Raw genomic sequence first — 404,387 nt, 5'->3', positions numbered from 1 at the left:
TTCAAACAAACAAACAAATTCTTCAGCTTTATAATATTAAGACAGTATATAGATTATAGTCTAATAAGCTGTATCTATATAAGACTATAACGTGCTTTAACATAATATCGATTAACATATTATTAGATACCTAATTATTATTATATAACCTAATGGCTGTAAATTTAACATTTAATGCCACTGTTTCGATAATTAGAACATAGAGTTGATTTATTTAATACGCGTATATTAAAAGTATAAATTATCGTACCTACAACTTTCCCATTATAATACTAGATTCCGCCCGCGGCTTCGCCCGCTTTATGAAAGGAAAACCCGCATAGTTCTGGGATAAAACCTATCCTATGTGTTATTCCAAGTTACCCTCTATATGTATTATGTCATATGTGTGCTAAACATTGTAATCGGTTCAGTAGTATTTGCGTGAAAGAGTAACAAACACACACACACATCCTCACAAACTTTCGCATTTATAATATTAGTAAGAAATAATATTAGAAAATTAACGGCACGTGTTTATTCAAGAAGGTTTTTCACCTTGCATAAAACTTATTTATTATAAATAGATAATAAATAACTCATCATTTAACATCTTGTTTAACATAGAGCTAAATCAAATTGTAATATGACAATATACTTATTATTGAACTCGTGTAAACGACTAGCCGTGGTACCTGGCTTCGAATAGGTCAAACCAAGCTTCAAAATATTAAGCGGTCCGCCCCAACTTCGCCTGTGGTACATGTTCACGTTTTCTCTCCATAAGAACCATCCTAGTACAATCAAATAATATTAAAAAAATAAATTAACGAAATCGGTTCATTTTGCGATTCATTTTTATTATAAGAATTTAAGAATAATGTGGTGTGGTGGCACGAACTTATTTTAAATATCCTTTATATTTAAAATCAGTTTGCGTTTACCGAATCCATACTAATATTATAAATGCGAAAGTAACTCTGTCTGTCTGTCTGTCTGTTACTCAATCACGCCTAAACTACTGAACCAATTTATATGAAATTTGGTATGGAGATATTTTGATACCCGAGAAATGACATAGGCTACTTTTTATCCCGGGAAAATGACTCAATCCCGGAAATCCCACGGGAACGGGAACTATGCGGGTTTTTCTCTGACAACGCGGGCGAAGCCACGGGCGGAAAGCTAGTAAGACATAATTAATTAGGTACCTATTTATAAAAAAAAATCCTCTCTTAATTTGGTACGTGATACTAATATTAGACTATATAAGAGAATGTCTATTTTTCAGCAATTAGACATTCTATACTAATATTTTATAATAACTAGCAGGATATTTGTGGAATAACTGCTCATAACACAATTTTTTTTCTATCCACACACACACACTTGAGACTTGAGACACAGCTTCAAGGAATCTTTAAATGGCGGATATTATTTAAGAATTGCGTTTAATTAATTACAAATAATGCCATAATTTATCACTAAATAATATATTATATTAAATTATTTAAGGATAGGGATTACGATTATTGTGTTTGTGTTTTCATATCCACTTCATATATTATTGAAAAACTATGATTCATTGAAGTATTTGAAAAGCATTCTATTGTATATCATAAAGAATATATAAATATCTAAAATCTTGATAAAGTCTTGTGGTAAGTGTTTAATTAAAGCACTTGAACACTTGAAGTGCCTTGAGCACTAGCCTCGGTGTTCATTTCCTAACAATACCTTGAATATGATTTAATTATTTTAATCGCGAATTTTTAGTTTTTTCTATCCAAAATTCCTCATTACTTGTGTAGGTACGTTTTTGTAAGTAGTACCTAACGGTTTATTTCAATGTTATAAAAAGAGGAAGATTGTGTGCTTCTTAATCGTTGTAGGGAAGTTTAAAATATTTTAATTTTTAAACTATACATCCGCAATTGAGTATTTGAATAAATTTTTTTTTTGTGCTAAATATAAAGATTATATATTAGTTTTATAACAAAACAATTTTTTTTAATTTTTTTTTTGCAATAATTCAAAAGTTATTTCAAAATAAAAATTAGTCTTTGAATTCGGTACCGAAAACACACCGACAACTCCCGAAGCGTCACCCGGACGCGTGTGACGTCATAATGTTAGTTTTCACATATTGCAGTTGATACAAAAACGTATACAACTAAAACATTTTGACGTCACATCTATGGTGACCAGTCATGGCGCGTTTATAGTCACGTGATTTTTATTTAAATTTCATCAATTTTTAATTGCTTATAATTAATTGAAAAAAAATTTTTTTGGAGTTTTTTGCATATTATTAATAATAAGGTTTTAAAATACATAAAAAAATCAATAATTTTTTTTATTCAAATACTCAATTTCCTAATTTAGATTCACGGTAAGGACTAACACATTAATCGTCCGTTGTCGAAGCGCTCAGAGCTATATAGTCTATTATATTATTATCTATTTACTATGAATTTCAAAAAAACTGGCATGAAACCAAAATTAATACTTACAAATACTTCTTTAAGAAGTTTACAAACACAACCAAAGGGAGATTTTTTTCTGTATTTTTTAAATATGAGTTCCATTTAAATTAAAAAATAGACAGACAAACAACGAAGTGATCCTATAAGGATTCCATTCATATTATTTTTTCAGATTCGGAACCCTTAAAATATATAAATATGGTTCCAAAAACATTTCACACCGAACCCTAAACTCGATGCCTTGCATCTAATCAAAGACAATTGATTGTCCTATGACGTGTTGGCACGTGTGTGTTATTGTTCTTCCTTGAGAAAATCCAATAAAATGACGTAGACATTATTATAATATACCTAATATAAAAAGCAGATAAACACTCCTAAAAATAGAGAAATACTTAAGTAAAAATAAAAATGTGAAACATGGGACAAGTACATAGCTGTTTCATATATTTTACAGAGTTTATAACAGGCGGCAAAAACTGAAATATTATGGAAATACCATGGACGAATATAATATATGAAATACTGATCAAAGACCCAGATGATACGCCATACACGTGATTAAAAAAATATTGTGTTTTTTTTAATCCTTGCAACGGGCAACCTTAGAGCCTTGCAACCATAATAATATTATAACAAAACACATCCGTAATTAGGTATTTATCATTGCGGATGTTTGAAAATTGCAAAATAATCCATTCTCGTTTTTCATTCAGTTTTCTGGTGCATAAAATTTTCGCTATTAAATTCATAACACAATAACAATTCTATTTTTGAAAAGACCGCTTTTTATCAATATTACCAGACTAAATTAAGGAGAAATCATTACCGAATTAGTGTTGTGATTTGTAAACCTAATAAAAACGCGATAAAAACCTTCAATATAATCGTAAGTAAACGCTTTTATAATTATAAGTGTTGTAACCTAAATTACCTAAATATAATTCTCATTTTGACGAAGACCGACCCAGTTCGGGAACAATCTTGTTGCGCAAACAAAAATGAAAGGTGCCATAGCGAAGGTTCGCGGCTACTATATTACTTGCTCTGTGGCGGCTACTTGTAAAATTAACAAAAGAATGAAGCGTAATAGCAGGTAGGTACATAATAAACATTATGAATTTTATGTAAGTAATTCAAGTTATTATAATTAGTTGCGCAAACTTTTTCAGGTATAATAGAGCTGTTCCTTGTTTCTCTTTTTATACGTTTGGTTATAATTTGAGGTGCAATAATTCTTAAAAATTGAAGTATTAGTGTTAATATTGCAGTATAACATAATATATAAGTTTCTTTTTTTAATATATATAAGTTTCTTTTTTAATATTTGCACACCCAATCAATGGGTAGAATGTATTAGCCACATAACATTGTAATTAAAACATTTAGAATCTGTAACTACATTCTTGCAAATAAATATAATTTGAATTTGAATTTGAATTTGAATATAATAATATTACCTACTATTAAAAGAAAAATTTATCGTTAATGCAACTAAACTATGAATTAATTATAATTTAATCAGTGACAAAAAAGAAGTTTTAATTTTTGTTGTGTATTTTTTGCATTGAGGATTTTATGAAGTGCGTATTATTTAATTACTAAACAACAGTCGGAAATTCACAGGAAAATGAAGTGAAGTAGGGGAAATAAAATCATGAAGTAAGCAGTAAGAACAAATTTTATCAAATTCGTGTAAGTTTTTGCTTGTAAGTATATATGCAATATACCATCAAACCAAGGTTAAGTTTTTGGTTTCCTGAATTCTACAAAATTAAAATAAGGTACTATTTAAAATATAAATACGTGATTCTTCTCCTCTTAAATTATGTTCAACCTGAAGTCTGAACGCATTGTCGCCTAATGCCAATTTATAGTGTCATTCGAATTTCAGTTGTCAGTTGTCACTGTCTAATGTCAAACAATCCGCGGAAAGCAAACCCTTAACGGGCAAACGGCTGTTATTTTGAAAAAGATTATAGTAAAACGAGTTTTATTTAAGTAACAAAACGTTGATAAATTAGTATAAAATGGATGTTAATAAGCAACCTGTTAATTCTAGAAATCGTAAGTACAAAATTATAGATTTAAAAAAAGAATCAGCATGGTACTTAAATCGTGATACTTTTCAGGATTTTTAAAACTTTCCTTGAAGAAAAACAAAACACAAAGCGATGTTAAAACCAAGAAACATGACCGGAGTTCCGAGGTTATTGTCCTTGATGAGAGCTATGAGAGATTACGGTCAGACTTTCCAAAAAATGTAAGTAACTAAATACCTGTATTTTATAATTAATTGAATGTATTGTTTTATATTTCACTATCTACATATAGATCTATCTATATATAGACAGAATATAAATTGTCTGTTATATAATAGCCTTGATATTTCGAATGAAAAATAATTGTCAAAAGGAAATTTAACAAAATAGTAAGAGAAAATTAGAAGTATAATCATATCTATCAGTAACTAATAACTTATATTATGTTAACATTAGTTTCAGTCATCACCTAAGATATATTCGCCAATTATTATCGACGATTCATGTGAACTATCACTTGAGGAATTACCTGAAATCACAATGGATAAGGAACCTAGCAGATCGGGAAATGTAAGGAATGCTTTTTTTAACATTATGTTAACTAGCAGTGTCCCGTGGTTTTGCTAGCGTGGCTCTGCTCCTGTTGTTCTTAGCATGATGGTATATACTATATAGCCTATAGCCTTCCTCAATAAATGGGCAATCTAACACAGAAAGAATTATTCACATCGGTCTAGTAGTTCCTGAGATTAACGTGTTCAAACAAACAAACACTTCAACTTTATAATATTAGTATAAATGATAAAATTATTCATTCTCACCATTAAAATACTTGCTTGTCTTGTGCAGCTTTGCAAATATTTCCCAGAGTGCATTCTGGTTTAAAAAGTAGGATTTGTTCATTTTCAATTTTCATCACATATTCTGTAGTAAAATAATTATGCTTACATTTGTGAAGTTTTTATTGTTATGTTTTGTATGTAGAAAGACAAATCCTATCCAGTGTTTTCCTGACAGAGAAAGCTCATAAATTTTATTGTCGCCTATTTAACATTGTGAATATTTTTCTTTTTTTGCCCTGCTGCATTAGTCTCTGTGTCTGTTAAATAAAGAGTATTGTATTGTATTGGAGAAGCATAACAATACCATTAAAGGCTACTTTTAAATTTAAATATAACAAATTTAGCATTGAATGTTTCCTTACACAAAATATATTTTTAATTGCTCTTTTTCAGGTATCTCTAAATCTATCACAATGTGTGTCTCCAGTCAACAACGACTCGAAACCAAGCAACGGAGGCTGGTCTCCCGCTCAAAATATAATCTGCGCTACACCGAGACATGAACAAGTACCATCCACACCTAAAGAAATAGCCAATGAATCACAAGAACATTGTTCTATACAGAAAATACAGCATTCACATAAAAAACTTCTTAATGATATATATGGAGACGTTTGGAAGTCTATACCGAAGTTGTTCGTTAAAACTCCAAATAATTTTAAAGCAGTATCAAAGCAATTACATTATGATGATGATGATAGCGACAAGGAAAACATACGATCGGTTATAAAACAAAATAGAGAGTTGTATTTGACAGAATCAGATAAGAAACAATTGCGGAATGATGTGATGGACTCGGAGAAGAAATCTAAAAAGAAGTTGTATACAGAAAAGGTAGCTAATACGCCGGATGTAGTGAAACCAAAGATTAAAATAACCAGGGACGTTCAGACTTCGACTAAGAAGAAAAAGAAAGGTTTGTACTACTACATATACAAAAATATTTATTGTTACAAATACATAATACACTTAACTTTACCCAATTCACTAATCTCCATAAGGTCACACTAAGATTACCTTTTATGTGGAGAATAGTCGCTTTGTCTAAAACCAAATAAATTATATACTAAAACTTTTTCTTGAATCACTATCTATTAAAAATAAACTGATCACAATCCGTTGCGTAGTTTTAAAGATTTTAGCATACATAGGATAGGATGGAGAGACAATCACAGGGATTTTGTGTATCACTAGATAGTATAAAACAAAGTCATATTTCTCTGTCCCTATGTTCCTTTGTATGCTTAAATCTCTAAAACTATGCAACGGATTTTGATGCGGTTTTTTAATAGAAAGAGTGATTCAAGAGGAAGGTTTTAGTAAATAATTTATTAGGTTTTAGATAAAGCGGGCGAAGACGCGGGCGGTAAACTAGTACTATAATGTAATGATGTAGTTTTCTATATTAGCAATTACATGTGTCAAATATTATGTTTCAGTCATGACAGTAACAGAGTTGCTCTATACGCTGGATGGTGCCGTGGATAGTGTGGATGTTTTGACGAAACAAGTTCAAAATGTAGCTGTGACTGTTCCGGATAACTTAAAACGACTGAGCTTCATGGGCTCTTTAGCTGGTAAGTTTTGTTAGAATGCAGCGGTTGGCAACGTCGCGCCTACCGCTCCTCGTACAAAGCGGCAACGTCGCGTCACGTTTGTGATGCGGAGCGGCAACGTCGCGTTAGCCGTTAGATGTGCGGATTGGCAACGTCGCGCCAATCGCTCGTCGTAGGAAACGGCATCGTCGCGTCAGCGATGTGATGTGCGAAGCGGCAACGTCGCGTTAGCTGCTTATCGAGCGGTGCGGCAACGTCGCGTCATGCATTCGTTGTGCGGCACTCGCGGCTACGTGTAGACCATGCTAGTTGATAGAAAACTGACATTTTGTAGCGTGATTGATTGTATGAAGTGTAGACATAACAAATATTCAAGATACCCCTACCATTATATATTGCCATATACCATGCATTCGTGCTCTAAATCGCGTCGTTGTACAATAAGCCTTATTTTTTCATTTAAAGTAGTAGCATAATGAAAAGAAAAGCAATTCTAATTAATTTTTTTTAAGTATTTTGGAAAATGTTTGATTTTTTTTTTAATAAATCCCTTCAGCCGTTTTTTAGTTATAAGTAGGTGATGTATTTACTAGTACAGACAATTTGATATTTAGTATTTTATGATATTAAAATTCTTTATAAATATAAAATTTTTACCTCGGCATGGCGGAAGACGCGTTCGAATCCCGTCTCGTGATCATTTTTTTTTCTTTAGTACAGATAATACAAATCATTAAAAAAATACCTTCTCACAGACAACACACCACACTGGCGGTGCCACCCAGAAGCCCTTCAGTACCACGACAACTACAAGACCCTAAAGGACCAGTTAGCAAGACGACTGTTTATTGAGTTCAATAAGTGTATATTTGATGATGAACTGGACGCTGACCTGCCTATCTTGTGGGATACTAAGCTGAGGACCACTGCTGGGTGAGTTTTAATGTTTAAAATACTATCTATACTTATGAATAAAACAAAATATATTAGCCCTACTAATCTATACTAATATTATAAAGAAAGAAAGAGTTTGTTTGAACGCGCTAATCTCAGGAATTACTGGTCCGATTTGAAAAATTCTTTCGGTGTTAGATAGCCCATTAATCGAGGAAGGCTATAGGCTATATATCATCACGCTAAGACCAAAAGGAGCGGAGCATCGCGGATGAAACCGTGGGTTACAGCTAGTTATTATTGAATATCTGTAAGAAACGAGATTGAACCTGCTACTTTTTGACAAAACCGTGGCAACACCTAGCCTCTCGGCCACCAGTAATCCCGCCCTAGCAATCGAATTTCTTCTACTCATTCAGTTTTATGTGCCTAAACGTTAAAAAGGCTGATAAATGGTCCTAGAGGTTTGTCGTGGAAAAATATTCGATTTTAGAGTCAATTTATCTCAATAAATTCCGATTTCAAGCTTTTACGGTTACTAAAAACGTTAAAAATGAGTGAACTTTAAAAATATTCGTTTGTGAGTAAGCCAGTAATGATCAGTAATAAAGTTATTGAGATAAAATGTTTCGAAAATAGATTTTTTCGATTATCCGAAGTAATATAGTTTCTGACTAACTACCAACGAATATTTTTTCATTACATATCTCTATGATCATTTATCAGTCATTTTTAACGTTTGAAGAAATCGTATTCTCTTCGCAATTAGATTTGTGTAGAAAAGGAAATTGCTTAAAATAAAAAAATGGTATATTTTTTCTGCTCAACTACAAACGAAAAAATTTCAATTACAATCAACTATAAACTTTTATTATGAAACAACCGGAATTTGTTTTTTTGCAATTTCGGAGTACGACTTTTTTTGGTGACTATAAATTTTTATTTGGCGCCACTACAAACGAAATAAATTTGACTATTTACTGCTACATATCGAAATCTTTGAAATGAACACAAAAATGTGATCTTTGTATTCACATAGCCTCAGTTGTTTTATATCGGCAAACAGCAGTAACGCTACTTGATACATTCCACTAAAATAATCCTTCCTACTAATATTATCTACTAATCTTCCTACTAATACTATCTATACTAATATTATAAATCTTTAGACCCTAAGAAAGAACATAGGCTACCTTTTATTGCGAAATATGTACCACGGGCGAAGCCGGGGCGGACCGCTAGTAAATTATAAATGCGAAAGTTTGTGAGTATGTGTGTGTGTGTTTGTTACTCTTTCACGCAAATTTGAACCGAACCGATTGAACTGAACCGATTACAATGAAATTTAGCACACAGATAAAGGGTAACTTGGATTAACACATAGGATAGGGTTTATCCCGCAAATCCCAAGGGAACGGGAACTATGCGGGTTTTTCTATGAAAACGCGGGCGGAAAGCTAGTGTTATACAGGGTGTCCCAGAAGTCGACGTCAAGCCGAAATTTTCTGAAAGGTAATGCCACACCAGTTATCAGAAAAATTGAAAAAAAAAATTTAAGTCGTGTATTTTTGAAGTTATGGATTTTTGTAATTAATTCCAGAAAATGTACACCATGTGACAGTTTTTTCATTCCTGTTGTTACAAATATTTACTTTATGCCAATTTTTTTTCTCTTACGTTATCCCGAATAGTGCTTTAAGTAACCTGTTATCCTAAACCATGTGCCGATCACTCCAACTTGTAGGAAAATGTCATTTTATACCGTACCAAGTTTTCAGAATTAATTTTTCGCACTACTTCAACTGATCGTCCTGAAAAAAAAAATGTACTACTCCAGTTTGGCAAGTAGCTTTAAAAGTTAGCGCATTTAATAAGGATTCTAACGCGGTATAACGCATTTAGCGCTAACTTTTAAAGCTACTTGCCAAACTGGAGTAGTACATTTTTTTTTCAGGACGATCAGTTGAAGTAGTGCGAAAAATTAATTCTGAAAACTTGGTACGGTATAAAATGACATTTTCCTACAAGTTGGAGTGATCGGCACATGGTTTAGGATCACAGGTTACATAAAGCACTATTCGGGATAACGTAAGAGAAAAAAAATTGGCAAAAAGTAAATATTTGTAACAACAGGATTGAAAAAACTGTCACACGGTGTACATTTTCTGGAATTAATTAAAAAAATCCATAACTTCAAAAATACATGACTTAAATTTTTTTTTCAATTTTTCTGATAACTGGTGTGGCATTACCTTTCAGAAAATTTCGGCTTGACGTCGACTTCTGGGACACCCTGTATAAATAGTAAGAATGTTTGTGCCAAAATGGATCTACATCTTATTCCTATATATTATAAATATGTTTGTTGTATGTACATTATCTTTGATATTCACGTGTAAATCATTGGTCGGATTTTCATGATTTTGGCAATGATGTTAACTTATGAATGGAATTTTTTTCTTTTGTGTTGGGCACAGCTAGTAAATTAATGCTATCGGTAAACATTCCAGGACGACCACGAACCGCTTGATAAAGAACTCGAAAGGCGAGCGAATACGCACGTCGAGCGTGAAGTTATCGTGCAAGGTTGTGGACGGCCCGCAGCGGCTGCGCGACACGCTGGTGCACGAGCTGTGCCACGCCGCCACGTGGCTGCTGGACGGCGCCCTGCGCGCGGGCCACGGCCCGCTGTGGGACAAGTGGTGAGTGGGCTGTGGGATCGGTGTGAGTGTGGTAACATCTCACGAGCTGTGCCACGCCGCCACGTGGCTGCTGGACGGCGCCCTGCGCGCGGGCCACGGCCCGCTGTGGGACAAGTGGTGAGTGGGCTGTGGGATCGGTGTGAGTGTGGTAACATCTCACGAGCTGTGCCACGCCGCCACGTGGCTGCTGGACGGCGCCCTGCGCGCGGGCCACGGCCCGCTGTGGGACAAGTGGTGAGTGGGCTGTGGGATCGGTGTGAGTGTGGTAACATCTCACGAGCTGTGCCACGCCGCCACGTGGCTGCTGGACGGCGCCCTGCGCGCGGGCCACGGCCCGCTGTGGGACAAGTGGTGAGTGGGCTGTGGGATCGGTGTGAGTGTGGTAACATCTCACGAGCTGTGCCACGCCGCCACGTGGCTGCTGGACGGCGCCCTGCGCGCGGGCCACGGCCCGCTGTGGGACAAGTGGTGAGTGGGCTGTGGGATCGGTGTGAGTGTGGTAACATCTCACGAGCTGTGCCACGCCGCCACGTGGCTGCTGGACGGCGCCCTGCGCGCGGGCCACGGCCCGCTGTGGGACAAGTGGTGAGTGGGCTGTGGGATCGGTGTGAGTGTGGTAACATAATATGTGGTCGTATGTAAACATCTCTGGTAATGCGTAGTCGTGTGTAAACGTCTGTGGTCGTGTGTTAACATCTCTGGTAATGCGTAGTCGTGTGTAAACGTCTGTGGTCGTGTGTTAACATCTCTGGTAATGCGTAGTCGTGTGTAAACGTCTGTGGTCGTGTGTTAACATCTCTGGTAATGCGTAGTCGTGTGTAAACGTCTGTGGTCGTGTGTAAACATCTCTGGTAATGCGTAGTCGTGTGTTAACGTCTGTGGTCGTGTGTTAACATCTGTAGTCGTATATAAACATCTCTGGTAATGCGTCATCATGTGTTATCATAATAATATGTAGTTTTTCTAGTATATTATATGTACATTGTTTACATTTTACGGAGAGTACTTATTTGCAACAAACTATCATTTTTTTTTAATTTAAAGCTTTTTTAACATTGCAATAATACAAAACACCATAAATAGAAATTTTAAATTAATTCATTTCACTAACATAAATAATTGTATATGGATCTATGTGTCGGAAATAAATAAATAAATAATATTGCAGGGCTAAGAAGTCGTTGCGTGTGTTCCCCGAGCTCGGCGAGATATCGCGCTGTCACGATATGGAGATACACTTCAAGTATTGCTTTAAATGCACTCGATGTGGATACAGGTTGGTTTTTATGTAGACTAAACGGTTCGCTTGGTAGTGATCCTGCATTCCAAGCCAGAGGTCGTGGGTTCGATTCCCACCCGGGACAATTATTTGTGTGATGAACATAGAAGTTTGCTCTGTGTCTGGGTGTTAATTATCTATATAAGTACAGTACTCCAAAAGTGATAATGCGCATAGAAATCTTCGTCTCAGTTCGGTAACTGTCATATTCTCGGAGCGTCCGAAGACGATATGTATATAGAGTGGTTAAATGCATTTTCTTCATGCATAATTTAGTAAAATTTGTTTAGTCAAATGAAATACATTTTGGAAATACGACAATTAGCGAAGATTTGCATGCGCATTATTAATTTTGGAGTACTGTAACTATTTAAAATTATATATATGTATGTAAATTAGCCATCTGGTTTCCATAACACAAGCGAAAGCTTAGTTCAGATCAGATCGTGCCATGTGTGAAAATTTTACTTTTTTATATTTGAAAGTTTTCTAAAATTTATTTATATTTAAGCAGATACGTTCATGCGTTTTGCAAATACATAGTATTATGCGTTTCTTAATAGAAACAAATTGCTTGCATAGACAATCTACTGTCAGTATATTCACATAAAAATAATGTTTAATCTGATACTTTTTATGTCTCTTTAATTCTTAGTAGTTCATTATTAATAAATATTCACTATCCAGTAAGGTTACCTATCTTAATCTCGAATTTTAATATTCCGAATATCATAATCCAGAAAACGTTTGGACATTTTTTCATAACCCCGAATTTCAAAATTTCGAAGTTTTGTTTGCCAAATAATTGTAACTCCGAATTTCATTTGCCCATTTCTTTATTTGTACGACGTTTTACAATCCAGACGAATGAGTTCCAGACATACGAAATCTAAATGCACAAAATCCAGATGACCGTAATCCATATGCACGAAAGCCAGATTTTTAAAACACAAATTTTTGAAATACAGTTAATTGATATCCAGACAAACAATGTCCAGATTTTTTAAATTCAAACAAACGAAATCCAGCGAAACGAAATCCTTCCAGGGGGTTGCAGCACGAACCTAACCTAACCTACTGAATAGATTTTAACACTTTAACATTTCTGTAATGGGCAAGTAAAACAATAGCGAGTCGGTTCTGGCATGGGGGGCATGGGGGGTCACAGTTCAAACCTAACCTAACCTAACCTACTGAGTCGAATTTGACACTTAAACCTTTCTGTAATGGGCAAGTAAAACAATAGCGAGTCGGTTCTGGCATGGGGGGCATGGGGGGTCACAGTTCAAACCTAACCTAACCTACTGAGTCGAATTTGACACTTAAACCTTTCTGTAATGGGCAAGTAAAACAATAGCGAGTCGGTTCTGGCATGGGGGGCATGGGGGTCACAGTTCAAACCTAACCTAACCTACTGAGTCGAATTTGACACTTAAACCTTTCTGTAATGGGCAAGTAAAACAATAGCGAGTCAGTTCTAGCGTGGGGGTCGTAGTTCAAACTTCAAACCTAACTACTGAGTCGACTTTAACACTAAAACCGGTCTGTAATGAACAAGTAAAACAATAAATTTACTTACTGACAATGTTTATTTTCAGTCGATAGTAAAGGTATAATCACGATTGTATGGAAATCAAATAAAAAGATTATGAAAATCTGGCAATAGTTTATCTGTTATACGATTATATGGGAACCAAATAAAAAGATTATGAAAATTTGGCAATAGTTTATTTGGAAAATGGTACGATGGGAAACAAAAAAAAGTATTCTGAGAATCTGGTATAATGAGATCTGTATTATGAGAATACGGGAAACAAAAAAATACTTTTTAAAAATCTGGTTTTGGTGCATCTGGAAATCGATTCATCTGGGCAATTAAAAAAGGAATTTTAAAAATTTGTCATTCATTACATCTGTCTTTTAAAAGTTCTAACAACCGTTTTCGGGGTTTTAAGATTCGGGTACTAGAAATTCGAGTTTTAAATAGGTTAACCTTTCTAATTTAGGATTTAACGCTGATATGTTTAAAAAGCTACATTTTCACATTCAGTTTTTGTCAAAATGTAAAACTATAAGTTCCATGCACCAATGTCTTTAGTATAATAAAAAAGAAGTTTTTTTTTATTTCTTCAGTACAAATATTAAAAGCCCTCGTCCATTTCAGCATAAAACGCCACTCCAAATCAATAGACGTCACAAAAAAGTGTTGTGGCTATTGCCGCGGAACTTTCGAGGTTATAGTGAATAGAAAAAACAAAGATGGCGTCGTGATGTCGACTCCAGCCCGTAAGGGAACCACCAATGAATTTGCTCTTTATGTTAAAGAGAATTATGGAACGTTGAAAAATGGCAGAACTCACGCGCAAGTCATGAAAATGCTGGGCGAACAGTTTTCCGCGAAAAAGGGGCAGAAACAGGATTGTGGGGGGGATACATAGATGAATAGGGATACATATACATGGATGACCCCTATATTCTTAAAGCATAGGCATAAATAATTGCGTGAGGCATTTTAGAGAAGTCGAGTTGAATTTCATTTATTGCATTTGCAATCACGTAATTTTGTTACGCTAGAAACAGGACATAGATATAATAGATTCAAATTAAGTGATGGTCTGGTTGAAAATTTTTCAAAGCTTCACGTAATTAATGGACGCCCCCTTATTGTTGGAATATTGGTACTATTTAAGTAGTTAGAGCTGGATCTATAAAAATTGTATTTGGACAATACGAAATTAAAGACTAATGAATTAAAAACATATTTATTCAGTGACATTTCAAACGAAAATTGTTATTTTTATATTTCAAAAGTTGGAATAAAATATGTACAGATGTTGATTTTTACATAATATTGTTACAATCTTTAATTACTAAATGAAAAATTGATGATAATTTATATCAGATTTACAAAGTCAAAAGTTTAAAAATATCAAATGAACTCTTGAAAATAACCGAGGTTAATTAATCTCAAATGTATAATGACATTTATTTATTTATAACATACTCTATGTGGTTATTAAAACCGACGTACGACACTTGTGAAAACTGCATTCAATTCTGTGCAGTCGTTCATTGTATTTTATATTTCTATGACAACATATTGTTATGTTGCTACTGTAGTTTTATTATGACTGATTATATTCGAATTAAAAATGATAGTTATATTAATTACATTTAAAATGAGTTTATTTGTAATTTAACTGTTTTAATATATAAATTATGGACAATACTTTTTATCCCGGTAGATAAAAAATTGTAAAATATGTTTGGTATTTAGCCACATTTCATCAAATTCCGTTCAGCCGTTTTACTTATATATAATGACAATAACTAGGAAGTATTTTATGTAAATACTTAGATATAAATCTATTAAATATAAAAGCCCTAACTTTGTAATACATAGTTTAATACAATTATTTCGTCTAAAATATGTTTTTCTAATGTTATTCTAAACTATGTCTTTAAAAATGTATCACTAGTTTTAAATACCTTTAAATGTTTAATTTGAAACATTTTGTTATAATTATAATGTATTTTTGTAATTTTTTTAAACCGATATTATGGCAATTGTCAACGCGATATACCTACAGGGTGTAATCGTTAAGTGTGCACAGGCGATTATTCCGTAACTATTACAGATATCAAAAAACTTTAAACCGATATTGAAAGTACACATAATGAGTAAAATGACAATAATAACGTTTTTTAAAATAAAACGAGAAATTTCCAAAAATGCTACATGAAACGTCCCCATACATTTTGTATTCAAAGAAAATGTTCGAAATGATATCCTCGTTTTGGAATACCATTGTATTCCACATCGAGCTCTATTTACAGTTTCTAAATGAACTTTCATTATATTTGCGAAGTAATTAAAGCCCAAAATCAAATAAAAAAAGGAAAACCTTTGATATTAAATGTTTGGAATAGTCATATTTCATACTAAATGTATGGGAGTGTTTGATGTAAATTTTTTGGGTATGTCTCGTTTTATTTAAAAAAACATTATTGTCATTTTACTCATTAGGTATAGTACTTTCAATATCGGTTTAAAGTTTTTTTGATATCTGTAATATTTACGGAATAATCGCCTGCGCACACTTAACGATTACACCCTGTATAGATAAATTTAATAGTTTTTAAAGCTCTTTGAAAACTAAAGAATCACAAAAAATGTAATAATTATTTGTAACGTATGGTTTTTGTCCAATTTATGTATATTGTAGCTAAGCTAGGAATCGAATCAATATATTATGTGCCTTTTATTATATGATTTTAGTAAAATTTATCATTAATTTATTAAATAATGTAAAACTAATTTAGGTTTAAAGAAAATATTACAAGAAATGTCATATAAATATACATTTTTTAAACAATTGCATAATTAGGTATATTTAAGGTATTTTAGAATAAATTTTATAGACATTTATATGAAAAGCAGGGCTTTATGATTCGCCTTTAATAAAGAAGACTGTACATCTGTTTGTGTATTAATGTTTATATTTGTAATTTATGTAATGTTTGTTAATGTATTATAGTTCAAATGAATTAATAAATAATTTATGACTGAATTTGTGTTTCTTTTTATCTGTGTAAATTGTACAATATTTAATCATTTATAAAAATGGCCATGACACATTTACCATACCTTCATAAAAACAATACACACACAAACTTTTAACACGTAATTTTGTTTATCAAATTCCCCTTGAAGATAACTAGAGGAATGGCTGCTTCTAAATATATCTATACTAATTTTATAAAGCTCAAGAGTTTGTTTGTTTGTTTGAACGCGCTAATCTCGGGAACTACTGGTCCGATTTGAAAAATTATTACGGTGTTAGATAGCCCATTTATTGAGGAGGGCTATAGGCTATTTATGATCACGCTAAGACCAACAGGAGCGGAGCAATGCGGGTGAAACCGCGGGGAACGGCTAGTTTAAAATAAAATTAAATAAGTATCAACTAAAATTCTTAAGTCTTGTGAATTTTTGAACCTGGGATCGATTCCACTGATCCACTCTGACACTAACAAAAAAAATACTACTAAATTACATAACTACTTGTCCGTAAATATATTCGAAACACATCATAAGTATCTATACTATTTACATCGTTTAATACAAATTGGCTGTCTGTCCGAACTTATGTAACTACCTATGCTTAAATATTAAAAACTACACAACAGATTTTTATGTGGTTTTTTAATGGACATAGTGATTCACGAGTTAGCCGTTAGGTTTTAGTATATAAATTATTATTTATTAGAATTTAGATAAAGCAGTAGAAACTGCGTTCACAAAACTAGTTATTTATAAAGATTAAGTATTACCTATCGCTCAACTCAGTCACGGGCTCATAAATAAGATAACTTTCATGCCTTTTTTTCAACAACTCAATGTGAATAGTTAAATACCTATTAAGATCAATAAACGTAAAATATTTTACATGCTTCGGTTTTAGGCTTAACTAAAACGTACATAAACAATACCTACTAATATTTGATCCACAGGAAGATAAGAAAATATGTTATAATCAAAAACCTGCATCTTATTGGTTTTGTTGCGAAACGAATGAGCTCGTTCATTTTTTTAAGAATTATTTTTCGCAGTGAATTCAGTTCTTGAGTAGACTATTAGGTAGGTATGCACACAAAATTTCATAAAAAATCTGTCCAGATGTTTCGGATTTTTACTTTTATAGTCGACTAGCTGCTCCGCGCGGTTTCACCCCCGTAGCTCCACTCCTGTTGACCGTAGCATGATGTTATATAGCCTATAACCTTCCTCGATAAATGGGCCATCTAACACCGAAAGAATTTTTCAAATCGGACCAGTAGTTCCCGAGATTAGCGCGTTCAAACAAACAAACAAACTCTTCAGCTTTATAATATTAGTATAGACTAGTATAGATTAAGTTGAGTGGCGACCGTACGTTTTGAGGAAATAGAAATAATAGAATGTGTAGTATTTTGTGCTAAATATTTAATTTAACAATAAGTATCACAATAATTTAATTATAGTAGAAAATCAATCCATACGTTCAGCTTGTTCTATTTCTTGGTGTGGTGGTTACTGAAATTAAAGTTTTTGCTGCAACAGCAACTTCTTTTTTTTAAGACTTACTAAGGTTTAAACGCGTTTATACGCGAAAATTTTAAATTTTGAATTAAGGCGTACCTAAACTTATACCTAGCTGTTCTGCTTATGATTTGGCTGATCTTAAATATAGGTAATATTTTAATTCAGTCTTTCATCTTTGTATGCAGGGTGACAGTTAGATTTCTATTTTTGCTTTCTAATGCATTTTAGATTACATATTGGGTTTTTTAGAAACACAGAAATAAACATATGTATTTTCTTTTGTTTATGAGTTCGTTATATTATGGATTGATGTCTTCATATATATAAAAATATACTTTCGTTTAGTTGTTTGTGTACAAATTCTGATATGGAATATAAGTTTGTAATTACAAAACATGAGTTTAAATATTTGTTTTTCTTATGATAAATGACTTGTGAATCATCTACTGATCTTCACTGAATAATACTTACTTCACTGAATATTCATAATAGGTACCAGCTGCAGCGTCGTAGAAACTTTTTCTGGAATGTGGATTGTGGAACACATGACTGATGCCACATGGTGTGGGAAATATTGTAGTATAATTTTGGTTATTTTTTTTCCCTATATTATTGGTAACATTTTTCATTGATTATCGCTGATATTGGTCATTGCGTGATAGGTACTTAGTAATATTAATTATGTTTTTTTTTTGCTTTGACACATAATAAGATAGCAAAATGAAGTTGAATAAAATGATATTGAGACCAAAATGATAGACGAAAATGAAATGTTTTTGGGATTAGCGTGGTAACCCAACAATTATTTTTGATATTAGCAGTTTTAAGTGCACATACCTAGTTCTCTGGCGCCAAATAAAAGTATGTATCTATGTTAAATATCGGTTTTCTAGTTTTTAAAGTGTGTTTAAAAAATTATAAGTGTGGGTTAGTTTACCTATTAATTTAGAGCTTGAGCTTTAAGAGTTAAAAATCTAGTTAAACGAATAATTAACGATCAACTTTGATTTGGAATAATAAAAATCAAGTATTATGTGAAATTTCGTGTATGTACTTCTGGTAACCTAACTATACTGTGAAATATAGACTGATGTGTAAAAGTACTTATTGATTATATTTATATTTTTAGCGACAGAATTATTGCATTATCCTCATGTATAATGAGTATGTATATAACTTTTCAAGATGTTCAGTGCATGTAAATAAGTAATATATTCATTCATAACATTTACATACTTAAATTCTCATGTCACAGTACAGTTGCTACTTGTTATACTCTTCGGGAACGGCTAGACAGATTTTTATGAAATTTTATAATTATATTCTATAGGTCTGATGTTTCGTCTGAGGTTTTTATGAAATTTTATATAATAAATTTATACACGGTCGTAAGAGACGCCATGGACAGAGACCGGTGGAGGCAAATCATCCGCGGGACCGACAAGAGAGAGAGATATAAATTTATATTCTCTATGTTTAAATACCACTTAGTGCTAAGGCTGTTCTGGCAAAATAACTGTTAAGGTATTATATCTTAGTAGTAAAAGGAGTCAAAAATAAAACATCAAATTGTGTATCATTTTAATTTATTATACATAATAAATGTCAGTTGTGTTCGTTAAATGATAAAAGTAGGTACAGTCTTGGAAACATTAAAAAAAAATTATATAATTTACATAAAATTGATACTTCCAATATTCGCTACAACAGTAGCCCGATTATATACACACTTATTGATTAAAAAAATAAAAAAGTGACGATTCATACGGTTATATGGACCGTACTGGATAATTATGTACATAGGAATTATATGAGCACTAAACCTTTGGGCGTTATAACGAGCGTGTTTTCGCAGTGTTTGGTTAGACATAATTTTAATTATTTTTTAACAATCGCTTGTTACAAATAGCCAGATACTTTAAACGAAAAAAAAAACGCCGCGTTCAACACGCTCGTTAACGCCCCGCCCAATAGAAATAAACACCAATAATTGTTGACTAAGAATATTTTGTCGATTATAAATACTCTCGTCTTAAATTTATACAATTATTTTTTTCACCTATCTATTCGATAACGCACATTATGTGCGATATTTATATATGTTCAACATACACACGTACGTTACATAACAATTTCTATATATATATATCAGTTAAATCTGTGTCGCTATCATAATAAATTCTGATTTTACTAAAGTGATGATATCTTTATATTTTCATGATAATGGCAGGATTATGATAATGTTCGTTTTGACTAGGTTAAGAGCATTTTTTGAATTACCGGGATGTTAAAAAAAAATGAAATAAAATTATATGTAAATATTTTACATTCCGAAAACAATGTTTTGCCTATTAAATGAAACGGGAATTTGTAAAGAAGTATTATAACGTGGCCTGAAATGGGAAAAAACTTAAACCTGGTAACACGAATAGGAAACAAATAATCGTAAGTACAAGGGTCGTCGGCACAAAATAAATATTTAGACATCTGCACGCACATATAACTATTAAAATTAACGTTCACTTTATACTATTATCATAAAATTTATCGGAAACATTAGAAGAACATTCGATTAAATGCAAAGAAACACAAACGACTACTAACATAAATTAGTCGGATCACTTCTACGCTTAAAAATTATGGACTGAATAACGTTCAAAGAAATATTAAATATCACATCGACGCCGTCGGGTCGCGGGGGGTTTAGTCTATGGCAGGTCGAACGAAACACACTACACGATCAACTATAAATAAATTATTTCAACCGTATTAAATGGCAACATTAATACTCCAACAGATTTCTAAACGGATCGAATCGTCGATCGTCCGTCGCGTATTTAAAAATAATGGCATCGTCTCGGTCGAGACCTCACTTAGCTATGTACAAGAGGCCGGGCGGTACACACCGCGTTACGTCTAGCTATACATCGTTTATACAGGGCCGGGGCCGTCACGAGCTGTCCGTAGACAGGGTCAGCGGGAATCAGGTGGCCGGGTCCTCCAGCGGGCGGAACCGCACGAAGCCGTCCTGCGCCACCAGCATGGTGCCGGCCGGCTCGGGCGCCAGCTCGTCCTGCGGCGCCGCGTACTCGTAGCTGCAGGTGCGCGGCGAGGGCTGGGGCGAGCCCAGCGGGTAGCGGGCCGCCGGGTCCTCCGGGAACCCGTACAGGTCGGTGGACTTGGGCCGCTCGGGGTAGGGGTTGTGCTTGCGGCGCGCGCTGCCGGCGGGGGCGCCGACGGGGGCGCCGACGGGGGCGCCGGCGGGGCTGGGGCGCCGCGCCGAGCCGCGGGGCGCGGGCCCGTCGTAGCGCGGCGCCAGCGTGTGCGCGCCCCCGCGGTAGGGCGCCGCGTCGTAGGGCGCGAACTCGTCGGGCGCGGCGTAGCCCGGCTCGTAGGGCGCGGCGCCCTTGTGCTTGGGGCGCGGCTTGCGGCGCGGGTTGCTGTTGGTGCGCGCCGACGCGCGGTCGTACGACGCGTGCTTGAAGTTGTGCGAGCTGCGGTTGGAGCCGCCCGTGTAGTTCTGGTTCTTGATGTCGCGGATGAAGTCCCCGTTGCTGCCGTACTGGATCACGTTGTACTCGTGGTCCAGCGGGTCGTCGCCCTGTAGGGACTGCATTGCGGGATCGCAGTTAGAATAGTGATCGTCAGACGCGGATTCTATGCCATTGTACCCGGCCATGTTTGGATGGTGTTTGATCAAGTGATTCGTGACGCCCTGGCTAGATGTCGCATTACTAGATTCCGTGGAACTGCTGTGACCTGCGTTCGCTATCGAGCTATGCCCGGAATAATTTTCAGTTCCAGAGTTATTGTCGCAGTTGGCGGCCAGCGTGTTGAGGTGGAACCCCCGGTGGTCGGCGGGTCCGCAACATTGGTCCGGAATGTTGGTATGATGTCCCGCGCTCTCGTATATCGGCTTGCCCGTCCGCAGGGTATACGTGTGGAGATTAGTGTTGGTGTTACATATCGCCGGATAGTCCGACTCGAACTGTTCGTTACTGGATCCCCCCGCGCAAGGGAATAGTCCTAAACCAGATATCTTTTGTCCGTCCGCTTTCTCGTGTTGCAACGACGCGACTATCCCTACTTTGAGACTTATCACCCACGAAATAAGAGCTACTACGCTGATTTCTATCAAACGCAGTGAGAACTGATAGCCCCATTGCAGCCAATCGAATTTCGTCATATTGACTTGATTTATGCCGAATATTCCGAATATTTGGAGAGCCGCCATGAGGACGAACAGCAGCGCGGTCGCTAAATTTATGTGTATAGCTTGATACAGGTTTTGGAACCCGTGAATGTACGTGTGACTCTTTTTCTGCAGCACCGCTTTGAGCATTTTATATACATACAGGTAGCAGAGGCCGAGAGTGAGGCACGCTATGATATAAATAATTTGACACGTTAGACCTAGTACCCTTTTTTCTACCCCCTGGGGCGTCCTATATATCGTATTACTACTCTCGAAGATATGCAACATTACGCACGACAGGAGATGGATGCCGCCCGCTATTATAATGGTCCGAGATCGGAACAGAAACGCGCAGCACGTCGTCTTAAAGTTAATACTATTCGTCAACAGAAACAGTATCGTGCTAGAGAACGCTATGCTTAAGAATATTTCTGGCACGTGCAAGAGAATCTCACTGATGAATATCGGCAGCGAGTTGTTAATATTGTACGGATCGTAGCACATGTAGAATATTCTCATCAAACAAACGAACACTAATATCAAATGTAAAATGATAAAGTAGTACTGAGTGAAGAGATGAGTGAACTTATTATAGCAGATGATTTTGAATATTGAGTACACGGCTAATATAGTGAACATGACGGTAGCTAGATATATGTGCACGTTCCACGCGAAGGGCCACGTGACGCCGGCCCTTTGTACGGGCCCGTTGTTTTTCGTGTCCTGTTTGAGAATCTTTTTATCTGAATTTACATTGGCTAAGTTATGATATCTCTCCGTGGACATTTCAGGGTCTTTTAGCTCGAAACCTATCGTGGTTGCTGGGGTGTAATCTTTTCTACTGTCGTTTTTATCTTTAGTCGCGTATTGGAGATTTCGCCGCGTATTCGTTTCGCCGTTTTGGTCTATAATTAGCGGTCTATCTAGGTTGTTCATTTCTGGGTCTAAGACGGCGAGAACGCCCTCTGTGGAGACATCTTTGTTGTCGCTGATGGTGACTCCTGCATCTTTTGTTACGAAGACATCGTTTTTGGATGTTTTCTCTTGGTTGTGTTGAGGTTTAGCTGTGACGGTTCGTAGGAGGACATCAGGAATGTCTTCTTTTCTGCCGTTGGAGCCGGAGAGGATCCTGGATATCGTGGGGATGTTGAGGGAATTGGGAACGAAGTCGGTGAAGTTCGCTTGATCCGTGCCATGCTTGTCACCGTCTAGTTCGTCAGGCTGAAATTAATAAAAAATAAAATTTAGCACACATCAAACATAAATAAATAAATACATATAAATTCAATATTTTTAAATGCTTAAGTCGATAGTTTCGTCGATTGTATCTTATTTTTATTATTTTGTGTTAAACTAAACATGTAATGCTTTGGGGTAAAACCTGTTAATTACTTGTTATTAAATAAACAGATAAACAATATAGGTATATTGAAATTTCAAGAGCTTTAAAAAATAAATCCTATTTTCTTTAACAACAAATAAGTAGAAGTTTCTAAACTTTATGAATTGAAAAATTTATCAAAGCATAAAGAATTTTATAAAGTTATCAAAGTTTTTCTAACAAAGCTTTTCTATAATACCTTATAAAAATAAGCTTAGAAAAAAATTGAGAAAATATTTTAAACAAATTTTCTTCAAATTCTCTATCGATATAATATTACTGTTTATGTAAACATTTAACAACCAACCTTAACAAGTAGAAAGAAAGAAATACACTATTAAACTCAAAGAGCGTTAATAAAAAAAATTTTTTTCGAGAACATTATTTCGAAGTAAATTTTTGCATTCACAGAATAACCTACCTTATGGCTAGGAGTATTAAGGGCCTTTTTCTTGTGCGGCTCGAGGCCGGCGGGCGGCAGCGGCGGGACGACCGGCGCGGGGGGAGGGGCCGGCACTTGCGGGGACGATATCTCCTGGAATAGCAATTGGAAATTTTAACGCATTTTAAACACGATTTCTACATTCGATACCACAGCGAGCACGGTAACGTGGTCAACAACAACAATTAACAATAACAAGAATTATTTGTAATGGTCATCCTTATCGTTTATCAGCGATTTCTTCCAGGCAACCCTAATACCTAAATGGTAAATTATCTGACCATGGAACTCATTACTATACGGACTACTTGACGAAAGTTTAATTGTAGAAAATGCAGTGTGTACACAGATGTACATACTATACCTAATATACTAAGGATAAGAATATGTACTAAGTAAGTGTATACCGGTGGTAAATAATAAATAAAAATATTTTTATAATCTACCTGATGACTATTAGAAAGTGCTATCGGATATTTATATTAAAAAATAAATGAATGGTATTGAATTGACATAGATTATATTAAAATATATCTTAAGAATAAATAACTAATCTTTGACATTGTTTACATAGATTATCCTCTAACTAACCTGTCCAGGAGGTCGTATAGGTATCCTCTCGTGGCCGGGCCCGAGGGAGGGCGGAGGGATGGGCCGCCGGTTGAGGTAGCTGTTCCCATCTGTGTTTGTGCCTGGAATTTTACCAAATTATCATTACTGTGTGACCATCAGTTCATATTAATTGTTGCCATGGAAAGGACATAGGCATAAGGAGACTAAACTGATAATAATTTACATATATACTAGCCCAATCATCGAAAAAGCTATAGATATATAGTCTATAGCCTTCCTCGATGATTGGGCTATCTAACACCGAAAGAATTTTTCAAATCGGACCAGTAGTTCCTCAGATTAGCGCGTTCAAACAAGCAAACGTACATACAAACAAACTCTTCAGCTTTATAATATTTACGTAGTATATAGATATTAGATTAGTTTCGAAGATAACGCTCGAGATTCGCATATTTAAAAAAATATTTTAAAAACACTGCTATTATTTCAATACACTTGTTAATTATTGTATTCACAATACCACATAAATATTCATGGAAATGCATCTGTATTCTTTAATTAATTTAATTATTAAAGTTGATAAGCATACCCAACGTCCATACAAACAAACGAACAGTGGGAGGACAAGAGCATAAAGCAAAATAATAAATCAACACCAATTAGTCCTATAAAAATCGTTTCAAGACCACTCGCGAGTCGAAAATTCGCGAACAAAAAAACACTAGCACTCATAACTTGAACAAATATTCAGTAAATTAAACTTTAACATTCCAATTATTTCCAGTGACCCTCGTTATATTCGAAAAACAAACCAGTAGACGTAAAACAATATAATTTATTGTTTAAATACTAGAAATTGTTGGAAGTGGAAAGCAATTTAATCTCTCCGCGGTAAAAAGTAATGTGAATTGAAACATTTTTATTACAGAAATAGAAACAATCAAATGGAAGTCGTTGTGAATCTTGATTGTATTTAAGTCAGACGTTTTTTTTACTCAGCTCATTATCTTCTATACATTCACCTCTAAATATTATTAGTGGTCTAATCCTAATGATAATATTATTTTTGTATTACTTTATAATCTTTACATTACTAATTTTTCGTTGTGAAGTTTCATTTGAAGCTTTGTTAGTGCAGTGTCTACCATTTACTATGTGTGTCAGCAAATTGTCTAAAATTACTGTGTGTATCAGAGAACTGGGAAAACATATTATTATTCTTGTGTCAGTAAATTTATTTAAATTTTATCAGCAAAATCACTTACCTTTAAGTTTCGGCTTGTCAGCAAACAACCGCTGTTCGCTGACAAGTGGGCACCTATCACTAAGTGCCCACTTGTCAGCGAACAACGCTTACCTCTAAGTGTCTACTTGTCAGCAAACAAAACTTACCTCTAAGTGTCGGCTTGTCAGCGAACGGGTTGCGGTACTCGGGCGGCAGGGGCGGCGTGAAGAAGGCGCGGCCGGGCGGCGCGTACGACGGCACCGCGCCCACGCCGGCGAGCAACGCCGCGCCGTGGTGTGCTGGCGGTCTGGAAAAAATTTATAGATAAATTATAAATAAAACTCTTTATTAGCGAGTAGGTAAAATTATATATAGCCTACAAAATTATTATCACTTATAAAATTGAATTATCGTGATGTTCTTATTAAATGCATTGCCTAGTATTATAGCCTAGTTAATTTGTAAAAGGGGCTTAAGTTGTATATATTTCATGTGCTAATTATATGTAAAATCTGTTGGAAAGCTAAATTAGGGATGTGATTAAAAAATTAAATGTATTTAAATAAATAGATGTGTTTGATTTTAATAAAATCAATTTTTTAGCTCAACAGGAAGACATAGAACAATGTGATTATTGAATAATTATATTGTGATAAAAGATATTCGTTGAAAATAAGTTGCTTTTATTTCGTAATCTAAATCCTGTCTCATTATAAAATAAGACAAAATAAGTCAAATCAGCACAAATCAGTTTTCTATAAAAATATTGTTAATCTATTCCAGTTTACGTGCTAAAAGACGTCAAATATTCCAACTAAAGGCTGTTAAAACCGTTTCTATTCAGAGCGTAGCCACAAAGAGTTTTCGCACAATGCAACGCGTACAGAATAAACGTAGTCTTGTCCACAATACCTAGAAATAGACTCAAACGTATCTGTTTATTCAAATACTGCGCCCAAATCTCAGCCAGTTTTCCAAAAGCACGTACTGAATTCTCAATAGCTTCGAATGAGACAGGAATAGCGCTTTCCACCATTTTAACTTTTCAATTCACTTGCATGTTATAATGTTAATATATTTCTATAGCTGGGAATGGATAGATGCCTTATAAGTAGTGGACAGTTGAAAGTTTGAATTCAATTCCAATTTCCAAGTAACGCACATTCGACCACTTTATAGACTCGGTTGCAACTTTCGGTATTTTTCAATAGAATGCTAAAAGAGATAGATATCAAACGTGTTTGGAGAAGACATAAAAGGCAAATATAATTAACTGTGTACAGGAAGACATGGTAACTTTTTCTTACTAAAATTGATTACAGTATGTTTTAATATATTATTTTTAATAGATCATATTATAAATTTAATAAATACATCGCAAGTATTAAAACGAAGAATATAAAACATATTAGTCGAGACATTTTTGGCTATCTAGCAATAAATAAAAAGAGTCAAGATTATATTGGATTTGTCATATTGAATTGTATGCTATTTTTATAAAATTATATATAAGCCTTATTTGAATTTATTTTTAGATGTGGTTTATAAGAAAGCTTATTTATTCGGAGATCTTAAAATAATAACTATAGTTATTATCAATTATCATAACGACAAAGTTTATTTTTTAAAATCATTAAAAAGCACAGATAATCTAGACTATATTTCCATAAAATATTATTACGCGGAAGATATTTTATTTGACGATAAAGTTTTAGGCCTTGTAAAAAATATTCCCTGTATAAAAATAAGCTGCCAAATAATATCTAATTATCACTACATAGTATAAAACAAAGTCGCTTTCTCCGTCCCTATGTCCCTTTGTATGCTTAAATCTTTAAAACTATGCAACTGATTTTGATGCGGTTTTTTTTAAAGATAGAGTGATTCAAGAAGAAGGTTGTAGTATATAATTTATTAGGTTTTAGACAAAGCGGGCGAAGCCGCGGGCGGTATTAAGCTAGTCTAGAAATAAAACCTGTTAAAACTTCGTTACCTAATTAGAAACGAGAGCCTTGAAGAAGTGAAAGCGCGATGTTAAAATTATGAAATGAATGAATTAATGTATTCAGAAAAAAAATTAATATTCGAAAAGGTCGAATTTCTGTACAAAGTACCTTTACTTCATTGGTTTTTCAATATCATGTGTTATCATTACACGAATTTGTATATTTGTAAGTGCAGTTTATTGTACTTGAAAATTTAAATTAGGTTTTATTATATATTTAAGTTCAATAGTTTTTCTAAAATTCAAATTCATATATATTCACTAATAATTCAGTGCGACACAATATACTGAAAATAAATTACATATTTATTGTTAAAAAGTTCCACTTTGTAAGCGGAAAATTTATGAAATGCAAATATTAAAAGGTAACAAACAATTTTCTAACTTCACCTATCCAATGTATTCCATTAATTTCACTTCAAATTTAACGAAAACTGCTAAATCGAAACAGTAATATTCTTAAAGCCGATGTAAATATCGTCCATTTTATATTAACCTTTCCCATGATACCATTTACAGATAAACCGATGTCCATGTATGTTGGTTGTCAGATTATGTGGTGTGGCCATACAGGGCTCATGAATTGTTCGTAGAACGTTCGCAAACGAACAATTACGTACTGTAAGTTTTAATTAACTGTCAAATCAATATTGGAAAGTTCCGTAGCAGTAATAAAATTGTAGGAATAGCTAGTTACGGTGACTGTAGTTACTGTTACGGTGACTTTATTAGCAGTTTTTAATTAATATAATCGTTTCAATAGTGGGGTATTTTTTTTTACTTAGTATAAATCTATTTATTATCACAAAAGCATTAGATGTTTCCCTTTAATACACAAAAATAATCTACTAAACACGGTAAAGTACCGCTCAATCACAACATCATCTAGCCAAAGTATTTTCCTATTACTAAATTCTTTGCTATCTCCCTGTGTGGACGTCGCACAACCGAGAAAAAAATTGGCACACTGCCAAGCCACTACGTTTATTTTACAAACGCTAACCGCATTTTAATGAAAACGCGGAAAAAATTTAATCTGTCCGACACAAGCTTTGTCCGTCTCGTCGGGACAAACGTAATAATTCGCGTATTAACACTCTTCATGTTGTTTTGGACGTTTCCACACGTTTTTGAATTATATGGTTTTGTATTAATGCGGCACTTTTATTGTATTATTATAAAATATCATTAATGTAAAATGTTTTTAACGATTGGCTTATGCTATTGAATATTGATGATTTATGGATTCTTTTCACAAAGGGCAGCGTTTGGAGAGAAGAGGCACGATAGTGTAGAGGGCCTATAATGTCTTAGATATGATCGGCCGTAATTGTAGATGTTTATTCATAATCGCCGTAATGGCGGCAAACATCGACGATCATTTGTTGGGCCAACGCTACCCATTGTGAAGAAGGCCCATTAAACCTTCGAAAGCAAAAGTACCCAACATGTAGTGCCTAAACAATTGAATATAAAATTATTTACGCAATTGTTTACCCACTCTCGACCGCCAATTTAAACGTAATGCCAATTTTTTACGCGAAACGACCGCTCTCAATACAGCGAAATTATTATTCCATAGCAATGCTCCATAAATATTAACAAAACACCGAAATTTGAACAAAGGGAAGGGTGTACAGATGAAAATTATAGATTTCATGGTCCCGTGCGCTGTGTGTGAGCCAACAAATAATATGGTTCCGTAGTTATTGTTCTACATTCTATATTTATTTAAAAATAAATAATATAGTTCGAAATATTATTCCAGGTCGCGTCATGCCAATACCGTCACGTCATGGAGTAATGCGACGATTTTGGTATATTTGAATCTTGCCAAAGTAGTTTCACTTCTGACACATGTGCTCGAAACACACGCTCTTTTAAAAATATTTTTTTTGTTTATTTTCTGTTTATAAATTGTGTACCTTACCTCTTAAGTATTAGCTAATGAGCGACTTAAAAACTTGATTTATTACCTTGTTTAAATTCGGTCCGCTCGCTGTAAATTGTTAGAAGCTTCGGGTTAAGTAATTTAACGAATAAATCAGGTTTAAAATCTTCAGGATTAATTCATTCTTCAAAATAATAGGGTAATTTTATAAAAGCTAGTAGTTATATAAAACTACCCTCACTAAGATAAGTTATTATAGTAGGTATATTTAAATATATACTTCCCCATTCCTTGTGTTAAGTCAAATTTCATTATTAATTAATCCCAATTAATTTATAATTACACTTCTCGTCTTTGTATACTAGTGGAGGAAATATTTATTCGACTCTTGTTAATAATATATGGGATATGAATATATATATGTTATAATGTATGACATTTTAATTAAAATGTTTTAAAATAAAATAAATAAAATAAATAAAAATCATTTATTGATCAATTTGTGGGTTAGGTACAAACATGTAACATTTGGACCCCAAACTAGGACAGCCTGTATTTTGGGGTCCACCTTCCTTAATGACACAATAATAACAAAACTATAGCATAATATTAACTTAAATAATGATTTAGGTAATTTAGCTATTTTTTATACAAAATTATACAAAATAAAATTTAAATTATACATTTTAACTCAAGTTTAGTAGATATACTCATATGTTGTGCGTGCGTGTTTGAATGAGTGTGCGTGTTTGTATGCATGTGTGAGCTTGTGTGTATGTATGAGTGTGCGTGTGTGAGTGTGTGTGTGTGTGAATGTATGTGTGAATGAGTGTGTAAGCGCGTGAGTGGATGTAGTGGCCATTATAGTGGTTGCATTTGCTAAATTTTTATTTGAACTATGTACTGTTCAGTATCTGAATAATTCTGGGTCAGCAACCACTCTGTAACCTTCTTTTTACATTTTACTAAGGTAAGATTGTGTATAGAAAGGCTTTTATTGACTTTTTTATATAAAAATATACTCATGTATGAAGATTGGCGACGAAGGAAACCAGTACGCACACACAGTTTTTGTAAACTATGTTTTATTTATTTATATACTAATTCTATATTACATGTATTTAAATAAAGAGTTATCACTTATCAGAATGATGTTTAAAAAAAAAAAAAAATATACCGGCCGAATTGATAACCTCCTCCTTTTTTTTGAAGTCGGTTAATAACCTCCTCCTTTTTTTTGAAGTCGGTTAAAAAGAAAAATGTATAGCGTAGATAAAAGGACCTCTATTTAATAAACCTAAGCGAAAAATAAACAATAAATATTACCAAGCCTTAAAAGACGATCCTTTCAGGTAAATAGCAAGAAAGTTTAAATCGTAGAAATTAAAATCTCGAAACGGGAAAAAATACAATTGTCAAGTGCTTAAATGCTTTCAAGAAGGGGTCGGGGGTTCGATTCCAGCCACAATGGAAACAATGCCGGGTGAGATTAATAGTGGTGCCGGGAATTGCAGCGGTGCAAGTATCCAGGCTTTTGTAAAATATCCGGTTTTGGTGTGGTGCAAGGTATGAGCGAAAAACTGGTAATTATTTTAGAAAGAAATAACCATTATTTTTTGTGTCTATTTCTATTTTCAGGATCATAGTATGTTAATGTTGCGCTTAGATCGTAAGATTTGAAATATACTTGGTTCGATGCTCGGTAGTGTTTTACTTATTACAAGATTAGTAGTTAATAAGTTTAAATCGCGGTTTATTTAATTATATAAAATTATTGGATAAACGATGTTGTGCACCGATTTATTTAACTATAAAAATGAAAACATATTAGGTAGATTATTCAATACCAGATAATATACGATAGATTATTATAATAAGTTTACTTCTAATGCCTTTATTAATGCCTGACTTACCATATTACTTCTACCAACTTTCCATGAACACCTTGATCGATAAAATCGCTTAAGCTTATAACTTAAGCATTAACTTGAAGTTTATACATTTTGACGACGCGGATTAATATCAATCAGCTTGAGCTGGGATTTATAAAATCGAGTCTAATCCCACTTTCCGAGATTACTTTGACAGATATGTGGATTTTCTATGTAAAGAGCTTTCATTATTATATGACTCTTTTGTTTTATAATTCATGTTATGAATTTTCTAGTATTATTTATAATGAACTAGCTTTTCGCCCCGGCTTCGCCCGTGGTACCTACATGTTTACGTTTTTTTCATAAAAACTATCCTATCTCTCAAGTTGGATCGAACTGCACATGGTGTGCGAATTTTATTATAATCGGTTAAGTGGTTTAGGAGTCCATTGAGGACAAACATTGTGACACGAGATTTATATATATTAAGATGTGTGGGTATTTGTGTATGTACTTATATCTTCTAATGAATATATTTAAATTGTACATATATAGCTATAAAATATATAATATACTAGCGGTCCGCCCCGGCTTCGCCCGTGGTACATATTAACGTTTTCTCTACATAAGAACCATCCTCGTACTTCAAGGAATATAATAAAAAAAGAATTATCGAAATCGGTTCAGCCGTTCTCGAGTTATGGAATTACAACGAAAAGTGGCATTGATTTTTATATATTAGAGAAGAGAAGATGGAACAATACCTAATAATTTAAGACGAATAGTTTCAATGGTAATTTCATCTGAATTCGTTAAACGTTTTTACGTAATTGAGTATTTAATTAGCTAAAATGTGTTATATATAAGAACTACGAAATAAAACTAGTAACGTAATTGTATCCTTAAAATATTGCCAGCTCTTTTGTTTAATTTTAATTAACTTTCTAGTGTAATAATTTATAATTAAATAAATAATTAAATTTAAGTATTAAGGTACTTATTAAATAAAGATTTATTTTTAATAACAACAGGTACGATATTATCTAAAACTTCTGTAAATATTTCTATTCTGTTCTTGATACATAGACCATTCTCTGTGCCATTCTTTCAAGTAAATATTAAGGGATTTAATAAAAAAAATCAATGTTTGCCTTCCACTATTTAAATTCTAAATTTCGTCTAAATCTTAGTAAAGAGTAACAGACTGACTTTCATATTTTTAGATAATATAAGAATGCATAGCTATAAACTTATACAGCACATTTTATGTCACAATTCAAGTTGAAACGCTTATAAAATACAATATAAATATAAGAAGCAGGTGACGTAAGGTGCATTACAAAGGAATTTAGCAAATCCACCCTCGGGGGTGAACTACGGGGGTAAAAAGATTGGGGATGACGTCAGATGTTTATGTGTGTTTATGAAGATTTTTGCAAGCTGAGATATGCATATATTTTTGTTATTTTCTATTTTATTATGGTTATAATTATTTGCTATGTTATATCTTCTACAATATAAAAATATCTCAAATATTATTTAAGTCAGAAGTGTCCTTTGTACTAATGTACCTATATTCAATATATATTGAAGATCTTCATCCTTGAATAAGTAGATAGGTAAATACATAATCGAGTTAATTTTCATTAATAAAATAACAACAAATAAAGCTTTTTAAGTGTGTTAAACAGTTTCAATATCAAACGCGTAAAATAAAGCAGAAATTACGAAACACGAAACAGTTTTCACGCCATAAATAATTTTATAAAAGAAATATTAAAAGTCTAGACTTGATTTATTTATGGCCTAGCGCCAGGACAAAAGGTACAGAAGTTCTGAGCTGCCTTAAGACTGGCTGATATTAAAATATTTAATAAAATAGTAGGTATATATTCTATAATACAATTTTATTGTAATACTAGCGGCGCCACCCGCGTTGCTCCGTTGTTCTTAGCGTAATGATATATAGCCTATAGCCATCCTCGATAAATGAGCTATCTAACACTGAAAGAATTTTTCCGATCAGACCAGTAGTTCCTGAGCGCGTTCAAACAAACAAACAAACTGTTCAGCTTTATAATATTAGTATAGATTGATGACAACGCAGGTAGGTATGAATCTTTCTTAAGACTCGTTCATTCCACAGTTTATACTACGTAATTAACTAGCCAATTAAAACTAACTACATACCAATATTCTCAAAGAACTACGACATTGATCCGACTTCCTAAAATTACTAAAACCTAAGGACTACCGCACACGAAACCAAAATGAAAAACCTTTCACATAATCAAAAACGAACACAATCTTCAAAACGAAATGAACCACACAACAATGTCTTTAATTACGAAACGACTCCACGACGTCAAGTCACGGTGTTCACGACGTGACGATACGATTTGCATAATCGGAACGGTAATCGCCGTCCTAATCTGTAAAATTACGCAACGCGGATCTTCGTCAGTGTCATCAGATTAGTTGTGCCATGGATCTGCTATCTGTGTTATATTACATATGGTATTTGTTCGGTAGTTAGCCGAGTAAAAACCATGTGCACATCCAGATTGCAATTTATTTCGTAGGTATTAACTTTCATACAGATCTAATCAGCTGTTCATGTAAAATAAGTTTTATGTGTACCTATAGTAGATATTATACTTTAGAAAATTCTCCACTTTTGTAACTAGCGACACTTCTAGCTAGTAACATCAAACGTAACTACATAAAAGTAGCTTTTACAACAAATTTCACTGAGCGATTACTACAATGTCCTTAACGGCTAATATAATAAATAACGTCTATGAAATTCTAAAATAATAGGCTATAAAACTAGTTTATCATCTAGTTTACGAGAAACTTTTACAAGTTAATTTAACGAAATATTGTTTGTATCACTTTTTTACAATATAGCATGTTAGGAAAGTTATAAATAACGTCAAAAAGAGCCCACAAGGAAAAAAAGAAACACAAACAAAAACGCCAGTGCGGATTCTAAAAAAAACACAAAATTATCATTAAATTCAAATGTAACTTGCCGGTCCCAACCCCTCGGGGAGGATTGCTTCCGTTAAATTATTCATCGGTAAAAAACGATTTTTTCCAACACCCATCTGTCTAAACCATCCCTAAGTATATATTCTAAATTTAGAGAAAGTGCTGTATTTATAACCTCAATTTAATAAGTGTGAGGATGGTTTTCAATATCATAATATTATGTGACTCTCGGTTCCTTGGTTTCAATAACAACCATTCTTTGTTTGATTTGGATTTGGGCAATGTAATGAATATTCATTAATTTTAAATTAATTGTTTCATCCTGGCCCTCTTATAATTATGATACATGTACCTATTTGAAAAATTCGTTCAACTTGGGTAACGTTTTGTGGACAAAGATTATAAGTTAGAATAATCTGTTATTTTAAAATTCAATACCTAATGGCTCTATTTAGATTCGCAAGATAAATACACAATAGAAACATTTATTAATTGTTTACTAATAATAACATCTTCGGGTCCAGTTTAACCGTGCGGTTATTGTTAGATTAGGACAAGAGTTAACTAGGATCGTGAAGTCACGAGATAATTGAAAGCTCAAATTACAATCTAACTGCATTAACATTCAGGTGGTCGATTGATTTGTCGTGAATACTAGATGATTTTAGCATATCCTAAGTTTATATAGATACTAGAGAATAAGTCTAAAATGACTCATGTAATGTAATTTTCCGTATATTGTATACTTCAAAATAGTTTTAACTTCTTGTGGTAGGTAAATATAATTGTCATTTAGATAAAATAAAAATTATGAATGATGACACATTAAAAATGCAGAGCCAAATATGATGAAATAATTTTAATGAAGGAAAATTTGTTTTAAATTTAGATACTAGGTAAAGGTTAAATTGAAGTGCGTAATTAAAAATGTCACGGACAATTACATCGCTAAGCAACATGATTAAAAGTTACAATTCTCTAGATATCTAGTTGGTTTCTAGAAAAATATATTCTGTTGCGGATGGAATGAGGGTAATCTAAGAATAATATCTTTTCCGTGAAATGTTGTAGTTTATAAGTAATTGTGCTTTATTTAACATGAACTTTTCCTAGAATAAAGATACAAAGGTACTCATTTTAATAATACAGATTGGAAGAAACAATTAAGTTACAATAATATTACAATGCTAATTTTTCAATTTATATATCCGCATCATTGTTTCTCGATAACACGAAAACTGCTGAACCAATTCGATTAAAATTTACTAATCAAGTAGGTAACGTTCTCAACAAAACATAACTTATTTTGAACTAAAGTCTAAATCAAACAATTTCACAAGGAAACATAATATAATTCGCAATAAAAATACCGAAAGCGCAATGCCTTATACCAAATTAGGTTTCCAATACCGATATAAATACCGATACATACCGATATATACCGGTATATAACATCGGAATGTCATGTTCACATGTGGCCTACATAATCTAGGTACCCTGCCAAATGTCCTTGCGTATTATAGCGAAATGAGAAATGTGACAATGCAGATGTTTTTGTGGATTTCTGTCCCTTAATGGGTTTTGGGACGATAATGTATCTACTATTTTATAATACCTTAAAGTTTAAAGTATTATTTATTATTATTAGTAAAAAAAATCATAGATTAGAGAAATTTCTATAGAGTAAGTATCTTATATCAATGCCATAACATAAAACCTTTTTTATTACAATTTACAGCCTGAAGTATTTATATGCTAAATTTAATCCAAATCAGCTCAGCAGTATTTGCTTAAATGAGAAATAAACATCTTGTTAACTAGGTTGCGCTGTACACACTTGAATTTTCGTAAGTAGGTTTTCATAATGCTCTGCTTTCACTTGACTTCTTAATAAACAAGTTTATAATAAACAGAATACAGGTATTTAGATTATTTCCACGTGCAATACTTAGTATTTATTTTTAGTCTTAAATATTTCTCAATAACTTTCCATAAAATATTTTCATTAAAATTAAGATCTATAAAGAAATAAGGAAAAGAATTGAGATAATAAAAAACGAAACATATAAATTAATGCAGGAAATGACTACTCAAACTACACTTTCATTAATAAACATCACAAAAATACTTCACGAATTCAAAACTGTGCCATCTCTTGTAACTATAGGGTTGCCGCTAAGGGAAAACTAAAGAATTACTACAGCGATAAAATAACCTAATTTCAATGTAATATGGTCGTATATTTTTGTTTATTTTGAAAGATTGAACGAAAATTTCATTAAAGCATACTTCCTACTTTAATAACTATGCCAATTACATAAATAATAATCTGATACGATTAAGTTCATTGCAGCTTTCAAAACAAGTATTAACCACATAAAGCTATTTTTTCCTTCCTTACGTTTATCCTGCCTCAAATTTACATTTTTTTACCCTTAATTTCACAACATTTTTCCTTAGTTCAAAAACCTGTGTAGTGCCAGCCCTACCCCCCATCAATCACTGCGGCGCCAGGGCCCACAAACTTCACTATTTAGCGTCCCATCTTATTTGAATCAAAACTTTCTATTGTGCTGCTGATGGGGCCAAGTTTGAAATAAAAAGGAAAGAAGCAACTTTGCCCTTTGTTCGATCTGCAAAATGTTTCCCCCAGCAATGGCTATTGGAATATTCTTTCGAGGAAATTATGGATTCGTTGGGCAATGAATGGATTTGTTTCTGTCTTTTCTAATTTGAAATTAAGTACATACAAGTGTATGGATGTATTCACATATTATATGTTTCACTTATTTATTTATATCACGGGGAAGTGAACAACCTTCTTTAAAAGACAGCTCACCTCCCAGTGTTGAACTCACCTCCCAGTGCTGAGATTCAGAATCTAACAATTATACCAAGGAAGTTCTGCATACCGCATAATAATAAAATACAATAAATAAGTTACTTAATTTCTTAGTTACATAAGTATTTCGTTAGATTTTATTTTGATATTTCACATGAGAATGCAATTAATGTTTTTCAACATTTATGTGGATTTCATCTCTACTGTTACGAATAAAGCGAACAACAGTTAAAAATATCATTCATTCGCTATGTAAATACTCGCATCCTTTAATTTATATGTATGTACCATTGTACGTCACGAATCATTAACCCGGTGTCGATTAAATCGATATTATCTCACAGCAGTCCGATTCTATCAGTCGATAGTCGATTATTCGAGATATCCTGGAATAGACTTGCCTATAGGATTATTTTGGAATTAATCCAGAAGTGAAGTCTATTGTGAAATGTAGGTTTAAAAGCTTCACTGTTTTGGGATATAGTGTGTTTGTTTGCTATACTTTTAAAGCCTATAATCGATACTAATACTATAGAAGAACGTGTTTTTGTAACAGTAATCTATAAAAGCGAAGCGGTACTAAAACGAAATTTAATGGTTGCAAAAATGACAAAAATATGCCTTATTACTTATTAGTTACCTATTTTTAAGAATAGTTATGCGACGTTTTCGCTAGTGAGTTACATATTTTTTAACTTTATTTAAAGAGCTTAATCACAAAATGATTATGTCGCTCAGGCACACATACTTATCACTACATAGCATAAAAGAAAGTCGCTTTCTCTGTCCCTATGACCCTTTGTATGCTTAAATCTTTAAAACTACGCAACGGATTTTGATGCGGTTTTTTTTAATAGATAGAATGATTCAAGAGGAAGGTTTTAGTATATAATTTATTAGGTTTTAGACAAAGCGGGCGAAGCCGCGGACGGTAAGCTAGTAAGTTATAAGTAATAATATAATATTTACACGCTAATACATTTTTCTAAAATGGCGAAAGACATGTATCTAAAATCACGTATGAAAATGTACAAAATACACGAAGTATAAAGGTTTTAATTACGTATGTTGCAATTTAGGATTGTTATAAAACTTCAAATCATTAAAATTTAAAATAATCTTGTTAGGAAAGTATTAAAAATGATTCAACATTTAGCCAATATAACCCGATGACAATTTGAAATAATGAAATGTTTAAATATCAAGGCTAATGCGAATAAGTTGCAAATAAGTTACAAGTATGCAAGCAATAAGTAACTTATGCTAATCGAGATGCTCTTAGGAAATATTATTTTGTGCAAATGGCTCTCGTTATATTAGCGGGTTTATTATTTTAATTGTGAGGCGGAATGTTTATTCGTTTTTGGGGTTCCGTTGTAACAACATTCTAGCTGTGTATATTTTTTTTTTGTTTTACAAATTGTAGGAATTAATTCTTGTACATCAAAGTACATACTTACTCGTATTTGGTATCTTTTTAAAACATGATAATATCTCACAGACAACCTATTATAATAGTTTCGTATTAAATACAGACACCTAATAAAGATTAAAAATTACATATAAATGTTTCTAAACAGGTGTGTTATGAAATCTTGTCATACCGGCTTTACCGATATGAGCAAAAATATGTATTGGCCATTTTTAGTTTGAATTTGTTACGGAAGAACTTGCCAAATATGTAGGACTTAACTATAGGAACCATATCTATATTTCTCTTGTCGGTCCCTCATGTCTGAGGATCGTGGTCAGCATCAGGGTTGCATCTGGAGCGGATGATTTGCCTCCACCGGTCTCTGTCCATGGCGTCTCTTACGACCGTGTAAAAATTAGTGGCAGATGAGTTGATGATATCTATATAATTAATGTGAAAGTTACTGTTTATTTGCTATTTAACAAATTACAACTGAACTGAGGAACGAATATTTGAAAGATATTATTTGAGAAAGATCTTTTGGAACCTTCACACGCGTCTGAAGTACGATAAAATATATAGATACATGATATACCTATTATATTATATTGTTACTTACTGATGTTTTCCTACATAATACATAATTCATTTGTACCAACAAACCAAAAAAAAGTTTAATATGTAGTATGTACACAGATTCGGTAATCGCCGGTGGTCGTCCCGATTTAACACCGTTACAAGTCGAGTAACCGTTTAAATCCAACAAATAAACATTAGAGCGCATCAAAAAGTCATTTTACGACATCAACAATAAATGATACAGCCGTTTGGACACACTGTACGTACGTACGTTTTTACAGCCCGTTCAACGACTCGGAAGGGATCCAACTTTACGCCCAGTAAACGATTATTTAACTTTAAGAGGCACTAACTAAAATTTACGATTACAATTAATTTCATTCAGGGAATTGCCGAAGAGCCAATTATTAAAATTGCTCGTAGCCAAAAATTATACTCAACAGTTTTGATCGTTAAAATTTGAATATCGGCGGTGTTTAAAAAGTCTTGATACTTTAATTCGGTTGATGTAAAAATTACGGTTAATTCTATTGCAATTGTCTCGGAAGTCGCTTTCGAGTGAACAATCCGATTGTCATTGAAACTTTTTGACGTTGAAGTGGGAAGTATAAAGTTTAATTAGGGCTGTGTCATTAAAATTTAACTAATTTACGGAATCTTTGTTAGATACGCTTTGAGGCATAATTGTTTCTGACATGTATTAGGTTTCTACTTTTCTCTGTGTATACTCTAAATATTTAATACTTACTAAAATTTTCTAGATATATGTATTAAAACATTAGTGAAACTTATCTACTTAAAAGAAACAAATAATAACATTTAAAATTATTATTTACGGATAAGTACAAGTTAAAAGTTCTCCGATATGCAATAAAAACATACAAAGGTATAAAGAGCATCCTAAACTAAAATATAAATTTAGGTAAAACTTTTCACATCCTCGTCTTGAATTGAAAATGAGAGCGTTGTATAATAAGATGTAAACACATCACGAAGAAGTTATTATATTTATCTCGTGAAGTAACTTTTAACTGCTAAGACATGTATCATTAAAACAACAGAAATGTAACATGAATAAGGATTAGAAATTCCCGTCTTCCGTTCAAAAAGGGTTATTATGTATCTAGGTAATTATTCGCAAATGTATGTGGACATATATTATCGTGAACGTGTATATTGTATACAAAGACAATTGTGTTCGAATTACATGGTCATTGAACCGGTAAATATATTATGTGCTTCATAGCTGTTTAGTGTTTACGTAAGGCTATATGTATATTCTATACCCAACGGTACATTGAAAAATTAAGAAAGAAAAGATTAGGTACAGTTATAGGTATCTATGTAAGTACTATTAAAGGTATTAAACTACTTACAAGAAAGTAGATTCATACGTTAACTACAGTTTGTTCAAAAACATAGTTAAATAAAAAAAGTTTACGCAAATGCGGGTAGTCAAACAAAATAGCTTACCTCGGCTTATGATACGTTGGATTGCTGTTAGTCTTGAGTATGTCGGCGTTGGGGACGGACGTCGGCAGTGCGTGCTCTCGCTCCAACTCGCTCTCATAGCTCTCTAGTGGGACGTGCTTGCCGGGCAAGGGGTCCGCTGTGGACAAATAAAAAATAAAATTTTTGTATTTAAATGAAGTAATTAAAAAAAATATAGACACTGTACTTTATTTAACACACACATACAGAAGAAAAAAGGGAGAAACATAGCTTATAAGCTAATTACAGATAGGCACTTAAACGAACTATAGTGCAATATCTAGATATTATGAACTTATATAAAGAACGTTTTATACACAATTAAATAAGATACAATAAATATAAGACGAAAATAAATTATGCATCGCGTAGAAGATTGCTATATTGAAGATACTTGACTTATTCCATAAGTAATAAATTCAACATAAAGAAAATTAATTCAAGAATCAAGATTATTACAACAAAAGGTACGCTTTGAAGAGAGGAAACCACGCCAAGTGGTATCTTTGTTTACAATACCAATGCAAATTTATAACAATAATACTTCGTTTTGAAATATTGATTCCTTTAGTTCAACAGTTTCCGGTGAATCACATAAATCATTATTAAGTTTGAGATATCACTTTACGATCGCAGTATTCGAGCGAGTGGGTAACTGCAAATCTATACTGATAAACTATGATATCTACATGTTACCTCTTATTAAATTATTATTAAACACTGTTGTACACAGTATAGCAGTAGGTACCTACTAGTATCTATACTAATATTATAAATCCAAAGAGTTTGTTTGTTTGAACGCGCTAATCTCAAGAACTACTGCTCCGATTTGAAAAATTCTTTCGGTGCTGGATAGCCCATTTATCGAGGAAGGCTATAGCCTATAGCGCTATATCATCACGCTAAGACCAACAGAAGCGGAGCCACGCAGGTGAAACCGAGGAGCGCAGCTAGTATAGTAGATATATTTTAGTATCTAATATTATAAAAGTTCAAAAATGTTTGTTTTTAAAGATAAAACGGCTAAATAGTACTGACTGAATTTCATTAACAGGTCGTAGTTTACGTTGCGGTTAATTTAATTTTCAACGCCGATGACAAGACAGGAAAATTAATAAAAACTCGCTAAGTCAGGAAAGGCGTGAAAGATTAACAAATAGACAAACAATCATAATTTAATATTAAATTGATCTTTAGTTCAATCGCGTTCTCTACGAAAATATATTTATTATATTATTTTTATTGCATTTAGGATGTTGATCTATTGCAAGCGAAAAATTGTCAGTATTGGAACTCGAATTTTTGCTACAGCAAAACCACAAAATCAAACAAATTAAAAAAATACACAACTCTCTCAATCATATTACCCTACGGCCTACACTAACCGTTAGAATGTACACAAAATATCAAACTTCATACAGTTATGTACTATTACAAACAATGATATCAAAACTAGTTTAGAAGTAGGTCATTGAACAAAGAGTACTAAGTTTGTATGTATGTTTATGTTAGAGCTTATCAGTCAATCGGATGACCCGTGGGAACGCGTTGTTTTGATTAAATACTTCTCGGTATTTGTGATATTTAACTCCGTGTTATGTTAGTAGGCGGTTTTCGTGTAAGTTTACATTGTAACGGCTAAACAGAATTTAAAAAAATGAGTATATAATATATTATATAACGTAGTGTGACTTTTTACTGATTTATAATTACCTAAATTTTTTATTGCATTTTTAACCTAAACTTTCGTTAAGGGAATTAACTAAATACTACCATGTAAAAAATGCTTAAAGCCCATATAATTCGAATTTTTATCAGGAAATGTAATTACATTAACTATTATTTTAATTTACATAAGTGAAGGAATTCCTTCACTTATAAATATTTTTGATCTTTTTCCCTAGATTTTATTTAATAAGCAACAATTGAAAAATTCCCCTATTTTCATGACGAATCCAATACATTAGTCACCAGTTATTTAGTGCATGTAATTTACAGCATGCTCATTATGACGTCACGGCTAGTGTTGACCGTTTATCGATAACGGTTGTCGATAAGTGGAGGGTGAAATTGATTGGTTTAAGTTTAATGTAGGCCGTAGGGTTTTATGGATAATTCGATTTTAAATTTGGTTACGCTTGAATTTTGTCGTATTTTTCCTGATTTTGTATTGAATTAAGAATACATGTTGCAGATTTAATTGCATTAGGGAAAATATGTCGAAAAATGTTTATTTACCTACTTTTAGGTACCTAATCAAAGAGCTAATTTACTAAAACACTTCGCAAATTAAACTTAGCTTTGCTTAACTATTTACTCCAATATATTTTACCAAGAACAAAAAGTATAAAATCTCCACAAAACTACCCCCAACACTTACGAATTTCAAATCAATATCCGTTAAACGCTTAACATTCGTGAATATTCTGGCAATAAGAAAAATATACAATTTGGCGCGAAAGCGAAGCAATTTTGGCGCCTTTCGCAAGCTGCAATGGCTGACAGCCGTCGCGGTTTGATATTGGCGGAAAGTTTTAAGCGGAACAGATGCCCACAATAATATTAAACATGGATTTAAACTTGTTAAACTTGTTAAAATTGTTAAACTGAGGGTTTGGTGCAGATTGTAGGATAGGTTATGCATTGCCACAGAATACTTAATACGCTAGTATTGCTGTGTGCAGATTTGTACATAAAAGGTACAAAAAAAATATAGAAGTATGTACTGTATTAAGTCCTAATAAATTCTAGATATGAAAAATTACATGTCTATTAAAATTACATATGTGTAACTACAGATTCTGCCGGCTCATGTAAAATAGTAAGTACTTATAGATGAAAAAATAATTGATGTTTGAGTTTGAGTGGTACCTACATATTTATGTGGAAGTGGGTAGTTATATTTATCTTTTACAAAAATCTATTCAGCCAATCTAAGATTCGATAACCGTAGATGATGATATCCTGTACAAACAGTATTTCTACGAAGAGAGCGAAGCGTGCTAAAGCTATCGAATAAAGAAAATTTCATCACGTGAAATGCCGTAACCGAATCTAACGATTTCACGGCCCAGTTCCGCGCCACAATTATCGAATAATCGGTACAAACATCTGGAACATCGGTAAAAAGTCAAATTGTATCGGTAAATAGTAATTTCATAGTCAACGCGGTGTATGAATCAGTATTGAGTCACAAGTTTTGTGCATTCTATTTGCGTATTACCTGTACACTTGTACAGTCATTGCATCGGAAATTGTTTAGTGGGAAAGTATCTACATATATGTACATATTATATTCAATTAAATACATTTTTGAGTTTCAATTATGTATTGTGAATGCAAGATTTAACTACAACATATAATGTAGATATCTATAATCTAGTATGGAATAACACAATAGTTCTTCTTTATGAATATTTATATTAGTAAAGGTATATAATATAAAGGAGTTGCTAGTTTTCGATATCTGGGTTGCACTATAACTGACTCACATTCCAGGGAGGATGAAATTAATATCCGTATCCAAAATACCCTGAAATGTGGCGCAGCTTTGCATAAGGTGCTCGCGTCCAGGCTTCTGAGCAAAAACACCAAATTACGTATAACTATACAAAACGGTCATAAGACCAATACTTATGTATGGGTGTGAAGCCTGGACCCTGACCCAGAATGAAGAACGCAAGCTTTTAGTCGCCGAAAGAGGGCTTCTTCGCAAGATCTTTGGTCCCACCAGACGAGAGGACGGAAGCTGGAGAGTCCGAACAAATGCCGAACTTGAAAAACTAATGGCCGAGCCAAATATACTTGGAGAAATAAAAGCACAACGGCTCCGTTGGCTCGGTCATGTAGAAAGAATGGGTGAGGAACGAGGACTGAAGAGGGCATACTTGGGGCGACCCCTGGGCCGACGGCCGGTTGGACGACCTAAGTATCGCTGGCGCGATCGAGTAGAGGTGGACCTGCGCGTGCTACGAGCCAACAATAATTGGCAAGATACCGCTCAGGACCGGGGAAGATGGAGAGTTCTCGTCTCAGAGGCCAAGACCCACTTTGGGGTTTCAGCGCCAGAGGAGTAAGTAAGTATATAATATACCTACTTAGGTATAGGTACATATAGAATATAGATAGATATTAGATTGTTATTCATTCAATTAATCCTCTATTAATATTAATAGACTTCAAGAACAGCTTTCAATTACTGACTTTCACATACACCACAAAAAATTCATCAAGAGTAACAAAAACTAATAATTACGATATTAACATGAAATCGAATACAATAAAGCGCTGAGTCACCGCTCTCCGCCCGCACCGTACAGCGGAACACTTCAATTAAAGCGCAGACAGCGCTGTTTTCGCTTACTAATTGAAACTTATCAATAATTGTATAATTCGTTCCACAATTGATTGATTCAAAACTGGCCGAAACTTTACTGATTCCAATTTAAGATTACGTAGAAATTCGTAGTTTTCGTTCAAAGCCTACTTTCGAAAATCCAATCTTGTCTTAAAGTGATTCTCAAACAAACATATCAACATTTTATGCGCTTTACATTACCATTAGGTACATATTAATTTACTGAACCTTATTTTTTTCTTTAGCTATAATTACAGATACAAGAACGGATGAACTTATTCCGAGAAATTTTATCACACATTCAAAGATCATCATATAATAACGAAATCTACACTAATATTATAAAGAGGAAAACTTTGTTTGTTTGTTTGATTGTATAGGCTATAATAGGCTCATAAACTACTGGACCGATTTTGATGAAATTTGGCACAGACAATCTTTAAACCCTGAGAAAGAAAATGGGCTACCTTTTATTGCGAAATATGTACCACGGGCGAAGCCGAAGCGGACCGCTAGTAACTTATAAAATAAATAACTACAAGTTAAATTCAGAGGAAAAAGCGCTGACGGAAAAATTCAAATACCCGCCATCTCCTGAAATATTCGGATCCCATTTGCTTGTGAGATGGCTACGTAAATTATTTGTGGAGTTGCTACGTTTTTTCCAAGAATCTATTGCGAAGGCTTTTTTTGGTGGCCAATGTATAATTTATATCGCAATTCATCTATATTTAATATTATAAAGAGATAATGTTTTTAGCTTTGTATGTTGTATGTTTGTAAGTGGTAATCTTCGGAAGTACTGATCCGATCATTAACAATATTTTACTAAAAGATAGTTTCTCTATTTATTATATAATAAGGACTCCTATAAGGAGTAACTGATACCTAATATAGGTATGCGATTATTTTATTCCAAGTCAACCCGGGCAAACGGCTTGTTGTAGCTAAAGTAGAAGTCATGAAATAGATACAAATTATTTTCTAACAAATTCGTGAACGTCTGGGAATATTTTTCATTAATGCTATTTTTGTTTGCTGTCATTGTAATTGTCAGGAGAAGGCTCTGAAAGGAAAAATAAGCGCCGAAAACGGACAATTTAAGAAAATTCTATTAACTTTTCTAACGTGACAAGACGGACGACTATTTTAATATTTAATATAAGACTAGCTTCCCGCCCGCGGCTTCGCCTGCGTTTTCAAAGAAAAACATATATGTATATGTTACAGTGAGGATGGATGTAGACATGTGTAATCCATCCTCACAAACTTTCGCATTTATAATATTAAATAGGATAGGACTTTATTTATATATATTTCTTAATTGCTTCCTTAGGGAATTTAAGTCAATAAGCAATGTCACAATTGCCCCGACTTATACACGAACACACAGACAAACAAAACACAATAGAAACTTGACCCTTATTCAAAAGAGCAGAAATTCTAAATTATTTTCGATTTATTGTTTCCTTGAGTTAACATTTAGGCATCTTATGCATGAACGTATAACACGCCAGTCGAAATTGTATACTAATAATTAACTATAGTAGGTACCCGCGATTTTGCATACTTGAAGTTTACTTTATTTAAAGTGGAACATTTTTAGTGCCTAGTATTAGATAGTCTGTTTTGTGTAAGTATAATACTTATTTGCATAGATTTATAGGTTAAACTTTATTAATTATAATTAATGACGACACCTAAACTTTTAAAAACAAACTGGAGTTCAAAACAAATGCAAAATTAAACAACCTTTTCTATAGAAACAATCGCACAAAATCTTAATTCCTAGCTCTACCAATTTACCACGATAAACATTCCATAAAAATACCCGAAAATCCAGATAAAAATACAACCTGTAATTAACAGTAAAAGGGCAAATTAATAAAACAATCGACTGAACAAAAATATTCGCGTTTCACACGCAATCTAAAGAGAGCCTTAACAAAAAGCGATCTTTTTTTTCCTTCGAAAAAATTCTAACATTAATTTTGCTCACGATTCGACAGTCGGCTTATTGTATTTCTTCGATTTTATTAAATCTGCCCTTTTGGTAAACACGCGTTTCGATCTCTCATTTCGTTAGCTGATCGAAGATCTATGGAGTATGGATACGACATTGAACATGAACGTCCTTGAATACTAATAAATATCTATTATAAAATAACATAATATTATACTCATTATATTAAATTACATATTGAGCTATTAATTATGCCAAGGTGTTATTTTTAATTTAATCAAGAATGTTCATCGAAGAAGCAGATAATATTTATTTTCTATGAAAATAGAACAACTTTAAAAATTAAGCTAAGATAAAAAAATCTGTAATAACGCATAGTTTAAAATAAAATAGTTATTTTATAATTGTATTTATTGCGTATCAAAATATCATTTAGATGTAACTACGTTGAATTAAAAAAAATAAATAAATTTGACATCACTTTTAATAAATAACACGTGGTAACTGTTAACAATCTATTTATTAAGTAAGCGCAAAGCACCAGCTCCAGGCACGTTACATCCAGTAAGAACTAACCCCACTCCTTATCTTTCTATCCCACTTAACAAGATTTCGCTATTAAGAATGTCCCCTTCATCTCTTATATTTTATCCTTTATTTATACTGTGCGATTCCGCGTTGATTCGCTTCGTATTAAATAATGTTTTTTCTTATCGTGGCTACATTTTCCTTGTGGATTCGTGCCGTATTCTCTGATACAATTCCTTTTTATTTTATAATTCTTTTGTTTTCTCTGACGATGCGGAAGCGAGTATGATGTATTTATGGTGGACAGAGCTTTGTGAGCAAATTCTGTGTGGAATGTTATTTATTTCATTTGTATTTACATATATCGTGATTCCCGTATGTTATTGATATTTTTCTTATACATAATTTTCTATCTTAATAACGATAAAATCTCGTGTCACAATGTTTGTCCTCAATGCTGCAATGGACTCCTAAACCACGTAACCCCGATTATAATAAAATTCGCACACTATGTGCAGTTCGATCCAACTTGAGAGATAGGATAGTTTAAATATCAAATCGTTTTAGAGAAAGCGGGCGAAGCCGCGGGCGGTAAGATAGTGTTCTTTATAAATTATATTGTTGTTTAACTTCAATGCGTTTTAAATATGTACTATCATATATAAATATGTACTATATAAAATAAGTAGATATTATTCCATTGACATGCATCGATTTTCACTTCTTACAACAATAAAATATAAGCCCATGTTTAGTTTTTTGGTAACGTATAAAATCAAGTTACAGTTTAACCTTAATGTTAGAATTCTCTTAAAACTACACCAATCCTACACAACGCAACCCAAACGGCATTTAATCCAAAACTTTTCTCTAAACGTCACGACATTAACCGAAAATCCGTCGAAACAATACCTTCTGTATTTAATCAACAGACGCAAAAACTAAAGCCCTCCCCTTTCACTATCAACCCCCCACCCCTCCTCTTTCCCCCTTTCCCCTTAATCAAACGAGATCCCAAACATTATTCCAAGTATCTAAGGATATTCAGATCCATTTATTAAAACTTCGCGAATGGCCAAGTTCGAAACTTTCGAGATTGTGTTTTTAAATACCCTCATTTCCTTATATCTGAGAGATATAATTGGAGATTTAGTTTTACTATTTGGTTAGCGCTTTTAGACGTTGTATCCGCTTAACAATTAACCTTTGAACTAATCCAGACTTTAATTGAAGGTATATCTAAGCAAAACTTCATCGAGATCGAATCAGGTGTCTTATGTAAACAACATTGTAACAAACAACTTATGAAACTCTTAAAAACGGAATCATTTATTGTTGTATTCGTAATCATTTTTTATATTGATAACTGATATATGCATAATTTGATCTGACTTGTTTTGTTATCAACTATACATATCTACTCCCACGATACATCGCATCTTGATTGATCTAGGTACTATTTTTCGAGATTTCAAGATTAGGCAGTGAGTATAAATATATAAGAAAAATTATTACGGAAATGAAGAAATGAAGCCTTTTTCTTTACAGCCATTTCTCATACATTAGCTATTATGAAAACAAGATTTATCAAAGAAAATTGTTCCCAATTGTATAACTATATTAATATAAATATATCGATAAAGTCGCTTGCACATCCGCTACTATAAATAGTTGACACCTCATAACTTACTCTAAGTGCTAGGGTGGGATATTTTAAACATAATATAATGGAGATATGTCGTATTAGTTGAAATAAATGTTTAACAAAATTACTTTTAATCATAAAATCTATTTGCAGTTGTAAAGAGTACCTTTATTTGCTTCAAGTTCTACTTGATTCAAAGGTTCAATTTTTATATTCACTATCAGAGGCGGCTCGTGACAAAATTTTATGGGTGTTCACTTGAAATAAAACACTGAAAATACCTACATGGTGTAAAGCAGTACAATTTAATTAAAAAATTACTTATAAAGGAAAATCTACTAACCTTCGTAAAATATGTCTGTTTTCATCGACACGGTCATTGAACTCGCGTATTGACTTTCGGTACGCGGAATCTAATGCTTTACGAATGTCTTGTCGTTCGATAGACGCCAATTGCAGTTCATTCAACAAATGGTACCTACCGAGATTGTGAATGTTTTTTCATCTTGATTGAAAGATGAGCTAAGTCGTCAACGCCCGTTTCAGTCCCAGCACTCTCACCTCCGCCGGCCGCGCCCGCTTCAAATAAAAGACACGGAAAACAAAATATTTTGTTGCTTTCATGTTCATCACAATCACACAACCACGGTGTTTTCACATATTGTTCGGATTTAAACACACGCGTATATGTTTTCGTTTCTGTCGTACATTTTTGCGTAAATCAAGTTCAGGCCGTGGCGGCCCCTTAGCTTTCAATTCAAGCCGAATTTGTAACGTTTTAACACACTTTTTAATGAACCCCACATTATAATTGTCCATTTTAACACTCACAAGTAATACTGATAACTACAGGCTATTTCAACAGTCAACACGTATCTTATGATTTAAATTAGAAAATTCCCGAATATACATTCGCGCGCGTGCAAGTTGACTAGAGTGTTTGTTTATGTATGAGTGGCAACGTCGCGCGCAAGCCGCAATCGCTGTCTTGTTTACGGGCGCCCGGGCACGCGGTAAAAACGAACCGGCAACGTTTGCGGGAGCGGCGCTCCGAATTTTGCTATATTTTCATAGAAAATCTTCTGTTTCACGCGCAGGACTCTGACAAAACTATCTCTTTCACTCCTATTGGATTTCGTATTAGAAAATGTACTAAATATTTTTTCATTGGAGCGCAATCGTGAGCGCTCCGCTACGCGCGTTTTATAATACAGTATTATACCTACAGGTGTATGGAATGATGGAATGATGGATATATTCATTGGTATTGCCAGTAGTTTTTTACGATTACGATTGATTTTAAATAGTAATAATTAATATAAATAATGAAATTAAGGAGTATGATTTTATTATAATTATTTATGGGAGTTCACTGCACCAGCGCTCCTTAGGGCGAGCCGCCTCTGTTCACTATGGGTTGTGGATTAGATACCTACTAGATATTATGAGACTATCAGCATCACGTTAATCAGAGATACACACAAGTCAATTTGTTTAAGTTACTTCAATTCATTTTCATATCATAATCGATAAAATTATCAACGACTAGCTATGCCCCGCAGTTTTACCTGCTTTGCTTCGCTCCTGTTGGTCTTAGCGTGATGACATAGCCTATAAGCCTTCCTCGGTAAATGGGCTATCTAACACCGAAATATTTTTTTTCAAATCGGACCATTTGTTCCTGTTATAAGCGCATTCAAACAAATAAAATAAGCTTTATAATATTATAGTACCTATAGATATTGTAGTACATAATTATTCCTTATAGGTTTAATGGAATCTTATGTTATTCTGAACTACACTATACCCGGACATATAAGAACTTATCAAACCGAAAAACTGTTAAATAAATAAAGATTAAAAGAGCAAAGTCATAAAACAGTTAAAAGCAACGGAAACAGAAACGACCGAGCGAGCTTAATTTCTTTATTTTATGAGATTATCTCGTTATAAAATATATGTAATATATGATTCGGATGTCGTCTGTATGTTTGTATTTTTATACTAGTTACATATTTTCATCCTCTCTTTTCATCTAGAACTTACTCAAACTTCCGTGTTTCGAACAACCATGCTATTAAAAATAATTATAAAACAACTACCTACAAAATATATATATACCCTTGATTTATAAGTAGATATATACAATTAATTTGGCCACCCATCCATTATCAAGCCACTCCAACACACGCCGCACCTTAAAACAACACAATTCTGTTCACACCCCGTAAAGAGTTAGAAGCACGGTTAAATTTAACCACCAAGATAAACTGCCGGTTAACATGTGTTGGTTACTTTAAACGGCCATAACGTATTGTTTAGATTCGTATTAAAAATTGATTGCCCTACGCCATTACGGCGTGATATTTATTACTATGGGTAGGGCTGCCAACAAGGAGTTTCTAAAAATATAATAAGTAAGTTATGCATGTTTAATAATTATTGTGTGAAATAAACATTTTACTATTCATTATGTTTGTTCATGCCAAATACTTATATGTATCTACAGACAGATCTGTTCAAGTTGTTTAGACAAAAGCAATTGTTACTAGATAATAAGCACAATTGCGTAGGTACGTGAATATATACGTACATGATATAAATTTAATTAAATTATTTTACAATAGCCAAACATTCACAATACTAAACTAATCCTAAAAATATTCTAATTACGACAGCAGTGGCAGCCCTACCGATTCTCGTATAAATTGTCGGTTGCATCGGGTTTCTAAGAAAATTGTGCATACCACGGATATTTAATGTTATTCAATATAGATACTGTAATTATCGATGAAATACGAGCGTGTGTAGGCTTCACGGGAAGATAAAATCATTTGTTTGGGCGGTAACGTAGCAGGTGAAATCGGGCCAAATTATACTAGGTTCCTATGCGATGTATGGACAGACAATTTGTAATTATATAGTTGTATAATTTATTTGTTCAGGGTTCTTATGAAAAAGGTAGATATGTAGGTACCTATGTAAATAAATTACCTAGGTATATAAAATAAAAAGTATAAATATAAATATACAATCACATATATTTCGGTTTCTACACCATGTAGGAAATACGTTTATTAAAACACTATACAGTACATATTAATATAATAAATACTCTATTGAATCTAAACAACTGAATACAACAATACAACAATTATTTAATAATATTAACCTAAGTACACCAAGAACAGTAAAACAACTTAAAAGCGTTCGGCAGTTGCAGAGGTTGAACAAACAAACACACACCTTTTTCCGTCCACTTCCATATAACTCTTGTAATGGTGTAAATGTTTTGACACTTTTATCCCACAATGGGATTGTATACCATATGTTTGTTAGTTTGTTTATAAATAACTATTTAAAACCTTGGTAACTTAGGAAAGGTAACTGGACTAACTAATTATTATAATTTATAATAGGATTAGATGTTCCAGATATTACTACAAGCAAACGCAGAAACATGAAAAAAATAGTTGCAAATTTAACACCATGCAATTATAACACAAGAATGGCTGTGCCGATATTGATGAGATTTTTTAAATCATTAACAATCGAACCTTACATAAGTTGCCATGGTAACAGAACATTTATTTATAATGAATACTGTTAAATAAAGATGTCGCTACAGTACAAAAAGTTAAGAGTGAAATTTTAATGAAACGCGTCAAAAGTTTTTATGGGCTGCCACTTCCGCATGGGAAAGTTTACGAAACATTAATTTATCCTTTAATTGTATAATTAATTAATTGAAAAAGTTTTATGGTTTAATTTAATATCAGAAAGAGAAAAGATTTGATTTATGTACATAAACATAGATGAATTTAAAAATTACTCAACCGACTTGTTTCAACCCATTCCCTTATTTATAACTAGCTTTCCGCCCGCGGCTTCGCCCGCGTTTTCGAAGAAAAACCCGTTCCGGTAGGATTTCCGGGATAAAACCTATCCTATGTCCTTTCTCTCTCAAATTGGTTCTGTAGTTAAGGCGGGATTGAGTAACAGACAGACAGACAGAGTTACTTACGCATTTATAATATTAGAATGGATAATATCATAATCACCTACTTAATCAATAATAATAAATAACCCAAACTAAGTAATTACTAGGTATAATCTAAAACATGATTTAACCTTCCAGTGACATTATTTTTTGTATGTACCTACGCCCCCATCTCAGGAATAATTACCTGCGTCTAAGATAAGGATTGTAATACCATTAAAATGCTATAATATCGCTACTTCCAAGAACAAGTTATAAGCTATTAAAATAATTAATAACTTCTGTAAGGATTTAATAAAAACTGGTTTTATGAATCATCTGATCTCCAATGTGAAGCGAAATTATAAAATTCTTATGAATTTAAGCAATTATCAGAAACAGCTATTATTATCCGTCTACAATAAAACAAAAATATGTGCAAAAGGAAGGCTGTTTGTCCGTCTATCTGTCTGTTTCTTCTTCACTTAACCACTTAACATATTTGCACAAAATTTGGTACACAGATTGTCACCTGATGAACGACATACGATAGGTTTTAATCCAAAAATTAATTTATTAAGCGAACAAAGTCACGTGCGGAAAACTATAGTAAAACAGTAACCATCATACACACCTTTAACCTAGGATACCTAGTAATAAAATTTAATCTACCTCTCGACAGGCATTAAAATCCAATCTAGCCCGGATAGGTATTCGCTGGTGATATTAACAAATACCTATCGGCTAATATTCACTTGTTATCCGGGGAATTTAAATTTGACCCAAATTTGTGTGAAATTTTTAATTACGAAACGTGAATGTGGGTTATGAAAGCACCCCGCTTTTTCCGGGTAAAGGTATTTGAATTGATACTGTTATTATAAGGATGTCAATGTATTTATTAATTACTAGCTTCCGCCCGCGACTCCGTCCGCGCGGAAAAATTAAGATTTATTTTTTTCTACGTATTTTTCCGGGATAAAAAGTATCCTATTTTATGCCCAGGATAATAAGGTATAATTATACCAAGTTTCATCGAAATCGAACCGTTACTTTTCACGTGATGCCTGAACATACAGACAGACAGACAGACAAAATTTTTTTTAATCACATATTTGAGTTTGGTATCGATCCAGTAACACCCCCTGCTATTTATTTTTTCAATATCTTCAATGTACAGAATTGACCCTTCTACAGATTTATTATATGTATAGATTATGTAAAATGCTAAATTACAAAGAATACATTTCTCTTCCTACACAGTTTATATGTTATTTTTATCAATACAATTAAGCACAAAATACAAATGATGAATTAAATAAACTGAATGTCTAACAATCCATTACCAACGCCAAAAACTTCATCAAATTAGGTAGTTGTTTTTATAATAACTTACGGCTTCGCCTATCTCATATAACAATTATCAGAAAAAATAAAGATAAATACAGATTTCTCGAGAAACCTAAAACACCGGGAAAATAATTGAATTCAAGACATAGATTAAAGAGAATAAATTTGTTAGTCGAAATATTAATATCTCATGACCGAGGCTTTCACTCAAAAGTTAATAACGGAATACCTACCTTAGCGAAAATTTATCTAATTTTACTCGTAATGAAATTTTCAAATGTACCTTAAATTTTATTTAGTTAATTATTTATTAGTTCGCGTAATTTTTGAGATTGTTTGTAAAATGAAGTCTGTAACCAGTGGATTTAGTATCTTTTTTACATAAAAAGCGGCATGAATCATAGAACCTAATTAGGTACTTAGGTAATAATAAGTACTTAATTGACTAATTTAACGGACGTCATTATTTAATGATACTTATTACCCACATAAATAATTTTGTGGCATGGTAAAGAAATAATTTATTAATTTTATACCAAGACTAGCTGTGCCGCACGGTTTCACCCGCGTGGCTCCGCTCCTGTTGGTCTTAGCGTGATAATATAATATAGCTTTCGAATGGTGAAAGAATTTTTAAAATCGGTCCAGTAGTTTATGAGCCTATTCACAATGAAACAAACAAAGTTTTCCTCTTTATAATATTAGTGTAGATAGCCTGCTTAGTTTTTCTCCTAAATAGAAACAGAGTTTTTAAATCTCACAACGCACAAAAGATGGCGCTGGCAGGCTGTGTGAGGTCCTTCAGCAAAACTAGGTAATCTATTGCAAAGGATACCTATTGAAGTATTGAGATACGAAATACATTTTATGAAGGTATCAGTTTTAAAGTTTCTTATAGAAGATACTTATTCACTTTTACGATACAGTAATAACGTACAATTTTCTACTTTATGGGATTTAATATTAATATTTTAATATCTAATCCTCTTTGTTATGTGTTTGTATAAACGTTCATGTGTTGTTAAAACTTGACTATCAAATATAAATCCTATGATTCGATACTCACTATTGTATCGACTATTGAGTGTTACTATAAACAACTAGTTAGTTTATATTCACAGAAATCGCAACTGAAATCGTCTACAATCCCCATAAATTAACAGACAGAAAAAAAACGTATTTACAAAATAAAAAGCGTCTCAAAACGGAATTGAATTCGTGTCCTTAGTCACGATCGGGTAATTTCATTTGCCACGGTTTGCCGGCCCACTTTCTAAAACGCGATTGAAAATATCGCCCTTAAAAATGTCGACTTTTCTAAGGAAAAACTATTTTGAACGCTCTCCAATGTTCGTCTATTCATCGCAACTATAACGTAACGGCACCGGTTTCCGACTAGCCTCCTCTATCCGACCATTTTGATTTTTATTTGATAAAACGTTTAAAATACGCGCGACACTCGTGAAACTGAAGGCTTTCGATCCAATCACTTATCGTACGTCATCTGTCCAAAATTGGGTTTCAAATTTAAACCGACATTTCGTCAATCCAAGAAAAGCTAGGCGAGGGTGTAGTTTGTATTGAATTGAATGCGAAAAAAACATAAAACGGTGAAAATAAACATTTGGATTTTTACGCTAAATACTCTGGTAAGTTTGTGGTTAATTTACTTTGAACGTTTTATTGGTGTTTTAAATTATTAATTTTAAAATATACATGCAAAGATAGCGTGTTTTTATAGGTTTTTTTGGACAAATAATTATGGACGGAATGAGGAGCTTTTCAAAATAACAACATTCCGAAATCCGACCGAATCGGTCGGTAAACGGAATTTCGCACTTTGTAAAAGAAGGTAATTATCTATTATGCATGTTGTTTTGTGGAGGTTTCGTATTAAGTTATTTATTCTAAACGCTATGCTTACATACTACACCTGTATGCGACCAATGCTAACTTTAATGGATTATTTGTAATATACGTTTTAACTGACACTCTTTTTTGATTTTTTTGTTATTCATTTACAAAGACCGGTCTGGTTTAAAAACCCTATATTTTACGTTTATGACACATAATTGCATAACTACGAAATTGTGAGATCTTTATAAGTGTACATATAAAATAGAAATGAACTAAAAATGAATATTAATTTCGGTTTAGAGGCTTTATTACGCAAATTTAGGTTTGGTCGGAATCTAGGTGCGATATATTTCCCTGTTTCCGTCCAACTGGGTTGCTTTTGCTTGCGCTGTGCTTGAGTGAAATTGCATGCGTTTATTTCAGGTGACCGTCATGAGTGATAAAAAAGAGGCTGAAGTATTCTCATTATCTGAAATAATACTTTTGGTGAAATGGATTTTAGAATTGGGCAAAGTAGTCAATGGGACATTCTAATTTAGTGTGGATGACCAGTGAGGCATTTTATGAGTTTGAGTTTGAGTAAATGTAATTTTAAACTACTACAGTCTAACATAGAGTTAGTTTTTGTTATTATAATAAATGCTCAAATATTATTTAAAACTAGCGGTCCGCCCCGGCTTCGCCCGTGGTACATAATACATATTTAAAATATCTCTCCATAAGAACCATCTTCGTACTTCAAGTAATATAATAAAAAAGAATAATTATCGAAATCGGTCCACGCGTTATGCAGTGAAAAGACGAAACGGGTTTTTACGAATTTCCATTGTATTTCTATTATCATAAAGTTGATTTTAGTAGAAAATATTTGACTGGTCGGAATCTAGCTACTCAGTGGTCGGAAACACGTGTATTTGTACTCAGTCGGTCGGAAAATGGTGCTTTCAGTTAATTTCCAGTCGTGACAGTTAAAATCCAAATTTAGGTAATAAAAAGCCATTATGAAATACAATTATGTGCATATTTTAAAATATAAGTTCGTAATCTTTCATAATATCATTTTTTCTTATGACCTCTAGAGTATTTAATTTATCTTTTAAAGGATTCATTTAGCCGTATCAATCAGTGGTCGGTATTCGGTGCCATTACGTTAATTGCTTTTATACGATGGTATAAAAAGTAATGTATGAATTATAATAAAGCGTGTTTTTACGCTTCAATCAAAAAGTGTTGGTTCGTAAAAATGTTCTAATATTATAAAGCTGAGGAGTTTGTTTGGTTGACGCTTATCTCAGAAACTGCGTGTTCGAATTGCAAAAAATATTTTTGTGCCATGTATATAGTCCATTTATCAAGGTAGGTAATACCTATTAATATGCGACGCTCACTAGAATTTTTTAATATGATCTTGCGAGCTAAAGTAGGTAGGTATAATTTTTAAAAGATTATTGTAGTAAGTAGTTTTAACAAACTAAAATAGGATTAGGTATTGAGATAAAAATAATTCTCCAATCTTAACATACACAATAGATCTTCTTATGATGTTTTTATCAAAATAAAGATAACAGGATATTCACACAAAAGATTTCATCTGAAAAACTTGACATCGGTTAGTAGAATATCATATTATGTATTAGTTTATCTAAAACATAGGTTTATATAATGTAGGTATATAACTAGCCAATCATCCCGGTTACGTCCGGGTTGATCCGGGATAATAAGTATCAGATGGGTTCTATACCTATGTAACAAATCGCATCTAAATCCAATCATCCGTTTTTGTGTGATAGAGTTACAAATATCTAAACATAAAAAACATACACGGATAAACTGAAATAGTTTAAATAACAATTCATTAAAAATGTGAAATATTTAAAATATCTTCAAAAACATTAGCCATTTCAGCGTTATTTTATAATTGAAACATTTTACAAAACAAACGCTAAATTCGTTTTATTTATATGTATCGAAAACTGAGAGTATTTTTATTAAGTAATTTTAGTGCTTAATAAACGTAACGTACCTAATCCTAATAAGATCTAATCTAAATAAATTCGCTATTAAATTCGTAATGTACTTGCTTAAGAATCCTTACAAATCTATACTAATATTATAAATCTGAAGAGTTTGATTGTTTGAACGTGCTAATCTCGGGAACTACTGGTCTGATTTGAAAAATTCTTTCGCTGTTAGATAGCCCATTTATCGAGGAAGGATGCTATATTATATCACTTAGACCAACAGGAGCGGAGCACTGCGGGTAAAACCGCAGAGCACAGCTAGTGTTTTAATAAAAACAAAATACTCTTTCTTTCATGATTTAAACGTTACAACATGTCTTCATAATTAACCTGGAAAATAAAAGCGGTTTAAATGCAATTATTAAAATAATTGAACAATTTGGCGTAGTACAAAAACTATGTAATAAGAGACGACCGCAGCGTAATTAGTTTTTTAAATAACGTCAAGTGTTTTAAAAATATATTATAATGTTCATTGTAAGTTTGTTGGAGTGAAACTAGTGAACTCATTTAGGTGATATTCAGTTAAATATGAAAGGGTACTCGTTGATTATTTATATTTTAAACTTAAATTATTATAACATAACATTGAATGAGATTTGTTTGGGTATTAAAATAAATAGAAATTAAAATCTAAGTCATGTTTAGAACGAGGAAGATATTTTTTATCTAGGTTGTTCACTGAATTCTCCCATTAGTTAATGGTAATTTTAAGAATTTTACTTTAAATTTAAAACAAGAAACGTAACACAAATTTACAGTTATTATGAATAAAGCATTATTAAATAATTCATTAAAATTACGACGAAATATCTTTGAATATTCCATCATATTCTGTGAAAATTAAGTAGAGCCTTGATCCTTTTTGATACTTAATTTTAAAATATAATCTCTTTCGTATGAAATATACAAAGGTATACAAAATTTACTGGTTTTCATTGAGCTTTTCATCAATTTCAGTTCTATTCGTGTCAAACATTAAAATATGAAAAAGTAACATTTAAATGTAAAATTTTTCCACTTCCGTTGCATACAATATAGGTACAGTACATATTGTATTATGAAGAACACTTCATATATTATATTACTAGCTTCCGCCCGCGACTCCGTCCGCGCGGATGTCGGTCTTCGCGTGGATGGTTTATTTCTCCATTTTGAGACCTCTGACAATAACATCTTATAAATATCTATTGGACCCAATTCCCAAATACGGTTTGGCCTATAATAATACGCAACGTGTGTTCGCGGTTCTACGGAACAACGTCTATGGATAAAACTGAAAAATTAAGATTAATTTTTTTCTACGTATTTTTCCAGGATAAAAAGTATCCTATTTTACGCCCAGGATAATAAGGTATAATTATACCAAGTTTCATCGAAATCGAACCGCTAGTTTTCACGTGATGCCTTCACATACAGACAGACAGACAGACAGACAGACAGACAGACAGACAGACAGACAGACAGACAGACAAAATTTTTTTTAATCACATATTTGGGTTTGGTATCGATCCAGTAACACCCCCTGGTATTTATTTTTTCAATATTTTCAATGTACAGAATTGACCCTTCTACAGATTTATTATATGTATAGATGTATTGTGTAATATATATACCTATATATATTGTACTTTTTAGAAATTAAAATGGAAAATAAAATTGACATAATTTTTTTTTCTGCAGTCCGTACATTCACGTCACGGTGATTAAAAGAGATGTACCTACTGTAAAATATTAAAATTAGTTTTTTATAATATAAAGTTGAAAATTAAAATAATTTGTTTCACATAGTATACATAATATTATATACATACTCATAACATTATTTAACGAAATATAAAAATAATTGTGCTAAAAAACTAATTTGAATATAACATCTCGTTATTTGTAATTGTCTCAGATATGCAGTGCAAAAGGTCCCGGGTTCAATCAGCTCTGCTCTGATAAATAACTCATTAAAACTACAAGGAACTAACCCTATTTTCAATGACCTGATTGATACAATGGCCCATGCCCCAATAAATTTAAAATAATACTTTTGTACAAAATCCTCTGCTATTTAAAATAGTTTCATTTCCTACATTTTATTAAAAACCTTACTTATTAAAAAAATATGAAATCGAAATATATTTTGATTACTATACTACTTACATTTATATAAAACTAGCTTTCCGCCCGCGGCTTCGCCCGCGTTTTCAAAGAAAAACCGCATAGTTAGTTCCCGTTCCCGTGGGATTTCCGGGATAAAACTTATCTTATGTGTTAAACCAAGTTACCACCTACCCTCTATACATATGCGTGCTAAATTTCATTGTAATCGGTTCAGTAGTATTTGCGTGAAAGAGTAGCAAACACATACACACACACATCCTCACAAACTTTCGCATTTATAATATTAGTAGGATCTTTTCAAAATTGTATCAGTCGTTTTAAAGAAAATGCCTCTTTCAGCTATTACTCCAAGAAATAGTTAATCTTTTCAAAATCAAACGATTAACTTCCCACAAACTGCACATCTTTATAATAATGTGGTTTTTTGTACTAGTTTTTTATCCGCTTGAAGTCAAGTACCCTTAAAAATACGAGGCACACAATAAAGTTCAATTTATGTAGAAATTTTGTAATAAGCACTTGACATGTATTAATATTTAAATAATAAGTGTGTTTACTCTGTTCTTAGGAACGTCGAACGGATGGAACGATTTCAATTAACTTTAGCAAACAGATATTTTGAACCAAAAATAAATAAATTACGTTTTTTATTCATGGAGAAGATAGTTAATTCAGAAGGATCTTTTTACTACTTTTGATCATGTAGACAAAACTATTTATATTTCGTAGGTAATAAGTACCTACTCGTAAATGATAAATCCAATACCTACACAATTTAGTTCATAATATGAGTTTCATTGATATATTAGTAACCGTTATTTTAATAAGATGATAAATATCCCGTTATAAGATTACGTTAAATCCATCATAAACCTTTTAAACCAACCTAATTGAAAACTTTTAACCATTTCACGATGTGTTAATTGACAGATGGTTAGGGTTGCCACCAGTTACTTTTATAATTGTACTATTTTTCGAAATCGCATCATCCGTGCAGTGAAATAAAAAAATATATATAAATACAACATACTCCATAACCTGCGTTCCGTGAGAGTTTTAAATTGGAAAGGTCATGGGTTCGATTTCTAGTCGAATAGTTTCAACTTATATTAATTGATTTATGAACCGATTTAAAGACGATTACGATTACGATTTATTTAATAATCAACAAATCTTTTAGCGATTATTTTTATTTGGTATATAAGATACTTATTGATAATTTATGTAAATGTAATCTAAATTTCTGTTTAATAGGTAGTCTAGCTTTCACTATCTTCGAAGTCCAGTTTTCCTACGTTTGATACTAGATGGCGTTAGTACGTTGAAATTTGCGCTGTATTGTTGTAAAATTGAATTGTATTATTATTACGGTACTCAGTAACGTGACGAGGTTTAATATTTAATTGTCGATATAACAATATTTTTAATTGTCGTTTCCAGATGTATTTTATTTTTAATAAACCAAACTGTGACAGCCCTATAATCTAAAACTGTAAAATGCACATAATATATTTCCTTCAAAACGGGCAATGCGGGTGTATTGACTATGTACCTATTACCTATTACAAATATGTTATTTATCGCTTTTTAATATCATGTGTCGAAAGAAGATAATGTACTTTAAGTGTTGTAATGTGTTTTGAAAGTGTAACATGTTTTAAAAAGATAACTTAAATGTCATAAAAATAGATCTCGTAGGAAAATAAATTACCTACAAAGTACCTACCTAGGTATTTTCTGAACTGGGTTTCAAGTTTTTCTTCTTTGACTAAGTAAGAATTGTATAGTTAGTGCATTTGATATTACCTAGGTAATTGCAAATTTTATTTAGAGAAATAGGTAGGTAGGTAGGTAGGTACATTAAAAATAAACGAAATAGCAACCTGCTCAAATACATTGAATCGCACATGAAAAAACAATTATACCTAACTCAGGGCAAAAAAAATCATGTCTTCTCAAATCCTAACCTATGCAAATAATTATACCACTAAGTACCTACGTGTTTGTTTTGAATTAAAACAAAAAAAAAACACAACACAAAAGTATTTCATTAACAAAATGTAGTGCCCAATGAATGTCCAACCATAAAATCAAGCTGAACAATAACTATAAACTGTGTTTAATTAAAACTTACCTAGGTACGTACCTAGGTAGGTACAGCTTATAGCTCGAACCGAACGATCCTAATTCCTAATTAAATAATTTGAATGAGCGCTTATTATAACTTGATAAATGGTTATTTCGGCAATTCATGTTTATTTTACATGTTTTGTTATAATAATTGCTTGTATAAAACATGTATTTTAACAACCAGCTTTTCTCTACTGTTTACCTAATTAAAAGTAACATTGTTTTTACGTTTAAGCCTTATCAGTTATCACATTTAAAGAATCTATGAGAAAAAACATCTTGAGGAATATATAAACAAATATGATCTCATATAAGATTTTTATCTCTTCTACATTACACACAATGACCTGTGAAGTTAAATTAATATTCTCTCGGAGCTTGGCATGTAAGCATTAAATTTTCTCCAAGACTTCTTATATCAACAAACAGACCACGCATTGTCTTCGCCAAGATTTATTAACATGCGTCGTCTGCAATGAATGCAAATATCTGTTTCCCCGCATTACTACATATTTATATTTAAACCGATGTTATTCCCATATTGAACTCTACAACATAAATTCGCCCGATAACCCGTTAGGTCTAAAGTATGCCACGCGTGTACTCTGTACTCACCTAGAACTACCAATATGAAACACAAATTAATGTACAAGATCATCAGGAATCTTTGGTAACTAAACTACACTTATCACACACGACAATCATCGATTGTCGATATTTTATATCACAGTACACATCACTAGCTACACGCTTTCGGTCGCACTGCGATCCCATCAGGTCATCACTAGACGCACACAATATTTTTTGTCTTCGAATGCATTCGAACTTTTTTCTTCACAACTAAAACTTTCGGTCATCGTTTTAAACCGTCCCTTCTGAACGAATCCGTTTCCATCACTGTTTGTTTACACAAAAAGTAAATATAACAAACTTAGAAATCGATTCGAGTCACTTGAAACTGTTTAAGTATTGTATTGCTCGATAGTTTTGTCGAAACGACCGGCACAGGTCCGTTCCGCGCGGCGGTCGGGGTGAAACTGACGTGAAGTTGGCAGGGATTGGTGAAGAGGCAAGAATGCGCGGCGCACAGTCGCTTCATCGGCCACGGCCGGATGCCTAAGCGGCAAAAACGGAGAGCCGTTCGCGCTCAAATTGATCCGTACAATCGCCGGCCTTCCGAATATAGGCGGGTTGCATAACCAGAAAGATAGTCTTGCATTGTTAGTGGCGTCGCCCTGCGTCCCGGCCGCTTTCGTTTCACGTTTGGTAGGCATAAGGCAGTAGGTACGCATTGTCGAAATGCATTCTCCACACAGATTTCGATCGGCCGTCCCTTTCCTGCGTGCGTTCAAAGAAAACAGGTAAAGATACCCGTGGCTGCGAGTTGCAACGCTCACGAGTACGTTTCGAATTATTCGAGATGCTTTATGTTATCAAACTCCCGTTGTCCGAGCACCACAAAACCGCGATCAATGGAACAATGCACGTGAAATAAAAAAAATATAATATTCTACGTACGATAGCAATAAATTACCATAATGACCGCGTTTCGCTGGTTTTATTCGGATTCCGATTTGTATTGTTTGCGCTGTAATCGTTTAAATGAGTGTCGGCAAAACGGCGATTTTATTTAACACGCCAATTGGCAATTGGTTTAAATCCGAACCAAATTAATGGCGTAGAGATGCGAAACAAAAATAGCGACGATTATTCAAATTATCGGTTAATCTCGAATGATAATGCACTGTTAACGGCTAACTATTTATAGTCTATGCAGGGAATGCACAGATATAATAGGGAATTTGGTTTATAGTCTGTTTAAGTACATATTGTTTGGGTCCAAATTTAAAATTCGAAACTTCAAATTGTCACTACATAGGTATTAGGTACTACATAGGTAGGTATAGTACCTATAAAAGAGCTGCTTGACTTCCTCTGTCCCTGTATCATGATTCATGTATGTTTAAATTTTCAAAATTACGTAACGGATTTAGGTAATATGATGCGGTATTTTAATAGATGGATTGATTCTCCAAGAAGGTCTTATTATATTGGTAGTATTACCCACAGGTATTACCTATTAGATTTTAAATAAAGCGGGCGAAGCCGCGAGCGAAAAGCTAGTAAAATATGAACTAAGAACATAGAGATAATATGTACTACGTACGTACATAGAGATAATATGTACGTACCTACGTAGTACATATTATCAGTACATATTACATATTATCTCTATGACTAAGAAACATGTTTATCTTTAAAACTTTCTATATTATATCTAAGTATAGGTAGCTTATGAAATAAAAAAAAGAATTGTAGTCTGTGACTACGTAAACAAAATCATTCTAATGTTCTAAACAGTTGTTGACTAAAATAAAACAAAAACTAGCAGAGTCATCGAGATAGTTTTGGTTTCGAGCATTCGATTGTCAAAGGGTTTTTGGGTCTGTTTTATTGTTTTTGAAGGCAATAGCACGAAATAAATAGGACTGTAGACTGTAGTACCATTCATAAAGATCTGCGCACATTTAGAAAATTTTGCATGACATGAAATCTCTGAAGGATTCCAAATTTATTTTTAACATTATATTTTTTCCATTTATGGCTTAGGCCTTAGGCTATTGAAATTGAAATATATATAACATATTCTATATATAATATATATCTATTTCTTTGTTATGAAATATCTTTAATAGCTACAACTAAAGATGCTTAAAGATAATACCTACATTAAAAAACGTCATTATAGATCAATGTAAATAAACCCTTTTTTCATGTTTCTAACATTTTAATAATAAATAAGTGTAAATAACAAAAGAAGGTCTTTTCTCGGCTTTTTCCCGGACCTTACACGACCAAGAATGCTATCGCAGGACATTTTATCGATACAATTTGTCGTTCAGAAATCACAGTATAGTTTACCCTCATTTCAGCGCTTTTCTATACGTTTAGAAGTTTAAATTTGTTTCGTGGAAAATAAACCGCGCGAATTGAACAGAATTTAAAAAAAATATACCTATAAATTCGAAATTTGAAAATGTAAAATGCAATCTTTTTGCATTTCTATGCATCTTATATTATTATAAATGCGAAAGTTAATATGGAGGGAAGTTTGTTACTTATTTACGAAAAAACTACTGGACGTATTTGGATGATACATAATATGTGATTTAGTAATATATATGTATATACCTATGTACTTGTTGCACGCGCGGCACAGATACTGATATAGATATCTATAAAAATAAAATAAAGTCACGGGCTAACTATAAGCTTTTAAATAAATCGCTAATTAACAAGTTACATATCCATTTTTAACAACATGCAATTTCAGTTTTTGTTAATACGCATTTGTTTTACAAAAAGAGCAAAATGCAATGCAAAAATCGATTAAATACAAATGAATTGATAGCGCACATTTGTCGCTTTTCGCGTTTCAAATTTGTATTTCGGTATGATATGAATTTCAAACGAAACTACGTTGAAATTGGAAATCTATAATTTCATGCATATTTTGTTTCAAAATGCATACGTAGGTTATCGTAGTTTGATTTTTTCAGACTATTTATTTTGAAAACATTTAACATATTAAAATTAAAAACGTTGCTATCTTTTGAAATTACTGGATACGTTTTATGTATGTTTTAATTTATTGTTACAAAATAGTATTTATTCTTTATTCTTTAAAACATAAATGTTATCAATTCTTTTCACTATCTGTGCGTCTTTCTGTTTCTTTGTACCTTCATTCTATCATTCACACTGTATTTTTTCCATTGACTATTCTGGTAAAGCCGCGGGCGGAAAGCTAGTGTATATATAAATATTTATATTTCTATCAATCAGGACCTGCTCAACCGACTTGGTAAGAGAAAATCACTTCATCAATCGAAAAATAAATGCTAGAAGCAAGCTTCAATATATAGATAACTTGTATCAATAAATATGCTACTTCTTAATAAGCGAATATAGAGAGAAACAAGCTGAATCTAAACGATAAATCTATTTAATCTATTTAAATACATTACCAATGGCAAGATAGTTTTATTTCATTACCTGTTCCTAACAAAACTCGATCATCCGTAGTCTAACAAAAGATAATGAACAATAGCAGGTAGCAACAGAATATAGTATAATTAACTTGCTGCTAACTTCGTGTCAATGACTTATTGATGTAGTTTGATAGACGATATAGTAAAATCTAGGTTAGTGTTTTGTTCAGATGGATCGTTTTCTAGATTTAGACTCGTGAAAGAACAAAATTGGAAGGTTGCGTCATGGCAATACCTTCACGTCATAGAGTAAGGCAACGATTTTGCCATTTTTTGATCTTGCCATAAAAGTTTCACTTCTGACACGTCTGCTTGGCACATACGCTCTTTTTATATCTAAATTTAATTGATTTGGCAAATATTTTGAAGCAATAAATATATTATGTACTTAATTATATGTGTAGGAATAAGTAAAGAACAATGAAAAGTATGTACTAATGTCTAATATTGACCTATATACTTATTTAAAACTAAAATAATTCCTCTGCCATTCATTAACCTTCCATACATTAGAGCCATGTTTGTCAAACCATTCAAACTGCTACATCCAAAATGATACTGTATACGGCAAGTTTAATTTATTTTAATTAAATAACTAATTAGTGTTTCACGTAATTTGTTGCGGGATTGAGCTCAATGTGTGCTATGTTTTGAATTGCTAATTTTGTTTTATTCATACCAAAATGAATTCCACGAACTCTGACCTAGAAACTATTGTAAGACCTAAAACCTAGTAAATTCAATTAGATTGGGATGCTGCGAGCTACAGGTATTTTGTGGTGAATAAATAAGATAATTATTTATATGTTTGTTTAGTTTTAGTTTCAAAATATTATATACTTAATGATTTGGTTTGTTCGGGTCTTATTGCCTTTGCTTTCCGTCCGCGGTTTCGCTTCACTTTGTCTAAAACCCAATAAATTATATATACAAAAATCTTCTGTTGCGTATTTATAAAGATTTAAGCATACATAGAAACGGACAGACAGCGACTTTTTTATACTATGTAGTGATTAATAAATAAATCATACCTACCTAGATTATTCTTAACTTAAAACGATACCTATTTATTTATTTTCACTAAAATCTCTACATCAATTTAATACATTCACACACAAACAGATCCACATATCATCAAGCAATAGCTCACAAAATTGGTAGCATTAGTGCGGTCGCCTAGGGATCAGCTCAAATCCTGGATCTGGGGTTATGATGGAGGCTGCATCTCGGTTTCAGACTGCACATTGCGAATTTAACACTGCATATTCTACTAGTAAAGTTTAATAGACTATGAGATAACGAGAATATGATGTAGATTTAGCTTTTATTGTTATGTAACCATCTTGTAAAATAAATTTTTGTTTTAATAAATCAAAAATGCATACATATAAAAGACTAGCTGCGCTTCGCGGTTTCACCCGCGTGGCTCCACTCCTGTTGGTCTTAGCGTAATGATATATAGTCTATAGCCTTCCTCGATAAATGGGCTATCTAACACTGAAATATTTTTTCAAATCGGACCAGTAGTTCCTGAGATTAGCGCGTTAAAATAAACAAACAAATAAACTCTTCAGCTTTATAATATTAGTATAGATTATTGCAATCGTAGTCGCAGAAATTAGCTTGTTTAAAATACATTTAGTCCTAATATTAAACAAAGAAGCAATATTTTCTGAAGTTTATCAAGGAAATAATCAAAACTTTTAAAGATTCTAAAGCAAATTTTTGTTAAAAAGCTTAAAATTTATCGGTAAGTACATGTAATTAACCCCATAATTTAAATTTATCCATACTTTACCACCAGGTGTAAAACCGTAAATTTTTTATGGGAACGTAACATTTTGAAGTTCGCATTTATGACACAACACGCAATCACACCTGTCAACGTCAAAGATGTCGGATCACGGATGCCACATGGTTTGAGTTTGATAAATAACTTGGAAGCTGAGATTTTAATTTTAAATCTATATTAATAGTATGTAAAGTAAAGTTGAAGAGTTTGTTTCGTTGAACGCGCTAATCTCAGGAACTACTGGTCCGATTTGGAAAATTCTTTCGGTGTTGGATAGCCCATTTATCGAGGAAGGCTATTGGCTACATCATCACGCTAAGAACAACAGGAACGGAGCCACGCGGGTGAAACCGCGGGGCGCAGCTAGTTAAAGATATTTTAAAAGATCTCTACGTCGCGATAGAGTACTTAAATTATTATGTCACTAGGTACCTACGTAAGCCTTATTTTTGCACAGTTTTAAAGTCGTTTTATTTATGTAAGAAGATAATTGATAATACTGAAAGGTATCTATGTATGAAGTAGGTATATGTTTAAAAATTTATTTACTTGAACAAGTAAAAATTATTGCTTGAACCAAGTCTGTATTCTAATCACATAAATACTTAAAATATAAGAAACCAAAATATAAAAATACAGATTAATAAAACTTATATTTAGTATTTACATATTGTGTCCATTCCCTTCGCTAAAATGAAAACAAGAAGGCCTCCGGGGTTCGCTCGAGTGAGGCAATATAATATTTTTATGATTATTGTCCACATTTCTGTCCGTGTTAATTGCACTGTAATGTCCAATAGCGCCATTTATATTCCCGCTACGAGCGTACATGAACCTTGTCGTATTCGAAACTATTAATTCTTAAAATCTTATCAAAATCGGTCAAGTATTTTTAACAATGATAAATTCATTTCAAATTTTTTATTAATCCAGAGTACCTAACTGGTATTTATTTTTATTATTACATAGAAAAGGTGAATTCAATAAAAATAACATAAGGTACTTTCAAACTATGTAAGTACCTTTATAAACTGATTATAAAGAAAAAAAAGAGCGTGTGTGCCAAGCACACGTGTCAGAAGTGAAACTTCTTTGGCAAGATTCAAAGTTACCAAAATCGTCGCCTTACTCCATGACATGACGGTATTGCCATGACGCGGCCTTGAAATTTTACTCTCAACGCGCCAAAAGAAGTTTCACTTTAAAAAAATTGTAAGTACAAATTGTCGCAAAACATTACCCTCCTTCAAGCGCAGTTGGTTAAAACAAAAAGTACTTTGACCTTCAAAGGTTTGTCTTAAAAATGAATTGTTAATATTTTTTGTGCTCATCTTAATCAGATCGTAACGATACAACTTGATTGGCCGAGTTTTTATAATAATTGTGTTTTATATTATAATTTTATTTTAAAGAATTACAAACCAATTAGTTTCATTACATGTTTTTAGCGATAAGTTTTAAGAAGTTTAAAATAAACGACACAATCCTTTATTAATGGTATTCGGTTACTTCGTTAAAAAATTTCTCATCTAAACCTATAATACTAATATTATAAAGCCGCGCATATTATAAGTTTGTTTGAACGCGCTAATCTCGGGAACTACTGGTCCGATTTGAAAAATTCTTTCGGTGTTAGATACTTAGATAGCCCATTTATCGGGGAAGGCTATAGGCTATATTATGTCATCACCCTAAGACCAACAGGAGCGGAGCAATGCGGGTGAAACCGTGGGAAACAGCTAGTCTATAATATAAAAATGAATCCCAAAATGTGTTGGTAACCGCATAACTTGAGAACGGTTTAAACGATTTCGTTAATTATTTTTTTATAATATTCCTTAAAGTTCGAGAATGGTTCTTATGTAGAGAAAACGTGAATATGTACCACGGGTGAAGCCGGGGCGGACCGCTAGTATGATATAAAAAAAAATATGTGTTTCATTTTACAGCGTCCCATCATGTTATATCATCAATCAAAATCAATTCAGCCGTTTTCGCGTAATTAGTCAGCAGTTCAAAATACATTCAATTTAAAAATTGGTGAAGTGCGAGTTGGATTTGCTTAACCTCGATTATTATTATTTTTTGTTATAGCGGCAACAGAAATACATATTTTTATTAATCATGGTTCACGAGTTACAGCCTGGTGACAGACGGACGGACAGACAGACAGCGATGTCTCAGTAATAAGGTCGTTTTTACCCTTTATATCTGATACCTTAAAACGGTTCAATCTTTTATAATACAAACCAACATATTTATGTTTTTAAATACATGTTTTATAAGATACACTAATAACCAATATAAATCAAATTGATATTAAATAGAAAGTTTAATGCAATATCCAGCATTGGATGTAATTTTATAAATTGAAACACATTACCTCACCACAAATCATTGGCAGATCACATCTTATTGCATCGACCACGAACTATTTAACCGATTTTAAAACTGTTTTAAATCTAGATACATTCGCTCCTCTCTCTCTTTAGTTTTCTTTATAGATAAAGTAAATTAGTTTTTTTGTCTATGGTACATAGTTTTAATAATTTGAGTAAAATACTATCTTTTTTCGTGACTTGCTAGCTTACTTACTTGACGTAAGTCATGTTTAATCTTGTATAACATGAATTAGTATTCAAATAATAAACGAACGACGTCGCGGCGAGCAACTAGTTTTACATAATACTGATGATGTCACAGATATAGATATCACTAGATAGTGCAAACATATCGAATATTTCATATAGACAGATGTACAAATATGGGCTGATGGAGTGTATGAAATATGAATATATTACCCCCATATTCGTTCCCGCTGCAGGAATACGAGCCTCATGTGGATTTAACCAATAATCCACCACGCTGGCCAAGTGCGTGTTGGCATATGTTATCGATTAACTTTAAATCTACCACTTGCCTTTTGATGCACGATGTTTTCCTTTGTACCTATTCAGTTATATAATTTATATGATGGTAAATTAATTGACAAGTCTATTTACTTTTTGAATGCTGATCTATTTTGGGCGATCATTTTTTATTAAAGTAGTGGCTGCTCTATTTATATGAAACAGTGACGGTGCCTCATTAGTAGGCTTGATTGTGGCTTATGTTATAATGCTTAAAACGGATAAACTCAAAAAACTACTGAATAGAAAGCCATATTTTTATTTTTTACCAATTCAAACAGGGGATTTACCTTGCTATAATATATACATAAAACAAAAACACAAATACATACTATCTAGATTTTATACATCCCTGTATCCCATTGCAGATGGTTGCAATTTGCTGGCTGCCATTACGCACACGCGAGCAAGTTGCGTATAGACCGCAGTGCGTGTGTGTGCGTGCCATTACTGAGGTTTGCTGCGATCTTTTTATATTTGTATATTGTGTTGTATACTTGTATAATATGTACTCAAGTGTGTGTAGGTTTATAAAAATAAAATGGAACGAAGATTTTTCATAAATATGTATGTAGATAGGGACAAAATAATGTTTATTATTGAATTAGTATCCAGGATAGTAAAATCAGTATTAATGAGTTAAAACTGTAAATTTACGATTAGAATATTTGATTTTGCAAGTTGCAGATTATAAAAAAAGCGTATCCCACATAAAATCTGTTCAGAAATATTTGTGTGATATCAAAAAGGAAATGTGAAAATAAATATTCTTCGATATTGTTTACACGCCACCCAATCTAAAGAAAGCTTTGTGGTATGAGGATTGTGGTACTAACAACATCGAAATATTTTATAACAATTATATACCTACATACATATCATACATTTATGTATAACAATATTTTTTTTAATCCGAATTGAACCCATACAGTCATACACCCTGGAGCAATCTGTAACCACTATACGAACGGTATCATAAAAAATACATAAAATAATTAAATGTATAACAAAATTGAATTTCTAAGCTCATAGATAGTATCACCCGCATTAAAGCGTAAATGTTATCTAAATTAAGATCGAAGTAGCGTCAGCAAATAAACAATTCAATGAAAAATTAATTAAACTTGACAATTGAAACGCGGTTTAGTGGTTCGCTGTTTGACGGGAAGGTCGCGGGTTCGATTTTGAAATGTTAATGAATCAGATAAAATAATTGTTAACATTTTGTAAACAATAAGACAAACATGTTTTTGCTTTTGAGTGCTTCTTGACTGATTTACACAATGTCAAAACTGCCGTAAAATTATGCCGAGTAAATTATGATGACCTTATTTGCTATAAATATGCTATTTCCTAGTTTACCTAGCGTTATAAATCTGTAAGTTATTTTATGAATTGGACACAATAATAGAAATTTAATTTAGATCGAAAACTAGAAAATTTAATCGAATTCTTAAATATTTGGTCTCCATTAGAAACGAGGATAAATAAAAACATCTTTCACTTCAATATTCATTTTCCATTTTAATTATATTCAACCAACAAAAATAATGTGCATACACTGTATAGGTAGTAGGTACCTAATAAATTAAAAATAATAGCTTCTCGGTGTGTTTGTGTATATCAAAACACGCAACCGCAGGCGTGAGCGAGTCAATATTTATCTACCCTAATGACGTCACAGGTTATCTCAGTTTGTTCAGACATCCGTCGCGGTTATCAACAATACAGCCTCTAACTTGTGCCCTTACATAGCCTATCTTAATGTTAAAACTTTTAACTTAACTCTACTTTGAAACAATGGCGTAAAATTTAATTACATCCGCGTCATTTGTGACGATTGTCGAATTATAACTCAAACTCAAACTCAAACAGGCTCCTTTCAAAGCTCTGTTGAATTAATTATATATTTCTGCTTCTTTCTATATACTAACTTCCGTCCCCTATTTTATCCCTCTCAAATTTTTCGACAAAAGGTAGCCTAAGTCCTTCTCAAACATTCTATCTATCTCTATATCAAGTAACATTGTAATCTGTTCAGCGATTCATGCTTCAAAACGAAAAAAAGAAACTTTAATGATAACCTCCTCCTTTTTTTGAAGTCGGTTAAAAAATCATAAAATCTTTTTTTTTTGTCGCTTAAAGCAGGCACTCGAGCTGGCGGGTCACCTGATGGAAAGTGAAGCCCGCCGCCCATAAGCATTCGCGATGTAAGGGCCACCGCGAATGTGATGCCGGCCTTTATATGCCCTTTTCTTGAAGGTCTTTGCGTCGAATCTGTTTGGGGGAATCTGTCTCTGCGTCGAAACACTGCAGAGGATGGTAAAATTGTTGTTATTTGTAATACGCAGTTGGTCTTAACGTATTGTTGTGTGTTTCCTCCACGGATCGCGATGATAATAATATATCGTAGTTGCTGTAATACAAAGCAGATTTATTAAATTTTTGTTTCATTACAATGCGTGAAGTGAAATCGTTGGTTACAGGCGTTACAATAAGAAACTCTATCATAGTAACAATTATACTAAAAGAATTTGCTGGATGCTTTCATAACTTCTTCAACTTTCTCTATGATAAGTAACTATCTGTGCCCTGCGAGCAAAAAAGCGCGAAAACTTTCATCCATGTATAAAAAAGTAGCCTGTGTTTGACCCCCTGGGTTCAACAATTTTCATCCAAATCAGTGCTATAATTTAGCTTGGAAAGCGCAACAAACTTTCGCATTAACAATATTTGATGCACTTTCATACTAAGATAAAGCGCTTTACCAAAGAAACGAACAAACGCTCGCAAACAACGCTAAATCTATTAAAGTATATTAAAAGCGGCATTTCGTAACAGATGAAATAACAAGCCCGTTACGAACAAATCCTTAATAACGGAGCGGGCAAACAGAGCCTGCATTTCATTTCACTGCCACTATTGTGTCGGATCCAATGAATGGTTTAAGGCGGCTTACAGACGGACGGTTCACACGCAGCAACTTTATGTCACTTATCTATTTTCAATTTTCATAAACGTGATGCACCGATGTAAATTGTTTGTATGTTGTTGGAAAATATTATGTGTCACTTAATTGACTCTACTGTTCGTCTGAAAACAGGCATGATAATAATGATATAAATTCGTATAAGCTCTTGCTTATAGCAGGACAAATAGTATAAGTTCACGCATAGCTGCGGACAAAAAGCTAGTTTTTCTAATCATGACTCGCGGCGTCCGAATCGCACAAGGACAAAAACCTAAAAGTTTTTAAATCTCGCCGCTTTTTATTTTTTCGTTGGAAATTGGAATATTCGATGTATCGAGTTGAATTAATTAAATTTATTAAGAGTATCGCTCGTGGCCCTTTATTGTACGACAAAAAGCAAAAACGGTGAACCTTTTTTTAAATGTTTAAAATGTCATACTATTTTATTTTTTACGCCACATTTAATGTACAGAAATTCGACATATCCGTAAATCGCGGATGCATTCGTGATTTAAAAAAACATGTCCGGTATAGGTTTAAACTTTAAATTTACTACAAAAATGTTTTAATTTTTTTTTTCAATATTTTTAAATATTATAGATAAAATATGTAATATTATTTTAACGTCCAATTGGACAACGAAATTCGCCGGTTTAAAAGTACCCTATCTGTTAATAAAAAATAAAAATATACAAAAGTCCTCTTTCGAAATATATCCAGTTACTATTTTTTATTCAAAAATAGAAATTACAAATTACACATTCGCAGAGGTGTTATCAGCCCACGCATTCGCGCATTTCACGCAAAACTTAAACAAAATAGGTTCAGTAGTTTTTGGGTATCGGGCCACAAACAGAGATAAAATTATAATTACTACCTAACATTATATTATGTTAGGTAGTAATTTTTAACCTTTCTTAATATCTACACGTGCCATTTATAATAATATTCGCTAACGAATTGTTTGAAAACAACTCGGCTGTCATTTAATAAGATTGAATCGAAAATAATTCCTTATTTTGTGAACACTGCCAGCTATAACAAAGGAGTAGGCAATTTATTTTACGATATTTAATTAGGATCTCACAATAGATAATATTGTAGTGGGTGTAAGATTAAAACGAATATGTATTAAGTATTAACATAATGTACCATCTTTCTGTACTGTTTATACATAATATAATGATATATGTATATTAAGAATGTATTTAAATAAATTAACAACTCAGCTTTTTTTAATATTACACAGGAAGAAAACTTAGTTTTTTTTTTAAATATACAAAGAAATACCGTAATTAACTGTGTTTATTTTTATACTGTTACGTAACAATTTAGACAAATATTCTTCCAATGACTAAAACTAAATCTACAGTTGCAACTATTCAACAAAACACTTTCAGAATAAAAACTATTTATATTTTAAACAATTAATCAGCCTAATCCCTAAAATCGAAAAGCAAAAACATCAAAATAATCTCAAAATGTAACCCGTACACTTTTCACTGTTAAATTTGTCCTTCAACGTAACAAAGTTGCCAAAAATAAGAGCAAGTAACTCCATTGGAAAGAGTTGCCAACTCAAAAAATGCGACTAATCTAGCCTTTTTGCCCGGCTCCGTCCACCAATGAGTTTGGGAAGCAAAAAGTATGGGTTCGGTTGAAAGGGACGTTTTTCAGGGCTCTTTTCTATTGGCGTAATTGAATGTTGGTTTTATATTTTGAAAGTTTTATTTCAAAACTAGCTGTAGCCCCTGTTTTTATACTGTGTTGGAAATTTTATTCAAATCCATCAGGAAACTAAACTCTACTCTATGTTAATTATATTGAAATTTTGAAGTTTAAATTACCTTCTATTCATAAATAAAAAACAATTATTACATATACGTAGTACTATTATGTATTCTGTGCTTATACTAACTCCTCAAGCTACTTATTGACAATAAAACCTTTGAATACATGAACACATGTCGCTAAATTTTAACATGCTTCTAAAATAATTAACAATGACAATATCCAATTTACAACACAGCAAAAACGCATTGTAACAGTAATAACTTAATTACCTAACACAGACATCAAGTAAAAAGTACCGTTTAATCACATTATACGATTCGTCAAAAATGTCCTAAACCGTCAACCAAGTTAACCGTGGTTCAACTAACCCTCCGTTTAATTAAATCAATGATAAAGAACTGAGTCAGCAGTTTCCACCCCGAACATATATCTCTCTTGTCATATATTAATTGTATTAAAAATTATTTTTCTTTCGCATATGCTATGTTCATTGAGATTTGAAATAACAATGCGTATTTTGGTTTTGATTGATGCAAGTTATTTTTCGACACATGCTGAGTCTTTGCCCCCCTTTTAGTGGACGAATATTCTTTTTTTATTTAAAAATGTAATCCTACTAATGTTATAATTTATAAATAAGAAAATTTGTGAGTATTAATACACATTTTCACGAAAATACTGCTTGACAGATTTTGATGAAACTTGATCAGAATAAATATCATGTGAAATTAAAAAATACTAGATTTTACCCGTGGATTCGTCCGTGGATCAAACCGCGCACAGCTAGATATACATTAAATTTTTCTTCTAGGTCATAATTTGGTATTCAAGTCATAAATGATATAAAAAACCGCTTACCTTTTGTCCCTGTGATGTCAGACATGAAAAATAATCATAGTACAATTATTAGAAAACCTTTAATATACCTACCATTTAATATGTAACAATGGAGAAACTTGGCGAATAAATTTTCTTTGAATAATAGCTGTGTACAAAAGTGTGTATTTACATTACATTGTTCTGTTTTTATATAGTTTGTTATTACTTCGTGGTTAGGTTAAAGTTACCCTTTCGGTAAGTTACAAATCCAAGTATAATACTAAATTTTCTGCGTAATTTCTGTAGAGATAATAATGAATAAATCTATAGAAAATAGCATTGAACCCTAATATCAGATACTAGCTGTGTCCCAGCTTCAACCGCTTTCCTCGCTCCTCCTCCAAAATAATTTTTCAAATCGGATTAGTAGTTCCCGAGATTAGCTCGTATAACACAAACAAACAATCAAACAAACAAACAAGCTCTTCAGCCTTATAATATTATAAGTATAGATTACAAATACAGTATAGATTATTATAGCTATACCTTGCAAAAATACATACCTAAAATTTAAAACACGCGATCAAAAGAATATCTTTTACCTTCGTGTGACTATCATTTCCATAACTTCCAAGAACTCATTTAAACAGAAAATAGAAATTAATACTAATATTTTCCCTTTAAACAATCAAATTTAAATCCAAATATATATAGGTATTCAAACACAAAGTCGGCCAATATTAGTATATCGTTATGCGGTCGAAGCCGATATCAAAATCCACAGAACAACCGATTTTCATGTTTTTGTAACGATCCGACACCGTTGAGCGTTAGAGCAAAGACTTTACACACTACGCGTTGAATTTTAAATTAATTTTACTTAGAAACCTTTCGATTGATATTTTGCATAACACGTGTTTTAAATGTTTAATTCACGTTCAGAAAGAAAATTCCACGAAATTTACAACGTAATACAACGTTTACAACGTTTACAATTTACACGTAAAGTAGGTTACACGTAATATAAGTGAGTATAAGAATAACCTATTCTGTAGATTAATATAAAGATAAATTTACATCGCTAGCCTTATTTTTATTACATTATTTTTTGATAATAATTTAAAATATTATTTTGCTAATAAAATGAAACGTAAATCAAAGACACTTTATTAAATAATACAAAAATGTGCGTAGTGTGTAAGCCAAGGGTTTCGTACACTATTGTTATTTTTGTAACCTACCTGGCGGACAAACACACAAATTTAAAGGAATCGGTCTGTCCCTTCGCGTTAAGTGCGCTTCGATTGTCAACAAGCTTTATTTTAAAATATTATTAGCTTAGGGTTTTTGAAGACAAACTTCTTTAGGCGCGTTGACTAAAATTTCAAGGTCGCATGTCAATACCGTCACGTTATAGAGGCGACGATTTTGATGTGTTTGAATCTTGCTAAAGAAGTTTCACTTCTGACACGTGTGCTCAGCATACACGCTCTTTTTTGTTAGTATTTGTTGGTTTTACGGTCGAAATTTGAGTTCAATTATTGATAGGAATGTAACATTCGAATGTGCATTGTGAGCAGTGACGGATTAACCCTTAATCAAATTAAGCAATTGCTTAGGGCATCACGTCTGAGGGGGCACCAGAAGAAGCACAAAAAAAATCCGTCCTTAGGGCATCACGTCTCAGTCTCACGTCACCAAAAACCACACCAAAAAAAGTTTCTAGGACTAATTTGAAAATTCGCGCGTTTTAAGTTGACATAAGAGTCCGACCTAGAGTCATAACCCCACTCCCGCTTGCCCACTCGCTGCCCGCTAGTGCATTCGACAATTCGAATGCCCCGGAATTGCGATCAGCCCATCACAAACCACTCCTTCCCCGCGGGCCCCAAGCCTGGCGCCTCCGCAAATATGTTTCAAATTTCAATCAAATGTTTTGTTTTTTGAGTAATTGTGCCGGCCGGCTTCTATGCGTACCTACGTAAATACAATTTTTGTCGACAATTCATTCAAGTTCATAATTAGTCCATTGAAATGTTACATTTTTTAGGCCAAATCATACGTTTTTTAGAGGACGCAATTTTATTTTTTGGATGTGTAGGGGAGGTCAGTGTGAAGCTAAAACAAAGTTTGTGGGGTCGCCACCCTTGTCCCACGGCCGCCATCTTGAAAATAGTGGTTGAAATGGTTTTTACGATATTACTTAAACTATTTATCTGATTAATAAACATTGTTAGCATTATTTGTTGTGAATTAAATTCTCTACAACTTTAGTCCAGTTACTTTTTGTCGTAGAACTATATTTAAAAAAGTTATAAGCGAAAATATTTAGAAATTAGAGCTATTTATATTTTTCGATAATTTTTTTTTATCATTTTAAGAAGAAATTATATCAGACCATTTTTGTAGATTGTTTTTCGAGGAACAATTTTTATTTACAACATTTTTTAATTACGTCAGTAGCTAAGGTTTTACAACGGTCTGAAGTGAGTACTAAGTTTCAGTACTCTTAACTAAACATTAATTGGCTATTGGCTCTCTTCCCAGACTCCAGAACAATGGAAGCATACTGCAGAAAATTTCAGCCCTGCTTTTCGACGTAAAAAAAAACGTGCTTCCAAACTCTACCTCCTGGGTGGTGGGGAAAAGAGTCAATAATTAATTATTAATAATATTGCAAAATTAATTATTAAAAATATTATAATAAATAACAGAAAAAGCAATTACTGATGACAAATTATTATTAATACACACATAATATATTATGTATAATGTATATAGCTAATAGCACTGAAAAATAATACTCACTTCGGAGCGCTGTAAAACCTTAGCTATTGATCTAATGAAAAAATGTTATATAAAAGTTGTTCCTCGAAAAACAATCTACAAAAATGGTCTGATATCATTTCTTCGTAAAATGAAAAAAAAAATTTATTGAAAAATATAAATAGCTCTAATTTCTGAACATTTTCGCTTATAACTTTTTTATATATAGTTCTACGACAAAAAGTTACTGGACTAAAGTTGTAGTAATATCTCTAATTTCTGAACATTTTCGCTTATAATTTTTTTATTTATAGTTCTATGATAAAAAGTTATGTACTAAAGTTGTAGAGAATTTAATTTACAACAAATAATGCTAACAATGTTTTTTTATCAGATAAATAGTTTAAGAGATATATCGTAAAAACCATATCAACCGCTCTTTTCAAGATGGCAGCCGTGGGACAAGGGTGGCGACCCCACAAACTGGGTGATAGCTTCACACTGACCCCCCCCTACACATCAAAAAAATAAAACTGCGTCCTCTAAACAACGCGACCCCAAATGTAACTTTTCAATGGACTAATTAATATTGTGTTCGCTTATGTACGTAAAGTTTTATTTATACATAGAGTCCGATATGTTAAAAACGTTAGACGTTAATACTATCTTGCGTGAATTCAATGCTCGGAAAAGCCGCAAGGCGCATTTCAATAAATAAATAAATTATGCATTGGTTTTTACTATTGTCGCACCTACTCCACTTCTAAAGTACGTTACATCTCATCATCTTATTTTACAAAAAAAACTAATGTTTTTAGGCGGTAAAGGTTTAAAGACCGATTCTATTTAACATACGGATAGGGATTAGGGGGGCCCACAGGCATGGATTGCTTAGGGCATCTAGTAGTCTTAATCCGTCACTGATTGTGAGGCGGTAACAATGATAAATTACACTGTTCCCACTGAAATAGGTACGAGAAGACCCGTTGCATAACATTATACCAATAGATAAGAGTATATGTAAAGTTAGATGTATGATTATAAATTGTAAGCGATCGTTTTTAATTTTTTATACAGCGATTTCGTGGAATTATAAATATATGTATGTTCATTTTAATTTGTTATATTATATTTTTCCTTACGTGCCTTGTCTGTCATTTATTTTTATTTTCAGTACGAACATAAAATTAATTCATGCGTGTCGAACTTGTGATACTAAGGGTTCCGTACAAGATTAATTTAGTTGTACGGGGCCCTAAAAATGAAATTTAAAGTATAATTATTTCGCTCTTAAATTGCTTGCGAATATATATATATAGACATGTGTGTGTTTGTAATCCGAATAATAAAGCTATATTTCGTTAAAAAGCCGGTAATGCGATATCGAAAGGGGAAATTAAAATCGGCTTATCGTCTTATCTGATATATAACGCTAATTGTTTGCTAAATACATCCATTTGCTACGGCTTCGTCTGCGGTTTTCGACGTGCGAATTTATATTGAATTTGTTTTTTATGAGTTACGGTTTTTAGGGTTGTGCTCGTCGGTTTGGGTTTGACGCATTTGGTGCACTTCTCAACTTGTACACCATGCTCAAATGGAGAACACTTCTCAATTGGTGCACTTCGCAAAATGTGCACTTTTTATGATGAGTGGAGATTTGGAAAAATTGTTTAAAAATGAAAGAATCTTTTGTTTTGCGTAGGTTATTTTCTTAAAAAATACAATCAACCTTTTAAATAGGTATACTCTTAAGGTACAAGTCCGAGACGGGCCGCAGACCGCAACAAATAAATATAATGCATTTTGTTTTTATCTTAACATATAAGTACCTACTTTAATTTAGAGAATTTCTAAAAAAAAGATTTAGAAAATGCAATTAAAACTATATAACGTTGTTTTGTCATATTATAATATTTACTATAATTATAATAGAGGTTTTTATATGCTGAAATCAGTTCAAGTATAGTTTTATTAATTTTTTATTTAACCTTCTAACAGAATACACAGAAATCAACAATAATAAGTACCTAATAACTGATACCTATACATAATACAACAATATCATTATTGAAATGCAAATCGCTGAAGCGATAGCCCCGTAAACAAGCGGTCAAAGGCGGATCTTAAATGAATCTCTAAGTTAACATCAAGTTTCGAACAGTAAAACTCAATATAACACTCAAACTCAAAGACAAACAGTCTCTGAAGAGGTCACTGGAGATGAGATGACGTCTGATGAGCGGAGAGGTAGCGGGGCGAGAATGTTGTCATAAATGTTTAGAAAATTGTATGAAAAAATAGTAGAGAATAAAGCATTGTAACTGAAAGGTAAATGAGAGGAATTATTTAATTAGAAAAATGTAGTCATGTGATGAGCGAGCAACAGCAGAAGTTGTGATACGTTAAAAATTCTTAACAGTTTTAAATTTAGTTTAAACATATATTGGCTCTATATAACTTTTTCATTTTATAATCAAGTGCGGTCTAGAAACGATTAAGATGAAAAAAGAACTTCAAATTTAACAAGTTTTAGGCTAGTGTTGTTACTTCTTAATAATTTCGATTTTCATACATTATGCGTCGCTTTTACTAACATATAGGTAAGATATAGAGAACATAATATTTAGAAACAGAGTAATTAGGTAAAAACCTATAGGAACTATTTCCTATTATTCTTAACAAATAATACCGAAAACATTAACACGCTCCCGCCTTCGCTCCGCTTCCACGCTCGCTTCGCTCAATTATCGCCACTAGTTAGCGTCGAGCTAAACGGTGGACAACTATCGACTTCAATTTGATCCGTTTTCATTATACTGCTGATAACAATAGAAAGTTTACACTGAATAACTTTAAAACTTGCGACAGTTTATATATTAACATAGATTATTTATTGACGAAAATTTATAAATTTTGACTTTCGACTCTAGCCGTGTTACATGATATTTTTTAATTTGTAAGTAGTTAATATGACGTTATCTATTTGTGGTATGTGGAAGTCCTGAAAAATGTGGAACTGTTTCGTAGAATGGTTGGAAGAAACAGACAAACAGATATTTTTCTACCTATATTATATTTTATTGTTTTAATTTAACTTAAGTAAATGTTAAAACAGTAAGTTGAAACTTATAATGAAAATATCTCAGTTAATAAGAAATAAATTTTTAAACCCCAACAATAACAAAAAATATAAGTAAAGGTAACAAGAAAATACTTTCCAAAGATAGTTAACTCTTAAAATGTTAGCATAAAAATGATTTCGCTTCTTACTCCAGTCGCCACTCGCTTCAACTTTGGAAAGTATGATAATACGAATGGCCGTGATTTTTTAACTTAAACTTTAAACTTTTATCGGTTCAACTTGAGTCATTTTTATATTTTCCATTCGTTATCCCTTTAACTTGTACTAATGGCAATTCATAGCTAGTGTTGTACACAAGGTTTCGTTTGATATTTTATTATTACGTTATTTAAGTAGGTAGGTATAGATACAATTAGCTATATTTAAAAAAAATTGTGAAGGTTTTTAATCTATTACGAGTAGTTTTTTTATGTTTCTCTAAGTAACAGGTATTAAAACAAGTAGAGTTATAATTAGATAATATTATGATTTGAATTACTTAAATTGGCTCTCAAATAATTAGGAAAACATAATAAAAAAGAGCATGTAAGCTGAGCACACGTGTCAGAAGTAAAAATTCTTTGACAAGATTCAAACCAAAATCGTTGCCTTGCTGTATGACGTGACGGTATTAGCATGACGCGACCTTGAATTATTACTCTCAACGCGCCTAAAGAAAACTTCAAAAACTTTTTAACAAAGCAATATAAATTAAAATTCATAATACACGCAACATTTCTTAACATTCCCCGGCCTCCCAAGGCGTTATGAATTTTGGCGGGAATTTGCAATTTGCGCGCGAATTTTATAATTCCGGGGCAGTATCTACCCTTCTCGTTCCGGGACAATCTGTCCGTTTAAGCGTATTAACTTAAATATTTGAACGAGGTCGAAAGGTCGCTCGTGAGTTTATGTCTTGGTGCTTCGTTTGCATAACTCGACTAATTTAGTGCTTTTTCTATAGGGAATATTGTTTTTTTACTACTATGAATTTATTGTTATTTTTGATAAATTGTTTAATGATCTGAGATATAATATGCAAACTCAAACTCAAACTTTTTTAATACGACTTTAGCTAGAGCCTACCTCTAACTATAAGAAATATACATATTATTGTATCATTTAAAACAAACATAAAAAACACGTAATAAAAGTGATAAGACGAGTCCATAAAAGTTGTGTTATGGTTGATCTGAGTGCACATTAGAGGGCCATTATTGTAAACTTAGTGGTGTAGCACTTATAGAAATTATGTGTAAGTTATGTTGACTTTAATCACATTTACAACACACTAGTTTTTCACTCGTACATAAGTAACTGCAAGTAAATTACTATATCCGATAAAACCGTCATCTGTCTGTCTGTTTGTCTGTCTTGTAATCTCGATAAACAAGCGTTCAAAATACTATATTGTATACTACTACAAATTATAAAACTGAGTTTGTTTGTTTCCATGAACGCGCTAATCTCAAGAATCACGAGTTCGATTAGAAAAATTATTTCACTGTTTGATAGTCCATTTATCGAAGAAGGCTATAAGGCTTTATATAATCACGCTAAGACCAAAAGGAGCCGAGCAATTCGGGTAAAACCGCAATGTAGAGCTAGTGTATTATCAACCAAACTAATATCTGTCTTTCTTTCCAGTAACTAGCCAGTCACTGTCAAACGCAACCTAAGTCAAGTGGCCGGGATTGCCCGGGATCTCGAAGCTGATGGACTGAACGCATTAATGGGACACCTTACAGTACTTACCGGGATACGAGAGCCTTTCCCGGGTAATTACGTTTTGACGTTGTGAGATATAACGCGATACATTGATCAATAATTCTTTGTTACTGGCTTGAAAATATGCCAATACAAACTGTCATCAATAGCTATGCTAAATTTAATACGATCTTACTATGTCTTTACTAAAAAGTTATCCCAATACTATCTGTTTTTAAGTGCAAGAATAACTTAAATATTTTCTCAAATACTTTCGCGTTTAAAATATTATATTATCTATGCTATAGTATGATCTATACATAGGTATATATTGTGTCTCCGGTTGTTGTAGTATTTCAGTGTATCATCCATGTACTGCGATGATACATTTATCATTGCTCTGTATCATAGAGAAGATTTATCAAATGTGTGTTTCAGGGCAAAGCAAATTTGTTGGAATGAAGCCGAATTTCGCTTACGATCCTAGTATACAATTTTATATGCATACGCAGTTGCTTATAATAATAATTTATACAGGATTAACTACCTATACCTTAAATACCTATCTATACTTATAGTATAAAGCTGAAGAGTTTGTATGTTTGCTTGTTTGTTTGTTTGTTTGTTTGAACGTGCTAATTTCAGAAACTACTGGTCCAATTTGAAAAATTATTTCGGTGTTAGATAGCTCATTTATCGAGGAAGGCTATAGGCTATAATATATTATCACGCTACGACCAACATGAGAGGAGCTACGGGGGTGAAACCGCGCGGAGCAGCTAGTAATATATATTATAGTAACCCTAGCTAATAGCCCGCCCCGGCTTCGTATGGGTGCAATAATGCATGTATTATTCATATGTAAACCTTCCCCTATAATCACTCTATCTTTTAAATTAAAACGCATGATAATCCGTTGCGTAATTTTAAAATCTAATCGTACATTACGACTGTTCTATGTGAAGACAATGCACAAGAACTAAGATCGAACCTATAACCCTTCTCTACATAACCTTTACCATTTGTTACACAACGAGGTCAATAAACTTATACCACAGATTATCAAACCTTCATGCTCATTAGGCATGAGTCATGCCGCTTGACGGTCTAATAATAACTTTATTGTTTAGAACTTTCTCCACGATTTGACCTCAAGATAACTTATTGATATTTATGTTTGATTTACTTAGTTTTCGTTACAAATATTTTCACTAATCAAGGTATGTAATAACAGAGAAAGCTTCTACATAGTATAAAACAAAGTCGCTTTCTCTGTCCCTATGAATGCTTAAATCTTTAAAACTACGCAACGGATTTTGATGCGGTTTTTTTAATAGATAGAGTGATTCAAGAGGAAGGTTTTAGTATATAATTTATTAGGTATTAGACAAAGCAGGCGAAGCCGCGGGCGGAAAGCTGGTTTTAAAATAAAATTGAACTATTTACTAACGATAGAGTACACAACATCTTTTTATTTAGTAATCTACTTACTTACTTACTTCTTTTTTAACGGACTTGTCGAAAATATCGATTTCCGTAGCTTATGATATTTTGGTACATACGTCGTATATTTCATTAATAAAAAAAGTAGGTTTGTAGTTTGTTCGTGCATCGATTACTACTAAATCATAAAACCATCATAAAGCATTCAATACAGAATGTCGTAAGCATTAAAAACGCATTTAGGAAAGTGGAAATCCGCCCCAAATTGTGTTTTATATTGTGTTTAATTTAGCATAAACATTTCTATGAAGACTAGTAGATAAGTAAGGGAATTTGAACTTTATTATTGGTAAAAACTTTTATAAATATAAATTGCATGTAAGAGAAACAGAATAATAAGCATTATTATGTACACAACATCGGACTCATTTAATTTTATTGTTTTGTTAAAATTAACTACTTAATTAAAAATTAACTAAGAATGATATTAAAAGAGTTTGTATCTATTTAAATAGAAATATTCTTAAAATATCTTAGCGGCTGTTTGAGTTGTTTGGAAAGTTTTTCTCCATTTCCATTGCTGTGATTTTTACCTGAAACAAACAAAAATAAAGATATATTTCGTAATATACAAGTAAAAAATGTGCTCTACATTGTATGATTTATAATATTACTAGCTCTCCACCCGCGGCTTCGCCCACTTTGTCTAAAACCTAATAAATTATAATACTAAAACCAACCTCTTGAATCACTCTATCTATTAAAAAAAAACTGCATCAAAATCCGTTGAGTAGTTTTAAAGATTTAAGCATACAAAGGGACATAGGGTCAGATAAAGCGACTTTGTTTTATACTATGTAGTGATAATGAGTCCTACATTACCTACAGACTACAGTTCTGATTTGGTAAATTATAAAAAAGAGTTTTTCTACCACTATAACAATCGTACTAACTTTTCAATTACATTGTCGTATGCATTAAATAGTACATACACACAAACAATTGAACCTCTTTATAGTTAAATTCAATCATATCTTGTTAGCCAATTATCCAATTATGAAGCTTCGTACACGAGTTCCCACGGTTATTCCTATCTAGTGTTTATTTAGTCTAGAAAATAGACCTAAATTATACGCTCGTTAATTACTGTAGATATCGTATCATACACTGACTAATTTGTTTTAGTTATTTGTTGAATGATTACTTTTAATTGGAGTGAGAATAATGTTAGTGAAAAAGGTAGCTGCGCTCCGCGGTTTCACCCGCTTGGCTTTGCTCATGTTGGTCTTAGCCAGATAATATCATATAGCCTATAGCCTTCCTCGATTAATGGACTGTATTATACCGAAAGAATTTTTCAAATCGGCCCAGTAGTTCCCAAGATTAGCGCGTTAAAACAAACAAACTCTTCAGCTTTATAATATAAGAATAGATTTGAACTTTTTAAAATACCTATATGTAAATAATGAATAACATTTTTAACTAGGTACTGATAAGAAAAAAGGCTTTCAACATCTAACTTCCCATTTATAATATCTTAAAAGATAAATATCATGTACATTTTGTAAAAATTATAACTATCGTCATATTTCATATCTTTTGTAATAATGCCTTTTTATAAGAATAAAATAAACAAATGAAAACCACCTTCATTTTACCCGCGCAATCTCAGTTTTATAATAAATGCCTATACAAGAATAAAACAAACATTAAAAATAACCTTCATTATACGCGCGCAAAATCACAGAACAATTGTTTCTGTGAAAAAATTAACATTATGTTTATAAACTTCAATGTTTAAATAACACACAGTAAACATTTAAACAAATAGAACTGGGAATAAATACGAATGTAAATTAGAAGAGACTTATTTATAGATCTTCATAAACATTTCATGATTACTGTCCTAACCGTTTAAACTTTAAAGTACCTAACCATTGTCACTGTGAAATCACTGTTATTTATAACAACTGCTATTTCACTGTGATATTAGTAATAACGCAATTAAATATTTACTATGATATGTGAAAAAAAAATAGTAGCAGGTCAGGTATTTATTTTACTTTTAATATCAAAACTCCATAAAATTTAATTAAATATTTGAATTACTTTTTTTAACTTTTTATCTTAAATAAAGAAGGCTAACTAACCAACGAATAAATTCACAAAGACTTCCACACGATACGAAAAATATTATTATGCAGTTAAAATTTTGTTAGTAAAATAATCTACGCTACAACTACATACAAATTGAACATTTTGAAATTAATATCTTAACCAAACATCGCAACATCGTGTGACACGCGCGTGAAATAACAGTGACTGAAAAAATCAGTTCCAAAAAATAACATTCTTTGGTTATTGTTGTCATGTAACATGGACTGTTATGAAATCTCTCTCATATAAATTCCTTACATTTCTTTTTTTAACAGACAATAAAAGGCTACAATGTAAGAAGTATGTTATTATTTTTATGTGCAGCTTGTTGGCAATAATGAAAGAGCGTTTAACCTAAAGCTACCAGATTTCATTTGTTGTTTTTGTGTCGCTATTATGTATATCGATTAAAAATACTATTAAAAATCATCTCTACAACATAAATTAGTATATTTTATTTAGACTGGAGGAGGATACTCTACAGTGCATAATCGTATGTCTTTTTGGGATGTATTTAAGCTATTGCATAGCTTCTATCGCGGGCCTTGAGCGCGGGGACTGAATCCAGAAATTCCCTAACGAAAAAAAACCTCACGCTCCTCACTCCGACGGGCGGAGGTGTGGCTTGAAGGCATAGCATGCAATAGCTTTACCGCGGCAGTCCTCGAGTGCCACACTTTTTTTTAAATCTAATTCTCTGATCGATTTTCTTTACTTATTCATCACTGGGAATCAAACCCAGGACTTTCTCTCCTACGTTCATGTATTAACCACTGTACCTTCAATCTTAGAACTTACTTGTTACATAATGACTGATCTCTATTTACTTTATCCAAGTATTTATCTTAAGCTCGTATCTTGCTATCCCATACAGAGTTCAATCCCATCTGATCCCTCTGATTATATCAACTGATACGGTTTAATTATTCGAGAGGTGTATAAGGTAACTTGAGTTGATTTCTGTTATTAAGGTAACTTGAGTTAATTCATGTTATATCTGTGTGCAAAGTTTTATCGAAATGGGTTCAGCATTTTTACTTCCCCAAAGCAGGTTTTTGTTTTAGAAATTGTTACGGTTGATGATCTTCGAATATAAATAAGTTCAGAATCTATGTTAGCGTTATTGAAAATCCGTTCACAAAAAAAAAAACAACATTACATGAATAATAATATGCAGTAGGTATATTCCTTTTTCCGAATTCAGCTACATTCTAAATCGAATCAATTAAAAAATAGCAGTACCGGATTAAAACACCCTGTATACTGTTTTTGGAAGACACTGTCAATTGAACAAATGAGATTCAACACAACGATTTTTTCAAGCAAGCAAAGTGACATTCCAAATTACGGTGAAATAAACGGAAAATGAGCCTCAGTGAAGTAATGTTGTTTTATACAGGGTGTGTGCAGAAACAGAATAATTTGACATGAAATAAGGTATCTAAATAATATTCAAACTCATCTCAATAAACATATTGTTTATAATTTTGTTTGTTTGTTAGCATAATAGTTTAGAATATCGACTCTACGGAGAAAAATATGTGATAAAGCTTTTTAATAATTTTGTCCAAATACATCTGTAATATAAAAATGAATCGCAAAATGTGTTGGTAAGCGCATAACTCGAGAACGGCTGAAGCGATTTCGTTAATTCTTTTTATATGATATTCCTTCAAGTCTCGGATGGTTCTTATGGAGAGAAAACGTAAACATGTACCACGGGCGAAGCCGGGGCGGACAGCTAGTTTTCGATAAAATTTTAAGAAATTTGCTGCTTTTCTATACTGTGATGTATCTACTAATGATATTATTCAACAGTTTTTTGTTTTAAACCAATTAAAGTTCTAAATTATCACACTACACGAGCCTGTTTATACATAATAGACTCTGTTTACATATGATTAAAGTTCCTATCACATTGGCTCAATATTGACTTGCGGATTAGAGACTGTGTTGGTTGACTCACTCGCTATTTGCGTTAAATTATACTGTTTGAGGGTAGTTATAGATTATATGATTAAACGGAGATATTATCTTGAATCATAGGTGTGGATTTAATTCATTAAATAACGTTATGCTTATTATTATTTCATTCCATTTTATATTATGATATGATAGTTTGATTTTCAAAATATTTTTGTTTGATCGCGCTAATATCAGCAACTACTGGATCGATTTCTAAAATTATTTCACCGCCACATATCCATACTACTGCTCCAAACCACTAGTTGCTCCGCGCGGTTTCACCCTCGTGGCTTCACTCATGTAGGTCGTAGCGTGATGATATATAGCCTATAGCCTTTCTCGATAAATGAGCTATCTAACACCGAAAGAATTTTTCAAATCGGACCAGTAGTTCCCGAGATTAGCGCGTTCAAACAAGGGAACAAACTCTTCAGCTTTATCATATTAGTATAATAGATAAAAAGAAGATAAAATATAGCATTTAAATTTCAGCTCTATAACATCAACGGTAAAGTTTATCGAAAACATCAGTTTAAACTCCAGTTTAAAATTATAACCAGCAGTTAAGATAACGCAAACATTGATCTTGCAATGAATCTACCAACATGAATATAAGCTATCGATTATAATAGACATTTGCATAATTTATTAAATCCCAGGAATTAACGTGTATTCTGCAGTTCCAAATACGTGGTTGCATTGCACAGGGTTGAATGACCTGGTTAACTATCGGAGGGCTAAATTTCATCGAAACTACTTCAGTTGTTTTGTGATTGTGTAAAGATATTATAAATATACAACACACATAGCATGGATACCATGGGTAAGTAAAAATTTTTTTAGAGAAATTTTGATAAGAAAGTTATTTTCAAATTTGACGTTGTTTAAGTTATTTAAATACCTTAAGTAAATATAACAAAAAAAAGTTTCCATTTTATTAAAACCTTAATTACTAAATCCGTTTAAATTAATTAAAAGTCAAATTATTTCATCTCATACTCTATCTGCATTAATGTCAATAAGTTGGTTCACTACTTTAAATAAAATAACAAAGAACATTATCAAAAAATATTACCTATCTATCCATTTTTCCTCAAATCATATCAATAACAACACACTCTAATATGTGTTGTAGTTTATTCAATATTACCAACATAACTAACATAATACGAAACAGCAAACTAAGTGATAAGATCTCTCGTCAATACCCATCAGTATCAAACCGTATTACAGAGAATATCGAATTATCCTTCAAGAAACTACTATTTAGCCCGGTTCTGTCTGAGTTGAAATAAAACTTGTTTTATGCACTATTTGTGATTTTTTTATACCTACGTGTATCAAATTTTCCAATATTTTAGCGTAGAAAATTACCTATCACCATGTTTATTGAAGAAGATCTGATTGTTTGTCTAGAAGAAGGGAGAACTTTAATTATTCATAACCAAGTTCAAGTTACAGCTTTTAACCACATATATCGGTTCGAATTGTCAAATATCTTCCTAACTGAAATCTAAACCTTACATCACTACTACCTGACATAGCTACTCAGAGGAAATGTGTTAAAAATTCTGCAGAACCAGCGTGCACCAGCTAGTAACATAATATCTATTCATCCATTGAGCGTCCCCAGGCGAAGCTAAGTGATTGCCACTACGCGGATACGAACTGTCATCCTCCATATTGTTGCGTAGCGACCGTGATTGCTCGCTATACCCACCGCGCGCTCGCTGCCCTTTGTTCTTTGCGTTTTTATACCGCAGTTGTTAGTTGGCGAGTGTGGGGGGTGGTAGTAGGTCGCGCGGATTTGGACGACGCGACCCGGGAATGGCGCGGTGCGGAGCAATCTCTCGGAGATGGTGATGAGAGGAAGCGTCCGCCCGCGAGAACATATTTTGGGAGAGACGAAGGATAAACTCATCCAGCGTTTCTACACCGAGATCGCTACGTATTAGCTCGTTTCTCACATACCTCGGCGCGCCGGCGATAGCGCGTAATGCGAGTGACTGCCGCGCGCGCATTCTGCGGCGCAGGCTTTCACACACATACACATACCAGGCGGGCGCAGCGTACGTGAGGAGCGGCCGTAGGTAGGTTTTATAAACGCTTACCTTTATACGCAGCGGGAGTTCAGCGTATAACACCGGACGAAGTATGGCGTGGGCGGCTTTGCACTTGTTGATTACCTGCTTCACGTGGCTGTTAAAGCGAAGCCTGCAATCAATAGTTACACCTAGGTAAAGGACGGTATCGGACCATGGGATCTGCTCACCAGCCAAAGTGAGTTGGTGGGAGGGGGTCAAACCACCGAACCGAATCACCTGTGTCTTTCGCGCGTTGACAGATATCCGCCAACGCTCGAAATACGCAGGCAACTCATCGAGCCAGCGTTGCGCCTTAACCATCGCATGCGTTGTATTCAACGATGCGGCGATCAAAGCTACATCGTCGGCATATAGTGCGAGGATTTGATTAGAATTTAGCGCGGGGGAAGGGAAGTCATCTGTGTAGGCGGAGTAAAGCGCGGGCGATAAACAGCTGCCCTGCGGGACCCGCACTCGCTGGGCCTCCCGTAAGGGTCTCACCCGGTGGGGCGGATCGCCCAGTTAGCGGAAACGCAGACCCCGAGTCGCCGTGGGCAGGTTGCCTGGGTGGGGGCCGGCGTTGAGCAATGAACAATGAGCAAATAATAACCCCATAGAATGGGGTTACCCCAGGGACCCTCCCGTAGTTGCGGGAGGCGAGAGACACCAGAGTTGGGGGGCTTGGCCCCGGTACTCTTTCCCCCCACATTAGTGGGAGCGAAGACCTCTCGATTGCGGAGCGCAGGCTGACAAACTCAGCGCGTCTGGCTACGTCTCGTACAGACAGGACGAATGCTCCCCGCATGGGCGTAAGTACCGCGGACTTGCGATCCTTATCCGCAAGTCCATCCCTCACACCCCACTCCCCGCTTTCACATCCCAATCCTTTTCCGCGCTCGGCATCGAGGCGGAGTTTCCGGTGGGCAGGCTGCGTATGTATGCTGTATACAGGCCGCCCGGGGGGAGAGTTGACACGAACGAGGTGAAACGACTTTTCGCCTCGAGCGTGCCGACGATCGCCGCGGGCGACTGGAACAGTAAGCATTCGCACTGGTTATCCCGCCTCGATTGTTGCAACGGCAAAGCCCTTTATAACATTATCGATTATAACGACATTGTTATAGAGGGCCCTTCCGAACCCACTCACTATCCTCGTACAGACTCCCACCAAGCGGACGTCATCGACTTTACGATTCACAATGTGATCCGCCAGTCGATGTCGCAAACTGTTATTGTGGACGATCTCGGCTCAGACCACCTGCCGGTATTGGTCGAGATCACTGCAAACAGTTCCGCGCTTGCCCCATCCTACTCCCGCCGTTGTGTTAATTGGGAGTTATTTGCGAATACGCTTGAGCGCTCTACGCCCTCACGCGCGGTTTCAAGCGCCGAGGACGTGGAGATATTCGCGAATGGCTTGCATGAAGCACTCAAGTCCGCTCTTTCCCAAGCCACGACACTTAAACCGTCCACTTCCATACTCCCCCCCATTCCCGCTCACATCAAAGCCCTCATCCAGAAGAAGCGAGCTCTGCGACGGCAGTGGCAGCATTCGCGCTGTCCCACCCTCAAGCGGCAACTTGCTCGCTTGCGAGAGCAAGTTAGCGATGCGCTTGAGGCGAACAGGATCGAGGGCTGGCACCGTGCGATCGACTCGGCCGCCGAGGACTGGCCCTCGCTCCACAACCTCTGTCGCAGGCTTAAATCTTCAACTGCCCCCGCGCGCCCACTCACCGATTCCGCGGGTAATTATATATACGCCCCTCAGGGTCGCGCTGACTTGTTCGCCGAACATCTGGCACAAGTTTTTCAGCCGAACCCCCTGACGCCGTCGAGCGCCGCCCACGCAGCAGTGGTGAACGAACACCTGTCAGGTTTTCTAGCATCACCGATACCGCCCGCTGAGGAAGTATTCTTCACCTCCCCGTCCGCCGTCCGCCGTGCGATTTCGCGTACAAAGTTGCGCAAAGCGCCCGGTGAGGACGGCGTGACGAACGAATCCCTCCGCCACCTCCCCCGTAAAACAGTCGCGGCTTTGTCGCGGCTGTTTAACGGTATATTACGCACCGGCCATTTCCCTTCAGTGTGGAAAACCGGTCGCGTAATAATGATCCCGAAACCCGGCAAGAATGCCTCCTTAGCGGGCAGCTATCGACCCATCACCTTGTTGAGCACAGTCTCCAAGGTGTTCGAGTCACTACTGCTGCCTATGCTGCGTCCGTACGTGTCGCCGCGCGCTGAGCAATTCGGCTTTCGCTCGGCACATAGTACCACCCTTCAGATATCTAGAGTATTGCACCATGTTAGCTCCGCCTTGAACAGGAATGAGAGAGCGGTCGCAATATTTCTAGATATCGAAAAGGCTTTCGACCGCGTCTGGCACGAGGGTCTTATATATAAGATCCTTACCACTACCCAGTGTCCCGCGCGGCTTGTGAGGATATTGCACTCCTTCCTCACGGACCGCTCCTTTCACGTTTCCGTGTCCCCCGCCATTTCCCGAAACCACTCTGTGCAGGCGGGTGTCCCGCAGGGCAGCTGTTTATCGCCCGCGCTTTACTCCGCCTACACAGATGACTTCCCTTCCCCCGCGCTAAATTCTAATCAAATCCTCGCACTATATGCCGACGATGTAGCTTTGATCGCCGCATCGTTGAATACAACGCATGCGATGGTTAAGGCGCAACGCTGGCTCGATGAGTTGCCTGCGTATTTCGAGCGTTGGCGGATATCTGTCAACGCGCGAAAGACACAGGTGATTCGGTTCGGTGGTTTGACCCCCTCCCACCAACTCACTTTGGCTGGTGAGCAGATCCCATGGTCCGATACCGTCCTTTACCTAGGTGTAACTATTGATTGCAGGCTTCGCTTTAACAGCCACGTGAAGCAGGTAATCAACAAGTGCAAAGCCGCCCACGCCATACTTCGTCCGGTGTTATACGCTGAACTCCCGCTGCGTATAAAGGTAAGCGTTTATAAAACCTACCTACGGCCGCTCCTCACGTACGCTGCGCCCGCCTGGTATGTGTATGTGTGTGAAAGCCTGCGCCGCAGAATGCGCGCGCGGCAGTCACTCGCATTACGCGCTATCGCCGGCGCGCCGAGGTATGTGAGAAACGAGCTAATACGTAGCGATCTCGGTGTAGAAACGCTGGATGAGTTTATCCTTCGTCTCTCCCAAAATATGTTCTCGCGGGCGGACGCTTCCTCTCATCACCATCTCCGAGAGATTGCTCCGCACCGCGCCATTCCCGGGTCGCGTCGTCCAAATCCGCGCGACCTACTACCACCCCCCTCTCCTAAGGCGTCCACAGCGCCCTCCCACCAGCCGACGTTGGAAACAGCGTCGGTATCCAATCTAGCGCTTCCAGCGCCACCTGCCGCCCACGCACTCTGTGCGCCCCTTACTATTCCCTCCTACCAAATCCACTCCCACGCGCAAATAGCGCAATCCCTTATAATACCCCCACCCACGCAAGCCCCGCCTGCGACGGCGCACCCTACCGCGCCGTCTGTCGCCTCACCCTGCATAACTCCTACACAATCGGTACACAACGTACCCAGCCACTCCCACGCCTATCCCCACGCGCAATTGGCGCTTCCTACCTCACCAATCGGTTTTGTGTCGCTCCCGGGTTCCTTGTCCGTCCCCGGCCTAAAAAGTTCTGGCCGGGCTCGTAAAACCAAACACAGGTCGGTCGAGTCTTCGCAAAATGCGAAAAGGTTTAAAGCTTCCGAGTCGGGCACAGTCTCCTATACTGTGCCCCAAATATCTAAACAGGGCGGTTCGCCCCCACAGTAACCCGCCCGTATTAGCGGGCGGCGCTATATACCTGCTGCAGGGGGCTTCCCGCCCCGATCAGCATTCCCCACGCAGCCTCCTAACGGAGGCCGCGTGTGTGAAGACCCACTCGTCGTGGCGAGTGTGCTTGACGTATGCGGGGTAATTTGAAATACGTATCAATTGTTGAATGGAATACTTTAGATTGGAATACAGTTTGTAAAGATGAACATAATGTTTTCATAAATAAAATAACAACTACATACTGCACTTAACATTATCTTGTCTGTAAATGCCACCTATCACAATTTTGTGGATTTATAAGAGTAGGAATATTTTTATCAAGCAGAAGACGTTGATAAATAACATATCGGAACACATAAACTGAATGGCCCTTAAAATGTGGTTTATCTAAACCTGTATAACGAAACTTATTAAAACTAAAATATAGCCTACATAAAAACAATAAAACTATCACCAATCAATAATTATAAGCCAGAAATAACGATCGAACTACACCATACATTAGATAATATAAAAACATCAACGACATTAAAATTTGTTCCGCCGTTTTCGAAATTGGGTCAGAACGGACAAAAACAGTTTTGTCGTACTTTTATTGAGGTTAGAAAATTTTAGAAGGTCGATTGATCTATTGCTCCGGAATAGTGTAACATGAAGAAATAAGATATAATGGAAACTAGATTAGCAGTTTCAGTTGTTATTAAAGAAGTTATAGGTTGAAGTTTAATTAATCATCTTAGATTTCTATTAAAATCGGTTTATGGTTCTATTCTCACTGGAAACTTATAAATGCACTGTTTAGTTGTATTAATGAGAAAAATAAATAAATAAATGCACCTTCTCTAATGATAAATGTAAATATTTCTTTAATTTACAAGTTCACTATATCGCACCTTCAGAATAGTATGGACTTAACTCAAAAATCGAAGAAATCGAGTTACGGTCATAGAGGGTCACTAAAAGGGATGCACTTTTAGGTGAATAGTAAAAAAGTGGCGCTTTAATGGTAGAATAGAGCAAACGATACTTCGGTCTCTTTCGCATTCTTTCCCTCTACCCGCGCCGCTCGGATCGTTACTGACGCGTTTAGTGATGCATCGAGAGTGAAGTGAACAAGTCGTTTCAAGTTTATTGGTGAACAGACCTAAAACGAAATAAGTCGCTTGTGTACTGAACAAACGGGTAAGTAAACTTCTCAATCTTCAGTTTAAGAGAGACTCTTTTTCATATTAGGTCTTTTTATTACCGATTTGGTTTTTACTTTTAGGACTTATTGGTAATTGAGTCCCTTTAATACTTAAAACTAAGAATAGACATAAGGACTAAACAGAATTGAGTCCCTTTTAAAATAAAACCAAGGACTTTAATACATTTTACATCAAAATGTGTCACTACTACACTAATTTGCCTACAAATAAATAAGCTATTTTAATAAATGAGTCCTTATAATTATATAAGATGGGTGTGTTTATTTGCCTTAATAAGATTTAGGACTCTGTATTTCCTAAATACCTAATACTTAAACTATATTTTTAGGAGCCCTGTTGGTTTCAGATAAGAATAAAAATGAAGAGAAGAGCAGACTTAATACTTGAGAAATTACGAATAAATGAGCAACGAGAGGTTATTTCTGTAACTATATTTACTTTAATACACTAATTGCATTTACTGGCTTTTTTAACAATTATCGTAATTATCTTGACGTTTTCAGGTGGACGTAGTGCCGAGCAATAACAAAAATGTAAGTTGGCCCTCGAACCAAATGCAGAAATCTAGTGACGTGGTTTGTATGAATTTGATCAATATAAATACCTATCCCTTGTTTCTATTTATTAGATATAGTTTTTACGCAAATCTATTACAAAAACTAGGTAGACTTGAAGTGGAAGTACCTACATGCTTTTGTGCTTTTTCGTTACAGGATGATATAAATAAAGAGAACATTCCTCATTTTATTGAGCAAAGAAAACGAAAGTTGACTCAGGTACCTAATGTTATTGTATTTTGCCTAATTATTTCCAACCAATTTGCTTTTTCCAACAATTTTCTTTTTAGTTTTATAACTAAGTAGTTAGTTAAAACTAGGTAGGTACCTACCGTACCTACTTAGGTACCACCTAGCTTTAAGAAGGTTAATAGTGGTTATGATATTTACAGAATGAGTATGAAAGCGATACCTCTCGGCCATCCAGTCCATCAATAATAGAAGGCACACCTGAAAAAAGTGTGCCGTTTCTAAATTATGCACACGAACTTTGCGATAGCAAAAGGATCATAACTAGGGTTGGTCTCAAAATATTGTCTCTTTACGTAGATGGTTATTTAATGCCATAACATACATTGCATATTCACTTATTTGATAATCTATAATTTTAGGTTAATACTGAACAATGCTATTCGCAGCCAATAGAAGCTGCACATGAAATCACTGTTATGGTAAATAAAATAATGTTTTTTTTATTGAGTACGCAGTATACTAAGACATTAGAGTCACACAAATGATGTGCACATGAGATATTTATATTATGCACAATTAGGTATATTTATATCTAAGTATTCATTTTAAAATATTACATTTTAGGAACCTGTGGCAGATGAAGTGGAAAGTCTGAAATGTACACAGGGACAGAACCAACCAGAAAATGAAGCTAGGCGAGCACGCAGCAATTCAACGTCCAGCAGTTCCTCGTCTTCTAGTTCAAGCAGCTCATCTTCCTCTAGTCGCAGTAGCCCGGTCCATAATGATAACACAATTGAGTCGAATACAAAGATAGGTGACCCCTCAACCTCTACAGGTACATATCGTAACACTACACAGCCACCTAAAAATTATTGTGAGTCGCCTATTCATTCAAACGAAAGTGATGCAGACTTGAGTGACGATGACCCTTCGTATTCAAATAGGCCTCGTTTACGTCTTGGAGGTGCAGTCAGATTATCTGCGTCGAGTACTTCCTCATCTTCTGATACTACAGACAGTGATCCCGAAAATGTTAATGCTTCTATTGTAGAAGGTCCAAAGAAATCCCGCAAACGTCTACGAAATCCCAATAAGTGGAAACAAATTGTTGCCAAAACTTTGCGAAATTCTGGGAAAGAATATGTGTCTAACACTAAATCTAAAAAAACTGTTCCTGCTCGTTCTATAAAAGATCCATGTACCAGCAAATGTAGAGTCCAATGTGTCGATAACATAAATGAGATCGATAGAAATCTAATATTTCAAAAATATTGGGCACTAGGCAACTTGGAATTACAGAGATCTTTTATAAGAAATTGCATGGTAGAAGTAAAACCAAAATATAAATACACAAATGCGGCTAGACCAAGACAGCCTAATAATGCATTTTATTTTACTGTTAATGGTACTAAAATTAGAGTTTGCAAAACTTTCTTTATAAACACGTTAGGTATATGTGACAGGCAAATAAGAACTGTTAAAAAGAAGACAGATGCGCAAGGTTTCGTAGAGAAAGATAACCGAGGTAAAAACCAGAATAAAAAAAGGATAGAACCAGCAATCATACAAGATGTAAAGAACCACATTAATTGCATACCTAGGATTGAATCGCATTATTTAAGGTCTTCAACTTCTCGCGAGTATATAGGTGGAGAGAAGACCATAATGGATCTATGGAGAGATTTTGATAAAGATCAACGTGACGCAGGAAAAGCTACATGTGAATATTGGTTATATTATGACATTTTCACTAAAGAGTTTAATATTGGATTTTTCCAACCCAAAAAAGACAGATGCGACCTATGTTTTGAATATGAACTTGCTTCTCCAGAAAAAAAACTACAACTACAAGAAAAATATGATTGTCATTTAAAAGAAAAAGATTTATCCCGAAAAGAGAAACACAATGATCGACTGAACATTGATGAAACCCATATTTGTGCAGTTTTCGACCTGCAAGCAGTTATGCAATGTCCTAGCGGTGATTCGTCCTCTTTCTATTACAAAACAAAACTGAATTGCCTCAACTTTACAATCGTGGAATTACTAAAGAAAAGAGACAATTATCGGGAGGAAAACACAGAAAGTGAACACAAACGTGATATTGGAGCTTATGGAGATGTCTACAGCTTTTTCTGGGACGAAACTCAGGGGAAACGCGGATCTAGCGAGATCGGATCGTGTGTTCTTAAGTATTTGGAGATTTTAAATGCAAAACATCAGGGTCAGGCCATCCACGTTACGTTTTATTCCGACAATTGCTGCGGACAAAACAAAAATAAATATGTAGCTTGCTTATATTCCTACGCAGTATCACATTTTGAGTACATCCAGTCTATAACCCAAAAGTACCTAATAAAGGGTCATACCCAAAATGAAGGGGACAACGTCCACAGCCTCATTGAAAAGGAAATCCAACGGAATAAAAAGGCTGGACCCATATACGCACCTTGTCAATACGTCACTTTAATAAAAAATTCGCGAAAAAACGGGAAACCGTTGATTGTTCAAGAATTAACCTATGATTTTTTTTGGGACTTAAAGATTTTTCAAGATAAATGGGCTTACAACTTTAGTGAAAATGAAAATAAGGGCAATGTGACTTGGAATGACGTTAAAATTCTTAAATTTACTAAAGAGGATACGTTCACATTTTACTATAAAACCTCTTATAGTCAAAATGAGTTCAACAAGGTAAACATGAGAAACAAAAGGAAGAAGATGGGTGGTATAAGAGAAATTGCTATGACCAAAGCATACTCCCAAAGACTGGTGTTATCTGAGAGGAAAAAAACTGACTTACGTTCATTGATTGAACATAATTTGATACCTCATTATTATGCTGATTTTTATAATAACATTATTTAAATATTTTTATAAGTATAACAGGCTCTTCTGCCATACGTTTTAGTTATTAGTTTTATAAAGCGTTGTTTACCAAAGTATTGAATTATAAATGTTAACATGTTAAGGAGATTTTTGATATAATTGATTCAATTTAATTACATAGGCAAACATTCTATATAGATTTTATATAGAGTGTGCAGTACGGCAATGCTATGCATAGGGCATAGCGTTGCCGTATACTGCACACTCTTTTTATAACGAAGGTTTCTTGATTTTTTATAGTTTCTTATAACAATATTATGTTAAACGATGAATATTGATATTGTAATTGTTAACTTGTTAAGTACAAGTATTATTTTGTATTTGTTAAAGAAAATTAAACTTAATTATTATAAACATTGGCTGTGCAAAGCTTTGCCTGAAGACTGATTTACGAATGATTGTGATAATTATTGTACTTTGTAAAAGCTATTTCTAAATGGATAATAATATAATTGTAAGGTTGTTTTGTTTCTATTCATTTTATTATTTTTAATTTTATAATTGCAGATTTCGAGACGAACGAGATTATTATGTTTATTTTCTGTGCCAGTGACTTAATACAATTCTTTTGAAAATTAAAAAGTGTTTAATTTCACAGTTTTTTTAAATATAAAATGACTTATTTCGATATGTGACACAGTAGCATATTTTCAGTTTATTCTTGTAGTGCACTTTTCAGAAATAGGATAAAAACTGTACAATGATTTCAGAATAAAAGAGACTTAGGACGAAAACGGTCTTTAAAAAAAAAATAGTTTCAGTATAATACTGACTTAAATTGGCAACCTTTTTAAAAAACCTTAATTTTAATTAAAAATATGCATCATACCATTTTTTAAGTGATCATGTTTCACAAAACATAAACTTAACTTAATACAAAAAACAAATAATTGATACGTTTACATACAAAATTAATTAATTAAATCAGTTCAAAGTTGAAAGTCTGCAGTTTCAATACTTCGTTTTTGTTTTCCCAAAAAAATGTTTTTTTGAGATATGTCACTACTATTCTGAAGGTGCGATATAATTAAATAGGAGATTCTAGTTATATGAACTTTCATGATAACAACATATATCTGAAATGTACTATATTTTAGATTTTCTCCTCTCTACGCCATATTTTTGAAACTTACTTACTTACTTCTGAATAACTATTCGTTTAAAGCACACAATTGACTCTATAACCACGATCTCTTTATCAAATAATACTCTCGCTAAATTAAATATGTATAAGTGTACCTTTTAAATGGTAATATTGACCGAAATCCAAACGGGTTCCCGAACGCAAACATGTAAAGAAAATTGGACAAACGAAAGGAGAATACGAAAAAATATTCAAATACTCGTATGTATCAACAGCCCAAACCTGAATACAGTTTGAATGTAAATCAATACGTTCAGAAACTAACCAAATTACACCGATACCGCACGATAAGGTACAATTGATATTTGAATAATTTACTATTCAATAAGCCGAAATTTGGAAACTAAAGGTATCACTTTATACAACCTATAGCCAATTTGTTACCCTACCACACAGACGATCGTGGTCATATTGAAATTCCTCGAAACGCGTTCCGATTGTGGCAATCCTAGTGCGTTGTTAGTATTCCATTGCGTGTTTTGTTCGTGTGCGACTTTAAGACTGAGTAACTGGACGCGCAATGTACTTCGATAATGGAGATAGGGTTGTCGATATCTAAGTTGTTATTTAGACGGCGGATGTCGGGGCTAAGCCGCCGCAAATGACCCAAAGGCCCAGCGGTGGTGTATTGATTGCAGATTATGCTGTTAACTCGCCAGTATTAGCGCACTATAAATTGGTGAGCGTTTTCATCAGCTACCCGCAACGAAGTACTCTTTGATAACGGTATAGTCGTTTTGTGGGTTTAGTAACTGTATATGTGTCTGAAACTTTTTTTATATGGAAGCGTTTTCAATGAATGAGCTGCATTCAATTTTGAAACAGTTTTGTTCAATGGGAAATTGTAAGTTTTGACGTTCCTCATTTAATTAATTAAATCTATTCTACTGATGTTAAAATAGTAATTCAAAGCTATGTAATACCTTAAATACATAATAAACTTTTGCTAAGTTTTGAGGTAAACATTAAAGTATGATTCTGTAGGTCTTTTACGTAGGAATAAATTAATTTAATTCAATAAAAACATTACTATTAGGCTTAGTTTTATCAAGGGTACTGAACTATTCACAAAATCAACCATTAATGAAAACGTCTTTAAAAACTTTGTAAACTGATATAATATTATAATCTATAGGAATACTTGGCTGATTTTGAAGATAGTCTCTACTTCTATAAGTTGGTAACTTTCTAAGTTAATAATTAAGTTGATAATATGCCTGTTTAGTGTTTATGTTCTTTTATGTAAATGAGTGCTATTGTAGTGTGATAGCTTGTGTAATAAGTGTATATGAAAAAATAAAATTGTCTGTTTATGCGTCTCTATCTTGACTCTAAGCTTTCAATATTATTATTTTTTTAATTCTTCGCTGTGTGTTATACTTCCTTAAGTCGAATAACTGGAAAATGAAATCACAGGATCTTCTATTAATAATTAATCATTCTAATGCAATAAAAATTACGTCATTAGAAATAAAAAAATGTGTGCGTGTAATATAATTGTACACACGTAAGATGTGAAACTTCTTTATGACCTTATTTTTCAAAAATAATTTACTATATGCAACTTTACAGAAATACGTCGAATCACGTGTAGTGGGGATAAGAAAAAGATGGCGCGTAACGGAAAAATGTCACGCGTAACGAAAAAATTTTACAATAAATTTTCTTCAAACCCCGATAAAGAAGTTTCACTTCAAAAGAAATCTGATTAAAAAGTTATAACACAAATTTTTTCACAAACAAACAATTCGATGTATAAACACTACTAATATTAATACGTAAAATCCAAGGAAACGCTAACATAGCCCCACATACCGGACCGCTGGCTGGTCGTATATAATATTCCTTTGAGTTGGAACATTCTAGAACGCTAAGCACTAAAAGGATAAATGTGTGCAGAGTAAATACTAACTAAATATATATTAATAACATCGGAAAATCTGGTTGTGTTATACAGTTGAAGCTAAATCTCGGTATGAAATTATTTTAGTTTTATAAACGATTTCAAAGCTTTATTTTAATGTTAATTTTATCAAAATCGTTTCAGCTTTCAACAACCAACGTCTAATAATGCAATGCAACCAATTTCCAAATTATGTTTGAAATTTCCAAACGTGAATTTTACGAAAAATAACATACGAAGAACGTACCAATAATTAAATTAATAATCTAAAATCACCCTTCGTTGCAGACTTTACCTGGCAATTTACTTTTTCACGTACCCTCATTACGCAGTCTAAATCAAATTCGGAATTTCGAATATCACTAAAGAGCGGTGATTGGCAGACGGGGTAGAGGGGGAAGCATAAGACCCCATGTATGCATGTTTTATAATCAGTATTGTGCGAACCGCGCTGCCGTGTAGACATCTAGGCGTTTTATTGGTTAGCGAGAACGGGCGATTTAAAATGAGAATATGCAATGAGGTATCGATTTATGGAGACGGGATAAGGCGTTCTGAATAATTTGTACTAAGCTTCCATTCTGGTGTTAGTGATGATTTAATATTCGCCGAACTATAGCAATATTGAATTAACTAAAGCACCTTTACTATTTCTATTCGGCTTCGTAGAATTTTGATGAGAGGGGTTGTTTGACGTAATTCTCATAGTTGTCACAACTTGGTAACTAATTTAAATATTTTAGAAATCAAACACTTTAATTAATTAACAGGCTTAGGATGTCTGTATAAAATGTTTGTTTTAATGTAGGTATTAGTAATTAGCATTCATTTCTGAAACATAATATTTTGGTTAAAAATGTAGAGAAACATCGTTTTTTAAATTAATTCATTTTTAGTAACTGGGTCGATTAAAATTGGTAGACACTTTGCGTTTATAATTCTCTAGAGTAAATTAAAGTATCGTATAGTATAATTAATAATAATTGTCCTAAATATAATTTTCCCTTTCATACAGTCCTACTTCCTACGAATATTATAAATGCGAAAGTTTGTGAGGATATGTGTGTGTGTTTGTTACTCTTTCACGCAAATACTACAGAACCGATTACAATGAAATTAAGCACACATATAGATGGTAACTTGGATTAACACATAGGATAGGTTTTATCCCGGAAATCCCACGGGAACGGGAACTATACGGGTTTTTCTTTGAAAAAATTATTTCCTAGCTTTCCACCCGGGAAAGCTAGGAAATAATAATTCATCAAAACACAACTAAGACACGTAATAGGTACGAAATAAAGCTCCAACCGATCCATTTAATACTAACGTTAAGTCAGAAATATAAATTAACACAAGATATGAAAGTTTTAAGCTCACTTCATACGAATACGGATTTCCATTAAAACTTATCTAATATAACGTATCACTAGTTTGATCTATTGTGGAACAACTTCGCGTTTTGTATTGCATACTGAATTAGATTCGACATTGTATACAATATCGTGCTTTTGATAATAAACCCCGATGCGTAGTGCAATTTAATTTCGTGTAGGTACATATTTAAAATCTAAGTTTTATTTTGTACGACTCTTTATATCCATACTTCCATACTAATATTATAAATGCGAAAGTAACTCTGTCTGTCGGTCTGTTACTCAATCACGCCTTAACTACTGAACCAATTTGCATGAAATTTGGTATAGAGATATTTTGATACCCGAGAAAGGACATAGAATAGGTTTTATCCCGGAAATCCCACGGGAACGGGAACTATACGGGTTTTTCTTTGACTGCGAGTGCGCGGGCGATGCCGCGGGTGGAAAGCTAGTTTATAATAAAAAAATACGTCTCGACATGCTCAGGTAGGATTTTGATTTAAATAAGAAATAGCGTTTTCCCTACATAAGAACCAGCGTCGTACTTCAAGGAATATAATAAAAAAAGAATTATCGAAATCGGTTCAGTCGTTCACACGATGCCGTGACAAGGCGAAACGGGTTTCATTTTTATATATTATATAGCTAAATAAAATAAACTGTTAATGAATTCAAAAAGAAATAAATCGTGTTAAAAATCAGTTATGATATTATTATATGAAACTGGTATTATTGTATATATTAAGACTTTATATAAATATATAAGAACCTATTGCTTTCTTAAAACCAAAGGATAAATTTGGAACAATGTAATAATATTACAAAAATCTCGACTTTGAATAGAAAATAATATTTATTTACCTAAACAAACATGGCTCTAGATAAAGAACCTTTATAATTTATTGAATAATAAATCTACACGTGTTTGCTAATTTATTGAAATCAAAAGAAAGAACTTAGGTAAGTTATTATTAGAAAAAATACATTGAGTGAATTATTCCAATTAATATCTCAAACAATTAATTTGCCCACACTTTTCATGCTAAAACACTTACCAAGCTACTTAGCGATCCCAAGAAATTTGCAAACATACATATAAAAACATAACCTCTATTACGTCGGCAAAACTTGATAAACATTGTTTCCCAAGAAATACATTTATTTTAAGACTAGCTGTGCTCCGCGGTTTCACCCGCATTGCTCCGCTCCTGTTGGTCTCAGCGAGATAATATATAGCCTACAGCCTTCCTCGTTAAATGGGCTATCTAACATCGAAATAATTTTTCAAATCGGATCAGTAGTTCCTGAGATAAGCGCGTTCAAACAAACAAACAAACTCTTCAGCTTTATAATATTAAGTATAGATTAGCAAATTTTATACTTTAAGATGAAGTCCGGATGACACAACTAAAAACTTCCGTCAATTATAAAACTAATTTATAAAAAATCAGGTCAGGCTTGTATTCATTTCCAATGCGAACAAACAATCGAATGAATAATGAATTTCATGAATAATTTATAACTACGAATGACATTCGATTCGCTACAAATCTAGGAGAAAATTTAATAGTTCGTTGATCATAGTTGCAGATTTCCGCTGGGATTTATTGCAAAATTGTTGTACAAATCTTTCAAAATAAGTGTTAGGAACTCATTATTGGTGTGTGTGTGTGTGTGTGTGTTAGGAACTCATTAGTGGACGTACGTGCAGACAAAAAAAAAATGCTAAGGTCAAAAAGGACAAATAATAAGGCATTTTTGAACAAATAAAAATCATGTATTAATTCATTCTACATGAATATACTAATTTTGTTAGTTATTTTATAGAAGAGAAGTCCTCGGAAATTGCTGTTGTGGTATTTTCAAAGCATTAACTTTTACGAATATCGTAAGCTTATCTTTAAGCGGTATACCTCAAGGTAAGAACTTAGAATAACAAACAAAACTCAACACAAACAACGAAACTTGAGAAGATACGTTAGCTTAAAGTTGCCCGCAATTTGTATGAAAAATACTTTTACGGTTATACTTCCTTCCTTGTTGTTTTATTCCAGATTTAATTAATCTAAAATTAATTAACATTAATTAATAAACAGAAAAAGATTATATTTCCGTCATATTTATATAGTCTGTAGGATGTAGGTTTGTTACTCTATCACGCAAAAACAGCTGTTCGGATCTCTATGAAATTTGGTATAAAGATTATTGTCTGGATTAGCATAAAAGGCTACTTTTTACACCACCTACCATGCAGTAAGTTGTAGCTAGCAGTTACAAAGGTTATATATTATATACTAGCTGTGCCCGCGGTTTTACCCGCATCGCTCCGCTCCTGTTGACCATACCGTGATTATATATAGCCTCTTGCCTTCCTCGATAAATGGGCTGTTTGAATCCAAAATAATTTTTCAAATCGGACCACAAATTCCCGAGATTAGCGCGATCAAATAAACAAACATACTCTTCAGCTTTCTAATATTAAAAAATCTATATTTTTTAATAATATTAAAAATATATTTTTTAATAATAATAATATTAAAAAATCTATATTTTTTAATAATATTAAAAAATATAGATTTTTTTATAGTTTCGTATAGAAATGTTGAAAATTTAAAAGTTTAATAAAATTATCAATCGCTTCTCGAACGCCGGTAATTTAGTTAGTAGGTAGTCCTTTGATGGTATTTTAATTTAGCGAAAAATATCTATAAAATTGAATTTACCCTGTCCTGTGTAGTTTGTGTGTTGCTAATACAATTTCCCTGCGAAAATAACTCGAGCGCGTTCAGGGTATTTAATTATATTCTTGTTAAGACTAGTTCTTTGGTGCGGGTTCGCACGTGTAATACATAAGAAGATTCAAGATTTAAATGAAATTTATAGCATCTTAAATATATTTTTTGGAAGTGACACTTATTTAAGTGTGTTTAGAGTACAATTACAAGGTCGCGTCATGGCAATACCGTCTCGTCATGGAGTAAGACGATTACGACCTTTGAATCTTCCCAAAGAAGTTTCACTTCAGACACTTGTGCACAGCATACACGCTCTTTTTTTTACTAAACGGTGATTCTAAAACCTAATAGGTATAAGTAATGTTAGTTAAACTAACAATGGAACTTAATTAAAAACTAATAAAATTAAAATCTGCTGGGATGTAAGATAAAACCGCGTAGCTATTTTCCACAAAGCTATGGTTAAAAATAGAAAGTATTTTTAAGTGATCTCGCTACTTCATAATAATTATGTAAATCGGGATTTGCAGGGTATCCATTTTTCTCGGTTGAAGTAATTATTTATTTATTTATTTTATTCGATTTTTATTTTTATGCGATTCTTTCGGTGTTAGATAGCCCATTTATCGAGGACCAATATTTCCTGAGATTAGCGCGTTCAAACAAACAAACAAACTCTTCAGCTTTATAAAATTCAGTATAGATGATTCCATTTAACCAAATCTCGTTTGCGCTTAATAAGTAGGTACCTAAGTTTTTATCCCGAACCTTCTATGTGATAATTAGAATAATTTAATATACCAATATGTACCTACATGTCCTTGAAGGCTGGACCGCATTCTATTCAATATGAATACAATAACAAGACAGACGGGCCGTTTTTTTTGTATTAGTCATTGTAATGTATTGTATGACCGATGTAGCGTGAATTTGAATTTATTGTTATTATTTATTTTTAGGTTTCCTTCCGGGATTATTTTTTTGGTGGTTGGTTAACACGAAACTTGTTATGTACCTACATAAAAAGATAAATCAGTTATAATTGTTCATTTAATAATAGATAAACATATATTATTATTAGAGGCTTTTGCTATGTACATCAACTCATATCTAGATAAAAATCATATTAATATTTAGATCTAAATTATAGTTAGGTACCTAGGTACTCATATTCATCAGTAGATGCAAAAAACGATTCAGGTATTCTTTAAATAGTAGGTACTCTTATTAATGATATAAAATAACTATGACGCTTATTGTATAAAAAGACATTTTAAAATTTATAATAAAAAAATACGTTAAACTTTAACTTGAACTTAAGTCAAAGGTTTACGCATTACGGCATTAACTTTAAACGACAGCTTTAACGACCATGTTATCAGATACGAATCAATATTTTCTAAGTTATTACCTTTTAACCAAATACTCAAATGTTAACGACACATATCTCTAACATCAACCATAATCTAATATTTCCGAACGAATAACAGTTAAAACAAAACTTGTAATAAATAATATCAAATTGTCATCAAAATAGACGATAAAAACAAATATTTCAAATATATTCTTGTGGCGGCATCTATAATAAATAAATTAAGGCAGGCCGCCATTTTTTGTGCATCGTTTTAAATTTCTGGCCGTCTAAACTTTATTCATAAAGGGAACCATATCTTGATGGAAATTTGAAAAAACTGCTCGATTAGATATGATATCTAGATTGTTCTCGCGTCCAGTGAATGCGAGGATATACGAAGCTACATTTTGAGAAATAAATAATAATATACTAACATAATTTAAGTTATACATTCATAAACTCATAACAGTAGGTACTTAACTGTACCGTAGAGTAGAGCAAGTTTATTAAGGAAAAAAAATATTACATAAGCTTTGATTATGCGTTATTTGTGTTTGATACATACTATTTAAAAATACAATTTTGAAATTGAACATATTGAATATAATATTTTATTCTCTGAAATCTAAATTACAATTGTACAATGTACATCACTCTTTACATCTACGCATCCTAATACGAACAATAAATGATAGTCATATTATATTTTACAAATATAATCTTCATAATAATTAAAAAACATAGCATAGCATGTACACAAAACAGGGCTTACCCAAAAGACCGAGTCCTTTTGTAGCCAAGTCAAGGGCAGGCATTCCGAGCAAACTTCGGGAATTCATTAGTGAAATTATTTCGCATACAATGCGGTTCAGATTAATACGAATATTATATTATGTAATTTAAATGTTTTTATGTTTGATTGAATTTAAATGTATGTTAATATGGAGAGAACAGAAATAAAAAAATCCTTATAATAATAAGGCATTTTTGTAATTTTAAGACTCGAAAAATAAATACATTACAAAAACTCCATATAAAATACTAGCTGTGCCCCACGGTTTGACCGCATTGCTCCGCTCCTGTTGGTCTAAGCGTGATGATAATATATTATAGCTTTCCTCGATAAATGGGCTATCTAACACTGAAAGAATTTTTCCTTATATATTTCCTTCAATAGTTCCTGAGATTAGCGCGTTCAAACGAACAAACTCTTCAGCTTTATAATATTATTGTAGATTTCCCTATATTTCGATATACTTAAAATGTTATCATTATCGATCTAGTAGTTTCACCTAAACCTATATTACATATACCTACCTAATTAATCAAGCAGCACTTTCGCATAAGTTATTTAATTAATATTATAGTCAATTTGTTTAATTCATCAATTATCATATTTTTACTTTAATAAAAGATAAAAAATCAGTATTCGTACACTAAATTGTTATATAATACGCTATAAGCCTAATCTTCATACTTTGATCACTATCAAGATGAAATATAAAATTCTAATTAATTTTGTCTGGAATGTCATCGTAAAATATGATAATTGGAGATAAGTGGCCAAGCTCTCATGTGGAATAAACAATCCTACTAATATTATAAATGCGAAAGTTTGTGTGTATGGATGTTTGTTACTCTTTCAAGAAAAAACTACTGGACAGATTTGGATGAAACTTAACAGTATTATAGTTTATACTTTACACATTAAAAATGAGCTATAGAAATAGTTGATTTTGCCCGCGGGTTCATCCACGGGTATAAAATTCAGTAGTTAGTACTATCTATAGTACCTACTGCGTAAGTTCGTAAGCATTAAATATAACATCGCAGAAAAGTTTTTCTCTCCAAGTAAATATTAAGTATACAATAAATAAAATTATCGTAATACAAGAATATAAACTGTTTGTTTGTTTTGGTGTAATTACAATCTTCATCACAAACTGATCAAAATCCTTTCCACGCCATAGATATAGTACCTACGTATCATATCTTCCTACCTTACCATATATATAATATACATTCACGATACATCCAAACATCCAAATAATCTTTCACGTTTAAACAAGGGTTGGATGCAAATGAAGGATTACAAACGCCCTAAGGCAGGGTGTCACGTCGCTTCAATCTCCCGTCTGAAACGCGCCTAATGCGTCCGGGACGTCAGAATCCGCCCTAATTAGGGATCTGTTAGGCTCTTTACACACACTTGTGATGTCTAGTGTTCTGTCTACACTTTAATACTAGTCTGATAAAGAAAAAGAGCAGAAATCTTGAAGGTTTGTAACGAAAAAATTATCATATCGATTTTAAAAATTATTTTACCGCCAGAAAGGTAGATTATAATTTATTTGCCTTAGTTACGTTTTAATTATCGACCGATATATTATAGACATTATTATAATAAATATTTTATTTTAGTCAATATACAATAATATATTTAGCAATAATACAATTACTTTATAGTTACTAGAAAATCTTTAAGAAACGTTACTTAATCATCATGATAAATAAAAAGTACTTACTAACGGAACTACAGAAAAGAGCCGACAAGAAAGTTTGTAGTTGCTCTGACTAATTTGAAGTTTTATTAAGCACTCTACCTACTGCTAATCAGTTTTGCAAAGTTCCAATAGATTTTAAGTACTAGCTGTACTCCGCGGTTTCAAGCGTATTGCTCAACTCCTGTTGGTCGTAGCGTGATGATATATATAGACTATATTGCCTTCCTTGATAAAGGGGCTATCTCACACTGAAAGAATTTTTCAAATCGGATTAGTAGTTCTTGAGATTAGCGCGTTCAAACAAACAAACTCTTCAGCTTAATATAATATTTGTATAGATGAGTATGTAAAAGATATCGTACAAATCTGTAATCCTTACAATTACGAGAAAAGAGTGTGTGTGCCGAGCACTCGTGTCAGAAGTGAAACTTCTTTGACAAGATTCAAAGATAGTAAAATCCTTGCTCCATATTCCATAACGTGGCGGTATTGCCATGACGCGAACTTGAAATTTTACTCTCAAAGCGCCTAAAGATGTTTCATTTCAAAATCCGCGTTCAAACCGCGACGTTTGGAACGCGACGTGTGTACGCCTGGCAATGGGCCAGTAATTGGGGACGCAATGGGTCATTTGCATTAACTAGAGGCCCGTTTAGCGGACACTGATTGCTGGCTATTGATGCTATGCCTTTTGGCAGATGTGGTCCAAAGGGGAATTATGGGGCTCTATGTAGATAATAATATACCCCTAATATATAATTTAAAAATCTAAAAACACTAATAGGATGAAATTTTTATATAGTAACTAATCCGTTGTAAGTATACAAAGTTTAAACTAAATCTGTCCGTTTAAACTGCGTCAAAATCGATTCATAAGGAGTCGGTGACATACAAACATACAAGTGAAGCATAATATAAGCGTGATAGATTTTTCTGAAAATAAACTTGCTGATTGACCTTTAGGTCGGTTTCAAATAAAATTCTCCTCTCCTATTTTTCTATATCTAAACAAATGTTGTAAAGACGATAGAATCGTATATTTTCAATCGAAATAATTACTTTGCTCCTGAGAACAAGCTATTTGTATTATGAAAATCTAGTTATTTTTTGCGTTGTTACGTTCATGTAAACATGAACATTAAACACAGTGAAAAAACGCTAAATATAATATGAAGCCAACGTCGTCTCAAGCTAAAATCCATAAATCAACTTACACTACAGAGGCAAGCAAATATACGTCATGTAATAATATTACATTCTCAAATACTCACTTATAATACCACAAGAGCTTCAAAATTATCGGGTATTTTCCGATAGGTTCGTTGCAAAACTTGACGACTTTATTTGTTTGCAGGGAACCTTGAGGGAAATGCCAGATAATTTTGAAGCTCGTGTGGTATTCGGGAGATTATTTTTCCATCCCAAATGTCGGCCAATAATTTCACAATTGAATTAAACCTGTCAGTTTGACGTCAACGACCAGAGAAAATTTTCAAAAAATTATCAGTATAATACCATGTAGGTTGTACCACGTGACGTCGAATGGTGCAATTCTATTGGTCGATATTTGGGTCGGAAAAATAATCTTCGAAATTCGAAAAATGTAAACCTTCTGTGATGATGTAACTACTACTAAGTAAAATCGGCGAAAAATCTTTACAGTCGATACTAATTGTTTTATCATTTAACAAAATAAATAATTTAAGAAGGTTTTTTGACAATCGCTATGATATTCATTCACATTAGCAACATGACTAAAATGTAAAAATAATCATATTATGTACTTCTTTTTTACCTGTCTCTCACCAGCCTAACAAAATCCCATATCACCCGGGATCCCACCCCGGATCCCGCGGGGTTCGGAACGGAGACACAGTATCCCGGATATTGTAGCCGCATACCGGTTATGAGGCTTTGTTAGTTTCAGATCAAACCTGACATACATGTAGATCTATAAATAAGTACTAAGTTGTAAGTACTAGCTTGTTAGCTAAGCAATAGTTTACTATCCTGGTTTAAAATACTATCCTGGTATAACATACCTAAGTTTAATTATCAATTGAGGATGACATTCTCCTTGCAAGTTTATTACTTAGAAGTAACTTAAGTTATCGTTTTGCATAATGTTAAGTAAAATTTAGACCTAAAAACGAACGTTTTAACATTGAAAGAGCCGGCATTATATAAAAAAAAAATACCTTTTCTTTAAATTAATCGAATGTAACTTAATAAGTAATATCTAAGTATATTTGATTTGACATTAAAATGAAGTCGGTTAAAAATACAATTTGGCGCATTGCATTGATTTAAACTCCGATTTATTGATTAAACCAGCCACTTACCGGCCAAAGTTATTCCCCGCACGTAATCACTTAAACAGCACTTATCTTAACTGCGGCTTAATGGAGATAGCGGATCAGTCAATCAGGCGGTCAGTTAGTTCTCTCATTGTCATCTAGATAATCGAGGTCTAGACTGTTATTTTAGGGTCCAGAATTGTTATGATAGGATCCGAAGTAAGTACAGCTATTTTTAGACGAATGCAAAATTCAGCAATTTTGTTAGAAATAAATTGGAATTTTTTTTGTAAATTAAATAGATATAGTCTTGGTAAAAGTCGGTTTATGTAACTCACCCATTATACTTTAATGAGCATTATAACAATTACCTGAAACATAAAAAATATCACGTTAATATGCGTATAATTAAATATTAATTAATTTATAATTATAATTAGCAATAAATATGTTAAACATGAGTTTAAAATAAAAACACTGGAGCGAAGATAATTCGACATAATACAATATTTATCGCAATTATTTACGTATTGAATTTTGGGACAAAAGCTTTGAAAGCTCGAAAGCTTTAAGCGAAAATTATCTCTATTCCAAGGGACTAAAGTCAATTTTCAAACAGCAAAATATCTTCCATTCATGTGACGATTCGTAAATAAGTTTTCAAAACAGTGACACCACAACAGCATCAAATAAAGGCCAGCATTCCCAGAAGGAGCGTGTCTTTGTTAAAATAGCTAATTATTGAATTTATGACGAGCTTTGTGCCTAATTATTGTTAAGGAAATTTATGACACACATTAATGACTTTTTTGTTGCATCTGTTAATTGTGTTGTTTCTGTTAAATTTTTCTTTTGTTTTTTGATATTCGTTACAGTGTTGAGTTTTAAAAAATACAGAAGGATGCACTTCCTTTATTTATTGATGGTAATAAATTTTAGTACATAGTTTGTCAACTTATTCATTTAATATTATACTTATACATTAGGAAGTGATTTAAAAAGTATTATGAGAAAAAATGAATCAGTCTTAATATCACCAGTCTTAAGGAAGATGTCTTTCCCTTTCATATAATTTGATTTTTTATGTGTAGATACTTATTTATAATATAGTTTCTGATTCTTGTAATAATGTGGTTGCAATGAATGAAAAACGTAAATTAAACATTTAAAGGAGAGATAAAAAGTAGATCTTTTTCTATATCTACCTAATTGAAACCACGTATGACTGTATTTATGTATGTCAGTATTGGAATACCAGTCTATAACACTAGCCACTAAACCCGGGTGTTCTTTACCGTTTCCTTATTACATACAATACCCTCTTTCCTGACATTGTGGTATAATTATTGATCATAATGTTACATCCGCTCATAAAATTGTATTTTTGGACCACCTTTGTTATCATTTTTTGGTATGGGTGAGATTTAATGGTATTTTATGTGATTTACAGTATATAAATATAATCTTTATTAAGAATTCTTATCCAAGGAGCGGCAAATTAAAATAATCGAAACACATTTAATTCCGTTCAGCCGTTCTTAAGTTATAAGTGGTTAAACTAACACGACTTCATTTTATATAGATATTAAATATTATTGATTATATATTGCTGATTTAAGGATATAATATATACCATGTAGTAATTTATAGAAATAACAGAATATTGGAGACATATAGACGTAACCTTGTCTTTTGTTTTAGAATTATGTTGAAGTTTAATTAATTTATCAATTATGTGACGAAAGCTTTTAGGAGGCTTCTTCACGGTAAGTGTGATCCATTAACCCAAATTATTTATATTATAGTATTTTATAATATTACATGGCCTTTTATACGTGGGTTCGCATCGTACGTGTATTATATACTTTAAAATGTACCTATTGATAATTTTGATTACCTATACCAAAAATTACTGAACTAATTTGGCTGTAAAATAGCATCCTTATATAAAACTAGGCTTTCGCGCGCGGCTTCGCCCGCTTTGTCAAAAACTTAATAAATTATGGAGCTACAAACCTCCCTTAAGAACTATATATAAAAAATCGCTTCAAATTCGCTTGTATAGTTTCAAAGATTATGCATATATGAACAGACAGAGCTTCGTTTTATACTATGTAGTGATATAGGTACATAATAAGAACAAATTTAATCTACCAATTAATATTTTCCTTTCTCAAACGTCTAATATATGCAAGTATACGCAATCTAATGGAAACGCCGCTTATAACACAATTACTATGTAAATTCCACTCAAATTGAGTTTCACTTAACCGCCAGTGGGTTCGAGTCCCGGCTATTGCATTTTAATTAACCTTTATACGATGTGGTATTCAGAAACCTAATATAGTATTAGATTACTAATATATGAATATGTTAATAAGAAACAGTCCAATTTACAATTTAGAAATATAAGAAACTAGCTTTCCGTCCGAGGCTTTGCCCGTCTAAAACCTGATAAATTATATTCTAAAACCTTCCTCTTGAATCACTGTATCTATTCATAAAAACCGCATCAAAATCCATTGCGTAGTTTTAAAGATTTAAGCATACATGCTTTCTTTTATTCTACTAGCTTTTCTCCTGCGGCTTCGCTCGGCTGAAATTCTCATGGGAAAGAAATATTTCAGCGCATTAAAAATTATTATCACTCTCTAGCCTCCAATTAATTCTTCAGAAAAAAAAATCATGTCATAAAATCGCTCCGTTGCGACGTGAAAGATAGACAAACAAACATATTTTCGCATTTATAATATTAGTATGTAAGAATACACCATAGTAAGTTTGTATCAACTATCAATCTAGGTATAAAATGTAGTTCACGTGAACGAAGTCACAGGCAAAAAGTTTGTTAATAAATAATTACCGCAAACATACACGTTGAATTAAATCTTATTTACTTGTTTAAATTTAAATATTTAATATTGGCTTATGTATCTTTGTAACGTGACTATGAATTTAATATGGAAATGCATTAAAAGCTAGGGCTGTCATTTTTTTTTTTATTTAATAATAGTTATCTAATTTTAATTCGTATGACAAATCCTATCCAAAGGTTGCCTGGCAGAGATCGCTTATAGCGATAAGGCCCCCTATTTAACATGTTATGATTTTCTTGTTTTTCTTTGTGTTTATTCTTTATTGCGTGTGTTTTTAAATAAAAAAAAGAATTAATATAACATAAAATATTATATATTTTTTTAAGAATTGTGATCAGATTTGAATGCAATTTAGCACAGAAATAAATTGTCTGTATAATTTTTGGTATAAACGCTTCCGAGTAAAGTCGTGGCCTAAACCTTACTTACCTTAATAATTAATTATACCATTCGATGGAGGTAACTTAAGTAGGTAAGTCTCTAGCAAAATGTCCACAATTGAAGACCATTTTTAATGTATTTCTTCAATCTCATTTATATGCAATTTCTAACCTTCTTTTAAATAACAAAGGACATCAATTCTCAGTCCCATTTCTAGATAAAATTTTCTTTTAACTTTGTATTTTTAGAGCACTTATTTGAACGATAAAATGAACAGAAATCTTTATTTTAATAAGAAATAAAATATATTAATTTAAACTTTTCGAAAATATCACAAAAGTACTCGTTATAGAAACGTTTAGGTTATTATTTCTACGTGCGTGTGTACATTTTAAATAAAATTGTTGAAATACTGAAACTTTTAAGATGAAGTTTTCAATGCTCAGGTACCAGTTTTGTCGATATTTACTCATTGAATATTTCCCCAAAATAAATAAATGTAGATCTTAAGGGGACTAGAAGAGCTAAATGCGAGTTTTATAATGCATAAAGTATATGATTAACTGCAGTAAAAAATAATAAATACTTAAAATATTGAAACTAATCGTTGACAGCCCTACTAAAATCTCGCGCAACATGAATCTATTTGAATAGTTTTAATTGTTTATACGCGTGATACTTGTATACTTGTAACCAGCGAGTTGAAAGGGTGTAATTAAGCAGTCACATGAGAATTTATCATTCGAATGTGTTAATGATATTTCATGGCTTATCAAGAGCGAAATGGGATTTTACTTTTTTTTACAGAATCTATATTAATATTATAAATATGAAGAGTTTATTTGAACGCTCTAATCTCAGGAGCTACTGGTCTGATTTGAAAAATTATTTCGGTGTTAGATAGCCCATTTATTGAGGAAGGCTATAGGCTATATATTATTACGCCAAGACCAACAGGAACGGAGACACTCGGGCGAAACCGCGAAGCGCAGCTAGTTAATTATGTTTTGCCGTTTTTTAAAGGATGTGGTATTGTGTATGAACTTAAGTCTTCTTGGTATGCTGTTGCGAAGGTGAGAAGTATTTTTAAGTTTGAAAATGATTTTAAGTTGTATTTTCATCGGTAAATAATAAATATTAAAGTATGAACATATTTTGATGATTCAAACTTCAAAGTGATAAAGTCTAGTTGAGTGAAATGTTTGAGTTTAAGTATTTTACAAAATATGAATATGGGTTTTATTAACTAAATTTTGTTTGATTAAACTCAAAAGGGTTTTCGTATATACCTAGGTAATATATTATTCTTTCTTATAAAATTCTATTCCTATTATAAATATGTTAATTCACATTTCTCCGTTCCTTAAATTTTTTTAGGCATTTATCCTGATTTACCAACCAACTAAACGTTTTAATTTATTTGTTAAAACTTGTATATTTTACACGTACACTATAATTCCATACTCCTTCAATATTTATTTTGTAGTGAGAATTAAACTGAACAGATACTCCCTATAAACAACTTTAGCCTCGTACCAGTTTATTGTAAATAACATTTCTCAGAACCAACACATTTATTGCAAATATACAACACACGAATTAATTTAAGCTACCTAGTAGGTACCTTCTTATATTAAAAATGCGAAAAATGTTTGTTTGTTTCTCCTTCATAAAACTGATGAAATTTCATGAAATTTGCCACAAATATAGAGTTTAACTTGTATTAACGCATCGGATAGTTTTTTATCCAGAAAATCTCACGGGAACGGGAAATATGCGTGTTTTCCTTTGACTAGGCGGGCGAAGCTGGGACGAAAAGCAAGTATTATGAAATACGAATACAATATATAATGGAATATTTACCAAATACCTTTGTGCTCATCTGAGGAAATATAATAAAGGGAATAAAAGGATTTACTAAAATTTACCGAACCTTTATTGATATGCCAATATCTCTAATGATAGCTCAGAGCTATGTTCTAATTCTGTATACAATACTCTTATTTGGGAAAATCTTTGGATTTATCGGTCAAATTTTTTCGATGAGGAAAGGACGAATGTATTTATTTTATGAAAAGAAAATGTCTATTTTTAATGATCATGATTTCTGTATCATGTCAGAATAAACAAATAATGTTTTTTTTCGTTTATTATTTCATAAATCCAATGTTTTAATATAGATAGATATTTATTTACATGATATTATTATCTACTATTTCGAACGCAGTAAAAAAAAACGTAAAAAACGATAAGTACAGTTTTTCTTGAAGTTACGACTTAAGATTATATTTTCTACTATTATAAACTTTAACTATTATATCATAAATCGTTTATTTTAATTAGGGCTGATTTTTCAATCCTTGGTTAAAATTTATTCATCGAATAACATATTAAACTACCAATTAAAAAATGTATTCTAACTGTCCGTATTTAAGACAGTTTACAGGTGACAGTTTAAAATGTTCGTGTAATACTATATTGGACGGATAAATTTTAACCAAGGATTGAAAAATCGGCCCTTTTTGTAATTTAAAATAGTCATACTAATATTACACAACGAAAGCCAATGTCACATGATTATAAAACCCGCTGACTCGTGTGCGGCAGGCAGAAATTCCGACAAAAAATTAACGTTTACCTGACTTTTTATAATAGGGCTGCCGTCAAACCCACTTTGTCGATATAATCGGATATTTTTGGTTCATCTACGGAATAAATTAAATTTGAAACATGATAATTGGGTTCGTTCTTTGATGAAGTTGTTAATTAGTTTATGGCGTTTTGATTTAATTACGTAATAAATTATACTAATGTCAATTTTATTTTATTAAATATATCGATTTAAACAAGGCAAAAAAAGTATTTATTTTTATTGTTTTAATCGCAATCTACCCTCGTACAGCGCATTTTGCAGGCAATTTATAAAACTAGCAAATATGTAGTAGCAATACATCAAGTAAAACACGTTTAAATTTAAACCTTATATACATAAAAATAAAGTTCAAATTGAAATACAATTCATCCCCTATCAAATAGTAAATATTTGCGAGTGTGGTGTGGCGGCACCCTAACTGCCTTTAAAAGCTTGTTATACCCAAATCAATGTTAGGAATTTTTTCCGCTAAAATGTATAAAAATGTGACCTTTAAAGCTAATGTATTATGGACGATTTTTGCTTGAACGTTTTAACAAATTTAATTATGGTAGATTAGGTAAGGGGATTTAGTTTTTATTCCCAGTGAGACTGTCAACAATATATATTGCATCTGTGTTTTTGTTACATCTATTGATTAATGAAAAATTCCTACACATCAATATAAGTTATTTTACCTAAATTACCAACGAATCGGAATACATCGTAATTAAATTTCGAAATTTAAACCGTTTGAAATCATTGGTTAAATCGATTCTATTCATTTATTTACTAAAAATGTTAGTAGAACAGACCTCTATCTATCAAATTATATCACTTTTGGTCCATCCAATATCGTGACAAACATAAAAATCCCTTCAACTAACTTATGCAGCTTTAATGAACTAATACCTAAACGCATCACCAATAAGACTAAGATCTAGGCGAGACAAGCGCAACCTAGCTTAGCTTAGACTAAATTAATTAAGCTAGGGTCTATAACGCTTAGGTCCCTGCAGCTTAGACTTATAAGTTAGGTTATGCTGATAACTATTAGGGAAGTTTGAGATCCCATTCCCCTTTCATTAAAGTCGGTAATGATATCTAGAGTTCCCTGTTTGGACTAATTGCATTTGTCGCTTCGCTAAACTGTGATGGGATTTTTGTTAGGATGCCTGAATATATATGCTATAGGATTAGATTTAAATATAAGGTATACAAGCATGGAATAATGTTAATTGGGAATGATGGGTTTAAAAAATCAGGTAGTTAATAAAGAAGATAGTTTTGCATTTGTATCTGTGATTATTATTTACTAGCTGCTCCGCGTGGATTCACCCACGTGGCTCCACTCTTGTTGGTCGTAGCGTGATGATATATACCGTATAGCCTTCCTCGATAAATGAGCTATCTAACACCGAGAAATTTTTTCAAATCGGACCAGTAGGTAGTTCCCGAGATTAGCGCGTTCAAAGCGCGTTCAAACAAACAAACAAACACTTCAGCTTTATAATATTAGTATAGATGAATGTTTGGTTAAAAATATTTTAGAAATCGAAATATAGCAAGAATTTCTCAAATAAAGTGGAAATATATTATCAATCCATAAAATTTTTATAATATTTTTTATCTAATTTTAAGGTTGAACTTATAACATCTCGAATTAATAAAATCAAAACCAGTTTTTTAATCTCCGTAGTTAACTATAGAACACTAAAATCTAAGGGCACTCCACTCAAATGAAAAAGAATCTCATAGCAATTAACAAAAAATACCTTTATACCTGTAAAATTGTGACAAACTTTTTTATTTTAACTTAAAAAAACCAGGTGTAGTTAGTAATGAATGAACAAAGTTCGCAATTTAGATATCTTTGGGAGATCTTTCTTTCTTTGGACGTAGCAATCTTTCTTTTAAGACGTTTTACGGACTTTTGAGATTTAACACTGCGGGAAGATGAATATTTGATTTTATATTCATTTTATTTCAAGTAAATTATCTACCAACTTCAGTATAATTCATCGCTATAAGGTAACGTGAAAAGTCTTAGAATTGTGAAAAACCGATTTTAAAAAATGTGTGAATTTTTTATAAACCGTATATTATAAAATATATATATATACGTATATATGTATATAATGGCCGAATTGATAACCTCCTCCTTTTTTCGAATCCGGTTAAAAAAATGTCACAGTAATAGCTCTAAATTATTTAATTCATTTAATTCAATTGACAGTTACTTAAAATTTCTCAAATGAAACATATTAGGTATAGGCCTAGTTAAGAACTTATAACAACACTACTACCACATATTAGTAAATAGTTAAAAAAAGTATGTAATAGACGTACTACATACTTTCCTATTTCATTAAAATCTCTGAACCTAGGACTCCTATATCGACTTTAGGTCTCTCGGTATTTCTACACAATTGAATGACGTCAATTATTAACATATTGTTACATAAATATGCAAGCAACGACGCGTGAACATGCATGTGCTAATCGATGCGACATGCTTTGCTAAACTGCGCATATGCTAAGTAGAATGTTATTTGCAAGTGTAAAGGTATCTTTATTGTAATAATCATGTGTAATAGATTAGATAGATAATTAAAATTAAATTAGGTATTAATAAATTTGATTTTATGCTTATATCTATACTAATATTATAAAGCTGAAGAGTTTGTTTGTTTGAATGCGCTAATCTTGGGAACTACTGGTCCGATTTGAAAATTTTTTTCGGTATTAGATAGCCCATTTATCGAGTAAGGCTAAAGGCTAAATATCATCTCGCTAAGACTAATAGGAACGGAGCACTGTGGGTAAAACCGCGGAGTACAGCTAGTATAATATGTATTTAAAGTTTGTTAACCACTAACAATTAACATACTTAAAAGTTGTGAAACGTTTTAGTAACCACTATTTTACTCATGACCATTAATTTTTTTCATAATGAACGTATAAAAACTAAAATATTACCCAATAACCATAATGCATATAACAATTTGTCTGTTTGTATGTTGATTACATCCGGTATGTCCTACTTTCGCTTGCCTTATGTAAAATCAAGTTATTGTTGTAATTAAATTACGTGTCGTTGTCAAAGATCAAACAAATTAACATTTCTTATCTAAAATCTAAATAATACATAAATTTTAAATTAATAAAACGCTTTTGTAATTTTTGTAACGTTTTTAATTTATAAGATTCGTCAAGGAGTGACTAGTAGTACTTCATTTTGTTACGGTGCATTTACATCAAACGATCGAATGCTCATTCTAACCCCACTATGTCAAATTATTTTAGTGTAAACAGGCGTCAAGATTCTTTCGTTGTTCTTAGTGCGTTAGAAATTAGAATAGATCCTATGCAATGTTCTAACTTCTAATACTGAACAAGTTTTCGTTTACACTAAAAGATGACGAAAGAATGCTCTTGCTCTAGCTCTATGTTCGTTTGATCTAAATGCACCGTAATATATCCAATATATGACCGTTTCTTGAAATTAAAAAAATAGAGTCTCTTCATTATAAATTGCAGAAATCTAAGCTACTTCTTAATCATCAATATAACAGACAATACATCTGTCCGTACCACGTGACTTTAGAAAAACACAAGCTATCGAATTTAGGGCTACCACAAGTGACCTTTTTTACATAGTATAAAAAAACATCCGTTGCATAGTTTTTGTATGGTCACGCAAGGCAGGTGCAGCATTTGTATGGGATCCCGGATCCCGTCTGTCGCGCAATGTGGCCCCGCACGAGGTGATAAGTGACCTGTTTAACTGTGTTACTTTGGGAATGTTAATTTATATTATTGGATGGAGTTATTAGTGCAAAAATGCTTGGATATAATAAAACAGGACAGTTATTTGGCATATTATGATAATATATACGTACAGTTACTTACATATTTTGTAAAATTAAATTGTAATACTGAAATGATTTAAAAGAGCAACTATGGAGTTTCTTGCCGATTCTTCTCCATAGATACTGCTTTCCGAATCGGTGGTAAATGTTAAAAATATGTAATGACGATTCAAAAGTGCTTCTCGAAGAAGTCTAATTGAATAATTAATAATGTTTGAGTTTGAGTTTCAGTTTGAGAAAAAAAATATGATAGTTGGTAACTTATATCTTCCGTAGATGTAGGCTACTCGATAGACTGAGTGAGAATCATAATAATTAGGCTTTAAAATTTGATAATCTGGGATTGCAATTGTTGATTGCAAAATATTACATCCAAATCCCTTTACTAGTTTCCATGTTTATTTTTAACGTATAGAGACGAACAGACGGAATGAGCTATATTATATATAGCTAAATTACCTTCGCCATTTTAGCTTTTCTTATTTAAATATAATATCTGCTAATAATTATCTAGTTTTTACACTTCCAATGAACAAACAGTCAACAGAACATTCTTCTTTGAAGAAGTTAATTCGTCATTATTACAAGACTATATTTTAATTTTTAACATAAGATTATCATAGCTACAGATAAACAAACAAACAACGCCTCAACAATTGGAGGGTATTTTAATAATTTGAGCGGCATAGTTCAGAAGTTCGCTACAAAAGGATTCTCTTGGAAGAATGGACGAACTTTGATTTCTTCGGACTACCCACTTTTGTTTATAAAGCGCACATTTGTAAAAGTTGAGGAATTTTGGTCGTTTTGTTGCTTTCAAACTTTTCATCTGGCTATCTTTTGTGATTGAATCTTTTCTGTGTTACATTATCGGCCAATATTCGCCACTTTAACCATAGTTAATTAAATTGTAGATTATAATGTAAATAAATACTTTAGGTTGTTTATTTTTAAAGCAACATAAATATCATCCGTTTTTAAGTTTAGTAGAAACCGATGCTAAAATATTTGTGTTTAATTTGTCCTTATTTCTCTTTGCAAATTGCAACAACTATGTTGTGATTTTGCACGTATATGTAATTGTACTTTTTACCGAGTGAAACCGCGTGCTTAAGCTAGTTATAACTTAATAAATAAGTACAGTAATAAGCATTAAAGAGATGCAGCCTCGCATACCGGCACAGCGGGTGGCCGATATTCCACTGTTTTTTGTATGTACCCTATTACTCAGTAACAGCTACTTTCTATGTTCTAATTACTGAAGTTTCTTGTTAATGGAAGTAATAAATGAATTTTTATTACAAAATATAATATATATTGAAGAGGTAATAAATGGAATTTAAAATCATATCATGTGACTATTAATTTTATCAGTTAAATCTATACTAATATTATAAAGCTGAAGAGTTTTTTTGTTTGTTTGTTTGAACGCGCTAATCTCAGGAACTACTGGTCCTATTTGAAAAATTATTTCGGTGTTAGATAGCCCATTTATCGAGGAAGACTATAGAGAGCCACACGGGTGAAACCGCGAAGCGCAGCTAGTCGTTAATATGAAAGCAAAAATAGCAGGACGATATACCTAATTACCTAAGTTTAACGTTACTTGTGAGCAGTCTAACTACTTTAAAGATATCTAAGAAATAGCACATTTGCGAAACAAAAATATAGCGCTAGCCGATAACAAGTTTCTGAGAAATAAATTACTATAAACAAAACCATTTTCATCCTTAAAACTATGAAACGTTAAACTTATCTTACATACAAAAAAAAATTCCAAATGCACCTTATTATTAAATCCCAAACATAAATCCCATATCATCGAATCCCATAAAACATCACCAGGTGATCAATGACCTACTAAATAGAGTCTTATTCCATTGTCCAGTTTTTGCAATTCCATCACAAATATAATGAAAACAGCTGTCCTTGTTGAAAAGCTTGCCCCGGGTTTGCTTACTTTATTTATTTAGAATATTATAAAGAAGAAAATGTTGTTTGTTTGTTACGATTTAGCTCTTAAAGTACTGGTTCAAATTAAAAAAGTTAGCAACATCTTTACCAAGTAACAAGGGCTGTTTTTAAATATTAGCCTATTCTAAGCGAATTCTGATTATTATTTATAAAGGACAGAAAGAGTAACTATAAAATTAATTAACAGCATTGAAAAAAGGGAAATGTGTAAATATTAAAATACAAAGAATACCTGAGAAGTTTATTAAGAAAAAATTCCAAGAATTCGAACAGCAAAGAGGTTTTATTTTAATATTGCTTGGCATGGTGGTTAGCAAAAATGTTACAATAAAAGTATGTTCATTTACTACCTTAAAATATATCAACAAAAAAGAAATCATTAGAGTCTTTATGTAAAATGTAATAATAAAATAAGGAATCAAACAATTTAAACAGCTTTTAATCCAGTACTTAGAACATTACAGTCACTTTCCAGAATAAATCTTGCTTTAAATCCATTATTTTATTTAATTTCACAAGGAATGCTCATAAGATAACAATCGTCTTAACAGTATCCTTTCGTACCCAACATTCTTGGGTACTGAAGCGACTATACAGCATTTTACACTATACGATACGATATCGCTATACGACACCTAAATATTCACATACAAAAGCATATCAAGACCCGCGTCAAGCAACAAGGACTTAAGCAGTGAAATTAATCGTGTGTGTGTGTATTTAACTGTACTAATAATACAACACGAAACCCATATAGACTGTATGAATCAAAAGACTATATTATGACATCTTCATATAAAGCAAAGCAAAGCTTAACCATAGCCTAGAAAATCATAAAACTACTGATGTGGATCTAAATGGAAAACGCACCAGATTCATTTCAGTATAACCGATAAAATCATAACTCTATACTTTTTTTATTTAAGGAATAACCTAAATAATGTACTGTTTTAAATAACTATAATCAAATAATGCTGCTGATTGCGTAATGGCCGTCAACTTTATTAGATTTATTGGACAGTTTTGATCTAATAATTATTTTACGAACTGATAATTTGATTTGCCACTTTGTTGAGCAATTACTAATTATGTGTATTTTGGCTTAATTATCCAATATCTAATAAACAAACTAATTTAATGCGCTTTTTGTAATAAAATTTTGAATAAAAATAAAACTAATCAGACAGTATGATTATATTTTTCTTACCAATTTTGCATTTTCTGTGAAATTTAACCATACGATAATCGTTAATGACTTCTTATCGTATGGTGTAAAAAGCTTCACATTACATCTTACCCTTAATTCACACAAACTTATGTTCAATTTTGTTTAAGAATTTCGAGGGTGAGATACTGGGGAAGTAAAATTATAACAGCGGCGAAACGACAATTATTTTCCGCTTACGTTCATAGTAATTAGTAAGTAAGTCTCTTGTAGGTATATATATATTGTAGTAGGTAATTTTAATTGTAAAATATACCTGTTAATATACAACTCATCTATAATACAGCTTAATCAATTTTGACGGAATTTGCACTGGCTCGTAGCTAAACTTCCCTTGAAAAAGGATTAGCGCAAAAATTCACGTTTCAATTCAAGCAATTATTTTTAATCGTATCAAAACACGTTCATCCGTGGCAGCGTAAAGCGTGAACATACACAATAAATAAGTATATCTAATACGGAAAGATTTCCACTACAGAGATCGTGCTCATATCACGTCGTTTGCAATTCGATTTTAAATTCCCATACAAATAAATTGTTACTATCGTTGCGTACTTTGCATTTGAAACTGTATAAATTCATAAGCGTTGATAGCATTTTGCGCCGCATTGTGTGCGCTCACGTATTCCACGCAGCTTTAAGTGAATACTTGAATTCTAAGTAAATAGGTTCAATGTTACTTAGAATGTTTCCCTTTGAACATGTTTAAAGTTAGTTCTTTGAGACGCTGTTTGAATTATAGTAGTCTGATATGAATATGTCAGTTTTAATTTGTTTCGTGTTAGTAAGTAATGAAAGTATGAAAAGTACCATTATTTCGTGGAAAATTAGCACAGTATAAAAATCATGTACGATTTTACAATATTTAAGCAAATATTTTATGTATTTATCAATAAACTATGATGGTGATTGGTGATCATTTAATTTATAGATATAACCCCAAAACTTGCTTTGTATATCATGAACCATAATTTATTTGCTATTTAACTTCTTTATTAGTTAAAGTTATACCCGCTTATACTTACATTTAAAATTACGTATAACATGCTAAATCATTCTTTACTTATTTTACCTACATATACAACGCAATATGTTATGGAAGAGATCAAAAGAACGTAATACAACGCCGTTAAAATGTCATTATGTCGTGCCTGCAAATTGTCACTTTGTCACTCACAAATTACAATAAAAAGAGACATGAATGTGACATCATATAAAATGTCAAGAGACTCATTCAGTGTTCAAAATTTCAAAATGAAATAATCGTATAAAATGTTAAAGCACTTTCATTTTCTGCGAAAAAATAATTGTCTTTCCCAATCAGAACAAGTTAAACATGTTAAAACCAAAACTAAATCTAATTATTTAGCATCTACATATTATAACAAAAAATAACAAATCAAAACAGCGTGACTAATAAGTAACACAATGTCACTTAAATACAGTCAAGCCGTTCCTTAGCTCCCTGTAACCCGAGACCCATCAGAGTAACGCGACGCTTGCAACAAAACAAAATTACCTTGTTACCAAATATGACTTTACCTAACAATTTCACATCAGTAATTACACGCTACACCTAGCACAACTGCTTCGACATTACAAAGAATCCACCCGCCCAACGATAACGGGCCTTACTCACCTGTAATAAGACCCAAATTGCCGTATCACATATTCGCAGGACCTTTTTGTATAGAATGAATGAGTTTGTAAGGGATGTTCAGATGCAACTTTCTAGCTCGAATATTCGATGTATGTTCTATTGAGCGATCGTGCGATTTTGGACTTTGCACTTTTGTGTTACGGTTTATTTTCGCATGCACTTTTTTGTAGTTAGGACGTATAGTATCGGATGTCACAATGCCTTAAGGGTCCATCTCTATTGAACTCTGTTTGGCATATCCGCCCCTTTTTTTAAAGCACCAGATGTATAAAGGAGCTTTTGTGAGTGCAATGTGAACGAATGCCCAATTATATTGTTAATTTTTAATATAGTACAGCAGGACATCTCAAATATTTCGCGGAATGTCGCTCGTGAATTATAAGCATGTAATTTATATAATTTGCACTGCGAATATAAATCTGCTTATTATTAGGTATGTGAAGTTTATCATTATTCGATCGAAAAAGTTCTTTTTTGGTTTTGAAGATTTTTTTTGGTTGCAAGAACCTTAAGTTTTTTCTAGAAAATACTAATCACTTCTAAGAGTATTTTCCATTTAATTTAACCAGATTAGAATTTATTAAAAAGTTTGAATAGCTACTTTATAGCTCTATTGTTATTTTTAAATTGGAGCTTTTCTGAAGACGTAGATTAAGATTTCTTTATCCTCATTTTTAGATTATCAAAAGAGAAAACACTTTTACAAATTAATAAAGTCAACGTATATGCTATAAAAATAAAACATAAATCCCAAGTTTAATCTATTTCTGGTATTTAAAAAAAATATTCACCATTAAAAATCAGTTGAAAATATTTTTGCAACCCCTGTTCAATTCATTCATCCCCTGTGAAATTCCATCAAAAAAGTTTGAGCATTTCTGTCCATTGAAATTTAACACGGCATTAAATAATAAGCAATTATTCACAATTGGCATTCAGAACAGAATATATCAAGTTACAGAGGTGTGACCGTGCAGACAGAAGAAAAAAGCTAATAAACGAAAGAACCCCTTTATTTGGCTAATAGATATTCAAAGGCATTTTAACGCCTCAAAAAAAAATCGTATTTTTTTCTTTTGTATAGGCAAAGAATGTTATTTTATTACCTACTAGCTTCCGCCCGCGACTCCGTCCGCACGGAAAAATTAAGATTTATTTTTTTCTGCGTATTTTACCGGGATAAAAAGTATCCTATTTTATGCCCAGGATAATAAGGTATAATGATACCAAGTTTCATCGAAATCGAACCGTTAATTTTCACGTGATGCCTTCACATACAGACAGACAGACGGACAGACAGACAGACAAAAAAAAATTTAATCACATATTTGGGTTTGGTATCGATCCAGAAACACCCCCTGCTATTTATTTTTTCAGTATTTTCAATCAAATGACCCTTCTACAGATTTATTATATGTATAGATATAGACTAATAACTATGCAATATTTCATGTTTTCGTTTTCATTGCTGATAGAAGTTGTAAATACTTGCAAAAAATCTACATAATATTAAACCTACTTTTAGTTCTGCAAACATAATAAGAATAAAATGAAACATGGGATAAATAATTGTAATAGTTTATGACAATAGAGTGATTGCGTAAATTCAAGCAAAGCCGCGAAAGAAAGCTAGTGTTTTATGTTAAAAGAAAGTCTTATTCGTGTTTCTAATAAGTATTTTGTTTCCCATATCACTTACCCCATCAATGGGATTTAATTATTCCAATATCAATATCCCATTTTACACTAACTTAATTAACCCATTGAGCCCCGAGCCCCCAGCGGCCCGATCGGACCACGACACAATAGATTTTCTATTGTGTCTGTGATTCCGGGGGCTGAGTTATTAACACGATTAAAACATATTTTTACTAAAAAAAACCGATTTATTGTATATTAAATATTAAATACCTCGATAAAGCTCGGTCAGTAATAAAGTAATTTAAATGTAAATATTTAAAATTTCATTAAACACTCGATTATAATGCAATTAATTTTAAAATTGCACTGAAAATTTTCCAATATCGAGTTATTTATACGCGATGGCGCTGCAAACTGCGATATTTATAACTTTATTAAATTCTTATCATATTAGTCATAGGTTTTTTATGTTTTTTGTTTGTTTGTCACTGTATTCTATATCATATCGGCTAAAAAATTACTAGGATCATGTTATTGAAGTTTACTTCTACTTACCTACTTTATTTTCTTATGTGAGAAGTAAGACATATTTTTTAGAATTTTAGCCCTCAAGTTTTGTAAAGTAAACTTTGGGGTGATTTCTATAAAACTCCGTTACTATTTTATTATAGTTACAACTATAGATAAAATATTGTTTGGTAGCAAAGTGAGCACAGGAGATCAATTTTGAGAGTTTTCCATACATAGCCCCAATATAACATTTTATTGTATATTCTATGAATCTCTGGATTTCAATTGTTCCCACAAACTTACACTTAACAAAGGCGCAGTAAATCAGGCTTGTCGCGATCAGGAGTCGAAGTGGCGAAGCGAATTGTTTATTAATTAAGATATTATTCGATAGTCAACTTGGATATAGTATGACGTCATCAATTATTCATGTCGGCCTGTAATTAAAGCTAATTAATTCAATTTATTGAACCCTTACGCATGAGTGGTGCTTTGGGTCGGGGCTGGGTTGTGTTACACGTCTGTCTGTATATTGTATATCTTATATATATACATGTATGTATGCAGCACCTTGATGAAGTTCTAAACTTATTATTGAGTTCTCCTGTAACTGTGTAAATAATTGTTTGATGAAGCCTGATGAAGACCGTGATGATAATATTTTAGGAATTTCCATATATAAGCTAAATTTTATGGTAGTTGCAGAGTTTTTTGAAACTGTTTTTACTTTTAATAAATGTTTTTATTGTTAATAAATTTCATTTTTAAATAATTTATCCAATTTAAAAAGCAATGTTAAATCCTTACTAGATTGTCTCAGCAGAAACTTGTAGCCTAATAATTGTGCCCATTAAACATGATAACCAACTCTTTGGCGTTTATTTGATTCAATAAATAAATTTATTGTTATTTAAAACTAATGTGATATAATATTTATACTACTAAATAAATAGAACCTAAAAATAGAGACCGTGATTTCTTTTCCAATTTTTTCCAATAAAATAGTCACGTCAATCCGAGCGTAGTCACCCAAAAAAGCTTTTATAAGACAGAAATTTCACGGCGAAAGTGTGTACGGTATCGAAAACCTAGTTACTGGATGAAAGGAGAGCTTTTGGAAGCTTTTAATCTGAAAGCTATCGAGTTACGCGCCTGCGAGCTTTTTGTCAATTGCTCTTTGACCTAAATAGTTGGGGGATGGGTAATTGTTTAAATTCTAACCAATTTGATGATTTTACATTCTTTTAAATTATCTGTAAGATAATGTTTATAAATGCATTTAATTCCTTAAGTATATAACACTGAAAGAGTAGAATAAATTCGATTGCTCTGGCGGGATCACAGCTGTTGACCGAGCGGTCAGCCGTCACCCTGATAAGGCGAAAGACGCGGGTTCGAATCCCGCCTCGTTTTGACTATTGGTTATTTAACTATTCGATAAAATGTAAGAAATCTTTATGTGACTTTAAAACTATAACTTAAATTTGAATAAATTTTATTGTGTTTATTAGTAAAATAATGGATTCCTGGAAACACTCGCGATTTCTCGAAAATGTGAAATGCGAAGATTTTTCTGTACCTAAATTCTTATATTTTATTGCTTAATATATAGTGACAAACTAAATGAGATAAATACCAGCTGTATTTAGTTTCATTATTTTCCATTTAAACTTAATTGGGATATTAGTTTTATAAAAGTAATAACCAGTCATTAATTTTAATACATAACATTAAAATATCATACTAGGTAACTCTTACAATGTGCAACTACTAATCCTGTCATTGTTTGTTTGTCAGAATATCTAAAATTGCTAAACCCAAATCGATAAGCACTATAATCCTTATCTCATATAATAAAAAAATAATATAGAGTCGTCAGTTTGACATAAAAACTATCTTTATAACCAACGTTCCCTTTTACAGCCAAACAACTGTATTGAAAAGAGATAAAATCAAAACTTGTTGACGATTATACTATAGTTTGTTATAGGGTTCCGCAGCGAAGCGGCTATTATATATTTCTTTATTTTTTTATAGATAATAGGCTTTTTAAGGGGAGGATAATATTTGATTTTTACGTTTAAAATTTAAGTGTGTCGCGGGCTAAAACTAGTGTAATAATTTAATTACAAAAACTTTCGCTTGTAAATTACCTTATTAATATATCGATCTGTATTAAAATTTCCTCTTCTGTGTTTTAAGAAACATAAAGAGAAGCATGTTATGCATATTATAATGAACAATGTTTTTTTTTTATGAGAGAGGAGGCAACAGAGCAGACGCGACGCCTGATGGTAAGCGTTCAGCGTCGCCCATAAGCACCCACAACGCCAGGGACATTGGGAGTGTGTTGCCGGCCTTTTAGGAAAGAATACGCTCAAAATGTATATGTATAATGTATTTTTCCTTTCAATTGCCTACTCTCCTTAGAAACTACAGTCTTATATAAATGCTACTCTTATGTAACATAGTTAATTACCAACGATCAGTTACTGTCAACTAAAACAATGATGGAGATGTTAATTCCATCGATTAATTAAACATGTGTTTTAAATTTGGAAATTTAAACTGTATCTCTATAGCGGCGTGAAATCTGATAAAATTTGATGGATTATTACAACGCAATTCTGTTTTAAAATAATTTTATATGAAGTTAATTGTTTTCTTCGTTTATTTTGTACTAGCTTCCCGCCCGTGGCTTCGCCCACTTTGTCTAAAACCTAATAAATTATATACTAAAACCTTCCTCTTGAATGACTCTATCTATTAAAAAAACTGTATCAAAATCCGTTGCATAGTTTTAAAGATTTAAGCATACAAAGGGACATAGGGACAGAGAAAGCGACTTTGTTTTATACTATGTAGTGAAGTAAGATTCATATAATTTACTCTATATTTAATTAATAAACTAATTATTATAATGGCTAAGTTTTATAATAATAGTATATTATGTTGATTTTACTTTTAAGTATTTTGCGAAAATGACAATTCTTAATTTCGATTATTTTTAAATCAAAAGTTATCTTCATATAAAATCAAATCAAATTGTAGAATCTATGAATTCGATATACAGTACTTCGTGTGCTTTCATTACAATAATATAAATGATAATAGATTATAAAAAAAAAAAAAAAAAAAAGATTAGAATTATTATGTTATTACTTATTACGAAAATAGCTATCTAGTAATTTGATTAAAGTACCTACCTAAAATCGGTGTGAGGAAGTTTATTCTAATTAATGTAATGTTCATTTACATAATAATGTTACTAGGTATATTTCATAATAGGTACACAGATTTTATATTATTCGTATTATGATTTTCATACTGTTATTATGTAAGTATATATTATATAGCGACACCGTTATTTTATTAATTAATACTGCTCATTTATTATATTTCTATAAAAAATACGCAATATGTAGGTAATATCCAATCAATCGTAGCAAATTAATAACGAACAATTTTAAAATAACACTTTTGAAGCACAGAATCATTCACAATATTCATTCATTTATTCATTAAAACAACTGCCTACCAGCTACTTACGCCAGCAATTCACCGCGCCGTTCAAGTAACCCACAACAATGAAAACAAAATTGAAATAGTGCCGAATCAAACGAATCGACATTCATTAGCTACGCTTTGAAAATCAAGCGGCGAGTTTTGTACAGCGAAGCGGGCGAAGCGGGGCGGGAGAAAGCGAAGCGGGAGCGGGAGTCATCTCATTAACGCTCAAACAATACTCAATCCGGCGAGAATCCAGTCGCTGGCCGAAATCGCATTTCGTCTCTTGACAGACGTTGTGCTTCGTTTGGTGGACTGGCGCTAGTTACTAATAAACAATAGCTAAAAGTAATGCTGGTAAGGGATCGACCTTCTTGATTTTCCGCTGTTTGGCTAGATACATTTTTAACTTGTAAAACGCATACCTAGATAAATTCATATGTCAATCATCATAAAATATTACCACCAATTGTAACCTATAATAATAAAGTTACCAACAATTTTTGACAATACTACTACATCAACAACAACACCATAATTATTATGAAGCATAAAAATAAAACAAATAATTATTTGTAAAAGTCTATATGTTTTACCACAGCTGTGCTCTTAAACATCAAAACAAATTATCATCAACAACTAGAACTGTAAACGTAGCCAGTATCTAGCGCCAGTGACTAATCGACATCAAGTCATGACGAGGCATCGGGTCGTGATTGGACGCAGACGAAATCCTTTTAACTGACTCACTTCAACACGACGCAACACTAAATAAACAGAACTAGTCGAGAATTCCAAATTCGAATTCGAATTTCGAACCCAAATGTTCTTTATTCAAATAAAGAATCCATTTTGATTCTGTTACGTTCTCTATTTCTATTGGTGGATTATTGTTAGGTTCTAATTTCGGAATTTAAATTTAAATTTCAGCTGCGATAGCGTGCGTTGGACGTTTTAAAATTGTTTTCGCGTAAGTTATTTTTAATTGGATCTGTTCTTTCACATATTAAGAGAATAGTGAGATACAGCATATTCTATTTGTGTTTTCAAACTCAAACATTTATTTATTCAATTAGACTTCTTCGAGAAGCACTTTTGAAACGTCATATTTTTTACATATTTTTAATATTTCACCGATTCGGAAAACAGTATCTATGGAGAAGAACCGGCAAGAAACTCCATAGTTGCTCTTTTGTTTTAACGGTACTGATATAAAGTTCATTTTAGTTGATAAATTTGTATTTTTTATAGAAAATGATTGCTGCTTCAACCACTGAGCCTATGGGCAGTCAATCATATTTCACCGTAGTTATTTGACCGCAAGAATCGAACCGCTAGCCTCCAATATCGAAGTATTGTTCCATCTACAATACTGTTATGTTATTTTATTTCTAATTTAAAACATGTAAATGTCTATCAGAAGATTATTTTTCATAATATTAATGTTATAAGATAGCATTTTCATATGTTTATCATAATATGAAAATAAGTAGTAGGTAATTTATATGATAAATTTTCTAATATACATGTATTCCTTTCATTATATTGGTTCTTGACTCTTGTAGTCTACAGGGACAGAGTAGGGAAAATACTACTGAATTTTTATAACTTTTTGTGAAGCGAATATAGTTATGCAGTTTGATTAGTTTACATTTTTATTCATAGAGTAAAACTATGTTTGTCGTAACTCTATGTTTCACAATGAATGTGTTCTGTAACAGTATAGATATATACTTGGATATATAGAGTATAAGTTTTTTATTACTGACGTAATGTTACAAGCTTTTATTATTATTTTTATCAATATAGGTACTAGCTGTGCCCCGCGGTTTCACCCGCATTGCTCCGTTCCTGTTGGTCTTAAGGTGATGATATATATAGCCTATTACCTTCCTCGACAAATGGGCTATCTAACACCGAAAGAATTTTTCAAATAGGAGCAGTAGTTCCTGAGATTAGCGCGTTCAACAAACAAACACTTCAGCTTTATAATATAGAAGATTAGCAATTAAGGTATAGTTTCCTACGAAACACATACATGATAATTAAACATATTAAACGACCTTCTAACCAATAATGAAAAAGTTTCAGCCATATATAAAAACTTTATCTAATAAGCTGCATATAAATCAATTTGCCACAAAATCGCCATAACAAATTGCCCCCGAATTGCGTCGATGCATGTCCCATGGCCCCGGCCCCAAACCCCTTTATTCTAATCCAGGGGTAACCCATTGTGAGCGGACCCTAAATCAACTGTGTTGTTTATTTTTCATTACAACATGTGGTAACTTGCATTTATGAATTTTGTTTTGAAGGCCAGATGTGGTTGTTAAGTTTGGAAATTGCAAGGTATATGATAAATAATATTACACACTGAAGATATATTTAATCTATATACATAAAATATGTATAGATCTTTAAATAATCACTACACAGTATAAAACAAAGTTGCTTTCTCTGCCCCTCTGTTCTTAAATCTTAGACACTACGCAACGGATTTTGATGCAATTTTCTATTAGATAGAGTGATACAAGAGGAAGGTTTTAGCATATAATTTATTAGGTTGTAGACAAAGGGAGAAGCCGCGGGCGGGCAGTTAAATCATAACTGAAGAAGTAAGAAGAGGTACCTATTTATTGACAAACAATTAAATGAATGAATATTCTGTCATCTGTAGATTGATTTATTGCGTTAATTAGTATCTAATTATCAATTAGTTATCTAAATACGAAATACCTATACGAATATCTTTTAGTCAGCATTCTATATTAAATACAGATAAACGATAATGTTTTCTTAATATTATGTTAGTTAATAAATTGACTATCATTGATTAAAATAACTACGTTTTCTAAGGGCCGATTTTTCAATCCCTAGTTAAAACTTATTCATCGAATATCGTATTAAACAACCATTTTAAAAATGTGTTACTTGCCCACTTTTTGACAATATTTAGGTGACATCTGTATATTATTGTGTAATACTTTATTGGATGGATAAGATTTAACCGAGGATTGAAAAATCAGCCCTAAATGTCACTATATGCATCTCACGTATAAACTATGAGTATTATAAATTAAAGTCACGATGCTAAGTATTTAATTAAAACTCCACACATCAAACTTGCTTGATTAAGTTGAGCACCAGCTAAGTTCTGAGCTAAGTTAGAATTCATCTAGTTCCGTTTAACTTTTTCACATTTCTAAAGTCTAAATCTCTTAATTTATAAGCATAAACAATTAAATTAAATTAACATATTATTAATTCGTCAGCAAAGAAAATACATTAGCAATTTTTTTTTGTATACATACCATATCAATCTAAAAATAACATAAATAGACTATAAAGTTGAAAGTGTTTATAAACAAGGTACCTAATATTTTATTCATAAACAAACTAATTCATCTAAGAAGTATTGCATAAGCTACGATTACTATTCGTCAACAAGTAGGCAATAAAATATTCAACACAACTCAATCTGAGTCTAATGCATTCTGTTTATATAAGAGAAATACGGAAAACCTATTAAATGTAGAACTCGTAAAAACCAATACAATTTCTATACTAGATGGATGATGCGGCTTCACTCGCGTTGTCAGTAAAAAATAGGTGTTAATTCGGACATAAATCTTTCTTTGTAAGTCCATGTGTTTTGCGTAAAAGAGGAACATACACATGATTATATTCAAAAAATTTCACGTAAATAAATAAGTACGATTTTCTTCGAGTTGTTATGATAATATGACAACGATTAAATTTGGCGTGTTTGTATCTTTAAAGACATGCAAAAACTATGTCATTAATTTAACACGTAAAAATGTTAAAAAGTGCAAAATGATCACCGAATTACGAATACAATAATTTATTCATAGTCCGCCACGTCAATTTGCTCACATTCATCTAAAATTGCCTTTAAAAGCATTTTTTCGACTCAAATTAACATTCAGCACCAACCTGTGCTGAAAATGAGTTTCCGCTATAGTCATGTCATGCGACACAAAATGGCCGACCGATCGAATTACAAATTATTATGAGCGGTGCGTATGATACTTTATTATGCAATCAATTTAGTAAAAAAAACTCATTTGCCCTCGTCAGTACAAAAATAGGGGAACGAACACGTGTGTAATAATAATTTCAAATGAGAGTGGTTTTATCAGCTCTATATAGATCGATTATTAGTTTTTCGAATGAATAGATTAGGGTCTTTTAGTTTTAGATTACACACTTGATATACGATTATGAGCGTAATATGAATTTTTATTGAGATATGCTTTTTCATATTTAACGTTCAATGAATGATTGAATTGTAATTCGTAGGTTTTTATATTTAGACAAGGACTTAAGTTTTCTTTTGCAATTCTGTTGTTAAAAATTGTAACTGTATAAAATTATTTAAACAATCTGCAAAAATATTAAATCAAAATGTAGGTACATATTTATAATTAATGTCTTACGAATAAAAGTAATTTTAGTTATCCGTAGAAAAAACATGTTAACATTATTATAAATAAGATATATATATTAAGAAACCGAATCTTAATTCGTTCCAAACCAAAGCAAATATCCCAAAAATACACAGATACAAAAAGAAAATATTTTAAGTGCGTAAAAAGATCAAAGAAATATTTATAGCGAGGACCTAACCTAAACATAAAAGTAAAGAATATCTAGAAAATTGTCTGTCACGGCCCCTCGATATAACAGGTCGTAACCGACGGAAAATATATGAAAAAATCGTCGCAACTCTGAGAAGCAATAACTGTGCGATGGGCCCCGGGACGATCCACGGGACGATAAATGTCTAGATGTGACTCACAGTTAACGCATTTGTTTTTAATTTTTATTATACATCAAAGTTAGATGCCAAGGTTGTACTTGCGTACGAATAAAAGTAAATTACATATGTCGTAATTTAGACGTAATAATCTTTCACTATAATATACCAAATATCGTACAGATCAACCGTTTTTCGCGTGAAACAGTATATGTAATTATTTGATAGTAGATAATTATATGAGTAAGATTGGTAATAATTAGTAAATTTAACCGGTAAATATTATTTATATCGATGCTAGACGTTTTAAATGGGGTGGAATTTTTTTATACACTTCCATTTTGAAGTATTAAGATTTGGATGAATCTTAAATCGAAATGAAAGCTATTTTCAATTCAGGCTGAATCATAATACATTCAAATCACCTATTTTACAACAATTGTTTTTTTTATTCGGGAACGAATAATTTTTATTTCTATATTACTCGACAATAATTCTATTTTCTTGCTTCACAGACAGCAGCAGAATTTACCATGAACATTGAAATGTACTCAACTTTAAGTAATGTTAAACACATGCACCATCCAGTACTCTAGATCGGACCCATCAGGTCGCGTAAAGTTTTGATAGCAGATGTTCGCCAATATTTGAGAAGCCGCTTTTATTTAGTTTTCATTTTCCGCGTGGTGGAGCGGCCAAGACCGAGTCGTGTGTTATTTAGAAAAAAGATAGGAAAGGGTGGAGATAGCCTAGAAACTTCTACGAATAAATAAAATAGAAAGCCTTAGAGATTGTTAATTCTTTGTTAGTTTAAGCGCCGATTTTTCAAACCTTGGCTAAAATTTATCCGTCCAATAAAGTATTACACGAAAATTTTAAAATGTCACATGTAAACTGTCAAATACGAACAATTAGAATACATTTTTGGAATGGTAGTTTAATACGTTATTCGATGAATAAGTTTTAACCAAGGATTGAAAAATCAGCCCTAAAAGTAATAAGTTTTTTTTTTTTAATATATGTCATGTAAATATGAGCCGTCAAGCAATTTTTAAATATTTGAACTAAATAAACAAAGTTTTATTAAAATGTAAGCTTAATAGAATGTAAATGGAATTTACAACGGACAAGCAATGTTTCAATTATGTTATTTTGTACATGTTAATTAAATAAATGTTTTATTTATTAAATAGAAGTTTTTTTTACGCTTCCCTTTTTCGATAAAATACCTTCACCCATCCATATACTAACCGTGCTTTACGCTGCTTAACGGACAGTTGAGTCGTGGTTGAGTGCAACTTTAAGCTATTTATTCTAATAAGCGTCACTCAAACATGAGTAACCTTTCTATTTTCGAACAGACAGCATGATTGACCAACCGTATTTACATATCTAACTATAATATGTTTAACATTTCACGCAATGCGGTCGCGCCGTTCCTGGTCGCTAGTGTTGCCCAAATTCAGTCTTGGTCTTGCAGTCTTGGTCTTGCGTCTTGCGTTTTTGCAAGACCAAGACCAAGAACAAGACCGCGTATTTTTAGCAAGACCAAGACCAAGACTGACCGTGCAAGACTTGAGCAAGAACAAGACATAGCCTGCAAGACTCTTGCGTCTTGCAGCTAGGACTTAGCGCTATTTCACTGAGTAGTTAGGTGTAACAGTTCGGTGTATAACTAGGTAGGTACGCTTAGGAATTCTATGAGACGCAAAAAACTGTATCAAAGAATATGAAAAACTGGACCTATGCGCATTACTAGTTATTTATTAATCTGCTTGATCTTTACTATGGCTATGATAATTCAAGCTCACAATGTTCCAATTCTAATACGTTTTTCTAAGATTTAAAGTAAACTTTAATAAATAGTAATAGACTAATAGGTAATTGCAAGACTTGCAAGACTTGCAAGACTCTTGCTGCAAGACCAAGACCAAGACCAAGACTGGGAGCGCAAGACCAAGACCAAGACCAAGACCAGGTGTATTGGCGCAAGACCAAGACCAAGACCAAGACCAGATGTATTGGCGCAAGACCAAGACCAAGACTGGCTAAGTCTCGTCTTGTTCTTGCATTTGGGCAACACTACTGGTCGCTGATTAAAAGCTGTTCAAACAAATTTGGGGCCATTCGGTGGGGTAAAGTCAGGTGGGACAGATGTTTTACCGTTACTTGTCTATTTTTCATATAGATAAATACTATTATAAAGCTGAAGAGTTTGTTTGTTTAAACGCGCTTATCTCAGGAAATACTGGTCCGATTTGAAAATAATAACGCGAAAGTAGAGAATTATTGAAATATTTAAGCTAGTAAATATATTGTAGTAATATTTGCGGGTATATACTAGCGAAATACGAATGACTGAATTTACAATGCAACTTGACCGTGTAAAACATGCAAAATTTAAAACTTACAAAATTTGTAATATTTTTTTCATAAGTTCATTACTTACACGAAATATGTTATTTCTCGCCGGCTCTCTATGTAGAAAACTGCTTTATTTTTAACCGACTTAAAAAAAGAGGAATTCTCAATTCGGACGGTATATTTTTTATGACAATACAAAAGCGCTTCAAAAATTATTCGTTTTGAATCAATAAATAAAATAAATATTTGAATTTTTGTAATCTACAATATGTTCTAGATATTTTTTAATTTTAAGTACATTTCTTAATAAAAACCACATAGATATTTGAATAATAAAAGGGTGCATTACCGGGTTATTCCTATATTTCTCTAGCTTATAATTTGCAGACAGACAGACAACACGTGGCGGGTTCGCATGTCGTAATGACAGCTTTTGATGTTTTACAGTATGGACGTGTCGAAACAAACGGATATTTCTATTTTTTTATATTTATTTGTCGACATAATGTTATTATAAAGGTAAAGGTGGTACTTAAAATAAGAGACCTTGCTATTAACTTCAGTTAGTTTTTGAGCTTTTTTAATAAGAGTTTTCTGATTTTTTCATATTATGTGAATAAACCTATTTTCTTATATATAATCATTTTAGCTACAAATCTGAGGAGTTGGTGTGTATCAACGGTAGGTATTTATCCCGGAACTTAACGAAATTAATAAAATATATATTTATAACTCTTATTAGACTCTACAATTGACTACTGCAATAAAATGCAATTATGCAAGGTATTTATTTAAGTACATAACATAAAAAACCCATTTTCTTTCTTCATAATCTGTCATGGAAACTCGAATACTCTATTCCTTCTTTTCTTTAAATACTGAAATAGTGTTAATCTATAGGTACTTAATATTATAAAGCTGAAGTGTTTGTTTGAACGCGCTAATCTCGGGAACTAGGTACTGGTCTGATTTGAAAAATCATTTCTGTGTTAGATAGCCCATTTATCAAGGAAGGCTAGAGTTTGGCTATATATCATTACGGTAAGACCAACAGGACCGGAGCACTGCGGGTATAACAAAGGAGCACAGCTAGTAAGTACTAATATCATAATAATAACATATATAATAACATATATATATGTACATGTATAACGACTGTACGACTACAATGCACAATATTTTGAAATCTTTTATTTCTTCAATTATTAATACAAAACTAGCGGTCCGCCCCGGCTTCGCCCGTGGTACATATTCACGTTTTCTCTACATAAGAACCATCCTCGAACTTCAAGGAATATTATAAAAAAAGAATTAACGAAATCGGTTAAGCCGTTCTCAAGTTATGCGCTTACCAACACATTTTGGGATTCATTCTTATATATAAGACTACATAAACACAGTCCAACTAAACCAACAATCACACAGGTCCCTTATTATAATATCACGCGGGCTAACCTACTAAATCTGTATTTCCAAATATCGCAAGCAAAGCTCAATTTAATATCATTTCAACTGAAATTGAACGCGAATTTAATGTTTTGTGAAATCATGTAGATTTCCACACAAATTCCTATTCATTTGGATTTCCACTATGTATATATAAATAATGGCATGTCCGGCTGTACGCTCAGGTATTGTTTTACGTTAGAGCCATTTATATATAAACACGATGTTACCGTCCGTCTGTCATTAGAGTTTTGATATTCTAATGTTTGATTTGAAATGCTGAAGCTTTTTGGCGTATCGAGGATAACATACAAGATTTATTTATGTTTCTATTATAAACCTACAAACGAAAATAATTATTTTAAGACCTAAAATTACTAATCTATCGTGAAATTGTGATCCTGTAGTAGAAATCAGATGTTTCCTATTATATTCCTAGTATAAACTACAGTTTAGGAGTTGCTAATTTTATTGTAACAAAAAATTTCAAAATAGGTTTAACGCCTAACTAGCCTTAACAAATCTACACAAAAACAGTTAATATATAAAAAATACAATTAAATCCCATGGATAATGTAATAAATGAATAGTGGCCACAACACGGGCCTTCGACGGGAAGCTATCGATTCGTTTCCTGTCAAGACTCCCATAAAACAATGGGGCGGAGTTCTAATGTAATTAAGGCTGATTACACACTAAGCAGGTATTTTGATTTACTATATTATCACGGAGAATACAGATAATTACATATTAGTCCTTCACGCTATGGTAGATGAACCATAGATTATAAAATCGTTGCTAGTAAGTCTCTTGCCGAATTTTATCCGTTTAAACTGCTTTCTTTCGTAAGTTAATTGGTTCTGTATTTTGACGATTGAAAAATCTTTCTATGAAAAAATCTAGATCAATAAATAAATGTAGATGAAGGTAAGAAAATTTATTAAAAAGGTTAAAAAAGCCTTTCAAAATATTATATAAATACATAGAGAAGAAATAATATTCTTTCGATCGGATAAAATTAAAATTGAAAACTAGCTCATTGAACAGCTTTAAAAATCTTCACACTATAAAAATTGAAAAAAACGTGTCATTGAACAGAATACAGCTTTAAACACAGTTATTAAAATCATGTTAAAATAAAAAATAAAAAACTATTAATTTAACATCACACAACTACAGAAGCGTGCAAACCGCATCGTTTCCAGTCCGCTCATTCCCGCCGGCGTGACAAATTAGCCGACACAAATTCCCAATCTAATTGCGATTGTTCCATCATAATGAAATACCATACAACCCTAATTACTACAATCGGCTGTGTCGTACATTGTTATTGGAGATTTGATTTTATACTCTAGTGCTTTTAATAACTATAAGTATAAACTTATAAAATAAACAATTATGCATTAAGAAAAAAATGATTGTTTGTTTGTTACGAAATAAATAAGTCGACTGATTTTATAATTATTGTACGAATGACTAACTTCTTGCCTGGTTTTATTTTAAAATTATTTTACGCATAGGCATCGTTATTTTTTTTTTATAAAATACGAAAATTAAAATTTTTAAATATTCAAGTGTAACAACATACATATTTATATAGTTATACGACTTCTATAGATAGAATGCTTTAATTAACAAACAAGAGCAAATGACACAAACTCAGTTAAAGCCACAGTTTAAACTAGTCAAATGTTTTAAGCTAGGCTGAAGTATATTAAACGTTAAAGCTTCATCTAAACGATTAACTCACAACATTAAATAAACTAATTCTAAATGAGTCAAACGAAACTCTACACAAAGCTGTACGAAAGTTGTTGATTGTTTTTGATAATACTAGCTTGCCGCCCGTGCCTTCACTCGCACTTCAAGTCATAGCATGATATTTTTTCTGTAACTAGCTTTTAATTTTGTTTTCTTGACAAAAAGTTTGACTTTATCGTCTAGTAATTTTCATAAAAATCGGTTCAGTGGTTTAGGTGTAAACAAACAGATAGACAAATCACATTCGCATTTAACAATTCGCACATAAATTTGGCAGGAATTTTATAAACGTAAAGAATATTCATGGAAAATGTCGAGAATGTTGTTTTAATTCTTATGACTCTCTAAAAAACGACATATTAATATTTAATATTCTAAAAATAACTATTTTATATATAGGTACCTAATAACCTAGTTTTAATATCATTTGATATATTGGTTTCGAATGAGAGTACGTATTACATGACTTGAACATTCAATGATTTACGCATAAATCCAACGCCATTATTACAATGTAAACAACAGATTCATAACTAAAGTAACCGATTTCCAAACTTGACAAGTATCACTATAAATCAACCCTCTAATTATGCGGAAAGTTTCAATTTTCGTACTCTCGCGGTTGCCATGGCAACGTGCCCTTATCTAACTTTTATAATTTACTTGTTGTATTCAAGAAATATTACGGATTTTTCTTTATAAGTTGAGTCATCGTTCGTTAGTGAATCAGAATAGACGTGTATTACTTTTTACTATAAAGTGCTTTGCGATTTTAATAATTATTTACATGATAATAAGAATTCAAGTTGCATAATTAGTGTTTGGTATTTATATCATTTCAATTTACGTTCGAAACACAGCGAGCGTTTCAAGCGGGAGCAAGACAATTGCAATTTTTTGTCCTGCACGCACCGTAGAACGACTCATATTCGTGCACAAATTATCCATTGCGGAGTAAATATGAGTATACGCAGATCGCCAACACGTTTAACCAGCAGTGGTGCAGTGGGTACTGCCGGTGGATCGCATCCCGATCTATCGAAGCTAAGTTCGTTTTCAACGAGTTCTACGCCAACTGATACTCAAATCACTTACAGAAAACGGAAACAACCGCTAGAACAAGATTGCAGATGTAGTGATGATATGAAGGATATTCGCTCGGAGTTGAGCCGTATTAGTACATTACTTGAAAAATATGTTTGCTCAAACGAACAAATAATAAACAAAATTCATGAAAACATTTCTGAGGTAAAAACACAAATTACCGAAATTAAATCGTCCAACGAACAATCCTTGAATTTAATTCGCCAAAATACGAATCAAATCAATGAAATTAAGTCATCAGCATGTATGATAATTACTGAACAAAACATATTGAAGAGTACTATTTCTCAATTAGAATCCCAGATCAACCAGGGTGAGAGTAAAATAAAATCACTGGAGTTAAATCTTCAATCAATAAATCAGTCAGCCAATCCATCGGGTTTTACGTCTAAAAATCAACTACATATAAATGAACACTTAATCAAGGAACTACGAGACAGAAAAAGCCGCGAAAAAAATGTAATTTTTGCTGGTTTCCCAGAATCGACATCTTATAACTCAGAGGAGAGGATATCTAAAGACAACTACGAAATTTTAAAAATTACCTCGCTAATAAGTTCAGACCTACCGAAGCCAGTAAAGATATATAGAATTGGCAAGTATTCACCGGGGAAAAATCGTAGAATAAAGGTTTGCTATGACACAATTGAATCTGCTAAAATAATCCTACGTAACAAAAATAAACTACCCAACAATATTAAAGCTTTTAGTGATCAAACGCCAGCTCAGGAAAAATATCTTAAAAGTTTACAGGATGAACTAAACCGTCGCATTGGTGAAGGAGAAACAGATCTCACAATAAAATACGTTAACGGAATGCCTACTATAAAGAAAATTATGTCAAAAAACTAGAAATAAATTTAAAGACAAACAACCAAAATATTAACTCCTACGAAATACTAGACAGCTATGAAAATTTGCAACTCTCCCGATCCAGGCTTAGATTTATATACTTCAATGCGCGAAGCATAAGAAAAAAAGGTAAACTAGATGAAGTAAAATGTATCCTGAGCTCATTAATAAAACCTATCCACGTAATTCTAATTACTGAAACTTGGATAAATTCTGATGCGCAAGCTTCAGAATTAAATATTGATAATTACACACATTATTTTAACTACCGGACTGACGCAAGAGGAGGTGGAGTCTCAGCATACATCCACAACGATTTAAAACACAATCTTATTGAATCACGATACGAGGAAGGGAACAATTACTTATGGATAAGTTTAGAACGATGTAAAATTGATGTAGGCGTTATCTATAAACCGGGCTATACTAACTGTCAAAAATTCCTTGAAATGTATGAATCGCAATTACAACAAAGGCACAGAGCTATTATTTTTGGAGATTTTAATATCGACTTGTTAACAAAAGATAAAAATACCAAACTATACAAATATACTCTTAAGTGTAATGGACATATATTACTCAATAAACTAACTAAAAAATACAGCACAAGAGACTCCTCAAAAAAATCTGTCAATGATAGATCTGTCATGTAAGTACGAACCTTCAAAATGATAATTTTCATTTCGCAATAATAAACTCATGTATTTCCGACCATAAGCACATATACGTAGAATTAAAAAAATATTTACCCCCAAAAAGTGTTAAAACTCAATATAAAGCAATTAATTACGAAAGATTATCATCCCTGTCTGACTCCATAGTTGATACTGAAATAAACAAAGATTATACAATATTAGAAAATAAAATTAAATCTATTATAGATAAAAGTAAGATTACTAAAACTAAATTTCTAAATCTGCCCCGAAAAGACTGGATAAACAAAGCAATTTATTAACGAAAGAAATTTATTATGGTCTCAACTAAAAAACAACCCTAAAAATAAAAACCTTCAAATAAAATTTAACACTCAAAAAATAAAGGTAAAAAAATTTATTCAAGACACAAAAGATTCTTACTATTACCAAGAATTTACAAGGAATATAAAAAAACCCAAGAAATTATGGAATTTAGTAAATAAATTAGCTAATAACAAAACTGTAAAATGTACTTTACCTACTAAATTACTTATAAATTCTGAATATATTACCGAGCCAAATGAAATATGCCAGATATTTAATCAATATTTTTCTACAATAGGATCTCGTCTAGCAAATTTAATACCCCTACAATATCAAACCAACTCTTCCTCAACCTTACCTAAATCACCATCAAAAAAGTACGAATTATCCACTTTTGATCCCTGTACACCTAATGAAATTTTAAAAATTATAAATAACCTTAATTCAAACTGTAGTACAGGTCTTGATGGTATTACCACAAAAGCAATTAAATGCATTAAAGAAAAATTAAATCATACCTTAAGCGATTGTTTCAACCAAGCTATAAGTCAAGGACGTTTTCCGGATTCGTTGAAAATAGCGAAGGTAACTCCTATCTATAAGAGTGGTTCAAAATTTGAACCTGGTAACTATAGGCCAATTTCGGTGTTGCCAGTGTTGTCAAAAATATTAGAGAAAATTTTACACACGAGATTAGAAAAATATTTAGACTCATTTAATTTTATTTTCAGTGCGTCAATACGGTTTTAAGCCAAAAAGTAACACTCTGTCAGCGACTATAGACCTGACTACTAAAATAAAACAGAACATTGACGCAAAAAATTTAGTTTTGGGAGTATTTATTGACCTACAAAAGGCCTTCGATACCGTTTCTCACGAACTTTTAATAAAGAAATTAGCATCCATTAACATTACTGGTAAAGCACTAGACATGCTGAAATCATATTTAAAAAATCGATCACAAATCGTTAAAATAGATAACTACAATAGCATTCCCTTACCAATTACGTGTGGCATACCACAAGGTTCGATTCTAGGCCCATTGCTTTTTTTAATTTATATTAATAATTTACAAGATTTAAAACTAAATGGTCATCTAACACTTTATGCGGATGACACCTGTCTGTTTTATTTTGGTCCCTCTATACATGACATGATAAAGCAAGCACAAAATGATTTAAATAAATTAAATAAATGGTTTCAATACAATCTACTAACAATAAATATATCTAAAACGTGTTATATTAAATTCAAAGCTCAGAACAAAATTATTCCACCACACGCTCCACTTAAAATTAATGGTGTTGTATTAGAACATAAAACCCACGAGAAATACCTAGGTTTGCGAATCGACAGCTCTCTAAAATGGAATTATCACATCGACCACCTAAAAAATAAATTATCAGCACTTCTTAGATCTCTGCGTAATATCACTTCTTGCATTCCTCATAAATTACGCCACACCATTTACAACACGTTAGTCAAACCTCACCTAATGTATTTAATAGAAGTATGGGGTAGCGCTTACAAAAATAAATTAGCGCCACTACAAATTTTACAAAATAAAATTATTAAAACCATTTTTAAATATCCTTTTTTAACTTCTACAAATAAAATCTACGACGATACTAAAATAATGAATTTAAAACAATTATACTTTTATAATACGTGTATGTTCATCCACAAAGCGCTACATAAAAACATAAATACAAATATAATATTCTCAACATCAAATCGCCACTATCCTAATAGACGAGCTAGCTATCTTGCCCTCCCGAAGATCCGAACGAATTATGGAAGGCGAACGGCAACATACGAGGGAGCACGTTTCTATAACGGATTGCCAAGCAAATTAAAAAGTGTAAACTCATTCATTGTATTCAAAAAACAATTAGCGAAACACATCCTGGAAGACCACACGCTCAAACTTTGAATGCAATGAATGAGTACCTAACTTAAACTTATGTTTATAGTATGTAACTTACTCTAAATTTTTATCTAACGAATGATATTTTTTTATAAATACCTATGTTTAAAATTTAAGTTTCTCATGTAAGTGACTTTATGTCTTAATGGGAATAAATGTCTTTAAACCTTATAAAAAAGGAAATTGTTGATAACTCGATCGCAAACGTTATATAAACATCCTTTGATGTTAAATGGGAAATGAAAGAAGGTTGTTTGTGTGGTAGATACTTATATATTATGATAATAATTGTTTTAATCTTAAATCAAATCTATATTTGTAAATGCTTAGAATATTGTACTAAGGGCCGATTTTTCAATCCTTGGTTAAAATTAAACCGTCCAATAAAGCGGCCATTTTAAAATGTCACCTGTAAAGTGTCATATACGGAAATTAGAATACATTTTTGAAATGGTAATTTAATACGGTATTCGATGAATAAGTTGTAACCCAGGATTGAGCCCTAAATGGACAAATAAACGAACGGACGAATAAGTGACAAATATACTGATTCTATTGAGATTTACCATTTAATAAATTAAAAATATCAAGATATAATATCAAGATTAACATTTAACACGAATTAAAAAAAATCGGATTACTTCTTACAGATACTATTTTTCAAGAGCTTTTTCTTCTAGATTCTCCTTCTACCTCGTAGAATTTTAGTTTTAAATTGTAATATTATAATATAATATACCTTAATTATCATATCATTTCTGATAAGGATACATTGTCTAACATCAAAGGCGCGCCGCAGGGCAGAGCAAGTCAAGTTCGGACCACAAAGGATTGTTGAAATTTCACACCTAAAGGGTTTATGGGGACTAACTTTGTGTTGTGCTTGCGTTTTTAGATAAGTTCGCAGTTTATGTAGGTACATGTATTCAAGATGAAGATGTTTTATATAATGATAAAATGTATTAATATTATAAGTATGATATTATTTTAATAGAAATTTAAAAGAGTTTACATCGCTATTTCATTTGTTTACTAAATTACGAAATACGATTTAGGTATACTTATATTTTTTACGCACAAATTAAATTTTTGGAATTGATATATAAACAATAAACATGTAACAAAAAAAATGTGTGCGTCTACTGGTGTACACACGTAAGAAGTGAAACTTCTTTATGACGATTTCGATTCGATGATGATTATTTTTCTTTATTCTTATTATTTTTCAAAAAATAGTTTACTATATGCAACTTTACAGAAATACGTCGAATCACGCGTGGTAGGGATAAGCAAAAGATGGCGTGTAACGGAAAAATGGCACGCGTAACGAAAAAATGTTACACTAAATTTTTTTCCAACCCCGATAAAGAAGTTTCACTTCAAAAATAGCTCTAATTCAAAGCAACTATTGTTACAATAACGTAAGTAGATAAACGCTTATTTACTATTTTCCGTTTAATTTCCGACAAAAAATTGGCTCAAGCAAAGTCTATCACAGTATCACTACATAATCGCTATCCGCTGTGTGTCTGTATTCATAGATCTTTAAAATTATGCAACAGATTTTGATAGAGTTTTATTAAAGATAGACTGGTCCTCGAGGAAGATTATACAGGGTTAGTTTTCAATGACCAGCCAAAATTTAAAATTAAGATCTAGATATTAAACCAAAAAACGTTTTTTTTTTCATTAGTTCGAAAATGTTATCGATTCTGAACCATTTCTGAAAATTTGGCCGGTCATTGAAAACTAACCCTGTATTATACAATTTGTTAAGTTATATCAAGTGGGCGAAACCACGGTCAAAAGCTATTTAGATAAATAAACATATATAAGCAACAAAAACAAAAAAGTGCATTGCGACTTTAAGCGATTACGTATATGGATGTCAACGCTCTAAGCTCGAGTGCAGCATACAAAGTGAGGGATCACGGCCCTCCATGAATACTTCAAGATTCTTTCGCGTCTACTCAGACAACCGTTGTATTGGAACAATATTGAGTTAAATTCTTTTTAGTTAAAGCTTTAAAATTTTATTTTTATCTATATCTATCTGTTTTACAGACATCTATCTGTTTTAGACAATCTATCTGTTTTACACTCTGGGTCCCAAGACACAAGTATTTCACTTAGTTTGGGATCCACTGTCGTACTTTAATTGTAAAACATAAAATGGACAAATAAATTTATTTCATTTCATTATTTATTTCATTTCATTTCATTTTACATGAACTTACAATCTATCTAGCTTTTGAATGCAAAAGCTTGTCTGTGTAAGGCTTTTACGGCTAAATCATAGCACCGATTTGGATGAAATTTGTCGTCAAAATAAATGAAGACCGAGGGATAAATATCAGGGAGTATTTTTTGTTAAAATCAAAGGATTGAAAATTGAAATTAAATATTTACATATGAGATAAAAGTTTAGGATAAAACTATTTGTTCGCGAGTAAAAATGCGGGGCATAACAAGTTAACAGTCCTACTAATATTATAAATGCGACAGTTTATGAGGATGTGTGTGTGTTTGTTACTCTTTCACGCAAATACTACTGAACCGATTACAATGAAATTTAGCACACATATAGAGGTTAACTTAGATTGACACATAGGATAGGTTTTATCCCGGAAATCCCACGGGAACGGGAACTATGCGGGTTTTCTTTGAAAACGCAGGCGAAGCCGCGGGGAAATCTAGTTATTAATATATCTCTCAACCGTTTAGGATATCGTTCAAATAAACAATCCACGATATGAAGGCAAAATTAGCTTAATATATTTGTGGCATAGCAACCGTTGGAGCAAATATTCTTATTTTTATTTTATTCGTATCGCAAACAGCATTGGATGTTTAATGAAGATTATTATCTGCGTGAAATATGGATTGCCAAGCAATTGAACAGGAAAAACGTATTTGTTTTAACTTAATAACAAATGTATACCTACTTATTATTATAAAGCTGAAGAGTTTGTTTGTTTGAACGCGCTAATCTCAGAAACTACTGGTCCAATTTGAAAAATTCTTTCGGTGATAGATAGCCCATTTATCAAGGAAGGCTATAGGCTATATACCTATCATCACGCTAAGACCAACAGAGCGGAGCAATGCGGGTGAAACCGCGGAGCACAGCTAGTTTGTAATATAGCTGATCGTTTAACCATCTTCGAAAAATGATAAGTTACTTTTAGGACTTAGGAGTCGGATTTCGTTATTCATTTGAAAATAACTCGTAGAAGAATAGATATAGAATTCAATAATAATTATATTATATCTTAAATACATTTTACACATAATATAATGAATATATTTTGCAATAATATTTCATTCTAAACGCTAATATTTGAAGATTAGCAATTATAAAATTCTAATTTATTTATTATCAGAATAACATAGGTCCACTTGTTAGTAATTTCTTAATTACCTACCTAAACTATGTTAGTACATAACATTAACCCATTGAGCCCCGAGCGGCCCGATCGGTCCCAGACACAATAGATTTTCTATTGTGTCTGGGACCTGGTTCCGGGGCCTGAGTTATTAATAACACCTTCCCCAAACAATTTATATTTTTAGATTTTAGACACAAACATTGAAAGTCCCAAGTAAAACAGATTATTAATACGAATGTCCCGTTCCCATTACACAAGTTCCAAGGTTTATCGGATTATTAAAACTTCGCGCCGCCATCTTTTGTCATTCTTCAACATTTATTCGAGTTTCACATACTTTAGAAGTAACTAGCTTATGACGTAATAGATCTTCAATGAAATATTCCAAGAGTCTTGGATATTTTGTATTTGAAGTTTTTTTCATTGTAAGTTGAATACGAATTATAACTGTACTAAGTAGATATTGTATAGTATAGCTAACTTCAGTAGATATATATATATAATTTTAACAATTTGTTGTTTTGGAAACAACGGAAATTTCACATAGTTTCGTTAAAATAACTTTGAAAATCGGTTCAATAAGTTTATTTATTACAAACAAATAATTCAGTACACCTAATTGTTATAATTAGCTAGCTCCTCTGCGCGGTTTTACCCCCGTGGCTCCACCCCTGTTGGTCGTAGCGTGATGATACATAGCCTTTAACCTTCCTCGATAAATAGGCTATCTAACACCGAAAGAATTTTTCAAATCGGTCCAGTAGTTCCCGAGTTTAGCGCGTTCAAACAGACTCCTCAGCTTTATAATATTAGTATAGATTAGTTAAGTAGATACTTACATATTATATATTAATCAATATTTTTTGCCATACATCACGAAAAAAATAACACATAGGTACCTACCTACAAATTAGAATTTAAACATATACTTACTTGGAAGTAATAAATCGGAAAATATAACTAACATGAATCGGCTTCACATTTCTAAGAATTTGCATTTCAAAGATATCCCTGAGTCCCGTAGGGACCCAATGGGACCTGGGTCTGATAACACGAGGGCCCTTGGGGACATGGGAACTTTATATCATGTCCTTTTACTTGAATTATCAATTTCCTTCAATTTAATTTATTTATAAGACATATGGCTGAATCCGATATAAGGGTTAATTTTATTAACATACCATAAATCAATAGTACATCATTATATTAAATTTATTTTAATTGATTATCACAAACAATCTAAGCATAACTAATGAGATGAATCCATCCAATTCTGCACAGCTATTACGTTGAAATATAACAGACAAGCGAACATATTTCATTAACATTTATATTTATTAATGTCTAATCAAAATTATAGTCGTAACTATAATTAACGGTTCCATTATTAGTTTTTAATACTATTTCATTATTATAACACAATTCGTTACATAATCGATTTGATAATGATTAATGCTTCCCTAATGTGAAATGTGAATAATCCAATTAAAATTAGAATTGAGTTCATATATTATTTCTCTGAAATTCATTCAGTACTTTTTTGATATAACCTACATAAGTACCTATAATAATTAATAATATGACGTTAAATCAAAAACAAACTCGAAAATACGAATCTCAACTCTCCAAGCCAAGCACATATATTTACTAGATAAAATTAAAACAAGCGGAGCAAGATAAACGCAAAAAACACATTACAACATTGCTTACTACCGCGCGAAATCCATTCGAAACGGAGAGATTACTTTAATAGCTAATATGCACATACCATTAACTCCCCGTAACGAATTATTGATAAGCACTCGCGGCGGCGCCCACTGCGCACAAAACTGGAGCCTAGTTTTACATTTTTCATGGGAAATGGTCATTTGTGTTACGTCGATCCTACTTATCGCGGCGTTAGTTCTTGGAGCGACTTCAAGCGGGGAAAGAGCGTTTCGAGCTTGCAGAAACTACGCTCTATCTATGCTAGAATGTCATAATGTCCTGCATCCTACAGAGAGGATCAGAGTCCCAATCGACTTACTTCTATACCCACACATGGTGCTCATTGGTTTCGGCCACCATTCGACCAAACTAGCTTGGAAATGCGGTGGAACTCTCATCAGCGACAAATGGGTGGTCACAGCCGCGCATTGCATAGAAGATCCGATAGAAGGTCCGGCTAGAATATTACGAATCGGAACAGCGACGTTTGAATTTGATGAAGTAGAGGAGCTAGCGCAGGAGAGCCACATTGGTGAAATAATAGCACATCCAGGGTTTAAACCACCTTCAAAATATCATGATATAGCGTTAATGCGAGCTGTTCCACCATTCAATCTCAGCAGAGATATACGAATAGCATGCTTGCAACTAAATGATACGATCCCTGATAGAAAGTTGACAGCTATAGGTTTTGGTACCACGAGGTCTGGCGCGACGAGCGGAAGCCAGACGCTTATGGCGGTAGATGTAGACGCTATAGACGACACTATTTGCAATAATTCTATGAAGGTTCTGATCAGACGGAAGATTCTGTCTAGAGGGATCACAGAAGAACAGTTATGTGCTGGTGATTACGAGAATGGTGGTAAAGATACATGTCAGGGGGATTCTGGAGGGCCTTTACAATACATGCAAGATAGAGTAGATTGTGTGACGACCTTTCCTTTACATGTGTTGGTGGGTGTGACGTCATTTGGGAGGGATTGCGGGAGGCGGATGGCGCCGGGTGTTTATACTAGAGTGTCCAAGTATATTGACTGGATTGAAGATATTGTGTGGCCTGTTTGATATGAAGTTAATTGAATTGTTTCGAAAAGAAATGTGTTCTTAGTTTTTTGATTATAGGTTGGAGAGTTACGCAAATAATTGGATTTTATGGTGTGATGTAGTGTTTTTGTGACGAGAAATACTCTTCACGATACTGTACGTAATTACCTTAATTATAGGAAATGTCAATAACATATTTTTCTTTTTTATAAATTTTGAAAAAGACATAAATATGAACTTTAATTCAGATATTAACGCTACAGAAATATAACGAAGTTATAATAATAAATGTCATCACGCTTTGATAAGAACAATGAATAAGAATAAATGGCTTTGATTTATAGACAGCTTCATTTTTTTTTTCTAACTGAGGCCATTTCATTCAAAAAAAACCTGTTGTTACATAAAACGTCGAAAATTATACCTAATATCAATGTAAGAACCTTTCACACAAATAAACTTTTCATATCACAAAAGCAAAGTAAAAATAAAAAGCTTCATTAGAAACCAATGTCCTGATAAACGGCTTAACACACTCGCAGCGTCTGTTTTTATCATTTTCTTCTCGAATATTCGGTATTCTCACCTGAAACAAAGAGGATATTATCTTGAGATACGTCGTGTCAAGGTTGGCGTCTGCGGGGAATGTATGGAAATGTTGTCGTGCAAGTTTGGAATTTGGGCATTTTTCAAATGACTCGTTATACAATTTAATGGCTCTATAAATAATTTTAATGTCACTTACTTATTTAAATATTGATGTAAATGTGTAGATAATTATAATGCCATGTCAATATAATGTCTATCTAGCGGAACTTATATCGTGTTGATTCAACGATGCTTATGAAAGACGCCTAGTAGAACCAAGATAAAATCAGTTTTAACATTTTATATAGGTAGATGTTATATTAATAATAAATAAGGCATATTTATGTATAAAAATATCAAAATGTATAGTTGAATAATTGAGCAGATACTGCCCTTGATAATGTCACTACAATCACGACTTTACGAAGGCTTTGTGTTGGTAGACCTTGATTGTGCGTAACAATGTAATGCTAATTAAAATGTAAAAAAAATACGTTTAATACAAATAAATAAATGTAAAATTAAATACACTTAAAGGAAGTACAAATAGACGCTCGTATCGGTATTAGAACCGACATTTTTTATGTGGTAATGTGAATAGATAATAAAATATTTCAAATGATACGTATGAACAGTTAAAGTGGTTGTGTTTAATACAACTACATTCACACAAGGAAATAAACAGTGTTTCTTATTTATACTGGGAATATTAAATTTTGGCAATATTTTCGCTTGAACCGAAACACAATATGCAAATGCGACGAACCCCAGAGGAAATGTGTTGTGTAACGTCTGTTTGTTCGTAAATTATAAATATTTCACAAAATCATATATTGTTCTGTTTCTGCTTGATTAATCTGGGAAATTAAATTAATTTTTGAATGAACTAAAATTAATTCAAAACATAATGTATTCTATTGAAAGAGTTATACATAATTTATAGAATTGTATGTTTAGGTCAGAAAGATTATTTTTCAAATTACAAATTTACTTAACCTTAAAAATCAGATTCGTGACTTATCTACTCATAAATTAATAATAATTACAAAATTACATCTCATTTTCCTTCAACACTTTTCAAGTATAATATAAATTTGAAGTATTTAAATATCAAAAAGTTGGACTCAAAATTAAATACGCCTGTTTAATAAATGTAAACAGTCGTTTAACTTATTCCATCACTTAAACAATTAACCGAAACGGCTTCAACTTTGTTCATTCAATAATAATTATCGATATTATACATCGATATTACAGACCTCACTATGAAAGCATTTAATAGATTATCCCGCTTGTTAGCAATACATTGCTTCTTTACTACCAACTTGATAAAATTAAATCCATACTGAGCGAGCAATGTACATCGAATGAACTGTAAATTCTGTTTCGTTCAGAAACAACTTTTCCAATCTCATTCACCGGTCACTTTGACACTTTTAATAAGAGATTTAATTTCGCGATCGGTTTTCGAACTTGCAAGTCGTCAATATTATTGAATTCCATCTTAAATATGAAACGCTTGAGTGAAATGTAATTAAAAACGTATTTATTTGCTAAGTATAAATAATTTTGTTTAAAATGTTACGTTTCTGCAGATATTTATTTTTGTAAGCACTTTTTCAATGTATTAAACGAAAATAATTATATATAATTTAATTTATAAAGAACAATGGTCATAAAAAATATTTGGTAAAACAGGTCACAATCTACACAAATGGACTGATTTCAATGTTACTTTTATTTGTCTCTAGCAAAATGTATAACTGATATTATAGTAAATTGAATGTTATAAACTACAAAAAACTACATATTTCCGAAAATATTAAACGAATACATACCTACATAAATTTAAATGAGGCAAATGGAAACAACCTCCGCTAAATGCTGTACAAAACAAATTCATAGAAACAAATTCATGAAATAGCACATTTTTAATTTGGTCCAGTGCAGTGAGAAGAAGCAATTTAAGATATTTAAATAACTAGTACTTTAAGATTTCTTCGTCGAAATGTAAAAAAAATAATCATCAATCTCTTGAATATAGATATAATATATTATAGTATTATACACATACACTTATAGTTTCCTTTGATGTTAAATAATTTATTAAATATATTTTGGGATGATATCTAAAGAATAAAATAATAAATTATGGCAATTAATTAAATGTCGCAACTTTATCAGAAAGGGTAACACTGTTTTGTTTATCAAATACAACAGAGTCGTAAATAAAATGCACAGCTTTCAGCGAATGAGTTATCGACGCCTTTGTCTTGACTTTCTGCCAACTTTAACATTATATTAACATCTGCATTATTCTCTATATATTATTAGAAATATATAGAATGCTACACTATAAAACAATAAACTTTCGTGTATATAATATACTAGCTTTTCGTCCACGGCTCCGCTCTAAAATGTAAATGAAAAAATGAAAAACCCGCATAGTTCCCGTTTCTGAGGGATTTCCGGAATAAAACCTATCCTATGTGTTAATACAAGTTATCCTCTATGCTTGTGCAAAATTTTATGAAAATCGGCACATCAGTTTTTGCGTGAAAGAGCAACAAACAAACATACAAACTTTCGCATTTACAATATTTGTAGAATTTAGAGTAGTTATATAGAAGGCCTTTTATAGTATATAATGTGTTATATTTCATATTCAAAACATTCATTACTCTTAATCACTTATCCGCTTATTAAATAACACAACATTTTTTATTGTTAGCAGAAGCTCGCTTGTAAGAAAAATAGTGATAAAGAAAACCATTTAAAATATCACTTTCACAGTAAATCCAACAAACTGGAGCACGTATGGGATAAGCAAAGTGGGATTGCTAGCTATCTGTTTGTAATTGACAGCTCTGTGCTCACCAGGTGAATGGGATTCGCCAGTCAATCCCATCGCTAAGTGAGCACTGTTCTATCGAATGCGACAGTGTAAAGTGGGATAGTTTTAAATTGTATATGGGATATTTGTGTTATTAATATTTTAAATTGTGTAAGTTTGTGTTTTACTCTATATAATAGTACCTATAATAATTATAATAGACGAATTTTCACGGGCATTTAATCGAGTTCTACGTAAGTGAACTCGCAGGATTTAGGGAGTACCTAGTATGGATGAGATTATTGTGTTTATTTAACAACATTTTAGTATGGTAGAGCTATTTAAAAAAAGAAAAACTTATCTAAGACATACATGAATGTACCTAATGTGTTAGATTCTAGTCGTGAATGAATGAATGAATGAATAGATAGATTCTAGTCGTAATGAATTACTATATCGAGATGTCGAATATTTGGATGGCTTCAATTAATCTACAAATTTAGATCTTTATACAATAATTTATAGCCGTTTTAACGTTCTTTCTTTTTTCTATATCTATCATAAAATTTGCTAGCAAACGTTAATACATTTTCTTATAAAATTATATATTAAGATTAACCTATTTCCCCAGCAGACCAAATATAAAGCAATTTTCACATTTCGCGTCGAATTTCGTAAATTACATTCGAGATTTACATTCACGTTCCTTATGTTTCGAATTAGTTAGGCACCAACATATTGGAAGTGACTCGAAAAATATTAGGCGCGAAATTTTCCCGCCAAAATCAATAATTCATTGTAACAGTCGACTGACATTGACGTGGGTATACAGACAGTGCTAAATATATTAATTCCACGAATTACGAACGTTTTTTTGTAATGCTAATAACGCCAATTTTGACAGATATCGTATGTGTAAAAAAACGAAAACAATTATTTTTGCAATTTGCATGTTACTTGATTTGATTCCGTAAAGGGTTATTTATCTTTTACATGCAATATATGAACATAAGGAAGGTTGAGAAGATTTTAAATTGCTTGAGAAATAACTATAAAATGTGCAAAAGCCTCAGCATTTACAGTTTTAACAAAAATATCTAAACGCTACAACATAATCTAGGCTAAGAAAATCTTTATACAAGGAAGAATTTAAAAGCAGCAAGATAATGAAATTTAAAATACCTTTGTACCTAAATTTATATTAATTTTTTTTTCAGATCGTGAATTCACGCACACCTACGGCACATGAGTAGAAAAAGCCTATGGATATGGATATAGCCTATGGAGTCCAGTCACAGTTGGCCATAATTGTCACATTAAGTTATTTATTAAAATACATATACTTACCTAGATTTAATGTTATTTTTTTAATACTTTTTAGAACCTACATCCCAGAAAAGAACACTGCTCTCCCAATCAGTTAACAGATGAAATAACAAAGCTGAAGCGATGCTACAAAATATTCATCTTTCCCTGAAAATGCCAAAACAAATTTCTATTCGCTTGCTTCGTCAACAATAAACTGACCAACAACGAGAGGGAATTAAGCGAAGGGTTCCGTAATGTATTTTGAATAATATGGGAAATTGTGTGTATACCTGTACCTGATTTGAAGTATGTTCCTGGAATCCTGGCTTAATTTAATTTTTTGTTGCTTTCAAATATTGAACATAACTAGGTCTGTACCTAGACTATTTATTGATAGACATACTTGTAGATACAATAAAGCACTCAAAAGCTAATTATGTGATTTAGTAATTGTTTTCTTAGTTATAAAGACATGAATATTGTCAATGATGAATTATATTAATACTGTCTAAATGAATTTCTATTATAATTAAAATGAATTAAATATTTCAAACAATTATGTCTTATAGTTCACCACATATTTCACAAACGTTTTACCCACATCACCTGCAAAGCTTACAATTCAAATCTCTTAATTATTATTATTAAAACATCGACCACTAAATAGTATTCCGCTAGAACCCTAAAAACCTAGCCATATTAATTAGTTTGTCTGATTAAACTCGCAGCCATCAGGCGCATGCAAAGAAATTGGCTAACAGCAAAACGGTTTGGAGCAAGTCAATTAATTTCTGTTTTTGTTTTGCTAATTCGGAATTTGTGTTTGGGAAAAGATAGGTTACAAAATGGAAAATTGATGGTAAATTAAGATGTGTTTTTGTGTTTTTAGTAGCTTCATTTATACGTACGTTTATACAAGTTTCAGCGATTATTCAGTTTTTAATCTTTGAAATTGAACGTTTGTTTTTTATGTCCGATTGTCTTGATAATACTTTTCGCATTTTAAATGTGTTTTACTTTAACATGTCTTTTTAAAAGATTTTTAAACTACGTTTTAATTTTATTTACAACAACTTCTTATAGTTCTTATATAAACAAAACAAATGCATATTATACAGCCAAAACGATACTTAAAATCCAAAGAAAAAAAGCATTTCTCCAACAATAATAATTGTTCGCATTTACAACGATTGTCAACAGCACCGCAAAGTGCTGGAGATATCGCTGAAATTCATCAAGTCCATTGTTTTAGTAAACGGCACATTAACGATTATTTACAGACAAAAACTTTATTGTTTTACTTTGTAAGCGTTTTAGTATTATCTTTCAGTGGAAAATATGTAGGTACAACTAAACATAATGTGGAAACATTTTCAATAGATATTAGAATGTAGATATAGTAGTCATGTGTAAATATTAAAATAATTGTTACTGTTTTCAAAATAAAACCATATAACCCAATTCATTAAACAATAATATGAAAACTAGTCGCTAAATGTGTTGGTAAGCGCAAAACTCGACAACGGCTGAACCGATTTCGTTGATTATTTTTTGACGTACGAGGATGGTGCTTATCGAGAAAAAACGTTAATATGTGCCACGGGTGAGGCCGGGGCGGATTGCTAGTTACACATAATTTATTCTACGTTTACATTTGTGTAACAACAACATAAAACAACCAATTTCTAGGAAAGACTATCCAAGAACCGTGACCTAAATCAACCTTAATCCCTTCCACTATAATCCAACCTTCCGTTTAAAAGTACTTGAAATATTTCATGTTTCCGCAATGTTTAAGTAAGGAGTGACTATGCGAATCTTAGAGTACCCACAGCATCCCGGAAAGCTCTCAGAATTCATGCTATTGTAATAACTACTGAGGCTAAATCTTTTGTTGTAATTCTCCTTGCAACGATTTCTAGAGGCAGGGTTAAATGGAGATTAATATGTGATGCAAAATCGATATTGAAATGTGAGGATTGGTAATTAATTATTATATTATACTTATATTTAATACGTAATGTTGGAATGTGTAATTTAATTATGTTTGTTAAGGTTTAATAAAATTACATTTGAACTTTTGTATTTAATTTCGTTTTTTTATAAATTATTACGTAACACTATTTATTATCTAAGCTTATTCTTGTATAATATATAGAATTAATTTATAACTCCCCAAATTTCCGATCTCAAAAACTTAGATTTGTATGATCGTTAAATCTGTATGTAAACGAAGTAGGTAGGTATAACTGTAGGTAGTGAAATAGCCCAGAGGAGTCTATCTTAGGATTTAAGACAATAGATCTAATGAATTCCCTAACCGTTTGCATTTGAAATACTACTCGTATAAAGCTTGGAATAATTTAGAATCCTATAAAATATCATGCAATTACTACTTTATACAACTATTAGATAACTAGATAATATTTATAAATTATATTCAATATGATATGACATATGTAGTAAAAATAAGTAAATACATTTTTAAAGAACAAACAGTTTTTACACGATTTAAACTGTATAAGATTCTGAACCGATAGTAAATATTAATCTTACATTATAACGAATCTATCGCTTCTAAAATCTTACATTTCGAGTTATAGTCACAAAGAGAAATAGCCGTCCGAATTGTGTCAATTCGCAAATTGTTCCCCGATGAATCATTTATTAACACGATTTATTCAAAGTTCAGTAGAATCGATGGAGCACGTCGGCCGGGGCAGGGGCCATAACTCAGCAATATCTAACTTCGTTATGGGCCATGGGCCATGGATGCATCCAACTAATGTACACTTTGTGATTAATCGCCAGTTTGCAACTTGCGAGCCTCGGTAATAATCACTTTTTGTTCTGCCTAATGTGCTATACGTTATGTATTGTTTTAGCTTAGTGTCTAAATATTAACTAACTAGCTTACAGCCCGCAGCTTCACCCGCTTTGTCTAAAACCGAATAAATTATATACTAAAACCTTCCTCTTGAATCACTCTATTTATTAAAAAAATGCATCAAAATCCGTTGCGTAGTTTTAAAGTTTTAAGCATACAAAGGGACATAGGGACAGAGAAAACGACTTTGTTTTATATTTATACTATGTAGTGATAATATCTGTTTTGGATGCGAAAGTAAATCTAACTGTGCGTTTGTCTCTTCTTCACGCTACTGAACCGATTTAGATGAATATTGAAAATAATTTTGTACTTTGACACCCGAGAAAAGACATATAATAGTTTTAATCCCGGAAATCCCTCGGGAACGGGAATTATGTTGGTTTTTCTTTCCTACGCGAGCGAAGCTGCGAGCGTAAAGCTAGTCATAATATAATAACATTCCACAAATAGAAATCATTATAAATACAGAAAAGTTCAAATATAAAGTGTAAAATAATTCATCTGTCTCACTCAATCATTTCGATTCTTATAATATTTTTTTATTTTAAATTCAGGAAGGTAAGGAAAGAACGCAATAAAACAACATATAGTACGTACATAATATGTACTTTTATTTCATCATAAATACACATTTACGAAATAAAAAAACTGACCTGTCTTCCCCGTAAATCTTCCATAATATCTGAATTATTTATTACATAGTAATTACCTAGTTTATACAAAACATTAGCCGAAATTAATTATCTGGTCTCATTTAGATTCAATCTACATAGTATCATTAATATTTTATACAATAGCATCTATAATAAAAAACACCATCCTTAGACAATTGAAAACTACAATTTTACAAACAATATAAAGTTAAATCAGTTCAAAATACTTCATAAAACAATTGTAGACACTAACAATTCAAAATGTATTTGGCCAAAGATTCTTTCAGGTCATTGGATGCACACAGTAACACAATAAGACGGACTCGCGCCAAATCCAATCCAGTTTGCGCCGGTTCCTAACGAACATTCCGGTTCGAACCGGTTCCACAAAAAGACGCGATTGGCTCGCGGGCCGCTGGTCGGATTTTACGATTTGCGCTTCCAGTGTGATGTTTCGTATTCAAAATTGGGTTTTGACGTTTTGGTAGCGACTATCAGCTGCAAAAATGGATATTAATGAGGCTTAGTTTATCTTATTAATCGATGTATGATCTTCGTTATATGGTAAAGTGCATTTTATATCCAACTAGGTTTCCGCCCGCGGGCTTTGCCCGCGCAGTCAAAGAAAAAGCCGTACCCGTTCCCGTGGGATTTCAGGTATTGCGTCATTTTCCCGGGATAAAAAGTAGCCTTTGTCCTTTCGGGTATTAAAATATCTCCATACCAAATTTCATGAAAATAGGTTCAGTAGTTTAGGCGTGATTGAGTAACAGACAGACAGAGTTACTTTCGCATTTATAGATAACTAGCTTTCCACCCGCGGCATCGCCCGCGCAGTCAAAGAAAAACCCGCACAGTTCCCGTTCCCGTGGGATTTCCGGGATAAAACCTATCCTATGTCCTTTCTCGGGTATCAAAATATCTCTATACCAAATTTCATGCAAATTGGTTCAGTAGTTTAGGCGTGATTGAGTAACAGACAGACAGACAGAGTTATTTTCGCATTTATAATATTAGAATGGATGAACAGATCTTATATCATTCCTTTAAAATAGCGATAAGTCAAGCAGGTGAGAAACCTAACAATTTGCAATATAGCTCTACATAATGTTTTCTATATAAATTTTTAGTATCAAATATATTTGATGAAAACAATGAAACAGATTAATATTCTGAAACTGATTCCATTTTGAACTTTTGACCCCTGATACCTTTTACCCCTGAAACTCTCCGTCTTTAACTTATATATTGCAAGGAAACGAGAGGAAAATATTAATGGCCACACGTCCGATCGCACTATCCTATAAGCTTCCTATAATTAGCTGCGAATTTCTAGAATTCTTTCCAGAAAATAAGGAACGGTTTATTATAGAAAAATACGCGCTTTGATCTATAGTAGGTAATAGATTTTTTATTGACTTACGAGTGGAGAAATTGAGGCAGTAATAGTTTGTAAAAAGTAACGATCAATCAATAAATAGACTATAGAGTGAATAATTTATCTCACAATTCAAATTTCTGAAAATTGTACTTTCCGATTGCAAAATTTTAGATGTGTTGTTGGCTAAAATGTCCATTAGAGTTTCCCAAAACTTAAAACAAAATTCCTAATATCGTCACTCTAATTTCACTTCAAATCAGAATTTATTTCCGTACTTACTGATTAATTTTATCAAGTCAACTTTCCATGGAAAGCTTGGCAAACAAAATTGAACCCACTACTTATCTCACAATATATTGTAATCTGTAGAACATAACAAACCTATTCAATACATATTAACAGTAGCTAAATCTTCGGTTCTGTTTAAGATATTTATCGACACCATCTGACAGGCAACGTATTTACGAGATGGCCGCTCCCCTGGGGGCTACAATCTTAATACCTTAACAATCTGTGGTAAACACGAATTTAGTTAATTGCTCCGTACATCAGTTGTTTGCTTTAGCCGATCTGTTAAACGAAGAATATGTATGCTTCTGTTGTAAATAGGTTGCCTTGTGTTACTTTGGTTTGTAGTATAGGTTTTGGGCAGGATTCAAGGACAGATCTGATTTCCTTTGTTGAATTATCATTGCTTCTGTATAGATTACGCTAAGTAGATGTTTTTAAATATACTGATGGTAATGATGAATTAATCTACTTATCAACACTATTGTTTGCAAGCAAACATATGCTAAAAGAAGATAGAGTTATATGGAAATGTGCAATTGTTCTTAAAATGCAAAGCGTCTATCTGTGTGCTATAATTTATCAAAATCAATTGAACCGTCTTCGTTTGAAAACTAAACAAACAAGAACTTTTGCATTTATATGCTGGCAATAATTTTCCTTTCAGACTTTCACTCACAAGATAAATCCACAAGCAGCCACAGTAAAATACCCACATTCGCACAATCCATCACATTAAAACTTGCAATTTGCCGACAAAATAAACTAAAAAGCAACAACGTAAATGTATGTCGGGGAACAGCGCCAAATTAGGAAAGAAAAGTTCGATTGTATTTTACCGACACAATGGATACTTTATAAGATCAAATCGGAGCAGACGAACAACATTGCTAGGATGTAGGTAATTGAAACCGTGAATCAATCCTTTCTCGATATCCGACTCCAATAACGGCCTTCTTTAGCCAACAACCCATCCATTGCCGTTTACGACCTGGGAACGGGGAGGAGATCGGAACGCAATCAGCAATGTAGGTCACCGTCAGCGATATTGCGGGTTGCAAGGTCTTTCTTAAGAAAAACAAACTAGTGTATAGGGAAATAATAGTTTTGTGGGAGCAGCTAGTTGGGAATTCGGATGCTTATTGGCTGCGAATGGCTGTGATTTGTTTGGATTGCTCAAACGGGTCGTGATTGATGTTGCATATGATGTATTGCTTACTGCAATTGCGAATGAAATTGATGTTTTGTGACCGTTTCCAATTGTAGCGACACGAGCGAGTGCGGTTTGGGAATTGAAGCCCTTTTAATTGAGTTATCCAGTACACATTTATTATAAATGTCCATTGTCCATGTGTGAATCTGTTTGTTTGTTGCATTTTAAATCATGATATAATTTGATAAAGTAGATAACTAGTTTAGTTTCTAATAAGTCTCATAAGTTTATTTCTTCTTAATATAACTTATTTTTATCATTTCGTATTGCTATCCACATATCTAGATGATGTTATTTTGAATCAAAAATAACAAATATACTTCATTGACTTTTGATTATATAAGTATTGATTACTCAGATGTACAACGACTATCACATTGAATAACTTGAACACTAAAACAGATCTATTTAACACAGAAATACACAACAACTGTGGCCAATAGAACAGCCATTAGGTTTTAGTGGGCAATTCAGTGACACAATATCGAAACACTTCAAAACTAAAACAATTTTCACAACCACAAAAGCGAATGTTTTACGAAACAGAAAAGTTAGTAACTCCTTTGTAAACTTTGGGAATTTAATAATTATCTTCGCTCTGATGACTTCCAAAGATTTCGTCGAGTTGCGGCAGGCGACGGGCGGTGAATAGTTTGACTTTTGCACATTCTTAGTGTGTCAACTGATAGGGCTGTCATTTATAACATAAAGCGTAATAATTAAATAGACACAGTATCTATATTCGCACATGGAGGTAGCGTAAGATACATTTTTTAGAGATGGAATATAGTATACATACCAGTTTTTCCAAGAGATGATATTGCATTCATGAGGATTGAGGAATAACGAATATAGAGCTATGTTACTTTTCAATAATTCTATTACATACATCAAACAAACAAACAAACAAGATCAAGTGTGAAATGACACACAGTTATTGATTAATTACGAGCACTTTAAAATGTAATTGCAATAACTTATATCTACCAGGTATCAGGTATGTTACTCAAAGTTATTTCGCATCAAGATATTTCTTCATATCCTGAACCAGTTTATTCATCAAATAAAATCTTATATATTTTCTTTTGACAACCCTATTAATAACCCAAGCACTTGGTAATATTTGGTTACCATTCAAGTGACTTACAGCTACTTATCTTCTTAACACTATTTACAAGACCTGACCTAAACTTAATGAATGTCCTCTTAGGTCTAGAGGACTTTCTTGGCTATTTATAATAGTGTTGCCCAAATGTAAGAACAAGACGAGACTTAGCCAGTCTTGGTCTTGGTCTTGCGCCAATACACCTGGTCTTGGTCTTGGTCTTGGTCTTGCGCCAATACACCTGGTCTTGGTCTTGGTCTTGCGCTCCCAGTCTTGGTCTTGGTCTTGGTCTTGCAGCAAGAGTCTTGCAAGTCTTGCAATTACCTATTAGTCTAATTCACTAACACTCAGTTCTTCGACGGTACCGAACAAGTTAACATTGCGTTCTTTACGCTCCGTATAATTATCAAGTTTTTATAAGTAAATAATGGTTATTTTTAATAGTAATGTATATCATCAGTTTGCCGGTGAAACTAACTAACTAGTGACAATTTTGTGATTGTGAATGGACTTATAAACTGTGAGTAATAAACGAAATATTATAATTAATTATCGAACATTGCTTTGCATTCTTGACCTACGACAACCCGCAGAGTCGCCGCTTCTACAATCTACGCACACGTTAACAACTCGCTTGCATACCTATCTACCTACCATCTATTCAATCGCAACAGCATTTTGTACTGCGTATTGGCGTGTCTGATACCGCTTGGAGTTGCTATAATATTACCTTTGTAAAATAAAAAATATTAATAATGTCAAGTACAAGAAATAAATGTTCGGCTTGCACTAATACAATTAGTAATAGAGAATATTTGGTATGTTCGTCGTGTAAAAAAAAATACGATCTTCAATGTGCGAATATGACATCTAAGGCATTCCATAACAACATGAACCTTGATCAGAAAAATAATTGGATATGCCCTGAATGTGTCTGCAAACAGCCAAAATGCGATAATACTAATACGCCCGTTAGAATGTCCAAAGCTGAGTCCATGATTGACACTCAAAATATCACTCAAACTTCTGCATCCGGTGAAGGATTTATAAATATGCGGACGAGAGGCCAGCGCAAAAATTCATTCGATTCTGAGGTTGACAGTGATGACTATGTTACAAAAGGTAGTTTGCGGGATATATTAAAGGAGGAGTTATCCAAATCACTCAATGTAACTATGGGTAATATGGTGTCCGATCAGCTTAAAAACATTCACCACGAAATCTCATCATTTAAAGAATCGTTAAATTTTTTCAATGCACAATTTGAGTTATTGAAAACATCGTTGGACGAAAGAAACATCTTAGTAGATGAACTCAAAAATGAGAATAATAAACTAAAGTCCACAGTTCTTGATCTCGGCACCAGACTGCATATTGTTGAACAGCAGCTTCGTGAAAATAACATCGAAATCAACGGTATTCCTGAAAACAAGGGCGAAATTCTGTCTAACACTCTGGGCCAGCTAGCGAAAACTGTAGGGGCGCCAATCGACGACAGCGATATTCTGCACGTAACCAGAGTTGCTAAGTACAATAAGGATAGCAGCCGTCCTAGGTCTGTTATAGCCAAACTACGTAGCACTCGCATTCGTGACACAATACTAGCCGCTGTTTCTAGATACAACAAAAATAATCCTGAAAACAAGCTCTCATCGCAGCATCTAGGGATCGCTGGACGGAAGTCTCCTGTCTTTGTATCAGAGCACCTAACTCCTGTAAATAAACAGCTCCATGCCGCTACACGACAAAAAGCTAAGGAACTCGGTTACAGATATGTGTGGATAAGAAACGCTAAGATATTTGTTCGGAAACAAGAGTTTGGCCAGGTCTTAACAATCCGTAATGACGATAGTCTTAAAGCTCTAGAATAAGTCTATTTTTATTATATTATTTTAGTAACTTAGGTGAATGTTGTAGATTTTAATGTACTATAATGCTTGATATATATTATCAGAATGTAAGAGGGCTTCGAACAAAAACGAACATTGTCTATAATAACATTTTACTTTGTAATTATGAAGTAATCATATTTACTGAAACCTGGTTAAACTCTAAAATCCATAATGGTGAGTTCATTGATAGTAATAGATACACAGTCTATCGTAACGATCGAAACAGTTCTGTGAGTTCATCGAAATCTGATGGTGGCGGTGTTATGGTGGCTGTTTCAAATGATATAAACTCCTACCGTGTTTCTAAATGGGAATCTAAAACTTGTACTGCTGAAGATTTATGGGTGGTTGTAGAAGTAAGTAGTAATGATAACATTAGATCATGTCTAAAAGTTGCAATTTGTGCGGTGTATCTGCCACCACCTGTAAATTTACTTACCCTAAGTAATTATTTGGATAATATAAATAACTTGGTATCTGATAATTTTGATGATATAATTATTATTGGTGATTTTAACATGGGATTTGTTAAGTGGACTGTACAGGATGATAATTATTTTCCAACCCCTTCTGACTATCAAAATGCCTTGGGTTATTGTTTAATTGATTTTATGTCTGTAAATAATTTTAATCAGCTCAATACAATTCCCAATAAAGATGGCAAGATTTTGGATCTTGTTATAACAAACATAGCGAATGCTCACGTATCACAGCCTACTGATATTCTCAGTAAGCTCGATCCATTCCATCCTCAATTAGTTATCACGTTGTCACTTTCTAGATATAAAAACCTCCATGCTCGTAGTCAGTCACATTTAAATTTTTACAAAGCTGACTATTCGGGAATAATAAATCATCTAAAGTCGATTAACTGGGCTGATGTTTTTAATAATTGTATAAATGTTGACGCAATGGTTGAGAGATTCTATGATGTATTGTATGATGTCATAAATAAATTTGTTCCGAAACGTTGGTCTGTTAATAACTCAGGCCCCGGAACCACAAACACAATAGAAAATCTATTGTGTCTGGGACCGATCGGGCCGCTTGGGGCTCAATGGGTTAAAGGTAAATATCCACCATGGTACAGTCATACACTTATTAGGCTATTGAAAGAAAAACACAAATTGCGCTTGAAGTTCATAAAGTTTAATAATCCCCGAGACAAACTAGAATTTGATATTGTAAGAGACCGTGCTCACAAATTACACGATGTTTGTCTGAGTAAATATAAACGTAATCTTGAGGAAAATATTCAATCTAACCCTAAACATTTCTGGAAGTTTATAAATTCTAAGCGCAAAAATGTATCTAATATTCCTTCTTGTATGTACCTAGATGATCAAATTGCGAAAAGGGGGCCTGATATTTCAAATCTATTCGCGGAGAAATTTTCCTCAATTTTTACCAATTACTCTCCTATGAATCTAGTATTACCTGTTTCTAGCTGTAATATTCCTACTTTATGCAAGTTACAATTTACTGAAAATGAGGTCGCTAAAAAATTGAAACACTTAGACGCATTCAAAGGCGGCGGACCGGATGGTATTCCACCCCTATTTTTCAAACGTTGTTATGTCGTAATTGCCTTACCTGTTAGTAAGATTATTAATCGTTCGTTAGACAGTGGAACATTCCCTTCTGAGTGGAAGAAGGCCAGAATTGTGCCTGTCTATAAGAAAGGCGACACTGACAATGTGCGAAATTATCGACCGATCTCTATTTTATCTTGCTTAGCCAAGTTGTTTGAGTCTCTCTTATGTCCTATAATTACTAGTCACACGTCCTGTTTCATTAACTCAAACCAACATGGGTTCCTTAAGGGACGATCTGTGGAGACCAATCTGGTTGACTATATATCACATATATCTAGAGAGGTAGATAAAGGTAATGAGGTCCACAGTGTTTACACTGACTTTTCGAGTGCATTCGATAGAGTTAGCCATGACCTCCTTTTGCTCAAACTTGAATCATATGGAATATATGGTTCTCTGTTATGTTGGTTTGGCTCTTACCTAAAAAATAGAATGCAGATCGTTACTGTAAAAGGATATGAGTCTAATCCTTATACCTTAACCTCAGGAGTTCCCCAGGGTTCCCATTTGGGACCGATATTGTTCAGCCTGTACATTAATGATATAAGTCGCGTTATCAACCACTGTAGCTTCTCTATATTTGCCGATGACCTCAAGATATTTAAAACGATCCGTTCTCAACAGGACGTCTTGTTGATGCAATCTGATTTGGACAGAATTGTAGAGTGGTGCATAGACAATAATATGGTACTGAATGCTGAGAAATGTTTTTTAATTAAGTTAACCCGGAAGAAGATACCTACATCAGCAGTTTATACTATAAATAAAGATATTGTGTGTGAATGTAATGAAATCCGTGACTTAGGGGTAATAATTGATAGTGAATTAAAATTTTGTTCTCATATTAATACAGTTGTAAAAAAATCATCACAAATGTTAGGCTTTTTAAAAAGGAATACCAAATCATTTAGTGTACAAACTAAACTGTGTCTTTTTAACTCATTAGTACGATCCCAACTAGAATACGCCAGTGTGGTTTGGAATCCCCTCTACTCAGTGCATTCTCAACGTATTGAAAATATTCAACGTAAGTTCAGCCGGCACATTGCGTTTATTTCTCAAGGTATATCTCATAGAAACCCTTACGACACCCGTTTAGCGTTCTTCAATATGATATCTCTTCGTAATCGTAGGCTACAAAGGGATATCTTGTTTTTATACAAAATAATAAGAGGCATTATTGTATGTCCACAAATCTTTGAGCAAATTAGGTTTACAGTGCCTAGTAAAATACCCCGTCTTCCCATATCTAGAGCTTTCGACCTGCCGTTTTATCGGAATAATGTTGGTAAAAATTCGCCAATTATTAGAATGTGCAGCGAGTTTAATGTTTTGTGCGCATCTCAGCCTAATTTGGTGGATATTTACTTTGATTCGTATTCAATTTTTTCTATAAATATTGTTAATTACTTTAAAAATAATAACGTTAGTCATAACAAAATTAAACGTAAGCGTTGTGTTGATTTAGTTGGTACTATTTAAGTAAGTTTAAGATATAAAAATTAATTTGTCCTTACCTATAATTGGTTGATACATCCTTAACATTTATGTATTTCTAGATTTAAGCTTGCAAGATTTGTATGTATTTACTGTTGGTTTGGCTTAATAAATAAATAAATAAATAAATAAATAGTCTATTACTATTTATTAAAGTTTACTTTAAATCTTAGAAAAACGTATTAGAATTGGAACATTGTGAGCTTGAATTAACATAGCCATAGTAAAGATACTTGCGTGATCAGTATAATGTATTCATTTTCATTCTAAGCACTCTGAAACTTATTTATTCTTTGGAACACCTGTAGGTACTCTTAAAAAATTCGAAATTATTTTGCATGAGTATACATACCTATGGCGGCAATCAAATAGTGTCAAATGTTATGATTTCGGCGTGGCGGCAACGATTGTTTTTCTTTGAGAAGTAAGTACAAAACCTTTGATGCCGCATTATCAAAGTGCCGATGGTTATAACATAACTATGCATGCACTCAGTTTGATTTTAATAGATATTTTTTTAATCGCTATGTTTATGGTATGTATTAGTCGTAATGCGCATAGGTCCAGTTTTTCATATTCTTTGATACAGTTTTTTGCGTCTCATAGAATTCCTAAGCGTACCTACCTAGTTATACACCGAACTGTTACACCTAACTACTAAGTGAAATAGCGCTAAGTCCTAGCTGCAAGACGCAAGAGTCTTGCAGGCTATGTCTTGTTCTTGCTCAAGTCTTGCACGGTCAGTCTTGGTCTTGGTCTTGCTAAAAATACGCGGTCTTGTTCTTGGTCTTGGTCTTGCAAAAACGCAAGAACAAGACCAAGACTGCAAGACCAAGACTGAATTTGGGCAACACTAATTTATAATGTGAGTAAATACTTTCTTATTTAATCAGTTATTTAATTTAATCAACAATGAAGCCAAATATTACCTTAGCATTAACATTTTAATAATCGAAGTTAGGTCTGACACGTTTTCTTTTAGACAACTTTTTAGGAGAGTATTTTTTGAATAATAGGTACTAAAGGTCCGGAGACCCACATCCCTTCCCATCCCCTACCCATCGTCTCCTTCCCTATCCTCATTCCTTCCCATCCTCGCCCCTTCTACCTAACTCCTTCAAAATCCCTTTGAGGACAGCAACACATCCACTTCCCAGTGGAGTGGATGCTTATGGGCGGCGTGTATCGCTTAACACCAGGCGACGCGTCTGCTCGTTTGCTGTCCTATACCATAAAAAAAAAGGTAGGTTCATACTTATAAATTATATTAGTTCTTCAAGGGCACAAGATAAATAAGCCCTATCGAATATTATAAAGAGAAGAGCTTTGATTCTGTTAAAGGTATTTCTTATTATTATAGACCTTTTTCAATGTTTGAAGTAGATAGTTACTTCAAATATAATATGATCTTTATTCACTCTAATGATAAAAATCTAAACTATGTATAACAAAGCATTAGAAATAAATATTTTAATTCCGAAGTAACAAATACATGATAAATAACAAATCACCATATAAGTCGTAAATAATTCTGCGTTCATATTAATGTATACTTATTTATACAACATGGTTACTAATTAAAAATGTTAATTATTTCTCGCAATCACGAAGTCTTAAGATAAATAAGTAGGGATCGTGCGTGTGGGCAATATATCCTGAGATTTATTCGATCCTACGCGTCGATAATGTATACAGGGAAAGGGAATTTCATAGGACTTACAGAAATATTGTTTTTATTTTTTATACTACTTTTATTGAAACAAAGTTAAATTTTGTAATGGTTTAATACAAGAATGGTATTTTATCTGATACTAGCTGTGCCCCGCGGTTATACCCGCATAGCTTCGCTCATGTTGGTCTTAGCATGATGGTATATAGCCCATAGCCTTCTTCGTGAAATAGGCTATCAAACACCAGAAGAATTTTTTAAATCAGAGCAGTAGTTCCTGAGGTAAGCACGTTCAAATAAACAAACTCTTCAGCTTTATAATATTAGTATAGATTTTCTTAATTTTTGTACCAAGTAACTACAATACAATGTTGTGTTAAAATAATTTCCATAACATTTAATCAATCATACTTAACTGCTTTTATCACACAATAAATATTCCAAATTGTTGGCAACAAATAATTACTAATCAATTACCAAATTAACATATGTTTTATTCAAATATTTTATTGTAAAATGGAATCAATTTAATGTATGCGCCTAATTGTGCACATTAGGTTTAATATAAATTATTATTTCCCACTTAAATATGAAATTGTTGCATGTATAATTAGCTGCGTTAGTTTTTGTTTATAGTTATATAATATACAGATATATTGACTGGTTGCGAATGAAAAATTGAACTTAAAATAGAAATTGTACATGTTTATTACACTTTTTTGAGATATCTAACGGTAATGGCAGTCTAAAATTAACTCACTACTTTAACTTCAGTTTGTGCTAATAGATATGTATTCGATAAGTATTTATTTAACAGATACCTAGTAATACCTGATTTGAAACAAATACTTTTAACAATAATTTCCAACAGATATCACCAATGAAATTCCCTTAACCATACACGAAAAAAACATCAACAACAAGCACGCGATCCGATATAACACATTGCGTGTGCAATATATTAATCCGTTTATCTGTTTGTCCGTCTGCGTGTCACCCGAAAACTAACAGCCTGTTTATGCACGCTTGTATTCACTTTAAGCTAATCTAAATCGTTCGTGTGATCGAATTCATTTAATGGTGTATTTTGAGCTTGTTCAACAACAATTTAATTACTTATGGGAAGTGCCTACCTTATTAAGAAGAAAAAGTTTATAAAAGATTTTTTAACAAACATAGATTTAGATTGTTTTTGTTACCTTTTAATTAATAATTTTTATAGTAGGTACACGATGGATTTTTAATTCAAATATAAGTTTAAACATACAAGCTGTAATGAAAGAACTATTTTTCATTGAGTATAAAAAATAATTAATTTAACTTTACTAAATACTTATTGTTTATTAAAATGATACGACAGACATAACAACAGGGCGCAACTTCGAGTGCTTACTGCGTGGGCTTTAATGTGGGGCTTGTTAGATACTTCTTGTTCGAAAAATACACTAATAATGAGTAACAAACAAACGAAAATAATCATATACATAAACAATAAGGATACAGAAAGTACAAGATATATCATATAACATAACACGCAAATTTCAACCTTATTGCTAAGGACTACGTTTTCCAAATATCAAGATAATCAATTAAACTACCTAAATAGAAAGAAAAATATAAAAGTTTGTGTTCGGTTCGGTTTGTTCGCGGATGAAACCGCGAGACATAGCTAGTAAAACAATATACATATAAATGCTGAAAGTTAACAATTGTTAATCATATTACTCAGACTACATTTACCCTAACATACTCAAGGTAATCCATCATTAGGCAGATGTTCTCAAATTTCGTAAACTCATTATATTCCTTCTAAATATAACTCGCGAAATAAACAGACAGACTTCGTTTAACTTCATAACAATATTATCGTATTTGCTATATCTTTCGCAAGAACCGGCTTAACTTTTAATAACTCTTCTAAATGTTTTTTTATCTTTATTAAATGCCTGCGATGTAATACATTTTAGCTTTAGTATTAATTGTATCTTTATTGAGTTAAAGTGGCCTTATGATTATAATAAACACTAATTAATATTAGTTGGAAAAGCTTATTGTACCTATATGAAAATGTAATGATATTTATTACTGTTTTCTGGGATTATCGATTTTTATTGTTATTAATGTTTATTGTAGGTATGAATAATTATCATTTGAAATATTGTACTTTTTAGCATCTATTAGATTTCCTTGAGTTTCTCTTGTGACAAATAGTTGATAAACACACAAAGATTAAAACAAAAATCCGATTTTTTAAATGCCCGTATCGTTAGTTGCATTTGCAGTTAGGTAAGTACATGTACATTGTACATACTACTTAAGACCTCATTAGTCTTTTTATAAGTCGGTTAAAAGATGTGTTTCTTGTTAATACAAACACGTAAACACATAAGCACTCTTGGAAGCATTTCAACTGTCATACATAACTGCGAAACTGAATGCATGGAACAGGATTGCAGCTCGACGCCGGCTTGGAACAATGTGGCAACTTGCAACCCTTTCTCTATTGTTTGCCGTCTTACAGCAAAATATTTGATATGTGAAATTGTATGCATGTATTGTTGTATATTTGAGCACTTAATACTTTGCTTTTACATGGAGATAGTAAGATGTTAAATTGTTTATTATTTTGAAAATAATTCTCTAAAATGTCGTGCTAAAATTTTTGTAAGTTATATTTTTACTAGATTTCCGCCCGCGGCGTCGCCCGCGTTTTCAAAGGAAAACCCGCATAGTTCCCGTTCACGTGGGATTTCCGGGATAAAAGCTATCCTGTGTGCTAATCCACGTTACCCTCTATATGTGTGCTAAAATTCATTGTAATCGTTTCAGTGGAATTTGCGTGAAAGAGTAACAAACACACACACATCCTCACAAACTCACATTTATAATGTTAGTAGGATAGGATATCAACTAAAGATATTGAATCAAAAGTCAAATCACGCTGATGGTAAATATTCTAGTGCTCTATAAAAACCGATAACCTAGATCAATGTTACAAGCAGATATAAAGGAATCGATATTATTTCCAGCTCTATCTAGGAGCAATTGACGTTTTTTCCCGTATTTTTCAGTAAAAAATCGTAAATCGTGTCAAAGACAATATAGAGCCGAGCTTTATCCAGATATCTGTCGCACTTGAAATGCCTCGAGATTTTTCCTTGTAATTTTATTTTTACAGATAAAAATTTATGTAATACTTTTAAAAGCGTTCTATTCATATCATGTCGTTCAAATTATTTAATATTTAGTGTCGAATCTAGAATTAATTTGAAACGAAAATCCATGCATTATGTACCTTCATTCTTGGTTATACAGAGAGACTAACTTCAATACATATAATAAAACACAGTCTTCCACCACATCTGTCTGTCTGTTCGCGATACATTCAAAACTATAGTAACGTTTTTAATTCTGTTTCTACTATTGAATAGCTTGATTCTCGAGGACGCTCTTACTAGGTGAGTGTATGATTTGTTAAGTTTTAGACAACACAGGCGAAGTCGCGGGCTGAAAGCTAGTTTCTATAATATCTATAGTCCGGCAAATTGGAATAGGATTTATAACTAAAAAACTGGCCATTTATCAGAGAGAATGGTCCGCCATGAGCTATGAGCGATGCGGTGGCCGTTTATGCAAAACCTATACGAGGTATAAATTACTCGGTGACTGCTTTAGCGTTCCGTGCCTATCGAGGGACGGTTTAACAGTATTATCTGTAACGCACGTAACGTGTTTTGATCTTTTTCTTTTTCTGTGCTGATAAAGTTTTTCATGTTGATTATTATTGTTTAATATGCAATTAGGTAACCTTGTCATAATTATTTAACAAGAATTCACAATTCATTCATTCTGTAGGTAGGTAACGGTTAAGTCGATGTTGATGACTCCACAGATGATTCTATCACAATTGAAAAGTACTTACTATAAATGAGTTGCATATATAAATATAAATTTTGATAATTTGCGTTGATTAATTCTATACTATTATCCATCTATTATCCCTTTGCCCACTTGCTTCAAAGACCTAAGTTGTAAAGCAATCTGATAATATTATATCGAAGGATATCAGAGTAAGATTAATTTAAACACCCACGCATGTTAAAATTCAATTAACAATAACTTTACATCAACTCAGACAAAGCCAGGCGTACAATTTAGATAATCATATTTAATTATCCTTCGATACTTCGTGTGTAGTGTACGAATAAAAAACAATTTATCGAAGTAACAATACAATCTTTTAAATCGTAAATAATCACCGGTTATGCAATACTTGGCTCACGATATTTTTCGACATAAATAAATGTTTTTAACCGCTTCAACAATGGTCACGATTTATTTGATTACTGATTTATTCTGACCGTCAGGTTATATTTTACTAAAATCCTACAAATAAAAGCAAAATTTTGTGGACAGATTTAGATGAAACTTAACTGTCGAGGTAATAATACTTAACAAAATAACACGTAAACTACAGAAATACCTAATCTTTCCCTTCATCAATTATGCGGGTTTGTCCGCGGGGGAAACCGCGTGACACAGCTAGTCTATTACAATTAAAAAAATAGCTCTTCTAGCTATCATTTCCAAAGTCTATCTTTATGTAATGTTCATTTAGATATTAACCAATGCACATTAAAACAATGTAAGCGAAAGAACGACTGTCTATCTCATTTTCACGACTATATCTTCGTGTAAGATTTATATGAACTTTCATAAAAACATTTTGAACTTTTGTATTGAAAATAAAACAAGAAATAGGTTAAATAGGGGTAAGTTTGCACCAGAAACAACATTCGCGCATGCACGAAGTTAGTTATCTAGTTTTTAATAATATAAGATCTTGAAGATAGCGTTAAGTGAATAAAGGTGAGTTTACATTCGGTTTAAAATTCGTCAGGAAAACGGAGTATTTTTGTATAAGACTCGTGATCAAATCTATTTTATTATATGTTTTAGTTTTAGAGGTGCCGTGAGAGTAATTATTTTTAACAGGATATGCATGATAATATTATTATACGTTACATTTTAGAGAATCATCAAATCAAAACATGTATATAGGCTATAACGATGAATATTTTCAGAAAATCTCTCCATTTATAGCTTGCTGATACCTACTACATATTACCTGTAGCCACAATTTATGACATTAATTTTCTTACAATAGTTGTAACTTCAAGTGAACAACCGGCGATATTTGAAATTCATCATCTCATAATTTATAATTTCTAAATTTTGTTCAAAATAAATATGTATTATATTTTTCTTATTTACTTTATCTATCAAACTTAACTTCAAACATTTATTTATTCTTTATAAGCACTTTTGAAACATCATTACATATTTTTAACATTTACCTACTACACATTTATCGCCATGTAGTCTCACCCTTATCAGCGCGTGCCCTGGCGCAGATCCAAGCGACATGACACTCCTCCAGCCTCTCCACATGTGTGTCAGCAGTGACATTACAACACTGTATTCGTTTGCCTTCCATTCGTTTGAGAAACCTCTTTATTATGAGATTTCTTTAAATTTAGTTTTAAAACTTGATAAGAGATTTGTTTTAACTTTTAAATGTGTTTATTTGATGCATTATGAAAGTAGTGATCTATCGTAAGTAAAATAATAAGTCGAACTTTTATAGAACTAATCGTTTAAAAATCACAATAAATAAACGACAGAAACTCCTTAGTTAAGAGACACAAGTACATTATTGTCTTTATGTGAAGATAATATTTAAACAAAGCATGTATATAGCACAGCTTGATAACCAAACACAGAAAAGCAATATGATGACGTTGCAATATGGAATTTTGTCATAAAATACCTATCACTATCCATAAATCCCGTAGCAAGCAAACGATCCAACTTACCTTACCTGCTTTAAAAGAAGCTCAATATTAAATATTTCGCAACTCGAATCAGGAACATTCTACAGCTCACTTTAAAGCAGTTTTCTTGCAATATAGTAAACTAGCTTTCCACCCACGGCATCACCCGCGCAGTCTAAGAAAAACCCGCATAGTTCCCGTCCCCGTGGGATTTCCGGGATAAAACCTATCCTATGTCCTTTCTCGGGTATCAAAATATCTCTATACCAAATTTCATGCAAATTGGTTCAGTAGTTCAGGCGTGATTGAGTAACAGACAGACAGACAGAGTTACTTTCGCATTTATAATATTAGTATGGATGCTGAGCGCAAATAAACTCGGAAATACAAAGACACTAATTTCGCAGATGTCTATGTTTAGTAGATTCGTAGTAGAGTTCGTTAGTAGAGTCCATTATCGTCGGGGAATAATTACTATTATTATTAAACAACAGAATCATTTGCATTTCAAGAATACGTAATTTATTTTGGCAGACGGTTTACGACAATTTGTTTTATATAAACTTTGGAGGCGTTTAGTGTTGATTAAAATTGGCAAGCTCTATCCGAGGTCTGTTACAGGCTATTTTCATTTGGAATAACAACCTTAAGAGCTTTTGCGAAGGCGAAGTATGGGCGGAGTAATTGACGTGTACGAGAAAATCTTGGAAGGAAAATCTAGTATAGAATGGAAAAGACAGGAGATTCGATCAATGTAGCCTAATTTGGTAATAGTTGTTATTTATTTACTTATATTCTGATATCAAAATAGAGCTTTATGAAGTATTTGATTACTAATATACATAGAGGTAGTGACTATTATATCTATACTTAATATTATAAAGCTGAAGAGTTTGTTTGTTTGAACGCGCTAACCTCAAGAAGTACTGGTCCGATTTGAAAAATTCTTTCAGTGTTGGATAGCCCATTTATCGAGGAAGGCTAAAGGCTATCGTCATGCTAAGACCAACAGAAGTGGAGCCAAGCGGGTGGAACCGCGAAGCGCAGCTAATTTTAAAGATTTAAGCTTACAAAGGGACATAGGGACAGAGAAAGCGACTTTGTTTTATACTTTGTAGTCAGTAGTGATTTCAAAATAATAATAACAAGTGATAACTGCGTTAAAAACAACCGACTTCAAACTTGCACTTGCAAAATTTACAAATACCTACAGACAAAAATGCTCATAAAATAAAAACTACTGGGCCTATCCGAATAAAATTTTTATGGGACCAATTCGACACCATCCCGCATCGAACAAAAAAAGAATCACGTAAATCGGTTCAGAAACCTCGGAGTAATCGGTGTACATACATAAAAAAAAAAAAAAAAAAAAAAAAAAATATACCGGCCGAATTGATAACCTCCTCCTTTTTTTTGAAGTCGGTTAAAAATAAACAACTTATTACAAACGGATTCATATTTCATAGCCACAAACTATTTTAATTATTTTTTACAAAGCCCAGTTACTTATCTTCGTAAAACTAGCCTACTACCCTTTTCACATGTCACTTTTGGGTTCATACACCAAAAACTGCCGTCTCCTGTCTCTGCTAAAGATTAATTGCTTTTTGGTTTAGTTACTCCACTGTGTAGTTAATTAAATTTCATTACTTTATGGGATGCGACCCTTGCGAAAAATGAGGGTAGTTTACCAGCTATGTAGGTAGAACTTTTGTTTGAGGAAAATACTGTGACCATTTATCAAAGTGTGGTTTAATGAAATATATGTATATAGACTAGCATTACGCCCGCGGCTTCACCCGCGTTTTCAAATAAAAACCCGCATAGTTCCCGTTCCCATGGAAATTCCGGGATAAAACTTATCCTATGTGTTAATCCAAGTTACCCTCTGTATGAATGCTAAATTTCATTGTGATCGGTTCAGTAGTCTTTGCATGAAAGAGTAACAAACATACACACACATACATCCATCCTCACAAACTTTCGCATTTATAATATTAAGTAGGATTGTTTAGGACGACTACAACTCTATAAAGTATGGAAATATAAACTTATTTTTAAGAATACATACCTATGTGATCTAAGTTCTACACTCTACAGTCAGACAGCTAAACAATACCTTATATCTTCACTAAGCATCAAACCAAATTGACTTCTTGATTGTAAATTTCATGCTTCAACACATATTCACGAGCCACGAAGTCTCATATTATTTTTATTAAAATCTCATATTATGAAGCTTTTCATAAAAAAAAAACTATACAAAACAGCGTGTGTCAAGCACACCTGTCAGGAGTGAAACTTCTTTTGAAATATTCAAAGATACCAAAATCTTCGCCTTACTCCATGACGTAACGGTATTGCCATGACGCGATTGATATTTTACTCTCGACGCGACTAAAGAAATTTCCCCTCAAAAATATTCAATGATGTATTGTGTATCTTCTACTACATTAGAAACTTTGATCATCCGTCCATTCAAACACTAAAAACGCCTTCCCCGCTACATTGTTTAACCCCGTTTTTCTTCGTCAGATTAATGACCAGATAAAGTTCCATGTAGTTGAAGTTTAGTTTAAGTTTAAAGACTTAGCGAGGAACTTTTGAATGATAGTAGCTTTAGTAATGAATGGCTCCGTTAGTTTTTATTTGAAAGAGATTTTGAATCATGGGGCAGACGTGAGATGCATTTTCTTTATGTTATTAATCAAAAAGATATGTGTATATAGGAGTATTGGAAATTATTAGAGATGACACTTATGTAACAAAAGTTAGAGGTTTATTTATATCATTCTTTCTTAATATATATAAATCTCGTGTCACAATGTTTGTCCTCAATGGACTCCTAAACCACTTAACCGATTATAATAAAATTCGCACACCATGTGCAGTTCGATCCAACTTGAGAGATAGGATAGTTTAAAGGTACCACGGGCGAAGCCGGGGCGGACCGCTAGTAATATATATGATTTTATGTCATAATTTTAATATAAAATAATTTCTATCTAAATAATCTATGATTTGTTTATATTTTAATAGGCCAATAACGACATACATATTACCACAACTTCATACCTGCTTCGCTTTATGTTCAGAAAACATGCCTGATTTGATATAACACTTGCTTTGCTTAAGGATGCTTGTAAATTTATAAGCATACTAGATTTCCGCCCGCGGCTTCGCCCGCGGCTTCGCCCGCGTTTGCAAAGGAAAACCCGCATAGTTCCCGTTCCCGTGGGATTTCCGGGATAAAAACTATCCTATGTGTTAATCCAAGTTACCCTCTATATGTGTGCTAAATTTCATTGTAATCGGTTCAGTAGTTTTTACGTGAAAGAGTAACAAACATCCATACATCCATACAAACTTTCGCATTTATAATATTAGTAGGATATGTATTTATTTTAACATTCTACTATAAACACTGAAGGAATATGACATATTTAAGGAACAATATCAGTGTTAATCCCGGGATAAACATGCAAACCTCTAACCCTCAAACATTGACATGGTGTGACAAATATTGGAAGGGCTCAGTTTGTGTGTTTGTTACAAACCGCTATGTTAATTATAACAGTGTTTTTGTATATGTGGAGTAAATATTGTTTTGTTCTTGAAATTTACTTGTTGTAAGAGAGATGTCATGATTACTTAAAACTAAGTCGAAACTTTTCGTTACTAAACGATAGATAAATGTTTTGTAGCGTAGGATCAGAAAATAAATGAATCTGTAAAATGTAGTTTATGTTTTATACATTTACTAGCTTTCCGCCCGCGGCTTCGCCCGCTTTGTCTAAAACCTAATAAATAATATACTAAAACCTTCCTCTTGAATCACTCTATCTAATAAAAAAACCGCATCGAAATCGGTAGCTTAGTTCAAGATTTAAGCATACAAAGGGACATTGGGACTGAGGAAGCGACTTTGTTTTATAATATGTAGTGATATTATGTATTCATTCTTCACTTTATATGATTTATAGAAGAGACTAAAGCAGTAAATGGCAATAATCTTTTAATTATAATATCAAACCGGACAAAACTATACCTAATGGATAAAAGAAACCGCCATTACAAAGATAAAAGATTTTCAAGGTTTAATAATGTGCCAAATTCCAGTCGAATTAATCATTTTGTTTTTATTTTCAGCTCGTAATTGTGTCTACTTACTATTTGCTAAATCGTAGTTAACATTAACTTTGAGTTAACCTTTATAATAACTAATACAAGACACATTTTAAAATGTTCATAGAAAGAAAGAAAGAAAGAAAGAAAAAATGTTTATTTGGCAAAATATTGAGACACAATACAGTAAAAGCTTAAAAATAGAATTACAAAAAAAGAAATGAATGAACAATACAAAAACAAAAAATAAAACAATGTTAGATAAAAGTGCCCCCGTATCGCCAAAAAGGATCGAGTTCAGCATGTGCCAGGCATATGCCTGGCGCTGGTTTTCGACAAGATCCCTAGACCCGACTCACGGATGTGAGACGACGCAGTGATAGTATGCAATAGGTAAAATAGTGTTTATATTATGAAATGCATATGAGTGTGTGTGAAAATTATATATATAAATAATTATAAAATAATACAATAAAATAGTACATACGTATTTTTTTATATTTAAAAAAAAAAAAAATAAAAAAATAAAAATTATCTATGCCATAAATGTCAAATATAATAATAAACCACATAATAAACAGACTAGACACTAGCTTATTCTACGCTGCTCATCGATTAAGTAGTTTCTAAGTTGTTTCTTAAACGTATTAACATTAACCAATAACCTAATCGGTGGGGGCAAGTCGTTCCATATTTTTGATGCTGCATAGCGGAAGCTGCCTCTAAAAGTAGTCGTTCTATGTTGAGGAATAATAAGTGGCTGAGCGCAACTTCTGCATGCAACATCTCGACTGCTCGTTGTCCAGTTGAGCTTTTCGTAAAGGTATATGGGCGTACGAGTCTTGATAATCCCAAACATAAGAGAAGCCAGATGCAATTGGCGCCTTGCTTTAAGCTTGAGGATTCCATGCTTATTTAAAAACGGCGTAACGTGACTACGCGGCGGAATTGTGTAACAGTAGCGCGCACACGCATTCTGCACTCTTTGTATGAGCCGTTCGGTTCTGGCCAGGAGACGTGGACCATAGACAGTATCACCGTAATTAAGTTTAGATAGAACCAAAGATTCTATCAAACGCACTCGAAGGTCCTCTGACAGGTATGGACGCACTCTGTACAAAGTTTTTAAACGAAAAAAGCAATTACTAACCGTATCAGTAATATGTTTCTCATACCTTAGTGAGCTATCTACATAAAGACCTAGATTGCGCGCCTCATAAACTCTCTGGATTGTCTTACCTACGATTTTAACATCAAAAGGTGGCATAGATGTGATATGCTTTTTTGCACCGAATAACATATACTTTGTCTTATCAGGATTTAAGACCAAAGCATTTGAGTCAGCCCAGTCTGTAATACGTGAAAGGTCGTCGTTCAAGCAACTTATAGCATTATTAAAATCATTTGGAAAGAAGGAAATATAAACCTGGGTATCATCGGCATAAATGTGGAACTTACAATTTTTTATTGAATCAACTATATCGGCCGAGTATAGGATAAACAGGATGGGGCCCAAAATAGAGCCTTGGGGCACACCTCTTTCAAGAAGACCAAAATCTGAAAATTCGGAGCTACCATCATCCAATCTAACTTCAACACTCTGCTGACGGTTGCATAAATAACTGTGAAACCATTGTACTGTGCTGTGGCTAAAGCCATAGTAACGCAGTTTCGACAAAAGCAAGGGAATATTTATACAATCAAATGCTCGGGAAAAATCAAGCAGCACAAGGATGGTACACATACCCTTATCCTGAGCAGCCAATACATTGTCCGTTACGTCCAACAGAGTTGTTGTGGTACTATGGCATTTCCTAAAACCAGACTGAAATACGGGAAGTAAGTTATTATTTTCAATAAATTCCGTAAGTTGCTTACAAACAACCCTTTCCAATATTTTTGACATGCATGGCAAAATACTTATCGGCCTTAAGTCTTTGAATGAAACAGGGTTATGATTTTTAGGCAGAGGCCGAACCAATGCTTTTTTCCATAAATCGGGAAATGTTGACGTTAAAATGGAGCTATTAATAATTTGAGTTATGGGTTTTAAAGTGTGGGGAAGAGTAAGTAGCAACATATTTAAATTGATTTTATCATAACCCTCAGCGTTCGATGCGAGTTTCAGCAAATATTTAGATACAGTGTCTTCAGAAACAGTTGTTAATTCAAAAACCGCCTCGCTGTGCAGATGGGAGTCGAAGAACATTAAGGACGTTGAATCTACAACAGCACTGCCTGGAACTTGTAAAAAATGCTGATTTATTTGATTGGGGCAGGACAGGTGTGGTGGGAGCTCATTTAGTTCTTTGCGAGGTAAAACATTAGACTTTATATTTTTCCAAAGCACCTGAGGTTCATTTATTTTATTATTTATACTAAAACGAAAATAAGCTACTTTTTCATTATACAAAGAGGACACGACGAGAGATTTCAATTGATGGTAGTAATCCTTTTTAGAATCTGTCTTAGACTTCCGATACTTAGATAAAGCGTCATCGCGTAACTTCATCATGGTTTTTATAGTGTCAGTTATCCAGGGATGTGAGGGCTCTTTGAAAACGATTGTCCTAATGGGTGCATGTAAATCAAACAGCGCAATAATGCACTTTGAGAAAGCCTCAACCATTGCATTTACTGAGTCAAGATGCATGAAATTATTCCAATCTATTTTACTCAGGTCATTATTTAAACATTCTCGACAAATACATTTAAGAGGACGGAATTTAGTTACGTAAGGTTTTAATCTATTTCTTTTTATGTTGAACTCACACATAACTACAGAATGACCAAGACTAGATCTGTATGGTTCGACCGTAACATTCCTAGCCTGCAAATCCGTGCAAACTAAATCGATTAGAGTTTGACTGCTTTCAGTAAAGTGGGTAGGAGCAGTAACAAGCTGTGAAAGGCTCAAGGAAGAAAGAAATTCATTTATTTTCAAAGATTTAGAATCATTACAATTTATCATATTTACATTGAAATCCCCCAACAATACACAATGATCAACTTTATCCAGTGCACTTATTGTGTCAGTCAAAGTATCCAGAAACAGATCCAGATTAAGCCACGGCGGACGATAGGCTGTTCCCACCGCAATATGTTTACCGTTGACCACTAACCGCAGCCACATTTGTTCTACCGATTCACAGTTTGGATTAATTGGGATGTTTATCGTTTTAACCTTTAAACCACACTTGACATAAAAACCTACCCCGCCACCACGGCCCGAGCGCACCGTCGCAGGCCGCGGGACATGCCGCAGTCGGTACCCGGGAACAACCGGAGCGCGACCGACATCTTCTGCCCGCAACCACGTTTCATTGATGGCTAAAATGTCAAAATTATGTCGCACTATCATAGCAATAAGGTCATCATGAAATGTGCCTAGTGAACCCACATTATGTAAACCAACTATAAGATTATTAGACACCATTATTAATATTACTCACTAAAAATAATAACAATAATAATATCAAATTAAATAAATATAATAAAAAACGATAATAAATATAATAAAATGTTAAATGTTGTATATAAAACGATAACATGGCAATAAAAATATATATTTTGTATAAAAATATGTAAGTATAAAAAAGTAATTTTACAGTAGGCAAGGCACTGCGGGGCACAAATATTGTTAATACATATTCCATTAAAATAATAATAATCTGAAGGTATATAAAAAATAACAAGAACACTATGATAATATGACAAGAATACAATACGAATTTTACAGAGTAGCGGTTAAAAACAAAGATGAAACGTAAAATTCTATGAGTTACATTATTTGCGCTAAAAATTTTAATAATTGATTTAATGATCAACTCTATAATATTATGCTGTGCCAAATATACGTTGTATATCTTCTTCGCAACGGATAAGGCATACAGAATCGTCGGGTTTGTTTCTAGCGAATATGCGATCATAACTTACTTATACTACCTACTGATTACCTATGTTGATTTTAATACAATTTATCAGTTTTCTGCAACTTTTCGGTTCGACTTCTCAACAAATTAATTAATCTAGTTCACGATAGAGCCTTGACTATCGTTAATCCCACGATCCCATAACTATAAGGGATATGGGATAATTATTTTATAGCAGTTATGGGACTATTTATAATTACATATCCATTGAGCCGGCAGTTCGGCTCACAGCGCGCGGGCTCATCACGGCTCTAACTGCGTAGATAATGGACATCGAATAAAACACTTACTGAAATGGCCGTCTGTCACACCGATGTGTAACATTTAGAATATATGTACGATAAAGCAACACAATCCTTTGTAGTATATAGCGAAAGGGCTAAGTTATAATTATCACAGATATATACGCCTTTGTTTTATCTTGATAAATGGCAAAGATTAGAATGTGTCAATATTATGTATTATAAACACTTTTGAACGTATTATATATCTTAATTGATTAAAAAATGTTTTAATGATTAATGTGTTTGTAAAAATTGGTTGTCTGTAAAGTGGGTTTACTGACGATAGTTGATCGTGACAACTAGGGCATGCACCCGGATTTACCCGGTTTCGAAAAACCTGGGTAAACCCGGTTTTTTTTTGATAATCTTGAGAACCGGGTCTGAATAATATGAAACCCGGTTCTCCCGGTTCCGACCAAAATATTAAAATATAAAGTATTATTTATATTTTGTTGCATTATTTTAACAAATTTATTCTATCTGGCAACGTCAGACTCACGTGCATCGCGAATTTTCGTGCCACGCCTCAAGCGTGGCTCTGATTGGTTGTCTAACCTTAGATGCCATAGGTTTCCTAGTAAGTTTTATAAGTTTTATATTACCAAAAAAAAATTTGGATTCGAAAATGACAAAAATTAGGCTACAGAAATATTTTTATTAGATTTGTCGTGAATTTGAAAAGCTGTTGATTTTACTGTTTCACATAATGATCCAGTCATTTTTTAAAGTTAAAGTTGGTCAACATAATTTCGATTTAGGGAATATATACTTATAGATAATAAAGGGAAACTTTAAATGTAGTTTAAAATAATGAATAACAAAAGTGATGGGAGGTAAACTGACGGAAGCTAAAGTGACGGGAGGTAAAGTGACGCAAGTTAAAGTGACGGAAGTTAAAATGATGGGAGGTAAAGTGACGTAAGTTAAAGTGACGCGAGTTAAAGTTTTGGGATTTAAAGTGAAAGTTGTTCAAAATTATTTCGATTTAGGGAATAGATACTTATAGATAACAAAGGGAAACTTTAATTGTAGTTTAAAACAGCGAATGGCAAAAGTGACGGAAGTTAAAGTGACGGAAGCTAAAGTGACGGGAGGTAAAGTGACGCTAGTTAAAGTGACGGAAGTTTAAGTGACGGGAGGTAAAGTAACGGGAGCTAAAGTGACGGGAGTTAAAGAGACGCAAGTTAAAGTGACGCGAGTTAAAGTGGCGGGAGTTAAAGTTAATGTGAAAGTTGGTTAAAATTATTTCGATTTAGAGAATAGATACTTATAGATAATAAAGGGAAACTTTAAATGTTTCCCTTTTAAAAAACGAATGACAAAAGTGACGGGAGGTAAAGTGACGGAAGTTAAAGTGACGGAAGTTAAAATGATGGGAGGTAAAGTGACGTAAGTTAAAGTGACGCGAGTTAAAGTGACGCAAGTTTAAGTGACGGGTAGTTTACCCGGTTTCGAAAAACCCAGGTAAACCCGGTTTTTTTCATGATCTTGAGAACAGGGTCTGAATAATATGACGGTTCCGACCAAAATATTAAAATATAAAGTATTATTTATATTTTGCTGCATAACAAATTTATTCTATCTGGCAACGTCAGACTCACGTGCATCGCGAATTTTCGTGCCACGCCTCAAGCGTGGCTCTGATTGGTTGTCTAACGTTAGATGCTATAGGTTTCCTAGTTAGTTGTATTACCAAAAAAAAAAAATTTGGCTTCGAAAATGTCCAGGTGTAGTAGTTTCGGAGCCTATTACATTCAAGCAAACAATCAAATTTTTCTTCTTTATGATATTAGTGTAAATTAATAAAACTAAGCATTACACAACGCGAACGGTGTGATAGTCAGCACCGGTAAACTGTTTCCCATTAAGGCGAACAAATCGAGGGCTCTCACGTCGACCCCTGACCCTACAGGACTAATCTATTTACAAATATTTATACGCTTTATCAAATAGTGATATAATTAAAACCTTAATGGCCACGGAATTCAGAGCAGAGCATTTAGTTTATGTTAATTTGACCACTTTGTATAAGTAAATACATTGAATTATAAATGGAGATAGAATTGGATTTGGTATAGCTAAAGGTACGAAAGAAAACTGTGGGCGTGTAAAAGTAATTTGAATATATTTTTGGGGGTACGTCTATACGATTTTCTTTTACAATTTATTCATCTTAGTTTTATTTAAATCCAATCGTAAGCTTAGATCAAGCAATGATTTATAATGTAATTTTGAACATGTTATTTTAGGTCATGTACCTAACAAAAATTCAAAATTACTAACCACAAATCAAATCCCCAATTGCGTTAAAATTAATACAAGACCACCTTTATCCTACCACTAATGGAAGAAACTAATCGAATCATCGAAATCAAAATAATTGGAGCAAAATGCGCAGCACTTACAAACATACAGTTCAATAATTTGTAATCTTCTTATAGATATTAGGACATCTTGTCACTACATAGGTAGTATAAAACAAATTAGGTTTTTCTGTCCCTATGTATGCTTTAAAACTACCCACGCAATGGATTTTGTTGCGGTTTCTTTATAGATTTTAGACAACGGCCAAGCCGCGGGCGGAAAGCTAGTATGATATAAAAATTAATATCTTTATTAATTACGCAGCACAGAAACTACCACAAAAGATCTTTAATATTAATCATTAATTAAAAATTAACCTCGTACACGTGTAAACAGATTATATTTCAATGTTTTTGTATCTCCACTAAAGCTTTTCATAATACTATGTTAATATATTAACAATTGTAAAACATCCCTTAAACATACTATTATACAGCTTAGCATTAATATTTTATCAATACTCGTGTAATAGAAACAATACTGAGAAACTCGGCGGCATACTACAAAGGAGATCAACTAACATTCAATTTTGAACTCTATTATCAAGGAATAGAGTTGAGTTTAGCTGGATAGGTGTTAAACGTGTTGAAACCTGCTTTTTAATTAACTGCAGACGTGATCGCGTATTGGCGACTACTGTACCTGATTTCCATGTGCAAGTTCGATTGTACGATAAGCACCTTCGCATACGAGTCGTCACATTATCTTAAAATTTTTTTTTTGATTGATTGTGTGATCAAATGTGTTACTTCAAATGTTTGTACAATGAATGTTTTTCTTTTAAAATATGATATATGAATGTTTTTTGGCTTTATTTGCTTGCTAAATTAATAATACATTTTTGTGTTAAAACTATCTCAACGCAGAGCAAGTGCGTCTAACCTGTGCTAAAGTTAAACTTACATTCACATTGACTAACAATTCTTGTCAAACACCTACTTATAATGGATAACTATATTATACATAAATAAATAAATTCTTTATTCCATTATAATTCGCAAATTCGTCAAATAATTCTATAGTCAATTCTAAGAAATGAAAAGCTTTTCACTTGTAAAGGTATACACAGAATTACTCACAGGTAGAATAAAATATTATAAAAGGGATATTACACTGAAATCGTAGAAATAAATGTTTATAAGAATTTGTAAAAATGATTATAAAGCAAATAGAAGCGTTAGAAAAACATAATTAACTCAGTTACATGAAAGGCTCATATTTTACTGAATAATATTAGTTGAAAGTAAAATAAGTTTAAAAGGAATCCTTGTTGACCTTTTAGATTGCTAGAACGTAACCTCTATGTATTTACTTAAACGCATAACATTTTTAATAACGCCACGTAAAAAAAATCACCTACCTACCTTTACGTTAGTAGGATGTAATCATTTTCGTTAGTAGTAATCATTTTTAGGATTATAAAAAAACTATAAAAAGTAGTCTTGATTAAGTGAACGCCAAGTAGTATTTTTACGATTATTAAAAAACTATAAAAAGTAGAGTTTTTTTTTTCATTTTTTTTGTTTGCATTTTTTTTGATAATCTTAACACACTACCACACGACTACGACACGACTGCGACTCGACTACGACACCACTACGACTCGCATGCGAAGGCGCTTAGTTAATTAACACAGGTTTAGAATCACCGGAACGCGTGATCGGCGCCCGCGACACTATCGGCCCCATCGCGATCTCTGCACCTTTGTTTATCCCTGTTAAATCCTGGAGAATATGGCCTTTCACTTCTTTGAACATTCCCAAATCCCATCCCATTACTGATTGCTTTGACATTGTTATGTCAAAGGTACAAAACCTTGTGGCTTGTACCTAGATATTTGAAATCAATCCATACTTAATATTATAAATGCGAAAGTAACTCTGTCTGTCTGTTACTCAATCACGCCTTAACTACTGAACTAATTTGCATGAAATTTGGTAAAGAGATATTTTGATACCCGAGAAAGGACATAGGCTTCTTTATACTCCGGACAAAGAATACGTTTTATCCCGGAAATCCCACGGGAACGAGAACTATGCGGGTTTTTCTTTAACTGCGCGGGCGAAGCCGCGGGCGGAAAGCTAGTAATTAATAAATCATCCATGACTAGTATTTAAAAATGTACTACCTAATTATTCAGGGAATAAACACGCAACATCCAGGTAACATCCACTACCTAGTACATATACCTAACCATGTACCACGTAGCAAGTTTGGTTCCTCCCTAGAGATGTCAGGTGGTTATTAAATTAAGCAGACGTCACCGGTCCCAGGGCCCCGCTAGTTACTGTACCGACATAATTCTGTTACTCACATGCCCTACAACTTGTGTTGTGATTTAGGTGACTATAGTGTAGACTGTAGAGCGTGCGGATTTGCTCATCTAATCACAGTAAGAAAATCATTGAACTATAATATCTAATCATATATGTACAGAAAGAAAATCATTGAACAACAATTAATAAATAAATTGTATACAATAGAGCGATATCTGTGTTTAATTTACAGCCTTTTTTCAAAACTTTATAGTTTCTTCGCAATATAAACTAGACGATAACAACTAATAAGATAATTTCTGGACTTAGAACGTTTCTCCATAAATGTATTAATGTCAATCTCATGTAAATTCCCAATCCCTATTTTTACTCCTATTTCGTTTTGAAGAAAACCTAACGTCAAAACGTTATAGACAGACAGATAGTTACGTTTCATGTATATTGAATTAAATCGTGATTTATTCATTCATACGTGAGATGGTAAGAAACCAGGAAAAAGTTTATTTACGTATATTTTACATATATTTCTTATGAATAACAATCTTATTCAAATCAAATAAACTCATCTATTAGGCATTTATTACCTAATTGTTATCTATTTTATTATTGTAGGTTCTTACCTACAATAATAAAAGATTCTTATCTATACTAATTACTAATATTGTAAAGCTGGAGGGTTTGTTAGTTTGAATCGCGCCAATCTCGTGAACTACTGGTCCGATTTGAAAAATTCTTTCAGTGTTAGATAGCACATTTATCGAGAAGGCTAAAGGCTATATATCATCACGCTTAGACCAAGGAGCAGAGCAATGCGGGTGAAACCGCAGAGCACAGCTAGCATATAAATAAAGACATAAATTTTGATAATAGCACTTAACAACCCTCGTATTGGTCGCGTTGTAAAAATATAGATATTATAATAAAGGAAACAATGTAATAAATTGTGGTTCACTTCCGCTAGTTTTATTGGGCTCAGCGAATTTATGGCTTTATTTCATACTATTCGATTATTTTAACGGAAAATAAACGTGATACTTTTTACAAGTAAAGTTTCATTGACCGTTGAAAATGTTTAGAACTAGAAATGGAACAGTAATAAAATAAATAAAATATCAAGCTTTTATTTAGTGTTACATAAAATTCTTGACTTGCTAAAATAGCATATTAACGTATAAAGAAAATTAAATTGTCTTTATATGTTTCTGCGATTGAGATCTTTCTCCATAAAATATAACTAGTTTCTAGACATTTTATAGGCTTAAAAGAAAACTAATACAAACTCTACCCAAAAATATGTACAATATTTCTTTTTATTTACTCTACAAACTCAGAAATAAACCGTTAACCCATTGAGCCCCGAGCGGCCAGATCTGACCACGACACAATAGATTTTCTATTGTGTCTGTGATTCCGGGGGCTGAGTTATTGATTAAACGTAAATCCCTAAAAAATCCTTTACATACCTTTAAGCTACATTAACAGTAAGAGCATGGACAATATAATCAACAACAATATAATTATCTCTACAATTTAGACTTACGCGAGTTTATAATATACCATTTTAAAAATGTTTAAAACGAACCGTAAATCAAAGCAACCGACGTTACACAGATGACCTAACTTGAAGTGCTCACTTAGCACCTTACAGTATTATATAAATAAATAAACTGTATCTGGTTTATACTTTATTTATTAATGTAAAGGGATTCGGCAGTTAACTTCCCTTTAACCGGCATTGTTAAAAAGGGCTTACATGATTGAAAACAGATCTTATCTATACTAATATTATAAAGCTGAAGTGTTTGTTTGTTTGTTTGAACGCGCTAATCTCGAGAAAGACTAGTCCGATTAGAAAAATTATTTCGGTGTTAGATAGCCTATTTATCGAGGAAGGCTAGAGGCTATAATATCATCAGGCTAAGACCAACAGGAGCGGAGCTACGCGGGTGAAACCGCGCGGCACAGCTAGTTTGTAAATAAAATCGATCAGAGGAACAGCTTTTAAATACCTAGATATATCACAACATATAATGTGGGTAGCAATAATTAATATGTCTATGTAAATAAAAATAAATCGCCGAAATGAATGCTTAGATTTTCGAAACCATCAACCGATTAGGAAATTGTTATTTTTTGCGTTCGTAATTGTAGGGCTTATTTGAATAAATAAATCGAAATGAATTATACTAACGCGTTGTAAAATTATTCTATCTTTGTAATCTCTCGCTAAATTGGAGCAATGAAGACTTATTGCTACAATTTTTATTATATAAATGAGAATCAGAAAAATGAAACGGAAAATACATTAAAATCCCTCGCTTTACAGTTAGCTTGCAAATCACAATATATTATTCCGCTCACAGCATATGAGCAACATCATCATGTTTTCTGTGATTTTTCCTGGAATAATTGACGACTCGTGCCTCTTTCATTCCTGGAGCTTCCGAAGTACGCACTTTGTATTTGATACTACACTTCTCGAGTGATAATACTTGAGTTTTGATGTATCAAATGGGCAAGGATAACGCTGAATGTGGGAGGTAAATGTAAGCTTTGCGTGTATATAACAGGTCCAAATTCTTTATTGCAATGTTGAAAATTCGATTATGGCCCCACTTGTAGGAGCCCTTTTGGAGCAGCATAGTAAAATATACAACGTATAGCGTAAGTATTATAACTACATTTAAGTAAATACTTTTGTACTAAATTACTTACGCAATTCCATTCAGAAAAAAAGCATTGATTAATCTCGCTGTATACCAATTAACTACATTGAAAAATAAATAACGTTATAAAACGGTTCGTATTTTATTTAAATTCGTTCGATTAGTTTTATAGCGTTCAAATGCTTTGTATAACTGCACCGCGTGCTTACAGTCGGGGCCTCACAAATTTGGGGCCTCTACAGTCCCCACTCGGGCCCCAACAGGCCCAGGTGAGGGTAATCAGATAAACGCGTCTGTTCGCTTGTGATATCGTTGATTGTATGATAAGAGGTACGCGCCGGCGGAATAAATTTAGATTGTGTTGAATTACGATGAGAGTACAATGTCTTCGGATATTGCGTCGTTTGGGGCAAGATTCTTACTGATTTTAGTGTCTTAAATTTTGTAGAATAAGCATCTTGTAAGATCTATTTAAAATATATGTAATTGTATGAAGAACAATAGTTTAGCTACTGTTTTTCATGTCCCATAAACTTTCCAAACAAAATTGTTAATGTCAAAACGACACTATTAAATAAAAGTAAATTATTTTAATTGAATCAAAATGAGACGCTCTTTAAGCTGTGTTATAATATTTATGGGTGTGTTATCTACCATGTCCTAAAAGTGCATTTGTCCTTTTAATTGGTAAATTAAATAAAAATCTTATTCCAAATAGTAAAAATAATTAATATTATTAATATTATAAAAAAAAACATGTTTTCATTTGCACAATCAACCACAACATTGCACAAACAACACTTAACTTTAAACCCGCAGTTTGTGACGTTATCTCACATGTGTGTCCTCCATTACTTACCTGTTAACAAAAAATAAAATATTATCATTTATTTCATATTAATACATGCTGATAATATACAAATAGTATTTTGTTTATAATATCTATAGATACTTTTATACTCATAGGGTTTTCGTACCGGTGGTAAATAGTAAAACTATGTTATGCCGCGCGTTTCAAAATTGCTTCTACAAGAAGTCGGATAGAATAAATAAATGTATGAGTTTGAGTTTGAAAGAAAAATCATTAAAAATATTTTAAAATGTATCTATCTATACTATAATTTCAACTTTGAATATATGCAAGATTTTTATAACATCTAGTGTGCAAGCGAAGCCACGGGAAGCTAATATATAAAACTTAACCGTAACATCCCCTTAATATCATGTTTAAACGCTTATTTCAGTATTAGTTTTTTACGATCTAGGCTTCTGGCCGGCCTCCAAACATTTATAACTAAGTCCTAGACTTAGAACATGTGTTGCTAAATTGGTTGGAAATTTTCAGTTATTTAATATTATGTAAGAGTCACAAAATCTCATTTTTAAATGTATTAGCTTTCCGCTCGCGGCTTCGCCCGCTTTTTCAAAGAAAAACCCGCATAGTTCCCGTTCCCGTCAGATTTCCGGAATAAAACCTATCCTATGTGTTGATCCAAGTGACCCTCTATATGTGTGCTATTTTATTGTAATCGGTTCAGTAGTATTAGCGTGAAAGAGTAACAAACACACACATACCTATCCTATGTGTTAATCCAAGTTACCCTCTATATGTGTGCTAAATTTCATTGCAATCTGTTCAACAGTATTTGCGTGAAAGAGTAACAAACACACATACACATACAAATTTTCGCATTTATAATATTAGTAGGATAGGATAGGATAGGATTCATATTACAAATGAGCAAATATATTGCTTTTTACGCCTAATGTTTTAAAAAGGGTTAAACAATCTGATACGTATTTTATTTATAAACAAAATCCCTAAGTACCTAACCCTTTTAGCTCACTTAATGCATGTAAAAGTCGTTTATTTTCCAATACATTTTAACGAAAAGCATTCTTTAACCAGGCTAAACGTGACCGTTTTAAAAACGACAAAAACTCATAAATATCTCGATCTAAATACAAGAAGCAACGGTCGACATTAATTCTGTACAACGTTAATATCAAAAGAAAATATTTTAAAAACAACAATTCTGAGATTGAGAATAATCGAATAGTATTGGACCTGTCTCATCAATTTCTACTGAATGTATTTAAAAATAGTCAGCCCGTTTACGTTACATTTGTAAGCCATAAATAAATGCCGTTTTTCAGATTTTGTCATAATTTATTGTGTTAAAGACGTCTGTTTTAATATCTAGAGACAGGTTTTAATTGCGGTTTTTCTGAGGTGACATTTTACAAGTATTCAAGAGTATTTGGGTCATATTTCTCTATAAAAAATTGAGTTCATGTAAGGTAATATTATGAGTATAATATTAATATGATAAAAATACAATTTTGAATGTATCTTTTATGAAAGAACGGTTTATTACTCTTTGAGAAAAACGAAACGTTCTTCAAACTTGTAAATTTAAACGATTTCCATACAAAATTTAATTTATGTGAAAAGTTTTATGATTGTACAACTTTTAATGTAGCTTTGCACATTTTGAAATCACAATCTAAAGTTTTTTTTGTCGCGAAAAATATTCGCATCACAGTTTTGTCGTAATAAAAAGCACTTTACACAGGTTTAAAATATATTGAATTTTAGTGTCGAACAATTTCTTTTATTTATTTTTTTTACTTTGATATCTGTAAAAATAACTATGTGTAATGACAAACGTATTTGTGAGCGGTAAAAAATATGTAGCTTTCTTATGGAAAATGATCTATTTATATCGGTCTAATAGATTTTTAATTAAATCTTAACAAATGAACAAAAAGCTTTTACTCTTTATAACCTTAATTTAGAAACTTATTGCACCTTGACCTTTCCAGGGTCACAATCCACATCTAAATCAGTCCTTCTTTTTGCTTATATATTTTTGACAAATGATCCCCATTAGGCCGCGTACACATCGCGCGGAATTGTTTGCAACGAGCTCTTAATGTGTGGTAACGACCTTACATTTATCGTGACGTACTGTCAGACGGATTGCCCACTTTATTGTATAATAACATGAATAAATTCAGACTTTGTTTCGTTATAATTCTGTTTAAATTGTTGTTCGTTTGTTTTAGACGAACAAAGCGAATTTTTAATTACCTCTTTATGATTATGATTTAATTTAAAATGTATTTTAAGTATAGTTCTCTGAAATTAAGCTTAATTTTTATAGAGTCGTATTTAACGTAGGAAATATTTTTGCCGATTTTTCACTATTTTGATTTGATTTTAGCATTTTATTCGTGTAGAATAACGCTACTATTATCTATACTACAAAACTGTTAAGTATTTTAGCAAGTTAACTCAATTTCATCAATTTCTATAATGTAGGTACCAAAATTTTATCCGTACAGAAATTGGAATTGAAGATCACAAAAAACCAAAACACAAACTTACCAAATACTTACTTAATAACTCAATCATTATAAAAGTATTAAAATAAATACTTAGTTTTAACTTAAAAATCTCCAAGTATAGCTAAGTTGAATCTGATGCAGGTGGATGTAATTTGCATTCTGCAGCCGCTGCTTCACTTAACTTGATGTATTAAGCATCCATGTTGCTTTAACTTAAAATACTTGACCGGTACCATGGATAGGAAACTCGAATTTTAAGGTTAGACATAACAGCCTGAAGGGAAGGGAAAAGTACCTACCTACCTTTCATAATAAAATTATGGAAGTAATTATTATCTATATATCTATTATAATAACATGATCTTTTTTTCAGCATAAACTAATTTAAATAAGGCCATTAACACATAGAAAATCACTAAATGTTATCCCTTCACATAGTTTGTGAAAAATATAATTCTTATCACGATAACTCTACAAACCATCCTGTTTATTTCAGCAACGACATATCTTCTGATTTAGAATTTCTTTTATTTCCCAAAATCACTCCCAAGTGTCCTCACAATAACTATCCCATAGTCTATACATCATAGGCTCAACAAAATGGCGCCCAAGCCGCACATTCAGGTTTTCTTTCAATTTACGGCTTTTCCAAACAACGCGGGAATATCACACAATTCCTTAATTAATGTCCGCCATTATTTACCCTTTGTTCCATTAGGCCGGTTATTCGGACCTCAAAATAATTTATATTGATGGCCGCTTCCGTCTTGGATATTTTATATTAGCGGGAAACGTATCTGTGCTTTTTATCTTCTAAACGTTTAAGATTATTGTTTATCTATACTAATATTATAAAGTTGAAGAGTTTGTTTGTTTGAACACGCTAATCTCAGGAATTACCTACTGGTCCGATTTGAAAAATTCTTTCGGCGTTAGATAGCCCATTTATCATCACGCTAAGACCAACAGGAGCGGAGCAATGCGGGTAAAACCACGAGGCACAGCTAGTAGCTTATATAAGACTGAAATTAAAAAATGTTGTACGTATAGAATTGCGATTATTTTCTCTCCAATTAGAAAAATAACAATAATAATGAGAAAGGAGATGATCCCTTGTCAAGATTTCCCTTTCAACATTTCTTGGTAAAACTTGATACAAACCGACGCTATGACAACAAAGGAGGCCTCTTAGGGGTGAGAACCCCTAAAACTCTAAAAAATCAATAGTATTGAGTTCATACCATGATTATACAAAACTTAGTTAATTTTCTAGAATACTATTATTCTAACTCAAAGAAAACTAGATTCCCTAACGACCTTTAACGTTATAAGTTTTTGTTTCACCTTCAAATTACATTGCAAAATTTAATCAAAATTTCTAAAACTTATTTCAACTGATTTTAAAGTAATTTATAAGGCTTGTTATTTTTCTCGTAGGTACTTCGAAATTTAATTAAATTTTATAAAACGTAAGTTACTCTCGTATAAAAATGGGATATTAATTATACTAATTATTATTAAAAAAGCTTGTAAAAATATCTGCTTTTTAAGGTTTGTACAAATATATAAATCATAATTATTATGTACTATTTTTACGTAGAAAGACTGAAATTATTTCGTGCGGTGCATTAGTGTATATAAAATATATTTTTAAATGTTAAAACTAAGTTACTTAAATGTATTACATACCATTTTGATTTATGTTTAACTAGCTTTCCACCGCGGCTTCGCCCACTTTATTTCAATACTAATCTATAATATAAAAATGAATCGCAAAATGTGTTGGTAAGCGCATAACTCGAGAACAACTGAACCGATTTCGTTCATTCTTTTTTTATTACATTTCTTGAAGTACGAGGATGGTTCTTATGGAGAGAAAACATAAAAATGTACCACGGGCGAAGCCGGGGCGGACCGCTAGTAAATTATATAAGTACTAAAACGTAGAGAATAACTCTCACACATCATCTTTTGAAAAAAAAACCGTATCGAAATCCGATGCGTAGTTTTAAAGGTTTAAGACACGGACAGACAAATAAAACAAAGTCTTTGTAGCTGACTTTCTTTTAAACTACTGATGAAATACTAAATAACCAAAAACTGCAACTCAAACTGAATCAACGAATGAATATATTTTCAAACATTTCACAAACGCGTCTACGATTTTATAATACCAACGAACTAGAATTTATTCGATATTAAAAATTCAATCGTACGATGAAAGGTATGTAAAAATCTGATCCGAGTTTATTACCTTCAGCCGACGCGTCGCTCATACAAAGGAAGTGATATGTATGTATTATTGGATGTGGCACTTTGGATGTTTTCTATTTTGACAATGTAGGTGGTGTATGGTAAAATTTTTGTAGGTATTTAAGATAACGTAGGTGTGAATTTTTAAATATTTAGAAAGATTTTATAACGTATATCTAAAGATTTCAAATATTTTCGCTACGCAATCAAAATCTTTGCATTTACCTATCACATAAACATGAGCTGGGATTACAACATAGGTACCTAATAGATGGTTGATTTTGATATTTGGTGATAAAACCACTTTGTTTATACAGCAAACAAATTTAAAAAAATAATACCATGTTAAAATGGTTCATGCTTTTAACTCGCTCATTCGCTATCAAGTAGCAAACAATTCGAAGGAAAATAACATGGTGGAATTATCAATATAGAAATAACATAGACAGTCGCTATGTTATTTCTATATTGTTAATTCCACCATTCAAACTCTACATTTCCTCAGAAATTTAACACATATCAAAGAACAATACTTAATTCTGAAAAACATTACACGATTTTCCGCAGTCGAGTAATAAAGGAACATCCAAACATACCTATTCCCGGGTTCTACCCATTTAATATCCTCAAGGAAGGTGCCCTTTGCTGGCATTTCGCAACTACATTATCATACCTTCTCTTATATACCTATTGTTGCTTCATTGCTATGTAAATAACCTTTATAATCGCGTTCAGTAAACATCATTATTATATTTTTATTAGAGTTACGAGTTGATGGAAAAGTTTGGATTCCGAGTTTGTTGTTATTGGAGTAAATTATACTTTTTGAGCAGTAATGTAGGCTTTAGATAAGTGAAAAATACAGAACGCAGGTCGTATTTTTAAGATATATATGTATCTTGGTATGTGAATTTTTTAATAATTTGTTTTTAAAACAACAAAATTTACAATTTCACATCATATTAATTAGAAGTATCTTCTAGATTTATAATCATGTTAATTTAATTTTGTATTGTTATGTTCGATTAATAATGACTCTACTATGATACATAAAGTAATATCACCAAACAGATGAACAAACTCTCATATCAATACAACGTATATTTGTTCTTTTTATCACTTACTAGCCACTCCTCGTTTGACCCGGTTTTCCGGGATAAAAGACTAACAAAAACATAGCCTTTGTCACTCAGGAATAATGTAGCTTTCTGTGAGAGAAAAAATAATAGTCAAGCTTGTATATTACGAACTTTACCATCAAATGTTTCCTTTCATTTATTTTTAAATAAAAATTTCAATTATTTTTCAAGTAGGTATACACATAATATGTAGTTACTAGCTTTCCGCCCGCGGCTTCAACCGCTTTGTCTAAAACCTAATAAATAATATACTACAACCTTCCTCTTAAATCACTCTATCTATTAAAAAAAACCCATTAAAATCCGTTGCGTAGTTTTAAAGATTCAAGCATAGATACATAGGGATTTAGGGGAGAAAGCGACTTTGTCTTATACTAGGAAGAAGCTAGGAAGGTGGTGATGATAATATAGAGATGTTATTAAAATTATGCATTTTATGCTGTATAAGAATGTATTAGCAGGTACATAGGTACCATAGCAATATAAGGTACCACAAGTACCTACCGTAAAATAAAATGCCGCAGCACAATTCTTTTGTAAAGTCGGTTATAAAGAACATGACACTAGCAAAGAGGTATTACCGTGGAAGCCTAGTAACTGTTAACAGCCAGTATTAACCCTTTGCTACGAATTTAACGCTCACGTCTTGCACGCGAGCGAAGCGAAGGCGGGAGCGATTTTATATACAAATTATATATTATAATAGGAAGAATTAATTGACAATGTTTTAATATTATGTTGGTGGATTTTATTGAATGAAACTAGTCCGATTTTGATGTGAAACATCGCGCAAGATGGCAATGCCGTCACCATGACGTGGAGTACTCCATCGAGTAAGGCGACGATTTTTCTCTTCTTTTTTTACACCAAAAGCTCTAATAACAATGAATCCTTATCGCTTGAATGTATAAAAGTGTAGCTTTAAATGTAGGTATTTAATACTATTTTTTTTCGAACGATATATTTATTAGTTAGGTACATAACGATATCTGTTATCTTATCACACACAGCACAGTAAATATGATAAAATTAAAAGGGGTGATAATAATATTTGACTAAGATACGATTTTTTCGACAAACTGAAATATTCCAATATAATAATTTTACTATCTACATAAATATAACGTTCTCTTGCAAGACATTCGAACTAGAATTTAAATTTTAAATTATCAAACTAAATTCACTTCGTTACACGAATCGCTTTTAAAACGCAATTAAAATGCTCGTTACATAGATGTAAAGATATCCCTGTAGGCAGACGGATTAAGGTTTTATAACCCTAGCTTCTGAAGTGCTCAGGATTTATAGCACCCTGTAAAAGCCTAGCTGAATTATACAGGGTGTTCTGTTTGTAGAAAGGTATGTTTATCTATACTAGAAAACTGAAGAGTTTGTTTGTTTGAGCGCGCTGATCTCGGGAACTACTTACTGGTCCGATTTGACAAATTATTTCGGTTTTTGATAGCCCATTTATCGAGAAAGGCTTATATCATCTCGCTGAGACCAATACGAGCGGAGGACTGCGGGTAAAACCGCGGAGCACAGCTAGTATGGAATACAGATGAAATAGCGATTTATTTCAAAAATAAGATACTGTTTACGATTACGATTACGTTTACTGTTTAAGAACTTAGAAAAAACAAAACTAATGACATTTACTAGACATAAATTAAGTAACTCCCTGAACATAATGTACAAAAATAAATTATTAACGCAAATAGATGATACAAAATTTTTAGGTATATACATAGATGAAAATTTGAATTGGAAGGCTCACATTGAACATATTTGCTCGAAACTAAGCAAATTATCTTATGCCCTTTATATGCTGAGAAAAGTAGCAAACGAGGCAACTCTAATAACTGCGTATCATGCCTATGTGAATTCCATATTACGCTATGGTATAATATTCTGGGGTAATAGTACAGATATAGAAACGGCATTTAAATCACAAAAACGGTGTATAAGAGCTATATCTGGTATAAAGCGAACCGACAGCTGTGCTCCATATTTAAAAAAATTTGTACTTTTGACTCTACCATGTTTATATATATATGAAGTTATAATGTTTGTAAAATCTAATCTAAGTATGTATGACCACTACCAAAGTAAGCGTAATAATCATAAAATATGTATGTTACCTAGTAAAACAAGGCACTTTTCTAAAAGTATTTTTGGAATGGGTCCAATATTGTATAATAAATTGCCTAAGGCAATGGCAGAAATAGGAAATACAGCTCTATTTAAATCTAAATTAAAAGAACTTTTAGTACAGAAATGTTATTATTGTGTAAGGGACTACATTAATGATAAATCACTTGACATTTAATATGTATAATAACTATTGACTTATTGATGTGTATTTTTTTTTTTATTATTAATGAATTTGATAATTTAATAATAATATTGAAATTTAGGATAAAATTATTAATTGTAATTCCATATGCCTTGACGGGTAGAATATGGCTGGATCTCATATTTGTATAACACCTTGTATTGTACCCATGTTCATGGAATAAAATATTTGAATTTGAATTTGAATTTGAATTTGTTTCTTTGTAACTTACTAAATACGCAGAAATCATAAGCAGGATCCATGTGCATTAAGTATTGTTAATATTATGTACCTAGTTCAAACATGTTGTTTGACGTTTGGTACATAATCGAAGGCAATGATTATATAGATATTATGTGTTTAGAATCAATATTCCATATAGGCATATTTAAATCCATATATTTATTCAAATACTTAAAAAAAAAACTCTCCCAGTATTAAATTCTTGTATTACCGCCGCTGTCAAAAACAAAAAAGCCACTAAAATGGATGTTAAATAAAAATTAATTAATGGCCTCCATTAGCACTCACCCTTTGGAAAAAGCACTATTTTTTACGCTATTAACAGTAAGATAATTAATATTAATTAAAACCTTGTTAACGTGCCTTTCATTTAACATAATTGAGAGTCATTTGAATCCCCGAATTTAGCAGACTGACATTTTTGCAAATTATGCATTTAGCACTATGACACTTAACTTTGTATTTAAACATTAAATGTACTTTAAAAGCATTTATTCGAGCGTTCGGGTAAAAAAGGATTTAATTAATTTAATTTAACCTCTTTGGTTCGGCCATCTTGTATTTATTTGGCGCCAAAATTGTAATATTCGTACCAATTGAACATTTCATAAAATTATTGTTTATTTTGTTGCAAATGCATTACGATTACATCTCTGTTGAGCATTTTTAAGCTTATAAGTTATAAATTACAACGAAAGAACGTCTGAATCAATGGCTAATATTTAAAAGTATATATACATATATATACAGGTAAGTAAGGTGCATGTGTATACTATATTATGATGGCTCTGGGACAGTTTTATATATTTGTTCATACACATATATTAAATAACACAGAAAAGTTGTAAACAGTTCTTACCTGATAAAGTTTAAATTTAATCAAAACTTGGAATCTTTAGTTCTTATGCAGTCATTTGGGAAATTAAAACTTTACTAACAGGTGTGTCTCTTGGTTTTGTTAACACAGTCTACGATATATTTTCTACCAATTTTATTAATATAATATTATTGTTCAACACAGTTGAAATGAAATGATCTTTTTCTGCAGCTACGACCATAGAGAATAATATTGCTGTAATAATTGTTCACACTTCTTTTGGTGTAATTTATTACTTTTATCTAAGCCGGCGGCTACAACACATTCGACCGCCTCCTTAGTACACCGAGGGTCCTGGGTTCGTTTCCCGGTCAAGACGAAGAAAAAAAAAATGTTTTGTTCTAGTAGGACACAGAAGGCAGATCCTTGGCCCTTTATAAAATCAATCAGTGAAGCAGATGTATAATGCATCTGCCCCTTACCCCACTAGGGAACATGGGACTAAAGCTAAACTACAACATATTCAATTTTCCACCAATCCTCGTTCTCTAGTGTTTGATTTTACGCGAGTATATAAATATAAATAATATAATGAATAAATCGCGTTTAAAATCCGTTAAAAAGTCTTCAATTTCCAATCTTTGTTCGTTATTTTTCCGCAATCAGTTCAATCGCGAGTAACAAAGTCCTCACAGTTTCCTTCAGATGTTGATGCCGAGTATGTCGTGTCTGGAAGCTCGCCAGACGACAAGCCGCACATAATTGTCAGCCAGAAAGATTTATTGCCCCAATATCGTTGGGAACAATTGGATTGTCGACTTTTAAGGAATATATTATTCGGCACGCGAAATTTGAAGGCAACTTTAAAAATCTGGAGGAATTTATCATGTGATGACTGTTTTGACTAAATGTTTGAGTTGTTATGAACAGTATGACATAAAAATTGTTTGTACAGTAGTACCTTTTTACCTTATCTCTCTAAGATCTAGAGGAGCGAAGCAATGCGGGTAAAACCGTGGAGCACAGCTAGTCATCATCAATATATAATGGAACAGAGATATTAATAACACGTAATGTAGCGTTTTAAAATATTATGTTCTTACTTCACTTGAACTCTTTGAAAGTACCACTTAATTTCTACAAAGCACTTTCAACAAAGAGACGCCAAGAAGCTTATTAATTGCTCTCAAAGAGCTTAAAATCTATATTATTATATAATTGTTATTGCAAAATATTAAAAGAGCTTTATGTTTTATGTTTGTAAAAAGTACAGTTGGGAATAGGTACTTTGTGTTCATATTTGGATATTACAGACTACCTTACTGTGTCAACATTTATACACAATTAATAATCAGTAGGTACATAATATAAAAAAGTCGCTGTCTTTCCGTCTCTATGTATGCTTAAATCTTTAAAATTGCGCAACGTATTTTGATGACATTTTCTTCAATAGATAGTGGTCCTTGAAGAAGGTTTTAGTACATAATTTGTCACGTTTAGCCAGTCTGTAATATTTATTCAAAAATTCATAACATCGAGCACACATAAAAGTCGTTTAAAGCAAAATTGCGATAAGTAAAATATATCCACCAAAACAAATATTTGCCAGACCCAAATATAAATCAAACTTCCGTTTATTACATAACCGTAATACATCGTTTTATTATTTAAAAGGCAATAAGAAATAAATGGTGCATGCGATTTAGGCCGAGTGTGGCCGACTGCGGCCGACGTGAGTTATGTGACAATCCTACTAATATTAGAAACTTTCATTGTTAGAATGTATGTATGTTATTTCTTTTTTATTCTCTTTAAGTGCAATAAAGAATAAATAAATAAATAAATAAATATGTTTGTTGCTCTTTCACGAAATAACTAGACGGATTTTAATGAAATTTTACATATTATATAGGTTAATAAAATAAAAGCTCACGTGGTATTAGAATAATGAACATGAGCTTTTATTTTATTAATTTATTTAGCTACCTATATAATTTTGCGGTGAAACAACGCGACACAACTAGTATTTAACATTTATTTCCGGGTATAGGCTACTGTCACGGATACATCGATCCTTTGTGCTCTACTATGAAAATTTGTAAATGAATCGTAAAAATGAGCTTTTAAAGTTTTATTTTTTTATATTTTCACAGCCTTAGTTCAGCTTAACCTATTGTCTGCTTTATCGTATTGTCGTTATCGCAGCATATCATACTTATATTCAATTGAATAATCACGTTTATTAGATTATTATTAGCCATAAATAAAACAGCATATGATATTAAACCTGTATGCGATGACGTTCACCATCATCACCGGTGATCACTTCAAATAAATATTTTCATCAAATTGTTTAACATTTTCTGCAAATGCATTTTCAGCGGCAACTCAAAACATAAATTCAATATTTTCCTTAAAAATGCAATATATTTCAACCAGATATTAAAAAACGCTGAGTTCCTGTAAAATCAAACAGAAAACATAAAGAGACGGAAATACGAAGACTTCAGTAAAAAATAACTACAAATAAACATTCAATATTGAAGACACAAATACAGCGAAGGCTTTTTGAAGGCTGCTCCTGTAGGTCACAATTTGACCTGTATACAAGCAAAACCCTTTTATTTTTAATGTCAAGCATTCGATAAGTCTTGCTCCGTATTTTTCCTAACGACTCCGCTGTTTTACATTTCCGAATTAATTGCGAGCGATGGTTCCTTGAAATTTGATACATTTTCAAATAATAAATGGAATTTAGATTTGGTTTAACATTTTTTTATTTGTGTCAAATTATATGGTTAGTAATAACATTTATTTATACTCTATTCTCACAATGTTATAAATGCGAAAGTAACTCTGTCTGTCTATCTATGTCTAACGTCTCAACCACTTAACCGATTTGAATGAAATTGTGTTCAAAGATAGCCTGAGATCTGAGAAAGAACATAGGAAAAGTTTCTTCCCAAAAATCTCACGGGAACGGGAACAATACTGGTTTTCCTTTGTCTACACGAACGGAAAGCTAGTAATAATATAAGGAGGTAAAGTTTCGCAACTTAATATTATTAGTATTTATTAATTCGCTCAATACACATAACTATTTGCTCCTAAACGAGGGTTAAAACAATACACATATTGTAAAAGTTGGTTAAATTCGTACTCATTGGGTCATAAGCAAATGTAATGGGAGTTGGCTGGAATTAAGCAGTTCTGTAGCAATTAGTGTTACTGCAGAGCTTATCCGCGATCCGAGATGTCTTCCGGGGTCTGTTAGTAGCGGGCTAGTGACTGGCGATAGTTACTAGCTGAACTAGATGACAGGCCAGTAAGTCCAATTTTTCCAATCTTGCATCACACATACGTTCTGTAATACATGTTAGAAATTTCACTGCGAAAAAAATTCAGTATTTTCAATTCATTTGCTTCACTGCGAAAAAAAGTCAGTATTTTCAAAGTCCATTTTGCAGTTTTCACCTACTAAGGGCCCTTAAGAAAATCTTCTTTCGGGACCAATGTCAGCTTTAATTAGCACTGTAAGTACCTACTTGTAAAGTTTCCTGTGTCTGCAACTATATTGAAGTGTCCATAACTATGGTCCATAAATAAATAAATGCTAATCCATAAATAAAAAAAAATTCTTTAGATACACAGTTGATTAGTTTTTATCGCTACTTCAAAGAGTATTTACCATATGTTTCCACTAGGGTCTAATTCCAGGAATCCTGGAATGTGGAGATGTTATTTACTTTCTTATTGAGTTTAAATTGATACCGAGAAAACAGTTATTTGTTGCTTGCAAGATGTATCATTGCGATGAGTTTACTCTTGTTATACTCAGAATAATATATTTAAGAATAACAAACACATATTTTCAAAACCTTATCTATCAATATGAAAAGATTTCGCTGAATTATCTCTACAGTTTTTGCAAACGCAACAAATTACCTTCTATTGATACAAATTTTAGAAAATGCGAAGGAATAAACAACTTATAACTCTTCAGTATATAACGTGGCATAATATTTATAAAATATCTTTATATTATGTAATATCTTTTACCCATAAATGCCCTGAGAATATGAGATACTCGTCCATATTTGGATAAAATCAAGCTGAACATCTATACAAGTTGCATAAAGACATCCGAGAAACCGAAGCGATATGAATGTACGTCATTTCTTAGTTTAATATCCTGAATATTTCAATACAAACTAGATGTCTATATATTTCCTAACTAGCTTCCGCCCACGACTTTGTTCGTGCATCCCCGTTTTTCCCCGTTCCCGCAAGAATTTCGGGAAATCCTTTCTTAGGGGACGCCTACGTTATGACATCTACCTGCATGCCAAATTTCAGCCCGATACGTCCAGTGGTTTGGGCTGTCCGTTGATAGATCACTATATCAGTCACCTTTGAGTTTTATATATATAGATACGTGAAGGAAATACATTTTAGGAAAACTGCGTGGACTAAGGAATATTAAATTTTACATACTAATATTTGGAGAAGGAGAGCAGAATGCATTAAATACATATTATCCAAACTATTACACATTTGATACATAATAATATATTGTTTATGTAACCTAACCTATCTATCTAGTTAGATCAAAAATCGGTTCAGTCGTTTTGGGGTACATCGCGGACAAAAAAAGTGATACGTGTACTATTATACAGGTATGAAGATGTTTGTTTGTTTGAACGCGCTAATCTCAGGAACTACTATTTCGATTTGAAAAATCCTTTCAGTGTTAGATAGCCCATTTATTGAGGAAGGTTATAAGGCTATAATATATCATTACCCTAAGACCAACAGGAGAGGAGCCACGGGGGTGAAACCGCGTGGAGCAGCTATAGTAAACTATATTTAAAGATGTTAAACAGACACAAATACAAACGGAGCACGAATTTCGATCGTCTACAGTTTTGTTTGCGAAAATTACTCTTAATGTGCCGCGATGGAAAGCTATACAAGTATACAGTGCAATATGGACTGGTCTGTCTGTTCACAACTCCTACATTAACGAGAATAGTTTTAACTTTCAAGTGCTATTGTCTTGTTCTTTATATAATTATCTTGTTCTATTATGTAGGATTCAAGTGGATTTGATTTACGAAACGCGAGTCAAGCCGCGGGCAAATGCTAGTTTAATATATATCTTGTAGATGAGGAATCAAACCACTATGAACAACTAATAATAACACTCGACTTTTCGTTTTTGTTATTATTTTGTATTTTCTTTCTTTAATAAGATTTTTTATTATTATTCTTGATACGTGAAAACCTATTCTATTATAAACTAGCTTCCGCAGGCGACTCCGTCCGCGCGGAAAAATTAAGAAAAATTAAGATTAATTTTTTTCCACGTATTTTTCCGGGATAAAAAGGTATCCTATTTTATGCCTAGGATAATAATACAGACAGACAAAAAAATTTTTAATCACATATTTGGGTTTGGTATCGATCCAGTAACACCCCCTGCTATTTATTTTTTCAATATTTTCAATGACAGAATTGACCCTTCAGATGAGATAAGAAGATTAACCATTATTTATAATATTACTTAACATACTGATCGCTTTAAATACAGATATCGCCATAACAGACTAAACTAGTATTAAGCTTTAGATACTAATCAATAACTGGTACATACCATATTCTAAGAATCGAATTAGCGACAAGCAATTAGCTGCACTTCACGGTATTTGATTTGATTTAATATTCACTCTCATATATATCAATTATTACTAATTATTACGGTGCATTTACATCAAACGAACATAGAGCTTAAACTAGAGCAAGAGCATTCTTTCGTGATCTTTTAATGTAAACGAAAACACGTATTATTGTTCAGTATTAGAACATTGCATAGAATCTTTTCGAACGCAGTAAGATCAACGAAAGAATGCTCTTTGTTTACACTAGAAGAATTTGACATAGTGGGGTTATAATGAGCATTCGCTCGTTTGATGTAAATGCTCCGTTACACGCGTGGGGAAAAAATAATTATAGTCTATGGTTAGCGATGTGCGTGGTTGGCTTTTTTAATTCGTTAATTATGTAATTATATAATCTGTGGCATTCTTTCGTAATTGTGATGAGACGATTCAATGCTACGTTTTGAAGTAGTTAGTGGATTGTGTGTTATAATTAGTTTTTAGTCGATTTTACTACGCAAGTGAATAGTTAATGTATAAATATGATTTTAAAATTTTTAAGTGTCTATCTGTAAATAAGAAAGTTTTAAGCTATTGCATAGCTTCTATCGCGGGCCTTGAGCGCGGGGACCTAATCAAGAAATTCCGTAACGAAAAAACCTCACGCTCCCCACGGGGACGGGCGGAGGTGTGGCTTGAAGGCATAGCATGCAATAGCTTTACCGCGGCAGTCCCCGAGTGACACACGTCGTTTTTTGTATATAATGTTGATCAAATGTGTCACGTGTATGTGTATCTCAATGATGTTTAAGCCTTAAGGCTGAAGTTGTTTAAAAAGTTTAAGCTGGATTTTTCTTAAAAGCTCTTTCGAAGTTAATAAGTTATAACTAAATCATTGTTAATGTCAAAAACATGAACGCAAAAAGAAGTTGTATGCTTAACTTTTTTAATTATGAAATCTTTCAAACTACGCAACGGAATTTTGATGCGGTTTTTTTATAGATAGAGTGATTCAAGAGGAAGGTTTTAGTATATAATTTATTAGGTTTTAGTCAAAGCGGGCGAAGCCGCGGGCGGTAAGCTAGTAAAATATAATTCACTAAAAGCTTCTAAAAGCTAAATAAAAATAGTCTCGAGTTATTCCCGTATTAAATAGATTCAAATGTACAGGTTTATTGTGTTAATGTAGGCTAGGTTTATGACAATACGGAGGTTTATAACATAATAAAATACGTCGACTCACTCGTTTTAATACTTTAAGTATTAAACAGCTTCGTGCTGAGGGAATTTCATTGACGTTTTTAAATTGCTATATCGTTTTATGTTGTTTTTACTATGATTAAATACTGCTTTAGGAATAGTTGCGTGGATTAATTGTGGTATGGAAGTAGATATTATAGATATAGGCTTGTTTATAGTTTTTAAATGTATATGAAAGTAATTCATACTCATATCTAAAGGTATTTTTCTGTGTAAATTTTAGACGTCTTTTCTTTAGTTTAATATTGTTCAATAATACCTTACCTATTATATACCTTTTGACGAACAAACTTTGTTATTCAGGAAAGAAAGGAATTAATAATCACTATTCACATTATTTTATGTAGGTAAGCTTTTTATAAAAAACACTTTCCGTTCTCGCAAGTCCGTCGTCAATTCTCCATCATGCCTTCGTCATATTATAGCCTTACCTAATAGCTCTACAACAATAATATGTAACCTAATTATATTCCAAGAAAATATTTTAAAATTGATCATGTGAAATTTGTCATTGAAATTCCCTTTTCTGTTATCAAGGTGTTGCCCTTATCTTGAGAAAGATCCGAGCAGTGAAATGTTAACTTGTATGTTTGATGGCTCAGTGTAACTGCTTATTTATAAAGTCTTTATTTTTATTAAATAAATACAATTTTAAATGTTATGAAGACTATTTGTAATGTCATGAAAGCTTGAGTTATATTTGTAAGTTTTCGTTTGTAAGTATGTCTGTTTGCTCCGGCTTAACTCCGAAATAGCTGCACTTACGTGGCAAATTCTGCTTATATCTACAGTTTATATAAAAGATTATACCGATTCAACGTAGGTTCACTCAAATACAACTTTTACCGAATATAAAACTTAAGTAAAACCAAAAAAATGCTATGACATTTGAATTTTTTGTTCGTCAAATTTATTTTTATTACCTATGCATTCCTTCACTATAATAACACCTTTGAAGCCCGAAATAAACACATCATTCCACATTCCGCACTTAAATCAATCCAAAATACACAATTCTGTTTGTCTAAACATCGATACATCGATACATCAAAAACGATCAAAGCGTGTGACATAGGGTTGTTTTGGACGTCCGCGGTCCGGCGCGTGTGTGGCCTGCTTTGTGACGAAATTTAACCTACATATTATCATTCGTTTCCGTTAAATTTTAATAAATGGGTTTAATTAAAGCTCTCAATATCGTGTGGATTATTTTAATGTGTTTGTTAATTTGAACAAGATTGGTATGTATTTTGTAGTAGATATCATAACATATTATCAGGATATTTATAGAATCGTTGTATAATTTTAACTTTTAACCGTATCTCTTTGAAACGTTTTGTCATGAAATTATCCAGAAACGTCTCAGCTCTGATTTGTTTTAATTATCAACAGGCCAAAATCTTAAAAGATCTTAACAGCTGTATTATCTACTAATTTATATCTTGTTGATCTCATATTGCAAATGGAGATAACTCTATATTTCTTCCATTTTCATCAAAATGTTTTCTTTCACTACCTATAAGAATTACCTATATTCAGACAAATTTCACCTTTACCTTTTTATAATTAAGTAAGTACATATATAAATAAAATGGCTATAACAGTCAAACCCACCCGTGTTACTTTAAAATATTATTACGGTCAAATCAATACACAAACTCAAAACAGAATATTGAAGACGCACATGGTGTGATCTGGGGCGTGCTTAATTCCCGCGTTTTCAACCGTGAAATCGACGGAGACAAGATGGCCGCTCCGCGCTTCATTGTTTAGCATTACGATGTATGCTAATTGCGATTCAATTTTCTGCACCACAGCCTCCATTGATCTGGACGTGATTATTTTGTTGTGATGGGAGTCGTGGTAATCTCAAACTCATAACATTTTAATCATGTAAAAGTATTGAACAGTTATTTCTTTAAAACTAGATTAGCAAGGCATTCAGGCTTTTTTCGATTGTTGTATCTGTCACCTACTTTACAAAATAAACATTATTTATTTTATCATCGAAATTTCAATTACATATATTTACGTCAAATAATTTTGTTTTAATTTTGTAAACGCTTGTACGTTAAGCAAGCACATAGGTACCTACTATTTTAAAAGAGGAGGTAGAGGAGATTTATTGCAGAGGTCAAAAAGTACATCTATAAAGTTACCTAAAATAACTATAGCACCTACCTATTTCGTACACGACATTGATGTGACATAAAGTCTAGAATCTAGAGTTCCTAACATCAAATAGATTTCGATTTTGGATGCTTCGATATAAACACATAATTATGTCCATGTTTCTAACGTTGTTATTTCATTTTCATCCTGTTTAAAATTAATATAGTCATTTCAATATGATGTACCTGTAAAACTTCAATCCATAAGTTTATTATTTTACTTCAGTTTGATATTTTAATAAACAGGCTATTTCCAGTAAAGGCAAAACAAAATAAACGCGAAGGCGACTGCGGCGACCGACTCAAAGTGATTTACTTTAAATTTAATACGAATAGACGTAAAACGGATTTCAATATCGAGTTGCAAGTTCGTTTAATGTTTGAGAAAAATAAAGGGTCCGTTTTAAAAGAATGTTATAATTTGAGATAAAGGTTTGCTTCCGGGTGTCCCTTGTTATTGAACGTTTCTTACAAATACTTTGTATTATTAATACGGTGCCTATACAATTGGACCTCTTGGCTGTGCTTTGGGTTTTTGAGTTCAGCTATTTCAAATTTGTTTTGTAAATTTTATTCTGTTAGCGGAGAGAATGCTAAGCAACAGATGATTTTAATATTAATTTCTCGCATAATTGAATGACGTAAACCGTGTTAAGGTTTAGAATCCATACTATCCATACTAATATTATAAATGCGAAAGTAACTCTGTCTGTCTGTCTGTCTGTTACTCAATCACGCCTAAACTACTGAACCAATTTGCATGAAATTTGGTATGGAGATATTTTGCTACCCGAGAAAGGACATAGGCTACTTTTTATTGCGAAATATGTACCACGGGCGAAGCCGGGTGTACCGCTAGTTGATTATAATTTGGTAGACGATTAAATAGTTCTTTAACAATACTGTAGCATCAAATAAAGTTATTATAAACCAAGTATATTAAATCATTTAACAATTAAATACATGCTTAATTTTATCTATCATTCGTACATTTTATTTTAACATCACTAAAATGTAGAGCGAAATAAAACAATATATCAGACTTTATAACATAGCAGCTTTACCATTATTTAATAATAAAAAGATTGCCCGTCATTAAGCATCAATCAGCTAATCGCGTTTTCCGACCTCTGAACATTTCCGTTGATTCGAACGAAAGAATTCAATCATTTATACAAGTTCCATCTGGCTTTAGTGAACGGAATGCTCAAATATTTACGATATACATAATGTCGAATTATTAAACATAATGTCTGCTTAATATATATTATGTTTAGAAAATGCTTCTCTTACCTTAGATACGAATAATTTCTTTATTAGATGATTGTTAATTTTTAATATATTAAGGAAATTTACGTTAAAAATATATTATCGTCTTGCTATCGTGTACCTACCTACCATATTTAAAATTAATTTCTTTAAGTAATAAGTTTATATTTACAACAGATATTTAAAAATTGTACCTATTAGACACATAAAGAGTTGAAAAATATCTTCTAAATATCTTTATACGAGAGGATATAATGTTCTATAATATATCAAAAGATCATAATCCATACTTATATTATAAATGCGAAAGTAACTCTGTCTGTCTGTCTGTTACTCAATCACGCCTAAACTACTGAACCAATTTGCATGAAATTTGGTATGGAGATATTTTGATACCCGAGAAAGGACATAGGCTACCTTTTATTGCGAAATATGTACCACGAGCGAAGCCGGGCCGGACCACTAGTTACTTAATATTTTAAAATTACATATTCCATAAAAATAGCCTCCATACATACGTACTAAATCGTTAGAAACAATTCCTCGTGGAGCCATGTGAGCGAGTTATGTAACTCCAAGCGGGTGCATCTGACAGGTGTGAATGCATAAACAAACAGACAGAACTCTGTTTATTTTGTTTTAAGATACGCTTTTAGTATCGGCTAGAGTAGCAAGTTGATTTGGTTTTACTTAAAAGTTAAGTTAAGCTGTAGTGTTAGAACTGTTGTAACAAATGCAATTAATATATGAAACTCAATATTTGATACAATTATGAAACTTAATGTGATACAGTTATGTCAACAATTTGTAATAGTTTACAAACAAATAGAGATTGTTTTGAGTTTCTTTGTTAGTCTTCTTGAAACATTAAATCAGCCTTAATTATATTTATAAATATCCACCTTAATCTACATATTATTGTAATTATTTAAATTCATAACAATAATAAAATACATAAATCTTCAATTAATTTAAATAGCATGAAGAACAATTTATTAATAAACATGCATCCAAAATATTAATTTATTTTCGATCCATATAACGTAAGATTTTTTAAATTTCATCGGCCCCCCGAAAACTAGTTAACCCAACCAACAAACAGACAAATTGATTATAATTCAATCTGCATGCAATGAAGTTTCCAAAGTAATTAGATAACAATGCCTTATCAGACAAGATGTCACGCGCAGGGGACAACACAATGTACCTTGGGACGACACACGGGCCCTGTCAAATACAAGCGTAGTAAGGGAGCTGGTTGCGTATTCGTTTTAGAGATCAGATTTTGTATTTCTTTAGGTACCTACTTCATTCTAGGCAAAATTTCACGGGTTACAATTCATTTCTTAAGAAACGAATAAAGACTGGAATAGAAATTAACGTGGATAAATACCTACATAAAAAACTTATGTCGTTAGAGCAAAACGTAACTCTACCTAGCAGTAATAATATCTACTCAAAATAATGGATATGCAATATGCATTATACATACTTCATCTTTTGTACATTTAATAATAGAAGCCTATTGAATTTATTTCAACTTCAAAATTAACACCAAAAATTACACAACGTAAAGAGTACTGAAAGGTGTCCCAAAAGTTTATTTTTACGAAATCACATTAATGAATAAATTCCGCTGCCAGCTCCCATACTAGCCCATTTCCTTAACATATCTCTGTTATTGTTTTCCAACTTTAAATCTAAGTCGGTCCCAAACAGGGCCGTAATGGGGTCCATTATATCCGCATTCGTGATTAAGACGAAGGGATATTAGCTATCAGTCAATACATCTTTTGATATATTAAATTGGATCCATTGTTTATTGTTGGTTAGTTTCTACTTGTGTATTCACTCGTGAAATTAAAATCAGAGATTGAAGTAGGATTTAATTAAGTTTAAAATAGGATTTTCTTATGAAGCATGTATACTATATATAATTACTAGCATTCCGCCCGCGGCTTTGTCCGCGTTTTCAAAGAAAAACCCGCATTCCCGTTCCCGTGAGATTTCCAGGATAAAACCTATCCTATGTGTTTATCCAAGTTACCCTCTATATGTGTGCTAAATTTCATTGTAATCGGTTCAGTAGTATTTGCGTGACAGAGTAAAAAACATACATATTACATACCCTCACAAACTTTCGCATTTATAATATTAGTAAGATGACTACGCGTGTAGATTATCCTTGTTCAAAAACAACATAAAAGTACCTAATAAGTCATTAATAAGCTTAAAAGATAAGTTTTGATACCCAAATTTTGGTTCATAGACTAACCAATATGATGTCAGTAACTTTTTTGCAGACGGTACTTCAGGTAAAGCTTTACATAAATCAAAATCGATGAAAAATTATGAAAAGCGTCGGGATGGGGAGTACAGATTTCCTGGTCGTTACCAAGTACGAGAGACGTAGCGTCTGCAAAATAGTTTCGTGTTAACACTCTTTTTATTGTATTACAATTATTATTTGGTATATTTCAAAATGAAAAATAATGCATGTATTTTATTCTAAATTATCAGTTATCATCTACTTGCACGACAAATTTCAATGCAATCGGTTTAGTAAAATTAAAGGCGTTTATAGTTCTAATTAATTGGACATGAAATGTTAGATAAATTCCTCAAGTATAGTTAGTATAACATCGTACATTTTAATCTTATTTCTACTGTATTATTTATATACATTGATATCATCGAACCTTGCTATTATTTATTTTTTATAGATAAATAATTTACACACTTGCATTTATTGAAATTAGGGATTTCTTTTCCCATACAACATGAGTATCGTATGGGATTTGGAATCAGCACAATAATAATAGCCTTCAATATACCTTTATTTTCAGACGTATCTTTTCTGCTGACGCTACTCTCTCGTCGGGCCATTCATCTAACTGAAATTCCATCATTTGTCAGCAGATGAGACGCACACACTCCCGAGATCGGATCATCTCTTTATGGAGCAACCCGGCTTTGCGATTTAGTGAGCTGCTTGCAAGATGCTCATTAATTTACAGGTGTTTGTTTAAGTGGAATTACACCAATATTAAGATAATTAAAAATTAAAATATATAAAGTATTTTTTGTTTTATTTGTAGTATAACCCGATTTAAAGTTATTATCTATACTAATATTATAAAGATGTTTGAACGCGCTAATCTCAGGAACTACTGGTCCGATTTGAAAAATGATGTCGGTGTTAGATAGCCCATTATATATTATATCATCACCCTATGACCAACAGTAACGGAGCAATGCGGATGAAACCACGGGAAGAGCTAGTAAATATATAAATTTGAGGAAATATTGAAGTGGAATTTGGAATCGAGTCACGACTTTATCAACTCTAGTTATTTTTAGCCGAATTCAGGAATGAGTAGATTCTGCATCATTATTTTTTGGGTTTCATACCTCAGAACTTTCGACCCTACTGTTGATTGTTACTGACTATTTGATAGCGGTTAAGTTTTATTATTTATAAGCAATTAGTAAAATAATTCAAAGTCATAAAATTTAATGTAGTACATAACTGATAAATGAACAACTTAGCTATACATATATTATGTTATCTGATTACATCAACATGTACCGAACCCGCGACCTTTCTACATATCAAGTGCGCTCAACCGACGTGACACCGCTAACACGATATAATCCGACACTGACTTGACCCGCGATTGACACATTGCCTCTCGGACATATACAGATTGGATAATAATTAATCTTGTAGATACTAGTTAGTGTTACTGACTCCGTTTGTATTGAGCTTATCTATAATAATAATATCCAACTAATATTATAAACGCGAAAGTTTGTGAAGATGGATGTTTGTTATTCTTTCACGTAAAAACTACTGAACCGTTTGCAATGAAATATGGTATATAGGTAACTGAAGACCCAGAATAAGACGTAGCTCACGTCTTATTCTGGGTCTTCAGTTAAAAACCGCGGAGCGCAGCTAGTAAAATATAAATCGCGTTATCATTTAATTCATTTGGCCCTATATTATTATAACGAAAATAAATCTTATATATAAAATTCTCGTGTCACAATGTTAGTCTGCATACTCCTCCGAAACGGCTGGACCGATTCTCATGAAATTTTCTGTGCATATCGGGTAAGTCTGAGAATCGGCCAACATCTATTTTTCATATGTACCACGGGCGAAGCCGGGCCGGACCGCTAGTAATATATACTTCTTACAAATATTGATCCGTTTTACATTTATATCGATTAACAAAATTTCAAACCTATTCCCCACTTTTAACAAATATCCATTTCCTGTACCAAAACAAACGTAGAAATTGTTATAAAACTAATACATCACGAACAGCTATAAGTCCCCTATTCCCACCAGGCAACTTCAAGTGGACAACAGTTTGAGATATTTGAACATTTTTCATTAAGAAGTTTGCGGCCGTGAGGGGCTGTGTCTAACTTATTGTATTGCAATATTGCTTTGGGACTCATAGATGTTATAATAATATGAAAAAGTAATAATCTATGTGTAAAAATAGGATTAAATGCAGATTGTAGGTTTAGTAATATAGAGTAGACGCGTAGTTATTTCTTGCTTAGGTTTTCATCATAATATCGGTTATTATTATAAAACCGAGTCTGTCTGTCTCTATATATATCCTTAGATTTTTAAAACTATGCGACGGATTTTAATATTTTTTTTTAAATTGATAGATGGTTCAATCGGAAGATTTTAGTGTACAATTTGTTAAGTTTTAGACAACGTCGGCAAATCCGCGTGCAGAAAGCTAGTTGAAATATAATTTGTGATTTGTACAAAAATTCAAAAAAGTACCTGTCGTCTCAAAATGTTGAAATTTCAATCATAAAACACCTAAGTAGGGGAGCGGGGGGCACGTTGTTACAATTTTTAGATAATTATTAATATCACAAAATCTATCAAATAATGTATACATTTGATTGCTTTTACCATTAGTGTGTCTATTCGGCTAGTAGAATAGCATTGGAAAAATATTAAAACTTACGTAATTTTTCCTATAATAGAGAATTAATGAAATGAGTCGATTGGAACAACTTACCCCTGACTTGGGGCTAGTTGTTACAGCTTCGGGGCACGATGTTACAGTAGGTAAATAAACAAAATGAACAATAATAATTAATTTATTTTTTATTATTTCAAAACGTTATGAATAAAAGATACTATTTTGAACAGTCTTATAACATTTATGAGCAATTATAATACCTATCTATATCGTAATTTTCCAACTTTTAACAGTAATAATCACATAGCTTTGGCAGGAACTTTCTTAAATCTTTTATAAAATACTTTTTTATGACTGAATTAGAAAACTTCGTCAGTAAATATTCTGTGGTAAATATCAACATGTAGGTAATAAATTATTTATACTTTTTTAACTTGTCACTTCAGTCAAACTAAAATCTAACATTTTCAAGACACTTTTCTTTTCAAATTAAACATTTTGCTTGCTTTAAGAATGCTCGTTTTATTCTGCAGTACTTCTGCCGCAGCAGATTCATAAACTTCTTGACTAGTAATTGTACCTAGTACAGCAATTTCTAAAGTCAATGAGATGAACGATAATACAAGGTCTGAGGCAAGTTGTTACATGTAACAACCTACCCCGAAAAATTGTAACAACCTGCCCCATGGTATGTTTTTTAATTAAAATTAAAGCCGCCATTGATGGATATTAATAGCAGAATAAAACGCTATTACAAATTAAAACTCGATGCATTATGAACGTTCGAGGTGAAAAGAATTTAGAGAATAACAAGCATAGACAGCAGGAATCAAAAATTTCGTATAAGATTTTGTTACTTAATTGATGGAAATCGAGACACGTGCACATAACCTAACAGTTTGCCGCTCGGCGGGTCACTTATTGTTTTTTTGCAACACACTATGTGATAAGGAAACAAATGAGGCCACTTACGTCTACCAAAGAGTTTAAAATCCCGGTAAAAAATGCGTGTAACTTCTTACCCCTGTAACAACGTGCCCCCCGCTCCCCTACCTAATATATTTTATCCTACACTAAAACCTCTAACCACGAAAAGAACACACCTATAATCTAAAAATTATCAACACTGTTGTAAGAGAAATAGCCACTATCCCTATACCTGTCCGGGGACGGGAGGCAAGGGGCGGGGACATAACTCAAAAGGTCCGAAACAAGAAATAACGGACGTCCAATTAATTGATGGTGTTTGGGACCTTTTTTTGGACATGCGGGTCGATGGTCTCCGAGTTTCTTGTTTGAAACACCGTTTGACAATGTCGCACTATTTGTAAAACATTTTTTATCGTGGAGATTTGTATGGTGGAGCTCAATGATGTTATAAATAAAAAGTATTGTGTTGTTTTATGAAAAAACGGTAAAAGTAAAACATTTTTCACAAAAACAACTTAAGTAAAATGTACCTAGTAGTTAGCCACATTTCGACGTATCCACTCCCTGTGCTACTTACCTATTTACACGTTTTTATTTATAATATTTACACTTTTATAATGAATATTTGCAGCAATCTTAAAAGGATTTCTTTTCATGAAGGAATTATTTCTATCTTTCTTTTATATTCAACAGGATAATACCGTATTTATACCAGTTAATGTCCTTTTATATAAACACGTAAATACAATTTACAGACTTATTTCTTTTATGAGGATTTATTTCAAGTCGCATGTGAACACGGTACCTTTTGTAACAGCCCTACATTCAACGCGACACGTCACTACATCCAGGGCTGTCACCTATCTGTCTGAATCAAAATAGATATGTTTTCCTAAATCCTTATAATTTATGTTTTATAAAGTAAAATGGAATATGAATAAAATATGTCAGCCTGTTTATTCAGCTATATATTTTACACACAGCCTTAATCCTCTTCTGTCAAGTGGAGATTTTATTTTATTTATTGTCATAAAATATATAGCGTATAATAAAATGATGCTAACCTAATATCAAAAAATTTGAATCGAAAGCGTAGTCTTTGAGAAGTAATAGGTACCCATGAATTAAAAATAATTTCTTTTCAAATTCTACATACAAAATAAAATACTTAATCATGTTTCAATACCGGTTGTTACTGTAATCTAAAAATGAAATAAAAACAAGTGGAACTAGTGCACGAACGAATTTTATTCGTATAATCCCCTACAATACCAAGCCAACACAAACTCTCGTGTATAAATAAATAAAAACAAAATATATTGTGTGACAACCCTATCTCCGTCAATAGACTGTCAATCAACAAGTCGCACAAAAGATCAAAATTAGTCGTCACTTGGCTGTCACGTGAGATGCAAGCGATTGTGCCAATCATCGATAATTCGATAGCTATGGAATAACTTATTAATAACTTTACTATATTTGTAAATGGATAAGTTGGTTGTGTGTGTATATGGTATGTTTGTATGTTATTAAATTCATTGTTGTTTTTAAAATCTGTGTATAATTTTTGGTTTGAAATTAAATCATTAAAGAGTTTGTGTGTTTGTTTGTTTGTTCGCTAAGTGTTAGATAGCCTATTTATCCAGGTTAGGGTATAGGCTACATTATAATATAATCTCGCTAAGACCAACAGGAGCGGAGCACTACGGGTAAAACCGCGGAGCACAGCTATATAAAGAGGAAAACTTTGTGTGTTTGTTTGTTTGTTTGATTGTAACGAATAGGCTCATAAACTACTGGACCGATTTTAAAAATTCTTTCACCATTCGAAACCTACATTATCCACGAGTAACATAGGCTAGGTTTTATCCCGGAAATCCCACGGGAACGGGAACTATGCGGGTTTTTCTTTGAAAACGCGGGCGAAGCCGCAGGCGGAATGTTATAAAACGTGAAAATGAAAAAAAAAAGCAATTTTTTATAATTTTGAACGACACATCACTATAGGCAACAATTATTCCATACCGAAATATTAAGAATAATAATCAATTATTATACCGTAGTAAAACCACAAACCTGTAATTACAATAAATAATTTGACTATCATCTCTAATGTATGCAATCAAACGTATAAAACGCATTGAGTAATTTAAAATATGGTTTTGCAACTCGGTTCAGAGGTCTGAGTTAAGCTTTGGCCTTTATATTTAGCACATAACGGTTTCAAACTAAATTGGACACTATATAAATAGCAGTAAAGTTTGAATTCTATTACTATCATAATTGGTGGTCAATCAACTTTGATGCTATAGGAATTTAGATTCTTATAGTTTAGACATACGGTACATTTTTGTTTAAAGACATGTTCACGCATCAAGAGATACATCTAAGTTAGGTAATGCTCGTATACATAATGTAATATATAATGGTTAATTATAAGTTAGTATTTACGACCACTCCTTAAACCTGTCTTAGGCTAAGATTATCTTATTAAAGTCTACCTAACTGCTTATGTGATTCACTAGAGTGTCAAAATAGATAGTTTCCATAATTTTCATGATAAAGTCAATTTTAACTTGTATTGGAATTTACGTAGCAATGTGCATTTGACAGATTATTAGTAAATTAAACACAGGTAATTTACTGTTTTGAAGGAAACTTCTTTAATGCGGGTTGAGAGTAAAATTTCAAGGTCACATCAAGGCCCTAAAGTCACGTCATGCGACGATTTTGGTATCTTTGAATCTTGCCAAAGTTTCACTTCTGATACGTGAGCTCATAAAAATTATAAATTTGGTCTTGGTACATCATTAAATTTATATCTACTTATATAAATTTAGGCAGGTAATACATATTTTAGGTAATTTTGTATAACTTTATTAAAATACGCAAATAGATATAATAAAAATAAACCCACACACAATAGGAAAGGACGTTCAATTAACTTTTAATCTGCAAATAGGGTCGTCGGGTTTACCTCACATTTGGATCAGATTTCGTGTCTTTTGACCCAAAATTAAGTGGCTAGTTTTTACTATACGATTTTCTATTAAATTACTTGTGAATACAAGGTTTATTTTAGAAGAAAATTATATTTATTTTCACACTAGGAGCTTGTGCCGGCTTCGCTGGATATATACCTTATAATTATAGCCTTATTATTACACTTACAAATAATATGGCTGTCTACTGTCTTAAATAATTTACAAAATCAGTTCTGTAAAAGTTTTTCAAAGGTAGTTAGGTGCCATAATATGTCTGTTACCTAAATAAAAAGTGCTTTCATAATAAAATCGTTAGTTCTCAAATGAAATAAAACTGACAAACAATAAAAATGATAAAAGCACTCGCAGGTCTCTCGAAAATCCAATATACTGTATTGGAATTTATGTATTCCGATATTGAGGCATGTAGTACCTCTTACCTCCCCTGCCTTGCTAGATTAAATATTTTGTCAAAAATACGATTTTATAAATAAATTTAAGGAAGCGTATTTTAAGCAATATATTTTCAGCATATTTTTTGTACGAACATTACTAGTTATTGTCTTAATTATATACAAAGTACATACTAGCTGCGCTCCGCGGTTTCACTCGCGTGGCTACGCTCCTGTTTGTCGTAGCGTGATGATATATTGACTATTATAGCCTTCCTCGATAAATAGGCTATCTAACACCGAAAGAATTTTTCAAAGCAAACCAGTAGTTCCTGTGATTAGAGCGTTCAAACAAACAAATTCTTTAGCTTTATAAGTATAGATTTTCTTTAGCAAGAAGATAAACCATCAGAAAAACAATTGAAAGAACTTTTGATTTGAAGATTGAAGAACAATTGAAAGTAATTTCAAAATCGGGACTCTACCTATATAATAATAGGTACTATTTTTCCGCCCGCGGCTTCGCCCGCGTTTTCAAAAAAAAACCCGCATAGTTCCCGTTCCCGAGGGATTTCCAGGATAAAACCTATCCTATCTCTCAAGTTGGATCAAACTGCACATGGTGTGCGAATTTTATTATAATCGGTTAAGTGGTTTAGGAGTCCATTGAGAACAAACATTGTGACACGAGATTTATATATATATTATAAGATTATAAAAACTTAATTTGTATGTTTCTTATGTATGTTTTTGATGCTCTTAAAAACATACCTATTATAACACTATCACTTAAATCTAAAAAATATATTACCCCAAAGAAATGCAGACAAGGCAATATTTAATACCAAGCAAACCCACATCCTAAAGCCAGTTTCATCTAAGCATTACTAAAAGAATAAATTACCATTAATCACAAACGATTTATTCATTGCAATCGCTTCAAACCTGACTATGGGAAGATCTCGTATACAAAACCCGTTCCTACACTCGCACAAACAGACAGACAGATAAGAATTGCATATAGAGAGTACGTGACGGCGGCGTTTTGTGATGCAATTTATATTTATTGAATGCAATTGCAATATTTTCTTAGTTCAGAAGCTTAGTGATAAAGACTTCATGCTTCAATCGAAACAGTTGGAACCAAACGTGTGAAATTAAAATGATTTTTACCTTCCGCGGCTTCACCCGCTTTGTCTAAAACCTAATAAATTATATACTAAAACCTTCCTCTTGAATCACTCTATCTATTAAAAAAAACCGCATCAAAATCCATTGAGTAGTTTTAAAGATTTAAGCATACAAAGGGACATAGGTACAGAGAAAGCGACTTTGTTTTATACTATGTAGTAGTGATCTATACGAATATTATAAAGCTGAAGAGTTTGTTTGTTTGTTTGATCGCGCTAATTTCAGGAACTACTGGTCTGATTTGAAAAATTCTTTCGGTGTTAGATAGCCCATTTATTGAGGAAGGCAATTAGGCTTTATATCATAATCGCAGGGCACAGCTAGTTATCAATGTTTCTGCTCCAGTCATTAAATAAAATTTGTTGCGACGTGAAAGAAAGACAAACCAACAAACACACTTTGCATTTATAATATTAGTAAGGACAGAATACCTATGGATTATTTCAATTACATACATTAGTTAATAGTTTAAAATACTCTTATATACTTTAATCGAAACTGGATTCTGGGATCCTTTTAATAATATAGTATTGGGCTCAGTTGGATACGCGAGGTTTCAACTTTTAGGTCCTGTTAATTAATTTGACATCGATTAATTTGAGAGCTGCTTTGTCTCTTTCACTTTCATGTTATTTCACTTAAGAGAGAAAGGAAGGAAAAAGTGATTAGTTTTAACGTTGATCAGAAAAGTAGAGGGCTTAGAAACCTTTGAAAGTGAATTTTGTAATGGAAAGTTACAGCGAATCTTATTTTTAATATATTATTAACTAGCATTCCGCCCGCGGCTTCGCCCGCTTTGTCTAAAACCTGATAAATTATATCCTAAAACCTTTCTCTTATGAATCACTCTATCTATTAAAAAAGCCGCCTTAAAATCAGTTGCGTAGTTTTAAATATTTAAGCATAGGTACATAGGGACAGAGAAAACAACTTTGTTTTATACTATAGTGATTAATTTAAATTGATTTTCATTTAATAGTGTAAACAAAAAAGCTATGTTTTCTAGTCTTTTATTTCTTAAAATGGATACAGGTGTCTTAACACTTACAATTAAAGATTATTATCAAAATATTACGCAACTGATATAATCTAAAGTAATGTAACCTTTACACCCACAAACTTATGCAACTTATCGAGTTAATAATCGATTGTAACACCTTTGTTTGAATCGATTGTGAAACATCGATTCGCAATAATTAATTGAATTTAGGAGATTTAATCTGTGGTTTTTGGGTTGGGTGCGATTTCTATAATCGTTTTATATTTTAAAGTTCTTTTCAATGTTTCATTGATAAATTGTTTGATAAAATATTATCAATATCAGTTCAATAGTTATTGAGTGAAAAATAAATACCTGAACATAGCCTTACAGCTATCTACTTAAAAATTGTACGATAAAAGGCTCTAATGTTAAATTTTTTTTATTTAATTTTCTGTCCACTCACTATGAGTTTATAGAAATGATCACAAAAACACAAACAGACCATTTAATAAATTCAATTGATATTTTATTCAAATCTTTAAAAAGTGGGAAAATTTATACGAATGAATAAAGAGATGAGTATATTGAAGATGTATTTATTACATACTTATTACCTATACTATATTTACTTAGTTGCGGTATATTTTTACTAACAGTTTTTTTTAATAAATAAATATAGTATCTAATATTATATGCTGTCTGTTTGTTAAGATGGTTCATAATCTCCGAAACGATAGAACTTACAAAATTTACTTATACTTTGTACTGCTGAGATTTTATTAAATGTAATATAATATAACTTGGAATGCATACCCTTATACATGATACTTAATTAAGCTACACATGTCTGACTACCATTTTTGTATGTAAAATGCATATCTCAACTACGAAAACCTAAGAAAATAAGATGATTATAAGGAACAACAAAAACATCTTTAACAGAATGTGAAGGGTGTGCTGTCCAGTCAGCGAATGCTGACACGCCGCCTCTCAGTCACGGCTGACCGAATAGCACACGGACATACATACACTGGATACCGCTGCAAAATAATAAAAATGTAATATCAAGAGATGAAAGGGTTTATTCTCGGCCCCCGGAATCACAGACACAATAGAAAATCTATTGTGTCGTGGACCGATCGGGCCGCTCGGGGCTCTATGGGTTAAATCATTTTTTTGCACGTTAAAAGTTTAAAAAAATATAGGTACATAAATAGTGCAAGAATTTTAATTCGTTTTCTGACTGTCGCGGTACCTTTTACGTAATGGGTAAACATTCAAAATATATCTTACATGATATATTTGTGCAAAAATTATCATAATGTAACTATTTAGTATTTACTATATGGTGTCTCTTAAAACACATAACATATATATTATGTAAACTGCAGTCTCCTTGTTCAGAAACCGAATCTTAAAAAAAAAAGAGTGTGTGTACTTATGTACACGCGTTAGAAGTGCTAGTTACTTCTTTGGCGTACGGAAAAAAATACTAGAATATATTGTACAACTTGAACATACAGTCGAGTCTCGTTAATTCAAACCTGCGATAATTCGAACCTCTCTATAATTCAAAGTTATCACGAGGTCCCTACAAAATCTCTTTATATTTCGAACTAAATTCATACATTTTTGTGCACTTGGTAATTCGAATCAAAACAGCATTGCTATATAACAAAACGACGCGTTAATTCGAACTCATCGGCGCGGCGTCCAACACTCGACAATTCAAAGTTGCAGAGAGAAAGAGGCGGAAAAATTGTACGCAGGTAGTCAGGTAGGTACATTTTGCGACAAGTTCAAACTTGTTCAATGACGTGTGTTTTTATTATGATTAGATTGAATTTACACTTCTAACGAATTGGTATGTTTAGTTATCATTCGGTAACTGTAGAATAGCATTTAATAAATAAAATAATTGATTTACAATTAATATTTAATAATTCGAAGTTTTATTTATTTCCTCTCACAAACTTCGAACCATTTGATATTTCAAACTCTTGATAATTCGTAATATTTTGTGAGTCCCTCGGGTTTCGAATTAACGAGAGTCGACTGTAGTTATCAATTTCCATACCACCTAGAACTAACTTCATGCTGTTAAATTTATGTGTCGATGTGCGCGCGCATCGTAAAAATTCACTCTCATCATTTTTCTCTATCGCCCCAAAAGAAGTATAACTTCAAAACGTAGGTGTCTGCTTGAGTTTTATTAGCACAAAGTTAATTCTCATAACATTTATTATTTTTTATTACTATACCAATATCATTTCAGCACATCCCTTTACGATAGGCAAACAATAAAGAGAGAGAGTATCTATGTTATTAGAAAATTGATATTACATTATTTTAAAGACGTATCTAGAATTCTAATTTTGTGTTTAGCCGGACACCTGGCCACCCGTATACTTACTGTAATGCGCACAATATTTTGGTGGAAAATCTCATCGCCTCATCATTTCATGTTGAGAAAAATACATCTTTTGTAAAGTTGAAGAGGTTTATCGCATATCGCTACATAGTACGAAAACAAAGTCGCTAATATATCTGTAATATGTATCATGTATGCTAAGATATTTAAAACTGCTTAACGATTTTGATGCGGTTTCTTTTAACAGATAGATTGGTTTTAGGGTGAAAGTATTTGCATACATTTCTTTTACTTTTTGACAAAGCGAGCGAAGCCGTGGGCGGAAAGCTAGTTCATCATTTGCATTATTATACCTACGGAAAATATATATAAACTCATTTTCGTTTTATTTTTTTAACGCTAATTTGTTATTAAACATTGTATAATTTGTTATTAAACATTGCATAATTTGTTATTGTTAACTAATTACTTGTTATTGTTATGTAATGAGTAATGCCAGAAGTTATAATAATTGGATTGTATGTTTGTAAACATAAAATTATCGAACCGTGTCATTTACTTTAAGAAATAAAAGGCTTCATTCAAATATGTTTATAAATAAAAACGATTATATTATTGTAATGAAAAAGCTTTAAATGTTATTTGAAGAGCAAGTGATAACTGCGTTAAAAACAACCGACTTCAAAGTTGCACTTGCAAAATTTACAAATATCTACAGACAAAAATGCTCATAAAATAAAAACTACTGGGCCTATCCGAATAAAATTTTTATGGGACCAATTCGACACCATCCCGCATCGAACAAAAAAAGAATCACGTAAATCGGTTCAGAAACCTCGGAGAAATCGGTGTACATACATAAAAAAAAAAAAAAAAAACATACCGGCCGAATTGATAACCTCCTCCTTTTTTTTGAAGTCGGTTAAAAACAGCGTTTGCTGGGTTAGATGCTAATATCATTTAAATTCTAAAATATAATTTATATTGATCATGATGGCGAATTGATCGTTGGTAATTATCGAATTAAAGCGCGTCACACACGGTAAAGATACTATAACGTTTTATATTAGAGAATCTTAACATAAAAATATATTATAGTATCTTCACCGTGTGTGACGCGCTTTAGCGTAAAGTGACGGCCATTAATTAATTATTATACAGTGAAACTTGGTTAAGTGGGACCTGGATAAGTGAGAAACCTCCATAACTGGAACTCATGTTGAGGTCCCAAACTTTGGCACTGAATTACCTCTGTTAGTGGGACGAGGTAAACCTAGCTCCGTCACGCTGGAACCCGCTTTAAAAAAAACCTTACTTTTTTTCAGCCTATTTTACCTACAAACGATGCTAATAAATGTAGTATAGGTCAATTTTTTGTAGTCTTATTAGTTACTTAGAAAACATCATTCATATCGTTCGAAGTAAAAAATATAAATAATAGCGTGTTGATTAGTTTTGGAATGGGTTCCAAATTGATTGTAGTTTATTGTAGTGGCAAGAAAATTCTTTATTTGCGTTGTTTTATCTCAAATTATTGCAAGAAGGTCACAATAACAAGATTTAAAAAAATAAATAACACTTGCCACTACAATAAACTACAATCAATTTGGAACCCATTCCAAAACTAATCAACACGCTATTATTTATATTTTTTACTTCGAACGATATGAATGATGTTTTCTAAGTAACTAATAAGACTACAAAAAATTGACCTATACTACATTTATTAGCATCGTTTGTAGGTAAAATAGGCTGAAAAAAAGTAAGGTTTTTTTTAAAGCGGGTTCCAGCGTGACGGAGCTGGTAAACCTCTATATCTGGGATTTGTTCTTTCGATTAATCATCATAGTTACCTCTATAACTGAGACAGCGAGTAAATTTTATATGCATAAACCTCTGTAACTGAGATAACATTGTTTGTTTACTCATCCTTATTCTACCCACAAATTCCACACGTAATTCCAAGAACGTAAGTACAAATTTTGAGCTTCAATTACCTTCAGTTTTAGTTTCGCTTTACTATCATACAGATGTTTATTTGAAAAATGTCAAAACGAAAGCTACAATCGTTATCATAACGTGAAAAACTGAAATTAATATCCGTTTATGAACCTGTATTCTCACCACTATTAATGAAACCCTCTGTAAATGAGACAGATATTTATTTATACCTGTATATCTGAGACACTGGGTAAGTGGAATACCTCTATAAGTGAAACGGCATTGCCGGTCCCTTGAAGTCTCACTTAACCAGGTTTCACTGTATTATTAATTACTAACACAGTGATGATTATTTTCAATTCAATAAATAAGCTGAAACTCGGAAAATTACAGAGACGCTAAATCCCGCTAAAGTTATTTCAATTCCCGGAAAAGTTAGTTGTTAATAACGCGTTCATAGATAAAAGTTACAAGTCTTCACGAGAAGCCCAACTACGCTTTTTACAAAAGAGTAAAATGATTAGTTTGTCTACTATTTCCACATGATCAGAAATATTTCATCGAAATATTTTAGAAGTATAATTATTTAATACAATACTATTATACTAGCGCTAACCGCGGCTTCGCTCGCTTTGTAGAAAACCTAACATATTATATACTAAAACAAAGGTTTTTGTCTAGTCTTAAGAAAGCTCAAGAACCCCTCTATCTATTAAAAAAACGCATCAAAATCCGTTGCTTAGTTACAAAGATGTAAGCATTTAGTGGACGGACAGACAGCGACTTCATTTTAAACTATGTATAGTGATGTGTATACTTTCATAAACGTATAAAAACTACAAGCACAAGTGCACTTCAAGTAAGTCTGTTTTCTAGATTATTCCGCGGCTTAGCGTTTTATTTCTGGCTTTGTATTCAGCGCGCGAATTCAGCTCGGACGTGCTAAATTAGGCGGGAAACGCGACATTTTTGCGACCTCCACCACGACACATACAAAACGCAACAATACACGTAACTAAAGCACACATTGCTCTTTTACACCACCTATTGAAACAGAACGCTAGTACGAAACAAGCAATGTACGACTTACTTAATTGGAACTACGTGGGTGACTCGTAAGTTAGTTAGCTTGCTGCAGTTTTGTTTGTCGTAAAAACTAGCCTCTTAATGTCATTATACTGTTATGAAGTCTGCGCGAATAATTTGCGTTTTTAGAACAAATTAACGATATAATGAAAGAAGTAAAACGCAAAATTATTTTTTAATATAGGTACGGTTTAAGTAAAAAAATGCAAAGCAATCAAAGTTGAAATATGCTCGCAAATAAACAGAAGTTTATTTTTTCTATTTGAAGAATAACATTTTCTCGTCGTTAGTATATTTTCTAATTATTAATCATGTAAATAAGTCTTTACAAAGATATTTTACATACTGTACCTACTCAAAAATTCAAGCGTATAAATTACCAAAATAATTTCCCAACCCATTTTATTTGCAAATAAATTACCGATCACACATGAACTTGTCCGACTTTCAAAAAGAAGGAGTATGCGACACATCGGTGCTTAACAGTAGCGTCACCTGCGTCACTTGTAAATGACGACTGCAAAAACAAAACGCCTTGCTGAAGACAAACGATGTCTCGCTTTTAACCTATACTTAAGTAGGGTTGTTAATAATGACTTATTAATTTTTAATAATGTTACCACAATACGAATTCGAGATAATAAAACAATTTTTATTGACTTTGTGAGTCACATAACTGTAATATACTCTAAGGTCACATATTACACGCGCTTTAAAGCACACACTACATATTAGTGTTATCATTTCACATCAAGCCATGAACATTTATAGCCCTCGCAAGCTTCTTCGCGCGTTTTATCATAACTTAATGGAGCAAGACAAGAAAATTCGCCTATGTCATTACACCGACAGCTTAAACAGCATACCTAACAATGAAATATTTACGAAAAACACTTAATACTATTCAATATGTTAATTAACACATTAGTGGTAGCCCTACATTATATTGGACTCAAAAGCAAGCATTTATCCCGCGGAATGCCCCGCGACGATCAAACGTGTCCGCGCTTTATTTATCGCACAAATACCGATTTAGACGTTGCTCATACACTAGTCGTGTCCCGCTGCTTTTGTTGTAACCGTTTGATCTTGGTGGGCTATTTCATTGGTTTTGAAGAGACAATTATCGATTGGTGTAATGTATTGTGTTTAAAGAGGTTTGCTGTTGGTGATATTTTGTTGTATTCGTTTACGATTAATCCGCATAAAATGGTTTTTAATACCTTTTTTTTCTCTTTGCAGAGATATATATTTCTATTTTTATCCTACTAGGTAATGCGAAATTTTGTGAGTATGTGTGGATGTTTGTTACTCTTTCACGCAAATACTACTGAACCGATTACAATGAAATTTAGTACACACATAGAGAGTAACTTGAATTAATATAGGTATAGGATAGATCTTATTCCAAAACCTTTTGGAATAAGATCTATCCTATACCTATAGTAGTTTTTCCTTGAATACACGGGCGAATCTGCGGGCGGAAAGCTACTCCTTTAATATTCAGTAACTTGATGATTAATTTTTACATTCAATAAAAATAATATTGTATAATTGACAATTAAACAATTGTTTCTCTCTCTCTCCATTTATAGACTACAAATGAAAGAACAAACAACACAAAGAAACTAAAAGGATGTCAAGCATCAAGTATATTAATAATTCAAACATATCTCCAAACTTCACACTAGCCCGATGTTATCTGAACAGTGTTTTATATTCTAAATAAGCTCTCGTCCCCGAAATGGGCCCATTCGGAGCATTTAATGGGCCTTTCTTGCCCCACCTGAATATATATGACCCTTTAAACAACTGTTAATGATTTGACGTTTTAAATATGGGGTTAAAATGACGGTCTCTGATGTGAGGCGAAATTATTCAAGAAAGTTATGTTTATACAAATATACAAGTTTATATGTCACTATGTTTTGGTAATAACATCCTACTACAATGGAATAGAACAAGGTAAACGGGTTAGATTATTTTTTTTACTTTATATAATCACTAGCTGTTCCCCGCGGTTTCACCCGCATTGCTCAGTTCCTGTTGGTCTTAGCGAGATGATATATAGCCTATAGTATTCCTCGATGAATGGGCTATCTAACAGCGAAAGAATTTTTCAAATCGGACCAGTAGTTCCCGAGATTAGCGCGATCAAAAAAAACCAAACAAGCTCTTCAGCTTTATAGTACCAGTATAGATTATCGACATCATAGGTAAAATTGGCAAACTTATATATCGTGAGGATTTTGGATTTAAACATATTTATAACAGGACATTAACTCTTTAAAAGTTTGACGACATGTGACATCTGCCAACCCGCACTTGGCCAGCGTGGGTTATGGCCACAGTTATGGCTTTAAACATAATAGAAGCCACGTGCATGGAACAATAATCTCCTCATTATATTTAATATACAAACTATTTCATATAGAATGGATAAATTTAATTATATTTCCGTCCGTTCATTAATTAATTATCTGTTTCATACCTAAGAATCTATAAAAATTGGGTGGGTTTGATTCCTATCCAGGGCAAATATTTGTGTGATGATCGATGTTTGCTCTGTGTCTGGGTGTTAATTTATCTACATAAGTAACTATATATAAGTAAGTATTTAAAATTATATATTATGTATGTTTATCAGCCATTATCACAAGCGAAAGCTTAGTATGGGATCAGATCGTGCAGTGTGTGAAAAATGTCCTGAAATATCTTTAGCCTTAAGCAAACCCACGCTACAGAATAATAGCATTTTTATTAACAAATGTAAATGTCGTTTCATAACAACGTCCTTTCGTAATTTCCCAAGTTGTCGGTAAATTAATTAAAATAAAGATGGCGAATGCGAGGTAACATTGCCGTGAAGAATTGCACGAGTAAAATTAATTCCTCCTGTGGGCCTGTTGTATGAAATAAACAGACCTACACCTTTTGGGTCTAACTTTATTCAAGTTTAAGAGAGTTAAAATAATTAACTAAGTTTTATAATAGAGAGATAAAATTAGACAGGTTAACCTTTTTAATTATCTATTTGACTTCTTTCATCTAAATCAGTTAATCCGTTTTCACGTAATTGATTTACAAACATAATTTTCTAAAAACGCACATGTAAATCCAAGTTTTGTGTTTGACGCTATTTAAATGGTATTTTTTTTTAATGAACTATCTATTATTCAAATTTCATCTGAACTGAAGCTGTTTCAACTGACAAACTTTAACATGATAAGAGTAAATATTATAAATTTATAAACTAATTAACTAAAAAAAAATATATTTATAAAAGAATTTGAATGCCATAAAACCAAAAATATAAATTCAATAATAAGAGAAACTCAAAATTTGAAACCCATCAACCATTATTGCTCATACAATGCAGGGAACATAATGTAACAGTTGAGTGCCACTCAACTGTTGAGTACGCTTGAGGGCGGGCTTATGACTTCACGAGATAACCTTCCTAGTCGAATATGAGTCGTAGGACACTTGACGAAATAATAGTTTTAATATGTAATAGGAAGATGAGTTGTTATTAATAGCTTTAATTACAATGTGATTAATAATACACGCTAAAGATAATTATTATGAACTTTATAATAAGGATGATGTGAAAAAATTGTAATAATAATATTTGTTATTGTAACAAAAAAGTTACAAATCGATGCTCTTGTTATAAAAATCAAAATCTATTAAGCCTGCGTGTTCACATATCTATAAATTAAATGTTAAATAAATATAATTAATTGAATCCATCAGACTGACACGCGTTTCATTTAAAACAAACTTTGACCCAAAGTCCCGTCGATCTATTCTAAACACTAATAATGTAGAGAGAGAATATTTTTATTCTTTATACGTTTATAATGGGTAAAAGTACAAAACTTCTCAGATCTGAATAACATTCAAGCATTTACATGAGTAATAAGCTATCAAATAAAAAAAAAATCATCAAATTGGTTCCTTTACTACAAAAATAAAAATACCTTATAAATAAAACCATCTTTATTTAAATCTGTTAAAAACGGGCCCATACCACTAAAATAACAATAAAATACAATAACAATGTGATATATTGGCATGACTGCCGAACCTCACTGGAGGGCTTCAAGAGTCTGTAGAGGGCTACAGCTGTACAACTCGAGAGGATATGTCCCATGAATTCTTATTGTCAGATGTATCTTTGGATTTTCCGTGCATGGGCTTGTTGCTTCGTAGTTCGTACTTGTGACGTTTTAAGATTTTTTGGACCGTGTAGACAACGGATTTGTAATAAAAGTTTATAGTTATATAAAATTGGTCCAGTTCAAAATATACTCTTAAGTTTGTTATAAGTAATATGTGATATATTATTTTATATAATATTTTTTTTAATAGCAGAAATATAACGAATATCCCTTCGAATTCATAATAAATTTAAAAATATCAGGTTTTCAATATTGCTTAAATTTTTAGCAAAGCCGATATTTCGAGCAAACATTTACTTACTTATACATCACCAATATCACCATTTTATATTAAATTTCATCCCGCAAACATACCTGTAACAATATATATATAAATCAGTTTAATATGTTGATTGTTTACTAAAACAACAGCCTACGCGTGAACACATAAATTATTCAAAGCTAACAAACGCTTAAAATATTATCTACATAACAAATTTTCATATAAAAAATCGAGTAGGTCACTAGGTAATGCAAACGAAGTTAATAATTCAGAAACTAAAAACAATTAAATTCATAATTTATCAAATATTAATAGTATAAGGGCCGATTTTTCAATGCTTGGTTAAAAGTTATTCGTCGAATAACGTATTAAACTACCATTTCAAAAATGTATTCTTATTGTCCGTATTTGACAGTTTACAGGCGACATTTTAATATGTTCGTGTAATATTTTATTGGACGGATAAATTTTAACCCAGGATTGAAAAATCGGCTCTAAAAACATTCAAAAAATAGGCACATACCTAAATGGAATAATTTAATTGAAAGTGGGTCAAAATCAAGCTAATGGAGTTGGTTACATACAAACATACATGCATACATAAAGCTAATAAAAATAAGCATAAAATTTGTTTAAATTAGTTAACTTTATTAAAAACTTATCAGTTATCAGCATAAAACATACCTATAACATACACAAAAAATAGTCGAATCGAGAACCTTTTTTCGATTATTTATTAACGTTTGCTAATAACAGTAAAGCAGACTCCATTACCGTATAGAGCCGAAAACATGTGGTAACTTGTAACAGGTAGTGGGCTGTAAGCGATTGGCGATACGACCTCAGTGTACCCTCCTTGACATGCGGACCGGGGTACACTGGGCGCGATCGAAATTTTAATAATTATGATACGAAGATGCATAGAGAGGTTTTTAAAACTGCTACTAGTCGTAGTTATTGCACTATTTCGTCTGTAACTAATGCAATCCGAAATCTGTTGGCTCAAATATATAGAAACGTTTCTGGGAACACAAATAATTGCTATAAATAAAAAAACCGAAAACCAAGAGCGAATTATAGAAAATACTAGGTATACCAGTTCACTACAAATGTTATTCGACAAATCCTTTCAACTCTTTCTTATTAAATAACTATATTACGCCAAACCAACAGGAAATACATACAAATATTGCGAAGTTAAATCTAGAAATATATAAATCTTAAGGATGTATCCACCAATTAGGTAAGGACAAATTAATTTTTATATCTTAAACTTACTTAAATAGTACCAACTAAATCAACACTACACTTTTATTAATTTGTTAAACAAAAACATGTAATTTTTTTCGATTTTGTTAACATAACAACTATTTTCATTATTAGCTACTACATATCTCAGTGTGCCCCAACCCTAAGCCACAAACGAGCACTCAGGGCGAGCGAGCCGATCGCCGCACAAACTACACTTTTTATGTCACATCTTCGTATTAGGGCGCGTTTGTGGACGATTGTTTTCTACTTTACACTCCATTTCTGAGTTTATCTGTTAATCCGTGAAGCTGATAATGAATTTATTTCGAAATTGAGATTTGAAGTACTGATATCGATGAAAATCTATATTGTTGGTATGATTTGCGAAGAACTTTTTACAGTTTCTGTAAAAACAGTTTTTCCGAACTGACGGTTAATAATTTCTACGTGTGTTTTACACTTTATATTCATAATGTAGATTATAGATTGTGAAGGTGAAAAAGCGATATTGATGACGTCCAGTTGAATCAAATTTCCTGACTGCTGTTCAGATACTTTACTAGGTTTATTTTAAATATTTATTTTTAACAATAATTATGACACCGAAATGGACATAGAAATATATTTATTATGGCTAAAATATTTTATTTCAGGCATAATAAAGTAAGATGAACTTTTTATGAAGATATTTAGGTACTAAGTCTATTTATTTTACTTTTAGTGGCCCTCGTGTCCGCGGTCCGCCTGAGGAGTTTTTAATGTCAGTTTTTCTATTTTTTTAAAGAAATTTCTGAATCGAAGATTCATTCCTTGCGTGCTTTTTTTACTTTGATTGACGTCAATTTTTTTTCAATAGCTGCGAACAGTGTGTTGTGTATTTACGTTAAAAGAAAAATCTTGTATTAACTATTTTCCTCGTTAAATAACAAAAGAACCTTTCTTTTCCAAAAATTCTATCCTACTTGAACGTAAACAAGAAATACGTATTTTCTTATAAGCGTTAATATTACCTTAAAGAGCATTATTTCACAACTTCTAAACAATATCTTATCAAACATGACGCGAGGCTCTCTGGGGCTTAAAATAAAACGCTTTTCATTCGAGTAATAATGGATGTTCAAGGGGCAGAGAAAAAACACGAAAGTTTGGATGTAAATTAACATAAGACAAGCTCGGAACTTCGCAGACAATTCAATCTAAGCATGCAAATTACGCCGGAAAATGGCTACTGTAGCTAAATTGTACATTATATTTAGAGAATTATGTTAAATACGATACAAGGAAATTTCCGGTTTATATAAGAATAAGAGAGACAATGTTTGTAGGCAATCATAGCGTAATAAATTGTAGCTTCCGCCTTGCATTTATCTTCACTAATCTACACTTCAACATTGTAGACATAAAATCATACAGAGAGTTTTTTTATATCGAAAAGAAGTTAGGACGCGTAGGTACTAATACAACCTAGATACATATGGGGAGTTATCATATATTTACCTTATTTGGTAAGGTAAAAATAGGTATAAAATATGAAATGTGTGTAAATAAATTATTACATTAAAGATGTACAATTGTACACGTCTTCTGATGATTCTCGCTTTCGCACGTATTATATACCTACCTAATATGTATATGGTCATATCTTTCTAAACAAAATGTAAAAAAATCCTACGACATGAAAAAAATCTTGCTCATAAGTATGAAGGCACTAGAATCAAACAACAAAACCCATCATTAAAATCCGTGACGTCATGCATACAGCATAGTTCAAAAGGCGCCTACTTACCCGCTAATTCAGTTAGAGGTCGAGACTCAAAGATAAATATGTTGAGGACCGATCCAATTAGAGATATTCTATGATTATTTGCCCTTTCCAGAGAGGTATTTGATTTGCTAATACTTAACTACGAATAATTCGTATTTATAATAGAAAATTATACCTATACTATTATTTATTAGTGCTCTTTAAAATATAGCTTGAACTTTCAATTTTAGTTTTGGATGTATGGGCTTTGATGTATTTAAAGGATTAGGATAGATTGTTTTGAAATATAGTCTTTCGACATGATTAGCTTGTATATTTTAGCACATTAAGTAGAACATATTAAAAGTGGGCCAGTTAAAAAGATAGGTAAATTATACAATTGCTTGACGCTAATCGATAAAATATTATATTTTACGAAAATAATCTTTTGAATCAAATCTTTTCTTATTGCCAGTTTTAACAAAATCATCTCTCATTTCCATTTCTCTATTTCCAAACCACTAGCGAGGCACAAAACGTTTAAAACTATTACCTTAAAAAACACCTCAGCCACAAAATAACATTTTAAAAAACCTTCGCTAACTCGCATCATTACTTAAAAACGCAATCCACATTCGCGACCATTCTCACCTGAACACTTTAATATTTAAGTTTGCGAGATAAAAAATATTCATGTACCTCGTTAAATATGCAAAGTACTCGTAAAAGAAAATTATTCAATCCGAAGCAGTTTTAACGATGTGTTCCGCCATTATTTTCATAATTTTATTTTATGTACACTCGTGAAACATGTTCCGTACGAGCACGTTATAATCAAAGCTTAGGTTTTTTTATGAATAGTAAATTATGTTTTGTTTGTTTTGGAATATTTGTGTATCAAAATTACAGTGTTATAGAATTTTTAATTTTGCCAAAATGTGTTGATCACTATCACGACATAATATACAAAGTCACTTTCTCTGTACTTATGTCCTTATGTATGCTTAAATCTTTAACACTACGCAACGGATTTTGATGCGGTTTTTTTAATAGATAGAGTGATTCAAGAGGAAGGTTTTAGTATATAATTTATTAGGTTGTAGACAAAGCGGGCGAAGCCGCGGGCGGTAGGCTAGTACATTATAAAAGTGATGATTGTAGTTAGACATAACATGGAAATTTTGATTTCACAGGAATGTTAAACGTTTATTTACTGAAAATTCAGTATATTATTATATTTTAAGCTATTAAATAACACACGGTGGTTAATATTTATTACCTACTGTAGTACATTAGTTACAAACTCTACTAGTCCTTTCGTTCTTGGAAATAATGATTATGATAATTGTATCCCTAATAATAATAATACTACGGGCGTAGGGATGTGACGACCCCATCGCCCACGGTTGGGATATCTATTGTTTACGTGACAATAGATATTCCACCCGTGCAATCAGTCAACCCGCAGGACACCTTGTGGCGGGGTGTCGGGGAGTAGCGACCCCGCGGGAACCGAGTGCTCCCGGGGGAGGCCCCTGTCTTCATCTCCGGCTTGCCTTCACCGGCCGGTCGGAGTGAAGCCTGACGAGGACAGGACCCCCACCTCTGGCTTGCCTTAACCGGCCGGCCAGAGTGGAGTCGCGAGAGCTTTTAGCTCGAAGGGTGGATGCGAAGCGTAAGTGGCGAGTGGGCACGTGATGCTGGACCCTCAGGGAGCGCGTGATCGTAGTTTAAAGTCCAGGGACGCCTCTCCACCCTTAGCTGCTCGCAATATGTTGCCCCCTTGTCGCACTATTGCAGTGACTTATTTCGGGGGCCCATACAGTGAGAGGGCGAGTCACCACCTGCCAACATATTTTTACTTTCTTTTAGTAGAAAGGCAGGTGCCATAGTTTCCAATAGTCCCCAAATACCGGCCCACTTAACATCCCACTCCATAGCCCAGTTCATTTTGTTTTCCACATCTCGAAATAGTCCTACATCGGCCGCAGACTGCCTAGGACTGTACCTCTATAATGCAGTCATGGGCAGGCTGCGGCTGGTGTCCCCCAACACATTAAAAGTCTCAAAGGGCCTCTGCGTGTTGGATCCGTGTCCCCACGTAAGCCTTCCAAAGATCCGGGTACCGTCCTTCTGGTGGTACCCGAGTATTATGGAAATAATACTACCAAGATAAATTCAAAACCAGATATCCATTATTCCTATTCACGGATCACAAGCATCATGTCAAAAGTACAAAACAGATCTGTCGAGAAGTTCAGTCCGTCTGTGAGAACCCTCGGAACGAATTAGCCGAATCGGAATTGGAAAACACAAATTACGCAAACATTAGCGAGGGGCTGTTATCAAAACTTGAAAATTGAATTATCGCCATAATTCCGTTTCAACGATTCTGGAGTTTTATCAATTATTTTAACGAGATTAACGATAGGTATACAAATAATTAAATTTTGCATATTATTTGTCACGCAATCTTGCTTTTATTTATGTAGGTACCTTATTAATAGCGGAATAATCTTTGAATGGAATAAAAACAGAATTATAATATGTTGTATAAGTATGTTAAAAAAGATCTAACGATAGTAAATATTACCATGCTGTATTGGTGGCCTATCTTTCAGCTTAGCACACAAAAAATCCAAGCATCCGTCAGCAATCCAGCATCTACCGCAATAAATCACGTCACCATACATAAAAATCTCATCGTACTCGGCAGTAGGTGAAAATTAAAAAAAAATGTCAATACTCCGAAAACACGAAAAATCGCATAACATACATGGGGATGATTCGGATAGCCCTCTAGGTCCTCTACCTCCTGGCTTCAGTATATCCATACTTCTTGGGACACTATGTATGTATTTCTCTAATAGGTATATTAACAATGGCCATAATCGTATCGGTTAGTGGTTCGTTCGATCCTGTTGTACCTATCCTCCTGAATGAGGCTTTTTTTAATTAATCAGCGGGAATCGAACCCTAAACCACTTATAATATTTATTAAAGCTCTGTTTTAAGAAAGCCTTCAACTAAAAAGCTTACACATTTTGTAATATTTCATACTACAAGTTCTAAATACTGACTGCAAAAGTGGGTTAGAGAATATTGACGTAACTAGGTTAAAAAACTATATGACTTCGATCGTTACCACACTTGTAGATACTAAACTCTGTACATCTTTACATTTGTAAAAATGCTAGGCCATGTAATAAATGAGAAAGTTTGTTTGGAAGTATGCATGTTTGTTACTCAATCGCTCCAAAACTATTGAACCGTTTATTTTGAAAAATTGTAGCTGTAACAGAATTAGCTATAGAAATTCCTACCAGCTTTTGCCCATTGTTTTGACAGGCGAAACCACAGACACCACTAGTATAAGAGCCTAACCACTGAATCATAACTGTTGTTTAAATTACCAAATTTCATTCGTCTAAACATTTATTGGAGTTATCGATTCCACTAGAATCGGTTTAGTCTAAATGTGCCAATCAGTATGTTAAATTGAATTTCTAGGAATTGTAAAATGTAAACAATAGTTTAGGAAAATCTCAGCGTTTCGTGGAAATGCCAATTATAAACTGAACTGTTATTTCTAATAGTTTGGTGCATTCATATAATCCTTTATTATTTAAAACTATGATCGTTTCAATTATTGGTTATTCTGTTTTAAAAAATATTTGCAATTTGCCAATGGCTTGCTTTCGACCCGCGGCTTCACCAGCTTTACAAATTATATACTAAAAACTTTCTATAGAATCGCACTCTATCTAATAAAAAAATCCTATCAAAATCTGTTAATTTATTAAAAGATATAAGCATACTCACACAGAAAGCGACTTTGTTTCATATCACATAGTTGTAGGTCCTATCCAAATTTTATACAAAGAGTCATGAAAAGAACATTCAACACAGATGGCGCCGGGTGAACAGCTAGTCATGAACTCATGAATATCGAAAAAAAACTTGAACAGATTTATCAAACCCATCGAGAAGTGCAAAAACAAAAGTGCAAATCATTAGGTAAATTTATGAATATAAAAATGGGCGAAATTTTGCCAAAATCGCAATTCATCGAGCGGCCATTTGTCGGGAGGGAGAGGTAATGAGGGGCTTTATCTCGGAGGTAGCTCACACGTCCGTGTCTGATACAACGCAGATATATTTTTATAATATACTCTATGTATCCGTAATTTTGTAGCAGTCATTAGGACGAGGCTAGTCATGTAATTAGAATGTGTTTAATTTTTAAAAACGTTTCAAAATGATGTTTTGTTGATTGTTAAATTGAAGTGAAGCTTAGGCATAGCCTTTCATCAGCAGGCCATCCAATAAAAAACTTATTTTTGGAAACAATCGTTTTTTAGATTATCGTTCTGCCAAGCAAACAGTATAAGTTCAATTATAGTAATTTAAATCTATACTTAATATTATAAAGCTGAGAGAGTTTGTTTGTTTGAACGCGCTAATCTCGGGAAATACTGGTCCGATTTGAAAAATTATTTCTGTGTTAGATAGCCCATTTAATCAAGGAAGGCTATATTTTATCACGCTACGGCCAACACGAGTGGAGCCATGGGGGTGAAACCGCGCGGAGCAGCTAATTTAGTATAATCCAGCTATTTTCGAAATTTGCTGGAACAACGTAGATACAATAAAGTAGTTATTATTATACATAATATACAATATTCTAATGATTATTATTATAATATACGCACAAACACGCATATTTAGCAAATAATCACGTAAACACACAGAAAATCGTGTTTGAAATCCCCATATTCAAAACTAGAGCAAAAAGAACAAATACGCCGCCATTCTAAATGTATGTTCAAATGAACTGTCACACACACACGTCTGCCGATATTTCATAGCTGGCGACATAAGACGACGACACACTATCGAAACGAAACTAGAAACTGCTTTTTTGAATGTTTTATAATGTTTTAACTTGAAAAGGATTGCTTAATATGAAGCATTTTTAAAGGTTTATTAATCATTTATATTTATTAAAGTAAAACTATGAAATATTAGTTCTAATTTGGCCAAAAAAAGAACTATGAAATACTAAAGGGTTTGCATTCACAACTAAAATGTTCTGCGTTTTAAATTACATACAATGAATTTAAATTTACACAAAAGTTGAGTTGCTTAAAACTTTCGTTACATCTATCATATACTATCTGCGCTCCGCGGTTTCACCCACATTGCTCCGCTCCTGTTCGTCTTAGCGTGATGAATAGCTTATAGCCTTCCTCGATAAATGGGCTATCTAACACCGAAAGAATTTTTCAAATCGGACCAGTAGTTCCCGAGATTAGCGCGTAAACAAACAAATTCTTCAGCTTTATAATATTAGTATAATTTGAATTAACACACTTAAATAATATTAATAACAAGATAACACGACTATAACAAAACTATTTCTTAAAAAAACTACTACAATCTTTAAATTACTAAGAAATTCGACAAAAATCTACAATCAGTTACAGAAATCAATGTCAAACATGGCGCCTATTAAAAAGCAATTCTAGTCAATAAGTACGGGATTGGCCGAGGGTGGATCCTGACATACATACATACGTCGAGGAATGCTCGTAAAATGTATTGAATGACCTTAAGAAACGCGCTTCTCAAACTTTTATAGAATTTATTTTAGATATTTATTTGAATGATTGAATGAATGAAAAATTCTTTATTGTACACCATATAGGACAATTTAAAACACATAATAACTTAATTAACAATGTACAGAGGGCGGCCTTATCGCTGACAGCGATCTCTGCCAGGCAACCCAATCGAAATTTCTTACACTGGTTAGAATTATTACTTAGACTATAATATTATGATGATATCTGTTTAAGTTTCTATATGTATATCTACTAATATGAAGGAATGTTTTTCTTTAGTATATTCTTTAGTTCATAACTTCGCGAAAGGGAAAAGTTGAACTTACCTATTATAAGCAAATTAAAAATTCAAAGCTTTCATAGTTGCTTCAAAAACACTGTAAGCCGTGTATTAAAAACAAAAAATTCGATAAAATAATACCAGAAAATAAATGATCTTTCATATTAATTAAAATGCATCTCAATTATCAACCCTCGACCGCCATCGCAACACGATCCTGGCCAGAAATATTAAAATGGCAGGTAATTTCGCAGAATTCTGTTTATCCTCTGGTTGATCTGATTATTGAATTGGGTTAAACAAATAATCAACATTTATTTTAAAATTTATTTCGTGATATTGCAGTATGCAAATACGTATCAAAATTCACATTAAATTAAATTATTTCTCCGAATTTTATACTAATTGGCTCTGCTCGAAATATAGATTTGTATCTGTGGTTTATTGGTATTTGGGTGAAAATTTGTCTTTAGGTGAAAAATCTTAGACACTTCTTCAATATGAATGACTAAAAATATTATTAGAATATTTAATTTCTGTCCTCAATGACAGTTTATATATACATAGGTATTAGGTACCTACAACCAAAAGTACCGACTTACTCAAAAGTTAGGTATAATTTTAGCTTACTAAACATCCGCTTAAATATTTTTGTGTGTTCTTTAACGGTAATTAAAACATCACAAATCATTTTAATACAAAAACTAATAAAAAGCAAAGAAACGAATACCGCAATTGATATAGAGTATGTGGTATATGTAAAAGTCATTAATATGTGCCATAAAAGTGATTAATTGAGTCATAACGGAGAACTATCGCAATTTTATACAAAAGCCAGACTCACATGTGTCTCGGAAACGTAGTTTCTATGAAAATTTGCCATTTTTAAATTATTCTCGTCTGCTATATTTCGAAATGTATTCTTAGAATGTCCTTTACATACTCAGTCTTAATATTTTTCATTGCGTTCAAGTTTCGACGTTTATTATTATTTATTTATTTTTAGCTCAAATAATTTTCACAATACCTACTAAAAATTCAGTAAGTAAACATCTATACATAATTATAATAAATCTGTAGAAGGGTCAATTCTGTACATTGAAAATATTGAAAAAATAAATAGCAGGGGGTGTTACTGGATCGATACCAAGCCCAAATATGCGATTAAAAAAAATTTTGTCTGTCTGTCTGTCTGTCTATCTGTCTGTCTGTCTGTATGTTCAGGCATCACGTGAAAACTAACGGTTCGATTTCGATGAAACTTGGTATAATTATACCTTATTATCCTGGGCATAAAATAGGATACTTTTTATCCCGGAAAAATACGTAGAAAAAAAATCTTAATTTTTTTTAATTTTTCCGCGCGGACGTAGTCGCGGGCGGAAGCTAGTTTTTCAATATTTTGCTTTTGGATCGCTAGAGCACTCCTACGGTATCACTTTTTTATTTTAGGTACATATTTCACAAACTTTTACAGCAACATTCTGTTGCTACATTACATTACAGCAACAGCTATTAAAATTACCAACTTTAACGATAAGTCATTGACCCAAAATCCTTTGAATGTAAACTTTCATTCGCATATTCTCGTTTCCGAGTTTTTCGTATAATTATGGCATCCTTAGATCGGCACCATGCATGCTGCTCATTACAGCAGGAAGCGCTTTATTGCTTCGCTGCGGCTAGACGCGCCAATAAAACAAGCCGCTTAATGGAGCGCTTTAAAATATACAAGTTGCAATTTACGAACGTTTGTATGATATATATTAATGTGGGTTTTTATTGGATTCAGAGTAACATTAATTATGATTAAAGAACGTTTATTTAAGGGTGTGCCAATTTAAAGATAAATTTGTTTTTTTTTTATATAAAACACGAGTCATGATTTAAGATTATGGTGACAAAGGTATTCATCTTAATACAAAGTGTTAACTAATTCCTACGGCTTTGAACACGTTATTTATTGGCCTCTATATTGGTAGAGCAACTATTTCAGAACTATCACTTGACATTAAATTTTATAAATATCGTACAAGCTATTTCTAAACATTAACGAACTGATTTTTTGTATGAAGTATTTTTCTGTAAGAACATAGATATTAGATACAAATAGATTATATATTAAAAAAAAATATAAGTCAATTGTAAAAAAGAGCGGTGCCGAGCACACGTGTCAGAAGTGAAACTTCTTTGGCATGATACCAAAATCGTCGCCTTACTACATGACGTGACGGTAATGCCATGACGTGTCCTTGGAATTTTACTCTCAACGCGCCTAAAGAAGTCACTTCAGAAGAAGAAATAGAAAAAATATAAATGTTTGAGAATGACTGTCTACCCTCAAACGACAGGCGTCGTGATTGACCGGATCGGAGCCGGCCTATTGTGCAATAGGGCTGCCAATTACTAGTTTTATGTTCCCGCTATAAATACTCAATGTCATCGTAAATTTCTATCTATTGGATTGATTTTTGTGCTATGAAATGTGTAGAAATAATTAATACTAGCTACTACCCGCTGCTTCACTCGTATCTTACCTTAATGAAAGGTTGGTAATCCATATTCCATACCCGATCAATATTTGTGTGAAAGAGTAACAAACATACATAAGGATGTATTGGTAAGGACCAACTTTTTCTATTTTTTTCCCGTTTAATCAATCTTGGTGGTGTTGCTAGTAAAAACTAAAAAAGCTTGAAATAAAACAATATCTTCTTATTATTAGTTCAACTTATGACCAATAATATTTATAATATGGACAACCCTATTTCACACACACCCACACAAAATGCCTTGAGTGATGCAATGTTTAAGTGATTTGACGACACTCAATTGTTATCATATTACTATTTGTGATCTTTATTTTTTATCTGTACTCTTGAACTCGGAGTTTTATATTATATGTGGTTGTTTCAAACGACTAACGCAAAGTTAGGTTATGAAGTGCCCTGAGTTATGATTTCATCCGAAACGGTTTAGCCATTTTTACGTGATTGAATAACAAACTATCAAATTTATAATACGAGTGTACTTGCTTAAATGCTTCTGTCTTCTTCATAAATGTAAAGACCAAAGGTATCAGCGTAGATATCAAAAATAATAAAATTGTATCAATTTCATAAATTATCGTGAGACGACAAACATGTATTAATAACCAATAATTCTATGCCTAATAAATAATGGTAAAACAATCAGTTATCTAATAAACGATTACTTAGTAATTTATTCATAAAATATATTTTATTCGCTTTCTCTACATAAAATTGATATTCAATAACCAACAAACAGCATTATTTAATACAAAATTCCATATTCAAAGATTTATTTCATTAGTCTGACAAATAAATAATATACTCATTAGAAAATAATGATATTCTAATGATGTATCATTATTCATAGGATGTTGTAAATATGTAGATTGTCACTGTAGTATGAGCTTAACGGAAGGTTAATCGATCGTTTGTTTTAATTATCTATAGATTTATAAGTATGTTTAATTGTCATCTTTGGTGGCTTTAATATATATGTATATGAAGAATAAATACAATTTGGTATAACAATAGGTATATTAAGGGTTATTAATTTTACTAAATCACTACATAGTATAAAACAAAGTCGCTTCCTCTGTCCCTTTGTATGCTTAAATCTTTAAAACTACGCAACGGATTTTAATGCGGTTTTTTTAATAGATAGAGTGATTCAAGAATTAAGTATATAATTTATTAGGTTTTAGACAAAGCGGGCGAAGCCGCAGGCGGTAAGCTAGTGCTAAATAAATAGTTACGCGTATGGATTCGATCTGTTTTTATTTTCTAAAAATCTTTTAAACGGAATCTACAATCTACATCTAATCTTTGAAGGTATATGACCCAAAATACATTTGAAAAATGATGAAATGAAACTTAAACTAATTCCCTTTTTGATCTGTATAATTTTTTCATCACCCAACAATATTGTTTTGCTAAAACAATTCCAACCGTTATATTTCCATAACTCTCAAACAATTAAATTCCGAACAAAACAAAAAGTCAATCATAGCGTTCGAAATAGCGTCGAATTTCATAAACGAAAAATTATTTCAATACGATCGCCTAAAAATAAATAAATCTGCTGTACATGTAAATGCAGGCGACATGGCCCAGTATCAATTATTCACGAATCCAACAAAAAGTGCGCGATATAAATCCGTTAAATTGCGAAGCTGTTAATAGCTTTGGGGTGTGAGGAGCATACAAATACAAATAAGGCATGTTTCACACTACACTTCATACTGAAATAAGGATTGTTACACATTTAAAAATATTATTTTTACATGGTTTAAAGTATGTTATTAACATTGCCTATGGTAATACGAATCTGACTAATATTATAAACATAAAAAATTGTTTGTATGTTTGTTCGTCTTTCACGGGAAAACCACCCAACGGATTTTCATAATATTTGACAGTGATGTAGCTTATGTACCACCATAACACATAAGCTATATAAATTCTTCGCAAATTATTCGCAGGTGAAATCGCGCAGCTAGTAAAGAATAAATGTAAGATAAAAATTCGTACAATGTTGCAGCTTATTAAAGTTATTACTTATTATATAAGGATTCAACAAGGGAATGGAAAACTATAACTACATTGTTAACATTGTAGCTCATTTAAAAGAGCAATTACAATACTTTCCGCTTTTCTCTGTACAAGTTGAAATTGTTATATAATGATGAAAACAATTTTTATGAAGATGTCTCGTTCACTGTATAAATTGTTTGAAATAATCAATTTATTTCTGTTTTCGTACTGTTGGAAACTAGACATAGATTTATGGAGTTGTTTTCTTATTGTTTTTAATTTTTAAGGTATTTCAAACATGTTTTATTATAATGATGCACATTTTATTGTCTCTACGTGTTGATGAATTTGTTATATTTACAAAAACCCTACAATACTAATAATTGTACAGCTATAGTCTATACCTATTTTGTTTATTTAGATAATATAGATGTAAACAATATCAATCTTCTTTCTTTTGTATTTTTTTAAATTGCCATAACTCTAGATTGATATTATATTAAATTGGAAATGCCTTCTATGCTTATAATAAACTTTGATCGTAAATATTCTAAACGATATCTAAAAAGCAAAAACTTTTTACAAAATAGTAGATTAGGTGTATAGTATATAGTAACCTATCACATTACCTACGCATACCATTTCCAGATGTTACTAGGTACAACTAATTACTTTTCCCCTATTCCTACACCACACCTTAAAATCATTTATATTTTGAACATATTATTTATAACAGAAGCCATATTTATAGCCTCTTCGTGATCTCAGCACATTACAATATATCACACAAATAATCGATGCGAAAACAACGCAATGAGCATCCTTAATATTAGGAGTGATAAATTTTATGTTTTTCGTGTTTTATTGTACGTAATTTACTTATTAAGTGCTAAGTGATTGGAGTTTCGTAAATTGCATAAAATATTTAATAATAGCTTTTGATTTTTTATAGAGGAAAAATTACAGCAATAGGGGAAATCATCACGGAATCATGCTTTTTTATGATTTTGTCGTCGTCGTTACAGCCGTGGGACGTCCACTGCTGGACAAAGTCCTCCCTCAAGGTATTCCACCACGCCCGGTCACCGGCGGCCTGCATCAAGCGGCTCCCTGCCACTCGGACCAAATCGTCTGTTTTGTGTATTTCTGCATAAATAATCAAACTCGGTATTTTATTCACGACCTGAAAATGTCAGAAAAACCCTAAAATTACCCTCTTTTATATAGTTATTGTAAAAATCCAACACTCTCATAATCCATTTAAAATAGACCATTAATAGTTAATAACATACCCACTTTCAAATGGGACAAATCTTCAGAGACCAAACATTCATTTGCCGGACCTCAGGGGTCATTTGGTATTCATTTCGCGAATTCTCTAGATCAATTAACTGCTGAGAAGTATTTATTTTGGATTAGTTTTACGGACAGATCCCTGGCGTAGGCTTTTACATGTCTCTCGTTAGTTATATAGAGGAGGTTGTTAATTGTTTGTTTGATTTAAGCGTTGGATGTGAAATTGATTATGTACTCAGGTATATGATGATTGGCTTTACTTTCTGTGAAATTTATATTTTAATACAAAGATGGATACGTAACGTTACGTTATTTATGACGTATGGATAATAATTTACAAACAATAAAAGAAAAATACAACAGGAGCATAATTATCAACATTTTATCAAGTTCACTTACTAATAAAAAATTCATACGAAATCAACTAAAAATGAGAGCTTTTATTGACTACATCTTATACTGATAATATTTAAAACTAGCTGCGTGCCGCGGTTTGATGCGCGTTAATGAGCTTTTCCTTCTAATCCTAGGATTCCTGGGGGAACATTGGAATAAAAAATAGCTTAATTAATTTACTTCATGTAACATCATCTATATAAAGTCACATTAGTATATTTATACAACCATGTGCATTTAGTAAAAAGCGATTATTTAATTATAATAAACACATAACGAGAGCTTTCAATTACATAATTTAAAAAAACTTATTTCTTAACCAAGGCGTGAAACATCCACAAAGTAAAATGGAAAACAATCGTCTTAAATCCTCTTATCTTATCACATTAGCGCGATAGCCGCATCTGAGAGCCTTCTCGAGTATCGCTAATCTCAACCATACATTACGTGTGACCTTTCCACGCATTTGCGAATCATAAATATTACTTTTCCACTTAACTAGCAAACATTTGGTTACAATTCAGTAAAAGTTGAAAATAATGAACCTTTAGTTAGTTTTAGAGTTGGTTTTAAAGGGAATTAACTCTAACCCAGTAGGTACCTATATGCTTTATTTATTTGACAGATGACAAATGAAGCTTATTACACGAAAAATGAATAAAAACTCTACATTAGTATAATATTATTCCTACTTACATTTGAGTGTCCTTTCCACGTAGTGAAATGATACCTAGGTACATATAATAAATTTTTTTTTCACAGTAACATGAAGATTTGCCGTGTATTTCATCGTGGGATCGGTAGCAGAACGACAGTAATAGATCCTACAATATACCTAATCTGACATATTATTAATACCATACAAATTTAGGTATTTGATTGAACGCGCGATCTAAAAAAACTACAGATACGATTTGAAAAATTCTTTCAGTATTAGATAGCTCATTTATCGAGGAAGGCAAGTAAAATAAAACAATGCAGATAAAACCACGGGGCACTGCTAGTAATACATCATATACCTATTAGTTTACTAAACAGCTAATCTTCTAGTTATATTTCAAAGATTCGACTCAGATCATACGCTGATTTATGGCATATATCGGCATCCATCACGGCACATTTATCTGTCGCACATGGTTTGTTCGCATAAATTATGTAATTAATAACAGCCGAGAGAGTTGCCGCGTCACTGAACTCGCTTCTGTATTTGATAATGGCAAGATATTAACTGTTCTATTAGCTTATCAGTTTGTTATTGTGTTGATAAATAACCACAGTTTTATTTTGTTGGTAAATAATAATCTAAAGATTTGTTATCATAAAAAAATTAACAATGAATATCTTTTAATCCCAATCCTGGTTAGTTCAATAACAAATTCTGTGAGGTTAGTGTTTAATGTTTATTTAGAGATAGTTAGATTTGTCTAAGTACTTAATTATATCAAAACTTATATAGAAATTAGTACCATTAACTTTCGCATTCACAAGAGAATTGAAACAACAACAATAGAAAATTGATAAGGAATAGAAGCTAAAAACTAAATCGATCGCGCGCTGACTGTGCCAAATTTTCAAGAGTGACCATTTAAAATGCAAATAGCCCATCCGGCTAGACAAAAGGTGAATAGTTTGCTTTGAGCTGATAATCCACGAGCTATGTGCTTCACTTGGAAGCGCTTGCTCTAAAGAGCCTACTTGAATTAACATTTTCAACTCGAATTTTGTTTGCAAATTCACTAAATGAAATATGAGATTGCTACAGACAAAGTATGAAAATTTCTTTGTTTTACATTTTATGAATTTTTCCGGAAACTTGAAAGAAGCCTCACTTGTGATCTATAAAATCTAGCGCAATTTTACGTTTTCTGCGAACCAATAAAACTACTTTAAAACAAAGATCACTTGAATAACTAGATAAGCGTAATATTGTATGCAATAATAAGTAAAACACTAAATCTCTTTCAATAAATTTATCTTACCAATATCAATTATTACAATTATTATATAACACGTTCGCAGATAAATTCAACAAAACAATGTCCATAAAACTTATATAAAATACTCATAAAATTTCAAACACATAACCCATCGTCGTTTTATCTTAACTAAAATAGAATTAATCACTTATTTATATCACATCTAGTTCTCTAAATCTATCTACAAACCTCGGAAGGCCAGTCCACACTTCTTTTTGTACTTACAATACAAGAAATCCGCCCAGCTCCATTGTAGTGCAATAAATGAAATTCCGTAAGACACAATAAGCTCTGATTGAACTTCACACTCGTATTGTTAATATCCGTGGGAATGGCTTTATATTCCCGATTTATAAACTAGCTTTCTACCCACGGCTTCGTCCTCGTATTCAAACTCGCATAGTTCCCGTTGCTATGGGATACCATTCCATCTTATATTCTTTCTCAGGTCGAAAACTATTATTGTACCGAATTTTATCCAAATCTGTTATGTAGTTTAGGCGTACAGAAGAAACAAATAACGTAGGGATATAATAAATAAAATTATTTGATATCTGATTTGTTTGTTGTTTTTAATATAATTTGGAAAAGCTTCTGCTCTATATTCTCATAAATTTTTATTATTATTAAGGTTATGCACAATTTTGATGGTACATATCTTGATTAGTCGTATAAGCGAAGAAATAATCTTTAAAAATACAATTCGGAGCAGTTGATTAAAATAAACACACAAACACATTTTATTACCTATTACTATCCCTTAACTATAGATACAGAGGTATTTACCAAGTTTTCTTGCAGACAGCGATCTTGTTACCGGTCGTTTATCGGCAATTCCGTGATATATCGCCCATAGCTCACTGGACTAATGTCGGTTCCAATAGAAATACATAGCCATTCTGCTAAACTATCAGTATTGCACTTGAATGCTGTATTTTATCTATACTAATATTATAAAGCTGAAGAGTTTGTTTGAACGCGCTAATCTCGGAAACTATTAGTCCGGTTTGAAAAATTATTTCGGTGTTAGATAGCCCATTAATCGAGGAAGGCTATAGGCTTATAAATATTCTCGGTAAGACTAACAGGAGCGGAGCACTACGGTTAGGAAAGGATTTTGATCAATTTTACCCCTGAAAGGATAATATAGGGGATGAAACCATGAAAATTTATCTTTTCCAAGCAGGCGAAGCTGTGGACAACAGCTAGTAAAGGCATAATATGTTTAACGGCTTATTCTTATTTTAATATCTGAAAAATTATATTGTACCTATGTATGATTCTAGCGTTCAATCGAAATAAAATAAACGAAAAAAAATAAAGCCTTCGTCGGAAAGTAAACATATAAATCTTTATTATAATATATTTTCAACATTCGACTTCCACTTAACATTTCATCTAGAACAAATAACAAGAAAATTATGTTCCATAAAGAAATTTGTATTCAGAAGTGGATGAAATAAATTAAGTTTTCGAGAAACCTAAAAAAATTGTCAACAGGTGAAATCCTAGAATCGTTCTTTATTATAATATTATATTTGCTTAAATTTGTGAAATCTATCTACGTGTTTGTCGAGTTTTAGTAAAAGGTTGAAAACACTCATACAATTTTAATAGATACCTTCTCTATAAGTTAATAAGCTTCACACCTGGTAATGTTAGAAGAAAGATATATTAACCAATGAAAAAGTATTGTTTGTATCCAATTTTGACCAGACGTTTTGCATCACAGATTAACAATCAAACAAACATTCCCATCCTTCCAAAAATAAAATTACCTGACCAAATATATCAATATTGGCATCCCCTCAATATATCTAAACATATTCACTCAATTTATCAACAGAACGATAAATAATATTTCACATTAGGCTAATAGTTCGCAATTCGACGCGTAACACCGGGGGCTGTCACTAGTGTACCCCTAACAAGGGTCTATTTAATATAGTTATTGATTTATAGCCCACGGCTTGTCGCTCCACGCCTACACTATAAATATTACTTAGAGGAATCTTTTAATAAATTCAATATCGTATACGGGATTATCTTTACCAGGAAAATTATTTATAAATTATAATATACACTGAAAGCTTAGACTGTAGGCTGATGTGGGAAGAATTGGTAATCAAAATGTTTTTCTATGTCAAGGAAATTCCTAGAAAGAAAGAGTCCTCCTCATTAGAAAAACGACATTACTAAAAATATACGAATCCGTTTTGTAGACCCACGTTACTTTTTAGGTTGTTAGGTAGCTGTAGGTATTTATTTATTTTAATCCCACCAAAAACATAAATGTAAAATTTGGAGCCGAGTTCAATCGTTGACTTAATTTGCCAAAAAAAGAAATGAGATCTAAATGTGTGCCAAGTTCTGCAGACAGTCCAGAAATTTATTTACAAAGATGTATTAAGTTCTTAGGTTTACTGAAAACTCAATTGTTTTATTTTCCCTTAGAGAACAATGTTTATTCCAAAATATAACTTTTTGAATTTGAATAATATAATTATTTTCACAAAGCAAACAACTAATGACCTATTGAACCCCATAATTTGATGAGGCTAGTTTTACATACTGTTTATATTTTGTGAGGTTCTAAAAACTAGCCTCATCAAATTATGGGGTTCAATAGGTCATTAGTTGTTTGCTTTGTGAAAATTATTATATTATTCAAATTTAAAAAGTTATATTTTGGAATAAACATTGTTCTCTAAGGGAAAATAAAACAATTGAGTTTTCAGTCAACCTAAGAACTTAATACATCTTTGTAAATAAATTTCTGGACTGTCTGCAGAACTTGGCACACATTTAGATCTCATTTCTTTTTTTGGCAAATTAAGTCAACGATTGAACTCGGCTCCAAATTTTACATTTATGTTTTTGGTGGGATATCATTACTTTTTGTACAGAAAATTACTCTGCAAATTTGATTTACTTTATGAATATAATACTTTTTATAATATAGGTACGATTTTTTTATTTTTTCTTGCGGTTTCTCTGTATGGTTTGTTTAGTATTATCCTTACTAATATTATAAATGCGAAAGTAACTCTGTCTGTCTGTCTGTTACTCAATCACGCCTAAACTACTAAACCAATTTGCATGAAATTTGGTATGGAGATATTTTGATACCCGAGAAAGGACATAGGCTACTTTTTATTGCGAAATATGTACCACGGGCGTAGCCGGGGCGGACCGCTAGTTTTCTATATTTTCTTATAATATGTTATGAATGTCAGCGCACATTGCCCCGTCATTATCTGCAATTTTTTAAACTCGCTTTCTGTTTAAAAGATTATGATTTTCCAAACATCCAGCGTGAATTTGTACACACACTATTACCATTTAGTAGACTGTGCTATTACCAAGATGCAAAGATCGTTGTAGAAGAATCGTCGCCTTACTCCATGACGTTACGGTATTGCCATGACGCGATCTTAAAATTTTACTCTAAACGCGCCTAAAGATGTTTCACTCATATTAATATTACGCAAATTAAATCATTTCGACCTTCGACGAAGCCTTCTTCCATTACACCATTTATGGTAATTATTTTTGCATGCTTGTATTGGCTGAACATGTTTGTGCTTTATTAATATAATTGTATCACCATTGAATACCATGTTTAAAGTAAAATAAAGATTTTATTTATTTATTTATTTATTTATTTACTCTGAAATTAAAACTAAACTAAACACTCATAAATAAAGAATAAATAAATGTGAATATGTAAAATTATATATTATTTTTAACTGTATGAGCAATATTTTTATTACAATTTTCTTTTATTTTACGTTTAATAACAGTTTTGAATAAAGAAATCATGCAATCGAAGTAATCCACCCTAGCGATACTAGCGCGAGTGAGTGTGATGTCAGAGGCGCTTCGAATCTACAGATGTTTCGTCTTAAAATAATAAAAGTTTCGTCTTAAAGTAAACTTCAATAATCTATATCTCAGTCATTTATTGATGGATTTCAAAATTTTTTTCGGCCACTGATTAGTTTTGAGCTATTTTTTAAGACTAGTAAGGTGAATATACTATTTTCTATTTTTTTAAACTTTTCCATTTTTCCATACAAACAAAATTACTAAAACTTCAATAATCTATATCTCAGTCATTTATTGATGGATTTCAAAATTTTTTTCGGCCACTGATTAGTTTTGAGCTATTTTTTAAGACTAGTAAGGTGAATATACTATTTTCTATTTTTTTAAACTTTTCCATTTTTCCATACAAACAAAATTAATGTCATTGAAAAAAAAATTAAATACAAATAAATTCAGTATTTTCTGATTTTTTCCTTTGTACACTCACTATTACCTAGCTGATTACAAAATTTGAACTTTGTAGGTCATCTGGAAGTGGGTTAGGTTTTGTATATGTCTATAAGTCAGTCAGTCTTAAAAATTGCGATTTTTGGATATTAATATCTACGCAACTGTTTAATCTGTATTTATGAAATTTAAGGTTCTTGTTTATCTTGAGGTCCTCTTGATATGTACCAAATTTGGTTTATTTAACTCAAATAGTTTTCGAGTTATAAGGGGGTGAAAAGTGGCTCGAAATGGTTCGTGTAAATATACACACGGCTGCTGCTCGCCAGTTCTCTTCGCTTGAACTCGGCTTGACACGCTGCCGCGTGTCTAGATACTAAAATAGACATAATGCCTGCATTAAAATTTGACAAAATATTACAAAACTGAAGCTAAAAAAATGTGTGCGTATACTAGTGTACACACGTAATAAAACTTCTGTATGACCTTATTTTTAAAAAATAATTTACTATAAGTATGAAACTTTACAGTAATAGGGATAAGAAAAAGATGGTGTGTAACGGAAAAATGTCACGCGTAACGAAAAAATGTTACACTAAATTATTTTCCAACCCCGATAAAGAAGTTTCACTTCAAAAAATTGTTTGGCATTAAAATAATACTGTAATGGCAAAGTAGATTATAGATGACTCTTTATAATGTTAATAGTATAACAATACTGCACCTAAAAATTGTAAAAAAATGTATAGTTAATAGGAGGTATATCTACGAAGGTATACGTAGGTATACGTAGGTACATTATACACGTTTCTACCTTTTATTGTAATAATTCTAAGGCAAAACTTTTAATTTATTTCTTTAACATATTATAATACTAGCTTACCGCCCGCGACTTCGCCCGCTTTCTCTAAAACGATTTGAGATTTAAACTATCCTATCTCTCAAGTTGGATCGAACTGCACATGGTGTGCGAATTTTATTATAATCGGTTAAGTGGTTTAGGAGTCCATTGAGGACAAACATTGTGACACGAGATTTATATATATATATATATATTATTAGATATTAGATAAGATAAGATAAGATGTGCCAATAAAAATGAAATTATGAATGAACACTAGAGCGAGACAATTCACAATTTAAATACATCCTCATTGTAACGGGTTATACCGCAGTGTCAATTATTCGTCTCCCAGTTTATATAACTCTTATCTTTTTTTAATTACACAAATAGCGCTGCGAAATTATTTCCCCTCGTTGCAACAGTTTTAATGAGGCTCGTGAAGTATTGCAAGCTATTCTGTGAGATATATAATTAGGATTGTGCCACATATACACTTCTATCTAAACATATTATTATATATGTACATCTTTTTCTAACACTTGCAAGGTTCTTAAAAGTGTGAGAATTAATCTGTTTTGGACTTTACCTACATTTTACGCAGCATTTTTCCTTTTTAATTTGTAACAAACGAATCGTAAAATCGTAAACGAAACGTATCTCAAGAAAAAAATATTTAAAATATGATTCGGTACAGAAATTAAAAGAAATTAGTTATAAATTTCAAATTAAAAACTTTTGAAACATCTGTTATAGTTTATAATATTAACTTCCTTTTGTCTCCCGGGAACCGAACCCAAATCCACTATTTTAATGCTATTAAAATTGACTCTACAATATATTATATAATGCTAAATTTAACTTTCATTGGATTTCATCGTAAACCCTTGAATTATGTAGAAAAGGAAAAACGGACAAACAAACAAACCTTTAGATTTAACCTAAAAATGTTAGTTTTTATTTATACAGTAACAAAAAACATACCTCCATTTTCACCTTAAAACAATAGCTATTAATTTTAATGAAGTTTCGTTTTTAATTAATTAATTCACTCGAAATAAATAATTAAATTGCGTATCACGAATATACAGAAACCTTTCACAATTTTATATTATTTCATTCGTTTGAGCTTCAAGCCGTTTTCAATTAATTACATTTTACTTGAAAATGTCAAAAACAATTATAGTTAGGTATGTAATAATATTATTTCCAAATTATCGAATCTTATGAGTAATATTTTTACCTCGATAATAACTGAATATATTCGCACAAGCTTTAAAATTTGTTAAAACGCTATCAATATAAGTTGATCAATAGGTATATTAAACGCTTCAGTCCCAGTATCAACAGTTTAAACTATTTTAAAAGTTCACAGAAACAAACAGACAAACATTAGAAAATACTTCAAATAGACTATTATATTAAATAAAATCAAGAATATATCTCTCATCTTCCAAAAACCACAAAAGGAATATTTTATCCATATGAAATAGTCAATGATGTTACACAGTCGATCATATAATATCTTTGTATGTATTAATTATCGATGATTTGTGAGTAAATACGATAATATATAGGATAAAGTGATAACGCCAGAGGAGGGATCATCTGCTGGAGATACGCGGGGCCGGAGGGCTCTTACATATTTTACGATGTACAGACTAACTGCTAAACATTCAGACGCAATTTATCCTCAGATTATTTTGAGCTTACATTACACTTTAAATTAAACACAAAACATATTGTTAACTAAGCTTATTAGGATAAGATACTGCTTTCCGAATCGGTGGTAAATGTTAAAATATGTAATGACGTTTCAAAAGTGCTTCTAAAAGAAGTCTATTGAATAAATAAATGTTTGAGTTTGAGGAAAGCTTGTTTCACAAAATCTCTAATACCATGTGTACTTGTATAATGACGAGTGGACCATAGGATTCTAGCGTTCAGCAAAAGATATTTGTGATAACAGAGCAAAGCATTTACAGATGATGTGATCTATTTAAATTTTAATACTTATTATAATAAATATTCGAATGTCTCTATTCCCCATTACTCTGTGGGCACACACGTAATGTTTGCTCTCGTAAACAGTTTACAACTGATTCGCTCCACGCAAATCATTCTGACCTACTTCACCTCACGCATTTTTAAATATTTAAAACAATCTCCTTGAGAGCAAACAAATTCAATTCTAAAATTAAGGGCAATTTTTGTGTATAAAAATCAGCAGAGCATGTTAACTATGATAGACATGATACAGACGCTTAGATTATTTAAAAAGTGAAGTTTGTATGTAAAGGGCTAACTAACAGACGATTTTATTTGAAAATATGTTCCTGAGTGCCTTTAGATTAAATTTAGTTTATAAACAATGGACACTAATTTGCTACTACTCTACGACACTATTGACCTGTAGATCAATGGTAAATAGGTGGTCTACTTTTCGTTATTCAGGACAAATCTAAACATAGAACAAGTAAAGATTCACATATACAATATAAGTTGTATTTAAGTATGCTTTTACAGACCTACAAAATTCTCAACTTTCCAACATTCAGGCAATTACATATGAACATAAATAAACATATTCACATTACAAACAAATTGACTCAATACACATTTTGCATACCCTTTGTACCGTCTGCTTCTGACCCTCGAAAACATCTTAAAAGCAATTTCACATAAAACTAATCACATACCTTTGAACCGAAATGTAATCAAAATGGCAGAAATAGAACGAAAGATATTAATTTCTGTGGAATATCTGAATAAGAAGTCGGTTGAGGCTCAAAAGATTTGAATAGCAAAGGTACCGTTTAGATAGCAAAGGGGAACAGTGGCTGCTTGGCGTGACTACGAGCCGCCGATTTGCTTACTGCTAGGGCTGCCAACAGTGAGAAATTAAACATTCTATACAACTTCCATGCATTTTGTTATTAGATGTCGTTTAAGGTCTGGTGTAAGACCCGTACTAATTAATTATAATTATTAGCTTTTAATCGTTACATACCGAATTCTGTTCTACTACTTTACAAACCTTTTTCTCCTGTATCGTTCTTCGTTCGTTTCTGATTTATGTAATACATATCAAATCAATTATTATCAACCAATTATCGTCTGATAACATGTTGCTTTACAAGAGTCGTGAGCGACCCCGACGTTTTAATCCATTCAAATTACAAAAAGTTTGGAAAATCCAAAAGTGCACGCCTCATAATCTCATCCTTTACAATAAAATTGATTATTTATAAAGGTGTATATATAAGTATGTAGATATTTATGTATATGGTGTAAATAAAGAATATATATAGATGTACTAAAATTATGGAGAACAGTCGATATTTTTTTTTGTTTATTTAATAACAATTAAACCACATCGAATCAGACCCTGAAAAATGAAAGGGTTCTATTCCTGAGCATACTCAAGCGTAAGAGAAAAAAAAAGACTCGATTAGTAAAGTATTTCGGTCGCTATCGTGTTAACAAGAAAATCCTCCGCACATACAGACACACGGCTGTCCAAGACAGAACTTTTTTAAACTGTTTTTTAACTAGTTTAAATAACAAAAATGACATCAAAAATATCATGAATGTTAAAAATAGTGTTTTTTCTTAATATGTGTGTGTATGTATTATCTTACAAGTGCAATGTATGATACATAAAGACATTTTAAGTTTGAAAAATCAGATGTTTTGCGCGAAGTGACAGTAGTACCCACCTCAACGCTTCGCTTATGAGGCGTGCAATATCTCAATACATCATAAATTCAGGAAATTACAATTCATAAGTATACTTCTCTACCATTATGCAACACATACAAAGGTATTGTTATGTCCCCTAACTGATTACGCAAATAAAACTAAGAGTTGGCAACCCTGTCCAACCCCCGGGCACCACGTAAGTATTTTTTAGCTATAGTCATTGTTGTTTACCTTTTTCCTTACATAAAGGTATCAGATATAATAATTGATGAGATGTGGGTCCTTATCTTGAAACGTGCGCCATCTTTTGCGGTATCGTTATGCACGATTTTTTAAATATTCGCAAACGTACGAGCTATTTTAGATACACGTGGCAGTATTCTGTGTTATTTTCAGGATAATGTTATAAGTGTAGGTATATTAGCTTTTCAAAGAAACTGACTAATAGGTAACAGTTAATTCATTTGGTGAACCTAATCATCACATGTAAACTTTCAGAATATAATCCTTATTTACTGCGTATTTTGTTTAATTTAACGCATTAATTTTAATTATTATTCACCTGTCTTTTAACTTTTGTAAGGACAGAGAGACAGTAAATTCTAGTTTAGAATAGTTTAAAATATTTTCACTCGCTTTACAGCTTAGGTATCTTGTAGCCGTATAAAATTATATCATTTATGCTGAAATATATCACTGCAACGGTTACAAATTTCACAATGAGTAAGAAACGTCAATATATTATTACAAAAAGGCTGTTATACTTAGGAATATATAATTATTACTGTTTGACCCAATACGTGCCGAAGCATGCTCAAGACCTGCTTTAAAGGGATTATTTAACCTGACTTATGCAATTAGACGGGTTCAACTTAAACAGTGTTTTGTCTCATTTACTCTTTAATTATTTATCGTAAGCGTGAATGGGATAAAATAGCGGATATTTAAGGTTAAGTCAACCCAATTTGTGGTTTATTTCAACACTGATAATATCAGTAGTAATCCAATTAGTAGGTATTATTAATCTATATAAACACATAATGACATAATATGTGTCTGTTTATATGTAAGTTCATGGTTACAAACTAAAATTGAAAATCTAAATATTTCATCTCATTCAGCATGAAAATTAACTATTTCTATTCTATTTTTATTCTTTTCTTATCCTATTTCATTAAGGGCCGATTTTTCAATCCTTGGTTAAAATTTATCCGTCCAATAAAGTATTACACGAACATTTTAAAATGTCACCTGTAAACTGTCATATACGGACAATTAGAATACATTTTTGAAATGGTAGTTTAATAGGTACGTTATTCGATGAATAAGTTTTAACCAAGGATTGAAAAATCAGCCCTTAATGACAAATATTTCATCTTTAAAAGCCATTTCGAAAGACATTTTCGTTTTTACACAAACAATTTCGCATTTATCACGCAGTAGTAAGTATTATGGCTTCCTTCAGTACGTGGCATTCTTTCGCAATTAGATTCACGTAACTAGTCTCAAATGGGTCACACGAACACAGAATATAACTCTATGAGCTAACTCGCAATGTATGACCAACATTTTCATTTAGAAAATTACTTTTAATCGACATGTAAAATATTAAAGAAATTCTAAGAAAACGCTTACTTTTGACTACGTTAGTTCATTATATTCGTATTCAATAGTGTTTGTACAACTTGCTTGACGTTAAAGGGTTTAGTTATATAAAAGACTAGCTGTTCCCCGCGGTTTCACCTGCTATTGCTCCGCTCCTGTTGGCCGTAGCTTTCTCGATAAATTGGCTATCTAACAGCGAAAGATTTTTTCAAATCGGACCAATAGCTCCCGAGATTAGCGCGTTCAAACAAACAAACAAACTCTTCAGCTTTATAATATTAGTATAGATTTATAAAGCCTGTTTGATAAACGATTTTGTATTCTACTAATAAGTTCTCTGTTCATAGAATATTTTCGATACCAAATGTATAAACCATATTTCATTATTATAATATTTTACTGATAAATATTATCATCATTAAAATGTAACTCACAATAACCCGAAAAGCGAGTAAAGTGTAACGTTATAACAAGGTAATGTTAAGTAATTACAGACATTAATCCCTAAATATACAAGATTAATATTATGTTTTGTTAAAATATAAATTTGTTGAGAGAACGGTATTTATTCTCTGATCTCTCCTAGTAACGAGGTATATAATCCTTCTATAAGCTATTAAAAAGTACGAGCTTTTCCTGGAAGGAAACATATTCACAATATATCGTGTTACAGACAATAACAGTGTGCTTATATTTTAAAGGTTGTTAAAATATTCATAAATTTAATAAAAAAATGTTTTCAAAATATTTGAACGAATTGAAAGTATTCATTTTTAAATTTATCTAGCAATATTATACTAATATTATAAAGCTGAAGAGTTTGTTTGCTTGAACACGCTAATCTCAGGAACCACGAATTCAATTTGAATAAAATATTTCGCTGTTAGATAATCCATTCATCAAGGAAGTCTTTAGGCTATCACGTATATCACTAACATCAATAAGAGCGGTGAAATGCAGGTAAAACCACGGAGCACAGCTAGTTTAATAATAAACTTACATATTAATGTGGCGGGATTGTTTTTACTATTCTTCGAAATATTTATAATCTGCATTTAATAACTTACCTTTTATCAAGTCGGTTAAATAGCAAATAGTTGATAGTATAACACGGTACCACGCAGCGCCGGGTGAAGGGTCAGTCCTTTCTATTTTGTTACGTGACGACGAGCATTGATTCATATAGCTTAGAAACATTACAAGTTATTTTATTCTCTGATGCAATGTTGAGACAGTAAACCCGTTTAATGTAATTTATATAGAAATTAATACATGATAAAATAATTATTTTAAAATATAGAGGCTATATTACATTTGAATAGAATAATATGATGTATTGTACATACATAATTACTTCTTAAATTGTTAGACAACTATCCCCGTTTCTTTTTCAGATGAACATGAAAATATGACGGCGGCGTGTGGGTGTATGTCACATAAAATAGCGCTCTCAAAAATATTAAAATTAATATTTAAGTACAGAACTTAGGCCCAGCAAATAGTTAAAGTTAGTTATCATTTGTGAATGATAAGAAGTTATATAATATATTAGATATTATTTCTTCTTCCAATACAGTAGGTACATAGAAATATTTCAAGGTTCACAACCATCCGTATAAATTCTATTTAATTAAATACACTGGCAATAATTTCCTCGTAATTACTTACACCTATTTCGTGTAATCAGACCCATCTAGACCTTTAAATGTGGGGACATTTAGACCTCAAGCCGTCTGCGAGTTTGGCCCTACCCATATATTTACAAACGTTTAACTGAAGATAAATACCAAAGCCCTACTGTCTCATAATGTCTTTGATAATTGCTTACATAACATGTATAAATGTTAAAATATCTAACTACATAAATGTCTGGGATACTCCTACTATATATATAAAAAATATCTATTATTTACATTTCATACTTACCTACTAAACTAAATTTCACTACTACTATTTATTATAAAGGCGAAAGTTTGTAAGTATGGATGTTTGTTACTCTTTCACGTAAAAACTACTGAACCGATTACAATGAAACTTAGCACAAATATAGAGGGTAACTTGGATTAACACATAGGATATTATAGGTTTCATCCCGGAAATCCCACGGGAATCCCACGGGAACGGGAACTATGCGGGTTTTTCTTTCAAAACGCGGGCGAAGCCGCGGGCGCAAAGCTAGTTGACTTATAAATGTTTCCACGTAAAATACTTCTTGTATCGTCTATTTGTGGCGCGTCGTATTCAAAAAAACAGTTTTATTTCAAACTGTCACATACATTTCTGCTACTTATTTCAATCCACGTAACGCAAGTTTAAAGCGATTACCTCAGAGAGGTTTCGATGGAAACTCGCAACTATTTCCCTCTAGAAGGTTCGACAAAGGCGCAAATTGCTGGAAAAATTAGCCCCATTGTGTCGCCCACTTAGCCCTGACTTATCATCTCCCGTCAAATGCTGCAATTACCAACTCCGTGGAAAACGGCCCTTCAAGTACTTTATTGTTGATAATCTTGCTACTAAATTGTCCGTGTTACCTGAAGGAATCTGTAGGTATATATTAGGTATTTATCTAAATAGGTATATAGAAAAAGTAATACAATTGTATTTTACAGAATAAACATAATCTCATATTAGCATGTAAGCAATTCATCTCTGAAAGACGTAAAAAGAGGAGGTAAGTTTATATGAAATTGCGTCGGAGGTTAATAATTAAGAATCATTATTATCAGAATTGAATTACTTGACACAGTACGTGGTTTTCCAGATCTACTACGCCATTACTTTTTTAGAAAGAAATAAAGAAAAAAAAAATACAATTATTTGTACCGTTATGGCGTTATCGTAAATACAGAATTTTATAACAATAAAGTATTTAAATTAACACATAAACAGTACATAGTGCATATATCCACCCATGTGCTTTGAGAATTTTAGATTCTCCACTGATTTTCTATGATAATATTTTTTATCCATGTATTCATTGATATTATAGACAACTATTGAACTTTTCAACATTACATTTAGATTTAGGATTATCTAAGTCTATTATTAAGAGGGAAAGTCTGTCTGTTTCGTGTCAATGATGTCTAAATGGCGGAACGGATTGCGACGTTATTTGCAGATAGATAGACCATGACTTATTTACTTCTTATTATACTTTTAGATCATTATTGCAGAGAAAAACTATATTTTCGACGTAAGTACCTAATTAAGCAAAATTTATAAATAGGTAGGTACTCTTTACCTATTGAATACCTATTGTATAATAAGGTCATGTTCTATATTAATTACTAGCTGTGCTCCGCGGTTTTACCCACATTGCTCCGCTCCTGTTGGTCTTAGCGTGATCATAAAATAAAAATAGCTTATAAGTAGCCTTCCTCGATAAATGGGCTATCTAACACACCGAAAGAATTTTTAAAATCGAGATTCCTGAGATTAGCGCGTTCAAAAAACAAACAAACAAACTCTTCAGCTTTGTAATATTAGTATCTATACCTTGATATAGATTATACGTTTAAGTATCGAGTAATAATGTAGGTACCTAGAGGTGAAAGTAAATATTTCATGATCGTTCTGCTTTCACATCTAAAACTAACGAACCGATAAGTTTGTAGATGAAAATGAAATTTGTTTAAAAAAACCTTTTTGCTGCGATTTGAAATTTGTATTGTTGTTATTATAAGGTCGACTTTCTTTTATCATCCGCATAATCCGACGAGTTGGCAAATATTTAATAATTAGATTATGAATTTACGAACTAAATAATAAACTGTTATTAATATTAATATAGATACATGCTTTCCGAATCGGTGGTAAATGTTAATAATATGTAATGACGTTTCAAAAGTGCTTCTCTAAGAAGTCTAATTGAATAAATAAATGTTTGAGTTTGAATATTAACAATAATATCAGATTGACAAAAGTCAGTTATCAACAACGGATTATAATCATAATCATTCATTTAAACTACACAGTAACTTTACACTTATAATTAACTTTATATTATTATAATACAAATAAGATTTATTTGTTTCACAAATCAATGGAACTTGCTGAGTCATCAATTGAGGAGGTCACCCACAAAACCGCATACACGATGGCTTTGAAATGTGAACCCTGAGGAAACAAAATATTCAATTTCACAAAATACGACGCTATTTCGATATATTTGACTAGTAATTCACCCCGACACCGCTCGATAGAACCTTTTTCAGAAAATCGTGTTTATTTAACAAAAGCAATCCATTTTATTGCAGCTTTTCACAATATTTTGACTTTGGGGAGGTAAACAGGAATATGAAAAAAGTGACTTTGAATGTTCTAGAGGTACTTATCTTCATAGCAAGTTACATCAAAATCGGTTCCTTCAATGGTGAAAGCGTAACAAAATATGATAGTTTCGAACTAAATGTAATGGCATAATTATTATAGAGTAAGATTTATCTTATAAATTTTTAAAAATTTAGTATCACCATCATCATCAGTATATTTTAGTTCCTACTACAGAGGACACAGACCTTTTAATTATTTAAGTTACATATCATTATTTCTAATATAAAAATGAATCGCAAAATCGTAAGCGCATAACTCGAGAACGGCTGAACTGATTTCGTTAATACTTTTTTTTATAATATTCGCACAAAAATCTTTCGCACACTACTACAAACTAGACCTATAATTATTTAATCTGGTCAAAGCTAAGAAGTAGCTTTTCCATGAATCTAATTGATATATTATAAACAACAACATATTAAGAGGATTACAAGAGCTAGCTGAAATTGAGTGACTCGCGCACACATTAACACAATCTACGACGGCTGATGGAGATCACGCCGGAGTATTGTACTAGATGGCGCCACAGCGACGTGAAAAACTGACGTGACTAAGAAACAACTAGCTAGGAGACAATTTGTTTATTTTTGATTTGTTGTATTACTTGGATAATATAAGGATATGGGTGATTAAGTAAAACTAAATCAATGATACTTATATTTTTTTTATTATTTGAAATATGCGGTCGAAAAAAAAACATATTTTAATCGTATTATATACTTTGAAAATTACCTGTACTATTATATGCTTCTTCTAGTACTTGCTGAATTTGGACTTGAAGCAATAACTTCACATTCATGATCAGTTAAATTAGTTTATATGGTATGGTACAAGTAAATTAGTTTGGAGAAATTTTTGCGTTTGTAGTAGTGTATGGTCAGCAAATAAAAAAACAACATTTTATTTTTAGTTTTTATCCTACTAATATTATAAATGCGAAACTTTGTATGGATGTATGGATGTTTGTTACTCTTTCACGTAAAAACTACTGAACCGATTACAATGAAATTTAGCACACATATAGAGGGTTACTTGGATTAACACATAGGATTTTTATCCCGGAAATCCCACGGGAACGGGAACTATGCGGGTTTTCCTTTGCAAACGCGGGCGAAGCCGCGGGCGGAAATCTAGTTATATATATAAATATGGGATTTTAAATTAAACTATATGTGTTTCTCCTCTGAAAAAGATGAGACTTTATTTTAATATTTGCACATTTAACATACGTATAACTTTTACATTAACAATTAACAATATAAAGTTACAACACTTACTTACACACAAATTAAAAACTTCAACAAATATTATAACAATAATAACAAATAATAACAACAATCAACAAATACAAAATTTAACAATTAAACTACGTAATAATTATAACTTTTGAATAAAATGTGTGCTTTATGTTCTAACGGTACCAAACTACCAAGCGACTGACGAAAGACTGCTAACTGGTTTATTTTGGTTTTGTGCGTGTTTCCACTTTCCACTATCAAGTGACGATTTATTTATTTGTTTTGTTTCGTAATTATTATGGTCAAATATTAATAACAAAATAAATTATTATGTACACGATATTTTATTGTTTCACGGTAGTCGCCTTGTCGTTTGCTCAAGGACGTGAAATTGAATGATATATTTTTTTTATTAAGTCAAAACCATTTTCTTTCAAATAAAAACTTGTTTTTATTGAAAACAACAATCAGAGTGTTGCTAGGAATAAGTATAAAATTAAATAGTAATGTTAGGATATCGAAACATTTTTGTATAGGCCGAACGATATAGTGGAAACGCGCTCTAAGATCTGAGTAATATACACACAATGAATTAGTTTTATAATACTTTTTAATTTTTAGTGTTTAATTTAAATAGACATTTATAATGTGGTGCTCATTTTTTTTGTAATAAAATTATCCTGCTAACGCTATTGTATTTTCGTTGTTTTATTTCAAGTGAACACCCATACAATTTTGTCACGAGCCGCCTCTGAAATATATACTAAATATCACTAAACATAATATCACTAAAATGCTCTTACCTTTTGCGTTCGTTGCGTTCAGATTTACGTTTGATTTATAAGAACGTTTTTAGTCCTCTTGACCTATGATATAATATAAAAAAGCTAGGTCATTGCTCTTGACGGGTTTTGTTTTATTTCCCATACTTAATATTAACAAAAGATTACAAAATTACAAATAATTTATCAGTAGTCTGTTTTATAGTAAGGAACATGGATTCTAAAAATAATTTAACAACAAAAACAAACAATTCTGGCGGGAAAAAATCAGGGAAACAAGCGACACGTCCGTCTAGTAACAGGCCTCGGCCGGTAGTGTCGGTACACAGGCGTTCACGCACACATGCGTACGTTTTTGGTTTGGGAATAAGAATTTTCGATTTACTCGAAATCTATTGATTGGACTAAAAAAATAAATCGACATTATTTTAGTATGTTGCTTGTAGAATTATTTGCCGTAAAAACAGAATGATTGCATGTAGTTAAGTATGGTTTTTAAGCATCAAAAGATTCTTTTAGAGGTATCTTTGTGATTTTTTTCTATCGAGTAAGTAAGTTGTATTGTGTTTTCAGCTCGATATCTAGCTAGTATATATCCTGAAGAATATCATATATTTGTCTGAGATTTTTTACTACAGTTAATCATATACTTTAAAGCATTATAAAACTCGAGTTTTGCCTCGTTTAGCTCTTCTAAGCCCCTTAACAGCTTTAATTAATCAATGTTTTAATATATTATGTTTATGTAAAAGGATATTAACGTAACACAAGCGAATGGCTCAGTGATGAAACCCGCTGGGGTCACGGGTTCAGGACCGCATCGATTAGTCTCCGTGACCAATCGATTGCTGAGATATGCTGTATTGTGAAATTTTTGTTTTTTCAATATTTTAGATCATTTTGTAAGATTTATTTATTTATTGACTAGTTAGGAACGCTATTAATATCCGTAAGTACCTACTTAAGAAATCGTGCCATCTTATCGCAATTAAGAAAAATAAAACTATGAATTTCTCCAATTTATTCTGTTCATTTTCCTGTTTTTTTTTCTACACAAGATTCATAGCTATGACACGATAATAATTATAATTTAACACCTTCAGTGTCTACTGTAAAGTATAAATTTCAATAAAGTTAACAAAAGTAGTATCAAATTAGAAACCTACTTTTAGACACAAACCACATCTCATTTTAACACGACGTAACCTTTAAGCCTCTTCACATTCCACACAATCAGTAAGCATGACAAAGTAACACGGCATGCCGATTGTACAAGCCATTGAACAACTTGCGCAACTCGTCTCTAATTTATCTAGTTTCGACACCTTGCTGTTGCAAAAAATTGAAAAGTAACCACAAGTACGCATTGAGCAAAAAGATATATTTTCATATAATACTAGCTTACTGCCCGCGGCTCCGCTTTGTCTAAACCTAATAATTTATATACTAAAACCTTCCTCGTGAATCACTCTATCTACTAAAAAAACCGCATCAAAATCCGTTGCGTAGTTTTAAAGATTTAAGCATACAAAGGGACATAGGGACAGAGAAAGCAACTTTGTTTTATACTATTGTAGTGATTTAACCGAATTTATTGTTTATTTGAATAAGCACAAATTAGTTATTGTATTCGTTTATCCTTTTTATAAAAACGAAATATTGTTGCATTTAAATGAAACAAATGTCAATACGATTTGAATGAAATTCGGCGTTGTATTCTCTATTAGTACAGGCTTTTTAATTAATTATTATCTATATATATTATAATCTACTGTAGTATTGTAAATCATAATATCAAAACTAGAACCATAGATATAATAAAGTTTGTTGCTCTATCTCGCAACTATTAAATGGATTTTGTTGAATAGCAAATTAAAATAGATTAAAACATTTAAAAAATACTAGCTACTCCGCGCGGTTTCACACCCTTGGCTCCACTCCTGTTCCTGTTGGTCGTAGCGTGATGATATTATAGCCTATAGCCTTCCTCGATAAATGGGCTATCTAACACCGAAAGAATTTTTCAAATCAGACCAGTAGTTCCCGAGATTAGCATGTTCAAAAAAACGAACTCTTCAGCTTTATACTATTAGTATATAGATATATTTTAAGATGAAAACCTAACATCTATCAAGAATAGGATAGTCGATACCTTAGTGCTTATATAAGAGCATATTGTTACCGTTTCTAAACAAAGAGTGTATCTTGAGAGCCAGTGTTAGCTCTCTATTGTGTTCTTAATGTGTTATTCAATAGCTTAAACTTTAAGTTAATGTCAGCTGTAGACGCATAGAGGTGTTGTCTCAGTTAATGGCTATTATGTCGCAGGTTCGATATTTATTTATATTTTTGCTATAACTATTTTAGGTATGTACTAAAAATTAAGTTATGTATAAAATATAACTAGGTGCTCTATTTAATATTTAGGTAAAAACTAGCTTACCGCCCGCGGCTTCGCCCGCTTTCTCTAAAACGATTTGGGATTTAAACTATCCTATCTCTCAAGTTGTTCAAACTGCACATGGTGTGCGAATTTTATTATAATCGGTTAAGTGGTTTAGGAGTCCATTGAGGACAAACATTGTGACACGAGATTTATATATATTAAGATTAGAGGATCTTTTTGCGTAATTTTGCGTGTAGAGTACACTTATTTTTTACGACGTATGGTAAATTAGCAGTTGAAAGTTATATTTTATTAATGCTATCTATTCATATATAATTATTTGTATCACATTATTACTAGATATGTTGAAGATATACATATAAATCATACAATTTAAATAAAATATATCTAATCGAGGCCTACCCTCTGCTAGTTCATTGACCTGCAATAATCAACACACATCACGCGATTAAGCGACATCTGCTGTATTTAATTAAACGCAAGCAATTAACATTTGTTATGGTCAACAAAAGCGCTTCAATTCAGCGCAACATTAACTGAAATAAAGCGCTGTGAAGAGCCCCCGTCTAATGAAAGCGCTGGAGGCGCGTTAAGTTTTGCCATTCCACCATTAGGCTACGACTTTTGTCATAATTATCTTGCGGAATTCTGTTTTAAGATGCTTTATTTGGTGAGTGTTTGTGGAGTGGACTTAGGTTTTTATTGCATTGCTTTTATGGTTGTTTTCGTGGTTATATTTAGTTTATGCTATCTAAATTCTAATTAAATGAGGTATTTTATTGGTATGTCTCGCTAAATAATTCAGATATTTAAGATATTTGATCTACAGATAATAGTGCACTTTCAAGCAATACGTTTATATTACAAAGAATTAATAATATTTGACTTTTCATCAGGATATAGGAAAGTGTGTGGAATTATCTAATTATTTAAACGATAACATGTGTTAGTGTAAATTATGCAACAACTTTGTGACAATAAACTTTATAGTTATACAATGTCATAACATTGCGTGAAAATCCATAGTGGGTTAACAGACAAGTAATCAGCCTTCCCTCAGGCATTTTTGCTATTCACCGGGAATCGAACCCACAGCACCTCTTATTTCTACATTAACGTGTTAAGTATTTTCCCATTTACCTACCTATATATAACTTCATAATAAATTTTGTGAGCCAAATGACAAAATACTTCTTACACCTACATACTACGTCATCGAAGAAAATAAGTAGCATTACTGTATCAGGTAAGTTGCAACTTGAAAGCTCAAGTTGGTGCACTTCGCGGCTTAAGTCTCAACTTGAGATTACTTGCTGTTTGTTTACTACACTGTGACGTCATTTCCTGCCGACTTAGTTTCGAGATAGTTTTATGCACGATTGACGGGTTAAAAACTGGATTTAAATTCGTACTAGAGCGACGATGTATTAAGAAAGTGCATGAGTGTAATTTTATTGCAAAATAAATAATAAATAATTATTTTTCCTGATTGGGCTAACTTAAAGAGAACATTTATACATGAATGAATCATCGATTCACGGAGAAATTAATAAGGTTAAAGGTTATTTTATGCAACACAATATTGACCTTTCCAAAATATACTAACTGATTAGATCAGTGGGAAACATTTTAATATACTAGCTTTCCGCCCGCGGCTTCGCCCGCTTTGTGCTTTAAACTATCCTATCTCTCAAGTTGGATCGAACTGCACATGGTGTGCGAATTTTATTGTAATCGGTTAAGTGGTTTAGGAGTCCATTGAGGACAAACAATGTGACACGAGATTTATATATATTAAGATAAACAGATTAATAAATAATAATTAATTATATGTGGCGAATTGAGAAGCTTCTTTATATTATGCAGTTTAAAATGCGGACAGTCGCATAATAACGAAAAATGAAGAAAAGCACATTTAGAAGCTGAATTAAATATCATCTCATTAAACGCACTCATGTTGTTTTAATTATATTAACAGTACGAATTAAGGCGAAGTTCGCCGCATATTAAGTACCCACTGAGTGACTAGATATTCGCGCCATAAAATATAAGAGCTAAAGCGCTTCTGTATTCAAGAGGGATTTATATTGCTATTAAACATTTTGTGCACAATGTAGCCTTAACTACAAAATAGTAGATGCTTTATTTCAAACATAAATACGATTTTTTCATTACTAGCATATGAGTTTGTTTGAAAGTTGCCGATTTTGATTTCAATTTAATTTAAATAAACTTATTGTTATCATAAGATATCCAGGACAATCCCAAATGGATATATATTTAGTTCATAAGTATACATACATATATGCCTATTTTTCACTATGCACTCAGAATTGAATACTATTTTATGAAAGGTAATTTCACAATGAGACTGGGGCAAACTACAAAGCTTCTTATTTTTAGGAATTTTAACGACAAACCGAAATATAAAATTAGCATCATTTTTATAACAGTACTATTTCATATTATATATTTACAACACCATAACACTATACACAAGAAAACGCTAAAAGTTTACCATTTTAGTGTTAGGGGAGTGTAGAGCGTGCTTTATCGTCGCGACTCAACTCAATGTGCGCTGTTTGCTTGGGACTCACTACGCGATGGAAACACATTATATTTTGATTTACATTATGAATAAACTTACTTTTATGATTCGGTTACATTATGAATTTATTTTTATAGCAGGGTTTTTTATGTGATTGTAATACGTAAACTCAAACTCAACGCTTATTCATAAACCTTCACATGTGCTCATTAATTAAATGACAGGTCAATGTCGTATTGAAGGACCGCTAGTATCTAAATAATTGTTAATCTGTCTGTTATGTGATTGTTAAAAAAAAACTGAAATAATTGGCATAGGTTAAGAGTTCTTTTTTATCAGAAAGATTTACTTGCTATGTTTCAAATAAATATCTCGATTCTTTAGGAATACGACACTATTACTTTTCCACATAATATAAGTGCAATAGTCCACATAACAATAAATATTCAAACTCCATTGTGAAGTCTGTTAGTAGGTAAATCACAATAACGTAAATCTTGGCCTCTCTCCAATTCTAATATAAAACGACTGGAATCCTTAAATCAAAATATCCGTCTAACCGCCTAGGCATGTCTTTAGATTTAATCTGTATTCCCTAATAACGTCATACTCTGTCATTTTTATTTAAAATCTTTGAAACTTGATGATTTGAAAGGAATTTATTTCGCTTCAAACCTCACTTCAAACAATTACTATAACATTGACAAACAACTCGACAAGGACATTGTTACAAAATAAATATCTATACATATAATAATATACATATAATAAATCTGTAGAAGGGTTAATTCTGTACATTGAAAATATTGAAAAAATAAATAGCAGGGGGTGTTACTGGATCGATACCAAGCCCAAATATGTGATTAAAAAAATTTTTGTCTGTCTGTCTGTCTATCTGTCTGTATGTTCAGGCATCACGTGAAAACTAACGGTTCGATTTCGATGAAACTTGGTATAATTATACCTTATTATCCTGGGCATGAAATAGGATACTTTTTATCCCGGAAAAATACGTAGAAAAAAAATAAATCGTAATTTTTCCGCGCGGACGGAGTCGCGGGCGGAAGCTAGTTTTAAATATTACTTGTAGGAGCTCTAGTTGCCAATATTGAATTTCTTCTGATTGTAAACACATAATTTTTACACATGGTTTCTAGAATATTACTTATAAGGAATTTAGTGTGTACTGTATATTATGAAGGCGCGTATATAATTACAGCATAACGAGAAAATGATAACTTCCAAAATGAACAAATTTCACTACTTTCATCTCTCAAGCAGCAACATCGAATACAAGTTGAATCGATTTTAAACTCGATTGTAACCGGGTCCCAACTCGAAACGACGTTACGTGCGTCAGATTACACATTATCGAAAAATAAATTGCCTTCGCCACTCGCACGTCGATTACAGAAAACCTAATTCTAGTCGACTTATATTTTCAAATCTTGTTATTTTGCTATGTAATTGAAGAAAGTAAAAGAAAAATATTTGCAGAGTTCACTTTGTATTGGTAGTAAAATCGATTTGTATTAAAAATATGTGATTCCTGTCTTTGATAAATTCTTCAAATATTACCTTAAAGAATCATTATTTCAAATATTCGAAGTCGTACTAGCTCTGAGAATTGACTCCTAATATAATCAATTTTGATTCTTACTGAACTCTTTATATTTATGTTGGATACAATAAACATACGAAAATGACTATATTTTTATGAGACAAGCTTGTAACAATGTTAACAAAGATATAAGAAAAGGTTTCAATAATAGGATTGTATTTATGAGCGATATTTCTAAGGCTACAGCTGCTAAGATTTAGGACAACTTTAATAATAATAGATATAATCTGTGCTCTTATTTTTTCACTTTTTTATTATTACTACTGGCAACACACAACAATCCATATTTAGCACTAGCCACAGGGATAAAAAAACAATCAGTTATATTTGAAAATGGAACGAGGTCTTTCTCATTCAATTTTTATGTCCATTATTGCGTCATTCTTTCGACGGCATTCTAAATTTAAATTCACGATGACCATTGAAAAATTGAATAAAACATTTCTTTTTAAATTTCAAATTTAGTATCGTTATTTAAAAGCACTTATTCGCGCTTCTTAGTAACTACAGTTAATAACAAAATACTTGATTATTATAGACAAATTAGTTAATATTGTTACAGAATCGATCTCGTTAGTTGAATTAACGTTTACGAAAAATACTTATAAATATTTTAAACATATTACTTGGTATAAACTTATCCTTCCTACATAACCTAAAAATAATCATTTACGTCTAAACATTACTAACCTCCTTTTGAGTTGCAATATCAATACGAAAACAAATATAAAAGCAAATCGAGTTAAAGTGACTGCAGTAAGAATCAGTTTGCCAAACAAGAACTGGCTTTGCTATGTGTCTCACGTGCACTAACTCCGCCACCTCGACCCGCTTGCTGATTTCAGCTTACTTAGAGTTCGCAAATTTTTGGATTCGCTGCGAAAAGTTGAATAGATTTTGTTATAGTTTTGGAGTTAGAAGTTAGTGTTATAAATGTTATAAAGATGAGAAGTATGTTAGATTGCTAATATCAGAAAATGCTAGTTCGCATTGAAACTTGTTTTTGCCTTTGATAGACTTTTATCGAGTCGCAAAATGTTCATTGTGTTAGCGCTTACCATCATGCGAACCACTACTTTACCGAAGTCTACGACACAAAAAAAATCGATCGATTAATTTTTGCGTTCAATAGTAATACTTTAACAAAAACAAACTAAAAATTTCTTCTATATCATATTAGTAAAGACATAGCACACACATACCTGTCTACGTACCTACACACACACACACACACACACACACACACACTCAAACTTAATAACACATCAAATATTTCAAGACAAATATTTAACCTAAAAATATTCCCTAAGATGAACTACACTAAAAGTTAAAACTGTGACAATTCTACCAAAGTAGGCCACGCTAATCGAATCTCCATTTATATAGCAGACTTGCAACAAGAAATCCAATTTAAAAAATGTAACATTGGCCGTTAGCGATGTCGGCCACGTCGCGTATTCGCCAAACACTAGCACCGGGCAATCTCAACATTCACCCGGTAAAGTCGGAAATTGAAGAAAATCCGCGCCAAACTGCTGTTTGTGAGATTTGCAGCGGTTACGATATAGTGGGATATTGAGTTATTTTTGTTGCTACGTGAGTTGATGTGGCTTAATTTTGACAATTTGACAAGGTACAAGTGTGGTATTTTAGCGCATTTTTAAAGTATACCTAATACTGATCTAACAATGAATTGTAAAATAAATTGGTTTAATCGATTCAAAAAAGTTATATATACTAGCTTACCGCCCGCGGCTTCGCCCGCTTTGTCTAAAACCCAATAAATTATATTATACTAAAAATAAAAAAAAACCGCATCAAAATCCGTTGCGTAGTTTTAAAGATACAAAGGGACAGAGAAAGCGACTATGTTTTATACTATGTAGTGATAAGGTAGTGATGTACAGTTAAGAAGTATAAACTTAAACTTGTTTACTTTGATTATATGAAATCAAGGTAGGTATGAAAGATAAGAGGCTTACTTAAGAGACAGAAATAGAACGCTTGTAATAATTTCGATAAGTACCTAGGTACTTAATACTTATATTATATTCAGGTAACTATAATATTTTATATTCCTTGTGATACTTAATAAATCAGTTTATAGACCAGTAAAATGAAATATTTTGAAAGCAGCAAAAGAATATGAGAAATCTCTCGATGTCGGTCACGTAAGATGTATAAAAACACGTATACTTGAGAATTACGATATCAAACCGATAAATATAAAAAATAGGGTTTCATTTTTATATTTCTCTATGTAACTATTTTATATTCAACTAGGTAACCTATTTAAATTGGTATAATTTAAACATCGATATGTCATGTTTGCCATAGAAAACAAAATATTAATTTAGTTAAATAAACTTCAATATTATAGGTAATCTACCTTGAAAAGCAACTGCACTAATTTTATTTTCTACATTGAGAAATACCTCTGTAATAAATTGTTTTTTGGCAGCTAGGCAGACTAGCTCATGAATTTTCATCATACATCTTATTTTTTCGTCAATTTGTATAATGTTTTAATAATCTTTTATTATTCAGAGCGGAGACAAAACCAATAAATCAAAAATCGTGAAAATAGAATCAGCTGTTCTTGAATAATATTTCATTTAGATAAAATGAAGCTATGTAGGTATTTTTTTTTCTTCAAATACGACTTTGTTTTACTTATGTTATATCTATTCCTATTGTATTGCAAAGAATGTAGGTATGTCGTGAACGGCTCGATCAACTCGGGAAATTTTTTTATACGAAAGAAAGTCTTGTTAATAACATATAACTTATAACTGAAGAACGGCTGAACACATTTTAATGATTTTTGCTTGGATTTGGATCATAGCATTTCTAAAACTATCAACCCGAGTAGAGCCGGTAAGACCGCAGGTAGTATTAAATAAAATTAATCTCAAAAAATCATTACTACTTACTTCTTTTACTAATTCTACACAAAATGAAGTAAAATAAATCTCTATAGAGACACGACTAAATCCCCTTCTTCAGACCACCTATATGACCTAAATACCTATAGGTATGTACCATCCAGGACTCAGGTGAACATTGAGCTGACAAACGATCTGTCGACGTTGAAAAAGGTCGAAGTAAAACATTAGAAAGAGTAATGTTCACTTACTGAGAGATGTTTAAGGAATCCCCTCTTATCCCCCCTTTTTACAAGATATCTAAGTTCATTCGTTTGTTTTTAATCCATTATTTTAACGTAGAAGTGTTCTTTTCCTGTCTATTTTATATTTTACTAACTGTTCCCCGCGGTTTCACCCGTATTGCTCCGCTCCTGTTGGTCTTAGCGTAATAATATATAGCATATAGCCTTCCTCGATAAATGGGCTATCTAGCACCGAAAGAATTTTTCAAATCAGACCAGTAGTTCCTGAGATTGGTGCGTTCAAACAAACAAACTCTTCAGCTTTATAATATTAGTATAGATTTCATTAGTATAGACACTGGGCGATCAATCAATCAAATTATATAAAAAATAAGCTCATAATAAACACCTACTGTTGTTATTAATAACTAGCGGTCTGCCCCGGCTTCGCCCGTGGTACATGTTTACGTTTTCTCTCCATAAGAACCATCCTCGTACTTCAAGGAATATTATAAAAAAAGAATTAACAAAATCGGTTCAGCCGTTCTCGAGTTATGCGCTTACCAACACATTTTGCGATTCATTTTTATAGTATAAGATAAGATAAACAGGCAAATGGTTCTAATTGTTAGTGTGTCACACATAAACCATTAATTTAAAAAATAAGCACAAACACATACCTAAATTACGTATTTAATACTTTAACTGCTATTTAAACTACCTAGACTCTAGAGTAGATATTAATATAATACACTACTAAATTATGAATCAACGTACTACAACACAATCAAATAAAAAACTTTATATCATACTTTACGCCAATCAAATTAAGGAATGCTTTTTTTTCACCACTATCCCATCACCAACAACCTCAATCCATCTGCATCATAACATATCACGGAAAGGCCTAAATAAAAATCCACAATGGATTTTTAATACATAAAGATAGCACCATTGTTCCCTGGATATAGGTTAATGATCGTTACGTAGTACACTACTCCGATATTGTAATTTTGTAGCAAGAAAATAAGCTTACCTCGGAGCTAGATAATCACCCTGTATAATGTGCTTACGTCTTACCTGTAAAGAAAAAAGGCGTTATTTTGCGGAAATTGAGTTCAATTATAATACCAAATATGTTATACATGGTGTTCAATATATTTAGCATTTTAATAATAACATGGTTCAAAATATTAAGATTGTAAATATGTCAATAGAGTAAATGTGACGGTTTGTGTAGGCTGTCAGGGATATCACAGAAAACTGCTAAACAGATTTCGATTAAATTTTTTTAAACATAGTAAATAAGAAAATAAAGGGTAGGTATTGTCGGTCAGTATTATTCACGTAAAGCAAGTCACAGTCTGCAGCTAGTATTCACAAAGGCATTTCATTAAAATAATAAACACCTCTACAATTTTCCAAAAACAATAAGAAATAAACTACCTCTATAACTCCCAAATAAATAATAATAAAGGTACAATGAAAGATAAAATCGCCAATGAGCACAGCCACACCTCCATTCCCTAGAAATGCAGACACGAACACACAAATTGACTGAATGAAATTCTCCCCAGTCTGCAACTTCAGTTATCGAAACCTTTTGAGCAATTACCCATCAAAATATTACCGCTGGGAATTCGCGTAAATTTGCACTTTCGGAAAGGAAATTCTTAATTTTTTTACATTACGAATTTTTGGATAAAGACTGGGCATTTTAAATTATCTCGTAATTGCAATGAAAATTTATATAACACGTAAATAACAATTAATGTTTTAATGTTTACTTTTAAAATATTAACTTTAATATTATGATACTATTATCATAAGCCTGACGTAATTACCGATATTATATAAGTCATGATTTAAAAGAAAATATTTCAGTTTTATTTATGCAAAACCACTGCTCCGATTTTGTAATAATCTAACAATAAATAACGTAACATGGTCCTAAAAACTTTCATTTTCATTTGATAAATTCAAACGAGTTAAGCTCTGTTTAACAGCTATTTTTATTGTTCAAATAATCGGCTAATAATGCTATTGTACAAACTTACATTAACATAACAAGTGATTACTTTTTTAAACAATTAACTCCATGTTTTGTTTAGTAGCAAAATCTGATTTTACTCAGTTTTTATTTATGTATATAATGTAATGTTATTCATGTCTAGGTAAATGAATAATATTATATTATAGCGTATCTAGATTTTTATGTCTGTGTACTTTTGTTTAGATACTAGCTGTGCCCCGCGTTTTTACCCTATTGCTCCTGTTGGTCTTAGCGTGATGAAATATAGCCTATAGCCTTCCTCGGGCTTTCCATCACCGAAAGAATTTTTTGAAACGGACCGGGTTCCTGAGATTAGCGCGTTCAAACAAACAAACAAACTCTTCAGTTTTATAATACCTATTAGTAAAGATTTAATTGTTGGTTGGTTGTCTTCATTTCATCTTCATTTATATTTACCTAATAAATATTTGTATATATAAAACTTTTAATTGTAATTATACTCTATCTCATTATGTGATGAAATCAACGTAAATAAATCCCACCCTTACCATCTTCATGTAAAATTTTTCCTAGAAACAAAGGCTATATCATGTTATAAAATAGCATTGTCAAAAAGTTATCAGATGTAGAGCCAAGCTTTCTATAGTAGAACCATTTTAATAGGCAACATTTGACAGTTCAACCAAATTCAACAACGTAACCTAGTAACGACGACATAGAATAACATGATATTTCGTTTTGTTAGAACTGCACATTTGCTTAACTTTTTTCAATTATGATTACATATTTATAATAATAATGACCGATACAAGTAATTTTAAGATTTCATTTTACTGATAAACCATACTAAACATAATAAACAATTTCTGAATTGAAGAACTGACGTCGCTACAATTTTGTGTCAATAAACCTATTTTCTTTTTAAATACCAGAGACGTTCCTCTGAAAATCGAAATTTGACATCTAGAATCGAATGCATTGATTACTTGTGAATAAAAATCATCATAAATTAATAAATTCGATTGACAAATGTTTCAAATCCGTATCGATTAATTCACTTTAATCGATGTTTTTAAGGAGGATACCTCTCTTCGAAGATAAAATTGATAGACGTCAAATGTTGCCTATTAAATTGGCTCGACTATAACTCTACACGTCGTCTTAACTCTACAAATCCGAACTTCACAAACTCTACAAATCGGTCAGAATGTGTTGTTTCGTTACTGCAAGCTCTACACGGTTTTATTATTAAGCGTACAAGCATTTTAGATGTATTCGAACAAAAATAGTTCTCTATACCTACCTGTAAAAGGGCTGAGAAGTAAACTAATGAACTGTTATTTTACCATTAAAGTTATAGAACGAGTCATAGATAGCCTAGATAACATGCGCAGATACAATATAAATAATGGAAAATTAATATAGTTGAATAAAGAAAAAAAAAGCAGGCTTATACTCGTGGAATTAATGTATCCTTGATAAGTGTACAAAGTTCGAATTAAATTGTATGGTGTGTGTCATAATCCAGTCTAAAGGAGACGTTCATACAAGCATGGTTACATACAAACTTACAGTTGAAACGAATAACAGCATTGTAAAAAGGAACTTAAGAAATGACTTTTTCACTACCATTGATCCCAGGCGACGATAACTCTAGTTACTATAATAAAAAACGACGTGTGGCACTCGGGGACTGCCGCGGTAAAGCTATTGCATGCTATGCCTTCAAGCCACACCTCCGCCCGTCGTCGGAGTGGAGAGCGTGAGGTTTTTTTGTTACGGTATTTCTCGATTCGGTCCCCGCGCTCAAGGCCCGCGATAGAAGCTATGTAATAGCTTAATAGATACCTACATGTCATAAACTAGTAATCCTATTCTACAGAGCAATCTTCCACCTCTAACAAAATTGCATTTTACCACTCTAAACAACATTACAGCAATTTATCTTTACACAACATTCCTATACGATTCACTTAGCCACGTCCGCTACATTGGTGTTCAATTGAAACCGAGTGTTGCACACTGCGGTAATTAAACGACCTTATGAAGGACAAATGTATTTTTGCAGACATCTGGATCTATACTGAGTTTCAAATAGAAACTGGACAAACGGAACTAACGAGTGTTAAATGAAATGCATTTTAATTTGATAGAATTAAACCTTATTCCTAATTCTGCTAATGCAGTACAAGGTGCATTCGTAATATGATTTGTTTTAGTAGATAATGCGTTTATTCTAGGATTAGTTTTGAGCTTTTAAGCTTATTTAAAGAGCTGATTTTAGACTATAAGTTATAAATAAAAAATAATAATAATAATAAACTCTTTATTAGCAGGTAGGCAATATTAAAATTAACAATTTATGTACTTACAATCTACTTATTCTAACAACCTACATGCTAAAAGGATTGCCGCTCAGCATTTTACAATGAAAAGCATAGGCTTTCATTGCAGAGCTGATTTTCAGCGACACCTAATTATAAAAAACGATCTAATCTAATGTATTCAATATAATAAATAAATATAAAAAGAGGAAATAATATAATAAATAAATAATAAATATCTAGTAATATCTATTTTTAAATAAATATACATATTGTGTTAATAAATATATAAATACCACTTTATAAATAATAATTAGGCCCATAATACTGCTATAATTAAACCTATACTAATATTATTAAGCTGAAGAGTTTATTTGTTTGTTTGAACGCGCTAATCTCGGGAACTACTGGTCCGATTTGAAAAATTATTTCGGTGTTAGATAGCTCATTTATCGAGAAAGGTTTTAGGCTATTTATCATCACGCTACGACCAAAAGATAAGACAATAATAATAACTAAAACTGAAAATAGACTCCTCAGCGTATGCATAATTTAAGCAAAGTTTAAAGGAAAATCCATACACATTCATAAATGTTTGATAAAAGTTCCACAAACAGAAATACGTAGCGACACTGCGACAATGCACAAACAATGAATCGACGGCATTCATTCCGTCTGTATGTCTGTTTGCACCTGAGTATAAAACTTTTAGAAATTCTTGCTTCTTATACGCTTAGCAGGCAACAATACGGGCGCTAGGGCTGTCACTGCACACAATTTATGAAACACTAGTGGTCCGCCCCGGCTTCGCCCGTGGTACTTACATGTTTCGCAATAAAAGGTATCCTATGTCCTTTCTCGGGTATCAAAATATCTCCATACCAAATTTCATGAAAATTGGTTCAGTAGTTTAGGCGTGATTGAGTAACAGACAGACAGACAGACAGAGTTACTTTCGCATTTATAATATTAGTATGGATTATTCGTTTCAACTTATTTTTAATAGACAGTTATTCGAGCTGATAGTTTGAACCTATCCCTCACAGTTTTCATACGTATTTAGAGATTAAAAATTACTGGAACTGAAAAACACGTAAACAACTTAACACTCATTACAATTAATATAAATTAATGTAAGGAAGTGATGTTAGTTACTTATCATTTGAATGTCTTGATTTTCGATCTCTTAAAAAATATAGATACATATAGAGACAAAAATAGTACAATATAGTTGCTATTAACCAATTGGAGGAAGCCATGAATAGATAAAAAATATTCACTCCATAAAAACATTTAAATAGGCGAAACTATTTATGTTTTAATAGCATGACATAGATACGCGATTTTCAACTTTGTGTACCTACCAATTAAAGTCCACAATTAGTAATTGATTTATCTATAGATAAGATATATAAAACGAAACAATCACTCTTCATTGATAGTAAAATTAAGGAAGGAATGTAGACAACGGCCGACCAATTTAAACAATTAACGAATTTAAATTAGATCTTGAATTGATTTCTATCAGTAAGGAAGCGAATCATAAATCAGTTATTTGTGCCAATGAATGTTTAGTTTATTGAGAGGATTTATCATTTAAATAATTGTTTTAATATATACTTATCTTTACATGAACAATACTTAATTTAACACCAAGTTGATAACGGTATTTGTCAGTTCAGGAACATTGAAATAATTTTATTTTGATTTGCATAGTGCACTGAAAACAAACATCCGATACTAGTTCTTGCTCCCATTGGCCATTACACGAAATAAACTTTATTTATAACAAGGAAGCAATATAAACAACATAAAAATCCCCTATCGATTTCAGCTCATTTCCTATAGTTATCGACTGCCGTAAACTCACAGGAAAAAACTATAGTTTGTACAGCCCTAGCTCTATTTGTGAAACTTTGATATTGTTGCGAAGGTTCCTTAAGACCTTTATTACCCCTATTGTATGATCAGGAGGAAGCACACACAATTTTATATTTCACGGCTCGCTGGGCAGTGGGCGTGACCACCATTAATTATCATTACCATAGCTGTTATTTTTTTGGCTTGAATGTATAAGCCATTAAAACTAGTTTAGGTAGTCATTTAAATTTATTATTGTCTCAACATAGATAAATGAATACATTGTTTATTATTATGTTCGAGATAGATTAGGTTCATCTATTCGCGATAAACTCAAATACTAAAGCGCAGATTTTTTCATTAGTGAAAAAAGCGTGATTCTCGAGGATGTTTTAAATTTTAATTTAAGTTTTAGACAACACGAGCGAAGCTGCGGGAGGAATGCTAGTCAAGAATATATCCTTCGCTATTCTAGCTTTCATATAGCAGAATTAGACTGAAGTAGGTAGTAAATGCATGTTTAAAAGCGCTAGATGAAATATTTCAAAGACGTAAGTGAGTACGTACTAGGAATTCTACAATGATTCCTCTTGGTATATGAAGTAAACTTGGCTATTTCTATCTCGATACGAAGCAAACGAAATTTAATTTAAATAAGATGATATAAAAACGTGCCAATAAAAAAATAATATTTATTTATTATTATCTAATAATTAAATACCAAAGAAAACAATACCACTCACGCATATCTATAAAAAATATATTTAGTGATAAAGCATCACCCTACTCATATCATTTCCAACAAGTTATTCAATACGACATAATTAGCTGAAGAATAAGTTCTAGAAATTTCCTACTATTATCCCGGGCATGTTTACATTCACGCTGTATTCCCGGAACGGCGTGCATAAGAGCATCCCGGAGTATTAAATGTCCTGTTTCCATTATCTCCAGCATTCTGCAAAATACATTACAGTTTAAATATAACACTTGAGCATTTTACGTATTGGCGACGTTTTAGAGGCCCCGAAATTAGAGCCGCGTTGGGCCCCAATTGTTTAAAATTATTTAATTTTAATTATATTTGGTCTTTAAAATAATGAAAAGATGTACTCATATAACAACGTAAATCGAGGTGGAATATAATACAGGTGAGCGAGATATATCAATATTTCAAACGAAGCTTTATAAGTATATAAAAATATATCCTATGTGAATTAATAAATTCGTCTTAACAAGAGCAAACTACATTGTATTGTTAACTGCAAACATATTGCTTGTTCTATTGAATTGATAAGATACATAGACTTTGATCTATTTTCTCGTTTATTTTTAATATATTTTAACGTCTCCTTCTGATAATTTTTAAATAGAAATTCAAGCATATTACGCTAAGTTTTTTTTTTCAATATTGTCATTTTACATTCGATATGATGCAGCATAATTAACGTATAATATTAAACTTTAAATATTGTATCTTTATTAATTTTAGAGTTCATATTTCTAGGGCCTCCAAGTGGCATAGTCACTCCCTGTCCACAGGAGCCGAGCGGCGCGTTCGCTCACTCGCTCACTCTATAAATCACAGTGTGAGTCCGAGCGATAAATTAGATTCGCGAGCTCAAGATTACGCTCATATCAGATCGTGACGCCCCTCACCCCGCACCCCGCGCTCAACTACGCGACAATATTTTTAGATTTTGACGTTCGCTTCGCTTCGCTACGTGCTATGCGATCTGACGGATTGAAGCCTTTAGCCTTTGGAAATAAGCGTTTGGGGTGTATATTTTTAACGTGGCTATGTAAATCTGTGTACCTTTTTGTTAGTTTATAAAAAAAAATACTAAATAATTATTAACTACTATAATACCTAATATAGAAACGGTTTTTTGTCGGTTATAAGTTAAAAATAACTTATTTCATTTGATAATCAATAATCACTATTCGACTTTATTATTAATCACGCTATTCATTGGTGAAAACTGAAAACATAATGAAAATCTCTGCAATAGTTTTTGGTCGTGAAAAAGCAAGCAAATGCAGAATATAATTTTGTTAAAATAATATTATAATGTGGAGATTAACAATTAGGTCCAGAAAAAGCTATAGAAAATATTATAGAACATTAATGTTCTCATTTTAATGGGTTTGCTCAGTTTATCCAAATGTAACTATGTCATTGATCATTAATAATTTTATGACGTCATTCTTGTTTATTACCTATTAGATGAAATTACATAGCGACTTATTTGAATCTACTTCAGTCATCCATTTTACATTAGGCTAGACTCAGTCTGCACAGAATTAGCTCCACCTTTCATAATAAATAACAATCATTGTAATGCACGTCTGTCTGTTAGTGTAAGGGATGCTGAAGTGTAATAGTAACATATTCTAACTTTAATTATGTTTATTATTTTGTATGTTCTTGTTGTATTTAATGAGACAGTGTGCGAAATGTATGTGCCATTATCTACTAGTTTAAGCATATTGTTTTTTGGATTTGTAAATAAGCAACAATAAAATATAATTCCTGATGAAATAAATCATATTTTATAGTGTAATAATGCTTAAATAATGAGGTAAGTGATCACTACTCAAACGATTATGTTTTATATTAAATCCGATATTACGTTATACGAAACGTAGTAACAAACAAAAATTCTTCTAAATTGAAAACTAAAACCATATAACATAAAATAGATTATTACATTAATTTATGTACACATAATTATGAACACTAGCTATTAGACTACCGCGGTTCGCTACAACCATTGTGACTACGCTTATTTTAGCGCTGAAATGTGTAATGAGTCAGCTTTTCATTAACAAGTACAGCATTTTATATCACAAGCTAGCACCCACCCGTGGCTTCGCCCGCTTTGTCTAAAAACTAATAGATTTTATACAAAAACCTTCCTCGCGAATTACTCTATCTATTAAAAAAGAGCGTGTGTGCCGAGCACACGTGTCAGAAGTGAAACTTCTTTGCCAAGTACAAAGAGACCAAAATCTTCGTCTTACTGGAGTAAGGTGATGTGACGTGACGGTATTGCCATGACGCGACCTTGAAATTTCACTGCAAAAATCAGTTACAAATCTTTAAAACTACAGATTTAAGCATAGATATACATAGGGACAGAGAAATCGACTTTGTTTTATACTATGTAGTGAAGCTAGCGCCCGCCCGCGGCGTCACTCGCCATTTCATACTAACTAGTACTAATTTGTCGAAATATACTGGAAACTTTCTACCATTTTAGCCATTTTGGTCTAGTTTCACTAACTAGTGAAATTCAGACTGGATAATGGATGTTATATGTGACACTTTTATTTCAAATGTTATGAGGATTTTACATACATCTTTATTTTAAAGAGAAAATGTATTGCGATGTGAATAAATATTGCTTAAAGAATAAAATTTAAAAGGAAATATTTTGCGCAAAATTAAAAGTAGTTGAAGTAGAAGTACCTAGTAGTAGTAGGTAGGTAATTTAGTATGTACATTTCAAGAACGTATAAAATACTTGTTACAGACCGCATGTTTAATTCACATAGCATTTGAACAAAAACCGTATTACAACTTACAAGTATACAAAAACTGAATTATCTATCTGCTTTATAAGTCTCATCTAAATCTGTTGAGCAGTTTCGATTAATTATGTATGTGTTAAACTATAGATAAGCTATCAGTGACTTTATAAGCAATCCATTTAAACGTATCCTAAATGTTCTTAAAAATAAAAAAATAAATAAAATAAAATTATATTTATTTGCCAAAAGAAGGTTATTAAAATAAGTACAGATTACGACAGCGGACCCCGCACTAACACTATTTTTCTATATGTAAATACAATATCATGATTACACATTTTGTGTAAAGCTATACTTTACCACCATATCCAAAAGGCACTCAGTGTATATTCATAAAAATATTTTTTCCCAATTGTCATTCAAGCGACGCCATTACCGCAGGGAGAGGAGGGGGGAGGGGGGCTCCATTAGAGATAACCGCTCCACTATTTATCTTGCTGACTAACTTTCAAGTACTTTTGCGGTTTAATACTTTAAAATAAAAGGTTCTTTTGTATCGTTGTTGTTATAAACAGGAAGAATTAAAGTTTTCAAAACTGTTTGCTTTATGTACAATGTAGGGTATATAATCATAGAATGATGTTGAAACTGTATTCGTAGAGAAAGTGGTACATTGCTCTACATATATGTATGACTCTTACAAGTGAAATGTTTCATAGGTATAATGTGTACATTTCTTTTGAAATTGCTGGCATCGCTGCGTATTGTTTTTCATGATAATGTACACATATTATTAGCAAATGCTTAAACCATAAGCATGTTCATATTATATTGTAACTAAGCTCGTATAAACATATTGACGTCCAATCCGTCCGTTAAGAAAAAAATATCACTAGGTAACATTTAAAGGAATGTCACTGCGAATACATAATATTTTAATCGTTTATTAAAATTTCCGAAAAGTACTAAAATAAACACAACATTGTAAAGGCCTGTTTCCATTTGTGATATTCGATTTTATTGTGTTATTTTTGTATCAAATTGTATCCCACGCTACATAACCAATGCATAAATTAAACTTTATTCATATTTCATCTATTTTGAAGCACATTGTGTTTTATTTATTTGTATTAAACGGTCTTCAATCCAACTGAATGGCAGAATATCTATTGGTACAAATCGTTAAGAGTTAGGATTGTTAGTCTATCATGCAAACTACTGGACCGATTAAGGTAAGATTTGTTTTTAATGTAGATTACGTTACCACATTAGCAACCCGTAATAATTTTATTAATATATTATTTCTGACTTGCACCTTTTAATTTTCCATTTCACTTATCTCCTACTTTGTTGTAACCGACCATAGATATACCGACCGATAGACCGACCTATAGACCAAAAATATCATGTTTCCCTGTTCATATTACCGACACAAAGTGAGATACAGCCCTTTTGTCATATTCTGACAGACTGACAGATTGAAAGACCCAAAAAATAAAGAAAAATCACACACAAATCTAACGATGCAGCCACAAACACATCCTGTTCAAAACAGCATTTTTTGTAGAAGTTCAGAACAAAAAAAAAATAATTCCATTAACATAACGGGAAATAAATCACGTTATAAATCCGCAAAACAAACGGGAAATATCCAAATATTTTATTTGCGATCATTAGCGCCATACTTCGAGGGAACTTTGCGATTTGAAGATTTCGCAAACTTTAACCATTTTCAGTTGAAATTTCCGAAACTCCGGCATCCGATGACATTCGTAATTGAAGTGAGATATACATACATACAGACTTTCCATGCCACTGCTTTATTGTCTTAGTTTGAATCCAAATGAATGGATAAAATCGATCAATGTGTTTGTAGCGCTATCTTACACGGTTGTGTTAGGAAAGCAGTGGATAGATAAAGCAGTAATTCATGTAGGTATGTATAAATCATATTTGCAGATACATATATATCACTGTATACTGTATACATATTACATATACATGGCTAGGTTTAGGCTTGTTTTAAATTATGGCTCTACATCATTGAATTGAAGAAAACCTACTTATGCCAAGGTTTTAATTTTTTTTTATACGAAGCATATATTATTATTTCACTTTATGTATTTGTGGAAAATATTCACTCATTATAAATCTATGAAACATATATATAAAAATATTGAAGCAAAGCAAAATTATACAGCTAGTATGCAATAAAAACAGTTTTATCAAGTACAGAAAGCAAATAATGACCGCATCGTTGTATAAACAAACGATAAACGTCTGTTTGTCTGTTTGTCCAACATGCATCGATTGTAGATACGCTTCCACGAAGTGAGGAAAATAAACATATGTACAAGCAATCGATTTTTTCCACATTTCATAGAATTTTAGATTTGAGTCATTTTGTGACTCATTTAGTGCTAAAAACTTACTTTCTAGCAATTGTCATTGTTTAAACAAAGCGTCATAATTGCGGTCTAGTTAATATAATAAATGTGAAAAAATGTGTTGCATACAAATTATTATAAACTAGCTGTGCTGCGTGGTTTCATCTGCGGGAAAAATAAAGTAAGTATGAATTTATATAGCTCATGTGATATTTTGATGTACCTACTTAACTATATTCTATATAACTGTAAACTCATCCATTTTCGTCAGATGTTTTTTCGTGAAAGAGCAACAAACATACATCCATCCACCCTCACAAACTATCGAATTTATAACATTAGTTACGATAGGTAAGTTGATATAGCTGTTAAATTATCTAAATTATATCGAATTTATTATTTATATTGTAAACAATGCTAATTATAAATGGTATGAGAAAATCATAAATTGTGTTTTATTTTATTTTAAGAGGACTTTGTCTGAAAATAATATTATGTTTTCAGGATTTTAGGTACTTAGAAAATTTTACTCGTCATTATTACGTCTTGATTTATTTTTTTATTTAGTTCCTATTTCATTCACAACTCATAAATCTTTCATCATCAGACAATTCCACGTGCTATACTTATATCACATTTCAAGCGAATCGGATGCAAACGCTTGCAAATTTGATTACTCTGAACGAATGACGGACGGACGGATGTTAAATGAAAACTCGCTACAAATTCAACTAATAGCTAACTATAGTGTGAAAGAGTACTGTAGCTATCTAATTATTTATTTAAATCAGCATTTTCAGTCAGAGCTGTGAACGTTTTTATAGCTTATAAGCTTTTTATTTTAACTACAGTCATTAGTCGCCTGAAATAAACAAATCTATACTAATATTATAAAGCTGAACTTGTTTGTTTGAACGCGCTAATCTCGGGAACTACTGTTCCGATTTGAAAAATTATTTCGGTGTTGGATAGCCCATTTATCGAGGAATGCTCATCACGCTAAGACCAACAGGAGCGGAGCCACGCGGGTGAAACCGTGCGGCACAGCTAGTAAATAAATAAATATAGAAATGCGAATTGTTTCCTTTCTTAGCGTCTAACTTAAAACATCATGTATTGAATATTATTAATTTTATTATATATAATGCAGTAATGTTTAAACCTCTACCTACTCAAATGTGCGACCTATTGATTTTTAACTCTTGACAAATATTTCAAAGTCGTAGGCACTAGTTTTTGAGTTTATCCACAAATAACAAATCAATACTTTTCATTTATTACCTTTACTTGTCCTACTAATATTATAAATGCGAAAGTTTGTGAGGATGTGTGTGTGTGTTTGTTACTCACTCATGCAAATACTACTGAACCGATTACAATGAAATGAAGCACACATATAGAGGGTAACTTGGATTAATAGGTTTGATCCCGTAAATCCCACGGGAACGGGAACTATGCGGGTTTTTCTCTGAAAACGTGGGCGAAGCCGCGGGTGGAAAGCTAGTATATTATAATACCAACATAATTGCTAAATCAATGTCTAAAACATCAAACGGTAACATAACGCTATAAGCTACAAAGGTCATACTACGTAAGCATATATACATACAATACAATTCGGCTCTGTCTGGCTTCCACAATACCGAGGGCTCGCAGTCACTTCCAGGTTGAAAATAGTTAAATACTTAACGACCTGCCTTGGGGTGTGTTCCATGTTACAGGAAACTATATTAGGGTTCCGCATAACAAAACTTTATAATACAAACGAAATACTTTTCAACGGATTGACTAAATATTTTCTGTTACTTAAAGCGAAATAAATATTAAAAATTTAAATACGATCTAAAGAAACGGTAAAAGAACTCATTTGATCTTTCTATCTATTTAATAAAAGCCTGAAGTAAATTAATAAATAAAAAAAATACTGGTAAATGTGGGTTTGTGAATATTCGATTAAGTTTCTTAATGTTAAACAATAGATAGCTCATTTATCGAGGACTGAATCATCACGCTAAGGCCAACAAAAATATGTCCATGCTGGTAAAACCGCGGGCCACGGCACGGCAAGTAAATTAATAAGTACCTACATTAAAACACGTAAGTTCACACCTTACCCCACACACATCAAGCAAGGGGCTCTGAAAGATTAATCCCTACATACATTCATATTGTTTCTTTTGACGCATTTTGTGTGTACATTTGTGTCTAGTGTCGCTAACTATGTCTCATGTCCCAGAGGGGGGTATGGGACATTATTGATGTTTTGAAATAAAGGATTTGTCATAAACTGAATGGAAATATACAAAGAAATATACTAGCTTTCCGCCCGCAGTTTCTCCCTTTTGTCTAAAACCTAATAAATTATATACTAAAACAAGATGTAGGGACAGATAAAGCGACTTTGTTTTATACTATATTTAGTGAAGAATTTAACGGAGTTTAAAACGATTTATTCTTTGTATTGCAACCGATTAAAATCCGCTAGATATCTAGTCTATAATTCCTAAATATGCATCGCGTATTATCGAATAAGAAAATAGCAGTTATAATTTTTATTCGTTCATAACACTTTATAATGTAACATTATTTAAAAACCCCGAAGCACTTTCAGGTAAAAGAAATTAAACTTAAAATATACTCCGACCCTTTTATCTACGTTCCACATTTCTTTTTCTTTATTTCAGTCTCTCATTTAGCGAAATGTGTCCAAATGTTTCGTATCCGTAAAAAGTTTCTAAATTCCCATTCACTATACATTATTAAAAGTTGCCTCGGGGACTATTTAAAGGTCAATAAATTTTGTAAGATAAAAAGCCAAAATAACTCTAACAAAAGTGTCGTCTGAAAAACAAAATTAGACTATTTTTTGTCATGTTTTAAACTAGTTTACTGCTCGCGGATTCACCCGCTTATTCTAAAAATTATATATACTTAAACATTCCTCTTGAATCACTCTAACTATTTAAAAAACCGCATCAAAATCCGTTTCGTAGTTTTAAAGATTTAAGCATAGGTATATAGATAGGGACAGAGAAATCGACTTTGTTTTTTACTTTATGTAGTGATAATCTCAAAACTACCTACTTACAACAAAATATAGGTTACTTATGAAATATATACCTATCTATATTATAAAATCATATCTCTCTTATCAAATAGTGTAATGAAATAATAACGGTATCTATAGGCTCAATGGTTTATGGATATGCGGTCACGGACCGCGGGTCTGCGGTTCGAGTCCATTGTCCGTCTATTATGATTTATGGACGGGTAAAATAGATCTCTGCGGTCATACAGATATCAGATTTATATTAATTTTTCATCAATTTAACGAAGTTCGTGCTGTGTATGTGTATGTACCGTACATACCTACGCAGTTCTAAAAGGATTAGTATTTCGATGAAATGAAAAATTTTGTTAAAAAGTTGAGTGCTGTGTTAAAACCAGTTAAAACCTACATCTACTCAAATAATTATTTTTAATACATACCCATCTTTGCATTAAATACATTGTAAAAGAATTCCTTACTTTCTGAACGCAAAACAATTTCCAAATTCATCTCCAACATAAAACGGAACATTAGTTCCTGCATGCATACTTCTACTCAGCGATCGATTTAAATCTCAAAGCGCTTTCAATAAACACGAAAGGGCTTCAAATGTTCTCTATCCGTAGTTCGATCAAACTTGCTGAAAGCTAAAGCGCTGGAATCGCTTCATTGGGCAATCATCTTCAGCAGAGACTGGATAACGGATACCTACCTGAAATAGCATTTTGCAAATACTTGTAAAATATAGTATATAGTTTACCTCCGTAAATTAATTTAGAAAATAATAATTAATATACCTACTTAATAACTCAGCCCCTGGAATCACAGACACAATAGAAAATCTATTGTGTTTTATTAACTAAAAAAAAAAACTCAACAATTATGGTATTGTCACCGATCTTTGATAAGTGTGATAAATGAAATATCAAAAATTTAGTTGAAAAGTCGGTTTAAATTAAATCTATTTGTTTTAAGTGAGCCAAAATAGTCTAAAAGATTAGGTTGTATACGAACATACATGGTGAAGCTATTTCATTTAGTTTGTCATTATTATATAGACATTAATATTCAAGAAATAGCATTATGCTAGTACTGGAAATTGGAAAATAATGTTCAAGCTCTTGCAATTCAAAGTTCTTAGAATCGATTGCCACTAAATTAAAGCTTGAATTTCACTAAATTCATACCTTTATTGACTCAATAGATTCAGTTACCTATTCCACTAGGAGGTGTATCATACGAAAAATGATGAAAAAAGACTATTTCATACTATAATTGATAATAGTGTATTCTTTAATATACCTACAATGTATACCATACAATAATACCGCCCCTGCTTCGCACGGCTGCAATGCTGGTCTACAAATAAACCTTCCTTTTAAGCCACACTATCTATTAAAAATCGCATCAAAATCTGTTCTGCAGTTTTAAAAATCATAGCATATTTAGTGACAAACAGACTATGGGAAGCGACTTTGTTTTATACCATGTAGTAATTTAGAACCTACAGTCTACCTAAGACAAAACACAATCTACATAACCCCACAGTTAGCACAATAAACAATTTGGCACACAATAAAACTATTTAGGCGCAAATTCGGCACCCTTCTGTCCGTGGTGCACCCTTTGTCCTTATAATTACGTTGCTATTCACTGAAGAGACGACTATCAACGTACAGACGTGTCAATTTATTTTGTATTATGTATGCATGTTAAGAAAGCTTGTGTTTACTAGAACATTTAAATGAACCTAAAATGAATCCTCTTTGAAAAAAATATGTGTTATATGTTTTCTAAAAATTTTATCAGATTACGAATTTTGGTTCGAAATAGCAGTCTGAAATATTAAATAAAATTAATACATTGAACTCAGTTCATACGCCCTTATAATACATTAGCTAGAGCAACATTTAATAATAAAAAGTGTAATTTACTTGCACTGTTAACAATGTTAGCCTGATCTAATAATAAACTATTACTTTCCGAGTGATTAATACGGAATACCTTATAAATATGAGACCGTTGATTTCCCCAACAAAACCATGAAAAACTAGCGCAAAAAACTTATTAAACACAAGTTATACAAACTCATGGGATACGTTTTATCTCGTAAAAGTTTCCCACGAGGTTCTAACAAAGGCCACTTCGGCAAAGTTACTGGACGTCGGCAACTCGGCGCAACAAACTTGGCAACAAGTTGCGCGATACGTGGCAGCTGGCGCAGATGTACATGATCCACTTCGGCACACGCCCGGACAATTTATTTATTCATATATGTATATCAATTACTTTAACAGGATTATCCTAATGCGGTATTAAAACTATAGATCTTTATAAAAAAATTTTCCTATCATAGCGCCTTAGTTCCAAACCAATTTGTAGCCAAAAATCTGTACTTATCGATTTTACGGGATAAACAGCAACATAAAAATAAACGTAGAAAGACAAATTAAAAATAATACGAGAAAAAAAATTAAATAATACGAGATAGTTAAACTAAAACTCAAATATTTATTTATACAATTAGTCTTCTTCTAGAAGCACTTGAATGATATGTAATGAATCGTCATTACATATTTTTAACAGTTAACCCGACTAATAAATAATAACAATTGTTTTCCAATTTCATTATTACACATTGAATATTGTTTACATGAGTCGGCCCGTGAAGTGAAAGCAAAGTATAAATTCATAAACACCTGCAATAAGTTACCGCCTTGTCAGACATATTGGAGATTTCATCTATAAAATAATAACGAAAAATGTAAATGTAAAAACTTCGCGTCTGGGGAGAAAAAATTGTTGTTTTTATAAGCTCGGTAAGTTAATATATTTTCATAACATAACTGAGAAAATATTATCTCTCACGTAAATAGGCAAAGAATTTATGAATTCCATCAAAAACTTTAATAGGCAATCTTAAAAATACTTCAATAAGCTTTACTTAGCTACTTAGCATTCTAATAATACATAATACAGTATCTAGAAGACAAACTTTTAATAAATATTTCAGTTTTCTAAGCTAACATAGCTCTAAATAAACTGGATTGATGTTAACTGGCCCATATTTCACAAAGAAAATCCAGAACATTCTACATTCGCACACAAAAAACTTGCAACTACCGCAGTTATCTATTGTAACGTCCGTTAAAGCGCATTCATTCTTCAAAATATTTTTTAAACTAAACCACAGATAACCAATCGGCCGCCGCTCACGGTCCGATAGTCCGATACGTCGGATCGGACCCGTCCGGCCGGAAAATCGCACGTATGAATATATATAAGGTCGGGTGCACATGAATCACAATAGAGCGTGATTCGCGCTGTGTGTACAGGGGTTTAGACAGGGAACACATAACGGGATTTCGAGATAAATATGGATGGAGTTTTGTGAATTACGGGATAATTAGAATGTTTGATGCGAATTTAATATGAACATAATTTGGTGTAAATTTTCGAGTTTGAGTTTGAGTATATTATAAGGAAATCGAGCCCTTTCTAAACCACCCACTGTACCTACATCCGTAGTTAAAATTCGACCCATGGCTTATTATAATATTCTGATGTTATTTTAGTATACATAAATATAATACACATCCTTAAAACACTTTGATCGTCAAAAAGCGATACTAAACTACTTAATGACTTCATTCGGAACTCATAAAGCACGAAAAACAGTAACAGAAAATAACTTTTTACGACGAGTCACGAATACTCATCCACCACTATGTGTTAATGACAATTTTATCTTTTGAGAGCAATTTTATTTTTAAAGCTTCGAAATACCGTTTTTCATTTCCAATCCAGCAATATTAAAAGCATACAGTGGGATATTAAATCCTTTGTATGTATGCGCGGGCAGGGCGCAGCAAAACACTGCAGGGATCCGCATGCTACGCACATAACCCAATATCTAACGACTATAAAAACACGAGCTAGCTTACTTTGCTAATAAAAAATGAACATTGACTAATTTAAGTATTGCTCTATGTATGTCTTTCATCTGTCATTTATCTATACTAATGTACTGATATTATAAAGCTGATGAGTTTGTTTGTTTGAACGGACTAATCTCGGGAACTCCGATTTGAAAAATTCTTTCGGTGTTAGACAGCCCATTTATCGAGGAAGGCTATTTATCATCTTGCTAACACCAACAGGAGCGGAGCACTGCGGGTTTAACCGCGAAGCAAAGCTCGTATAAGAGCTAGCTTAATTTGTTACAAAAAAAAATTGTACATTGAATTATTTAAGTATTGCTTTATAATATATCTTTCATTGGTCATTTATTTGTGTTCAAATATAAAGAAAATATTAATAGTCTATGAGAGTCATAGCGATTTGTCGATGAATCTAATAATTTTGTATCAAAACATAACATTTTTTATAACATGTGGCTCTACAAGACAATATTGAGTTATATTTACTGTCGGATAAAGATATTTGACAAAAGGCATGTATTTAAAGTAGTGTAGTTTGTAGTGTAAAGTAGTGTACAGTTAGTGTTGTATGTGAAGCTCCGTCAGGCGTAGGTGTCGCTCGCCGCGTGTTTATTTGTTTGTTTAACACTACCCCGGGACTGGGCTTACATGGCTCCGGTATTATATTGTTTTTGTTTTTTGATTGAATATTATGCAGTTGATTAAATAGCTCTATATTCAGAAATTTCACTTTGATGACTAGGCGAATGTTTTCTACATTAATTAGTTAATAAAAAAGTATTATTGTATTTTCTGTTGATATTTTTGTATTTTATTAAATAATTCTTAATTCTACTTCGCTTGAATATAACATTAAAAATTAAACTAGTAAAGTCTTCATGTAGAGTATAGAGCAAATTATCTACTATTTTCTATACCTAAAAATCCTCAGATTTCGAGCGCAAAACTTCTATTAACTCACGTAAGTATACAAAAAATCACTAGCGAAACCTAACGAAAAATATACAGCGATTGTTCTGCAAAAAAATGGAGCCTAGAATAATTTCATAAAAAAACCACCGGCAAATAAAAATAATGTCACAAAAAATCAGCGCCATATAGCCCCATTTCGTTTGTCTGTCCGTCCGCAGCGGGCGAGCGGATGCGTCGGCAGCTCAAAGTGACCTCTCAACATAATTAGTGAGCTGTAACCGTGTTACCACTTACCCAACAACCTGTGCTTGAGAAACCCGCTCCAATTAGATCCCACGTACTTTCATGTACCTAGTGTTCGTTGGTTAATAACTAAAATTCATATGCAGTACTAGCTGTGCTCTGCGGTTTCACCCGCGTGGCTGCGCTCCTGTTGGCCTTAGCGTGATGATATATAGCCTTCCTCGATAAATGGGCTACCTAACACCGAAAAAAAATTTTAAATTGGTCCAGTAGATCCTGAGATTAACGCTTTCAAACAAATAAACTCTTCAGCTTTATAATAGATATTAGTATAGATTAATTACCACGTGATGCCTGCACATACAGACAGACAGACAAAAAATTTTATAATTATATATTTGGGCTTGGTATCGATCCAGTAACACCCTCTGCTATTTATTTTTTCAATATTTTCAATGTACAGAATTGACCCTTCTACAGATTTATTATATGTAAGTATAGAAGATGTTTAAATCATTAGTCGTCCCATTTGAAGTTGGTTGTAATGATATATAGATGAATGTTTACGATGGCGATATGTGATTATTTAAAAGAATTATTTATCTTTTGTTTTGATTTACGAGCAATGTTTACTGTTTATATTGTTGACCAATGTTTATAAATGACAGTAATTTGACTTTTCCACTTTCAACCAAATCATCAAAACAATATTCTAATATCTATCTAACAATATTATATTATTTCGAACGAACCCTATAAGAAAAAAAATTGAGTAAGATATATTACAACAAAAACTACGTCCCAAGCCCCATCTGGAGCCAACACATGGTCCCACGGGGGCAGTTCCACCACTGCAGTTACGTCGATAACTTGAGTTGTACTTAAGTGATTGATTACTTATGTGTTAACTTTATACGAAGCTTTGTACCAATGATGGAGAAAGCAAAAGTAGTATTTATTAAGTTGAGTATGAGTTTGAGTTTGAGTTTGAGTATGAAGTAGAAGCAAAGTAGTATTGATTTAATTGAGTTTGAGTTTGAGTATGGTTTCTGCAATTTTCATGCGTTTCAGAGTATTTAATTAGGTAAATAGTGTGTACCTACGGCTTAAAAAAGCTCTTTGTAGTATGTTCTATATAATGGAAGTAGTAGTTAATTAACACAACTTTTTACATTGTATAAACCTTTATTTCCATATTCTTAACGTTGAAAGTTTTACAAGCACGTTCTTAGTGGAATAATGCACTTGACTTGCATTTTTGCAGACAAAAAAGTAACTTCCCTGATATAAACTGCGATTTATTAAACGCTTTACATACCTTACTGGGGATCTTAATTCTTCACTTACCAATTAATCAACTAACTGAATTAACATCGTTTCGCACACTTTGCATGCGATCTCAATCGCTCCTCTCTCCAAATTATCAAACTAGTTGCTTACCGCCAGAAGCTTCGCCCACTTTGTCTAAAACCTAATAAATTATACTACAACCTTCCTCTCACTCTATCTATTAAAAAAATCGCATCAAAATCCGTTGCGTAATTTTAAAGATTTATAAGCATACAAAGGGACAGAGAAAGCGACTATGTTTTATACTAGTGATGCTATTGCTATGAGTCCAGAAGTTAATCCCTAATAATGACCACGTCCAGTACTCATTAGTGATATAAAAACCTCTCAGCAAACGCTTCTCTTCGCTTTGGCCAGTCATGCCTCAACTTCAGCCTACGTGACGCTGTTATCCCGGTAATTGGATCTTCTGTGACTTGTAATAATGTACTTTTTCACCTTTTTGTTGGGAAACTAAGGATATTGAGCTGTTGACGTATTGATGGACGTTTCAACGATTTTTCAGAGGATATGTTTTGTTGTTTGTTCGTAAATAAGAGCAGAAAACATTTGACCATTCCAGTGATACTTACTTTTCATATTCCTGGCTCTTACATAAACTAACAGACACACCGTATACTAAAGAATTAGATTGTATGAATTTGTACATAAACTTGTATCTCCAGACTCCAATACAAAATCAAACCAGGCCATCCTGCTTAGAAATACTATTTCTCTTACGTAGTCTGTGTTCTGTGTTTTTTGTACGATCCATGATTGACATATGTTTGTAAATACGGCTGTAAAGCCTTTCTAAAAGCTAAGTTTATATCAATACATAACGCTAAGCTAAGCGCCACAAAAATCTACATTAAAAAAACGATTTGAATCCCAAAGTCGAGTAGCAGGTGTAATTGTCAGAGCGATTAATCATAGACTCGAAGCGTTTGAAGACGCTGATTTGTAAGGAGGCATAAATCCTCACTTTATCTGTGCACATTAAATGCAAGGTACTGCCCCAAATTGCCGCTGGGGGCAAAAAATGTCGCTGAGTAATTGGGGGCAATCAGTCGGGCTTGATAAGCGCTCACACCGCTCTCCGCTCAACCCATTGCTGACAATTGTCGGTTTGATTTGCACAAATACCTACAAATTGTGATAGATTGTAAGCTGGGAAAGAATGGAACAGTTGTATGAGCGTTACTGGTTGATTTATTTTAGTAAAATACTATTACAGTAGTGTAAACTGCAGTCTATACTGTATGAATTAATTCAACTGATTGAATTGATTTGAATTTCTTATGACGAGGGGATTATTAATAATTTTGTTTGTAAATTAATCTTAATATAAAGATTTAAATAAGTAACAGAATTTAATAGCTAAAGGTAGTTTAATAAATTGCAAGCAGGAAATTGTAATATTTCATCACTGTTTTATTTCGATTATAAATAACTCTGCTTATATCACAATAATTCACGCAAATAAAGAATAGAAACGTAACGCTTCCTCCCTAAATACAATAAATATAAACTTAAACATCATAAATACATAAACTTATATACCATTGTTACGAAAGAGCTACTATCCTCTTTTAAAAATTAGCATCTCACGAAACAAGAGCAGCCAAAACTCGTAGTCACGGCGCGCGGCGCGGAGGGAGCGGCGAGTGCCAGCTATTCGGAGTACATAAATTAATAAGGGCTGTACCCGGCCCTATTTCCGCTTCTAATTTCGCCTTCACAATTCAACGGGAGCTGCTTCGGAATTTCTACTATTATTTCATGATGATTTAACATTAATGAAGCTTGTTTTAGGTGTGATAAGTGAAACACGAAAGCTTTTAGGTATTATCCGATTGCGCTGAAACATGGTTATGCATGTCGAGTGTAAATGAATTCATTACATAGCTATAGATGATATAAACTGACGTTAAAGTAATTGTCTGTATTACAAAATTAACGACGTGTAGACGAAATATAAAAAATAATGTCGCAAATTCTGTGATCAATGTAACCTGATTTAAAAAACATCGCGTAGTCTATCTAAACAACGTAATAATTAGTTTTAAAATAGCGCTTAAAGTACAGCATTAAACATGATACTACACAAAGTATTACACAGCTAACTAAATATATTTTATTTTTCAGTATATTACCTCCATCATCCGGTATATTGAGCAGCTTCTTAGCGCCCGGGCTGGGCCCGCGCACGGCCGACAGCGCGCGCTGCAGCGTCTCACTCATCTGCTTGCCCTCGCACAGCGCCGCGCACGCGCACACTAACACCCACACGTGCATCGTGCGCACACACATTCACATTGTAGGTAACCACATCTGGAAAGAGGATAGACATTTTAGTAAATTACCTTAGTAGATACACATAAATATTTCAGGACAATTTTCACACACGGCACGATCTGATCCCATACTAAGCTTTCGCTTGTGTTATGGAAACCAGATGGCTGATAATCATACATATTATATCATTTTAAATACATACTTATATAGATAATTAACACCCAGACACAGAGCAAACATCTATATTCATCAAACAAATATTTGCCCCGGGTGGGAATCGAACCCACAACCTCTGGCAGGGCCACTACCAACCAAGCCAACCGGTCAGTCAAATTTAAAGTCACATTTATTGCGAATATTGTTTTGGTAGAAAGAATAAATATTTTCTCGATGTTTTGTAATGTTTTGTATTATAATGATAACATGAAAATAGTATATGTTATGTTTGGAAATGGTTCCATTTAATAGTTAAATGACTGAGTTTTAAAAAGAGACGATTATTATTTGTTAATGATGTTAGATAGTCAGCAGTCCATATATTAATGTGTAAAGAGATAGGTACTTTTTTGTACCTATCTGTTTACACATTAATAAAAGATATAAGATTTAAATACCGAGGGAGTAAACTACTGAATCATTAAACATCTATTAAATTAATGATCTTTATCATTCCCTATGAACTCTATGAATATGCTTCGCAAACAATTGTTGCTACATAAGTCACAATAGTTCAACATTTAATTATTCGAATGGCCAACAAATTATTTACGTACCATTTCCTATTTATTTATTATTTACAAAACCATACATTAAACAAACAAGGCAATGGAGAGTTCATTTCTATATTGCACTGCGTTTTGCTTTGCTTTCAACTTGTTTAGTTTTGCATTTAAAGGGCTATTTTACTTTGACAAATAACTACCTATATAAACGTATTTAATTAGAAGTAGCAAATACAAAATAATATAGGTACTTAATTTCTTTAGATTGCATATTAAGATGTAATAAGGTATCTTTTTATAGCGATTGTAGAGTCAATGATAGTTCTCATTATTCAAAATACATGGAATTAATTTATGCTAATTTTATTATTTTTTGTATTTTATATTTTGTAACATGATCCAATAAATAAAACCCGCGTGGCACAGCTAGTAATATAATACACGGAACATACAAAACAACGATACACGCCATTTCATGTAGAACAAGAGCTAACACGCTAAAAATTCCCAACTTCGCAAACTACCCGCAGTTGAAAACACAATTAAAGCGAGCGTTTCAAAAACCAAATCCACATTTAAATATTGAGGAAGTACAGCATCATTATTTTTGTCAGTTCAAGTGATGGCTTTATAACGATGTGTTTTCTATCTCATCTCTGTTTTTCCAGAAAGATCTGTACGTTTGCAATGAAATTGTTTCTCCTCAGATGAATTGTTTGCATCGAGTAAGGCGATTATCGGCGGATGAATTGCGTTTTTATTGAGATAAGCGTTTAATGAAATTAGCAGCGCTTTCCCGTTATTAACTCGATACTTTTTCAAATGTATGCTTGATATTATTAAATGAGGTTTTGCTTTATTTGCGTTGGTTCATTTTAAGCTGATACAATGTGTTTTAAGTTTTAATTCTTTTAAATTTTAATTTTAATTGTTTTATCTAAGTAGTCATAGTTATCTATGTGTTGTATTATTATGAGTTTAATTTCAATAATGTGCTACATATCTTGCAACCAATAAATTTGAATGAAATGAAAATGACTTTTACTTTTGAAAAATCCTTTTTTGTAGTTAGATAGATACACCAAACCTAATGCAATTAAAAACTGAGGCAATAATTATCTTAAAATATACATAGGGAGTGTCAGAGTTATGTACAATATAACTACCTAGAAATTAGTTGTGCACTTATTAGTAAATAAATTTAATGTAGGTATCTACATCTCTATTTACCTATCTACAAAATCTATAAATCCCTATTCTCTTATTAAAAGCTTTTAATGTTAAGTTATAACTAATTTATTGACCTATGAGATCCCTAGGTCGTAAATTTTATTACAGTAACGTTCATTTTCCTCACAAACCTGATATTTAATATAAAAATAATCATTGACAGAGATGTATGTTCGCTGTAATAATATTGGATCTACGAGATAGATGGATAGCGTAGTCTTGCCGACCGCACATACCACAATTATGTTTTTATAACATCATATTCTATTGTTACTAGCTTTCCGCGCCCGGATTCGCCCGCTTCGTAGAAATCTTAACAAATTATATGTACAAAAACCTTCCTCAATAACCACTCTGTATATTTAAATTCCCATCAAAATGTATTGCGTAATTTTATAGATCTAAGCAATAAGCATACTGACACACAGAATGCGAAAAGCGATGCTTTCTTTTATACTACATATTTAGTGATGTCGTAAATGTTTTATTTATCTTGCAAACTGAAAATTGATAAGCATTTGATTTAAGTTTAAGAGCAATTCTAGCATTGGAGTAATAAATTCCTAACTCTATAGTTGTGATAACAGCTTAAACGGCAAAACCTCACGTATTTGAGACAAAACCGTATTTTAATTGTAATCCGTAAATCTTCTTGTCTCTACAAAACTCCAAAATGTATAATCCGAGCCGACAATTCTAAGAATCAATATCTGAAATAAATCTCGGTATATAAAACATAGGTATTTCTTAAACACATACCTACAGTAATAAAATACTTAAGTTGTAAAATTAAATAATCTCTATGGTTCTTCTCGACTAATATTATACCGATCAGATTTTTTTGTTTGTTTGTTTTTTACGATTTACCTCAAAAACTATTCAACTGATTTTAAATATTATTTTACCCCTATAAAGCTACACGTTAAGCGAGTAACGGCTAAGTACTTATATTTAATTTTCTTTTTATCCCGGGTCCACAAGGGACGCAACCAAGGACGCAACCAAGGACGCAACCAAGGACGTCAGCTATTTCTTTATAGGTATCTAGGTAATAAGTATACACAGTGAGTCATCTCATATGTATTTTATTGTGCACTCCACGCATCGTGATCATATGTATACTAGAAAAATTAATTGGTAGAGATAGCTTTTTGCCATAAGCCCGCCGTTTGTAGGTACCTACTTTAGCTTTAAGTTCCACAATGCAGATTTGTTGAATGTAAGTTTCATCACGATACGTGCAGTGGAACGCAGGCGCAGGTGAGAGGCGTTAGGGTGTTTGTAGAAGATCGTGTTTCGACCACCGGCCGATCCCTTTTTATTATTATTCTTTCATTATAATATGTTCTCGGAACTGTACCTATTTAACGGTTTGATAGATTTTGATGTTTTGGATAGTTTAACTTTGCAATCGGGTGTGCTATTTGTGTGGGTGTGTCCAAGAATTACTTGTTTTTATTACGTTTTATTAGTTTATTATGTGATTATTTTTCACACATCATCGTCCAGCGCTATTACATTCTATAAGTAGATACCATAAGTCAGATAAGCATAGACTCTATAAAAGTACTATGTTACGTTACACTTATTTAAAAGAAGGAGTAATTATTTAAAAACATAAATACTTTTTCTAGTAATTAGGATGGAAGTTGGAACTCCATACTGAGATATGTAATCATTTCGTCCCTACAGTGTTGTCGTCTTCCTTCGAATGCGCTACCAGAAAATATGTGTGGATTAACATAATATGTACTTTCAATCACCTTGAACTCACGTCACCTAGGTTAGTCTACATCTTAGTTAAGTAAGACAGTAGTTACTCATACGTAGTTACGTTTTTAAAAAGATGTTTATGTTTGTATCATTATTGCATTATATTATAAAGCTGGTTTGTTTGAACGCGCTCATCTCAGGAACTACTGGTCCGATTTGAAAAATTCTTTCAGTGTTAGATAGCCCATCGAGGAAAGCTATAGGCTATATTATATCATCACGCTAAGACCAACAGGAACGAAGCTACGCGGGTGAAACCGCGAAGCGCAGCTAGTATTTATTATATTTGTATCCATTTCCCTCGGAGTTCATTATCTAAAGCTTTAAAGATGATTTTAAGCACGTTTAAACATTAAATTAAATATCATATTCATAACCACACCTGTTTCCGGTTTATGATATATCGATATACTACTAACATTATTATACAAAGTTTAATACTTCCATAGTGAATTTGTAAGTGTAATTTTACCTAGTAACCGGTAAAAAGTAGTATATAATAGATATAAGATAATCTATTTTCAAACAATTCTTGTCCAAATTGGCCTGTAGTTTTTGTATTAAATAGGGCAACACATATTCAAACATCCCCTTGTATTCATGATATTAGTAGGATTAATATATAATGTAGTCTTGCGTAAAACGGTTCATTACAAAGAGAATACCTAATCGTTTTGCTCATTAACATCACTCTAATCTATATAATGTATGACAATTACTTAATTATACACATGTGAAAATCCTTTACCGTAATATATCCAAAGTTCACAGGCACGAAACACGTATTATACACACACACTTATTACACACACACACACACACATACACACATCACTAATTAAACTTACACTTAATTAGAACACACTAACATTTAGAACATGATCGTATACCGTCATCCGAATCGAAACTAACCTAACTTTAACTGGGAAACATTTTTGACCGCCAATAAGCGATCGTAAAAGAAGTGAAGTATTTAAACCTATATATTTCCGATCGAAAATAAACTCAAAGTCCACGAAGATAGAGCTGAAAAACGCTTGGGCGAGAGGAAATAAAAGTTTGTTAAGAAACGCAAGGGAACGCATCTTTGTATTCAATTCTCTACCTGAGTCTTGTCCCTTTTTTATTTACGCGGTCTGTTTAAAGGACGGTTCTTATTTCCAGGAAATAAGATTCAAAATGGCGTACATTTCAGGACAATCACTATAGATTATTGCAAGGCTTTATAAAGCTATAGATATTCAGGGAGACTGAGTATAGGCATCAGTTTTAAGAATCGATGACGAAGTAAAGTTTATACGCATTTTTAATACAATTTGTTCAAGAATTTAATGACACATACGTTTTTATTTAAGAATGTATAGTCTCTGAATACACATTAACTTGAAAAGGAATGTAGGATGACTTTCTTGCGTCCAAATTTTATCTGTTTACTGACAAAAGAAATTAAAATTTCTTTTAAATTTAGAGGTAGGGATGTTCTGTTCTATAATATGAATATAATAATATGAATCAAACAATATTTGGTCATAGAGAAATCGAAACATGTAGGTAGAGTCGTAAAGGTAAAAATCTTAAGGAAACTTTTATGTAGAGTCTAATACTACAGCTATTTTAGCTATTACATTAAAACCAGTTGCATATTATTATGATAATCTAAAATGAAATAATAAATCAATTAAATGATTTACACTGTCCGTTTCCTTCAAGGAGCGGACACACATCCTCGTTTCTATGAAAATATAGACAGGCGCGTGCGCATGTTACTTAAAATTATGGTCATAAGTATGTAGGACCATTCCTATACATAATTAATTGTTATTTTAATGAGTTTCTTTTAATTACCATACTACTATTAAAATAGAGCTTATCAAGAAGAACAATAAATTTTATGGAACTTATGTGTTAAAAATAAGCAACTCTAAGCAAGATGAAACTGCATTTTAGAGTATATACATATTAGGTATATTTACACGTATTAGATAGTCTAATATAATAAAGATTTGCTAACTTTACTAGGTCCACTTCTTATTTTTCAAATTTACTAAATAAAATTCCGTTCACATGAAAATTCCGTGACTTGAGCATAATTTTATAATCGAATATTCACACCTCGATCACTAGTAAGTACCTTCGAACATCAGCCACTAATACCAAGTACCTAGGTCCCACATTAGTCGTGTGCTATCAGACCCTAATTACTGGTCCGATTTGCATACAACACCGATATTCAATTAGACGCCCACCGCTAATGAGAACTACACAGTAATGAAGACCAGTATAATTAATTCCATTAATACACCTTGGGACAACGCTCAGGGAATTTATTTCGATTTTAGCCCCTGTATACCTTTGGAAATATAAATTTACTTGAAAGCAATCTCGTCGGTATAAGTAGGTATATTAACTTCTTATTTGTTTGTAGTTAAAAATGTAGTTTAAGGTGCTTTTGTCAAAATTTCGTGGAAGACTGTATTCCAGTAATATTTTTGCAGGTTTTTAGGTATAAATGTTACCGGAAATGTATGTAATCCGTCATTGTATACAATTCCTAGGAAATGTATAGAATTCCTAAAATCACTCGGAAATATGTGAAATAAATTATTTTATACACATTTCCTAGGAAATCTATACATTTCCTAAATAGCTATCGGAAAGAGCTATCGGTCGCAGGCAAATTGTATTTAATATGGCCGTTTACAAACGGTCGGCATTTTGTAGTAACTATGCCGATAATTCGTAATCAGAAATTTTTGGTTTGGATAAGGGGGTGGGTTAGGTTAGGTTCGTGTTTTTTAAAACTACACAGAAATAGGAGCCCTACGAAGTAGGGCTCCGTCGGCTCGCGACCGTCTTTTTGTAGAATTTTGGAAAAAGACGAATTTTCGGCATATTAAAATAGCTAGCCGTAATGTAATACGGCGGATTATAAAATTCGACTGCGCCAAATATACGCGGGGACAGCGGGACGAGGGGACTGATTACTTGCCAAATGAAAATTGGATTTTATAAGAATAAATATAAGTTGATTTTGTGATATTTACGTTAAAAGTTAGATAGTTGATTTTTAAAATGTTAATTAGTAAAATAATAATATGAACATAATATTATTACAATTTTACGGTATGACTGTTACCCGATTGTATCAATAAGAGCTATAATAAAAAAATAACAACGTGTTTTATTACAGAAAGCATTTACTTTACACATTTCCTAATACGATATTGGAATTGTATACAATTCCTAGGAAGAGCATACATTTCCTAGGATATGCATGCATTAAATAGTTTTTTAAACAATATTTTATACATTTCCTAAATGGTATCGGAATTGTACACATTTCCTAGGAATTGTATACAATTCCTTGATTTCATACATTTCCGGTAACATAAATACAACACTTTTTCCGCACACAAAGAACTATTTATTTACTGAAAGAATAATATATCGAATGAATCGCATCTAAATCGCAGCGGTTTGTTTTTAAATTTAGACACAAAACGTTTTCTGCTTGAACTCGGATTTGAGGTTATTTTTAAATGTCCATCGTCTTCTTTCAATGAGTAGTAAAAATGTAGGTTTATTTTTTCTATTCATAACAACAACGTATCTACATAGGTAAAGACATGAAAATATGTTGAAAAGTAATAGGCTCAGCCCTTCTCGAGTTTTCCGCTTAACAACACAATTATCGGTTATTTCTATTTATAAATATAATTAAGATTTCCAAAGACACGCAAAGTTATGTAAAATTATGTGAGATATCACAAAACCTATGTCACAATAGCTTCATTTTCACCCGTTACCAAATAATGTAAATCAGATACGATAAATCAAACGGAAACAGTCGGTTCGTCCGTCCGTTATAAATATTCAGATTTGGACAAACTTCAGCGCAGAGTCGACACCGCTACCCTAGGACCCGAATTTCAACTTTGCAAATTAATTTTAACTTAATTTTTGGAGTGACGTCCGCCACCGTCGTTATATTTGCCTTATTTTTTTAACCCAAATATTTTGCGGTGAAATCTCGATGTTATTAAAATAAACAATCCGCGAGAAACAGATGTCGAATGAATGCAGTTAAAATATTGTGGAAGATAAACGTGTATTTCGCAATTTGAAATGTTCTCTGTCACTTAGCTTAAGATATCTAATATCTATATCTACTGTTTTATATAAATTGTTTCTACAGGATTATAAATAGGTAAACATTATTTGTAATAGACATTTGGTCACATGACAGTAAGAGCCTAAATCCACAATTTAAAATATACGGCTAAATATATAATAGATAAAGTAGAAACAAAACAATTTATAGGGAGGTAGGTATATCAAAATTTCATTGAGTGGAAAAACAACAAAAAATAGACAACATTGATACAGATTTAACCTGCCTTCAACCAAAAAACAAACGCAATTCACTGTAGAATACCCGTAAAATACGTTTATAAAAAAGCTAATCTCGACCGATTCTCTAAACCCTCCATATCAAGTGCGTTGTTGGCCATCAGGGGTCAGGCATCGCTGGCCAAGCGCCAACACATTTGGCAACTATAACACACACACACACACACGCACATATCTATAACTATACTTATATTATAAAGCTGAAGAGTTTGTATGTTTGACACGCTAATCTCGAAAACTGGTCCGATTTGAATTCTTATGGGATAGCCCATATCGAGGAAGGCTATAGGCTATAATATATCATCTCGCTAAGACCAACATGAGCGGAGCACTGCGCGTAAAACTGCGGAGAACAGCTAGTAAGTATATTATAATAGCTTCTGATGCACACAAGCTAATTGAAATGTACTTAGGCCATTCGTTCATTATCGGTTGAAATTCAATGCTATTTGGAAACCGAATATCCATTTCGCGAAAGATGAATTTAATAGAGCTTAACAACCATACAAACTATTATTAACACTTTATTACGTTAAGGTAAAATTATGGTGTTAATTTATAGAGTCAATGTTATTTTGATGTGGATTATGTCCCAATGAATGAGTGCTCTTTTCACCCCAAAATCAAATTCATGTCGACATGTTTCCATAGTTTACATGCTTCTGGTTTATTGATATGAATATAATATGATTCATCGCGTTACGTGCAATGGAATGCATGTTCTGTGAATGGACTCGTTATAATATGAATTTCGACCCACCGATGCTAGTCGACCTAGCTGCTCAACCTTCCAGTTTTTTTATTTTTATTATTATTACTTAAAGATATATTGATAGAGATAATAATAAGGAAATAAACAGTTATTAAATCAACTAGCTTATCATTTACCAGCTGATTGAACAAATGTTTCCGTTCCTCGTGTTGTGGAATCATACGGAACCCCTTTATGTGGAGATAATTTAGAAAGTTCGCGAAGTTACACACAAACATATGTAATTGTTTCACACACGTTTGCTTGTCTTTATATTCATGTAAAATGTGACACCATGCGTTGCAAATATGTTTTGTGATAGGAATGCAAACGAGTTAGTCATTTGGCGGAAAATATTCGTGTTTGCCATATAAGTAAGTATTCTAACTCTGCACTTGTGAAGAATTTAGATGTATGCTTTATAAAATAAAATTAACATACCTATAACATAAGTAGGAAAGCTAAAAGTTTGTGTTTGTGACATGCCTGATTACATGTCGAGTAAGGTGTAAACAATTTTTTATCATCATGAGAAATGTTACTCTATATTTCTACAGTTTTACAAACAAGTTCCTCAATACCTTCAAAGTAGGTAAAGAAAGCATGTTAAACATCCATGTTGTGCATCCTAACTACCTAGTTATTTACCTACCTATTTATAATATATACCTTCACATTGATAACATAAAACATATTAAGAAATACGTAACATTTAAAAACAATCATTTAACAATAACAAATGAAACATATTTCACTCCAAGCGCACTCATTCAGAACAAAATAAAAAACTTGCTACAACCAGATTCATACATCTTTATTACTTGCAATCCGTGCATATGCATGCACAAATAAAAAGCATTTAGCATATGCTGAGCATCGAATCCGCATACCTGCTGGATAATTGACAGCGCTGAGCATTGTGACAAGTGGCAGGTGTGCATTTATTTATTATTTTCAAGATAGTTTTGACAGTGTGAATGCCAATCAAATAAAGAGGTCTGCTCTTGTTCCAAGTAATAATTGTGTAGATTTTAAATAGTGTTGTCTCTAGGAGAGCTAAATTTATTAATCTATATTATGAATATACATATATAATGTTATTAAGAGTTAGTTTGTTTGTTTGAATGCGCTAATCTCAGGAACAACTGGTCCGATTTGTAAAATTGTTTCGGTGTTAAATAGCCCATTTTTCGAGGAAGGCTATAGGCTATATATAACACGCTAAAACAAACAGGAGCGGAGCCACGCGTGTAAAACCGCGAGGCACAGCTAGTATTTTTATATCTAGTATTTCTTTGGGTATATTAATTAGCGTGTTAACCATATACCCAGTTCTGTATAATATACCTAATATGCCTATAGGCAATGTGGCTTCAAATTTCTCCCCGCATACATTATCTGAAACATTAAATGAATCTACATAGTACATACTACATACTAGGGTTGTAACGGAACTCCGCCTCCGCCTCCGGAACTTCCGCAAAGAATTTAACCTCCGCCTCCGCATCCGCTTCCGCAATATTTATGCGGAGTCATATCGGAAGTTCATTTACGATCACAAACAACGCGCAAGGAGCGACGCTAGGCGACGCGGCCGCTCGGCTGCGTGTTTTCAAGTGAAATGGTCGAGAGTTTGCCCACCAGCCCCCAGAGTCACAGACACAATAGAAAATCTATTGTGTCTCGGTCTCATTGGGCCGCTCGGTGGTAAATGGGTTAAGCCGCGGGAACACGGCCAAGTGGGTGGTGGGAGTGTGAGTGAATGAATCACAGAAATCAACTTGTCAAAGCGTTCGTTCGTCAAGGAAGATCCCATAATGTTGTGGAGATATAACATTAAATATAAAGTTTTTGCTCCCATAGTTCGCATTTACTTATCGGCACCACCAAGTTCAGTGCCAAGCGAACAGTTATTTGTGCTGCTGGTTTAATTTACGAACCCTTGTGAAACCGCTTAGAAGGTGAAAAAGCCGCAAAGCTTTTGTTCGTAAAATATAATTTGCCTCTTGTCAATTTTGATTACTAAGATGAATCATGAACATGTATGTACAATTGTACACATTATTATATAACTAGTGGTCCGCCCCGGCTTCGCCCGTGGTACATATTTCACAATAAAAGGTGGCCTATGTCCTTTCTCGGGTATCAAAATATCTCCATACCAAATTCCATGCAAATTGGTTCAGTACTCAGTAGTTTAGGCGTGATTGAGTAACAGACAGACAGACAGAGTTACTTTCGCGTTTATAATATTAGTAAGTATGGATATAAATAAATGTTGCTGACTCTATTAATCATAAATTTATTTATATTTTCCCAACAAATTTCACCTCCGCCTCCGCCTCCGTTAACCTCCGCATCCGCGGAGGCGAACCTCTTTACCTCCGCATCCGCCTCCGCCTCCGCTAAGAAGGCCTCCGTTACAACCCTACTACATACCTTGCATCTTTACCGGATAATATTATGTTTTCATTTGAAAAATATAAAAGGATAATTAATCAAAGAACTGTTGAAATACCAAATTTCTTAAGGCCGTGTACGCGGTCCGTGCGCTGTTTGGCTCAAATATGTGATTTTCCAAACCAGATTGTCCATCAACCACTTATCTTACAAACATATGAATTACTAATAATTTTAGGAAATTTTATTGTCTATATAGTTAGTTAAGAGTTTATTTCAATTAATACAGTATTTGTGAATACCATCAAGATAACTGAGCCGATGATTACTTGATTTCACTTTTAGTGTCAATTTCGAAGCTAAAAATATCTGAAATTGCTGACAGATCTAACACACATTTTTTTTTAACTAACTGCAAAAATCCTTATTAAAATAGTTAGTTAAAAGATTTTTTTATTTTGGACTCCTAACTTACGAAATTAAAATCCGAACAATGTGAATTTTTTTAGAAATTATAGTCGACAAAATGATAATTTTCACCAAGATATTTGACTTAGTTGAATATAATTTATACATATTGCAATAAAAGAACGTCTTACTTATAAGATAAAATTTAAAAAATCAACTAAGGTACCTCTATTATTTTTCTACAATTTTTTTTAAAGTACTATAAAACACTGCGCGCGACCCGAATAAAATCAGTCGGCAGCGAGCCTTTCCAGAGAGAGGACATGTTGCTCGGCGCTCTCCTGTGGACCTATGCTGTTCATAGTAAAAGGATAGCGCAAGCCGCGATCTATCGTAATAGATCGCGGAGATTTTGACTTGCGTTAAATTGAATAAGCCCTCTTAATATTCTAGATAACGTAGGCTTCATATTTTGTGGAATCAAAACATTTGTCACGCCACGCGCGTTGTGAATTCGCTTGCGGCTGAAATACTAAATAAAACACGTTTAAATGCCATTAAACTGCGTTTTATTTCGACCTGCGTTTAAGACGAAATACAATCGTGTTTGTGCACCTTTTGGGCTACGCCCCTTGGGTGGAGCATAAGAGCGCGCGGGACGCTTCACGAAAATCCCCTCGCCATGCCACACAACTGAATAGATGACGGAAACATACGGAACTAACGGAGGTTCAATGAACTTTACTTAAATTCTTATATTCGCGCGGTTGAAGCCGAGTAAAGCGATCCGGCAACGTCTTTTCGTTGCCGGACCCATCGGACTAGAAAAACGACCTTTGTTCCTTTGCACGAAGGTCGATTTTTTATTGGTACAAGTCTGGTTACAAAAAGTGAGCTTGCGACTAATTTATTTTATGATGAAATGATTTGTTATTGTTAGAATTGTCGCTACCTATGTAAGTTATTTGAAAATCTTTGTAAACAAAATTTACAGTTTTTCGTCGTGGGGACTTTACGTACAATATGATAATAAAAGTACATAATAGACGCTATTTACGTTTGGTTTTTTTTTACATAATATATATCATATTTGGCTAAAATGTACTTTAAGTGCCGTCGAGTTGGTCAACCAAAATTTTTTTGGGCGAAGGTCTATGCCTAAGTAACTGACCCGTAAAATCTTAACATGCGGAGATTTATAGTTTTTTAGAAATTAATTATTAAATTTTCATAATTTTTCATACAATTTCGAGCAACCATCTTGACATTTGTTTTTTTTGTTGCGTTTCGTTTTTGCAAATACAACTCTTATACCCATGAATTTAATTAATTTACATGTTATTCAATGTTTTTAGCCAAAATAAAATTGTTTTTATAACAATTTTATAGTTATTTTTATAGCTCACTTGCTTCAGTTTTTAAAATCGATTAACTTTTACTTTTAGTATTCAAATAGGTAGCGAGGAGCGAAGCGACGAGCGTGTTAGGTTAACTCTTGAACTGCCGCACGAGCCGAGCGAGCGAAGCGAGCGTGCCGCGGTAGCGGCCTGCGAGTGCCAGAAGCGACTTTAGGGCGATTCCCACTCAAACAAAAAAAACTACGTAGGTTAAAACGTACGTACATAGGTAACGAAACGCAACAAAAAAAAAACAAATGTCAAGATGGTTACTCGAAATTGTATGAAAAATTATGAAACTTTAATAATTAATTTCTAAAAAACTATAAATATCCGCAGGTTAAGATTTTACGGGTAAGTTACTTAGGCATAGACCTTTCTCCAAGAAAATTTTGGTTGCCCAACTCAACGGCCCTTAAAGTACATTTTTACCTCATATTTATTGAAAAAATCAATAACAAAAAAATATTATTTACAAATTTGATTTTTTTTAATAAATATATCCGACATTTTGATATATTTAATATCAGATATATGATATATAATAAGATAGAATTTTGACATTTGATATATTATATAATATAACATAACATAACAGATATTTTCGAATGCTGGTTTTGGTACTATTTTATTGTTCCAATGTTTATCTTCTTGATACGACTTTCATTTTTTCTTCTTCACCTTATTCCGTAAATAAATATGTCTCTTGCTCGTCGCGCTTCGCTGTTAGAAATAAACATACATACACAAATCAGTAATATTTATTGGAAGATGAAATCTCAAAAAATAACTAAAACATTACTTATCTATACCAATAATAAATAAAATTATAAAAAAAAATAAAGACGGAGTGCATAAAATTATAAAATCTTGATTTGTGCGTTGCTCAATTCAGACTTAGTAAACATATTACACTTATGCACTTTTATTTATTATGCACCACCTCGATTAATTTAACTATTTTCCTCGTCTTTTTTGGGTTGCCTGGTAGAGATCGCTGCCAGCGATAAGGCCGCCTACTGTACATTGGTTAATTTGTTGTTAAGTTTATAAAATGTATCATGTCTGGTGTACAATAAAGTATTTTTCATTCATTCATTCATTCATTCATATTACTCCAAAAAATTAAAATAATATTTATTACTAATTATTACAAGTAAAAATAACTTTCAAATTTTGATTTATGCGTTTCTCAAATTAGACTTGTAAATATACCTAGTACATAATCAATATATTGAAAGTTGAAATCTTTGGACTTGTAGCGGCCGAAAGACATAATAAATATAAATAAGCATGATAAACATCAAAATTACCTATTTGGGTTCAATAACTAGTTTTTTCACCTGCCTTCGCAACATTTTCTTCCTAATGTTCTCACCATCAATGTTTTGGCCACCAAAATTCACCATGTTTATGAAAAACTTTAGTATCACTAACACTAAATCACGTATGCGAGTAGACAACGGCACCGCGCGAAAAAGTTGTACAGGACTGCTCTCTAAGACGCGTTAGCGTCGACTAACAGGAGGCAGAACGGCTGAAGCGACCGGCCTACGCGCAATTTTGTGCTAATAATTTATAAATATATTTTTTTAAAATTACTGATGTATTAAATGTAAAATCTAATCCCGCACGTCTCTCAAGAATTGAATGGAAGTGGATGTGGATAAAGTTTCATTGATATTACTTTACTATTGTCCAAATGAAATTGATTGACCGTTTAATTTTTAGGAAACTTCACAACGTTTTTCTATCGAGGCAAATTCTTTCAATCGTGTTTCGGTTCCCGCACGTCACTAGACAAACTCTTTAATTAAATAAATCCATAAATAAAAAAAATCAAATTGGTAGTTTTGGAAGAAAAAAATTAATTCTCCGTGAGCTCGAAACGTCTGTTTTGGGTCTCATTTCACCTTAAATTGCTTCCGTTACAGATAACAGGGCGTTAGATCTTTCCGACACCTGTATTTTTATCTAGTATTAGACTCCTAATAAGTTTTCGAGACGTTTTGGGGTTTATTTCCTGGACAAAAGAGAGATCAATTTTTATTTCAGTGTTCAAATAAATCAAATAAAAGTAATGATAAGAGTTGAAACATAATTATACAAGTTAGATAAATACATAGATTACCTATAGTGATAAATGCGAGCTTGATAATGGATAAATGTTTGTCTCTAACGCAGAAATAGTTGATCGCATTTGAAATAAATTTGGCGCAGAAATAATCTTTAGGCTGAATAAACACATAAACTACTTACTTCATGCCGATGAAACCGCAGGCGAAAGCTACAAAACATGTAAAGCTCCCAAATCCGTTAAGGAAAACGGTAAGTAAATATTATTACATTCTCGATAACGTTTGCAAAACAATAAAAAGATCAGCTTCACCTGACAACATCAAGGACGTTTCACGCTTAAATAAATCAACAAAATAACGGACTAAACGTGGGTGAACCACATTTTGTCAATAAAAATCTAAAATATCCAATGTGAATTGTGCAGAATACGAAATTAAAAAAACCTGCGACAGCATAAAATAGCTTCGCTTTTATATTTTCCATTTAACGATAAAAACTAAACGAGTTCAATCAGCTGTTAATACTATCATCATTAGCGATCGGCCGCTTTTTAATACATTAAGTACATTACCGCTTTAATATGAACAACATTATACAGGCTTATCATATAAACGGCAATGTATAACATAGTGAAATAGGTTAACAGATCACATAAACATAGATGTGTGTCGGACCACACGCGATCTTTCCATAATTTTACGATGCTATAATTTAACATAGCTATTTATATTTTGTTTTGATCAAATTCTTTTAGTTTCCATTAAAGTCGATTTGCCTGTTTAATGTTAAACGCTAAAATACGAGATATATGAAGCACTTAATGCATTGATTATTTAAATTTTAATATAATCAGCGAATGTTTTATATTTATTATTATTAAATGATCATTGACGATATTTCTTTTTGAATATAGACGTTGTGCAAAGTTTTTAAACAAAAGTCGACCAATCTACAACACATTTTGTAAAACATTCTATACACTTTTAATTACGTATAATATGTACTATACTTAGTAGTTACTTACCTAATATGTAAGTTTCATGTAAAATCATAGTCAAAATGTATGTTTAATAGCATATTAGTTAAATACGTATTACCAAATTTGCAGAAATACGCGTACAGAAGGGAATACACATAATCATACATTTTCATTCGGCTTGCAGAATGTGGAATTACATTGTTTAGCTAATTATTGTGATACTAATTAGTTTTACCTGTTTGTTACAGCTATCTCGCCGAATTAAATAATATTTAAACGTATTATAATTTGTTTATAATTTCAGATATAGAGATGTCTAGATTAAAATAAGCTTTGACTATCATACACGATATACTTATTCTAATAATAACTTGATTAAAAGCAATGCTGCTAGTTACCAAGTCCAATTTTAAGTTGGACATTAATTAATTTCATGGGTAATTAAGCAATCTGGTAGAGATTTTAGAGATAATTTCGCTAATTGTATTTTGTTAATACTTTACTCTGTTCATCAGGTATCTAATTTTATTTCAGGTATATTTTAGTTTGCGTTATTGTTGACATGTTTACTTTTAACATTACCGCAGTGAATAATATTTGAAAGCTATTTTATTATGAACCAATTCGTAATTTAAAACGCTAATCACGACGAAAGCATCATGCTGAACACGTTTCCATATCCCCAGACTCCAATATTAATACACGCTTTATTTATAATAACATTTATCCTCAGAATAAGTAATATTCCAGCGAAGGGCTGCATTTTACGATGAAAAATATCGCGAATAAGTTTATGACGTAGGATGCATATGAAATGTGTCGAGACGTTTAGTTTATTCACGTTTGTATAGAAATTATTAAACGTGTGGATAGAATAAAGGGATGAACATTTTTCTAAACTTTTTTCTATAGCTGTTTGAAATAAACTTCTATTATGTTTAGTCATTTAAGTAAACTGTACATAATGTACTTTTTGTTAATGCCAATATTTTTGCCTTTAAGTCTCAATGAATCGGTTATAAAATTGTACCTAATCTTCTTTTCAAAATTCTTATAATCATACCCAAAAGTCACTATAAGAATGTGTGTACGAGTATAATATTCAAGGTAAAAAGGTGCAGACTATACAATTTAATAATATCAAAGTTTCAATACCAAAAAGGTACAGAAAAAACAAATGACAAATACTTCTAAAGCAAAACATTTTCACCGTTACTCGTATCTTCGTATTGTAGTATCAAGTTACCTCTAAATAAGTCCCGGCTCAGATGTATGGGCCCGCCTCCAATAATTAATTACCGACTTCTTTGCATTTTAATGAGGTTATTTTGGATCAAGAGTGGGAGTCAATACGATAAGTTATCTGTGGCATGCTTCGAGAAAGATAGTCTAAAGACATATTAATTTTTACCATGTTTATTAATTACTAGCTATGCCCCGCGGTTTTACCCGCAGTACTCCGCTCTTTTTGGCCTTAGCGTGATGATATATAGCCTCCTTCCTCCTTTCTTCCTCGATAAATGGGCTTTCTAACACCGAAATATTTTTTTTATATCGGACCAGTAGTTCTTGAGATAAGCGCGTTCAAACAAACAAACTCTTCAGCTTTATAATATTAACAGTATAGATTTTAATTCTACTGTAGTAAAGTATTAATAAGGTTAATTATAATGGGTTAATTGCAGACCGGTTTATTCGAATAATGTAGAGTTTTAGGTAAATTTGGTGATTGTTCGAATAAATATGAACATTATAATCAAGCCTACTAATTTGCATGATACGATTACTATTAATCAAACGATCCTCTGAGGTGGAAAACACAAATTTTCAAAATTATCATATTATTATACCTTTTAACTAACTGTGCCGCGCGGTTTCACCCGCATTGCTCCGCTCCCGTTGGTCTTAGCCTGATGATATATAGCCTATGACCTTCCTCGATAAATGGGCTATCTAACGCCGAAACAATTTTTCAAATCGGAGCAGTAGTTCCTGAGATTAGCGCGTTCAAACAAACGAACAAACTCTTCAGCTTTATAATATTAGTATAGATTGTTATAAAACACCATGCTTCAACATTTTATGTGTGATTTTACTTTTTCCATGAGCCAAGCGGTCAACTTTGTCATATAATACTGTTTCTGAATTAGAGCTTATGAGGAAACATTAACATACCCTTCTCATTAAAAGTGAACTTTTTGGCAAATATATTTTAATATTTAAGTAAATTGTGACCAAAAATACAGTCAAACTTCTCTACATAAATAAAAATTAGTGTTCATTAACGAACAAAAATGCACGTAAAAGCATTTTTTTAGTACTATACATATTAAATGATATTCAGTCTGTCTGTGTACTGGTGAAATGTTAAGTATTTTAAATGCGTTCATTCAATTTGACACGCTGACATAAAAAGTTGAACTGTAAAAATAATTTACGTTCAAACGTAAATAAAATAGTAGATATATTATCTACCTACACGAGTAAGTACATATTATATATACGAATACATATATATTATATACATATACCTAGTTATGTAGTTTTTAGTATGTAGGTAGGTAAAAAGCATAATAAAGTGAGACAAATTTATCGAAGGTCGAACTGAACACGAAAATATGTTCCTTAAAAACCTAACCAAGTTCCTGGAATCCGATAACATCACGCATTATACAAAATTACCTTACAAAAGCAAAAATCGCATCAGTATCGTCACAGGCCACAACCAACTCGTTACTAAACGATCGCTTTACTATCAGCCGATCTTTCCTGTGAAATTATTAACATTTCGCAATCTGCCCAATTTTCAACTTCGATAATGCAACTGATAATTTGAATATTATCGTCGATAGCTTGTTAACATGCATGAAACATTGTATTTAATTGCGCATATTTTTGAACTGAGTTGAAATTGTTAACGAAAATTCGAGAATAGTTGGAAAGTTGTTTGTTATATTATAAAATACAGGTGTAAGATAAGAAATATAGCCACATATTATAATATTGCTGTAGTTACAGTAATATTTTGGCAAATAGTAGAGTGACATAGAGTTGATCCGCAGTAGTTCACATCTTCTGATTTATTATTAACTAGCTTTTAAATCCTAATATATTATATACTAAAACCTTCCTTGAGAACCACTCTATCTATTAAAACAAACCGTATCAAAATCCGTTGCGTAGTTTTAAATATTCAAGCATAGGGACAGAGAAGGCGACTTTGTATGATGTAGTGATCAATAACGCTTTTGACTGTAAATAGAATAAATACTAGGTACCAATAGCAAGGATAGAACCACTCAGTCACGTAATCAAATCAAAATACTGAACAAAGTGATACGTTCATAAAAACATCAAGCGAGGTCTGGAGCAGAGTATCGTTTCCATTCGACATTTATCGCGAGCAATTCTTTTGTTTGTCTGCACTTATTTATATCCCATTGAAAGGCTATATCGGATATAATGCCATCTGTAGTTCCTTTTAAAGAATTTGCCGTAAACTTCATTGGAAACGTACTGCTGTAAGTAACTTTATTATATCCTTGAGGATGAATCCGAAATGGAATAAGTTCGTTTGTTTTTACTAAATATATGAGATTGACAGCGACTTCCAAAGATATACAGCTACCTGATTTACACAAGTTGCTATGGTAAGAATAAGATTTTTGGGCCACATTTTTAAGCGATTATTACTACCTATATCGAACATAAATTTGTCTTTTTATAGATTCTCCAAAACTATATTTTATAGAATGAATGTTGACTCCTCCCTTTCCTAAACTAGCACCGTCTATGAAAGCGACCTGTTGCTATGCCGTCATATAATTCATAACCAATAGTTACCCAATAAGTACCTACTTTGATATTATTTGATTAAAAATGAAAATGAAAAATGAAATCAACTAGATCAAGGTTCGGTGGTTGATCGTTTTGTAATGAGCATAAAATTACTATTAACTATATATATTTGGATTTTCATTCATAGTAAATTATTTATGACTCTACCTAATACATCATCAAATCATCAAAATAGACGTCCAATTGAAACTCAGCAAATTAAAGCTCCACAAAAACGCAGCCTAGATAAAAGAATCCAAAATAGTTGTTAGTTTGAAAGCAATCCTTCCAGCACTTGAGGCATGCGAAACCTTCGGGAGCAGAGGAAGTTTTAATCAACTGCAAGACACTAAACAAGTAACTTCGTCACTGTAGCGACGGTTGCTGGGTCCCGGATCCCGGATACCCGGTTGCCGGGTTACGCAAGATTTTAACACTGTTACGCCTAAGACGTTTAAACTCGAACGCCGCTTGGAGATAATCGCTGAATGCCGTGAAGTCTTGCTGATTTTACGCTATGAAAGTAGTGTAGTTTACCTATAGTAGTTGTGTCGGGTAATGTAGTAGAAATCTAAATTTATCTAAACATGTTTTAATCGTGATACATTAGACAGTTTTACATGTTGAAAAAGTAGCCCCAGCAGACGTTGTTCTTTACTATTTCCCCTTTTTCGTATTTGCTCTCCATAAGAACCTGCTTTGTGAATTGTGACTTAACAAAAAGGTGTTTTGCGCTTAGCAATACATTTACCTAACGAATCATTTTTATTACATAGAAAATAAGGATATTTTTGATATGTAGAGTGAATTTGCAGTCTCGTGTCTGTACGTAACAAAACATTCAATAACTATATACCTATGTTACCTGTGTTTTATACAAGTACATAATCTCTACATAGTACAAAGTCGCATTCTTTGTCCCTATGTCCCTTTGTATGCAGTTGCAAAAATCTTTAAAACTACGCAACGGATTTTGATGCGTTTTTTTAATACATAGAGTGATTCAAGAGGAAGGTTTTAGTATATAATTTATTCGGTTTTGGACAAAGCGGTCGAAGCCGCGGGCTTTAAGCTAGTACAGAATAAAAAACACCGTCCACTCTTAGTATCCTATCAAGCGTATTCCACATTATCTTACAGAATAAGGAAGTGCACTTTTCAGACGTTACAGGACATAAAAGCCCTCAAACGTCTGCTAAAAGGGCCCGCCTCGGGGCGTCATCAGCCCGGGAAGGTCTGACGCTGCAGACGGTACACAAACACGACCTTTGTTCTCGACTTCACTACATTTCAGTACCGTCAGCAACGAAGATCACTGTTTTGAGCCTGGACAATTTAGTTACAATCTCGATAGAGCCTATGTTTCTTGTCACTTCTTGAATATGCGTTTTAGTAAACTTGTGCAAAACAATTTTGAATATGCATAGTAAATAAAATATATATGTATAAGTTAAAATCAATGCCGTCATGAATCCATGTTAATTGACAGTTATCATATAATAAGATAAGTTTCATAAAAATACACAATAATTACGCAGATAGTTAATAAGCCACTTACATCAATGTTGTTGCTGACGGTGCGAGATTTACTATAATTGCATTTTCATAAATAAACAGCAAAATGATGTGGCTTTAAAAGTGCGCTATTATCACGTGTCGGTTTAATTTATTATCGAATAAAACAAAGTGGCAACAGATATAAGCCGATAAGCATTCAATTAGTCGATTGTTGGACCAATCGTGTATGTACAAAAGGTAGTAATCCTGCAGATTATGCTAAGCTTTATTTGATTGGAGCTTTGTCAGATAGCTTCCGGTGAAAAGATAAAAGTAAGATTCATTATTTATGATACTCATCAATTTTGCAGATTATGGGATAATATTTTGTTCAGGTAAGTCAATATTTCAAGGTTATTGAAGTAAAAATGTTTCTAAAATATAATAATCACAAACGAGGGCGGGTAAAATTTATAAAATTATTTAGTAAACATAAAGATTGCTGTATGTTTTTCAGTTTCGGAGCAAATTAGTAGATAACGTGATTTCTATTGAAAATAACTAAAACCTACTTCGACAATAATATGATATCATAAATAACTTTATACTGTATATTCATTACGTAATTCTTTCTATGCAATATCGCTACTTATATACGCTACTTATACATCAAAACTAATCAAGTCTATTCAAAACATACCCACATACAAATTAGACATTCAAAGAACTGCATACATGTCTAACGCCCTGCATTTGCTCGTAATTATTAGTGTAATATTTAATGCCTTGTCTGCGATAATTACGTGGTACATAAGTTATGAGATAGGGGTCATTAGTACTGCCTTAGTCCAAGTGTAATTTGCTTTACATTCGAATAACAATAGGAATATTTCGGAGTGAAATTTACATGAGTTTGAGATACTATTTTAGTAAATGTAATTAACTACTTGAAGTATGTTTAAATATGCCACGATTGCTCTCTAAATTATTACAAAATTTGATATACTGGCAGTGCTCTACATAAGCTTTGTCACTCCGAAATGTCATCAAAATCCTTTCAGTGGTTTTCTCGTGAAAGATGAACAAACATACGCGTTCAATGTAGACGATTCTGTACTTACATTCATCCTCACAAACTTTCACGTTTAATAAGTACCTACTAGATTAATAAGATTTAAAATTATATATTTTTCCTACATTATTACTATTTACTGACTTTCTTTCATATGTCAACAAACCCAATTCAATAAAATCTGTAATAAAACCTTGTAAATTGTGTCAATAAAAAAATATTAGCTTTTTACCGATTCATAGTTTCGGAGAAATGCGTGGGCAAAGAAAGATACATATTTTACTTTTATTCAAACATTTAAAATAATGTATCGTACCTACTTACATTCACTTATAAAATGTTTAAATGGAAGCTCAAAAGACGACACTATATGTATTTCTGTATTCTTTACTAGCTGTGCTCTGCGGTTTGGTTGGTTTTAGCGTGATGATATAATATAGCCTATAATAGCCTTCCTCGATGAATGGGCTATCTAACACCGAAAGAAATTTTCAAATCGAACCAGTAGTTCCTGATATTAGCGCGTTCAAACAAACAAACTATTCAGCTTTATAATATTAGTATAGATTTCAGTAAATATACCTACATACCAGTTTCTATAATATTCAATAACGACGAATCAATTTCAATTTATTTTAAAACTAGATTTCCGCCCGCGGCTTCGCCCGCGTTTGCAAAGGAAAACCCGCATAGTTCCCGTTCCCGTGGGATTTCCGGGATAAAAACTATCCTATGTGTTAATCCAAGTTACCTTCTATATGTGTGGTAAATTTCATTGTAATCGGTTCAGTAGTTTTTACGTTAAAGAGTAACAAACATCCATACAGCCATACATCCATACAAACTTTCGCATTTATAATATAGTAGGATATACTGTAAACTGTAGCCCTCAAATTCAGACACACGTTTCAGAAATATAAAAGACAAGAACTAACGTCGTATTTACAACAGTTTTAAAAACAATTGTCTCACATTGAGTTTTCCATTATCTTCCCGGTCAAGGCTCTATCTCCGAGACATTAAAATTTAATGACAGAACAACAGTTTACGTGAGATAAAGGAGAACATTTTTAGATATGGAAAGAGCTTTTTTTTATTTAAGACTAGCTTTCCGCCCGCGGCTTTCCGTGGGATTTCCGGGATGAAAACTATCCCTTGTCCTTTCTCGAGTAGTTATTATAGAAGGTATCTCTATATCACATTTCATTTAAATCGGTTCAATGGTTATTCGTGAAGTAGAAACAGACTGACATACAGTTTCTATTTATAACGTTAGTTAGTACTGAACATAAGTTACAAATCCGTTGAAATATCTGAAATTAATTTTACACTTTTCATAGCGAAAAATATCTTGAAAGAAATGAAATAAGCTGCGAAGTTGTATAAGGCATACTTTGTCGTTATATAGAACCCAACGAATTATGTAAACTAGACGAAGCTAAGTTGATCTCAACTAAGTAACATTAGAAACAGAAAATGTTTATGATTATGATTGTACAATTTCTATGTGATATTTATAGTTTGTTATTTCTTTAGCGGCGTGCCCAGAATTTTAGTATCATAGCTTTAGTAAGATATCTAGGTATTGTATATGTAATCTGTTAGAGTGCTAGCCGCTAGATATAACTGGTATATAGCGTATAAACCATAATGTGCGATACGGACTGAATGACGCGTAACTTTCAAGGTACTTCTCAAGTGTGGGAATTGTTTCTTTGCGCTAAGAGCTGCTTCTATAATTATCTCCTGGTAAAAATGTTTACAAACAAAAATATTTGCTTGCATTTTTCGCGGAGTAAATAGGAATTGGATGTACTGTAATTAAAAATTCATGGGATGTTTTTATGAGTATGCAGTAGTAATAAGTCACTTTTTCGCAGGACTATATTAGAGAAATGTTTTATAACTGCCCACTTAGGTAGGTACTATAAATATTTGTTTGTGTACCTTATAGTAAGAAGTAGGTTGGTAGAATATAATGCCCAATAGATATACGATAAAAATTTCATTATGTAAGCACACTAATTGCTACTTTTCTTTGCCTATTAAAACATAGGTAGGTACATTAGATACTTATGTCAAAATCAAATAAAAAATTACTAAAAAGAGATTTAAATTATTTCCATCAGCAGCTCCTAGCCTACACTGGCCGTATAGTCAGTGAGCCACGTGATGCGCTCACCATGCCGCGCACGTACCAACGCCTTATGTTTTTGAATAACTTGTGTTTCGGAACAAAACTACTGCAATATCCTAAACATATTGCTCATCTTCTATTTACATGTTCTCTTGCCACGAAAGGCTATTAATTAATAAATTAATTCTTACTATGAAAGTTATTTTTATAAGTCTATTTAGTGGGATCTCTTAAACTACTGATTTGAATAATTTTTAAGAAACGTAGAGCAACCGACATTTTTTTATGTGTGTAGCTTTTTGGTCGTTAATCCGATTTTTAGTGAGTTTGGTAGATTGCGCGATAATCGAATACAATTAAAACTTAATTAATTTAATCTGGATCGGTTGAAAATGAATGTGTTTGTCGCCGGTTGTGGAAACCGCACGGTCTCACCTTTATTGTTCATATCAATAATCAGTACCTAAGTCCAGTTAATAACAACCAGATAAACATTAAACTCGTATTATTATAAAGATTTCAATTTACGTTCGTTTGTTTGGTTCGCTACTCTTCTACTTCATAAAATAATATTATACTAAGATGTCACTAATCTTTCAACAAAAAAAAATTATCTACACAAAATTATACATTACAAGGAAATTTTATTAGTCTCTATAAATATCTAATCTCTATTTAAGACTACAACTTATAAAAATCCTACGTAGGTATATGTAATGCAAATGTAGTCTATTATTTGAAACAGTTTATTTAGTTTTATTGATACTTTATTCTATCTAGAATCTGGATGGAACGTTAACAGGTTTTTTCAAGTCTATGAATACAAAAGGGTCTCATTACATTTGTTTTTATTGTTCCATTTAAAATTAAATATAGAAATTGTTTTTAAATAAGGAGATGTTAAAAATGCTGGGTTCCTATGTTTCACATAAAAACATAACATAAATGACAAAAACCTACTTATCCCGACTAATAATAAAATCTAAAATGCTATTGTTTTAAATATTTCTACATTAGAGAACTAAATATTGGTTGCTCTTACTAATAAGAATATTGCTCTATTTTACATTTAGAAGGCACCCAAGCAAACCAGTGCGCTTTGACTTTTATATTTAAATAACAATATTACATTAATGTATAAAATTATGTTCAAAGTCGGTTAAATAAACAAAACGGAACAAATTATAGTTCCAACCACGCCACAGATTCTTGTAAGTTTGTAACGTACTTTAAAAGCTCATAAAACAAGATTATAAATTTTTAAGAGAACATTTTTAACAGCATCATTCTATGTTTTTTAAAATAAGTCATTCTGTGTAAGTTTAATTAACAATTTCAAAGTTTTTAACGAAAACAAGTGTCGCAAGAAACTAGACGGGATAAAATGAGATATTTTTAATGAACAGAATGCGAATAAGGAATGATGAAATAAAAACATCCGCAGACGGGAATTTTATTAAATATAATTATTATATTTATTAACAGCTTTGAGATTTAGAGAATGAATTAAAAATTGTTATTAAAAATATTTTAATGTTTCTATTATCAAGTTTTGAATGAATGAATGAATGAATGAATGAATGAATGAATACTTTATTTGCACCAGTAACAAAATAATAACAAAAAAACACAGAAAATAGAAAAAAAAGTACAAAAAGGCGGCCTTATCGCTAATACAGCGATCTCTTCCAGGCAACCTTAGGTCAAGGATCATGAGAATTACGTAATATATTGAGGTCGATGGTGCACAACACAATTTATAATAAAATTATACATATATACACATAAGAATATACTATACATAGTTAAATAAATGAGTATACTACATATTAAAATAATATACATATACACACAAATATACATTTCATAAAGATAAATAGTAATTATATACTTGCTTTTTGAACTCATTCAGTGTCTCAGCTCTTCTGATACTGTCGGGCAGACTGTTCCACAGCTTGATAGCACGAACCGTAAAGGAGCTATCATAGAAATTAGATCTATGAACAGGAACATACAACAGGAGTTTATTAAATGATCGTGGGGAACGGGTGGAGGAGCTCAAGAATTGGAAATTACTTTTTAGGTAGGAAGGCGTGTTTGGACAGAAAAGGATGCAGTACAAAAGGTTAAGGATATGAGAGTCCCGGCGGAGTCTGACAGGGAGCCACTTGAGTCTTGTGCGGTATTCACTAATGTGATCATATTTACGTAGACCAAAAATAAATCTCACACAGAAGTTCTGGAGACGCTCAAGACTATCAAGTTGGAATTGGAGGAGATCAGGATAGGAGACATCTGCGTAGTCAAACAGGGATAGGAGAAGGGACTGAGCAAGAGCAATTTTAGTGGGAATAAGTAGAAAGTTTCGGAGTCGTCTGAGAGAGCCAGCTGCTGCAAATACTTTTTTCCTCAGTTCTTTAATTTGATTTGTCCACGAAAGAGTTTCGTCAATAAAAACACCAAGACTCTTAACGGTGGAACTGTATGGAATGTCAGTGTTATTTATGCAAACTTTAGGCATAGAGGACCAATCAATTTTAGATATAAGCGACTGACTCCCAATAATAATCACCTGCGATTTTTTCGGATTAATGCATAGACCATGGTCGCGGCTCCAATTACTAATGGTACGTAAATCATCATTCATGAGTGCTACTTTCCCACTTAGGTCTTCAAGTGATGAATGACAATAAATTTGCAAATCGTCCGCGTACATATGGTAGAGACCGGAAATATTCGAAGCAATGGAGTTGATAAATAAGGAAAAAAGGAGGGGAGACAGCACACTACCCTGAGGAACGCCAGAAGTAATATCAGACCAGGATGAGTAACACTCGTCCAGTAGAATGCGCTGCCGGCGGCCCCCGAGATAGCTGCTAAACCAATTAATCACTGCCGGTGACAAGTTAAAAGAAACGCGTAGCAAGCTCAACAAAACATCGTGATCAACTGTGTTAAACGCGTTACTAAAGTCAAGTAGTGTAAGTATTGTGAGCTGCCTTTTGTCCATACTCAGTCTAATATCGTCTGTGATCTTGACTAACGCAGTGGCCGTACTATGACCCGGACGGAAACCGGACTGGAAAGGATTGAGAAGGTTGTTTTTGTTAAGGAATCTTGAGAGTTGCTGCTGTACTAACCGCTCTAAGACTTTCGAAAGGAAAGGTAATATAGATATAGGACGAAAATCGGAGAGGGTAGAAGGATTTTTAGATTTGGGGAGAGGGATTATATTAGCGCTTTTCCACGAATGAGGAAAAGTACTTGAAGAGATGGAAAAATTGAGGATATCGGTTATAACAGGAGCGATCAGATCAAGGATGGGGATGATCATATTACGACCAATGCAATCAACGCCTACAGCCTTAGAAGTGATGGACAAAATGTTCTTTTTAACGTCGGCGACAGAGAATTGGCTAATATGGAAAGGCGGAAAGGGTGGAGTAGGTTTAGATGAAAGAGAATCAAGTGTCTTGTGTTTACAAAGAGGATCGAATACAAAGGAGGGTGAGGAAAAGTGTTTATTAAGGTCGTTAATGGAAATGCTATTGGGAATTTCGGTTTTACAGGAAGATTTACCAACTCCAAGGGTCTTCAAAAATTTCCAGACTCTAGCCGAATCTCCATTCTGCACAGATTCGTGTATGTAGCGTTTTTGAGCGTCTCTGCACATAGTGTTGCAGCGATTACGTATTTTCTTGAATTCTTCACGATGCAGGTCACAGTGTTTTTGTTTCAATTTGCTTTTAGCTTTAGCCTTGCAATTGATAATTTCCCTAAGGCTATCAGTTAACCAAGGCGCAGGGAGATGCTTCAATTTAATAGGACGCAAAGGTGCGTGTTTATCGTATAATTGTATAATAAATGTGTTGAACAAATTTACCTTATCTTCAATCGATTCAGCAGTTGAGAGTTTTGTTATTTGAAAGATGTTTCCTCCAAACGAATCAAATTACTAATTATATATAATTTATTTTTTATTTAATAGGCGTTTACTAAGAAAACAAAATAAGGATAGTACGTACATAATTATGAAATCGGAATTATAATGAGTACATTGCCTATAAAATAATAAATTTCCACAGCGATAGACACGCCAGTGTCCTTAAAGGAAAGGCATAATCACTTAAAGTTATTAGCTTCGATAGGACTGGCCCTTGCCTGGAGCCAGCATAAAACCGGTGACCGGGGGTTATCACCGGGATTTACCGGTTACGATAAGTATAAAGTATTTGAAGCTTTGCCTGTAAAACTTTACGATACACGTACCGTGCATACTTGAAATATAACTTGGGATAAGATGCGTCAATTCGTTTGTTAATTTTATTAGTGTTCTGTAATAAAGCTGGCTACTGATTCTAGATATAAGATATATTGTGTGTATCTTTCACGACTTAACGTCACAACAGATTGAAATTAATTTTGGTAGTAATATCCGAGATTAAATAATAATATAGCAGTCCCACAGATTCTTCCCAAAAGGTTTTTACCCGAATGCGAAAGAAGAAGGCTTATTTTTCGAGGGTATGTATGTATGTATGTAAGTATTTCTGTATATATAGGTACATATTTCTTTGGCACGCCCGACAGTCCAAACTACTGGACAGGTTTTGACTTATAGAGGTGTCGTTATAATCATCAGAATTTTGGCAGTGACATAAGCTATTTAAATTAACAGTCGCGCTTTTTGTTTTCATAATATAATAATATTTCTTCTGCTTTTTTACCCTCGTGATATATGCTACTCTAGGTTTTACAAGACTCTAAATGAGCTAAACATCCAGGAAGTTTCGTGTACAAATTGATACATTCAGTTCAGTACGGAGCGTCGAGATGCGTCGACAATAGCAACATTTGCTAGAGGAGACATACGTCGTAAATATTCCGAGATAACTCTGCATACACATTTACTGAATTTGCAACTAAATCCATATAACTGTTCACTGGTGCGTGCTTCTTGTACATAGTATTATATTATATGCGGTGTTACATTGTATGGTTGTACGTCTTAGATACATTGAAGCGATGATTTTAACACAGGCAAGTACCTAATAGCTTGATTATGGATAAGTCTAAAATATCCTAAGATATAAAATAGGCATTATTTAAGATCCTATGCCATTAGAAGTTTAAATCACGTTTATACTTGTCTTAGAGTATGATTAACTTAGTATTTTTATCTCCAACAGAAGTATAACTCTACACCTACACAAAGCTTTTTAAGCGAAAATAATTTAAAAAGTTCAGACCTAAAACAAGTCTGTTTCTCCCTTTGTGGTGAATACTTACCATGTTTTCAACGTAGGCCTAATAATAGTAAACATTGAAAAACAGTTCAAGTTAAAAAAAAAGAAGAGCAAAACAAAATTACCTATTAAGTTAAATCAATCACATTTTGAAAGTTAGTAAAAAATACTACGCACCTTTGACTTTGTCACCACTCACCAGTATAGATCATACATTGACCTTACCCTATGAATAATGTAACTTAACCGCAAATCTCAAGTGTAACTTATGTTAAGTTTTTACGTCCATCTCTATACTTTATTGTCCATAAAGGATTTGAAGCTATCCTCTGGATTTTTCGCTTCAACTCTAAAGCTTAACTTAATGTTTGTAGTTTTATGAACGTTCATATGGCTAACACATTATTTTTGTAACTATGTAGAGTCTACGAATAGTTACTAAATAAAATATCTAGAAAAATAAATACCTGAATAATAAATGGTAGAGATAAATAATTTATTACCGAGGTACTAAGAGTCCTTATGAGATTGTAATTAATAATTTAAATATTATAATGTATGTATTAGCAAAAATAATATTTCAAATATTATAATTTATTAGCAAAAAAATACTTAACATTCTTCTAGATTGTGGCATTTAATATTGGCTTTATACTGAGAACGATTTTCTTTTACCTAAAGATATCATCTCGATAGGTATAGGTCGCAGATTGCTCGGAGACCTAGATGGGAATTTCCTTATCAGGCTTTATCACGGCGAGGATTTTTCGTCTATAATGGTAACTGGTATACTTGCGACAGTTACCAACCTGTCTATAAGTTTTCGTGTAAAAAATTAAAATTGGCTTTTCAACGTCTTTTAAAGTCCTTCTTTGTAAGTATAATACTCAATTTCAACAATATTTGATAGTTAACTATTTCTGCTAAATCTATACATTTATCTTTAACTATTTCTTCCAAATCTATTCATTAGTTTAGTTGAGATAGCGTAACAGACAGACAGACACACATACTATTATTAGTGTGGATAACACATAGTTGGCAAGTCCATATACACGTGGGATGAACAACTGGGAGGAATTCTAAACCTACGCATTTACGACTTCGTGTATCGATTTAAAAACTGAACCTCTTTTATGGTGCTTTAAAACATTGTTCATTTTCATAAATATTTCTCGATATGCGTCAATTTTATTGTAGATAAGTACTTGAGACAAACCTGCTTCGTATGTAAAAATAACATTATTATAGTCTCTCGGCAGTACAATAATCAGATTTTATCTCATAAAGCAAACACTTTAGAAATGAAGACTTTCCGACATTAATTTTAGAAAATTTTTCGTAATATGTAATCAGAACAAGAAAACAATTATAATCTAGATAAAGTATAAAATACCATATCAAAGCTTATACAAAAAGCGATATTAAAAGAAAACGTTTGAACCAAACAAAGTTAGAAATAGCCTTAAAACGTTTTAAAAGTGAGCATTCAAGTAGCACCAGTATATACGTAGTTGATTATAATGTTGAGTGCACAAAGGTAGTCTGAGCTGCGTTTGACGCGGAACGGCTGCGCAGATCAAGGGAATAATTACCCGCTGTGATAATCCTTGCTTGTATACTGACAGTCTATAATGTATATATATATATATATTATATATTAATACGCAGGGGGTCGTCTAGTTCAACGGAAACTGGAACAAATGTATCCTGTGGTTGTTCCTTGACGTACCGTCATAGGTAATTTTGTATTAAGGCCGTGTACGCGGTCCGTGCGCTGTTTGGCTCAAATATGTGATTTTCCAAACCAGATTGTCCATCAACCACTTATCTTACAAACATATGAATTACTAATAATTTTAGGAAATTTTATTGTCTATATAGTTAGTTAAGAGTTTATTTCAATTAATACAGTATTTGTGAATACCATCAAGATAACTGAGCCGATGATTACTTGATTTCACTTTTAGTGTCAATTTCGAAGCTAAAAATATCTGAAATTGCTGACAGATCTAACACACATTTTTTTTTAACTAACTGCAAAAATCCTTATTAAAATAGTTAGTTAAAAGATTTTTTTATTTTGGACTCCTAACTTACGAAATTAAAATCCGAACAATGTGAATTTTTTTAGAAATTATAGTCGACAAAATGATAATTTTCACCAAGATATTTGACTTAGTTGAATATAATTTATACATATTGCAATAAAAGAACGTCTTACTTATAAGATAAAATTTAAAAAATCAACTAAGGTACCTCTATTATTTTTCTACAATTTTTTTTAAAGTACTATAAAACACTGCGCGCGACCCGAATAAAATCAGTCGGCAGCGAGCCTTTCCAGAGAGAGGACATGTTGCTCGGCGCTCTCCTGTGGACCTATGCTGTTCATAGTAAAAGGATAGCGCAAGCCGCGATCTATCGTAATAGATCGCGGAGATTTTGACTTGCGTTAAATTGAATAAGCCCTCTTGTAAAATGTTTCATCGTAGTTAATAAGGAAGTTGATTTTCATTAGGTTATAAGTGTGTAGGTATTTAGTATAGACTCAAATAGGTATATCAGATATCTATACTAATATTATAAAGCTGAAGAGTTTGTTTGTTTTAACGCGCTAATCTCAGGAACTACTGGTCCGATTTGAAAAATTATTTCGGTATTAGATAGCCCATTTATCGAGGAAGGCTATAGGCTATATATCATCATGCTAAGACCAACAGGAGCGAAGCACTGCGGGTAAAACCACGAAGTACAGCTAGTATAATATAATATTATGTATTCCTGTTTATCAAGTGCTAATTCAAAATTAGGCTAGTTGTAATTCAAAATTACGAGGAAATAAACGTACCAGGACATAATATCTTAGCAGAAATTATCATTATTTTAGTTCTTACACATAGGTTACATTTATATTTACTATAAATATCTTTAGAGAGGATACTGGAGATATACTATTCAACTATTTTAAAAGGATTGCGGTGTGTATGCTTGAAGCTATAGTATCGACGGAAATTTCTCTTTCCCGATGTGGGATTATATTACTCTGGCATTGCTGTATTCTATTTGATAAAATATATTTTCTTTTACTCTACATTTAGAGAGTATTATGTTTTGTAATAGTTCTGCGTAGTAAGTATTATTTTATGAAACTACGAATCTGAAATAGAATAATAAAATGTCAAAAGTAAAATATATATTTAAGAAAATAGTTTCACAAAAATCGAGCCCATTAGTTGAGATTTCTCGTAAATATTGTTTCATATTTTTGCGTACAAGCTACATTCCTTTCAACTAGGTCGGATCAATGACATTTATTTTACTTACAGACGAAATAACAATCGTAGGTAAGGTCATTATTATTTAAATTGAATATCAAATTCCATCACGGCTCTAACTAACATCAACTAAACCCATACGACCCTAATGAAATTGAACAATGTGAAACAACCTTCATATCAAACACTATTTTATACAAATATAGATTTTACTAGCCGTGCAGCGCGGTTTCACCCACGGGGGAAAACAAGTACACACCTACGTATTTCTATAGCTTTTGAGTTATTCTGGTACATAAGCTACATCACTGCCAAGCATCATCAAAATCCGTCCAGTAATTTTTCGTGAAAGACAAACTCATCCATCCTCACAAACCTTTGCATTTGTAATAGTAGTATCACAAGACCACATCGATCAACAGCGTCTAGGTCAACATTAGGCGATGTTTATGATTGGCCGTCATTGTAGATGTTTATTTATTTATTAATATGATTTTCCAACAAAGGATACAGTCTATATTATTTTTCATAGCTTACAATTGAATACAATATGGTCTACTGCTCCTTCAATAACAGGAAAATACAACAATACATTAAGTTAAATTCAATATGTCAATTGGCTGAAAAAAAATTTAAACTAATTTTTTTATATAATAACTGATAATTATAAATTTTAAATTTTAATATAATATGATGTTTATTCATATTCGACGTAATAGCGGCAAACATCGACGATCATTTGTTGGGCCAACGCTGCCCATTGTGAAGAAGGCCCATAAAGTCCCATACCAACACAAAATACTTGTCCAAACTTCGATCGTAACCCCGCAATTGCGGCCTGTAAAAAAGAAATGTTTTAATTACATCGACTTCCCCGGGCGCCACTTTCGGCGACGCGCCGCCCCGGGTGACAGCGCGGCGCTCATTTAAACTTGCCCAACATCCCCCTACATTTTAACTTTCTTATGTTATTTAATTACTTACAATGAAGTTCAAAATGTCCACTTAATTAAGTTTTTTATGGCGTTGTGTTTTTGCAATGCCTTGCTCGCTAACGGTCGTGAAAATTTTAATTAATTTTCCTGTGATAAAAGAAGATAAGTATATCTACAGTTTACGCAAAGACAAACAAACAAAATAATTCCAGTCTTGCTAGTATTAGCTCTTGAACTTAAAGGTCTCTATGTTCATATAAATTTCTAGAGCCGAATTTATATAATTGAGTAGGAGCTATCAAAATTCTAATTTATCTGGTACAAATATAGAAGGGTTAAATGTATTCAAAATGCAAATAGCCTAGTATGTAAATACTATTTATCACCGACGTCTCAATATTAATTAACAAACCGATAACATAATTAATAATTTACCCATAAACATCGATAAAATCAGAGCATTATTTGCTGCGAACAGAAGAATCAATCATTATGTTTGTCTGTCCGATGCATATCAATATGTCAAGTGTCCACTTGTGTGTTCGTGATTGCGCCGTAAAAAATGTCAGACAATGTCGCGGTATGAACTTGATCGATTGTCCCGTTTCGTTCTTTGAAATGTTAGCAACCGCCTGTGACTCATAATTATTTACATACTTACCAAAATCTTGCTTACTTTAAGCCTTAAGGCAGATGTAAAGTTTTAAAACAAATGTTTATCGTATAATATTGTTTATTATTACTATTCCGATAATGTTTATTGTAATAATTAGGCACTAAATGAGTGATGACAAGTCAAAAGTAAACTTCACAGCTAGATGTTTATAAACTGAATTCAAAACAAACATTTATTTAAAAACAAGTCGTATATTTCGTCTTAATAACTTTAAATCATAACCCACTCTTGTGTTCACGATTCGTATTGCAAATTACCTATGTTCCTTTATTTTTACTTTTGTAGGTAGTAGGTAACTATTTGGTTAATCTGTGGTTTTACTGTTAATCAATGCACACAAAAAATATGTTTTATGACTCAAATATTAGATTTACCGCAAATTGTCTGAGGCAGTGATCTCATAAGCCAGTCGCACTTCGCAAAAACTTAAATCCCATCCGACTCATTACGAATTTTGAGATTCAAGAGTCGAGGCAATTTCAGTTTTAACACGGTCACTTTAATTCACTCTACAATGTGTACCTAACTAGCGGCTAAACCCGACGTTGCGCGTTGAACAGATGTTTTTAAACTTTATCAAAAAGTCGTTGCTTTAAAGAATGTAATTGAATTAATTATTCACTTTTAAGGTAAACAAATATTAAAATAACAATTTTTGTGCACATTTGCGTATAAAACTCTACTGAATTATTATTCTTATTGACTTATAATGAACAAATATGTAATAAGATCTGTATCTATCCAATGTTCATAACTATATCATGCTAATTCAATCTAAGAAAAACAACACAAACACATAATAAACTTCAAAATTCAATCTCGAATTACGTCTTATCTCGCCATCACAATAGCGGCTCGAAATTAAACAATTATAACACGAGCATTGTATGTATGTTACATATGTATGTACTATGGAACCATCCGCGGAACAAACTAATGCATTTCATACAAAACGAGTCATTAGTAACCACAGCCGTAATTACCAAGCTTTTTGTTTAAAATCGTGCGAACATTTTTGAACAAAGAAATGAGCAGAAAAATTTGATCGACGGCATTCGGGTACAAATTGGCTTTTTTACTTCTGTGTTATTATGAACAGACGCGTCAGGTAATTCTAATGATAGGTAGTCATACCTAATATGCAAACTATTTAAATTGAACGGGAAATAAGGTAAATTCATTTAGACATAACTCATTTCCTTTAAGGTTTAAAAAACTCCGTTATGAACGTGTCATCATTAGTGCTTCAGCGTTCTTGACGATTAGTAGTACAACCTATCTAGTTATTAACTTGTAATTAAAATTATTAAGTGCACACAACATTCAAATTCTAATCGTGAGGAAGCTACTAGTAGCAGTACATAGTAGTAGTATTTAATCTCTCGTAAGTCGTAACGTGCAAAATATATAATATGAATATAAAGAGATATAGGAGCTGTCATGAAAGCTTCAATGGCGACTCCACAAGGTCCATTTTCAAAACTAAACTTCACCGGTTAAGTTCAAATATGCCATGACTCAAAAGGAGTAAACCCGCAGGCAGTTACATGGCATATTACAAAGGAAGGAAAAACACAAGATAAACAATAAGTAATGTTATATTAGAATTAGCCGGTGACTGATGGCGGCGGGTGTAATGTTTCGGCAATCGATCACACGATATTGAAAACATAACGGCTAAATGGATTTGTGGACAAATACCTACTTTATTGCTGTTTACCTGATCGTTATGTGATAATGTGTAATTATGACGTATATTTTCTAAGTGAATGAAAACAGTAGGTATAACATAGGGGAAGGGCATTGTTGAGTTTACAATCGTTAGCCTATCATCAATATTTATTCATATTACGTACCTTTATCAGAAGCTGGTAGTTTTAAGGACCTAAGTGGAGACTTCCTGTGCTACAGATACGTCTTGTAATATTTCCTCGGTTTAAATTGAATTGAAAATACATACATATTTCGCAACGAAGATTTGAAATTAAAATGCATTGAAAGTAGCAATTTAGGAATAAAAATGAGACATGTTTATGCAGTAATAAGAAGCTAAATGTAAAACAAACCAAGATAAAATCTTATCAGATGATATGACGAGAGAGATATTCAATAATTTACGATACAACACTAGCGAAACCTCATTGCATTATCCGTGCAGAAAATGCTATAGATGTGCTAGCATTTTTAAACCGAAAAGCGCTTTGAAACCCTTTAAATAACAACTTATATGTAAATTTACGATACGATTCGTTTTAAAAATATATAAAACCGCGTCTCATATGGTAATGTCGTCGAGTTTATGCTAATGTAGCGCTTTACGAGGGTCAGTTTCGTCTGCGCGGTTTATTTTATATTTATTTTATACTTTTATAAACTAAACTTGTGAATTTTTACTCTTAGAATGTATCCGCCGATTTTCATGTCCTTTGCTCATTAGGTGGATAAATTCTATCTGCCCAAATTTGGAAGGTGACCGCCTATTTTAGTCAGGCAGTCAACTACTTTTACGCAGCTGACTTGCTATCTATTTATTAAAGGTTATCTAATGTTTTTTAAACCGTCAAAAGCTTTGTAACATCATTACATGCAACTGAACACTCATCTATGGACTGACCGCGCCCAAAGTAACTTGACGCGCAAATATCTTACCGCCCAAGGGCCCTCAATAACACACATAATATTGCTGTAATACAAAAGTCGGCAAACAAGTGTACTATTCGCTTACTCTGAAGTTACTCTGATGTCCGATTGTACGGAAATCCGATACAACCGAAGATCAAGCCCAGGCCGACAGCTTTAGACCAGCGACTCATAAGTATGAGTAATGTAATACATGCATACAACGATGACTCAACGCACACACACGCAGTTATCGGAACATTCCTTTGAATAACACAAATATACTTAATAAAAAGGATAAAAATAAAAACTTTCATTTGTAATACCAATATTGTTCATGACAGATCATAGATTGTAAATTGTATAAAGTTAAATTAGTTCGTTACGTTGATCAATAGGTGGCGGTAATTAGTTTTAAGCGTTCTTAAATCTCGCTATCGTTGTTTTTTTGTGAGACCATATATAATTTTGTTCAACATTGTTTTAGCAGTGGTAATAAAGATCAATCAGAGTACAAGGCTGGTTTCATTTAGACGAACCCCTACAGTACCATTTTAATACCGCGAATCGGGAGTGCAGTGAAGGTGTCCCACAGGGGTGCCTTCTCGTTCATTGGTCCAATTCGAACCGGATCATACGGTCATCGTACTAGTAAGGGGCAGTGGATCGCTGTCGAAAGTACGCGCGAGTGCAAAAGAAGACAGCAAGAACACCAGTCAAGGGCAGCCGGGGCGGCCAGTGGAGCGAGCGAGAGGGAGAACAACCGTGACGTCAGCGGCAGTGGAGCGAGCGAGAGGGAGAACATCCGTGACGTCAGCGGCCAGTGGAGCGAGCGAGAGGGAGAACAACCGTGACGTCAGCGGCAGTGGAGCGAGCGAGAGGGAGAACATCCGTGACGTCAGCGGCCAGTGGAGCGAGCGAGAGGGAGAACATCCGGGACGTCAGCGGCAGTGGAGCGAGCGAGAGGGAGAACATCCGTGACGTCAGCGGCCAGTGGAGCGAGCGAGAGGGAGAACAACCGTGACGTCAGCGGCAGTGGAGCGAGCGAGAGGGAGAACATCCGTGACGTCAGCGGCCAGTGGAGCGAGCGAGAGGGAGAACAACCGTGACGTCAGCGGCAGTGGAGCGAGCGAGAGGGAGAACATCCGTGACGTCAGCGGCAGTGAAGCGAGCGAGAGGGAGAACAACCGTGACGGCAGTGGAGCGAGCGAGAGGGAGACAACCGAATCCGGAGCACAGGTGTGAGGGAGAAGAACTAACAAGTAGTGAGTGAAGTGAAACAGTGAGTACTTTGAAGTTTAATTAATCAAAATTGGACCTTAAGTCCAAGAAAATAAGGTGAAGTGACGGGGAATCCATGCCCAAATTGAATTTAAAACACTAAATTGTATTAAACAAAAAATTTGCATTGTTTACATGGACTTAGAATATTACGGTCATGGAAGGCTCTTTCAATTCTTTAAAAAATTTGCAAAATGTTATCGGGAAAAGTTTAGTCAATTTTAAAAAAAGTCCTAAAGAAAGAATAACGCGAGAATACGTCGAAGCGAGATTGGAACTTTTGGAAAAGGATTGGGGGAAGTTTTCCGACATTAACACTAAATTGTTTGAAAATTTTGATTTTGACACCATCGAAAAAAAAATAAGAGATATTTACGATAACACCGAAGACGTTTATATTACATATAAAACTTTATTGAGGGCAGCATTGGGTGGCTTTAGGGAAAACTATCAGGATAATCATAGACCGAACTCCTCCGATCCACTAGTCAAGTTGCCCAAAATTAGTATACCAGTCTTCTCGGGTAAGTATTCGGAGTGGACAACCTTTTCAGACTTATTCCAATCTTTAGTTCACAAAAATAAATCATTAGACAATGTCCAAAAACTCCACTACTTAAAGGGTCACTTGACTGGTGAAGCGGAGCAGTTGATTAGGCAAACGCCCATCACCGATGCAAATTATGAGCCATGTTGGCAACTGTTACTGCAAAGATACAGTAATAGGAAGTATCTCTGTAATTGCATCCTGCAAAGATTGTTTGGTCAAAAACGTATGAATGTGGAATCGGCTGCATTATTAAAAGAATTACTAGACACAACTTGTGATTGTTTAAATGCACTCAAAAATTTAGATATAGATGTAAGCACCTGGGATGTTATTATTATACATATTGTTACATTTAAATTAGATACAGAAACGCGAAAGCAATGGGAATTAAATATATCTAGTAATAATTCTAAAAATGAATTGCCATCTTTTGAACAATTTAAGTCGTTTATTGAGAACCGTTTTCGTGCGTTAGAGTGTGTAGAACCAAAAAGGTCACCTGGGTATCAGTCGAATAGTACAGCGGCGCACAAACCACGAGCGTTGATCGCGTCGACTCCAAATTTAAGTTGTGAGTTTTGCAAAGAACCGCATAAGCTCTGTTTTTGTAAAAAGTTTGCTAAACAAACTTTGGAAAACAGACGCGATTTTGTAGCTAAAAATAAAATCTGTTTTAATTGTCTGGGTAGTAATCACATAGTCTATGAATGTAAGAAACCTACTTCATGTAGACTCTGTCAAAAGCGGCATCATTCTTTGCTTCATCCTTCAGGAGAGGCTGAGCATAAAGGTCAACCCACCTTGAAGAAGCATGATCATGGAAGTACTAATGCGCCTATTAGTACTGATCCAATAGTTTCATGTTTTTCTTCAGGCGAGGTTTCTAAACCAAGACAGGTTTTATTAGCCACAGCGCTAATAAAAGCCGAGTCCAAAATGGGTCACTACCTAACGGTACGTGCGTTACTTGACCAAGGGTCACAGGCTTGTTTCATTACGGAGGCCACAGTTCAACTTTTGAGACTGAAGAAGATCCCAATTAAGGGCTCTGTTTCAGGTCTAGGTCATAGTTCAACCATGATAAAATACATGGTACATTTAACGATTCAATCCCGGTTAAATTCTGAATTTAGCCTAAGATTGAATGCATATGTATTAAAAAATATTACTGCCTACTTACCAGAGAAGGATCTTAGTACAAGTTCCTTCGACTGGTTAAGTTTAAGCGATAGTAAACTGGCAGATCCTGAGTTCAACACTCCCAATAAAATAGATGTTCTATTGGGTGCTGACGTATACGGTAGTATCATCCTGGAAGGTATACGGAAAAATCCTTCGGAGGGTCTAGTGGCCCAGAACACTACCTTCGGCTGGGTACTATCGGGAGCTATCGAATCTGAAAATAATAGATCAAACAATATTAGAGCAATGCATTTACATATTCAAAATGAAGATGATGAAATTTTGAAAAAGTTTTGGGAAATAGAAGAACAAAATAGTACAAAGAAGTTATACTCACCGGAAGAAACGAAGTGTGAAGAGTTCTATACAAAAACCACTACAAGAGATGCTAGTGGTAGATATATAGTTAAGTTACCGTTTCGTGACGAGGATCCTCCTTGTACAGCTGGTAACTCACGTGCAATAGCTGAAAAAAGATTTAAAGCATTAGAAAGAAGATTAGAAAAAGACAAAGATTTGAAAGAAAAATACACAGAAGTTATTAATGAATACTTACGGTTAGGACACATGAGGCAGGTTAAGGACAACGATAATAAAAAGAATGAAGCAGTATACTTACCTCACCACGCGGTCGTAAGAAACGACAAAAGTACAACCAAGGTACGTGTGGTTTTCAACGCATCTGAAAAAAATAGCAATGGAATATCTTTGAATGATACGTTAATGATTGGACCCACGTTACAAGCAGACCTCAGACACACAATTTTAAGATGGAGATTACATCCTATTGGATTAGTCGCGGACATTATTAAGATGTACCGTCAAGTCCTTATATCAGAAGATGATGCGATGTTTCAGCGGATCCTTTGGCGCGAGAGTCCTGATAAGAATATTGAAGATTATGAACTTATAACGGTTACCTTTGGAACAGCATCTGCACCATATCAAGCAGTTAGAACACTACATCAAGTTGCTTATGACGAGGGAGTGAACTACCCCCTCGCCTCAGATAAAATTCTAAATTGTTTTTATATGGACGATTTAATGACAGGGTCAGAAAGTGTTGAAGAAGGAATTAGAATTTACGAGGAAATGATAGAATTATTAGGAAAGGGTGGATTCGTGTTACAAAAATGGAATAGTAATAATAAGGAAATATTGGAAAGGATCAGGTCAATTGAAGGGAATGAAAATATAGAACAAACACTACATACGGGAATCATAAGTAATGAAGAAAAGGAAAATTTTAATATTAAGCTCGATAGTACAATAAAAATCTTAGGACTTACCTGGAACCGCAGCGAAGATAACTTCCAGTACTCGGTGAATATCTCGATGTCGACGACTGCACCTGAAACTAAAAGGTCAATTATTTCGGAAATAGCTCGTTTGTTCGATCCACTAGGCTGGTTAGCTCCTAGTGTGGTCATTGCCAAGGTTTTTATACAAAAGTTGTGGGTAGCAGGAGTAGGATGGGACGATAAGGTGAATACAGAAATGATGGAAGAATGGAATGCTTACCGTAGTCAGTTATCCCAACTTACCAGAATTCGGATTCCTCGATGGCTGGGAACAAGGTTGAACGATCGACTGGAGCTTCATGGTTTCAGCGATGCATCTAAAAGTGCTTATGCGGCGGTAATCTACCTTCGCATAATCGATGGCGAAGGTGGAGTAACGGTTTCGTTGCTGGTTGCCAGAACACGAGTAGCACCCGTCAAACAGATTAGCATTCCTCGTTTGGAGTTGTGCGGTGCGCTTCTGGTATCTAGGTTGCTTGCAGAAGCAGCGGATGTACTTGACATTTCTAAGAACAATACAACGGCTTGGACTGATTCCACAGTTGTATTGGCATGGTTGAATAGCCATCCAAGCAGATGGAAACCGTTCATAGCAAATAGAACATCAGAGATTTTAACCATCATGAAATCCACTCAATGGTATCATGTTTTATCTAAGGACAATCCAGCAGATTGTGCCTCAAGAGGCGTATTGCCTAATTTGCTTATGGATAATCAGATATGGTTTTCAGGACCGTCGTTTCTCAAGCAGAAATGTATTGAGTACAATAGGCCAAAAGAAATGAGCACAGATTTAGAACAAAGTGTCAAGACATTTACTGTTGCCATAAAAGAAGAGAGAGAGATTACAATTTTAGAACGATTTTCATCATTACAAGGATTAATACGGGTTATTGCCTATTGTCGAAGATTCTTAAGGGGATATCGCAGAAGAACAAATAAAAAGAAATATTTACAAAGTTTTGAATTGGAGGAGGCATTAGAATGTTGCATAAAGATTACTCAAAGGGATATATTTAAAGAAGAATATTTACAGTTAAGGAACAAGGGTGATATACTAAATAAGAATAGATTAAAAGCACTATGTCCTTACCTTGACGATAAGGGTATAATCAGAATACGTGGCAGAATTGAAATGTCACAACTAAGTAATGAAACCAAACATCCAATTATTTTGCCTAAAAGTAGTCATTTAACTCACCTAATTATAGCAAACGCTCACATAAAGACGTTGCACGGAGGGCCTCAATTGATGATTAATTATTTGAGAACAGCCTATTGGATTATAGGGGTTAGAACTTTAGTTAAACAACACGTTAGGAGTTGCGTTAAGTGTATTCGATTAAGAGCTAGCACTCAGTCTCCATTAATGGGTTCACTTCCAACAGTTCGTTGTACACCAGCTAGACCATTTTTGCATAGCGGTGTGGATTATGCTGGTCCGATAAACATAAGGACAACCAAAGGCCGAGGACACCACTCATACAAGGGCTACATATGTTTATTCGTGTGTATGGCAACTCGTGCCATTCACTTAGAGGTCGTAAGTGACATGAGCACACCAGCATTTCTGGCTGCTTTTCGACGTTTCGTTTCCAGACGAGGTCACTGTGCCAAGCTTTGGAGCGACAACGGGACTACCTTTGTAGGAGCATCCCGTGAGCTCCAGTCAGCTCTTTCATCGGTGGGTGAACAGTTGGAAGCGAATGGTACTGAGTGGCATTTCATTCCTCCGCACAGCCCTAACTTCGGCGGACTTTGGGAAGCGGGAGTGAAATCCACGAAGTTTCACCTCAAGCGAGTGATAGGAGAAACCACTCTCACTTACGAAGAGATGAGTACTCTTCTTGCTCAGGTAGAAGCTTGCTTAAATTCTAGGCCAATCACAGTCGATACATCAGACCCTAATGAGCCTGCACCTCTAACGCCGGGTCATTTTTTAATCGGTGGTCCTTTGTTAGGTATACCCGATGTATATAATTACTTAGATTCTAACGTGAGTTCATTGAGTAGATGGCAACTTATTCAAAGAATGTTTCAGTCATTTTGGGATCGCTGGTCAAAGGAATATCTGTCGAATGTAATGATAAGGTATAAATGGAAGTCCAAAACCAGCGAGCCTAATATAGGAGATATTGTCCTCATAAAGGAAGATGATCTTCCGCCGATGCGGTGGATCATGGGAAAGGTCATAGATAAACATCCAGGTCACGACAAAGTTACTAGAGTTGTCAGTATCTTAGTTAAAAAAAGTATTATTAAAAGACCTGTCAACAAATTGTGTATTTTATTAAGGAAGGAATAATTAATTGTTATATTGTATTTTTGAAGATGTTTAAGCTGTATTTGTATAAGTCAAGTTATGTTATAGAAAGTTGTTGTTACTTAGCTAAAATGTTTGCGAGTAAAATGTAAGAAGATTAATTTAAGTTCATATACAGTTAGTTTCAGTTTCTATAATTATATTTTAAGATGTCCCCTCAAGGTGGGCGGATTTTGTTTGTAAGGACATTTCCTTAATAAATGTCCTTGGTGGGCGGTATGTTCATGACAGATCATAGATTGTAAATTGTATAAAGTTAAATTAGTTCGTTACGTTGATCAATAGGTGGCGGTAATTAGTTTTAAGCGTTCTTAAATCTCGCTATCGTTGTTTTTTTGTGAGACCATATATAATTTTGTTCAACATTGTTTTAGCAGTGGTAATAAAGATCAATCAGAGTACAAGGCTGGTTTCATTTAGACGAACCCCTACAGTACCATTTTAATACCGCGAATCGGGAGTGCAGTGAAGGTGTCCCACAGGGGTGCCTTCTCGTTCAAATATTATGAGTTTCTCTACGTAGTGGGCATTCAAATATATTTTATTTATAAGCAAAATATTATCCTATAAAAGATTAATTTCACAATCCGATGAAAATATAGAAACCTCGAGTCAGGGTTACCCTTTGTAATCAAGTTTCCACGTTACGTGAGCAATAATATTAGAAAATATTGGAGAATTAAATTAGCAAATAAATTGAAAATATATAGCTCGTAAGTCGTAATGAAGCCCGTCCCTGGCGATCGAAATTAAATTCAAACCCTCATTATCCACAAGGGCGAAGATTCTTTATACACTCATTATCTTGAGGCATTAATGACCCGTGCCTTTATTTAATTTAATTTGTGTCCAGTGTATCCCTTTGTTGTAGGAATCAAAGACATTTTCTGTTCAATTGTTGTTTGGCCTTTGTAAACGACACGGCATTCCCAGAAACGTTCGTAGGTAATTCGTAAGGTTTATTTATTATTTCACTGTTTATTTTTCATTGGAGTGTTTATGTAGTTTAGTGTAGGAGAAAATAGTAGAATTGTTTATACGCGATTACAAGCTAATGCTTGATGTTGTTCTAAGCAAAACCTACTAATAGATCATGCGAATCCTATGCGTTTAGGTACGGTCATGAACCTAGATTTAATTACACATTATTATTTACCCTTTGCTTTAAAACAAAACACGCCCAGAGAAGATTTTAGCTTAATTTATCTATGTTTTACACACGTCCACAAGCATACAGCCCTCATAATGAAATTAGCGCACCTTCCCCGCCAAAAGCAGGCGCGCCAAAAAAGCGCTCGTCCCGCGATTATGCAAACCATTCTTAATCTGTTTACGCGACGCGCAGTTTGACGCGGGCTTAATTACTTTATTGTTACGCAATTTGCCTCACACGAGAATTGGCGGGAACTCGCAGACGTTTCGCGCCTTTTTGTCACGTCACTTTAATGGGAGACGCTACGTGAACCAGCTTCCGTATGCATAATGATTCCCGCTGCCATTCAATGTTTTACAACTTGGAAATTTTATTACACGTGTTATGTTCAACGGAGTGTGTATTGTTTGAAAAGGACTAGGGCGAGTTGTCATACTTACGCATAGAATCAGTTTTAACAAGATTTTGAACCGTACCTACGAATTACGATAGGTATGTGTTGAACTAAAAGGAATTCATGCGTTTTATTGAAAAGCGTAGGTATGGCAAACTGATGCAGAATATAGTAATTAATAAAATGTTTTATGTTTGTTCATTTATCAGCAGATTGCCTGTCCCTTATATACACATAATATCTAGTATCTACAAATACAATTTTGAGTCTTACTATAATAATTTAGAAACATGCAAAATCTGGCTCAGTACACTAATGTTTTTCCTTGACCCAGGATTCGAACCCCTGACCACGAAAATAGGCTAATCACACTACGATACAAACATAATTTAACCAGAATAAATCAACAAGTCACCAAGACGTAGCTCACTACATTAACATAATTTAGCAGGTTTGGGCGCGATAAATAACTAGCTACAGAGAAAATAAATTCTTTTAATTAATGGACGTAATTAAGAAGACAAGACATCTATTACACTTGCTAAACATTCCTTTTTACTTAGTAAGTTAAACGCTTATTTCGGTATTTGGATTGCTTTGTAGAGCTGGATTTTCCTTTAATTCTATCTTTTGTTTTATTTTAACTCTGTTTATAGTCCTTTTTTGGAAACGTTTAACGTTTAAACATTTAACATTTTATGGCATTTCTAAATTGTTTTTTTTATTGTAGTTAGATAGGGAAGCGCTTGACCACAATCACAATCTCGCCTGATGGAAAGCTAAGATGTGGTCTAAGATGGTACGCGTAACGCGCTTTGCTAGTAGGTACCGGTATTTACCTATTGTTCACTGTTTTCTTAATTTTAGAGATCCTAAACTAGATAACATTTTGTCCAGATCACACTACCCTAAAAATTAAAAGAATACTCGTACCTACCAATTATCCATGTTACATTATGAATAGCCAATTATTTTGACAATATGATGTGAAGCCAAATCCGACCCAGGTGCTGAAAGCTAGGGTCGATGTAGACATTAAGGTTTTGCCTTGGTCGTGTGCCAACCCGCACGCCACCGACGTGCATTTTTGCCTTATTTTCCATTTTGGGTTCGGGACAAAATGTAAAGTGGAAAAATCTTTGCTTCACTTAGCGTGAGATTGACAAATTGGCTGTAACATTTTTAGTTTTATTAGTTTTTTCTTAAATAATTATATTAGTAGATACCTACGTCGTTGCATGGTAGGAAAATGATATTAAGACGCATTACGCTTAACGCAAATACGCGTATTTTCAATATTTTTTATTATAATGTTAAAAAAAATTGATCGGTCCAGTTGTTCATGAGATTATCGCGTTCAAGTAAACAAACAAATAAACGCTTCAGCTAAATTATAATATCACTATTAGGTATAGATACACACTAGGTCATTTTATTTTGTGTTATTTTTAATGTTCACTCCACATATCGCCACGTTGCACATAATATATCATTGTTTTCGTATTATATATACTCGTTGCAGATGTATGAATGCATATTTCATTGCATACGTGCCGTGTATCGCAGGTGAGTCGCTACAATGAAAAGGTCTTATTTCGTACACTGGCCGATCTTATTAATACGGATTGCAGTGGAATATAAATTGCATGATGTGTAAACTATAGCGGTAGTTAATACCTAGGTATTAAATATAAAACATAATAGTGGTATGTTAAGACAAAACTCAAAATTATTTTTCATTTTGTTTTCTCCATACGGTCCATACCTACCTACCGTGGGATTCAGAGCATTATTTGTTAAGTTCTACGGGCTGATTGTTACTATTTTAAAGTTTTTTTTTTTTTTGAGTTTTAACATATTAGTACCTATGTACTTGATATAATTATTAACTACCACTTCAATAGCAATTCATATAAATAAGAAAAAATAAGGCAAGAACAATATAAGCCAATGAACTCAAAATCTAACTAAAGACTGAATGCAGTCTGATCATTTTGTATGACCAGCTATTTCGCGGATCTATGTATCAGCATCGGTGGTTCAGTGGTAGAATGCTCGCCTGCCACGCGGGCGGCCCGGGTTCGATTCCCGGCCGATGCAATCACTTTTTATTTTATTTTTTTCGTCAATATTTAGTAATAATACACTTTCTATAAACAAAAAACTAAATTTTAATAACGAAAAAACAGGTGAATCTCACAATGCAAGATAATGAGCGGACTCACAAAAAGAGGCCCCACCCCTCTATTACGAGAGGCCACATGTTCCACAGCGTATAATTTAACAACCGATATCTCTTATTATCAGTATAATTTCACGCCTCACACACGGACCGACATTTCTTTTGTTATCATTTTAAGAATATCCAACAAATACCACAATTTGTAAACGAATTTTCTGAGCAATCGCTTTTTTATTGAGATTAATGTTAGTTTAAGTTTTGATTGAAATCCGTAGAAATTATTTCTTTTTATAGAACACAATTTACATGAATTAAGGAATATTTTCCAAAAAAGTATTCCGTATATTTTGTTATTTATTTAAATTATTATCTAATTATTGAATATATTTGTACGTTTGATTTTTTTTATTAGTGTTGATGTCGCAGTCATGGTCATCCGTGTGAAGATTTTTTAAGGCAATCTGAATTGTTTTAACTTTTAACGAGTAAGCATATTATGAACTGTATTTCTAACCTGTTATCTATGAGGTTTTTATTATGTAAGTCGTTAATATAGTTAATAAGATCAAGTACCTATCAAGAGGACCTCTGAAAAACAATAGAGCGAAGTTTCATGACAAGTCACACTTAACTCCCACGCGTATAAAATAGATATAAAAATTATGTTAAACAAGGAAAAAGTCTTCCATTTCTCTTAATGGAGACCAGCAGCATTTAACAACGCATTAAGGGCCCCGGGGACTCGCAAAGGTAATTATTTGGACAATCCGATGTGACGGCTCGGAAAATGGACGCAACGCTTAAAAATGTCCGAACAATATTATCTTAAGTTTTTGGAAGGCTTCCATTATTAAAAAGTCGTTTCGGAGTATTTATCTGTCAGTGGCCGAAGCATACTTACTAACGTTTAAATTTTGTGTATCTACATTCTAATATACAGCTGATTTTCTTTATTAGATAGATAATTATTACGATTTGAATTATTAACTCAACCGTTTAAATAGTTAAAATATTGTATTGTAAGTTGTTGTCATACATATTTAAAAAAGTTAGAGCACAATTCTCATATTTGTCTTCACAGAAACATTTACAACACCAAGTTTAAAACACCCCCGGGTTTACATCCCAAAAGTGTTTGAGACAGCAAGTTGAGTAAAATAATGAGTGTCGTTCGTCTATCGAAATCGTTTTAAATCCGATATAAATCTTCATTGTCAAGCTGTGCAACTCTAGCAATTAGATAATGAATGATCGAATGAATCTCGTGGGTGACGCCTCACGACCTAATTGTGACTGATTTTATAGTTCTGTAGTTTGTACCATTACGCAAATATTTACGAGAATCTACTTGTTTCATTGCGATGCGATGAGCAAGATAGTTGAAAGCTTAACCTACTTATTTTATTTATCAGTCGCTTATTACTCACGACTGTATGTGATGTATGTAAAGTAGGTAAGCAGCTTACAGTTACATAAATGGTTCTGAAGCCTCAAATTCAAATATGTTTTTATATTTGCACTTTATCGTATTAACTACTTTCTTTTCATTCTTAAATACCATTTAATGTTATCAATATATTGCCTGGATAAACTTTAAATAGCGATATAAGTATAGTGCAGTTCTAAGAAATAGAAATAGGAATTTCGTACCTAGTCCAGCGGTTATTTCTAGCAAGCTATCGGAGTACCAAATCTGCTGACAAGCGCTCGAGACAGTCTTCAGCCGGTCCAGATACATGTCTCGATGTATACCGATAACTGGCAGAATACTTGTTCTGACTCATCTTTTACGGTTTTAAAATAGAATACAGAAGTTCATAATTTTGATTTAAGACTAAATTTCTACCAATACAAACGACTTACCTATAATTATTCTGTAACGTTAATTCAGCTATAAAAAATGCTATAGAATTAATAGCTTAATAGTTAATACATACATGGTATAAATCCATAAAATATTTTCTGTTTTAGTTATTATTACAAGTACAAAATATTACCTTTTCTTTGGTATCTATTAGTATGCCAAACGCAGCATAAACTAAAATAACTAAGAGCAAAAAAACGTACGCTATGAATTGAGAACGTTTAAAATAGGATTAACCTACTTTACTTAAACAAATACAAAAGCTATAAATTGAATTTTGTTTCGTTACATAAATATACATACAAAATTTACATAAATATAGCAAATACATACGCGTATAGGCATATATCTATTATGGCCTGAAATATCAAACATTCCCCAAATAGGCAATATTAAAGAATTCCCTGTTACATTTGATTAGACTCATAATGTTGTTTGTAATAACGCCCGTTTGAGCCTCAAGACATACATTACGCCATATGCATTATTTCTCCACATTTTCTATTCTGTTTAAGGGAACAAAATAAGCTGTATAAATCATAGCTTCTGGCCACACACGTAACACCACAATCGACTCAATTTCGTATGCATTAAAGTTCAAGTTTGCTTACATTAAAAATTGCAACCCCTTACCCCAATCTAATAGCAATGTTTGAGTTACTACATCATTTTGCGACCCTCTTTATATATTATTTATTGCTAGAGCCGAATTAAAAGAATAATAGCTAGTTGGAATATATTTTGCATATGATTTGATTAGTAAATCACTAAGAAAATAAATCATCTTATGATTGTTAACAACAGCTGATAACTTGATGAGCCTTATCCCCCTTATTTATAGCTTTCCTAACTGATTTTATTAAATTAACAATGTAGCTAAAATTTATTAGATTGATATCTTGTTTTGTTTTATTATAAGTACATAATTCTCCTTTTGAGTCATTTGTCAAATAAGTAATTAAGATGATCAAATTACATACAATGTTTTATTTAACTGATATTATATATTTTAGTATAATAATGAAGTAATTGAAATGAAATCTGATTACCTAGATAGTAAATAAGTCTTCTTATAAAAAAATGTGTATTCCATGCAATACATTTCACCAATTAAATTAAATTAAACCTTAAAAAATGCGCTAGGTAAATTCACACCATAAACAACAACAATAAAAATCAATTACCCAATTACCCATACAATTGATAATCGCGATAGTAAAGCGAAAGAAGCATAGACTATAAATATTCACAGAACAAAACTGTAGAGCCGTCCGCATGAAAATTATCCAATCAGTGATGTGCATCACTTCATGAAATATGTATGACATGTCCGATGCAATTATTGTCAACATATTGAGCTTAATACTTCAGTTTTTGTTTGCGTGATGTTTTAAATAGTATTGTATGCTAATATTGCAGTTTATAGACGAGTAATTTATGAATTTCTTGTATATTGTTGATTTCCAAGAAGACTTCAATTCATTGTGTTGTCAATCAACAGGTTCTTAGAATATTTGCTACCGACTCAAGATTCTATGGGATTGAAGATCATCAATAATAATTAGTTCTTACCAGGAAGCTACTGTGAAACCTCAAATCCAGTCACAGTATAATAGAAGTTATATTTGTAACTTACTAAAATTATCTTGTATTTCCATGGTCAATCCAACTCAAATATTGTACTTTGTGAATTTGTGATTCAACTGTAAAGATGTCAAGAATCAAATAAAGAATCAATTTGAATATTTCCCTTAACTGCCATGTTCCATTTGTATTTTTTTTTCCTTCACCAAGGCAGGTACATGTGTACTATTGACATTTGATTTTTTGGAATACTTGTTATTTTTAAATTTGGCAATGTTAATAATAATTATTAACTTAATATGTTTAATTTTTAATTTGTAAGAATTATGTTTATTTATTAATTTATGATATCATAAAGGTGTTAATCAGTATTTAAATTTGTACTTGCTGTAATAGGTTTGGGGTAAATATAATCTTTGGGAAACCAAGGGGAAGGATGGACTTGGTTGGAAAGACTGGTAATAGTTAAAACTATTTATTTAAAGATAACAGATTGATAGTTTTCTAAGACACAGGATCATACTAGTTTATTAGAAGAATGACCAAAGTAACTAATAATTTTCAATCTTAATAAATTCTGTGATATAGAATTGTCTATTTTCATGTAAAAATATCTTGAATGCTTTCTTCAAAATATAAGTTAATTTTAAATATCGGCTATTAATTTATCTTTTTTTTTCTATCTGGTAACATATCACAATAAAAAAGTAAAATTTAAATATGGAGGGTAGGTATTCTAAAAGTGAAAGTGTGATATAGGTACTTTAGAATTTAGGTGTCTTAGAGACTGGATGTATTTAATTTACTTTGTATTTTAATATCTTGTGTTATCACTTTTTTTAAAACAAAATATTTATGAACTCCAAAAGTAATTTGTCTATCAGTGAACCTCAAACTTCAGTCAAGAGTTTTCAAGAGGTATGATTCATCAGTTTCTCATTTTACACATAACTGTAAGTATTAGACATAAGTACTTCTAGAATGTTAGTTTTATTTTGGCAATTAGGTATTTATAATGAATAATTGTTTATTTCAGTCTACAGCTCAACGCTTGCTCAAAATAGATGGATTCAACTCAACTATTGTATACTAGCCACTCATCCTGTCTTTACATGGGTTGACATGGGATTAAAAGAAAACAAAGGTAAGTATATAATTCTCTTAACTATGGTAAAAATAATTTTAGAATCGGCTGAGTAGTGTTTGAAATCTGGATCAGGATCTGTCAATGTAATAGTTGTCTATGTGAAATATGACAAAACCAGATTAAAGAGAACCCACACTTAAAGTTTTTTGAAAACCCTGTCTAAAGTTTTTTGTGGTGACAGTAAGTATATCTTTAAAGCAGTCAATATATATTATATAGATAGTGCATACAGCATAGTTAATGCTGATTTTCCAAACATTACATTAACACTTAGTTAATATTTGGTAATCTATTTTCTGTAAATAAAATGAGAGCAGTCTTTTATTATATTACTAAAATTGCTTGTAGTTTTTAAATATTCTGTTATCATAAAGATTTGTTTCTTTTTGGTCAGATTCAGGAATATTGAGGATTATATGTCAGGAGGAAAGGAAGGAAAGGAAACTATATGCAAGGAACAAATACAGCATTTAATTCTTTTAACATATTATGAGGTAAGTACAATATTTATTAACTTGATTCTTGTTTTAGAAGTGAACACTTATTCACTGCTGGAATATGCATCATCGTCATCCGTCTCACTATATCTTCAAGTCATTTCTGGCGTAAACATAATAAACATTAGTTAGTAAGGAAGAAAATAGCATAAGCAAATTATCATTAACAGCTATTAATCAATAAGTGTATCATTGGGTTTTTGGTAATATCATGTAATATTTTATATCCAGTATTATGTACCTATAGAAATTATGTATGCCTTAGTCTTATTAGGTAATAGGATAATTATACTGGATATAAAAATTTAAATGCATGTTATAATCTGTGTACAAATGCAAGATGCATTTCTTACTAAGAATTCTCTTAGAAACTATCAAATAATTGTAACATCGCAGTCGCAGGAAATTAGTACAAAAAGGATTGTGTTGTATTTATCTTTAAAATAAAGTGAAACGTTAAATCTAAAACAAAACTTAAAAGTAAATAAAGTTGTAAGTTCGAAAAGTTTATGAACATGCGCGGTGGAGTTACGTAGTAAACAAACTAGGTAATTGAAGTTTGTAAACTCGAAAAAGTTAATAAAAGTCGAAAAGTACGCACCTTTTGAGGCCGGAATGAAATCCAAACGTAATAGTAAGCGACAACACTGTATCCACTATGATTTTATCACAACATTCCAATGTGGAAGCACTCTAAGAGAAGTCGGCTCAATCACTAACTTGCACACTTTTTGAAAGAAAACTGAAAGGAAACACTCGAAAAAGAACTTTTATGAAACACACGAACTGACATTACACCATTTAACGGCGATTCATTATTACAAAACTGCACTAAACATTAAAAACTTATAAAATTAGAGTAAACAAACGAACAACAGTCAATACGCGGCGGCCATATTCCGCCATTGCATAGTTAGAGGTTAACGCCGCTAGAGGGAGTCGGAACTTGGAAAAGCTCAACAATGCTTGTTGCTTCAAAACTTTCGCGCTTCGAGCTTCGAGCCGCGTTCAACTTTTCAACAATTTTTGCTATGTTCTATTTGCAGGAGCTTGCTTTAACTAAGTAGTTTGCACAAGAAACTATACATTTTCAATTTTCCAGTGAATGCACATTTTTATATTAGTATTTATTATCATGATTGAACATAAAATATGAGAGACTAGACTATAATACCTATCCTAAATGAAATGCCCTAAGATAAAAAGAAAAACCACCCACTCTAACTTCACTGAATCTGTAACCTTTAAAACCCAAATTGAGAATAAACTGCTGAAATATAACTCAGAATCACACCAAACCCCTGAAGTCCTATGGCAAAACCTTAAACGATGCATTACAAAATCCATAAAAGAACTCAGCCGTAAGCCACGCATCGCCAAAAAAGACTGGATATCAGATAAAACATGGGAAGTTATAAAAGAAAGGAAGGAATTAAAGAGTAGCGGAATCAACGACCAATCAAGACAGAAATACTCTGAGCTAAATCGCCAAATACAATTAATGTGTCGCAAAGATAAGAACCAATATTTCGACGAAATGTGCACAGAAATAGAATCGCATGCTAATAAATATCAAACAGCTGATCTCTTCAAGAAAATTAAACAGATAACGCGTAATTTTAAACCAAGTTCCTGGATAATTGACGACACGGACGGTAACCCAATCTTTGATATTGGAAAAGCGGCCGAACGCTGGAGAGAGTATTGCGCTGATCTCTCTGATGACAAGTCCTCGTCACCTCACCAAACCACGCTAACACTCTACTTAAGCGAACGTGAGCCAGATATTCTACTCTCTGAGGTTGAAGATGCTATTTGTAAATTAAAAAGGAACAAATCACCTGGATCAGACAATATTGCTGCAGAGACACTGAAAAGTTTGGGTACACATGGCATATCTGTAATGCATACAATATGTAATGCTATCTGGGATACTTTGGAATGGCCCGTAGACTGGACACATTCATTAATACTTCCACTTCACAAGAAAGGTTCGGTGCGGGACTCTAATAACTACAGAACTATTGCTTTAATATCACACGCAAGCAAAATTATGCTTCATATCTTAAACAACCGTCTTAAATCATTTTTTGATCGACAAATACCACAAGAGCAGTCGGGTTTTGTAAAAGGCAAAGGTACGCGGGAACAAATTGTCAATATTCGACAAATAATAGAAAAAACTTATGAGTATTATAATACCCCTGTAGTACTATGCTTCGTTGACTATCAAAAGGCGTTTGATTGTGTTAAGTGGGCGAAATTGTGGGAGGTTCTATTCGAAATTGGGGTTCCCCATCACTTGGTGCTCTTAATAAAAAAGTTATATGAATCCAGCTATGGCACCGTAAAGCTAGACAATACTGAATCAAATAGCTTCAAATTTTCTAAGGGCGTGCGTCAGGGATGTGTCATTGCACCAATTCTCTTTAACATATATGGAGAACTCATAATGCGTAAGACTCTAGAAGGCTGGCACGGAGGGATAAAACTCGGCGGTAATAAAATCTCTAACCTACGATATGCAGATGATACCACGCTTTTTGCATCTTCTGAAACCGAAATGGTTGACCTGCTAACCCGTCTAGAGTCAGTCAGTAAAGATTATGGTTTGACCGTTAATAAAAACAAAACCAAAATCATGATTGTGGACCGCCAAGACTGTCTTAACTCAAGGGAATTACTCAAAAACTATGAAATAGTAGAACAATTTCGATATCTTGGTTCCCTCATAAACAACACCAACAACTGTGAAGCTGAAATAAGACAACGTATTGGCATGGCAAAATCATCTATGACGCAGCTGACGAAGCTCTGGAAAGATAGGAATATAAGCAATCGGACGAAGACAAGAATCGTACGGACGTTGGTGTTCTCCATTTTTATATACGGAGCAGAAGAGCAGAATCCTGGACGCTGAAGGCGACGGACAGGAAGAGAATTGATGCCTTTGAGATGTGGTGTTGGCGTAAAATGATGCGGATTCCGTGGACTGCTCGTAGAACCGACGTTTCAATACTGAATGAATTACACCTAACAAATCAGCCACGTTTATCGACCATATGCCGTCAGCGAATGCTTCATTACTTTGGGCATATTTCACGCCGGAATCCCGACAATCTCGAAAAATTAATAATCACTGGTAAAGTTGAAGGCAAGAGGCTACGAGGAAGGAGTCCCAAGCGTTGGTCTGATCAGATTACCGAACACATGGACCTACCGATGAATACGGCGCTACATCTTGCCACGGACCGGACTCGATGGCGACAACTAATTAACGACCCTGGTGGTGGGAGTCACGATCCTCAGTAATGAGGGAACGACTAGAGAGAGAGAGACTATAATATCAAATACATTTTTACATCAATATTTTTTGGCAAGCCAAATCCACTATCTGGTCGAAATTATTATAATAATAATATTATACCTATGTCCACTCTATTGGATTTCTAATAGGTAGGTAAGTTTTCACAATATATTATTATGTGTAGGTATGTTAGTACGAAACTTCTTGTGCATAATATTATACCTACCTAGTCAATTATGAATAATTTCTCAAAATAGCTGCTTATACCTATAATATATTTCCAAGAAACTGCATAAGTAACTACTCCTTCAATCTTCATCTTTTATGGCATTCGAGTAAGGAGGTAATAACTAATACTCTGAATTAATATTGTTTTTATCTAAAATTCTACTAAGAATTGACTTTAAATATCAAATATTGTAGGTATCATCTAAAAAACAAAAAAGTTGAAATTATTTATTTTCCTATTTCACGCCGATTATATTTGCAATTTTATGAGGTGCTTTAACATAATATTATGTATTTTTTCCCCCTGTATAAACTATTGCTGCTCTTAGTTGAAACATGCTTACCTATTCAGAGTAACTCAGTAAAAGTTCTATTACAATTTATTTTCTTTTATCACGATGTCATATAACTTTAATAAAACTCGGAGTTAACTAACTTTTGTGTTTTACCATTGTGTCATAATTTACTTAGATTAGTTACCTTTACGTAATTTATATTTATGCCTACCTATAGGTATATCTAACTGTATTAACATTTTTAATGATTTCACAGCAATAGAGTAGGTAATTTATCATTGAAAATGTTTGTTCGGGGGCCGAAGCACTCAGAAGAGTTAATAAATTGGGGGATCAAACTACTATAATGCCGAACCCTAATATTATACCGTCCAATAGATTTTGTTGAATGTAGTAGTCACGAAATGAATCAATAAAAACTACAATTCATTTTTGTAATGAATTGCTTACTAAATAAGATTAAGCTTTCATGTTTCAAGTGGTGGTATCAGGCGTGGGTTAACGTACCTAATAGGTAAATTATTGGTCATGTGAATACATTCATTAATATAGTTTGATCTTAGATTACCTACCTACAAATAAGCATTATTTTTACAACAAATATTTTAGTAGTGATTTTAAAGTATATTTTGGTAATAGACTAGTCTTTTTAATATTTGTTTAGGCGCCATCTCTTGGTAAATCCGTGTACTATTACAAATTACAATCGTGGCTGTGTGAGCGCATCCAAAGACGAGATCACGAGAATTATTGAGGTTTACAAGGTACCGTTTCCATTCTGACATTCTGTAGAAGCAATATACAACTTCCATTATTACCGACCTAGTTCATTATTGAAGCATCAAGATTAGGTACTGTGGAATAATGGGAGGTCAGCAACATAACACGCACGTACCTATTTTATACTTTCTAAGAAAATTAGGTACCTAGTAATACACAGAAAATTTGTAATCAATATTAATGATACTAAATAATATTTGTACAGATGTAACATGAAGATGTAGCTTATTTCTGATGGAATTGAATATAAACTAGGCTTTAAACGTCCAAAATAAACATACGAAAAAGTTAAAAAAATGCCCGTGGGAAACATACCTATTACCTAGTTAGGTATAATAGATTTTCAATACATACAAGACTATAATACTACAGTCCACAGAATAATAACTACTTAGTAATAGTAACTAGCGTTACCTAACTATACTTTTATAGGACTTACGCATAATGTAAAAATCACTATTCGCTGAAGAAATACCTAGGTACTACCTATAAAATCGTTATTATTTTGGTGCCATAAATTATTGTTACCGCATATTGTAACATCAATAAGGATGCCAAAGATTCATATCATTCCACAATATGTTCAATTATGCGGATAAAATATATTATCAATAAATTATTCTTGAAGATAATTTTATTTATTAGTAATTACGATTACCTTGCTTATCTGATGAATTATCCGCGTAAAAGTATTTAAACCTAGCTGTAAAAACTGTTCATTTACAAAAGCACAAAAATGAAAGCTTCCCAAGCTTTTAAACCACCACGCATCCCGCGATTCTCGTATAAAAACAGCAATAAATAGAGAAATTTCCTCAAGTGTAGAGTGTCTTGTGAAACGGGAGCAAGGGCGGCTCCGCCGGGAGCTGCGGAGTTACGTTATCATAGGCGTAATGTTATGTACATACAAATGTTGCCACACTGACATTCCCCAAATTGCTTGTCTAACTAGAATACAAAAATTTGCACCGAAAATACCTTGATATAATCTTCATGTTTACTGTTCTGTCGGTACGTGTATACGCGGGTAATGGTGTATGTTATTCCGCGAAAAGCAATGTGTGGGTATGGTATGCCTTTTTATATGTGTATTATTTACCTAATATGTTGAAAGGTTTAATATTAAAACCTAATTATTAGCTAGGAATAGACCTAAAGTATAATGAAATATACAGTTTGACGACATGAGCTTCATTTATCGGAGTCGATCATAGGTATGGGTACGTTGATAAAATTAGGTAATTAGGTAATTATAAAAATAGCCTAATTGAACGAGTATCTATAGGTACAGTAAATGACCAATACAATAGTTGGTCTATCTATATTTCATATTTAAAGCCAATAGATTTTCGAAATGAACACTCCGAGCGCATCCTATTTTAATTTAACCGTTGCACAATATATTACCCCAAATCATGAAAACGATTGCAATTTGCAACGAATACAAATTTTAATAAAAGTTTCGCAAACAGTCCGGGCGGGCTTATTGCTTCCAAACGAATATGGCCGATATAAAACTAATGTTGGCAATATTGTCAACACTGACCTACTTTGTATGCTATTTGTCGCAGAGCCAACTCGTAAAGAACAACTGATGCAGCCTGATATCTCAATAAAAAGCATATACTGTACACAATATAGCATCTTTGCACGATAGCTGTTATCCGCGACGTCGTCTGTATTTTTAGCTATAGACAGATGAATGTAGACTTTGGAATCTGTAGAATTAGAATGTAAATTTACTTTTTTCTTATCTTTACTGTAGCCGAATTTTGTAGCTTTCATGGATTTTTAATCAAATTATATCTTCAAAGTAAAATTTGTGTTTTATTATCGTCCCATATTATTAGGTACTCAAGAAGCGGTGCAGTTCCATCTCGCTCTAGTATAAATTAAAGATCGAACCCTATATTAATTCAAACTCATCTATAAATATTATGCTGTTTGAACAATACTATATTATCATATCTAGATAAACTAGAAACCAGATGGATATCAGAACAATGTTATGAACGTGTCGGAAATCGGAATGGCAACACTACGGAGCCGTTACTGTACCGCGGTTACACGGTATTCGGGGTTGCTATTCGCTACAGATTTAGTATTATATTATTATCTGTGCTACAGAGTGAGCCAATACCGCCAAAACGGTGTGGCTTATTGAAAACATTGTATTAATTATTTTATAGTAGGACATAAAGAGCATAGCTAATTCATTTTTTTTCATGTTATATTATAACACACGACATAATATTATGTGTTATAATATCAATATAACATCCGTGAAAAACACATCACACATGACGCATGTGACACACACTGCTAAATATCATCAAAATCCGTTCAGTGGTTTACGCGTGATAGAGTAACAAACATACATAATTACATCCATTCATTCATCATCATTTAATTCTTACGAACTTTCGCGTCATACCATTACATTGGTAGGATTTATTACCTTTTCACATCTCAAACTGTAGACTAGATTTGAATACATTTTTAGAACTAGGAAGTCTATGGTTCTTTTTTGTCTTCAAAGGAAAAGAGGTTAAAATTAGGGATGGAAATTTTTGTTAGCTCTTACTCGATTACCACGTGCTCTACTATCTGGGCTAGTTACGCCATTACACATGTTAATTCAATTTATTGCATTTACATCACAATGCTTCACCAAAAAATATCTTTTATTCTGTTTTCAGGAGAATGGCCTGGAAAGTGGTGTATGTGTCATGAAGATTTTCGAATAGCACTTAACAACCTCAACGTACTGTCGAAACTTGGAAACGATTGAACATCTGCAACGCTCTGCATAACGTTCTAAACATTGAGGTCTTCAAACGAGCCCATATAAAGTGTACATTAACACTTCTTGTGTTTCTAATAAACGTCATATTCTAATCTTAAATGGTAGTTTCATTTTGCTATTCCTATACAGATTATAAAAAAGTACAATGGAATAAAAGAATAACCTTTCCCTTTATTATGGTAATATTTTTAAATATTTTCTGCGTGTGTCGATGATAATAAATAACTATGATACAACGAATGCGTGCTAAAATGACATTAATATGATGTCTGGACAACATAGTCAGCGGTCACGAGCGCTGCTCGTGCCGACTTGTCGTGGTCACTCAAACAATAGCTAATTATTACTGATATTTGCATTGCCTATGAACTTCCACTGTTAATTTCCTAATTAGCAATGACTTTATGTGAAATTGGAATTTGTTCTTCCTAAATAAGCAGTTTCTTAATATATCATTATTTTTACATAATCAATCAAACAATCACTTATACAACTATGAACTAACGAATAACGATAGACATCACTGGGTACAAAATGTATTAAATATATAAAACTTTAGCGAAAACGCCCAGTCTGATTACTGTATTAAAGGCGGGCAGTTGATGAATTAAGTACGAAAAAATAAGAAAATACAAAGATAAAAGAGAGCGAAATTACGCCCTCTGTAAAGTAACGTGATTATTTAACGATCTAAAGGAATGGAGGTTTGCGAACTCTGCCCTTACATCAAAGGTTTACACTTTACAATTATTATAACGAATAAGAAATCATTTTTTTGTTTTTCAGAATTTCTCGACGAGTTCTGCAAAGTCACACGCATAGACTTTTATTGCAAGATGGTTTATTTTTTATTCTAATACAAAGAACTTCTTAAATTTCATTTACATCGAGAATATTTCATTTAAAAATTAAATTTTCAGACGGATTTAATGATTAACTACCTATTGAAATATTACATTATTTATATGATTAACTAGTTTTTTTTTTTAATTTAAATTATCAGGCTTATAAACACTCTATTTTTCTCAATTGATTTGATAGATAAAGAAATATCAAAGCTTTTTTTACACACTTACCTAATAGTTTTTCGTGATTAGCATTAACTTAGTAGAGGTAGGTGGAGGTAGGTCATTTATATATGTATAATAAAATAATATGGGGAGTTTAAAAAAACAATACCCTTCAGGAAGCATCTGTATAATCATGAAAAATGTTATGCATTCTCGCCTAAACATGGCTTTAGAGTCACAAAATAGCATTGCCATAGCAAAATGATAATTTAATTAGCAGAATATAAAATAAATCATCTGAAAACAGCTGATGGCGATGTATTAGCCGACCTAGCATTGCTATTTTAATTGGAACGTACGCTCGTTTGACACGGTTTAAAGTCGTCATAATTATTGCAAGAGTAATTATGTAAATTGCTGAATTAGGTCTTGATTCAGTTATCAGTTTGATACTCATTTCACGCATTACTGTAGTCAGTAGAAAGCCAAATCATCAAACAAACAAAATAACTAAGTAGGTACCTGGATATATTATTAGTTATTACATACACAATATACAATTAGGTATCTAATAAAGTGATGCAGTAGGTGCTAAGGTGCATATATATTCAAATTCTTTATTAAGTAGAGCCTTTTTGATGACTTTGCGTGCGATTCAGAATAAGTCCGAACGCTTACAGTTACAAGTCCAATTTAATTGATTTCGGCGTTCTAAACAAACCACACGAAAATCTGAAACTCTAGTCTCTAGTACTTAGGTAGATATCTAGAATTACTGAGCCAATAAATTTGTTTAATTCGTAACGTAAAACGCGTGTTTAAATCAAGTTTAAACAGACAACATTCAGACCGGTCACCGGTTCTAATTAGCCGCGGCTCGTATTTGCTGTTTCCAATAATTACTTCAAATGAACATTCTGTACTAATATCATCATTGTGCGTTAGATTTTGCTTCGATAAATAACATTATTCAATATGTATGAATGCAATACCTGTATGTGCATCGATTGATGAGCGCACTTGTTGAGTAGAAACTAGATAATAATATAGGTATAGGACATTTATAATATTTTTAGAATATTTACAGATCACATATAATTAATACTCTACTTATTGTCGTCATTTCAGCCGTGCAGGGACGTCCACTGCTGGACAAAAGGCTGTAGTTTGAGAAAATATGGATTGAAAAGATATTTTATGTACGTAAGTAGTAGGGATATCATATGGATGCATTATCTCTCGATAATCTCTGCCAAGAATTAGACGGATGCTCTATATGAGCTTTCAAAAGCATATCAATGATTTCCAGGATGATCGGTTAGCGGCGGCCTGCATTCTACAGCATTCTACGTTCTTAATATTTAATAATAATTCGTATTTAATCACTTGAACCTAATTTCTCATAATATATCTAATAATAACACATGCAGAATAAGTCGCTGACTCTAGCTTATAAAGCCTAAAAAATGTCACGAAGATTTGTTATTGATTTATATTTTATATGATGAAACGAGGAAATTCATACTTATCGTGTAACTAAGTGAGCAAAAAATAAAACATCCATTCTTACAATGTATGAACATAATACAGTGTATGGCGTGTTATCGGATACAATAAATTATTACAATACATCAGTGTAGATTAGTTTTATTTATGTAATACCTATGTACTTACTATAATTTTATAACAACTAGGTATCTAGTATCTACGATATGATGACAATTTAACAAAGAAAATCTCTACTAAAATCGTAAATGCAACTACTTATATTATATTATGTAGTTACCTACGTAATCAAATCGTCTGACCTGCTGGACGCATTTTAATAAAATTTGATACAGAGATAGCCTGAGAGATCCCGAGATAGCCCTATTGCGTGCAAAATTAAAGGCCCATTCTACAATTTTGTAAGTAAGTAAGTATGAAATTATGAATTTTGATGAGATGCAAATAAATGCGATATTCAGAGTTTGTAAATATTAACAAAAGGCTTCCAATATTAGAAGCAGACGAAGGGGCGGGCACAGCTAGTTAACATTACTATAATAGACCAATAAAACTTATAAAAGTTCAAACTATCAGGTTAAACAGTAATCTGTGAAGCCGCACACAGCAACCTTTAGGATTTCCCGTAACTCTATCCGCTGTGACCAAACCCAAACACACCGCATTATTTTTGGGTCAGTATCGTCGAAACCTGACCCTTCTGAGGGGTTTCTGTTTGAATTAATCGTTCAATTTGTATAGTTATTGATAATCGAATTAGACAACACATTTATGGCACTAACAAGTTATCCCAACTACCTATGTACTTAATATTACACATGCGATACTAAATATGTCTGTCTGTAATACGCCAAACAACTGAATCGATTTTATTTGGATGAAATTTAGAAGAAACATAGTTTGAAACCCGGTAAAGGACATGAACCTATCCATGTCCTTTACCGGAAATCTATAACAGGAACGGGAATTATGCGGGGTTCTTTAGATACGCAGGCGAAGCCGCGGGAAGAAAGCTAGGTTTTTTAAAAAACATGAATTTACACAGTATTTACCGCATATTAATTAAATAAATTCTAAATAAATAGTTGTCCTCAGAGGTGTGACGCAAATAAAATGAAACAAAAGCCATAATGAAGTTATTGTTTCGTTTATTTGTATAACAAAATTTCCATTTAATTACATATTAATTTGTAGCGAGTGTTAATTGCAATTATAAATTCATAAATATATTATGTTGTAGAATGTTATATTGCAAATTTATGATTTACTTTGATATACCTATTTGATATTATAATCCCGTTTTATAAGCTGAAGAAAAGTTTGATTTACCATGCTTTCCAAAGTCAAAGTCATTCATTACGAGCAGGCATATATTGTTTTCTATAATAATTCCATACGATTATTTATTCATTATTTACATAGACATTATTAATTAATAATAACTTGTTAAACTGATTATTTACTAACAATTACGTGTGTCCTAGAATTTAGACCATTCTGTGAAACCAACGGGGGATCGTTTATAAGCGGACATAATTTGCGGTACTTGTAACAATAATCACTCATATTTGGGAACCCTCGACCCTGTGGTTACAAACCGCTAACACGATCCGATCACATCTTAGATAGACGGTTACATTATAAGACAAACAGACACATGTTTTCACTGTATTTTAGGAAAACATAAGTAATTTAGACTATGAGAAAATAAAATCTGAAAGTTTATCTTCAAATTGAAATTGCAATCATCTGTGAACTGTGCTCAGTATTCTATTTTTATACTTAGTTCATATAGAATACAATTAATCTACTAATAAAAAATACTGACTCTACTAATAGCCACGCAGTTTCAAAGAATGCTACTTATTCTACCAATTTACCTCCCTTATTAGCAAATTCTAATATCTATAGTTAATAAAATTAGACGATGACAAACTAGTTGAGCTCCGCGGTTTCACCCGCAAGAATTTTTCAAATCGGACCAGTAGTTCCTGAGATTATCGCGTTCAAACAAACAAACAAATAAACTCTTCAGCTTTATAATATTAGTATAGATAAACTAGTTCCTAATATATCTCATCTTACCGGCTGCGGCGCGTCCGAGCTGTCGAGATCTCGTTACTTCGAGCTGCACAATAAAACTAGCAGTCTGTTATAAATGGACACCTGTTTATCGAACTGATACAAGTATTAAAACATGTACGACAAACTGCTGAACTAAATTTAAATAACTATTTGAATAGGCATACTTTCTTTATACTAAAAGGCATACAGTTAAAAATAGCTTATAGTCATTTTAAAAGGGCTAATACTTCTAGTAAGCTTTCGGAAACAACCAGATTCAACAACATCAAACTGTTTTAATAACGCTGTAATAATACATGCAGCCATAATGAGAAGACAAAGCGAGGGATTTGAGCCGATATAAATTAGCGAACATTTCGGGCGCCATAAGTGGAGCTTGCATCAGAGCGCCAATCTCTTAATGCAGCTAACGCGGCTGAAAGCTTTTTGATATTAAACTTATTTCCGATATAAATACTCTAAGCCGAGACTGCACTTCACTTAAATTTGCGTTTCCTAAAATTATGCTAGACTCGATCGAAATATTAAATTCTGTATTAAAGGCTCTTTGGATAAGCTTCAGGCGTAGGCTGAGTGGAGGATACAAATATTTTCCACGTTTTTATCCTTTTGACTCGTGTTTATAGCATTTGATTCGCGGAAAAATAAATATTTTTATATCTTGTAAGAAGTAGGTAATAATTATGTCATTTGTAACTATGTAAGTAGGCAGTATCATGCTTTTAGATCATTTTAGATACTTACATATTGATTTAAATAACATTATAATGAGGATGGTAAAATCAAATAATTTTTTGGAAATACAATTTGTAATTAAATTAAGAATAACAATAAACAGTATATAATTTGTCCACATCTTTCGTCATCTATAAGTTGGTTTATGCTCTAAGTCCTAAGATAATATGGTTCAAATGTTACGCTTAAATTCACAGAACTATATACTACTATAGATAATTCAATGAAATCCTCATGCAATATGATATAACGTCCATCTGAAGTTCGCAAGTAGGTCAGCAGTCTGCGGCCTACCGAATCGGACCAGCTTCGTATTCAGTTCGGAAGACACTTAGAAGGAAATATTAAAATTAAATCCATATATTACATAAATGGAACCACAATTTTAGTTTAGAAATTTGAAATAGCTGAAAGCATTACAAGCATTCTCATCATAAAATACAAGATTGTTGATTTATTAAATCCTGGGATAGAAAATTACTTTAAGCAGAATAAATTGTGTGTGTTTAACCTACCTACTTCAATTGAAGTAATGTAGGGTAACTTGCTAAGATAATAAATTAATTGAACCTTTAATTACTAATCATTTCTTATATCTATCGATATGTTTAGTGTATAATCTACTTTACTAAACACTAGCTGCGCTCCGCGGTTTCACCCGCGTGGCTCTGTTCCTATTTATCGTAGCGTAATTATATATAGCCAATAGCCTTTCTCGATAAATGGGCTATCCAACACCGAAATAAATTTTCAAATCGGACTAGTAGTTCTTGAGATTAGCGTGTTCAAACAAACAAAATCTTCAGCTTTACAATATTTTATATTAGTATAGATAAGTATAGATTCAGACCTATAAGTGTAGACAGAAAATGTCCAGCCCCAGGTTTCGTCTAGTCCAACTATGAATTCCACAATGATCAGACATGCAGCGAGATGAACATAAAACTTGGCTCGTTAAAACTAAACCGCCAACATCTCCACTTATCACTTTCATGCGTCTCTGTTACTTTCAATTTTACAGCCGAATTTTATATTCATACTCAACATAAAAATATCGTCAACATGATTCTTTGTTCTCAAACCTCACATATATTATAGGTATTTATATTTATTATTTTAATAGTAACCTGTACGCCCGCGGCTTCGCCCGCGTGATCAAATTCCCATCAATGAAGTAATTTATTCTTGGAATGAAATATTTATTGCCGTAAAAAATAGTACTTACCTAGGTTTTTATATATATTTTAATAGTTATATATTCACAGAATTTCTGTAATTTCGTTACAAATAAAAAGGAATTTTTAGGAGTTAATCTTTCTGTTAAAAACCGTGTCTGAAAATCGTGTGTTGAACCAATCAAAATCAAGGACAGACCAACGAATATGGCTTATAACCCTGTAATGATGAATGTGATACAGATACCAAATACACGAGTGTCAAGACTGAAGCGCGACTTGTGTCAAGTGTCAAGACTCAAGTGTCAGTTACAGTCAACGGCTCTCAGATGTCGCCGATCGGAGATAGCGGCCGGCTGGACCACTGCTGCCTACATATTAGCGACTTTCATTATATGTAGATTACTATTTATTATTAAAACTAAATTTTAAATCTAAATCTCGATGAAAATAATTTTAAATTGATTTTGTCTACATTTTTTTGTCTACTACACCACAGAACATATAAAAGAGGTTTTTATATGTTCTGTGTGCTACACAGAAGAAGACGGAAGTATATTCACATATTTAAAAGATAACAATTGATCTGAAATTCATTATTATTGTGCAATAAGGATGAATTTGTCGAAGTCGGTTACATTAGTAAACGATAACGTGCGCTCAGAATAAGCACGTTACGAGGTAAATGTCTATTGTCCACCTAAACTCATATCTATGAATAAAAATATAAGAGTCTTGAGAACCTTTAGAGTCTAGACAGTATTGTTCACATACAAGTGACGAGACGGATATCCTACTTACACGGACTGCCGTAAGAAATCGCATTTGTATGAAATTTTGTACAAAGATTGAATTTAGTCTGCAAAAGCACATGAGATTTTTTCTAATGGATTTACTTCAAAATTTGCAATAGGTTCGTCAACATATAAGCTATATATATATATTATATCATCATACTAAGACCAATAAATACAACCAGAACGATGCGGATAAAACCACGGGCACAACTAGTAGATAAATAAGTGGTTGCTTGGCAGAGAGCACTGTATAGTGATAAGGCCGCCCTTTGTGCTTTTATTTTATGTATTTTTGTTATCTGTATCACACCTGTATGTACTTATTTTCTTGCACAATAAAGTGTTTAATAAATAAACAATGTAGCACTAGTGTGGCCACAGCACAGGCGTGTGTAAATGTGTCAGACTTACAGATAGCGCTGGCGCGGCTAATTCTCCAGCCTCCCTTATCAGCTTCGCAGTATCACTTCATTGTAACCGTTATGTACTAAATATTATTTTAGCCCACTTCTAGTGAGAGCCTTTTAACCGAGGCGCTATTTTTGTTGATATTTAAAATAATAATGGCTACAAATACTTATGAATATAATTATGAAAGTAACATAGAGAGACTACATTTTAGTCAAGACGTAGGTACAGCATCTAGGCAAAAAGTTTGCGGAATACTTAAATTAAAAGAAAGAAATATTAGAGGTGGTGCAGTAACATTGATATCTAACTTTTGTTAAACGTTATTTTTTTAATACACATGAGCTTATAATTATTTACCTATTGATTATACGGATTCTGTATGATTTATGTTTATTATGGTAGGTAATTATTTAGTCAATTATTTCTAATAAAGTTGGAATGCGAATTCAGTATGTGGTAGGTATATGATGATGATACCTACGAACTACAAAGTAAAGAAAACATAACTTTATAAATACTATATATTTTCGAGACTCGTGCAAAAACCACTGAACTGACGTAAGTTGGGTATATATATTACTAGGTCAATACTTGTTTACTGATTGAAATATTTTTAATGAATATGTCGTCGAGATGTCATTATTTTTTATCATTAATGACTACCACTTCACATGAGAATGAGTTAGATTTATCTAACGATTTCAGAAATATTTTCGAAGTGAATCGGGGTTGGAAAAAAATTTAGTGTAACATTTTTTCGTTACTCGTGACATTTTTGCGTTACGCGCCATCTTTTTCTTATCCCTACCACGCGTGATTCGACGTATTTCTGTAAAGTTGCATGTAGTAAATTATTTTTTGAAAAATAAGGTCATAACGAAGTTTCACTTCTTACGTGTGTACGCACTAGTGTACGCATACATTTTTATTATTTTTACATTCAATATTAGATAATATTTTATTATTTTGCTCAGAGTACAAGAATAAGATAAATATAATAATATAAATCAAACAGCAGCTAAACATAATGCGTTTCAAACATCAATTTACGTAGGTATTGCAATTATTGAATGTCATCAATATATCTTCATCAACTATTCGATTTTGTTACATTGACTTGATTTTCATTTTCAAACCTTATAACAAGCATCGGTGGTTCAGTGGTAGAATGCTCGCCTGCCACGCGGGCGGCCCGGGTTCGATTCCCGGCCGATGCAATCCCCTTTTTTGGCACTTTAATATATCGACTAAGATTAAAACATTATATATACTTGGTAATTAAATAGGACACATGAACTCACTGCAATTCCAAGCGATTCTGTTAGCTTTCATCCATTTTTTAAATATATTTATATATACATCAATGATATTTCAGATTGTATACGTCACAATAATTACAGATCTAGAGCACTCTAGAAGTCCCAATGATAACGAGACATCACAACTTCTTCGACAAACGGACTTCTTACCCAATACAAAAATTATTTTAGTTCAAACCTGTAGTACCTGATATCAGCTCTATCACACAAAATATAATTTGATATTATTAGATTGTTTGGTCAAATACATTCTTCAACTTTGTATTATTAGTACCTACATATATTATGCCAATTAGACATTTTATTTAATGCTGTCCTTAGTGACAAACTATATTATTGTAATTGACCGCCCGCGCCGCGGCCGCTCTATGCCGTATGCTCTCTACTCGCTATGCAATATTGAATACTTTCTAATGATTCCTCCTTGAACAACACTTCACTGGTCAAAACCTTGTGGGCAATAACAGTAAAATAACAATTCACATTTAATTTCAAGTCTGCGATAGCGTCACGTCATGGCGATTTTGGTATCTTTGTATCCTTACCAAAGAAGTTTCACTTCAGACACGTGTGCTCGGCACGCACTCTCTGTTTTTATAATATATAAACATTTCGATCATGGGTCGGGATTCGAACCTGCATCTTTGCCGTACAGTGACAAAGTTTGACCACGTGGCCTCCTGCCATTAATCTTTGTATTCTTTTTTTTTCTGATATTTAAAAAAATTATGATTTATATTGTTAATAATTACACATTAATTATGTATGAAACTAATTTCTATTTAGATTCTAATTTTCATTTCAATCCATAAGCATCGGTGGTTCAGTGGTAGAATGCTCGCCTGCCACGCGGGCGGCCCGGGTTCGATTTCCGGCCGATGCATACACTTTTTATTTTAACAAAAAAAAATCGATTACAAAATTTTTTTTGCGCGTTGCGTTCTATATAATTTCAATAAAGATCAATCATTTCATTTAAGATTTTCTTATTATCCAGCATGAAGCCCTTCACCACGATATTTTTGCCTTATATCTAACTTAATAATTAAATTAATATTATAATGAAGTTAAAAATAAACAATCTTCTGTATTCTAAACCTCCCTTCACCGCAAAAGGTATCAACGCATATTAAAGTATAAACCCATATGAATGTTTATTAACAAAATACATAAAGTTTTGGAACTCGTGAATAGGCACAAAGTTATAAAACAGAAGTGAAATTAGTTAAAGTTAATATTGAAACAAATATCGTATTTCTGCGCTAAAACGTTTTGAATTGGTGAATGCTTGCGAAGCTCTCCGAGACGAGTCGACGAACTTTTCATTGGATTTTGCTCGAACGTTCCAAGAGTCGCTTGGAATATGTTACCTTTAACTTTACACTATACATACTTATATTACTTATGTTATAAATGCCTTACTTTGTAGTTGGTAGGTGTATGACCTAGTACTTACATCATAGTACTTACATCTTAAATAAAATCTTACAACTAATTTTGACTATACTACAGCTGCTAACAAACTGGTTACCCAATAACTCAAAAAATTGTCTCTATATGGTAACTAACAAACATAAAATAATATTAGTATGCTTGCTGTTTGTGAATATGTAAATATCATGAGTTCAAAATTAGTTAATATTCAGGTATACCTACTTACCTATTATTTACAAATTACTAGACCGATCTAAAACTAGTCTTTTACCTTTGAAAACTACATTAATTAGTAGCAAGTAACGTCTAAGGCTACATTGAATTTTTTTCTCGTCTATAATTTTATTATTACATATTATATTATGAAATATGAACCTCAATTCAACTTTATAAAAAAATCTTGTATTTTTTGAGAACAATTTTTACAATATTTGATCAAATAACTATAGTTCTGCAAAGTAAATATTCTTTTGTTGTCCAAAATCCAAATTACAAAAGGATCGCCTACGCTACATTCAGAAAAATAATCAATGGACAACTTTATTGTTCTTGAGAAAATATCTTTGTTATTTTTGGTTAAATAACTTAAGTAATATTTACATTTATTATTGTTAATGTTTACACAGACTTAATATATTTTTATTGGAACCTTATAAACCGAAATAAGTAATAGGTTAAGTACCTATTAATTACGTTAATCATTTTTCGCAGGCGATGGCAAATGGCAATAGTATAATGGCAATATTATGTAATTTCAATTATTGTTATAGGTAATATTTTTTTAATTCTCGAAGTCTATATTTGCTCCTGTATCGTTTTATCGGTAATATTAAAAAAAATCATCTGTTCAATGTTACGATACAAACGCATATTCGGATTTCGGAAACTCGCAAATATGTACTTGCAACTTGCAAGGGAATCAATACCTACAAAGTACTTCCAGTAAACACAGTGTCCTGAAATTTGGTAGCAATCAATGTCTTAGCACAGATAAAGCGAAAATTGCTAAAAACATAAATTTTAAATTACAACATAACAAAAATAGGTTTGTACGGAGCCCTCGCGTCGGTGCGCCGACTCTCAAATGGCCGGTTTATTTTTGTTATTATAAGATTTTTGTCTGTACAATATTTTTTAAGTTGTATAGTTGAACAAACAAATATTAAACGCACAAAAATATAAAATAATGGTTTTTATATCTGTTTTTTGCCGCTTTTAGTTGTATCCCATAGGTTTAAGAATTAAGAGTCCATAAGAGCTTAAGATGTCATTTTGAGTTTAGGATTCAATTACCTACCTACTCTTTGAGACTTTTGAAGGTCCTATTAGTCCAACCAAAAAATTTATAGTAGAACAGATATAAACACTGTATACAAGTTGAGTACAATGCTAAGAAAAACTCCAGTTTCCCACTTCATTATAACAGTTACTAGTGCGGGTCAAGAGCTGAAGAAAAAAATATGAAAAAACGTAGCATTTTACCTGTTCCCGTCCGACAGCTGTCCCTCCGCTGACAAATGACCCTCGCCCTGAAATATAGTTCCGAGGATCCTCACTTTTTGTGTTGTTTTGACGAGTAAACACCGAAATTGTTCTTGCCTATTTTCTTATTCGATTTTCGCGAGTTTTAGTACATTTTAAAAGGTATTATTTCATCTAATTTAATTTAATTGATGTCATTTGTTTATGCAACATTAAGGTTGTAATGTTTAGTAGACTGTAAACATTTTTGCTTATGCTAAATAGTATTTTTTTGCATCGTTTGCTGCTTTTGAGTTATTTAATTAATGCACATTCAAATATATCAATACATATTTATATTCATAAACCCCGAAAAATAGTTAAAATATTGTTATCTGTAACTCGTAAAAGTGTTATAAATATGACCTAAAATGGGACACGCTTCAATCTGGCCATAGATAAGAGGTTTTTTATAACGGTTAGTAGAAATAAATTATTTAAACCCTTATCCAAAAACGAATAATGAATAGGTTTATCTGTTATCGCCTTTGTTCTAAATCAGCCACCTATTTGTTATTCATACTAATTTACTTCAAAATAAAAATAAAATTCATTGTATTACATAATCCGTAGTGGTTTTTGCATACCTTTACTCAAACAGTTCAATAGAAGATTTTATTGTTTCCTCGTTTTATATAAACAAAATAGTTTGGAAAATCCAAAAGTGCACGCCTCATAATCTCATCCTTTACAATAAAATTGATTATTTATAAAGAGTACACTATAAATATAAAAAAGAAATAAAATAAAACAGTTGGAAAAGTAAAGAAAGCGGTACCGTAATAATTGAGCTATTTTTCTTGTGGCCCCACCTAGATGTGAAACTGCGCAGGTTTAAGGGACTGACTACCAACTTATTTTTTTAAACCTTGGCTTATAGTATAAAGAATCGAGTTTAAATAATGATGAATTTTGAGTACACTATAAATATAAAAAAAAAATAAATACATAAAGAATATATTATAGATATACTAAAATTATGGAGAACAGTCGATATTTTTTTTTTGTTTATTTAATAACAATTAAACCACATCGAATCAGACCCTGAAAAATGAAAGGGTTCTATTCCTGAGCATACTCAAGCGTAAGAGAAAAAAAAAGACTCGATTAGTAAAGTATTTCGGTCGCTATCGTGTTAACAAGAAAAAGGATCCGCACATACAGACACACGGACGTCCAAGACAGAACTTTTTTAAACTGTTTTTTAACTAGTATAATAACAAAAATGACATCAAAAATATCATGAACGTTAAAAATAGTGTTTTTTCTTAATATGTGTGTGTATGTATTATCTTACAAGTGCAATGTATGATACATAAAGACATTTTAAGTTTGAAAAATCAGATGTTTTGCGCGAAGTGACAGTAGTACCCACCTCAACGCTTCGCTTATGAGGCGTGCAATAAGATATACTTAGTTTTAAATACATTTAAATAAATTAGAGAAAAAGATTTCTTTGCCAATTATTGACGAAGCAACTAATGTTTACTATAACAGTAAATATTGACATATTTCCACGAAGTAGTCGAGCTAGCGCGCAAGAGCACGTAGCGACGCAACTCCCCATAGAGTTGATGGGAGAGACAAAATAGATGCGGAGACAAAAGTTGCTCTTGCGCGCTAGCTCTAAAAAAATTCTATCATGTTCTAATTTCAAATAGCTATCAGAAACAAATAATCTGCCGTCTCCCTCATTTATCGGTCATTAGAGCGAGATAATGCTCAATCGCCATTGTCGCCGATTGTTTTCGTTTTTATCTATATTACATGAATAATTCAGCACAAAGCGCTTCAAACAGCGTATTCGTTAATGCTAATGTTCAAACCAAGGTGTTGAACGACAATATCATGTAAATTCTGAGCGCTTACCTGGAAACCCCAGATTATGTTATTACCGACGCAATTTCGGCCTTATTCAAATGCTCTAAAGTTCAAATTGTGTTTGTTTAAGATATTTCACTTCTTTCCTCTAAAGATACAGCGCTACAGCAGATTATGGTGCTGAAAAGTGATTATTTTGCAATATTATGTTATTCGGATTATTTATTGAGATTACAATGTCGCTATATTATTTTGTATATTCAAAATACGATGTTAAAGCATTAAATTTGCCGTTCATAATCCCCAAATGCTTTTTTATGTATCTTTTTATGGTATAGGAATTGTGTCGCTTGTTTTTATCATGAAAATAATCATGGCCACGTGACATGTTTTCTGCATTTCTAGCTAAGCTATCAATTTAAAAATATCTGATTAATTATTTTTTAATTACCGTCGCGCTTCCGTTGTGCTGAAAAATTGTTGAATGTATCTGTCTCAAGATCTATCATACAAAAAATGCAATAAAGATTATACGAATGATGTTTTTAAAGTGCTGTTCAAAACTTGTTTAGCAAAAGCTACTTGTTTAGTTAATATAACAAGGACATTTTGACCTTGACGCTACTGGGTGCTCCAACACAAAATGAGCGAATTTTCTCGTTCGTGAGAGCATTCCGTTTGCAAGCCGCTCATTAGCGACTAAGTCCACTAATTACAATTATTATCCTCTTCATCTGTTCTGCTTTCGGTTTGTACTCGCTGGATTATACTTTTCAATGCTTTTATTTCCTTTCGGGTAAAGAATTAACTGCTTGTAACTTGGCGCGTTTAATTTTGTTAAGGAAATATCCTTTATCTAATGCTCATACATACTTATTTTATATAGGTAGAGAAGTTGTTATTGAAACATGCTTATTGCGCTTAAAATAAAAGTCAGCTTAGTTATTCAAAATAATAGAATCTTTAATATGCTCATAATATTATGTGTTATAAAATAAATTAGATTTACACCGCAACCAATCGGCAATCACAATTCACACACAATAAACATTTTACTTTCATAATGTTAATAAATCATAATTTATATTATATGCTTGTATCACATATTGACATATTATTAATTTCAATATTTTATAATTGTCTCGGATTTTACACTTGATACTTTTGTAATAAAAATCGTTTCGATTAGTGAAGCAATTTACTTAGGTAGGTATCATTTTATGAAATTAAACAAGCAATTAATGAAAAAAATAGCTTAATATAAGCATGAAGGATTAATTAAAAAAAAAATTACGTCTTCGAACGATTAAAATAATCGCAAAGTTGAGATCAAAATAATAGGAAAATATTGGTTTATGTAGATCGCGGTGGGGCCGAATATTTTTCAATTAAAAGTTTTATGAAACCCGTCGACATGTCGCCCTCGCGGCCGGATCAAACAATCAAAAACTGCTCCCCTCGCTGTACAATATAATTCTGAGTTTTTCAAACAGTTTTAATGATAATTTTATAGACATTTAATATATAACGCAATATTTCCTGTATAACACAGGATATAGATATTTTTACATATTTTACAGTATAAATACAATAGAACATTTAAATGTACACAAAAGCGGAGATTACTAAAAAGTGAGCAGGTAGGTACATGCGTTTATGAGGTAGAACAACTTTAAATCTACTATCAATTCTACTCATTCAAAAAAAAAGTAGGTACATACTTACTCCATAAAAAACTCCCGAACTGCAAGCCAAATGAGCTTAAATTTGGCATCCCTTCCCGAGATAGCCTCTAAGAGGTTTGCAGTGTTGTGATAACTCGGATTGTTTATTTACCGTAATTGACAGCTCCGTATCGACTTACCTTTTACCGGTTTCTATTCGAATAAGATTTTCGGTAATCCTTATTCTCTTCTAACCTTGTTCTTTTATGGCTGGAGATATACTATTAACATTTCACAAACATTTCTATTGTGATTTTTTATCTTTCAGCATTCGCATAATTATTATAGTACCTACCTCATATGTATTTTTTTATAAATATAAACTGTGATGATAATATAGTTTTCATGATGAATTTATCTTTTCAAGTCTCTTTGTAAGTACCTATACCAATTCGTTATGTACTTATGTATTTGTAGAAATAGGTAATTTTTCCTACTATTAATAACATTTAAATATTCAATTCTCTTGAATAAACCTAAGGAATCGGAATCTCAAAGAAAATGAATGTAGTTTCATTGTTGATACTATTCTAATTGAAAAACGTGACTCGAAGCGAACCCGCCAGAAATTATAAACAGACATTTAATTAAAAATACACAATAGAAACATCAAAATATAGTTTCATTTTCATTTACCAGTTACCTTATAAAATTTTAATGGGTTTATTATTAAGTATTTAATTATAGATACTCTACAATTATTCAAAGTAATAAAAATAAATTATAAAAATTCTAGGAAAAAAAAGGTACCTAGGTTGTTAAAAATGAAGACCTACATTAAATATTTAGAACCGACAGAATACCTAGTTTTTGAGTTCATAAAAATATTTCCTCTTAATAAATTTAACTTTACAATTTTTTTTTTTTTAATTAACTAGCTGTCCCGGCACACGTTGTTCTGCCTTACTATTATCATTTAGGGGTACGAAAAATAGATGTCGGCTGATTCTTAGACCTACCCGATATGCATAGAAAATTTCATGATATTCGGTCTAGCCGTTTTAAAGAGTATAACATTGTGACACGGAAATTTTATATATTAGATTATATTATTAGCTGGTACATCTTCATATCTTTATTACTTATATCGAAATTTAGCACAGCTTATTAATTAATTAATATTTTTATTACCAATACAATAAAACGGAGATACATAATAAATTAATAATATTATGCTTATAGGTACTGAATGATTTCATTGTAACAATACACACGTTGTCCGCTAGATGGCGCGCATCTTAAAAAGTTCCGTCAGTTGCAGACGAGCGGTATAGTGGGCGGGTGGCGACGCGACGTCGCGGGGACGCGGCCGCGGCGTGACGGGAGGGAGGTGTTAGGTTGCTTCCACACTGATACCTGGTTAATGGCTATAAAAAATATTAAGTTCAGTGTGTCCTTTACATTTTGTTTATGGCCTTTTTCTGTTGTTATTCTTTGTATGTTATTCATAATATTATTATGTTACATAAAATATTTTATTATTCATTTTAAAAAGGACAAGTAGTGGATTTATCATTATATTAATCACATATTATCTACTTAATTATTTGCGTGTGTATGCTTATGTTAAAATTATAAAAATAATTTGGTTTTTTTTTATTTGCAATCTTACTTTGTCATTTAGTTGTATATCTATATCCGACTAACGCAATAACACATATTTTGAATTTAGGTTAAAGCTCCTTTATACACACCTTTAACTAAAGAAACTAATAAGACGCTAACATTACATGCAATAAGTTTGGAAACTGATGTTTTTAAATTATTATATTGTTGGTTTAATATTTTTAAATGTATAGATAATATAACGTATTAGAAGGTATTGGTAAAATGTATACTCAATGTGGTCACACCTTAATGATGACGTCACCACACGCCTGTCCGCGCCCCGCGCCCCGCGCTTGTCTGCCGAATGCCGGGCGCCGGCCGCGGCGTTTGTCAATATTGTCATTTGTCGAGTATCGTGTGATGTGTTATGGGTGACGGTTGAATTTTGATTTATAACGTCAATTTAACACTTAATCTGTGTTTAAATAAGCAAATTAAAACTAGAAGGAACTTATATTTAATGTGTTGTGCATTTTTTGTTTAAAGGAGCGGTGTAAGTAAGTGAATTTGTTCGTAATTTAGTTTAGGTATTGTCTGTATTGTAGACTTTGTTGTAGAAATACAGAATGTATGCGATGGAACTAAGGGTAGGATCGATTCGGTGCCATCTTCTAACGTCAAATGTGTTTAAATTAAATAGTAGTAATAAACTTTTTACTTTTTAATCAAAAACCTTAGTTAAGGAATAATATTTTTATTTAATGGTTTAATGGTGTAAGAGTAAGGCAAAATAAACTGTTATTGAAATGCAAAAAAGGATTTCCAAGAAAATCGTCATGAAATTGACAGAATATATACCTAAGTATAGATCATAGACTTTCCTATTCTTAGTTGAATCGTAATAGCATGCTGCTTTAATTTATTGTGTTTTGTTGTTTCTTTTTTAAATACTTATATATTTCGTTAAAACAATTAAATAAGTAGGTACCTACCTAATAAAACTTTCATGTAACAATACAATCTTTGTAATCATACTTATTGAATATTGACACCTAAAACCTATATTTTATTACAGGAAATGAACGATTTCACAAAGATTGTCCTATCAAGTCCAAGAGTAGGGCCAAAACAGGACTATGAAAAAATATTCACGATTACCGAAAAATTATTATCGGCGGCAGCTAAATATGGAAAAAAAAGAGCGAAAGATAATGATGCTCCAATAGAAACGGACGCTTCTAATCTGATGCACACCATGACAGGCGAGCCCCTCGAGGTCTGTGAGCTGTTCGTCAATGGCTTCAAGCTCGTCAGGACCTTCACCGACTGGTACCGCGACCACGACCGGCGGCGCCTGCTCACGCACCAGGACCACCGCGATGAGTTGATCCTGCGCCACATCTTCATACACCACTACGTGCATCTCCACCGCATTCCTACCGTTGAGATCATGTTAGGCTGTTTAGAAGAACATTTCGGCCATTCTTACAATCTAGATTCTTTAACCCAGTTGTTGCAAAGAAACGGTTATATTTGGAAACGCGTAAAGGGAACGTCGAAAAGTATCGTTATGGAAGATCCGAGGAAACGATACGAACGGAGAAAGTATTTAGATACAATTTTAGAAATGAGAAAGAATAAATCTCATTTCGTTTATATCGATGATACGATATTCATAGCAAACGATTGCTCTACCTCTGAAGAACGCGCTGAAAATTTATATTGCTATGCGGCCGTGTCGCCCACTTTAGGACTTTTGAATTCGGCATGCATGCCTCTTACAAAAGAAATATCTAAGGTAATAAAAGTTCCGACGGAAAATTTTATTCTGGAAAAAGTAATATACGAAATACCGCAGGCTAGCGTGATAGTGATCCCGGAGAGATCGTATCACGCGGAACCTTTCCTCGTAGTTCCGAACGTGCACAGCAGCAAGGAGCAGATGCAGGCTTGGCTGCTGCACCACGACGTGCCGCACACCAGCGACATGCACAGCGCGCAGCTGCTCCAGCTGGTGCAGCGCTCCAAACGTCACGCCCAAACCGACTTGCGCAAGTTTGATATCACCTTATCCACGTACGGACACAAGGTAGTAAGATTGCCGCGACAGACGAGCTATCTGTATTATTTCCAACAATTTTGGACTGAATTCAAGCAATTAAGGTCTGCGACCACCAACGATTGGAAGGATGTCGTGCCGGAGGCTTTAAAAAGAGTTTCAAATAAAAGTTGGCTCGAAATGGAATCTAATTTAGCTGCGTTGGAACAGAAAGTGATAGAAGAGGACGAGGCGCTGGAGAATATTCTCGATAAGATACAGATGATGGCTCGGGATGGTCTAGCAAAAAGCAAAGTGACTGAGTGCGATGAAATAGATTCCGATGAATGGTTACATGAGGTCATATTTCCTTAGAACTATTTGTTATTAAATTTTGAAAATAGGCCGTGCTTTTTTTTCATACTTCCCTTTAATTAATTATTTAAAAAATAAGACAAAAGTAGTTAAGTAAATAAGGCATAAGTAATCAAATGACAATTTAAAATACAGTAGAACCCGTTTAATACGATCACGCTTAATACGATTTCTCGTATAAGACGCCATTTTGCATCAGTCCCTGCAACTTGAGACATGTTTTCTTACATTATTTAACGCTTAATACGATCATCATCCCGTTTAATACGCTCTAACGGCCAACAAAAATTACCCCTGCGACAACGGCCGACTCAAACCCGACTGACTGAACTGACGCGATGACTGCAGTGGTTTCCTGGATATTCATTGATGATAATGTATCATCATAAGAAATTCAAGAAGTAGAAATTCGAAGATCTTATTGAGAGTGTGAATAACACACAAGAAGAGGCTCTAAGTGGTAATGATCAAGAAGAAGATGAGTCAACTCCGATATTAACAGTTAACACACGCCCACGCCCAGGCATTATCAGCAGTTAATGATTTAATTAAGACGCGATGTAACTTTAAATCAAAAACGACGACGACAAAAATTAGTTTCGGATAGTTCGATTCCCGGTCGATGCAAGTGATTTTTCGAAAATCTTTGAATGCAGTTATACCAAATTCTTTTTAAAAATAAAGGAATGTTTCCTTTCAGCACAATTAGCTATCATTAGTATTTCAAGTACTTTCTCTCCAGGGACCATCGAAAATTTCCACACTGTATATTGTAATAACGTGATAGTAATACACGACATTTTGTATAATGTACATAATGTACGGGTTTTACAATATGTATTTCGAAACATATTGTTAAGCTTTTTGGACGAAAAGTTTACATACACGTCATCATTTACATTTTTTGGTAAATTTAAGCGAATAATATACCAGATATTAGGTCTAAGATATTAGGTAATAGGAACAAACAAAAAATTAAAAATATATATTTTTTTTTTTTTTTTTGTGTGGTGTTTCTCAATGTTAGCCAGAAGGGCTTCTACATTTTAACGCGGACGCGGGGGTGAACTGAAGGTTCACCCTGGTAGCGACATGCACAAGGGCGTCCCCCCTTGACGGGGACCACGAACCTCGGCTTGAGCTGTCGCTTGAGTGGAGGAGGCCAGAAGGGCCCTAATCGGACGGGCATTAAAAATATAACTACGACACTTTGACGCATCCCTCAATTTTCACAATGTGATTTTATTGAAATCCAATTTCAATATTGTTATAAATCTGGCAATATAAATGCCTGGTTAAGTAATAATAATGAATACTAACAAATAACTACAACTCTAATTTTAACGAGCCTATCTGTCTGTCTGATATCAGAACATTACTTAACAATTATTTTAATTTGACATAGTAGTCAGATCAAACTATATTACATATATGTATTTGAAATAAAACGACGGAGAGCCAAATTTTAAGATGTCAAGAATATTTTTTTTTCACACAAATAGGATCGCAATTTTAACACTTCTATTTCTGAAGAAGATGTGAACCCACCAAATTTGGCCGTCCGGCCGCCGCGCCCGCCCGCCCCGCTACAAAACCATATTTCCTACTAGTGCACACTGTTTCATTAGATCAAAAAAATTTCCCTGTGCTGTTTATTGTATTTATCGATCAAGGGATGTATTTAAAATGTAAGAGTAGAACACCCACGTGTCAATTTCTTATATGTACTTTTTTTTTAATGGCAAACTTTAGGTGAACTTTTCATGAAAAATATTGAAATGTATTCTGAAATCGTAACTGTCTAAGATATTTATTTTAATTAAATATAAATTTATAAAGCATCTTTGATCGCATATTATCCAGTTTTTATTTTTGGAAAACTACCTCCGAATACCGAGAAATATATTTTTTTCAGATTTTCGTTTTTATTTTTTTTCTCCCTAAAAACGGCGTGCGTTTGCGGCGTGGTTTTTTTATGAGTGATAGGTCTTATTACGAGCAATAATTCTATGCTAGTGACAAGCCGCACTTTTGCGTTTTTAGAGAGAAAAAAAATAAAAATTTTATAATTCAAGTCTATTGACTGGCACTCCAACAAGGGGCTACTGAAAATCAGCGCTTCACAACAAGTGCAGCACATGCTGAGTAGCGACCCTTTTTAGCACCACACTGATTAGGAATAAGTTCTATTTTTTTTCTTTTTTAATTTGTTGCTTTTGTTTTGTGTTTGTTTTTTTTCCTTTTATTATGTGTGTGGTGTTGAATAAACTTTTCTTCTTCTTCTTCTTCTTCTAAAAACGAAAATCTGAAAAAAATATATTTCTCGGTATTCGGAGGTAGTTTTCCAAAAATAAAAACTGGATAATATGCGCCCAAAGATGCTTTATAAGTTTATATTTATTTAAAATAAATATCTTAGACAGTTACGATTTCAGAATACATTTCAATATTTTTCATGAAAAATTCACCTAAAGTTTGCCATTTTTTTTTAAAGTATAAGAAATTGACACGTGGGTGTTCTACTCTTACATTTTAAATACATCCCTTGATCGATAAATACAATAAACAGCACAGGGAATTTTTTTTGATCTAATGAAACAGTGTGTAGTGGTCCGCCCCGGCTTCGCCCGTGGTACATAATATTTCGCAATAAAAAGTAGCCTATGTCCTTTCTCGGGTATCAAAATATTTCCATACCAAATTTCATGCCAATTGGTTGCGTAGTTTAGGCGTGATTGAGTAACAGACAGACAGACAGAGTTACTTTAGCATTTATAATATTAGTAAGGATTTTATGAAACCTTTTAATTCCGTGACACAATTGCTTTTGGCAGTTATCAAAACCAATCTATACTATTTTTTTTATTAATCTTTACTATAATATTATAAAGCCGAAGAGTTTGTTTGTTTGTGTGAACGCGCTAATCTCAGAAACTACTGGTCCGATTTGAAAAATTCTTTAGGTGTTAGATAGCCCATTTATCGCGGAAGGCTATTATAAGCTATTTATCATTACACTAAGACCAAAGCGGAGCACTGCGGGCAAAACCGCGGGGCACACCTAGTATACACATATCGATAAACAACAATAAAATAATAATTATAGAATGTACCTAGTACCTACCTATATAAATCAGTTTTAAAAGTATGTAATTGTTTTCAGCATCAACAATGAGTTCACCGTAAACATATAATTAGTATTTTCGTATTCACTGTCACATTAAATCAAATTTTTTACTTCCAATTTTTTATCTTATTTTATTATTATATATTATATATATTATTTGATTATAATTTATAATGTCAAATTTTTGGAAGATAATCACTCGATATTCGATAACGTTATACTGATATAATATCTGATAGTCGTCTGGTTTAGAACTCTAAGTTTAAAGTAGAGGGATCTAAGATCAAAGCTAAATTGGGACAGCTCGTAAAAACAGTTCTCACGAAACTTAACTGCAGTGTTTATGTTTCAGTTAAGTTAACCACCTCAGTCCAAATCAAGTTCCAGCTCGGTTTAACTCGTTAACCTGCGTTTGCGTTAACTATCTAACTACGAGTTATACTTGACTGGGGTTAATAGTTAATAGTTGTAACTCACAAACAAACCACAGTTCCTTCTTGTTGGGAAACCGCAGAATAAACAACAGTTGATGAACCAGTTTTAAACCGAAAAGCATCATAATATAATATATTGTCTATTGAATACTCCGTAGAATGTAATAAGAAAGCTTGTTGGTTTTGGCTTTAGAAATAATAGATTTAAATAACTGTAAGTAGATCGAGTACCGATACAAAAGCATTAAAATATGTTTATAGAATTATTTTATCTTTTTTCATATAAATACGTTCGTATTTATTCTAAACTAGCTTCCGCCCGCGACTCCGTCCGCGCGGAAAAATTAAGATTTACTTTTTTTCTATACGTATTTTTCCGGGATAAAAAGTATCCTATTTTATGTCCAGGATAATAAGGTATAATTATACCAAGTTTCATCGAAATCGAACGGTTAGTTTTCACGTGATGCCTGAACATACAGACAGACAGACAGACAAAATTTTTTTTAATCACATATTTGAGTTTGGTATCGATCCAGTAACACCACCTGCTATTTATTTTTTCAATATTTTCAATGTACAGAATTGACCCTTCTACAGATTTATTATATTTCTCTCTAATTATAGATTAACATGATCGAGAGAACACACAAGTCTCGTGTAGCGTGTCCAGAGTCCAGAGACCACAGCCTGAAGTGTGTAGAGCAATGTCTTCAATCGCGATGTATGCTCATGCCATGGACCCATTAAAGAGTATGTTGAGTCCATGCTCATGCTCAATGCCCATAGCAGTAAAATAGATGCTTATAATAATTTACAGTCACCGCCGTAAGATGTCGCGTTTCCGTGAAATATGCGACAAATCCATATTTATAGCAAGCTCTCGCAGAATGTGTAAATTTTTAAAATTTCCCGAAGAGTACTGAGTATAGCATTATTTTAAAATCAGCGGAAGTGAAAAATTGCGTTTATATGGAGAAGAATATGAAACATTTCTAAATGTAAAGAAAAATTGTATCTTCGGTTGAGTTAATGTTTTCTCTAAATTTTCTACGATTTCTCCTAACCATGATAAATTTAAAAATTCAGTATTTTATATTAAAACTGTAATTTTTGTAACAAATAAAAACTATAATTTTCTCCAATATTTCTGCATATTGCTGCTGCATTTAGAGAGCTCGGAAATCAATGTTATTTCTGTAAAATCGTTGAGATTTAGTTTTACCGTGTTCGTTAAACGAGCCCGACTCAACTTGAACTCAAATTAATACTATTACAGATGCTCTTTTTCAAAGGCTAGATGGTAATTAATTACCCTTTTGGTCTTCAGTGAATAATAAATATTTTTCGAAGCCAGTAAGATTGTAATCAAGTTAAAAATATTTAAAGATAAAAGAGAATGAGGAATTACACCCTTCTCAAAGTAACCTTTTTATTTAATGAACACTTCTTTTGATAAGATATTTTCTTCAGACCAGCTTGATCTCGAACGTTTGAAATTTTAAAGCAATATTTTTTTAACATTTTCCTTTTCAAGTGTACATTCACGAAATTTTGTTTCGTTTACTGTTAGATATAACATGGTTATAACGCAAATGTTTTCACTTTGTAAATTTTATACGATCTGATTTAAGATTTGTACACGATTTTTATATGGAATTCACACGATGTGTAGATGTGTAGAAACTCTCTCATCTATACATATTATAACATTGTAGGAATAAGGAAAGTCAAACCTGTAGAAAGAATATTTTTTTTAAAGAATACTTGGGGCGTGATCTATGAATAGATATCAAAGCCAAAAATACAGTTTTTAGAATTTTTGTCTGTATGTATGTCCGGGCTAATCTCAAAAAGTACTGAATGGATTAGGATATAGGATAGGTTTTATCCCGGAAATCCCACGGGAACCGGTACTATGCGAGTTCTTCTTTGAAGCTATCAGTAACACAGCGTCTTATAACAACAGCATAAATATTAAAGCAACACAGTTCTTCGGCGAGAAACGCGTACGTTTCAAGTTAGGCAACTTGGACAGCTTGCAACTCAAGCTAAACATCAGTTTTCTTGTACGTTATAAGTTATAACATGAGGATAAGAACATCATAACATAAGCAAATACACAAAACTTTAAAGTTTCATGATAAGTCGAATATTGAATTTATATAATTCTGCTTTTAATGCAAAAACATGCTTGTGGCTTAGGGTTAATTTTGCAAGGAGCTAGGTATAATAAAATCACCCATCTCGCACCATTTATAGACAGAATGACAGTTTGAATTCGTTTCATTTTTCCATGGGCAATGGGCATGTGCTCGTATACCATACATTTTAATAAATTAATTTTATTAACGTGCCTTTAACAAACATGTATTATTATATTTATATATTAGTTATTTATAATGCTTTAATAACGCATGAATATACGAGTTCCCATTAATCTTCTCAAATAAGTCGTGTATGATCAAGTCAAAACTTCTACTAATTTAGCGGAACATTTTAAGAAAGTCCGCAAACAGCAAGTTGTCTAACTCAGAGTAAATTCGCGGAGAACTCAGGACTCAGCGTTTCTCATAAATAACTTATGTACGGGTTAGAATTAATTTCAAGTATTCATATGCTCATGTACACGTAAATATTTAACATACATCTAATTAAATACATGAAGTTTGGATTTATCTATATACCACATCTGCGTAAACAATTTAAGTGGATAGAATGTCGTAGGTACCATATGATATGCATTTCCTTATCATCTAATAATTCACATTCTTAAATATTGTTTAATTAACTAATTAAGGTATTTAATAACTTAAGACTATAATCAGTTAATAACCAACAGCGTATTTTATATTTTTAATACATTTCCATCAATCACTTATTGTCATAACCTTTTTCTTTATTGCAAAGAACAGTTCATAGTAAATTAAGAATTAAGTAATAAGGATCTCTGCTCACTGTCACTCTTATAACTATGTTTGAACTTTGAAGGCTTGTTTTTATTAAAATTTGCAAGTTATTGTTAACTAGTATCTAGTAACTGACTACCTGCACGTTAGCTTTTTCCAGGTAAAAATAGGCTGCTTGCGTAGTTAATTTTTACAATAAACTCTCCTCATTACCCAGTATTTCTGTTTTTTCCAAATATTAACAGCACATTACAATATAATGTAATGGGAGTGGAGTGATAGCGCCGACGATTATGTATTCACGTGATTTACTCCGGGAATAATACATGACTGCAATTCGTATCAATTAGCGTGACTGCTGTAATGTATGGGATGTGCGTATGTGTGGCTGTGGATGGTATACAGGTGGATGCATTTACTATTAATCAGTTGGATATTATATTAAAATGGTTGAGTGATTTGTTAATGCTTATTATTTATGCAAAGTAAAATGGGACGTAAGTGCTGTACCAACTTAACTAGATTGGAGCTTTACATGCCATCATGGCAACAAGTATATTATGACGTATGAACGTAAAAAATATAAAACACAGTGTAATAAAATCAAATTATCTATTAAGTACACAAATACAAAAGTTTGCTTCCCTATGCGGATACAGGCATACAGTTAACATTTTATTTTTACCTTCACTGTTTTTAAGATACAGTGATTTTTTCATGAGCGTAAAAGATCCGTAGAAGTAACCTCACTAATAAGTAGGTAGGTACGTTACGCACCTCAAGTCACGTTTGGCTTTCCACTTCAAAAGCATTTCTTTCCCTCATCACTAAATTCCTTTTTACAAGGTCGTCCCACACGGCCTTGTGACAGTTGTATTAACAACGGTCTGAAAAACATCAGATCATAAACGCGTGTGGCCTGAGCCAGTTATCGACTGCTTAACGACGCTCGGCGACGTTGCGTTAATGGCCCATTTTATATGCGTCGTGCGAACATCGTGTCTTCTAAAAGCTTCACTCATAAGCCGGGAATTGTGCTTTATTAACTTCGTTATAAGCGTTATTATTTATGTTTAATCTGCTTTTAACGAGAAATGAGAATACGAAATACATGGCACAATTTACAAAAACGAGATACCCTGCCATCTAAAACATACGTTGTAGCGTCGACAAGCCAATTTATGAGTTATCGAATTTCAAGTGTAACGCTAAGAAAGTTCACACGGTAACTCATATATAAACAGTTCGTGCGCTATGCACAGACAGTCACGGGCTTGTCGGGACGCGGGTGGGTCGCATTAGGTCGAATATTAATTACATACGGATAAATATATGTAGTTAACGAAATATAACCTTTTGCGTAGTTATTCATCTTTTATTACACCCGCACATAACAAGCCCCTCCATTGGTGACTCCCGGCGAAAAGTGAACATTATTATAGTGAATTGCATAGATATCGTTTGTTAATAATTAAAAATGAATCCGGCAGTTCCAGTTCGAGCAGTTTCGTCGGTACAGTATACCCTTCTCGAGCAGTTAGCACAACTAAAGCAGCGGGTAAACCAGCTGGAATGTGCAGGCTCGAGAGGCAAATCGTTTAGCGGTCGAAGGTATGGAAATAGCACGCATCGTTCCGCATCTCAAAATCACGATCGTGCAGGAATATCAAAACAGAGAAGACCAAATTGGTTATGTTATTACCATTACCGCTATAAGAACAATGCCAGCAAGTGCTTTCAACCTTGTGTGTGGCGGAAGCAGCATCTATTAAGTTTTTAGTGGACACCGGCGCAATCAGAAATGTTTTAATTTTACCAGTGTCGAAAAATAACCGATCCGCGAGTGAGTGTACTGTGTATTGATTATCACGATAAAAAATCGAGTTTTGAAATAGATAGCAGTCTTGAGTACGTAAGTAAATTACGAGATACTATTAGGAAATATCAGTCAGTAGCTATTAGGCAGAATGTAAGACGGAACATATTTATTCACCCCGATTTAGAAAAATGCGATTATGTTTTTTAAGAAACGACGCAGTGCGTAAGCCTCTACAACCAACATACGACGGTCCTTATCGTGTGCTGAGTCGAGAGGAAAAGGTATTTTACATTCAAATGACTGGCAGGAAAGTTAGAATATCTGTAGACCGTCTAAAACCTGCATATTATTTGAATGATGATAGTGATACGACATCTGGGGCAGATACTGAGGTTCCATTACAAATTCCAAGTAGTGAATTGCCTAATACACATACCACGTGTAGTGGAAGAGCTATACGATTACCAGTACGATTTAGGTAATAGTATTGTATTTGTAATTGTTTCAACTATTTTAAATTTATTAGAATTACGATGATTATAAGTATTCATATAAGACTTCGTAGAAATGTATAATAAATACTTAGTAATCAACACATCATATTTAATAAATAATAGCACTTGTGAAATTTGAAACGAGTTCATTGTTAATGGTTTAACGTTTTAAGTACGGTATTTCAAATTTATGTTTGTGAGTTTTTATTGAAATGTTTACTACTTAGAAATTTAAGTACTTTTGATTTATGGCTTGTGAGTGTATAGTAATAGCCTTTGTAATATTAAACGATACAAGTGTAAGAAAAACGTATTGGGATTTGAAATGTTAATGTTACTAAGTGTTAGATGACGTGTAACAATTATCGCACGCCACTTAGAAGACCCAACCGAGTTTTTGTAATAACATAAATAGTTTAACGAAATTAGGTGTTAACTGTTAACCACTTGTATACGTTATGATTGATTTATATTGTGAACCTTTTTTTATACTTTATATTGTAAACATTTTGTAACCTTATATAGCGACACTTTATATTCACCCATCTGTTTATTGTTTAGTTTAATTGTAAGTTTTTTTTACTTGTATACCCTTTTTATTTTTTAAGGGGGGAATGATGTAGCGTCGACAAGCCAATTTATGAGTTATCGAATTTCAAGTGTAACGCTAAGAAAGTTCACACGGTAACTCATATATAAACAGTTCGTGCGCTATGCACAGACAGTCACGGGCTTGTCGGGACGCGGGTGGGTCGCATTAGGTCGAATATTAATTACATACGAATAAATATATGTAGTTAACGAAATATAACCTTTGCGTAGTTAATCATCTTTTATTACACCCGCACATAACAAGCCCCAACAACGTAAACTACTTACCTATAGAATAGTTTAGACTGTAGAAGCACAGGTTACCAAATATATAGTAAATATTAGCTACTTAGTAGTGTAGAGGGTCCCAAATGTCTTTAAATATCAAACAATGAATAAATGAATTTGAGTTTGAATTTGAACATAAATAGTTCATGTAACTGTAACATGTACCGTGTGTTTAATGCTCTCCATACAATAGCTTCTTGAAAATATAATAAACTAATGCACAAATAAGTTTTTTGCAATATCAACTAAGTATGAAATAAAAACAACTATTGAAAATATTATATACTTATATTATGTTAGTTAATAATTTAATATCATAATGCGCTTGTTAACATTAATTAAATAAATGAACTTGTCACCAGCGTGTAATTACGCTCGCCAAATAAACTGGCTTTTATCGCTATTTACAAATATTTTAAAGGAAATTTATTTACGTGCATTATAATATCGTCGGAGTGAATTATGCACTCAGTAAATTAACAATAATTATTTACACAACGGAAAAACATACGAACGTTTTGCGAAACTTTTCGAGCGTGTTTGTGCAAAACTTAAAAATAGTTTGGAAAATCCAAAAGTGTACGCCTCATAATCTCATCCTTTACAATAAAATTGATTATTTATAAAGAGTACACTATAAATATAAAAAAGAAATAAAATAAAACAGTTGGAAAAGTAAAGAAAGCGGTACCGTAATAATTGAGCTATTTTTCTTGTGGCCCCACCTAGATGTGAAACTGCGCAGGTTTAAGGGACTGACTACCAACTTATTTTTTTAAACCTTGGCTTATAGTATAAAGAATCCAGTTTATAATGGTGAATTTTGAGTACACTATAAATATAAAAAAAAATAAAATAAAATAAAGAATATAATATATAGATATACTAAAATTATGGAGAACAGTCGATATTTTTTTTTTGTTTATTTAATAACAATTAAACCACATCGAATCAGACCCTGAAAAATGAAAGGGTTCTATTCCTGAGCATACTCAAGCGTAAGAGAAAAAAAAGACTCGATTAGTAAAGTATTTCGGTCGCTATCGTGTTAACAAGAAAATCCTCCGCACATACAGACACACGGACGTCCAAGACAGAACTTTTTTAAACTGTTTTTTAACTAGTTTAAATAACAAAAATGACATCAAAAATATCATGAATGTTAAAAATAGTGTTTTTTCTTAATATGTTTGTGTATGTATTATTTTACAAGTGCAATGTATGATACATAAAGACATTTTATGTTTGAAAAATCAGATGTTTTGCGCGAAGTGACAGTAGTACCCACCTCAACGCTTCGCTTATGAGGCGTGCAATAAATATCGCGCACAAAAAGTTATCCGCGCCCGAAGTTTTATAAATAATGAATGAAGTGAGAAGTATAATAAAATATTCATATTGTTTTGAAGCTCGTCTCGCATCGTGTCGTCATAAAGCTAATTTAAATGAGCGATGATTGCGGCCCCATAGCCAGCCATAACTGTCCGCTATTGGTTCAGATTGTAGTTCGAAGTGGTCTGTTTACTGTCGGTTTATAGTTCCCGCTGCCTTTATGACGCTGACCCTAATTCATGGGCTGATTTAGCTGATTTGTCTGAAACATTGCTTATAAATCACTAATCAATACAATAAATTGATCAAAAAATATTAGAAAAGTTAAAATTTGTGTATTTCAGCTATCTACAATTAAATTTAGGTGTCGGAATATCTAATAACTTACATAATAATTATAATCTGGTTGTGATCCCTCAACAAAATGATATGCACGAGTAGATATTTCTGAAAGTGATTTAAATATTGTTATCTATTAACCGCTCAAACGGTGTGTACCTACTAAATAAATAATCGATTGCCCAAAACGAGATTATCCAATTTAGCTTAAATATAGAATTTAAATATGTACGAATCGGTCTGAAAACATTAACTTTTCCATTTACGCGGCAAAAATCACAAAAAAGGTTTTCATCACTGGTGTATCCCCCCTCCCCCCGCAGGGCCGCTGTCACCTGTCGGTGGACCGCTGATAAATGAGGTGCTCACAGAATTAGGTATTTTCCTTTTCGCTTAGAAGTGACCTATTTACCTGAACACCTGAATTATGTTGCGAATTTATCTTTTTCTGCGCGTGGCCGGCGCGGGTGGCCGCGCGCGGCGCGTGGCGCGAGCCGCGTGGGTGGGACTGGATTCATTATTTATTTCATGGATCTAAGTATATTTTTTAGTATTTGACGCTGTCCACTAATACTTAAGACTATAATATAAGCAAAGAATTTTAGCTTAAATACGAAATTATTTCAATACGTATTTCATTAACTTTTCTAGGTTCCAACTTACCATTACCAAGAACTAATACCGTATATTATATGACGAATGAAAACTTAAATGGTTGAGTTTTGATTCTTATAGAATTAAATTTAGTCTCTTTAGTTGGTTTCTTCTCTATCTTAACTTAACGAACCAAATAATGATGCAGATAATATTAGACATTACTTACAGTTAATAATTATGAAAATTTTCCATTCTATTTCTTATTATTTTCCAATTCTTCCGACATTTTGCTTCGTCCTCGATGTATTATTTTCAGTGACAAGCTCGTCATCCATTATTCAGTGTGAATGTTGTCGCAAAGACTCGGCATCAATTTTAATGTTTGACCGTCCGTACCCCGGTACAGCTGCTTGTCCTCTAGAGGGGTATGGGGCAAAGTACACGAGTATGTTTTGTTTATCAGTGTCTTAGGGCAAAGAAACGTGATCAGCCTTCAGAGCATTACACTACTTTGATCTAACTTTGAGATCAATAATATATTTAAGGGCCTTAGCCTGTATGCAAACAAGATTTTCAAAAGGGGAGATAATAATGTATATTATGTACCTTGCCTTTGCCTCTAGGTACAATAATTTAACATATCGGAAATGTTTAATAATACATTCCTTTGAAATTTTGAAGCTCCACATTCGCAATAGTTATTATAAATTGTACCTATTCATTCAATATGGTTGAGCAATAACTTATCGGACTTGGCAAAAAGTAAATTACAATACGAAGTAATAAAATTAATCACATTAAAAAATAGACGCTATTCTTTCCATGTTACTTTTGTTATATTTTAAAAGATTGCGTGCACAGTGGGGCAGCAAACGAGAAACCCCAGTGCGAATGTGACCCATCCGTGTCCAAGCATACTCGCCTATTAAAATATTTGTATTTTATTATAAATTGGCCAATAAATAGCGACCAGTGATGGCGGCCCACTGTCAGGCGCTATCCCGCCGATAAATTCCACCCTTTTGTTTACAATCAGTGCTGCCATCTATATTACTTGTCAAATAAAGTTTATAACCGAACGAGACTCGAGTTGTGATTGTAGTTTGTGAAACCGGTGCAGAGTTGTTGCGTATGAGGCATGAGCTGGGTGTATCGGGAGGTAGCCTTCATGTATAGACATTGTCTCTATTCTAAAAAAATCCTTACTGAAACTTGTCTAAAATATTGCGATTCTTATTTTTATTTTTATTATTAGACTAGAGATTATATGAGGTGGAGCTACATAAATTGGACCCTTGATCGCAATCTAATAATAAGGCACTACTTTGCAAAAATACGTAAAAGTAAGACATCTTATTTGAAGACTCTACATTCCTGATTACATTTCTCCTTACCATTAGATACATGATTTTCCTTTCATTCTATCTTATTTCATGAAGTATAACTGAACATGTTTCCTTCCATAATAAACCTCAACTGCATATAGAATAATTGAAACAAGACGTAGGCCAATATGTAGAGTAGTACTTAAAACATCTGCAACGTTATTGAAATTCTAATAGAGGCGTTTGAGGAATCGGCCGATTTACGGTTCATCCGCACTTCAATTATGCAGATGGGCTACCCGGAGCTGCGGCGCCCTGCAGCCTGCAGCTAGCAGCCTGCAGCCCGCAGCCCGCAGCCCGCAGCCGGGCGGACTGACCACCGAGAAGCTCTGTGAAATGTGATCGTCCAGTCTTTATCATAAATGCTGTGAATGATCGGGTTGAATTGCTTATCAAATACTCGATATATTTTATGTAGTCCAGTTATTACGCTCTATTATTGTTAGGTTTTAACTAGCCCTGGTTTGGGATAAAAGTTAATTCGGAATAGAGGTAAGCAGTTATAAAAATATAATACGATAGAACGAATGGTTATGAGCTCGATCATTGAGATGAACATTCTTATATCATTATTAATATAAGTCATTACAAAATAATAGAAATTGAATATCGTTGATGAGGAAAACACAAAAAGATTGATCAAATTACTCATTGTAGGTAAATGTGCATTTGGGATCTGTTGTAAAGGAAATTCGATATCCACTTCATAGATTTTGGTAAATTAGGGGAGCAAACAATACAATACTTATTACAATAAAATGCATGGTTTATCAGCTCCTAATATTTTTTTTATATTTGGTAATCATAGCATTGGAATAGAATTATGAATGCGATGTGATTGTTATGTTGTATGACTTAATTCAACAAATTAGCATAAATAATATACTTACTTCGAGTATGACTAGATTATTACCGAATACGCAAACCTTTCTAAGACATTAGATATTATGTAATTGATAGCAATAGAAAAGAAATAAGAAGAATAACGAATTTAAAATTTTATTTTGCATTTACAATAAGTTTTTTTTTCTATCTAGAAAGATCGATACTACAAAAAGTGTTGTATTTTATCGGATCATCGCAGAAACGGTGTATTTAAAGTAAATGCAAATAAGATTATCTCTAATTTGGCGCTTTATGCTTTACTCGCTCGAGTTTTTTGCGCAATCCGAGCTAAAACTTATTTGGCGAGCGACCAAGCCTTGATACTAATGGGCTTCCGAGGGAAACGAGATTTTATGTTTCTGTAATAGTTTTAGCTTTGTAATACTTTTATCAAGATTTACAATATGGGCCGATGCAGCCTGAAAACGAATCTAACATGCAAGTTGGGTTTCTTATTTCAGTTTACTGTTTTGTGGATATCAGGAGTACATTCACAGAAAGGATTAGATATGTGTTTAAAAGGAATTTAGACTGACTGATATAACCTGCAAAATGATCAATATTTAATGATGACACACTAACACGATTTGTATGTGTACAATAGTAGAAGCAACGCAAGCTTCTGAATTGTTATCAGAGCAACACGTGGTATGGTCATACCGCTCCCGGCGCGGCGTCTCCATAACCTCCGAACGTGGTTGCGAACGTCTCGTGAGATCCTACTATTATAAATGCGAAAATTTCTACGTTTGTTTGTTTATTTGTTACTCCTTCACGCAAAAACTGATGAACCGATTTATTTGATGTATTTGTAGCGTTTTTATATATATAAAAACGCTACAAATACATCAATATACTTATATAAGTAGATAATAATTATTATAATCTTAATGTATTTTTTGTATTAATTTTAAATTAGACCCTATCCCAATGAGTAGTTTTTAGTGGTAGGTAGGAATGGCTTTGTTGAATATACATAAATAAATATCTTTATCTCTAGCTCTAGGTGAACTTGCGAATATTTCGCGAATAAAAACTGGAATTATGAGCATTAACGTGGAAAGCTGAGTGAATCCGACCGTTTGAGACGGGACATTGGCTTTTGATGCGCATAATAAAGCCTCTTTTGCCACATTTCTGGTTATTTTAGCTCGATTTGTATATTAAAGGCTCAAAGTAAGTTTTCACAAACATTAAACATCGTTACAATATAAGAAATTAAGAATGTAACTTTTGAATGTAGAGTTTTGTATTAACATAATATTAATAATTTCTATTGGAATGAATTGAATTGAAATAATTACTGATATTTTAGTATTAGCAATAATAAGATATTATCATAGTTTCATGTTTCAGAGGTGGATAAAATTTCTCACTCAGTCGTCAGATATTTATAACATAATAAGCAGAATTTTAATCATAATCTGAGCTGTAGCCTGTATCATATTAGAAAAAATAGGAAAGTTGTGGACTACCCAAGGGACTACCTAACAACGTATCTCTATTTAACATTGAAATATGTAATAACCTCTATTGTCTTGCGACAAACGTGATCCTGGGTAAACTTTCTTAATCCTTGGGTTAACTATAGCAAATAATACTGAAGTTTGTGTAAAAATACAAAATGTCGCTTAGTTTTTAATTAAACTATGTATATGTAGTGAATCCGTCTAAAGTTCGTTAAGTTTCCCTCATGACCTTCAAGCAATTTCCATTTAATTTCGAGTAAATTCTCCACTCTGCCGAAACAGCTTAAAGTAAAAGTCATCTTATTATAGAGAAGACAATTTGCAACTTACACGAGAATCACCCAATTTTCATTTAAACTTTCGCAGCGTGATTCCTCAAACGGAATTATGCTCTCCGAGTACACACACAGATACCTCGCTATTTATTATTACCTCTATTATCATTTTTCTTATGAAAACAATGTCATGGAAAAAATGTTCAATACAAATTATGGTATCTAATTCATTCGAATAAAATTTCTTAATATAGTTTTGTGATCATTAAATATGTGAGTATAATATATTCAAATGTTCATTTTTTACAATAAATAGGAAGTATTATTTATACTAGCTGTGCGGTTTACGGTTTCACCCCCATTGCTCCGCTCCTGTTGGTCTTAGCGTGATGATATAAATATATAATATAGACTTTCTCGATAAATGGGCGATAGCCCATTCGTTAGATAATATAACACCGTAAGAATTTTTGAAATCGGACAAGTAGTTCCTGAGATAAGCGCGTTCAAACAAACAAACTCTTCAGCATTATAATATTAGTATAGATTACCAATTAATGAATTAACCCTGTAAACTGGTAAGTACGGGTCATCAATAATCCTAACATCACGTCATTGTACTTGAAGTTAGTAGATAGAGTTTTTCTTTATCATTCATTTTAAATTCATTGTAAACGAACCAATAGGTAAAATACCTGCAATTATATTGCTCCATATTCAATACACCAGCTATTCAGTCGCAGAACAAAGCCGAAGAACCCTATAATTTTCACTTGAAACTATTAATTGCGTGTTCGATAAATAATAGAAACTAGCAGTCAAAGATTTCGTGGAAACTCGCGCGCGACTGTAATCCACAAAGCTGCTCAATTCAACAAGGCATTGCCTCCTATAATAAATGAATTACTATATGAAGTAGCGGGTCCGATATATTCAATATTGAAAGTTTGATTTGCCAACACCACTCACAATGTTCAAACTTCAATAAACAAGGTATTGTTAATGTGAGATACACGACTGTTTGAATTTATATATTTTGATAACAAATACCCTTCTAAGTTTTCTTCTACATTAAATATAAATTGTACCATTGATAATTTTGCGATGGTAGTTATAAATATTTAAAGGGCGATTAAAGGACTAGCGTTTGCGCCGCTACAGCGCGCTGTATGAAATCCTATACTAATGCAAAAGCTAGTGAAGACGGATTGATGTCTGTTACTCTTCCACGCAAATACTAAGTACCTACTGAACCGATTACAATGAAATTTGGTATTTACCATCGATATTATGTTTTTATTGATTTATACGTCAAATAATGAAATAAAATCCATAATATTAGATTGAAAGTGTCGTAGTGTGTACGCTCAGGCCAACTTGTAATGCGCTCTTTGTGCCGGTCACTTTTAGACACTCTGTAATTGCCAATTTTTCTTTACTGACTTTGAATGTCGGAAAATGGGATAATCTCTTTATGAATATATGTATAGAATTATTATATTTTAGTAGCTCCGGGTTAAAATTTTATGAAGCAAACTTTTTAAAGACTATATTTGAATTTACTGTACAGCTGTAAAGGCTAGTCCACGACCAGGCTAGTGTGCAGGAAATATATTTATTTTTAATTCAATTTCCATTTCCTAAGAGTCCTGGAGATTAAAGATGATATTATAATGATAACTCGAAAATTTTATGGCAAATTTGCTTTAGTATTTATTTCTCAAGTAAGGTCTTCCGAAAACAATACATACTAAAATAAGCTTCGATACGATGTTACAGTTTTAATCCTTATTTTATCTATGCAATAGACTTTAATCGACACATGTAAGTATATTCCTATGAAATTATAAGTAAAAAGGTGTAAATAGGTGTAAAGCGCTCCGGGCACATTGAAATAAAAAATTAGCTACAATGGCTACAATAATAACATTCTTTCACTAATGCGGCATGCCATCTCACTTTGACATCTAATCGTGGGTGCCGTTTTAGAAGATCGAATGTTATGCTGGTAACCTATAACCTAACACCTTGTTTCATAATATCATCAGTTTTTTCAAGTAAATTCCCTTGACACATAGGCTATATCGTAGGCAAGCGAGTGTAATGCGAAATAAAATCCTCCTTAGCATGGATCACGCGCGCTCGTCCGCGCCACGCGGCGACGATTTATGTAGCGGCCGTGTGCAGCCTACCGCTAGCACTGCAACCTGCAGGCACAGGAGGCGCGAGCAGCGGGGAATTTAGCAGCTAGATAAAATAAATTGACGAGACAGTTTGACGAAAATATGTTAGACAACCAATTTAATTTACCTCGTACTAATTTACAATGCTATTGTTGTGTGTTTATGTGTTGAAATAAATGCTTTCTTTCTTTTCAAATTATGTTTTATTTAAACGATGAACCTCCGCCTTTTTTTTAAGTCGAGTAAAAAGAGGAATAGGAAATGTAAAATACTTACCGCGTAGTTTTATTTCAGACAAAACCGCTCGCTAAGACTTTGATCGTAATAACTTTTTCAAGCTTAGTAGAGATGGAAAAAAAAGTATTTTCAACTATATTCATAATATTTCAAAAAAAATGTGTGCGTGTACTAGTGTACACACGTAAGAAGTGAAACTTCTTTACGACCTTATTTTTCACAAAATAATTTACTGCCTTGTATTTGCCCTCGTTATTTGGCAACTTTACAGAAATACGTCGAATCATGCGTGGTAGGGATACGAAAAAGATGGCTCGTAACGGAAAAATTTCACGCGTAACGCAAAAATGTTACACAAAAATTTTTTCTAACCCCGATAAAAAAGTTTCACTTCAAAAAAAGTATCCAAATTGATATTCTAACGTCAGTAGGATATTCAGTAGCTAAAAGCTTGGAGGATTTTAGTGTATTTAAAACATGAAAAGTCACACCGAACTCATAAACTCTACATCCTATTAATATATAAACGTTTAACTATTATTTAACTAATATGATATGATAATAGGCTGTTATATTATTAAAATAAAATTACCACATATTACATAATAGGTAATATATTATCATCTGCAGCAATTATTAGTAATTAACTTAAAAAGTCACATTGG

General features: G+C 32.7%; 6 protein-coding genes, 1 long non-coding RNA gene and 3 other non-coding genes across 18 annotated transcripts; 9 read left to right on the top strand and 1 right to left on the bottom strand.

Moving 5' to 3' along the window:
* Nucleotides 1-4,396: 4,396 nt before the first annotated feature.
* On the top strand, nt 4,397-15,204 carry LOC123703551. The gene is made up of 9 exons (XM_045651616.1): nt 4,397-4,532; nt 4,598-4,728; nt 4,964-5,077; nt 5,743-6,265; nt 6,789-6,926; nt 7,661-7,838; nt 10,310-10,501; nt 11,670-11,777; nt 13,945-15,204. The coding sequence occupies exons 1-9, from the start codon at nt 4,496-4,498 to the stop codon at nt 14,216-14,218; spliced, it is 1,695 nt and encodes a 564-aa protein (XP_045507572.1). The 5' UTR covers nt 4,397-4,495; the 3' UTR covers nt 14,219-15,204.
* A 4,230-nt stretch (nt 15,205-19,434) lies between these two features.
* Nucleotides 19,435-359,360, bottom strand: LOC123703478. 2 transcript variants are annotated; one of them, XM_045651480.1, is made up of 7 exons: nt 359,044-359,360; nt 305,397-305,574; nt 40,754-40,889; nt 25,849-25,988; nt 24,475-24,575; nt 23,863-23,976; nt 19,435-23,281 (listed from the first exon to the last, which is right to left on the bottom strand). In XM_045651480.1, exons 2-7 carry the CDS (start codon nt 305,551-305,553, stop codon nt 20,849-20,851), a joined length of 3,081 nt encoding a protein of 1,026 aa, XP_045507436.1. In that variant the 5' UTR covers nt 305,554-305,574; nt 359,044-359,360; the 3' UTR covers nt 19,435-20,848. The 2 variants fall into 2 exon arrangements, with proteins under 2 accessions (XP_045507436.1, XP_045507438.1); XM_045651482.1 differs by lacking the exons at nt 305,397-305,574; nt 359,044-359,360 and adding an exon at nt 63,329-63,780.
* Nucleotides 97,195-101,399, top strand: LOC123703479. Of its 7 annotated transcripts, none has more exons than XM_045651486.1 (7): nt 97,195-97,283; nt 97,656-97,724; nt 97,813-97,884; nt 98,023-98,085; nt 98,259-98,384; nt 98,478-98,537; nt 98,683-101,399. In XM_045651486.1, exons 2-7 carry the CDS (start codon nt 97,668-97,670, stop codon nt 100,927-100,929), a joined length of 2,625 nt encoding a protein of 874 aa, XP_045507442.1. In that variant the 5' UTR covers nt 97,195-97,283; nt 97,656-97,667; the 3' UTR covers nt 100,930-101,399. The 7 variants fall into 7 exon arrangements, with proteins under 7 accessions (XP_045507442.1, XP_045507440.1, XP_045507444.1 ...); XM_045651484.1 differs by having other exon boundaries at nt 97,656-97,733; XM_045651488.1 differs by having other exon boundaries at nt 97,638-97,724; nt 97,813-97,842.
* Nucleotides 154,925-156,223, top strand: LOC123703482 (serine protease snake-like). The gene has a single exon (XM_045651491.1). It carries the CDS (start codon nt 154,987-154,989, stop codon nt 155,899-155,901), a length of 915 nt encoding a protein of 304 aa, XP_045507447.1. The 5' UTR covers nt 154,925-154,986; the 3' UTR covers nt 155,902-156,223.
* Nucleotides 319,967-350,113, top strand: LOC123703480. The gene is made up of 2 exons (XM_045651490.1): nt 319,967-320,547; nt 348,607-350,113. Exon 2 carries the CDS (start codon nt 348,668-348,670, stop codon nt 349,601-349,603), a length of 936 nt encoding a protein of 311 aa, XP_045507446.1. The 5' UTR covers nt 319,967-320,547; nt 348,607-348,667; the 3' UTR covers nt 349,604-350,113.
* On the top strand, nt 353,198-353,268 carry Trnag-gcc. The gene has a single exon. It is a non-coding gene; the product is annotated as a tRNA-Gly (tRNA).
* Nucleotides 357,459-365,958, top strand: LOC123703483. The gene is made up of 4 exons (XR_006753002.1): nt 357,459-357,751; nt 357,835-357,942; nt 358,340-358,439; nt 365,753-365,958. It is a non-coding gene; the product is annotated as an uncharacterized LOC123703483 (long non-coding RNA).
* Nucleotides 365,959-374,724: 8,766 nt separating this feature from the next.
* Nucleotides 374,725-374,795, top strand: Trnag-gcc. The gene has a single exon. It is a non-coding gene; the product is annotated as a tRNA-Gly (tRNA).
* Nucleotides 374,796-375,709: 914 nt separating this feature from the next.
* Trnag-gcc lies at nt 375,710-375,780 on the top strand. The gene has a single exon. It is a non-coding gene; the product is annotated as a tRNA-Gly (tRNA).
* Nucleotides 375,781-383,358: 7,578 nt separating this feature from the next.
* LOC123703567 lies at nt 383,359-385,387 on the top strand. Of its 2 annotated transcripts, none has more exons than XM_045651640.1 (2): nt 383,359-383,498; nt 384,021-385,387. In XM_045651640.1, the coding sequence occupies exon 2, from the start codon at nt 384,024-384,026 to the stop codon at nt 385,356-385,358; it is 1,335 nt and encodes a 444-aa protein (XP_045507596.1). In that variant the 5' UTR covers nt 383,359-383,498; nt 384,021-384,023; the 3' UTR covers nt 385,359-385,387. The 2 variants fall into 2 exon arrangements, with proteins under 2 accessions (XP_045507596.1, XP_045507595.1); XM_045651639.1 differs by having other exon boundaries at nt 383,359-383,502.
* The last annotated feature ends 19,000 nt before the right edge of the window (nt 385,388-404,387 follow it).

Source organism: Colias croceus, chromosome 26 (assembly GCF_905220415.1).
Source record: "Colias croceus chromosome 26, ilColCroc2.1".
Classification (NCBI taxonomy): Eukaryota; Metazoa; Arthropoda; class Insecta; order Lepidoptera; family Pieridae; genus Colias; species Colias croceus.
The sequence above is the reverse complement of the archived record's forward strand: the minus strand, read 5'-3'. Positions and strand labels throughout refer to the sequence as shown.

Excerpts from the sequence above, each read along its gene's own strand:
- LOC123703551 (XM_045651616.1), top strand. The coding sequence starts at position 4,496 with ATGGATGTTAATAAGCAACCTGTTAATTCTAGAAATC. Across the intron at positions 4,533-4,597 it reads ACCTGTTAATTCTAGAAATC|GATTTTTAAAACTTTCCTTG; the intron begins GTAAGTACAAAA and ends GATACTTTTCAG. Across the intron at positions 6,266-6,788 it reads GACTAAGAAGAAAAAGAAAG|TCATGACAGTAACAGAGTTG; the intron begins GTTTGTACTACT and ends ATTATGTTTCAG.
- LOC123703479 (XM_045651484.1), top strand. The coding sequence starts at position 97,668 with ATGAAGAGAAGAGCAGACTTAATACTTGAGAAATTACGAATAAATGAG. Across the intron at positions 97,885-98,022 it reads TGCAGAAATCTAGTGACGTG|GATGATATAAATAAAGAGAA; the intron begins GTTTGTATGAAT and ends TTTTCGTTACAG. Across the intron at positions 98,385-98,477 it reads GCAAAAGGATCATAACTAGG|GTTAATACTGAACAATGCTA; the intron begins GTTGGTCTCAAA and ends CTATAATTTTAG.
- LOC123703482 (XM_045651491.1), top strand. The coding sequence starts at position 154,987 with ATGGTCATTTGTGTTACGTCGATCCTACTTATCGCGGCGTTAGTTCTT.
- LOC123703478 (XM_045651480.1), bottom strand. The coding sequence starts at position 305,553 with ATGTGTGTGCGCACGATGCACGTGTGGGTGTTAGTGTGCGCGTGCGCG. Across the intron at positions 25,989-40,753 it reads CCAACGTATCATAAGCCGAG|ACCGCCAGCACACCACGGCG; the intron begins GTAAGCTATTTT and ends AATTTTTTCCAG. Across the intron at positions 23,977-24,474 it reads CTATACGACCTCCTGGACAG|GAGATATCGTCCCCGCAAGT; the intron begins GTTAGTTAGAGG and ends TTGCTATTCCAG.
- LOC123703480 (XM_045651490.1), top strand. The coding sequence starts at position 348,668 with ATGGGTTCACTTCCAACAGTTCGTTGTACACCAGCTAGACCATTTTTG.
- LOC123703567 (XM_045651640.1), top strand. The coding sequence starts at position 384,024 with ATGAACGATTTCACAAAGATTGTCCTATCAAGTCCAAGAGTAGGGCCA.